The 545520-nt window shown below is 40.0% G+C and overlaps 2 protein-coding genes and 2 long non-coding RNA genes across 19 annotated transcripts; 1 reads left to right on the forward strand and 3 right to left on the reverse strand.

Annotated features, from left to right (window-relative positions):
- Nucleotides 1-265: 265 nt before the first annotated feature.
- Nucleotides 266-269762, forward strand: LOC146433359 (uncharacterized). Of its 10 annotated transcripts, none has more exons than XR_014854066.1 (7): nucleotides 267-498; nucleotides 6373-6451; nucleotides 78100-78190; nucleotides 79301-79377; nucleotides 124101-124263; nucleotides 185315-185395; nucleotides 215586-215818. XR_014854066.1 is itself a non-coding variant. In XM_085069616.1 (4 exons), the coding sequence occupies exons 1-4, from the start codon at nucleotides 96773-96775 to the stop codon at nucleotides 268982-268984; spliced, it is 495 nt and encodes a 164-aa protein (XP_084925742.1). In that variant the 5' UTR covers nucleotides 96702-96772; the 3' UTR covers nucleotides 268985-269762. The 10 variants fall into 10 exon arrangements, 1 of the variants encoding a protein (XP_084925742.1); XR_014854067.1 differs by lacking the exon at nucleotides 215586-215818 and adding an exon at nucleotides 208778-209945; XR_014854065.1 differs by lacking the exon at nucleotides 215586-215818 and adding an exon at nucleotides 234551-235351 and having other exon boundaries at nucleotides 268-498.
- Nucleotides 139779-218805, reverse strand: LOC146433360 (uncharacterized). Of its 2 annotated transcripts, XR_014854075.1 has the most exons (5): nucleotides 218730-218805; nucleotides 206768-206850; nucleotides 150006-150135; nucleotides 145191-145277; nucleotides 139779-140021 (listed from the first exon to the last, which is right to left on the reverse strand). It is a non-coding gene; the product is annotated as an uncharacterized LOC146433360 (long non-coding RNA). The 2 variants fall into 2 exon arrangements; XR_014854074.1 differs by lacking the exon at nucleotides 145191-145277.
- Nucleotides 269763-301393: 31631 nt separating the features above from the next.
- On the reverse strand, nucleotides 301394-313593 carry LOC146433361 (uncharacterized). Its single transcript, XR_014854076.1, has 3 exons — nucleotides 313291-313593; nucleotides 308210-308281; nucleotides 301394-301471 (listed from the first exon to the last, which is right to left on the reverse strand). It is a non-coding gene; the product is annotated as an uncharacterized LOC146433361 (long non-coding RNA).
- A 7569-nt stretch (nucleotides 313594-321162) lies between these two features.
- NYAP2 (neuronal tyrosine-phosphorylated phosphoinositide-3-kinase adaptor 2) lies at nucleotides 321163-481805 on the reverse strand. Of its 6 annotated transcripts, none has more exons than XM_085069620.1 (9): nucleotides 455603-456169; nucleotides 454861-455361; nucleotides 448043-448285; nucleotides 395231-395529; nucleotides 392089-392160; nucleotides 373780-374877; nucleotides 356682-356888; nucleotides 348669-348772; nucleotides 321163-325199 (listed from the first exon to the last, which is right to left on the reverse strand). In XM_085069620.1, exons 3-9 carry the CDS (start codon nucleotides 448246-448248, stop codon nucleotides 324972-324974), a joined length of 2214 nt encoding a protein of 737 aa, XP_084925746.1. In that variant the 5' UTR covers nucleotides 448249-448285; nucleotides 454861-455361; nucleotides 455603-456169; the 3' UTR covers nucleotides 321163-324971. The 6 variants fall into 6 exon arrangements, with proteins under 6 accessions (XP_084925746.1, XP_084925745.1, XP_084925748.1 ...); XM_085069619.1 differs by having other exon boundaries at nucleotides 455461-456169; XM_085069622.1 differs by having other exon boundaries at nucleotides 321163-322886; nucleotides 324926-325199; nucleotides 454861-456169.
- Between the last annotated feature and the right edge of the window lie 63715 nt (nucleotides 481806-545520).

Raw genomic sequence — 545520 nt, forward strand, 5'->3', positions numbered from 1 at the left:
CAGGCTGTATCTTCTGAAGTCAAGGCCAGGTTTTGTTTTAAAAAGCTGATGGAAATTAGGTGAGTTCCAGTTCCTGCGGTTGTAGTCTCAGTTCAAAACATGGACTGAGCCCATGTAGGGCTAAGAAGTCATTATTTGTCCTTTAAATTACTAACTTGGGGAAGAACCGCTGTTTTCTCGCAGCCTTTGAGCGCGTTACCTGTGCGGCGGTCCGCCTGCTTGGCTCTCCTCCTCCTCCTCCTCCTCCTCCTCCTCGATCTCCTCAGCGGCCACTGCCTTCCTGCCACCGCCCTTGTCCCACCAGGGCTGGCTTTGCTCAGCCGCCCGGCAGCGATGTGGCTCCTTCTGGCAGCGATGGCTCCCTCTGACAGGCTGCCCTTTTCAGCAGCGTTTGCCTTTCATTCCAGCCCTCCGCAGCGGGCCGTGCCGTGGGAACGCGGCCTGCTGCCCGTCTGCCTCAGCCACACCTTGATGGCCCCTCAGCACCATCAGGGAAAGGTAAGCTGAAATTCCCTTTCCTGAATCTGCCAGGGGGCAATTCGCCTGGGTTAGTTCCCTGTCGGGCTGTGTGAAGTGGCCTGGTAACCTGCTGGCTCATCACCAGTCTGTCATGTGAGTTGTCATCTGAGGTGGGAGATAGGAGAAGGGCCTGAGCATGACACGCGGATGTGAAAGATTGAGAGACTTCTGTGTGCCGTGTTATTTTTAAAGTTAGAGCTAACAATGAGACATGAGGGAGCTGTTTGGTTTTGCCTCTTCCAAAGCACTGTATAAATGTGAAGAAATAATTTGTTATTATTGCATTCGTTTTGTGTATGCAAAATGAACCTGATTTTTATGTCTTCACTGAGGTGTTGGGAGGATTAAGCAATTAATAAGAAGTACGTAACTTCTGCAGTGCTGGGTAACAAAGAAATGCTGGTAAGGAAACTGTAAACTGTGTTCTTGCAGAGCAGTAGTACTGTCCAGCCCTTTTTGTCCCTCTAGAGTCCAGTGCTTCCTCTGTTCTGTTTAATACTGATAGGGAGTGTGTGCTAAAGTCTTTACAAACAGTTCCATGGATAAGCGTGAGGCTGTTAACGGCTGTGAAATGGGTCTTGGTGTCTCTCCAACTGCAAGCCGCAGGTTGGTTACAGAGCCCAGCCAGGCTGACTCCTGAAACACACAAGTGGGTCTGCACAAGCCTGGGTTTCTGAACTTTGGGAGCAAATGACACTTCAAGGGGGGATATGTGGTTCGGGAAGGCTGTGCCTTCCTAGTACCTCAGCCAGTGGTGAAGGGGAGAAGTCAACATGCGGCCAGGAGTTCAGGATAAAATGGGCTGTGCCCTCCGAAACCTTGAGAGAGAAATCTCTGCGGGCGTGTGCCCCAGCAGACTATCTCCTTTTATTCGAGTAAAGTTCCAGGACTCCTCTGTCTTCTTTGTAGACACTGGTTTTTCATAGTGTGATTTTTGTGTAATACCATCTTGCTCAGTCAGAAAACTCACTTGGAAAGTTTTGTTCTGTGTTTAGTCCCTTCCTCTCCTAAGTTTCGTTCTAACCGTTGCACAGTCAAGATGCTCTCACCAGAAGATAAGCAGTTCAAGTCAGGTCTGCAGTTCTCAAACCCTGTCTTTGTAATCTCTTAGTGGAAGTCACACTTATCCCTGACTCAGGAGGCTGCTGCTATGCAGGAAGACCAGTTCAATGCCTGCTGAAGGTCCAGTAAAGAGATCTCTACTAAACAAAGCCTATAAACTAAACACAGAAGCTTAAAGCACATGCAGCCTTAAATTAAGAATGGCTCTACACTAAGTGTTTTGGGGAGCACTTTTGTTATTCTGTCAGTCTCATTGTGAGAGCTGGAGCTCTATGAAATGCAGATCTTCAAAGCTTTCTTGAAGATATGATGCTCTCCTTCCTGTCAAAACAGAAGTCTATTTTTGTCACAGTGTGCAAATTTTCTTCCTCCTAATACCTCTTCCCTTGGATGCTTCAAGGAGGGAACTTTTTATTGTTGAGTGTTTCACCTCTTCACCTTACCAGTGAGCTCTTTGTGCCTTTTTGAACTTCTCCTTTGCTTTCCTCTTTTCTGTGAAGCACTTTTAGCACCTAAATGTTCTTTGGCTGCAATATGCTGACTTTGGGGACAGTGCTGCCTTAGTGAAACATCAAGCCAGCAGAACTTTCTGGAGACATCCTGTGAGCAGAATTGACTTGGACTTAAATGACCCAAGAACAGGGGAGAAAGTGTGAAATTCTTAACTTGAAATTGCCATAGTAGGCAGTGGGTCCTGAAACCACAGCCTCTTCAGTTTTACTCTGACTAAATGGGCTTATGACATAATTTTAGGGTGGGGGTGGGGGGAGGAGGGGGAAACAAGATTTTTTTTCCACGTAAAAGAATTCCACATAATTCCACATAGTAAAAAATAAGTGAACTCACTGTTTGGGTTTTTTTTAAAAACACTATTAAATAAACACAATTTAGAACATGTTATTACACAGGTGAAAACATTACTCAAAAGGCAGAACTTTGCAGTGTGAGATGGCATCCTAATAAACTTATCCTGGCTTTAGAAACAAGAAACCAGAAGACCAATGGGTCAGAGAATGTGACTTTCTTTTTGATGAGATCCCAAATTAATTTGGTGGGCAGATCAGAGCCTCTTTCCACGCTATGTTACACACCTTGTTGTCTAGCAGTGCAGTGGAAGTGTTTCCTAATGAAACTTCCGTCACTGTAAAATAATCACATAACCTTGCCTAGCAAATAATGTCATAACTGTGATGTGGGTTTGTATGTCCATTTGCTTAACAGCCTTGTTATTTAAGCAGGATGTTTGTCATATGTGACAGTAATATAAATTGATGTTGAATAGATGAGATTTTTTTTGAGAAGAACTGTGCTCAACCCTATAAGAATTTAAAGGCTTTTTAGTTTTTTTTTTCTTTATTTTCTTGAGGTTCTTTTGGTGCTTATTAGGTTTGTGTGTGTGCAGAGTAGAAGTGACTTTCAGAAGCTTGTCAGTGAAGAATCAATGACTGATTGCATTGTAACAGACATACGGATAGGTGCTGTCTAATAAATTTATATTTGATCTTTGTGTAGATATTTCAAGTGTCACTTGCCAGCAAGCAGCAGCTCTTCTAGCTCCAGTGATCGCCAAATGTTATTGTGGAAAGTTACAGGAAGTACGTGCTTAGTCCGAAAATAGTTAAGGCCAATTCTTAAAAAGAGGAGTTAAGCCATCCATGACTTACAATTGACATAGATAACTGTCATTATATTATAATCATTCCCTAAAAATATTTCAGTAGCTATAATGAGAAGGAAACAAGAAGTGAAACTCAAAGGAAACAAATTGCAAGTCCAATGTGCTTAAATTCTCCCTTTGTCATCTTTGCATATTTTGTTGCTTTCAGTATTTCCATGTATTTATTCAAAGCAAACTTTGTCCAGCAAACAAGTCAGATTTCTCATCCCTAACAATTGCATTCCTTGGTTTCTTCTCAGTTTTTTTCTAAGGTTGACAAAAATAAATTGAAATTGACTTTGGTTGAATAGCCTTGGTGTTTTAGTCTAATTCCACCTGTACTGTAGGTGTTTGGTGCAACTGGAGTACTACTGTCTCTCTAGGTGTAATATTGAGTGCATTTTCATTTGTTATGAGGGAAAATAATTCAAAAACAAACTTGTGAGAACTCTTAAGGCAGTGCCTTCAGAAACAGGTTTTACCTCCTGTGCTCCTTCACAGGAAATGAAAGGTTAGGAGAGTTAAACAGGAAGGCTGATTTTGCTGCAGGAAAATGCAATGCTTCTGTATGACTGTGATTTAAAATTAATTCTCCAGCTTTGTCACTGCCAGAATTAATCAGGGTAATGTATGGCAGAGTGAACTGAAATACACAAACGCAATAAGGTACCCTGACTTCCTAAGACAGGAAAAAAAAACATTCATTTCTGAGAGGTGGCTGAATTAACGAGATAATTCTTTACCATATGAATCAGTCCATAAGATATTAGTGTATTGTTTTGTGTTGTTTTGTTTAAATAGTGAGGCTTAAAATGAGGCTGCTTAAAGGAAGTTCAATATCATAAGGAGTTTTTGGGGGTGAGGGGAAAAAAATCATAATTCCCTGCCAGGTGTTTTGTCTGATTAATAGGGTTGGTGTGAGAGTGTGTTGTGCACAGGCTTCCATAAACAGATGTCCTGAGGCACACAGCAAATAAACACATTGAAGATTGTAATTATTGTTTAGTTGATGCCTTGTTTCAGAGCCATGTTAGAGAGCAGAGATGTCACCCTTTCTCCCACGAGCAGAATTTGAAGGAGCTGAAAGCTGGGTGTTACACTCCAGCTTGGACATGTTTATATAGGGATGCAGTGGGGTAGAAACAGACGACAAGGATTGGGAAAAGCCTAACAAAGTCCGCAACTGCGATCTTTGCCCATGGAAATGGTATGATCCAAGTGGAGCTTGGGTGCTGAATTTAACCTCACTCACGTGGTTCTGTCCTGTCTGGCTTTACCTGGTGTCTGCTGAGCAGAAATGACCTCAGAGGAGGGCTCAGCCAGTGGTCAGTGCTGTCATGGCCCTGCCCCTGGCGCTGCCCCTGGAGCACAAGTGTTTGCAAGAGTGATGCCACAGCTCTGCTTGGCCCAGGCAGTGGCTGCACCCAGGCCAGCTTAGTGAGAAATCTCAGTGCTGCTGCTCACCCATCCCTGACACACGGAGTTCAGTGCCACTGTTCAGGTGTACAGTGGTTATGTACCTGAACCAAAGAAGTGGGAATTAGGCTGGTCACAGGGCAGCCAGAACATGTCATGATGAAGTAATTTCCTGCAGTCCACAGTCAAAGTGGTCCTCCTTCAGTTTTATAATTTATGAAAGTGTTGCTAGGAATAAACAGGACTTGTGTGCTCGAGGCAGTTGTTTAAAGTTCTATCTTGCTCTTGTTTCACAGCATAACAAAATCCCCATCACAGATGGTAGTCAGGCCAGAGACAAAGCTTATAATGAATTGATGCTAACTTGTTTTTTTTTCCTAACACGTACAGTTAGATTTTTGTAAACATTTCTTTGTTTTTACCTTCTTGTGTCCTACCTGCATGGAAAGTCTGCCACTGCTATGAGAATGACTTGACCTAGATTTTAAAACAAAAACTGAACCCAGGAGGTTTTCAGCTGTAGGCTTACATTTTCACTGGAACTGAAGTTTCCCAAAAGTACACTGGCCTTGATCAAGGTCTGGAACGGTGAGCTGAGAAGGGAATTCTTGCAACTCAACCCTGACTTTCTGATCCAGCCAGCATAATTATAGTTTAGCTACTGGCCAGTAGCACTGCACTGGATAGCATCAAAGCATTCTTGTGAAGCGTTTTGAACTACTCCCAATGACCACTTCTGTGGTCGCTGAGCAGCAGCTTCTGAGCACACCCTGAGCCACGCCGTGCCCAGAGTGCTGCAGCTCTGTGCACAGAGCCCAGCGCCGAGCTCTGTGAATGGCTCATCTACCAAAAGGCTCCCTTGGAAAGGACCGATAATTTGCGTACTCGGGCATTGTGGCATCCTTTGCATAACTGCACTTCAAACGCTGTCTGCAGTCCGTGGCAGCTTCCCAAGCAGGATCTATCGCATCGGCTAATGCATCCGGAATGGGCTCTATCAAAAGCTTTAGCAAATCAATGCCTACAGAAATGTTATTTGTCTTTAATCAATTTTATTGTTAAGAGTAAAAGAGGAAATCGTAGATAAAAGCTTTAGGAGTACAGAAAGGAAAAATTTAATTTGTAGGAAGCTAATTAATTTGTTTTCAAGATGTGTTTTGTCAGTCCTTTGGTGGAGTGCAGCTTGTTGAAGGAGCTGATGTGCTGGAAGGAAAAGACAGTGCTTACAGCAGTGTGTTTCTCTGTGCAGAGAATAGTGCAAATTAGTTGTGTTTGTTTCTTCTTTTTTGAAGGAACTAAAATACACAAAGGTGTAGGTGTGTTCTGATTCAAGAGAAAAAGAAGGAAAAGGAATTTTGGTGAAACTGTAGAAGATAAGGAAAGAAGAAATGGAGAAAGCATCAGAGTGACTGTCTAAGAAAGTCTGTGTATGAATGTATATGTGTAAAACCAATAAATGCTCCAACAGCACTGGCTGCAACTTAACCAAAAGTCACTAATTGCCCTTGAAAACTCCGTTCTATTTTTATCCCACAACAGCCTTAACATCTGTATTTAGTAGGTGTTTATTCATTAGTGAATTACATGAAGTGATGGGTTTTATGTGGTTCAAGTTATGGTTTGATTTCTGTTGACACACACGTGTCCTGTGGGATGTATTTAAAGCTGGATATTCATCCATTGGATGAAACTGAGCTGTTGAACTGTTTATGTTTCAGAGGATGTTGAATATTCACCCAGGACTCAATAGCTCACCCCTGTGAGGTGGTACAGTTCTGCAGTTTCTGTTGGACCAAGGTAAGTTTGGAGTTGCTTTCCTGCAGGTTAAAGCTCACCTGGACCTCTGTGCTTGTGAGAGAGGTCTGTGTATGGTTCTTGCTTCTGTAGCAGGCTGCTCAGGAAATTAGATAATCCTCTTCTATTGCTGCTGGATTTGAGGGATGGCTATTCTGGGAAAGACAAATACATATAAATCTGCCTACCTGCTTAGATGATATCTGAAGAATGTCTGTGAAATTAAGAGGCCGTATGTTTACATTTAACTGTAAGCATTGTGTAATACTTCCTGTTCCATGTGCAGTGAAAGAAATTAAATAATGAAATTTCATATAGATGTATGTAAGATTAACTGTCAGTCAGCCTATCCTGATAATGCTGTGAATCCAAGCATTAATTTTCAAATGCTTTCCTTTTCTCAGTTTTCTATCACTTTCCTGCTGCTATTCTTAACTCCTGAGCAGTCAGTGACTGGGTTGGGGGAAGATGGAAAGTTGGGATTTTGTGTCTGTGTTTCTTATTGAGGACAGCTCAAAGCTGGAGAGGTGCATCTGAACATTTGCTGGGAAGAACCATGTGAATAGAAACTGGAACTAAGCACTAGGAATTGTCTATTTATTGTTTTTAAAGCAAGTGAGATTTTTCTGAAGTCATTGGAAATTACTTTAATTTGACAGCTATAGGAAGTATCTTTATTTCCAGCTTTTGGACTTGGCCTGATTTCCACAAGTGCAAGGCACTGACAGATGCTGCCTTTTACATTGAGCTCTGAGGTTATGGCACATTTCTGAGAACCAAGCCATTTGCTGCTACTTCTGAAACTGGCTTCTTAAGATATTCAGGTTTATAAAAAGTGATTTATGTAATTTGCAGGTATTGTAAATTATTTGAAAAAAGTTGTATTGTAAGGAAAGTGTTGCAATTGTTATAGCACCATTGAAGAGCAACAAACCTATCAAGAACACCACAAGAAAAGCATGTTTACATGAATTATCATGCATCATTTCAGGACTTAATTGTCTTCTTTTTATTTTATTGCCACTTGCAGTGCTTCTTCTGTTTTGTTCTGTTGAAGGGAGATAGTGCTGATAAAGAAACAGCTCTCCTCCTCCTGCTTGATGTGAACTCTTGTCTTTAAGTTAATAATCCATATATTTAAAAGTGTGTGTCTGTGCACATACATGTGCATGCACATAAATAACAGTTTACAAAGGGAGAGGGAAATGCTGTGAGAACTGCCTCAGTAACTTTATGAACTTAAATGCTGACTGCTCTTCAGAGTTATGATCCTTCTGTTCTAGGGTGAGCATTGCTGGAGGGTCATATTACTATTCTTTGTGCTGTATATATTTCCTTAACTTCTTGCAATAAAAAGAACCCCTGCTTTTACTGTAAGCATTTCCAATTTGTAACAGATCAGCAACCCACTGTTGTTTCTTTGGCAGGGTGAGGCCATCAAGACCTGTCCTTTATGGTTCTTTCCAGGTGATTTACTAGCTATGACTTTCCCTTCATATCACACTTGAAGTTTCATCAAAATAATTTGGAATGTACTGGGACCAAATAAATGGCATAGGCTAAAGCATCTGTTTGCCAAGATAACCACTGTACAACTTGCCAAACCAAACATTATTGTTAGAAACATGGCTTGACCATAATGCCTATCTCTGAACTGGAGTGGGAATGGTTTCATGGGAAAAAGTTTGCTCAACAGTATATGGGCTCATAGAGCCTATGTTGGAAAATAGACAGCATACTTAGTTTAAATAAACTGCAGCCAGTACTATGAGTTGTGGCTGGTCTTTATTATGTGCTATGTTTTCAAATTTGACTTTTTTTGCTTTTAAAATGTTATCTCAAAGTAATTCCTTTTTTTAACTTTGCTTCTCCCATTGCTGTTTATGAGGACTCAATAGAGAAAGCAAACTATCTCCTCAAAGATTCTTCTTCCATTTTGCTTTTGAATTTTGTGATTGTTCTGCCTCAAGGGACATGCAGCTGATTCTTGACTTTACAGTGTTTGGGTGGTTTAGCTTGAATCATCATTGCAGCATTGAAAGTTAGAAAAAAATAAAGGTTTTGTGATGAGATTATTGGAAAAGAAGAGGGAAGAAATGGACTGGATGTTAGGCTTACCAGCTTTGCATTCCATACTGGTGGGAAGTTCCCAAATTTAGTAGCATCACTGAGCAATGGCTCGTTCCTCTTAAGTGGCCAAAGGGCTGAGGCTCTGAAAAGCAGTTTCAAAACTTCCATAATCTACCTGAAGGTTGTTATGCAGTTATGTCAATTGTGAATGGGAGTGACAGAGCAGGATAGATTCCTCAGCACCCAAACCATGCCAGCCCTGCAGAGAAAATCAGCAGAAATTGATGGAGCCAGCTGCAAATTTAGCTGAAAAATCTTTTCCCTTGATTTTTGTCCATGAATCACTCAGGTGAGGCAGTGTTGTGAGGACAGTGCAGCAGGAAAGCCCTGTGAACAGTTTGTCACCCAGGGGCTGGACTGACCTGGTGCAGGGGCAGAGCGCTGGATCAATGGGATAAAAGGTGATTAAGTAATCAGGGTAAGTGCTTTTTCCTGGAAAACTTGGAAACTTGGCAGTTGTTTCTCTTTTCACTACAGCGAGGAGATCTATGGCCAAGCAGTGATGCTGAGATTGTATCTTGCCTGTACAGTTTGTTCCAGTAGGTTCTGAGAGGGAGAGGGGATGATGGAGCAGTCGACTGCCGTGCTTTCAGCTGGCCTTTCCCTTTCCCTTAGAAAGCTTTTCTGTCGAGGATCATCCAAATATGTGCCATCTTGCCTCATGAATGTGTCTAGTGTTTCATTTTGACCTTGGTTCAAATTCTCAAGTGGTTGGAGTTTTGTTTTTTTCCAAGTACCAATGCAGCTCATGTTTTGTTCTTCCCATAGTTTCCATCACACTTTGACAAATTTTGACTAATCCTTTCACCAGCTTTATTGTCACTTGTCTCTGTGTTACTGTTTCTCAGCTTGTCATTTAATAACTGAAATACTAGGACATATAAGAACATGGGAAATGCTATATATCACCCAGTTGTCATGTTTGGAATTGCAGCAGCTCTGTTGCACATGATACAGTTATAAATTAAAATTTTCCATTGACCTGGAGCTTAGAAGGATATTCTCAGTGCAGTATTTACTTAGTTTTGCTGATCTTGATATATTTCTATCTATTTATCTTTTATGTATCTATTTATATTTCTTTTTATATTCCTATTTCTTATTTTATTTTGCTATTCCTAGTAAAAATCCATTTCTCTGGCATGCCCTTGCCTCTACGGAGATGAGGTTTGCAACAATTCCTGAGATGGAGTGAAAGGTTTTGATTGTAAATTGATTGGCAAAAATATACAAAATCCTGCAATTTTTATCTATGCAGGAAACTAGGAAAGTTGACTTTTCTTAATATCAAAGGAGAAAGGAGAAAACTATGTCTTTCAAAAATGGCTGCATCTGAAATAATTCAGGATAGGAAGGTTTTGTGAGACCTGTCTTTCTGAATTCTGGAATTGATCCATTTGTCTCTTTAAAATTTAACTGCAGCCTAGAGAAAAATTAAAGATTATATCATTTTGATAATGTAGTAGAGAACTATTTTTGGTGACTAAAAAAGCTTCTCAAAAGCGCTTGTTTTCCATCAGACTAGCACATTGAAGCCAACATGGGACTTGAATCCAACCCATTTTTGAGTCATGACAGGCCCAAGATGTCTTTGAAAATGCTGAGATTGCAAATGCTTTATGACTTGGTTCAGAGTTTACAGGTAAGATCTGCCTTGGCACAAGGTCGTGAAATCTCCGGTATGTCGGTGTTCCTTTGCAGGAGCTGGGAGTGTGTCACAATCAGCTCGGGCAGGGAAGGCTGCTGCAGGTCCCTGCGGAGAGGCCATTGTCTCCTCAGGATAAAGTGAGAGATATTTCAGAAGTGCTTTGAAGCCGTGCCAGCCTCCTCACAGGGCTGTGAAATCTGATACCTCCGCTTTGGAGCTGTTGGGGAAAGTACAAACTGTAGTACTTGTGGAATTCATTCACTGACTTCCAAAATCGAGTCTGGCCTGGGAATGGAAGAAAGACTTTAAGAAGGCGGAAAAAAAGGCTTCGGTAGTATGTGGCAGTTAACTGTCAACTTTGGCATCTTTTCAGATTTGCAGCTTCATGCTTTCTAGAGATAAACTGTGACTTTTCCCTAAGGATTGGAGGATTTCATTTTCCTTCCCACTGAAGCTGTTAGGATTGTATGACTGTAGGAGCTAAGTGAAGTGCAGAACTACCCGCAAGATTCCTGCCATGCTCTTAGGTAGTTAATTTAAGGTTGCAGAACATTTCTTGCAGCTTGCTCCTATTTACATTAGCTTCTCAGTATTTTCCATTTGTAAAGCAGATCAATAGGGTCCCTCTGTCTGTATTACTATGCCTTGTCATGTTTCATCTGGGCTTGCCTGAAACCTTTTGTCCCATTAAGAGGTGGACTGAAGATTTTCTGTGGGCTCAGAGCATTCCTGTGCACCCTCTGTGACAGAGGATCTTGTGTAAAAGCAGAGAAATAGCAACCAAATCTTCAAAGAGTCAAACTTTGTTATCTTTTTTGTTCTCAGTGGAGCTCAAATGCGAGTGGGCAGCGAGGCCTCTGTTTCTGCTGTGTCGTCTGTTGCTTTTGTTTTATTCCAGCAGAGTTGAAGGGAAGCATTCACTTATGACTCTCATAGTGCACTCTGGGCTTGCCTTGGCCATGCAGGACCCGTGAGCTGTAAGCTCTGTTAGGAATGCAGAAGCCTTGCAGGTGGGGATGGTGGTGTTTTCCCTGGAGGCGAGTGTCTTGTCCGGTCAGCCAGGCCAGGCTGGAGCCAGCGCGGTTTGCCAGCTGCTAACGCGGTTATTCCATGCAGTAACCCAATCCCTGGGTGCCATGCCAGGGCAGTTTGCAGCTGCTCTCGGCTAACAATCCCACAGTGATGGCAGGGTGAGACGTGAGCCTGGCTTATCACACTGAGCAGGGCAGGGATCGATGGAAAAGGTGTGTTTCTCCTCACTGGGGAATCATGTGACAGGTAAGAGAGAGTCAGAAAACTCAAGCTAAAACTGAACTGCAACTGCTGAAGAAGCAATAACTAGAAAATACTTAAGTAACCAAGTTAGAGGAAAGTAGAAGTTTATTGCTTATTATGGAAATGAGCAAATAACACGTCATTTATTTCATGTCTTTCTCCTTTCAGCCACCACAGAAAAGGTGAATTATGACCAGATGCTTAAACCAGTTAATTTTAATAAAAACAGGACTAAAAAGGAATAGGTCAGGTGTTTGTGATAGATGAGAGATGATGCAAGTCAGCAGGACTTGATACAATATCGTATGATATGAAAAACTTGAAAATGCTTACTTATCTGCCATTCTGAGTAAGAAATGTGGAGTATCCTGATGATGTCAAGAAGACAAATGCATCACCTATGTTTGAAAATGTAAGGGTAGCTGAGAGGGAGGAAACCGTGGAGAATTGAGAGAAACTTAATGCTTATTCAGTATTAAAAATGAATAATGGCATAAAGCAGTAGATAGTACTTTAAAAATCTTTCTTGTCTTTACAAATGTGATAAATAATGATCATGATGCCACTAGGTATTTGTGCATAGTAGATTTGGTGGAACCTTATTGCAAAGACAAGCTAGGACACAGTCCCACATGACATTCTTGAAGGCAAATTGTGCTGGTTTTATGTGCTAAGGTGGACACACAACTGACTGAGGCATCCTGGCATGAAGGGGTAAATGGAGATTTAGAATTTCTCATGTGAAGACGACCCAGAGAGGTCATGATGACTTTGCTGCTGGAGTGTTTCAAAAAGAGTGTAGATATATGGTACTTGGTTGTGCCTCAGAGGTGGGATATGGATGAGATGATTTCCTGTGATTCCTTTCAATTCTCTGTTCCTGGGACTCTGACGTGAGGCTGACTGGGGAGGTATTAACTCAAGTGCATATAACTCAAGTTAACTGTGCACTGAAGACACAACCCTCAGCTTAATAGATGTCATTTTAAAACCTGGCTGGGAAAATGTGGTTTCATATGTGGTAATAATGTCCCAAGAGGAGATCTGAAGATGACTGGTAGATTTGAGAATGATGTGGGCTGATTGGAGAGGTTCCAAAGTGGGAATGATCAAACAGCTAGGAAACAAACCTAGAAGGCAGACTGAAACAATTTGGATTGTGTAGGGAATAAAAGACCAGAAGAAAAATTACAAAAGTCTTCAAATACAGAAAAGGCTGCTATAAAGAAGAGCAGTATGATATTTACAGAGAGCAAAATCCCTGGAGTAGATGGAACAGGAATTGATACAACTAAATTGGAGCAGAAAAGATTCAAAGTAGGCATTAAAATAGAAGGGAAAAAACCCAAACAACAACTATCCAAATCAGGGATAGCAAGTACTGGAAAAGACTGCTTCAGTGATTATGAAATCTGTGATGATGTTATAGGGTAGGTTAGTGAAATAGCTCTCAGAAAGGACATGGAGATGGACCAAATGTCCTTTCAGTGTTCCTATCTGATTTCTTCAAAGATCTTTTTTCTCCTGAGGAGGAATGCTTTGCATTGATGGTCGAGGATTAAATTTGTTCTTTTACTGCTCAAGACAGAATTGTTACTCTCTACCCCTACCAAAACTGTCTGCCTAGCAAGTAGGGAAAGTAGCCAGGACTGCATCTGTGGTTTTCACCTCTCTGTGACAAAGAGTCTGTGGGAGCTAACCTTTACTCAATTGCAGCCAGCATTGCAGCTTGTGGATGGGGAGATAGAAATGCTGTTTCTTTGCAGGAGATGCTAGGCATCTTCACAGATAGGCCATATTGAATATCCAGACATGCCAATGCAACTGCTGTGTGCAGTTCTGAATGCAGCTTCCTAATTGGTGTTTGCAGTGGTCCTTCAATTAACACACCTGTGTTCATTGCACATATTTTAATTTTGTTTCAAGTAAAATCCTCACATAGCTAGAGTTTATGTCTAAATTGCCTTTGTCTTTTGGGTACTAAGCTGTCGGAGAATGTGCTGCAAATTAAAAACAAACCTGGATGCAAAATGTAACTCCTATTTAGGCAGTGTCAGATAGGTTTTCTGAGGCTAGATCTGTTAAAAACTACAAACGGATCTGTCATTTCTGTTTAGAAGTTCAGAAGGAAGCAGACAGTTTGGATCAGGCAACAGTCTGCAGTGATGTGTCCAAAACAAGAGCTTTTGTTCCAAGCAGGGCTGATGCAGGCCACCAAATATGCCAAGAATGCGGGGCCGTTTGTGGTGCTGCACAGATACCATCACCAGCGAGCTAAGCACCCACATTCCTGCTCAAATAATATCGCAGTGGAGATGGAGGCAACTGAAACAAGGGAAATCCAAAGCAGAAGTTTGCCACTGCCTACACATGTACACTAATGCTGAATATAAAATGATCTCTGTTTTCCTTTGCAATCCACCGTTTTCAGATCCATCCCGCCAAGAAGCAATTAGCTGTGAACTATCTCAGGGTCAAAATGTCAAGGTTAGTTACAAGAAGGGGGTTAAGAATTTTTGAATCAGCTGCTGTGATTTCAGTGAAAAATCCATGAAGTCTGCATCCTTTACATCAGGAAACAATGTTTTTCCAGTTGACACAATTTCTAAAATCAAACATAGCCATATATGTGAAAGCTCTGGGTGTAAACATGTATGAATTGGAGGAGTTGTTGCACTCCCTGGCTTATGAAAAGGCTCTACCAATTGCTCTGAGCAATTTTCAGACCCATTTAAGTGGTATTTTTGTAATGCCATGACAATTAACTGCTAAGATTGTATTCATACTTTTAAAGTAAAGTGGGGTCTATTTCTTGTTGTTAGTATGAAAATACTGGTTGACATAACCAAAATAAACAGTGTTCTTAGGGAAAAGATTTATTTTTCTGGAAAATTGTAGAGAAATGTACTAAATCCTTTGGTAATTCAAAGAAGTTAAAAGAAATGTTCTTTGACTTTTACAAGTTTTGTGTGACAATTGAACTGTCAGAACATCATAGTGCTTGAAGCTTTAGGCAGGCATAGATTGCCATCCACTCCAATAGCTTATCTACCTTGTTAATAGATGCTAAAGGAGCTAAAGAATTAAAAAACCCCAAACCTGCAGAGCACCAAATATGCCATATGGCACATCTGAACTCTGACATTTGCAGTTTTGGAATTAGCTTCTTTGAGCACCTGGCAGAGTTCATCTTTAGTAAAGCAAATATTTTGCAGAAGCAAGTTTACTTTCACCCCAGGATTTGAGGTGCAGTAGGGAGCTGTGCTTTGCAGCACCAGGACTCTGAGAGGTTGCTCTGTGTCAGGATAACCATCTCCTGATGTATGGTGAGCTGCAGGGGAGATATTTTTCATCTTCCACACGGGTGAGCTGAAGTAAATCTGTTTGCTGTGGGTAACCTTTAATAAGTCCAGCTAAGCACATCTGGAGAACAGGCATTCACAGCCATGAAACACCATGGCCTTGGCTAGTTAAAAGCTCTCCTCCTGATGCAGGGAGGCTGGAGGGACCCTTAGCCTGACCAAAGCTGATGCTGGAAATCAAAATGTTAGATGTCTGGGTGCTTGAAGGTTACCTGGATGGGCATAGCAGAAAAAATTGCTTGGAAAATACTGATTAATCAGTAAAACCAGGCTGCTCCTGCAGCAGTGTGGGCTGACACCAGTGGTGAAATGGGAAACAAAGCAGATTAAACTCTCTCTGGAAAGATCAGTTGGTGAAGGCAGTGATTTGAATCCCAACCTGCCAATTAACCCATCTAGAGGAGTCACTGTGGAGGATTCCCCCAGCCAATGTTTTGATGAAGTAGTTCAGTGGTATAAAATCACAAATCCAACACAACTGGTATTTTACTCTCTTTCATTAAAACAATTTTTCAATTATGCTTCTTTTCATTAAGCTCATAATGAAGATTAACAGATTTCCCTGCCTTTTTAAAGGGAAGCTGTGTTGTGATACCAAGTAAAAAATTTAGGGACAAGGGACAATTTATTTTCAATGTCTTTGTTGTCTGTCAATGCCAAGATGAATAATCAAATCTTCTCTGTCTTTGCAGGATGGAGTTTATGTTTAAATGGGTGGGTCTAGTCAAAGCTAAAAGGAAATTTCACAATATATTTTTTGTAGAGAAGACTCCCAATGTTAATGAGCAGCCGAATCTGTCTTGGGGAAACAGTTTGTTACTAAAAATAAATTGCAGCCTAACTGTAACTAAAATCAGATTGCAGAAACCAAGCTACTCCGATTCCTGATTTCTGCTGCAGAAGGAGATGAATCTATTACAAACAGCTCTGATTATTATATATTTTTAAATGTGCCAACTGAGCCCTGTTTTGAAATTAATCCACTTGTGAGCTTCTATCAAATATGCTTAGGGCATTCTCCAGAGATTTTCTTCAGACTCTGCAAAGCCAGTGAGGAACCAGTTCATAGTTATGAGGCCAAAAGGAAAAACAGTGCACATGAGCTATTTATAGAATATGAAGCAAAACAGTGTGATAAAGGGCAAATGAAAGCTTTCAACGAGAGGCTTTTCGTTCCCAGTCACATGGTCTTTACATGCGATTTCTTTTTTACTATACAATTTAGCAGGGAAATTAAATCACTTGACAGCAGCCTTTTTCTGGTTAGAAAAGAACTGTTCAGTGTTCCTTTACCATTCATAATACACTCACTTGTGGCTGTTGCTGTTTGAGAGGGTTTGTTTGCAGAAGTTTCTGCAGGGCTGGTACTTTCCTGGCAGGTGGAAGCAGAAGTGGCGGCCAGAGGTTGCCCTGGGAAGATTTCGGTGTTCAGCATAGAAATCCACCCTACTGCTGAACTCAACATGCAGAGTTCATAGAGTCATGAGCTCCAGATGTTGGGGAAAACAGGAAAAGGATCCACCTCCTCTGAAACTCAGACGATTCAAAGCAGTAGTAGAAGCAAGTAAAGGTAATTCCAACCTTTCTAACTGCTTTTGTGTCCCATCACCCACTCTATATATATGTCCTTGTTGTGTTCCTGCCTTTTTGTTCTCTCCTTTTTGTTTGCAAAGAGCAAAGGATATTTCTGTCCTGGGAGATTATCAACCACCTAATTCATTTTGAATATATTTCTTCCAGTGCTAGGTAGTTCAAGTCAAGTATCTGTGCTCCAACTCCAGGGGTTGCCTTTAATTCTGGCCTTGAAAAAAACCCCAACCTGACTTGGGTGCCAGTTTGTGGTTTAGCCAAATACCATATTCAACTCTTTCAGAAATACAGTAATTGCCAATTTTTTGACAAATACTAAAATTAGATACTTTACTGCCTAAGAGTGATGACTCCAAGAAGGGGAATAGTGCAGAGGAGAAATTGCATGAACTGTGTCCCAGAGGTTCAGGCTGATAAAAATAAATGGCTTCCCAGATAGATTTCTTTTCGTTACCTTTCTTTTTTGTGTCTGTGATAACGTTTGAGGGAGGCTAAAGAAACTGGATAGTTTATCTCTCAAATATAGAGGCTGATGCTGTCATTTCAGAATATTTTCACAGACAAGGCAATTTATGGCAGCAGCCTTTTTCCTTGGACATTAGCAGCACATTTGCAGGTTCTCGGTGTGTGGTACCTGAGCTTCTCACCATTCAGGCCATCACCCAAACTGTCATGTCTCATCTGTGCCAGATTCCTCCTTAGTCCTGGGAGTTCCTATGTTTGCTTAAAAATACAAATACTTCACAGACTCACTCTGCATTGTCAGAAGTGAGCGAGTGGATAAAATGCCAGGGCTTTAGCAAGCAGTGATGCTGTTAGGGAGCTGAGTGCTGCAGCTGGGGAGCAAGGACCCATGAATGTGGTACATCTGTCTGTAGTCCCGTATGTCAGCCTCTCAGACGATTTCACAGATTTGCTAGTGGGAGCAAGGCTTTTTAGTGAAGCTTCTTCAGGCCCTTACAAAGATGTGAATGTACTCCAGAACCTTGATGAATGATAAGCAGAAACACTGAAAGAAAAATTTCCACTGCTGCTTCTCAGACACACGAACTCCTTCAGAAGTCAGGAGTCACTCTGAATTTAAAGAAATCGGTGCTGGCTTCCTCCCAGGATGTAAACTCTTTTTAAGAGCTCTGTTTTATGTGTATGTGTGTATATACATATATAATGTTGTTTTCAAACACCCAGTGGAAATTTAATGGAGTTAAGGAACAGCAGAATGGAGGAGAACTAAGTCTATATCCAGCACATAACCCAAGCAGTGCTGCTGAGTCGATCCCCAAGAGGAAGGCAGGGCAGTAATGCAAAACTAGAGTCGAGAGGTTTGGGGCTGCTCAGTCCCATTGAACAGCAAGGAAAATCCCCACCTTCCCTGCTCCTCTGTTGTTCTTGCTGGACACTAAAACCGGCCTAAAAATAAAACCAAGCAAAACTGGAAGAAAAAAAAAATTAAAAATGTGGAGGGAAAAGGAGTTATTTTCAGCCATGTATTCTGTGCAAGCTTTACTTTGCTGGGCAAGAATTAAAATGGCGATTTTGAGCCATCATGGCTTGCTGCAGTTGTTCAGAGATGTGGTGCTCCCATTCCCCTCTACACCTGGAACTTCCTGATCAGATGACAGTGTCTCTGGGGACACTGCCTTCCCACCCAGTCGCTGCACAGGGGTGAGGCAGAGGGATGAGAAGATGCTGTTACGGTGGGTGTGGTGCATGCAGGGTAGAGGGATGTCCCCCTCTGTCACACCCTGTGCAAAAGCAGTAGGGCCCAGGCAGCCCAGCTGCAAGGAGTGGTGGCAGGAGTGCAGTGTGGGGCTTTAGAGCTGCCTGAGCCTGGCTTTGCTTCCCTCGGGTGTTTCTGGGTGCATTATGAGGCCTCAGCTCATCTGCTCCTGTCTACTGTTGCATTGCTGATATTTTTTCACTTGTGTGTGAAGCCAGCACAGCTCTCTTCATAAGCTAGGCTTGACCAGAGCTACAGTCAGTAGATTTTATATGGGAAGCCAAGACCAACCTCACAGGCAAGTTCCCTTACCAACGACCTGGAGCCAAGGGTGAGTCTGAGAGTAGGGCCTTAAAGTCATGGGGTTGGAGCACAACTGGACACAAATCTGCCTGACTGCACTGCCTGTCTCAGCCTGAGGCTCAGCCCCTGCAAGTGAGAAACAGGCTGATCCCATTCATTACTGTCACCTTCAAATATAAACCTGCTGGAACAGAGAGCTCTTCTCAAAGCCATCCCATACTCCCACTATGTGCTAACAAACAAGACTGTGCTTGTAAGAGCACACCATGAAGTGGCAGAGTGTTCTTTCTTTTTTTTTTTTTTTTTTTTTTAAGTTGATCAAGAGGGACAAGAGACACAGGAGAGTGGCTTTAGGGTATTCAGATCACAAGACTTCTTGATGAAGAGAACATGCAGCTGGCCCCATATGCTATTCCAGAAAAATAAACACCACTGGTAAATATCTAGCCCTCTTGACATCTCTGAAGAATTTCTGCCAGCTGATTTAAGTAGCTGAGGAAGAGGTTGGAAAGCTGTCGCCCTTAGGCTGCCACCCTTGTGTGTTGGCAGGGTGAAGTGAGCAGCCTGCAAAATCTGGGGCAGGCACAGATAAGCAGAAGGGACTGTCCCGCTCCTGGTTCTGCTGGATCACGTGTTGTGAGCCTGGCATTCTGCTGAAGCACACACAAGAAGTGTATGCACTGCAGTTTACACTAAAGACTTAAAGGGTGAACCATACTGGGCACAGGCTTGTTTTCAGGGGTTACTGAAATGATCTCCTAAAGTATGGTACTACATCACATGCTCTTGTGTGCTCTTGGCTGTCTAAAACTGGCTTTTATCCTGACACTCCAGATGCAGGGAAGTCCTTTGGCACAGATGGGATCCTCTGGCATAGCTGAGGGGGGCTGAGTACCAGGCAGAGCACGGGGTTGGCTGGAAGGACACCCAGTCACAGATACTGAGCTGAGCTTTCAGCCCGAGGAATTCTGCACATGCTATGAAGTGTAGCAGCCCTTACTCAGAGAGACTTTTCTGGCACAAAGGCAGCACTGAAGCAAGATCTCCCATGTTTTGAAGGAAGCATTGATTTGTAAAGTATTATGTAAAGTGATAGGTCTCTTTCCTGAAGAGTGGCTGAAGCTTCAGAACAAAGCGTTGTGCCTTTTATGTATTTCTCTTTTCTTTGCTGTTACAGTTCGCCTCTACACAGTTGTAGACTACTGCAAGAAGTTTTAGTTTTGTTATAAGAATTCACCTCCTTCTGCTCCTCTTTCCTCATATGAAGTCAGTGAAGTGAAAGTTCAGGTAGTATCTGGGTGTGCTCGCTAAATTTCAAGACTGAAAGTTTCCAAAATATACCAGGACTGCTGGCTTTGGACTCCAGCCCACATACTCATGCAATTTTGATACAACATGTCTGATTCCCTGCATCATTATCTCCTCTTTCAGTGTTTTACTTACACTGCAATGAGATTAAATTAACTTTATCATGACTCATATATGAGCACACATGCAGGTCTCTATGTACACAGAAACAGGGAGAAGGGAAATACAGTATGATACTTACTTAAAATCTATATATTTGCAATACAAAATCCAGCTTGTTTCCATTTTTACACAGACTTGTTAGATTACTTAATCCAAAGCCACATTTTACACTCAGTGACTGCCAAGGCGAGTGGTGAGCTGAGTTGTGTTTCGTCAGTCCTCATGCAAGTTCTTTCTTTTTTTTCTTCTCCTGCTCTGTGGTTTCCTTGCTCTCCTTTTTTTGCTAGCTTTCTTTATTTGCTGGTTTTTGTTTTTGTCATCATTTTACATATGATCATTTTGGTTTCAGATGTTCTTTACCTATGTGTTTACATTGCACCTAATCACATTGGGCTGTGATCCCAAATTTGGGTCTGTGTGCCACTGGACTATAAATAATTATAATGTGTTGTTGCTTTGGTATGCAGTCAGGTTGGAATCTGCAATTCTACTTTGCTTGTGGGCACTACCCGTTGCAAGACTGTTTTCTTAATTTTTGCCCAAAAGTGATATTGTGTATGGTACAAATAACCCCCAGCACAGCAAAATAATGAACAGCAGAAGCATACAAAAAAAAAAAATCAGCTGTTGAATGGTGAAAGCATTTTCATGCAAGAGTGATAATGTGCTGTAAGTACTTCTTGGTTTGTTAGAAATCTGGGGATGTGTAAATATAACTGATCCCATCTAGGTTATCATTAAGGGAGTTTATTGGTGAGTCTGAGGTTAAAAAGCCCCTAAGGCTCAAAGGATAAGGGGAACAGGTGCTTTCCCAGAACCTTGGAAGCTATGCTACAATCAGTTTCTTCCTTCCCTTTGGCTTAATAATATACTAAAGTTGGTATGTTATAGCAATGGTAACATTTGTAATAAGAAAATATGCAAATACAGCAGCAACATAATTTTTCCAGGCTGCTTAGCAAGTAAATGGTTATGTACAGAATAGCCTTCAATCCTGTGAGCATTTTTCTGTCAAGAGGCAGCTCCTGTTATTTATGACAGCAATAAAACCACTGATTATTATTGGACAAATTTCTTAGACATGAAAAAAAACTCTTCAGTCATTTTACTTCCAAATCTTTCAGTATGTAACAAAAGGTTTGGGGTTTCAGAAGTTTAGTCCCTGAGGATAAACAAATAAAGTTGTAAAGAGCACACCTTGCTAATATGATTGTTCCTTATTAGCATAATAGTTTTCAAATAAACAACCTGCTAATGTCTCTAATAAGCAATTACTCTATGATGAAAACTGCAAATGGAGCCCACTGGTGAGTAACAGATAACAGTAAAATCTGTCAATAAAACAAATATTGTTCTGCCTGAACAGCTCTCTTCTTCACTCCAAGAGAAGAACAGAGCTGCGTGGGTATTTTTACAGGCTGATGTTTGACAGCCAGATATGTTACAATACTGCTCCTCTGATGCTTTGCTGTGATGTTAAGTGGAGTCTTTACTCTTTACAGTGTTAGAGTTACAACAAAATAAGGCAGAGATCTTTACTTACTTGGAAGCTACCTACCCTTGAATCAAATAAAACCACAGTAGGGTAAATGTTTGCCCAGGAATAGGGATCCAACAGATTAACAGAGTTTTCTTTCCTTCATAAGAGGAAAATGATAATTAAAAATTTGAAGTCCATCCTATCTCTGAAACATGCAAATGAATGGAAATAGCATCTCAGCACTCTTTTCTTCTTGCTATTCTAAATCATTTGCAGTGGCAAAAAGGTGTTAAATGCATGCAACAATCTCACTTTCCCAAACATTGAAAAGTGTGAAGAAAAAGTCATAATTTTTCAGGCATAGTTGACAAACTATTTTCAAAACATTTGCAGCATAATTTACATACTTGCCTAGTTGCTTTACCATCGATTACAAACCTGTGTTGTGCCTGCTTTGGTCCCTGTACTTCTGCACTCATTTTTCCAAAATTATTTTTGCATATGTTCTCTTATTTTTCAAGAAATAAGGATTTGGAATATAAGCAAATCACAAATCCCCAAGCCTGGTCCTTTCCAAATTCCATGGCGAGTATGAGGGTTTTATTTTATATATATCTTTGTGGAAACAGGATCATTTGAAGGAAAATCTTGAGCAATTCTTATCTTTGTTCCATTCTGGACTGACATCATGGTATGAAAATGCAAGGAATGTACAGTAAAGCCTGGTGTGGCAAGAAGATCTTGACAGAGGGATGATTAATGGTGTCTGAAAGAGGGAAAACAGTTATGTAAGAAATACAGCCCATGAGGTTGAAACTGAAGAAACCATCACAGGTGCAGACTGTAAACAGGCCCCAGAGGGAAGAATATTGGTCTTTTAAAGGTGGACTCTGTAAACAAACAGATGAGGCATAGGAAATATCTTTCCATATAAATTTTAATGGTACAAATAAGTACATGGAGCACATAAGCACTGTAAGTGTTTATAAACTCAAAGAACATCCGTATTGCAGTAAAGCAGCACAAATAGTACCACAGTGTAAATTTATATAGCGTGAGGCAGATGTGTGGTCTGATGGCTCAGTTTGTTTTTTTGACTTCAGCAAATGACATGATTTCTGTGTCTCTGGTTTTGTTTTGTTCCGTTTAGCTGCTCTCAGCTACATAATTGTTCTTTCAGCTTGTAAATATTATGGTCAACCTCCAGCAAAGTTTAGATGAGGCCAATCAAATGTAAACAAGTGTGTCTGCACCAATGATGTGAGTAAGCAAAGTCATCTCTTGTGATGTTTCCTCCCCCTTTTCCTAACTCCCCTGGGACTGCAAAAGCTTTGTTAAGCCTGCTGTGGTTCTGCACAGCCTGGGGTTCAGTTTAACTGCCTGGGATTTTTTTTCTTTTCTTTCCTGGGTATTTGATGTAGGATTTATCCAGTGAAATGAGAATAATGGACCAGGATCACCTCTGGGGACCACCCTCACATCTGTCCTTGTTTCTGCCCCTGCCCTAGAGGTCGCTGCCTGTGATCTCAGCACAAAGTTAACACAGGTGTGAGGTGCAGAGCAGGGGACCAGAAGGGCTGAGGGTGAACAGAGACTTGTGAGGAGCTGCAGCCTGAAGCAGTGTTGCAGTGCTCTGCCACAGAGGTGTGGCAGCTCTGCTGGGCGATGGTGTCAGACCCTCTGACTGCAGTTTCCCAGCAGGGCTCAGCGCCCCTGGCCTGCCCTGCCCTGCAGCAGGTGACAGCCAGCAGCACAGGGCTCTGGCCTGGTGGCTCTGGCAGAGCTGTTACCATGCAGGGGCCACATGGTGCACAAATGCTGCAGTCACCAAACTCACTGGGTGAAAGCCTTTCCATTAAAATGGTGCCCACGGCACAGTTTTTACCCTTGAACATGCTCTTTGAGTAGATGGCTTCACTCCACATGGCTCTGCTGTCACTGTGCAGCCCCCAACCTGCAGGACATACTGCCCACACTGTAAATGCATCCCATGGGCTTTCTGCTGCAAACTCAATCAAGCAGGTGGGCTTTCCCTGCATGCAACCTCCTCCCCTTGCTTTGAAGCCTCTCACTGTTGTGCATTGAACACAGGCCCTGCCTGCTCCCCTGCATCCTATCCTCACCTGTCTCCAGCACTGCTTCCCATTCCAGTTTTGTGTCTTCCAAGTGCCCAAATCCTGCTGTAGCTTTTTGCAGCTATAGCAGTTCAACACTGTTGGCAGCCTTATGTTCCACACCTTATGCTCCCATGAGCAGTGAACTGTTGGGTCACGATTTTTTATTAGATATGAATTAACTTTTAAGGAAAAAAACACCAAATAATGACTGCAATGCTATTGATCTCCTGGGAACAGAGCCTGGGAGGTGTCTGACATTTTGCATTGTTATCTATGGGAGAGGAAGGAGCTGGGCTGTTTTTTCCCACAAGAAATGTATCTATTTTTGAGAGCAAAGTACTTTCTTTGCCATGGGACCCAAATCAGTTTTCATTCACTGACTCACAGTCTCTGGAGGCTTTTTCCCTGAGCTTAGGAGGCAAATGCTTAGTGGTTTGCAGCTGAAAAAGTGACAGCCAAATTAGCTAGAACTGTTAATTTAAAGGTAAAGATGTTACCTGTTTACAGCTACTTTGGCCTTGAGAACCAAACAGTTTCCACCAGCCTCATTCTTCTGTTTTTACATACAGAGTTGCTGTAGATTTGGTCATAATAACTATTGGGTGAGAATCTGAAAGCAATGTATCAACAGCATATGATTTATTCTGTGGTTCTTGTGCACAAAGCCAAGATATGATTTCATGTTTTCCTGTTTCTCTTTTTGTCTTCTTATGGTATAAAAATAATTTATTATTATTTGCTATTAAATTTGTCCAATAGCCTATTTGTTTAATTGTGGATGAATGCTTATTGATGGATCTTTCCTTCCCATGAGACAATCTCTCCAAGACCCAGGCAGAAACTACAGGAAATGTATTTGGACAATGTTCATGTTGTATCTGTTCTTGTGGTGTATGGCAGAGCCAGTATGGGTCAGCTTGGCAGCTCATGGCATTAGGTTGATCCAGAGGATTCTTCCATGTGCTTTGCTTGTTATTCTTTGAAAATAGGATTGTCTGTAGTAGCATTCATGGTCCAAACAGCTGAAAACTCTCTGCCACATCTCTGCAGGGTCTGAGGCTGGATCCACATCTGCCTTGTCCACATGGAAGGACAGGACTTGGTGACAAATGTATTCTGGGAGCTGCCAGTGTCCACACAGCCTGGGAGTCTTGGCAGGTATGGGACACTGGCAGTGGGGACCACTGTCAGAACAGGATTTTCTGTTTCATTCAGAGATTGCATGTGGACTGTTTAACCTTTAGACAAAGCCTTTCCAAATAAAATGCTTTACCAAAGGAACAAAATATCAAGAAAAGGTGTATAACAACATTTAGAATTCTTCCACACTGTAAAATCTGTGCAAGGAACTTTGGAAGACTCACTACCAAATGCACCCAGTAGCATTTCTTAATATTTGTAGTTGTTCTTAATCTATATGCCTAATCAGCTCCTTAAACTCTGCTCCAGGCATAGTTAAGTGGAAAGAAATATTAAAAAAATTGCCTAAAGGGATGAAGTCTCTTGGTATTTATGGTAAATGCACTGCTTTGCTCTTGTTGGGAGCTTTCATTAGTTTGAATTGTCTGTCTTAATGTGGCTTGTAAATTACTGGCAGTAAAGGAGATTCCAAAATGGCAGGTGTTACCATGGAATATTTTTACTGTTCATATATAATAAAGGGGTAACCCTCATATATCCCAAAGTCAAAAAGCAGCTTCAGATTTCTTATTTAGAAGATGATATCTTAATTGAGCTCACCTGAGAGATGATGACTGGGTCAAGTTCATGTGATGTTTTTGCTTAAGGTGTGTCTGTCAGGTGCAGTCGGCTGTTTCGATAAATATAGCGAAGAATGTCAGTGCAGTGAAACCATTTTGCTGTCTGTTCAGCACAGCCCATGTTTTCTGTTGGCTTCCTGGAGCTTGGTGTGACTGGGGCTGTGTGCCACAGTAGGGCAGAGGGTCCATGAGCTCACGTATCTTGAGTCACAGAGACAGCAGGGCTACAGGACAGCACGCTGGAATGGGATCCTGGCTGTGTTGTATCAAACAACTGAGAGCTCCTTGCACCACATTTTTGACACTGGTGAGCAGGATATGGACATACAATGGACTGAAAGTGTGGACAGAACTGGCAGTCAGTACCTTGTGTCTTTAGTGAAGGATTCCAGTCTGTAAAGGACCCACTGCAGCTTATTTTGTACTTTTTCCTCCTGTTCTTTTGAATCAGCCTCATGTGCAGAATCTCTGCTACAAAATTGTTCTAACTGATATTTCATGATCTCTTATTTCCATTGTTTGACAATTACTAAAAGGAGATCTTGTAACTGATGCAGCATTAAGAGCAGATCTTAGAATAATCAGTAGTTTCAGCAACTTTTTCTAGTCTCCCTGCTTTTGTGGCTTATTATAAAAGTGTCAATCTCTCACTGCTATCTAACAAACAAACTTCTGCCCTGGATCCATTTCCTCTTGGGCAGTTTGCCAGCAATAACAAATTAAACTTCAGCTCTCAGTTTAAGAAGTTTCACTTCACTGAGTAGAGTTCAAGTACAGTCTATTATCCTAAGTGATAGAGGAGTCCTTTGATGTTTGCTTCTTGAGTGGTTTATACAAGCCAGGGCTTCCTGTAGGAAAAAGAACTGCAGCTGAAGGAAATACTGGATTGATCAGGTAACCTCTTCCTCTCTCCCTTACTTGAGAGTGTCTGAGTGCCCAAATACAGAATCATAAAGAGAGACCTGGCACAGTCTGCACCAGAAGAAGTCACACAGTTTGACAATGTTGCTCAGTTTATCAGATGAGAGGGACCAGTCCTGCTCCTTCCACTTTCCCGTTCCCCACTGCTTTCTCCACATCAGCTCTGGTGGTGCACCATGGCTTGTTCAAGCTAATTAATTTGTAAGAGTTCACAACTGAAGTCAAGTGTTCTGTCATGCCCATGAGCCGAACTGGATAATCAGCAGTGCTCCTGCCACAAAACGGGCAGGGCTGCACAGGTGGCTTCTGGAGCGGGAGGTATAGAGGCGAAGGGAATAACATTATGTGGGAACAGAAGGCCTCCATCTGCACCTATCAGCCAGTAGGTCAGCCTGGCTGTGTCACTGAGCCATGCACTCAGGGGTCCTCCAGAGCCCTCTGACCTGCAGCTGGGTCCCACTCTGAACTCTTCTGGAAGATGCTGGTTTTCTTCTTTGATCACCAGGGGCTGTGTTCACTTTATCACATAAAATGGTTCAGTGCCATGTTTTTTCTCTGTGTAAGAAGGTATAGTGACGCTCCCGACCCAGTTATTCTGGCCTGAAAGTTTGAGGGAGAAGCAGAAGTTGGCTAGAATACATAGATGAAAAACAGGGAGTACGCAGTACAAGGTGATCAGAGCACAGGGATCAATCAGCTAAGAACTAGGAGGAAAGGAAAGAGGTGCCAGCAAACCTTGCATTGTCTAAGGTGTTTCAAGATGCCCACTGTTCTGTGGTCAGTGGTAGTGAACTGCTGTGCTTGATTTCTGAATTTGAGTATTTAAAAATTCCCTTTGTTGTATTTTTTCTGCGCCAATACATGTTCATGACAATTTTGCTTCTCCCTGATTCTTTAGAAGTGTGGCCACAACACGTGGTGGGTGCAGCATTGCTTTCCTGTCCATGCTGGAGCACCTGGGCACAGAAATGACTTGCAGCACTCTTGCCTCTAAGCAAGGGGACAGCTGAACAGCTCATGAGTAGCACTGCAGTGCCAGAAGTAGCTGTTCTAATAGCTCAGTAGTACTGGCAGGAGAGGTCTTTCTCCCCTTCTCAGCTCCTGCCCTTGCAATTCTGCTGCTTTTCTTTAGTTGGGTGTGTTGGTGCCTGTCAGATGACTGTTGAGTTGATTCAACTCACTAACCCAAAAGAAAATTATCTCCATGCAACATTGTCACCATTGGCTGGAAGGAGAGCATGAGGAGATTTGGATGAAAACAGCCTTTATTTTGCAATTAGATGTTGCAATACCTGTGGATATTGCATGCTCCACAGTGTTGCAAGAGTCCCTTGAGCAGAACTCATTGAATTTGGTTTGTAAAAGCTTCTCTAAAGTACGGATATTGGAAGTTGTGAAATTACCCATTATTCAGTATGTGCAAAGCAATCCTATACTATTTTATTACAACTTATTTTGGGTTCTGTAGAAGCAGCTTTTCCTTCAGCTATATCCATGCCCAAGTTCTGAAATACTTTTAATGCCAAACACCCTGACTCTCCTGACCGCCTTTGTTAAATAGAAAAGCATTTTAATAAGGTCTAATCACCTGTAGAAATGCACATGTTGGAGATCTCAGTGTTTCCTTTCTTTGGGCCTGGTGTGACAGGCAGTTTCAGAGTACCCTTTGGATGACTGAATAAACCTGGGAATTGTCCTTTTTCTGCAAGTGATTTGCTGTTGCTATCCACCTTTCAAGATCTGGACTCCTGTCACAGAGAACTTTGGAAGCTTTTTCCATGTAGCCCCAGGAGTTTGTCCCACGTAATGGACACTGATGTTTTCCAATCAGCAATGTTATTTTTAAGCTCTGCCATGTCACGTTATCTTATTGCTTCACAGACCCCGTGACTGCTTGTGCCTGCAGACAAATCTAGCACAGGCCAGGGGGAGGGTAGTTCCTCCTTTTTGGTCTGCCCCTTCCCCTCTTACATCCCACAGGTCTATTTCTGTCTGGGAGAGGAGGCTGGGAGGCCAGTGGCTGTATGTAACTTTATGTGACAGTGCCTCTGTGAATCCAGGCAGCTTGGCTGCCTTCTCTGAATCTCTCCTGTAACCCATGTTGCTTCTTCTTCCCCCCTCGAGACTTTTGCCTCTAGACAGCTATAAGTTTTCTTGGGAATTATTTCCAAAGCAGTTATAATTGTCCTGTTGTACACTCAAAATGTGCTTTCTTTGAAACTGCCCTCTTCTTGCCTTCCCATAGAAATGCTGCTCATCAGCTACTTCCACATTTGTGCATTCCTTTTCTTGTCCTGGAGCTCAATTCTACTCCTTTCTCAGTGTGAGGATGGATAAAGGATGGTCCCTCACTAAATGGAAACATACTTTTACTCTCAAGAGATTTGCTTTCATCCAAGTTGATTCTTGAAGAAAGACAAAAATGCCAGGAAGAGAGATGTGAGCTGAAGCAATTGGTTTGTCTGACTGCAGGCTCACCCTTACATCAAAGTCCAGTGCAGTTGTGTGGTCAGATTGTCAGGTGGGTGTCTTGAGTGTGAGGAAATAAAGTTTACAATGACTGCAAATGGATAAGCTTTTAGAAAAGCTGAATTGGCCAAGTCTCAATCATCTTTCTCTTGGTTCCACTCATTAAAAGATGTTCTTACTTTCTCATGAACTCTCTTCTGGATAGAGCATTAGAATGACTTCCATTATGCTCATCCCATGCAGGTAATAAATATTGCAGGACTTCTCTGGAAAAAGCAAGTGATAAAATTCTGCTATCTTTGCCAAGATTCTAATTTTTGCATTCAAGGAAACACATTCCAAGGTGGTGGAAAAGAGAGTTTCTCATTTGGGGTGGTTTTTAATTTGGTTTTGAATTTCAGTTTTTTGGATCACCAGCTTTGAAGTGGTAATTCAGGCTGGGTCCAGATTCTGATCTGCAGAAGGTTTGGAACAAGGTGTTTCAAATAAAGAGCATTTTCTTTGGATACATCCTGATGATTTGACATGTATGACAATACTTCATACTGCTGGTCTATTGGATTTGTTGTGCAAAAGAACTAGACTCTGTCCTGGCTGCCCAAAACCCTCAGATTTTCCCTGGATGTGCTCAGAGAGACACAAGAGCAGGCAACTCATCACCTCCTCCAGAGAGTCACCTCTGTGCAGGCTGTGCTATCTCCCCTTGCAGCTGTGAGGCTGGAACTGCAGCTTTTGTGACTGACTGCAGCTCGGATGGTAAACATAAACTAGAAATATACTGACTATTTGCACTGAGAGACAAAGCAGCCCTATGGCAATAGGAACTCCTAACTGCCAGCATTTCTTGTCTGCCAATTTAGTTCTATAGTAACTGGAATAAGGCCTTAGGGGGAAAAAAACCATGACAACGAACATGGCAAAATATGAAGCCCCTTTACTTTAGTAGCAGCTGCTGTCTTCCCAAAGCTGGCAGTGAGGGAGAAGACATGAAGAGAGCCTGAAGCTTCTTTGCACCCAGTGTGTATCTTTGTGATTGATTTCTTCCGCTAGCAAAGGACACGTAAGAAATTCCTGCTCCAACAGATTGTTCCTGTCACAGAGTTTTTAGCTGGCAAGTCACAGAGCCAGCACACACACTGCCCCACAAGCAGATGTACCCATGTCCCTGGCATGATGAGCTGCGGCTGCTGGCAAAGTAGCCCTGAGCATAAAGCCACACTCACAGCACACCTTGGGCAGCCAACGTAGCCCAGGGAAGGGATCCTTCCCAGCTGTTGGCCAACTGGCACTTCATGTCTTGTGTTGCTCTTGTTCATTGCTTCTGCAGGCGATTTTGGTCAGGATGCTGAAGGGTTGGATGTTTATTGAGAGGAAATGTTTATTGAGAGGAAATGTTTATTGAGAGGAAAGAAGACTGTGGCATAATCACTTGATTTAAAAATATGCAAGGAAGGACAGAGGCAAGAGAAGCAAAGCTTTGACATCTCTCCACCAAGAATCAAAGAGGCAAGTGGTAGGTCCTTTTGAAGAAAGCTTTGCTGCTTCCTTATGAGTCACTCCCATTCAGCTGGAGGGCCTTGTGTTGTCTTTTGCCCAGCATGGGAATAGCCAAAGCATCTCCCCCAGAAATTGTAGGAGTCACAACCCCATGTCCATTGAGTTCAGCTTTATTGTGCCAGAAGCTCAGTGTGCCCCTCTCTGTATATGTTACTGGTGAAGGCATTAATTGCAAGTCGGTTTTGAGGCTTTTTTGCTTTTACATTTGTGGTAAAACACCCCTCTTAAAACACTGGAGAAAGGAGGGGAGAAAAGGAAAACTGAACACAACTGACATTTTTACATCATTATTGAAAAATTTTGATGAGAGAGAATCCTGAAAGTTCTCAAGTGATTTGAAACACTTCCATTTCTTTGGAAAAGTCTTTGCAGAAGTGGATTCTGTTTTTTTGGCTGGCATTTCCCAGCAGCTGTTGCCAGCTTTCCTACAGGTCTGCTAGAAAGTACATAGACTCTGGTGTGCTGTGAGACTGTGTGTTCCTGGATGTGTTTTGTCTCTGTGACAGTCCCCAGTCCTCATTTCAAATTTTAGAAGTCTGCACAAAGATGAAGGCTTGAGCATCACACTGCACAAGTGCAAATGGAAACTGCCTTTGCTTGACCCCCTAAGGCCCACCGTCTTTGCTAGTAAAGATTCACTGTGTAACTCCCCATTAAAAGTGGCAGTTGGAAGCCAGGAAAAAATCAGTTATCCGGTGTTTGAAATATCCGTTTAGCTGCTGGGAGCCACCATTTGATCTTAAGCAGGATACTTAGATGTGTTCATTTTTAAGTGTCAGGTAGTTCAATGACTTCACTCAGCATTTGCATTTTATGGGGGTACATGTAACCTGAAGAATGAAAGGAAAGTTTGCTATTTCCTGTAAACATTTTTATATAAAAGTGTCACATGAAAGGCTGTTGGATGAAAAAATTACTGCATTGTGTAGTGCCTGGAAAAAATCACTGAGGCATTATTTTAATCCTTGGCAGTAACTATTCCAATGTATACTGTTTGTTTAAGAAACCTAGAACACTGTTCCTGAAATGACTTTCTTACGACTCTGGGTACAGAGCCAAGTGCAGGGAATCTGTTATGGGCGAGCAGATAGAGGCTGTCCCCTTTGGGACAGTAACACCATGTAAGGATGCAGAAGGATTCTGACTGTTTTACCTGGAATTTAATTCAGACCACATTGGCTTAGCAGTGGCAAAAGCCTGTAACCAAAGCAAGTAAGCCTAAAGGTCAACAGTCATTAGGCGATTTTCCTTATACCCCAACCATAAGCACTGATAGTGAGTTGTCTCTCTTCATCTTTTCCGGCTCTCTCGATTGGTTGAAAGGTGTTAAACATGCCACTCTTTTAAGCTTTCATCTTTATGGCAACAGTGTTAAGCTGCTCTCCTTGGGTAATTATAGGATAAAAAAGAATAGGGAAAGAAAGAACTTGGAAAAGCCTGAAGATACTCAAATGAGACAAGGGGAAAACACATTTGGTGAGGATGAGGTGTAAATCAAAGATCTTAGAAATATTCAATAGCAAATTTTGTCCTTTCAAGTGGCAGAAGTATTTTGGTGATTAATTTTATGTTTAATCTTGTATCCCACCACAGAAATAGAAATTTAAAGAGCAATCTCATGCCTGACAACAGAAACAGAATTAGAATTTCAAGCCTTGATATGTCCACAGCAGAAAACAAGTGCCTGTAAGAAACAAACAATCTCTTTGATAGAGAAATTGGTGGCACAGGTCACCACCTACTTTGACAAGTCCTTTTCTCTTGTGTCATTTGTTGTTTTTGCTGTTATCTGTAGAAATGATCAAGGAGACTGACATGTCATTGGAGAGCAGGAGAGAGGTCACACATGAAGCTTGTCTCCTGTACTGTCTTTAATTGAACCTTCCCTGCTGTTTTTCCAGGCTGGTGGCTTTCTGCACAGATTTAGCTGCAAGCAGTGCCTTCAGAGAAGCCAGGTAAACATGACAGCTTGGCCATAGAAAAAGTCTTGAAAGATTGCAGGAGAACTGCAAACAGTAATGGAGGAAGATTTTTTGGTAATGGTAGATAGCAAACAGATGCATAATAGAGGAAGGCTGCTGTAAAAGGTCAGGAAAATGCAAATAGAGGAGGACAGAACATAGTCTTTCAATGTTTAAGGGACCTCCTTTACACATGTGGCAGTTCTGGACATATGAGCTGGTCTCATGCAGTTAGATACTTTTCCCAGGAAACCTTTAAGCTATTTGAATGTTTCATATTTATTTTTGTGGTGCTTAGGAAGCCTTTGAGTGATGGTATTAAGGAAACATGAAGTGGCTGACCAAATTGCCAAACAGCAAAATGTATTGCGTTTATCAGGACATAAGCTGTCCAGCTCTGGTTTTAATTCTAGAATATTTAGTTACCAATTGCTATAGTGAAGACAGATCTGAGGAGGAATCAGCCACTTTTCTGCTGTGTTCCTGAGCCTTCAGGAGGGATAAGAAGCAGTCCTTCATCAGACCTTTATTGACAGCTAGAAGTAGTAAACCAGAAATAGTCTTAAATATGCAGTGCAAAATCATTCCTGTGTTTGAAATTTAATTTTATGTAACCAGGACAGGAAAACTCTTGTCCAGGTAGAACTCATGTAGGAGATAAATATAAAATAGTACTGAAATAAGATAAATAGCTGGGTTGTCAGAAGCTTGAAAGTTTTAAACAAATTTGAAACTTGCTCAGTGGAAACTTGATCTGTGCCCTGTTCTGACCCCGATGCCCTGCTGCAGTGTAACTTGCAGTACTTCCCTTCTAATTGCAGAACTGCCCTTTCTGGGCTTCCTTCCTGCAGGAGTGTCATGTCCTGCTGGCTGCACACTTTGCACCTTTGTGTTCAGGGCTTGGCTGTGATATTCCCTTGTCAGCCCTTCATCTGAGAGAGTAACGGAGGAGCCATTAGTGCCAGCCATAGGAAAAGCCACCGAGGTTCCAGGCCAGGTTGTTTATTCTCCTGGTGTTGCATTTTGTGCTATACCAGTCAGGACAGAGCCAAAGTCATGGAGGCACGTGGGTGAAAAGCAGTTCTAGGCTTTTCCTTGTCACAGCAACTTGTCAGGGAATCTCTAATAGCTATTTTCATTCTCGCATTGGTTGAGTCAGATCCATTTGATTCAAAATTGCTGCCCTGACATTTGAACCTTTCAGGCAGGCTGCTCTGGCAGCACCTTATTTTTCTGTTGGAAGAGGAGGGAAAAAAATCGTTGACATGTAATTAATGGAGACAGATAGAATCTGAAATCTGAATGACACCCATTACTGAATAATGAGATATAAATCCTTTGTTATAAATCATTTTAACATTGCAATGGCATGGGAGGATTCAGAGAGGATGGTAACTTGTTTTGCTTAAGCACTGATCTTGTACACAGACAAATGCTTGTGAGAGTTGTTCTGTTCAAGACATACCTTTACAGGGCAAACAAAATCATGGACCAAAATAGCAAAATGGAGCAGGTAGGAAAGGTGGAAGGAAAGGGAGAAGGAGATTAAGATCTCCTTTTTCAACCTGCTGAGTCCCTGTCTGGGTGTCTGTGTATAATTTTTGTTTTAATCAGGACTGTAGAATTCTAGACAGGTGAAATCTGTCTTACATTTACTTTTCTGAAGTATCCATCCACAAATGGGTTTCTCTCTGTATAACTTATCTCTCAGAATTCAAAATATTACTAATGCATAGCTTCTAATTGATTACTAAGCTATAATTAATTGTTCTTTTTAACTAAGAGGGAGCTTCAATGCTTTAAGATCTCATAATTTTGAAAGTAATTAGCTGCAGATTAAATTAGAAGCCATTTGTTAGGTTTAACAAAACAAAATCCAAATTTGCAAAAATGGCTTTATGCTGTAAGGGGTAAGTTTTACATGGAGCAAGTGGTTATAATTATAATTTGAATTATATTTTTATCAGTCCCAAAATATAAAATATCTCTATTACATGAAACCTCGATAAGTTTTAGAGGCATTATATATAGTACTGTGGGATTCAGCAGAGATAGGTAGAGGTGTCAGACTGACACTGGATATAAGCAAATGTAGGTTAGCTGAAATTCTAGGGCACCTCAGAGATGCTATAAGAAAGTGTGATTCTACAGTGTTTTGAAGAAGACTAGAGAGAAAAACAAACAAATGTTTACTTGTTTTAATAATATAGTCTGCAAAGATTTTGACATCTGTTTTTAGTGGTAACTGAAAGCTGAGGGACTCGGGGAAATTGAGCTGTCTGTGTGGGTAGAATCAGAGCAATGTTCTTTAATGCCACATCCCAGCATCTGAGCTGACAAAGCTGGTTTCTATGTAAAATGCATAAGATGCAAGCTTTTTTATGCCGTATGTAAAAAATGACTGAACCACTGGCAAATGTTCCAAATGTTCCAACAGTTCAAAGATTTGCTTCATTTAGGCCCTTTGTAATTCAGAAAATAACTAAAACTTTTCTTTGTTATCTCTGGACAAATTCCTTGCCTGAATGCAGGCCTGCTCCATGCTCTCTTGCTTTGGCTCATTGCTGATCTCAATCAGCTCCACTCAAGCTCCTGTATTGTTTGGAGGATCTCTGTCTCTCTGTCCTGACAGGCTGCTGCCATGTATCAGGCATGTTCAGGGAATTTCCTCAGGATTAGAATGGTACAAAATCTGCTCAGTGCCTCTGCCTGTGAGGAAGTCTATCAGCAAGCAAGATTTGGAGACAACCCATTAAGCATTACTCAGTCTGCTGAGACACAGCTGTGTGTTCCACAAAACATCAGCAAAGGGATCCCTCCACACCTTTTGGAAAAGAAACAGCTGGGTGCTTTTATGGTGATATATAACCAGGTGGACACGGCTCTGGAAAATGTGATTTGGTTTATGCTGTTGAGAAAAGTCAAGTTCCAAGACAGTTTTATCAGCATATTCATAATTCTGTGACCATCACCCCTGACATAATTTGCCTATTCTCCTTCTTAAATCTGGTTTTACAGGAATGTTGGAGACCAAGAGATTAGAGCCTAACTCAATGAAGTAGGACATAGCACAATGCAGTGAGCTAGTGCCACAAAGTATTTGAGTATCCCACATGTCCTGGGGCCAGATCAGTACCAAGCTAGTTGGAGAAGCCCTTGTGTGCCTCAACTGTCAACTCACTCAAGAGGCAAAGGAAAGCAGCTGCAATGTAAAAGTTAACTTGTAGGAACAATTTCTGGAAGAGTCAAATAGTAAGAACTTTTATACACACAGGTATACAGTCTTGCCTTAATACCCGACAAATTAAAAATGCTCCTTCTTTTACATAACCTTTCTATATAAGCTTGTAGTTTCCAATTGACATGTTTTTATTTCTGATGCAACCTCCTAATGGGAACATGTTTTCTTCTAAAACAAGAGCAAGGAAAAATGTCTAAAATAGTGCCTTTATTAGTGCTTGGTCATTTAAAACATTGATCAGTAACTCCATATACTTCTTGCAATTGCAAATGGTGTGCTTATGCTAATACTGCAAATGTTTTGGGTAGTACAGATTAAGCAGTGTGTCACCAATGAAATGTACATTAGACAGTTGTATTGTGTTCTGACATGAAGCTATTGCAGTTTACTTCTGTTATCTGGTCAGTTGTAGTATTCTGATGGGACTGGAGAAGATAAGGTTACATGAAGAGGCTGATATGAGAAAACCTCATGTGCTGCATTAGATTGAATGGGTTAAATGCATGGCGTTGTGTATAGATAAAGAAGGCTGGTTTTGTTGGTTGGCAGCTACTTCTGTTACGGAGCAGAGGAAAATGTAGTGCTGCTTCATCCCTGTTTCAATCCAGTAGGAGTCCATTCTTCATCTAAGCTTTAATGATTGTTTATTCAATGTTAGATGATGTCTTTGGGAAGAGTGACATAAAAGAAAGGAAATGACGTTTGGAGAGGAAAATGCCACTTGACCTCAGAGCTTGTCTCCCCTTAAGTTTTTCTTAACCCCCACTTTTCTGTTTTGTCACTAGATCCTTTAATCCCTTCTCTCTCCATAAAAGTGCCAAGATGTCTCCAAACCACTCAGACGGCAGTGTTTCCATGTTCTTACTTGGCAACTAATTCCATGAGTTCATTATTCTGACCCTGAGTGAAATAGTTTGAATTTCCGGTATACACAATTATTTTGGGTTATGACTTCTGACTTTTGAACCCCTCACCAGAATGTACCATTTAAATCTCTTCATCAGCTCTGAGTGCTGTCACTGGGTCAACTCGGTGTCAATATTCCTCTAACAGCATTGTGCTACTCAGAGTTTCTTCCTACGTCTTCTCTTGGAACAACTGCAGCAAAATCTGGAATCTTCTGTTCAGAAGGCGTGATTCTTTCACTATTATTCATGTTCTCCAGGAGTCATGGGATTGTTTATAGCACATGGGACAGTTAGGTGCTTTCTGAAAAGTAAACTGGAATCAGTAACTAATAGTCCTTGTGTATTTCATGCTCTCTGCAGCTGTGCTGGGCTGCATTCTGGTCTCATCTCAGCAATACAAGTAGTAGGCAGCACAAGCAATTTTAGTACATGATCTGAGTGCAAAAAGGGGTATAACTTCAGAAAGCTGATCTGCTGTCATTCCTCTCTGTAGTAAATATATTCTATATGAATTATGTTTTCAGTTTTTAAAGCATCTTCAATTTAAAAAATAATTAAAATTTAGCAAATATTAAATACCCAGTCACTGTATGTGGAAAAAGATCATCTGATTTATCTTACTCTTTCACATATTCTGCTCTGTAGCTGTAAGTAAGAAATATGATATTAAAGAGTGATTTTCTTTCCAGTTGCTTCATCCATTTATTGTATTGATATTGTCAAGTACTCCTGTAAAATAAACTAGCAGCCCAGACTCACTTAATTCAGCCAAATACTAATTTACCAGTATATACCTTCAGTGAAGCTTGATTTGGTGGAAGGGAGTTCAATTGAGGGTGCAAAATGGACATACAGATGGATTCCCACATGAAACTGTTTTGAAGTTTGTGTAAAAGCAGATAATAATCTCCTGAAATGCACTCTCAGCCAAAAAAGAGCAGAAAAGGACTTACACCACTGAAGTGGTATTTACTATTTTTTAGTTCCTTCCTTAGCTTACTATCAGCCATGGGAATTTACAAGCTTTCCAACAAGACTGAAGAAATCCAGGAAACCACAATGACAGATCCACTTGAAACAACAATTTCATGTGAATGAGTTGAGAAAATACAAAATATTTTTTATCAGTGGCTGAAGATGTCTATTGGAAACAGCACTCATACTACAAAGTTCAGTGTAATTAAAGGAGTGTTTCTCATGCACAGCTGGCAGGCAGTTGTTGGCATCAGTATTTTTTTAATGTGAATGCTACTGTAAGCAGCCCACTTCTCTCAGAAATGAGTGCACTCTGAAACTCAAGATAGTGACATTTCTCCTACTTACTAATTCTATAGGAAGTGTTCAGAGCCTGGCTATGAGAAACAGTGTCGTATTCACTTCTTCTCCTTTAAATTCCAGAAAAAATTCTGGGGCAGAGAACCTGTCGGTGTGGTAGTCCAGTGCACAGATATAAATGTCTTGATTTGTCACACAAACTGTTATTATGGGTTGAGATGGAGAAAGATGTTTGTCAGAGTGAATCTCAGATCCCAAGATGAGCTTCCAAAGCAAGCAAAATAAAATAAATTGAGCACAATTTAGTGTAAATCAGTAAGATACAAGCAGTGTGGAATCTCAAGTGTGATACTGTGGGAATAGGCAAACTACTGTAGTTGGTGAGATACTACTGTATATCTGAGCATGAGGGTTTTAGACTCATTGTCAGCTATGCTGTGCTCTTTTTTTCCATGCTTTGCTGAGTCCTCTGCTTAGTCTACTTTAGATCTCATGAATGGAAGTTTCCTTGACTGCTGTCTGCAGGTGATGACTATCACACAAAGCTGACATATGGGCAGTGATGACCATTCCAAGTATGTTTTTTGGAGTAGAGCTTCATTTAGAACAAGTTTTTTGTGCAAATGAAGGCATATGGGCACACAGTCTCTGCTTTTTCCAGAGGCTTTTTTGCTGCCTTCCACAGCATGGTTTGTAGTAGGTTCACCACCAAGAGCTATTAATTCAATAGGATTGAGATTGTTTCCCATAACACAGTACTCCATTGCTTCCTTGTAAAAAATAATCATGTGGGTTTTTTTGTAGGTTACATGTAGTCCTCAGGATTTTGTAGTTTCATTGGAAGATGCCTACAATTATCAACTAACTTAAGGCTTAATTGGCTTATTAGCTCGTCTTGTAACTCTTCCTGCCCTTTAAAGTTTCAGGTTTTTTCCCAGATGTTACCCAGAGTGTAATTTTGTACTTATTTCAGTTTTGTGGATGCTTGATGATAAATTCTTCTTGGTTTTAAATCTAGTTTAAATAACTATGCCTATATAGAACCTAGTTTGCTCTGTATAAAATATTGTACTGGCACCAAGGTAAACAGAGCTGAAATGGCTAGCAGGCCACAGCATAATAAATCAGAATGATTAGTCATCCTCCTGGGACATGGATGAGTCAGCTCAGGTCAAGACACTTCTGGGAAAACTAGATAGCTGGTAAATGTATTACCAGCTGACTATCAAAGTCCCTGCACCATACCAGGAAATATCCCTGCCTTGGGCAATTCTTCCTTTCCTGCAATGACAGAAGCAAACAGTTGTTAAGAATGCTCTCCTTTCTATTCCTTGCTATCAATTCTGGCAAGTCAAGCAAATTGTTTCTCCACACCATCCTCTGTATTTGTGGGCTAACAACACAGCTTTTTATTAGATGTAGTACTATTTGCAGTAACATGCAGCCTTTTTATCTTCTAGTAGACAAGAGGCAGAGTTACCTCATGATCTTTTAAAATTTATTTGTTCATCTTTTTCTGTTATATCAAATGGGGTCCAGACTGTCATTTCAGAATAATGCAGGAATGTCTTCTTTTACTGCACCACATTCTACTATGATATGCAGAATTAAAGCCTGTGTTCCCACCTGAGTAAGGATTACATTGTTTACTCCATAATGGGATGTGAAATCAAACCCATTTCTGCTCTTATCATTATCTCTTTCTTTTCATACTGGCAATTAAAGGGACACTTGAAATGCCCTGTTGGAGCTAAACACTGATGCCTCAAGGTAAAGATGTTTCTTAATCTCAGCTGGAAACACCCACAGCTCCTTTTCATTTTGACAGGCAGAGGTGATCAGCAGATCCACAAGGCCATTTGCCTATCTATTTTGTTTTTATAAGTAACTACTCTCCAAATAAACTCTATCTTAGATTTTTTCATATAATCTTATCTTAGATGTCTCTAGATATGCTACATGCAGGGATGGCCTTGGTGATTTGTCCATGACCTCAGCAGGATGAATTTACTAAGGAGTCTGTTAGTTACCTCTTCTCCTTCCCTTCGCTTTTGCCTGTTATCACTTCCCTGCAGAACCTGTCAGCCAGGAGCTGGGGAACATCACAGATGGATCCAAGTCTGATTTAATAATATGCATCCATTTTTTATGCCCCTGAAGCTTTGGACGGTGACCTCATTCCAACATGTTCTCTTTATCTTGTATGTACCTATGTGTCAGAGGTGTAACACCATCCAGAGATTTGGGATGAGTGGCACTGATGGGAGTGGAACTGTCTAGAAATGTTCCAGTGATGCCAAGGTCTGCAAACACAGATCTGTTGAGGCTGAAATATTTGGAATTACATGCATTTTTGCTGAATTGCTGCAGCCTTGCTAGAGAATATAATCTTGCATCTGGCATATGGCTATCTTGGGAACATGATCCCAATGCCTCTTGGAGTCTCAGATCTCAGGCTGACCGATAGTTGCCTGCCCTGCATCAGCAGACTTTGAGAACTCCACAGAGGAGCAGCCCACCCAGGCAATGTGCTCTGGAAGGGGCTCCTTGTTTTTGGTGCCTTTTCCAGCTTTGGAGCTGTAGATCTTTGAATCCAGATACTCAGCCTCGTGTGTGGGTTGATTCTTTGTCAAAACCCTGAACAAGGAACTGAACATATTTCTATTCCTACAGTGTGTTACCTTCTTTGTGTTTGCTTCTTCAAATTCCACCAGGATAGACATGTATATAAAGACTAATTGTGACCTGGAATTTTACCAGTGAATATATTTCAAAATTTGTGTTCTGTGAGCCATATTAGTCTTAATGTTTGCTTTTGAATGAAAGGCTTGTTTAACTCACCAACCCAATGTGAGTGCACCCGTCGTCTCTTACAGTGAAGAAGTTGCAGCTGAAGACACATCTGTTAATAATTTTTACTTTTTGCTGTTTGAGACGTAGGCCTATATGGTCTTTCGTGATATAACAGAATTTTGCAATGTGTGGACAACTGGCAAACATGGAAAAAAAATTATTTGGTTAGAGCCAATCTGTACATGCCAGTCATGTTCTGCTAATAAATAACTTAGTGCAAATAGATAAAATTATCTACAAAGCAATATATTTGTATATATATATAGCCTCTCATTGCTGTTTTGGTCACTTATCTGCCTTGACCAGAACCACACTTTCTAAACCTATGAAAAACTTGAATTTGTTTCAGAAGAGAAAAAAAAGTTTTATTACATAAGAGTTTGTTTATTTCACTCTGGTGGACATCATGAAGGATTTGATATTGCTAGACCAGATAAGAGTGATTCTTAGGTTTTTCTGACTAATCTTTTTGAAGCTCAATATTTAGAAAGCTTGGCAATGGGTGTTTAACAAACCTTACAGTAAGATAAATGTCCTGTGGCCTGTCTAAGGTTCTGTTTCCTAGGCTGGATGGGATTCCAAACCTTCAGACAGATAAATTAGGTATATGGCTCTTGGGAGATTCAGATGTTAAACTGATCCTCTCCTGATGATAAAACTCAGTTAAGTATCCCTTAAATATTTAAAAAGGTAGGCCTCAGTCCTATAGTATAAGGCAGGTTGATTCACTGGCTTCTGCTAAAGATTTACGTGAGAACAGATGTCCTCTAGCATGTAACACAGGGCAAGACTGAAACAGACTCCACCTTATTTACGTTTCTGGGAAGCTTTTACCCAAGAGTATGGAAAACTGGTGTTACAGCCGTGTGTATACTGTTCTCAAGGGCATAAAATCCCAGAAATTGAATCTAACTGGTACTTTTGTCTGACTGAACAGACCTACTTATCACCTACCATTATTGTTTTTTTTTTTTCTATAGCTGCAGTTATGAAGGGGACTTTAGAAATACAGGCAATAATGTTAATGCCACAGAGTATATGCCTGACATTGAAATGCTTTCTTGGTCCTTCGGTTTTTAATTTGCAACATGGATCTTAACTCTACTAGAAATCCAGGTAGAAGTATCATTTTGGCTTCACACATCTCTTTTGGACTCATTTCTTTCAAACAGAACTGCTCAACTAGAAGGCCCTTCCACAGAGAACTTTTTGTAGGATTAGGACTGTAAGCAAGCTGTGACAGAAATGCCAGCTGTGACACAGGATTGTGTGTCAGTGCTGTGGGAAGATGGCAGAAGAGCCTAGTTCCTGTGCAGTACTTCTCATTCACAAATTCTTTGAGTGTCATTTTACAGCAATATCCCAAGGTTACTCAGCAGATAAGTGACACAGCTGGAAATGAAGTCCAGGTGTCCTAAGCCCTAGTCCAGTGCTCCATCCATCCTGCCTCCAAAGAAGCAATGTTTGCAAAGAGCTGTAGGAAATGCCCGATTTGCCTTGTGTTTCACCCCGGCAAAGGAATGCTAGGTCAGCAGTATTTATTTTCTTATCTTGATCTCCCTAATTTTTACTTTTTAAAGAGCTCTCTCTGTAACGGAGCTTCTTGCAAACTCAAAACATGTTGCTGGTAGAGCTTGGAAAATTTCTTGCACGTTACTGATGCTTGTAAAATGATGATTCCCAAACTTTGCCTGTAGAGCCTGGAAAATGGGAGTGGGAGGAAGTGATCTCCTGGCAGCATGTCAGCTGCCGCCCCGTGTGCTGTTCTGATCCCACAGATGACTGGATTTGAGAGTAAGCTTGGCTGGTCCTGCCTCTGCCCTGTGTTGGATTTCACCTCTCTGCCCTTGCTCTGAAGGAAATGGGTTTAGAGGTATGAACTCGCTGTCTGTTTCTTGGTCTGGAGCTGAACAGATTGCTGGACTTAAAAGCCCCACCACCCATTGCTACAAATCTATTAAACATCTCCAGTTAACCATACAGCCTCCTGCTTCAGCAGCTGAGCATGTAAATTCCTGTGACCAAATAACTGCACAGTTAACTGCTTTCACATGTGCTCCCACCGTGCCCATCTCCAAAGGCGAAATGCTAGCCCAGCTTTGCCCCGTGGGCAGCTGGCCAGTGCCCAGGACATGGCTCTTTGCGAGGCTGGATGGGACACCCTGCAGCCTTAGGAGTGCCTGGGCATGGGCAGAGGGTGAGTGCCAAGGGCAGCCTGGGTGACAATGGCACCTCTGGCTGTCCCTCGTCCTGCTCTGCCCCGTTCCCTGTAAGAGCCAGCGGCTGCTCTGGGAGGCTTTCCCAGGATCTGATCCTCATGGAGCTGGGCAGTAGGGCGTAGCGGCTCCCCTGACAAGGCCCGCTGTGTTCTGGGGTGCTTCCTCACAGCCCCACCACACCTGTGGGAGGGGAAACGGCTTTTATTTTTCTGCATGCGAGGCTGCGCCCAGGTTGTGTTCCAAGCGGAACAAGGCTCTGAGGGGCGAGGAGTTTGGCCCGGCTGCCCTGCCCGGCTGGCAGCAGCGGCTGTGAGCAGCTCGGCACACAAGGGCCGCGTCCCCCCGGGCCGGGACCCCGCGGCCGAGGCGGCGCGGGCGGAGCGTGTTTGCCTTGGCCGCCGCGAGCGGGCCGCTGGCCGCCGGCCAGGCCCTGATGTTTCCTCTCGCCCTTGTTCGCAGAGGCATTCAGGAAAACAATCGGGAGCGATGAGGGCTTTCCCGTTCCGGCCGCCCCGGCCAGCGCAGCGCGGCTCGGAGACCTGCCGCCAGGCACCTCCGCGCTGCGGCTGGGGACGGGCCGTGTTCGGTGCCTTGTTTTGAAATAAAAAAGCCCCTCACCGCCGTGGTGCCATGGGTGTTAAAGCCTTTTCATGAAGCAGGCCGCAGGGTGCCCAAGATGTCAGCTATGCCGAGGAAATCCTATGGAACACAAACCACTAAGGACAGAAATGGTCAAATGACCTGCCGTTTGCGTTGCCTGGGGCGCGACAGCAATAAACGTGAACACAAGGAAAACTTGGCCAGTCTCTGCTTGTACAGATACAACCACACCAATTGTAACGGAGCCAGCCAGGTGCTGGGAATGCCCCTTTGCAGCTCAGGGAAGCTCTAGGATTGCCTGAGATCTTGCAGCATCCTGATTTCCCTTGCAGCATCCTGATTTCCCTTGCAGGTCCGAGCCGGTGAGCCGCACGGGCACAAACAGGCAGCGACATGTTCCTGATGCCAGGCTAATTCGTGTGAGCCTGGACAGACTCCAGAGGTGCTCACCAGCCCTCGCTAACGCCACTTACAGAGAAGTACCCACCTTGAGTCACTACAGCACAGAGAAGCTGGGCAGCGGGGAAAGAAGTAGCTGCCAGGGCTGGTATAGAATAGTGAAAACAGAGTCAGAACCTTGGCTGCAGTGTTTGCTGGCTTCTTCCCCGCACCACAGCTTGTACCTGCTCTCCTCTCAGGAAAGAGCTGCTTGTTGGGTGAAGCCTTGCATGTGCAGATGTGGCACTTTAAATGTTGCAGCTTGAGTTCTTCAGTTTCGGGGTCAAATTTCAAGGTGTTTCCTTGCTCAGGAATGCTAAAACTAACGTTGAATCTTCAAGTGGTGTCTCTCATCAGATTCTTGTACACAAGCGACCATTGTTACTAGAACAAGTTTTTGCTTTTCAGCTAATGATCCCCTGACATCTAACTACAGGAATTTGTGCTGGAAGTACTATAGCCTTTAGGGCAGGTGCACTGATTGTACAGGAGCACATCCATTTTCCAGTGTAGATGCAAAAGTCTTTGACATATTGCGGCCTGAATAAATTTTTATTTTTATTTTAATGACATTTGAAAAGCACCTGAATTATTTTGAAATGGGTTTCTTTCTAAAATAGTCCCAAGAGCACAAGCTGGAATTTTCAGGTGCAATCCTCTTCTTCCACATCAGAAGGAAGTCTCAGGTAGAAGCTACCTTGAGCTAAAAAATTGCACTTGTTGCTGTTGGAGAGGGATGCACTGCATGTTTCTTTTAGGGCTGAACAGTTGTATCTCACATCCAGCAATACCAACAGGGGGTTTTAAAAAGCAGTCTACCCTGAGTGTCATGCCTTTTCATGCTTGAAGAAACACTAGGAACTCTGTCTCAGTTCCAGGGAGTTTGTAATATTCCTTTATCTCTGTGAAGTCCTACGTTTTTCTAGAAATTGTGGCAGCCCATGAAATGGACTTCATTTTGGAATTATAAACTCTGAATTCAAATTTTATCACTTCTTGGAGCTTAACAGAGCACTAGGTTTGCGATTTTATTCACAAAGCTATGGATCATTGCAAATTGCTTCCTACTATTTGACAGCTTCCTTTTTAGAAATTTCAACACTCCAGCTATCTGCCTTCAGCAGTGTATGATTCTAATCACTGATATGATTTCATAATCCTCCTTTAATTCAGCAAACATTCCAGATTATCAACATATGCGATTTGTATTTTGGGAGAGCACAGTGCAGCAAAATTTTCCTGTTGTCAGGCTTTGGGCTTTGTAGCTGAAAGGTACATATTGTTAACCAGGGCTAATTTCTTAGATGTACTTTATAAATATGTGTAACTATTTCGGGTTGTAGAGATGACATTCCCTTCAATGAATGTAAGACATAAAGCTGTAGAGTTTAAAGCCAAATTCAGCAGGAAGAAAGAAAATTACTTCCATATATCTTCTGTATGTCATTAAATGGAAAATGAGATAATTCTTCCATACATCTGAAAACTAAATAAAAAGCTCTATTCTCCTCAGTTTATGTGGTTAACTTCAGCTAATTTTTGTGGCAGTTATGCACATTGATGGGAGAAAAGATGCTTCAAGTAGGATGATACGGTATACATATATAACTAAATAAAATACTTATTTTACTTAGGATAATCCGTCTTTGTTCCAGATACATGTAGGCATTCTTCTTAAAGCAAGTGTTTCACTTGTCAGGATGACTTGATACATTCGTTCTTTGATGTCAAATTCAGTTGCATCACTGTGGAATGGTTGCTACAGAAACTCCAGCCCAGTTTTTAAATGTATTGAGTTCACTCCTTATTACTTAGAAATGCTGGATTTGATTTCTTAACTGTAAAAAAGTTCATAATAAAATGGGTGAAACCTCTAAAACTGCAGCAATAAGTGTGGAAAAAGTACCCAGATAGTGAGATCAGAGACAATAAGGAAAAAAAGCAATTTAGAGTCCAACAAACAAAATCTCTCTCTTGATAAAATGCTCCCCGTTGTAATTGAAACCAGAGCTAAATTAGATCAATACCAAAATATTAAAGTGTGCCAAACCTGTTTTCTGTAGGCTTTGCTATAATTGGATTCTGATGCAAGAGATAGCTTAAGTAGTCAAAGTCTGTTGACTCAAGACCATGATTATTCATAGAAAAAGAGCTTCCTGCTAAGGTATACAGTACATTTATCTGGTGTTCCTTGAAGAATTAATACATTTATATCCTTCCCTTCCACGCTGATGCATTTGAAGTCCGTATCTTGCCTACAGTAAATCTCTGTCTTGCTTAACAAGAAACTATTTCACTGTATAAGCGAAGCATATTGACAACAGATTTAACCCAGACAACTCAGCTTTATTCAATCAAAAGAATGCTGGCCTGGTTTCAGGTTTCTGGGATACAGGCACAAATGGACATGCCCCAAGTAGAATCCATTTGTTTTCCCATGAATGCACCTAGTAGGAGGTCAAATAAAAATAAATATTTTGGCTCTTCAGAGCAAGATAGATTTCTGGAGTATTTGTGATTCAGACTGGAAATGTGATTACAACAAGCAGAGGTAGCATCAGAAATGTGTTCTGTTGAGAGTAAAAAAAAGCATTGTTTTCTCTTTCTCTCTCTCCGTTTTAAGTTGTGGTTATTCCTTGTCTTCACTAATCAGGTTTATGGGAATAACTACATATATCTCAATGTGGCTCACCCCTTTTTAGAAGCTCAGGAGTTAAGGAAAAATAGCCATTTGTGTAGTTTTTAGGATTTTTTTTTTAATCTCTTATAACCTGGTATAACTTATGCAAAGGAGTAGTTTATTGACTTCTCCTGTGATAGTAAGAATAAATCAATTTAGATCCAGTATACCAGGGGCCCCAGATTCTCTGTGGAATTCCACCAAACAATGGAATAAATTGTGCAAGGGCAATTTGTCCCTAGTGTTTTTGGCTATTTGATTTTGCTGAGGTTTTGCCGGTATTGTTTAGATATTCACTGTAATTTATATTACCGCGTAAAAAAACCCTGCATATTTGCCTGCAGGGGAGTGAGTGCTCACTGTAACAGTCCTTTGAACATAATAAAAGTGAAATCCCCAGGTAATAAAAAAAATCCCTGGCTTTTATGAATAATGCATTTGTGGAACAGGGGGGAGAGGAAGTGTTTTTAGATTTATTCCCCCCTCTCTGCTCCCCACTCAACCTGTTGGCAGAAATAAGGTCTAGGTTGGGAGTAGGTTCCTACATTGTGAATGTGCTCTCAGGCACTTTTTTTAAGGTCCTGGCCTAAATGCTGCAACACAACCAGACACTAAATACTGGTAATTCTGATTTATTTGTTTGTTTGTTTTTGAAGTCTGTGGGTGTCTTCCCCTGTGTATTGACCATCTGGTTGTGGGTTAGGCTGTTTGGGATATGCCTGGCATGCTGAAAAGCAACACAAAATTGCAAAGTGATTGGAGGCCCATTGAGGATGGTTTGTTTGGGGTCCTCAGTGAGCTTTGACAGAGAGCAGGTGTTGTGATGATAAATTCAGAATGGGGTTGAGGATTTTTCTCTTCAGCTGGTAAGTGTGTGGGAAATGCTGGAGGCGTGCTGTAAAAATAAATGAGTCTTATTCAGGAGATACTGAAATGGAAACACTTTTATGTCACAATCTCAATGGGAAAGCTGTTGGAGGATTTTAATGGATTTCACCCCATAGCAGTAGTTTGGGTTTAGCATAGGAAGATCCAAACTCAGAGCTGAGTGATGGCTGTTGAGCCTAAGTGAGACTTAAAAACAGAATTTTAGTAGGGTTCCCATGAGCAAGTGTCCCAGCCATGAACATTGCCACAGTAGCTATTGCTGTATCTTTGGGTTTTGAAATAAAGCTGGCAGTTTCCAAACTGAGGATATTGGAGGAAATTTCCATAAGGTGTGAGGGGTGCACACCAGGCAGCAGAGAATCAGTTTTCTATGGTTTCTGAGAGTTTCAGTGGATGTGGCACTCTTACAGCCAGTTAAACTTTGAATAATCCTTTTAGGAATAAAATATATTTTCTGTGACTATGATTGTGCCAAATCATTTTAACTTGCCAAAAAGCTGCTTTGGAAGGACTTGAGGAAACCACAGCTGGGAATTGTGTCACAGATATAAAATGAGATTTATTTACTCTTCTACATCCAACACTGAAATAATAAGGAAGTCAGGAACAGATGAAAGAAACACTTGCTTTTTAGAGATTTTTTTTTCCAATTTGATTTACTTTTTATAGAGTTTCTGTAGCAAATCTGCATTTTCAACAGGGACTTAACGCTTTTTTCACTGAGGTCATTGGCCAAATGAATACTGGGAATGAGTCTGTTTTGGTGATAGGGAGTAGAGTGTGTGTGCTTCACGCCTCAGCAGCATCTGGAGGATTTCAAAGCACCATGCTCAGTTTGCAGAGCCTGTTTCCGGGCCCATGTTCACTGATGCTCTTCTCTGCACACTTGTTTTGCCTGTGGACCCTACTTATCTTGCTGCTCGAGACCAGAATTCAAGTGCTGCCCAGGGACTGACTTATGCTTACACAAATAAAACATTTTATCAGTGTGATTTTTAAATGCTACAAAATGCTTCTGTATTTTGTGGGTTGCAAGAATCTTTGCTTTTGCTAGGAATGTTTGTGGACTGCCTCTATTTCAACAGTCTCTCTTGGACAGTGTGTGGGAACTGTAGCTATATAGAAAACTTGTAGGTTTTGCTGGGACATAAATATACAAATATAGACTGACCTCTGCAGATCTATCTCCCAGTTTTTTTCCGGGGTAAATTAAAAAGAAAGAGACCTGCTGATGGGAATTCTTCCAAAATCTTTACTTTTTGATGTTACTTGTGTTTGCATAACTGACCAAGTTACAGAGTGAGAGGTGTATGTTATGCTCTCTTCTGCTTTTCCTTATCTAATTTACTGAGAGATATATTAGAAGGAAATCTGTCCTCTACCCTGGTGCAGACAGGAACTTTCACGTATCGGAGATGATAAGGAGTATTGTAATAATGGAAATCTGAAGATACAATACAGCTGAGCATGTGTGTGTATGTACATCTTATCTCCTTGTATTCGTGTTTCTAAAAGTATTAGGCCAGCAAATTTTGTGTGCTGTTGATATGAATTATTTATTAAAATGCTTTGCATCAAATGAAACATGTTACAATGCAATGATTTTTTCCCCCTCAAATGAATGCCCATTAAAAAATAGTACTTAATTTATTTTTGAGTAACTGATTTAATCATTGGACAGGTACCTATTTTTACGAGCAGCAACTGGCAGGGGAGTAAAGAATGAGGCAGAGCAGAGACAAGCAGAAACTGCTAATTGTTACAAGTTCCACACCATTGGCAAAGGAGTAGAGAGAGCAGTTTTCTGCTGGAATGTAGAGAGAGAGCAGCAGCATGGTAAAGAAGCTGGGATATGAGGAAAGGTATTTTAAATAAGACATTTTTAAGTACTCCTTAAGAAGCAGTAGAATTCTTGCAGCATACAGCATGGAGTCCTTTGTAGGGTCAAGGCTTTAGATTGTATAGTTTGAATCATTGAGACTGGGATTTGAAGAACATACTTCTTACCAAAAAGGCTTCTTTGTATTCTACAGGTATTCAAAAATGCCTAAATTTGGCAAATATGAGAGAAACGAGCCAAAATTGGGCAGGGGAATATTGGCATGATTGAAAATAAATTATCTAGTGTGCCTCGTATCTTTACAACACATTCAGATGTTTATGGTCGGATTTGTGTGAGCAATTGTATAAACCCTGAGGCAAAACGTGCTGTAAGTGCTGTGTAAGATGCACTTGCCACCATTTCAGTTAAGTTCCATCTGCTTCTGCTTGGGGTGATTTTGTACTGTTTATGGACAGCTATTCCAACAGTTCTGAATGAGCTTATTGGGGATGTAGGTGGTGTTATCAACACTTTTATTGAACTTTTTAAATAAAAAAATCCTTGACTGACAGGAGAGCACTTTTTTCACTTTACTGTGCTGCAGGCTCATGTTTTCAAGGCTCAGCTGTCCAGCCCACCTTCCTGGACTGGATGCATGTTTACTCCAGTTCAGCTGATCCTCTCATATGGAAAAGGTGTGCATGTAGCCTCAACACTAGGAAAGCAAATTAATCTGTGATTTTAATTCATACTGCATGTACAGCACCTTTAGGCACTGTAGGCTTTGGGACTCTCACTGAGCACTTCCACAGAGTGTCATTGGTTCAACTTTTCCTTGGTTTTGCACAACTTTGAGTGTAACTGAGTGCTTCAGTATTATTGGGAGGTGGATGAAGCACTTTCTATCAAAGTGATTTTTTCAACCAAATATCAGTTCTTAGAATATTTACTGGTTTTTTTTTTTTTTTTTTGAGCTCCTGATCCTCATGGATGGTCTTGCTTTAGCTTTGGAAAAAAGAACATTAGAAAAATAGAGACTAAACTATGATGATGCTGTTCTGGGTAAAAGGGCCAGTGTTTCCTAAGAAGGTTTACTACAAGGCCAGGTTTGTTGTTTGCAATCCTTGCCTTATGCACACTGAAATTGTTAAGAAATGCCTTGTATTTTCTTTGAGAGAAATGAAGGTCAAAGGAGTCTTGAACTATTTTATTGCTACTTTGGCAATCGCAGCAGACACCATTTAACACCTTGCTATTTAGCACATGCTTGCAGTGGAGGTGTTTAGGTCTTTTTAAAACCACATAGTGGATTTTCTTGTGATTTTATAAGTTGGTTTTTCAGTACAGTTCTGAACTTCATTGTATTTGTGAATTTACAAGATGCCAAAGAGAGCAGTCCTCCAAACCAATGCTTTAGATGTAAAATACTAACAAAGTTCTTGATTGACATGACAGATCTCCTGACAGAATAATACTCCCTGTTCCTATTCCTTGTGGTACTGAGTTAAAAGATCTTAGATAAATAACTTGTCTGCTGTTCTCATATTTTAAATCAACTCTTTAGTATAATCAGCTGCAGCTCCTCCTGTACTTTTGGAGCTTTTTCTTGCTACCATGTATCATTGGTTTCTGTATGACTTAAAATTCCCTTGGAAGATGCTTGTTTCTCTGATGCTGTTTTCTTTCCTCTCACTGAACAGATGTGTGAGTAGTCCAGTGGATTGGCCTTTTTCTTGGGTTGGTGGTAGGAATCAGTTGCTTTCACTTGCTCCTCATATGCTTTTCTGTTCTCTGAAACCTTCAACCAAGTGCAATTACAGCATATTAGTCTTTTATATTGGAATATCTCCTAAAAAATAAGAGACTTCTAGTTCTGTAGTACTAACTGTTGGTGTCCTAGGAAATGTTGGAAGAGCCACTGAGACTCCCATACTGAAGTAGAGTTTCTGCTAGGTTTGTGCAGCTTCTGTGAATAAATTCAGAGGCAAAGTTGATTTTCTTGTGCAGTGCTATTGATATTTGTGGAAGAGACATTATTGTTTTGAAATACTATGTAAAAAATCTTCTTTCATACATGCAAAAAGTGTGAAAAATAAAAACAAATCCCATTGTATCCAAGGCTAAGTACTTGTCAGTTTTTAGGTTTTGGAATAAAACAAATTTTGTTGCTAAGAAAGCTTGCCAAAAACGTTGAAACTACTAACTTCCATTCTTTATTTGATGTATCTGCATTATGAATCAGTGTTACTTGGCAATTTTTAGAATGAAACATTTGCATCTACACAAGCAATTTGACATGATGCTTCAGCTGAGTATGTCTTAAATGGTGAGCTAATAAAGTGGTTTTAAATGGAAATCAAAATTATGTCTTTAAATAAAATTATAGTGATTATCTCTAATACTTTAGTCAGTTCAATAAATATTTGCTTAGAGAAATACGTACAGGATGGGAGAACTTTCTGAACAGTTTTAGGAATACCTGTCTACCTTGCAACACATTCAGAAAGGGTTTGGATAGTTTCTTATCACACAGAAGATTCAGCCTTACTCGAGGCTCAAAACAGGTCAGTGTCCCAAAAGATAACATTATCCAGGAACGAGCAACAGTCCTTCTGATGATATGAAGAGAAACTGTCTTGGAGAGTGAAAAAACTGGCAGAAAAACTGCCATTTCTAAGCTCTGGAAGCTTGATTATTGTAGGGTTACTTGCAAAGGGAGTACTGTTATTTAAAACCAAAGAAATCCCAATGGAGCTTAATTTGACATTTTGTAAATCAGCTGTACAAGTGTATTTATGTAAACACAGAAACTGTGGAATGCTCTGATGTGTTGTTATTTCATAAGGGTGAGAGATTGTGGCTAGCAGTTTTCAGGGGTTTTCCTCTATGGCCATGGAGTCTGTTTGCTTAAAGGGTAGGAAAACATGCAGAAAAGACTGCAAGTCTCTTCAAAAAACATCCAATCAAACTAGTTATTATGGGTCTTTTCCAACCTAAATGGTTCTGTGATTCTGTGATGCATTACCAAAACAGTAAGTGCACACTGCTCTTCCTGTAGCCCTTCAGTGCTATTATGTGTGGAGGTGCCATCCTCAGTCTGCAGTAGCAGCTTGTGCCAGGGTCTGTGTTGGTGTGAAGTCTGTGTGGAATAGCAGTTCTCAGTGGTCAGAGGTTCTTTCCACCCCACTTGCTGGCACATCGCTGATACGAGACTGCAGTGAGGTAGCCAGCAAAACAGTGAAGGGTCACAAAGGGTGGGATGTGTCACTTCTGAAACTGCAGCTTACAGCACATTTTCATGGAGGAAATATGCCAGAATTGTGGAGACCTTTGTCCTGGGGGGATGCTGTTCTCCACCTCTGTACCGCTGACATCAGGAGCTTTTCTCACTTCTCAGGCTGCAACAACATTGTGCCTTTTCAGAGGAAACTGTGCCGAAGCGTTGGTGATTTTTTTGGCTTTCTTTGCAAAACTTAAGTGACTTGCATAATTTCAACTGAAGTCAAATCCTGGTTATGAATGGTCCCCATGACCTGAGGAAGCCTCTTGATGGAGAGGACCATTAGGGCAGAATCACAGCTAGCAAAGGCTCTCTCTCTCTCTAGTGTCCTAAATCTGACCCGACCTGCCTCTTTGGCTTTCGGGGAAAGCTCGAGTGAAAACTTGTCTGTGATATGACAGCCCAGTGAGAGGTTAGGCAGTGTCCCAAGTGAGCAAAGTTGTGCCCAGATTAACACAGGGCTATTTTATATGGAAAAGTTGTGGATGCAGAAATATTTTCCCGCATATAGTAGCAAAAGTCAAAAGGTGCATAATCTGAAAGGGGAATTCCTCTGTCTGGTGTACTTAGAGAGAGAGGGAAACCCAGAGCTTGGGTACTCTGGAATACAGCAGGTATGTTCCAGGGAGGAGGGAGATTTCTGGATGGAGGGGCAGGGATGGACAGAAGCAGGAGTGGGGGTTAAATGAAGGTGCAGGTTGGTAAGCAAGGGATTTTGGAAGTATCCAGTGTGGGAGGGCTTAGGAGAGGCATATAAATGGATGGAGAAGGATATCACAGTATAATGAGGAAGAGATACATGCACAACTGTTATGTTGATTATACCTTCAGCACATATTTTCAGTGTTTCAGCTTTATTTCTTTGAATTAAAAACTGTTTGTGCTCTGATTGCTGGCCTGTTCTGCAATTCTTTTCTTGCAAGCAAGGGAGAAATTACAGATGTGATTGTAGCATGCTATGGAAATATTTGGGCTTACTCAAGTCCTGGAAGCAATCTTTTCACAGGAGTCTGAAGAGCAGCCCAATTCAATTTATTTAGCAGGCAGGTTGTGAGTGTTTGCAGCCTTTGTGTAGGGCTTTGTGCTGCTGCAGGCAGCCAACCAAACTGGGTGTCTTGGAATTAACTGCGTTACAGTCATGGCTTTGCAGAAGTGTCTTGAATGGAGTATCTTGTCCAGAGGCAGGTTCTATGTGAGGGAATGAAGACCTGCTTTGGCAGTAAGACTGAAGAAGTCAACAATCAGAAGAGTAAGACTTCCAAAAATACCTATTGAGTTGAACAGATTTTAAGGAATCTTCTTGGCCAACATTAATAGATTGTGACAACCTGGAGTCCAGGAAGGGACATCCTCATTCTGGGTTTTGGTACGTCTAGCATCAAGAGATTTGTATTTCATTGAGCCTTCAGCATCACTTTAAGAAAATCATGATGATTTGTGGCTTAATAATCAGGCATGACTTTCAAGACTACCAGCTGTTGCTTTTAGAATGACTGTGGTGTGTGTGCTGGTTGATACATGCTCTGTTTGGGCAGCAGGAGAAGGTGAAATACTCCTTTCCCCTGCCACCTCTGAGAAGGCTCAAGTATAGAAAGAATCCTTGGGAAACTGCAGTGGCAGTAGGGAGTTGGGAAGCTGGAGAAATGAAATCATGCTGGGCAATACTTGTGCTGCCATCATCAGTGGTTCCTCACACGCTGCGTGGAGATCAGCACCCTGGCCAGCCCTCCTGTGCCCTGCTGCCACCTCTGCCCGTGCTGGGGAGGAGGCCCTGGTCCCAGCAAGGGGCTTGGATGCCCTGTGCTGTCTGGCACAGGTGTGGGAGTGTGTGGAATGTGGTCAGAGGGTGGAGATGGAAGTTGCTCATCTTCTTGGTATTCCTTCTCCCTTGACTATGGGAGTGGAGAGCCTGTTAATTTTTACACCTGATAAAACTCTGCTGGGATAAGATCAGCTGATCAGAGTTGCAAACATGTGGAATTTATTGTTAATAGTGAGCTTATTTAACCAAGCAGGAAACAACTGGCTCATGAGTGCACAGTACACCAGTTATAGGAGAGCTGGAAAATCCTGGTTGTGGAAAACCTGCATAATTCCAAATAAATAGTGAGACTGGTGAATTTCTGTGCTCCTGCAGGACCTAGGCTCGACAGAAAATTTGTAACTGAGGTTTTCCCATTTACTTCTGTGTCTAATTGACCTATCTGATCTTGCTTACTCTCCTCACATTGTGCAGCTGTTAATGTGGCTTCCAGCTCCCAAAAGAGTGCACAAAGGGCACTTCTCTTTTTGTACACTCAGCTTTCTGGACACATGCTTTACAACATGAGCACCTGTGTATATCTGTGTGCTGTCTTTCCTCTCCTGCAAGCACAGATGTCATGTTCAGAAAGTGTACTTGCTGACTTTGTGCTGCAGAACAGCATGGAACCAAATGAAGGCAGCTTTTGAGAAGCTTGATGCAAGAGTATCTCCCTGCAGCTCTGTTGTGCCTTGGAAAGTGGATGGACTTGTTCTCTTTATTGCTGAGGGCCCATTGTGCCCAACTTGATGAGATCATTGGCAGTGTTTTGCTGGCCTCACCAGACTGGATGTCTTTCTTGTCCTATCCCTGGCTTTGGTCTCCCTGTAACTGAAAGGCGATAGCCAAGGTCCTGTGTGTGGTGTCATGTGAGTACCTGTTGCAGCTCCTCTCTCTGCCAACATTGTGTCCAGTCACCACCCATCAGAATTTTGTGAAACAGATCACACAAAGCTGCTCCCAAAATTCCAGAACATGTGGAAGTGCAAAGTAAGGCTTCACTCTTCAGAGGGTGTCTCTTGTCTCCATGTTAGAAATAGGAGATATTTATTTCTCAGACCTCTGCTTTTCTGGCAAAGTTGGCTAAAATTGGCCAATGGCTTCAGAAGTTACTGGAGGAGAGGGAATTTATAATCAGACACAGACAAGCTGGCTTTATGTGACTGTGTGAGCCTCATTTTTTAGGAAACCATGGTAAAATATGTGGATAAAGTTGCAGTAATATTAAGGTTAGAGTTCATGCTGGCCTGTATTTCTCTCTCAAATTTTCTAGCATGACAGTGTTAGTCAGCCTGAGCTTTTGGAAACTTTTTATTCCATATGCTGAAAGTTTTTGAACATAGATTCTCTATCTTCCTTCATTTTTCCTTCCTGAATTTGATCATTAGGTGGGAAAAGTGAACGCTTTAAAAATAGAGGAGCCAGCGTGGAAATGTTGCTGGCTAGATTTATTTATTTTCTTTTGTAAAAGACTCAATGTTGGCAGAACATTTTGATTCATTATGGTCCTAAACCAGCATTAAAGCCTTCTGGCTAGATAGATTCCCTCGTGGCATGCCAGGAGTCCCAATCACCACGATGATCTTACTTGAGAAAGAAAACATGCCCTACATCTGGGAGCTGGGCTGTGTCCTGTTAAGCACGATCAGGGAGAGTGTTAACTGTGTTCTCTCAATCTTATTTTTTTTCATTTGAACCAAGTCTCTTGAATTATAAAGTGGCTATAAGAACGATAAAGACTTTAACATAAAGAAAGGCATGGAAGTATTTCAAGGTGGGGAAAAAAGCATTGCCTGAGATCGGTGGATTTTGCTGGCAAGGCTGGAAAAGGTAGAACTGCCCCCATAGGAATCAATTCCCAGCTTTTTGCTTGCCACAGCATATCAGATAGGTACAGAAGGGATGAGTGGAGAGGTACCTATCTGGTCATGATTTCCTCATCAGATTCAGTGTGTGTGGGAAAAGGCAATCCTGTTGTGTGAAGTGTAACCTTTAGCAGCCTATTGAATAAAGGAATGATAGCAGTTGTGGCAGGAGACAGTCAGGCTTATTTGCTCCTACAAATGAAACAGCTCTAGCAGGGGAAAAAAAAAACCTTAAGAGAATTAGCTAAAACAAATGTGTCAGACAAAATTGTGCTTTGAATGCATTATAAGCGCTTACTATCTTACAGTGAGAAAAGACAGTCAGGTGTTGATAGCATGTAGGAGGCAAGAGCTGTTATTAGTGAGTGGGAAGAAACACATTGAGTGTGGTGTGGGAGTAGGGCAGATGGGAATGAATCTAGAGGCTCTTTTGGAATCACTCATTCTGAATCATCTTACTCTCAAAGCCTCTAGTGCAGAACATCATCATCCTCCAAGGTCCCACAGCGTTGCCTTGCTGAGTGTGGCATTGAGAGGGATGTTGAGTCAGCTCTGTGTGCAGTTGTAGTAGGAGATATTCAGTGAGGAGTTTAGGTAACTACTTCAGCCAAGTAGATTGTGGCTAGAATACAGAGATGGGATGCATATCCATTAATTCAAGCTCTCTGTGAGATGAAAAACTGGTAGTATATTATTATTAAGGTGGTTCAGTGTGTCTGTGCAGAGCCATTAATGAAACAATTTCCATGCTCATTCGCTTGTGAATGCAAGGGCTTTGTTGCCAAGAGCCTGGCTCTGCAGGATACTTGGTGGGAACCACCAGAGCATGTCCAAATGGCCTAAGAGGAGCCTGGAAATGTCTAATGAGGGAGCTCTTCCTTGGACTTGACATCCATGCTATGTGCTCTGACTGGAGACATATGGTGATGGTGTTAGAAATCTGGTCCTGGCCCTGCAGACCATGCTGTTGCCTACACAGTGTTTTGAGAGGCACTGCAAGCTGTCTGTCCAGGCTCCCAACAGCCACAAAATGAAGGAGGCAGCAACAGATGGACTCAGTCCAGCAAGTTTGGTACTGGAGGTGTGGGCATCCCTGCAGTGACGCAAATGCGAGCGTGCCACAGTCTGGGAGTGAGCCCTGTGAAAAGTGGCAGAGCTGTGAAACAAAGCCTTGTGCCTCAAACCATTTGGTGACAATTTGATGGCTCAGCAGCTTGGAAAAAGCAGGAGCAGAAGGACTTCCCCAGGACTCTGACCTCCAGGCCTGTGCTGGGTGTTTGTACACTGAAGGCACATCTGGTGGTTTATCACTGAGGCACAGTGTCCTCTGGTGAGATGAGGACCTCTTGGGTTGTTGCTCTGGCAGCATCTTTTACCACTTGCCACCTTAACATGCCACCCCATAGCAGGAAAGTTGCAGGAGGAAACGTAATTAAACACAGGTCTGTAGAGCAAGTTTATGACTTTCACCAATTACACTGTGCTTTTTATGCTCAGCTTTGTCTTAAGACATGCCTTGCAAACTGGAGAAAACAGTAAAAGCTGTGAGGATGTGTTTCCTTTATCTTTTCCTGGCCTCCTAAGGAAGAGCACTAAGAGCTGCTGGGTTAGTGCCTGACTTCTGTCACTACATTGGGAGTGCATTGGGCCAGCTAGAGTCTCCTTTTGGATATTGAAGGTAGGCACATTCTTGCAGAATAGAAAATACCAGCAAAAGCAGATTGATAGAGAGCTTAACACAATGAAGCCTGTTCTCTGGGCTTGTCACAAATCCATTAAGTTATTCACTAATGGATTCTAATTCTGAACTTTTTGATTACATTTGAAAAGAAAAGAATGCATAATTTTACCAGACTGTTGCTTGCAACATGCACCTTCCTGTTTGTTGCCTTCATTTGTTGCTGAATGTGCTTGTAGCTGTATTTTTACTTCTCCTGCTTTTGTCTGCTAATCTAGTTTACCCCCAAAGGACAAAAGAAGATTTATTTTACAAATTTACACTTGAACTTCCCAGCAGTAAGTGGTGGTTTTGCTCTCAGATTTCAGCAGTGGTGGTGAAAGGTATTTCCCACAACACTTGTGAAATTTAAATGAAAATGAGTCCCTACATTAAATTTTTATTATACTTCATATGTATTATTACAATAATTGTATATTCTTTCTGAGGCTTATTATGGTGGGATTTTGTGGTGTTTCTTGACCTTTGTCATTAATTTTGCCTCAGATTCACACATTTATGTAATGTTTATCTGTATACATGGATGGGTAGCTAGCTAGCTAAATATTAATATATTTTTACTTTGTTTCTGGACAATTGTTGACCCATTTCTAAAGTCATGGGGGAAAAAAAATAAAGACAACAGGAAAATATATTTTCAATTCCAAACTATCATGGGGCTGAAAAGTGGGGACAGGAGAGAGGAGGAAGAAAGGAAGGAAGGAATCAGTGAATAGTCATAACAGAGAGGTGAAAACAAACATCTTAAAAAAACCAGTAAAAGCTGTAGATTCTTTCTGTGTTTTTCTGAAGCCCTGAAACAATTTAAAATATGAAAAACTTAGACTAATTGAAAACATTATATTGATTTGCCCCAATTTTCTTTCTTTCTTTGTTTTCAATCCAGCCTGACTCGTTATAGCATCTTAAAATAAATAAATAAAAACTCTTTCTATAAATATCTGAAAGAGTCATTCTTATATAATAGCCCTTTCTTGCAGCAAAATTTATCATTATAACAATACTGTAGTAGTTTAGCTGGCAGAATCACAGCCAATCAAAGCTATTACAATAATGGAACATTTCATGGTTCAGAAAATTAAATGTGTAACCATGGAACTGAAATGTCTCTTAAATCATATTTGGAGATGTATTTTTCACCAAGTGATTTGCACATTATCTCATTCCATCTGAATTTTATTTTCATCAATATTTCACCATTGATTTTTTTCCTTTTTTGTTTCTGCAGCAATTTTGCAATGGAACTTCCCATCTGCTTTCACTTTTTGCAAGCTTGATCATATTTGTGCAGGAAGCAGATCTAAACCTTATTTTATCACAAGGCATAATTTAACAGCTGACTAATGGTCAAGCTGTAAATTGTGCTGTAAATAACTAGCATGCTCAGTTGCAGGAGTGAGTAATACTGTTCTCAAAATTAGTAGCTGTATGTGTTTCCATACATAAGAAAGTGGCTGATGCAGTCATTGTTCCAAGACCTGAAATCAGCTCAGAGCACATGAATCCTCAGGAATTTTACCTGTTGGAGAATCATGGGAGCCAGGCATTTTTGAATAACCAAGGTAGAAATCTGCAGGTCTTCATTCTCTGTACATATACCAAGTGTTTCCTGAAGTGTTTGTATACACCTGGAGCCATTTTTGGAACTGAACTAACATGCAATCTCCTCCTTGCCAGGAGCAGTGTCTGTCTCCACAGGAGTTTCATAAGATTTGTTCATAGAGCCCTCTGGACAACTGGAAGGGAAGATAAAATAGAAACTGAAAAACACAGAGGAAAATAAAAGTATACAGAGAAGATAAAAACGTACCTGTGGCATACCAATGACTACATCTTAACTTGTCCAGCTCAGATGGGACAGCTTTCCATTGGAGAACAGAGAGTTAGTATAACCAGTGCCTACAAAGTGTTCACATGAATATATCCGTTTGAACAGAATGTTGAATGAGGAAATGAAGTAAAACCTCATCTTGGTTTTCTTTTTCAGTCATGAGAAAATGTTTTCTTCAGCTTTATAATTTTTGTTTAGATGGATTTGAATGAATTTTGTGTGGATAAGGGAATGTATGCATATAATTTGCATTTTAGTCACATCACAGAATGAAGTGACAATATAAACAAAAGCATTAGTGATATCAAGATATGTGGATTTTTCTAGACCTGTAGATGACCCAGGAAAATGCCAGTGGCTTGGGTGTGAGTTTGTTTTGTGAAAATGATCCAGGTACATCAGAAGAGCAGTAGGGTTTATTAATTTGGGTGCAGAGTGAAGCTCTTTGGGTGGGTGCATCCACAGACTGCTGTGTGAGGTCAGATAGACTCACTGTCCAGGGTCACTGTAAGCCTGGGATTTCCTCACCTTTAGTGAGGGATTTGAGTGCTATTCCAGGGCACTGGCTTAGTGACAGGGTTGTTGGCTGCTCTTGGGATGTGATTCCTCTGATCAGAAATGCTGTCTTGTACCCAAGAAAATGTTCCAGACAAACTTAGTGTGTATATTCCTGCCAAAAAGCTTTGGTTTCAACTAATTGACGTTTTCTTTTGAAAAACAACTTAGAAAATGACCAACAAGCTCTGGTTTCACACCCTCTGATTTGTCATCTTTGACCTGCTTAATGAAATCAGGGTTCCAGTAGTTCTTGCTGCTGGGCTTTTAAAAATCTTTTAAGCTGCCTTCTGCTTTAGTCTACATTTCTCTCTTACTCGACTCATTTATAGCTATTTTCCTCTCCTTAGGGAGAACCCTGATCCTGTTTCATTCTCTTTCACAAAGGCTGATGGCTGCTTTGTTGGCTTTTCTCTCTGTTCTTTTTTCACCACAAGTGCCCATAACTAAAGTGTAATGGGAAAAGAATCATCCCAACCTATTTGCAAACTTGAATCACGATTATGCTGATATTTGGCAAAGGTTCAGATCATGTTTTCATAAGAGATCTGGATATGAGTACTAAATCCTGCATCCTCTGTCTGGTTGGTTCTTGCAATACTGTACTCACAAGCAGCTCTAGCAAGGAAGCCATTCACTATTCTGACTCATCACAGGCTAGGATTTTGCACATTGAGATTCCTACTACTGGTTTTTTTTTGAGGGGCTAACTTACATTGGTTTTAAAATTAATAAAAAAATAGTAACTTTTACTCTGGTTCTCACAGCATCCTATTCCCACAAATAACCAGATTGTACTCTAGGCTTCGGTGTTTCTAACTGCCAAAGGTAATTTCTTTATGTGATATTTCATGTTGAAAAGGAATAACACCACATGATGGGTAAGGGGAATGTGGGGGTAGTTCTGGATGTCTTGTGCTTCAGTGAACAAAAGCATTTGTAAATCTCCTTGCTGTGGTATAGTGGATTGCAAGAACGCTTTACACACATCTTTCTCAATGTGCCCATAAGTTAACACAGGGTAAAAAGACCTCTTCTAACTAAAACTGGCAAGTGTTCAGAAACCACAACTATTCAGTGTATTGCCTGACCATTTTTAAAATGTATTTTGCACTTTTGGTAGATGTTGTAATGCATTCAGCCCAGTGTGAAGTCTTGGCATAGATGCTGGATTCTAAAATAAGATGAGCTCTGCCTTTTAAAAAAAGAAATGTTTGCTTGTGAAATACCTTTGCTATTAAGAGTTTTTGGGAAGGGGAACAGGAAATGGTGATGATGCCATAAGAAATTTATTTTGAATTTTGACAATCACAGCAATGTACAAAGCCCTTCTCAGCGGATGCTGGGTGGGCAGAATTTTATTCTCTTTATATGTTAGTCTCCTTCCCCAAAAAAACTCTGAACAGTCAAATGTGCTCTTGTATTACGCATATGAAGGTGGCATGTGATTTGGCAGAGTGGGCAGAGGTCTGTCCCACAACATACTGTGTTTCTGAGATTGTTTCCTCCTCTGCAAATTGCACATCAGCAGCTCCTTTCATGGGGACTGGTTTAGCTGCTGGCTGGGGCAAACCTTCGGAAATGCTGACGGGTTGGCTGACTGTCAGACTCCTTTCAGTGAGCACAGGCCCAGATAAAGGTGCAGAGCATCTGAAGCTGTGGCTGGCAGCAGTGGGATTTGCTCACCTTCAGCAGGGCTGTAGCCTTGGAGTCGTGTAGGAATGCAGGCAGCATGGTTGTTGTGTGGGTAACACACCTGAGAGGTGCAGTGCAGTGTGCTGGGCTCCTGTCCTTAGTGTCTGCACAGAATAGAAAGGCTTTACAGATACTAAGCTTTTGTTAAAGGTAGATATTAGGAGATAGAAAGAGGGGAATCAAGAATGCCCATGCAAACCCTGTAATGAGCTGCATATAGGTGAAATTCATGCTGTGGCAGTGGGAAGAAAATACAGGAGTCCAGTTGAAGAGGACTGAGGAATTTGCCATACAGATGGGAACTCTTTCCAACTTGTGTCAAGCTGGAGATCTGTTTCTCCCTCTCAGGTTCTCCATGTATTTTGTACTTTAGGTTTAGCTATCCTTGAAAGTGCCTATGGAACATCCCCATCCTCTCTAGAGAAATGAACTGTCAAATAAGGTCTTTATGAAAGCCCGGGGTGGCTGCCCTCCAGACTCTGCCAGTGCTGCAGTGCAGGAGAAACAGGTGGCTGCTCTGTAGCTGTGATGTGAGCTGCTGGTTTTTGCTGGTGCACACTGCAGTGACTGTTACAGGATTTTTTCTCCAAAGGAAAAGTGTGTGTTAGCCCTGCTCTGCTTTAGATGTAAAATACATATACAGTGTTCCTGAAGTACTCGCATGAGAAAGAGAGAGAATCTGGACAGAACCTGTAGCTCCTTCTGCAGCAGAGAGGCTAATTGCACCAAGTAACTTGGCCTCAGCCACTTTACTGTGCTGAGAATTATGTGGTTAGTGAAATCAGTGCTAAAATGAGGACAGAGTTACAGGGTGTCTTAATTCTCTTACTGTCAGCACTGACTGAGATTCTCTTTAAGACTTAAAGTAGTGTCTATTACGTACCATGAAAAAACAAAATCAGAAAATACAACCAATGACGTGAAATATTGCAGCCCTTTCTACCTTTTCCTTTGTTCTTCTCCATATTTTTGTTTCTTCTTCAGTCAGGTTGCAGATGACTGGTGTAAGAAATCTTTCTCCTCCTGAGAACTGATCACTTGTACTTTGAGCACAGTGCTTCTGGTGGTCCTGAAGGGCCTCAGGAGTTGCCAGGGCTGGCTGCAGCAGGCAGTGGGTTTGGCTGGCTCTGCCTGGGGAGCAGGTGTGTCGCCTTGAAGTGACATGTGAGGTGCTGTAGTGACTGCTGTTCCTTCCCTCCTGGGCCGTGCCATGCTCTGTGCACTCCTGCCAAGGGCGGTCCTTGTTGCTGTGCTTCGGGGTGGTCTCCTCATCCATATGGTTTGACCTTATTACCGGTGTTGTTTGCCTCCATGGATGATCCCTCACGTGTGCTCTGTCATGATTACTAGTGCAGGGCTGGCTCCGGGAGCCAGGGAACTTTGCGGAGCGCCTTTGTCCCTGCAGCCAAGCTGTGGTGGGAGGGGGTGTTGCATCACCCGCACCGAGTCCCTTTTGCTCCTGTCAGCCCTGCAGTGTGCTGCCGCTTCTGCAGCTGCGCCGTGGAGCAGAATAAACCGAAATTGGTTTGTTTATTAGGGCTCCGGGGAGCTGTTTTGCAGCCCTGGAAGTCTGTCTCGTGTGTTTCCCTTGCAAGTGCCGTCCCCGTCTCGCAGGGAATGCCTCTGAAGTGCTTCCAGCTGCTGGCTGCACCTCTGAAGTGTCCTGCTGGGAACCTGCAGCCCATCCCTGGGTAGCACGGCAGGCAAGCAGCCACTGCTGCTCCCGGAGCTCAGGTTATTGTCCTCCCTTGGCACAGCCCGTCTGGCTCTGCTGCGGCTCGGTTTGTGCCTGGAGGCAGGACTGGCTCTGGAGATTTAGCCGGAGAGCGGCTGCCTGCAGCATGCAAGGATGTCAGAGCTTCCGAGGGGGTGAATTGTGGCCCTTGGATGTGCTGAGCGCTGCGGTGAGGGTGGAGGTGCCCTGTCGCAGGGCTGTGCAGGAGAGGGAGCATTTACTCCTGCTGCCATCCCCGGGTGGGTGAGGGAGAGCCGACACGAGCCCCTGGCCCCGCTGGGAGCTGCTGCCCCGGCTGCCCGAGCTGCACACACTCCCCTGGGCTCTGCGCTGAGGCTGGCCCCTGCCCAGGTGTGGTGGGGAGGGGAAGAGGGCTCCATCTGGCCTCCTCTTTGTCTTGTGCACCCCTGGGAAAGGAAAGCGTGATTTAGCTCCAAAGCATTAAACAAAAAACACCCTGAAAGGCTATCCCTCCAGAATTGTCTAACCCTTTATGGCTTAATATAAGCATGCCTGAGGATTGATGAGGAAAGGATGTTGCTCCTGTTAGTAATTACAAGTTTGCTCCTTTCAGTGTTTTTTATTCTGATTGTTCCATTTCAGCACTTAGTCTTTTGTCTTAGGTGTGTGCAAATGCATTCTGCTGTGTCAGGAGCTTTGCTTAGCTATTCATGTGCTTATACCCTTGTAAGATATTTATCCTTTCAGGCAGATCAAAGACATATGTTTGGTCGTTTGGAATAGGTAAGCAGGAAGGAAGAAATCTCTTAAGAGTGATGACATGGTATAACTGTTAAGTAACAAATACAGTTACATACATATATGTGCATGTCCCTCTAATCATTACTGTTGCCCATGCCACAGAAATACACTGCAGTTGAAATCTTTCAGTTAATTGCAATGGCTGTCAGTCAACCTGTCTTGCCAATGACGTTTTTTTCTATTTCAGTGATCTACTCCCTTCTATTCAAGAGATGAGCTTCTGCCAGCAGGGAGAGAATATATAAGTTTTGGTTTGAGAAGCAACATTTAGACTTGGGTGATGAAACTAAAATGCAGAATTCTTCTCTCCCCACACAGAACTGAAGGCAAAAGAGCTAACAGATGATTACTGGGATTCATTTAAAACTCCATGTTTCAGTCACAATATAAGCACGTGATGTAGTTAGTATTGAATAGAAAATATGGTGAGACGCAGGTGCTGTGTTTATTTGTAGATTGCAATGTGTGGATAGATAAATAAGTTTCAGTCTAGGAACAGACAGTTTTGCATACTGGAGTGTTTAGAATTCAGACAGACACGGCACTCAAACAGCAGTGGGTCTGCAGGAGCAGGCCTGTGATGTGTGGAACAGATAACATTCAGCGGTGCGGAGACAAGCGTGCTCTGTGCAGTGAGGGGCTGTGAGAGCTGCAGAGGAGCTAGTTCTGGATCAAAGCAGTACAGTGCAGAGCTAGCCTGAGCTCATTCGCCTGGGCGCAGTGCCATGCTAATATATCTATACTGCTCCCAGGACCCAGGCTAATGGCTCAGCGTGGTGCTATGCTGGGTACTCACACCAGCTGGTGCAGGGATTTCTGCATTGTACAGTGTAGACATGCCATAAGGTTTTCACACCAGCTCTGTAAGCAAAGAGAAATGGATTGAGGGAAAGATATAGTCCAAGACTTTAAAGAGCAGGGGTGTTTAAATTTGGGTTCCTGAATCCTTGTTCATACTCTTCATGAGGAATCCAGTGTAAATGTTATGGAAGTCAAGGACAGTTTTTGGATCAAACTCAAATTTTTAGTTCCTAGTAATTCCTACTGATGTGATTTTTCAACACCATTTAATTGTATCTCTGGAAAACAGGCTTGTTGAGCTAGTCAGTCAGATGCTGTGCTGCCTTTTGAATTTATCAGGAATGCAAAGTGACTCCAAGCTTCCACCCTTGTTCAGGGAATGTTTATATGAAATGTAAAAATAATACTCTGTTGTCTCTCGCTCAAAAACGAGGAACAAATAGTACATGAACAAGAAGTGGTTGGGCTAACTGGTATTAGTTAATGATTTAACTGCCCATCTCTGGCTGAATTTTTCTTTTTACGAAAAGAAAAAAAAAGGAAGCCTAATGTTTGAGTTATGTTTTTATTGATATTTTCACTGACTTGATTTTCTGCACCAAATTGTGCTTACTAAGGCTGTAACTCTAGGTTTACCAAAAATCCCAAAACAAACTCAAACCAGAAAAGAAGTAGTTCATGGTATAATTGTGGCCCAGATGCACTTGGGAAGCACAGGAAATTGCAGAACTGAACCTTCTGTGATACCCAGTAGAGCCTTAGATTGCTCAGTGAAGAATTTAGGCCCAGCAGACTCAGTGCACTATTAATTCCCAGCATGGTAGCTGGTATCAACCAAATGACGTACGTAGGAAATGCAAAATCCTCCAGTGGGAGTTCTGCCCAGGAGCTACAAGTTCTGGTCTAAGAAGAGCAGGGGGTTGACAGTTTATGTCTGAGGAGCAGTTATATATTATTTCAGAAAAACCCATATGAACACTAGAACTCCAGTACAAGAGATTATTGTCGTTGGGTGACAATAATAAAATGTTTATAATGTACAGTTGAAATATAAACTGTTCTAAAATGTAATCTGGCGGAATTTCAATGAATGAGTAAGGAGACAAAAGTGTGAGGGTCAGAACTGGGTAGAGCTCTCTGTCAGGGAGAGAGGAATTAGATAGTTTTTCTTTGCTAAAACTCATGACATTTTCCTTTTTTAGCATTACTGAACACATTCTAGAGATAGATAAGAAATTAAATACCTATTATACCAGCTTCACAGCTGAGGAAACTGAGAGAGATGTTAAATGTTGGATTTTCCATGTAAGTAACTTGTGTCCCACAGAAAGTCTAACCTGGGATTGTTGTGTATGTAGTAATGCCTCAGAACTGCTCTCCTCTGTCATCAAGGTCATTGATACTGCAGTGATAAAAACCCCACTAAAAATCAAGGCTGTTGTGTTCCTGATTCCCACTCCTCTCACTCCAGCAGTAGTATACTTGACTTTAATACCTGCTTTTTGATTCCTTGGATGCTTTTCTATTCCGTGAAAATTATGGCATATGCTTGTGCTTTGAACTAAATGAAAACATACAGTACTGTTATATCCACTAACGTCTTGAGTACACTGATTTAAAATTGACAGATGTGTCTTCCAATAGCATTTCTTTGATTTTGGAAACATTGCAAGGTAAATTTCTCTTAGAAGAGTCAGTTCTGTAACACTGTTCAGGACTGAAGCAGGACGTGTGGAAATAGTACCTGCTGCAGAATGTCATGAGGTCCTAAGGTCATGGGAAATGGTAATAAATGGTAGCTCAGCTGCTGTGTTCTGAAAATATTTGTCAGATAAAACTGTTACCTACCCAAGAAAGATTAGAATCTTCTGTGGCACAGATGGGAGCATGCAACTGTCTGATTTAACATGTGATTAAGTATGTGCCAGTACCCAGAAATCTGCAGTCTTAAAATGCAGCTCATGCAGCATCAACAAAATTGTATTTGCAGTCTGAGCAGGGAGCTGTAAAGTGGCGTTGTAACAGTGGTAAATGCTCGTGCTCTAGTGTGCTCCAAAGGTTGTCAGGATGTGTGCTAAGGGACTGTAAAAAGGATTAGAGAACATGGAAAGATGTTTTTGTCAAAACAGGATTCACAATAAATATTAATCTTCTATGTGATTCTAAACTGCATTTCTGGTGTAATCTTGATGATGGCTCTCTAGTGCTTTGGAGCTCACACGAAGTACTTATTGAGTGTAATATTTTTTAAAAGTCCCTGGCTGCTTGGACAATTTCTTTGTATTCCTTCCAGGCCACCTGTCCTTGTTTCCACCCTCTGTAGGGTTCCTTTTTGTGTTTGAGATTGTCCAGGAGCTCCGTGTTCATCCGTAGAGACTTGGGATTTTTATCTGACTTCCTTTTTGTTGGGATGCCTCTCTCCCGAGTTTGGAAGAGGTGATTCTTGACTATCCAACAGCTTTCTTGGGCCTTTCTTCCCTCCAGGGCTTTTTTCCACAGTACTCTAGGAAGACTACTAGGCAGATCCCTGAAGAGTGCAAAGTCTGCTTTCCTGAAGTCCAGGGCAGGGAGCTTGCTGTGTGCTTGTCTCCCTTCCCCAGGGGTCTTGAACTCCACCATTTCGTGGTCACTTCAGTTTTTTTATTTTCAACTTTTCAATATAACTTCATTTACTTAATGCTTTATTTTATTTCCCACTTGCAGGAATTTGTGGTGAGAATTTGTGGGGGAAGGTGACTCCTGTCTTAATTTTCTTTCATAGGTTGGAAAACCATGAGAAACAACTCTGGAGTCATGTGCTTGAAAGCAGCTTCCCCTTGCCACTGAGCAGGCCTGTTAGAAGGTGTGTTGAGGGCAGAGCAGAGCTGTTTGCTTCTTTGGAAAAAGCAGTTTAAGGAATGAATTTAAAACTTTTCCAGTTTCAGCACACAGTATTGTAGTGTCCTTTTCCTGAAATTTCCCATAGTTTTTGTGTGTGTTGACTGATGACTCTGTGCTTTCTACCAGCAAGGATGGGTCCTAGAGTTCATCATGTCTCCGGGCAATCTACCTATTCTGAAGCCCCTTTGTAACACAGAATGACACCTTGCACAGCCATAGTTATCCCAGCAAAGAAACCAAGAGGGTGCTGCTGCTGGCCCTCTGAGAGGCACCATTGCCTCATTGCTCCGAGTCAGAGGGGGTTTGACCAGCTGGCTGAGATGGCCAAAGGGGTCGTGTTGTTCCAGTGCTTCAGGCAAAGCTGAGCTCTGTTAGCCAGTCCTGGCACTGTGGACAGAGTCCTTACGGGCAGAGCAGTCCTTCAGTGTTCTGGAAAGTCACATGCAGTGACCTCCTTTCATCTGCCATTCGTTATTCCTGTGTGTGACAAGAGAGCCAGCAGCAGAGACCTGTGGGTTTGGCTAGCAAAGGGCAGAAAGAGCAGATCTGTTTCTGGGAAAGGGGAAATGGCATCTCTTTGCCTCATGCTGCTACCTCTTTGCTAAGAGGTGTGTAAACAGTTACTGCTTTTTGCTCTTCAGTAGCTTTGTTTAATATTAAGAACATTGTTTACTGCTAACAGAAGGTGCCCTTTGGAAAGGACACGTGCCTCCTTCTGTTTTGTTTGGTCCTAAACAGCATGGAGAAGAAAGAGGTTTTGTTACATTTTTCTGACTCAGCGCGTTCATGTTCACAGAATTAGCATCACTGGTGTTTCTGCTTGTGAAAAATTTGCTGAGGTTTGGGAGAAGGTAAGCAGGAGAATGGTGAGAGCAGGGGATGCAAATATTTATCCTCCTTTCAATAATGGTTTTTAATTTAAAAATTTCTAAGCAGCAAATGGTTTGGCATTTCCTTTATTTTGCTTATTGGCACACGAGTCTCAACAGTCACAGACCAATCCTGTTAGAAGATCTCTCATATGTATGTGAGATAAACTGTACTGTAGGACATGCTCCACAGAGCAACAGATCTTAGAGGCAATGGTTTTCATTTGCTTTTTAGGTAACCAATTTAGAAATACAAAACGAAAAAAAACCAAAAAAAACCCAAACCAACAACAACAAAAAAACCAAAATAAAAGGACTCTATATGAATAATTTTGACTCCAGAATGACTGATTTCAGAGTGGCTTTAGAAGCATAATTATTGTAAGGAAGGGATCCCCTAGATGGCCCATCTGAAAAGCAGCAGTAAAGGAATGAGATGCAGAAGAGCTCAAAACAAAGCTGCTGGTGTTGTGAGGATGCCAGCAAGTAAGCCTGTGGCAGATGTGTGTGGGATTTTCACCGAGTGAGAGCAGTGGTGTCTTCCCCTAAATATTAGACAATTTCTGAACTGGATCTTTCCTGTGCAGGCAGGACATCATGTAAGCCATGATCAAGCCTTGGTAATTCCTGTTGTGCTCTTAGCTGGTGTAGTCCCTTGTCCCCCTGGCTATGGGAAGGCAACCAAAAGAATGAACTTAATGAGCAACCCTGTAAGAATGTGAAAACACACCACTTAAAAAAAGTGATATTTAATTTTTCTTCTAAAAGACAAGCAATTCCTTAAATAACATAAAATGTGATACTGATATCAGTGAAGTGAGTGTCCTGGCACTGAAAAAAGAGTTTTCAGGGTCATATCACCAGCAACAATGCTCACAATTTGGAGATGATGGCACTAGTTCATGTTTTTCCCATGCCATTCGGAACTATTACTGTAGGGGAAGCTGGCAACTATATTTTGTTTCCTATCCATTCTGCTGGATCACGTCTATTCAACCTCAGCTGTATTTGTGTAAATATGTATATATACATTTGCATACATTTGAGTCTCTTTATCCTGTATGCTATTCTTAGCTGTCCGAATGAATTAAAGAGAAAGAACTAAAACAGAATTAAGGAGGAGTTAAAGATTGTTTTCCATGTATATATTTAAATAATGAAGAATTGCTTACTTGAATGTATCCAGTCCTAAGGTGTGCAGGGATTATTATTGTAACCTGTGATTGTGTCTCTGCTGTTATAACAAAATAGATGAGGTAACACATATGATGAGGGGCATTACAAGAATTTGTAGCACATATGAAATATACTTTGGTGATCTGAATATCTTAACTGAGGGAAAAAGGGGTCTGGTTTTCATACTCTAAACTTTTTAAACTTCCTTACTGATATTTTTAATTTCTCATTTTAAAAAAAGTTTAACATATTTGGAGTTTTTATGATTGTGATCCCTCTTCCTCTCTAGTGTTGTCATATGCTCAAAATGAATTTTTTCTTCTACCCACAATTAATTAGTAGCAGAATCTGGAGACTTAGGCCTCTGCTTCATAGTTCTCAGTGAGAAAGAATGGGCAATGGTAATTTAAAAAAATTGAATCAAGTATTTTTAGTTTGGGTGCTTGGAAAATCATTAGCATTGTGGCAGCACTGAAGGATTTTATACTGGCTGAGCTTTCACTGAAATTTCCTTTGTATATCCAAAATACTCACAAAGAATGTGCCTGCATATGAGAGTTACCCCCAAAATATTTCTGTTTTGGCATTTTTGCACATGGAGTTTGGAGATTTCCATTTTTTCCCCTTAGAAGAGTATGTCAGCTACATTCCCTTGAACTGCAAAGTCTTTATTTCTATGCACCTCAGTTAAAGGTGCCTTTTATCTTAACAGTTTTCTTCTCACTTCCTTAAATGTCATAATGAGAAATTTTCATACCTACCTGCAGATCTGCTAAATCACTGTAGGAGTTTGAGAAAGCAAATCCTCAAAGGCAGAGACTAGCACAAATTCTGGACCCTTACTTTTCTCTCAGCAGAGCCCTGCTGCTACAGCAAGATCTGCTGTTAGTAAAAGGAAAGGCAATTGGATGTGGTTTATATTCAGCTCACTAAAGGAAGGACCTAGAGTTGGAAATAAAATGTGACTTCTATGCTTTTTCTGAGCTCAAAGTGTAGGGTTATTTGGATTCAAAGGGCTTGGCTTGGCTGCTCCCAGGCTTTATAAACAATATTAGCATCTCTGTTTGGTTGCTTCCCCAGAGGCTACTGATAGCCTCAAAAGGAGAATTAACAGAGGCAACAATTGTTATTTTGGCAGCAAGCAACGTTTACCTGTGCTTAAAATGTAAAGTTCATGTTGGGGGTTTTGGTGGGGTCTAAATGTGTTAGCCAATATATGAAATTTGATGAGAGCTTTGTGCCAATGCTCCTTATGCTTCCTTGAAAGTTCCAGATTAGTTTACATCATTCTGGCCTCCTGGGCCAGCACAGTGATGAATCACTGTGAGAAAACAGACAGAGTTGCTGATAGGATTTCCACAAAAACCCATGTTGAGGAAATATATGCATAGTTTCATTGGCCAACCTTTTCTGTGGCTATGTTGCCCACTTTTGAGGAAGAAAAAAATCTGGGGCACATTTCTTCTTGATAGTGAGCATATGCTGGCATGGTTGGAGATGTTTTTATATCTATAATGCTAAATAAAGATGCTTCTTTGAGCATTTTGTTTTAGCTGAGTCTGCCCTTTCAGGATGCATGCGTAACCTCTTTGTGAATAACTGAAATAAAGGAATTGCCTAATGCAAAAGAGAAATTCCACAAATATGAAACCCTTGGAATGTTTTCTACATCAGCCATTTCCTTTTTCGCTTGTGCAATGTGTGTGGATTGTCAGCATGATGTGGTGTGTGGTAACCAATGTGTGCAGGAGGCTATTAATTGTGGCTAGCACAGGCTTTTCCCATGAGAATTTTCTTGTGTTTTATAAATAAAGATAAAGTTTGGATGTTATTGGAACAGTGTCCCAGAACTTGGACGGTGCAGGCCTGGCCAATCAGGCCTGGGGGAAGGCTTCTGACTGACCAATCTGGGTGACTTTTGAGAACTCTATATATGTGATGAAATCAAAACAATAAAGGTCATTCCTTCTTGCCACTGAGAACTGGTGCCTTCTTTACTCTGCTAGCTGCTCAACAGCGACAATTAATCTTCTTGTTACAGTCCTGTGTTCATGTAAGATTCAGGAGCAGTGGAATTCTGTTCAAACACTCTCAGCTTGTACTTATCTGCCTGTATGGATCCTTTGTGTGCACTCACAAATGTGAATTTACATCCTTCATGTGTCAGCATGTTCATCCTCTCCTTACACTCTGGGTAATCAGTCAGCTCATGGGTCTTGATAGTCTTTATTGATCTATTCCCTTTATGGGGAAGGGGATTCATGTTGTCCTGAGGGTGCTCAGGGTAAAGAGTATGGTGGAAACAATTAGATCTGACCTACCACCTATGGGATTTAAATGCCTCAGGGCATGTGCTGTACTTTTAGATATGTAGATTTTGCGTTAATTTATAGGTCAAGATTTCATTCTCCAACAACTTGCCAGACAGTGAAGCTTGCAGAATAAAGATTTGTTGTACTGCAGTTGAAGTTTAAATAAGGGCTTAGCTGAAAAGGAGAGAACTCTTAAAGGCAAAAACATTGGAAGAAAAGTGATTTGTTAAAATTCTCATTTCCACTGTCTTTGCAATTATAAACTATCACATTGTATAGAGTTTTTTCGCTACAATGCTAATACTCCCTCTGGTATATGTAGGGTGGTTTTTTTTTCTATGGTGTTTAAAGTCTGAGGCTTTTAGCAGTTTAATCCAAAGCAAAGCATCTATATCATGGGACTTGCCTTTAATTCTCTCTTAGATGCTTTTTTTCCCTGTGTGCAAAATTAGATATCATTCTGAAGGCATTCTTAATTAACATTTTTTTAATCAATGGCTGGATTCTCTGGAGGATTTTTTTTTCTATGCATCATTATTTTTCTCTTTCCACAGCAACTTCACAAGCAAATTAAGTAAACAGAAAGAAACACTTTGTGGATTTTTCTTGTGACAGCCTGCAAACCTGTGAACTTTTTTTTTTATTTTTAAGTTGGAGCTGCTAATTGTAGAACTGTATAATTAATGCATTATCCACGACAACAAGGTTACACGGTTTGTGTTTAGCAAACATGCTTTTTCTGGAGGGTGGAAAAATACATAGTGAAAACTTATGGAAACACTAGGCTGTTTTTTACCACTTTGCATGACAGCCAGTCTCTCAGCCATCATTAGAGCTGTGTGCCTGATCAGACTCTGAAAAGATACCCTGAAAACTGGCTGGAGCCCTCGTATCACTGTCTTGAGTCCACAACTCAAACCTGGTGGTTTAACCTTCCAGGACAGGCCATTGCAGGCAGATATTCTCAGAAGTGGAATGTTTGCTCTGCTAATTGGCACATTCCTACTTAGATTTGGTAGGACATGCTGATTTGTAACAGGACTCAAGAATTTACTTCTTAGTGGGTAATTGCCTCAACTTTCCCAAATCTTTCTGTTTACCAGCCTCCTTTCCTTATTATGCCTGTCTACTGGTCTTTCAGCATTTGTAATCTTCTTTTATTAGTTAGACATCCTTCTGATTATTTCACATGTTTTTCACTGGTTTGAGAATTTCTTTGCTCCCTGACCTTTTCATAAATCAAGTATGCGTTGGTGTGTGCTGGAAGTGATGGAATGATTTCCTTACAGCTTGCAGCAAATGATGTTCTATCAATGCTGACTTTGTTACGGCAGTCGTTGAAACATTTTTAACAAATTGGATGATGCTTTCTGTATTCAGAATTCAAATGCAGTATGTCTAGGGACTTTTCTGTGAACTGAATGCTTGAGAGCCCCAGAAATAGTGTGATCTCTTTCATTATGAAAATTAGAAGCTTTCTCATTATTTACACAAGTCTTAATGCGTCTCCCAGTTCAAAAAACTTATTGTTAATACCATAGATTTAACTGATTTGGTCTTTTTGGCAACTTCTGGTCACGTAATTTTTGCCCCTTTACTCCTGACCATTTAATTCTCCTGATTTTAAAATTGTACCAAAAGAAAAATCATGTTGCAATTATTGGATGAGGTTTGCAGTTATTGTCATTGTCATTACATGGTTATTGATGTTTGAGGGTTTCTTGGTGAAACTGTTATGTTGCTATTCCAGATTGAAATACCTGCAGGAAAAACTTCTGCTTCCATGAAAAGTTTTCACTGGGTTTGCTCTTCCCGTGTCTTTGTGAAAGTGCTGAAAATTCTACAGGTGGCTTTGACAACAGTGAGGTTTTTTCTTTTCCTGACAATTTTCTAATACTTAATTTGATTGGCTTTTCCCAGAATTACTTACCTGGTGTGTCTGTGTTCATCAGCACTCAGAGTGTGTGCAGGGAGCCCTGAGCAGCACTGTGGGAGAAGGGAAAGCTTGCTCTGCTCCTGCAAAAGACTGTGGGTCTATAATTCATTGCCTTTGAAAACTCTTATCACAGCATCGACTCCTCAGTGCTTTAATACAGGATAAGCTTATTAGAGATAATCTGTTTACTGAATGTCCTTAGCACAAAGCAATCTAGTTAACAGCATCTTTTGAAGCTTTGTCTTCTGGATATATCTTTTAAACTCATCCCTGATTATTTATCTCTATCTGTATCTTTAGATCCTATTCTTTAGACTTGTATCTGCTTTGGCATGAAATTACAGTGTCTGGTGAATACACTGATAAACTAAATACTCTTGTGGGGAAATAAGGCAAACCAACACCAAAATGAGCTATTCAGGGCAAGTAATTCAATCTGTTCATGGTTCTTTAGACTTCAAAATAATTTTCAGTATTAATAGGGGAAGACTTTTCTAAAGAGCTGCACTCCCACCAGATGTTGCCACAATGTCCACAGTGCTCATCACATGGCTGTTTGTATGTGCAGATGTTTCCCATCCAACATGCTGTCCTCCTGGAAGTCTGTACCATTGCTTAAGATGTACAGAAGAGGAAAGGAAGCCTGGCAATTCCTCAAATGGCTAGGTATTGCTGGAAAATATTTACAAGCCATTGTATTAATGAAGAGAAGATGAGAAAATAGCATTACAAAAGAAGTGCTGAGGAATGAAAGGTGGAACCTGTGAGAAATGTAATATAGTGATCCCATTTTATCTTTGGATCATCCTGACCATTGGAAACTGCTCAATACAAATCTGCCTTGATAATTCAAAACATGCTCTCCTGACACAATAGCAATTGCACCAGTTACTGATGATGGCAATGGTAATGTGAATAGTGCGTGGACTCTCTGGTGCTCCCTCTTTTCTCACAGAGTTTAGATGTGTTGAAAACAGAATTACAGATTATCATTTTTATTCCTTTTCCCTTCATAGGAAAGAGAATATCAAACTTAGCAATAAAAATAGTGTCTCAGTATCTTAAGAAATTGTTTTCTACAAAAAGGCACAAGTTTGAGACATAGAGATAACTGATGGCAGTTTTCCTGTGAGGAATTTTTAAAGTGAAGTGACTGTTTTAAAACCTGTATTATGCACTCTGTACCTCTTTAACTGATCCTTCTGTTATTGAGGAAGTCTGGAGACCAAGGATGTAACCAACCTGTCTGAAACCTCCTGAGGCAATCACAGATTTTTGTGCTGTGCTCAGACTAATTTTGCTTCAGTGATTATTGTATCTGGTCAGGTCTTAGCATGTGATAAGCAATGAAAGTGCTGCAGTTGGAGGGAATTGTGTCTCAGGTGCAAGGCATACTAGATAATGCAAACTTGAATAATGTCTTGTAGGCAAAAATCTTGTCGTGTCTTGACAAGGCAAAACAAGCACCTTGCCAAAGAGAATTTTTATTTTGGATCTTCCTTAATCTTCTTTCCTTTTCCTTGGCAATATTAAATACATGCACAAAAGCAGGTGCAAGAGAGATTAGGCTGGAGTCGATATGTGTGCACCAATGTGGTATTATTTCAGATAGTATTCAAAAGCTGAACAGTAAAGGCTTTCAATAAGAGTGACTTACTTTGTAACCTCATAGGTGAATTCCACAAAGTTCATTCTTTGTAGTGGAAAATATAATCGTTGCAAGGGTGCAAAAACTTTTGTGTACATCAAGAGAAAAAAAAAGAGAAAATAAACACTTCCTTGCCAATGTTTTTAGAAATGTAATAGCCATTCTTGTTGGTGTGGACTGATTGCTACCCCAATTAGAATATGGTTGCTATGTGCTGCAGGAAAGAGGAGAAGTGTTTCCTTGCAAGCACTTTAAAGCTGCTATTGAATTTCTGTAAGTCCAGAGAAATCTAGTACCTCCAGCCTGTAAAACAAGCTTCTCTATTTGGCCTCATTAATGTTTAGTCTGTTTTTTCTTGGCAAAATTACTTCAGTGACGGTCTCCACCAGATTGACACTAAAGTGTTTTCTTTACTTGCCATCTGTCTGGACTGATTGGAAAAAGTATAGTGGGGCTTGTTTAGAAAAATATATAAGCAGTTCATTTGGCACAAAGTTTGTTATAGATGTATGAAAAGCAGCTGCGTCCAGCTCAGGAGGTTAAAAAAAAGTTTTATTGCAGAGAGATGACTTTTCATGTACAAGTTCATGCACTAGATGTGTTTTTTCATTTAGCTTGCAAGAAGTGACTAAATAAATTAGCTATGGCATTTAATTAGTTTTATTTGTGTTTTACCAGGTGACATATAATATTATGTATGAATAGGGATCTGATGTTTCAAATGCCAGTCAGTTGCAAATACAACATTTGAAAGTAGCAGAATAGAGCTGAAAGCTTCATAAACACTTTCTTCCACCTTAATTCAGCAAAGCACTTAAATACATCAAAGATCTGACAGACTTAAAGCTTTCTGGCAGGTTTTCTTTGGGGTTTTTTTTTTGGTTGGCTTTTATTTTTTTTTTTTTTAATATTGAGAAAGTTTGGCTAAAAATGGCGCAGTAATAAAATCCTGTTCACATGAATGCTTTCTCTAAAGATGCTGATATGTGTGCCCAGAAGTACATGTATGTGGAGAGAGCATAAGCATGGCCGCATGATGCTGTTTTCTCCAGCTGTGTGCATTGCTTAGCTTCACCCTAATTAGTATTCAAAATCCATTATGGTTGGAGGTCAGAATCAGTCTTTAAATGTGCTATGTTTATGGCCCAGCCTTTTCCCCCCTCCTCCTTTGAGCTTTCCATAGTTGTCTTTTGCTGTGTTCTTACTATGAGACTGTCTGCATTTATTGACTGAGCCTCTGCCATGCTGAATGTAAAGCTGAGCAAAAGCCATTTTTCTATGGTTTCTGAGAAAGAGAGGAAGGCTGAATTCTAATAGCAGAAAAAATAGGAAATAAAAAATTCCTTCTACTTTCTGAGGAACATTAATCCCTGGTGGGAATTGTATGCTGTGTATATTCTGCTTCTGCTTGATCACAACTCTCTCATTATTGTTTCATGTAAAAATTAATCCATTTTAGTAAGATAATTATTTTTCAGGCTCTCAGGTAGGAGGGGTCAGACCTCAGCCTTCAGTATTTCTGTTTGTGGGGACTGTGTCTTTGTTATTTGTAGTTTAGAGACCTAATCATCACAGTAGAATTACCAAAACATGAATTTATTTCTCTCAGGTTAAAATTCTAATGTTGAATCAGTGCTAAAGGCTAGTCCAATTTCTGGTTCCAGAAAACAAAAGAAGCTGAATTATGCCCTGCTGATTCTGTTTTCTCTATGTTTCATAATCATAGACAACTATAGGTTACAGATAACTATAACCATCTGAATGTGTTTTTAAATTTCAGACCCTCTGAAATTTCTTATTTCTATATACACTTGTTAACATCTTTAACTGAACTGGGAATATTTTGTACTGTTCTAATGCTTTTCTCTTCTGAGATTCCATTTTTGGAGTCATTACTCATGTTGTGTGGTAATTCCTGACTTAAATATATACTACTCAGGCCTTCTGGATTAGGTCTCGTCTATTACTGGACAAGAATTTTCCCTTGGTTGTGCATGTTTAACATTGCTAAACTCTTCTAACACATGGAGATTGAAGAGTGACTGTGGTCTAGGCAGCTAACTTTGGTTTTCTCAATTAGGAAGTACAGAGTGATAAGGTGAAGTTCGTCACTACCCTTCTGATACAAAGATTGGCAGCAAATGATGTACATGGAAATTATTTATGAATAGGTGAGTGTTTTAATTAATGAATTTAGATACTCAACTGTGTTACACACTATCAGTCAGCAAGCTAGAGATATCTCTACAGGAATTACTGGCATAGGTTGTACCTACATTTCCTCCATGGTTGGCCTTGCAGGTGGGGTTCTGCAAATGCTGTTGTTCAAAACTAGATGCAGCTGTTTTGATACTTGCCAATGCATTGAGTTTTTTCTTTTTCTCTTGAGACTTTGATTAACATATAATTATTTTTGCCATTGTGTTTGTTTTGCAGCATCTGTTCTACATGACATGTTTACTTTGTCTCATCTTGTCTCTATAGCGTGTTCCCACTCAGTATTTTTCAAATATTTTCTGCTGGGTTGGATGATTCATGTTTTTGCTGGACTTTATTGGCTCAATTTACTGCTTTCACTACTGTTTGTTTTCAGTTCTAATGTAAAGGTTTATTCCTCCTTTCTTCATTAAAATTATTACTTTCAGTACATAATGTCTTTACAGATGAGTCAGTTATCTTGTCTAGATGGAGAGGCTAATTTTCATTGAAATTTCATGTGTCCATATGGCACTTGATTTGTCTTTGTTATACTTGTTTTCTGCTGTCGTAGTTCTACTAATGACAGTAGAAACATATTTATATAAAATTTATATAACAGTCCTTTAGAACTGATGGTACACATTAAGATATTACAGCATCTTTTATGCTTAAAGTTGGACAGGAAGGTGCATATGGAAAACTGATGGTCTGTTCTGTGTGCCAGGAGCCCCCATACTATGAACTGGAATAATTTCAGCAAACTTTGACTGACCAATTCAAAAGTTCTTACCACTGTATTTTCATGTTTGTAAATCTAACTCATTTCATGGAGGAATTTGTAGAAATTCATTCACTCAGTGTTACTGGTCACTGAGCACTAAAAACATTGCTGCCTCTTTACACAAGCTATTGATTGATACCAGTACTTTTTTTTGTGCATTGATGAACTAGTTTTGACTACACATAGGAGTCTGAATTCTTTAGAATGAACAGAATATCATGCAAACAAAAACCATACCAAGCTAGATAAATACAACAGGCATGATTGATTAGACTGGTAATCATGTGTGCTTTCATTTCAGAGCAGAGACAAATGAGTTTCTTCCTACACATAACTTTGAAGAAAGAACTCAGCCTCCCATTGTAAATCTACCAAAAGGTGAGGGACATTCTTTGTGGTTTTCCTCCTTTTTGTATAAATAATTGGGTATAAACATAAAGTTATGGGATAATAGTATTTTTGACAGATGTAGTGTGGGCAGAGGTGTTACAATTGCTCTTCATAGTGGGCTGCTATTGAGTTTCAGGCTGGTCAACAACAATGTTGAATTAAATTTGAAAGTCCTTTTAGTAGAGAAGGCAATTTTTGCTAAGTTTTCACATGATAGCTTATGAACTGAACAGAGAAAGACTACTATGAGAGCAAGAGATTTTGTCCAGTTCATCCTTACAATGGTGTACTTCTGCAAAATTAAATCCAGTCTCTTACAGGATGCAGGGAAAAAAAAGGTAATAAAACCACACAAGAAATGGAGTCATTGCCATGTGTTTAAGGAGACTATTGAGCATGTGGCATTAGATGGTTCTGCAATGATAGGAAATACCCTGTGGATGAACTCAGATTGCAGGCACTGTATTGTTTTAACTCACACAAAGGCTGTGTAAGGAGATGAGGTATGGATTTGCCAGGTTTCCTTATACTGCTCTAATCAAACAATTGTTAGCTTAGAACTGACACAAAACTATATGGGAGCTGATGCAGCCAAGGAAAAATTCTCTTTTTTGAAATACTTTCTCAAGCAAGGACCATCTCCTTTGGGCAGTAAATTTGCCTTTCTCAGTTCTGGCATAGAGTTCTCAGTTCCTGAAAAATGTTTTGGCACCTACATTCAGCTGTGAAAGACCAGGAGCAGGAACTCAAGAAACAGATTGAAGGCAGTGGATGGTATGGCCCTGTGCCTTTATCTCATAAGGTTCATCTGGGTCAAAACTAGTTTCTAGTCTAGTTTTTTAGCCCTGGAAAACAGAGTGGAGAAGTCTCCCTTTGGCTTACAGAAAGTTGTTCTGGTTTTCTTCCCATGCAGCTTTGAAAATCCAGCTGCAGTTTCTTGCAGTTCATCCAGATCTCACTGTGTAATTTGTGTCATGACAAAACCCCTGCAGCTGGTTTTGTGTACTGATGCCAGTCGAGATGGTTGGTAGACACTGTGTCTGTAGTGAGTGATGAACAAGCAGGTATGAGTGCTGCAAACTCAGTACAAAATTTACCCTGGAGTTCGGTTCTGGTGAGGGTTGTGGTTGCTGGAACTGTTTTGTCATTAGGGAAACTAAATGTTGCTTTTCATCTCCACTAAACCAGTCTGTCATGTCATACCAACCTAGCACAGTGGAGCTGACATTTACACCAAGAGTGATTCCACACAGGGTATTTTACTCACACCCCAGCTACCACTTACATCAGTGCTCCTCTGCTGGATGGAGAGAAAGGAAACAGTCCATTGCACATTTGCCAGATTTTCATTCTCCTGTTTACTTCCCATTCAACCCTGGAATGTTAGCACCACCCTACACACTTTTGACAGACCTTCTTCCATGAGTTTGGGAAAGGTTTTGCTTCTTCCTCATCAAGTGAGCGTGATGACATTTTTAATTTCTTCAGTATCTGAACTGTATATGTAAAACATGAGCTGCTGCTTTTAGGACTCAAGGCATTTAGAACTTTCTGGTATCCTTTTCACCCCAGATTTTTCCTTGCCCCATGGTTGGAATCTGAGACCCATGAGAAAGACTGAGGGGGAAAAAAGAAGCCAAATTCTCATAAATACATTTGATAGATAGGGAAACAAAGGCACAGGAGACCACACAGTAGTTTGATATCCAAGCCAGGAGAAGCTTCAGATGATCCAACTCATGCTTTAGTTATGGGAAAACATTATCTTCTTCCTCAATTCCTAAGCTGGTTAAACCTCCTTCTCTGTCCCGGAGTGAGATTTCCATATACAGAGCTTCTGAGAATCACCACTCTGGGGATTGCTGTTAACTCCAAAATGTGTTATTTGCACATTGAACTACTTAACTGAGGAACTTTTCTTTTTCCAGTTGCAGTCACTGGAGGCTTGATGGTAATAGAGCTGTCTTCTGCTCTCTGCCAAGTTTATTTTCCAAAAGAAATATCTGAATGAGGAAACAATGACTAAAGAGGACATGTGAACTGTCTAGCATACTGCAAAGGTCCAGATACTAAGAAGAGAGAGGACTTTTGGGATGGTTGAAGGGTGAATTGTTATGAATAAATTCATCCTTCATGAAATTGAGGAAAAAAAATTGGCTATCAGGAAACACTTTGAGAAGGGATTTGGTGAAAGTCTCATGACCTAAATGGTCCAAGGAGCAGAAAGGTTTTGGGAACAGCTCTCCACTGATGTGAGATGCACTTTATAACAAAGAGGTATTTTCCATCTCCCCACATTTTTTATTACTGATTCCGTGTTCAGCATCAAATTGTTGTTTTAGTGTCAGGCTTAAAACAATACCTACAAAATCGCACATAGTTGCAAAGCTGTTTGAGAAAAGAGGTAAAAAATGTTTTATTTTACAGCGGGCTGGAGGGAAGCTGTGCGGGCAGAGCTGCAGGTGGGGCTCAGGCTGTGCTTCACACCTGCTTTCTCTAGTCCCGTTAACAGCTGGCAAAGGGCAGAGGCTGAGAGCCCTGATTGCCCTGATGAGCTACACCTGGGTAGAGTACACCTATTTAAATCTGACCCAGGCTGCTCTTCCCTTCCCCACACGGTGCCTCTGCAGTGCCTTGTCCTGTCTATCCCTGTGCTGCTGCCTGCTGCTGGGGCAGAAAACAACTGTTTTTGTGAGGAGAGCATGAATGGTGAGTCAGCTTTAGCACTGGTTTCATATCATGCTTTTAATTTGAAACTTTGTATTTGTTTGTTTGTTTTTGTAGTTTATCTTGTCAAATCAATTCATGTTGGTACAAAAGAAGTGATCTTTAGGCTAAAGTGCTTGAATGCTCAGGAAGAAAATGGGATACGTCAGAGAGGAGAGAAAGGAACTTGTGTTATTTGCCAAGTTTCAGGCTCAGATGGAGAGTTAGAATGTCAGCCAACTGGGCCAAACCACAACCTGTGATAAACTGGCCTTTTATGAGACTTGCTCTGTTTTGCTTGGTTTGGTATGAAATCACCTCACAGTAGCTTGGAATTAAGCTCTCATATCTTCTCATTTTCCTCTCTGTAATGCTTATTACACTTTGAGACTTGGAAGTTTTTGTTCTGACTGAACAATATGCAGAGCAAAAAATAGCACTCTAAAGAGAATGTATGAATTTGCTTCCTTATTTCTTCAAGAGCATTTTTCTAGTAGTTAGTACTTTTAACAGCCATCTCTGGGACCAGTGGCAGTGTTTGAAACCCACACAGGTTGTAATGGTTTAAATAATTTTGCTATAGTGCCTCAAGCTCCACCTGTGTTGTAATTTGGGATTGGAAAGCAGCTGTGAGAAATGGGCAGGTGTGCTGCAACCTGGGGGGCTGGAGGAGCACAGCTCTGAGAACTGCTGTGGAAAAGAGATGATTTCGAAACTCTGCTGGAACTTGGCCATTACTTTACAAGGCAGTAGTTTTTCCTGTGTCAAATTACACTAAACACACATGGTACTGTACATAAATACACACTTTTTCTAACATCAGTGGCAAAGGTGTTGAACCATTTGTTGGGATTTTGGTTTATTATTCACAGATGTGACTTGGTTAATTTAATAGCCTTTGCAAGTTGTCAAAGTCAGTTGGAGGACTCTCAGATTTCCATGAGATTTTCTGTCAATAAAGGTACCAGAACTTGGTCCTTGGCCATTATTTTACAGGGATTAGAGCAGTAAAAATGAAAAGAATCCTATTAATCTGCCTAAACAGTTACTGCAGATTTTTGAGTCATGGGGAATAGAGGTGGATTTATTTGTTAGTTGTTTTTGAGAGAGAAATATTTGAGAAAAGGCACTTTTGTATTCTATGCAGCTTGTTGCAAATCTTGATTATTTAATAATTCTACAGTACACTAATAACAAAATGTTGATAGAATATACTGACAATTTCCAGTGGAGAAGTTCACTGGCCACAGGGAGGTAAGAATGACTATGATAACTCATAAGAGGAAGATAGAGAAATGGAATAAATTAGTGAAAACATGGTCTGGTAATTTTTTGAGGGGAGAGGCAAAAAAGTGGAGTGGGCTGAGTGCATCATGCAGAAGGGACCATATGCATCTGCAAGCCCCGGAAAATTAATGGAGTCTTACCAGGTCAAGACCCACCTAGTACAAGTGCATTTGAAGTCTTTGAGCACACAAGGTTTTTTCTGCCATCTTAACTATTTCTTCTATTAGTATCAGCATAACTGGAATTCCTCATACTATTTGTTCAGTGCTCATTTCATCCTTTAATAAAAGGATCTGTCTTTCTAAAGATAAGCTTATTTTTCCACCCCAAAGAGAAAAGCAAGAATGCTTGACAGCTCCTTTCTTTCTTTCCTCTACTCACTATGCAGCAAATAATCAATCTTGGCTGAATGACATTTTAGAGAAATTACAGTCGTAAATGTGTCAGTACTTAAGAAAAGTGTAAAATGCCCCTTGCATTTGCATGGGTGGGAAATCAGAATTTAGCTAAATATACATGTGGCTGAAGAAAGCATAGAAATAAAAATGATCTTGTAAAAAGAAAATTACAAGGCAGTTTTTGGAAGAAAGTTGCATGAATGGTCACCACTGTGAAGACTTAAATGGGTGGCTCCCAAATAAATCCTTGAGAAGAGTGAGGGTGCCTAATTCTGGGTGGTGCTGAGTGCCCTTGGCATGAGACTCCTTCTTAGAAAAGGTTCTCCTTGTGCTCTCGACTGCTGCTACAAGATCAGACCTCACGTACCAGATATAATTCCTCTTTTGCGGGTTGGTCTGCAACTGTTTTTCTCTTCCTTTCTCCTATTTTTTTCTTTTTTTTGTACAGCTTATTTACCATTATTTCAATAATAATGTAATAACAAGCATTGATTCTTTAAACACATACAGTTTAATGCTTTCCCTAGTGGCACCTTGGCAGCCTTTGCAAACAGTGATCAATCAATAACCTTCACAAGGCCCTCTACATCCCTCTCTTAGTTACACAGTTAGGGAACTGAAGGATAAGGGTGTTGAAAGACTTGGCCAAGGTCACACAAGAAGTTGGTAGCTGACTTTTTTAAAATCCCAGACTCCTATTTCAGACTTCAGGCCACACGTCCTCCACATAAGCATGTTTATATTTTGGGCAGGGTATAGGGAACAGTCTTGCCACAGTGACTTGCCAGGTCAGTGACTCCTCCTTTATAAATTCTAAGCTTTCCAAAGCCAAATGTCTGAAAAGGACAAATATGAGGGATACTTAATGAGTGAGAAAGCTGATGTAGCAAGGATGTAGATTTCTCACCAAGGGAAACCACTGATGTGTTCCAACATAATTTGGTTTGCCACCAACCAACAAGCTGGTGACGGTGACACTGACTTGCAGTCTGCCTGTGTGAGGTGTTGGTTAATGTTCCTACAACAGATATTCATAAAAAGCTACAGTTACCCACAGTTTACTCTGTTTATGCAACCATTTAGTGGTTATTTATTAAAAATAAAACTTATGTATGGTTATTGGATGTGTATTTTGGCAGGGAAGTGACCTTGGCAGAAACATGTCTGGATCAACACTCAGCTAGCAGTCACTCTTTATGTTGTCATATAAAACCTTGTTAAATAATATTTTGTTTCTGTCTTCAATTGCTGTTATATAAGACCAGTAATGAAAGTCTCCCAAAGGATTGGTAAATGGAGTGAGTTTTTCTGTACATTTTCTCTATAAAATAAAGAGCTAAGCCAATGAGTGTCAACATTATTGCCTAGTTGAAGTGCTTGCTATAAACTCTGATAGTAAATTGTTTACTTTTAGATTTTTGCAGGTTTAAAAGTTCTCTATATTTAAATACTATTTGAATGGCTTTTGGAGACTTAAGGATAATTCACATTCAGAAAGCATTTAACTTTCAGTGAGACTACTCACATGCTTACAGTTAAGTGGTTGGTTGAATTGTTTAATGCTCAGAAAAGACACTAAAATAAAGCCAAGGAGAAACTGTGGCTTCAGACAGAGAACCAGTGCCAAAACTGTTTGTAGCTGTGATATTTTAAAAAGACAGCTTAATGTCAAGGTACAATGTTATCGTGTTTTGCTAATTTTCATTGACTTGATGTAATTTCAATGTAGCTTCAATTTCACAGTGTTTTTCTTTGGTTTTTGTGATTTATTTCTGTTTTAAAATGAAACCTTTGCATGAAAATCAGTGGATGGAAAGCTGCTATAAAGCTAAGAAGGAATGTTGATTTCTGCATGGATTATATTTAAATATACTGATACTAGTTATTGGTGGGTTGAATATAAAGGAAGGCTAAGTGAAGCCAGTTCATCTTCTTCAATATTATCAGTAAGGGCTGAGGGTGCTTCTAGAGGCAGAGACAGAAAGAAATGGCTCATCAGTTTATGGACTGCTGAAAGTAGGGGTGGAGGAGAGAATTGCTGTTCTATGTCAATGTGTTCTTTGGCTGTGGTCAGAGGACAGGGACAGCAGAGCTGCAGCCATGGAGCTGCACTGGCTGGCTGCAAGGACTCTTTGGGGTCCCCTAGGAAGGTCACTGATGGACTTACAGGTTTGGACAGTTGATAAGGTGAAGAACAGACAAAAAGGGGTCTCTACCACTGCTAGCTACTCTGACACATGAGGGTAAATTCTATCTTCAAATGTTTTCCAAAACCAGGGGATATCTCCCTCTTGGGCACACCTGAAGCTGTCTCTCTTCACTGAAGTAAATAAGTAGTTTGTTTCTTGAGTCAGGAAAACCTGCTGTAAAGGTTTGGTTGTCAGGAGAATACAAAACAAACCCACCCTTGGCTTCCAGAACAAAAGGAGTGCAGTCCCTAGTTGTCAGGAGAAAACAAATAAATCAAGAAAAACCTCAGGTTCTTGCTTTGGGGTAAAAACAAACAAAGAAATCCTCTTTGCTCTGGGCTGGCTGTGGTAGTCACCATTTCTAAAAGTTAGACTTCACCCACACCACATGGCAAGAATTATTTTCCCTATGCTCACAGGGATATCTCTGTCTGCCGGGTGGGGAAAGTGGCTGTGTGGTGACTTGTGAACGTGAGCAACACTGCTGTGTGTGCCTCAGCCCAGCCCAAGCTGTGCCCCTTTCTGATTGTTCAGTGTTAGGAGGCCAGGGCAGATTCAGTGTCTCCCTCCTGGTGGGGGGGAAATAGAAAAGGAGAACACGAGGCTGTTTTAATCATGTTTCTTTCTTTTGAGTTTATGACTGGCTTTTGCAGGACTGTGTAGTTTTTAGACTACAGACCTCCCCTACCTGAGTGGGCTAGTAACGCCAGTTTCCATGATTAATTTGCTCTATCTCCTGTCTTTGAGCTCTTTCTCACTGCTGAACTGGTCTCATCTGGGAAACAGAACAGTTTATGTAGTCCTAACAGAGTGTTTTCAGAAACGACTTTCACCTCCTGGCCCCTGAGCAGTCCCCAAGACGTGCTGCCTCTGAGTCCTTGCTCAGGGCTCTCCCCATGGCAGTGCTGATTTGGCACTGTGTGAGGAGGATCTGGCTGCATGGCCTCAAGCTGCTGGAGCACCTGGCTGTGTGTGTGTGTGCTGAAAGCCAGCACTGTTAACTGTGGCATTCAATCCTCCCACAGTGGCAGCACATCTACTCCTACCCCATCTTTTCTCTTCGCAGTGGAGAAACATCTTTGTCCCTCAGAGCAACTGCATGGGAGGTGTTGTTGAGCAGCTCAGTGTGTGGGAAGGACTCCAGATCACTTCTGCTGCTCTCCCTGTCACAGCGTTTTTGTGAGAATCCATAGTACTTCCAGTCACTCTATAAGAATCTCTTGGGAAAATCTTGCAGCATTGCAATGCAAAGGAATAATCAATACAGATAAAGGACATAATATAGTGAGCAGAAAGTCTTTGGTAAATTTGAAAGCTGGAATTTGAAGCCTTTCAGTAAGCTCTCACAAAATTGCGATTACTTTTGTGTTCATAGCTGGGTTTTTTTGTGATGTGTTCTCTCATACCTCATATAATATTGTACAGGATGTTTCTTATATTTAAGGAGAGAACTACATGCCATGCTATGCATAGAGTGGTGAAGTGGCCTTTCTCCTCAGGCCATCAGTAGCCATCAAGTGAGCACTGCTTCTCGCAGCACAACAAGGCATGCAGTCAGGAGTTAGAATCTAGAGGCACACTTCTCATTTGTTCATCTTCAAGGAAGCCTAAAGATCTAATATGGGAGAAGAATATATCAAACTAAATAGTAGGTTAAAAAAAAAGATATAACAATAAAGTGATAATTTTGTATTCCTGCTACACAAGCATGGCTCTATTTTTGGTGTCTGGGTGCTTATCTACCAGAGCCTAAATATGCTCTGGTATATAGCTTTTTCATAGCTTTTTCTTCTCTACTGTAGAACAACTTAGGAGCTGTGTAAGCTGTATCCTGGAAAAACACTGCAGGAAATGGTATTTACCCTTTGATCTTTAGATCCTTCCTCTGCTATGACATACAGTAACTTGTTTTGTCTTTGCTCAGTGAACAGGCTTTTTCATTTAGATTTATGGCAATGGCTCATTGCTGTTAGAGGAGGCTTTACTGCCTTTCATAAAATAAGGGAAGAAAGGCCATGTTTTCTACTTATCTTACAACTTTCCATACTGTCTGGAGACTAAGGAATTTTGAGTTATACATTTTTCTGATTGCAAGGTATTCATTGCAGTGGATTGGCTGCTACTGTCCTGACTTTGAAGTGTCACTCCATGCACAGCCCCTTTAAACTCAAAAGAAGCCTTTGTAGAGTAAGTTGGCTAAATCAAAGTAAAAGTTTGCAGCACTTATCCCATAATAGAGTATTTATATACCCAGTTAAATGCTTGGAGAGCAATGTAGTAACCACTGAGGCCATATATTCACCTCCAGATGCATTACAGTGAATTATTTGTATTGACATAGCCAGGGATGCTATTCAGTATCAGCAAGGGGCTCAGAATCTGGACTACATATATTATTGCATGGTGATAAAGGGGAAAAGCTGAAACCAGTGTGGGGAGTTGACACATGCCTCTAGCAGCACTTGCTTGAAACCTTCCTATTTAACTGTATGAAAAAGAGGACCACTTCCCATTCCTCTATGTACCTTTCATTGAATCCTTTTGGGGTGCTGCCAGGATAGGATTTGCTTTCTCTGCCTTTGTTCTGTGTTTCTTTAACTCCACCTGCCTTTTGTTATGTTGGAGGCATGCACTGATTGACTTAAAAACCTGTCTCCTCCTTGCAGGGTCCAAGTTTTATCCTTAACTGCCTCTGTTGCCTTGAAAATGCCGGGTCAGTATGCTGAGGTACTTCATTGTTGGCAGTGGCCTTGTGGACACCAAAACTGTCTTGTTGTAGTGTATATCTTACAGGTTAGTGTTTGAAACATGTTTGTGTGAGCACCTCCCAGGCACTCGAGAAAGAAGGAATTTTAACAGTAAAGTGGGAATTGATAGAGGAAGCATAATTTGCTTTCAGTCCTTTTTCAACCCTTACTAACAACTTCCCTCAAAGTTAACAGAGAAGTAAACTTCTACAGGGTATAAAATTGCAGAAAGAGAAATCCAAAGATTTTGAGTGAAGTTGGTAGAAAAGTTCTGTCACTTTCATCTGTATACAGTTATAAGCCTTTGTATTTGTTATATTTAAGGACTTTTATATACTTTTAGCACAGTACCCTTTGTGGAATATAAAGGACATAGTAATGAACGGAAGAGTGACAAGATGTAGATTTAAAAATGTAGATGCAGATTTTTTGCCAAAACTGAATCTCTTATAAAAGCTGTAGGCAAGCATATGTTTGAGAATTTCCTACTGGTTTACTATTTTATAATGCCACTTAAAAATACAATGGATAAATTTTTATTTCTGAACCAAAATTATATTAATATGTAAATATAAGTTTTATACAGAGAGAAACAAGAAAAAAATCAGTAAAACTGTCTCTTTCCATAAATTTTCCATGTTTTGATTGCTTTATGTGCTAGCCCTGATGATCTTTAATCCAAGATCTACAGTCATGCAACTGCTTTCTTTTTTAATAACTTACACTTGAATTTTTCTAAGGAAAAAAGGCTCTTTATACAGCTGTATGCTTTCATGAGGAATTAATGACTTGATAAACATTAGACTGTTATTGTTTATGCAAATGCAGTCAGCTCCCTGAAAAGAAGGCCAGGTCGCATAGTGTGTGCATGATTTAGTGCTAGAAAGGGAATTTTTTTTTTATGCAGGAAAACAAAGAGTAGGATCCCCAGAATAAACACCAGTAATTTCATACATAGATTCTCCTCTGTTAGAGAGCTCCCTGCTCCCCAGTCACAGTTCTCTTGGCAAAGAATGGCAAGGAACCAAGTCCACATAGTTGAGTGCAGCTTTCTGTAGCTGTTCATGGGTCTAATCAATTAACAAATTGTCTATTAAAAGGTACTAAAATAACAGTAAAGGCTAATAGAAATGGTAATGCCTTGGCTACTGAAGTTACTTTTGTTTTCAAAGACTATGCCTGATAGTCACCGTTTATTTTGTGTGGGGATCTTGAGAAGGCAAGGAAAAAGTGTTTAGCCATGAAGCAGCAGCACTTAAAATGCAGCAATTTTGTTGATTGCCTTTGGAAGAACAAATAATAGAGCCTTTTTTTTTTCTTAAGAGTTCAGGAGATGATTCTGAAATTCACATTTTCAGGAATGTCTTTAGGGGGAGTCATGATAGAAACAAAATGACAGCCAGGGATTGCAAATGTATTCCTTGAGGTTGTTTGTGAAAGCCTCTACCAGGCCCCCAGTTTTTGGTATAGGTTTTATTTATGTGGGCTGCCATCTGGGGACATGGTGTGCAGTGTTCTGTGTCCTACAAATTAGTACTTCTTGCCAAGTTTTAAATGTTGCCGTTTTAGCTCTAAGTGCTTGAGCTTTTGGGTAACACAGGTGTTACCCAGTAGTTAACATACATCTAGGAGAGGGCTGACTCCAGGCTGCTGAAGGTTGTACAGGGTATATTGCCCTGAGAATGAAATTTTGTCTTAGGGTCAGAATCTGTCAGTTCTGTCTGACCCTCTGAATCCACCTGGGGGGACAGGTGAAGCAATGGGAATATAGGGGGAGGTGCCTCTGGAATTCCTCAGCCTGGTTTACTGCTGCAAAATCTCCCAGGGCAGCAGCAGGAGGGTAAAGATGGAAGCAGGCACAGAGCAGTAACTTCAGCAGCATCTTTGCTTACCCCACAGGGATGTTTTCTGTTATCGTGACTTTGCCAGCCTCAGGAAGCTGCTGTCTACTGTATGGCTACAGCTGGCCATAGCTGGTGTTAGGAGATGCTGCCATCTCAGTCTGGGAGTTAGTTTTTATAGAGCCAGCATTGGGTTTATTCCAGAATGTGTTGAGTTGGAAGGGATCACTGCAGGTAATCTGGTCCAACCACCCTGTTCAAGCAGGGTTATCCTAGAATCCATGGCACAGGATTGCATCCAGTCAGTTCTGGAATATCCAGTGAGGGAGACTCCACACCCTCTCTGGGCAACCTCTTCCGGTGCTTGGTCCTCTGTTCCTCTTTATGCAAACCTTGCAACAATAATTATCCTATGATAAGCTAAGGTACTAAGTGATTGTAGCATCAGTTATTCAATTAATTAATGGACCTAACTGTAGTGGACAATTCTGTTGTATATTATAGAAATGGAATATGTTGGTCTGCAGTCTTGTACCAGCAAAACTATTTTAACTTTGACCTAGAAAAGTTGTCAGGAGTTGACTCTAAAATGTAGCATAAAGCTCACACCAACTGAAAGTTTGCTGATGACTTCAGTGGTCAGTGGGTCTTGCCAAAGGGATCAATATCTTCCACTGTTGCTAATGACATATTTTCCATCATGTGGGAAAAAGCCAGAGTACTTCTCCAGAAAAAATAACGCTTAAGCAATAGGGGCCTTTACAGTCACTTTGTTTCTGGGCTGTGTGAGAGTACAACATCCTCTTCAGCCAATTCCAGTTGTCATCTTTGAAAATGAGCAACATAAGAAACAGTCTGAAGTGTCAAATAGACATAGAAATGATGTTTCCCAAGAAAGCAGCCTAAAGTCTTGATTATGGATGTGTTTGAGAAGCAATATGTTTGAAAAGTCAGACTTACAATTTTGAGAGGGAAGGGGTCCCAGGGCATGTGATTTTCTTTTTTTTTTTTTTTTGGTCATAGGTATGGTTGGCAAAGTTGATAACTGGCATAGATCTATGTTCTTTTGCATGTCACAGTGCTGGATCAAGCTCCACACAATGATGCAGAATGCTAAACTTTTGAGTAATCTGAATACTAATAAATATGTTAGTGGATAGTAACTGATGTACGGGAATATATAGTTTTGTATATGGCCATGGTCATTTTGATTTAAAAGATCATACAGTAGAGCAGCTTGAACTAGACAGTTACAGGGAAATTGTTGAGTGTTTTCTGCTTGTCATATTGAATTACATGTAGTGTTTTATAGTGTAGTCCCTGTTTAGGCCTCCTTACCCAGAATAATATTTTACTGAAATTAAATATTCTGTAGTAGATGTATGTCTAACAATAAATAATCACCAGCAGCCTGAAGTATTTGCTGAGGTATAGCTGTGAAATGTCAACAAGATGTTGTAAGTGCACTTGCCAGAAATTATGCATGGGAAGTGTCTTAAATCTTGGCTTTGAAGATGGAATTGATTAAAAAGGAAAAAGGCAAAGCAAAAAAGCCTTACCTCTCATGTATTTTGTTTTCTATGCCCTTTTTACATTTTCTTGCATATGTTCCATAAATATTAGGCTGTGCTTCCATTGTATCAAAGCTGGACACCTAAAATGCTTCCTACTGACCCATGTTTTGTAAACTCAGCATATTTATGGCTGGATTCCACCAATTCTAGCTGAGGTGCCAGAAAATTTCCAGTCACAGCAGGACTGAGTTTAGCACCGGCAACATTTTCCTGGCCTGCTGGCCACCCATTAATTTACACTGGGCATGAACTCTGTGCTAAACCCACACTGACGGGTTTCTGCAGCTCTCCTTGATCATGCACAGTAAAATATTGCAATAATAGCTTGCACTACAATGATGCCTTTGTGAGAACATAAACACAAGCATAGTTATCTGGTTTCAGACCAAAGGTTCACCTTGCCTACTTGTTGTCTGCAGCAGTGACCAGAAGTGGATGGCTAAGGAATTTACAAATAGGGCAGGTACACTGGAGTACTTTGTCTAAACATTCTTGATAGCTTTCCAATAGCTTGCAGCTCAGACATTGTCAAAGCTAAGATGGCTTCTACTATTTATTTACCTTTTGGGGTTTCTCTTTCATTATGTAGTGCAGTCTCTCCTTAAACTTACATAAACTTTGGTATCTGTTGCCTCCTTTGTCAGGGCCCTCACCAGCCTAACATGTGACTAATGTTTCTTTAGATGGAAAAACTGGGTATGGAGTCAATTTATGCTTAGTATTGCTTCATACATTTTTTGGGTCCTCAGCTGTGATTTATTTGCATATTATTTGTAGCTGTTATCAATTAATGATGTTCAAATGCGTTTGATACATTCAGAAACATATGCTGTGTTTTTTCTTCCTGTTCAAGTACATCCTATTGGCCAATGGCAGCACTGGAAAGAAATTAAATTAAATAGAAAACAAATACAACTTAATTTGCCTAGGCACTATTTAGTCTCTTGATACATGGTGGCCAGAGCCTTTTCACTTTTCTGTTTAGGAGGGAAATTATGGTTAATATTGAAATGACAATTCAAAAAAGTCAAAGACTTACAATTGTTGAGTCAAAGCATCTGAAGTTCTGTCTGGTAGTAGTTGGAATGATGTAATGGGAGAAAGGAGAGCTTGTGGCTAAGCACAGCTCAAATAAGCTTGAGCAAACTGATATTTTTTTTCTGCATCTGAAAGTGAATGAGACTGTTATTCTGACTGTTATAAATCATGGGAGAAAGCCAAGAAACCTATTGCTGCTGTCAGAACCAATTGTGTGTATTATTGTGGCCACTGTATTGGCAAAGTAAATATATTTGAACATATAATGGAGAACGTGATGGTGAATCAGCATCAGGAGAACTATGTTAAGAATTTCTCAGCACAACTTTTTATTCAGTGCTTTCATGTTGGTGTTTGTGAGAGTTTCTCATTAGTCTGGTTCCATTTTATTTTTTGCAGGCTTAACATTATGAATCTAGCTGTAATCAGCATGAAAAGTATCAAATAACCAAATAGCAGTTCTGTGCTTCTGATGAAGAAAGCTGTGATCAAAATGTCCACAGGCCAATCTCTTTTTTGCATTCAGAGTTTAATTCTGATTATATCCCTCAAAGCTGTTGAGTTGTCAGAGCACAGAATTCCACCTGCTCAGATGAAGCTGTTCTGAAGAATAATCACTTGCAAATCTGATGAAAGGAAATGGGTTGTGTCCCATATCAATAGTTCTTTTTCGTTTTTAATTCCAGAATGAAGGTCTAAGTGTAAAAACAAAGTAGAAGAATGCTCCCTAGGTTGTATGTTGCAACTATTACTTCATACCTGGCTAAGCATTGTAGCATAGAATCATGGAATGGTTTGTGTTGGAAGGAACCTTAAAGACCATCTGGTTTTGATCCCCCTGTCATGGACAGGGACTCAGATTGCTCAAAGCCCCATCCAACCCGGCCTTAGATATGTATCAATCTGGGATCTATTTGAATTTCTCACTCCAGATAAATTTTCTATGAGCAATTCATCCATGATTATTCTTGAGATTCTTCTAGAACTTCAGGAGTATTTCTATATGCTGATTAGCTCAAAATTACTGCTCTGATGGGATGGTCTGGGTTGTTTTTCTGCTACTGGGTGCCGTTTGTATCCTATTCCCAAATGAGTTGCTTCCTGTTGAGCTGTGTAGAAAGGCTGCTGCAAATTCTGGGATGCAAAGTGTAGTGAAATGGAAGATATTTTGCAGTGGCTCCCTGACATGTTTGACTGTGTGCATTTCCCAAAGCTTGGCTGGCTCTGTAGGCTTGAGCTATGAGCTCCATGAGAAGCGAATGCTGGGGGGGAAATAAAAATCATCCACCATGTTGAATTTTGGGTGAAGAACAATGTGTAACTGGCTTATCTGTTATGTCCCAGCACTGAATATTTTGAATGTCATTTGAATTAGTCTTGCAGAGTACTAAGCATTATGAAATCTGAAGGTATTTTTTCTGCAATATCAGAAGTACAAAGGTCAGCTTGAGTACACATCAACTTGAATGTGCAGTGAGTGGCAAAACATGAGCTAAACGCTTAAATATGCAAATTGCCAAGGATGAGCTCAGTTTGATGTGGGCTGTTTTCTAGGTGCAGTTCAGGTTGACAGGATGTCTCCTTGGGTAATGTGAGATTGTGGTTGAGATTTTCCACTTTATTCCCTTTAAGCTTGGGAAAGGGCATGAGATATCAATAAAGGGGTCACAGACACCTGAAGTCTGATAAGGGAAGGGTTTTTCTAGTACCAGCAGTGTGAAATGCCTGTTTAAACATTCATAGGACAACTTCATAGGAGACATTGGAGCATTCACCTGAAAGATGTAGATTCAGATCTATTCAGGCAGTAGAGGTTGTTCCACAGATGGGTTCAAGACTCTGACTAATGTGCAACCTCATGAGAAACATGGGGGAAGTAACATTATCATGGCAATATGGCCAGATTTTCCAAAAACTTGTTGAAAAATAAATTCTCAAAAGTATGTCCCTAAGACTAATTTCTATTTTAGTTGAGTATTGAATTTAGTTTGCAGCACTTAAATACCCTACTAAGTAAATGTATAAAAATCAAACCTTAAAAATAAAAATTCAATCCCCCACCATTCTCTTTCCTCTGGTGTGTTTTGGTTGAACTGTGTTAAAGGAGATCTCTGTTTGAAAGGTGGATATCAATCAGGGAGCAGAACAAATATTATCTTCCTTTTCTGCTTTGTTTTTAAGTGCTGGAAGGAATTGCCTTCCAAACTGCAGCATTTAAACATGGTAGAGGTGACTGTTCCTTAGGGATTCAATACCAAGCAGAATATATGTAAACAGGTAATACATAACACACTGTGGATGGGCTGGTTTTGGACTTGTGGACTTAATGCCTTGCTAAATGATGGAAGGTGCCAAGAGTGCTCAGACTGCTGTGCTATTCACACAAGGTGCTTTTCCAAATTGGCTGCTTCACTAGACTGGCAGGCAGAGACTAAGAAGGATTTTTTTTTTTTAATGTAGTGAGAACATCTAAAATTGAAACTTTTCTCTCATCCCTATGCAGCCGTTATGTCATAGTAGCCTCTATGTAGGTCATTAAAAAAAGTTGTATATACAAATGTTGTTTAATAAAATCTTTGTTGGCTCAAAAATATGGTGCCAAAACAGTTGCAGCAGATGTATTAGGTGACTGAAGCTGTAGTTCCTTTACAGTATTATGTCCCTTCACTTCTCTGTGTGGCCTTGGAAAGGAGCCCACTCCATTTTGAGGGGTACCCTTTGGAAATTCTTCACTTATTCTGTTTCTACATATTCACTCAGATCTATTATGAGAGGGAATTGAAAGTAATGTAGACATTTAAGAGATGAAACATAACATGGAATTTACTGATTAGGCCCCAGTAATTACAGTTTATGCAGGAAGAAGCACTCCCAGGAGATTCCTGCAGATAAGCAGCAGGAATGATGGTGCCTTTCTACTGCACTGCTGAAATGTGGCTTTTTCCAGATGCTTCTAGCTTTCAGATAAAGAATCTGGAGGCTGCTTGTACCTCCTGCACTGGCTGCTGCAGGGGCTCCTATAGTCTCTCCTGTCTATTAGCAACTCTTTCCATTGCTGCAGTTCCCAAAGCTCCCTGTTCTCATGGTGGGTAGCAGGCAGCACTGTGATGTTCAGCAAGGGACTATTTTGTCCCATGACTTTACATGTGGGCCCTTTCTACTTGAGTTGCAAGTTTCCCCTTTCCTGCTAAAAAGTTAACTCAGACTATTCGTATTTGTAAAGTAATGGTTTGTCAGCCAGGCCTTTTGGTTTTCTGTGAAAGGCTGTGTCTGGGATACCAGCAGGCAGATATTGCATGACTTCAGATCATACGTTGTGGGTTCATTTAAGAGCCTCAATGTGTTGAGGTATTTCTGTAAGGAGAGGATAAAAATGCATCTGAATTGCCTTTGAGTCACTCAGTCTGTGTCACTAGAGAAGGATTTCCCTTCTCTGTTTATTGTGACTCCACTGCTGCCTTGGGAGCCTTAGTTCAATGCACAGCACCTCTCTAGAGACCTTCAGAGGGGGTAAAATTTGGAGTTGGGGTGGGGGTCATCTGCCAGAGCAGACAGTGAATTAAAAAGCCTACCAAAGAAGCATTGACAGGGAGTGTGGTGTCCATGCTAGGAAACCTGTTAGGACTAGAAAAAAGGGAATTTTCTGCTGGGAAATGCAACATTTATCAGGTATTTGAAAGACACGGATATTTCTAGTGGATGAGCAACTAGAATTCAGATGCTATCCCGTAGGGAATGGTGCTTTATCTTGAGTTTTAGAGTAACAAAATATAAACTATTTACTACCAACAAGAACTAAGGAAAGGAATAATGTTTAGGCTTATTCTGATTTTTCAAAAAGAAGGTTTGGTGAACTGTGCCCCTTTAGTCAAGGGACTGGAATCTGTCTGCAATTCTCCCCTTCTGTCTTACACTCCAGCCATGGAAAGGAGATATTTAATTATACATGGGATTTTTAAAAATCTGGCACTGAATGGCTTTGAAATGTTGCCAATAATGACATTCCTAAATAATATTCTTACTGCTTCAGAGAGAATAAGTACTGGAGTGCCAGCAGACACCTTTTCATTTCTCTGTGACTGGCAGAAGCTGTTTCAAATAGCTAAAATGTAGTCAGAAATCAGTATGCTGCATCTAAAATGCTTTTTTGACCTGAATAGCATTCTGTTGGTAAACAACAAAACATTGTCTGTATGTAGAGCTGCCTGTGGCACTTCAAGTAGCCATAATCTTGCTTCTGTTATCTATTGTGCATCCCTTGGGTCCTGGGGATTTCTGTTTGGGGGTGGTGGTACAGTAGCACTGGCGTAGTAATTCTTTTGTCTTTTTAGTGAGTAGCTCTCTAGGCACAGAGAAGCAGGTGCTAGCAGGATTTTGGTTCCAAATATAGAGGGAAGGTGTCTTGTGTGAGCAAGTTTCTTGAATGCTCTCCATTCAGTTGCACCATCATGGTTAGTATGGTCTATTCTATCCTAAAATTTTTTATCTGTAGGAGAAATCCTCTGTCATTCCATTAAAGTTGTTTCTGAAGTTGTGCCCATCCGTTTTGTAGAATTACAGCTTTAGTTTCATACTGAGTGATTTTGTTATTTTTTTTTTCCTTAATGTGTTCATTAGAAAAATCAGTGTTGGTTCACATGAAATTATCCTTAGACTATTCTATTCCAGGAAGTGGTTGCAGTTGGAGAAAAGCATGTCAGGGTTGGAGTGCTGATTAGAGAGCCAGCCCAGATACTGTGAGATACTGCTAATGCATCCTTCCTTCCTTATGAATTGTAGACTCCTGGATGTAATACTGGAATATGCTATAGGATACCTGGGCTCAGATTGTTCTGTGCTTACTTGAGCATGGGAATGTGAACTTGGATTTTCTGTGACAGCTGTAATGGTTCCAACCAGTGGCAAACTGTTTCTTGGAGAATTTAGTTCTTTAGCTTTTATTAAAAATCCCCTGACTGCTGTAACTTCCATCCCTTCCTCCCCACAATCCAACAAAAACCACTAATCCCAAACCAAACAAATTTAGATGTAGAAAAAGGGGTAGGGGTCTCTTGAGCTGAAACAAATGTTTTCATCTTGCATGACATTTAGGATAAATTAAGCTTTGGGACTGATGTGAAATACTTCTGGTTCTTCATCCGGTGAGCCATGACATCAATTATTCACACAGGGGTTTTTATTTGTGCTGTTAGAAAGGCAGGCATTTTATGGGAAGTTTTATGCTAACTTTTGGCTTCTGAGAACTGGACAAGACTGGAGTCTACCTGATCTCTCTCTGGCAGAGACCAGGAATAATTTATTCACAGTCAAATGACATAAGAGAGGTTAGTGCCTCTCTTTCCCATCCTGTCTCTGCTGTGCCTGCCTGTCTGTCAGTAGGTGTTTGGGATTGTCTGAGCTTTGGGTGGGGAAGAGGGTCTTTCTTTATGTTTGTGCACAAGAGAGCAGAGACCAGTCCTCTACTAAGCTGGCACTTCAGACGATGTGCATGGTCCCTAGGAATGGTAGCTGTGCATCCATCAAGTTCCCAGGGTGAAAGTAGGAGGAAACACTTGAAAAACTTGGCAGTTGCAGCAGTCAGAGGGCAGCTGAGCTTTATGCCTTGAAGTGTATTTAAATTGAATCCAGGAAGCCCTTCTCTCACCCTGGTATCCTTGCATACCTGGAGAAAAATTTGCTCATGTTTTAATCGATTTCCAACTCCCTTTTGTGACTTTAGAAAGCTGATGTGTGGTTTCAAAGCAACTAAAAAAAAGGAATTATTTTCTTTAATGTGTATGTTGGATTAATTATGTTAGTTTCAGATTTTTCTCCAGATCAGAATATAACAGTTTTCCAGAACTCGGTTTGGCCAAGTGGGAAGTCCTATTGCTCATGCAGTTTTCCTTGCTGAATCCCATGATGTAACCTATGTCCTGTTATATGTACAAAGCAGACAGGACCTCTGCCTTGTGTTTTATAAACCTTTCTTGTTCAGATCCTAAGGCTAGCTAGGAAAGTGCCTGTTAGTATGGTGATCTGATTCCCATGCCTCCTTACCTCAGTACATTTCCAGCAGCTCTGCAGCAAGCAGGAAACTTTAGCTGTGTACAGCCTTCCTGTCAGGGGGCCACCGAGGGGGGATGCCAAAGACATTTTCTCTGCTTTCCATGTGAATGCAGGGTCTCTCACCGAATTCCACAGCAGTCTCGTGTGTTATTCTCCATGAAATCGCTGAATTACAGGTCTGACAAAACAGACTTCCATCTGTGATTCTGTGTTGAGAAGCTGGATGACGTACTGGATACTGTAACATAGGAAACACTCACATAAATAGGCTTACTGATATGGTGAGAACCTAGCAAACACTGCCTCTTTTTTTTTTTTTTTTTTTTTGATGTTTGATACTCAACTTTGCCATTCTAGATGCAGTTTTTACCTAATCCACAGAAGACATTAAGTTGAATATTTGTGACAGTTTTCTCAGTGATCAGCCTTGCTGAATTTTCCATGATACATAAAATGGATTTTTATGCAATTCCCATTAATAATTTTCCGGTTAGCGTGTATTGTTGTTGTGTTTATCTACATATTTGGAAAGTTATGCATAATTTATAATTGTTATACTAAGTGAAATAAGCTTAGTAGGCTTTGAAAAAGGGTTAAGCATTTATAAGTGTAATAAGATAACCTAGAGTTAAGTTAGAAAGGATTAAAAACATGAGATATAAATCCCTATGCCTCAGGGTATAATTGATGGAGTTTAAAAAGGAATTTCCCTGATGGGTAAATTAGTCTATAATTGCCCCCATAGGGACTCCCTCCTTAAACATCTGATACTGGTGTCAGTCAATACCATGCTTGATGGACCTTCAAACTAATTCAGGATGGCAACTCTCATAGTAACCAACATAGTACTGTGGTGTATATCATGTTCCTTTCTGGCAATGTAAACCAATATTTGCTGTTTAGCAGTAGTGTATTACAGAAATGCATTACATCTTATGTGATATATCACAATATGTAATAAATAGTAAATGTAATTGCTGGTACTATCTAATGGCTCTTTGATTTGCTCTTTACAAGAAAAGATGGTCTCTCTTACAGTGGAATTTACTTATTTCAGACTAAAACTCTTACTATTTTAGAGTTTCAAGTAGTAGTAAAAGGGCTCTGAGTCCTAATCACCTGTGGAGACCATGAAAAGACAAACTAAGGACAGAATTCTTCTTGTTCCCACTCTGACTCACATGGAGCTTCCATGGGTTTTGTGACAAAAAGGGCCTCGGGCAGAAAAGCAAGTTAAATATATAGGTAGGCAGGGACTGAATGCCTCACTCACCTCTGAGGCATTTTGGATGTGTTGGAGCAGAGGGATCATAGGTCTGAGGCTCCATGGATTAGACCCGAGCCACTTCTCAGGAGACTTGTGTAACTCCAGCAGAGTGACAGTGGCAGCTGAGTAAAATATTTAGAGAGCAGAAAATGTTTTTTCCTTTGTGTTCAGTGATCTAACAAGTCATCTGCTAGAAGCTCTTCATGCTGCTTTTGAGAAATGACTGCCAGTGTGGAAAAGAAGTGGCCTTTTGAATATGTGAATTCTCTCTTAGTGAGAGTTAGGGTACTGCATTGGAGCTACTCATAAGTAATAAACCCTCAGATTTGATGTGCATTAATGACAAACCAACACTACCACTAAAAAAACCAAAACCAACCAAACACACACACCAACAAAAAATTACTAAAACTTTTCCTGCCTATAGATTCAGTTCCCCATACAGTACATGGAGTTGTCTTCTTGCAGGAGCTTTGACTAATTCTCATGCTGATTGTGGATTGCTCACTTGGGAGTCACATTGTCTCTGTGGGCATAGAACCATGTTAAATGTGAACCTGCAGAGGCTGTGTGTTAGCCTCCTGCTTCACAGCCTCTGCTGTTCAGAGGCACTAGACACCACACTTTAGAACATTTACCCTCTTTTGGAAAAGATGTCAAGTCCATACCTTATGAGGATTTTTAAAATACTTTTAACTACATCTCATATATTTAAGGGATGGACTTAGTTAATTGCCATGTATGTGATCACTGTAGACTTGTTAGTCAACTAGGATTGGGCTCTGCTACCTATAATTACAGGCTAGAGGGCATTTTGGCCTGCTGGACTAAATATTCGTGCTCAGGTTCAGTAATGATGCAAAAATTATCAGTAGAGGACTCAGTAACCCCTAGTAAAAGTGTGGGTTGAGACAAGTAAGTACAAACACTGCTCATACTAATGAGCATTTGGTATTAGATGAGGAAGAACATGAAGCTGCCCAGCAAACTGGATTTCTGCAGCTCCTCTATGAAGCCACAGTCATCTGGTAGTAATGCCAGAGTTATGGGCTGCAACCAACTCTAGTTTCCACTTTCCCTGTCCTGTGTAGAATTGACATTGCCCGAGGAAAACTGTAAAATCAATGTAACATCTAGAATTTGGGTAATGTTGGTAAAAAATGAGTTTTTTGCATAGTGTCCTTGAACTATAATCTTGATAATGTGGGGAAAGAATGAAGCCCTCTCTCAAATATGCACTGCTAATCTTTCCTGGCCTGCAGGTATAGCAAATAAAAGCAGCCTCTTTATACAACTAATCTTGCCACAGTAAATAATTAATTGCATTAGAATTCAACAACAATATAAACATTTGCTGACAGATAAAAGGAAAAATCACTTTCCATAGGTAAAGCCAAGAAACTTGGAGCAACTGTCTCTAGGCAAGTTTTCTTGAAAAAAAATGCATTTGTGTTACCCTTCCCCTTTGCCCCCATGCATTAAAAATAATAAAATACGAAAGGTGTTAAGGGTTATTGAGCACTCTGGGTTTTAGCCATTTACCACAGGTGCTGCTGTAATTGTGATTCATGGGGAGAAGTCAGACTGTTCAATGACCATCAGGCTCTGGCATTGTGGAGTGAGGGTCTTGTACTACTGCTCTGGGTTGCAGCATAAATCATATTGGTTGACTTGGGTATGTTGTGTTTTTCTCTTATGTGTGCTTTGGGCTCACTTTTGATTTTTGGCTGTAGTTGTATCTTCCCAGTTTTGCTTTTTATAGACTTGTACTTTCATGCTGGGCAATTACTAAGTGGCTGCACTTCAGAAGCCGTGGGGAGGTTTGATGCAGTTTGTCACTGCCTGGGAGGGCTGGAGCACCTACAGGAGCCAATGGCTTGGGAGGAGGGATGGTGGGGAAAAGGGTGTGTGGACTTATGCATTCTGTCTGTCTGCCATGGGATGTGGGGATTGTTTTGTTTAAAACTGGAAGAATGCGTTATATTTGAGTTCTGTTGGTTTCTGTGCTCATCAGCTTGTCAGCCTGACAAACTCTTGTCATCTGCTAGATGTACTGAATTTTCCTGGACTTGCTCTTCTCTTCAAATGTATGTGCCTATGCAAGACCCCTTGGATTGGTCTGGTTGTCTTGAAATGAGCAAAATTTCACCCTGATTCCATTGGTAAAACAGGATCAAACTTTGTTTTTGTAACTCTTGACTGAAGTGTTAATTAAGTTTTTAAGAAGTAAATACAAGTAGTCATACTGGTATGTTTGAGGCAATAAAAAGTTGAATATAGGCTCAATTATTTACTGTGTCTGGTAGCTTTCACACCTGGCACCTAAAGAGTTCCTTTGGCTACAGTCATATTTTTAGTAGATATGAAAAGTGTATCTGACTTATTCAGTGATTTTGAGCAGATTATTTCAGGCTTGACATGGTAACAGTGATGTCAGGCAGAACGTTAATCTTATTTCTGATATGAAAAGCCCCCAGTGGCCTCTCTAGTGAGCACCAGTGAAAAGGCTATCATTTTCTTTTGCATCAGTGTTATCTTAAATACTTCCACTATGATCATCTGATGACCTTGCCAAGTGTTTGAGGAGAATTCCTGCTTACGATATTTCACTGGAGGGAAAAAACCCCTAAACCAAACCCAAATCAACTTCCATTAGTTGACATGCTTTTAGCAGGTAGCTTCTCAAAACATTGTGGCCCTCAGTGTAGCATGTTAGCCTGTGTGTTTTTTTGTGTGTTCTTTGGACAGAATATTCATCTTTTGAGAGATCTTTCTACTTTTTTGTTAAGATTGGTTTAACTCCTCTACCCAACTGATTGCAATCCTTTTTAAAAGGATTTGCAGGTTATTTATTCTGAATCCTGTATTGTTCTATGATAGTTAATCAGGAGATGGTCTTTTTACCTGGTCCAGGAGCACCTGTAAGTTCTCTGTAGAAACACCAGTTTAAGTGCTGTAGTTGAAGCCCAGAATAAATTAATAACCCATGCCACCTGCAGCCTCTAGAGATTGGTCAGCCTTTCACCAATTTACATTTTCCTTTTAATTGCCTTACAACAACCTTTACTACTTTTTAGGCCATTATCTTTTTGATTTGATGAGTGTTTTATAGGATAAGTGTGCCTTTGATAGTACAATGTGATGTTGGATGTGTGTAGAAATGTATATTGCTTGAGTGAGATTCACTTCTTTCTTCTGTGCCCTGACACTCTTGCTACTCTCCATATGTTTGAGTACCCTTCTCCCCTCAATTATAAATGAAATCCTGTTGATAACATGAAAGTTTCCTGAAATAATGGCCAGCTACTGCTCTGTGCCCAATTTACTCTTTCCAGGATTGCTTTATAACTTTTAGGTTCACCACCTCATTGTATTTTTTTTTTTTACTAAGAAAATAGTGTTTTCTCTATTCTAGCTTGTGTTTTTTACATGCATATCTAGTGGTCGTTTTTTAAAGCTGAACTTGTTGCTCATCCTTTGTTTTGCATCTTTCATTTTCTGTAGTAGTTTATCCCCTTTGTCATCCAGCATGAATAATTCCAGAGCCCCCAGGAAACAGCCTTCCCCAGGCCTGTGCATTCCCCTTGCCTGGGGCATTACATGAGCACAAGTGAAGGGTGAATTTGGCACCTGACGTGGGTGAGTTGCACTTGAACTCACCAAGTATCTAGGTGGGAATTTATGCAACATCAAACAAGCTGTGCTCCTGATGAAGTAAATCAAAGAGTCTTCTGGTTAGGACAGTCTGGCCAAGAGCCTTATAAAGAAAGATGTGAGAAGGTTCAAGTATTTACTTTTCACAGGGTAAATTTGTATTTTTCAAAGTGGGATACTTTACCAATATAATAAAGGAAACTCAAACACAGGCTGCTAGGTCTTGATGAGAATGTAAATTGACTTGTTCTGCTTGGTGGAAAAGCCCCCTGACCCAAAACATGTCATTCCATCTGTCAGCATGTAGGCACCAGAGGAAAAGAAAAATGAATGCTGTGGCTTTAGAGGAGCTGCTTTTGGAATAGTTTATGTAGCACCTAATCTGTACCCTGGTTTAAAAGATAAACAGTTTTTTACTTTACATCAGACATAAATCATTCCTTACATCAAAAGTAGGTAAATAAAATAAAATATTATGGAGAACAGTACCTTGATTCTATTTTTACTTCTGTTAATCATCAAAAAGGGCCGAATAACAAAATGCTATTATACTTTGATTCATCATACACCATTGTCTTGCTTGTGGGCATCTTTTGATGGTATTAATATGCACCAGCTTTACACTGCTCTTTCCAGTGTCTTGCTGATGGTGTTCAGTGTTGATAATTTACCTGATGCATCCTGCTATTTGTTCCAGGGATTTTATTTCCTTTTAATTAAAGATATAGAATAAATCAGAAAAAAGGCCATTTAGGAAATGCCTTGAATATATTCTACTGCACTTAGTAAAAACCTTGAACAAATACTTGGATAAAATACCTCCTCTTTCATTACATCATGAAGAATTTATTTTTACAGAAATGAGATGGTTTTAATTTATTATTTCAAAAATGTATAAATAATATTTTATGTCTTTTTTTTTTGGTGACAAACTTCCACAAAAGAGAGTGAAATGTGTTCAGTTCTGGTACAGTTTCTCAAATCTCAATGTGCATGATTTCCCCTATTATTTGCTATTATTACAAAAAAAAATAGTCATCCACAATGGTTTTACTTAACCAGTTTGTACAAACATTTATCTTGGTGAGATTTTATCCTGCAGGTTATGTAATGTCATAGGCATTCATGGCAGTTTACAGGACAAACATGGTATGATTCCATCCTTGGAGGCTAAACCCAAATATTTACATGAACTGTGCTGCAATAATGAACATACGTATAGCTCATTTTTGAGGAGAGTAGCGTACCAGCTGTGGCCTTGAGATTTACTTTTGGGTGTTAAGGGAGGTTCTCATCTAGATAAATCAGCATAGTTTTTGCAGTCTTGGTGGTGATTTGTATATTGAGAATTAGATGTGACATCACATGGACTTTTTTGCATGATGAGGGAAAAGTTATATACAGACACTTCCTGCTTATTTCCTTTTTATTTGCTTCTAAGAGAGCTTTGAAAGTTACTTCTAATTGTAAAAATGTATGCCAATGATAGCATCATGAAAATGACCAAGCAATTTGAGACAGCAAATACTTTTCTCCTTTCCACCACATAAATACAAACCTTGGGTCATTTTCTATGGAAGGTTTCCTCACCATCTCAATCAATCATAATTGGTTTGTCTGCAAAAGAGTTTGTGCCTCTCTGAAAAAGTGCAGAGCTGCTGAAATTCCCTTGTTTTTCTTTTCTGTCTCTGGTCCTACCACAAAAGCTTTTTCTAAAAATATTTTCTAGCCCTGTGTGTGAGAGGTGAATAATTGGTAAGTAGATTTTTGTGTACTGTGCTTACAACTCTGAGGGGAATTGGGCATTAAATTGCTGTTAGGAATTTGGACCTTACAGCTTAATCCTGCCATCTTCTTACAGTTAAACTTTAGCTTAAAACAAAGTGTATCTTTTCTATGGTTTTTTGGAAGGAGATTCAAGCTTGAAGTCCCATGCTACAAGCCTAGCAGTGTGTTAGTGGGTAGGCTGTGGAGGTTCTCTTAGCATGTGTTCAGCACTAGGCTAACATACTCAGTCCTTGTGCAGCCTGGGCAGAGCTTTTGTTTTTGCCTGCCCGCAGCTACCTAGAACTCTGGAAAGTTTTGTCTTACAAGATCTTCAGGATGTGTCTTTAGACATGCTTCAGAGCACTTCAATTTGGAGGTTTTGTTTAAAACTTCATTCCATTCTGACAGCTGGTTAGTGGCTTCCAATAGAAGCATTGGTGCTTCCTTACACATTTCCTAACTCAGTATCAGTTTTAGCATCACCTGGCACACAGATATTATGAAAACAGAGTTCAAGGGAGGAAGTGTAACTGCTGGTTGAACAGGTGGTTCTAAGTGGAAAAACATGTAGCACTGTAGTCTGTGTTCACATCCTATGAGCTATGCAGAAAGGACACATTATTTGAGTTGGATGGATAGATTTTACTGCTGTCTGTAAAGGGATCTAAACAAAACTCTTATTCCAGAGTTTTTTAAACAGTTACAGGAGGTTCTGTTACTTGTTATACCTCTTTCAAAGACTTAATGCATCTCATCTTATTCCAAGGAATAATACACCCACTCACCAACATCCCATTACAAAATGAGTAAAAGGCTTACCGGACACTTGTGGAAAATATTACTGTTAGCAGGGCTTCATGGTCAGCTCTAATATCCCTCTAGTTCTTGTCTAAGGCATCAAGCTTGCAGCATTTCTCTGAAATACAATCACCTGCTTTTCTGAAGAATGTTCTCAACTGTTTCTAATGCCTGATTGCATTTAAGTCTTTGCATTTGAATATGTGAGCATGCATTGAAAATTTTATACCCTCATATTGCTAAGACTCCTTTCCTCCAATGAATTAACTTCAGAATTTTCCTGGATAACTTTACAGGTTATATTCAGGGAACTTTGATTTAAAATGTTAGACTAAGCTAGGAATTTGAAAGTAATCTGTGCAGTAGCAATGCTTCTCTTGCTGCATGCTTACATTTAATTTTTCTATCACTTTTGCTGGTCTTTGCTATTCAGTGAAGCATGTTGAGCATGCTAAAGGTTAACCCAGAAATAAATGTGTTGCTGAATAAGGGAGATGATCTGAACTGCAACCAGAATTTTGTAATTTGCTAATCCACCCTTTACCTGTGGTACTGATTTTATCATATGATAGAACTAAAAATATCTCCTTCAGAAGGGGATATCCACTCTTTCATCTGCTCTAATGTAATTGCTTCAAGAATAAGTACTACTTTCTGCAAGTTGATGACCATCCAGTAGGTAATGAATTGATCAGGACTTCAATCCCTACTGGGCACCTAAGGCTTCCACACAAGTACCACAGAATATTCTAATGGCCACCCAGAGGGCACTATTCACTGGGCACTAAAAAGAAACTCTGAAATGGTGTGATTCTTTCTCTCTGTTATTAGGCAGCTTGTGATGATTGGGCTCCTTCTGTGGACAAGTAGCATTTCTTGTCATAGGAGTTTGGAGTTTAAACCTACTATAAAAAGGATAGAAAAGAAAACATGTTTTCTAAGACCATAGTTATTCCCTGTCTATCACAGCAAACTTATTAGCATATTTCTATCCCCTTTGGAATGTGCTGTTCAGGTGATTTTTTTTTTCCTTGTGAAATAATTACTTTCATGAATATGCAAGGTTTGGTCTGTAACTCCTGAGGCCGCATTACAAAGTTCAGATACCTTTTCACTGTAAATATCCATTTTGCTTATCAACATCTTGTATGCAGTTTGTCAGTTCATATTATTCATCAACCAAATTTGCATATGATATTAGTTTAAAAAGCCCACAACAACTAGTCCCCTAGGATTCTCACATGAACGTTAAAGTAAATGTGATGCATCTGAGAGGATGCATTTTGAAGTGGTAAAGTCTAATTTTAATTACAGTGAGAGTGTATCCTGATATTTTTCTCACCTGGACTTGATATGTATTTATAAAGTGTGAAATAAAGGTTTAAATTAGGCACATGGATTTCCACCTACACAAAATAAGGTTATATGTAGTTATTCTTCCATGTGTGTGGACATGTTTATGAAATAGGAATTTTCTTCATTGTGCTCTGAAATTGTCTTAAATTATTTGTGATATGTGCTGGGAGTTCTTTTCTGAAAGATGGAGCAAAACCAGATCTTCTGTCTTGGTGACTCAGCAACATTTTGAGCAAGACAATGGGAAGAGCCTACCCTAGACTCCCTACAGGCAGCAGTGTTTGTTTCTCAAAGTTGTTTTCTGCGTGAGTAGTGAGACCAAAGATAATTTGTGACCTTCCATGAAGACCAGAAAACAGTCTGTGGCTGGCAATATCAGTGTCAGACAGGCTCAAACTAAAGCTCAAAAGGCAAGATGGAACCCTATCTGTAATGTTTTCTGGTTTAGGTAGAAGAGGAAGAAGCTGGAAACTTTTGCTTCTCTTGTTCCCTGTGTAGGAAAGCAGGTGTAGAAGACCTGGGGTACAAACTCAGTAGGAGGTTTGCTTTTCCTTTGGCACAAGTAGCAGAAAGAAAGGGCTAAATATCTTTCTAACCTCTGCATAGCTAGTGACCTCAAGATTTATTTTACATGGTTATCATAGATTCATGGTGAATTCTGTTCTGTCCATGCCAGGTATATCTTTCTAGAGCTGTCTTTGTGATACTGGGTTTTGTTTGGTCTAGAATCCGTACTAACAAAGGAATAACATAACAAATACTTCAAATTTTTGTCCCTGCTGTTTACTAGATTAATTTTTCTATTGAATGTCCAGACACATCTGTGTCTAGCTCTGAAAAAGTGCAATGTTTGTAGTATGGCTGCAATTCTCATACTTTTGTGGCTTCTGTTTTGCAAATAGGGTGACATTGGTAGCTCATATGCACTTTTCAAGTAATAATGTTACTCTGTGTGCATTCCAGCAAGTCTGGCCAAGTGTATTTCCTCTGTCAGATTGCAGACTACTGTGCACAGCCTTCACTTCCTCATTCATATTGCTTTTATTTCTTTCTTTGTCTCTCCTGTTTTTTAAAAATTATTTTGTGAATTGTGTGTAGTTTCTTAATTACTGATGATCACCACTGTTTTTCATATATGTACTGTCCCTGTTTTTTCTGCTGCAAACAAAACTAAATATCAATTACTCCAGATGTTGCTTCCTTTTGGAATGCCTTTGAGTAGTAGTTGTCTCTTTACTGCCCTAGATGTATGGGCCAAAAACTGCCAGTTATGAAAGATGCCCTTTTTTTTTTTGTGGGGGAGGGAGAATAAAAATATTCTACCACTGTCAAATTAAAAGCAAAACTGATCAACATCCTATTTTGTTGATCAATGAAATTTTCATAGTATTTTAGCTCTGGTGGTTTCTCACAAAAACATTTGATATCTGTTTTTTGATAATCAGATACTTTTTCCCCCCCCTCTTGTTTATTTCAGTGAAGTGGTGTGTTTTGGGAGGGACACAGTAACATATTGTCATTATTCAGGAGAATTCCTAATATGTCATGCTTTCAATTTTGAGAAGATAATTTTCACTTTGCTTGTTTTTCTCTGAGAGCCTATTTACTCTACGTATGAAAGCATTGTAATACGTCCTTGTTGTGCAGGAAGTGAAAAAAGAAATTATTTTCACCAATATTGAAAAATACCATAGTTTATGCAAGAGCTTAGGAGGTGTATAATCTAATGTTTAAGAACTAGCTGAAGATTCAAGATACTGTGGATCAATTTGCCACTTGAGTGTGGATTTCCTGTTTGGATGAGGGCTGCTTCTGCTTCATTTCCTTACTGCAATGTGTTTACAGTTACACAGGGTGCTGTGATTAATGTTTGCCAGGTGCTCTAATACTGCTGTGAAGGGAGACATCTAAATGTTAGCAATATCCAACAGAGTACCAGTGTGTTTCTGAAAAGTGGAGAATCTGATTGTAGAAATGTCCAGTGAGTCTGAACAAGAGTGTACAACAACGTGCCTGCAGAAGAAACATCTTCACACTTGATAAACTTATACCCCTCAAAATTGAGATTTCATAATATTTAAAAGGATAATAGCAACTGTGCTTGTCTACATTATCTCTGTCTTTATAATTCCCAATAATCTCCTTGTCTGAAGGTCCCCCAGGTTAATCTGCAAATGGCAAAAAATAGATACACCTCAGTCCAGGTGAACACTGGCCATGAGACTTGAGCAAAAGGAACCTATGTCCTTCACTTATTCATGCCCCTCTCACATCTCCTGTTCCTCTGTGCTGTCTCACACCAGATCAATGTCCCCAACTGTAGGTAGCTCCTGATGAGATTGGCAAGTGATGCAAGTCAAGGTCATTCACCTGCTCCTGTCTCAGAATCCTGTATGTACAGATACACTAGAGAATAGGAGACCCTTTTTCCAGCCTAGAACATGACATTGCTCCAGAACACAGTTTTGCTTAGGTTTGTTATATGTTGTAGAAATGATCAGAGCACATTTCTAAGTAGAAGAATGCATTTTTTCTATGTAAAGACCACCTTCTGGACCAGAAAATCATTAAAACTTGGCTTTTGAGAAAGAAAAGTAGACTCCTAGTATTTATGTTAAAAAACCCCCAAAAGATAGATTGATAGCTCTGGCAATACCTGGGTCTCAATAATAAGCTTAGAAAATATTCCTGTGAATATTACCTGTAGCAGAGATTTGCTAGATTAAATCTGAGTTGTTAAAATGTTCTGGAAAATTGAGGGGGGGAAATTCTGTTGTCTTAACATGCCCTTGGATGTATTTAACAGCTTCTACTGTTGTGAGTTGCTTCTAGAAGGCCAAATTACATGCCCAGGTATTTCCTTAAGAACTTTTTCAGTTTCCTGAGTCTGGCATTTTGCAGTAGCATTGCTCCAAGCATTTAATTGGTCTCCCTTGTGTATCTGGCAGCTCTCCCCATAAGTTCAAACTTTGTTTGCATTACCTCCCACTCTCAGTTACAGAAGATGTATACCTGCATATACTTTTATTATTTAATTTTATTTTTGTTTTTAATCCATTCTTGCGTGTAAACTCTGCAGCCAGTCAGGCCATTTTTACATCCTGGTGCTAGCTAATCTTGTGCTCTGTGGCTGTGAAAATTTCACATTTGGACAGAATAACTTGGGAGAATTGTCAAGCAATTTGACTGTGCTCATATTCAACTGTGGAAGTAATCTCACACTGGGAGCATGGTTTCATGTCTACTCTGGGACCTGGCCCCATCAGCAGCTGTTTATACCTATGGAAAAACTTGTTTAAGTCTGCTCTGTTCTTCATGGGCTCAGTGTTAAATCCTGCAGGAGCAATGCCCAAAGCTGCAACTTTGAACATGACCTTCTCTCTGAAAATGCTGCTCAGATTTGTTCTTAATTAATGTCTTCAAAGTTTGAGTTTGTCACTTTCTCAGTGAGCTCGTTTTGCTTATGAATCTGCTGCTTAGCTCAGTAACATTAAACACCACTGTCAAAAGCTGATTGATTGCTGCTTTCCATGAAGCTGGATACAGGCCACCCAGTGGGTGATACTTTTGCATTTGATGCAGTTTTCCACTTTGCTCTATTTCTGGCTCCTTGATGATAATTTCTTGCTTTCTTGTCTACTTCTCTATTTCTGTGCAGAGCTACTGGAGCTAAATAGATTAGACCCTCATTAGATTGCCTCCCTTCTACTCCTCACCTCTGAATCTTTCTAAACTTTTCTGCACTCTGCATTCCTAAAGGTTTGTTTTTTCTCCTTTTTATTTTAGCCACATTATTTTGCAAAATTATACCGCAGAAAAGAAATGTGCTGGCCAGTAGAATGCAATGCTCTCTGAATGGCCCAGAGAAAATGGGAACTGGGGGCCACAGTGTGTGCCTTTCTGCAAAACAGCAACAGCAGCAATGAGAGATGTCCTGCAGCTTCTTCCAGCTTCTCTGGGGATGGTCTATGAGCTTTCCACCTCAAAGGCTTTTTTCCAAGGATTCTACCTTTTCTGTTAACAGTTTTCTCTTAAACAATATGCCTGTATGATAAAAAAGAGGATGAGTCACCTTTACCTCTCTTATGGAGGAGCTGTTTATAAAGGAGTAACTTTCTGTGTGTAGGGGAAAAGTTCCATCAGGAGGGTGAGAGTAGTTAGAGATTCTTTTGCATGCTAGAAATCAGTTTCACTGGCTATATTACTGTCCATCCTTATACTCCAGCAAGAGTAGATTTCCAAAGGTCCTGTCTCAGTGTGTGAACAAGCTGGATACCATGTGGATGTTGCTTTAAAAATATCTGCAAAGACTTCAAACAAAAACTTAGATTCTTTACCCTGAGTTCCAAAGGCCATGTCTTTTATCAGAAGGCCCAGAGGAGGCCCCTCTCACTAGAGGCAGTAAATTTACCAAATTTATTCAGACGTTCATAGGAACAAAACATCACCAGAAAGCTATAAATTCATGAATTTAGAGAACTCACTACAATGAGGGTGGAAGTGATCATAGTAAACTACATCTGAATGCAGTGTTCTGTTTCTACTCCTTTAAATTAACTTGGCAAAGATATGTGATATTCACTATTAGGATAAAATTATGTGAAGCAGCTGCACTGACAGAAGATTAATTATCCCTTACACTGCTGACATTAACCCTACCTGTCATCAGGGCGATGGGATGAGTTGCCCCCTCACCATGTCATTTTGTGAACACATTTACTTACCACTATGTTATTTTAAATTATCATAAAACATGAGTGAAAATGGAGACTGTCACCTGTGGTTTTCTATCAACACTTTATGATGATCAAATCTCTTAGATTTTTAAAACACAGAGGGAAAATGTTAGTAGTCATCATTTAGACTTTAGAGTTTCCACAGGGCATGTACACCTTTGATACCCATGTAAGTGACTTACTGTGGTGAATCTGAGATTGTGTCATAAAAAAAATCCCCAAGACCAGAAAGCTTTCAACAGAAATAGAAAGGAATAACTCATGTGCCTTAAGGGAGTAGAACATCTCACCGGTTTCATTGAAAAGGCTACTCTAGCTTCATTTTTCTTTCTATTTATCTATTCCAATAATTATGGTGAGGTAAATACTTAGCCCCAGGGTTGGTCTGCACTAACAGAAGCCTGACCCATGGTGAAATGCAGAGCTGGCCAGTGGGTCTGCTGTAATGCACTCAGGTGAGAAACCTGTCTGTCACTCTCTGGCTGTGCTGCCTCGCTCCAGACCTCTGAGAAAGATGTGTGAGTTTGGGGAGCTCTGCTAGTGAAAGGTGTCATGCTGGGAGCCCGGGGGTGGAGAGTCCTGGGCCTCTGCCAGCCTGGTGACATAATATATTGAGGAATGTTACTCTGATTCTTCCTGTGCTGTGGGGAGAGTCTCCAGGGCATAGCTCCAGATACAGCGAGTGGGGAGGCCAAAAAGGGCTCCCTAGGCTTTGTTGAGATGTCTGTTGCAGGACATGGTGTCTTTGCTTCCAAGGATTGAACACAAATTTCTAGAGGTCAACACATTTGAAGGGTGGGATTCCCCCCAGTGACTTAGGCTTGAGTGGTGCATCTGTGCAAACCTCCTCCTGAAGTTCACCAAGGCCCAGGGGAAGGACTGGCACCTGGGCTGGGGCAGTCCCAAGTACAAACAGAGGCTGGGTAGAGCATGGACTGAGAGCAGCCCTGAGGGGAACAGCTTGAAGGTGTTGATTGATGAGAAAGTCAAGATGACCTGGCAATGCGCTCTTGCATCCCATAAATCTGCAAGAGCCCAACAGCATCCTGGGCCTCGTCGAAAGCAGTGTGACCAGCAGATCAAGGAAGGTAATTCTGCCACCCTTCTCTTGTGAGCCTCCACCTGGATTGCCGCATCCAGCTCTGAGGGGGAGAAGATGGGTAAGAGAATGGGAACCTGTTAGAATGGGCTCAGAGGAGAACCAGGAAGATGCTCAGAGGGTTGGAGAACCTCTCCTATGCAGGCAGGCTGGAAGAGTTGAAGCTGTTCAGCCTGGAGATGATGAGGCTCTGGGGAGAACTTGCAGAACCTTCCAGTATCTAAAGGAGCTTCCAATAAAGCTGGAGAGGGACTTTTCAAATGGCCATGTAGTGACAGGACAAGTTCTAATGGGCTTAAACTGACATGGGGCAGATTTAGGTTAGATATTAGCAAGAAATCCTTTACTGTGAAGGTAGAGACACTGGCACAGGTTGCCCAGAGAAGCTGTGGATGCCCCATCCCTGCAAGTATTCAAGGCTGGATTGGATGGGGCTTAGAACCACTTTGTTTAGTGAAACGTGTCCCTTCCATTAGCAAGGGGTTTAGAACTAGTTGATCTTTCAGTTCCCTACCAATTCAAACTGTTCTATAATTCTGTGAACTTTCTGTAATCCCATAGAATTCCCAGTAGGCAGTGGGAAAATGCCAGTGTTCAATATGATATTAATACACAGCTCTCTTTATAAAAGTAATGATAAACTTTCATCTCCTCTGTCATACAAAGGTCAATTTTAACATGACATTGGGACATTTTTCACTGTTAAATCTTCATGTGGAATGTTACAAAAGTTCATGGGCTTTCAAATGTGTGCATTGAAATTTCTCCCTGTGAAGAGAAGAAAAATGCTAATGTTTGCAGAGAAATAGCATTTGTAACTCCTAACAGGCTGGAATAGCCCATCCCCTACTTTGCAACAGTAACCTAATTAGAATATGGAAAGCATGAAGAAATATAAGTGTTAACTTGATTAAATTGGAAACAGGGCTGCCCACCTGTTCATCTAAATATAAATGACTCTGCAACACGACCCCACAGTCGTCAGAGGTGGGTAAAGCCAGCACAAGCTTCCACTGAGCCCTGGCTTGGGCTGAGCTCTCTGTCCGTGAATGAGGGCAAGCCAAGGAAGGGAGAAGCCTGCAAGAATGTCTTGGCGCTGCTTCCTGGCTCCCACAGTGACCTTAGATACATATCACTTTATGTAATATTTTTTTCAAATGTGTGTAGTCAGCTCTAACAGCTTGTTGATCCCAGCTAAGCTCTTTGGCTTGGCTCTGCTGTCAAGTGTTCTTGTTTGCCTGGGTCTAGTAAGTTGTGTGGCTTGAAGCTACAAGCACTTCCTAAAAATTACGGAAATAAACTCAAAAGCTCCATTGTGATCACTTGTTGAAACAGGTCTGACTTAGTGCACCACGGTTCCCCAATGCTGAGAAACTAAATGAATTCGTGCAAAATCTTGGCAAAGATTTTGCGTGAATTCATTTAGTGCAAAGGCAAGCAAACCTGCCTCCAGATCTTATCCACAGTGTGAAGGAGGTGTCTTACAGAAGATCCTTTAAACAACTTCACACAATCCTTCTCAATAAAATTGAATCTGTATAATCCATGTGAATCTTTTTACTTGGACATTGAATCTCAGTGCATCACTTCTTCATGGGTGACAATCACCATCCCACTACTACTAATTAGCTCTTTATTTAAATGAGTCCCAGGACTAAACTTCTGTAAGCATGGATGGCATATCTGCCACTTGCATCTCAAAGCAAAGCTTTGAAGTGCTCATGTTAATTCCACACATTCCTCTTAGCCACGTTTACTGTGTTGCTGTCCTGCCCATATCTTTCTCTGCTCTGCTGCTTGTTCCCTAAAATACAGGCTTATTTCTTCTCCTGCCTTACATATCCATTTTTTGTAGGGCTACCAAGTGTTAAATAACTGTTTTGGTGAAGTAATGTTTCTGCTTCTGCTGTAACTCTGCCTCACTGCAGTGATCCTCTCTTGGTTGGTCTTAAGCCTGTTAGGGTGCACTGGCCAGCAGCTTCCTTTTTGAATGTGTTATTTCCTTTCCCAGGAGTACTAATTTGAAGAAGCAGCCCACCTTCTAATGATAATATAGAGCTTGACTGTTACTTGCAATTTAATGGTGTGTTGACATTGAAAGTCTGTCTTCACTCCAATTTTACACATGTTATTTATATACATCATATATTGCATTTGTTGCTGAATTAAAAACTGTATTCCTAATGACTTGCATGGCAATTTCAAAGTAGCTGTCTATATTGCATAAATAACAAGCTTTTCAGCTCGGAAGTGATTTACATCTTCCCAAGTTGCATGATTTCTTTGTTAGGCTTGTTAAAAATTCTCAAAGGGCACTTTATTTTTACCTCCCTTCCCTTTCCCTGCCATTGTATCTGTAATTCAGTGCTCTCAGAAGCCACAGGGGAATGGCAACCCTTCACAAGCAGGCAGGCTGACAATAAGTAGTGCTGGCTCCAAGTCCTACCCCCATGCCTTTGCTACAATTACACCTTGCCTCTGCTCTGCAGTATCCTGCTTGTTTGTTCCTGGACCTCTTCTAAACAGGGATTAAGGGCATAAAAATGAGTTGTGCAAGAACTCTCCTTTGTAGTGATTTTATGCTGTGGGGAATTCCATTAGAGATTAGCTTTTTGGGCCATAAAACTTCTTTCAAATCTCTTTTAAGCTGGATGTGAATTCCAGTTTCCTGAGGTAAATAAATACAACTTTCCAATCCTGTTCCATCCACCTGCCAAAATCAGGTCTATAAGGGCAGCCAAAATCTATTATTGGTTTACACTGGTGCGAATCTTCTGACGTTAAAGGTTGAATCTGTGTAACTGAGAGTGGAATTTGGCTTGTGGCCTTGGTATCTTACATGGCATGGGTGAAAGCATACAGTTCAGACCAGATAGAATAAGTAAGGGGGGCTGGTGGGGGAAGTGATGAAAAAAGAGGTGCTAAAAAAAGGCTGTGTACATGCATGTGAGCATAGGTGTTTGTGTAAATGATCTGATTGCTTATTTCTCCTTTGTTTATTAATAAACCTGCATAAACTCTTTATATTAAATAAAACCTACAAATGCAAATTTATTTTGAGTATTCGCTTCCTTCCAGAAGAATAAGAACATTTTTTGAAGTCTTTGATATAGTGTGCATGAAAGCTGGTATGTTAATATTTTTCTGTGACGTGGTGAATGTTTGGGTGTTGACTTTGCCAGTTTGTGCAGCAAGTCATCCCCACTTGGTAGTGGTTAGAACTGAAGTTATATTATAATAGAGAACTGTGAGAAGTAACTGTTGCTTTTTTTCTTTCTTGCTGACTTTCATTTCTGTGTTCCATTTTTTCCCTTTTACTATGATGTCTTTAGATTCTGTCATCATCTTTTCAGTGCAATGCTTCTGCAGAAAATCCGTTTATTTTTTTTTTTCTGGTAATTTTAGATAATGTTAGAAGCTGTGAGTTTGAAAAACTCAATTAGGCAAAAATTATAATAATCGTTTCTTAGAGAAAAAACCATATTTTGGCTGTGGAAAGAGCACTTGTGTATAGTAACAATTCAAAGTAATAATACTGCTTTATTCAGAAGAAAATAGAGAATAACAGGAATGGCCACTTAATGATAACTCTAGAGCAAAAAACTCAGTTTTCACTTGCACTAAGTCTGAAGCAACTTCACTGAACCAAAAGGAATTGAGATTTATATGCTGACAGTCTCTTTGCTGTTACCTTTCTTCACACGTTTACTGGTGGTTTTGTGACAAAGCTCAGGATTTTAAATAGTGTCCATGGGAAGAGAGGGCTCTTCTAAATTTTGAGAATATAAAAGAGGGCATCCAGGGCCAAAGTGCTTATCTGGGTGTGCTAAGCACTGCTTGTCAGAGCACCAAAGTTCTATGATAGGCAAGGGAGTGATACCTAATATAGTAACTGGAGCAGGTTCTTGGCCCAGTGGAGAAAGGGCTGCACTGTGCATGTGGAAGTCACTTGAAATCTGTGGAGTCTTTCACAAGTGCAACTGAAAAGAATTTCTCTTACCCTCTCTGTTCAGCACTGAGCTTAGAGTCAGTCTCAAGGGGTTAAAAACATGAATTTTGATTTCATATAGCATCTCGATGTGCTCAGATCTCAGTGGATCAACTCATGCTTTTGTTTTTGAATGCTTTTGAATTTTTGTTGTTTGGTGTTTGAAAAGTAATAGCTTTCATTAAGGATTTTTTCCAGAATTTTGTGCTAGTACGAGAATCCATCTTTAAGTCTGAAATTCATTTCCCCACTAATGTTATTAGGGTGTTTCTGGATCTGTGGGCGTTTAGCTCTTATTCTTAATAAATTTGCCTTAGAGGCTGTTTTACATTCCTTTGGGACTTCAGAATTTGGGATTGTTATTAGATATTTCCTGTCTGACTCTGAAAGAGGGAAGGAAACTGAAAACAGAAGGGTACTTCTTGAGGGAACAGCTGTCCTGATAGTCCCATGGGATTTCCTCTGAAAACCTGGCCATCCAGACTTTGAGATGGATGAGCATCTTCTGTCATCTGAGCCTGCCTAACAAATAATGTTGTATTGTGTCAGGAAACAGTAAAAGCTGGGTAGTTCTGCAAGAAATGAGGGGAAAAAAAAAAAAAAAGCCAGGTCAGAGCACCAAAGCTGGTTTCAGCTCTGCTTTTCAGTGGCCACTGTGCAAAGACTTTCTAAAATTCTGCCCCCAGTCCCTGGTGTGTTACAGGAAATGTGTGAGAAGAGTGGCTTTTTCTGTTGGTTTGAGGATTTTTGGCTCTTTTTTTTTTTCCCCGCTGAAGTTCTTTGCAAATTTTATGCAGTGTTGCAACCCTGTGCTTTTTGAGGAGAAAGTTCATGTTTCAGTGGCAACAAAGCTACTGGGTAGGGAAGGACCTTACTGCATTAAAGATTAAACTATAGGGACCTTGATTTTATTTCTTGATAAACATATTAAAAAAACCAACCCAAGAGTGCCTTCTGCATGCATTATCCCTCTTCTTACCTGTGAAGCTGATACCAATATCTAACCATCCTGCAGTGTTGCCTAGCATACTTGGACTTTTTTCCACTCTGTTCTTTTTTCATTGGCACAAGTTTTGTCATAGGTGAGCAGTGAGGGTATAAATTAAGGAGATGTGGGGAATGATGTGCATTTGATCAGTACATGGCAAGTAACTTGATTCTGGCTTATGCTATGGAGCAGGGTGACAAAATGGCCCTAAGTGGCATGAGAAATCCTATCCTGGGGAAGGCTGATGTCTCTGCTGCTCAAAGCTCCAGCCCAGGGAAGGTGAGGGGCAATGGCCAGCAGAGTAAGAGGCTGTGGGCAGTTGCTGGTCCCCAGGCTGTCCAGGGGCTGGTGGCACACAGCAGTGACTTGATCTCTGGGGAGTGAGGCTTGTTTGATAGCTGGCATTATTGAAAACTTACCCACTACCCTAGCTAGAAAAATATCACATCGAGACATTTGTACAGCAATGATTACTAGAAAAACTTTACATTCACTCACCAATTTATGCAGAAAATTTGGTGTTCTGACAAAACCAAATGCTTCTGGAGAGGTGATCGGTGTATAGATTTAGAAGAGAAGACGTGGGACATCTTGTTACAAAAATCTACTGAATAATCATCACCCTATAACTTATTGTGGGAGTTTCGAAACCTATGTTCATGGAGGAGGTGAAGAGCAACAGAAGTAGTATGAAGCGTTATGATCTTCTGAATTCTCTATCTAGTAAAGATTTTTAGTTTTATATTCTTACATGATGATTACTTTGGTATTAATATGGTGCACTAAGTCATTTAAGAAAATCAGGAGATTTATATAGCCTCTTAGTTTATATAGGAGACAGTGCAAAACAATGAAGTATGACTGATACTCTTCAGAAACTGGTGTGTATTAAATGATGTATAGAACATGGGAATCAGGAGAATGAACTCCAAGTAGCATGTGATCTTAGTGGAAAAATTGAGGCATATGCAACACTACTCACAGGTTTTCTTTGTTATGCTTTTTATTGTAATGGATACCTGGTGGCCAGGGAAACTGGTTTCTTCTGCCTCTTAGGGATCACTCCCAGCAAATAAATGGGCCCCTTCATTTTGCTTCTGTGGGGTTTTATTCTTTTTTCTTCCTTCCAGCTCTGTCCTCTTCTTTTTTTCCCCCCCTCAGCTGCTGACATAAATAAGAGCATGAGGTATGCAGACAGAATATACCAGGCAGACGTTAAACTTCTGCAGTAACTGTTTACAGGTCAGGTTCTGCTTTCATGTTTATGTACAGCTCATATTCAGGCATGAAATGCTAAATGGCTTTGTCTAAGAATCCTACTATTGCTAAAATCAGAGAAAGCTCTGCCATGTCTTCTTTGGTTATAAAATTGTCTTGTCTTCCTTTTCAACTTTCAAGTAAATTGAGTAAAGTGTTCAGCAGGTAACACAGCTGCAGGGAAAGCTCTCCTAAGCTTGTGAAGTTGATAATTTGTCTTTTAGAAAAGTATTATGACAAATGATAAGGTAAGCCCCATGTCACTGCTTGCAAAATTTGAATTGCTGCAAGCAAGGCATCCAGCAGAGCTGCTGAATAGGATGGTGTAAGAGTTGGCAATGCTGTTTTCTGCAGGTTTTGCCAGGCTGCTTCATGACTTTTCTTCCTATCATATGGATTTTGTCTTTTGCAGCTCTGTTAGAAATAAATAGGAAACTAAGTAGCTAGCAAAGTTGTTTTAGCTGCCTTTAGGCTGTTGAGCCACTAAGCAACAAAGTGACCTTTAGGTGTGAACCCCTTCTTTAAAACAATCTCAAATGTAACTCTTCTGCAGTGTTGTTTTAGATTTAGGGGTGAGACAAGGAGGAAGGCAGGAAGAGAGAGGCAGGATCTAAGCCTCTTCTCCAAACCATATAATCCTCATTTGTTAGTTACTTTCTTTCAAAATAAGGGAACTATGGCCCTGCCTTGAACAAAATGTCGAAATATGTGGGTGGGTAAGGATTTGGTGAGACTAGTATTTCATTTAATTCATCATATAGAAGCATTTACCATATGCAAAGAACTGTAACCCATGAGGGTAGTTCTGGCATTATGCTTATATCTTTGTGCCAAAACTGTGATCTTTTGAACAGGTATTTCTTCTGTGTTGAGGCATGACAAAATTAAGCAAAAAATCATGAACATTTTTAATTGAGTTGAAAAATTTACTGTTGAAAAAGGGAATAAGAATTTTTTTTCTAATTGGATGTATTTTTTGGATGTATTTTGCAGTTGAGATTGAGTTTTCTAGTTGATATCAAAAACCTTTAGTGTCAAATTGAGATTTAAATATGCAGAATTTAAAAGTAAAAAAGGAATTATTATTAAACAGATATGCTTTAATTTTTCATAAACTTTTCAGCATGAATATAATTGCACATAAATGAATTTGTACATTCAGTACAACTTGTCATTCAGTATCAAAGATTATGCTGCTGGCAAGGTAACTTTTCCCTGCAACTGGAGTACAATAAGGGTTTTTATTTGTTTGTGACAAGAATTGTGACTGATTCTAGGGACCCAGTTTAATGACTGGGTTCTGACCCTCTTGGCACTGTAAACAGTCAAATCTGTAACAGCCCCTATGAAGCAAAACAAAGGTTAAGAATAGTAAGCTTTCTAACTTTTCTGTTTTAGGTCAGTATCCTAAATATCCAGTTGGCTCAGGGAATTGTTTGTAAGTTACTTTCATCTGTAGGTGACCAGTGTGAATATTACTGAGCTTGGCAGCCTCTAAAAACTATTTGTTGGTGTGTGTGGAGTAAGTTTGGAAATCTCAGCTTTTAATGGGCAGATATGTGTGGTGCAGGACCTGTGTTCACAACTGGCCGTTCTGTTGCCACTTGTGATGCACAGAGTCAATGAAAATAAGCATCCTGCTGGCCTCTGGATGTCATTCTTTGAGTCAGGTCCTAAAGGCTTCAGTGAGGGAGCAGTGTGAGCTCCCCCTGTTTTGTACCCATTGGGGAATCTCCACCTCTAGGGCCCTCCTTAGGCATATGTCACACGACACCTAAGGCAGGGATTCCCTTTCCCTGATGGAATATTCCAGCAAGGGAATCATATGGATTCAGGAGGTCAAATACCTAAAGCAAATGCCAGAGCTTTTGGCAGGTTTGGCGTTTTTTTGGTAAAGGCAGCTGGTTTTGTTTCCTTCCTGGTACTTATGGTTGGCTGGCTCCCCTCTTCTCTGGGAACAACAGTAACGTGAAGTAGAAATTCCTGTGCACTTAGATCCAGTGTCCATCAAAGACAGTAGCCCCAGCAATTAAGGCACTTTCTGTTTGTCAGGCTGCTAGTATTTTTAGGAAGCTGATGGAATTTGGCTTGTCATCTAATGCGTTGATCCTTTGCCAAATGTCAGGTCCCCTGACCAGCCGCCCAAGTCACTCTACCAACTGTCACCCTGCCGTGCAGAAGTGGAATGCTGTGGAGTCGGCAACTCAATGAAGAATTAACAGCCTCTGCCAGCATGCTCTAATTAAACAGCTATATAGACAACAGCTGGGAAAAATTCATCAATCACAGAATGTTTATTATTGGAATTAAAACACCTCATAACTAATGCATAGATTTGCATTGATTACCATCTCCTGGAAGGAACAAGTGGTGCCAGCACTGTGTCTGGGCATTTGGAATGTTTGTATCACTTGCACTGTCACCCATCTGCCTCTGGTTTGTTAACCGTAGTAAAAGGGTTGATCAGCTGCTTTGCAGCTAGTCAGGGTCAACATCTGTAGAACTGTGATTGGAACACTACAAGGAATTCTAAATTCACTTTGTCGTGTGGTCCATGGCGTATTTGTGTATGTCAGTCTTCCAGGTCTTATTCATGCTTGAGCAAATCACTAGTAATGCAGCAAATACTAGATTAGTTGTCTAAACTTACAACCGTGGTTAGTTCGTAAACAAGCCCAGGGCGAGTTGCTCAGTTTGTTTCTCGGAGTATTATGCTGTCTAATCTGGCAGTAGTGCAATTGTGTGTGTGTCGTTTTGTAATACAAGGTGGATATGTTGCAGCCAAACCACTAGAAAATATATGAAACACTTTCTAAGTTTTTGAAGATGGTCATATAAAAATATGCTCGTGTGCACTCACATCTGTATATGTTCAATGCCATGTATTTTTCTTGATAACAGCAACATCTTTGCCTGATTCAGAAGCAAACTTTCCTATTTCTGTCAATATTTACATGGACTTCTGCAGTATGAGTACAGATGCAGTTCTGAAGCACTTGATCCATGTCTTCATGGCCAGTACAAGGGTTGAGGTCTCACTCAAACCCTCCAAACTTATGGTGTTCTTCCTAGAACCATTATGTCCAAACTAAACGGAACAAACTTTAATGTTAGAGTTCTAATACAACATCCTTCTCCAAGGCGTGAAACTGAAGATGCAGAAAAGAGTAAGCAAGAAGGTAGCTCCAAGGTTCTGAACCTCATGGTCTTCAGTGCCCATGAAATAGTACTTACAGAATCATGTGCTTGGCAAGCTGGTAATAATAGCTTTTCCTCATTTAAAAAAAAAAAAAAAAATTGTAAATATCAAGTGGCACTGATAGAGTTTGAAAAATATGTTGGTAGGTAGGCTGAAAAAAATTGGATTACTTGTGAATGAGAAAAATTGTATTGCCTTAATTAAATTAAAGAAAATATATCCAGTCTCAGAATGGTATTATGATCCTTGTAAGCACTGGCATTTGTGTTTGTCTGTAGTAGGATCTCATTCTGCCTTTTAGCACAGCAGAAATATGGTTATCACAGAGGTCTACTTGGATCTATTTTAAATCATAACATTAAAACCAAATACAAGATGTTGCAGGGATCTAAACTTTTCAGATTCCTGAAAGATAATCTTATCAACCAACACTTCATGGCTGTAGTAGAAGCTGTTTTGGTTGGTATTTTAAATTAACTTTTAGGTCAAACCTTGAGTATTGCCAAGGTGTGCCGACATTTGATGAGGCATTATGACAAATTCTTACTGCTACATAATTGAGATAACAGTTTTAATGAGTACCTGTGACCTCTCACGTCAACAGATGAAGACAATAAGTGTGTCTAGAGAAGAGCAAAACAGAATTTATTCTTTTTCACCTAATGGCTTAGTTGGCATTCATGAGAGCTGAGAGAATTCAAAAAGTTGAGGAACTCTTTCTCTGCTGGGCATGGTGAACAGAGTTAATTCATCATGTTCTTTTTCTTTGGACAGGCCCTTTGCTACACGTCAAGCACAGCCCAGACCTTTGAAAATACTTTATTTACTAAGATGAGGAAAAAGAATTATTCCAATGGGTTTTTCAGAGATTCTGCTGTCAGATGCTTTTCTGCTTTCAGACAGCTTGATCCTGACATGATGGTTGACTCCAGAAAAGGTAAGATGATTTACTTGTTGCTTTGTTGTTTTGTTTTCTCATGAGAACAGACGGGATGCGTCTTTAGATTTGCCACAAAGTGCTACTTTGTGCAAATTGGCAGCAGCAAGACAAGATAAAAAATCCACAAAACAGTGAATTGTTTTTTGATGCACGATGTAAATGCTTCATGTAGTTTGTAACAGCTGATGGAGGTTGTAGGCATAGCCAAGCTGAATTTCTGCTTAGATGGACAGATGTGCTGGGACAATGTGCCCTGGTATTTAGATATATTGGCTTCCTAGCCTTGCACCAGGAGAGAGTTGCTTGAGTGTGGGTGAGGCAGATCTACTAATGGCTGTACTTAGATTTTGTACTCAAACTATGGTAACTTATTTCTGACATTTCCTCCTCAAACTGCTCCATCAGGTGTTCATGCATAGTGGAGGGAGTCAGGGTGTCAGTTTTTAAAAACCTGGTGAATGTAGCTCCTAAAGCTCCATGTGTTTCAGAGGGTGAGAGAGGTTTTAAAACATGTCAGCCTTTACTGCACTGAAGGGTTTGACTTTAATGCCATACTTGCAATATTTCTTCTAATTAAGAAGAGTGAGGAACACGACTAATTCAGCAATAAAGTTAATTAGCCCAGACTATAAATGTTTATTTGTTTTTTAATAGCAACAAATGCATTATAAATGACTTTGGTGTTCGTCTATTGTAAAATCCTGCTGTTAAAGTAATTTGTAACGTAGCTTTTTGTTACAATAGCTGTTGGCATTGCAAAAGCATGAATATGAGTTTGGTGTTGATTGTGGAATAACCATTTGAGGTGTTATAAGCCTGCCAAATTTTTAACTAGGACTTGCCATGTGAAAAATATAAAAAAAAAATATTGTGTATATTGATGGATATTGAGCTGGTTAATATAATCTGTATTTACAATCTGAAACCTGCTTTTGCAGGCACTTCAAATCTGAAATAGTGTGGTTTTCCTAAATACAAATTTAGTACACCTAGACTCTAAGAACATTATGATAATTCTTGGCTTTTGAAATAAAAGTGCAGAAGTAGAACTTCTAGTTTTATCTGTTAGATTGACTGGAATTCCACAGATGCTTATGAAAATTAGATAGGGAAATTTAATTTTTAAAAACCTCATAGACTTTATCATCGTTTTGGTAGCAGGTACTGTTTTTATAGCATTGTGGATGTACCTAATAGAGTTTCAAAGTGAATATTTGTCAACATTTGAACTAAAATATGGAAATGTTTTAACATACCCCTTTTTGCAGTTCTCTGTGTACATTCTTTCTTTCTGAAATAGCGCAACCATGGAATGAAAAGCTACCTTGTAGTCCTGCTTCATTCAGGACAAGCACTTTGTGCTGAACTTAATCCCATCTTCTGAAATGAGGGAAGCTGAAGAGATTTGGGTTTAAGACATATGTAATGAAGAGAGAAAATAGTAAGGTGCAATTTCTGCTGTGAGGTGATTTCCTCAGAGAAATACCTTTTAGGGAAAGGTTGAGCACTGAGAGCCAGTTTGGATTTCTAGAATGGGAACCTTCAGTAGGTGTGGAGGACACATTATTTTGGAAATGACAAAAAGAAGGCTGGTTTGGGGGAATGTAGGTGTTATGGGCAGGCAGGGTATACACACCTAATTCAGCCAGCACTAGAAAACTGAGAAATTGCCATCTCATACTGTCTTTTTTTTTTACTTTTAAATAAACTTTACCCTTGGGTGTGATGAGAGAAATATCTTGACTCTTAATACCTCAATCAATGCTATCATGTTTTCTGCAACTCTAGTCTTTCCATAGTCTTTTTAGTCTTGACTGCTGGTCAAACTTTATTGAGCCACTTAAATTGATTAAGGTTTTTCCAATTTTGCAACATCATCTCTGATGCAATGACTCCAATGACCTACCCATCATCTCAGTGTTATTTCTGACTCAGGAAGAGAAGTTTGGAAGATTATCCAGCTGTTGGTATGCTGGCTTCTGTACTGCTGGTATTCCCAAGGAAAAGCAGATAGTGTATGGAAAGCACTGAACTCTTTCTTTTCTGGAAACAAGGAACAAAAGCCTTATATGCACACTCAGATATACTGTTGGAGACACTGAAATGTCACCATAAAGGCTGAATATGGTTTACTTCCACGGCAAAGTCCATTTCTGGGAAGTTGTGACTCTGGTGTCAAAATCAGACCATCTACTGCATGTTTTTCAGGATATCCCCTGCATAAAGCATGAATTTTCTGAGCATTTCTGAGTAAATATGTTATTTCTTTAATAAGTGTGTTTCTCTATAAACACGTGATTACTTCTGAACTTTGATCTTGACTTCTCAATGCAGTACCTATGACTTTGGTTTCTGCAAAAGTTTCCAGAAGGCAGTTACTTGATTGCTGAGGAAATAGCATCTTAGTGCAAAAGATTCTCCTTTATTAGCCATTGCCTCCTTTATACCTTTCACAAAGATATTTGCAAATGTCTCATTAAAATAACAGATCCAAAAGAGTGGAAAGGTGGTGTCTGATCTAACCCTCAGTGAAAAATCTGGACGGCACAGACTCATTAAGAATTAATTCCAACTGGTATGAAGTAACCTGTAAAGCTATAGGTTATGTTTTCTTAGATTTAGAAGATTAGATGCAGATCTGACAAAGGCAAAGTTGCTCCATGTTTTCTTGGATGTTAAAAAAAGAAAAAAATATCCTTGAAGTTTTAGCTGCATTTGGCTTGAACATTGCTTTTGGACTGGTGAAGAGGGTTAGGGGAAGAGGAGCAGAACACAGTAATGTCCAATTGTATCCTGCCTTTCAGACCCCTACCAAAGGCTGATTTTCTTTTCTCCAGCCTTAAGTGAGTATCAGAGTCCTTGGGAAAAGGGCTTAATTTTGTGAAGAAGAGTAATTACTCAGTGATTTTAAAAGTTGGTATGTGTTATTGAGGAAAGCTTGGGACAGTAGGTAGATATGGCGTGGACTTTTAAAACCAGTGTGCTAAGCTGGCAAGAGCCTATGAGCTTGCTTTGCTCTTCATGTGGTTCTCTCTGCGTTTAGGTCCTGTTTGCAACCACTTAAAGACTTTACTAATCAATGTATTGGTGGCAAAGTCAGTTTTATTTTGATGTCCTGGGCTGTTTATGGTGCCCTAAAACAACTCTTGCAGGAGTGCTGATACTAGTTGTTGATCTTTTTTTGTCTTTCATGGGGAATACTTGGTCTCATGTCTGCTCACCATTCATAGAATTAGAATGGTGGATAATAATAATGTGATACCTCAGGTATAAAATGTATATATCCAGATATTTCTGTCCTCCAGTGCTGTTAGATTCTGTTGCCTTTAGCTGTGTTTCCTGTGAAACAAGTTGGTTATCAAAACTTAATCTCTTGTGCATTTTCTTGAAAAGTTCCATTCTAAAATTTCAGTTTTATAAATTGAAAAGATTGAATTATTTGTGTCACGAATTGTTAATACTTGGTTTTAATAATAGCACAATGCCATTAATCAGCATGTTATTACCTGCATTTCAGCTTGGAAAAACAGATATTTGGCACAGGTGAGAATAAAACATAAACCTATTGTTATTACAGTGCCTTAATACATTTTCAGAGGGGATTTCCATTCACGTGTAGGTGTGGTTGTACTTTTCAAAGTTTGATAAAGACAGCATTGAGAGCTGAAGTATTTTTAGCACTCTTATAAAGGAGAGTATATTAGGAAAACTTTGAGTGCATGTGTTTACTGCTTTTTCAGGGAATCTTCCAGAACAGGTGAAACTACTCCTGGATTTACTTCCTTTGAAGAGCACGTGGTGCTATTTCTGGTCTCCCTGGGCTTTTATCCACTTCTGCAGGTTTTCTGATTGGCTTGTGATTGAGGGCTATGATGTTCTCCCATTCCCATGCAGGTGGTATGTGTGTTCTTACCCAGCCCCTCCTGGCTCACACATCACACTGAGAGCCTCAGTGCAGCTGGGCTAATACTCATTCTTTGGCTGTATTAAAGATCAGCATTGCTGTGAGTTAAAATGAAGGAATAACATATTGCACAGGCTGCAAATTCCAGAGACTGGAGATTTTCACCTATGCAAAGTTTTAATATTTATATTTTATTTCTGTGTTTTAATTCTAAATGAAAAAAACCCAAAAACTTATGTTGCTCAAAAAATTGAGAACTGAATTAGCAAAGCCCTCCTGATCATCTCATGGTTGAACCACTGGATGTAAAATGAAAGGGAAAGTACTGTCTGCCTTCAGTGGTAAAAAGTTTTATCTCCTGTTTGAAAACTCTGTAGACACATCCATCAAGTGGTCTGACAGGGAAATTAAATTGGGTTACAGCACTGCAAGAAGTCCAGATTATGTTCCTGCTGAGCAGTAACAAATTGTGGTGAACTTTTTATAAAGTTTTTCTGTTTTTCACAAAATAATGCAGTATAGAGGTAGTCAGTGGTCTCAAGAGACACTGGGGAAACCTCTGGCAAAGCTTGCTGTTCTTTAATAAGGAAAAGAAATGAAATTATAGATGTGACTTTCTTTTCCTGTAGAACCACTTGGGTTCTCTGCTCCTTTATAAGCACACTAAATCCACCTAAGGTGAAATTTTCTTTATTTGCTGCAAAACGAAAAATAATCAAACTACTCTGCTGACCATGAGATAATATACTTGGACCCTAATTGTATGGGTCACCATTAACTTCCACTGAACATGGTAAGAGATGCAGCTATTCTGCTGGGGCCCACTGTGGAACCCTAATTTTCCTCCAGGAATAAAACAGAGTATTTTAATTCCACTCACCTCATGTATGCATTTGAACTAGACTGAGATCGTTAGGCTATCTTATCTTTGATTTATTTAAAAAGGAGCTCTTCCAGTTAGGATCCAAGTCCTTTTGAGCATAGCTATATTCAGATCTGGAACCAGAATGTATTGTTGGGTTTTTCTGTTATTCCATCCTGGGTCTCGATATCCTTCAACTCAAGTTTCAGGCCTATCTCTAATGGCAGTGGGAAACTATGAATGTTTGAAAACAAGTCCAGAGTTGTTTTTAAGCTTTGTGAACTTCAGCCAGCCATTCCATTAAGGTGTCATTTTCTTTACCTTATCTGAAACAGAGAAAGGTTTCTGGTGTTAGGTTTCTCTGCATCCTTCTGAAAACTTTGGCATTCGTATCGAAAATTAACATCATTTATGTCTTTACATATATCTAGGTATAGATAATTAAATAAAACCTTTAGTATGTGAGATCCTAGATATTTTAACAAACAAGAATGAATTTCTTCTGCTAATTCTTTGTCTCTTTCAAGGCAGTTGCATTTAACTATACAGCCTGGACTATTATTGAATAATACCCATGCATTCTTAGACTCAAAAGAAAAATAAAAAAGGGGAAGAAATTTCCTTCCAGTTGGATGTTCTTCTTACAGTTTGAGCATTAAGAGCCATTGGTCACCTAATATCTTGTTTGTATGGAAGCTAAGCTACCTTTTAAAAATTAGGTACAAGTGAACGCAATAGAAAAATAAAGGAGAAAGTTTATTAGACAAGGAGGGCTGTTGTTGTTTAATGAAGTGTGGCATTCTGATCTGTTTTTAAAAGCTTTGTTCCTTCTCAGTAAGCAAAGGGGTAAAATGTTTCTCTTATGGGCTTCTGCTTTACACATTGCATGCTTGCCTTGAGGGATTCGAAACCTAAATAAACCTTAACTCACAAAAGATGTAAGTATGAGAAATCTCATCCTTTTTCTGAAACGGCTTGGGGGCTGATTGTTTATTTAACAAGCTGGTGCCCTGATTTTGCCACTGACACACTTCAACAAAAATCCCCTCACAGGCATTTAAAGTTGCAAAAGGGAAGGAAAATTGAAAAGAAAGGTGTGAGTCAATGCACAAATCCACAAAGGTCTGCTGACCTAGGTGTTTTCAATATTTAGTAACTATATTCAAAGTTGCAGAGCTAGAATGGTCTCGGAGAGAGAGAAGTCAGTGATTGTTCTGATTTAATCAAACCAAATGAGATCTTCTGTGAGATGTTGGTTGTTTGAGTTATGTACAGGAGCTCACTCGGGAAGAGGGAAATCACATCTATGCAAAGACCCAGAAGAGTCCTTGCAAAAATCCTAACAGACTACAGTGAAATTTAAATAGTGCACGGGCTTTGTGCCAGCTCATAAAAGGTGAATGTGTTTTATCCTTAGATGTCAAGATTGTTGAGTGGCTGATTTTGGGAATTTGCTTTTGTTCTCTTTGCTGAAGCAGCTGGGAGTTGTTGCAAAAGGCAGGTGCAAACATAGCATCCCTACAATTAGCACTTCCCAGAAGAGTGTGAAGTGCCAAACCCAAGTGTGAGAGCCAGGGCAAAAGTTAGTGTTCAGCCCATGGATTTTGGTGGTGGTGTTTTTTGTTGTTGTTGGTTTTTTTTGTTTTGTTTTTTTTGTTTTTTGTTTTTTCCTTTTCTTTGGTCTTTCTTTTTTTTCCCCTTTTTTTGGTGGGGGGGTGTTTGGTGTGATTTTTTTTTTTTGTTTTGTTTTTTTTTTGGTAGGAAGAATACTTCTGAATGTTTTCAAACACAGGGACAAAATAATTCTCATAGCTGCAAGATTCCCTTCCCACTAACTGGAGTTTTTTTCATACAAATATTTATTCCCTTTTAAAAATTTTTCTAACTAAAAAGCAGTGGCTATTCACCAGGGAATGGGTTTTTTTCACTTATCTAGTTCCTTTCTCGTTCTTGTTTCCACTTTTTATATCAAGATGCATGAAGAGGGTGTATGGAACAAACTGAGGAATGGGGAAATGGGTAGAAATAACCCTATTTATATCATTTGGAACCAAATAAGGGAAAACTGAAAATAGTGGTTTTCCCATTAATTTACATTTCTGTACAGCTGGAAGGGAAGGGTAAAAAAGAAGGTAGAGATTTCCTTTTGGCTCATGGATTTTCTAATTTTTGTCATATGAGTTTTCTTGAACTGTTTTCTACAGGACTAAGCTATCTTAAGTCTACAGGACTAAATGAGGAGGTTTCCTGTGGTTGCTTCATTCCAAGTCACAATAGGCTCTTCAGCAATCGCTTTCTGAGTTCCTGTTTTTGGCATTGTAAAACTTGTATTCTGCTCTAATTATATGAAGATGCAAAATAAAACTCTTCAAATATGCAAAATTTTCAATCTCTTTCCATGTGCCTGGGATGCTTATGAGTTTTAGGAGCACTATTTCAATGTGATTTCACCTTGTGACCAGACAAATTATTGCAGTTTGTCAGTGACAGGGTTAGAAAACCTTCTGATCAAAAGGGAATTTGAACATGATTCTTAAATGTGCAAGCAGATTATATTAGTAATTGGTATGCATCTCATCGTAAATAATTCTTCCGACCCTTTTAACATTTCTTTAAGAAATTCTTCATTCATGGAAATACACATTTAAAACATAGTTGAATAGCTAAGACTCATCAAAAAAGTGACATACAGGTATGTCCTAAGTTGCAATAAAACCCAGTATCTCAAACTCTTCTCCATTAAAAGTTTGATTTACTCTACACATAGAGGAGAATGGACTTGAAGTGGTTCAAGAAACTTGATGAAAAACAATTTGATTTTTGTTTTTTTTAGAACAAATAGTGGTATCTTCTATTTCCATTCAAGTAGTTTTGACTGGAAAATAAACTATCCTGTATAATTTCAAATTATATCATTTTCCCTAGATGACTTTTTATGAACATTTTTTTCTCTAATGTTTTTCTAATTTGCTGAGGGGAGCTGGGAGGGAGTCAAGCAGGAGAACAGGGCAGGCAACTGTTTTTATGAAAGCTTTCCAACCAGTTCTGCTCTGTATTTAGTCTTTTCTAGATTTGATTTTTTTTTTCTCACTGAATAAAGGATTCTCCCTTATTATCTACATTTGTAATTTCATTGTGTTTGACCTATTAAATAGTGCATACAGCAAATCTTTAATTTTCAATACTAGGTGGCTAAAGATGAAAATGGGTCTCGTAGAGTAACTGCAAAATGAGCTTTAAATTCTAATTAAAAATCATCTTATCAACACTACATTTCACATTGTATAGTTGTGGGTCTGATATTTTCTGAATTGGTTACGCCAGATTAGTTTATAGTACATTGTGATTGAGAGGGAGCATGACTTTTTTGAACAATTTCTTTTGCACAGCAGGGTGACTTAAATTGCTGTGACTGACATCCTCCTAATATGCTTACAAACCTTTTGAACAATTGATTTGAAACTTGAGCATTTTCATTCTGAGCAGATCACAGCACAGGGGAAGAAGTTGGATGTGCTAGATATGCCAGAAAATTCACATAGCTGTTTCTCTTAAATCCCAATCCAAGGTATATCTAAGCATATGTGTAAACTGAGCTTATGAATATTGCTAAAGCAAGTGGAAAAAGTGGAAAAACTCAGGCCCAGAAGAAACTGTCACACCTCATAGAAACAAAAATGAAGTCAGGACTTTACCAATGAGTAAACTCTCAAAAGGCAGGTGCTTAAATGTTTGAGAGAAATATACATAAAAGAGGTGAGGTGACAAATATTGCCATGTTTGAAATTTGAAGAAGCAATTTTTCCTAGACACTCAAAGTACAATTGTCTGTGGGATGCCTGAAGTAAGATGTGCTATTGTAGCTGAAACATTTTATAGTGACAACATGGGTTTCTCTGCAGAAGTAATGCTGAGTCTTGCACCTGACTGATCTGGTTAGGATGCTTTTGAATTGACCCTCATGATATCAATATGGCAGTGCTAAAGAAAGGTACAGTCCTTTCCCCTTAATCTACTTGTCCTGCCTGTTTCTCCTGTGACACAAATGCTGTCTAGCTGGAACTAATGTGGATTGAAGGGGAAGTCATGTTAGAGAAGGTTTGTGAGTTGACTGAGCATGTGCCTGTCCTTTGGTACCCCCACAGCCTGTTGTGGGGCTGTTCGGTCAGCTGAGCACTGAGGTCTGGAGTTCAGTTGGTATTTAGCACAGATGATGTCATCACACCCAGAGGGTGCACTTACAGGGCAGAGCTCAAGAGCTGATGCTGATCACATATTGATGTGTAGTGTGTTATGCCATCCATTAGGTTTTCATGCATTGTTACTGGTAGGCTTGATAAGGATGCAGTTTGCATCAGTAACTATACTGCATTTTGGTTAAAAATATTTACAGATATCTGAGGAGATGAGTTTCTGAAAGATCTGGAGATGGGTATATAAATGCAGTTTCTGTGACATTCTTCCCTGAGATTCTCACCTACTAATTCTCCATTTGTACAAAACTAGAGAGCTCTCCTTTGTGTTGTCTGGAAGGTGCTGCCTGTGCTCCTCTAAGTGCTGACAAGCTGGGCAGGAGATTGCAATAACTGCTATTCTGTAATTGCAGTCAGTAGTGATATCAACACCACTCTCATTGGCAGCCCCTCACACTGAGGCATTAAACCAGAACAGCCAAATACTATCTCTTGCAACAAACATATTCACATGGCTTCAAATGCTTAGCTCAGTTGCTTTGCTTTTTCCCTCAGTTGCTGTGTTTATGGTCTCTTTCCTTTTTCACGTGCTCCCAAAACAATAACCAGAAGGTAAGGTAGATCTGCCAAACCCCAGTTTCTAGAAAGCATGGTATACAAAGGTCTGACCCAGGCCTGAAATCCAAATTGCAGTGCATGGGTTTATACTGGAAGGAGTTGAAAAGCATACCCAAATGTGACCTCGAAGCCAATTACCACTTTAAAGGCCACAAATGTGCCATCTTAAAACTGGATCCCAGAAACAGCTACAAACCTGCAGTTCCTCTGAACTTGAGCCTGTGGGACTGTGGCATGTTTGTGGTATCTAAGCATCCTTGGCAGTGGCTAGAGAGCAGGTGTCTAGGTGTTGGGGATTTGTTTCTTTCTGCTCTGCATATGATTCTCCAGTACTCCTTACTTGTTTGGGACCAATCTTTTGAGGTTTAAGTGGTGAAAGTTCCTGTTCCATTTATGGCTAACCTGTAACATTTATGGTAATTGCAGAGAGTGAGATTTTTAGAGTTAGTTCCTATATAGAACCTGTGTTGCCAGGTTTGGCATGTCAATCCACCATGCTGACCCTTGAAGTCCTGCTCAGTTTTCATCTGCTCCTAGAGCCACTGCTTTTCATGCCACCTGCACATTATGTACTTGCATGGTGTGGGGTTCCAGGGGTGGATTTTGCCTCTTTCAGCAGGTGTTTCTGCAGCACACCTTGTGGGTACAGGCAGCCTAATGGTTCTGTCTTATCAAACAGCTGGAGGTTTAATGCATGTTCATACCATGTTAGATGTCCTGTTTTGTAAAAGCTAGAGCAGCCTAACTGGCCACTAAAGGAAAACCAATCCAACCTTTCTAGTTTAAAAAAAAATAAATCTCTTAAGTATAAAAAAATTGACATTTAATGAAATAATGCTGAATCATGGGAATATGTTGCAGTCTGTGATGGATCGGAAGTGGGATGCTGACAGCTCTGAAGCTTTTTTTAAAAGTTGGTAACAGTTCAAATCTCATCAGCTTCTGAGATTTCATCTGTTTCTTTGGGAGGGTGGGATAAATGTCTCTGGACACGGTGCCAAGACTCAACCTTTAGGAAGACTTGGATGAAAACTCCTTTCTTCTTCTGACCTGATCTCTTCTCACCCATTGTGAAATTATACAAATTGAATTTCAGGGCTAGTGAGCTAAGGATTCTGCAGTGGTCGGCAGAAGTGTCTTTCCATCTGATTACCCTTGAGGTCAGAAGCATGTAATATATTCAGGGGGGTTTCTAATCGAACGAAACTCAGAATATGTGAGGGTTGTAGACAGCAGCTGGCCCCAGCAGAGACTAACAGATTTGCTGAGAACCTGCAAAGATCTTGGCAGGATGTCAACAAAGATACTGCAGGGTTGCTAGATGCCAGGAAAAAGAGATCTTTGGTTTGCAGCAAGGAAAATGGTATTTAGGGAGGATGGGATGTAATAAATTACAATAATAGCACTGCAAACAAGTCTCCTCCAAAAGTATCAGACACTGACTATAGCTGGAAAGCTGTGTACTCATTTTCATTGGTGAAGAAGCTGAAGTGGATGCAGGTGAAAAGATGTGCTTTCTTACAGTGGCAAAATATTATTATTAGAGCCAGGGAAAGAAGTGACTGGATTCTAAGTAGGAATTATATTTTAAATTTACTGAAGGATGACAGGAATAAAATCAGTGATGGAGAAGGGGACGTACCTGATTTAAAACAATGGAAAGAGAAGAATGGAATCTGAGTGGATAAAGTGGAGACATTTGTGAAGAAAAAGATCATAAAAGAATTTTCAAGGACCTTCCTGTCTTTCTGGGAAGAACTTGAATCTCTACAGCATCAGGAGCTTCTATTATGCAGTATCCAACTATAAATTTAAGTTTACTCTGACTGTGTATTTGCTCTGGCAAAATATGTAGGTGTTTCTCTGAAAGCTTTGGGTGCTGTAAATATCAGCTGGCCACTTACCTGATCAAGTGTTGCAGTGCATGCCATCCCCACACCTGACCCTCAGATGTTTGAAGAAGACTTTTAGGTCAGTCTGCAGGAAATTTTTTTATGTGTTGTGCTAAGGTGTTCTCCCTGCTCTGTCAGGAGAATTTTAGTCATAAAGAGCTCTCCAAAGAGCCTGTCCAGAACTAGTATTTTACTTGATGCAAAATTCTGGCTTTTAAAAGGCACCTTCATGAGGAGAGAAAAGAAAACAGATTCTCATCTAATTGGTACATCCAACATGGCACAGAGAATAGCAGTGGGGAATGCCTACATGGAAAATTTCTGCCCTGCAGTATAGGTTTTTCCCAGTGATTGAGAAATTTGATTATTTCAGGGGTTTTCCTCTTCGTTTACCCAGTAAAACAATCTCTATTACTTATCATTGTTCTTAGGGCTTGATTTACCATATCAGGTTAAAGTCTGTTACTGACCATTCTGTCTTAACTAGATGGCTTTGTTTTCCCAGCAGGATGCTAGCAGAGTGGGGAAAGCAGCTGTTCCTTGAGATGGGAATAATAAAAAAAATGCCAACTGGTAAAATCTTCCTGACTTTTGCTGAACTGAAAAAGGCTGTTAACAGCTCTTGGAATTCCTTGGTTTCTTACATCCCTGAGTTCCAAGAGAAATAATGTGGCAGGCAGGATACCATTGAAAATGTAGTGCAATGGGTACTGGACTGAAGTGTGTACACTGAAAATGCCAGATGGTGGGGGCTCAGGAGAAATGCAAAATGCAGGCTATTAGTAAAATACACTGATGACAAACAATTCTTTACCTGTTTAAGGGTCTGTTTTTAAGTAGGAGACAATGTGGACTAGTTTTAAAACTACTGAAGGGGCCAAATCCAACTTTCTAGCATGCTATCAGCATGCTCAGAAAATAGTGACTTCAAATAGCAGTACAAAACTCATTAGTTTGGTGATAGCTATAGAAGCCTTTCAGAAACTTTCAAGTACTTGTGCTTTGCTCCTTTAGCACAATTATTAAACAGGTAGTAGAGCAGAGGACATGTTTCTGTTGACAGTCTCCATGTGAGCAATCTGATGCAGAAAAGAGAAAACCCTGAAAAAATCTCTGAGCCCTTGGGATAAAGTTCTGTTTTTCCAGATCCTGCTAAAGCAGGGAGGCTGTGGTAGTAGACTGGTCAGTGTGGCTTTGAAAGCCATGGGGAGCTTTCGACAGCAGCTGCTGTATGTCAGAAGTCTATAAATTGACTTCCTGCCACAGGAGGCCTCCAGCCAATTCATCTGGAGAGTTACTGGGGGAAATCCTCGCCTTTCATCTTACCAACAGAGCAAATCTATCTGGGCTGTCCCCAGGGCTGGGAAGGGGTTTGAGCTGGTACAGTCCTGGTGCCAGCCAGCATGATCTTGATGAATAAAACTGCTGTGGGTGGAGACCTCAGTGTTTTGTTGAGGGAGAGAAGGCACTCTCCTTGGAGAAGTATATACACACGTCCATCATATTCTTTGTTTTCAAAAACTCCCAGATGAGAATGCACTTTTTCATAATGTCTCAGATAACATCAAACAATATATTTTCTTTTCCCCCACCTCTTTGTCTTCTAGGCAGTTATGTGCTATCCCTTCTCTTCAGGGTGGACGCGTGTTCCCTTTCCAAGGTTCAATTCCCTTTACAATAATTCTTATCTACCAGTTTTGGCACTGTCCTTCTCCAACAGGATTTAATTTCCTCTAAAAATTGCACTCTCACTGAATCAATAATCCAACAAGAATCTCTGGCGAAAGATGGGTTTTGGTGTGGTAGGTGTCTCAAGAGTTAGTACCTTATATCATCTTTGCTGGACCTCATTACTTAATTGAAGTTTAACTCCTGAGCTGCTGAATTCAAGCTTCTTGCATTTTTTTTGTGTCCCTGAGGAAGCAGCTAACATAGATGTATAGTCTCAAATATGTAAGCTTCTTCTGTATTGCTGAAAATGTTCTTTACTCATTCAGCATATTAGATAGGTTTGAACTCCTTTAGGTTAAAAACTGAACCTGAATATGCTGCTTCATACCAAGAAGAATCATTCTTTTGCATGTCTATGGTTTTCAAGTACAGTCATGAATACTGAAATGAGGAAAAATCCACAATGAGGTATTTTGAAAGTTTACCCTGGCCTATATCCATCCTTGATTCCTTTGCTGTGCAGGATAAGGTTATGTTTATAGTGAAATGTGAAATACAAAGAAAGCTAAAGGTTCAAAAGTCTGGAGATGTTTTGAACCTTGTGGAAGTTGTTAAAGTGGAGGAAATGTTAACTTGATTTAGAAAAGCAAAGTGCAATGCCTGACTTCTCAAAAGTGTGTTAGGCTTAGATTGTTTTAGCATAATAGATTCTGGAAATTGCATTTAAATGCAGTTTAGAAAGCCTATTCAATAAAGCTTTCTGACCTTGTTGACTTTTGGGGTTGGAAGGGTGAGGCATAAATAATAGTGAGGGTGGGGGGAAAGGGAAACCAGGAGTTGCAGTAATTCTTAAACCCTAATCATTATTATTATCATCAGTTTTGGTCACTGCAATATCAGAAAGATGTTAAGCTATTAGAGAGCATCCAAAGGAGGGCAGTGAAGATGGTGAAGGCTTAAGGGGAAGCCCCTTGAGGAGCAGCTGAGGGCACTTGGTCTGTTCAGCCTGGAGAGGAGGAGACTGAGGGGAGATCTCATTGCAGTTACAACTTCCTGGTGAGGGGAAGAGGAAGGCTATCTCTGGTGCCCAGTGACAGGACCTGAGCAAACAGCCTGAAGTTGTGTCAGGAGAGGTTTAGGTTGGATATTAGAATGAAGTTTTTCACCCAGAGGTGGGTGGTTGGGCACTGGAACAGCTCCCCAGGGCATTGGTCACAGTACCAGCCTGACAGAGTTCAAGAAGCATTTAGCCAATGCTCTCAGGTACATGGTGGGATTCTTGGGGTGTCCTGCACAGTGCTGGCAGCTGGGCTTGATGACCATTGTGGGTCCCTCCCAACTGAGCATGTTCTGTGATTCTGTAATTCAGGCACCCCTGGCTTTAGCTGCCTACTGGAACACTCTGTAAAACACTGATAACTGCTTTCCCACTGAGATAAAATCCAGGGTTCAAAAACCCCCAGTCATAGACACAGATATTAATCTTACAGATTTTTGTCCTGTCTCAATGTTCCACCACGTGTGGCTGTGTGGGCAATGAGCACTATTGCCATCATACCGAGCTCCACCCTGCAAAGGCAATTCACATGTCTGGTATGGGGTTTGTTCTGCCCTTTTCTGTGTAAGGCACTGGGTCCAAACACAATCTGCCTCACTTGTCAGCAAAACAGCCAGTGGTCAAAATACCAGTGCTAAAGAAAAAAACCTCCATGCAATTATATCCCCTTCAATTAATTTCATATCAGAGTAAGGCAGAAGATTGGCAGAGCTTAATTATAAAACTCCTGTGACATGCTGTGGCAATTTGGTCTGTGAGACTTAGTTGTCTGCCTGTGCATATTTTGGAGGGATAACTTTGGGGAAGGGCTCTGAACCCATCAGGTAAACAGGCTGGGGTTCATACACAAGCTCTCTTAGAACTCCCTTGCGCCTTTCTGTACAATTACCTGATACATACATTGGAGTGGTTTGTGCATATGTAAATACAGAACACTCATAGGAAGTGTATGGATATCATTTAGAAAGCACTGTTGAATTTTTGGCTTGTGTAGGCACATTCTGTGGCCTGACAGGATTACTCCCGTTGGAGTAATAACTAGAAGTTTTGCTTATTTAGGGCCTGTTCCTACTCCCTTTGAAGCCAATGGCATAATTCCCAGTAATGTTTAATGGTGCTGGGTTGAGTCTTTAAGGATGATAGAATTTGATGTTGGAGGCTTCAGCCAGCACTTACTGAAGTACACAGGGGTTTCCTCAGTTATTTCAGTGAGCAAATTGCCATTTTTTAATGAAAATAATTATTTTAAAAACAACTTATGTAGAAATGGTGTTAGTGTTAAACTTCAAAAAGAAGAAAGTAAATTAAGAGACTTTATTCTGGCTGGTACCATGCGCTTTTTACAACACTAAAACATTCAGTTCAAGTAAGTTCCCAGAAGTTGGAACAGCCGTATCCAAAAGCAATGAACTTGTTAAATTGAAAAGGACATGTTGTTTTGCTGCCACATCTCTTGTGACTTCTGAATGCATTTCACTACTCCTGTTGCAAGAACAGCCGTTCTCATGGTATCTCAGCCTTCATGCTTCTGGTCTCAGCTGCTCTGACACCATATCATCTGCAGAGAAAAGGAGATGATGAAGAGAAATGTTGCAGCTGCTTGAGAAAAATGCTGGCTCTTGCTAATCAAAAAGGCCAGTACCATTGCAGGTATTAAAAAAAGATAAATTCACTCCTCTTTCAATGTGTTTTAAATATATAGACTTTGGTATTTCAGTCTTGCTAAGCTAGATCTTTAAACTGATAAAGTAAAAACCCAGCAGACTGAGGAGAAGAACAGAAAGCTACTAGAGGGTGTTGGCATTTTCTGTTTCTTTGGTCCAACCAATCTACTGACCTGGAGGGCATGCAGGAGGGACCATCTGTGTTCCCACACTTCTAAAAGGAAAACAGAGAAGGACATGAAATCTACTGTATTAATATTTTTATACGGCTGATCTACTGGGTTGCTTTAACTGAAGGACAGAATCTTGTTTAGTTCTGTTTAGATCTGCTCACAAGCAGTTACAGTGGAACTAAGTATATGGAGCAATCTAAATCTTGTCACCAGCTAGACTGCCACAGTGCTTGGCTGGAAGCTGTTGGGCCTTCTTAATGTACATGTAATCTTATCTATGTGATTTAAGCTTCTTTATCTTATCTACAGCACTTTTTATCACCTGGAATATTTGCTAAGCTTTCACAGGAGTCACACCCAATGGGCCAGATGTCCTTCCCCTTTCAATGACAGCATCAACACTTCAGGACTTCCTATATTTTAAATGCACATCCCAAGACCCCAGCTTTTGGTGTAGTCACCCTCTATAGGGGAGGCACCAGGTTCCACTTCAGATAATATGAAAAACACTGAGCTCTTGAAGTTAATGAACCAAATAAATGTTTCCCTATCTCTCATTCATTACTGCCCTGAAGAGTCCTTGAGGCTTAGGACTGTAGGGTGCCAACCTTCTGGATATCCAGCATATTAAAGAAAATACAGCAATGTGAAACCGATATGGTTTTAAGCCTTGTCAGTGGAAATGGAGACTCTGGCTGTTTGTGTTCCACTAAGGACCTGTGTTTATGATTTATGATACTTCCTGCTCTTTTCCTTGTGTTTAGTCTCTCCTGCAATTGTAAATTTTACAGCTGTTTGAATGATTGTCTTGTCTACTACAGAAGATGGCTATAAATTTTAATGAGTAACTCTGCACCAATTCAACAAGACCCAGCTGAATATGTCTTTTTATACGATGCTTGCTGGAGTCCAGCTCAACAGCTTTTTGGTCGTGGTGCTCACAGACAGGATGTGTGAACACCAGGGAGTTCTAGGTAATCTGAGTGCTTGGCTTTGGGAAGAGGTGAACCGGTGAGACTTGTTGAGATCATCAGTATTGTTGGGTTGTTCTGGGAATGAACCAAGTGTCCAACCCAGCACCATCCCGCAGTGAGATGATGGATCTTCTGGGAAATCTGCAAACCACTTCTGCAGCTTCTCATCTTCTTATCTGTGAGACAGTGCTGTCTATGTGTGACTCTCAGCTGTGGGGTTTGCAGAGTTAGGAAGACTGGTTGCTATTTCAGACTCTGCTTAGAAGAAGATTAATTTCATCTTCACATGTGTGTTTGATCACAAATATGGAAGGGTGTTAATAGTGCAAGCATGTATATCCATAACAAGTGTGTGTTAGTATTTAAGTCTGTGGCAGAATCCCCAATAAGAAGTGTAGGGAAGAGTGTATAGACATTATTACAGGAGTGGCTACATAAAATGCATGGTGTATAGTTACAAAAGGAAGTTCTTTGTCCAGATGTCCCTCTGCACTCCTTAGGGAATGGTTCTGATTGCTCTCTGAAATTTATATTGCTTCAAATGAAATATATGATACAAAACCCCCCCAGGGCCAGGAAAATTAGCAAAGGCACTTAAACTGTACAACAGCATCACTTAACTGCTCTCGTGGAATTATATTATAAATGAGCCATCACAGAAGCCTCTGGGGAGCTTCTGGTTGAACACGTCAATGTGAGAGAAAGCTGCCTTTCTTGGTTTTGTTTTTAAATTTATATTTGCACTAAATAAGAGAGGAAGCAAAAAACTAACATCACAACATTAGTCACAGAAATCTGCCCCAGTAACACAGTAATACCTTCATCTGCACCAATAACAAATACTGAATTTTGGTATAACTCTGTAAAGTTCTTAGTGTTCGTCAAAATTATTAGGGCTGGTTTTGTTCAAGTTTTTTTTTTTTTCCCCTTGGTATTTGCCACCTTATACCTGTAAAATATTACCAAGGAATGTAAATTCTAATTTACTAAGGGTTTATACTCCTACTTTGCACAGGCATGTATAGCTGTAAAGGGGAAGAAATGGCAAATCAAGCCAAAATGAAGACATGAAGTGTTCCACATTTCATAGGCATCAGATAAAAAAGACAAAATATCTTAAATAAATGTCGTAAGCTTGGATTTCAACATGAATGAGTCTCTCTCTGGTACTGATGATTATTGATGGTCAGATTTGTGGGCAGGAACAAATCAGAGGAATGTTTTTACCTCCCTCTGACCTAGGGCTGCCCAAAGACATTGCATGCAGGAGATGCCCCTGAGTTGTTAACTCAGGGTAGCTTGCAGGAAACAATTCCCTGAGCTCAAATAGTAGTGGCTCTTTCATAATTTAACATTTTTAGATTGTTCTTTGGAACCCCTTAGAAACCCTATGGTTGTCATACAGCAAAATGAAGTGTTATCTGTAATAATTTAAAAACTTTTAAAATACTGTCTAATAAAACATCACAAGATCACTTCATATAGATTCACTCCTTATGTAATTACAAAAGCTGAAAAAACATCAAGTCTTATAGAGCACAGATGTAGAAGTCGAGTGAATTAAAAAAAATAATTTTTGACTTTAACTTAATCTTACAATTGGTTTCTTCACAGCAGTGTTCAATTCAGACACTGCTGGCAGTAACTGAGATTGAGTTTTAGGACAGACCCAAACTGAAGTGGAAAAGAAGAGAATCTTGGTGCAAAATGTTTCATGCAACAAGAGTGAAAAACCAGGAAGGATGGAAGTTTGAAACAGTCATCCCATGACAGGTATTAGTGGTTCTGTGAATTTTTCAATGGGCAAAAATGCACAAGAGATTTCTCAAGAAAGATGTGAAATACAGAAAAGCTGTTTTTTGGGCATTGCTCTTTGCACTGCTGTGGTGTCTGTCTCATAGTGATGCCTCTTTTGCAAAGTGGCCTGGCTTCAGCAGCTCTTCACAGGTGGATATTTAAATTTTTATTTGGTAGATACTGATTTTCTACTTCTTTCCCTTATTTTAGTGAAAAACAGCATCTCTCATCTGTTCCCAAAGAGAAGAGAGAACAGAATTTAAATAAGAGAGCAGCCTCAAACTTCTTATTGCAGAGCTTTATCAGCAGCCATGCTTCAATCTGTGAGACTGAGTGTAAAAATTTGTAACGTTTTCCATAGGATAGCATTATGGAGACTATGGTTTTCCTTTTCCTCCAAAATATAAGCGAATGTTATTGTCTTGAACACAGAATTGCATCAATTAGAGATAAAGATTGATTTATTATCGTAGTCTACTATAAAATTTTATAGACCAAAAAATGAATTACACCAAGTAACCAATGGGAAGCTGATCCAATCTAAGCAAAAGGGAAAAATCAACTTCATAAAAACAACCCACCACATTTTTAGTTGATTAATGTAATTCATAGCCTTTGACAGTTGCCCAGGAAATGCTGCAGAAATTTGCATCAGGCAAGTGCTAATTTAAAAGGAAAGATCATAAGCATCTAGTTGGTATGGGTAGTAAAATCTCAACTATTTTCTCCATTCCTGCTACTCACTGGGAACCTGAAGCTAAGAATTCAGAATGAACTGAAGCCTCAGAATCTTGCTGTTACTTTGCGTTGTGTCTTCTTCTAAAATGTGTATATATATATATGTATCTTATTTCCTTTGTACGTATATTTATATATCTTCTGGAAGCAGAATATAGGAGCAGGCACATTCACATAGTATGCAAAATTTATATACAGGGGTTTTTGCCTTTCCAAAGGTAACTATAATTTGCATTTTTCAAGTTTTTCAGAATACTGTTTTTCAGATTTTGTGAGTGACTCATACGAATCTTATAGACAAATTACAATGTTGGTAGCCGTCTTTAACCTGTGTGGCTAAATAATATAGCTAAATCTTAACCAATTAAAATTGGTTACAAAAGTTTATTGCATTTGTGTTATTAATAATGATACATTTTAGTTATTCTACAGTATTTATTAACAAATATATGTCAGGAAAATGGAAAACATTGTTCAAAAAAGAACACTGTCCCATGTATGAAAGCAGCCTGTTGCAGTAGCTCTCCTGATGTGCCTAGACACTGTAAAAGTCACATGAATAGGCATTAGTATGCCTACTGATTTCTCGTTTGCATACAATTTATATTTATAAACAGTAACATGATTATAAAAGTCTGCTGGAACAAGTAATTTACTTTTTTCCTTATGATTTCTGTGTCTAAGGCTGAAGAACACCCCTGGGGAGTGTAAATTTACTCATCTAGCATGTTTTTTTTTTTCCTCTCAAGCACCCTTCTCTCATATTAACATCGATTCTAATAACTGTAGCAGTTCACAAGACCACAGTAGTGTGTTTTTCTTGCTATTGGAAACAGTAGAAAAATCCAGCAAACCTCAGGTTTTGGCTCCCTTTGGAACACCAAGGGCACTAACCAGGATTGAGAAACCTCTATGGTGACATTGTTTCAGAGGCTTCTTATGTGAGCAGAATTCAGAAATTTAATTGGTTATGCAACTTATTACTGCAGCACTTCACGTTGAGTGGCACTAAGTAATTACACTGTAACTGCTGCACAACTGTTGTAATTTTTCATGCAGCTCTGTTACACGATAACACGATAACGCTGATGCTAATGCTAGCGTTGGGCTAGGCAGCTAAAGAGGGGATTACAACCCAGAAGTGCTAATAGCATGTTGTTAGGAAACAGGATGCCAAGGAGTCATTGTAAATGAGAGTAAAAGAATAAAATGAAAACTACAGTGGGAAATCGGAAAGGATTTATTTAAGGCAAACTGCAGGCAGAGGGTGTTGTGCTGTTTTTAGTGTATTTAAATCCTTGTTAAAGGGTATAGACAAAGAGGTCAAAAAATCATGATGATGTGAAAAGCAGTGGGAAGTGATGGGCTTTAGAGTAGTCACCTCATTTAATGACTGCAAGGTGTCTTCACATAATGCATCTGCTGGGTTTGTGGAGTGTTTCTTTGGCATACTTCCATAGATATTTTTCTGAAAAAGAGTAAATTGATATTCCTAAAAATACCAGAGGGTCTCCTGAGTAACATGAAAAGAAGAAAAGGGCTCCAGATGGTGGTGACAGGGATGAGATAGCAGACTCTTGCAGTTTTGTAACATCTCAGACAAGGAAGGTCAAAAAGTGGTGTAGTTCTGCATGGACAAAGGGCCTCCATACCCAGAGCACTGTGACCTCCCTTGGTAATTAAATTGGCTTCCTTGAAATGTTATACATATAAATGCCAGCATGCAGAGATTGGGATTTTCACAAGTACATTCCGAATGTGATAAGTTTCCTGCCACACTATCATCACAGTGACATACACACAAGTGTCAGCAAGCTTGCTTCATTCTGCACCCATATGTGGCAATGGGAACAGCACACCAATCTCCCAGGGGAGGGGACAGGCTGAGGGCTGTGGAGCCAGCAGGGAATGCTCCCTGCAGAGCCCCTGCAGAGCCACAGACACCCAGGGCAGATAAGGACGTCAAAGTCTTGAGGGCCTGAGTCATTTGCAGAACGAGATGCCCCTTGGAGAGCAGTGCTTGTGCACATGGGTGTGTGTGACCAGAGGTACTGTAGGGGAAGGATGAAGCCATACTTGCAGTCTAGCTCCTCTCTTCTACACTGTTGACTGAACTACTGCTGCTTTTGCATGTCTTCCCTCCTTTCTGAATACAAATATCTGTAATAACTACTAGATTCATCCACTCTTCTGTAGCAATCAGTGGTGATGTTAGTTTAGCACTAGACAGTATTTCTCCTGAAGTTGTATTTTGAACCATCACTGTTTGCTAGGACTGCTCTGCACAACAAAAAGGCAGCTCACACCTCTGAGCGTCAAGGACAGGTCTAAATTAATTGCTGAAAATGAACCTGAGCTGACTCCATTTGCATGAATGTGGAAGTGGAGAAGGACAGCACTGGTGGAGTTGTTCAAGTTGCAGGTCAGGCCACGCTGCAGTCTAGCAGCAAAGGGCTCTTTAGCCATAGGCCTTGCTGAGGTTGCTGGGTTAGGCTAATCCCAAATGGATGGGATTGGAGCAGTGCTATTGAGTCTTCCTGACATGACAGATTGTGTTGTGTGGTGTGGGTTCACTTGTGGGAGTCTATGCAGTTTCAGACAACTTGGCACTATGCTCTCTTTCTGTGTATTAACATATATTTAAGTATGCAGCCCAAATCCTGCTTTTAATGTCAGTTCAGCTTTGAGCAAGTTAACTGAGTAAACAAAAGTAGCTTTTTTTGTAACTGTCTTAGAATTTGGCTTCATAACACTAACACTGTTTTTCTCCAAAGTACTTATTATATTAGAAAACACTTTAAGTATGTCAGCCAGCCCAAAGGCTGCAGCTGCAGTCTGATAATAAATACAAGCTAATGAACAGAATTTCACTATCTGTAGCACATCTCTTTATTCCAATAGAACATAAACACACATCAAATAGGGCATAGGATCTCATTTTCTACACCAAGTGCTCCAATTTATTGGCTTCCTGAGGAGCTAACAAAAATGCTCCAAGACCACAGGGAACTTCTACTTTGGAAGCAACTTAGAAAACACTAATGTGAGTAGTAGAATACCACAAAAAATTGATAAAATTGCTGTATAAGTGAATAAGTAGCACTATAACATCCTTTAGGAGAAGAGGTTTAAGTGTTCAACAATGAAGGAATGTTAATGGTCTTCGGGATGTTGGCCTTAATGAGGAATGTGCATTTCACTTGTCATAACAGGACACTTCTGAAAGCAAAAGCACCTTTAGAGTGTTTCTGAAAGTCACTTGTCAGAAACCAGAAAGTAAACAAATGTAGTTGCCAAGAGCCAGGCTTTGTGACCTTTAATGTTCTAGGTTTTAGAATAATTGCATTTATAATAATTGTTTTGGTCTTGACTAATATTATTACATGGCTCACAAATACTTGCACAATGTGTCAACAGGTGATTCTTTCAGCAATAAAATAATACATTACAGTGAAGTCATTAAATCTGTCAAACTAGCTGAATAATATAGTTAAAAATATGATATGGTATTCCACCCTATAAAGGTCTGGTCGTCACCTGAATTTTGAGTTTGCAGTTTCAGATTGTCTGTGTCATTTTTGCTGCTGCAATTGTATGCCTGGCTTGATAATACATTGACAATCCATGGCTTAAACTGTACATTCCCAGGGTGCTCGAGCTGCTCTTACATGTGTAAAATACTAAGGAGCAAAAGTATTTCCCACACGACATTCTGCTCTTGGGAAAGTCTTTGTGAAAGTTTTGTTATCCTCCCCCTTCAACCAAAAGCTTTGATGCAACACTGACACTGTGTTTGAGGGTGTCTTTCAAACAGGGATGAGTGCTTACGTGTTGCCAAAAATGAGCTGCGACAGAGCCCAAAGCTGTTCTGACTGCGGCTCTGGGATGGACTTGTTGATTTGTGATAAGTAATCCTCTGAGGCTTTTGTGGTGCAGACATCTATGTGTATTTCTCTGGGGAATGCTAGAAAATTTGCTTGTGTTTCCTATGCGGTATTGGAGGCTCAGCTGCAGTCTAACTTCTGACACACTGACCTCAGCTTCGCTGGCTGCACTGATGCTTGCCTGCCAGGATCCCTGGAGAAGGAGCCTGCACTGACTCAGTGGGGCAGTGGCTGTGCTCTGTTTCTCTTTGTGCCAGACAGGTGAGCACAGAGTGGGCCAAAGAGCCTATCAGCTTGCTACTGCAGCCCTGTGCCTGCTAAACCCTGGAGCTAGTAGCCTATAATGCATCTGAATCAGCTGAAAAGCTAAAGTTGGAAGGCTTCCAAAGATCAACAGAAACATCCCATTTCTGCTTTCCCTGCTTTATCCCCAGAGATTTTTCAGGTGTTACTTGAAGAAGAGGAGTTCATGAGCTTATTGTCTCTCATTGTGCCTGCTCTTTGCCTCCTGCAGGTTGACTCTCTTAAAATTTCCCAGTGCTAGGGGATCCCTGCAGTTTCCTTTTCTGAAAACCGGGTGTGTGTGAATGTTAAAGAATTGAGTGGCAAACAGAAATTATAGCTAATGGCTCTTGTATTTGACAGGGCATAATCCTGTGAACCTGTTGGAGCCCTTAATCTGTTGATAAAAGCCAACAGACTCTCCATGTTTTTCAGAAGTCCCAAAAAACGTGAGGCCAAAAATGCATAACTATTCCAGGAATGGATATCAATGAAGTGGAACAGAATTGTCCAGAGATGTCATGGTCATATCTCTTTCAGGATATTACTCTTGGATGATGCTCACAGAAAGAGGATACAGCACCTCACCTGGTCTCTGTCTTCACCTTAGTCTGTGTGTTCCAACAGCCCAGAAAACAAATTGCAGCACCAAGTTCATTGCTAAAGAAATGCTATAGAGAGAATGACTCAAAACAGCTCATAGGAAAAGAAAACATGGCCACTGCATTCCTTAATCATATCTCTGGTCTTAACGAAATCTCGGCTGTTGGTGCATACCAAAAAGAATTTGAGTCTCGTTCATCACTTCCTATTTGTCTTAAATTGAATGCTGTAGATGGGATCCGATTACCATGGTACAAAAACCTTTTGTGTTATTTTGCAGTGACACAGTTTTGCACCAAGATTTTATGGATCCTATTTTCCCAAGAGCAGCCTGTGGCAGCTGGGCTTTCAAAAGCTTTAGGATACTTTCCAGCACAAATGGCATGTTCATCAGCAGCTCTGCAACTCCCACAATCCAGGGAGCAGCGGTAGGCCAGAGGCAGCTGTGGAAAAGCCCCTCCTCAGCTGAGGCAGCAGAGCATGCCCTGGTTGTGGGGAGAGGTGGCAAAGCTAATTCCTCCATGTTTCATGCTCTTTTTACTAAGGTGGCTGAAGAAATGTTAGTAGCTTGTTTAGAAGATAGTTTTCACTATTTTTCTGTACATCCAACTTTTTGATGATTAAGTGTTTACAGATCAATTTTGGGAAATAAGTTTCCAAATTGTTGTTTACATTGGCTTCTTTCCCTGTTCATTGTATGCAGTGTATGGTTGATCACGGAAATCATAGGCTGTAATTTGCTTGATAAACAAAACTGTTTTACAAGAAGAATAATGATAGAATAGTTTGTTTTAGAAGAGACCTTAAAGATCATCTCATTCCAGCCTGCCTGCCATGGGCAGGGACACCTTCCACTAGACCAGGTTACACAGTGCCCCATCCAACATGGCCTTAAACACTTCCAGGGAGGGGGCATCAACAGCTTCTGTGAGCAACCTGTTCTAGTGCCCTTAAACACTTCCAGGAAGGGGGCATCAACAGCTTCTGTGAGCAACCTGTTCTAGTGCCCTTAAACACTTCCAGGGATGGGGCATCAACAGCTTCTGTGAGCAACCTGTTCTAGTGCCTCACCACCCTCACAATAAAGAATCTAATCTAAACCTACCATTTTTCATTTGAAGGCCATTATCCCTTATCCTCTCCTTGTGAGAAGTCTCATTCCAACTTTTTTGTAGGCCCCCTTTATGTACTTGAAGGTGCAATAAGGTCTCCCCAGAGCCTTATCTTCTCCAGGCTGAGCAACCACAACTCTTTCACCCTGTCTTCATAGGAGAGGAGCTCCAGCCCTCTGAGCATTTTCATGGCCTCCTCTGGCCTTGCTTCAGCAGATCCACATGTCCCTTATACTAGGGACCCCAGGGCTGGATGTGATACTCCACATGGGGTGGGGTCACACTTGGAGTGTGACTGTCCAGTCAATTACTTACCCACCAAGTGATCCATCCCCTAAATCCATGTCTCCATTTTAGAGACAAGGATGTTGTGCAGAACAGTGGCAAATGCTTTACACAGTTCCAAGTGGATGATGTCAGTTGCTCTTCCTTTACTCACCAACACCTAAAGGAACACCAAGCAACAAACAACGAGTAGCCATAAATGCTCTTATTTATGCATGGATTGTCTTTCCATCATTCTAATACAGGCATTTGTATGAAGGAATGTAATTCCCACAATATTGTGAAACAAAACTTTTGAACAGATATTTGTGTGTTGAATATGATGAGAATACTTAAACATCTGGTATTTGACTGAATATAAAGTAAAAGCACGCATTTGCTTTTATGATTTCATCAGAGAGAGCTCAGGGGGTAATTTTCAAAGGCACTGAAGACAGACGAACTAGCTGAGACTCAGAAGTTTTATGATGGGCGAGTGGTGCTGGAGGAGACATGAATTCCAGTATGCTTTTGTACTGAATTGGAACAAAAGTGACATTTCAAAATTTTCCACTCAAAGGAAAATGAGGAAACTTTAAGTTCAGGAAAATCAAAATCATAGTTTACATTTTCCTAAATGAAAGAGTCAATAGCTGTCATACCTTCTAGCTTCTGGCTCTGCCGTGGTTCCTTGGGGCATCCTGGGAAGCTCCCAACCTGTTGGAAGCAGCTTGGAAAGCTCCCTAAAGTTCTGAGGGTTGCTCAGGTGGGAGCCTCGGTGGCTGTCAGGCTCCAAAGCGAGTGGCAGGAAATCAGGAAGCCCAGCATATGTCAGCTGTGATTTGAGGGCTTCCAAACAGTATCCTGCTGGTTTGCTCTGGCAGTCATTGTGGCAAGGTTGTTGTCCAGTGCAGGATGTGGGAAGGTGGGTTTGCAGCAATGAATCAGGCTGAGTGGAAGGAAACACAGTTGTGTTTCCAACAGGCATCTGCCCATCTTGGGAAGATGTCACACCTTTTCTGGGATATATTAGGATATCACTATTCCCCATGAGCTGTTTCACCAAGAAATTCACGAGTGCCTGTTGGAATGGCAGTGAAGTTGGATACCAAATTGTTGTGATGTTTTGGAAAATTTCACTTCAAGTTAAAAATGAGTCCATTAAAAATAATTTCAGGTAAACAGTCCTCCCCTCCCTGCCCCATCTCCTGACAGGGAAGTGGAGCAATTTGGCTTAATTCAGTTTGTCGTTTGCTTTGTAGATTATCTATACTCACTCCTGTAGTTAATATACCCATAAGCTTTAAGATACAGCTTTTGCTTGTGGAAACATATGAAAAATGATTTAAAAAAGCTTATGCCAGTTTGCCCCAATTTGGGGTCTGCTCACTTGTTCAACAGGGATAAATACAGCCTTGTGAAGTGCTGGTGGTGTTAAGGGGCAGCTAATAAATGCATGATAGACAAAATTTAGACAACCTGTAATCTAATTTTTTTTTTTAATGTATAGGGAAAATTATGCCATTTTGTGACATTGGGAACCAATTTGTCTATTGAGTAACAGTATAAAAAGTAGCAAACCAGGCTTCTGTATTTGAACAGGAAGAAAGTATCCATTACAGAAAAATAGCAAGGGTATGTGAGGGTTAAGCTGAATGTACCAGCACGGTTCAGTAGAAAAAGGAGTCCAGGAAGGCATGCAGGGAAAGCGACTACTGACATTTATTTGTTTCTTTCAAGTATTTTACCTTGAAAACTGGAGCTATTTTTCATTTTTATTTTCTCATAAAATAGGCCAAACATTCAATGGAGAAGGAGAGTTGGTGGACTTGTTGTTTTAATAATGAACATATGCCTGCATGTGTGTGATTTCTTTTTTATGCTTTATAATTGGCATAAACTCCTCATGTGACAAGTCTTCAACTTTAACTACTGAACTTGTGCAGACTTCAAAAGTCATTGTGGAATTTCAGACCTTTGATGTTTGTTTTAACAGAAGAGCTGATGGCTGCTAAGGAGTAGCTACCAGGAACAAACAGATTTTCTAGGTCTCATCGCACACAACTTATTTTTCCCCATTTCTGACATTTTTCAAAGTTGCACAAATGCTCATGGTGCCTAGTTGTAAGTGCTTCTGCTGTTTATAATGAGAATTTGGCCTAGGAAAAAAAAAAATTAAAATATCTGATATTAAACCATATTACCATATCTGATATTAAAACCAGCCAGCCTCTCCCCAAGATTTCACGATATTGTGTAGTGACTTTTTTATAGACATTTAGTCTTAGTCTTGCATGTCCTATTTTGTCTGTTGTATCTTTCTCACCTTGTAAGTTCTCATGGATGTATATTCACTTGCTTTCACTAATATAGTAAACGCAACCCCTCCCTGCAAAAAACAAAAAAAACCCCAAACCAACCAAATCCAAAGCAAACAAACCATATTTATTATTTGAAGCCTTGCAGACAGATTTGGTCTCACTTTTCCCTCCCATTATGTCTCAGTAATCCTGATTGCTATTTTAGTGTAAGTACAAGCAGATTCTATCACCTAAGAGCCTCCAATATACATGACTCTAGGTGCAGAGAGCTCTGTAGTGTGCATGAACTATTCTTGAAGTAGCACCATTAGGGAAGAGGAGTTAGAGATGGCAATGGATGTGAAACTGCAAAATGGAGGGAAAAAAATGGGTAAAGAATGAGGGTGAAAGATAAAAGGAGAAGAAAAGGAAAGAGAGGTACAGAGCTGTGCTTTTTGTCCTTGCTTAGACTGCTGTTTAAGTTGCTCTGGAAAACAGTGATGTATTAGGTGGATCCAGCTGCTTTTGTGTAACAGAGACTGCACACAGAAATTCTGCTGGGTTCAGACAACCATCTTGAGAAACAAAACAAAAGAATAAAAGCAAGCTTCCTGTTAGTCTAGAATTGACTTCATAGAATGATCTCCTTCCATACTGTGGCTCTTGAGTGGGTTTGCCAGGAAAGGCCAGCTTAGCACTGCACAAGAGACTCCAGTACCCCCGGGACTCTGAAACCCGGGCTGTGTGTGAGCCTCCTGAGGCATGTCCAACCCTCCAGTCAGAAAGCAGGCAGGATGCCTGTGACCCTGTGCTGATCTGCTTTGTGCCCGCAGTCTGCTGACCCAGGCCATGAACTTTCCCTGCTCATGACTGCAGGCATGTCTGCTCAGTTCCCTTTCCCTCACCTTTGCGTGGGCATGGATTGTTTCTGTCAAATGCAGTGCTAAGCACCTTAGGAGATTTCTGTGCTTGTGCTATTTAAGTAAGAGGATTAAAAACAATAGTTCAGTGTCTGGGACACTCCCAAAACAGTGTCCTTATTTAGCTTCTTGCTGAGGTGTGAATACTTTTTTGATGATTGAAAGTAATTTTCATCAGTGTTTCTAAGAGGTTTTCAGGCTGAGACATGATTGTCAGACTTTTCTGAGTAAGGAATATGAGGACATGTTCCTGCAGCTTAATACATGAGCACCATGTACACACTGGTTCATTTCTGTAGCAAGTAGCCATCACTGCATAGCATTGTGAAGGCTTTATTTTCCAAGGAACGTCTGCAATCCACTGGATTTGCTTGACTGCTAGTATTTGTGTTTGGCTTTAACAGATCTATAAGTGCATGAACTGTCCTGTGTGTCCAGCAGCTACTACTGATTATCATTCTATCTGCAGAGACTACTGAGCAGCACTTAATTGAGCTGATGGAAATTTTCTGCTAGATAGAACCCTGGCTTCATACCTGTAATGATGATGTGTCTGTATCAGCAGTATGACAGTGTGAAGATATTCCCCTGCAGCCAGCCCAAGTAATTTAATGAAGAATTAACAAATGCAGATATGTTGCCCTTCATGAGAGACATGGAAATACGTGAACAGGGTTCACTTCATCATGTTCAGATAAAATGGTTTATTCTTTGCTTAACTCAGCTCACCCCCCTGACTATCACAGACCCATGAAGCCTACTGTCTGAATCCAAGTTATTCTCTGGAACAACAGGCAGTATTTTCAATTGGCTGTGCAATAAACTCAGCAATTCAGATGTTTCAGACAAAATGTAGCTCCCTAAGGACAAAACTTCACAAAAGGATTAAAAAAGATCTGTAACCACTGTGCAGTGGTTAGGAGCACTGCAAGTGGGGTTTTCTGGAGTTCAAAGAACCACCCTAGAACAGGTGGCTGATCACAGCTAACACAACCCAGAGCAATGATGGGTGCTCAGCTGTAATAACCAGGTAGCAACTGGGATTAGCCTTTCAGGTGAGCAAACCTTCAATAGAGATTGGAGCAAAGCTTTTGGGACCACAGCAAGATACTTTGCCTCTCTGTCACAGATCATAATGTCTCTAATTTAGTCTGAATGGTGGGTAGAAATGCCTATGCAGCAGCTTAAGGAAAAGGAAGTCGAAGAGACTCAACAGTTATAGCCTTGTGGTAAAGATGTCTGCCTGCCAGGGCAAATAGATGAGTGGGAATTCTTTTTGGGGTAAGATGTAAATTGGCTGAGGTGGAACAAGTGCAGTGTAGTGTCTAGGTCACTTCTGGTTTGTTTGGGACTGTTTTACAGAGTCAGGGCCCAAGTTTCCATTAGCAACACCTTGAAGGGGATGCATCCCTTTGAACACAAATTTAAGTTCCTAAACCACAAACTGCAATTCTCAAAACTCCATTCTACTTCCAGTGCATTAGGGAGATGGCATAACTCTCTTTTCTGCCTGATGTTCAGAAGCATCTCTGACACTTACTGTTCTGCCACCGCATCACATTGATCTTGGGTGCTGCCAGATACCAGAAATTTGCCTGGTGCTTGTACTTTGACAGAAGTGAAACTTCTGCTGATGTGCAAGAGTCCAGCTCACCTGCCTGCTGAAAGTTCAGCAAACTCTGAGAAGAGTGGTTTGTGCAGAGAAGGCTCTGCACAAACCACGGTGGATCTGTAAATCCTCCCCTTCAATGAGTTAGCCCTGTAATTGTGATGGGAAAGATGCATCCTCAGTGACACGTAGGGGGGAAACAAATTGCACAGCTACTGCAGGCTCCAGAGGCAAGACAGGAAAGTGGTAGTAAGGAGATCACCCTTCAGCTTTCCGTGTAAATCTGTCCTGGATGGAGCCCTTGCCCTGTGTTGCAAACTGTGAAATTGGATCCCAAGAGTGTTCAAAGTGTGTTGGTTCAGCTGCTCTGTCCAGCAGGCTCAAACCTATTTTGGTACAGGAAGGTTGAGGATCAGCAGTCTCTTTCCTCCCTTCTTTTCAGAACTGCTTCATATTCCTAGGTCAGGGAGAAATGGCGACTCTTACTCTCCTCCAGATATCTTGTGTATTTATATAGGAAGAAGGAGATCTGTTGCTCCAGAATCAATTTGAGCATTTTTGCACAAAAATACAAAAAATTATTTGCAGAATTCAAAAAATACCATTTAAACCATGAACTGAAATTTGGTGATTCCTTCTCCACCAAACCTGCTTATTCTAGCATGCTCCCTCCTTCTCTTGAGCTGTAGAGAGACTGTGATATTGTGTTGGTTTCTTTTTCCAGGGATAATATGGTTTTGTAATCATCCACAGTGGTGCAAGCACTACCCCAGTCAGCTAAGTCATTATTCATAAAAATGTACCTAAAGTAGGCTTTGTTTTTTATTGGTTTTAAAGGGCAGGATTTGAGCTTCTGAACTTTGTTTTAATTTTTCACAATGAGTAATAAATACTTTTACCTGCTTTTCAGTTCTTTTATGGACTAAATAAACAGCTGGTTTAAATCATCACTATTCTGTTAAGCCTGGGAGAATGATGCCAGTGTAAACCACTGAACAGTTTGGCCCCATTTAACTTTTTCAAGTATTCAAAAAATGTTATTACACTTGCTGAAAAAGAAATTAACAAGAGACATAGTGCAAATCCTTGAGGAGTCTACCCATAACAAACAAGGTTCATAAAACAGTGAGATGGGGAGCAGAACTGGAAATTTGGCAGGAAACAGATTTTACTCCAAGTTGACAACTGCTCATATGGCAAACTGTAGAAAATACCATTACAAAAAATATATGCCAGGTGTACAGATCCTTTAGCAAGTAGGAGACAGCACTGTTAAATAGAAGGATCTGAACATGCTCATCACACAGCACAGGAAATGAATTAGGTTTGCTAAGATCCTTTCTGCGGCAAAAAATCACCAAAAGAAATGTGCACATACAGAAGGTTACTGCAGCAAGAATGAGAAATGCAAGAACATTTCAGTTGCTAAGGCCATTACTTACGGCAGGGCATTCCTTTCCAGCCAGCCAAAGACAGAAACAGCTGTACATGGCTAGAGGAAAGCTTCTACTCTGGGGTACAACCCACTTCAGTACCCAGGCCACCAATGTCCATGGTCCCACTCACTCCAGATCCATTGTACCATTATGAGCTCACTGTAACTGGCATAGTTATTAAACATCCACTCTAAGTAAAAATTAGACCTTGTTAAAATAGTGACTGAATGCTTTCCTATTCCCAATCATTCCTATTTCACTTATTCTGAATCTCAAGAAAGCTTGCACCTTCCTTTGTAGATAATGTTTATTTACCTTTAGCACAGTATAGAGTGAAGCCAGTAATCTGTATCTTCACTGCTGCAGTTAATGGATCATGACAGGAGGGGTTTTCAGGGAGCTGGGGTGCAGCTAATGATATCATAATCCTTTTCTCCTTAAGCACTTAGGTTTTGAGTCTTAAAGCTGTATTTGAGCACGTATAAGCAAATCAAGATGGAGGAGAAGTTACACATCTTTAATTTTTACATTAGCAATTGGATGGGACTTATGAGTTGAACAGAACAGAGAGTATGTAACTGTTGTGCTTAAAATAGCTACAAAACAATTTATAGTACTGAAACAATGCATAACTCAAGTATGACAGCCTTCATATTTATCACTCTTTCTCCATCCCTCCTTCTTCCTACATGCAAGTAAGGAAAGCTGACCTGCCAGTGATATTACTGATGATACTTTTCTTTACTAGACAAACAAAGACTTAAAGTTGCTATGGAAATATACAAATTTCACAATTCATGCATTTATCAAAGAAGGATCATCATCCTCACGTAATATTGATAGAGTGCACACTGTCTCCCTACATGCTTATCACAAGACTCTTAATGTCAAACAGAAAAATGAGGTGCACTATTTCATTGATGTCATGTCCATTGATCAGTGCCTGCATGACCAATTTCTCATTTTAATGGTGTTTAAGGTGAAAATGACACTCCCCAAACTCCAAATATGTAGGTATTATTTCAGTGTGATTTAATTTCAGAAGTGTGGTGATTTTGAAGGCCGTGGCTTTCCTGAAAGCCAACTCATGGCAGAATCAATCTCTGAGCGTTTCATACTTTTGCATATTTGTTTTTGTTAATGAACATTTCTTTGAATTGAGTTTGATTTTATCCCCCATCCTCCTCCCTCTGTAAACACAGAAAAGGAGGCAGTCATTTATTTTCTATGATAATTTGAGATGTAGTAGCTCTTTGCTCCAGCTGTTTTAGTGCTGCTGTAGAACCTCCAAATATCTTTAGTCTTGCTGCTTTCTAACTTTGGATCCCCTTTGATCTATAGAGGCTTCTGGGGCAAATGGGTAAGGTTAAACTATAAACTGGTTCCCACACTTTGTACATGTGAGTGCTGATGAACTAAAGACCACCAAAGGTTTCTGTGTTTATGTAGCATGGATACAGACATGTCATCATCCCTTGCCTTGGTTCCAGTTTTCAAATTTATTTCTGAATGGCTTTTGCATGAGCTTTTTTGTCACGTATTTCAGTTTCACAGATTACCGGCACCATCGGAGCAAATCATCTGAGCACTGAATGTGTAAGCAAAACTGAGATATCCAACATTTGTATAAAGGCAAATACTTAAAAAAAAAAATCAGAATGAGCAAATCTCTAGACAAAACTATTGAGTTGATAGCCTTGAAGAAAAAAAACGGGCACAAATCTAAAGTAGTTGTGAATTTGCAGTGTAGGAATGGCACCAGTCCAAAAATATATTGGTATATTTTGATAGAGGAGTTTTTAGTGTTATAATATAAAATATTTGCTTTGTTTCCCTGTGCTGTATTTTTATTGGCATTAATGAAACTCTGAAGCTTCTGAGTTTGTGATATGATCAGAACCCCAGTCCCTGATTTTGAGGTGAATATTCCAGTTGCCTGAGTTAGCAGGAATGAACTGAGAAGCCTGACACATGAATGGAGTGAGAATTTCAGAATCAGGTGAATCAAGATACTTCTTTGTCATCTGATTTCCTATGGAAATAAGGCTTGCATGATTGCACTTTGTGGTTAATTTCACAGGGATGTGGTTAAACTCATAGGGATGAGTTGTCAGAAAGACATTGGTCTCCCAAAACTTTGAGTAGTAAATGCGAGGAATATATATAAAGGATATCCTATAATTGTCCTGTATGTTTTCTAGCAATGCAGAAGGTTACATGCTGAGTTCACACATTATTTGGCATTGGTGTGTAAATTTACTCTATAAATGCCCCAAACTCTGAAAAATCTTCAGCCAGAGTTTGCAGGAGCCTGATTTTACTATTTCTGATGCCATGGTACTGTTTGCTTGTTCCCTTTGTCGGTCATCTGCAGAGAAAGGTTTCACTGAGTAGATGGTCAGCCTTAAAGCAGAGCCATTCTGGCAAGAGAAACCATCATGGTATAACTTGTTCCATGTTAATCAGCTCAACAGGTGTGAGGCATGGTAAATGGAACTTTGGCTAATAACAGCTGACCAAATTTCAGGCAGATACAGGTGTTTTAACTACCACACTTCCATGCAGGCTCTAGGGGTTGGAATTCTTAACACAATTGCTGGCCTCAGGTATAGGATTTTCATTCTTATTTTTGAAATGTTATTGATCCATAATGTCTGTAACACTCAGTCACTGGGGCCACTGGAGAAGACAGGGAATTATTGAATTGTTTATGTTGGAAAAGACCTCTAAAATCATAGAGTCCAACATGCACTATTTGTAGATTTAGTGTATTTTTCTTTTGACAAGGATTTCTATTTTCTATAACCTTTTTTGCCAAGGTGTGTTTTTTCTTTTGCAGGCCAGTGATTGGCCTAGATACTGATTGGACAGACAGGTGATGATACAATTAAAAGACAAGATCTAATTTCATTGTGCAGCTCGGCTACTTGTTATTGCAATTGTCTTTTCTTAATTAACTGTATTTCAGGGTAGATACACTATAAATTAATCAGTCTATTGTCACATGCTTGTTAATTTTGTAATTAATTATTATTGCTAGAGTCAAGTGAATAATTTCTAAAAAATAACTTATTTGATGACTTTTGCCTTTTGTCTATTCATTAATCCTGTACAAACATAATGATTTTCTGAAATTGGCTTGTTATTTCACTGTTATTCACTGAGTTATTCTTGATCAGTACCCAACACCCAGTTCATCACAACCTTTAAAGACTGAAATATCAAATGAGCATGTTACATATCAACCCCCTTTTGTAACAGTATGTTCCTCGCAGTTGTTTTGATTTTGTTTTTTCTTTTGTATTTTTTTTTATAGCTATAATCACCAATCTGACATTTATTTTGTATCAGCATTCTTCCAACATTTAATTATTGTTCTTTTTTTATTGGGAACATTCTTGCCTGCTAGCTTGTTTGGTAGCACATCAGAAGGTGTAAGACAAATGAAGCAAGAAGCTGGAGAGGTTTCTTTTGGAAGGCTGTAAGACCTGCAGTTTTGCTGCTGGGTACAATTCCCTATTAAATATATTGTGGAACCTATCAATGCAAATCCAACTATGCTATATCCTTACATGAATGGCATATCTGCACCAACCAGGGTTTCATGATTTGAGGGGTATTTGTAGGCTGCCTTAGTACTGCTTCCCTTGTGGCAGTAATGGTTTGTTGTAGACACGTCCTTTTGTTTAGCTGTGCTTTTCCACTGTCAGTTCATCCCTCTTTAATTGCTGCTCTGCTTTCTTGGCAGAGTAAAATAACTGCTAAGCTGGGCCCCACTCAGGCCAGGTTTGCATTCTGTGTTTGAGTTGGGGCTGAATCAATGTTTATGTCGCCATTTACCAATCATCCACACTGTTAAATAAACAGTGTCATTGACCTCAGCCTGGTCAGTGACACGGAGGTTTCTCTTCTGAGAAGCAAAGATCCAGCTTTCCTGGACTTGAGGTGTGCTCAGATGCTTTGATGCAATGTCAACACAGGAATTTGCATTAATAGCAGAAAGCAGCAGCTGAGAGGTGGCACAGCCCAGCTCCTTGGGGCCTCTCAGCTCTTAGGCAATGGCAGGAAAGCACTCCCTCTGCCCTGCCATGGGCCACAGGGCTTTGGGCTACCTCCAGACCGGACTGCTCTGGAGCAGAGGAGGAGCGAGTGCTCCAAACCCAGCTGAGAAGCTGGTTATGAAGTTTCCCTTTAGTGCCTTGGGGCTCTCAGTTGGGAGGCATGCTGGTTGTGTGCTAATTTGGACTCTAGCAGCAATCAGTCAGGAGATTGGCCAGGCCAAAGCCCTGAGCTTAGGCTTCAGGCCAAATACACAATGTAGACATGTCCTAAGAGATGGGAGTGAAACCGTAAGCCTGAATTTCACTGGCAGAACCACTGAGTGATTCCAGCCCCCTGTATGCAATAATTCATTTTGGACAAAGCTGCTGCTTCTCCATTGGACTCTGCATGTCCTCCAGTGTGACATTCCTGGTGAGCCCCAACTCAAGCCTTGGGCTCTGTTGCCATAGCTCTGTTTTGCTGCTGTTTGCTGTTCCTAGCTAGATAACCTTCTGAGGTTCCCATTACTTCACACTCTCAGTGGGTGCCCAGGATCTAGTTCAATTGTTTCCCATTTTTTCAGCATGTACTTCCAGTCCCTGAGCTGCCTTGTCAGATGACACTCCACCTCAGCAGCTCCCCCAAGGCTCTTCAGTTTCCAGGCTAGCTGGGGTATTTGTTTTTCTTGGTCTCCTCATTCCCAGGCAGGCAGAGCTTTTATGGACTTGACTTGTCTCACAGACCAAACCATTTGAATTTTGCTTTTCTTATCTCTAACAAACTCTTCAGGGGTGAAATCAGGTTGCCATGTTAGGGCACAGAGTTTATTACAAAGGTCTTCAGCAACCATCCAATGTCACCAGATGTGTGCAGTACAAAATTTTACGGGAGGGAATTTATTTTGGAGAATGACATTTTTTTTCTGACAAAATGGCTATTGTTTTCGGCAAGGTGGATCCACTACAACTGCTTTGGATGTAGCTAGGAAAGACATGAAATGAGGAGCCTCTACTACCTCCTGATGAGGAACTAAGTATCACAGCGGGAGCTGGGAATCTTTAGTCTGGAGAAAAGGAGGCTCAGGGGAAACCTTACTGCTCTCTACAACTCCCTGAAAGGAGGCTCTAGGCAGGTGGGCATTGGACTCTTCTCCTAGGTAACAACTGATGGGACAAGAGGAGATGGCCTTAAGTTGCACCAGGGGAGATTTAGATTGATATTAGGAAAAATTCCTTCACTGAAATGTGATCAGGCATCAGAACAAGCTGTCCATGAAAAGATGCGTCGATGTGAAGCTTGGGCATATGGTTTAGTGGTGGACTTGGCAGTGCTGGGTGAACAGCTGGACTCAGTCCTAATGTCTTTTCCAACCTAAAAGTTTCTATGACTGTAAGTTAGCTAGGCACTGCTAAACTAGAGCACTTCTATATGTGGGTTTTTTTCCTTCTCTGTTATCACAGGACCTTGCTTCTTCAGTATTGTGAAATAAAGGCTTCTTTCTCAGAGGCACAAGGTGAGATGTTTCCTCCTATATTTATACCTCCCAGCTCTCCATGCTCTATGCTGCACCTCCAGTCAGTCCCTCTGTTGCTCCAGGGTCTTCCAGCCACTACTGACACTGTGGTGCTTTCCCTCAAAGATTCTTTAATCTCCTTGTATTGGACAGCAGCAGATAGGTTTTGAGTGGATTTGATGCTGTTTCATACCCTTCCATGGTTACAGCTTTTCTGAGTGCAGTGATGGCTTCTGGGGCTAAATATTAGGAGTATTTTGCTTTATGAATAGCTGGTAGTAGTAACACTTCTCAGTAGTAGAACAGAGTAAAGCCAGTAACAGGCAGTCGGAGTCAGAATTGTGTTTTTAGGCCATTATAAACCATTAGTCTTATTTTGCTTTAAAAATAATTTTCTGAAACTCAGGTTTGGCTCTTTCCTTTTTGCGTTATGCTATAATAAGCTTTTCAAATACTTCAATGGAAAGTTGCCTTAGACTTGAACCAAATTACAGTCTGGATAGAACACAAATGCAAGTTTACAGTTTGTAAATCAAGATAATGGATGCAGGATAGTATGGTGTCACATTTTACAAATTTATTAATATTTATAACCCCATACCTATTTTGGTATTATTCATAAGTTTTATGGAATTACAGGATATTTCTGTTTGGTTTCTGGCCTGGAAATGTTTCTGGATTGACTTGAAACATTTAATTTGTCATGAAACTAAATGTTTCATTCCATCTTCCTATTGCTTTGCCCTTTAAATTTTTTTTTTCTTTAGAAAGGTCATTTGAAACAAAAAGCCTAAATGGTTTATTTTGTATTCCCTTTTTTACAGTTGGAAAAATTTGCTAAATTGAGTTTGCAGTTTGCATTTAAAAACTATTTTTTGCAGTATACTATTTGCCAGAGTAACCACACTAGTCATCTTGGATTAATCTGTTACTTACATAGGTATCTATGAATTTTTTTAATGGAAGATTTGCCATATGCCCATTGCGATTAAAGTAAGCGATACAGTGTCTTAAAAAACCCCAAACAAGCAAAAAAAACCCTAACCCCACAAGCCAATAAATTACCCCCCACAAAATCAACAAAGAAAACCCCCAGGCTTTAATATGCTTTTTAATGTTGCATATATTCAGGGACTACTATTGATATGTGCATAATAAATTTTAAATCTGCTCTGTGGTAGGTGTCGATGAGCCTTAGAAACCTGACTGTGACATGCTGACAAGCAAAACCTAGAGTGACTTCGTGGCACTTGGAGTAAAATGTGGTCTATAAATAATGAACAACTAAAAGTTGTTTACATTGATGTGCTAAGCCCAGAGAAACTGCTATGAACTGTGTCAGCAATCCCAACTTTTCCTTATTATGAAAATAGCAATAAAAGGAAATGATTAAATGCAGACAAAAAGCTCTAGGAGGAGTGCAGAGCTGACTGAAAGAACAAAATCTGATGGTAGGAACATCATCATGCTTCAGGTTTGCTCCTGGACTAGAATTCAGGTGTTATTTCCTGCATGATTGGGAATGCTTGCAGCTCCTCCTGGAAGCAAGATGGGCTGAGGAGGAAGCACAATAGCTGCATCCAGTGTGCTGGGCCTGGCTTTTGTCACATACATCTTCAGTGTTTTGCTTCTTGGTAATTTAGTTTAGTTATCTGATTTCACTTTATTTAGAATTTCTTTTGTGTCTGGTAACGCTCACCAAAGGGTTTCTCCATTCATGACATGCCTAGACACTCTTTATAATAAACAGGAAATGATGGAGGACTGTATAAAAAGTCTTTCCTTTTAAAAATATGTCGAGTTACCATTTATATCAAAAGCAGGTATTAGAGTCTGGTGAGAAAACCTCCACCTTATGGTGTCCACACAGGTTCTTCCTTGAAGTGGAGATTTAGATCCAGGTTTGCTTTATTCAACAGGAGCTTTTCACCAATTAGAGGATTGTGCCTGAGAGGTGATTTTGTGGATGTGACGAACTACACCAAAGAACTCACTGTGTTTATACTCTGCTGGCAGAGTAGCCCTGCCCAAGGCAAAGAAACAGGGATGTGGTATAGAGAGGGAATGGGTGGATTAATGGACACCAGGAAATTCATATTGAGATTTAAAAATGTCTCAGTGTGTGTGTGTCAAAATGTGGCAGCCTCAGCTGGGTGTGGGCTGCACCTGGGTGATAACGTGTGTAGCTACACCAGATTGTAGCGCTCAGCTTACACAGCCCTGTGCCTTGAGCCAGGAGTTGTTAGCGAGCTTGAGCCCCACGTCTGTCACACTGTACCTGCCACCCCTAGGAATGTGTGCACTCAAACGGAGTTATTTTGTTTTCTGCAAGTGTATGGAAAATGTTTGTTTGGGTGATGCCAAATGCTTCCTTCTTCACCACAGACACAGTTGCATACAAACAGACACAGCAGCACAGGCTTTCAAACACATCTCTTTTCATAACACAGGCTGCAGAAAAAAACTTTTTTTTCTATCAGTGAAAGTGTTTATTTGCTACCTTTTCCCAACTGGAAGATTTAAGAAAGGAATATGAAGTACCTGTAAAAACAGATAGTGGCTGAGAACTCTGCGATTTAGCTGAAGCTGAAAATTCTTCTGTGCTAGTGTTTGTGTGTTACCAGTTACACAGATGAGCCCAAGTCCTTGGTGCTGATCAATAGCTGGTTAAAAAGAATAGTTTCAAAATGATTTGACCCTCCCTGGATCAGAAGTGGAGCTGCCTCCATCTGTGTCTGAGAATTGTGTGGTGTAAGCCAGATACAACAGCTCAAGAGGCGAGCACTGACAACTAAAGACAGAGAATTGAAGAAGCAGTAGCTCAGGTCTGTATGAACTTTTCTTTATCAAAAGGTTTTTCTAGGTATTTTCTATTTTTACATATCTCTTTTAGACAAGGTGACTTTTTTTGGTTTAAAAGTTGTCCTTGTGTTTCATGATATTTTAAAATGGCCGTAATTCATTTGGAATCTGACTGCTATTTAATTCAGTTACCACTGGTACAGCATCACTTTGGTTTTGTACAGGTGTTACATGTAAAATATTATACCGTGGCTGCTATCAGAAGGGCTTCCCTGTGTTCTTATAGGCATAATGTGTAGTCAGAATTCTGTTAATTCTGGAGGTGTTATCTTATGGTTCATATAATTATGTTTGTATTCACATATAAGTGTATATATTTATATATATATCTCTATTCATTAAGATATACAAACACATACCTATGAACACATTTATTTTTGCATGAAATGCGAAGTGGTAGCTTCTTGAAAAATGGTTCAGATGTCAGGTAATTTTTCACTTAAATTCTCCTGTATGAGTCTGTATAATTGGCTTGTACATGTTTCTGAACTGGATGAAGCCTTTTGAGGTTTAACAAGCTAAATACTAAGGAGCAACAAGAGATGCGCAGCCATGCTCTGTTGTATGTGGTAGTGTTCTTTGTTTGTGTAAGAGGTTTCTGTATCAAATAACAGGATTAAAAAGATCTGGTATATCATCAGTTGTTCAGGATCATAGAGTTAATTGATTCTGAGCCATTTATCATGAAACTCAGTGGGAATAAGACTGAACCTGATGAAAAGCATGATGAGCAGCATTTTGAAATCTGCACAGCTAATTTGCAAGGTCTGAGTCTAACCAAGTAATCTGATTTTCAGAGGTAAGCAGCAGTGTCAGCTCACAGCAAATGTAAAGGGATCTCCAAATGAGCTGGTACTAAATGTATTTTTTACTTCAGTGACTAAACAGAGATGTGGTGTTTAATAACAGCAGCCCTGATGTTTGAAAATGATGTGCAGTGCACATCAGTTTGGGATTCACGTGTGTTTGCTGCCTGTTGACATTAGTGGGATTATAAAGAAGATGTTTGATAACCATCAAGATCTCTTAGTAATAGAGATAGTAAGGGAGATTTTGATATTTCTAATATTCTTGTTGTCCATTTCGCTTGCCCAGAACTACTCCAATCTGGCTCAGGAGTCACAACTTTCAACACTGTGATCCACTGTCACTGTTTGGGCTTTTCAGTGCATGTGCCTCTGCATGTGCATCTTCACTTAAACCCTGTGGGCCTGAGCACTCTGTTGTGAGACAGCAAATATGGATTTCTCCCTTCTTGGCTGAATTGAGTTAATGTCAGGGACAGAAAGAAGGTTCTGAATAAAGGAGACATGACTTCTTCCAGTGGCAGAAGATTGTGTTTAAATAGGACTGTAAGGACTTATGTCCTTACCTGTAAGGGCTGATGTTAGCACCCAAGGGCAAATCTTCAGTCTGGGGATCCTGGTTAAAGACAATTTTTGCCTTTATATTGTAGAGTCAGATGCATCAACTTTTGAAAGGAACAGTTGTATCCTAATTAGTGCAGGGGATTATTTTGTCATTTTCTCACTTTTTCCATGTACAGTTTAGGGGATTGTATGCCCTATGTGGCAGACTTGATTGAATTTTGGACTAGGGTCTGAAAGGTAATGGGTGACAAGTGACATGGAGGCATTGATTGCTATTACCAATTCACATACACACCTTGACACATCATTATAGCTGCATTGCAGTCTCACAGACTTTCACCTCTAATGTGAAGTGTTAGGAGTTTTATACGCAGCTATTTGCATTCGTGGAACATAACTCTGGAAGCTGTAATTGATCACCTATCTAACCTTCTTACACTTTTTTTAGAGACACCCCTTGTAATCGTCAGTCTCTATAGGACAGGGTGGTGTGTGCTCACTTGGATAATCTAATTGAGAACTAAGGAAAAGCCTAAGCACAGACGGTGCTAGTCTGGCGTGGGAGTTCTGGCACAGGCTTTGTGCTGCAGCCACTCAGTGCCCTGGCGTGGGATCAGCACTTGAGCTTGTGTCAGAGAGGCTGGCAAGTGATAAAGAAAAGGCTAATGTGAGGAACAGATGCACCTCAGCTTCAGATTTGGGAGGCAAGCATTCATATGGAGTTTGCTTGGAATCAAATGCTTTTGCAGCAGGTTTAGTCTACTCACACCCCCAAATATCAGTTCAGCTACTGCACTGTACACATGGTTCAGAGAGCCCAGAAACACAAGTTATTGATATGCAGTTTATCCTGCTCAGCCTGATTAACTGAGGCTGTCTGAAGTGCCTTTGCTCAGTGGAAAATTTTGTCAGGCTTGGGCTTCTAGGTCTGTTGTTAGAAATGTGACCATTAGGAAAAAATGGGAATGGCAACTTAATCTCATTGTATTGTTGAAACTCTGAGGTTTTTTCAAGTTTATTTGGAATCTGAAGATCCCATACTGGCACTTTTCCTCACAATTGCTGGTCCTTTATTCTGTCAGTGGTGCCCAGTTAAAACACATTATATAATCTTGAAAACAAGAATACCTTCTAGTCTACCACATTTTTCTGTAAGAAAATGGACCCCATGGAATAAAGGTTTATGTGGTCTCTAAGCCAGAATTCTTCATTCTTTTTCCATTTTATTTTTAGTTGTTGCATTTCATTATTAAACTGCTGTACATCTGGCTACAAAACTAGGGAAGGAAGAAGACCCAGACAAAATCAGCCAAATCATTAAAGTAACAGAAGTTGGAATTATTAAGGGTAAACTCTTTTTTTACTAGATTTTTTGAGTTTTTGTACCTCCAAGGGGCTTGAGACACTGGAAATAATCAATCCAAATCCAGTCACAGCCCTAAGCACTTGGATTTGTAATACCTCTGTTTTGAGTCAAATGTAAGTTTATCACTTTTAGAAGACATTTTTTGCTCACGTCTGCAAATAAAACTTATGATGTAAAAGTTATAAGTGTAGTCCAGCAGTACATGAAAGAAACCCTGTGTAGAATCTCCAACTTAGTCTGTTACATGTATCCCAAGAAAAACTGATCGCTGGTCCTGTTCAGGGGTATTTCAGTACCTGATATTGGGGGAAAAAAATCCCTCCACAGTTAAACATATTGTAAAGCTAGATGAAATAAAAGTTTGTCTCTTTCCTTTAGCAAGATATTTTTGTTTTAGTTTTCAGAAATTACTAAGCTCATATTCATAGGAAATAATCAGTAGTCTTGTTGACAGGACTTCCAGGGAGCACCTTTATAGCACTACTGGAAGGGGAAGCATGTGCCATTTGGTTTAAGAAAAACTGCTATTGCACAAGTCCTGACTTTACACTCCAGTATTTTATCAGCTGTGTTTGCAGTCACTGCAAGCTGAAGTGATGGGGTCTGGAGAATAATGTTGACATGATTCAGAGAAAATTAATCGTTAGTCGGCACTTGTCTCTCATGTACTTTGGGTCATGGCCTGTTCTGAACTAACTTACTTTCTTCTTATTCAGTGATGCAGGAAGGAAGATTTAAAACCAGCAGGAGGGTAATAATAGTATGACAGGAAGTAAAAGGTCACTGGGAACAATATGAAAGCTGATTAATAGGATCATCCTCATAGGTGAATTAGAATTCTGCAAATGACTTTTCTATTTCTGATTCCTTCCCTACTCCATTTCTGGAGCAATGCACCTGAACAGGTGCATCTGAAAAATAAGCCTTAAAGCCTGTAAGATTTTTTATTTCCATTGGATTTCCTTCATGTTTTTCTTTGAGCATTAGAGTGCACTGAGCCAAACAGAGTTCCAAGCTGTGTACAGATTTTGAAGAACAAACCAACCAAAACCCTCATGTCCATTGAAGTGTGGTGATCCAATACAAGAAGAATTGTTCCTGCTGTTCACAGGCAATGAAAAGTGGTTCTAATATTAAGCAGCAGCACTTCTTATGTCATGCCGTTTATGATATGCTTGATTTCAGTTAAGAAAGGTTTAGGATGCAGGTACAGGGGCTGGGAATTGACACAAGAACTGGGACCAGCATCAGAGCATTAGCACCCCTTATCCAAAGCCAGTCCACATCTGGTTTGTGTCTTGTGAGCTGACCAAACAGGCAATGTATTGAGAACATGGCTGTGATGATTGGGTTCGTCTGTGCTGTAGCTGTTCTTGTCTCTGACTGCACTTGGGGTAAATCTCAACCCAAATCAATTAACTCTGAATTTAAACACAGAAAAATGGAAATCATAATCAGCTTTGGCACAGAGACCACAGTGCCAGAAAACTGAGCCTAATGATACTTAATTAAATACTTTTTGAAAAAAATATTGCTCTCCTTTACAGCTTCATTTTCCTCTCCCCATCTTTTATGACTTTTCATAGCTAATAATTTAATTCTAATTTCGAGGTTTGCAAAATTTCCAGTTTTCCCTTTCCACAGTTCAATGGAAAATACTTATTTTAAATGCATATTAGAAGAGCTTGGTTCTGTGTTAAGGTATTAATTATCTTTGGTGCTATCCACCTCCTTGAAACAAGAGAATTAAGTCACTACTGCAGCTTGCCATAGAACCAGAGACAGTGAGGAACTACTTAATCTAAAAGGCAGCACTGGTACAGGAGCAAGTATATGGATTGATCATAAATGCATTTAGGCTGCAAATGAGAAAAAATATTTCTATGCATGCCTGAGCACTTTTATGGGAAGAAAATGTGATTGTCCTTAAAAGGTTAATTTCTGTTTCTGTGAGAAGGATCCTCAGATGTGGTGTCTGAAGACAACTGGAGATGATGACCCTTGAAATGTTTGTAGGTAATCTTTGGGGAACAGGCATACCTAAAATCAACACATGACACATTTATGTCAAATACAAACTCACATCTCCCACTGTCGCCATTTTCCCAGAACACCTGCCTGAGACTGGAGTGAGATCTGTGGCAGTCCATGTCATGGTGAAGTGCACCATATGTTACCCAGAGAAAAATCATCCTGGCTTTCTCTAAAATACACATAGCGATTAACTGCTACTAGCTTGATTTCCACTGGGAGCTCTGCATGAGCACAGGATGCCCCCCAGGCAGAAGTGACTTATGCTCTGCAGTTTGCAGCTTCATGAAGGCACCTGCACACAATTCATCTGTGTGAGAAAACCTGGGTGGAGCTGGGGTCTGCATGATAAGTTTATGCATACAGAACTAAGTGTTTCAACCAGCTGTGATACCCTTTTTGCTACCCCTTCCATCTGTGGTGGCCAACATGCACAGGGGCCCTTGACAGGACAGTTTCTCAAATATATAATTATAAACTGGCTAATGGACCTCAAAGTTGTACCCAGCTCTGCAAGAAATAGGTGGGTGTTGTAAAAGTTAGCATTAATTTTACTTTGCTCATATATTGAGGAGGAGACTCTCAGGTGTAACTGTAATGCCAAGGAAGGCATGTGGAGAAAGCATCTGGGGAAAAAAGGTGCGGAAAAGGCCTCTGGAAATTAGGAAAAAACACACTGAGAATTGGCTCTTGGAGCAGGGGGGCACAGTAGGGACTAGATACTCTGAATTGTACCAGGTTTTTGGAGTCTGGCCTCCATGGAAAAATAGCAGCGCAGCTAAGCTCTTTTGAAATAAGTGGGAAATCTCTGAGTGCTCCAAATAGATTCCCAGCTAACAGCTTGATCTGTAACACTTATTCTAGAGAAGACTAGAAAGTCGTACGTCAGGCTAGAAAGGACATGGTGAGTGACTGACTAACAAACCTGTGGGACTGTATATATGAGAGTTTGGTAGATACATGTTTGCTAAGGTTTTTTGCAGCAGTCTTAATAGACCTGTAGCACACATAGAAACAGGAGGAGGAGGAGGTTACCCACCTGTTTTCTGAAATTAACTGTGTAATTGTGCCTTAGATTCAGAACCTGGATTGCATATTTTTTTTTAAGATCAGTTTTCAGTCCATCAGAGCATTTTTACCCACCCTGTTCTTATGACTTCTGATATCTTGCTGTAAAGCATGCAAGGATGTTGTGCACTTGGTCTGCTGGTAATATCGTATATGTAAAATTCTTGACTGGTATTTGGGCTGTTATAGAGGGTGAAATTTCATCACCCATGCCTCTGCATTCAAAGCTACAAATAGCATAACTCTCGTAGAAGGAACTGTGGAACTATTTTGAAAAAACTGAAGGGACACTCACAATGGTGTCCACTGAAGTTCTGGTGTGGGCTGTTGGGCTGTCATTTTGGTTAATCTCTGAAATGCAATCTGTGCACAGCAATAAGCAAGCATGAAAGCCTCATTTGCTGCAGAAAAGTCATGTATGGGTTCATATTTTTGCAAGACAAGAGAAAATAATTTTCTTAAATGCATTTCCTGATTGTTTTGGTTAGAAGAAACAAGGCTGTCAGATCCACATAGACAATTCCTCAATTCTGCTGCAGCATTAAAAATGGTGTGATACCTCTGGCAAACCCTGCATGAGCTGGTGAAGAAAATCTAACAGTTTTTTTGTTGTGATTAGGACAACAGTTTGCTGCTTATCCCTGCTCTTTTATGATGTTGAGAGACTTGTCACAAGTCAAGTTCTGTCTGAACTCATTCTGCTGATTAACTCCAATAGTAAATGATTCTGTAACAACATTTCTCTGGGGATGGTGGAGTAGTGGCAGTATTGCACTTCCCTGAGCTTGCTCTCTGTTCCTTGAGGACTAGTTAAGGATACTTCTTAAGTATTTCTAAATGCCTACATATCATATTCTTGCTAGCAGGGGCAAACTCTACTGTCACAGGAGTGCCTTTTGATAAGGGAACACTCTCTGCATAAAGCATTTACCTCCTTAGCAAACAATGCAGACCAATTATGACCCCTTTTTCTCCATGTAAACATAATGTAACCTAGGCTTTGTATGAGCCCATGCCAATCCTGTATTTAGAATCAAGAGCACTCTTAGGATTTACTTGTGTTTGCAATTTTGTGTTGGGAAAATGTGCCAAACTTGTTACAAAAAGGGGGCTGCAGCTAAAATATTTTATAGTAAGTGGTATATTCCAGCTAATAATTCACATGGGGTGGATTGAACACTGGGTATAACCAAGTTCCAGCAGGAAGGTCTGAGAACACCCTGCCCTGGGACAACAGAAGGTCCTGTGAGTGAAGCCTTGTCTTGACATGTCTGTAGGATGGGGAAAGATGAGATTTTTGGTTCTCTTTGAGAACAGTTTTCTATTTGTCACCTGGATCCTGCCTGAGCACATGGACCCAAGTCAAAAGTAGGGGTACTGATAAATAAGAAAGGAGCACAGTTTCAGCCATGTCGAAACTCCAAGGCTTGGATCGTGGATAGAGGCAATTAGTAGTGTTCACGAGAAAATTAGATGCTTTTGGGATGAGGCTGTAGATGAGTAGAATATATTCGGTTCAGAAACTTGAACAGAATTTTTAGACTTACTAAAAGGTACATCCTTAGTACTTGAAAGTGCTATTGTCTGGCTCATTACCTTTTCAGTCCTAAATCTGACTGCCTCTAGGAAAAGATTATGGAGTAGTGCATGCATGGGGTCTTACAAAAGACTTTGTCTTGGAATGAAAGCATCTAAGTCTTGTGTACAGCTTTTCATTGGGAAGATGCAATCTGTAGACTGCTTCTACTGTCATAAATGGATATGGAGGGAAGTGGGTTGTAATGATGTAGAAAAAATCCTATCAATATTTTGCTTGGAGTTTTATAATATTTATAATATTTTTAAGATGTTCTATTTGAAAGTTCTGACTGTCCTTAATTTGATTGGACGGACATTTCTTGGCTTAAGTTTTCAGTGGAAAGGCAAAGCTAACTAATAGCCCAAGGTGCTTATTTTGTGGGGCTGTTTGCTGGTTTTCTGCCACTGGAGAGATTACAGTGATTTTCTGTATCCAAGGAACCCTGACTTTGTTGCAGCTGTTGCAGAAAGGAAAAAGGACTTGATCACAGGTTAGGCCATGTGTTGGCACAGCTGGTGCTTCATTTGATTGTTGAGATATCAAGTGCCTTCAGCTCCTACTTTGGTGGAGCTGCAGAGTGTAGGGAAATGGTTCTGGTTTTGCATCTGTGGTGGATCTTTTGTGACGTGAGGTCAGTGATTGTTTGGAGGACTTGCTGGTAAAAATATCAGCAGTGGATCTTCATGGTAGCGAGGCAAACAAATCCTACTGGTGGAACAGCATTGTAATGGAAGTTCATTTAAAATTATGTAATGTTCTTTCTTTTTCTTTATACCAATCTTTTTTTAAAACACATGCTTAGTAAAAGGGGGGGGCAGGAAGTGATACCATAAATGAAGCCAAGTTTTTGCATTTAGATAAATAGATGTCATATTTTAGGGCAGATATTGACTACTTGTATTATGCTTCACTGATCTTGCTCCTCGATCACACAATCTGTGCTAATTGACACAAATATATTTCCTGTAAGTTAACTCACAAAGTGTTTGTCATGGCTAAGTTCATGGTAACACACAACAGTTGGTAGGAATAGCAGCCTAATGATTTCCACTTTGTTGCTGCAGTTACTTTGCATGGATATTTAATAACAGAATTCTGGTTCCTATCAAAAATAAATTTAGCAGATTTATTAGTTTGAAGAAGGATGTTAAATAATTTTCTTAGACTGCTCAGTACAAATCACTTGGAGGCTATGTAGAAGTCTCTCCTAGCACTGATAGCAACATGAAGAATCACACATTGTTTTGAAAAAGTGTTAAAATTCCCAGAAAATTCTGTGAATCTTTGGGTGAAGCAGTAAAAATATCTCGTATCTGTTAATCTTGTTCCCTCACTTACCCTGCTGTAGCGAACTGTCGAAGGTTATGTAAGAACAAGGAAACTTTCCTTAAAAAACCAGAACTTTGAGTGAACATACTGAAGATCAGAGCTTGCCTACTGAATCGGCTCTTCCGTTCAGGTTTGACTGCCTGTGCTTTTTTCTTCTTATTTATTGACTCTGTGGGGAAATAAAATGAAGAGAAAGCAGCATCACCTCTTTTGTGCTGCATTGCTTCATAGGTTTCAGGGTCCTGCCCATTTCTGGACAGTTTGGGTTTATTTTCTGGTTGCTCCTGTACCAGCTTTGCAAATGAAAGGTTTAATATAACCACTGGTGTAAACCTTCAGGGCAAACAGCCAAAGTGCAAATATGTTGTTACATTTTGACATCCCAAAGGTTTCTAATCACAACAGAAGTGTGGTTTTTCTGGTTTAGTAGCTACGCCTCAGCACAACCCACCAGTGGGGTCAGTCAGGGGGAAAAACTGGATTTATTTGTACTGTTGCACTTGTAAAAAATCCAGTGAACTAGAAACCACCATTGTATTTCCACTTGCCTGAGTTACATTATTCCAGAAAAGAGCAAGAGACAAGGGGACGTTTGTGTGTGTAAAATGTGGCAGGTTACAGTCACGTTTTCCTTGTAGGCATTTGCAGCTAAGATGAGCTGAGATTATCCCCAAATCTCATTTCCCCTTGTCTCGGGTGATATCAAGAGCCTCCTAACAGGATTACAAGGACTTTGATCTGTCTCCTGAGCTGACTGCTGACCATGTGGCATGGCTGCATGGCAAGAGGGATAAAGGAAGCTGCTGTGCCTGGCACAGTGCACTCTCTGGCCTCTCTGTCTCACAGGGTTGCTTTTACTTATCTGAGATAACACTGCATTGACAGAAAATTTGTCAGCTGACTTTTGTGTTGGCCAAACTCTTTCTTTTGCTATAACACCCAATTTCAATAATTTTTCTAAAAGGACACCAAGCTTGTCTTCCAGAGGAAACTCTCCAGTTTTAAGTGTCAGTTAAGCAGTCCAGATGGAGAACATTGGTGAAATCTTCATCTACCAGAAGCTGTGGTAGTTGCATTGGACATTCTCTGGAAAAACATAATCCTTTTAATCCCCAGAAGACCCTAATCTGCCCCTCTAAAAATCAGATTTTTTTCTCTTCATAAAACCTTTAACAAGCTTTAGTAAGTGTCTGATAATAAAAATGTTCTGTCACCATAACTACACATCCTTATCCAGACCAGAACCCCTTTAGTCCCTGTCAGTGAAAATGGGAAAAAGGAGAGGCAGTCTTTGAGATCCAATACAGCACATGAAAGATAACTGAGCACCTGTGGAACATGAGGAAAAGTAGGTGTGAGTATTTGAGAAAAATATTAATGAATAGTAAACGTGTGAGAAATAAAAGGAAACAAGTGGAAATTGCCTGATGGCCATCAGTATCTAGAAACTTAGCTTAGGAGTGAAATGGATCGAAAGGAATACTCTGGAGAGGATATCCATGCATTGCAGACAGATTATGGAGCTTTAGCCAAAGCAGCCACTGCTTCTGCAGCAGTATCACATATTTGGGATGTCATGGAAAGAGTCAGGTCTGTGCTTGATCAGAGGCACAGCCCAAGGTTGGTATCTCATTGCCAGACGTAGGGAGATGATGTGGTGACTCCAAGCTGTGTGTGTTGGTGCATTTACGTCCTAATCCTCAACATATTCTTGGATTGATTTTGTTCTTGTGTTATCGCAGTTAGCTCTGGGATCTGTAATACAGCAGCCTGGGATGATCCCAGGGGGACAACCCTGTACTCAGATCTTTATGGTGTTAGTGTCACACCAGCCCCCAACATGCTACTTCTCCCACTCAGGAGTTCTGGGATGGGTGGGCTTGTGAGGAGTAGGGCTAGGAGAGAAGCCTAACATCGATGGTAGCGATTTCTTTTGTGGAAGGGCTGTGTGCTTCAGAACCTTCTTCCATATTTCTGAGCTTTCATAATTTGGAATGAGCCAGAAGATGGTTGAAGTTCTCACATAGATCATGCTGATAAATAAGAAGATTTTTATAAGAAACAATGAAATATACCATTTTATCTTTTCTGAAAAGGAGGGAGAAAAAATAACATCCCTTGTTTATTAAGTGCCAGTGTTTTTTATTTGGTTAGTACTGTTCAGTAATTATTTTAATTTTCCTTTACAATGCTACATAATTTATATTTTTTTATTATTTTTATTCACCTGGCTTCTGGCCAAGGACATCAGGATGTCCCAAGACATTGACCCCATGAATATTTCTCTAACTCATCCTGTAAGTGAAGATAAGTTCCAGAACTGATGTTAGATTGGTGCTGTAGAAATCTTGGAAGTGTTTTTACTCTTTGCAAGCAGCGGGGAGTAAAATGAGAGTTTAGAGTCTGGATTATCTTGATTTCATAATTTTTCATTGATGTAAATTAAGGATTTTCACTTTTTCCACTGAAATTTCACTACAGAAAGGGACCTGACCCTAAGTCTTTAAAAGGTCCCATTGTAAAACTTTAATTTGTGGTTGATTTCAAAGGTGTTTTTTGAATGTGAATTTTTTTCATCTTTTACATGTTATGTGCTTGAGAAAATATCGTTCACATCCAGATATGTTAAATTATGTAGTCCTGTCTTTATGTACTCTGTGGAGCCCACTGTTTCTGTGCTTTTGTGTACAACTGTAACTCTTCACTTTTAGCAGCTTAAAAAATTCAGGTATTTTCTGAAAATTAGCTCAAGATTTATCACAGAAAATCTAGCACTAAACAGACAGGCTGGGCTGTCACATGGACTTGGAATGCTTTAAAATCCAATATAATTGAAAAGTTTCAAATATTACACTCTTATGCTTCTGCTTCACTGCATTTCTTGAGGAATTTAAGGTGAAAACTAGCGTTTAAGAATGAGAAAAGTTAATATTTCTGCTAAAAGGATGTTTTATTAGGCTGTGCTGTTTTGCTCATCGTGCCATTACCATATTAATAACTATGTATTTTAAGAACAGTAAAATACATGTCTGTGTATGGTACAAGATAATGTGAGAAATTAAAAACAGTGGATTCTCTGTCTTCCTAGCTCTAGGTAGCTGCAGCATGTGATCTCATTTTTGGTCCGTGGCTATAAAAATACCCCATCCTTAAAACACGGAGGTTACCTCAAATAACCCATCCCTACACAGAGTTATATTGCTGGCTTTCCAAATCATACAAATTACTCTGAAGTGAAAACCGCAATGGAAACAGTCCAAAATCACATTCTTGGCTCAGCTCATCATACCCTATGTTATTTGCCAGTTCCCTTTTCCATGAGCTTTTAGGATCAGTTACAGCAATGTTTCTGTGTGTCACACTGAACACTCAAACCAATGTTATATTCTCCACATTCATTAATTGCTGCTATCAAGATATAGTATCAAGAAGGAACAAATTATTGTAAATCAGATGGGGCATATATAGCTTGAGCTTCTTTATTATGGTAAAATTTGGCAGGTTTTATTGTGTTTATATGCTCCTTGTAGTAAACATTGTAATTCAATACTTGGAAAATAAATAAGGTAATCAAGGGATGGAAAACATCTTTGTGATGTGCCACAAACTATCTTGTTGATCAGAACTTTCACCAATCACTCATGAATTTCTGGATTGGTAAAAGTGCCTTTGAGGGGGTGTTTCTCAAAAAGGGATTTCAATGCAAAACAACATACAAATAAAAAGAATATCTGATCTGCACTGGGCACGTTCCAGGAGAAGGAATTTTAGGGAAAAAAATAGATAGCCCAAAATTTCCATATGCATGTAGCACTGATAGGTGGTAATTCTGCAATGCACATGTTGTAGTTTATGTTGTTCTGTACAGTGCTCCATTAAAAAAATTCATTGCTCCATGATAACTTGGTTATAAGAATCTAGGCTTAGCACCCGATGTTTGATAGATGGAGGCTGAGGTGGACAAAATTTACTCTATAAACAGGAGAGGAAGGGAATATATAAAACCATGCCTGAATATCAAGGAGAAACTTTCTAATATGTTCGATTGAGAGGCACAAGTAGGATCCATACTGCTTAAAACACTTAGAAGAAGCTAAGGATCAGATTATGATATCCTACTGTGGCTGACATGTCCCATGAGTCTTCCAACAAATCTATTAAAAGCCAGTTGGATTAGGAAAAGAGGATGTTATTCTGTAAAGGTAAATGCATCATAATCTCACTATTAAATGGTAAATCCTCTGAAGAATTTTTCCTAGAGTACTTTGGAACAGATATGTTATTACTATTGTTCAACATAACATAAAAATTAGGGCTAAATTATAAAGAAAACTACTTCCCCCTGTAGAGGCTGGCAATATCGTTCCAGATCCTGAAAAATGAAGCAGCTACATGTTTAATCCCAGTGTTTGGTTTCCTCTTCATTCATATGAAGGACAGATTAGTTGGCAATTTCAGCCTTGAGTGAGTGTATGAGCTTGCAGTGCAGTTCGTTCTGACTGCTCCTGCTTCAGACTAATGATCCATCAGTGGCTTCGTGAATGCACTAAAACTAGCCTTGCAAACACTGCCATGGCTCATCCTAGCTTTACTGCAGCCTTTTGGTATTAGCCACTCATAGATGTTTGTACTGCCAAAAATACTTGAATGATGCCAGCTCTTCATAATCTTTTAGTCTCAGGCAAATATGGTTATTCATTCAGATGTAAAAATTATTTGCTGTTGAATTATTAATTAAAAGATTTCATATATGTAGTCTGGAAGAAAAAAAAACCCTGTATGATGTGGCTGACCAGTTACACAGCATAAATAAAAAGTGGGAAAGAGTCCAAGTCAATATTTCACAAATTCTTTGCATAAAGTTTGTTCATCTACAGCCCTCTCCCTTAGCCCAGTGAAGTCAATGAGAGTTTGGGGCTTTGGCTCAGGAGCTTCAATTGTCTCTCCTACAATTACAATAACAAACACAGCAGTAAACTGTTTGCAAACAGCTGGTAATTGGAAAAAGGGCTGAAGTTGTCAGCAAATGTATTTGTCAGCACTGATTTGACCAGTTGTACACATTACCTTAAATGACATTTCTTCCCTTCCATGAGGAATGTGGAGTCTGTGTCCAACGAGTTTCCTGGGTGGCTGTCATGCAGTGAGCATGGCAATCTGTGGTGTGTACCCTTTGCATGTTAAATACCCTCCAGCACTTGCTGTTTATTATACAGAATGAATAGGCTGGTTTCCAACTCATTTATCAAAAAACAGTCCTGGTAACACAGCAGACATATTTGTGACAAGTGGATTTAGGCAGCTCTGTCTAACTTCAGATTTGCCTATTGATAACAGTTAAATGCTCCCTCTTTGTAGGAGAATGATGACACTTCTACAACAAAAAGATACCTTCATCCAAGCTGTGGTTTTGTTTGTTTTGGTTTTGTTTGTTTTTTTGGGTTTTGTTTCCTTTTTCTTTAAGTTAAGAAACATCCTAATGCACGGTTCCCTGAAACAAATCAAGCCTGTGTAATAGTCACCAATGCTCACAGAGGAGTTGATTGAATTCCCCTACTTTTTAACATCCTTTTTAGAGGCTCAAATGTCTCCTCTGAACTTATCTCCATTTCCAAAGGTCCATCTGCCTGAGAACTGTGCTGAATCCCTGGCTACAATAGAACCCTCCAGTGCGATAGCACAGATGCCTTTTTTGCCTGTGTGATGTAAGTGCTGCTGTTCTTGCACTTTCTCACGTTTCCCTTTCAAGTTTGCAAGAGCCAGCAGCTATCACATCAGCTCATGGCCATTCTCCTGTTTCCCACACTCTGTGTTCCTTTCTTTTTAACTTTTTTCTAAGAAAGTGTATGAAAAAAACAACCTCCAGTCATGTTTGTAAGCTGAGACAGAATTATTGTTCTGGCCTGAAGTTCTTTCTTCTTTATGGTGTGTTGTTCATCCACAGGTGCTGATGGCAAATGTTCATGGATGACTTGTTAGTCATCTCTTGGGTTTTGTGGTTTATTTGCTCTTTGGGTTTTTTTTTTCTCCCTATATGGCCATCTATCCCCATCCATGTTGTGTTCTGTTCTTTTTGCCGGTTCATCTCTGAGCAGGTACCTCTACAACCTGGATATTCTGTGGTAAAAAAATGGCATACTGTTCCTTCTAAAATTGCCTGTTTCTTTCTGTGGCCTACAGACAGGAGTGAAGGAAGGGGTTACTGCTGGGTGTGCCTCAGCCCTGGCCTGTTGTGTCTCCTGCTCCTATTATTCAGGCAATTGTATAACCAGGAAATACTATTGGTGCTGTCATTGACATATGAAGAAAAAGTGAAGCATAAAAGTGAATGAATAAAGTCTTTTGTGAAGCAAAGCAAAAAAAAGGATGATACAAGACCAGTTTTCTTGCAAATTATTTTTGTTCCTTGTAGCAGTGGAAAATGCAGAGAGCAGAAAGCTCTTACTTCTCCTAATCTCGGACACATCCAGATTTGGATTTCTTTGGTTAGATAGGAAAAGAACGGGATGGAGAGAAGCAATGAATTTTGCTGCTCTCTACTGCACTGATAGGGTGAAAACATACATTACAGGCTTCATGGGAGTGAAATGCTCTCCTGTATTTCATACTTATGCTATTGTCACTTCTTGACTGTAGCAACTATAATGGTTTATTGCATATCCTGTGTGTTGTAGTTCCCTTTCTTTGACTTTTCAGATTGTGACCATGCAGGTTGATATGGGATTTTGCCTTTACAGCATTACCTATAATGGACTGAGTAATCTGCAAGCGCTCAAGGAAGTGAATGCCCAACATTAATGTATAGGCAATGGGTCTATAAAAACATCACTGGTTTTGCAAGCATGAATTTTGCAGTCATCAGGTTAAGCAGCAGTTGATGAAATTAAATGGTGAAGTGCTGAAGTATCAGCAATTCATTATGATGCTTAACAATTAGGAAAATAGCCTGTGTGATGCATATTTGATCAGCTGTGATGATGGCACTGTTGATGATATTTTAGCTGTCTGGTGGAAGGGAATGCTTATTCTGGCTTCATGTGTCTTTTTCTTTACCCTAACATTGTGTGTGCTTTCCTTCATGCTCTTTGCATGTTGTCTGTAGGCTTTGGGCTGTTAAAGATGATGTTTCACATTGGCAAACATTTCGTTATCTTCAGCCACCAACCTGTGATCCAATGGATGGACAGAGCACAGCCTGGCTCACCACAAACACCCTTACCAGGATCCTTAAACAGCAAATCCCAAAGTGGGAAAGGGAAAATCTGAAGTCAAAATCATCTCATCTGTTCATATCCCATTATCACAAATGGAAGATGGTTGAATATTTTTCTACCAGTAATCATCCTGTCAAGGCTAGAAATATTCTATCCACAGGGAGCCAGTGGATACTATGCTTTTTAAAATATTCTATATGCATGATGAGACTTTCTTCTCTGTTGGCTTGCTAATCGTTTTGACTATTTCTTTTGAACTAAGAAACAGATGGCAGCATTCACTGTAATAAGTGCAGCAAAACATGCCAGCCAATTAGGGATGTTTCAACTGACTGAAAACCTGGATCGTTTTCCAATATTTTGGTGATTTTTTTTCCACCCTCTGTATGTCTAGAGGAAATTTTTATTTATCATTTGTTTAATAGAATCATAAAATTAGAGATTAAAGGAATCTTAGGTCATTAAATCTCTAGCAATGAGCCTAAGAACAAAGAACTGAAATACAATTTATGGATTTTTTGTTTTCCAAAGGTTTGTTATTGTCTGCCAGAAGATAAAAAAACTCCCAAATCAAATACCCTTGTTAATGTGAACCTTATCCCCTCAATTGAAGGGCCAGTTTTCGTATCTGTATATGCTCTTAAAATATTTACTATTTTTTCATGCTCTAATACAGCAAACTCTCCTTCATTCAAGAAGTTAATTTTCAAATATTGTAGCATTTAAATACATCTTTCTTCAATCCTTAATGCTGTGTTCCTGACATTATGAAATTGTAATTCCAACAGTTCACTTCTCAGCAACATTTTGTGGGCGATAAATGCTTTTCTTGCTTCCTCATCAGGGAAGGTTACTATTCCAAAATCAGGCAGAGTTCAAGATATTTTAGATCCCTCAGAAAAAGAGATTCTTTTTGTCTTGTGCTATGAAAATGAAATTAGAGGTCTCTACTGAAAGTGCAAGTCACTACTGATCTGCTCCTTGGGCACCTGTTAATGCCTTTATCTCTTTCTCGTCAGTGTTATCGAGACTATGGGAAAAAAGGGCATTTTGGCTTCTAATATGTATTTTACTCCCTGGTTATGTAGAGCTTTGATAATTTCTTTGTTAGATATTTTGCAGTCCTGACCTTGCTCTTCTACTGTTTCACTTAGTAGAACGGCAGATTTCACTGCTCTAGTGTTTTCCACCCAATTTCTATTTTTTTTAAATTTTATTCTGCTGCTTTCTGTTGCAACATCTCTGTTATTGAGAATATGCTCTCTAAATGTCTACTCTAATACCATTATTTATGTTTTTCTACTAATCTTTTAGAATCACTCTTCTTCAATGACTTCTCAATTGTCGTCAGTGAGCTTCTAAGGATGTAACTTCTAAAGCAAAACTGGTGCTACTTTTTAGGGTTGATTTAGCCTATGAAAGATGAAATTCTGCTTCAGGCAGTAAAGCAATTTTCAAAGTAGTGTATTGGCTTTTATCAAGCTTGGTCTGCTCTTCCTAAATGAAGATATTCAGTCTATGGGTGACTGTGGTCACCCTGGGAAGCATTTGGTGGTAGTTAAGGGTAAAATACTGATTGTTCTTCAAAATTAGAAGCAACTGGTAGCTCTGCAGTGATGATTTAAACTTATTTTTTAAATTCTTTCAAACCACAAAGCTGTGTGTTGTTCAGTGATTGAATGCATTTGAACTTATGGAACTTTTCATTTAATGCCGTTCTCCATTGTTTTTGGCTAAAGTCCAAGCCTCACATCTTCTAGTTTCAGGATTCCTTTCTGCAAACTCCATCCTTTGCTGAAGCCTCAGTGTAACATGAGCCACTCCCTGTTTCCCAGCAGGCAGCACATTAAAGGTCTGCCTGTTGACCAGCTGCAAAGACAGGTGTTACTCTCCTCTTGTTTTTTCTTCTCCCTTTACTTGGTCTTGTAACTTCCCTAGCATACTGTCAAGTCCTGAATGAAATGAATGATTAAACTTCACAAGCTTGGAAAAAGCTCTCGTTCAGACAGTGTGGAGCTGGGGGTTTTGGTCTAAAGTTGAATGTTCTTAACTGCTTGTTTGCCACATTCTCTTTGGGGGCCTGCAAGAGGCTGAGCCAAACTGGAACTCTTGCTCATAAGGATAACTGCAGGAATCACAGGCACTGAGCATTTATCTTTCCAGAGCACTGAGCACTGACAGCACCAAAGCACAGATGCTGCAGCAGCCTCAAGGTTTGGATATGGAACACTTGTACTCTGCACACAAGTGTTCATGGATAAAAATCTGTGTGAGTCCTCGGGGCACCTCTCATCAGTATCTATTCCACACTCACGTCACCTGTGTGTTGGGCCTGTGTCACTGCAGTCATAGGCTGTGAGAACCAGAGACTGCCTCTGTTGTGTTCACAGATCTGTAAGAAGATGTAAGGCTTGAGAATGATGTGCAGTGAGATCCAGTCCAAGACTCAGTCTAGTTGCCTGCCCCATTATTGATGAAGTGTATCCCTCTTCCTACTTTTGTCATTATTAGTTCCCAATATCCTGGTTAATATCGAATTTAAACCACAGCCTTCTCTGCCACAGTCCATTCTCATGCTTGCCTGTATTATACCAGGTACTCCTGTGGTGCTCTACAGGTAACATGGAATTACATTTGAGGAGCAGATTATTCCTCAGAGGACAGCAGCTGCTCTAACAACAAAGAAATTACAACTGGAACTTACACCAATCCCCAGCTTTAACTTACTTTCTTACCAGTGAGAGCAGCTCAATCTATTAAAGCTCTATCCATCACTTAACATAATTCTGTGTAAGATTTACCAGTCTGCAGCACCTTTATAGGCCTGTCTTAGCCACTCTTGTACTTCCATTGTTTCATGGCTTGTGACTTATGAAAGATATGGAAAACACTATAAAATTTCAAGTGTGTACAGACATTCTCTCTATACAACAAATCCTGTGAGCCTCCTACCCTGCTGTGATGAGAATTGATAGCAGTGCCAATCTGAAGGATCAATTTTCAGCCACTGCCTCCTTTTGAGCCTCTGCTGAGAACAACGGCATGAGCAAAAATCACTGAGGCTGGTAGAGTCATGTGCTCCTTGTAGGCATCTCCTACACTGCACCTACTGTAATCCTGAGTTCTGCACTAAAAAAGACTATTTTTGTTAGAGGTGCAAAGGTATTTACAGGTAAATGAGAACAGCCTTGTCTCTGAAAGACACAAGGATGTTTTTTTTGTGAGTGAAACCCCTTAAAAAATAAAATAAGCTATCTTCTCTGAAGTACTATCACAGAATGCATTAGCCAGTGAAGGCAGCACTGTCAGAAATAGTGACAGAAAATAGATAGCTTTTGAGAAAGTGAAATGTGTTTAAGTTCTTTCAAGTAATAAGGGATTTGCTTTCAGCTCTGTGGGAAATTCAAGACTTGTTAAACATCAGATATGAGCTGAAGCTCCAATAGAATCTGTTTGCATTTCTGTATTTGGATTTCAAACAAAATTCCTGAGAGTTTGTAACTAGGGACTTCTATCAACTTGTTGTTAATGTGTGACACCTATATATAAACACAAGATCAGAAATTGAACTAAAAAACGCATTTAGGTTAGGCAGATTGACAAGACACCATGCATCATCCAAGTTAGGATGTTTATTTCTGTATGTTATTAAGTAGTAGCAGCAAAGGCAACAGAATACATTTTGGATAACTGTCTTTAATAGCAGGCTAAGTTAAATGGAATTAAACTTGCAGTAAGCTGGTAAATTCATCCAGGCATTTACTGTGGCTCAGTCAATTTGCAGTAGCTTGAATTCCTTGCATCAGCTGAGCATGTGTAACTTTTTGTTTTGGGTAGCAGGAAGCTGTTGGCTGCACAAATCTCAGATATCTCAGTTTTCACAGACTAATTGTATTTCTGGACTCCTCTCTACAAAAGGTAAAATGTGGATATTGTTTCATGGAGGTTTTGGTTTATAAAGATACAGCTGGAGAAGTAACACACTTTCATTTTAAAAGGACCCAGTTCTACAAATCATGTTCTGTTAGCACTTTTCTGAAATAGCTCATTGATATTTCTTGTTTGGTTTCTCTACACAAACTGCTAATGCTACTCCAGGTCATAACCATGTACTGCACAAAAGTTGTGCATTGAGCTTGCACCTGTTTGTCTTGAAAGCATTAGTAATTTCATTTTTGGACTGTAAGGAACACAGCTGATATGAAAAACACCAGCTTCTCCAAATTCAGTTCTCACCACAGCATGACTATTATCCCAGTATCAGATTTATCATGTTTTAATTTGACCAGATATTTCAGTACTTTAGAGGGTTTTGCACTAATAAATTGCTTTAGGTAAATGGGAAGTACCTTCAAATCATTGGAGATTTCATTGTGGAAAATTTTTCGCAAAGCTGCGTATCCTAAATGGCTGCACTCCAGAGTCTGGAATTCAAATCTCATTTACTGTAAATGACTGGCAACCAGAAGACGTAGAAGTTTTTTTTGTTTTTTTTTTTTTTAACACACTTAATAGAATATAGGGGAGAGGGGGCTGATTTTTCAATTCCTCTACAATGCACACAGGTTTATTCAAGAAATTGACTGCAAAAAGGAAATACTTGTCAGATAATAATTAGGATACTGTGTCTAATACTTGAAAGCAATACTATGAGACATGTTCCCAAGTAGTGGATATAGAGCTCTTTTTGTTGCTTCTGTGTCATTTGGCCCTTGCTTTCAGCTGTGATTGCAGAAGGGCTCAGTGCTGGTCTGAAACCTCAAGTCACAGAAGCCCAGTGGGAAGGGAGGAGTTAAATGGATGGTGAGTGCTTTTCAAAGTCCCACATATGGGCCCCTAATGGAAGTTATATGGGTGTGGGTGGGCTTTAAACCTGGAGTGTAATGTTCAGCTGGCAAATTGATGCCCATTATTCATGGTCCTCCCTACCCTAAGCCACCACCTGGGAATCCATCAAGTGCCTAAAAAAAGAAATTCGGAGTCTAAATATGGAGTCTTATTTTCAAAACTATGTATTGACTTAGATAGCATCTGTTTGAGTGGACTAATAGGCACTGTTTAGCTCTACACGCTTTTAGTATGCAATTAAAAACACAGTAGCTTCCATCCTAATTTTGGTAACTGACAGTTACAATTATGAACATTGAGAGAAGTAATATTTTGCATTAAAGAACTTTATCGCTTTGGGGGAGTTATTTACCCATCTGCTTCATCCCATAGCAGTCATTACTCCCCCATTCATACAAAGGAGCTCATTCCAGTTTCCTCCAAAGAAAACGTTTCTATTTTGAGGAGAAAGAAGGAAAGCAAAATAGAGCAGAGAACAAATGATGTCTCTAAATATTAATGAAGGACTTTTAGTAGGACTTGCCAAATACTGTGGACTAATCAGGCTCTGGATGGGCCACATAGTTCCCATTGCCACAAGTAGTAGACTAAGAAACTTGGATTCTATTTCTGTCTTTGCCATTGACTGGCTGTTGTAACCCTTGGCCAGACATTAATTCCTTTGTGGTTTTGTTTTCCCTATTACACATAGCCTGTTTTGTCTGTTTGGTTTGTAAGCATGCCTGGACAAGGATTGTCCCTGGTGATGTTTGTATAATGCCAAGCTAACAGGGCTTCAGTCTTGGCTGGACCTTTGATGTGCTACCTGGATATAGAGTTATTGTCCTGTCAGTACAGTTATCAGTTGTCCCAGTTTATGTTGCACTGACAGTTTGCTTCTTTGACTCTTGGTAGCATGGAAATCAGAGTGAGTCCCCATGTATTCCCACAGCAGGCATTGCTGAGCTATAGAAATAATTAATCATAACAAAGAATTTGTTGGAGCCTTCTGTGCAATCCTGGCACCATTTGGGTTGTAACAACTCTTTCTTTCTTTGGGCTGAATCAGTTTTGGGATAGAGATTGCAATGCTTTGAATGAGAGCCACAGTCTCTGCAAGACACCGAGTGACTGTGGCAGATCACATCCCTTGGGTTAAACACCTCTTTTCAGAGCTGTGGCACTGGCTGGCTCCACAGGGATGTCAGGGGCTGGGTGTGCTCAGACACTGAGTTACCCTGGGTCTCACCCAGCTCCCCTCTGAGCAGGGGAGGAGTCCCACTCCGTTGGCATGGGAATGTAGAGACAAACTAGATGTCACACTGTTCAATCAGCTACGGATAAGAGTTTTTTTAGATCAAAAACACTCATGACAATTTTATGATGCAAATAAAGTCAGAGGAATATTCGAATATTCGTAGAAAGAATATCATTCAATGTGCCTAATTTTGTTCTAAATAGCTTTGTCAATATGCCTCTCAACTTTTCAAATGTTGCCATACACATGATTGCTGTCACAGGCCCTCTGAAACCAGTCCTGCTGGGAGTCACTTGTACAGCTGCTGCTGTCCAGTGTGGCAGCCGAGCATGAGACCATCCTTTTGGGCTGGGATCAGGAGGTGTTCTTTGCTGTTCTGAGACATGCACAGGCAGATCTCTTCACCCCACTGTATTTTAAGGTGTGTCTTTGAAGGCTTTCAGAAAGGGGATGGGGAATAAAGCTTAACCAATAAACGGAACCCCCCCAAACTTTAGCCCAGGGAAACCTGGCACTGTTTGTAAATAAAAGATCGTGAGACTGGAGATTGGAGCAATGTCTGTGGCACACTTTTCAACATGTTGAGTGGTGAGCTGTGCTGGCTGTAGGAGAAGCAATTTCATAATACTCATGCAATAGGAATAGCACTGGAGGGAACAGCATAGCAGGTAAGAAAAATTGCTTTTGTTTTTAAATGTCTCATTTTCCTTCAGTATTGCCATCAAAGATGTCACCTCAGATCTTAATTTCTCATTTATTATTGATGTGTCACCCCACAAAATTAAATGATTATTCATGATTGATTTATATTCTTAAGCAGTTCAGACCTTACATAGTAAATAAATTATCATGATCAGTTTGGCATGTTCCAGCAAACAGGTACTGTGCAGTATCAATAAGAACAGTTGCAATCTGGGCAGCCATGGATCGTGTCTGAATAACACATTATTATGGGCATCTCTTGAGAATATGTAAAATCAGGCAATTTGAGAAATGCTAATTTTTTCCTACTGTTACAAATGGTGACTTTGGCTAAGTATGAGGCAATTCCTGTGGCTGAAATGTGTATTTTGAAATTTTTCCATGGTAGCATGGGAATTAAATATCTTATGGATTATATTGATTTAAATTACATGAATTTAAGTAAAAAATATAGGCCTTTACTTGTTCCATAAAGATTTGTAGCACCCCATGAAATTCAGCACCTACTCATAACACTTTCCCATTAACTCAGCAGTGTGTAACTGCTGAGAACCAGAGTCTATGACCACCTGTTTGCTCATGATGTTCTCTTGATTCTTCTTGGAGGTGTGTATAAAATGGCTCTTTTGGATGGGATCACCCCAGTGTCCCATGTTTATAAAGCACCCAGAACACTTGTTTCGTGGCTGGGCCACTGAGGAGCTTGTACAATTCAAAAAAGATGGTGCAGTAAAGAAAGAAATAGTTGTGTTGATGGATTTAGTGTGGCTTGCAATGCAAACACTCACTAAATGAAATCTGGGCAGGAGTTTGGTTCTTTGGTCTTGCTGCGAATTTCCAAATGTGCTGAAAAGACCTGCTTAGGGCTTGACCTTGCAAGGTGCTGAGCATGTTTGGGATTTACAGAGGTTGCTCAATACTGAGCACAGGTTCTTTCTCTTAAAAGAATCTGTTGCACTTTAGACAGAGGCAGCTTGGAGTTGTCTGAAATGGCAAATGTTTTGGAAGAGATGAATTACTGCTGGCTTTTGCAACAGTGGGCTCTTTGGAAACATTCCCCTTGAATAATGTTAAAAGCAATTCCAGCTTCTGTAATTTAGCTCATCCCTATCATCAGCATCAATAAAAAAATCCTCTACAGATTCCAGGCTCACCAGGACGTTTCCAAGAGCTGCCATACTCAGAGCCAAGTAACATATAAACAATGAGTATTGATCTCAGCAAGTGTGTATGTTCTTGCAGGGTGTTTGTGTGGGCTGAACTGGCACCAGAGGTGAAGAGCTTCAGTTGCTGCTATTATAATTGCTTTTAGAGCTATCAGAATCACTATCAAAGTCACACTGGCAGATAAAAGCATGAAATGTCTGAGAGGTTACCCAGGTATGATCTATTAACAGATAGAAATAGTCTAGGAATTAAGTTGTATTTTAGCTTAAGGCTTGTGAAAGTACTAAGGCTTTTAATTGTATTCTTTTGATCTCTACACATGCACCATGTTTTGTAGTGCTACTGTGTATTCTTAGAAGAATTGCACATCAGAAAAATTGGGAGTGAAGGGAACTATCATTTTCTAAAAACCTCAGGCTTTGTTGCATTTCCATAGGAGTGACCTGTGTACCATGGCAGCGGCAGGAGTGAAAGGCCAGGTCCTCAGTTGATAAAACTGTGCACAACCAAAACAGTTTCTATGTTGTCCTGCACTGTTGAGTTGTCTCTGATCTGTTCACTTTGGATAATAGAAGATGATATTTTTGTTACCTCTTTATTCAACCCCTTTGTCCCTGGTGTTTTTTTTTTTTTGTTTGTTTTGTTTGTTTTTTGGTTGTTTTGGGGGTTTTTTGAGGTTTTTTTTTTTTTTGGTAGCCATGAAGAATTGTTTCTTTCCTGTCATGATCTGTTCGGGGCATTTTTTTTGTTGGCTCTCTTATTATAATTTCCAGAGCAATATGCTAGTGCAGCCCCTACTGTGGTTTGGGCTCATTCAACTCCATCTTGTGCTCTCACTAAACTTCTGTGTTCCTATGGCAGACTTCCTAGGCCATTTTTCAATCCTCATGCTATTCCGAAATGTGTTTCACCTGCCTCACATCAGTGGTATGAGATGAGATGCTTTTCACTTTCCTGTCTTGATGGAGGATACACCTAGGACACAATACAAAGAGGCTGCCTTTTTCTTATCTACTCCTAGTGCTTTATTCGTTCACAAAATTGAAACCTGTTGGCTTTTATACCAGTGTTCTCACTCCTGTCCTCTCTGTGCTGTGTGTTCTTTAAGGACTCTTGTCACATCCTTGGTGGCACAGTCCTGTCCACTCTTCATGGCTTTTACCCAGGCTGGAGGACAAGAATCTGTCAGATTGGGATAGCATGTAAAGAGGTATTGTGAGGTCCTTTTGTTCTTTAAGTTCTTTTCCTGGATCCGAGTCACCTGCTCATCCAAAACACACACAGCTTGCTGCTCAGCTTTAGCTGAGAATGGTTCTTCTGCTTCCTTGTTCTTTTTGTTTATTTAGAGCTTTGTTTATTAGAGTTTGTTGTTGTTGTTGTTTCATTTCTGTGCATTACGCAGTACTCAGATGGCTGCAGTCCCACTGCCTAATTAACAGCAAAATACCAAGAACATTCAGTGCTTCTGAATGAACCATTTCTCTGCATTGTTCTGTCATGGGACTGGTTTCTCTTTGCAGACACCCACCGCTTGCAGGTAGAGGATGAACATCACTCAGTTGTCTGAATTAAGGGCCTAAAGAGCTTAGGGGATAATGGGAGAAATTAGAGAGGTATGTAAATACCCTCAAGATGTAAACTCAAAGTAATTTCCTCGTCTTCTGAAAGCTGCAGCATCTATGAAGCTTCGGAATCTCTCCTCCCAGGCAGAAGACAGCAAATACATTTTTTACATTGAGCATCATGTGCTGTGTTCAGTGATGGTGTGCAGTGTTTACAATCTCTTGCAAGAGATCTGTTACACACAACCAAGGGGTTTAGACAGTGCAACAAAAACTTCCCTGCACCGTAGCTAAACTTGTAGAGTCTGGGACACTTGTTCCTTAAAGATAGAGCCCTCTCTTCTACAGCTATGAAGAAGGAAAAGAAAGGTACCCAGCTTTTGTAATACCTGTGTAATATGAATTCATCCTGCCTCAGAAGGGTAAAAAAATTGCAAGTGAGAGGACAGCAAAGATGCTTGTTCTGGGCTTTTAAGTTGTTATTTGCCCTTTCTGTGTGTGTGCAGGATCACCATCTACATAATTGACTTGGCAAATGCATAAAGCTGTAGTCAAAGCCTTTGTTTTGTATTGCACAATGAGATATTGTATTTCATGTCTCCTATAAGATGCTTTATACTATTCCAGAGTGCCTTAGCCAGCTTTTTCTGGCTCCAAGCAAATACTTTTAATAACTGAGATTGACCAAAAGGATGTTGTCGTCTTCTGTAGCTTAGGCATGAGGTATGATAGATCACTTTGTTACTGTCAAAGAATGGATTTTTTCACTCCACTGGCAACATGTTTAATTCTGGATCTTGTTATTCTGCTTTGCCTCTTCTGCCATTTGCTGGGACAAAAAGAGGAGAGGGAAGAGGAATTTTGCCTTTGAATGTTTTGCTGAAGTCACTCATTTTTATTGAGAGGCAAAAAATGTTTGGTCCTATTTGGAAATTAACTCTGCAAATTGACTGACACATTGCTGGAAGAATAAATAGTAAAATACAGGCTTGCTTGTCTATATCTGACAATGTGGATTTCTTGTGAAAAATTGAAGTACTGGATAGCACCCAAATGTAAAATCTTGTGCTGGCTAAAAACTGAAGTGTTCTTAAAATCAGTTTCATCTGATGTGTTACAAGTAAAGCTTTTGGCTGCAGGCTGAAAGGGCTACAAGTTCAGTCTCATTCAGACAATCACTTGGTGAGATTGCAACCTGTCACCTTTCTAGTGAAACCATCTTCTTCGATTAGGGCTTGATTATCTTTTCAAATCAGTTTTATGTGAGGAAAACGCCACTGATTTCATCTAGTGGTTTGCCTGGGAAAATGTCCTGATTCTCCTCTTTTTCCTACTCCTGCAGGCAGGTTTTATATGAGCAGCTTTTAGAAGGGCCCATGCTGAGAGTCCCTGCAGTGTGTAATTCACAGGGCTGGAGGGTTTTGTCAATAGGTCCTGCTTTCCCTAAATACCTGTTGTCCAGGGTCATTCTGGGAGCAAAATGTCAATGGCTGATCCCTCAGCTGCCCTTCCCACTCTGCTCCACACAGCCCTGCTGTGCCAAGGGCTGTGGCTGTGCCAAGGGCTGTGGCTGTGCCAGGCAGTGCCAGACCCTTGCTGCAGACCTGTCACTGCATCACTGGGATCCTTGCCTTCTCATTCAGGAGCTTCTTCATTTGCATTCTGGCTGAGATGTCCTGAGCAACGTCTTTGGGAACATGGGGCTTGGTGTGCTCATGACTCTTCTGTGTAAGAGGTTTGTTTTTTGGGGTTTGTCTCCTCTGTGGCTAAAGATGTGATGGCAGCTGTGGGGATGCAGAGCTGCACCAAACTGCCTGTGGGTGATGATGGGGGTGTATTTCAGGCCACACAGTGTGGAGGTGAGGCAACAACACAGGAATCACTAGGATTCTGCTGATGTAGGACTCTTAGACCCTCAGCTGGGGACCTTGCACCATGCCAGCTTCCGTACTGTCACAGCTACAATGTGACACATGCCTGTATTGGCTGGATGTGCTCTTTTTCTGGGAGAACTACAGCACCTTAGGCCATCAGAGCTCCCACCTGGAGATGTGGGCTCCCAGAGCAGCAGGGTGGGTGCTCACGTGAGCAGGGCAACACCCAGTACCTTTGGATAGGCTGCTGAGTACCAAAATCCCACTGTCAAGAAAGCTGAATGAGATTTTCAGACAGGTTAGATCCAATTAATTTAATTTTGGAGTAATGTAATGCTGCCTTTTGGTAGCAATAGTCAGTTTCATGTAACTGTTTGGGAAGGATGGACTTGTCCTGATGGCAGGCATCATTAATTCCAGAGGCACTTGGACTCCAAAACCAGGCTTAGACTGCATCTCTCAAGTTGCTGCAACACTCTCAGATCCAAACATACCCTGCAAAGGCAGTACTGGAAGACTAGATGTGAATTTTCCAGCTCTGTCCTGTTGCAATCAAATTTTGTAATAAATCCAGAGAAGAAGTTACTATATATTTTTTCAGATTCTGCTCAGACTGTATGCTTAGACTACAGAGTGTGTCACTTTTCTAAATGGGAAGTCTACGATTCCACAATTTTTGGCTGTGTAAGCCACCTCCGGCTCTGTGCAACAGGATGGTGGGCTCTCTTTGGTGTGTTGATATGCACATATGGTGCATAGACAGTTGGTGAATTCTAAGGGAATGACCTTCAGGACTGACATTCTTCTATATTTTCATGTTTTTGTCATGCTGTGGTGGGTTTGTTCATTCCTCTTTCATCTCCTCTGAGTGAAAAACTCTGCAGTCTTCCAGACAGCGTCTCTCTCTCTCTCTCTTTCTCTCACTCACTCAGACCATCTGTTCCCAGATTACAGATTTCTCTGCATGAGTACCAGGTAACAGACGTGACTTTGCCCAATAACTACAGCAAAAAAGGCTTTCACACACTCTCCACAATCTGTGAACATATGATCAGTCTAGGATAACATGTCGTGCCAAACACACACCAGAGACATTTATATGCAGTAACAGAATGAACCCTGAAATCAGGTACTTGGCAGCCCCAAACCTGACATTTCCTCTGCATGTTTTGAAAAGAGGCCTCTGTGCCCACAAGAAAGTCTGTGTTCCTGCCCTGGTGCCTTTTTCCCAGGGGGTGGAAGGATAAAATCCTTCTCTCAGGTTTTGCTCAAAGGGAAGCTGGTAATATCTCACTGCCCCATGTCAGTCTGTGAGGTTGGTGTGGGAAGGAGGTCTCTGTTCTCTACTAGCAGCTCTGTAATGAGTATTCACCAAGTGATGGGAGGCATCAGAAAGGACATTTTATCCATCTTTTATAAATTTCACTGGATTCTTGCCCATTTTGGGAGTAAGATAGAGAGACAGACTGATGTCTGTACACCAGTGTGTATGTAATATATCTTCAATTGTATATCTAAGCTCTTTTATCCCCTGTCCCATTGTCACATCAGCCCTTGAGGACCATCATGAGACTGAATATTAAAGCAGGGTTTTTTCCGCATGACAGAGCTGCTGCTCACTCTAATGGCCATCGAGCACTTGCCTGAATCCCGTACTGCTCTTTTTAAAATTTATTTTCTGTATTGGTTGAAAAGCTGACTTGAAGCTGAGGAGCCATGTGTGGATGCCAAAGATAGATAAGGTACAAAGCAATGGTTTGTTGAGCTGTCACATGATCCATGGGCCAAGGTTAGTCTTTATCTCTGCTGCAGGGTATGCACTGCAACATATTCCAGCAAACTGGTAATATATTTATTTTTTGATAAGGAGATGCGTATGTTAAATGGCTCACATTAGTCTTGTCTACTCCAGTGACTTGAAATAAGAAAAAGATCTTCGACAAATTAGTACCCAAGAGAAACTGCTACAGAAGTTGGAAGGAAATTTACTAGTAAATATTCCTTTTAAATATATTTTACAATAATATTGACTATCCTTTGTATTTCTGATGAGAAAAATAATTAGTCATCTACTGCATAGCACTAAATGAAAAAATACTTGGAGCACTCAAGACCAGAGTGCTAGGATTTTTCACAAAAGTGAGAAAACCTCAATATCTATGTGCACTATCAACTACAGAGACAAAACTATAAAATAGTGTTCAGAGAGTTGGGATGCACATTATGTATTAATTTATTATTAACCTGCCTCATATGGCCCTGCCTGAGTCTTGTTTCCCCAAGAGCCAACATCCACTGTCATGGTTACAATATGGAAAACCACATTGGTAGAACAGTATTTTGAGAAGTCTCAGAGCTGGAAAAAAGCTTTTCTCCTAAATGAACAAACACAGAGCACAAAGATGCTGTGTGTGTCTGATGGGTATGATCCAGGACAAAAGACTGTGAGTGTGTACAATTTGCAGGCTCTAAGTGTGTGAGCTATTGCTGTGTGCTTAACTGGGACTCCATACTCACTGCTCTGTGTAATTAAGGGGCATGCTGCTTCTGGGATGAGCATGCATGTCTTCTGAATGACATATGAACATAGTCATTTAACAGACATCATCATTTACTGTGCTGCTTTGTGTCTCAAATATACAAATCTAATGAGGCATTGTTGGTGTAAAGGCTTTAGCTTCTACAGTACAGGGGACTTTAATCACTATTCCATTGGTACATAAGTTTACCAGCAAGCTCACAGTTCAGATATGACCTTGGTCTGATGTTTGAGAGACATGTGCTACACTGAAACACTTCCTTTTGTGTTTTTGTGCTGACAGCTCCTATTGGGTGCTAAAGGGGATTTCATACATGTAGGAGAGCAGTAGGAGATGCAGTAGGACAATTAGGTGGAGGTTGACCTCACATTTCCTCATGCTGTTACAACATTTTAGCCAGTCGGTACTGCCGGGGCTTCACTGGGAAACTGGGGAAGGGTGTTCTCAGAGCTGGGCAGAGGCCCTGGGCTGTGTCTGTGGGGCTGTGTGTGATGATGTGTGTGCACTGGGTGTGCAGGGCTGAGCTCAGGACATGGCACTGCCCTGTGTCTCCCTGGGCTACACCAGAGGAAGGGCTTTCTCCACTCTCCTCTCTCCAAAGCAGGGATCATTTTTCCAGGGAGTTTGGAGCTGTTTCTTGAGCCTAGGGGTAACACTGTGCAATGCAGTGTGTTTCTGGTACACAGCACAGGAAAACCTGTATATTCCAGCTTTTGTCTGAGGCAATTCTCTTGTGCAATCACAGCAGCAAACAGTTGCTGAGCACACAGACACACTCAAATATTTGAGAGTGAAATGTAGTTATAGACTAATACAAATGAGAAGATTTTGACTGTAAACAAATAATTCATTGCTATTTTTTTCCTGAAAGATTAGCTCCTAATTTGGAAGAAATCTCCATTTATCCAAGGCACCCTCCTCTCTCTGCTTTTGAGAAAACAGGAAAAACAGTTTAAGCTATGGAATGGTAATATCTTTGTCAGAAGAATTGCTATGTTTTGAAAATCAAACTGATCTGGGTGTGATTACCTCTGTGAAGAGATTTACGTTTCCAGCATTAGGCAGAAGGTGTTAAATAAATGTTGACTCAGGCTTCTGCCTTTTCTCTCTAATTTCCCACATCTTAATTCTTTAATTTGGGCAACCGCTTCTGAAACTTGGAACTAAGTCTTCATTTTAATGTTCTTTTTGTGCTTCTTTCACTGCTTCATCCACATCTTTCTGCTTTAATCCTACAATAGTGTGTGGGAGGATTAGTTATACTGATTAAAAAAAATAAAAAATAGAGCAAGAATGAATTAATCCACAAGCCAGACACCTTCATTAAGCAAAGCAGGGAGAATAATATATATAATTAGCAAGACTTCTGCTTACTGTATGCTCTAATGTAATATATTAGCCATCTCATTATTTTAAAATATTAATTGCCTTGAAATTGTTAGCTACTGTTGTTAATAGCCAATTAGGGCTACTCTTAAAAGGGAGCTATTTACTGATAATAATTAAATCTTAGAAAATTGGGGTACTTAGCCACATTTGCTTTCATACTTTTTGTTTATTTCTTTTTGGAATCCATAATTCATGTTTCCCCCTTAAAACAGAAGGGCAAAGAGAGACAAACCTGTGTTTTATAAATGTATTTACATTGGTAAAAAATAGAGTGAAAGACATTTTATTTTTATCCTTTTTGATAATATGAGTGTACAAATACTCAGTAAAACATGTGGTGGAGTGAATGGCCATCTGTTTACTGCTCTCTGCAGTGCTCTTTGCATTGTACCTGTGCTCCATAGCAGCATGATTGATACCAGCACAGCCTCTGGCTTATTCCTGGAAGTGTTTTTTTCATTTAATGTTAGTGTTCTCAGAACAGTGAATTGCAGAGATTGCATTCCTGTTCACCAAGCTGCAGTTCTGCAAAATCTGCTCTCGTTTCACTCAAAACTTTTGCATCCATTTCCTTACGTGTTGTTATAAATTATGTTATGTATTATAATGATAAATTATGTTACATATTATGTTATTACATACAGCTGATTGCATGGCAGGTGGGGGGAAGGGCTAGAGAAAGCTAATTTTTTTCTTTGGCACTTACTTCTCAATAGAGAAAGGGATATACAGAAATGCCCAACTGTGACTGAAAGCTCTTGCAGCTATGAAGACTGTAAATTATGTTTCCTTTTCTCCTGTCATAGCTGGACATTTACAGAACCTACAGAGAGGGCAGTGGCAGATATTCTTTGAATAACAGAAATATGGGCTGTTCTGTCATTTTTCCCTTGCTGGTGTGCTTGTCCTGAGCAGCAGGATGTGACATTTCCCTGAAACAAGGACATGATGGATACAGGAAATTCAGCACTTCCCTAGTCCTCCATGTCAGTGTGATCCTAATTTAGTATCTCCTATCTATAACTAGTCTGGCTGAGATTTCTGAGGAAACTGAGAGAATTAGGGGCTGCTAATGAGCTTCTAAGCCTCTTTAGGGCCTTTTTCAGGCCCCTTGTTCTCATTTCCAATTGCGGTCATTGTCACACAGTCAGCAGTGGCTCTCAGGGTCCCTGTGACCATTCTTACAGGTCCCCAGTGAGCAAAGCAGACTCAGAAGAAACCCATCAGCAGCTGATACTTCAGTGGCTCAGTCTTGCCTTGGTTGAAAGCACAATCTTTTAAATAAGCAGAGATGCTTCCACTTGCGTTTAGTCTGGTTGTGATCTTTTGACTGTTATCTGATTATGACTAAAATGAAAACTCTTCCTATCAGGACAGACTTTGATGGAACATGAACTGTGCTTTACAAATCTATCTAAGGTCTTTGAAGAGGCCGATAAGGAAGGGAATAAGGGTGAGCTGCTTGTTATACTTGTATTTCTGAAAGGCTTTTCATGAACTCCTATGCCAAAGGCTTTTAAGGGAAACAAAGAGAGTATGCAATGGACCTCAATAATAGAGTTTTGCGTAACCTCTGCTGAGGTCTGTCCTGGTAAACACACCATAAACTGCTGGGACAAGCAGGTGAGCAGAGAGGTGAGAAAGTTTGAGGATGATAGGAAATCAGCTATTCAGGGTAGGGAATATGGAGGCCACCTATCAGGAAGCACAGAAGCACCTCAGGAGACCGTGTGGACAAATGAAATTTAATATGCACAAATCTAAACTGATGCTGGTGGAAAAAAGCAATCCTAAATTCACATACAAAATCACAGACTCTGATCTGACCCTTATGACTCATGATCACAATCATGGGATTATAATAGTTTGTTTCATGAAAACATTGTCTCAGTGCTGGGAGGCAGCCAAAATGTTAACCAAGTGGTAAGTGAGGAAAAAAACTAGAGAGCAACTGTCTGGACAGTATTTGACACTTATATTTGAAGTGTCAAGGAGAGGCTAAAAGATCTTAAAGAGGCCCAATCTATTGTTCTTGCCGTTTGTTTCTTTTTTTTTCTTTTCTTTTTTTTTTTTTTTTAATGGTGGTGTCAGTTGGCTGTAGTTGATGCCAGTAAAGTGTTACCATAGAAGAAAAGTGCAGGGAACATTTCCAAGCATCTTCCCGAAGTTTTCTTAGCCCTCCTTTAGTATTACCTGGAGTTGCCTTGGCCCTGGCTTTTACCCCGTCTCTGAAATGTGCTTCTTTCCCTTTTTTAAGTGCAGGGACCCACTGGAGAATGAACCTCAGCCACTGCATCCCACACCTGAAATCAGTTGTAGGGAAATCTGGGACTCCTGCACAGTTCACTACAGGGTTTAATTCAGAAGTCAAGAATGGATTTGACTAACTTAACAAAGGAGTTATTAAGGAAACTGAAATAGCACAGAGCTCTTATGAAATGCTTCAACAAAGGTTTACAAACTTTTTCCATAGAGATAGGACTGAGGCAGTCAATGTAATCTTAAAGGAGTTTGTTTGTGAAATGGCTTAAGGAATAAAACTCTAAAAACAAATTACAAACTCCCTCCACCCATGCCCAAATTTCTACGTGAAAAGATGCCAATAATTATAGTTCCTTCTTCCTTATTATGGTATTTATCTTGTCTGTTTTATGATTTCTTCCCCTATAAAGTTGAATTTGGATATTAGTCTCCTCTAGGGAAATAAGTCCTGTAGCTGTTATACCACCTCACAGGACAGATATTCTTGCAAATAAAGTGAAACCATCTTAAATTTCTTTGCTGTACTCTTTGCCTTGTACTTTTGAGCAACAGGTAAAGATTTCTCTAGAGTTTGATCCTGTAATGGTCCATCTCCTGCCTTTCAGGCTTCTTAAACTACAGTATGACATTTAGGTTTGCTTTCTCTCTTTCTTTCCCTGCTCTAGTACCCACTCTTACTTTGTAACACCTGCTGGAAAACAGAGATATTACCATGCTAACAAAGTACTTGGAGAAAGATTTCAAACTAATGAAAGCCACATTCCCCAAACTACCTGTGTCCAATGAAACCAGTCATTTTTTACAGAACTAGGACAGTGGAAACCAAAAAACATTTCAGTTCCCATTCAGCTCCAGCCCACAAACACACAGCCCAATGCAAGTCCACAAGTGAATACAACTTACTGTCTTTGACTTTTGCACATTGGAAATCCTACTCTTAAATACCACAACGAATAACCTTTCCAACCATCTTCACTGATGAAAAACACTCATATCATTTGTATGTCCTCCTAGGAGAGAGAACTACCTTTTCAGGAATCTCTTTGCCTGTAATTAGAAAAGATTGCTGGTGTCCAAGGTGGAGATAACAAGTAGAATAATGACATGTTACGTTGTGCTGAACTGAGGCTATGTGACACTGTCATAGAGCACACAAGAAATTAAACCATGATGGAACCACAAAGCTCCCTTAAATGCTTGTTGTTAATTAGGGTACAGCACTATCCTTAAATGATTGAGGGGGAGTGCTAATTTTAAGGAGCACCAATTCTCTTTAGAGAATGGATCTTTTTAGGGTGCTATGGATATCAGGCAAGGTAACCCTTGCTGAAACAAGTGATTTCTCCTCTTCACAGAGTGCTGAGTTTGAATTTAGCTGAGTTTGAATTTAATTTGCAGCGAGGCAAAAGTCCCTTCAATAACCCAGTCTTGCCTAGGTGAGAATACTTGTTGCTTCTGAGCTTTTGTCACAAAACTGAATTTCCTGAACCATTACAGGGAAGGAAATGCTGTTTGTAAAAATTCAGCACTTGCCATCTTTCAATTGAGCCGACAGATCTCTCACCTACGTGTTTCTTATTCACTGCAAAGTCAGTCTTGTTTTGCTTTGTATTTTCAAAGACATTTAGAGAGAGAAAGAAAATGAAACTTGTGACTGTTATACATCTATAAACATCCACACTGAGAGAAATGTAAGTCCTTCAGCTCACCCAAAAGTAAGGAGAACAGTCCTGAAGACCTGAGGCAGTGCTGTTTGCTGTCTGGTGTGGTCCACAGAGGACAAGAGGTCCTAGGCACAGCATGGTTACATCTCTGTCATTCCTAGCAGTAATTACAGATAAGCTGGGAGCTGTGTGTAGGAAGTGGTGGTGCCTGTGAGTCAGACTTGAGGAATCAAGCACTACATTTTTGCAGCAGGGTTCTAGGTTTGGTTGGGAAGGAATGGTACAACTTGCTGCATATATTGTCCACTCAAAGGTCACTGTGTAGCTGAAGCTGAATATTTAAGTTATATGTATTGTTATATGTATTGTCTCTTCAACCTGTCACTCCAGTGAGAGGCTGTAAGGCCTTTCCAGGGGATGGAGGGATGAACCTCTGCACAGGCTGCATCCAAGAGGATGCACACTTGCTTCCAAAGGCATACCTTTTTTTCCTGGCACTTAAGACTGGTTAAGTCCCTGTCCTAGTGTGCTATTTATTACCTCGAATTATATTCTAAGTGGCTTTTAAGCCTGTTACCAGGCTTTAAATGACTAATTATCTTGGCATCTAGTGCATTATTACAATGTTTTTGTCTGTGAACAAAGCAAGCAGGTTTCAAGTTAGCATCAGACGCATGATTTTGAGATACCAAACAGTTTTTTCATGGTCCTGCTGATGCAATGGATCATATTTAGCCTGTGGAAAGATTAATATAGATATCATGTGACATCTTCTCTGTGACTCTTTGACCACTATCAAAGCACAGTGCTTTGTTGTGTCATCCCTCACCCATTTGTCAACCATACCTAATTGATTAGGCTACTGTAACATTTTTATTCTGCACATGAAGTTCCCTCCTCAGCAATCTCTCCCTCCCAAAATGTACATTCATCATTAATTACAAAATCAATGGGAGAGATGGTCTGGACATATACAATTGATAGCTTCCCTCTTCAGATTAGCATAACCTCCCAATTCATTACGTGGGGTGAATAATACAGTTGCTGCCACCATGAAAAGGGGCAGGTCACCTGCTGTAAATTTCTTAATAAAATGTGGTGTCATGAGCCTTTTCATTTGCTGAATGTTTACTGTGTGTTTGGAAGAGTCCATCTTCTTTCTGAGTCTCTCTGCTGGCAAAGAAACAATCATAAATTTAGACAAATAAGTGCTTAAAAGTTGAAAGACTGAGAAGTTCCTTCTGAAAGCTCCAGGGCTTAAAGTGAATCCTGCAGAGTGCTGAGACTGCAATTATGAATAAGATATTAAAAAAAGATGAAAGGATCAAAAAATTTGGTCCCTGTAAACCCAGTGATGTTTCTTGCATGAGAAAGGTGATGGGAATTTAGGCCGCAGTGTGCATACTTGCCTGTGTTTTAGCATATTAAAACATTGAAATCTCCCAGTTGTTTGGGGTTTTTTTCCCTCCGTTCTCACTCTGTACTATATTAGGATCAGAGTCTTCCATTCCTCTTTTCTCAAAGAAAATATGCTTTCAGTCACATTTTCTAAAATAGCTTCTGTGGTCTTTCAGTAGCTACCCACCTATAACTTTACAAGTCAGGTCAATTATGAAATAGATGCAATATTTCCTGTAAGAGTCAGGAACGTAATTGACATTAAATAAGTATTCCTTTAATAGAAGGATAGAAATGAAGGATCAGATTTTGATATTGTTCTCCATGCTGTACCTTACTCCAGGAGCTTCACTAAAATTAATCAGACACCTAAGGGAACAAGGAGGTAGCCAACAGGAGTAATGCTTAGACTCCTCCTGTCATTGCCAGGACACTGGAGTCTTTATACTGAATAAAGCTGATCACAAGATATACATATATATGAAGCATATATATCTTAAATTATAAGATAGGAAAGATGATTTAGTCATTTAAATAAAGGGAGTGGAGTTTATGCTTACAATTCCCATAAACATTAACAGAGATTTTATTGCAGTTTTAGGGGGAGTAAAACATCGTTCCAAATTAATTACCTGCAAGAGAGCCATTCACCTCAGCAGGATTTGGACCAGCTTTCAAGTGATTTAATGACTTTAATGGACTTTATTCTAGGGATTATAAAATCATACCTTACGATGTTTAAATTGGGGTTATAAAAGAAAAGGTATGAACTCAACTGAAGCATTATTAGAAAATTGTCATCTGTAATAAATAAATTAGGTACAATACCTGACACAAGTCTAACATTAGTGTTTACAACCAAATTTAAGCTAGACTATGAATAAGAGTGTTGATAATAGTTTTCCTTGTTATTAAATGTTAAAATAATTATCTGAGTTAGAGGTCAATAGAATATACAGATAGTTACAAATATGCCTTAAACCAGACATGTCTTTTTCTAATTTGGTATGAAGAGAAATTTATGATCTGATTTTATTAGCACTTTTGGATTGTCCCTTGAACTAATTTTGCAATACTCCCAATGTGATTGCCATCCATGGGTTTTATTTAGATCTCAGTGAGGAAATTTACTGCAATCTCTTGCTCTTCAAATGTGCATTCTGAGTCAGATACTCCTTTCCAGAAAACTTTCCAGTAGGATTCACTGGTGAAAATCCAATTGCAAAATCAAAGTCTTTGTCTATTGAAATAGTGATGTCTCTCAGCACTGAAAATAAGGGCAGAGTGCATGTGATGATTGAAGCCATACTTCCAGTGGTACTTCCCTGTCAAGTATATATTTGATTTGTTTCAGTATTATTCCTCATGTTCCGAATCATGGGGTTTTCCTGTGTTTGTCAGCTCCTCAGTCATCTGGCAGGTTTTCCTAGCTGGTGTTTTCCAGTAGTCAGAATTCTATGAGATTACCAAAATCCTTGCCAGAACCCCTTTGTCTCACTTCAGATAACTCTTGCAGAGCCTCCTGGGCTGCTCTGCAAAGCTCAGCAGCCATGCATGGCACCTCTCCTGCCTTACCCAAACTGGAGATCAGCGCTGTCACTGCCACAGCTCATGGAAAAGGGAAGGATGGATGAACCTGATCTGATTCTTTCTGCATGAATAAGGTTTTCTTAGCTAAATAGATGCCTTTTTCATGAGAAAAAAACCCTTGCAGACTATTGGCCTCTGTAACTACATTTATGAAATTTTCTAAAAGCACATTATTGACTTGTTTGTCTGTGATGCATTGTTGCTGCATTCTATCATATAAATATGTACTTAGGAGCCTTTATAAAATGCAGATTATTGACCCACTCCTATAAATATTTACTCAGTTTTAAAACTACAATTATTTGACCTCATTGTATGGCTGTTCATTTTTAAAAAAGAAAATGCCCCTGTAGTATAGTATTTGGAATTGAAAAAAAAAAAAGCACAATCTCAGAAAGCTGTTAACAGTACTTTTGGAGTAATTTCAAACTTCACACATTGTGTGTTTCTCTTATAGTCTAATGGCTTGCAAAATTTTATGTTTAAAATGTGAATTTCTTTTCTTTTTTTTTAACAGGAAGAAAAAGAAATTAAATATGTTTCAGTTCTAGAACTTGTTTTCTAAGTTTCAGCCCAGAGCAAAATTTTTATGGTTGAGTTACAAACCTCTGAAAATAGGGGTTTACAATGGAAACACTGACACCACTTTAACTATAGCAGCACTGGCAGAGCAGTGTAATATACACTAGAAATAGAAAGCGAGATTAGAGATGACATTTAGGACATGAGGCCTTCTCTAGGCTGTGGGAAAAATAACTGTGTTCTATTTTTTTCCACAGCCTGAAAAAGGCCTCCTGGTCTAAGTGTCATCTCTAATCTTACTTCCCATTCGTACCATGCATTTAACTAACTCCTTTTTTAATTATTATTGACAGCAATTTGTTGCAGTTTTAAGTACATGTCCAAATTACAGCTTCCCTAGCTAGTGCATGTCAAGGTGGTGGGGAAGGCACCAAGGAGACCCAGTATTTGATAATATTTCTGTATCAAAGAATCACAGTCCCACAGCTGGCTGGGTCCTGTGGGAAGCAGCTGTGCTGGCTCTGGATTGGGAGGGGAAACCCCCTGACACCTGTGCCTGAGCAGGGCACTGCAGCACTGTGCACACATGCATACTGCATTTTCTAAGAAATAATTGGGAAGATGGGATTCTGGACTAGGCTGCCTTCACCACAAAGCCGTGGTATTATCAGGAAGATCTCTCTACCAGTGTGGCTCTCTGTGAAAGGAGAGACAGTACTGTCTCCAAAAGGTAGCTAAGCTCCTTGTTTAACTCTTTTGGAAGAGCATTTCTACATCTTAAACTCTTTTTCTATCCTTAGGCATCTTCCAGCTCATAGCTGCTTCAGTTTTGTATTCACTGCATTAAGTGATAATTCTTTGTATACATTTATGGCCTTTTAATGCCTACTGTGCCCCAGTATTGCTTTGCTGTGATCCTGCAATCTCCATTCTCAGTGTGGGGTAAAAAGAAACAATAAGCAAAGACAATGTCACTGCAGAACAAATGCAATTGTAATTACTTCTTACTACCACCAGAATAATGCCGGTATCCAGATCCATATCCTGAGGGTGATCTGACAGACAGGATATATCTGTCCTGTCTATATTGCTTGAATGGTCAAGGTAGAAACTTATTCTACATTTGAACGGCATTTTCAGTACTCATCTGATCAATTACTTTTATTGCTGTACTCACAGTAGACAAAGATACTGCCCATTCTCAAAGAAATGTATCCTGCAAAGTCAATAATAGAGGCAAATTTATTGCTAAAGCAATTGTCTAGTGAAGGTGCTTCATTGCAGCACTGTGAAAGCTGGTATTAATGTAGGGATAAACAAGACCTGTTCTCTGTGTTCATGTAAGTAGGTGTATAATTTTGTTTGTAAGCACAGTGTCTTCTTGGCAGGTACGCTGCTGCCAGCAATTGCCAGCTGCTAAATGTTCAAGCAAACATGATTTGAATTGTTCTCTGCATTGGGAGAGTGGCCAGGAAAATGTATTAATATAATCAGTGGATTCAGTTCTGACAGCAAATATGTAGGAAAATTTGCTTACCTGTGAACATCTTTTGGATTTTAATTTTCAGAAAAAGCACTTAATAATAAGTATTCTCTCTTGCACAAATGATACATCATAAAGCCAGAAAAATTGAAATATGAATTATTTGCTAAAGTTGAGATTTCATGTTCATTTTTCTACAAGATTTTGACATTGTTATTGGCACAATACTTCATTCTACTTCATGTTGTTCATAGATCCAGGAAAATGTCATATACTTTCTTAAATTCTTACAAAATATAAACATTCTTTTAAAAAAGTTCTTTTCTGTGGTTACATGTCTGACTGAATGGTACTTTTTGCACAAGCCAAATGCATGATATAGTCATTTGTCAAAAAGTAGCATGAAGATTTGAGAAACCATTAATTACTGAAGCTGCTGTAACAGGCTGGTAGCCACAGTAGTTGTGCACAGGCAACCACTGGGACACAGAATGTTCTTCCAAAAGCACCTTCTTGGTCATATAGGGCTGTGAGTGTGGGACATGAAGAGTGGGTGGATCAGAAGTCACTGTCAGGAAAGCAAAGCCTGCACTTCAGGCTATAGCTGTGCTAATCCCTGAACATGGAGTGCTGTTCCTGCCAGAACACTGTTACACCAGCCACTGCCTCACACTTGTGACTGACCCAGTCATATTTTTGGCCAGGAGAGCCAGACTAGGAGTTTCTGAGAAGTTATTCTCTACCCGTAGAAGCTGCGAGGAGTTAACTTGCAAGAGCTCTGTGACAACAGTGTAATGGAGTGAGCTGGCACTGATGATAATCTCAGCTGGTCCAGCCCAATGTGAACCAGCATAAATTTGGTTTAAATGATTACATGAGTTTCCATGCAAAACCCAATTTAACTAAGCACACAGTATTGCACCTTCTGTTACCCTGGCACAGCTCTGTGTCCAGGTGATTCTATCCCACCCAACCTGAAAAAAAAATTGTGGCCTGCTGTTTTGTAGAGGGGAGGAATATATTTACAAAGCAAAGCTCATGGCTGGCAGGCATTCAAGATCTGCAGGATCTGAATTCAAGATCATTCAGGATCTGCAGCTTTCAAGAGCCCACCAGCCATGCAAGTCCTTGACCCAGAAAAAAACTTGTATTCTCTTTAGTGTCAGTGAGTGACCTTGGAAGGACTGTGGCAATAAGTTGTATTGAGTCAGCACTAGGTCTTTTTCCTTGTTTGCTCTTGAAACATTTTGGGTGATGATTCTGGATATGCATGGTACTACACTTCCCACACACTATCAGAAACAGCATATTAACTGTGAGCTGATAACGTGCAAGGGAAAAGAGACATGGCAAAATTTGCCTAGGTGTGTAGCACTAGCTCTGATTTTCCAGCACACAAAAATTGAGAATTCATTGGAGGGAAATCAAGCAAAGCAAAGCAGCCTACTGGCAGAATGTGCTGAAGCAAAGGTAAACTAAAGTTCTGAGCTTCACACAGCTCTGGGCCCAGTTTATCCAATTCCAGCAAAACTGCATGGCTTCATGCTGCATTTCTTCCTCTGAAAGTCAGTGTTCCTATTTCCTGGTGGTTTATTTCCTTCTTGTGTAGCACAGAGATATGACAGTGAAAGCTCAGTTGCAGTGTGCATACACAGCATGGGAGTTATCTCCTCCCAACAGCAGGCCCTGTTCTTCATCACGTTGTTCATAGAAAGCATTAGAAAGAATGTTAAAATGCTAAATTGTGAAGATTTACAGCAAGAGTTATCTATGATAACCTTATATTTATGCTAATTGGAAGCTATTTGTAATATCATGCTGGTCTTAATAGTACTACTACACATACTCCATTTTCATCTTACAGCTCGGGAGGCACGCTGGCTGGAGTTGACTGAACAGATTTTACTAGGTGATGAAGTGTCTTCCTCTAGACTCACCTTGGTTGCTCCCCCTCCTTGATGAATCTTTTCCTTTAAGTCCCTTTGGGAAGCAGCACTACTGGGAAGCAGCAGGAATCCTCCTGTAAGGGATGAGGATATGCAGATATCCTGTTATCTATGCAGATAACACTGTCCTTTTTTTTTCTTTTTTTGTGTGTGATCCCTTTGGATCAGGCTTCAAAGCTGACCATCAGCTGCATCATTTCTAGGTGCCCTGGCTTGAGTCTGAAGCTCCTGAGTGGCTGGAGTTGGTTCCTCACTGCTTTACTTCTCTCATTTTCTGTGCCCTACACATTCTCCACTCCACTCTGCAACAGAGATTTGAATCACAATTTCCCAGGTGCCAGAGAGTGCCTTAGCCAATACCAAATAGATTTGCAATACTCCTATGGCTGGTTCAGGGACTGTTTTGCTATTCAGACCAGGCTGAAATGGTCTGGCTCTCAGTCCAGGACTGCCAGTTACCAGGTGCTCCAGGCACTCAGCTGGTGAAGATGTTCTTGCTCTGAGACGAATTTACTGATCGTTCTGAAATCCTCTTCCATTGCATCAGATGTGTGACTCCATGGGAAAGTTCACATCTGAGAAGCCCCTGAGAAAGTAATATTGACATGCCTAAAGCCCTTCTCCATCCATTGACATCTCATTTCTTAGCTATTATGCTTTGGTATCCTTTTCTAGAAATCTAATCCTGTGCACACGTTCTTGTTGGGGAAAGCTGTCTTTAGCAAAGACATTTAATAATCCAGAGTCTCTGATGCTGACCCTAAATAGGTTTGTGCAAATGTTGCTGATAAGCTTTTTTATCTTCTCTCTGCTCATTGCAAACAGGACAGGTTTTCTCTTAGGTTTTAAGAAAAAGTCTCTGATTTGCAAGTTAAACTATTAAAAATTAAAACTAAAAATAAAGCTTGATACATAGTCTCTTACAAAAACCCTAACTAGATCATAATTTTGCAATACTTTCATCAGAATTAGGTTAAAAATTCTTACACTGAAACTGCTGTTTTACAGACAGAATATTGCCTAAAAAAGACACTGTTAACTTATGGTACCGGGAAATGCCAATTCCTGCAGTCTGGTCCTAGTCGTCCTTTCAACATTTGTTAGGGAAAATATGTAAAATCGATTAATTTATAAAGTGTAATAATAGAAGCAATATTATACTGTAGGGAAGGTTATTTTGCATAACTTTAAAACATTTGCAGAAGGCTCAGCATTTGGTGTCTTAATATGAAGTATCTTCCCGGTAACACTTAGTGGTTTGTGGTGCCTGCTACGGTAGTTGCTGAAGTGCTAAGGGTCTCAGTGCCATGTTTGCCATGCTCAGGGTACCTTGTGCTGCCACCACCTTGGCTGGGGTCAGTCTCAGGGTGTTGGCTGAATAGCTCAGAGCTCAGCTGTGACAAGTGGACAAGCAGGGTGACAGTGTTCATGCTAATGTGTCTGCAGGAATTTGCATGTGGGAAACAGGGCAATGGTGAGAGCAGCAGAATAAATCAAAGTGTGAAAGCAACTGCAGTTAAATGTCACACCCAAGCAGTCAGGGCCTGGCATGGTGTTTGGAAATAGGTTTGGTTACCTGTCAACGTGGCGTTTTCTTTCTGTTGCTAGAGAATAATGTTATCTGAGGATAAAACCTAAGGAGCACAGATGGTTGTTACACAGACTTGACCCTCTAAACCCTTGTCGTAGCAAATGATTCCATTGACCTAAATGGGATCACTCCTATGTAAAAGATCTCAAATATATAATCTAATTCTTCCATTATTGAAGTTATCTATTGAGTATGGTTTTGTTGCTTTGTGTATATGTCTATACACTTATAATTAAATAACATTACCTGGGGGACAAACTGTTATAGCCTAACAGTACTTCAATCACAGACATTATGGAGGATTGTAGGATATAAATTCTCACTTTATGAGAAATCAGAAACATTATTTCTGCACTTTCTATACCAAGAGATATAAACCCTCATTTGACTTTGGAATTTCCTTTGCTTAGGAACCATCAGCCCAGAGTCCAACAACTGTCTAAAGTCTCAGGCTTCCTCTTCTAAAACATAGGCATTGAAGACTTGGGGTGGTGGAGCAAGAGTTTGAGCTGTAAGCAAGAGTAAACTAAGGAAAACATTAAAATTTAGAATCAAGCCTTATTTTCTTTTACCTATTCCGAATCACTTTATATATTATGATGGAAATCTCTCAGCATTTCTTGAAATACTGATCATTTGAATGTAAATCATTTTTGCAGCTGCTATTTCTGTTGTTAGAAAAGCCTGTCCACTCTGTGAATCTTTCATGAGTAGAGACCTGCACAGTTCATGTAATCTCTTTTACCCCATGCATGGTCTTAGGAAACAGTCCTGCTGGCTTCAGAAACATCAAAACAAGGTAGAGTTTCCCTCAGATGAGAATCTTGCAGCCAAGAAGTTGGCTCAATTGCTTAACTTTACCATGTATGTCACTATATCACTGTGCCGTTTGGTTAGGAAACACTTCTCACTTCTTCTTGTCTGCTTAGAACTGAAGCCAAAACCTTGAAATTCCCTTTTATCTAAGAAAAGATTAAGAGAAAATATTGAGTCCCTGCCCTCCTTCAGTTTTGAGGAGGAAAATATTACAATTTTTGCATAAAAGACGTGCATTTCAGCTCTGAGCCTGATAACTTTCAGTGGTTGTAGTAGTTTGGCATTATTTAGAGCTTCTAATTTACAGTCTGCTCAACTATTTTTAATTTGAGGATACCTTTTTCACAGGAAAACTTGCAATGTTGGAGTTGAAACTATCCCTGGCTTGGGGTTTGAAGCCCTGGGCCACATGCCCACCTTTAATTCTTAAATCATGCTGGCATTACTGGACCAGGTAGTGGCAGAGTGGTTGCACAGAAATGCACCATGGTTTCTAAAAATTGGATTCCTTCTAATTAAAACCATGTTGTGAATTCTCTGAAAGGAAAAAAATCATGGCATGGCTGATTTCTATTATAGCTGTCACTGTCACACTCTGGATTGAACTAACTGAACCATTTTTTATGAATAACATTTAGTTTGAAGTCTGGCATTTTTAATTGAGTGAGTATTTTTTCATTATTTTACTAGAGATGGCTTGCAGTAAATCTGACCACAGTGTTTCTAACCCAAATTTTTTTTTAAAACAGGACAAATGTGATGACCTGCAAATGTTTTGCTTATTTTTGTTCTATTTACTCCAGAATTCTACTCTGGAAGGAACATACTTCTTCACTAAAGGCTGAAAAGCATATTGGTATTAGTCCTAGGTTTTCACACACAAAAGCCATGAGGAAAAATCATGAAACCATTTTCACAAATAGCACATCAGCCCAGAGCTCTTCTTAAAAAACAATACAAGGAAACTTTATACATCTGTCAGTGCAGAAAACAGACAATTCATTTGGTTTAATATTTTTTCACAGAAAAATTTTTGCCTCTGCTATAATGGAGCATTCATCATTGCCCTTTATCTGAAGAAGCTAATCCATAAAAATTGTTTGGAACTAATTTTCTGGAGTTCCACCCGAATCTCACTATGTGTCCATGTGACTCAGTAACTTGTCTGGTGACCAGGGAGGAAAGGTCTTTATGTCTAAATGGATGGGTCTGACACCATAAATGTTAATAGAACAGTGCAAGCTAATTCTGACATTCATTTTGGAAGCTGTAATTTAATTCAGTCATAAATGAGCTTGGTGCAAGTATTAATTTGAAGTAGCTTTTATTTCTCATCTGCTGGCTAAAGCTTGCAAACAATAGGGAAAAGGTCTTGCTATACTGCTACAAATAAGTAAACAATCTTTTCTGCCAAGAAGACTCCAGTGTAAATGCAGAGTCAGGGAATAATTTTTCAACTAATTTATCCTGCATATGGATACTTGGAAACTACAGATGCTACATAACGATTTCTATCTACAAATATTTCCCAAAGGACAAGAGAACTTCAATTGCACCTAGTTTATAATAAATCATTGCCATGGACTGCTGCTAGTCTACATTAGAGAAGCACTGTGGACAGGGTGAGGTGTGGGTGAACAGTTTGGCTCAGCCTTAGGAGCACAATTCCCATCTGGGGTCAAAGCAAGGCAAGGTCAGAAGTTGGGAAGAGGACATGAAGAGGATACAGAAAATCAAACCTCAGTCTATCAGAGAGCAGCTGCAAGAGCTTCTCCATAACTATTTCCCTGCCTTTCCTTCTCTGTTCCTCCCTCAGTGCTTCTTCCTCCCTCCATGCTTTGACCTGTTCCTGGGGCTATTTTCCTCCTCTTCCATTAATCTGCACATACCACCAACCCCTATCCTGCAGATAGCAGGAGTGCAGGGAAAACAAGGCTGCAAAATGAACTCTCTCTCTATATATTTATATTGGTTTCCAGCTCCTTCTCTGAACAGGCATATGGTGTTAATCTAAACTGTCCAACACGTTAGTGGGAGGGAAGTAGCACCCAGAGGATTATTACAACATTTTACCTGGCAGATGCCACCATATTTATTGATACGAAAATTTCCTCCCTCCATATCAGCCACTGAAACCTCCCTCTATGAAATTCTCTTGAATTTAGGCATAGATCGATTATTTTGTTAAACCTCTTAAGTTTTAGTGTGTCTAGAGTGTACATTCATTATTCAGGGAAAATTATCTCTAAAGTCAATAGGATTTTAAAGTAATGAATGATGTGTTTATTGTAGTTGGCTGGTTGAACACATTGCATTTTTATGAGTAATTTCTGTGGGCTACATATATATGTATCTGTATATATGCATAAGTATACATGTGTATGCACAAGTATATACATGTATACAGATTTGTACATTTGTGTATGTATGTATTTTTGATTTTGATCTTCAAACCTGCGATTTGATATCAAATATTCCTAAAGGCAACACTTAAATCATTTAACAATGATATATCAAAATGCTAAAAAACAGGGCCAAAGTATCATTGAATTAACTTTCAGATAATCCTGAAATGTGTAATAATGTCAAGCCAAATCTGGAAAGCTTTTATGAAATAACACTGAATATATTTGAAAAAAAAAATCAAAGTTTCCTTATTTGTCTTTTAAAAATAATATTTTGGAATAGAGTTCCTACAGTTTTGATTAAATAACCAGAGCCAATATAAATATGAAGAAAAAGGGTCAAAGACAATTTTAAAGGCATCTTTTGAAAAGGCAAACACTTTCAGTTTGATTTTGCTTTCACAGAGAAAAACTATATTCAATTCTGTCAAGCCCTGTGTTTTCAAATATTTTGTGGTTCTGGCTTAATTCCAGAAAGTGGGAAAACTTCAAAGTTAAGGATCAAGCCTCCAATATGACATAGTTGGGTAAAATTAAGGATGGTAACCTGTTGTGATAGACAGTAGGGAGGGAGTGATCTCTGACCCTGGATTTCCTTCCTTTTGCTGGATCATAACAAACCTCACAGATTAATTTCTTTTGCTATGGCAATAACATGTATTTTTATCTTGGAAGCAAATAAAATCTAGAATGTCTGCATATGAGTACTGGTAAAAAAATATTTCATACCTCTACGATAGTTACAAAACCTGACTCCCCTGTCCTGGGGAACTGTTCTGGGTTTTTTGTGTCTACAGGGCCTTGCAAACACCCTTTTCTTCCTTTTGGCCAGCATGGGAATGTGATCATATTATCCAGTGACACACAGTACAGTAGCATGTTGTTCTACCTCTAGTAGGATTGGTATTTGAGAAAAGTCAAGGTCCACACGTGGAAACATCATTGATAAGTCCTTTGCTAGAGCTTGAGAAACTGGGCAATGTTTGGCGCTCAGAGCCAATCAGCTTTAGTGCAATTTTCTATAGCAAGGCAAGTCAATGGATATGCAGAAAAGATTGGGGGGGTGTGTGGAAACTGCACGTGTTGCTACATCTCATAGGTTAAAAATTTTCCATCTCCATCTGTTCCTTAAAGGGAAGGTTGGATTTTGTGAGTGTATTTTTTTCTACAAAAAAGTATCTGCTTTCTGTAGAAAATTAGAGCTATTCATCAGAAAGCCAAACACCTGCAAGCCAAATATTTCTGGCTGAAAGTATTGATCCTCTCAGGAGGATGGGAGTTTGGTGCTTCATTTCCATGCTCTTTGAGGGGCTCACAAGCACCACATTTTCAGTGTCTTATGTGGCTGAGCCCAAGTGAAGTCAGGAGCACATGTGACAGCAGTGTTGCCTGTGGAACAGAATTTGGGTGTGAGCTGATTTCCCCCTGCACTCCTTCTGCAAGACTAGGATCTGTGTGCAAGGAAGCCAGGGCAGTGGGGATGCTCAAGGAGCTTGGGCTGGAAAAAAGCTCCAGGATCAGGGTAAGCAGGGATTCTGATACAGCACTGCAGAGAACAATCATGCCTTCAAGCACCTAAACCTACCATTTGCATGGGTAATGTTTTTTACTGTGAATTTTCAGATGGAACCATTGTTATTTCACTGTTATAAAAACAAATCTCTTCAGATTTTTTCAATTAAAAATAGATCAATAATCTCAAATAGTTTTTGGAAAGTAATGGGCCTCACTCTGCTCCATTAAACTCAGAGAGACATTAATTGGGCAGTAGATTACCTAGAACCGAAGCTTGGTAATGCTTGAATTTAGATTAGATACAAGAAAAAAGTTTTTTACAATAAAGGAGGTAAAACACTGACTCAGAGAGGTGGTAGGTGCCCCATCCTTGGAAACACTCAGTCAGGTTGGATGGGGCTCTGAGCAGCCTGGTCTAATTGGAGAAGTCCCTGCTTATTGCAAGGAGTTTGGAATAGGTGGCCCATAAAGGTCCCTTCCAGCCCAAACCACTCTCTGATTCTGTAGATTTTTAGTTAATGGTTCTTGTCTAACAACTATTTATTTTTTCAGTATTGCATTTCAGTTTTGGTCAAAATGGGTTTTGAAAAACAGCTGGAAAAATAAAAAATAATCAAGAAAAGTATCATTTTTGTTCAACCCAAAATATTTAGTTCAGCTTCAAAGGAATGGCTTCATTTTTGGTTTTGGTCTGTTTCATATGTTTAAAAGCTTTTTCTCTTTTCTTTTAAAATTTAGAGCAATTTTTAAATGGACAGATTAAAAGCTTGTTTTGAAAGTGTTTTGGCAGTTCTAAAATGAACCACTCCATTTTGAAAATACTAAAATGAAGTGCTTTGACATTTGAATCTTTTTTTTCCTGCATTGTTTCATGTGGGACTATTTGCTAAATTCCATTCAAATTCATGAAGAGTCTCACTAACCCTGAAATTCATTTGTGTGGTGTATTTGTTATTTGTCAGACAGCAGTGGTTCATTAAACTCTGCATTAGTTCAACCTTAAATAATGGGGGAGAATGCTTAATAGGGCCTTGTTCATATACAGCTACCATTCTCACTCACCTTATAATTAGTGCCCTAATGGGGGCACTCAGCTGTGCTCTGGGAGAAGAGGTGGCAAGACAGACCTCAGCCCCCTGAGCTGGTGTTGCTTCCTCCCCTCCACCCAAGAGTAGTCTTCCTCCTCCTTGAGTACCCATATCAACCTTACAGCTTGCACCAGTATTTCTGTAGCCTTGTGCAAAACTCTGCCTTTCTGCCTCTGGCTGGTCCTGCCATCAAAGGAAGGCTCTTTGCTGTTCATGTCACTAAATGTGGTCATTCCACTTCTTATGCTTTATTGCCTTCTTTTTTACCTTTTTATCATTAGTGAAGGCTTGTTTATACTCCAACTGGTTTAAATATTTCTAAAGCCATTCACCTGCAGTAGCAATCAACAGCTGGCATGACAACATTTTTGTCTTTTCTGGCTGCTCAGCTTCACTAGGGCTATTCACAGCTTGCACTTTGCTAAGGTCGTTGGTATCACCATTACACATTTCCTGTATTACATGAGGATCAGGTTCCAGTAGTTAACAAGTCAAAAAATATTCCTGGAGGAGGAGAGGAACTAGGTAGATAAGTGCATTCCACATGTGCACTTTATTTTGGGAATTGCTGCCTTCATCCGTGTGAGAAATAGCTGTGATCAAACATAGGTCTGAAACGTGGTTCTCCAGATCACACAAAAATGCCTTTGTACTCTGAATGTTCCAGTCCAGCTAGGCCAGAGTATGATGGGACCTTAACTCCTGGCCACTGCTCTGTGCCTGGGTCTATAAATAGTCTCTGGGCCAAACTTTGCACTACTGTAATTGGGAATAGCTCCAGTAAAATCAGTATCTCCACATTTATTCTCTTGAAATTTAAAGCCAGGATTGGCCCACTATGTGGACAGAGTCCAACTGGAAGCTAGGTCCAGCCTGACTTATGGAAGAGGAGATGAGAACTAACTCTCCTGTGGTTAGTTGGCCTCCATCCTCACGTGCCTCTCATATATAACCATTCTGACCTCAGTGGAATTGATCCTAATTTATGCCACTGTAACTGAGATTGCAGTGTGCATTGTTTGAATTCTGTTGGGTGCGCCTTCTTCCAGATGGAAACTATTTGCAAACTATAACAGCCTCTTTCCTAAGTTGAGGCTTGCCATATCTGAAATTTTTGGTGGGGCAGGGGTGTGGAGAAAAGAATATAATGCCAACTTTGTGCTTAGTGCTACCTAGTGACATTAAGTTCTGTAGTGTTCTATTAAATTATCAGTGCCTAATTAAGGGATTAGAAGACTCCTATTCTCTCCTCCTAATTACAGAATATGTCCCAAGATCACCCAAAAGATGGGAGGAGGTAGCTTTTGGAAATTCAGAATGGCAGTGTGATGATTCTGAGCAGGCCTTTTTCTTACATGGGCGTTCCTGCTAATTGATTTTTCTTGCGTCTGCAGCTTCTGTTTTTTCCAGCTTTACATATTACATTGCTGAAGCGTTTGATGAATGGGATGCTGTGCAGCTGAAAGATCACACGTCTCAAATGGCTCACTTGGCGGTCTCAGACTGAACTGACTGGCAGAGTTGCAGCTCTCTGACAAGGAGAATGGTTGCTTTTCTCTCACAAGAGCATTGTAACTCTTGAATGCAACATAAAGGCCTTCATGTAGCAAGATATTATGCACACACACACACACACACACACACACACACACACATATAAGTGTGGTGTTTATATACACATTTATACATGTGTGGATATGTCTTTTTGGAGTGAAAAGCCACTTTGTCTTCCCGTAATTGCACTGGAAATGTTCCGTTTGTCAGCCTGACTTTTTTCCCTGTTAGCAATGAAATTTGGCCAGGAGTCCTAGCATGCCATAAGAAATCAAGCTGTGACCACATTAAGCTTGAATGGCAGGGCAAGGTTATAGCCTGTAACACTATGCTGGGGTGACCTGTTGCAGAGTTAGAGGCTGGGAAGTGTGAGGCTGGGTCAGATAACTATTTGCAAGTGAAGCACAAAATGAAGCTCAAAGCTACTTTGGCTGTTTACTCTTTCAAGAGGCATTTAGTGACTATTTTTTATTTTGAAAGCATATTTAGAAAACTTCGGCTGCAGGGCTTGTAGCTAACCTTCAGAAATCAAACCAGAATATTTCTTAATTTTACCTACAAGTACATTCATGGCATATTCCTACTTATTCTGCTTTTCAATGATTTGAAAAGCTTTCCTATAAACTCATGTACAAAGTGACTGCTGAAAGCAGTCTGACAAAGACAGAGATGTTTAGCTGCAGTGAAATAAAGTGTGGGATCACCCAACCCAGTAATGGGAGTAGGTTGGTGGATCTTTGCTGTGATCAGCTCTGGAGCTGGTCTTCTCAGCAGGAAGTTAGACATTCTCTTAAAGAAGAAAAAGGAGAGGTGCCAGGGAATTGTTTGCATCACCTATAAACTTTGTGCCCTAAATCTGTCTCCTGAAATACTGAATCAATTGCAGATGGAAAAACAAACAAACAAGAAGATATTTTTGATTTTTCGAGGCCTTGTTATTAATTTGTCTTTGCCTTTTTTATTTATTTTTTATTTAACTTGCTCACTAGACTCTTCAGTCCAAGAGGTACATTTGAATGCAGCTTTGAAGGGAATTTGGCTCAGTTTTGTAAGGCAGGCTAGGGAAGAGCCTGGTCTTAAAATAGACACAAAGCACAGTGCATGAATTGGCTTCCAGGATCCTACTGAAGCACAACATGAACTTTGCCTTGTGGGTAGCAAACTTGAAGAGCACAATGAAAACTTTCACCAGAACCAGGGCTGCAAAAGACCTGCAGTGTCCCACCCTTGTACAGCAGCAAACAGGCTCTGGTGAAGGTTACCCACCTACACCAGCTTTGTCTCTGTCTAAGACTGCACATTTTGTGTAGAATCACTTGTGAGTTACCTTTCTGTGAGGAGGGGGCAATACAGCTTTCTCATGCCTGTCAGTTGGAAAACTATTCAAATTTTGTTGGATATCAGTGAAGCTGATAGAAAACATTTTGTACGTGTAAATTGTGGCTCATACATCACCGTAAAGTCTGACTAGGATTGAGGTGTAGGTTTGTTACTACAGCCTTGCTTAATAATATAATCCAGAGCTGGATACTGGGCATAGGTATGAGATGGATGGCAGCAGCCATGGACCAGGTAACAGCTACAGTTCAGCAGACTCCTTAGGGAGCTGTGTTATTGTCCCAACAGGGATGCCATTTCTTCCTATAGTGCAGAGCAGGAGAGGATTATGGAATGCCAGTTCTTGTAAGAATTTCCAGAGTAGCAGCACTTTGAAGCACTTTCTGTGTCCTAGAAAGCTTAAGATGCTGAGGGCATAAGAGGTCATTTAAGGATTGCCCCAGCACAGACTCAGCCATATCTGCTTCATTTCTGTTTGGCATTAGTCCAGTTTGTTCTTAAAACCCCAGTGACTGAGCACCTGAATTTCTTCCCAAAGAGCAAGCTGTGCCAGGGCTGGTTTTAGCATTAGAAAGCTTTTCCTAATAATGTCCAGTACAGTCTTTCTTGCTGCTAATTATGCTGTTTTCACTTCTTTTTTGCTAAGCTAATTTCTTCATTTTTATACCAGCCTTTTCTGCCTATGGAGACTGTTAGCCCAGGCATGTCTTCTGCACACTAATTATCTCTAATTATTCAGTCATACCTTTTAAGTTGTGTTTTCTAGATTTTTGGTTCTTCCCAGAGCTCCATCTAACAGTAGTTACTTAACAATCTTCTAGAAGTCGTGGTACTTCAGCTGAAGCCTTACCTGTGCCCAGTATCTTGTCACAGGCTACTGATGGCCCTTGCAGTCCCTCTGGCAGGGCTGCTTTCACCAGACATGCCAATGACTGCTTTCTGCTTTTAATTGAAAGCAGAGAATGATGCTAAGAGAAGCCAGACATTAAGCTGGCATAAAATTGATGCAGTGTCTTAATGTCTCCTAATAATACTGACTTCCATTATGTGAGCACAGTGAACAGGTTTACAAATGCCCTGGCATGACAATACCCAGGTCTCCTGAGCTGTTTCACTGCAGGTGCTGCTTCTGCCAACTGCATCTGTTTCTAAATCTAAAGCTGCTTCACTGTTGTGATGGACAGGAACCCCCAGTGCATGAATGATGCATGTTTGCATAATTAATACCAATTGTTTAACCAGAAGTGTTTGCTGCATGAAATGTTAAAATCATATTACATCCAAATACTGCTGGGTTTTTTTTGTTTATGGATCCTAGTGTTTAAAACTCTAATCAAAATATTATAATTAATTATTGAAATTCTCTTAAAATATACAAGCAGTGTGTTATAGTCAAAGTGCCACCAGCTCTGATCAACTCTAAAATTGAAAAACATGTTTCACTGATTTAAAGCATCACAAAATGATCATAATGCTATTGCAATTAACAATGTAATTAAGATTTACAGGTTGCATAATTAATTTCACATGTATAACAATTGAAATTTAATTAATAAAGCTTAAGTTAATTGTGATAATTAGCAGCATTTTCAGAACAAAAAATGTTTCAACAATGACATTTGGATAACATCTTTTTCTTTTCTTACCATTCTTTGCTGGATTGTTATTCTGCTTCTTTATTTTCAGATTTCCATTTCTTCTTTTTGGTTGTACTTGACTGTAGGGGAAAAGAATGAGATTTTTTAAAACTGAAAATCTTTAGCTGATAAGTCATATTATTCCATTTTAAATTGTTCTTATTTTACCCACAGTGGCTGTTGTACTTGCTGCTGCATGTTCTTATCTACACCTTGGTCATATAGTCATTTAAGTCATTGTACAGTAGAAAGAGCATGTTGTATTCATGGATTTGAAAGATATAACAGTTTTTGAGACTGATTGTGATAGTCTCATTTATGACAGCTTAACTTAGTTGCAGGCTCAGCTGAAGCTTTTCAAAATGGAGTGAATCAAGGAATAATTATTATTAGAGTATGTTTTATTAAAATCAGGCACCACCCTTTTCTGTTACTGTTACTGAACATGTAGCAATAGCATGAAGCAGTAGAGCTCCATCGTTTTAATGATTTTTCCAGTCTTATTTAAGTGTATAGGTAGAGCCCCTACCTTGATGTGGTGATGAAAAAAGACAGCTTTGATAGATACTTATTCACAAGGGAGACAAAAGGGCTTAAAATTTGGTCCCTGTCTGAAAGGTGACAGGGTAGATCATTCCATATAATCAAAACAGCTGTGAAATGGAATTTATTATTGTAACTGCTCCATAGTCTCTCCTTCTGCTATAGCCAGAGTCCTTCAGTAGAATCACTCTTCTGAAGACAGTTACTACTTTGCTGTTTGCACTGGCTTTGTTGATAATTCTCAGTGCAAGAAAACAGCACTCCAGGTGTTTTCAACATTGACATTTACTCATTGTCATGTAACTTCTGCAGGTCACACCTCACTGTGTGAGCGGTCTGAGGAACCACTGGCAAAATAGATCTTTTTATTTTTGTCGTTGAAGGAGTCCTTAATGCCTAAAAGGACACAGCTTACAGGACTGGGCTGTCAGAGCAGCAGCTCATGACTTGCATTATGTTATATTGACAATGTCTTGGCAAATAAGACACTGACAAATTGTTTTGCAATGAAAGCATAAACTATACAGAATATTGTGCAATGCAGACAATATAAGGAGACACCCTCCAGTCTCCAAGGACTTTGGGTTTTTTATTGCTTACCATATTTTTTCTAATATCTGTGCTGATGCAGTGTCTCATTTGGGAAGTGGGGTTTTTCTCCCTTCTGCCTCATGCAAAGCACCCAGCAAGATTCTGAGCCCAACACCACTTGGGTTTGTCAGGTGATGCAAAGGGAGCTCAGACGGTGGTGTTACAGAGGCCAGAAGCTTTCTTAGGGGCTAACCTCAGAGACTGAAAGAGTCTAGGTATTCAAAGAGGTAAGGTCAAGGAAGATTCAGGTTAGACTCCAGGTCTCCAGAAGTGCAGGTGGATGCATTTTATCTGGATATTATGGAATACTCATCATGGTCTTAACAAAAACCTAAAATTAAGCATAATAAAATAAAATCTCCTACAAACCACCACCATCGTTAAGTTAAAAACAAAGGCAACATGTAAATTTGCTTCATTGCTGAGGTGTGCCAGAGGATCTCTTGCAGCCCCCTCCACTGCTGCTTTTGGAGTCAGATCTTGAACTGGTGCTGAATACCTTGTCATTTAGGTGGACTCTCCATGGTTCTTTGGTACTGATTTGTATTTGCCTCACTTTGGTAGGAATGGGGTTTTAACTACTTGACAGTCCTGATACTCAGCAATGTTCTGTCAATCTTGTGTTTAGCAAAATTTCAGACAAAGTGATGCTTTTAAAATACACTTAGAGATAGATTAAAACCAATAATTATTAGATGTTGCAGAGTTTCAGAGTTCAGCCATTCTGGGAAGATAGGCTGAAAGAGATTAGATGTGTGGCACCACTTTACTGTGTGGAGAAAGATGTTTTGGTTTTTTTTTTAATTTCTGTCTCTCAAAACAAGCAGAAAAATGGCAAAATATTTTTCTTTGGATTATTAAGATTATTAAATCTAATTAAATAAGCTTCCCACTAAGATAATGTATGGAAAACACTGATTCCAAAGGAAAATAAACCTAGAAAGGCCTGAATTAGTGAAAAGGGAGATAAAGATGAAAGTAGCCTTATAAATAAATGTTATAATATAAATCTCAATAGCATAATACTGCTCTTTCTGTCACATTTTTATGCTCTAATGAAGCCCTATTCCATATTTCTGTGACCCAGTCTTTGATGAGCTCTTCAGTGTTCCCTGCTGCAATAAGCAGTCATCTGAAATACCTGTGGGACTGGCCTGTCCCAAGACACCCAGTGTGGATTGTTCCCTAACTACTGATTTCTACCATTTCAATGGCACAAAGGATTCTGTGTTGTGACATGGAAATCCTTATAACTCTAAAAATGAATTAAGTATTCATCCAATCATAAAATGACATCATGAAAGCAGCTCTTTTGCTGATGTGGTGACTATAGGGTTGCTTGACATTATTCTGCTAACACAATTTGACTGGATATATGTTTTGACATCCAGACAACAGGGACACTGATGGGAACTGATGGACCCAATGTCGAAAGAAGAAAAGCTGGCTGCAGGAGGACACCCAGAAAATTAATAGGTGGATTGTAAAAAAACCCTTTCCCAAAGGGCAAAGTCAATAAAGTGAGCACTGAATAAAACCCCCAAAAAACTGAAAGAAAAGGCACAGAAAAAAAAATTCTTATAAAAATAGCAAAGAGATAGTGAGGGGGATTTTAAAGCTCAGTACATGCAGGATGAGGAATAGTTAATTTAAACCTGAATAGTTGACATTCAACAGTCATATTTCTGTTTCTGCCACAGCCTTCAAAAATAACTGTGTTGATACTGTAGAGAACCTCACTATTAAGCATCCTCTATCTGGTTCACACTTTAGTCTTTTTCTTGATTTCCACCATAAATATATTCCAGAATACTGTGAACAAAATTCCATCCTCAGGAGGACTGGCATTTTTAGACATTTTTTACTGGGGACCTTTCAATGCAGAAGACAAGACCTTTTCTTACTTTCCTCAAGAGCCTTTGTAAGGAGTTCTGCTTGCATGCTTATAAAGTCTATTTATATATAATCTTCAAAATCTCCAAGATTAAAAAAAAATAATAAAAAGAAAATCCAGTTTTGGAATCAGCCAGAAACATACTGCTTCATATAGTTTGCCTATTCTGACCTGAGCATTTTTATCTATCATAGGTTGGTCACTTTTCCCTGTCATCGAGTGACATTTGTGATAGGTAAAGGACTTGTGACAGGGCTTAAGGCAGAACTGTGTTAAATAATGCAGTGCCAAGAATCCAGTATTTGCACAGTCAACAAACTCCTCTTCTCCAAGCAAATGATAACATTTACATATTTTGCCACCTGCTGACATCATGTTTCCCTTTCCACTAACTCCAGTATTAGACTATTTCTACACCTACTCAGGGAGACTTCATTACTCTGATTTTTTTGAGTAGTCTCTGAAGTCCCCAAGCAGCTTTTGGAAACTATGGGACTGGTATAGCTAATGTAATTATGTGATTACTATGCTCTTGTATTCTTCTGTAGACCTCCAGTGATGGCCACTGTTTGATACAGGACATGTATTGGCAAAATGGACCTTTGATGTCCTCCAGAATGGCCATTCCTATTGTTCTATGCAAAAAACCTCACCAAATGAAAACAACCTTACAAAATACCCTCAAACAGTCATTTAAAATACTAAATAAAAAGAAACAATTCTGTTACCAAGAAATAATTCTCAGATCTAAATACTGAAAATCAACAAAAAGGAAAAAATAAGTTTTGTGAAAGTAACTTGGCTTCATTTTGTGTAGTTCTTGGCTAGAACATTTCCATTGATAGAGTTGCTAAGTGCATTCTATTTACAAATATAAACACTTGATTTTGATCAGCAAAAATGCATCAGCACACTTGAACAGTGTCAATGATGACATAATTACACTCACAATTTCCTCTCTGTAATGATTTTTAAATGTCAGCAGTCATTTTTTGTCTAATTGTAGCCTGCATGTCAGCACTTCCTCTTAAAACAGCATGTTCCTCTCTGCTGGAATTTCACACCTCTCCACTCACTCACTCACTTCACCAGTGAAGATAATGAAGATGATAAAGGGCTCCAGGATATTTTCACTCCTGGGCTGCTTTACCATTTAACATCAAGCAGGCAGAATGAGGAATTTTATTTTTTTTTAAGTAGAGAGTTTGATCAGTTAGACTTTAAATAATTATATGATTTTAATGAACAAATCAAAAAGTAGTGTTCGTTTTTCAGACCCCCTGCAGGTGCTTTGCTAATAACCTGTTTAAAAAGCTGGGGCTTGTGATAAAAATCTTCTCACACATTGAGACCTAAACTTACTCACTGGAGGAAAAGGCTGACCCTGCAATGCCAGACCATCTCTTGATCATTTCAGTATTTAACACAGTGCAAAGCAGGTGAGGCTTGTTCTGCACAGGCAACCTGCTTAGAGATGTTATCACCACCATCTCTTGCTATGACCTAGAAAGTGACTTTTCAAACGCTATTTTGCACAGCTCCAGGCTGCCAGAGCCCACAGCATAATAAATAGGTGCACCTCAGAGCTCTCTTCCTCTTTCCATAGATCACAGACCACATCAGCAAGTGTATGGAAGTGTATCACTTGTGCAATGAACTGGAAGCTCTGCACTGAGGTTAGCAGCAAACATTTTCCACTCATCTGAACATACGCTGGAATTGGAAACAGGGGCCAAAGAGGCCTCCTTCAATCCAATTTGCTTAACACTCATCTTCAGCTCTCTGATGATGCTTAACTGTAGGGTTTAGGAGATAAAGCTTATCATTTACTAGCCCATTTAGTATCAAAACAGGTGAAAAGCCAGAAAGAATTCACACTGTGAAATCAAATAATGAAATAAGGTTGACATGTCTGATAAAAAGAGAATATGGTTGAGTATCTCTGATTACAAATACACACACACACACAGAAATATCAAACCTACTTATTTGTCTGAATAGGTCCCCGAAAGATAGAAGAATGAAAAATTAGTAAATTGAATAAACACTGTGTAGGTGAAGGGGTGGGAGTGTTTTCTACAGCTCATGCTCACATTCATTATGTGCCTCTGTGATATTGCCATCACATGTGACTCCTACATACACAACTGTGTGTACACACAGCTGTGTGGGGACCATGCACAGATTCCTACAACACAAATGCACACCTGGGTCTCTTTGTAGTTTATGCTGCATTTTGTGATCTACACTTTGAACTTCATTTTTTGGCTAAATTAGTGCTTCAGAAATCTGCTGGAGCTATTGGAAGGGACAGGGGATTTTTTAACAACTGCATCCTATGCGCATGTGAGATGTGAGAATATGTAGAGACAATCTGAAAAGAGATGCTCCTGAGTTGCTCCACTGCAGAAGATGTCCCCAAGCAAAGCAAACCAATGACACCAACAACCAAGCAATCAAGAGCAAAAGAAACCAGTCTTTGAGTATTCCTAGGAGAATAAGAGTGCTCAAGAAAGAGGAAGACTTGCCATGGGGAACACAGTGTGTGCAGCTAGTTTGCCTGTACCCACTCTTGAGAGAACAGGAATCAAAATCAAAAAATACTAAAAGCTGAAAGACTGTATGTGATGAAACTTGGAGACAGAAGCAGTGCTCTAGAACTTTCCTTCTCCCCTACCCCTTCCTTTCCAATTTTACACCAAAGAGAAAAGTAGGCGATATTAAAATTAGTTCTAAATGGGGGCTAATATTCTCATAGGCAAGGCAGCGATTCTGGAATGTTACCACAAAGCTACCTATGAGCAGCTGCCACTGCTGTGCACTGCACTATAAAAATGATCAACATCTCCTTGCCAGCTTGCTCAGCTAAAGGTAAACTGAGAAAAGGGAAAGCAAGGTAAGAGCCATTTTGGGAGTCTTCTGCAGATCCAGGTGGCTTGCTGGAGTCTGTGAAAAGGATTTTCTTAAGGTTAATAAGGTAAAAAGGCTACTTTGAAGAGCAGGTTCTTCTGTTCCCATAGAAAAGCAGAAAGGACATTTACCTGTTAGTGTGCCTCTTTGGGATTAGCTGCAGAAAACTATCAAACCCCACACAGAGCTGAGATAATGCTCAATTACCCTGGACAGGAGTTTTTTTTTTTTTTTTTTTTAGTTTATTGCTGAGTCTCACTGTTCTGGTTTGAAACCCCAGCTTTTTAATGAACTACCAAAGGCAAATTGCATATTACACCTACCCACCCCCAACATTTGAGCATGAGGAAATTTGCAAAGGGAAAGGGGAAATGGAGTTTTCCGTTTCAATGGACCAAAGGTATTGGATTATTGATGTTACACATAGGAATTGAGCTTATGTTTTACATTACAGTCAAGCATTCCTGTAGCTTCAGACAAATAAATAAAGGCTGCTGAGAGAATGACACGTTGTTCATTTAGTGTCTAACAGTGGTAGGTTCAGCCTGTAGGAGCACAGAAACATTCCCTATACTACCTGAAACAGGTTTATAGCCTTTTAAAATAAGACTGTCACAGACTGTGCAGTTTGGCAGATTATTCATGACTCAGTCACTGCATACAGAGCATTGGTTTCTGCTGCATGTGAGGGTGCTTGACATCTCTTAAAGTCATGCCAAAAGTATTTCAAGTTGGCCTCTCAGAAAACGATGCACATTAAGTTAGAGACCACATCTGAAAACTTCAGTTGATTTGCTTCATATGAACTTGAATTGAACCCCAACCTTACAAAACAAGGCATATTAAAACATAAAGACAGCTGAATGGTAACCATGACAACACTACTTCCAAAAAACCCATAGGTATAGCCAACATTTATACATATATACTGTGAGGGATAATGCATTCTTTTGTACACTTATTAATACCAGTTCATGCTGTGTGCATGACTTTTCATCAGCAAAATAGTATGTTATGCAGGACTTTCCAGATATTAATTTACCTTTGATGTTTTTTGCTACTCTGATAAGGTCCATGCAAAATTAAATTGGTCAAAATGTTCTAAGTTTTATGCTTGGGTACAATATGGTCTCAAAATACTGCCTCAATTTTAAAAGTCTGTCTTGTGGTAAAATCTGTGCTGCAACTATGTGTTGCATTCCACTGAGCCATAATATTATTTATAACATTTTCATTTCTTTTATTTTTTAATTGTGACACAAAGAGTGACATTTTTTCATTGCCATATTTTAGGAAGATGGATAGCAATTTTTCAAATAGATTGTTATGTTAAATGAACCTTCATTCCATCTAGATGTCTGCTGTTTTTCAGTCCGTGGAATAAAGGATGATTCTTTAGTTTGGACTTTTGTCAGCACTGATGTAAAATCCTTTATGTCTCATTTTTATAACCCATTTCTTCACAACTGGGGTGCATTTTTAATCCCCCTTTCTCTAACTAAATTGATGAATACAGCCCTTTACATCAGTTTGGAGAGGAATATGTTTCGTTTATTTTTAAATACCCTGCCAAGGGACATTTGCCTAAATGAGTATTTTCTAATCTTTAATTAGTATCACAAATACTTTTGCTGCCTGCACATTCTTCCAGTGAAAGGTTGTATAGAGCAGTCACTGCATTCTGCACATCCTGTGGGACTGTGTGAGGAGCTACACAGTCCCCTTTCACACAGTGAACAAAAGCTAAATTCCTGCTGCCTTTTATTTCTTTCTTTTCCTTAGGTCTGAAATGCTAAAACTATAGGTGCAGTCCTGAGGGCTGAATACTGATGCTCAGACCTCCTTGGGGGGTACCAGGGTAATGCTTGATGCAGGTCTGTGATTCATCTACTATCACTTTTGCAATGACATTGCTTTTCTGACCTTTTATTTATTTACTTCATAGCATAGATACAGTGTTTACTACTTTGGGGACACAGTGAATTGCAAACACAATGTCCTTTCCCCCAACAAGACTAGAGCATAACTAGTCACTATCATCCAGACCTCCTGAACACATAGAGAATTCCTTAGATATTTTTATATGTGTACATATTTTTATAGATATATAAGATCTAGAACACTGTCAATGTGCCAACAGCCCATGAACTAGTTGGATACATATCTTTGGCATCGACCACTTCTATTACACAGCACAGAGAAGCAATAGCTAAGGCAGCCTTAGAGTGCAAAAATCTCTACTTGTGCTGCTAATGCATATCATTCTTAGCTCATCTGTGACAAGCTACATTAAAGTTTTGCTAACTAGAACTGCAAACATCCCTTTTAATTCACTCTATGCTTTGGAAATGAGACCTGGCTTGCAACTTGGGCTATCCTCAATAGCTGTGCCTGCAGTCTCAGAGAAGTGATTTCAGTGAGGTTTATCCATCCTGCAGGGGGAAACCTTAAATATAACCTGGTGTTTAATTTGTCTTGACTTTCCCTGTTGGCTTCTCCCAGAAGGCTTCTCCTTCTCTAAAGCCAGAGTGTAAGCTAACACCTACGAAGTGTGGATAAAATGGGTGCCAGGATTTGACTGTAAACTGCTGCCCAAATTAGCACAATTGTTGAGTTACTATTAAAACAAATTGCCCAGTGTTGTAAAGAGACCTCCAATAGCTGAATTTGTGAAGCTGTCATGGTCTTAAGTACGGGGATCTATTTCTTGCCTTTTCAAAACACAGAGCTTGAAAATGAAAACTTTCATTGCCCTTTCCACTTGCCTATTCCAGGGTTCATGTAGTTTAGATTTAATGAATTCTCAGATAAAAGGTCTGGTATATAAGCAGCAGTTATGAGTGACAGCTGCAGTGATGGTGGCATCCACATTCTATTCGGTTTTTTCACTCTAAACTGTCCTTTCCTTCTTGTATGGAACCTTGTGCTACTTTGGGCACCTCCAAAATATATAATCCAATAAATCCTATCTCCAGATAGATGCTCCTCTCCTTTCTTCATCCAGGACTTTTTACATGAATACTACCATTAAGTTACCACGAGACAGTGCTAAGAGCAAAAGTGCACCTCATTAATTGTTCTAGGAATGAGAAATGAAAGAGCATTAAGAGGCAGAAGAATCATGGCATGAGCAACGAAGCCCTGTCAATCCATCTTCTTAGGGCAGCCCTCCCTCTGGCTTTTCATTCAGCCTGGGCTCTGCTCTCCAGACATGAGCTCCCACCATGGCAGCAGCCCCTGCCACCAGCTTCTGTGACCAGTGCCCCTTGACCAGCTGGACTGCTGCATCTGTGGGTGTTACCAGCACTAAGTGAAATGCCAAGCAAGACCCTTCCATAGCTATCCAGTGCCAACATCCTTCTGTCTTTAATGCAGCTGGCCCAAGAAACCTTGACATTAAGAGCAATGTTACGTGGGATTTATGCTGCTGTAATGCTGTAAAATCTTTGGTGAAATGGAGTTTGTAGCTGCTGATACACCCCCTCTACTCCCAGGCAAGACACCACCACCCCACTGCACAACCTGTGCTAAGAGTTAGCAGCCCAGCTGTGCAGGGCATCACCATGCAAGGCTCTGCGCTGGGCTGTGCTGCTCATAGTGCCACACCAACCTGTCTGTGATCCACACTAGCTGGGCTAGTGCAAAAATCCCAGCTCTCTGCAGTAAGATTTAAATTCTGGTTTGTAGAGAATATGGGGAAATGTTCTGACTCACAGTCCACTGTGAAAAATTACTGCTTCCTCAAACAATTAAGGTCTTTAGGAGACAATCAACAAACTGACTTATTTCTACTGTAAACGGGAAAAACACATCCCTTACTGCTGCAGAGGTTCCAAAATGAAGCACAGCTGGATGGCTGCCAGCAAAGCCTTAGTATAGTAGTTGGCTGAGGAATGAGGATGCCCTGGCAACCACGTGTTTGTTAGTGAGGATGCTGCATAATTTTTAACAAATGGTTGTGAGCTAAGGCTAGGGGTGGAGGTGTGGTGAGAAGGGAGGTCTTCTTCCCAGAGATTTACACAGGAGTTGCTGCAGAGAAGGTAAGTACTCTCCATGGAAAGGAGTGCTGGAACAATGGACCCTTAGATGTTTAAGGCTAAAGACCCTTCAACAATTTTGCAGGTGTACTTAACTCTTTCTTCTATCTGCTTGAAGCTACAAATGTGACAAGGTGCATTACCATCACAGGACAGATCTAATGGAAGGTTAGGCAGGCTTCTTTTGAAAATAACAGAAATTCAAGCTTACAGAGAAAAAGGTGAAAAAGCTGGGTTATGCACTGTGATTGGTTTAGACTGCAACAACATATGCTTGATCCCTGATTTAGTTTTGTAGCTTCAATCCTTTCCTTTGTGTATGTAAGTGTGCATCAGTGCACTAGTAGTGAAGGAACAGTTATAGTTTTAACACAGGTAATGATGGCTTTTCTTGCTCTCCTAAAAAGCTAGGTCAGGTCACTTCTTGAATACTGAGGAAGAAAGGTAAGTTCTTTTCAGACAATTGCTACACATCATTTGTTGATCTCACCCTGGAGCAAAGGTCTCCAGGGCAAAGGTTTTCATGCTTTCATAAATCTAAACTTCTGAGGAAGACAGTAGTGGACAGACAAGCATCTCAGATAAATCCACAGAGTACCATTGCATTTGCAGCTATTAACTGAGGCTTTGTGAGCATGTTCATTAGTTCTGTCTACTAATGACAGCCCAAAACCTACAGCAGTTCTTTGTGAGGGCAGGTGAGTTCTGGTGACTTTGCACATATATTCAGCTGGTGGTTCCTCTTCCAAACCTTTGTGTAACAGGAAGGGTCACTGCTAAGGAACAGATGTGTTTAACATCACAAAAAGCTCCAGTTCATTGGGCTGTGGAACAAACTCAGGGGCATATCTCATGTATTTCACAAAGATGGTGTAAACCTTATTATTTGATAGTATTAGTTAATATTTACAAGGTATTTTAAATTCCCAGAGAAATCATTATAAAGTTGCTGTAGACTTTATTATTGCTATTACTGTCAGGAACAATATTGTGTTCTGTAATCTACGCAAATGCTAATATTGTTTTGTTTCTTAAGAGCACTTATGTGCTTTATAAAATGTCATGTATTGTTCTTTGTGTCCTCTGATCCACGGTAACTTTATAATGATATGAAACATTGACATTTGGGGATTGTATTTTACTGTCTTTTTTTCATACAGACTTCCACGGTGGATTTGCTAATGTTATATGTGTGTGTTTGAATTAAACCCTTTAATGCTAGGGGAGGAGATCAGTTTGACATGGAATTCAACAGCTGTTGTTTCTTTAAGGAGAAAAGGTCTGCTGGATTTAAGTGTGTTTGAGTATATCTGCTTGACTGAACAGTTTCCTCAAGGAAGTATTCATTCAGTCAATGTCCTGAAGGGTTAAGAAAACAGAAACCCATAGTGTTACTGAGTTGTTGTTATGTACGTTGCCAAGGGAACTGTAGCTGGAATGTTTAAATGTGTTGTTTCTCCCCAAACCCACAGGAGTGGAGCTTGGTGTGCCCTAATCCTCACAATTAGTCTCTGTGTGGTGGGGGGGCTTATGGGGCTGATCAGACTAAATACTTGTAGTGACATTGGGTAACATTCCCACCATGCTGGACAGAGAGAGTTTAGCATCATACTCATCACTTAGGAGAATCACAACCAAAAGCAGAAAAGGGAGTATATTAGAAGACTCCATTTTTGCTTCGCCCTGAACCCTGTGGATTTATTTTAGTAATGCATATAATAGGAATTAATGATCTCCAAGGAGGTTTCCTTAAGACTTAGGTAAGAGAAATCATGACATTGATTGACCTTAACTCTGATCTTTAGGATCTGTATTGTTTTGTCTCACATGCCATTTAACTTCCTTCACTGGTGTCAAGCTGGAGGAGCCTCTGTTGAAAATGACCATTTCAACAGAAGAGGCAAATTTAGTCTTGTGTCCATGTATAGGCTGGGCTCTTGCACTGCAACAGTTCAGTCTACAGAAAGCCTTATCAAGCACTCCTTATTGCCAGATAATTGCTTTAAGAAAAATACCTAAATGTATCTGTAGCAGTCAACTGTGCCATAGATATTTCAGGAAGCTGGGACCAACCCTCCCGAAACCTTCCATCAGGCCATCACTCTCAAATGTTGGGCCTTTTGTACCACCATGGTTCTTTCATGGGTGGTTGGCAGGACTCAGTTGAGTCAAAACTAGCTAAGCAGCACTCCATCCCTTGTTGAATCAAACATTTTTCCAAGCGCAAACTGACCTACACTTTGACTGATTTATGTATTTCTCCTGGTATGTGGGAGGATTTGCATTCAGGGGAATGTTTTCACTTTTGTACTTGTACCCCCTCCTATCACTCAACATAAGGTTTTTAATACGGTCCAAGATAATTCTGTCTTAATATACTTTGAGCCAAGTCTCGTTCCAATGGATGCAGAAAACACATTACCTTCTCCTTGCAGCTGCCTGTTGAGGCTAGAAAGGTCAATGCACTCCCAAGGCATAGTCTCTAAACACCTGATAATTCTTGTTGCCTCCTGAGGAGGACCCTCATCTTGAGCTGGAGACATCCTGAGACAGAGGAAGGTCTCCAGCTCATCAGCATTGGGGCACATTACACACCTTTTATCCACAAAAGTCCTGTGGACACATCCTGTTGTGATTTTTTTTTTTTTTTTTGTTCTTTTCTCACTATGAAACCATTGATTATCAGGCCAACAGACCTTTCTTTCTGCATCTGGATAAAACAGTGAGCCTAGACTTCATCATGTCCTGGGGTCCTCATCCTCCAGTTAGCCTCACTGGGAGTCACCTGAACTGCAGAACACGTAGGAAGACTGGTTCACACTCAGATCTTCTACAGACAATGATTTCAAAACTTCTTTCAATCTCTTAGATTTAGAAAAGTTAGGAAACCAGATGCAGTGACAGTAGAATCCTGGGGAGCCAATGCTTCCATCAGTACTCAGAGGCCATGTCCTATCTCCCACTAGGATCAGAATGAGCAGACAGTGCTGAAGCTTGGGAGTGCTGACAGCACACATTTCCCAGCTGTGATAAATCTTATGATTTAAAATAAAAGAACAAAGGAATAAAAGCTGAAGCTTGATCAATTGATCAATGATCAATGTCTCTTTTACTCCATATCTTTTGGTATTGCAATGTAAAGAGGGACAATTCACAAGCATTAATTTTCTGGTTTACTCTATCACCTATTTTTGTGCTTTCTGAAACTCCTGCACAAGTTAGTTTGACCAGGCATTTCTGCACAGTTCTGAAAGTTTAATGTAGGGCTGGACTGAGGTACATTGGCAGGAGCTAAATGTGGTTTGCCTACAATCTGGTTGGCTCAGGTTTGTACTTCATCACCCAGATTTATCTATGTTTTTATTGCAAATAGTCTCTTAGACGTCCTTTTAGGTATTCTCAGGTCTTGTAAACTGAATGCAAAACAGAAGCTACAATATGAGCTGAGTCCACTATGTAAAAGACGAAGAACCTATTAAAAACCCTATAAAAAGCAGTGTAGCCAAAGCCCTGCACTCCTCAGAAGAGTTAATCCTGCAATGGGTGCTAAACTTCAGAGCCCTAATGATGGGGCACTCCTTATATCTCTTCCTTTGCCATTTGCAACCACAAGGTGAGGATGAGCAAAAACCTGCCTTTTCCCTTTTATTAGGTGCAGGATATTTTTGTTTTGGCAGTGCTTCTTTTTGTCGTTCACAGAGTTTGTTTTTCTCTTGATTTTTTTGGGGAGCTTTTTATTTCCTGTCAGAGTGTGGAGGAGAAAGCTGTTCTAGTCTGTAAGTTATGCGCCCCTTACGGTGCCCCTTAGTTACACAGCACAAGGAAAAGAGAAACAGAATCCATGGCACTGTACAGAAATGCTGCACTGTATGGTTTGCCCTGGTTAAACATTCCCAGAAAGGGAATAACACAACGCTGTGGAGCTCCTGAATGTCTTTTGGCCCTTGTGCTGCAGATATGCAGGCATTTAGGGTTAAACTGAAACAGTGCTAGATTCTGGGCAAATTGGTTTTCAGATCTGAGCTATACAGATCAGAATTATTTCTTTTTCATATTACCACAGCACTATCTCCTCCATACCTGAGCAATACTCAACAGCTGTGTGAGAATTTTATTTGATTTAGCTACATGCACCTATCTTCAGCCACCTTTTCTTATCTTTCTTCAAACAACTTAAAATATATCTACAAAATAATGCTGAAAGTGTTGTGTTGTATGTACCAATTTTTTTTCATAGTATGTAATGCTGTCATTTTTTTGCTTTATCTTCTCCACATGCAGGGAGATTTCAAACTGGAAAAGAACCCCGCAAGAGGCAAGAGTTGCATTTTTGGATTGAGTTTGGGATGGTCTCACTTTCCCCTCAGCACTTTATCTTACAATTCACTTTATCTTGCTCTAAATCATTTTGGTGAGGAAACCTGAGCACTGAATCTAGTCAGCCCCTTATAGCTGCTGGGGTTTTCTGAATTATTCCTCAGTGCATTCATGGCTAGTGATGCTTAATGACAGAATGGATCAAACCACTAGATCTAAATAGCAGCTTACGTGAAATTGGAATGTACATCTGTAGTTTGTGAATCTTGTGTCAGCTGCTTTTTCTTTGCTGCTAATATTTGAACCTTGCACATTCCTACATTCCTATGCATATGCTTTAAAGATGCACCTTCAAGATCAAACATTTTATCTGTTTATCCTTATTCTTGTCCTTAAAGCACCATGTAGACTTTAAAGCTGCAAGGACTGCTCAGAACTAACTTTGCCTGTGAAAGGTCAAGTCCATGCAAAACCCTGAATGGTAGAGCAGGTTCTGGTTGTGTTCAAAATCAACTGCAAGTGGGAGACAACAGGATTTTAATAATGTAAACAAGAAAAAAAAAGTCCTGTCCATTAAAACGACACATTGGAATTGCATGGTAGCCGAGAACAAGTTTCCATTAACTAACAGAAAAGCTCTTTCTGATTTGTAAGTAATATTATTGTAAACTATGAATTATGGTTTATCTGCTGTTCTACCTATTAATGACTTTCTATTATGTTCAATTAATTAATTATTAGAAAAAACACTGAGTCCAGCTCTCGTACAACAAATCAAACCTTTCAGCACAGTCAGATGCTGGGGATGCTGGCATACATCTGCCTCTTCTGCCAACAACAGAGCAACAACAACAACCCCAGCAGAACCATGGCCTTTGGTTAGCCCCTGCATTTTTACACTAGGATTTGTTTAGTTGATATAAAATGGTAACTCAGGCAGTCCAAGTCAACACTACAGGGGGCCTCTATAGGGGAAAACACAGCCCCTAAACAGACTTCCAGAGTCCCCCCCATCAGGTTCCAAGAATGCAGTTTTAACCATCCCTAAGATGAACCCCCCATCAACTTTTACAGAGGCCACCCTCTGCTCACAAAACCTAGTCCCTTCCCTGAAGGCATGCAGGATCCTTTGAAATGGAAAATTTATGCTGTACTGAAATAGTTCATACTATAATAAACAACTAGTGCCATCATTCTGCTGGTATTCAGAGTGCAATTAAACCTGAACCTCATGTGAGGACTCCATTTGGGGTGGAAGGTGGTGCTGTGGGGAGGACAGGCAGCTCACCCCAAGAGTCTTTGCTAATGCAGCAGGTTTTACTGCTTGTCCTCCCTGCCCCTGCAGTGAACAGCCCCTTCTCCCTCCCCACATTTACACGAGACGTGGGGGTTTGTGGGGGATTATATAACTTGTAGGTCAATTTGTTTTTTGGGCAGAAGAATGTGGTATGGTGGCCGAAGCTGTTTGTTTGCTTAAGTTCTCAGAGTTCAATGAGGTCATTTTCTCATCTTCCCTGTGTTTTCTGTATTTTCCACAGACCTGCCAGCCTCAAACAACACCCTCTTTCTTCGCATTAGAAATGGAAACACGTCCTCTGCAGGAATTTTCCACTTAATAGCTCCTGCTTTCCTACCGGGGGCCTCAGTGCACCACCACTGCAATGCTGTATTTCTTTCCACTGCAGTTTGACATTTTGCAGCCAGAACAACGAACAGCATTCACTCCATCCTGATTTTTGAAAAACATATCTCTATAGGCCCACAGAACGCACCCAGTGCAGCAATCACCAGGGGAAAATGGCAAGGGTATTTAAACATCATTACATGTCACGGAGGATATGACATTGTCTGGTAAAAATGCTCTTTTATTCAGTTGCTTTTCCTTGTTCCCCATTCCTCCCCCCTCCAACCCTCTACACACACACACAGACACTAAAGGCTCTGCCCTGCTCTCTCACTACCAGGCACTCTTTTGTTCTACACTTGGTTGTAATTGTTTGCCTTTGTAAATTATTTCCTTTGCATAATATTTGCAAACTGTGTATCAGGTCCTGACACTGTGAGGAGCAGAAATGCACATTGCAGATAATCTGAGCAGTAAACAAGGAGCCTGCTTTAAAATGTGCCTAGTGACCTGTCTGAAGGCAGCAATATTTGCAGATTGTTTACTACTGAGATGCAGTGATGTCGCTGAAATGCAGCAGCCTGAAGATTGGAGCAAAATGGGATCTCAGACACTCGGTGAAGCACAACCTGTAATTTTTTTATTTGTTGTTTGCCTTCTGCTTTTTTCAAAGTTAGAGCTGTATTATAAATTATTAAAAGCTATTTTCCAAAAATCCCTTTGCTGTGTCTATGAAAAACATTTTAATTCCTTTACAGGGAGCGAGATGAATGGAAGTAAACATGTTTATTGCTAGAAGGAAGGTTTCCCCTGTCTGCGCAGTGGTAGAGTCTCAGACAGCAAGGTCCCAGTAGGTCAGACTGGCACATTGAATTGCGTATCAAATGAAACTGGTATTGTGGAAAAAGGGGGGAAAGAGGAAGATGGGTGTTAGTGAGGAGGTTGCTCAGGCCAGGAGGGTGGGCCACTGAAAAACAACAAGTTAAAAAATAGGATTGATGATTTGCAGGACACCTAGGGTATTTCTTTCAGGGGGTATTACTTCCACTTTTAACCAGGAACAAGAGCTAGAAGAAAAAAAAGCGGCAGGAGCTGACAGCTTTGTGCTGATCAAAGGGATGGAGCATTGAATGCCTTCTTTTGCTAGCTATTTATTAGAGAGAGAGAAGGGCTCCTTTGCCATTCTACTGAGGAGAGAAGGGATTAAAGATCAAAAAAAAGGGAGGGGGACCGGCATGAGTTCTTTGTTCAGGTTTTTTTTTTTTTATGGTGTGCCGTGCTGTCCACTACAAGACAAAAACACCATTTCTTTTTATAGCATTGCTCCCTTTCTCTTCTCACTGACCAAAATTTCTAGTGATAAACAATTCCAGTAGCTTTTTTTTTTTTTTTAATGTAAAGAAGGCCCCCTTTGGGAAACTTAGTTAACTGTCTTTTAGCCTGATTAACCTAGGAAATAAAGTTTAAATGCACTGCTGGGATTCTATTAGGATCATCAGTTCATACAGATAACAGCAAAAGGTGTTAAAATGCACTTCACTGGTGCAAGTGATCTCATGTTGTAAAAATGATTATCCCCAGCAGAACAGAGAAGGATTAAGGGGCCATGTCTACATCTGGGAAACTCCATAAGTGTTTTATTAGCATTAATACATGTATTAATCACACAGACACACAAAAAAAGGCCTGTCAGGATGGTGGCAAATGGCACAGTGCATTAAACCTACTCTCTTAAGTCAGTGAAACGTGAGCATCTTTATTCCTAGAATTGCAATAAAGCTGTTACTTAACATTACTTAACTATATGAATGAAGTTGGGGAAAACCTGCTTGTATGATTGTGGATTACCTAAAAAGGGAGACTGCTACCAAAGTAAGACACACCCATTGCAGAGACTTTGAAGAAATGCAGGGTAAATTTAGCGTTTAGCCTCAAATCAGCTGAACTACACTGTGTATGTTTGATCACAGTGACCTAACTGCTCATTTAGATTCTGATTTCTGTTACATGGATCAGAAAGGAAACGTCTATCCATGTCCCATGCTTCTGCTCCCTCCTCTGCTCCTTAGTTCAGGTTGCTGCTTCCCAGGATGTCTGAGAGTCAGGCTAAATGGCTGTGCAAGCAAGGCTGAGGTAACACTGATAAAAACAAATGCTGTTGATCAGACATGTGAATAATTCAGCAGATGATCACCGTGGGGTTTGAGATGAACAGCATTTTCCACACTTTCATTACATTTCCATTTACAGCCCCTAAATTTTGTTTCATCTTGATAGCAACCACAAATAAAAAATGAAACATTGCCAAATATGTGGTGATTTTACAGCCAGCTTTTTATAAGGTCTATTGCCAGCATTAGGCTAGGAAAACAAATACACAGTGACGATATTTAGGGTTGTTTTTGATCTCCAACCTTCACCACCACCAAAACAAATCTAAGTCCTTTAGTGGAGATTAGGAATGCAACTTCTGGGGAAAAAAAGTGCTCATGTTTTTGCTGTAGTCTCCTTTCAGCTCTACTATGTTTGTTGACAATCACCATACTAGAGCAGTATCTAGGAAAATCTTGATAAAAACTACTTTAGCACCATGATGGATGTGATAGTGAAACATATTATTGACTTCATTGCTAAAAATATTATAGTTATACATGTTGAAATCCTGTCAAGAAGTTGCCTCTCTCATTCAAATATTAAACACTTCTCTTTCAGTGGATATTTGGAATATTGTATATGTCTGTCACCATAGCAGTGACATTTGTTATTTTGTTCATCAAAATGTCACCTGCCTATCAAGATATCTAAGATAAGTAGGACTGGGAAACTTTGTTGAATCATCATGCAGAGGCTTTTTTCTGCTAGCAGATGTATTACATGAGACACTTACATTGATGTGGAATAGCAACAGAAGTCAGATTCCCTGCCTGCAAAGTTATAGGAATTATCATTTGCCTTACAAGGATATTTTAGTAATTCTTTCACAGTATTAAGGGTACAGATGGACTATAAAACCAGTCAGTCCCTGAGAATGCAGGGTTGTTCTTAGAGTAGATAGAACCTCCTCCTTTGAGGAGGAAGGGGACTCTGTAAACGTTAAGCATTTTAAGTACCATAGCACTTTGAGCATGTTTAGCTAGCTTACTCGGCTGCCCTCAAAGCCTGAAAAAAAACCTTAGCTGAGGGTCTAGTAAGTAGCCAGGTGACAAAAGAGACAGGAAATGCAATGCTAGAAAAGTGGAAATCAACTTCTAAACAGGGAGGCAAAGAAGAAATGAAAAACCAAAGCTAAAAAAAACACAGCGAGTTTTTCAGAAGTGACACCATTCTGACAAAAGTTCAACATTGTTTCAAATATACTGTATTTCTCCACCCAGCCCTGAGTAGATCTTAAGTACCCTTCACTGCCTTGGAGTCAGATTTCAAGCCAAAATGTCTGTGTTACTAGTTTTGCAAGTGCTACCACTAATTGAAACCACATAATGTTGCAGATCTGAAATAAAGCAGGCAGGGCATCCCTGCTGAAAAGCTACCCAGCAGGACAACCCCTTTGTTCTCTTTTAAAATAAACTAATTCAAGGGAAATGTTGTCTAAATCATTGCTTCTAAACATATACAGAATTTCCTCCATGCTCCCCCCTCCACCATTTTCCTGATTAGCTATCAAAGCACTTTGCTATTCTTGTAAACTGCAAAAATTGTTTTAATATGCACACTTGTCATTTCTAGGTGTATAAATTTTGCTTTTGCAGGGATTTTACATGGCACATATTGTGATCACCTGTGGGTAGGGTAGTTAATTAGCAGTCCAGGTCCTATTTCATTTAATTTATACTGAAGCAGTCTAAACTAGGAGAATGATCACAGCCATACTCAGTAATTTAACTCCCTCCCTTCAAAGCTGTTTTAGTAATAATATTTTAGTTGCAAGTTTTCAGGAAGCTTTTACAGTACTTGTTTTCTAGCCTTGTAAACTCCCTTCCATCTCAGCTCCCCTCAATCCTGGCTGTTTGTCCTTCTGGGTAGTGTTGGCTGCATTCCATTAAGAAATTAGAAAGGATGCAGCTGTCATTATTTTGTCAGTCGTAAGATCTAAGACATGGAAAAAGTCCTATGAAGGCAGGGGAGTCATGTAACTTCTATTGAGAAAACAGATTATTCCTCAATACTTTCAACAGTTCTTTTACTTGACCTAAAAGGAAAGGGTGGACTTTTATGATCCAGTCTTGGATTTCCCAGCGGATCACTGAGATGCGTACATATAAACATCCTTTTATACCTGCTTTGGAAATTCACAAAAGCTACCCTCATCACTTCTTGGGGAAGAACTCATTATACAATTTCATTTTGAGTCTCATCATCATTAAAATGTTGGATCTGTAGCAATCATTTAACTACATACATTAACACCCATGGCATAGAAAATGTGCCTGCAGCCCAGACCAACAGCACCCAAATCAAAGCATGTTTCTTTTCACAGTGACTGGAAAAACAACAGCATGTAACTGGTAATGTACATATAAGTTGTTCATTTGCAGCTTGGCAATGAAGGCCTTGCTCCCTGTGTGCCCCTTTTAAATTGATCCTATTTTACAGTGACTTTGAGATTTAGAATGACTTTCCGGGATGTAAGGACTTTAAAAAAAATCCTGCTTTTGTTTTTCTCTCTGAATAGACACAAGACAAATAATTTCATGGTAATGTCAAGATTCCACAGAAAAATGGTGCCGTTTTACCATTGGAATTTTGATTGCAAAGTAGCAAACAAATAGGTTAGTGCTTGCTTTTCATTGTTGTAAGAGAGTTGGCCTTTTCTGATGCTGCTAGTATTGCCAGTTAACCATATTCTCATCAGACATGCATTACAATTTAAAATGAAATAACTTCACGAATTCCTATGAGTTTCTGTGTGTCTGCTACAGATTAGACACCAAAGATCAAACTTTTAACATCTGTTCATGTTGGAAAATATTTTTTATGTGTGCTTTCTTGGCTAAAAATTCTTATTTAAGTATGTCAAATAATTTGGTACTTATGAAAAATTCCTTCCTGACCACTGTTCATCTTGTTTGTGTGTATGAAAGCACAAATCTCAACAGTTACATCACTTTTAACTTAAACAGCTGGTGGCAGTCTAATTATTTATTTTCTTGAGTCTGTGGCCTTTGGAGACACAGATTTCAAGTGACTGGTTAGTTTCCAAGTAGAGGGAAACCTTTTGTAAAATATGGCACTTCCAGAGGAGGAGGGAGGGCTTTTCTTTAGAATAAGAAAAGTGTCCGTGGATTGTGTTTGAAGATACAATGTATGATTAATGATCCTCTATTCACTGGAAAACAGCAACTTGTATTAAGTGAGAGTGCATCAGACTAAAATGCAGCCTGACTGAAAAAAGAACTGAGCAAAGCATCAACCTTTCTTTCTGGGCAGTGAAAAACAAAGTGTAGATGCATTAGGCTTAAATTTCCAGTGAAGAAGCCAGATATATTTTGTTGCTTTCTCTCCACTATATATCGGTCCTGAACTCTGCCAAGGGTTGCATGTTGCTTGCCTGGGCTAATGAGTAAGTTATCAAAATACAAGATTTATGACAGCAGTCAAGGAATTAATGAGCAGAGTTCTAAAGGCTGAGGAAGCCTTTGCAAATCCCTAAAATAGAGAGAAATCTCTGCTTGAATCATCTTCTGTTGTGAGCTGGTATGGCATCTGCTGCTCCAAGTCTAAAAGCGGAATGAATAGACAAAGAGTTTCAGATGTACAAGCTATGCTTAATCACCAAATAATAACAAATAGGAACTCCCAACAGCCCTCTGTGAGATCACGTTCAAATTAGCTACACATTCAAGTTTTAGAGCAACAATTTCCTTACTTCTATTTATGGGAAAACTGTAGTATATATACCAGCCACAGAACTTCAGCATCACATGACATGGATGATTTCCTAATTGACTCACTCCTCTATATTGCTTCATGCATGGTCTTTTAGGAGCTTTTTTTCAATGAAGCTCACTGTAAAGCTATTCTCAAGAGCACCTCCTGGCCAACTTTTGCATGCGAAGAACAAAAATACTGTCAGATATTTCATGTTGCTTAAGAGAAATGTTTTGTCTATGAGCCTTTGTATATTAATCCCAGCTATATCTATTTGCTTCCTATGTTTTCACGTCAAAGTTTGTCAGATGAGCCAGAGAAGAGTTTGATTTTTATGTAGTGTTTTTCATACTGAAATTATCCCACTAGACATAGGCAAGTTATGAGTGTTATCAGAGGCTGTTAAGTGTGCTTAGTGTGTAAGCTGAATAGAGAAGTTAAGTTGTGGTTGATAATAATTCACATAAAGCCCAGACAATGAGAACTTGTGTTTGAGTGGGAGAGTAGGGAAATCTTGGCCATAGACTCAGAGTATATCACTATATCACTGACGTTTTTTCCTTTCATTCTTTCCTCCCTCACCAAAACTCCCTCTTGGTTTTTAAAACTCAGAGTAGCAATCCAAACCTTACTTTTCATCTGCTCCTTAATGTGCCTTTTTCTCATTCAGGCAGCCATAAAATACTGCACTTTGCTGCTGCATAAAGGATGAAGTGTTTTAAGAGTAGATTTCAAAGGTATTAGACACCTAAACAACACAGTTAGGATCACAGCAGGATTTTTCAAAGGTAAAAGCAGAAGCGAGAATTATATGCGCTTTTGCTTTTTTAGCTGCCCACAAAATTAAAAAAATCCTGCTGTATTTCCTCTTGAGGGTCACTAGTCCAAGACCCATTTACAGAGGAGCAAGACTGAATCATTTAGGTTAAGAGGAAACTAGAATAGTAATTGGAAATAGTGGAGCTTCTTGTAGTAGTTCAGTAGTGCTGGGCCCATTGGAGTTTATGTGGTGTACTGCAGAGCACGATGTGTGTCCTAACCCCTCCAGCATAGCTCCACAACATTGTATCTGAGGCTCTCACATTGCATTGTGCTCATGACACACGTTTAGGTTCTGGGTACTGATGAAAACAAAGCAAGGCGCCAAAAAACTCACACCAGCACTGAATAATCTATTAATTCAAATAATGGCCTTTGAGTTGCTGTCTGAACTATCTCTGCCAGATAGTTTAACGCCATGCTCTGGGTCTCTCTTGATGAAGCAAATCTATTTTGGATGAAGCTCTACCTTAGCTGATGAGATGAAGAGCACTTGCATGTTTATCCAACATGTGGAACAACGCAGTGCCTGGCTGCTTATCAGCTTCAATGCCAGTACATAGTCAGGTGTTTAATACAGAGCCCTGGCCACTCAGAATCACACATAACCTGGGGTTAAAAGTTTCTCAAAAAGCAAAAGGCTCAATGAGAGTTTTATTACAGCATGGGAGAGTGGTGTGGATATTCCTGTACTTTTCATTGCTGAAAAGAAGAAATTTTTTTTCCAATTTCTTGCATGTATAAATCATGTATTTCCACTACTTGGCTTTAAACAAACACAAACATAATACAAATTGATGCCTGAAAGGGAAAGAATATGCTTTTTAGAAGACTGAGTGAAAACAAATGTCAGTTTTGGGTCGACTGAAACATTTCATTCCACCCAAACCCAATTGTTCACACAAGTCTAAATAAAAGGCGCTAGAACCAAGCCATAAAAGCTGTTGCCAGAAGCAGAGCTGAATGTGAGTTACTCAGTGTGCTGAGGCTGCCTGCCTAGCTGTGGTTCAGCCACTAGAGAAGAAATATGTATATTTTCAATTGACAGATAGTAAAAATTTCCTTCCTTCCCCACCTTCACTGCAGGTGGCTTCTTCATCATACACTGTCCCACCCTCTCTCCCTGCTTTGAGCCACAATTAGCACATATTTTCGTAATAAAAATAAGCCTCTCCCTTCGTCCTCCCAGCTGTGCTTCCCACCCAGATTCCCATTATGAATCAAGACAAGTACATGTGTTTAAAATAACAAAAAATATGTCTTTCTTCCCTCCCCAGGCTTGCTGTCTTTTTCCACCCATCACCTCAGCTTCACTGAAACATTTCCTGGAGGGCTCCAGAGTTTCTGCTGAGCTGAAGGTGCCTCAACCATCTGATTTCTCCTTCAGTGTTTTAGAGCACCACATGACCAGCATTGCCCAGCAACACTGGGCAATAATGTCAGGAGTCTCTGTCACACTTGTTTAAGACAGTCAGGCGCCAAAAGACACGGGAAGCTGAATGGAGGCTCAAAGACCAGAGGGGTGAAAGCTGTACTTATCTCTGTGATTCCCCAGGGTTTACACTGCAGAGTTAAGCTTGCTGACAAACAGGCCCTGCAGAAGCACTCTCAGCTTGAGCATTAGCCAGTGTGCAGAGCACGTAAGCACAGAGGGGTTGGAGAATATCCTAGCTGGGCAGATTTGCATATATTCTGCTAGATGGTTTCTTCCCCACAATGAAATACACTGAGGATGCTCACATTTCAAGTGACTTCTTGACCAACAACCACCATGACTTGCAAGAAGTTGCAAGGGTCCTGGTTGCTTTAAATAAGCTTAGCAGACTGATGTAGAAAAAGTTATTTTTTGCTCACCTAACTCTTAGGATTGCATTTTTAAGCAAGGGGCCATGGACATTCATTGTTTGCTGCTGTCTGAAAGGACATATTTTGCACAAAATTGTTATACTTTCATATTCTACAGTTGTCTTTTCCCAGTACCTTACACCCATACACAGAATTTCAGGCGTGGCTGATGAACTTTCCAAAATGCCAAGTGTGGACCCCGTTAGCAGAGCAGGTCCTCAGCCCTGCCAAGCTCTCTGAGCCCTCAGGGTGAGTGGCCAAAGCAAGGGCCAGCCCACAGGCACCATGCACATGCCAAAATAGGACCCTTAGCCCATGGGATGGGCACCCACTTGGCTGGTTCTGCCCAAGTTGAGCACATATACTCCAGGCAGGTGCATCAGCCTTTTTCAAAAAACAGAGCCCAGTTGGGAATGATTTTCTGTCACTAGAAAGTACTCAGTTCAATTCTTACCATTAATTACAAGTATTCATAAAGGCATTATCCAGCAAGCCAGAGGGGACATTTAAAGGACATCTCCTAGTATGTATATCACTATTGCATTGCCTGTTTTCATCGAACTGTTGATACTGTGAGAAATTTATATTTATTTATTCAAGCTTCTAAAGGCAGAAGAAGCCAAGACAATAAGCTTGTCATAGCTAGGCACCACCTCTGTATGCTGAACAGTTCAAGACTTATTTCCCAGTTTTCCATTATGGGATCTTACATCCAGTCCACCACATCTACCAAAGAGTTCATTAGGAAAAGGAGAGTTTTGATCCTGAAAAAAAGGGCAGTGGATGGTATCTCTGCTACAGAACATTTCTTGCCTATACTGATTCAGGCTCCAAGGGAGTCAATTTGAGAATGTAGTTGTTCCCTTGAGGGCTTAGCCCCATTCTCCAGCAGCCTTTGATGGAGAACAACACACAGGTGTCTCCCCTGGCAGAGCTCTACCTGGCATGGGCCATGGCCAATTTCAGAGCCAGCCACTGTGGATTTAGGTTTCCATCTTAAAATGCAGCCTCTTATCTACTCATTGACAGAGGCCAGAACAGGCCTTCAACCCACAGCATGGTTGTGTCTAATCTTCATTCCCAGTACAAGTTAAAACATGTTTTTATTCTTCCCAAAGCAGCCTGGCTCCCCATGAGTGCCTCTCCCTGGAGGATGAGCTGTCTCTGTGAGGACTGCCTGCCTTCCCGCTCCAGCTGCTCCCTGCCCTGGCCCTGCACATCGGGCAGCTTGGAGACAGCGCTCAGCAGCCAAATGGCAGCTGCTGCAGAGGGCCAGCTTGGCAAGAGGCACACGGCCAGTGCATGGGGGGCAAGATGGGCTTGAATACAGAGGGGGAAGGGGTTTTTGGCTCTCTGTGGCAGTACAGGTACCATATGCTCAGGGTCAACCCTGAACGGCCTGGCTAGTTTGGAGCAAGGCAGTTAAAAGATTGCAGCCAAAATTCTGTACTATCTGTACCAGAGTCTAACAGACCTTGATCTCCCACAGCTCCGTTGGAAGGAAACTCTGTCCTGACCCTCCTAGCTCAGGGATAAGATGATGCCCTTAAAGCAGAATGAGCATCTGCACAGACTATCTTCACCCTGATCTCACTGCTGCGAAGAACCTTTGGTGGTGGAAGTGACCCATCAAAGAGCATGATAAAGGACAGGATTCCAAGCACTTGGTTAGGGTCTGCTGGGAGCAGGAAACTGAAAGTACTGCTGTCTTTCCTCTGCCTGTCAGGCATGTAAGAGTGCAAAGACTACAGTAAAACATTTTGATAATCTTGTAGACATGAGGTATAAACTGCACCAAAGGACCACAAGGAAAACCACACCTTGTTTATGCCATATTTATGCACAGTGAAGACACTTGTCAGAGAAGACACCATTTTCTTCTTTTTTTTTTTGCTTAAGAGTAGAGTTTGCTTGCATAAAATTAATTCTAGGCAGAAATTGTACCTTGGGAAGACACAGTTTAGGGTAATAGATTTTTTTTTTATGCTTGGTTATTAATTTATTTTGTAAGCAATGCTCAAAACATGTTAAATGCTGCACGAGTGTGCCTGGAGGGGGGAAAAAAAGAAGTAAATTGAATCATTTACAGAGAACGGGCTGGTGCAGACTTTCTGCTGGGGTAATCAGGCAGGGGGGAAAATATTAATATCTCTGCATTATTAAGCTTTGGTGTGCTTGTCATAACCTTCCACCAGCTTTTGCGTTCACTCACTAAAACCTGGCTACCAGATGGCATTATTTGGCTTTGCCTATGCTTCTGAGACACCCTAGTATCATCCTGTATTGTATCCAGAACCCCTTGGTGTGTTGTTATACAGTAAGAAGAGTGAGTCTGGCACCTTTCATTAGCAAACCATGCAATAAATACTACAAGATCCCCAGGAACAAGCTGGTGCTGTTTTAATGCTCATTTAAGTCTAGCGTTTTTCTGGCCAGTCTTCTCTGGATTTTAATTTATATCGTAATTTCATATTTCTATTTTTATTTCTAAAAACATCAGGAAAAGCAGGCATAAGAGCTTCAATCAATTAATTTCTCTCCCAATAGTTTTCTGTCTTTATAATTTTAATACCAGTATTGATTGGAGTTAACCCCTAAATTTACTGCTATAAATACAAAGCAGATTGGCCCAAAATAGATTTCTCATCCCCTTCCAAGTATCAATTTCCTACAGTGTTTTTTGTTACTCTGCCTCACTCCAGTGATGCCTATCGATATTTTTTGCTTTTAACACACATTTTATGAAATTATTCATTTCTGAAAACAGAATTTTTTTCTCCCACTAAGTCGCTATGAAGCAACTCATGAGGTTAAGAAGTTATGGCATTTCATAATCAGTTGAGTAATCATCTTCACATTTTACTAATAGCTAAATTTTAGTTCTATTAACATTTAGCTTATAGTTTCTATTCTGTGAAGTTTGGGGCAATTCTTTGTAGCACTGCTGCTGTGAGCTATGTCTTTCATCTCCCAGCTTGCTGAAGTGTCTGTGGTGGCTACCTCCAGCCATAGGCACTGCAGAACTGTGTTTCATAAGATACAGAGGTTTTAGTTTGTTGTTTGGGATTTTTTTAAAATCCCTTCTGGAGAACAATCACGTTATTAAAAAATCCAGAAGCTTTTTTAAAACATGAAGCTAGCAAGCCCTTAACCATGAGGCTTTATCTGTCAAGACTGGGATAAAAATCCCTACTTGTAAAAATTTCAAGGCCCTTCAGGCCTCAGTTCTCTGAAGGAAGCCAGTACAGATCCTGCAAGATATGTGGCTCAGGATGGGATTAACTGAAGGCTGCTTTTAGACCTGATGTTCTGCTGAGCTGCTTCTGGCTGTGGCCATGTAGACAGACCCTGGGCCCTATATCCTCTCCAGTTCCTCCACACAAAACTAATTCCTTTGAAGTCAGACTGTGACTTTTGCAAACATTGGCTGCACTGACAAAATGCATGCATGGGGCGTGTACTCTTAATTAGGAAAACCCCTCCATAGGATTCAGTTAAGATTATATCAAAACTGCTTGTTTTTACCTAATTTTGAAGCTATAAAAGGAAAATTCATGGCCATTTGCCTATATAAATGAGGGAGAACCAGGATATCTTGCTGCTTTGAGTTGTGTTGTGCAGTAAAGCTCTTCAGACAGGGCCTGGTGCACACTAGAGTCAGTGCACACACATTTGTCTCTGAGCTGAATTCCATTTTCTGTAGCTAAAACTCAAGGACCTCAAAGTACGGTTACAAAACTTTAGGACTCCACAGTTCCCTTTGCCAGTGTCTCCAAGAAATGGCTTTTGTTCTGTCAAGCTGGAAAGGTCTTGCAGTTAAATTGCACATAGAAATCTGAAGACAAAGCACTGAATATAGTGAGTATCCATAGCCATTCATTCACTGTATTTCCATAATGCAATTGCTTGCCCCTGTGGTTAAATAACATATCTAAGCAAAATGCATCTTTGCAGGAATAACATTCTACATATTAAAACCATATTTGCTACCTCCTTTTGGATTCCTCTAGTGATATTACAGTGAAGAGACCTGAAGAGTAGGAATAAACATTTTCAATTTGGTGATATGTTCTCAGTATTTCTATAGGACTGGGTTCTGCCACAAAGATATCATCTGTCACCAAGATGATCAGGTGGCTGGAGCTCTTCTCCTACGAAGACAGGCTGAGAGAGCTGGGGATGTTCAGCATGGAGAAGAAAAGGCTCTGAGGAGACCCTGTAGCACCTAAAGGGGCCTGCAAAAAAGCTGGAGAAGGACTTATTGCAAAGGCATGTATGAGTAAGACAAAGGGAAAGGACTTAAAACTGAAAGAGGGTTGATTTAGAGTGGCTATGATGGAAGAAATTATTTTCTTGAGGGTGATGGAGCAGTGGAACAGGTTGCCCAGACCTGTGGATGCCTCATTCCTGCAAGTGTTCAAGACCATGTTGGATACACCCCTGAGCAATCTGCTCTAGTAGAAGGTGTCCCTACCCATGGAGGGGGGGGTTGGAAGATGATCTTTAAGGTTCTTTCCAAGCCAAACCATTCTATGATTCTATTTCCTCTGTCTAAAGACCCTGCACTGGGCAAGTGGCTTCTGGTTGCATTATTCTGTGTGCAAGAGAGTATAGATTTGCATTTGTTTATCGGGTTTGTGAATTACTGTCAATTAATAAATCTGCCATCCAGGATCCCTCAGGAAATCAGAGTTGCATTAACTGCATTCTCCAAAACCACTGACCTTAGTAAAGACCTGAAGAAATCTCCTGTTGTTGGTGAATGTCAATAACACAAGCAGAGACAAAGCTGTGTGGTCAGGCCCTGGGCTGAACCTCACATGTGCTAAAAACTTCAGTGCAACAGCCCTCACACTTTGCTTCTCATTACAAGTCCCCGTGCCATTGCCTTTTAGTCCCCTTACTTAATTTACAGTGGGTAGTGTCTCTCATTGTGCTGTCTTTGCAACACAGCTCTCTTTAGAGATGCAAAAGCCCGCTTTGCTGAAGACACATAGACAAACCCCTCATTTAGAGCTATTTAAAAGGGCTAAGAACATTTTCTTTTGGTGAGCTTAATGGAGGTTTTACCACTGACGTCAGTGAGGCCAAGTTCCCACCTCTTTTTTCAAGCAAGACTAATACAGATCAGATGACTGGTGGAAATTATGCAAGAATTATAACTCCCAGGACAGAAAAACAGTAGGGTGCCATGTAAATCTTTGGTGTAACAGGATCGATGAGCATCAATGCAGTTTTATGAGTAGACATTTATTTATATGTGTCTCCCTTTGGAGGCTGAGCTTATGTGTCCTTAGGAAGTGCTGCAAAGCTCCCACACCTCATTATATAGGTGTATGTAAATATGTCATACATAGTAAGCACACTCATAAAGTTTTATTTTTGAAGTTGCCTTTCCAACCTCTTCTCATGTTAGCTCTGAGCAAACAGGCAAACAAAAGCCTCACAACCACACAGGGAGAAACGAGTTGTGAATAGCATTTAAGCCACCTGTCTGGGTAATTGCTTTGGGCCCATGGGATGTGCCAGCAATGGAAAGGTCTGAATGAAGAGGCTGGCAAATGGGAATGGAGTGTCTATCCTAACACAGGGTACAGCTGTGCTAATATATTGACCATTTTACTCCTGTCAGTCTGAGTTCTGAGATTACTGCTTGGGTTGGAAATGGCAGAGAGCAGCTGTGCAGGTCTCTTCTGCAAGCTGACTTGGGGACAAAGTTGAGAAAGCCATTTGTGCTGCAGTGGGTGATTAGGGGGCCTCTGATGGAGTGAAAGGAGCAAGGTGTGCTCAGCCTTTGGAACAGAAAATGGGATGGCAGAAAAAGCTGGAGGAGGACACTTGTTCCAACAGCTCTGGTGGTATCAAAAAGCCAGCAGCACCCAGATGCACTTGGGGAGGACACTGACCTCACACAGAGCCAGGAATCTGCACTATCAAGACAAGCAAGTATGGGGCCAGGAGAGCCAACATTCAGGCAGCAAACAGGAGAGAAATCCAGGAACATTCTGAGTTCTGAGAAAGCTCTAATCTCACTTCTCATTTCAGATTATTTCTCATAATCTGGTGAGGAGTGGCATGTGCTAGCATTCACCGGGATAAATAAATAGGGAAACTTGCCCAGATAATTTCTAGGGAAAGGTTCCTCGTGAAGAATCCTGGACTGCCTTAAGTGGCAGAATAATATAATAATCCATGGCATGGTGACTTTGCAATAAAAATTGATAAATAAATCAGAGAGATCACACTTGGCAAACAGATCCCCAAATATCAGAAGTCCTTAATAACCAGACCTTCCCCAATATTGAAATAAAAGAAATGGCCAGAAATTTCTAAATACATTTCCTTAGATCAGTCTCCATTGTTAAAGCATTAAAATTTCTGAAGGACAAACTCAGGAAGTCTATAATGTGAATATTCATGTGGTGCAGATCACTTCCAAACAGAGAGACAAAAGGGAAAAAGACTCAAAAAAATATGATATCCTCCTCTCCCCCCCCTCCCAATTTAAAATAGACAAGTCCAGCAGTTCTGTGATATTTTCTGAAGATCATATTTTGTGTGTTCCAGGGTGGAACAAAAAGAATTTGAGACCTCTAAAGTTGTCATAGAATGGAACTGTTCTTCTAGGGCCAATTGTTTAGGCAGACTTGAAGTTATAAGAAATGCCCTTAAAAATGAGAGATGCAAAGAAAGAAAGAGGTATAGGGGCTGAGAAATCTGACTGTATGTTTAATTCAGGAAAAAAAAAAAGTCATCTCTGATTCCAAGGGCAGTAGTGTCTTAAGGACAAAACATAAGACCTTTGGAATGGAATAACCTAGGACAAGCGAGAACACATTCAGAAAGCATCTAATAATATCATAGCAGAGAGACTGGGTATTTTTTTTAAAGTTGCCTTTATCTCTCTCCAAATAGCCTTGCAGATGCGTTGCCCAACCCAGCAACTTGGTGAACATTAACACTTGTAAATAGTTGATAAATTCTGCAAAAGCCAATGTCTTTCCCAGCCTTGCAATAAATAGAGACTAGAATTTGTCAGATTGATAGATACAGTTTGGCTGTGTAATGCTAAAAGCCAGAGGTTTTTTTAATGAAAAAATCTGTAAGATTGTCCCTTTTAAACATTTTCATATTTATGAAAAGAACTTTCATGCTGTTTCTGCACCTCATGAAATCATTATTTCTAGAGGACCTATCATCACACAGTTCACCAGCTGGCCAGCCTTTCAGTATTGGCTTCTCTTTAAAAGAAGACATCAAAATCAGTGAAGAAAGTTGTAATGATTGTTGCTAGAATTTCCCAGTTTAAATACAAAGAATTAATCAGAATGCAGAGTTCTACAAAACAGAGTGGTGATCAGGACAGAAGACAGGCTGGCTGCCTTTCTTTCAATGCTTATCCTGAAGGTGCTATATCAGCTAGAGAAACTGCAAACCCTTTGGGAGCCAGGATGCCTCTTGCTAATGTCTGTAAAGTCCTTGTCACATTTTCAGCTCTGTGTTACTATTAAAGCCAAGTTGTAGCTTCTAATGCTGTACAGAAAATGAAATGTGTATTAAAAAGGAACAGTATTGTGCAGCTCAAGCACGGTGCTATCTGCTTCATCCCATTTAGACCGTGTGTCCTTGTCCTTGTTTGGACAGCATGGAAAAACCCTGATCCGCAGGTGAACGGTCCTTGCAATTGCCCACACTGCAGAGGAAAGCATTTACTGCATATTCTTCAGAGGAAATATGCATGAAAGCCCTAAGAATGAGTTGTACTCTACTGAAAGATAGACAAAGATATGCAGTATGAATTTATTTTTGTTAACAGTCAGAGAAATAATGCTAGTTATTTTAACTCACCCATGGAGTTACTGCTCTGAAGGAATGTGCTAAATGCTATGCATTTCTCATGTGTCTATTTGAATATGAAGATTCAACAGCATGAGGCTACATCTGTTCCAAAAAAAAAAAAAAAAATCAGTGCTTGGCATCTTGGTGTGCACTGTGTACAATTAATTTGATTCCTTGCAATGCAGCTAAGATCTACATTTTTAATATTGGCTAGCAGTGCCTCCAGTTTTGGGTTGTTAGCCTAAATTGCCTTGCAGATGTTGGATGTTCTGTGAGTGAGCACTCTTTGCTGCTTTGAAAAGCCTTAAATGAAAAATCCAATATTATTTTGGGAGGCACTCAAGAATTATCAATTGCCTAAATACATGAATATTTCAAGTGCTCCTGAAGATAATAGTGCTTGAAAACCTCATGCAATAATATTCTGAGATGCTGTGGAGCTTACTTCTCATTATATCTCTTTGAGCATTGATTAAATATTATTTGCTACTCCTTCTACAATTCATGAGAGGCTCTATAAGACTTTAAGATGTCTTGAATTTGGAGTTGCTTAGTCAGGTCAGAAGCCCTGTTGCTCAGTTTGAATATGTAGCAAGTTCAGATTTTTTCACAGGCAAAAAAGCAACACAGTATTTTTTCCATGGGCTCAAATTTTGCAAGTCATTCCAATACTTTTAGATAATGACCCTAAAATAGTCTAAACAAGTGCAATAAGCAGTGCTTGGTACCACACAGAATTAAATTTGAGAGCACACAGAAATGACTCCATTTGAACTTGAAAACCTCACTTAATAAACAAACAAACAAAAAAATCAAACTCCCTAAGAGTTCCAATTTAACACACAAAAAACCCAAACAAACCTAAAGAAAGAGAGCAACAAATGCTGTCAACTGTATCCATGTCAAGCTGTAATTTTCAAACCTGGCTTAATTTTTGGGTTACAAGGGACACAACAGCCAACTAGTGCAACATCTGAGACTTTCACTGTTCAGCCACATTCATTACATCCAGCATTACCTATCCAAAAATGGCATGTCTAAGCTGGATACCTCTGCTGCCTGACTGCTCACTGCAACGAGAGACTGATATATCCAGAGATGTCTAAGAGAGGATGCAATGAATAGCCCTTTGGAGGTGCCACAGCTGGAGATAAATCTCTCCCTAGGTTTGCCAAAAAATGGAATATAATTCAACTTTTAAACACAAGAGGTCATTTGGGAAGATATGCATTTCTATTATTCTATTTCCTTTTTCATTAGGTTGGTTCTGCAAGTGGACATTGGCATCTGGTAGAATCTGTGTTGCTGAACTGACCCCCACATGCACAATTCTTGACACTTTTAGAAGTAATTTGTGTTCAACTATTTATAAAACAGGAGTTTTAAAGCTTTATCACAAAGAATATGTGGAAACAAGATTTTATCCAGCACATGTGGATATCCAGCACATGGGGATCTGCTTCATAAATGCTTGAATATGTAAAAAGTACTGTGTGACTTCTCTGATGAATAACAACTCAACAGCACAGCTTGACTTTCAAATATTCATAATCAATTCATTAAATAAAGAATGAATGGAAGAAAATTATGATCACAGATATTCCACAAACAGAAAAGAAAGCAAATTGACAGTCCTGATGTGTCCTCTGAATATTTTCATGAGGAAACTATATTAATATTTAATGCATGTATTACCTTTTTCAGTCAGCTGTAATTTAAGTGAATTTCATTCTCTGTGAAATGTCTGCTAATAGAATACTAATGCTACTAATAGTTGCTTGCCATACTTGGAGAGGCGGGAGTTAATATTACCAACGTCTGTGTCTAAAGATGTTATTCTTAACACTGAATTAGAGAATGTTGTAACCATGTAAATTTATAAACTAGCACAATAGAAATGGAAGCAGTGTGTCAGAGAGCTATTTAATCTATCTACATAAATACATAACCTCACAGATGGCAAACAACCCCAGATTTGAGAAACAGACTGTGAGCAATACTGATACTAGAGAAAAGCATGTCTTTCAAATGGCAAAAGCTGGGGTGTCTAACAGCAAAGTCAATACACCATGTTTCTAATTAGTCTGAATTGCCAAAGACCTGCTTTGAACTGCCAGCTTCTTTTCCCAGGTCTGTGATCCTCCCCGTGGTGGAAGGCGCTCTTCCCTCCCTCGGGACACTCCAGCCCCTGCTCTCCATGGGCTACTGAGCAACAATGCCAAGGGTCTCCAGCCTGGAGAGCAAAGCAGGGGGACCTTCCCCAACCTGGACTATTGCTGAACACACCAGCCCTCCCTCCTCCTTTCAGGGCTGGCATTCCTGAGCCTTGCTGACTCACACGCCTTCCAGGACTGATACTAGAACAGGGCCCCAGAGCTTCAGTGCTATAAACCATATGCACCTCCCTCCTCCTGCAGCAGGGAATCTCTCCTAGCTCCTATTGGATTTCTACTGGTAGAAATCCAGTTTGGTTCAGTCCCCAAACTGGGAAGGAGAATCACAGGCTGGCTGACCATCACGGCAAAGTTACCAGAATCTGCTTTAAAGCACAGAAAGGGGTTTTGCAGTTCATGTGATCTGCCATTCTCCCATACTTGTGCATTTCAGGGGATACATGGACTCCGGATGGTGCTAAGTTTGGGCTCCTTCATGGGGGAGAATATCCTAGGAAAGCAATTACCCCATCTCAGAGGCAAGCATAAATGTTGTCTACAACTTGAATACTGGACAATTTCAGCATTTTCTTACTTTTTACCTCACTCTAATGCTATTCAAACATGGGAATGCAGTGAGGGTTAATCCTGGTGCCTGAATACCTGACAGGATGACAGTGCTAAGCTTTCCTTTTGCTGCTGTGCGCAACTGGTCTTAAATCTGAAGAAATACTGAATTATATACTGAGACACTTTGTTTACATCAGGTGATATTTACAGGAGGCACCTGTACAATTTCCAGAGAACTGTAGGAGAGTCTCAAGGTGGTTCCTGTCTTCCCCACTCTAAACATGGTGGGATGTTTGCAAGGAGCTTACTGGTACCTAGATGAAGATCCAGCCCTCACAGAGCTTTTGGCAAAATCCCTCCTTGGCCCAGCATCTGAGAAAGCTCTGACCCTCACCCACCGTGCCAGCAATGAGATGGGAGTGGGCTCTTGTGAAAGTCGGGTTATCTGAGACACGTGGTGCCTGTGGCACTGGGACAAATTCCTGTGTTTTGTCCTACATCCCCACCAATATCCCAGGGTACCAGTGCTACTGGCACAGTGTGACCCAAGCTGGTGCTGCAGCTGTATTGTAAGTCAGCTCTTCCTCCATGAAAACTGAGTGACAGCCCGTGCCTGGGTCAGAGGACTATTTAGAGCCCGAATCTGTAATGGATCCTCACTGGACAATTGGTGTTTAATAGCTTTGATCTGCTGCTTCTTGATTTTATCCCAGCTCCTCAATGGAATTTCTCACGTGTAAGTGAGCCCCACTAATCCACCCTGGCCCTACACAATGGGTGCCCGTGGAGGGAGGGAGCACAAACGTGGCTGGATATCAGTAACAGATGTCCAGGCAGTGGTGTGGGCAGCTGGCTGCTTGTGAGGGATTAATGGGAATGGCTGCAAGGAGATCTGAAGGCTTGTCATATTCATAGCTGTAGAAAAGGAGAGGCTTTCTGCACAATGCTTTGTTGGATGACACGGACAGTTCTTTCATAGTGTTAGGGCATTGCCCATAAGATCTGAGCCTTTCTCTCCCCTCTTCTGGAGCACGTGAAGTGCTCTGCTGAAAACAGGAAAACAAATTAGGTCATTGACCTTTCCCATGACCTTGACACAAATTCCAGTTTGCATTGACCAGCAGAGTGCCTACTTGAATGGGACCTGTCCTATCCTCTTTCTCACCATGCCTCACCCATTTCAAAGTGGCAGAAACAGAATAGAAAAATCAAAGTTCAGATATAAAGAAAGATTTTTTAATAGCAGAACCCTCTTGGGGCCTCCCTGTCTTCCTAATTTAAGGAAACTATGTTATTTAATTCTAATTCTGATATTTAGCAATGTTGACAGCTCTAATACATTGTAGATCCTTCACATCATATTGTTAAACCAGTTCACTTCTACAATTTTAGCCAAAAAAGAACAGATGCCATAAATTGTGAGGCTGATAGGTTATGACAATTGTGGCTGCATTTAAACGCAAAGTGTGTTTCATTCCTTCTCGTGCTGCACTCTCTAGTCACAGAGCACTCAGACATTTTCACAGCAAGGACTGTATTTTAACAGTTTGTTTTATGGGCCACCTCTTGTGTCGTGGGAGACCAACACAGATCACTTCTCCTCCTTGTTGGTTAAATACCAGCAGTACAGCAGCTAGAGTTGTTTATATCGTGTTCTTTATAATAAAAAAAATTAAGTACATCTTCTAAAGTATATGGCTGTGCATGTAAACAAGTATTTATGTATGGCCAGAGCTTTATAATCATTTAGACTGGGCCTACAAGGTCCAGAGCACGGGCAGCTATGCAGGCAGCAGCTTTTTGCAAACTCTAGGTCTTCTGCAACTGAGACATCTCCTGCACTCTCCCTGACTAGCTCTAGGCTGGGAGTAAATACATGTTTAGAGGGTTTTCCCAGGAGTAGATATTGAGCAGGTGCTAATGAGGGGATAAAACCCCTTTAGTTCCACTCCTTTCCTAATGAATCCATGATTTTGTAGGTTTCCCCAGACTCCATGCCAGTGATTACTGCTTCACCACAAAGGGAGCGTGAGAGGAACTAGGTGTAGGGCCATTAATTGCTGAGCAAAAAAAAAGAAATTGTAGCTAATAATAACACAGTTTAACAAACAGAGAAGTATGGTCCAGCCCCATATGCATAGCCACAGCCTTCAACACACCTTAGGCTACTAGATGGTTTTGGATCACATTTGAATGTGTGTGACGACCAAGAAAAAGAGTTTGCCAAAGCATTCATCACAAGCCTAATTTGGTCACCTTTAAGTCAATAATGAATTCTTGAATTTCTGTCAAATGAAGCAAAGTTAAGCCAAAGCTAAACAGTTTTTAAAAACTCACCCAAAAATCTTACCCAGCCATTCAATTCTCATTAAGGATCTGCCTGTATAAATTCACAAGTGATGCAGATGCACAGTCCTAACATGGGACTGCTCTCTCTACACAAACAGGATGGAGTATTTTACAAGCAGTTAGCAAGATTGACACATCCCTGATCCTTTTACAATCAGGTATTTCATTTCTTTGCATAAGGAATTCAAGTGTATGCTCAGCACAGATATAAACCACTGCTCACATTTTTCTGCAGAGGTGAAGAGGGTTAGAATAAGCGTTTTTTGTTGTTAGGTGACTTTTCTTGCTTATGTAGACATCTTTCTCCTTCAGCTATACAACCTTAAAGACAGAAGAAGGTTCTAGCTCACAGAAAAGCTATGTGCTTTGTTTAAGATTATCTTGAAAGTTAGTCAGTATTTTGTTGTTGTAAATAATTATGCCAGCTGCAAGCCATTAAGATTAAGTATGTGATCCTACCCTGAGCAGAAGGCTAGTCTCCCACAAAGGGAGATGTGCCAAAGTCTACATCAGCTGAAATAGGGATTTTAGTTTTTCTTCTCAATTTTATAAGGAAAGTGTTCACATACAGTCCTGGCAGAAAGACAGATGGGTGAGGAAGGTTGATAGATGCATGCTCTGTCATGGGAATTTTGGATGAACTGCATGATTTCTCTTTTTTTTTTTTTAATTTTTCTTTTTTAAAAGTAACAGGAAAGAAAAACTTGATTAGGAGGAGGTTGGAAATCAGACAAAGCAACTTTTTACCGAAAGGTTGATGACTTTTTCAAATTACTTCAGTAGAAATCATATCTATTAATATCCAATAACTAAGTGAGAGATCTTTGGCAATAGATAGAGAAAACAGAAGGAGGCAGTTGTGTATTTAAAGTAGAAATTACTTATCTGTCTGTAAGGTGTCCCTGGGGACCTGTGCACTTCTCCTTGGAGACCAATGTTTCGTTTTCTCATCTGTGAGTTTATCCTGACATTATCACACCAAAGGACACCTGCATTTCTAGCTCAGTGTTTGAGCGCCTCGTTCCTCCTTAGCCCCAGGCTGGAGCTGCTTGTCAGGAGAGCTCTGTCTCACTGGCTCTCCAGACACACCAGAAGGAGGGCTCTGGTTTTCAGCTCCCAACCATTTTTCCATACACAGCAGAAGGTTGCTGCCATTCAGCAAGAGCATTTCCCTCAGCCTTCTCCCTCTGCCACCACTGTGCCATGCTTGCTTGTAAACATTTTCAATCATCGTAGCTTTAAAAAAGTGAAGCTTTATAGTAACAAAATACTTATTTGTCTCCTTAAGTGCTTGTCTGTAATTCAGTTTAATGAAGCTGCACTTTCTTGTGGTCTTTCATTGCCTAGAGGGTACTTTGTATTGATTAAGTCATTGTCTAGGTCTCAGTAAAAAACAACCACATAAAACGCAGACTGGAAGAGGGAAAAACCTTCTTCAGGTGGGAAACCTCATATATCAGAGTAATTAAAATTTTGAATTGAAGAAGCATTTAGAAGAAATACAAAAAGAAAGAATTGCAGTGCTTAAATAGAAACCTCTGTGAAGAGGATAGGGAAATACCCAGTCAGTTTGAGGTTCTCTTTCCTTTCTTAAACTGACCATTCCCATCACAGGCTATGAAATGCTGCTCTATATGCTCTATGTGTCAAGTCCCAGTGAGTGGGCAACTAGGGGAGGAGGCAGAGCTCAGGAAGGAGGTAGGGGTGGGGGGAAGGTGTTTTTAAGATTTATTTTACTACTCATTATCCTGCTCTGATTTTTGCAGTAATAAATTCAATTAACATCCCCAGTTCTAGTCTGCTTTGCCCTTGATGGTATTTGGTGAGTGATCTTTCCTGCTCCTTAACTCATGAACCTTTGTCATGTTTTCTCTCCTGTCCAGCTGAGAAGGGCAGTGATAGAGTGGTTGTGATGGGTGCCTGGAATCCAGACGTGGTCAACTATAACACTATATATACACAATATATAAACACTTATCTAAATTCCAAAATAATGAGGTTTGTAGTTGAGGTAATGAGTTGTAGTTGTTAACAAAGAATGATTTTTTTTTTTCTAAAAGAAAGCAAGTTAATGTGATCAATAATCAAATGTTAGGGGATAAATGGCAAAAAATGATCCAGCTACTATTCCTACATATTTAATCAATGATTGGACAAACAGGACCTACCATTCATATTGCTATGGCTCAAAGTAAAATATTCTGAGAGCTTTGAATACTTTTGACTGGTAAGAGATAAGAAATTTCTTCTGTTCTAACTACCATATAATGAAAACTCTCTCAAGCCTGTAGAGTTTTTTCCTAGGGAACACATTTTCTAATGTGTTTAGAGCAGCGATATAAGAAAAAGGTAAAGGAAAAAAAAAAACTAAGAAGCTTCAGAAAAATATCACCAAAGAAACCCTCACCAAAGAGCCCTTCAGGTTGTCTCCTCCCCACAGGGAGCAGACCTCATGCCTGCTTGCTGGGATCCCCAGAGTGAGCATGGGAGTGCAGGGAGCTCTGATGGGATTGGGATGCAAGGTGCCAGGCAGGGAGCTGCCTTGCACAGCCAGAAGGAAGCAATAGAGCCTAAGGAAAATCCGTGTTACTGCCTCTCATAAGCAGGTTTACAGGCCAATGCTCTCCACTAAAAATCAGTGGCAACTTCTGCTTTCCCTTCTTTGATGGTGATTTCTTGAAGCAAGCTGTGACTGACAAATAAAATATTCTTTAGACCACACTATTGTCCTCTTCTGGTATCACTATCACCCTGTAACTTGCCAATTTTTGCAAGTTAGTGTAAAATATCAGCTTCTAGGTATCTTTATTTTTTGCCCTTCGGAAGACACTACACGCTATGGAGAAACTCAGGAACTGCTGAAATGTTCTGCTAAGAACTTCATCACGCATGATGGCACCACGTGGGTCTTAAACCTGGGCTTTGGGGTCTCTAGACTGAAATGTCAATATAGAGAAACTCCCAGACTGAGTGCTGGTTCTCAAGTGAGAACTAAAGCCTCCCTTTTCAATTCCATCTCTCTTTAATTTCCCAGTGTTCACACACTCTCGTGAGTAGCCTCAAAGCAGTCATAACCAAAGCACTTTCTAAGTATTTCATACTGGAAAATAGCATTTTGTGCTGTTTTACAGCTTTCATGCTATTAACCACCTGACTGGCACAAACTGAAAAATGGTATTTAGAATTGCTTTTGGACAATTCCTAAGTTACCAATTTCTTAGGCACTAATGAGATGTATGAGCTTTTTGTGCAGCATGCAGCTACAGACAAGCAAAGCTAATTTTTATGGCCACGCCATTTTATAACTGACATTCATGTGCAACACTCTTATCATATAGTAATATTCATGAAGAACCAGAAAACAAGCAAAATAAGACCTACAATTTGAATGATGTTGGAAATAACTCTATAGACAGTTTCCCCAGAACAGCAATCTAGCACTAATTGCTTCAGCCATACAAGAGGATATATAGTCTTGATTGAAGGCCTGGAATTCTCTTTTTCAGAAGACGCATGGGCCTGGAAACATATTTGTGTTCCTAACTGTAAGCATGAGAATAATCCCATTAGAGAGATTTTGTTGCTGGTTTTATGCTTGAAGTTAAAATCACAGTAAGTGTTTAGAAGATCTGTGCCCAAGGCACATGTCAATATTGAAAGTAAAAAGTGGTTAATACACATCGGCTTTTTTTTTTTTTTAAGAATGATACCATTTACTATCTTATCTTTTGCTGGAAATTGCAGGATTGGAAAATTCAATTTTGTTTTTAATAAATAATTCATTGCTCTTCTGATGTTTTATATTTTTTTTTCTGTTAAATCACTAGAACTGGGAATTTGTCCCCATGTATTTTGTGTCTTTTTTCACAGAGGCCTGATGAGGAGGAATAAATGCTGTAAAAAAGTTGTTGCAGGCTGTTGCATTAAAAAATTTAATTTCAGGAGCAGACTTTGCTTCTTTGTCAGCCATTTACAGACATCTAAGTCATACTTAAATATATTTATAGCTAAAAACTTAATCAATTAAATAGATTCCTCAAATAAAAGCTGCATTTGTAAGTGTTCCAGAATTTTTGAGTGCAGTGCTTCTATTCAAGCAACTAGAAATAAATATAATATTCATGTAAAAATATCAAGTGGAACATTAATACTACAGCACTAGTAATAGTGATTGAAATAATTTATGGTAAATTAACAGCACTTCAGGCATTATCTTTGGCAGCCTTTAAAAAACCATGAACTCTACGTTTACTACAATTCCTCACAGCTGATGGATTGTACTACATGGTGGTGTAGCTCATCCATAAGAGAATAAGATTTCTCCACTTCTGTCTCTTGGGCTGAATCACTGACACTGATGCACATGGCTGCTCTCTGGTCTAGGTTTACTCAACAACCATGTAGCCAAACATTCAACATGTTCACCAGATTTTAAGAATGTAACCTCCATAATTTGAGGCTAAGAATCATAACAAAGATGAATGTTTCACTCCAAAGGAGGTGTCATAGGTACATAAATCGAAGAAAGAAGTCAAATAATCTCATGTAATCTCTGTAGATAGCTGAGACAGTAGACACACAGCTTCTCTGGTGACATTTTCTGTTCACACTTAGGACTTGGATCCTGTGCAGCACAAGAAATGCCAGTGTCTTCACAGTGTCTGCCTCCTATGCAGAATTCACAGACTAAGTAATTACATTTTACTGACTGTTGCACTGCCTGGTGGTGGTGGCTGCTGAAAACAGCACATTATACTAAAAATATATCAGCCTTAGAGAGTAGCTGCAGGATGTTTCCTAAAGCCTAGAGCCAAAATGGATCCACAGGTAAAATAGTTTGGAAGATTTTCTTCATTCAGGTCTTCGAAAAGAGAATCGCAGTGTGGCAGGTGTAAAGGTAGGGTAATAACTTAGCTAACTGGGTAGATTTAACAACCCCAGAAAAAAACCCAACAATCCTAGTGTAGAAAAAGAAAAGAGAAGCTGAAAAATTGCATCTTTGTCATGCAAATCCATGTCATTCCTGGTTTTTAGTCCTAAGTAATCAAGCTTTCGTTGCAAACAACTTCTCTTACCTCCACATAAAATTAATCCAGCCTCTAGAACTAAATGATAAAAGAACACCAAGAACAACATGATCAAATGTCCCAGAATGATTATGTTAGATGGTATTGTCTGTCTACATTACCTTTACTTTCTGTATATGCTACATGGATCTGTTAAATACTCAGACCCCTTCATCATGTTCACAGTCACTACAAAATCTGGAAATCAAACTACTCACAGAAATTACCCTCTTCAGTCATTGAAAAAGTATTTTGAAACCTTACATCAATTGCTGTACTGCCATCCAGCAATGCCAGCAGGGCCCTGGTCTTCAACCTACATCCTCCCAGGCTCTACTTACCCAGAGTAAGCAAAATGTGGGTTTCTGATGCCAAGAAGCCATGGCTACTGTGGATGGTATCCCTGACCTTAGGTTGCTGCTCTGAGCCATCCTTTGGAAGAGTCTTCTTCCCTCTACTGGGTGTATAGAGAACCCAGTAGAGAGGGGGGATCAGTCCTTCATCTGAGTGTCCCAGTCTACCCACACCAGTCATGCCAGAAGATTCCAGCTTGTCTTTGACTTAAGTGAAAGCTGTCAAGAGAAGAAGGTGTAAAGCCAAAGACTGCTGATGGCACAGGACTGGGAGATGCCACCCTTCCATCACCTGGGAGCAACACTAATTTTTATGGAGATATATACAGTTCTGGGCAGTGTGCCTGCCCCAGTACAGCCATCCAAGCCCGTTTCAGGATGCTGTTTCCTGCTGTGAACTGTGACAGCCTGCTGTCACTGCTCCCCAAGGGAATGGTAGAAGGGCAGCTCATCTGCAGGAGCAGAGGAAGCTCCTCCTACCCAAGATCTCTGTGGGCTCCAGGCAAGATTTGCTATGAGGCCAGGCATAGTGGAGAATGCCATTTGAGGGTGACTCCCTTAGAGACTAAAACTGCTCAGAAATGGAAGCTCTTAAGAATAAAATGTGGACTGGAACTTATTTTGTAATCATCTGTCTTTTAAACATTTCCATGTCTTGGTAGAGTTGGGTGAATATGGTCAAAAGGCTGGATTTATGGTGGATATTCACCAGGAATGCTGCTGGAGAAGTTAATCAGAGGCTATAAAGCTGGCTAACAATATTCAAACATATCCAGGGAGAGATAGCTGCTGCTTGTCTCCAATTTTAGGTTTTGTAATCTGTGAAGCAGATGACAGCACCAACAACTTAACTCTTTTATAAGTGAGAAATGCCCTAGTTTTACTTTAAGGTATTTGTCTCCTGAATACATGGGGTGGATAAGTTCAAGAAAGGATTGTATTTATTTCTCTCTTACAGGATTTGCTAGGTAATTCCCTTCTTTCTTGGTATATACTGTGTTTGCATCCAGTAAGCATTTCTGGATGTCAATATAACAGAGCAGACACGTGGAAAGGGAGATCAGTGTGGCTACTGAAGATACAGATGTGATTTTAAAAACCATGCAGATGATGTCACAACTCTAATCATCTTTTGGTCCAAAGGGAATCCAACCCCTGTGTGAAAAATTAGCATGTGCTTAAATAATCTTCATTACAGCACTCCAGGAGAGTTAAAAGAGGAATCTGTGAACCTTGAGATGCCTTGTGTGATAGAGACAGGTCATCTCTTTGCCTGCTCAGAACACCAAAGCAGGTTCTTCCCACAATGTGCAATACAACATATGTGAAGTTTACAAGGATTCCAGTATGAGAATAATCCATCACGGGCTATAACATGCATTGGTATTGCTGTGGCTCACAAAGTTCCTGGTCTGTTTCTAGAGGCTGGCAGAATGCATCACTGAAGTGTGCCTGCCTTGCTCTCTCTCAGTGTGGTTGTTAACCACCGTCAGAAATAAAAAATGGGCTAGAGAGACTTTGCCTGGTCCAGTACAGTTATTGTGATGTTCTTGCTATAAAAATGTTGATTTGAGTGTGATTTTAGAGGCACCCATCATCAAAACTGTGTCTAAAGTCAATGGCAGTTTGGATGTTCAAATCTTCAAAAGAATCAAGACCTATGTACTTTATTTATTGAAACTAACAACCAATTTCAAAAATTAGCAACCAGTCTGAGTATTACCACTGTGCATGGCACACAGTTCTCCTGGCACAGCTCTACTTTCCAGGAACACCTTAGAAATACCCTGTAATTTGTGTTCATAGGAAAGCTAACAAAATGCAGGCTTAAGTGGCACTGCCAGCTCTTATGATGTTATAAACCTGACAGTATTTCATGTTCTCTTCAATGTCTAAAATCCTGGATGTATTATGAGAATCACAGATTAAACATTTGAAAACAGAAGATTCTAGTTCTGTCTGCAGAGAAAGCTTGAAAAATCTGAATTTTAGTCTCCATGGTCTCGATAATCACAAGCCAGCCACCTCTGGAATCTCTATGTTGAAAAAAAAAAAAAAAAAAAAAAGGAAAAAACCCCACTACATACTTTTTGGGAACCTGACTCAGAAATTGAATGTTTTGGTTTGGCATAAATGCTTCACTTCAGCTTTGCAAAACAGTCATGGTTAATATCTAAGTCTTCAAGTTCTCCATAAGAAATTGGTAGGCTTACACATATTATAGGGGCTGTAGTTTCATGACTGGTCAATATGAGTTTGCAAAGGCCATAAACACAATTCTTTTCTCTCTTACTTTTTCTGGACCATGACCCATTTGCTGGATTTCCATGTCTGAAGTGAAGGAAGCAAACCCTTATATTTAGAGCACATTCATATTCAAAGCATGCTGAAACTGATGGGCTTTTATCAGCACTGCTGTACTTTTGTATCAGCACTGCATAGAGAGCTCTGACATTGGGTCCAGAGCAATGTGCATCTTCATCTTCTCTGACTGGGAAGGACAAATCTTTAGTTTCTTCTGGATTGAAATATAAACTGTGATTGACCCTTGCTGGCAGAAATGAGAAAAACAGATTTAGAAAGCAGAATGCAGAGATTTAAACCTTGCTGAGTAGTCACCATCTCAGATCTTACTGCAGCTGCCCTGACATTTGCTTTTAGCTCTCACTCCATGCCTCCTTCTCAGCTGCCAGTGGACAAGTGGCAACATTGTCCCATGCCACCCACCTTCCTGACAGGTCTCTGGCCTGGCTTGGACAGCAGACAGTGCTTGGCATTGAATAATGTCATGAGCCTCTGTCCCAAGCCAGGCTTGCCTGATCTCCTGTGCTGGATTCACTCAAAGTCCCCCTTAACTCTGCCTTCCTTGGCAGGTGTAGAGAGACAAGTACTGCAGTATGTGTTAGTTACCCACAACTGAGTTCTAAGTGCAGTTGTTTAGGGCTGCAGACAATATTTTGTGGGATCCCTTTGCAATGCTTTGCTAAGGGTTTCTTCTGGTTCCCTATCTGCAGAACTCCTGGAACTCTCCAGGTGTGCGCTGCTTTCCAGAGGCTTCCCATGATGTTTGATATTTTTCTTGCTGGGAGAGAAAGAGACAAGTTTTCTGTCCTGCTCTCTTGAGATAGGAAGTAAGTATAACCAAGTACTTGTTCTTTGACTCTTGCTTAAGGCTACAGCAGAAGGGATGACATGAACACAACCCTCTGAGGACAGGAGTGGAGAGTAGAGCCTGGTGACCCCTGAGGTATCTCATTTACCTGAAAAATAGTCTCAGGGAAAGATGCTGTGTGTTGCTGTCTCTGTCTGCTGAAAGCAGATGGCTTGCAAGGTTCTATCACAAGGGAGTTGGTTGTAAAATTTAACCAGCTGCATCCATACCATTTGCAGGTAACAGTGAGACAGCCTCCAAAGGGTGATTAATACAGACTGAAAATAAGCCTGAGTGTTTATTTGTGTTTCATAGCTTGAGCTGCGACCAGAAAGAGTTCCCCATGCTTGGTGCTCCTCTTGGAAGCTGAGTAACAAGAAGCAGTTGCTGATCACTGCAAGCCATCAGCTCCATCTCTGAGCCACTCCAAGCCCCTGGCAGCTAGCCGGGCAGAGCTGGGGCTGTGCTGCCCTTCCCCACCTGCCCATGGGAGCACAACCATGGCCACCACTCTAGAGCCTGCATATTCTTCATCCCAAACATGGATTCTTTAAATAGACACCATGCACAATTATTCTCTCACCAATATGCAAGTTTTTTTCTACCTTCCACATCCATGTGGAAAGATTTCAGTAGATACAAATGACATTTTATGTCAGATTAGAAAAAGAGAAAGAAATGGCAGAATAATATTGAAACTCATCTCCACCGTGACTGAATTATAGAATATTTTGCTTTTGATAACTGCTTATTGGTACATAAAAAATAGCTTTCATCTGAAATACAGCCCTGTGTTATCCCTAGCAGAAAACTAATATCCCATTTAATGTTTGGTTTTTTTTAATGGAGAAAATGAATAGTCTGTACTAAACTTTCCTGTTTTAGGGAGACTGTAAAGCAAGACAGTGCAGTCTGCACAAATATTTTTGGTGTTTTGTCACCAAAAATTTGAGGGGGTGGAGGAGAAGGAAAAGGGTGGAGGAACCTCCTGATCCCCAAGCACTCCTAGATACCAGAAGTTCCTGACAAACCCTAAAAGGAGCTTACTAGGGAAGAACACTACTAAGCCTCTGTAAATAGATTAAGTGTAATTCATGTTTAAAAAAGAAAAAAAAAAAAAAGAAAAAAAACTAGTAACTTCAATGTCATGCTTTCTGAGATGTACAATATGTAGTGACCAAAAGATTGTATCTTTCCCTGCACCCCATCTAGCTAAAATTGAAATGAGGTGGGTCAGAGAAAAAAATAAATAAATTGAGAAATACTATTATAAACATAATGTAGTATTTGCATGCATATAAGAGCTTTTGATTTACCAGTCCCAGCCCCATTATCACTTCACATCTGCCTTTTTTTTGAACGTGGGGTTTACTTGTCTTTGGGGCAAGGGGAGAAATCTCACAGCCTAGCAGACAACTCTGCCAAAACCCTGCACTGGGCCCATTGCTATGAACCAGTTAATAAGGTAATTCTAGAAGCCCAAGTTTGTTTCCGTAGCTACATAACATTACACAAACATTTTGGTTGCAATTTTGTGGCAATGGTTTCACAGTTATTTGATTAAAATGCAGTGCTGTACTGCTTGGAGCCTGGGAGTGTCTGATATCAGTGAAAGCTCTTTAGAAGTGCTACAATTTAAAATTATAGCTTACCCTGTTTGAAGGGATATTTTTAGTCTATTTATTCAGAGTATAAATATAGTTCTGAACATCACTGGTTTAATGTCTCTCTTGCACTGGTCAGAAAGACACTTTACCCAGCACCAGACAAAGGTCAACAAATGAGTATCTTTCTTCCCCCTTCCTTTCTTTTTTTGTAAAGCTGCATTAAGGGCTTTAGAAGGCAAAGTATCTTGTAAGCAAAGGCTGCACGTCTAACCTCTTTACTGCAGTGACCTACTTATAGGAAATACTCCTATTGAAAGGGGCTTTTTCCAAGATCTAGCATTTCAAACAAAAACATATCTACAATTAGGTGGAAAGAGTTTAAGGGATCTCTGAGCAAAGATAATCGAAAGAATAAAAGGCAAGAGAAGGGAAATGGTGATGAATCACCATGCAGTCAGGAGGAGTGATGTAGTGCATATTTCTATGAATGGCCATTCTCTGGCTTTATTATCAACAGCTCTGTGAGTTTTTTAATTCTGATTATTTGTTTGGGTGTCAGGGGGACTTTTGTGCCTGCAAACCCCTGGAAACCAAAGTTTTATGTGCATACAAAAGGCACAGTAGTGACAGTGCAGGCAGCCACAGCTCTGCTCAGCTGTTGCCCTTGCCCTTGACCTAAAGAGACCCTCCTTTCCATGCAACCACCCGGCAGCACATATTTGGTTTCTGTGTTAAAGTAGCTCTGGGCTTTTCTTGAGCTGGGTTTGCTCGTTGTGCTGAACTGCGACAAATTCTTCACAGAGCAGTAGGCTTGGGTTGATTTCAGGCTTGATGTGTGCTGGGAGAATGGGGGAAGAGGTAGAATTTCTTCTAATAATGGCCTCTCCTAAGCACGTTGTCCTTCCAGCTGGAGCAGACCTAAGTCTTACTGTAATTTACAGAACTGGGCACACAGAAAACACCACAAAAGTAGGCTCTACAGTTCACATCTCAGTGGAGTTCCCACCAGAAAAACCCACAAGGTCCCTTTTGTGTGGGGTTTCTCAGCATCTCATTTGGGAGGCACAAAAATCTTAACATCTTTCATATCATGAGCTGGGGAGTGAAATGTGTGCAGAGGGCAATGCATGTAATGTCACTTTGTGGCGTCAGAGAGGACAGTTAAGTTTTTTGAGGTGGATGCCAAGGAGTAAAGGAGCTTGGCTGTCCAGAATCTGAGGAAAGGCAGTGAGATTTCTGCATTTGCACAAAAAGGCTTGTAAGCAGGAGGCACCACACAAGCACACAGATATACACTGCCCTGAGAAACTCATGTTGTTTCTAAGGACACATTTATCAAAGTACATAATAGCTATTCAGACACAACCTATTTTTAACATCTTTTCAAGATGTAATGTTTGAGATGGTCTATTTATTACTAGCTTACAATAGGTAAGCAATTTGTCTGAGGTGGAGCAAGGTTTCTGAGAGGAATATTGTTCTCATGGTTTTTTCCAGTTTTGACTATATAGTAGGAAGATTTTCCCCAAAAATCATGCACTACAGAGGCAGGAGAGACTTTGCAAGACATTTCAATCCTGTTCCCAGTTCATGGTAAGTCTGGGCATGTGTCATGATCTTTGTATGTCCCAGTTATTCATGAAAAGTGTCTAGTCACTCTCCTGATCTCATCTCTGCAATCTGAGATTACACTCTTAACATTTAATTTACCACACAGACAGTGGTGTGAATTAAATAGTAGAATTACAAAAAAAAAGAAAAAATCAAATTAGTACTAATCCTCACTTCATTACCTGGCTTTTTTTTTTTTTTTTTTTTTTGTTGTTCCTTTCTTTATCCACTTCAGAAAATGGAGATTTCGACTTTCTCAGGACGATTAAAATGCAAGGAAGGATGTGGAGCAGTGCTCTCCTCCCCAGGCTGCAGCGCTCTGCACTCGCCTGGTGTGTGGAATACATATCCACGTCAAGGGGAGTTCCTCCCGCAGAACAAAGGTGGAATGCGCAGGCGGGAGCGGCCGGGGCACCGCCGAGAAACAGGGGCTGCTCCTGTGCGGCAGATGAGAGAGAAACCCAGGCTCCATTGCAGGCAGAAGAATGGTGTGACGTAAGTGGTTTTCCTGCTGATTTTTATCCCACCCCAAAGAAACATCTGGAAAAAAACCCCAAATGCTCAGCACATAGAGTAAAAATGTTGGAGAAGTCACTTGACACTCCAGTGAGGTACATGGGAGCCCCCAGAACAGCACAGTAGCTTTTGTGTTGGGTGTGTGGGTTTTTTTTGTCCCCTGAGCACTCTAAATTGAATTTGCAGTATCTGCAGGCTGGGACAGGACTACCCCAAACACTGCAGTTCTCACCACACAAAACCTGAAAGCTTCAGTGTGCAAACAGCCTTTTCTGAATTCTGCTCAGGAAAGCTGGGTGGGTTTCACTGAGATCTCAGCCCACCAGCCATCCTTTTTAATTTCTTTGTGAATTATTATGGACAAAATAAGAAATATGTACTTTTATCTGGACTTGTACAAATCTCTGTGGACTACATTGTTTAGTCGGAGGAGTAAAACTTGCTAGCTCCCTCCTGAAGTTAATTTGTATTTTTTAATTGCTGCTAGATTAAACACAGATTATCTATTATTATTTTATATACTTTGAAGTTTTAGGACTACATACAGTAATCTGTATCCTACTGCCCCTAGAAAAACACCATTTCTTATTCACAGGGCTGAAATACAATAGACAGACAACAATGGAATTGCTGCACAACACATCACCTACCCCACAGCAAGGACTGCACCTGGAAAATGTTTATTATAGCCAGAAAGACAGCCCTCCCTGTAGATATATTTTAGATGTGACTCATGATAATGACTAATAGAAAGTTACTTTACTCATAAATCTGCCCTGTCCCTAATCCATCTGTTATTCTTGTTCTTATAAAAGACAAAACAATTTAGCAGAATGTTTTCACACAGATATAATACATTTACATGATTGACTCTCCATTTCTGGTGGAAAAGCAAGCCATTATATCATGAGTATATAGTGCAGGAATTTCTTTTTGGATAACATTTTTGTAATGGCAGTTGCAGGTGAGCCATCTAGAGGCAAAACCAAGATTTTCTTAAGAATTCTTCACACTAGTAGTGTAATGAATTCCTCTCAATTATCCTCAAAAACTTGTACCATTGTATGTACCAAGAGCTGAAATTGCCATCTGCTAAATTCATAAACCTCTAACATGCTTTAATTTCCTGTATGCTCATACTATGAGTTTAACAGTTTCCTCTGTTTTTAAAAATAATTTGAGAGTGATTTGGATTGCTTTATGCTAATGTAGTATCAAGAAAAGCCTATTAATTATAGTAAATAATATACCAATTAAAGGAGAGATCGTAGAGTTAAAACAACTTGGAGTCTCTTCCTGCTTTTGACTCTGTGTGACACTGGAAAATTCTCTTATCTGGAGTCAGTTTTACCACCAGTAAAGTATGGCTTATGATTTTACCATCTTTGTAAAGCACTTTATGATCTTTGACTGAAATACTAAAACACTACTATAAAGATACATACACAGTAAATACAATGCATGGCCACATTCTGCCTTTACTTCCCTCTTGCTTAATCCTATTAAAACCAGAACTACACGGTGCATAAATCAGAGCAGAGCCAGCAGCCTTCTTTGCACTTAGCAGTAGCAGCATCACAACACAGCTTATGAAAGGGGGATAAAAAGTCACCAATCTAAAACACAGCTGGGCTCATCTTAGAATAGGGGAGCACCTGGTGCACCCTGTGGGAGAGTTTAGAGTGGGTAGTAATCAAAGGCTTATTTACTATTAAAATTGCCAAATTATTTTGAAGACATTTCTATTCACACAAATGTTCCCAGTGCCATCTAATTCTCCTGAAATATGAGAGGTTTCTGTCAACGTGCTGGCTGCAGTAATGCAGCCAAAAGCCTGACCTCCACCACAGGACCAGCACTCAAGATGATTACAGGGTGCAGGCTCAGCAGGGCTGCCCAGGCTCTCAAGTGGGAGGTGTAGCTGCAGCCCCAGGGACTCAGAGTCCCAAACCAAACTGAGACTACCCTGATTTAGAAACTGCTGGTGTCCAGGGCAGCCACAACTACACCAGATACTAAAAGCAGACACACATGCTCTGCCTTTGTACCAACTACAGCAATTGTAATGGGAAACAGAAGTGAAAAACCTCACTGAGTGGCTTTGTTCCAAGCCCAGACATGGGCATCTCTGCTACGCACACAGTCACTCTTGGGGGCTGGAAGAGTCCTCCTTGGGCTACCAACAAGGCCTCAATGACTGTGTTGAAAAAATCTGCATGAAGTCTGGGCTGTAATCTCTACCACTGAACTTCTCCTGCTAGTATAAAACATGAAACCTACATCTACACCAGCATGTGTCAGACTGGACACTCACCACCTTGAGTACTGGTGTGTGAGGCTGGTCTCTCAGGGTAGAGGTTATCATGGCTGGGAGCTTTGGGAAGCAAAAAAGGATGAGAATAAGGAATAAGCTGGTGATCTCTTCTTTCCCCAAGTTCACAGGGCATACTGGGATAGCTACTCGGGGAGCACATTGTGTTCTTGTCAAAACAATAAATGAAACAGATCAAGGCAAGGAGCCAGCAGAATGATTCCCACTGGGAGATAGAATGAATCAGAGAATGTCCTATACTCTGGAAATACAAGTTTTCATGACACTATGCATGGAAGGGGGTGGTGAGGATGCACAGATAAAGGTGGAAGTCAGGGTAGGAGAAGCACATGGACTTCTGCCCAATCCTTTCCTGCAAGAGCTGGCATTTTACTGGGTTCCCTAGAGACAGCACAGACCAAGTTCACAACCCAGTATCTTGGTTTCTGGGGTGTGATTTAGATGAGGAGATTGACCCCTCCTCTCTGTACCTCTGGATTTGGTAAGCTGTGGCCAGCCTGCCCCCTGGCTCACACCATGCTCCAGGTGTGTTCTGCTCTCTTCTGTGTAAGGGTTGGACTCTGGTCTCCCCCCTATTTGCTGCAGTCAGCTGTGGTCTCCTGGGGCTTCCCTCTCTGACCCAACACCATAAGTGCTTGATAATATATTTTAACAGTCCTTTCACCTCTCTCTTCTGGGATTTAGAGAGGATTTTTGTTAACCATTTAAATAGTGCCAATAATTGCCTGGTATCAGCCTCATAGTAATAAAAGAATTCACTGATTTTCCACAGGTACAAGCAGGATAAGCCTCATGTATATATCACAGACACTTATTCAGACAGAATAAATAAATTCCATCCTACAGCTGTTTCCTAGGTAACTGAACCAAGACCACAGAAACAGACTGTGCGCAGCTTAGAGTCAAGAAAACAAAATGCAGCATTTCTGTCTTCAAACTTTTGATTTTGTGGAATGGCAAATATGATGAAAATATTTCAAGAACAAAATATGTAACTGGAAAATATGCACCTATTCTCACATAGCCAAAACATGCCATTCTGAGAGTCCTGCAATTTATCACTTCTCTAAACCAGTCAGAACAACCTTGTCTATGACTGGATTTCTGCCAGCCCCCAAACCTCTGGAAAGCTGCAGGGAGCAGTCACCAAGAATTGTGTGGTTGTGTTTCTCAAATGTGAAATCCAGTCACCTTAGGCAAATAAGATTAATGTGCAAGTTGAGACTGCTGAAATTTCTGGTGTCTTCAAACAATGCAAGGGCGCCCTACCATTAACAAGCCAGAAGGTGCCAGTGGATGGTACCACCGTGCATCAGCAAGGTGTGAGCAAAATTTTTCCTGAGTGAAACTGCTCACCACACATGTACTGCAGGAAAATGCAATCAGATCCTTTGAAACCCTTTTCTGCCTATTTTGTCCATGAATAAGAGGGGGTAAAAAACCCCAACAAAACTAAATGAACACCCACGATCTTTGACAGGGAAAGAGACAGGTGCAACTTTGCACCTGCAACAACAACAAAGGGAGAGCAGTTGTGAAAAATCACTGGAGCTAGACAAAGGTAAAAATTATTTGGCTTCCCTCAGTTCAAAAGACTTAAGTACTTTCTGTTAGGGCCTTGCATTCAGCTCGGAAAATTAGAGAAAATAAAATGCATTATGCTGGGTATACCCTCATTTCATATATGGGAAGAATAACATACTAGTAATCAGATACTAAATTACATTTGTTTATGACATTGTAATAATTGCTTCCAAATATATGTTGTGCAGCTTGAAATAAATGTATTGGCTTTGTTATGCAAAGCAATGGAACAGTATTTCTGCTTTACAAATTAGCACATTTTTGTAGATGAGAATCACTCTAAATGTCACTCTAAGGACAACAGCCTGATAAATATTTAAATAAGCTGTTTTGTTAGCTGTAGGACCATAGAAGGGCAAATATATTTGATCATCATTAGAACTGAGGTGATCTAGCTTTCATCTGTTAAGCAAGTATCAGATACTCTGAAGAATCAACAAATTTAGTAATTTTAGTGTAAAAAAATTAAAATAATAACTTGTTCAGTTGTGGTCATACAGTTGTGGTCCAGTTGTTTTTTAAAAGATGCAAAATATGCATACCAGTGTGGGGCAGGAAAGTCTTTAAGGAGTGACACCAAGACAAACTCCTATTCCTGTATAAAAGGGTCATAAAATCCTAGATACCAGCAGGGAAAAGCAAAGTCTTCTGTTTTCATGATGAATTAAATGCAATTTTTAGAAAAGGAATTAGAATATGTACCTATCCACTTCACCCAGAAACTTGAGTTCATAAACTGAACTTCAGGAAATACGGTGCCAGCTTTTCACTGAATTACATAGGGGGTGTTCTAGTGAAGGCAGGGGGTTATACAAGGTGAAAGTCCATGCAAAATGGGCTCAGCTACTCTCTCTAGAGGGGTGTAGAAACCACAGGGCCAGAGTCCATCTCTTCAGCAGTGATTTGAGCATGTTATGCTAAAGTCTATTGACTTCAGGGATGAACTGTTAATGTATGCCTATGTAAATGTAGTTAGAGTCAGATCACCCACAGCCTATGCAGCCCCTGCAGCTGTGAAGCAGAGTCAAATTCTGATGATATGGGTTCAATGGTTCTGGTCCAATTCACCTCCATGTGCAGATTCTTAGTTTGCAGGGAAACAAGCTCCTATCTTCTCTGCTTCCCATTTAAACTCAACAATTCTGAAAATTGCTTAATCTGCCCTTTTGCTGTTTGTTAGCAAAGGCTACTTGCAACAGTAACTGTTCATGTACAGCTCCCAATAAACCAAAGAAAACAAGTTTCCACCTATACTTTAAACAGAACATCCTTAGATGACTGGAAAAAAAAGCTTAGTTTTCCAGTTAGTTGGCTGGTCAGAAGCAAGAATTAAAATTGAACAGAAAGCACACTTTGTCACCAAAATTCAGAGATTCCATTTCAAAGCCACACACATTTGTCAAGCAAGAAGGCATTTAGTTGCTGTACTCACTTGCCTGAATGTACCTATTTTAAAATTTGATCACCTACATAAAACTAAGAATAGGATCATATCATTTCATTGGCTGCAAGTCATAACCTTTCCAGGTCCTGTGAATACATCAGGCAGTAAAATCCTGATGTTGCCATATATCACCTAGCTAGAAACAACAGTCCCCTGGGGTGAAGCTCTTTAGTAAGCATAGCAGGTCCAGGATTTTGCAGCCCAGCCAGTTCAATCTTCCCCTGGGTAACAGGGAAGTGCTTGAGGGCCATGCTGGGCACACAAAACACAGAGGTTTGGTGCCTTCTCTTTCGACATAGCTGGCCAGGCACCAGGACACAGCCTGCTGGTACCTGTTGCCCTGGCATTGCAGATGCAAGGGTGTTGAACTTTGACTAGTTAAAAGGCTAGGGATGTCTCTCTCGTGAATAAAATATCATTTGCCACAGAGAACACCTGACATAAGCAGAAAGCTGCAGCCTGCCCGGGGAGTGCAGATGATCTCCAGGTGGACTGTCTCTCATGGAAATTGGCCTCTGACTTGAGTTTTGCTTCTTCCTGCTTGTTAGTCTTACTTACAGAGCTCAAAAGCAATCTTCAGAATTAATAAATCAGTGAATTACTAAGACTAGATAATTTGAATGTGCAAATACAAAAAGGAATTTAAAAACAGACAAGAGGCCTGAGGAGTTGGACTCAATGTCACATTGATGATGGACTCCAGGAGAAGAATCTATTAATATTGCCTGGTGAGCTTGCTCTTCCAATTTATTGGAACACACAGGTAAATGTAGGAGAAAACTGTACCACAGCTAAGCTTCAGAATAGAAATAAGGCCATTTTCATGACTAAAGCTACACATACCCACTGAATTCTGTAATGCAAACTGCATACAACTTACAGGGTACCAAATGAAACATATCCATGGCTTGGTTTATATTTTCCATACAAACTTATTTCTCTCACAGCTGTAATTAATGTTACACTGGAGCACAACCAACTGCCTCCCACTTCTAGAAGACTGCTCCTATCTCAGGATTCATACTGGGAGCAATCCTTGTTTGAAGTAATATTCAAAACCAAAGAAGTTCACTGCTAGCCCAAAGAGCTGATGGAAAGATCAAAAGGCAGCTGGACAAAACCTCTCACTTTAACTAATAAATATCACTTGCAGAGGAAGATTTTTCCCATATTTTATATACACTACTGTGTTTAGTACATGAGGATGTATTACAATATCAAGCTCAAGGCAGAGTCAAAAGACAGCATATAAGGAATTAAGGTTCATTCACACTCTCTCTCAGTCAGCTCTGTGAACCTGACAGGATTTTTGTCCCTCTTGCTTTTGGTTGCTTGTTAATTTGTTTCAGTCATTCTCTTCTGTCTGTTCTAACCTAACAGACTTTTCTCTATACAGTCTGACAGTGAATTGAAAATATAAATCAGAAGGAAGGAGTTTAGCTTTGTTAAGTTCACAAGCTGCACCATTTATGCACCCACTGAGAGAGCACAAAATGCACACCCCATTTGAAAGGAAGCAAGCCCCAAGTAATTAACCTCAAATACTGTAATTATCAGTGTTGTTTTCTTTTTAATCTAGACTCTTAAGAAATCACTTCAATTACTGTTTTGTTATTATGGAAACCATTTAATAGGAAACACCTCAGGTTAGAAATGTTAATAGCAGATGAGCTTATGTGATCACAAAGTCTTGCAGTGATGGATCAATGGAGGTGGTGTAACTGGCAGGCAGCCATCAGCTCAGTTGTTTCTTCTTTATTTTAGAGCTTTGTGGAATACTCAAATTAAATGGAAGTATGTTTTTCTTAGATTTACTCGGTGAAGTTTCTCCTGACTGATACAAGAGTTAGTATTGGTTGCAGCTACAGAAGTGTTTATAATTTTTCCCAATGCACAGCTAAACAAAAATGTGCCCTTATTTCTCACTCCAGCATATAATTCAACTTTGCAGGAATGACAGGCAGTTGGCACACACCACTTTGTTCAGGTGACTGTGGTTGTCTTCTGCTCCTTTTCCTCGATCTACTTCAAAGGTCAATTTTCAGAAAAAAATCACTTAGTTTAAATGAGCAGTGGTATTACCTAAACAGCCCTTACTTTTTGGAGAGTTCATTGAGCCAGGCACTCAAGTGTCTAAAGAAAACTAGTGGGATTTAGATGCTGCAAGCTCAATATCAATTTTCATTTTGCATATGAAAATAGAGACTGTTCTCTGGCTCCAATTCCACAGAGACATCAACACTTTTTGGCATGGATAGCTCAAGGCACCGAGCTAGTGCTTCAAGAACCACCTCAGAGCAGGTACTCTGCTGGACTTGCTGGTGTGAAGACTTTCAATTATAACTGAACAAGATGAATAGAAAAATAGATAATCATTGGAGTCTGCTACAAATACAGTTAGCTGGTAACATGGATGATTATAGAGGCAGGACATGGTGGTTACACTCACATGAACTGTGGTATCCTAATTTTAACTTTGAAGTGTGAAAATAAGAAAAAAAAAAAAGCACTCAGTGTTTGCCTCGCAATGATAACTCACACATTTGCAGGACATGAATTATTTTTTCCTAGGCCAAATTCTTATTTTTTATGATATTCACAAATATCTATAGGTTCTTACTGAATTGAGTAAATGTCCCAAACACCCTGTAATGTTGCCAAAACCTACTAATCCCTTTTACTGTTGGAAGATAGAGGAGAATGCATTTAGCATCATCTTGGCAAAACAGGGAGCCTTCAGCTACCATGCCAGAAGCATCTCCATCCCCAGACCTATGTGTCCCAGGATTAGAAATGTCTTTTGCCTTTGCATTATATGATCATTAATAGCAATCATTTAATTGATTTATTATAATGACAAGCAACCCTGACATCCAACCCATCAGGGAGCTGCACAAGCAATTAAAAATACAATCCTCCAGAAAGCATCATGAAACTGATAACATAAAATGAAATAAGTTATTAAAGTTCCACTTAGAATTCTTATGAACCTATAAATCTATAGTGCTGAAATATATTAAGTTATTTCTCCCAAATGTAGATAGCTAGCATGGAAACATGTTGAAAAATAAGGTATATGGTGAGAAACAAGGGACACAAGCTTCATTCCATAGGTCTGAATAAGCCTTTGCAAAATACATTATGCAAAAAATCTCTCACATGCTAATAATAAATTCTTTGCTCTTAGGGATGGCATATTCCTGAGATTTAGGATGTGTGTCCCCACTTTAATTTTTTTTCAGAACCAGAGAGAATTGCATGGTAATTGCTGATTCTGCAATAAGAGTGCTAGCAATATTGTTAACTGACTTTCCCTCCCAATTTCCTTTGGTAATACAGTAATTTTTCCACCTCCAGGATTATATTACCTGCCAACACAACCCCAAATGGCTTGGAAAAGAAGGGAATTTTATTGCATTGCTTTAGGCCATGTCTGCATTGGGTAGTTGTACCACTTTAACCATGGTTAGCTTACATTAAAGTAGCTGGTGCGTACATCAGACTGGTTTTCAAAGTGATTTAGTACCTCAGGCTACACTAAGCAGCGCTCCTTAGAGCAGACATTAATCCCTTTGCAGGGAGCCTGTTCCCTGTGGGGTTCATATGGCCCTAGCTGCTCTGCTGCCACAAGTCCTTTGCTTAGGAAGTCTCTACTAAGCTGCCTTGATATTTCTGTCTCCAGTGTGTTGACTTTGCCTTTGCTAGATGCACTTTCTGTTTAATTATCTGTAGCCCTACAGACATCAGCATATCAAGTTTATCTATCTGCTCTAGGACACATGTATCCCTCTGGGTCTTTTCATGGATCCATGCTTAGTTCTTAGACCTGACTGACTTGCCAAAGACACTTACTCAGCCTCACCACAGGAAGATACCCTGCAGTGTAGATTCTTTCAGGGAGTTGCTAGAGCAGAAAGGCAAAAGGCTGACCAAAGCTTCACTCAAGGCTAAGTTAAAGCACAGGACTTATAGAAGTGTTGTAATAAAAGAGGCCACAATGGAAACAAGCAAAGCTCCTAGACATCAGGTGACAATTGTATTTTTGCACCAAAGCCATAGACAAAGGTAAAAACAAGCAGGGTGCACGTTGTCTGCGCCATGATAAATACCCACAATGGAACTGGCAGACTCTGGGAAAACACTGTGGGCACCCAGAACCCCTTGCATACATGAGGTCTGACCTGGAAGAGAATTACGGAGTGAGACACTGCAGATGTGGTAGGAGCAGAGAGAGCCCAGGAAGAACAGCCACAATGAAACACAAACTCAACAGCCACCTTCCCACCACTGCCAGGATTTGCCAGCAGGTAGGATGTGCTGTATTGTTACACAAGGGCCCACAGGGATTTCAAAGGGTGAGAGGGGACCCTGCAAGCTTGCCACAGCCCAGCCTTTGGGGAAAGCACTTTTACTGAGGTGAACACAGGGTCAGGAACCACCATTTACGTTTCTATGGCAGAGAAACAGAACAGAGTTAGAGAGTTCAGACAGGGAAATGGCCTGCAAAGGCAGGCAAGCTATCAATAGCCCTTGATTAAAACTCTTGAATTCAGACTGCTTCAGTATTCAAATTTCAGAAAGAGAGAAGAGCTCTTGCTTCTCACTTCAATTCTATTTCAAAAGAAAAGACTCTTTTTCTTTCCAAATACAACAAAAGATAGTAAGTTTTATTTGTTCCAAGCTTTTGTATGAATAAAGGAGGGCTATAATTCCTGGGCAAATGAAAATAATATATCACAATGTTGCCTTTGTATTTCTCTTTTATGCTGCAAGTTCTTTACTCTTGAATTGGCTATGAGCAAAGGGAGTGAAGAGAGCTGCAAATATAATCTTGAGATCTCTGTATGCATAAGTATGAATCATGAGCAGTTACTGGCTTATTTGCCTGTCTACAAGCACCTAGTGCCAGCTGCCTATGCTGACTAGCCTGCTGGGCTCCACACAACTATTCCTGAAAGCTGCAGGTCTGCCTGAGCTCCCCTTCACTGCACCTTCTCTATGACCCCCATTCTTTGTACCCAAATGTTCCAAACTGCACTGGGTGCTTTCCTTTGTTCAAGGTGCCTCAATCAGGCCTCCTGCTGCTTCTACTATTTTTAATTTCCAAGCCACAATATAGGTCAGTATGCAACACAGATTCATATTTAACATTATGCAGGTGATAAACTCATTCTGCATAGAGCCACCAAGTACATCTAAACACAGGTCTCCCTTACTCCCTAGAGGCTTTGTGTACAAAGCTTGTCAGTCTACCCCAGTAACTCTGTACCTACTGGAAAATTTCTAAAGAGAGCCCAAAGACATCAATATTCTATGAATTCAGTAAAAACAAGAAGATTGGTGGCAGAGAAAGACCCTATGAGTGCCCAGTGAAGGCCATGTGGCAAAACAGCTCACAACTTTTTCCCTATCAGGTAATCCACGTGGGAGGCAGATGTAGAACACCAGACTTTAGTCCTGCAACCCCTGGAGCAGCTCAATTTAGTTGTTTTTTTGTGAGTCTAAGCTCAAGATTCAGGATTAAAATCATTCAAGGTTTGGGATGCTTTTTTGTGTGGTTTTTATTCCATTAGAAGACAGAGCATGCCAGTGGCTGCACAAGTGAGCAGAGGTAACAAATGTAGGCAGTGATCAAACACCATTCCTTCTGTGACACCATCAGACTCTCAAATATCCTACCTGCAGAAATACCTGGAAAAATATTTGAAAGAACACCTTGATGAGGAAAGTAGTGGCAAAAACTGAATGATCCTCCCCTTTATCTCATCTCTGATTCTTGGGGAGTCACAGATGCATTACATTAAAGTATTCTCACATTTACATCTCAGGAATTTTTCCTGGTAAGTTAAGAAGAATTTCTTCCTTAAATACTATTTTTGGGTGTTTTTTTGATGAACACAGTAGCCACTTTCAGCTGTATTCCAGTGATAAAGACATATATCCCTAGGGGAAGACTTGCCAACTCATAGTCATGACTGTAGGTTTTCTGCAGCTTTTTTTAAGGCTAACACCGAGATGAATATGGGGCTTGTCTTTTTATCCTTGGGTCAAACTCACCATGGCTAGAAATCCCACATAACTTAGGAATTCAATACCCAGGAAAATTTTAGTCTATTAATTTTTGGATAGAATAGAATTGTATAAGACCCAGATGAATTACGACTACCCTACAGCAGAAAAGTCTGTCACTTTTACTTTATTTTCTGCTATGCATCACTCACACTTGAAGAGCCAATAATCAGTGTTCAGGCAAATGGCCTCTTTTGGGCTATACTTATGATTTTGTTAGAAAAACAGAATTATAAAAGTGTCCATTTAAATTCACAGGTACTAACAAATCACTAAAAAGCCTATTTTACACTGAAAAATTACACCACACGTATTTTTGAGAATAAGGGAGATGGTATTCTACAGACAAATGGATAATTTATTCTGAATTGTACCCTTGATAGTAGTTCTTTCACAGTCATTTCTTTGTGTCAAAATTGTTGGGGTTTTCTTAGTCTATGCTATGGTTCTAGGATACCTGCATACTTAGAATCAGCCTTTGTTAATGTGCACAACCTAATAAATATAAGAAATACTCCTGAATGAGAGAGCCCAGTGAAAAAGAATTACATTCCTCAGTAACATTAAAGACTTCTGATTTTTTGTTTTTACTATGATACATAGTTTCATGAAGATACTACCTAGTGTTGACAACTTCCACTGATTTCAGATCAATTTATACATAAACTAACATACATGCACCTGTGTATTTGAGTGTGCACATGTACTGCCTTGAAGTCTTTACTACAGTGCAGTCTAAAGATTTTTGCTTTATCTCCAGTTCCTTCAAGATGCCTTTTCTTTTTAAGGATTCACTTTTAAACCTAAAGGGATTTCTCCCTTATATATTTCTTCTAGGATCCAGTGCTCTACTTCTGACAAACATTAAGAAGTTGCTAGTCTCAACAAGAGTTATATCCTTAGTAACTATAAAGGTGTCTTCCTATTATTGTGAAGCAGTCAGTTTTCTTACTGGATTATATAAAGTAATCCAGTACTTGGAAGCAATATTACTTTATAAAGTAGAACAGCTATGTCCTGACAGATGCCAGAAAAAGCAAGAAAAAAATAGATATAGAGAATATATTATGAGCAGAGTTTGTCATTAAAAGACTTAAAAGCTAGATTTTAATGTTACTCTGGGAAGAAAAATTGTGATTACAGCATATGTGCAGTAAGTTAAGCCATGTAATTTTAATAATGTTAAGTGAGAAGTTGCTGCTATCGAGACATGATCAACCAGGCTTATTAGGGAAAATTCTTTAACAAGTAAAAATTTTACCAACAGAGCATCACTGTTTCTCAGTCTTCCAGAGACAATTTATATCAGTTGCAACTACCAGTCCTTAAACACACTCCATATTCACTGTGAGGCAGGATAACAGTGAAACAGAAAAGATCTGGGTGATATAATAGCTATAAGCAAGACACAAGATTCCCCAGCTATGCAGTTGAAATATTTTAACAGAACTATAATAGCTGATCAAGGAGGCTTGCAGTGCCCACAGGTACAGAGAGGATATTCAGGGTCCTTATATCTACAATAATACACCAACAGGGACCGATGAGTACACTGTAGCCAATCTAGAGTTTAAGTTAATTCCAGACCTCAAATTATTACAACAACCAAGTTTCTTGCCTTCCTTAACCTTTTTTCTCCCTATACCTTGATGGTTCTTCATTCCCACTTGTTTTATGAACTATGCAATTATGTACATTTTGTATTAAAAGTAATTATATACCACATAAGTATATAGTACAACCATTATAAAATACCTGGGTTTGAGTGCATTTAGAGTTTTGTGTCATATAGAAGAGAAATTATATAGAAACTGCTGTAAGAAAGCATAAGAAAAGGTGCAGCTCTCATGCATGATGCCTTGGCACCAAAATTTCCAAGTGGATGATCCAAGCATAGCAAGACAGCTTGGTCAGTGCTTCCAAGCCCTTGTACTCAGTGAAAGGATCTGACAGTCAAGGGCTCCAACATGAGCTTATAAAAATACAACTTGACTTTTTTCTATTGGAAATTTTTTTTTCTATAGGGAAATTATTACAGGAACCATTACATGAATTACATGACCATGTAGATCCCACACACAACTGGAAGATTAAAGTCTCAAAAAGCCAAGAGCCTTCAAGGTCTGATTTTCACTGTGTTTCTTAAGCTTCTCTCAAAAAGCTCTGCCTTTCTGAAGGCCAGGGCTGTTACGTTATTTCTAAAGACTTGAGCAGGGTCAAGGTTCCACACCAGCTCTTACTCTAAAATAAACATGCAGCATCAATCACAGGCAAGAGCAGTCACAGTGATTTGTTTGAAGTTGTGTCATGCTTTATGTCAGAGGCTGCTCTAGATGGCCAGAGTGGATCCTTGTGGCCTTATGAAACAATCAAGCTTCACATGCCAAAAATATCATCTGAACAAGACAACCTTTGCAAAAATCAATCTTGTGGACTTATGCACATAACTAAATGCTCTGCAAAATCCAGATATTTTGCATTCTTATTGTAATATCAAATTTTTGTTGGCTAGAGTACTTGGTAATTGTGGTTGTTTGCTTTATTATGAGAGAATGTGACAGCAATCAAGCATGCCACTTAAAGAATTCACTGTGCTCATTAGAAAAACCATCTAAGTGTCATTAAAAACTTTGCACAAGGTTATAGTGGAGCATCCCAGGGCTGCAGATTGGGAGCAGTCTCCCCTACATAGCTTACTCTCTTTTTTTTTATTTTTTTTTATTCTTTTGCTTGGTTTGATCTCACCACAGACCAGCCCCTGCCCCAGGGGAGCATAATGAGCTGACAGGAGCTATGGCACAAAAAGCTGGATTTTGCTCCTCTACCCAAGACAAAGTTCCTCTGTGTTTGCACTGCCCTGCGGTGTTGGAGATGCTTGTGTAAGGAAAAAGGCTTATTCTAGAAATCAACTCAGGATGGGCTTTGAACTGTTTGCATTCATTCATCAACATTTTTTTCCACCCCTTTCTCAGTCAGACATAAATTAGGATATTTTGCAGGAAGGAGGTGACAATATATTTCTGAAACTGCTCCAGTACCTCCCCCTTCTCCACCCTCAGATGCCAGGTGTCTATCTGATCTTAGCTCTGCCCTGCTGCTTGCATTAACCATAGGGTTTGCCTGCTCTGAGTACACTCCTTGCTTAGAACTGGAGCTCTCTATCCTTGGCAGGATAAAGAGCTCTGGTTGCACACATAAACAGTGTGATGAATGCCGATATGCTAAAGATTCAAAGGTAAAGTTGGCCCCCGTACCACATTGCACACTGTAAACTACTTGCAAACACAGAAGGCTCTAAGCTCCCCTCTACAAATTCCCATATAAGTTTTGCATCATGTGCTCAGGGACAATTTAGCTATGTATAAACTCTGGTTGCACTATGCCTTTTTTACTTCATTCACTTGAGTGATTTTTTTTATTAGTTTTCAGGCCTTTGCTATTGCACAGTGAAAGCATTTTACATAGAAATATATGGCCTTACTTCTGGGGCATTGAATTAGCAACACTCCATTTTGAGAAAGGAGTAGTCAAATAGAAAACCCAAATCTATTTGCACTTCAACCATTCTTGTTTCTTTGAGCTTTTAGCCCTTCCACCAGCACGGCACCTGTCAGTTCTGGCCTTGTGGATTCCTTTAATCTTATCAAGATAAAAGGGGGCAAAAGGAATCCTTTTGCCATTGAGAACAAGAAATCGCTAATAATATTAATGACTTATGAGAAGTAATTTGTATAACCACTCCTATCCTGAAGAATGTAATGAATATTAATGAATTTTACCTATAACACTGTGTCTTTGGGGTACTGAGGTATGTGTGTTTGGTCGAAACAATTCCCCACACATCCGGTGCACCGAATAAAGCAAATACCCACTTCTCTGACTTGGTCTCTGAAGTGTCTCTGAGCTTGATTGGGGTGAATCAATTTAAAAAAAAAAACAAAACGAAAAACCCCAGCAAAACAATGAATAAGAATCTCTTGTTTTGGGCTTTGCTCATAGTAGGTTTGGACTACCTTCACTGGAGAACACAAAACCAAGTTCTGCTTTTCCTGTTGAAACACATGGGATTTGTTCTTGCACAACAAAGACAGCGTTAACTGAGGGCTTGCTGATTGACTTGCACAAGTGGGCGCAAGACCTTTTGCATCACTTCAGACTGTGTTGTATTTAATTCAAAGTTTCATTGGCACATGGCAGAATAGGTAAAATGGATCTGTGAATTCTAGATAGAATAACAGTTATTTTACCTATGAAATTCTACCTCCAGTCATCATGTTTGGGGTGTGCTCCCAGAAAAGTTGGGATGTTTTAGTATAAAAATCAGCCTTCAATCATACAACTGTAAGTGAAATAGCCAAATAACATCCAGGAACCATAGAATGTATGTATGAGAGTGTGATTCAGACTGAAATAAAATCTTTCACTTGTCATCAGAAAGGGAGAAAATGAAACAAGGCTAAATACAGCCACTATAAAGGAAGGTTAACATTTTACCACAGCATAGTTTCTGCTTGGATACTCTAGGGCAGCTTTTTCACTCTCTTAGCCTTGTACTATTTCCTGTGGGTGCTGCCCTGAGAGCTTGTAACATTCAAGAGCAGACCTAGCAGACAGTTTTCACATGCCAAGCACTGCTTTCAAAGCAATCATTGCTGCTTTTAACTTGTAACTGGTGTCTACAAAGAGCTAGAGACTTCATTCAGAAGAGCAGGGGGATAATGTTATGGATATATAAACAATATACAAGTATCTGTGTGCCTGTAAGAAATCTCTCTTTGAATGGCAGTGATCAACTTCAACAGGGCCATTCAACTCTCAGTGCATTTCCTAATTAATTTGCTCTATTAAACCTTAGAAATTAGACCTTTAGCTTAAGAAATGAAACATTATTCAGCCCAAATATTTATAACATAGAACATATGTTAAGCAGTACAACTAAGTACTCATTTATAAGACTGAAGAAGACAATACTCCAAAATACCTTTCCCAAAAAGGAATGCCTTTAGAAGTTATAACCTAGGTGACAGAGGTTAACTTTTCTATTTAAAGGGAGCATTTTCATCTTAGCATCTAAATTCACTTCAAACCTGCCTAAGTTACAGCCAACTGCTGACTGAGAATTGTACATAAATAAGCATGGGCTGAAACTGGAACAAATTTTTAAACCTAGATTGCTTGGTAGTCAAACGGTAGTAACATGGCCCAAACTAAAATGGACTACGCCAAAAATTTTGCTGCTGATAAATTATAGGGCTTTTTTTCCCCCTGCAAGACTATTCAACAGTTATTTGTAAAAGATACCTGATTAAAAAAAAACCCAACCAAAATGTAATTTGTTGTAATGAAGTCATTTAACAATATTCATACTAAGGAGATCTTTGGTTTTCTGAGCATCTGAGGCAGGAATTTTCACTTGACATCTGCTTGAACTTTTCCAGATTACATACAATACCAAAAAGAATGTAAAATGCACAATTCTCTTAGTTTCACAACTATAAAGCAAGAGCAAGGAGGTTGACTACACTACGTGAAGGTAGGTGTTTCCAAGTACATGAAAGGAAATGTTATGCCTGATAAGCTTTGACTTTACCTTTGAATTCACTAAGGGACCAAGTATGGCTCATAGAGGCTAAAGTGTTCAAAAGAGAAGCAGGGGGAGAGACTGCCAGAAGGGAAGTGCCTTATTCCTTGAAAGAGCATGCTTTCCCCTGGGACCTTGAGGAGGGGGAGTAAGGAAAATGCTTTCTCTACACTCACTACCATAAGAGATTACTTTAATCCTTTAGAGTTTGAGGATGGAAGGGGAAGAGAAGGGCTCTGTGTGCCTTCTCTCCAGTTGAATGCTCAACAATAAACCTCAACTGAGATCAAGCTGACGCAAACTTTTTTTTTAATTGAAAATCATTTAGTTCCCAAGTACCAACATATCAAGCTTACAAAGCTGGCTTCAGCTGGTATCTTATATGATGAAGCTATCATACTGTCTTTTAACTATTAAAGCTGATCATGTCATCTTTCAATGAGCTCTTCCATTATTTTAATCTCTTCTAGAGAGAGGGACTCATTTTTTGTGTACTTTGTATTTATAGTTCATCAAATAGTCTGTAAACGAATGCCATCTGTTAGCTATGCCCAGGCTTATTTGACTAAACGTGCTGTGTGCATACCATGACATTGTTCCTGCTCTGGATTACTCCAAACTTCTGAAGTGAGCAGCATCACTAGTACCAGTGAACAGGAGCTGCTGTAAACACTTCTAACATTTGCAAAGCTGTGCAGATAACACTAAATCTGGTTATGGCTACTAGGTTAAGCATCTTGCTGAAGGACTTGGTTCACTACCATGAACATCTACTGAGGCTGCAGCAGAACTCAGAGACAAACAGTGCCAGTCTCAGCACCTTAAGAGTTGGGCAATCAGCAAATAGCACAAGGAAAGTGGTGTTTTTCAGCCTTTCTGGAAGGCTGAATTCACCACATCTTTGTTTCTTAAGCAATTTGGGATCACTTCTCCAGAAGAGCTGCATGTGTGCCACAGCTCTGCTCTTTGATAAGCATTTTTGTTCTTAAACCCGAAGTCACTTGCAGCCATTTTGATGGCCAAATTCAAGTAAGTCAACATATGTCCTTAAAGCAATATGCAAGATATCTCCTGGTTTATAAATTTTCCTTCCAACAGGAAGGAAAATACAGAGCAAAGGAAGATATCTCCCCCTTTATATTTCAGCTATAGATGTTTTTATTTGCAGAATTAGATTTAATAAAACAAAAAAGAAATACCAAATGTCCAAGCTTTATCATGGACTTTGACTATGCATTCAGTGCTATCACTTTTGATTTTTACAGTGCACAGATCAGCCTGAAAGGTGAGAATTCAGCTGAGATAGAGGAACATCCCAGACCCAGAGCTGGGTTCTTTCATGAGCAACATTCCATACTCTGCACAAACATCCTCATGAGGAGACCAGCACATGCCAGGGCACTGCCCAGGCTCAGTTCTTTGGAGAGGCTTGTTGCTGCATCATGCCTTGCTAGTGCTCAGGGGACTGTGTGCCACCAGCCTTTGACCTCCTGCCAAGTGCTAGTGGCTCAGAAAACAGAGAGCAGCAGGGAAGGGAGAGTGTCTTTGGTCCACAAATATCAGGAATTGGTGTCTGCAACCAGTCCTGCAGCACTGCTGTGCAGCCTGGCAGCAAAGAGCCATCACCCACCCTGAATTTGCAAATGCAACTATTTTCCTCCTGAGTTTAATTACATTGACTACATCTGTATTAGGGAGGCATCTTCCCCTGCCTAGAGCCATAGCTGAAAGAAAGTTTTTCCCATTGCAAAATGAAAGATTAAAAGCAGATATTGCTAAGTTTCCAGCTTCACAAATCAAAAGGATTAGTCATTAGATTTCTTGTTTCACAACCAAATAAGATAAGATAGTTACAAGAAACCACTAACATGAGTGAGGACTTTGATTACTTGCCAATTAGTTTAACTGCTTAAGTTGTATGCAGAAACCATGGAAAACTGACAGTGGTTAATACAATGCAGGTGTATATGCTGGCAGACAAAGAAATTAAACCATGATAAAGGTGATAACTTTCTAATTTCAGTTTTCTGGAGGGGGGGGGTAATAAACAAAACCAGAGCTCCATCTGCTGAAAATTCACTTACTTCCTAGGAGCAACACCATAAATTCCAGGTGATCACAGGAGAAATATTATACTGCTACTGGACATTTAACAGAGTGGTAAAATGCAGTTATTTTGGCGATCCTTTTTACAGTGCTTTGAAGCAACATCTGAGTTTGCCTGTTAGACTTCAACATTTGAAAACTTATGCCAAGAAAGAAAGAAAGCAGAGTATTTCTTAGCAAGCCAAAGGAAGGGTTACTTAAAGGGTAAAGATCACTTTGAATGGGAAAATGCTAAAAAAATCCAAGGCAAAGATAAACCATGTTCCTAAGGCTTACCAAAATAAAAAATACAATATCATACAAGGAAGAAAGTAGTGAGCAAAATTCAAAGTAGAATTGCATATGCATGGAAAATAACCATAAATACATTAGAATTCTTCATTGTTTAATTAGCTATAACATGAAAATTACATTGGATTCTACATAGATGTGTTGAAAATGCATCTTGATGCTCAGCAGCAGTCACAAAGGCAAAAGGATGTGAAAGCACAATTAGAAGTTAATGAACCTAAACAAAAAATGCCATTACATTGCTCTGCTAATCTATGGCAGAGCCACTCCTCGAGTCTTTGTGTAGTTACAATCATCTCACAGACAAGGGAAAAAGACTAAACAAGAATGATGGAGATGATCTAAGAAACCTGTAACAGCTTCCATGTGAAGGTAGAATAAACCATACAGGTTTCTGGTGAAGAGCCTGCAAAAAATGTAGTGGGACTTTCAAATACCAGAGGGGTGGGTAAGATTAACACTTAATATCAGGAGTTAGTCACAAAAATACTGAGTGGCAAACTTCAAAATAAAAAAAAAAAAAGAGCCCTTTTACCATGACTGCACGTAGCTGGTTGCAAAACACTATCAGAAACATTGAATGCCAACAGAGAAACAAAAGAGCATTAACTTCTACATCATGTATACAAGTTCATAGAACAAAGCCTCAAAGGGCTGTGAAAAACATTCTTGCAAATGCAGCCTGAGTGTTAAAAAAGGCTACAGATTACCAAAAAAAAGTATCTGTGCCAAGGATCATGTTTGCCCTTATTTATATTCCTTGTCTCAGCATGTGCTGCTGTCAAAGGCAAGATATTAGTTCAAAGGGACCATTCACCTAATCTAGTAGGGCTGTTGTGGATTCAAGCAGGTCAAAAGGACATATGAAGTAGGTCTTACAAGTTTTGAATATGCACACTTCATTTAAAATTATTCAAATGGCAAAAAAGCAGATCCATAGCAAAAAGAAAAATTAACACCATCCCAGATTAAAATAAGAAATACATAATAGCTTCAAGATTACCTTAGAAAAATATTGCAAAAGAGAGACTTTGTGAATACTATCAAGTTTTTCCCAAGAGCCCATGCAAGCCACATTCTTGGAGACTCAGAAGTTCCATTCTGTAGCTCCATGTGACAGAAGGAATCCACATTCAGGCATTTGACCTGAAGTGTTCCTAAGCACCAGGGTGCTCTTTTGCTCCTAGACCAACCAGAGGATACATCAACATTTATCCCCATTGTTTACCAACAGCAAGGAGTTGAAGGAGTGCCACACATATCCTTCAGGATGCACAAACTTTTCTCTCAGTTACACAGCAAAGTAGGGGAATGCATCAGTGAAAAAGCACTCCATTTTCCCAAGGAATTGTCTTTGAAGATAGTGAAGGGATAAATGCTACTAGGAAAAGGAATGGCTATAAAAGGTACCTGGCACTAGTGTCCTAGCAGACAAACTGCAAATACAGGACTTGTTCCATACACAAACAACACAGTGTGTTTCATCCCTGAGTAGTCAATGGCTGTCAGCAGAAGGAAGGAATCCAAGACACAGTCAGATGTTGTCTAGACTTCCTTAATACATTCTTCACCCCTTGCACAAGCCACAGGGACTCCAGCTCAAGTTATCTGAAAGGATGTACCTCAAGCACTCAGCATGCCAAAGCAGGAGAAGGTGGTAGGAAAACAAAGTCAGGTAAGAGGAATTTCCTCTCACAGTGTTGGTGCTTGGCTTTAGGACAGTTCTGTTGTGGTATGCCCAAGACCATCAGATGCAAGCACAGCGGACCAAGAGAATAACCTCACTTTGTAAATTGCTCAAAATAGGACATCCCTTGATACTGAATAGGTTGGTCTAATAAGAGATGCTGCTGCTCTGTACAAACCTTGCTATTTACTGAATTAATAATAGTCAATCTCTTAATATTTTCTTGGGGCTGTTTTAGCACCTTCATTAAAGAATGGAGAGAACAATCAAAGCATAGATCTACTCTGATTTTCACAAGGTTTTTGAAGGCAAGGAGGTCAACCAAGAGTAATACTCTTCCATTTTGTCCTAAAGTACTGACCACTACATCTTCTATGAAAGTGACTAAAAAGACTTTATGTAGCCTCATTGGTTAACAAAAATAGGGCATCTTATTAATTTTTTTCACTCCTGGGCTCTGTTTTCAAGGTAATGGACCTCTCCTGCAATCATTGTTCAAACCATTTTATATACTATTGTCAGATGATTGATCTTTTTCATCTTACCCTCAAGTTCTATAACAATTTGTAACAATGCTACTGTTTTTTATAATTATGGCTGTTAAACAACAAATGCCTGCTATTATAATAAGTCATCTGTACAAGCGATTTACATATCAGACTTTTGTTTTCCATTTCCAGCTTCTTCTCAACTTCCTCTCCTGTGGGCCTATGCTCACAGCGCACTTTAGGAGCTGGAAGCCTGATATTTGAACCATCTATACTGATACAGCAGAATTGCAGCAATGACATCACCCTCCTCCTGAAAGTGTTTAATGGTATTTAATTTTTCCCCTGTGTTCGAATTTCCTTTAAAACAGACTCAAGAAATGAATGCAAGAATTAAGGTTTTTTTGTTCAAGTGTATTGTCTTCAACTTCATTTTCAATTTATTTCACAGAATGTGTTTGCCAGCTGTTCTTTTATTATTTTCATACCTCTCTATAGCCAACTTTCTAGTTAAATCTCCTTACTATTTGGCCCAAGTTCTGCTCCCTAATGTGCATGATCGGAAGTTACAAGCATATCCAAGAGCTGGAATTGGCTCTAGCTATCCACCCACAGCCTGTCATGTCTTTTCAGTGTTTTTTACTATACCCATTTCATTTTTCTTAAATGATCTAAGTCGTTTTACTGAGACAGCTTTTAGCAGACAAGTGTGTATAACTAACACCACCTTCACTGAATTTAAAATTACCCAGATTTTATGTTTTAAAACTTAGTGTGAAGCAGGTTATTTTAACACAATACTCCTGATGGTTGAACAGAATCCAGTTCTACTCACAAATTGGTGCAATTTTAAATATCACTTCAATTAGGAAGTCAGATTACATGAGTTATAGATTAAATTAGTTAGAAACCTTATATGATACAATAATTATTTGCCAAATGTTGGAGCATATAGATGGTATTATTAGCTTCTCCTCCTCTTATAGCTCTATAATATATTTCCAGGCACTTCTATCACCTCTCTATATAAACAGATGGAAACCTTTTAGACAAGCATAGAGTTAGCCTGCCTGTATATAACATAAGATACAGCTGCTAGTTTGTAAAGTGCAGAATTTTGAATCTAATAAAAAAGTATTTTTACTTTAACATGAGAGGCAGCATTTACACACTTTTCCATTGTTTTGCCCTTAACTTTAACACAACTAATAACAGAATAACACAACTGATTCAGAAAATAGAGAGCATTTTGAGTTAAGTTTTCATGTACTGGACTACTTTTACTAAACTAGAAGTTAAGGGAGAAGTCCTAAAGAAAAATTTCTTAGATCAGATGAGTTATCTATGCAATTAAAAATTTGCAGTAGGCTTTAGCAAAACCAGCCATGCTGTAAAATGACTTCTACTAGCATTAAGCTGTTGCTCAGGCTTTGTTCCACACCTAGTTGTAGCTAGCACCTGCTGCTTCAGAGCAGGGTTGAACTCTCAGTACCAGTAAGTTCAGACCCTTGCAGTAAGTTTTACAGATCAAGTGGCTGTAAGGACTTAAGAATGAGTCAGTCACAGTGAGTTACTGCTGCTGTCAAAACCATCCATCATTGTGTCTAAAGATTCCCATCATTGGCTGTGAAACTTGTAGATACCGTGTAACATGAATGCTATTGCAGCTGTACTCAGTTATATCAACAGATGTTTTAACAGAGTCAGGATGCTGAAAGAAAATATCCCAGCTGGCTTAACTTCAACGTGCAGAAAAATACTTGGACTCTTTAGAAATACTTAGAAGATAACATGACATTTGACACATCCACAATGGGCGTTACACTGTAACAGAAAGGAATGAGGTTGATTTGACATTATTTGTTTCAGATAACAGGTGCTATGGACAGAGGAGAAGCAGTAGATGTCATGCCCTGACTTTAGTAAGGATTTTGAAATGGTTTGAAAATCATATCCAAGAGCAGCTGTCAGCTGTTCTCTGTCAGGAGAGAAGGGTGTCTCAAAGAAGAGTTCTGCACTGCCTCTGGTACCACTCATTCTAAGGATGTTGGATGGTCAAAGTTAATTTGAATTCTATATAAGCAAACGAAAAAGCAAACCCACAGACAAGTCAGTAGGTAAACAGTATTTTTCTTCTAAAAAAACCAAACAATATAGGACTATGCAAGTAGCTTATCTATAAGAACAGAACTACAGAATTGCAGCCAATTGTAACCACAAATTCCATAAAATAGTCAGTTCTCTATTGATCTCACATCCGTCACAGGGTAAGGATTACCTCCACTGTGGCCACCAGACTATAAGAATGATCAGTTAGAGCAGGGGAAAGAAATGAAAAATATTCAAGGCCTAGAAAATACAGCACACAATGAAAGAATGAGTTAACTGGAATTGGTTATTCTTAAAAAAAAAGATACTGAAGGACAGACATAGCCAACTATGGCAGGAAAAGAAATCTTGCAATTCCCATAGAAGATAGGTTTAGGAGCTTAGAGGTTTCAGCAATGGAAATGACACCAAAGAAAATGAAAAAAAGAAAAGCTGTCCAAAAGCAGTGTTCAGAAGTACAGGAGTGGGCAGCCAGCAGCTGCTGCAGTGGCCTTTGCTGCAAGGTTTTACAGCAAGGAAACACAGACAGAGACAGTGGAGCTGATCCCACCTTGGGAAAGGAGGGTGCCTCTTACAGATCTGGAAATAGGTGCTCTATAGAGAAGGTGACTTTTTAATGCTATTCCTCTTGTGTTTCTGTTGCTGGACAAACTTAGACCTCAGATAGATATTTATTATTGCCTCTCCATCTCTTTTGGAAACTCATTCCTTTGCTGCTTGAACCAAAGTTCCTTATGTTTCCTGTAAAAAAATACACTGTGCAATTTTTTGTACCTGGCCTGAAACTAACAGCACATTTAGCTACAAGGCAGAGATCTGCAGGACTACAAACAGTGATAAACCATGAGAGGAACTCCTCCCTCCTCAGGTTGCATTCTTGTTGGGCTACAAAATATTTCAGATTTTGTCTTGTGACCTGCTTCAAAAGAAAAAGAATGTAAGCTCTGCCCTTCAGACCCCAGAAGTGGTTACAAAGGCAGAAGAAACATTCACATACCTTGTTTTAATGGTTCCACCAAAACAGGTAATTTCAGAGGAAAGGTTACCATGAAACCATTACAATTAATTAGATGTAAAAGATATAAAATTAATCTTTGATAGATAAGCACATATTGGAAAACAAGTGCTGTTATTTATACCTGATAAAGAGTGTAGAGTTTTTATGGCAATTTTTGCTATTTGCCTATATTCAGAAGAATAAATTAAAAAAATATTTTTGATGCAAAACTGCACTTTGCTTGCTTTTTGTGAAACAAACCTGTACTCCACAAAGTATTTTGTACACATTGAAAGTATACAGATTTCGTTCAAAGACTTTTAATTATTTTAAAAGTCTGCAGTATCATCTGACTTATGGGATGAATGTCACTTGCTTCCATATTGCAGGGAAATTGCATCCACTTCACACTAAGCCCAGAAATTCATGACACCTCCTAGATGATCAGCTCCTGGTTTTCAGACAATATTTACTCTGCATCCCAAACAGTCAAAAGTTTTCCTTGGAAATTACCTCCAGTACTCCCTTCACCTCTTCAGAATTTTCAATAGCAACTTTTTTCAGTTCATAGTGTATACTTGTTCAACTATCAATTTATCTAGAGAATAATTGTTTTTTGTATCTGCTCTGTTTAAATTGACAGCTCAAATCTTTATCTAATTCTCACCAAATTTCTACATCATCATAAAAAACCCCTATCCCTCTTTATCAAAAGACCAACTACCTTATCTTCCTTCTGCAGAGATAAAACTGACATGCTGCCCTTGGCTTCAGTGCCTGCAAGTCTGCATTTCTAGAAATTGTTTCTTAAACTAGATTGGATTACATTTCATTTCAGCCCTTATTTTGTCAGATGACAAAATAACCCATGAATTTGGTCTTTTAAGATGCTAAGAAAACCCATGAATTTAGATTTTTCCTTTAAAGGGGACACTGATCCCCATTACATCAGAATTACGACAGTAACAAGAGGTAATACGATTACCTGCTTGACAACCATTTGGGAAGAGAAAACGTAACTGCTCCTCCCTCCCCATCTCTCCAGAAAACTGGTAAGGAAGTGATTGTGAACATAATTGTGGTACCAAGGATCAAATACTCACTAATCATATTTTCTTTAATAATGTCTTTCACCTTCATTCACTTTAACACCGCAAACTTGCCCTGTCTGGCTGCACTGGATGCTGTAGAAACTCACTACAAGGAACCGTTTGTCCTCCAAATGTCTAATGTAACAATAAGCATTATTAAACACACTTGTGATAGAATCTCTTCTGAGAATTATTATACATTACACAAAGATTTTTTCTATCTATTTTTTCTATCTTTTTTCTATCTATAATATAAACTCTATTATGAGTTTAATAAAAAGTTATTAGGAAAAGAGAGGCTGAATAATTGCTTGTTCTAGAAATAGCACATTTATTCCAAATGTTCTATTTACATTATGTTTACCTCAAATTCCACAATGATATTTTGTTTGCCTCAATCTGGTTTACATTTCTGAACACTCATCACTATCTGCAGGTAACTATTTTGGTTACATGAAAAAGTATCAAACTAACATTAGCCAGCTTTTCAAACAATTTCAATCCTTTAAATTGTTAAGATTTTTGCAATGCTTTACCAGGATTTAAAAAAAAAATAGGAAAGAGATTGCATTATTAAATATGTTTTCAATAAAAACTTCAAGGGTGCCATGAGAGTACTTTAAGAACACACAGCCACCTGGACATTTCCTTCCTAGAGCAAAGGGCCTCATCCACAGTAAAACTACTTTTCTGACTGTTCCTATAGACAAATTTAGCTGGTTAAAACTATACGTTAGAATGCTGCCACAAGCCATGACTTGTATCCTAGTGTAGGGTTTAGTAACATCAGCTAATTATGCAATCTGTCTTTTGCAACACTGCTCTCCATTCTCAAAATGCCACTTTCCATCATGGAATAAATGAGCCTACTGCAGTCCAGTCCAAGAACATGCTATGTTTTCCAATAAAAAAGCCCAAGCCAATGTTCTAACACTGCTGCAGGAATTGCTGCCGGTTCTTAAGCTTTTCAAGAACGTTTTAACACCATTTATCAATGCAGTTATTGCTTCTAAATTAGTTACATAAATTCTCTCAATGGTTCTTGAAGGACATGAAAGAAAACTGTACTAGGAACGCAGTCAGAATTGGCCTTGAATAGATATACATTGGTCTCAGATTTGGCTGAGATGAGCTTCAGACTGAAGAGCAGCCTGAAGAAGCAGAATTTATTTAGGACTAAATAATTTTACCCTTTTTTATAAAACCAAGTCAGGTAATAAAGGAAACTATATTAGAGGCTACTTGCACCTACAACAGGGAAGACAACAGCAGTTCAAACATACCCTTGGGCACTCACAGCCATGAGGTACTGGTCAAGAGCTACCACACATCATCCCACCTGCGCTGCTGGTTCTGGGTTTCTCCAGAAAAGGATAAAACCTGCACTGTTCAGCAATGCAAGCTGAGCACAGTACAAGCATTGGCAGGGACTCATCCAGCCTGTGCAGCAGTACAGCGGCCAAGGAAGTCCCTGAGGCACAAAGAAAAGCCCTGCCTCACTCTGAGCCTTGTTTGCCCCCAGCCACACCCCAAGGTACCAAAGACTGTCCCTGCTACATGCACCAGCAGGACTCACAGCCAGCCCTTAGCACTGGGGAAAGCAGGGTCAGCAGCATCACCAGTGGACCTGGCAATCCCATTGCTGCCTCCTTCACTGCCCAGCACTGGGCTCCACCTTGCAGACTCCCCAGAGAAAAGGGAACAAACCCTGCCAGGGTCCAGAGCTCTCACTAAGATCACCCTGCTGAGAAGGGACAGCTTTCTGGAGAAAGTCTGTTTAAAGCCACCCTTAGAAGAACATACACTGAGACTGTTCCCTAGCCTGTATGACCATCCTACATGTAGCTATCAAATACACTGTAAAGGTAATCACAAATTAAACCAGAGCATATGACTCCTGCTGCATAGCCTACAATAGTTTTAGGGAAATAAATACATATTTTGAGTGGAAGTTGACAGTGAGGATGTGCTGAATTACCAGGATTTAATGGGTTTTCAGAACAATCTAGTCAGTTTTGAAATATAATCTCAGATTTTACTTTAGAGACACTTCAACCTTGACAGATCCCAAGATAATGATCTTTTAAGGGCATTATGTACTTAGCTGACACAAATAACATATTTTAATTACAGTTAATAAGAGTCAGATTTTGTTTTGAATTCCATGATGTCAAACCTGGCATGCTCCTTTAAGGAGTCTGTACAAAGAGCACAATCTTTTTTTTTTTCCCCTGTAACTCATCTAGACTTTTTTTTGCTCATGTCAGTTTGACCTTGAAGAGAACATGGTGTCCTTTGAGGTCCTCTTTTAAAGAAAAAGTCACACTCAGGGCCAACAATTCTTTCCCTGAAGAGACCTCTGTATCTTTAACTGGTAAAAGCTGCTGCTCTATCATGCACCGAGGCAGTATTCCTTGTCCTCTTTGTTTACAATAGAGCACAGCCATGATTGAGCTCTGATTCCAAAAGCATTCACCGCCAGTACTGAAGTCTTTTGTACCAGTGTTAGGAGTCTGAAGAGATCAGGTGTTAATCATATGGCAAATCTGTACAAGTTTATATAAAATCTGATCTTTTAGGTATTTAGGTAGCATAAGAAACAAGGCTCCTGCAAGCTACTAGACAATGTGAATAGTCCAATTGATTTCAATAAGCATATTTATATATCACCTATTATTGAAGTGTCTGTAAATTTAGGCTATTACCCTATCAATTGTAACTATGTCAGTTAATTTATTACATTTGCCTGCATGTAGCATCTGGTGTTTTTTACTGATATCACAAGCTGTTCTTGAGATTCCATCATCCTGTAATAGTTTTGCAGATAGCTGTAAATATGCCAGCAGCCTTACTAGGATTTCACTAGATAGTTCAGTGGAACTAAGCAAACAAGGCTGATAATAACAGATATTTTTCTACCATTACTGTTCTAATGGATTGGGATTGACTACAAGGAGGCATTTAGAGAATCCACAGGACTAAGTTTTTCCTACATGCAGCGCCAGTAAAATGCTTGTGGACAAGTCCTTTGCCTGATCCATAAAGTGTGCTTTCAAAATTCATCAAGCTCAATAGGGATATTCATCTAAAATGGATTTATACCTCCAAATAATCCTGCTGGCAGCTACTTTGTCACAGACAGTAAGGCAAAAAGGGACTGTTAAGACAGTATAGTCTGATCTCCTGCATAACACAGGCCAATGAATCTCACCCAATAATTTATGCTTCGAGACCATAACTTGCTTTTGAGTTATAACATCTCTTTTAGAAAGAGCTTCACTCATGCACTAAGTGGAGGCAAAATTATTACATGTCTAGGTAAGTGGTTCCAGTGATGAATAACCTTTATTGATAAGAGACTGCCTTATCTCTAGTCTGAATTTACATAGCTTCACTTTTCATGATTAGATTTCTATGTCTTCTCCAGCTAAATATAAGAGCCTCTCCAATTTTTTGCTACAAAGACACTTGACCACTGTTAAGTAACATCTTAACTTTTACTTGGAGAAGTTAATGGACCAAGTGGACATCTTTCAGTACACAGCATGTCCTTATACCCTAATTAATTTTGTAGTTGTCTGCCTTGTCTCTTATTTTTAATGCATCCTTTCAGAAATTTCATACCAAAAGGAGCAACATAATTTCCTTACCAACAAGACTCTTTCTTACTTTTGTACTTAGTGAGCAAACTCTCAAAACCCTGTGTTCTCATGAAACCAGGAAAAATTAGTTATATAGCAGCTTTTTAACAGAGTAATCAAAACCACAAACAAAGATGCCTATAAAAATCTTGGAATGTGATTCCCACAGGTGAAAGTACCTGATCCAGTATGAGTCTAATATTGGACATGACTCAAGATACAGTTTGTTATCAAACACAAGAAATTCTTGTAACTACCATTTACTTAACAGAATCAAGACCAACTTCAACTATTTTTAGAATGTCCAATTTTATCTAACTTCATATTTGGGGGTGCCATTTTTAGCTTTAGGCTGCATTTTAAGTCTGAGAACCTTAGAAAAATCTCCTTAAAAACAAAACCACAAACTTTTGACTTTTTTTTTACCCACCCTTACAAAGTCAGTTTTGAGAGGAAAGAAGTTGTTTGCCAGCGAAGTCTGTATTGTTGGAAAATAAATATAAACAAGTAATTAGTTCTACTTGATGCTGTTTAGAAGTGGCATACAGTTAAATAAGCCCTAAAATGTCTGAAAGCTTATGCGTGGGAACGAGCACTCTAAAGAGCACCCACTAACCCATTCCTTTGCTTGAGCCAGGATCTCTTCTGTTTCTAAGTCAAACTGTCTCCCAGGAAACTGAAGAAAGCAGTCCCTTCTTAACTCCCCACAGATTTGTGTACCCTACTTTCCACTTTTCTGTCTGGTTCTACTGGGGAGTTCACTGAGTTCTCTTGAGCTGTTTTTGCATAGTGTGTGCCTCTAACTGCAGTTATTTATGTACACACATACATACATGTGTGTGTAGGTATTCCAACTGAAGTGGCTTTTTTTTTTTTAGTGGGGAGGATTGGCTGTGCAGAAAGCTTTCCTCTGGCCTGTGCATCAGTTCAGTGCCTAGGCCAAGCCAGTTTTTAAACACAACAACACTGCATGAGGCTCAGGGACTAGTGAAAATTAGTTGCATTCATAAATAATTTCATAGAAGTAGGGACACAAATCAACTCATATTTTATAAAACATTCTGTCTTATTAACTTTATTAACAACTATTTGAATCTGAGCTCTTTTTTACCTATTGTAACTTAGATTTCAGGATCCAAGGTGCCTGCATTGCATTAAAAAAACCAACTAAAAAAAACCAAAACCCAAACAACGAGCACTAGAGAGTCACTGAAGACAAACTGAAGTTATTTGACAGATGGGACACACTTTTTCTGAATACCTTGGCTATCCAGATTCCTACTATGCATTGAATAACTCTGTCTTTTTAACTACTTTACAGTCTTCTTATAATATTTTGTGCCAGGTGCATGACCACCCAAGATGATTGCTTCTTTTATTGATAAGGCAATTACTAGAGCAAACAGGGTTAGGGGATTTCTGTTCTAAAACTGAAACAATACTAGATCAAATCCAGGGCAACTAAGTTCAAGACTCTCATTAAAAATCTAGATGACTTAATTACTAGCACTAAGAGAAGCAAGGCACTCTGTGAAGATGGTATGTTTAATGAAACCCATGCCTCAGGCACCAGAGTTGGCAAGGCACTTCTTCATGTTTAATGCATTGCACAACTATCACAGATTTGGGGTTTCTGCTGTGTAGAGGGGACTGGGAGATATACAGGGCAAGGACTTGCTGTAGTACGTGCCTCTGCCTTTCTGAAACACAGTTTCAGCAGCACTACTGGCAGCCCCTTAGACATCTAGGTGAGGCTGTGATGCACCAGAACAAGAGACTGAGCCCTCCTTCCCTGCTTGGCAGTCCCTCTCTGCTCCAGGGGAAGAAGCACAAGCATAAAAGTTACCACAGAGGCCAGCACAGCACTAGGAAGTGTGGTAACAGCTAAATCATTAGCTGTTAAGAGATCTCCTTTGCATTCTCTTTCTACTATATTGTTCATATCTCCCCTCTAGTTTTGAACTTCATTTAACATTCATATTTCTGGGGCTCTTATTCATTCATGCACCAAAAAAAAAAAACCAACCAAAAAAAACCTCAAACCCAAAAAGCCATATAAAACATAATATTTAGCAATTTCCATACATGTTGTAAAATAAAAGGGCCAAACACACCAGTACAATCTTATTCTTGTGACTAGAAGAGACCTACACCTCTTAGCAAGAAAAAAATTATTTGATTGCTCCTTCCAAAATTTCTTCTTAACAAAAGAGTTTGCCTCTTACTAATACATACTGTGAGAAGCTATATGGAAACAACTAGAAAGGCCCAGTGTTATGCTAAACTGGAAAAAATTAAGCCACTTTTGGGATTTTGTAATGCTATAAATAATTAAGGCTTTACCTTAAAGTAATGCTTCCTCCAGATGCAGTGCGGAAACCACCGAAAATCTGACTCATTACTATGAGTTATAAATCACAGATTACGTCTTGATGAAAGGAGCCATGGAACAACCCACACAGTTGAGAGATATTTGATGGTATAAACAACAGTAACATTAGTAATTCCCTTCAACTTGATCAAATCAATAAGAACACCAGTTTGTTGAAATACCATGTTACAGTCACGTGGTGAGATAATGACAGTTTCCTTAGAATCATAGAGCTATTTAGGTTAGAAAATATCTTAAGATCTTTAAGTCCAACATAAGAACATAGTTAACATAGGACTACCAAGTCCACCACTAAACCATGTCCTCAGGTGCCACATCTCCATGTCTTAAACACTTCCAGGGATGGTGACTCCACCACTTCACTGGGCAGCCTATTCTAGGGCTTAACAACCCTTCCCACAAAGGGAGTTTTCCTAATACCCAAACTAAACCTCCCCTGGTGCAACCTGAGACTATCTCCTATTGTCCTGACACTTGTTAGGGGGAGAAGAGATCAACCCCCACCTCACTACAGCCTCCTTTCAACAGCTCTGTGGCTCTCCTTGATCCTCCATTTCTCCAGATCCCTCAGCTGCTCCTCATTAGACTCATGCTGCAGACCCTTCCCCAGCTCCACTGCCTTACTCTGGACATTCTCCCTCAAACATAAGAATGCTGCCCCAGCAAGCCTGCTTCCATTAGAAACTTTTGTTTTCAAAGTTTATCTCCATTAATAATACTTCAATTTAAGGTTTCAGAAATGCTCTTATTTTTGAAAGACTTTCAAAATGCTCCATTGAGTAAGTTTGTTTTTCTACACTATTTTTTTAACTCTTTCCTCTTCAGACACAGTTTTTTGGGGTTTTTTTACATCTGCAACATATGTTGTTAAACGGACACACCTTAGCTGAGAGCACATAGCTACAAAATCCTCTGCACTCTGAACTGAATATGGACAGATCTAAACCAAAATAAGTGAGATGCAACAAGAAATGTGCAAAAACTCCCCAACTCTGTGTTCTCCTGGCAAGTGCAGACAACAGTAGTAAAAACTGTTTCCCTAGGAGACTTCATTACCACTGATATTCCAAGCAAAAGACACCAAGATGATTATTACATATACCCCTCTATGAATTCTAAACCCAAAGTACACACACACAATTATGTGTATATAACACTGGTTTTTAGACAAGAAGACACCTTAAAAGTTCTCTAACTTACCTTACTCCCAGTCTTGGAAATACTCTAGGACAAGTCTCCTTTGTACTTGGTTCTTAGTCAACAACTGCTGCCCTCCCTAAACGAGAAAAGAAAAATATCTTAGTAGTGAGAGGAAAATTTTTAATTTATGACATTTTAGAGAAGCACCTCTGGCATATCACTCTAAATTATACCACAAAACTTTCCTAGCTCTCCTCACCTCCAAAGCACCAACATTGGCTGCACTCTCCCACCAAGCCAAATGCAGCCCCAGGGCTTCTCAGGGCTCCTTTTGTGCAGTGCCTGGTGAAGGCAACAGTCCCAGAGCAGCTGAACCTCGTTGTCCTTAACAAGACTAACTGCCAGAACAGCTGACCCTCGTTGTCCTTAACAGGACTAACTCCAGGTTTCCAAAGTGGACCCAGGTGCTGAGGTTGGCACTTTTATCACAGCTGCATGCAGTTAATTTAGTGACAAGCTGTGGATGTAACTCAGAGAAATGTTGCACCTGATGAAAAGCTTTTCACTTCATCACAGACAAAGCTGACTTTAACATTGATACATTCAGTTAAACTTGAGAGACTGTTTTATCTGGCAGAACATTTTACAGGTGTAACATTTTACACTGTAATCCAGCAGGATTGCATGACTCATTTAATAATTACTGAGAGGTCTTTTAACAGGCCCAAACAAGGACCCAGGAAACAAATACCTTCCAAGAGACTTCTTACTCACCTGGTAAGGGTTATATACTGGAGTGAGGAGTGGCTGACCATGAGCAGAAACACCTGGCAAATGCCAGTACAAGGTTTCTGCAGAGCCAAATTAGAGACATAAACAATTAAAGTTAACTCCATTATGTTTGCTGTTCAGAAAAAAATCATATGGTAAAAATTTGGAGTAAGAAGAGGCGATAAGAATGATACTATTTGCACTTGTTAGGTATACTTTGGATATTCACATAGTCATATGCAGAAGTTAAGAAATCATTGGAATATGCATGTTGCTGTTTCTAGTAGGTTTTGATTAAACTATTAGCACTTTTAAGAGGAAGGTGCTTCAAGTCATGCTGTAAAACAATGTCTGGTGTCAAGGAAAGGGGAAAAAATACTCCAAACCTATGCAAAAGGTATGCAAGCAGCTAAGGAGTGTTCTACCAAACCTCTCTAGGTTCCTATTGCTCAATAACCTCATTCTATCAGTTACAGTTTCTGTCACCCTTCAGGGTCATTGTCATAGGCCAAACATAACAGTGAGAAATAAATCCTGGATTTAGGAGGATAGAAACACACACTCTCCCTCATTTTAGGATGGGCCACCTCTGACTTGTTCCACCTTAGGTTTGTGATGAAGCAATCCAGACTAGTTTAGCTTCTGCTACATGTTGAAGGCTCAACGTTATAGAGCCAGCATTTGTAGGAAGAGGTAATAGCCTTGATTAGAAAAACAGGAAAAAAAGAGATGGGAAAAAGCAAAGTAGCTGGTAGGCACTGAGCCTATCAGCCCATGGTAGGCCATGTAGAACACAATTTCAGATATGAAGGCAGGCTGAGTGCCTGAAAGTGTATCTTTTTCCCACAATATCAATCTAATAAAAACTACTATTCTGCCAACAGATCTTGCCTGCCTTATACTCTTAGACTATCAGGGCTTCAGAAATCTTCTTACAAACATCTGGGAGCTACTGCTGGCAGGGATGGGTGAGTTCCAGCAATGCTGCTCCCTGCCAGGCCACCCTCTCATTCCCCAGCCAAAAATAAAAAGATGTGCTCCCTGGAAGAGTGCTCTGAAGGGAGGCTGGCCATCGTGTTCACCACAATTAAAGAGCAGGCTTGTAAAAAGTATGCTTGGGAATTATAAAAGAACAACCTTGCTACTTCTGTGTCTCTAGTTCAAAGATGCCAATCCTGCCTCCCTTCGCTGGAATAAGGCTGATTTAGACCACAAGATACAGATTGTTACAGAAAAATTGCCAGCTTCAGGACAAGGGAACAACAAAATATTTTATTTAAAGAGCCAGGTAGAGCTTTGAGAAAAATGAATCAACCTTTTCCATTCATCCCTGACCTTTCACAGTGTGTGAAAAGTCAATCAATTAAAGAAAACAAAAACTTAAAAAGCAAAAAAAAACCAAACTTTTTTTTTTTTTTTTTTTTTTTTTACTATACACCACAGCTGGATTTACTAAAATTATAGTTGAGACCTCTGGAAAATTGCTAGGGTGATAAAACAGCTTGTATCATAACCACCACTTTCATTCTGCTATGTGGTTTAAAAACACATCTGATTTACTCTCTAGCATTTTTCTTGTCTGAAATATGTAACTGTACAATCCTTAGTGGTTAAAACTACAGCTGAGTCATTCTCCTCTGCCACTGTTGACTTATCCTTCAGGAAGCTCCACCACACAGTCTGGAGTGTGATTGGACATGCTTTGGCTTCTGCACAACCATCCTATGGAAGGAGACAGTGAATATCCCCAAAGCTTGAAACCATACAGGGAGTTCTGTGGAACCTAGAGACTAGAAAGAGCTACAAAATGCATGCAACAAGTGTCTAAACACAGTAACAGGAAATGCAGCAAAGTACTCTGCAGACTCTTCCCATCTTGCCCAGAGACTGATCTGGACAAGAGGCTGCTCCCTGCACACCTCAGCTTCTCAATTCCAGGCTCTCATTGAGAGAGGATTCACTGGCTGATTATTCATATGGGAAGGAAGAACAGATGCAAGAGACCAAGACTGGGAGGAATCAGAGGTTAAGACAAGGTCAAGGGAGAGTGTGAAATGGGTTAGGGAAATGTGGAGAGGCAGAAAATCTGCCAAATAAAACCACTATAACAAGAACACTTAATTGTCTTCCACACTGCTTCCTGTTGCTTCCCCTGTTACTGTCAACACAAGATATAAATTTGCCAGTGATGTGGGAAGTACACCCCAATAGATTCACGAGGTTTTCATTGCGTGCCACCTGTGAATGAAAGTCCTGATTTTCTCCTATGAGTAGGAATTTCTCCCTTCCCCAGGAATTTTTACCAGTTAGTCCCAAAACTCAGCATCCCCTCTCATTAACTTTTTGGTACTAATTGGTTTATCATGGGAGAAGATGCTAAACAGGTGGTAAAAGCAGTCAGGCAAAATAAAACAAACAAATAAAAGGAAATATTTATTTAAAACCCTATGATAAAGCCTGTGCTTTGGCTTTCACATCCCCAGAGTAATCATAGCAGATCTTACTGAAAGAAGTTCAGATATGATACAGTCTTAAAAAATCAGAGACAAAAAAAATCAGCAGGCTGTGTTCTCAGCTCATAAAAACACTACATTAAATGTATTTACTACAGCCCTCAAGGGTGCATAGTAAAAAGGTATATTTTTTACTGCACAAGACCTATCCCAAGTCTATTTCATTTCACTTGGGAGTCTGGATTTCCCCGGATTTAAGTGACTTCCTTCTGATCTGTGCTAAATGAAAGAGGGAGTTAGATAGAGCCTTTGCAAAAGAACAAGCTAGGTTTACTTATTTAGTAGCAGGTTCTCACTGCATAGTGGGATCTTAGAGTGCACATGGGTAGACATTTTGTGGCTGGGAAAAGCTGCTCTCAGCAGGTGGATGTAGCTGATTCCAGGGGGTCCTTGGCAGGCAACATTCATATAACACAGGAAAGGAAAGAAGCCCATGACCCTGGGCTGGCAGCACTAATGGCCAGGGTTTAAATGCAATTTAAACACAGCATCTTTTCCTGGGCCAAAATTGTGCAGAAGGGACTTGGAGAAATTTTTCACTTCATGGCTGTCCCTTGAACAATACAAGAGACAGAAAATATAACCACAAAGAACTGGTCCAAAATAATGCCTTAAACATCAGTCATCTCCAAACACAAAGCCCAACATTTATCACAATGTAACTCTGCTGATCCTTTGTTAGCATAAAATTCAGAAGATGAAGTAAAATCTTTCCTAAGTAAACTTGTATCAACCATTTATCACCAATCATTCATTTCCAAGTGCAGGCAGAACCTGTGGTTATGTTGGATATTTTGTGGCTAACCCTGGTAAATGCTGCAGTTCTAATAGTAGGTTCCACAAACAGCACTCACAATTCTGAAAGACTTTTCCCAAATATTTTTCTAATAGCACCTTTTTTATCCTGAAGTGCATGGGTGACTGTAACAAAACTTTGCTTTTAGCTTCATGATGTGTTGGTCAAGGGCTGAGAGGAAGAGTGCAGGGGATGCTTTCACTGACAGATAACCAACCTTGCCAGGGAAGGGCTTCTCTGTCATGCTTAGATTTTTCCCCTGAAGTTTGAAAACTCTCAGAGCATGCAAGTGAAACATGAAAATGCCAAATTATTTTAAAAAAATGAATAAATAGAGTAGTTGTTTTCTAGTTTAGATGTGCATTTTAGATGTCAGCTATGAGCCCATAAGATATAATAGCAGTACTACATGCAGTCTGTTATTATTACAATCTAAAGATTGTATTGTCATGACAATATGAACGCAGCACATTTGATAAGACACAAAATCTAAATACTTTCGTTTCCTGATTTTTGAGAGCATAACAATGCATTGAAGTTTTCTTAATGCAGAATTTTTAGTTAGCATGTCCTCAATATTCTGTGAATGTAAAGTCATTCAAAAAATAAAATTGATAATATTTTAGATTCCATGAATTAAGAAATATTTAGGCTTACACAGGGAAAAGAAGTACTAACTCCTCACTTTTTCTCTTCCCTCATGTACTCCTCAAAATAGTTTGTTAACAGCACATATAAGATTAGTCATTTATGATAGAACTAACCCAGCCTTGATAAAAGATGAAGTGTAGCACAAGGAAAAACATTCACTTAGTCCCTAAGGAACTGAAGGGTTTCATCTACAAGAAAGTTTTGTCAGGGAAAAACCGAACTCTATTTTCTTTGTTGTGGTTCATATTCAGTTTCATTCCTGTGAGCCAGGTGGTACATAAAGATGTGAAAATCAAATTTTTCAGATAAGCTGAAAAACAATAGAAATTAGGGCTCTGGCAGATGGATTATCACAAACCCAGGAAAAGGACTACTGAGAAAAAAGATTCAGAACTAAACTGCTGATTATTTTTGAGATATAATGCCAGGGTAATATTGGTATGCAACTAACCCCTGGAGCTCAGGAATCCATCTGTACTCTGGGATCAATCAGTTCTACTACAATGAAAAGCAAACTGTGGAAGGCATCCAAGGCAGCCCTCAGTTGTTACAGTTTGCTTTGACCAGATTTCAGCTCTGTACACATTGTCTGTGTGCAGCTTCTATGAAAATTTGACTGTGATATCAAATCCATCCTAACATTTCATCTGTGTGAATTGAGAGCATCCTAAAGCTTAAGCAAACAGGTGCAATGCCACCATTTCTCAGCAGTTGAGACTTTGGCTTCATAGTTCCACACATGCACAGCATGTTTAGCAAAACTATTAAGAGGAAGTGTAAACAAATGCAGTTCTTCGCCATCTTTGTACAAACACATACCTATCACAATTATATATGTATATATAAATATATACACAACTTTATTTCTGTGTGACATAATTTAAGAGCACTTCAGTTTCTGAATAAAGTCAGTACCCAGAAATCCATAAACAGCATGAGTGTTTAGCAATGACACTGAACTGCCTGGGAAAGTTCCAGATCAGCAAACCTTCTACTACCTCAATTTTTCGGTCGTTCTTGGATTGCTGGGGTCAAGGTGCTGGTTCTGTTTCACCAACTAAACACCAAAAATTAAATACGAAAATGTCTCCTAGTTTTTGTTAAGCATGGCAAAATTATTATTTTTGACTGATTCTTGAACTTAGTTACAGTTTTTGTTAGAGTAATGCAGTACTTAATTATCTGTTTGTATAGTAGATGTTGAAAATTCATTAAAAGCTACAGAAAGAGTTACGCAATAGTGAATGAAGTTTCTTCACCTTTTTCCTAATTACCTAGCAACTTCTAAAATTAAGCAGAAAATATTAAATGAGCCATGTCTTAGCTCAAAATTAATTTTTTAATGATTTTTTAAAAATTTTAAATTACAGTATCTTAAGACTCTGTTCCTAGTCATTCAGAGGAGAATTTCTATCAGATCCAGTGTTCTATGAAAATTTTAAACCACAGTAGCATAGGTAAAACGAAATAATATGGTGACTGAATTTGTGTTTAAAACATACTCATTCATTATTCCTTTTAATTGGAGATGAAAGTACTCTGCATTATAGGAATCAAATATACTCTTGAAATCTCTGCTCTCATGAATTAATCTACTACCCTTCCTCTCTTAATCACTCAGTATGCTGGAAAGAAAGAGAGAGGGGAGGTGAAATAACAAGTCTGAAAATAGGATATAATGGAAAAATACTCATACGATAAAGGAAGTATTAAAAAAAAAGGAGAATACTCCTAGTCATGGATATTTTTCACTGCAGGGACATAAAACCCTCTAACTGAAAGAGAGACTAATGTGAAGGAAGGTTGATGTTGACAAGGAAAAGGCAGTAGCATTATATCACATGTTTTGTCCTTCCTGAAGCAGTGCCTTCAATAGGTATTTTCAGAGAAGGTGTTGGTTGGCCATAGATTTCACTCAAGGTGAAGTTTTACAGTTTCTGCAAGAACACTGGGAAATATTTCCCAATGAATACATAGCCATGATTTATATAAATTTGCTTCAGGCAGAATTTACTGTTTCCAGAGAAAACTGATACAAAATGCACTGTAAAATAACTGCTTGACATGAACCTCTAATCTGACTTCCACTCAACAAAAAAAAAAGAATCATGACAACAAATCCTGTCTTCCCAAAGATGCTCACCAGCTCCAGAGTAGCTCCTTATGTGCTTCCAGTGCTTCCCAGGGAGTAGAACACCATGGTTTTGTCCACAACCTAGAGATGAGATGAGAACAATATCTAGTCACATCTTAAGTCTCCATGAAATTTAGGGAAGCCCGTGTTCCTGTTGTAGTTTCTGTTTTGAGGCATCAGCCCAAGTGTTGTTATTGAGAAAGGTGCAGAAATGTTTTTTCAGCACATAATTCCCATGAGTCAAGCACAGGCTGTCCAGTAGCCAGGCATGGACAAAGTAGTAATCAACAGGACAGCAGAGCTGTGTTGTTTTGGCATGTTTGTTTGCATTTGAAACACTTCAGGAGGAATGAAAAATTACATATTTTGGCAGGTTTAAATGAAAGTTTTCCAGGTGCTGAAAAAGTAGAATGTCATTTTGTTATATCTTTGTTACTAATGCAATCATACAAAATATTCTTCTAACTATTGAATTGTGATTTGATGGCAAGGGTAAAGAAAGTGGAAGGGTTTTGATTTGAAACAACAGGAATTAAGCAGGCTCAAGCTTAAATTTCTTACTGTTAATATTTGAAGCTATTCAATCCAAAGTAATTTTAAATTTAGTAGATGGAACTCTTTCTTTATTAGCAAAATCCAACATGATTAATCTTGGATTTAAATGCTATTTAACTCCAAAATGTTCAAAATGCTGAAGTCAAGCAATGTAACCATAGCTAATCTCAAAACAAATGAGAACATTGCAACATGGTTCAAGCCAAAGGAGGGGAATTGAATGTTAAACAACATCTGGGAGCAGAGCAGTCATTTAAAGTGGCAGTTTTGCTAAAGGATACTAGCTGGGAAAGACAAACAAACACATTCTTCTGGAACAGAACAACTGAGTTCTATGCAGTACCTGATGTGTCAAATACTGTAATTGAGGGGCAAGTGACAAAACCCCCCTCAGAGCTCTGATCTACAGTCAAACACAAATGCTGAAATGAGAATTAATATTTCTTTCAAGCTCTTAAAGACATCTTAGTGCATCATGGGCTACATAAAGCTGCAATACTCTCTCTAAAAGTGTCTGAAAACAGAATAAAGGATTGTCAGCTACACAGGTTTGTTTTTTTTCTCTCATACAACCTGGATGGAAATAGATGTGTTTCCTTTTTTCCCTGATGTAAAAAGTTACTGTTACAAAATAGCAACAAACTCTGCTGAAATGGAAATACTGCTCAGGAAATCATTATTTTACAGTCAATCGCCAAAAATTTTCATTTAAAATTGCAGGAAGATCAAACTCATACCAGCTGAGCAGGAGAGCAGGCAGATTTAGAAAAATGTGTAAGTGCAACAATTCTTTCTGAATTTCTCAAGCAAAGTCTGATCTGTTATTTGAGGTCCAAGGACTTGTTATTTATTTGGAAAGTATCAGGTGAGTATCAAATCCAAGGAATCAACATAATTAATTCCAGAATAGGGAGCAAATAAAAAAGATGAAAAAGGATCAAGGCCCTTAAATCACAATATTTTACATAAAAAGAAAAATACACATATTCATATTATTACTTTGTCATTCAGGGAGAGAAGAGCATTATTATTAAGATGGTGTGTGTTGTTATAACTATCATTGGCAGAAACATTCAGGCTGTGCCACTTACATTTTTTTACCATACCAGATGGAATGCTGGTGTCACTGTCTAGTTCTTTCCTTCTTTCATATCTTGACAGTATCTTCAGATATGATGAATGTTAAAAATACTGTTATCAGGAGGAAATGTGATTGAATACAACAAATTTCTTGTCCTCCCACCTCCAATAAGGAAATTTCTATGGAAAGAAAAGTAGGGGGTGATACATAATGAGAAAGGTGACAGAAAACAAGAGAAGATAAACCAAAGGAAAGATAAGCAGGGAGGGAGAACAGATGAAAAAAAAACAAACAGGGAGTGATCAACAAAAGTAGTTTCACTAGACAGCTGTCAGAATTTAATATGATACTGACTGTGAAGCTCCACTAGAGATTAGAGCCCTTGTAGGCAGCCTCCTTCATCCTGAAACATCAACAATCCTGTGGCCAGCACCACTGAAAACTCAGAGCTTCACCTGCATTAGGCACAGTGCTCCTTCTCACCACAAAGCACTCCTCTCGTGCTGCTCCAAAATCACCACTGCATGTTGAACAAAAATCCAGTGAATGTCTTAAGTAGAATAGTTGGGAAAACCATATCCATTCCTTCAATAGGGTATAGAGTTTTGAAAGATTTCTTCCTTCTAGGAGGGGCAAAAACTTAGAAATGTAGGTTTTTTTCCTTTATTGACAGGGAATTCTAGGGAAAAAGGGACTGTTTTGGAAGAAGGATAATGAATTTTCTCTTCCTGCTGTCTGCTTGAAAGGATCTTGGGAATTTCACAGGAATAAAATTGACCTGAACTCAGCCTAGGCTGGCAGAGAGAATCCAGGCACCCAGATATTATTACCTCCATTGACTGGCTGCTTCACTGGCAGTGAGACTGCAGGGTACTCAGCATCTTCACCTCCCAGTAAGATATTTAGAGGAAAAGAGCTTCTCAGTTTCATTTTCTCTCCTCAGGCAAAGTTTTCCTGAGGGGGAAATATTTTCTTTCCTGTAAAATTTTCGCATGGAAAAATAGGTTATTTCATCCAAAAAAGGCATTTCATTTCAGAGAATTTGCATGAAGGAAAAGAACCATATGATTTTATCATCTGATGAAATTGATTTCACAGTAAATTGTTTTAAAAGATTTGTTGGGAACAGAGTATTAATTCTTGAGAAATCACTTCACTGCCTTTCTATTTAGACCTTCATACTTTATGTTTTTAGCAAAAACTAACCTCTTCCAAAGTAGTAACTCTTAAAAGTAAGTTTTCCCTTTGACTTTTGAAGTTGCTGTTCTTTGCCATCTCTAATGCTTCTTCCAATGCCCCAATATATTGGGATATTCTAGATGTCCTCAAGTTCATATGGTGAAATGCTCCCAGTGTCTTAAAATGCAGAGAAGTTTAGACTGTCCCTTGTGATTCCTGGGAAAGGTTCAAGTCATCAACTGGCAGATTCAGTTACTGAGCACGCAGAGTCAGCAAAATCTCACATCGCAGGCATGACACAAGAACTGGGAAGGACAAAGTAACTTAAGATTAGATGGGACCTCCACTCTTCAGAGGTTCACACGGTACAAGAAGCAGCATAACCACATAAACCCCTTGTGCCCTCTTCACATCACGTGGTGAATCAAGTTCAACATCCTTTTAACTTTAATAACTCTGCATTCTTGCTCCATCTTACCAAACTGATCTTTTAATCTCCATGAGCCAAACTGAAGGCTTTGTTCTCACAAAACACATCGCTTCCCAAAACCTGCCTGGAACCTCAGGGGTCCAGACTATTTTTTGAGATTCCCTGGTTTTTACTGCAGTGATTTTCCCTGCACACTCAAGAATTACAATGTCATAACCATTCACACCTGAAACAAGCTTTGTGTCAGTTTTGGTTTGGGCCATTATTATTCCTTCAGTCTCTCTTAGACCTGTTCTTGGAGAGGAAAGAGATGAACAGAAGAAGCACAGTGCTGCCTTGTGAGAATCCTGGCAGAGAGGCGTGAGTCAAAGTCCTGATAACTAGAAACTCAGAGCTATAATGATCCTCAAGGTACTTTAAAGGCTTAACTAACAATGCTTTTAAATATCAGCTTCTTTCAAAGTTGAGTCATAGATCTCTGTCAAAATGTGTATCTGGAAAATCTGAACAACTGCATGATACATTTGGAAGCTGAAGTGTGCTTTATGGAGGAAACATCATTCTCTGATGTAAGGGGCATTGCAGACCCAGCGCAGGTACTGCAGACAGGACCAGCTCAGCCTGTTCCAGTCAAAAATAATTGCTCACACACTATGTTCAGGAATGATTTGTAAAAGCCATGCAATAAATGGGGTGACCATGAGTGTAGATCATTGGAATGTGATGCCAAGTGACTGTTGCTAGATCTGATACAATTTATGACCCACTTAACCTGTCTCAGACCCAGAGGCCTGCAAGCTCTCTGAGGTGCTGGTTTCTGCACAGCTCAGAGCTGCATGACTTTTTGCAATTGCACAGTGGATGACAAGTATTTGCTCCTGTACACAGCAGCAGCTGCACCCCTTTTCTTGCTCACATACACTTGGGGTCAACATACAGCAAGCAACCTAGTATTCAAATACAGAGTTTTCCAGACATAAGAACCAGGGGATGTGTAATGCAAATAAAACCAGGCAACAGTATTTTGCTTCATTATAGATTCCCCTCCCTTCAAACTTCAATTGTACTTCTGTTATTTCAATTTCTTTTTCCTTGCATTTCTGTTTTTTAGTGTTTGGAGATACTGTGTGTATCTTTCATTTTAATTACAGTTTTAAGGTACTTGTTAACCTACAATTAGCACAGTGTGAAGCTGAAGGGCTGCATTGGTGGGGCCCAGAATAACCTTGTAATTTTCTCCTTATTCTCAGCTTTCTAAGCTCTAAAGCTCCAGATTGTTTGATTCCCATTTGGATTTTTAGCCCATCGTGAACTTGACACAGTTGCTAAGATACATATCAGTCTGCACCATGTTGATACAATATTATTTAAACACTTTAAAGGGCAGCCTAACAGTTCTCTGTAAACACAAAACTCCACCATAAACTGTTCTCTGCAGAAGCAAGCAGCCTGACACAAAAATTAAACCCAGGATATTTTGGAGATTACTGTGGAAGCCTCTATGAACATCTGCCCACCACCAGCAAAGCACCCCGCAGTTTTGTGGCCACCCTGGTCCAGCTTCCATGGATACACAGGCATACAATGTATATTCAATGTATACCCAGCCCCCCTGCCTCAGCTCCCTGTCATGTCCTGCTGCTCTGCTGCTGTTTCTGCCACAAGTCTGCAGGGAATTTGAGCTGATGTTTGTAGCCCAGGACCAGCAGTTGTTTCCAGGCCTGCCTCAGTAACCTGGCCAAAACCCATCTGACCATGAGCCCTGCTCACGACCCAAGGCCTTGCTGCACTGCAGAATGGTTAAATAATAAACAAACAAACAAATAAATAAATAAATGTCGGCACCTTTACAAGGAAGGGCCAGAGAGTCAGCAGAAGAATACCGGGAGATAACACAGGCCAAACCCACAGGGCCGCTCGCCTAACTGATGTTTGTATTCCACGGTGCTTTGTTAGCTTGGACAACAACTGTCTGGAAAAAGGTTTAAAGGCTTGCTCAGGTGATGCTGGGAAGCCTTCCCTGAAGCACCAAGGAGCTCTTTCACAGAGCTAAGCCTCGATGACACTGTTTTCTCAGAGGTGTCTGGTGCTGGGCCTGGTGAGCCGTGCGTCCCTCAGGGCATGGCGCAGGCCGCGGTGTGACACTGAGTGTCCATCAGTGTGTGACAGACCTGCACAGACCGACAAACCACAGCACAGCATCACTGCAACAGCTGCATTAAACAGCTGAGCCACAACCTGACAGCACACATTGTCAGAAAAGATACCAGTTTAAAAATTTTGTATAGCTTTAGTCAAAGAGTTCTGCTTATCTTTACCCGGGAAAAAAGGCATCTTAGGTTTCTTCCAGGGCATTGTTCTACCAGGTGAGGCCTGGTGGACTCGGCATATCAACAGACTGGAGTAACCCAAAGATAAAGGCAATCAGCAGGGCATCAGTGGCTATCTACAAACCCCAGACCACCTCCAGCAGGGCTGAAGACATCCTGGCCCGGAAAAAAGACTGATAAGAAAAACTGAAGAATGAAGAATCTAGTCAGCATCAGAGGCGAGAAGATTCAGACCCAATGACAGACTGAATACTGGGGGTTTGCTCAACTTCAGACCAATGAACACTGACCCAATGCTTGTCTATGTATTTTTACCATATAAAATATCTGAAGAATTCAGTAAAAGTCATATATCATGGAATGATTCTCTCTGCACACCCAGGCTATGTGTGGATGAGATGATTTCTGTGGTACATCCTGGCCAGATAATAAAGTAATGCCTTGACTCTCTAACATTATAAGTGTTGTCGGAGGGTTTTTGTTTTTCCCACAGATTCAGTGACAACATGACCATTTCCAACTCTCTGAAGCTACAGAGTAATATATTCTGCACAATTTCCCTATCCCAAGCTCCAGGGATTGTCTCATGCTGTGCATTAATGGCATTGCCCTGGTGTCATCATCTCCTGCACCATGTTGCATTGGCAATCATGGACCAAGTTTTCAAAACCAGAAAAAAAATTCCCAAAACTCTATGTTGTTTTCAGAGTAAAAATATTTGAATCCACACCATACCTTAACTCCACAGTATTGCTGTCTTGAGGATAGTTTCACGAGGGCCACTCATCCTTATGGTTGATGTAGGGGCTAAAACCACCTGCAAATGCTTTCCATTTACTTAGTTAATCCCTACAGGGTTTATTTTTTTTACTAATTATTGTGAATATCCTTGTGTCAGGCTTAATTTTAGCAGTATCTTTGGCTGTTTTCCTGGTGTTATTTAAGTCCATTAATTACAACACTGGTAAATGTTTCTTTTCTCCCTTCCAGTTTCACTTCTTCCACTAAAGAATATTCAGTCTGTTCATTATTTCATATTTTTTGGCTCAGGCTACAAATTTTCAGTATCATATCTTCCCACTTCTATGGTTCAAATTGCTGCATCAGCTTTTCTTCTACCAGATTTTCTTTTTTTCTAAATATTGCTGTTTATCACTTGAACTATTAAGTTTCCAGTGATGTGATGAGTAAAAGCAGAGCATGCTGGGGTGCAAGTAACAATTCAGATCACCAGGCAAGTCCAGAGCCACAAGGCTTTCTCTTGCAGAAAAGAGTTTCTATCTCACAGAACAGGCCATGACACACAGTATTTTTTTCTGCCTCAGTTTTCAGTCACATCATTTTGTGTGGTCACAGAGACAACCACATCTCATGAATCTGAGGGCTTGTTTTGGGGTTTTCTTAATATTCATGTTGTCCTTTGACACTCTGCCCACAGCCAGATCTTCTGAAAGACCACACTGTGGTCACTGTCCTGGTGTTTACATGTCACACTCTGCTGCTTTGAATTCTGATCAGATTTTTTTTGTTTTGTGGATCGTGTAATCATTCTGAAACTTATTTCCAAAAGAAACAGTGTTTCTATCCTTTCTTGTTCCAAGGTCCTAAATTTGAGTAACAGCACCAAAAATGGTGATTTTTCTTGAGTTTTTTATTAATGTGCAAAACCTTCTTAAGGCTAAAAATCCATTTCAAAATGAAAAAAAAAACCCCTTGCAAAATTAATCTTTGGACACACCAGCATTCAAAAATTTCTTCATATTTTTAAATGAAACCAGAATTTTTACATCTTTTGCTATTAAAATAAAAGTCTCTAGAAAAAAACCTTTCATTTTGAATTTTCTAATAAACTGTACTTCCTATTCTTTATATTTATCTTCTTGATATGTCCTATCATTTATAATATACAAAGAAGTTTCTTCCTCTTTCTCTTGTTCAAATGGAAAGCAATCCAATTAATATTTTCCCCAAAGCCAGGCCTGAGTGTTGCAGTAATATGAGACCACAATTTGCCATGCTACTGCTAATCCTGCCAGTCCAGACAGATGTGAACATCCTTTCCTGCACAGTCACCAGAGAGTGCCAGCCTGAAAGTCACCTCCAAGCACATGGTGAGTGCTCTGGGCCACTGCTAGAGATGGAGTCAATTCCCTACACTCTCTACATGCTCAGCAGAAGAAGAGAGAACAGAAATTATTCTCTTGGCCTACTCTGATCCCATGGAATTGTGGAAACTCAGTAAACTGAAGGCTTGTGAAGACACAAGATATTCCAGTTAGCCCATTCTAGGATATGTGTCACACTATTTTCCATTTGTCAGTAAATATTTTCACCAATTTTAAAAGAAAAATAAACCAAAGCATTGTTTTAAGATAGAATCCTAGGACTGACTGTTTTAAGATCCATGCTTGGATAAGTACTGCACTAAATATACCTTTTTCATTCTAAACTCAGAACTTCTAAGTGTCCCCACATGTTCTTAGGCCACAGTGACAGTCTCTAGTTGGGACTTATGAGGAGGGCTATAATGTAAGAAAAATCAATACTGTTATTTTAAAATGTTCAGCTATGAAAGAACAGTCAATGGTTGAAAAGACCAGGAACAATCGATTTCAATGAGCAGTTCATATTGGGTAACAAGGCAGCACCGAGATAGATAAAGATTGAACTGATAGGAAAGAATATTTAAAGCATTAATTAGATACACTCGAGCTTAATGCCCATCAGAAGAGCTTTTAAAAGAAGATACTATCCTAAAATTTCACATTCCATTGCAGAATTACATCCATCAAATAGCACTTGACAGCTGTGACACTGAAAACTATTTTCCCTTAAAACAATAATAATTTGTTAAGCTAAAGCATATACTTCTGTTTGAGTTCTTTGGGAGCATGTAATGTCATTTCTTGAACTCTCCAGAGGAAAGTTACTCACATGTTGAAGTAAATAAGTGCCTAAATCTATGGCAAAGTAAATGACATCTTCAAATTAGGATTTCAGGCTGGAGCTGTCTTAACATAGTATGAGACTTCCTTAATGTGAAGGCCCTGAATGCCAAAAAGGCACATGACCTTTTTTCTTGCTCTCCTACAAAAGCACTTGGAATCAGGAACCCATGTTGGTTTTAAGATACACATACACACATACATGAATATGTGACATGCCCATTCCTTGTCATGGCAAACTAATCTATCCCCTGTTTCAAAGGTTTGTGGGAGAGTGTCAGGAGAATAAAAACATATAACAAGACTTACAACCCCAAAACCCAACACAAAAGACCCACAGCAAACTAGCTAATAGCAGGAATGTGGAAAGCATCTGTAAGGTGCACATTGTAGAAAATGGGACTAAAAATAAAAATGGAGAGAAGAGGCAAGGGAATACTTGAGGCTGAGGTCTCCAACATTTTAAAATGCTCTCTGAAATAGTGGGATAAGTTGACACCGATCCTTCATTAAGGCTTTGATTTACCTTTGACAGTATCAGACAGCCACTAGCAGCCTACCCAAAGATAAATCAAAGGTGCATAAAATATTTTCAGTCCAGAGTAAAACTACAAGTGTATTTGGCTATCCTAGAATAGCAGTAAATATACCATTAATTACTCTTCTTGGTTATATTATCTAGGGCTCTTCAGTCTAGATGAAGTTTGAAGGACAGAGAACGCTTTGTCACAGGCTAAAATCCAAAGTCAGCATTTTGTTCCATTTCCTATTAATTTGTCATGGAAACAGTGTAAAACTTTCCTAAAACATGCCTTGAACTAGCAGAATATGTACATTAAGTGTTATATTTCACCACACCAAAACACTAAATAATCTTTCCCTTTCTTAAACCCACTAACTTCACTTGACAGAGCACTCATTTATCTTGTGGACATGCCCAGAAAGAAAAACCTGAGTGGAAAGCATTACATATTCAATCTTTCTGAGAGAGAGAAGGACAGAAGAGTGATTTATATGTAGTTGAACCCTGTTAACATAAGCAACAGCATCTCTGTGAAAATTAAATAGGCAGCAAGAAAGCTTTCTTACAGAGGTAAAGAAAGCATGAACTCAAGATTGCTTTTCTACTGGATTAAAACTTGTCAGAATTTGAAATTTCTTTTGGTACCAAGCTTCAAAATATTTTTTGTGCTTAAATTCCTGAAACAGATGAAAAGTAAAGGAATATGAAACTTTTGGCAAAAATAAAAATAAGCATCTGACATGTTATTTAGTTCATTTCAAACCCTGATATTATGAAGGGTTTTCAGCATTTTTCTCAGCTATTGATTCAGAGTATTAGGTCAGGCAATGTAGTGGAGATTTGTACTCCTGTCAGCTTATTCCATCTACAACATGTGCCACCACATCCCACACACACAGGGTAAAAGCCAGGAAAAGAAAGCGTGGACTTCTTGGATGGGCCACATACTTCAGAAGAAACTGTGACAAAATTCTCAAATGGGCCTAAAAGCCAGGCAGAAAGTAAATGTCTTCTTCTGCTTTGCCAAGGACATCTCAGCCTCTTTAAACTAGAAAAATAAACATACTAGCTGTTCAGTTGTTGTGTTTACAGGAACAGTAAAAAAAAAACCAAAAAAACCAAACTTGAAGAAATTGGGAAAGAAAAGAGCTCTTTGGTAGGAGCTGGATTCCACAGGAGTTAATGTGAATTTCCCCAGCCAGCTGGAGCCTGGGGAAAGCTGATTTTCCAGTGCTCTGCACCTTGTAGAATCATTTACACTTCTCAAGTGGATGTAAAACCACGTTACAGGCACTAACAGCACCATTTAACACCCACTTTGCAGAGGTGTTAATGTCCAAAGAAAGTACAAGGTCATGGAGAGCAGCACCAAAGACATTCAATCAGGAGCGACTGCTGAGGAAGTGCAGGCTCCTCTCCTACGGGGACTGACAGCCGGCAGCTTGCCCTGCTTCCCAAACACGGCACGCTGCGATGGTCCCCAAGAACCTCTCAGGGCAGGTGACCTCCTGGCGGGTGTCACTTGTGCCAGGGAAAGGGACCTGCCTGGCTCGTTATAGGTCACTGTGACTGGCCCTGCTGGCCCCGGGACACCCTTGTGCTGGAGGCTGAAGCTCTGTGTTTGCCACCACATTCCCTGACATTTCTTTTCCCACAATCCTCTGTGAAACTTGTGTATAAAACAAGAACAACATTGATAAATCCTACTCTCTAAAATAAAATCTATGGTGGTTCTTCCTCCTGCCCTACTTGTATATTTTCGTGAGGGTTAGAGAGCACAGAGCCAGCTGAGAACAGGGGAGGTAGAGAAGAACATTAATGGGAAAAGAAAGATGATGGGAAGTCTCGTACCTACAAATATAGTTCCCAAAGAACATAATGGAAGAAAGGATTGAGACAGAAAGAGAGGAGATAAAAGAAGATGAAAATATGCCACAGGTGGGGAAAACACTGAAACCACCTCCCACCCCAGTGCCAAAAATCTCAATTAAAAGGTGACAGGTATGTAACCTTGATTTAAAGGATAAAAAATAAAGCACCATAAAAGAGATATTGGCAGGTTTAGAAAATAAATGCCAAATGTGTTCAGCCTTGCCTTTGAGCCGTGTTTCTTTTGAGTTGTCTTTTGTTTCTTTGAATTTTATTTAGTTTCCTGCAGTTCCCTTGCCAGCTCTGTGACTGCTGGCTGTAGATCTGAGAGATGTTGGCCCATCTTCCTTTAAGGGCTGCTCGACTTCCCTGCTGTGCTCAGGGCAGGTTACTTGTTCCCAAGCAAGACAGGCCCCTCTGTGCTTTAATTGCTCCTCAGCCACTCTGGCACCAGCTGAGGTCACTCTGAGTGACTGCAGCAGAGAAACACCAGCAACTCCAGCCAGTGCTATTGTGATGGCTTTCAACATGCAAAAGGAACAGAGACCCAAGATAGAGCACTGCAGGCACCTTTCCACTTCTAAATAAACTTCGAGCAAATACAAGTGTAAAACTCAACTGTTGCTTTTTATGGTCTTGTCTCCTTTTAATTTAAACTGCTTCTGTTTAAGAAACAATGGCATGTAAAAGTGTTTTTGCAGTGGCAAAGAAAGAGAATACACATATTATTTCAAATAGGGAAAAGTCTGAATTTACCCCATATTTATGCTCTCTGATGCATTTGGCAATCCTTCCATTTCATTCCTTTTCTGTTCCAATGCTGCTGTCACTAGCAGTGGTCAGGAATGTCATGTGGAGTAAGGTGAATGTTGGAAGTCACCATGGCAAGCTTTTAGAAATGAGCTAGGACACAGGACTTTGTGAACTGTAACACTGAAGAGCACAGACGTCAAACTTACCAGCTAACAGAATCTCTTTTCCTCTTTTAGGTCTGGAGAAATCCCTGTAAAACAGTGTTCTGTTAATTTCTAGCCATCCCTAAGGGGTCTTCATACAAAACATAGAGCCTGTGAGAAAAAGGCTGGACTTTGCTTTAGAAGATGAGCCACTCTGAACATCCATGGCAGGGGCTGGGGAGAGGAAAAAGAGGATGAAGAGGTTACCAAGCTCTTCATCCTATATATGGGCCCTGTCAATGGGGTCACTGCTGAGGAGAGAGAGGCTGAGCCTTGGGGAAAGCAGGTGACTCCTGGGGAAGGGAAGCACTTTCAGGATCATTGGCAACCTCTCCCAGAACCAGGTCCTGCTGAAGACACCCAGACATTTCCCCCCACACAGTGCACTTTTGTATACAGGTCTGTACAAACATGGATAGTACCTATTTTTTATATTAGAGGCAGCTTTTTTCATGAACGGAGAGAAATATTCTGTGACACAGCAAGAACATTACTGTTTCTTTCTGGGTTATTTATTAACTACTTGCTTACTTGGTCTTGGAAACATTTTAAATAACAAAATGCCTTTTTAAAAATATTAGGGGGGATGTCTTAAAAAAGTTGTGGAATTCCTCCACAAGGGCTGGGTTTTACATCCTAAAGAGACTAAAGCTTTTGTCTGGAAACAGGAAGATTATGCTTACTTTTAAGCAGATTTTTTAGAGCTTTAAGGAGGCTGTGATAGGTCCCTCTCCCATTTGGGGATATTCTGCAAATGGAGATTTTGAAGGGGGTGTCTTTGAAGTGAGCATCTGCCATCCCAAACTGTGAAAGGTGCTTAGACAAAAATTTATCTGCTCTTCAGAGAAATCTTTTCCTAAGGATTTAGTTGAGGATGGCACTCATGGCATTAGCTGCAACCAGGCATGCTTTGCAAATACTAACCTATTAAAGCAATTAATTAATTTCCTCCAACAAATGGTGTGATTAAAATGTTCCTAGGGAATGATATAAATATACAACCATGACTTGACTTCCCAGGAATCTCTGGCTAATCCCTAGTGAATGACCTGTCTCTAAACTTAAACCATCAAACAAAAATGAACAGCCAAATATTTTAAACTATTGCTTTTTATTATAATTACACTGGAGCACAAATAAATAAGCACTAAATTATTGTAAAATATTGTCAATGCACTAAAGAAAGCAGAATTGATCTTCAAACAACATCTTATTACTTCAGAAGTATCAAAGTACATTTAATTACATCTTACCTAAAAAAATCAAGTACAAAAATGAAAAGAAAATTAATATGTATTTATACTGTGTATATAGAAACGGCTAATAATATATGATTACAGTTAGCCTCTAGCTACTCCTTAGTCCTACACAATCTCAGGCACATACCTGACAATTTCTAATGAAATATAAAAAAAAGCAACATGACATTCAGTTTCAAGATATTGGTAAATGTATTACATCAGAATGAACACAGAATGATTTCATTTTATTTAAAAACCCTGTCATTTAAAAACATAGTGCCATTGTCCACTTAAAAATAAACAACCCAAACCAAAAAACCCCATACTATTTTATACCATTTGCTTTAATTTGTCAAAAGGAGCGATAAAGTAGACATACATTGGCTAATATACGTAAACACATTTTTAGTGCAAGAATAACAAGACCTGTGACTTTACTGTGCTTTCTTGAAATCACAGTGCACCTTACACAAATTGCTACACTATAATGTTTAACTTCAGGAGTTTAAAGCAAAATAAGTGCATACCAAACAATTTCATATATACAGTCTCCATAAGTGTGTGTATATATGTGATCTGTATGTATATACAGATTGCATATTTATACAGACTACAGCTTTAATGACCGTGTGTAACTAAGCACTGTCATTCACCCTGTGACACAGAAGCTGCTGAGACAAGAGGTGATGTAGGAATGTTGGACAGCATTGTGATGGCAGCTCTCGGCAGGACGATGTGCCTTTTACTCGAGCGAGGGGTGGGCCAGCAGTCAGGGGACAGGGCAGTGGCTGTGTCCTGTTCTGCCTCTGTCCCTGACCTTTGGAAACGACTCCACCTGAGCCTCACATCCCTCCTCAGTAAAACAGCTCTCGCAAGCATGAGGTTTACTTCACATTTCTAAAGTGCTTTCAAGGTAAGTGCTAAGTAATATTTTAGTTTTTCATGTTGTCGCACTTTAAAACAAAAAGCCATTGTTTCCATGGGATACAATGGGGGTCTGGAAGCACGTGGGCAGTTATTTAGGAAGGACAACATAAACAGTGTTGAGCAATAAAAGCAAAACAAGAAGTTTGCGGTGGGCTAAGTGAACAAGCAAGTCTGCTTAGGACAAGAATGCTTCAATTCCCTGATCATTATTCCTATTACGTCTCGATATGGAAAGGACACGATATGAACAAACACTAGCAAACACGGGACTGTTCACACTGATGCCTGCCCTCCCCCAGCAGGCGTGCCCAGGGTCTGCACTGCCAGCGATGCTCCGGCAGCGCGGCTTTAACAGAACTGCTCAGGAGGAAACCGCTGAGGACAGGGACTGTCACAACTGACTGAACGCCAGCTTGCCTTTTGTCACCAGGGACTTTGTGCAGCTGGGGAAAAGGGCTGAGCTAAGTATTTCACACATGGATATGGGAAATTCTTCTCTTGCCACATTACAAGGAAGACAAAGCATGAACACTTGCTGAAAAATGAACCTGTTATCTCAACAGATTTCTCATGACCAACAAGTTGTCTTCTTTCCAGCAGATTCTGGAGCTTTGCGAGATCTCTGGAGTTTTTCTTCTGCCATTTTCTTTCTTTAAAAAAAAGAGAATAAGCAGAATATACAGTTGGTGTCTTTTGGATGTAACATGTATTCAAAGATTCCCTCACAGCCTCTGGGTTTTTTCATGTCTTCTGCCATTCTGGCTGTGAGGGGGTCTTCAAACCTGCATTTCAATTCTGTACCTATTCCAGCCACTGTATACTCATAACACACCAGTATTTAACATATGCTGATATATACGTATGCACACATCTATGGGTATATATAGATACATGCATATATACATGTATATGTGTGTACACATATGCATATATACATATACAATAATGCTAATATACATACACACATATAAGCACACACTTCATCTTTTACAGAAATCTCAGTTTGGACATCAAAATATACATTAGTTAATTAGTTATAAAATATTTAAAAACTTTATTTCCGAGGCTGAAAAGAAACTACTACTGATAAAGCATTACTGAAACTCAAACTTTAGCAATATAGATTACAAAAACCTTCTAAAATTTGTTATTTTTGGTCTTTTTTGATCAGCAATTACAGCTGTGGCAATGCTGTCAATATAATTTCAAAGAAAAGCCAATATAACAAGAAGTTTCAAACAACACACCTTTTCTTCTTGGCGAATATAACATTAAAATGATTGTTTTAAAGAGGGAATTTTGTACTACCAAACTTCAGACACATAGATAGAAATTTTAATATACAAAATATATGCCATAGATCTTTTTTTCCCCCATACTCCACCGCAATACAAGTTCCCCTCATTCTCAACAGATCCTTTTGGAAGATATTTCACTGCATGGATTTCACCCTCATAATCAAGATAAGCCATCTCTTTCTCCCGTTAAAACCAGGAGGTCATAATTCTTTGGTCATGACATGATATTCTGTTAAAATGGGTGTAATGTAATACAGGATTGCAAGCCAATTCCAGAAGCAGCCAGGAAGAAGAACGGCATAGCCGGGAGAACACGTTACGTGGGCTTCTGCTTCAAAACCGCATGAAATCAAGAGGGATTTCCCAACTGCCTTTCAAGGGCTCTGAATTCCAGCCCACAGAAACAACACGAGGAAATCTGACACAGCGTAAGTAGGGATGTGTTGCTGGATTTAAAAATAATAAACACGTAAACAGATTGTGTCGCCTTTATTTTCTGGCCCGTGGGTAAATGTGGACGGGGCGGTGGCTGCGGCGGCGCTGCCTCCACCCGCTGAGCGAGCGGCTCTCTCCGCCAAGGGCTGTACAATGCTTAGTCACAGTGAACCATGGTCTCTGCTAATCTACGGAACGTCATGAAGGAAGAGATTCTCTCGCAGGCTTTGCTGCAGAAAATTTAGCTCCTTGGCCAAATCATTTTAGTAACTGGTTCATATAAAACCAAGGGCAATTTATCTGATCAACGTTATGGGAGAACAGATGCAGAACAATTAATATTTTAAATGCGACTTGGGCACCCACATTGAGCACTCATATTTTCGGTGCTTGCAGGTTTGCTGTTTCCCACCAGAACTCTCTCCTTTGTTCATCCCTCCCCCCGAAGCTAAGGACATCTAACAAGTACGACTCTAGTTATCTTCTACAGTCCTAGCACCGAGTTGTTTTGTACATTGTCCTCTTCAACAACACGTACAACCACATGCTTTTGTACAGAGGCCACATCTAGGCAGGTCAGAGAAATAAAATGGTGGCGGCAGGGGTGGGGGTGAACAGTAGAATAGAACATAGAAAATAGGTAATAAAACAGTATAACAGTAACAGTATATAGTAAAATTCTCCATAAATTTTTGAATTTATATATATATATTTATATATTTAAACAGTGTATTAGTTTGAGCGTTTTCAATATATTGGCGAAATATTTACATTTTGATATCTTCTGGATCCAAAAAAATCCTGGATAAACATGTATGCCTTAATCCAGCTGGAAACTTAAATCTCTCTCTTGATTGACAGGTGAGCACTGTACCGGTGTGTCTTTTCCTAGGAAGTTCACCACCTGTAGGTAAGTCTTAGGTTAGAGCCTTGGCCTTATTAAGAAAGCAGGCTACCTGTGCTCGGTGCAACACAGTGCAGAGGGAATCCTCCACAGGTCTGTCAAATTGCAGTGTCCCAGAAAACAGTTTGTTGTTTGGAATAAGGAGGAGGGCTGTATTTCTTGGTCCCGGCATTCTTTTTCCAACTTGGCAAAATAGGCATGCTGTCCTGTTTGCAGAGTCCTTTCTCTGATTTCTGGCGAGCTTTGATTTCTTTGCAGAGGCAACGCTTTTTTTCAATCATGTCCAGCATCGTGTGGTCCCCTTGCAACCACTGCATACATGTGACCTATTGGGGGAAGTGGAGGGAGGAAGATAAGAAGGGGAAAAAAAGAGGGAAAAAACATACAAATAACTGTCTTGGTCATATGAATAAAAATCTCTATGCCAACAACAGAAAGAGAGTTAGTCTTTACTTCTAACTACTACTTTAAGAAAAAAAGGGTAATAAAAGACCCCTGTTTTAACTTCTCCAGAGCACTAAAAGCTAACAAAGATAAATGGTTTTGGCTATCTAGCACTTTGGCTATCTAGGCTGGATTTTAAATGATGGAATAGATCTTAAAAATGCACATGGATCTTAACAACATCCTTAAGTTGTGGAAATAAAAAATTCTACACACTGAAGCCCATGTTTTATATTGCTTTCCAAATCCAATCTGTCACATTAAAAGCAGGGTGTTAACATTTCTGAGTATCAAGCTAAATATAACTGTTAAATTTTGTTAAAATGATTTAATGAACTCCATATGAATTATATGGATTAACCTATCCTGCTCTGTGATATGTCATTAACTGGAAGGCACCAAGAGTTTAGAAACTCCATGTTTTCATGCATGTGGAATAGTTGAAAATGTGATCTTGATCCAAAAGTGGAGGTTAGCATATGTTTAGCTGTAAGTACATGTCACAGCCCCTCTGAAGCTGAGAATGTGGCCTCACTTGAGTTCAGTGGGGTGTTCACAATTGAAAATGCTGTGTCTTCAGAGGCTTTAGACTGGAACGGAAATCACTGATAGTAAACTCTTCAGAAAGGGTTCACTGATTTTGGATATCCCACTGTATACTTGCAGCTCAGAAAACTTCCTCTCAATACTTACTTTGCAAATTTGAAGTGATGTCTGGGGTGTCCCCACATTTATTTCTCACACTAGTCATGAGTTAAGGATTTGTGTGTAAGTAAATGCACACAATATGTTCACAGGGGCTGTCCAGGTACATCTCTGCTCTTGTCATGAAAATAAATGTGTGTAGCAATACTTTGGCAGCGTTTGTCGTTCATGAAGGAAATGTATCTTTGTTACTAAGGGTATTTGAATACATTTAATAATGTATATTTCATTCACAAGTCTTAGAATGCCAAGCATGGGCATACACTGCATCCCTAGAACTGGGGCTGGTTTGCTTAGAAGCCCCTACAGAAATTTCTAAGGATCTCAGTAGTTTGTCTGTTCAGCATGAAGCATATTTAGCATTTATTGATAATAGATAAAGCAAATGTTCAGATTCATAGCAGGAAACAAAGAAAAAGGAATAAATGTAAGCAAGCCTACAAGAAGAAGTAATAATAAATGATGTAGTCAAACAGAAAAATTAATAGAATGCAGAAATGTGGGGTTTTTTGTTTAAAAAAATAGGGGAAAAACAATATAATAGAATTTTATCACAAAATCATGCTTACCTTATACACTGGATAGTATTCTGAATAAAACAAGTTTAAACCATGAAATCAATTTTGTTCTTGAATGTTCCCATGAATTTTGACTTACACGAGTAGCTTATCTGCAATGTGTCCTCCTGAATGGCCAAGCCATTTCTTCAGGAGTGCTGCTGTGCCTGCTCGTTTAATTGAATACTTATCTTACATTTCTGGAGCATCTAACATTAGTGTGGTGCAGGTGGGCATGAGGCACAACATCTGTCATGGCCACGAGACTTTCTCTCTTTGGGTGCCCAGGCTTGGCCCAAAACTCAGTGACTGAACTGGAGATCCTCCCCTCCCACCCTCACCTTGACTGCACAGAGCTTTGGGGAGGCTCTAGCTGACCCAGCTCTCCTGCCACTCTGCTCACCAGTGGAGCTCAGTACTTACACAGCAGTGTCTTCAGCCTGGCTGGGTCCTCCTCCGAGGGGAAGGACAGGGACACAGTCTGCACAGTAATTCATTACACAAACATTCACCAGCACAGTGCCTTCTGCTCCGGGCTTGACGACAACAGTGCTTGAGCATAGATTTCCTCTCATAGGCACTGGGAAAGACCTTGTCTTTTCTAGCCCATCACATCACAGGCAGAGCATGTGCCAGTGCCAGCCCACGGCACCCGGTGTGCTCCGGTCACCAAGTGTCACAAGCACAGCCACCGTGGGAGCGTCACACCCACATCACCCCTGCTCACCACCATACCACACACATGGCATTGCCAACACGGTGTCCTGTGGTAGCTGATCTCCTTCATTCAAAGAGCTATTCAAGGGGACAGAAGCAGCATTTTGACATGCTAATTTCTAAAATGCCAGCTGCAACTTCCCAAAGATAGAAATGGAGTTGTAGAATGTATCAGTTACACAGACACTCTGCCACCCCCCCAAAACAGCACCTAAAATATACCCGAGAGTAGGCAGCTCCAAAATCCTTTTTTTATACTGGCCACTGTATTTTGTTACGGTTAGTGAATGATTTACTGTGGAGAATTGGAGTTTTCCCACTTTCCCAGACACAGATTTTCAAGTCTACTTGGGATTTTTTTAATGCTGCTTTTGTTTGATGGCTAAGTCCTTCCCATCAGCATCTTCTGTCCACATGGCACAGTCCTCTCCTGGAACTGCATTCAGTAATGGTGTGTTCAGGGGAAATGTAGAACTGGGATGTGCAAAGTCAATTGCTAAAACACACCAAGTGAGCACATATGATGTTGAAAGGCCTGGGGGAAAAAAAGCTTCAATATTAAAATTGAAATAAGGGTAATTGTTAAAGGGTATTATTTAATAGTTTCAGTGCTTAAGTGCAACAAAATAAAAATATGAGGAACAGAGGTGCATGGCCTCTGGAAGCTGCAGAACAGACCTAAGAGGACATCCCCAGTTTGCAGATCAATGAACTACAGAAATGACAATAGCCATTTGCTGATACGAAGTTCCAGAGTGTTAAGTAAATTTTCAGTGCATATACAAAAAACAGGCACTGAGGCTCACAATCCAGGACTCAACCCAGCTGTTTAATCACAGCAAAACCCCTCAATAACTTCAGAAGGGCTATCAAGGTGTTTAAAGCTAATGTGTTCAACACTGAGGTCTTAGTCCTAATCCTTCCAATGACTGAATTGATGACACTCACACTTAGTTCCAGCACTAATTTTTTTCACATCCTCCCTCCTTTCTGGCTTCAGCCTGCCCCTCTGGTCATGCACCAGGCTGCTAATATCCCTGCTAAATCATAACAAGGAATTTGTTCAGTGTGAGAGGCACAAAAAATAATGATGTTACAACCTAATTTATGGAAAAAAGTAGAACATTCAAAACATTTTACAGCTATACAGCTCTCCTGGGAAAGATCCCATCGTGCTTGAGGAATAGTGCACATACTGCAGCATGTCAGAGCTTGGCTGCAGAGGTGGATGTACACAGACAGGCACAAAATGCATCAGTACTGGAGGTAACAGCCAACAAGACACAGCACAGGAGAGGAAAACTTGGTTTTGACCAAAGAATCTTGGCCCAAAGCCTGTTCTTACTCAAGAGGGAAGAAAGAGACAGCAGCTAATGCTAGGATTGTTAGAAGGGACCTCCTGGAGACTCCAGGATGTGTATCAGGTACTATGTCCCATAATATCCTTTGGATTACAAAATTTGCTGATGGTACGTCAATTTTTGCTTTGATGGAATTTCTACTCATTAGATTACCCAAGGTACAGGACACCTTCTTTTACAAAAATCTAGAGATAGAGCAAGAGAGTGAAGAAAAGCACCAGGCAAAGGCCCAGAAGTTTGGACATTCACCAAGGAGGTGTTGGAGGTTGGCTCAAATCCTTGCTCCTAAGCAGGCAGTAAGAGCTGTGTGATAACTGGATGTGTAGGAAGCATACAGGAATGTGGAGTGGTTGGATAAATTCTCTCACCTGAATGTGACTGAGTGCAAGAGTAAATGAGGATGTCTGACAAGTGCCTGGTAAACACACTCACCCTTTGATTAGTCAACAGTCTCTAGTTTTCCTTCAAAAATCTTCTTCAAAGCAAATGCTTGAGCCAAACTTGAACATCAACAACAAAAAGTAAGAAACTTCTTCCACTATACAAAACTGAACTTTTATATACAGTTTTAATCACCAAATTTTTTGCAGGCTTTAGGAGAAACCAGTCTATGTTGTCACCTTACTTTTACTATTTGCTCTCAGTTTTCTGATATTTTTATTTCCAATACATTGAAAGTAAATTTTATTAGGATCTTTTATGTACTCTTGGGTTCTGTGTTCGTGGTGCCACAGAACAAGAAGTAATATTATAAACCCCTCTTAAACTAAGAAAAAACAACTGTACATATCTTCAAAACAATGCAAAATGAAAATCTTTTGAAGTAAAAGAAAATACCCCTTCTGGTGGGTGTTTTAATGCTTTATGAAGGTCAAAGAAAAAAATTAGACAATGTAGTTCCCTTCTCTGTGAAGTGAAAATGGTACATTTTTGTGTGTAAGTGCCTACATTAGCAGTGGGCCTGACCTCATATCTCATTGGTTTGAAATTTTGTATTATTCCAGGAAGATAATTAGCAGTCCCAATGGTTTCCAAATACATGTACTGCTTAAATTAGATTGCCCTGAACTAGACCACAGAAGCATCTTGGAGCAGAGGTTTGATGGGCAGAGCATGTCCAGTTCAATCGCTCTTGGAGGCCACGACTTGAAGCCAGAGGTCAGCACATGCCATAGCTCTTCGCCACATCAGAATTTGCTGGGAAAAGCACATAATCCCAGGGAAAACTCAGAACAGGCTTTGGGGAACAGACAGTGACTCACACTGCCAGGAAGTCCCTGGTGTCACAGCTGACTATTTCTGTTTTCTATTGCCCTGGCCCTGGGCTCCTGGACCACTGACCGCAGGACAATGCTGGCCCTTGCTGTGCTGTGACACACTGCACCAGAACACCCACAAAAGTGCTCAAAATATGGGGCTTCCAAGCAAGACAGAGAAATGGACATGGTTCTTTCCTTGTTCTTAACTAAGCAGGATAGTTTGGTTTGTCAGAGAGAGTCATAGTTACAATGGAAAAAGAAGAAAATACTATCCAATAATACAATTAAGCAGCTACTGATGAACATAACTCTGCACACGGGCTGGCTGCGTTCACCAGCTGTGGACAACATCTTGTATCTTTTTGTGGATGAATATCCATGATGTGAGGTCAGACTTTTGGGCTTTTCAGGAACTAGACTATCACTATAAGGAGCACCGGACAAAGTGCACCAGACAGGCCCCAAGCAGGTGTCTGCAACTTCCTGAACACATGGATGCTACTGAAAAAAGACATGGTGATACCTGTAATTTACATACAAACCAAATGATCCCATGTAGCATAGCCTTTCCCAATGAAAAACATGAGGGCTGTGAAAAGAAAAATCCATGAGCAGGACTAAAAGTATAGAGTGAAACATCCTCAGCACCAGGCCTGGGACTCTGTTTGCTGTGAAAAATTTTACTTGTTTATGTGTGACATAAATAGGTATAGAAATGCATGGATATATAATGTTCTCAGTAAAAAAACATTCTGTGCTACATAAGTCCCACTCATACCCCCTTGTCCCAAACCAAGCCCCAGGTAACTTTAGCCCTGCACACCGGGCAGGCAGGAAACCAGAGAAGAGCAAGTGCCAGGAGCAGTTCTGCTCCTCCAAAGCCAGGCCACTGGGGTGAAGTGTGGTATGAAGATAAAGCCATGCTAATTCCCAGTGCTAAGATGTGTTTCAGGAAAGCTCTCATTGAAGGTGCACTATAATTTTTCACACGAGTGCCCGTGAGAATATGTGCTGCTAAAAATGCCACGTGGGAGAAGAAATACTTGAAATATTGTACACAGCTCTATTAGTAGTTACTAAGTTTGAAAATGTTGTCAATTTTCATTAATTTTTGAGGAAACTTTTCTAACATTTGATGTCACCACACAATATTTCATGCTCTGGACACTTCTGTGAGCAGGGTGGTTTTTTGTGGTGTGTGAACTTCTAATGACCTAAAATAATATCTTCCATTATAGCTTACATGAGGGCTTTAGACAACACCATATCCCCTTCAGCTGTTTCTCCTCTTGACATCTTGGCTGTTAAATTCTTTGCTTGCCTTGTTTTAATGGTGTTGGTTTGTTTGAGGTGAAATCAGAAGCTCTGGGTAATAGGAGAGGCCCATGATTCAGTTGTGTTTTTATAGTTTTTTCCTAGTACTGTATGTTCCCACTTATTGTGATGAAATTCCATAGGTTATGGGGCTGAGGGAAATGCTGTTTGCGTCTGGCCCTCGTGAGCATCTCCCTCTCCTGCTGGATGAGCAGAGGAGCTGACTCTTGAAGAATGGGGAAAACTACATATGTGGTCATGGACGTCATATAAAAATACCCTTTTTGTTGTCAAAACTGCATAACAGATAAAATAAAAGCCCAACAGCTGATGTGAGGCTGTAACACAGTGATCTTAAACCAACACAAAATACAATAGAATAAGAAAAGGCAGCAGGAGGAGATTATTAGAAATGTCTCCTGGATCTGTAAGCAAAGTGGTCTCTAACAGTGCAATCTGTGTGCAGTGCTATGCAGCATTCAGCAGAGCCAAGCATGCTGGTTGGTTTTGGCAGGCTGCAGTAGGTGAAGAAGAAAGGCTTTCTGAAAGCCACTTACCATCCTCTGGGAGGAAAAGATACTCCCTCCCTCACGCCTGCTCTCAGACAGGAGTTTCCAAACTCTCTTTCCCACTGAAACTCTTGACGGCACTTTCTGTGGTGCAGATGGTTCCCAGCCCCCCGGCCGGGCAGGGTATTTCCACGGGAAGGTGAGAAATCCCACTCCTAGAAGGCAGTCCTGTGCCCCGGGGGCAAGCGCTGGAGGGCTATGTTAAGCAGCAACAGTTACTTCGCTATCTGACACTCAGCTTGACAGTGCAGGTCCTCCTAGCACATGTTCACAAAAGGAGAGTTGTCCAAGGCAGGAAGGAGTTCAGGCAGAATCAGGTTTCAGAAAATCTGAGCAGAGAGATCCTCACCCGTTGGAAGCCAACAGGAATTTACCGTTTGACCTCATGGATCCAAGAATTTGACTATAGTTTGTTTGAATAAACAGTAAAAATAACCTCAATAAAAATGGTTTTAAAAGACTTCAGAAGAACACTTGGAAAATTGTGTTGGACAAGATTTCTTTTGCTAACTGTGAGCTATAACCATTGCACTGCCACTGAGTGTTGTTACTTCCAAGGGCTGCAAAAGTCAGTAAATCAGGATGGAACTATAGGCTAAGTTTGCAGTCATTCCCCTCTCTCTGACAGAGGTATTCTGGAGTAATATTGACATGAAAGACAGCATAATTTGGCCCAGGATAGTTACTCGTTCATACAGCTCGGTACTGCTAACCCATTCTCCTGTTACTGTCAAATTCAAAACAACAGTTGATTATTAATACAAAGGTGATGAAAAGAAACAGTATGCTCAGGAACACACAGGATGTGCAAGGTGAGCTGTGAGAGCAGACACTCTCCATGCAGGTTGGAGTGCCTGGGAATGCTCCCTGGGGACAGTGGACAGCGTTACTGCAAATTCCTCCCTGGGAGTGCCTCAAGTGCTTTCTAGAAGCTTTCCTCTGCCGCCAGCAGCCACATTAGAATGATCCTGTGCATTTACATACTCGCATCACAAGCACAAGTGCACACAAGGTGTTCAGTACTACACAAACTGCCCTTTCTGACCTTTCACAAATTCTTCTGTGAGAGGGACACAAGACCAGTCTCTATTTTCCCTCTAAGAATTGGAAAGAATTTTCCCATCACACTAGTTTTTATTTTGACAAAATGGGCAGGATGGAGCACCCTGTAATCTTATCCTGTATATGTTTAATATTAAAAGGATTCACTGACACCTGCTATTTCAACTATGAAACAGCATATGCAACACATTTTACAGCTCTTATAACATTTCAATTGCTGTGTTTAAGGTTTTGATTTACATTATTCTGAATTTCTAAACTTCTGGAAATATGTTTTATTTCAAGAAATACTACTATAAAAAAATGAAAACAAGAGTCCCTATAAAAACTGTGAAACTGGAGTCCCTGGGAAAACTACACTGTCACTTAATATATTTACATGATGCAGTACTGTAAAAAAACTTTGGACACCTTTTTTCAAACTTAGAAGTCACTAAAAGACTTGACTACATTGTGTTGCGCTCTATGGCCTGACTAATCCACCACTTAAAAATGACTGACAAGAATATTTGGAACTCCAGGAACTCCCAAAGATTCAAAATTATGAGCAATTAATACTCATCCTAAAATTAAATTAGCAAATGATTAGTAAGCCTTCAGCACCTCTGGTTCCAGACCTCCAGTTTCATGATTCATTGCTTTCAATTACTAAATGTCACAGTTACTTTACACAGAACCAGCTCTGTACATAATCCTATGCCTCAAATTTTCCAGTAGCCCTCAGATTATTGCTGAGGCTACTAATAAAGCAAACTGTAGGTGACAAATTCACTATTCTGCTTTGCATTTTCATACTGGCAATCAGTCTAGCTATAGATCTCTCTGAGCTTGTATTATTATCTTATTTGGAAACGTATTCTTTTCATCTAAGGTTTTTTTTCAAACACCAAACAACTGCCTGAAATGTACTGCTTGACCACTGTTAACACACTCTGTAAATGCTAGTGCTGCCATAGGAAGAGCCTGTAAATTAACTGACATTGGGAATACTGTGTAAAGTCATCTCATGCATCTCAGTGGATCATCACAAAGTGCACTCTTATTGAGATCACTCATGAAAAATCAAAACTTCATCTATGCCTTTGCTAAGCAATAAATGCAGAACTCGAGCAACCCACCATTATACTTCCTGTCATTCACTGTAAAATAGAAAGGAAAATACAATATTGTATTAGGTCAATCACAGGAGGGACAAAGGACAGACACTTTGCTAGAGTTCAGTGATACAGAGATCTCCTGTACGCTGCATTTGTAACACTCTCATGTCTCAGATTGCCTTGGAGGGTTACTAACCCAGTCTCTCCAGCATTTCCCCTTGCTGGAAGTTGCTGCTCTGTGGCATCTGTGCTGCAACTGCTTGTGAGCCACACTTCACACAGTGCAGGGAGCTGAAGGCAGCAGGGTGCATGCTCTAGATACTGCTCTAGAGAAAGGTCCAAAAATTGAATATGGAAGAATGAAAGTGAATGGAAACAAGACCATAACTTTGGAAGACCTAAGAACTGCAAGAAGGAGGACATTGAAACTAGTCCTAAAGTTACAAAAATGTGACATGTGGGGACATCACATATTCCATTAGTTTCCCCATTTTATTGGACCTCATTGTTTCCAAACTATAAAAAATACATGACCTTCAGCACTATTTCTATAGAAGTCAGTACTAGATCCCAAGATTTAACTAACTTTTATTGCTGTGACAGATGAAGAACTCCACCACACCAGTTTACCAGCAAAGCTCCTAAGTCCTTATATTTCTCTAGCACTTTCAAGAAAAAGTGCCAAAAACTTTAAATTAGAGAAATATAAAATTAGCAAAATAATGTGTGGAGGGAAAATGCCTCAGCGTTTTAAGTTGCTTTATTTACGAGAAATTTTGACATGTGCTCTCAAATTTCTCCACTGTTGATAGTGAAACTGAGTCAAAGATTATTTTCTTAGAGTAAATGCCATTTCTCAAATATTGGGAGGGAAAAATGTTCAGAAAAACCAATACTGAATGTTCAGAGATGATCATATTCTTGTTGGTGGTTACAACTTCCTTTTAACAATGAGTAAAAACATTACTAAAAGACAGAGATCTTCCATAATCATTAATTTCTAACTCCAATTTGAAATGCAGTTAATCAACAGGTGCTAAAGTTATAAACCGTATGAGAGTTTTTAAAGAATACAAAGATGCAAGAGCCTGCCTCAGTATGAGAAACCACAGCTGATGTTACCTCACAGCAACATCATGCAATTTGATTTATATCAGGAATGGCTAAACAATAGAGTACCCAAATCTAATACAGACATGACTTCCTGGCACACAGAACAGCTGAGACACAGGCAGGGTGCTCAGACTGGTATCTGAGTGATTTAGAAAATGGGATTCGTTGGGTTCAGAGACTCCCTATACCTTGCTTCGGGTTTTCTGTTTAAAGAGGAATCTCTGAAGGGATGGTGCTGGTTGGCATAATGTGTGAATCAGCACTAACACACTGAACCAGGCTCAGCAGCCTCCTCATGGAGTGACCTGGCAAACTCAGCATGGGCTGTGCTCAAATTCACATCTCCAGAGTAGGAAGGAAATTTAAATACCCAGCTTAAAAGCAATGGCTAATAGCAATGCATAGCAAAGAAAACATTGATCTTGTTAACGTATAGACACATATCACCTGTAACATAAGCAAATAAACTCTCAAGTTGCTTTTCTCCCACTGTGTTTGTGTTTTGAAGTTTGGTGCCAGGAGCCATAATCTGACCAATGTTAACTTTAAAAATGCATATTGTTGTTTTCTCTTCTCATTTTTATTCTTTCCTATTGTGAATTATGCAAGTGTGAGCAGAAACACCAGACAGCAAATGTGCTTTTCCAGACTTTAAAAAGAGATGGACCAAATGAATCCAAGAGTCCACTCATTGCCACTGACTTGTAAAGGCTTAAGGTCAAGCCACTGGCCCACAGACTCCTATCGCAATTAGTGGAATGTCCTTTTTCCATCCTGTATTTTGTTGAGGAAAAGCACTCCTTGGACATTCCAGTTACATCTTATGAGTAAAATGAGAATTTGCTGTTGATGTGCTGTTGACAGAATTTAACTCTGTAACTTTAAATTATAAGTGAAAAGGATTTTCTATCATGTAATTTTAGTTGCGGTGAAGACTATTCCTTACAGTGAATCCATCACCCTGCAAGTTTCTTAGTAGTTCCTGCATAAAGATCTGACTTCTGAGATTTTTCTGAGTAGCTGTTGCCACTCTGTTGCAGTAACTTAGTGCACACTGAGACTTGTCCAACTGGACAAGCCAGTACAATGATAAAATTACTGTAAAGGGAAAAAATTTATCACTCATAGGTCTCATAGAGAAACACAGTTTATTGTAATTTAATCTCCAATTCAATGGATGACCAAAACACATACCCAACTGTAAAATGTGTATCAGTTGTTCCCCTGACTTACAGAAATACTTTGCTACTTAAGATAAGCCAGTGCTTTGCTGCCCCAGGGCCAGATAACTGAGCCTACAGACACCTGTGTGGTGTTTCATTTTACAAATGGCCAATAAATGATTGTTAGCTCTTTTAATAAATGCCTAATCAATTGGCAGTTATACGTTACTGTTAACTGCAAAAGGTAAGAGGTCTGACAAATAGTCTGAAATGCTCCCATAAAACCCACTAATAAAGTTGGGTATTTTTATACATTCCTAAGGCTCACCTGCACTGGAGAAACTCTTTCCAGCCTAAGGCCCTTCTGTATCCAATATCTATTAATGTAAGATGTTATGGATGTGAGTCACTCCTAGACTGACAGCAAATCCCTCACGTGAATAGGGTTGGGATTTGCAGCACAAGAGTCCAGCTGGTTTAGGGCATTTCTACACCTTGGAGCACTTGACCTGCATAAGATACAGACACCCAAAACTACATACTCTAGGCTGTTACCAAATATTTTTCAACTACAGAAAACTGTCATGAGAAACATCAGTATTCTTGCCATTTTGGATCTGTTCAAACAATTTTTCTGAAAAAACTGGAAACCTTAAGAATTAGTAAAAAAAAAAAATCTTTTAAAGTTCTCATTTAAAATACATGATGCTTTTATTTTCATTGTTTTAACAAGACAAAATGAGAATAAAAGTAGGTTATCAAAAGTGGGTGCTGGCATTCATACTTTTTTTTATAATTGACATACACAATGTATATGAATAGCCACACATTTCTAGTGAAAGACTATGAACAAACACACGTACATATACAGAGATATAGAAACGTCCTATACATACATACATGAGTGAATATACATATTTATGTGCATACAGTATACAGACGAGATACTATACAGGTACAGTCAGTGCAATATACTGTATAAGGCTACACAAACACCGAGAGAGTCTGGTGGGGTGGTGACAGCCATGAGAACAAAGCCTGGATGGGTTGTGACTCAAGGCAGACGGTGGGGACAGCCTGGCTGCTCTGTGTCGTGTTTGATGCACCAGGCACACGCAGGTCCAACAGAAACATGGGACAATACACTTGGCTCAAAACAGAAGGACAAGTGGGAGTGCGTGGAGGAAACTGAAATGTGTAGTAGCAGACAAATAAGGTTGTTCTACCTAGGATACAGAATGTTTGGTTCATTTACAAAGAATGCCTATATATAAACCCATGCTTTCATGAATTCATGCCATTTTTATTTCTATCTTTTCCTTTAAGAATATTATAAAATTCTTGCCCTGAGTTAAACATAAATACACACAGAAAAGGGGATGGGGAAAAAGGAAATTGCATGCTTCTGGGTTTTATTTAAATAAATTTTTAACCAAGGCACAATGTCTTCAAGAGTGGTTGCAAGACCATTTGAAATAAACTTAGCAAGTGCTATTGTTCTGGGACTGTGGCAAAACTAATTGTTTGCATACAAAAGTCTCAGAACAAGTTTTGAAGTGAATTTACAAGTTTTAGAAGAGAATAAGTAAACTTATTACATATGCCTTAAAGAGAGATTCCCTGAAGAGGATGGAATGCTACCAATGCTACCAAATTAAATTATTTTACAGGCAACTTATTGATGTTTGGACTGCAATTATTTCACACAAATGACATTATATATTTGTTTAGCATTAGTTGTTACCTATTTTTAGTAGAACCATGTACAGTGCTGGAAGAGCAGCTAAAAATGAGATGAAGAACTTCCAGATAATTTTTAGTTTCTTTAGTAGGCAGTACAGACAGTGGTCTCACTAGCTGCAAGAATCCCAGCTCAGGCACAGATGCTCAGTGGTGACACAAGACTTTCAAGGCTGTGTCTCTCCATGTCATTGACCTGCATACATATCTTATTGGAAATATGAATTACTAACTCCTGTGGATCCCACTCTGTACACCCGTGCTCAAGTCTGGCTCTCAAAAGAAAGGTCTGAGTGCAGAGGCCATGCTTGGCTGTTGCCCCCACACTCAAGCCCTCAGGCTCCACAGACACACAGTTGTCATCAACTTCCAGGGAACAACCACCTACATTGTACTGCACTGGCTGCAGCGTCTGTCCCCATAAATCTCTCTGTTGAGCTGACTGTTTCTCAAAGGGTTGAAACACACCATCTCAGCTCTATCAAAACCAGACGCAACATAGCAAGCCCCTGAAACCTCTGACCACACAGCTAAGGTCTTTTCATGATTGTCCTGTGCCTGGTCAAGAAACTGTAATTCCCAATCTGAGAAACAGCAAGGTAAGAATAGTAAAAAAATGCTGAGTGTGAAGTGAAAACCTCATAAATGCTGTAATATTTCATTCTTTGTCAGAATATCATGCATTTGAAAGGTTTCAATAATTTCTATCACGGAGCTCACCTCATTCTGTTCTCTGCTGACAAGCTCACAAAGCTTGTGCAGGAATAAGAAGATCTCAGGGTAAAGGAATGGGATACTCTTTCTGCTCCTCTCTTCCACCACAGCTGAAATAGTGGCAGCCATGCTGGCACTTGAGGGCAAGGCAGGATGAGAGACTAGGTGGTGCTCAGACTGGTCCCTCTGGTCACATGTCTGACACCCTCTGTGGCATTACTTTTTCTACAGATGATCTACTTTCACCCATTACTGCTTCCCCCGACACATCTATTTGGTGTCTAAAAAACTGTTCTATTACCTGTATGGAGAGGGAGAGTCACCAAAGGCATGTTGGGCCCTAGGACCTACTGTGCCTGGTGTCCCCAGGCTGTGGGACAGAGGCTGCTTTGGCAGTGTGGAGCCACCCTTAAATCAGAGTCCTGGCAAAGCAATGCACTGGCCTGCTTCTGCTGCACAACCAACCCAGCTGAATGAGGAAGAAAAGATGTTGGTACAGCAACAGCAGGCTTGTCTGCCAGCAAAAGACAGCTTTGACACATTTGCTTCTCATGCCAATCAGTCAGGCATGCCTTGGAGGTGAGGCATGATGGATGTGGCAATTCCACCTACTTCAAGGTTTTAATTTTCTTTTAATTATTTTTCTTTTCTAAATTATATTAATAGGCATTTTTTTATTTGCAATTTTTATATTTAGAAACCATTTACACTGCTCTGGACTGATGCACTGATTATGTAAGACCAGATTCAAGCTGAAACTCAACACAATGCAATGTGGAGCCTTCCCCAAAGCATTAACATTCTTGTTGTTGCTCTTATCCAAAATGTTGACAGCATATTTGGCTGGACTGTCGGCAGCAGAATTTTGCGTTCATGTGCGCAAGAGATCCAGCTTTGCAGGAAAAGCCCGGAACTGTGGAAAGTAATCCAACCACTCCCTCTCGTGGGCATAGGGCTCTGCTGCACTTTAGAGAGGCACAAATGGAAATCCAAAGTCGTGCAGATTCTTAGCAGTGCAAAGTCCCCAGAGGGCTGTGTGACACTGCAGGACACAGCTCATGCCTCATGCCCCAGCACTTCTCTCGAGGTGGTGGCAGTCTGGGTGACTCATCCCTGACACCTACGAACATTCAGTCTGAACAAGATAGTAAAAGCCTATGGCTCTGGATGATTCAGGTTTTTAGATACACTCAGGCCACACACTGGTTAAATCCAGTCATCATCTCAAGGTCAAGGTGGCCCCTGTCCCATCAATGAAGTGCCTGTGCCAGGGACTTCTCTCTGTACCCCTTGGTGGGTGTCCATCCTCCCAGGTAGGACCCAGTGTACTTTCCTTCTCCCAGCCATTTGCAAAACTAGAATCCACAACCTTATCCTATGCCTACAATCCTTTTTCTTTGCCTCCACAGACACCAAAGATTTCTCCATGAGAGGGCCATTGAGAGAGAGACATAATTTGTAAAGTGAACCAAGTAAAATATACTTGGTTTTCCACTCCAATTCAAATGCATTTCTTTGTGTCAGTGACACATAAAACTATGTAAAATCACTGTCACAGATATGGTAGATTGCACCCCAAATAGTTTTTGCACTTTCTAATGTCACAAAAACCAAACCTTAAGCAATTCCTTACAGACACACATACCAGTCTACTCCCATCTGCAACCTCTTACTTTTTCATCTATTACACTGAGCTTATGAATCCTTGGGGCAGGAACAGTCTTTGTTCCATGCACATTGTCTACCAACGCAGAACTACGGCTCTTGCACACCACCACAATCAATATTGTGGTAGATCCTAGCGGCCAACATTAAGCAGGTTTTGGATCCAGTGACTATCCCAAGCCTTATTAAATGTGATGGCTAAACATAAGGAGTAATTAAGTTCCTTTAAGTGAATATCTTCTCAGGCAAAAATAGAAACTACCATCCAAAGTAATAAATAGTGTATAGAAAGTCCAGACCAAAGCCCCATGGGGCTCTGATTACAGAGTGAGTGGCATGGGACTGTTCCCACACTGTGGACATATATTTTGGATGAAGAAAAGGATCAAGTATCAAAAAGGAGCAACCATAACCTTGGCTCCAGGAGCACAGAGACAGACATCTCAGAGGCATTGCACAGGCTCAAGAGGAACACTTGGCATTTACACACAGGGGGAGGAAAACGATTGCCACTGTCCCATGAATTGTTTCGTATGTTTTGCTATTCTATGTCCAAAATACACAGTAGACTTTCAGAACTTTAGAAAATTAGAGGAGAAAAGAGGGACAGAGAAAATTATAAGAGTGGCAATTAGCACAGTAGTTAGATATTCCCTTTGAATAGAAATGTGGGACTGCATGTCCCCTGAGATCTTTAACCAGCAGCTCAAGGGGACTGCTTTTCCCTTTGGTCCAGAGAGCAAGGATGACAAAAGCTGATTCTTTCCTTGCAAATCCTTGTGCATTATAAGAGCCAAAATAGCAGAATCAATCGAGTCTGATGCTAGTTCTAGGCTGAGATTCATCAGGGAGTTTATCTACACAGATTGACAGTACTGAGCACTAACACAGGTTTGTGCTGTGTAACACAAATTCTCTTACTAGCACACTTAATTTTTTTACTACCATTTCCCTAGTATTCAAACGGGACGAAGGACTACTTCAGTCCACAGAGTTCACCATTTACCTGCAATGACTATATTTCTTTCATATAATGGAAGCTAAAAAAAGACTGCTGTGATCAGATACAGAACAGTGGATCTTGATTTATAGGTGCTCATTCCTCAGCAGCAGAATTTATTAACTACAGTAGTCAGGAACCCAACTCTGCTACTGTGCCCCACAACTGCAGGGTGTTTGCTGGCTCTTTGAACTCTTGTACACTATACTATCTGGGGGAAATGGCAGCTCTAAGCTGAGAATAATAGAAGAGCACAGATGCTTTGTTTATGCTCACAGAGTATTCACTTTCAGATGCACATTTGCCAACTAAAGCATGATTATGTCAATTCACTGGGAAAGTACTTTGTCTAGGTGCCTTCAAAAATAATTATAGTCATAATGGTAACAATTTACACTCCCTACATTCACTAATTACAGGATGACCACAATGCTTACAAGGCATACAAAGACCATAATATGCTTTGTATAACAACTAAAGCTAGACACATTACAAGCTGGGCTTGTGATATTTAACTGATTTAGGCATGAGACAAATATGTAGCTGTGTTGCTGAAGAGTACTCAGTACTTGTCAAAATTCAATTCAAAATTGAATTCCTCTAAAGCTTTGTATATTTTTCACAATGAGCTTATGATGCACTTAAACTACAAGGTATTGCTCAACTGATGCATGTGAAAAGCAGCTAAATATATGTCTCAGCTTCTTCTTTGTGGTATTTCCCTTCCATCATGCTTTCATTTTAAACTGGAACAATTAGAATGGGTGTTTGGGATTTTTCAGCTGGAGTACAAAATGAAATCATAGTCACCCTGAAGGTCTCATATCAGTTTTAATGCTAGAATTTTTTTTCTCAGTACAATATGTTCATTTTGATTGCATTTCAGTTCGCACCTAAATACTGAGTGTTAATAAAACATTATCTAAGCTGTTGTGTGGAAGAATGGGGATTTAACAGCTGAGGCTGGAGCAAGCCTCCTCCTTCTCTCCTTTCCTCCCTCTCTCCCTCCCTCCAGTGCAGGGCAGGACTGGGGTGGGTTGGCTCCAGTGAAGCCTCCACTTCCCCTGCAGATGCAGGATGCAGATATGGGATGAGGGATGGGCTGGCTGAATGGGGTGTGTTGAGCCCAGCTGCCCATAGTGGGACGGGGATCAAACCTCCAGCAGCATCTGGCTTCACCTCTCTGGCTCTGGGGTAAATAAAGCTTTTTCTAATCCTTTTGGATTAGCCAAATCATCCATTTTGAACAGTTGCTAAAATGGATTTTCACCCAGGCCACTGCCAGCACAGACCCAAACTATCCCAAGGGGCTTCCCTCCCATCCTTGCTCACACACCCTGATGTGCCCTACCCCTGTCCCAGGCCAATGGGACATGAACACAAAGACAAACCCTCCCAGCTGCATATGGAAAGTAGAAAATCTGCTTCTTAGTTTGCTACGTACATTGTTATGTTGGAAAACTGCTGGAAAACTCCTGGTCTCTTGCTTCCTGTCTCTGTGAACCTTGGATTTCCATGTTTGTACCACAGCCCCCTCAGCCTGCCAGCCCCAGGCACCAGCCTCCCCCAGAACTTGGTTCTTCTACAAGTCTTTTATTATTTATCTACCTAGACATGAATTTAAGGAGCCAACTTGTATCTAAAATTCTTGCCTAACAAAGACGTATTCTCAAATAAACTATTGATGGATTCACTTCATTTGGTGCAAGACAATGGTCAAGTTCACTCTTGGGAGGCCTTTCCCCTTTGCTATATTATATTCATACAAATCATAAACTAAGTGAGAACTGTCCTGAATTTTGGAAGGTAATGGTTAGTTTGTCCATCTTGTTCCTTCTGTGTCATGTTTACCAATGTGGTCATGTGGGCAAAGTAAAATGCTGTCTCAGCTTGCAGAGGGCTCAGGCAGATACCAGGCAAGTAATGAACTGAGCTGCAATTTTTTAAAATAAGCCACAAAAAATTTCAGTGTTGATGCTGATATATTTTCCAGCTTTTTCTCAGTTCCTTCAATGCACATTGAGACTCCTTAATTCATAGCTGTCCATGTATCTTCATTCCCTCCTCTGAGTCAGTCCTCCTAATCTCAGCATGGCTTCTGGATTTTACTTTGATCATCTCTGTAAAGTTTAAATCTTCTTTCCTTGCTTAAATTGGAGCCAGATATCACTGCCCTATCCTCCCCACAAGATACCAAACCTTAAGAGGCATACAGACCCTCAGAATTAAGATAACATACCTTGAGGAGGCAACAGCAACAGTGCTGTCTGGCCGTTTAAAAGCAAGAAACTAACAGGCAGCATGAGGAGAGGCTGCACATTTGCAGATAAGGAACACAGTTTTGTGGGAATCTGTCTGAAAATAGGCTCTGCTTTGCAGGAAAGCTTAAATATGAAACTCTAGCTACCAGTAGTGTTGTTTTCAGAGTGTGTTTTCCTTCAGACCATGGGTCTTAAAAACATGCACTACTGTGCTGCTGCTAGGCAGCTAAGTACACAGGATTTTCCAATCACTGTCTCCAAATTAACGAAAACCTCTCTTTGCAAAGTTCCTTTGCAGAAAAAAATGCCAAGATGTTTATATAATCTCTTTTTTTTTCCTTAAAATGGGAATCAGGGGGGTTTTGCTGTGCTGAAGACTGCTTCAGAGAAGCACAGCAGTGATACACAGAGGATTTTATCTGCATTAAAACTCTGGATGCAAGTTGCTGTGCTCTCCAGCAGAGGGACTTCTACAATTTGCTTGAAACGTTTTCCTCTTTTGTGGCTGACATGCTCAGTGCACACATACCCTGTGTGCCACAGGGATATCTGAGCTCATCGATGGAATGTAATCCTTTGTTACCCTGAGGTGAAGATGTGGAGAAAGACAGGATGGCAGGGAAACATCCCTGCATAGCAGTGATACCTGTGACTCCAAATCCTGCTGAATGGTTTTGTTCACTGTGAGGGTTCCCTGGCAGTGAATGGTTTTGTTCACTGCGAGGGTTCCCTGGCAGGGCTGAGCATTTACCACTGCAGGGTGAAACCCTTGACCATGCCTGCTGCAGAAATCTCAGGCACCCACACGGAGGCTCCAGCAAAATGGGTGAAGAATTATTTACTGGGGCATCTGTGGACTATGTTTATTCTACTTAATAAACTTCAAAAAGTGGTTAAATTCTACTGTTTCTGTCCACTTAGATAGCTACAAAAGACTGTTACTTGTTTTCACTTCCATATAAAGGCCAAAGACAGATGGACTTTTACTATCTAATGTTATTCAAACATTTTTATCACTAAGATATAACTTGCTTTGCCTTCTATAACATTTCTCCAGTCCCTGTAAGCTTTTTGTGAACCACCAGAGTACCTTTATACAAGGAGAATCACTTATGTTGAAAAATGCCCTTAACCCAGCACTGACAAGCCCAATACTAAACAATGTCCCCAGGTGTCACATCTACTCATCTTATAAATACCTCCAGGGGTGGTAAGATGGACTCATCCACTTCCTGGGGCAGCCTGTTCTGTTGTATGACAACCCTTTCCATGAAGAATTTTTTCCTCATATGCACACATGATATGCTACTACGTGTTTTTAAGTGCTGTAGCAGGTCACTGACCATTTCCCTCACATTGTGGGGGCTTCGTACTGCTTCCTGTGTTGGTCTGCCAGCTCAGGCTGGTACCTGGAGAACAGCTGCTCTTACTATTGAACACTGAGGTAAAGAAGGCATTAAGTACACCAGCATTTTCCTCATCCTTTTTCATTATGTTTCCCTGCATCCAAAAAAAAATATGGAGATTCTCTTTAGATTTCCTTTTCCTGCTAACGTATTTATAGAAATATTTTTTATTGTCTTTTATGGCAGTAGACAGATTAGGTGCTAGTCAGGATTTGTGTCTTCTAGTTTCCTCCCTGCATAACCTCATGACACTCTTGTCCTCCTGAGTTGCCTCCCCCTTCTTCCAACTTTCATATGCTCTCCTTTTTTTCCTGAGTTCCAGCTAAAACTCTGTTCAGACAGGCTGGTCATCTTCTCTGCTGGATTGTCTTTTGGCACATGAGGATGGCCTGCTTTTGCATGTTTACCATTTCCTTCTTTCCTTCTTTCATTTCTTTACAAGACAGTATGTCATATCTAGAATACCTCTCTGCTACTTATACCCCTCTCTTTAGGATATTTATATTTAGATCTGCATTCAGGAAATACAGCTATGTGCCACTTTTGTAGCTCAAAAATATTTTATGTTTCTGCATTACAACAGTTCCAAGCCCCCCATCTGACTTCCTCTGCTACTCCCTTAATTTCTTAAGCTTTGTCCTTTCACAATCAATAAGTCCAGTTCCAAGATAAACCTATGTTTATCTTTCCATTTAAATTGAGATAATTCATCCAAGGTTGCTTCCAGAAACCAGCCCTTTCCAAATGCCCTCACCATTTCCCAGAACTAAGGGCAGACAGCAGCTTCTCTATCTGGCTCAGTATGTTGGTAAATACTGGCTGCCAGTACACTACAGAATTTTTAGTGTTCTCCATCAGAGACCAGCCACATAATTAATCTCTGCTCATAAGCCCTTCTTATTTTTAAGTGATCACTCTACTGCTTACAATCAGTATAGTATAAATATGTTCTGTGAATACTAACTGATTAATCCTCAAAATTCCTACACCAATAAGCAAACAATAAGTAAGAAAATAAGGCAGAGGAGAGTTAAATGACAATAGTTACATAATTATCCAACATATGGTTGGAATTACAATACAGGTTTCCTTAGATCAGATCTATTTTAATTACTAAGCATAGTGAACAGTTCTTTGAATGATTGTATTGAAAATGATGGGTTTTGAGAACTCAGCTGCAAATTTGTCTTTTTTTCCAGATTAAACATATTGAAAACCATCATTCTGGGATCCATGAAGATTTGAGAAAACCAATTAACAGTAATCTGCCCTTTCCCAGATCTTGTATCTCTGTTTGAATGCTAGCTGTGCCTGTCTGATCAAAGAGGTAGAAACCACAGTACATCTTCTTTTGGACATCTTTTGGAAAGTTTAACTTCTCATTATGATGGTGTTAAGGAAAGCACTAACAATACAATCAATAGCCATAGCACACAAAAATAGATACCCTGTATGCCACAATCTGTCACATTGAGAGTGGGCTAACAGCCCAGCTGCTGGAAACACATTTCACCCCTCAAACATTATTTGCACATTAAGATAGAATAGGTGTTGAAAGAACAATTAATGTTTGTATCTGCCATGGGGATGAGACTTCTGTCATTCCTCTGAAATCAGGGTCAAACCCATACCTTTAAAAATTATGCTATCCTAGTAAATGGCAACATAATAGATGGACATAAGAGATTGTCAGCTTAAAGGGAAGACTTAAGGAGAAAATGGTTGCACTAGTTTTTCTTGTTTTTCATGAAGTCATGACCATACCATACATTATTCAATTAACAAGATCACCCTCTTACTTGAAAATTCCTCTTATCATCTTTTTTCCTTTCTTCTGTATGAATTGAGGTGGATTTTTCCCTCCACAGTTTCAGTGAACCCTGGCCACAGCTTCTAAGAGGCTCATTATCTCTTCTATCACATCAGCTTCTGCTTTCAAGGCTTATTGTTTAGTTCTTAGTATAAACTGACAGGCTAAAATCCCTTCAAAACACCCAAGGTGCCTTTGCCACTGAGTAAACAGCAAAGCATCATGCGTGCTGTAAGACCCATTTAATCAAAAATATATACTACACGAACACTGGGACACTGAAAACCTTTGGAAGTACAATTACCCTAATTTCTTCCTTAGATGAAGGAACACTTGATGTGTTATTTAAACAGGCCGTCATTTTGAATCTCCATTATGGATTTGATTTACTTATGTAAAATATGCTTTAGGAATGTGCAGTGTTCTCTCAGGCTTTGTGTCTGGCAGGGCTCAGAAGTAATACAATCGCATCAGTTCATACAGGTTACAGAACTGTAAGATGTACAGCCTAGGCTATCCAAATGTAACCTTCCTAACAAGTTGCTGCCTGTCTGGAGCGAGTAAATCAACCTTACTCTTGTGGTCCTTGCCTTGGTCAAGACCTTATTGGGGTGACTCACCAAGCTACAAACACAAATATGTGATTATTGCAAAGCAATCCTCAGGGAGATTTCCACTCAAACCTCACTGACACTCAATAGGATTTTGGGGACAAACTCCCTGAAAGGCAGTAAAAAATTCTCCATTCAAATAAGGGTGCCTGTGTGTGCATACATATGTGCATGTGCACATAAATACATCTGTGTTCCTGTCTCCTTGTGCACATCCACCCCACACGTACACAGCAGTGATGTGGTGCTGGAGTGCTTTGACAGAAGCCATTCACATGATGTTTAGGCAAAACCTCTTCTTTCAATTGCTACTCTCAGTTCTATCAAACTAATAATACAGGTCTGAACAACAAAATGTTACAATATCAGTATTAGCATATAAAATAAAGGTAAGTATAGGTTTCCCATGTCTTTATTTCTTTTCCATTTTCTCTCTATCGGAGAAATTTGCCAAACCCAAACACTTTCATTTCTTCCTATGTGGCAGTTTTGTTTCTGATGAGGGGAAAAGAAGTATCTCTGTTTAAGACAAAAGGAGATGGTGCCCCTTTGATTTGGGTTTTTGGTTTTGTTTTTGATTCCTAACAATATACAATAACTACAGTGGACTATTTAATAGTCCTGTAAGCATTACATGGTCTATAGCTGAAGGAAGTCTAGCTGCCTCAACTAAACAAAATCACTGCTGTCAGAGCAGTTTTCAGGACAGTGATAAATCACGGTGTAATACAATCATGCATTAAGCTCCAACCAAATGTGAGACTGGCACAAATATTAAAGTACAACTGGGCAGAAGTCAAGAACGTACAAGTCATTGACAAGCATTGGTGTAAGTGCTCTAGACAAGACATTTAAAAGAAATTTACATAAAAGCATAGATTAAATTTATCAAACTTTGATAAATTTTAAGATAGTAAAAAAGTACAGAAAACACGAAAAAATAAAAAACCCAGCCAGTTCATACAGTACAGTTTTACTACATTTATATTACAGAATGAAGACAGAAAAAAGATACAAGGAATCAAGAGCAAAGAAAATTCTGCTGGCTGTGGCCAGCGGAATTTCATTGCCAATGAGACATGCGCACACACAGATGCACGCACACGCACAGAAAATAAAGACAAAAACCAAAAAAATCATTTACAGTAACAAATGACAGACAGAGAGGTGAGAACATTTGGCATGTTGCAGCACATGGAGTCATTCCCGATTGGCTAACGATGGTACCTGGCTCGGCTGGAGGTCACCGGGCTGCCTGAGCGGCGCCACAGACGGAGGAGGCACTCCTGACGTGGATGCAGACCTGCCTAACCGGCAGCTTGCTTTAGACTCTGGAAAGGAAGAGAGCAGAAACACCAGTGAGCAGGAGGAGGGAACTGCTGCAGCAAACTGAAACACTGGGGATCCAGGATTCCCTTGAAATGGAGACTCCAGCCTTGATTATGAGTCAAAGCCTTGGGCATTTGGCTGAATCATGAGCAGAAGCTGAGATCAGAAGAGGCATTCAGACAGGACTCATGCCATGTCCTGGCCTCTTTGCTCTGGCATCTCTGAAGTATAAAGCATAAAACAGCAGTCAGGAAGAACATAAAAGAAACATTCTTGTTGCCTCACTGCCCCACTCCCCAGTGCCTTTTCTGCTCCTTATGTAATACAGCAGTGATTCAGGGAGTTACAGAGGCTTCTGGTTTCATCTCTCCATCCCAGAGCTGAGGGACACGGCAGCCCAAAGACTGACTTGTGCTAAAGGAAAACATGAAATGCCAGAAAATGAAGGAGGCAGTGTATAAAAGTGGCGAGGATGCTGTCACACTTGGGGATTTGGAATGACACCAAAAATATTTGGGAATCTCCTGTCAGTGGCAATGAATTGAGAGACAAAGTAGGAAGAAAAGAGACAAATCAAACCATCAGCAGTGGCAAAGTCAGTTGCCCAGAATCAAGGTGATAACAGAAGTGAAATTTGCCTTGAGAGAAAGCTCCATTTCAGAGAAGAACTGCGCAGAAATGACACAGTTACTTGATTTTCCTTCTGCTGTTTTATATGGAGTCATTTCTAAGAAGGCTCCCCACTGATTTCCAGCACAGGTTACTATTGTACACCCTGACATGAGGTGACCATGCAGCTCAGGGGGCCTGGATGAAGGTTTTTATATCTAAGCCATGCTGACACCCATGTGCTACCCCAGCATTCAGCTGGTCTGGAGGAAACTGTCTTTTCCTGAAAAAAGAATCTGCCTGTTTCTGCCCAAGAAATTTTTTTGTCCTTACATTTAGTTTATATGGCTGAGGAAACACCTCTCAGCCTATGACTCAGCTCAGATCAACGTGTTCATTCTCCTCATGTTTCATAAACCTTCTTCCCAACCCTGCACCTGCTTTTTCTGTTTAGTGGGAAAACACTGAGAACATTTGCACTCACCAGACAGACTTGGTACAATAAGAGTCTCACTTTTAACATTGATAGTGCTGCTTTACTGTGAATAACAAGTAATGATAATACCATGCTTCATTACAATTTAAAGATTTTTTTTTTTTAAATAAGGTTTGAAGAATTCCTCCTATTCAATTCCATGTTTTCAAGAAGAGAGGAAGGACCTATGCCTCACATAGTCATGGTTTAGAAAGTTTGCCTCTGAAGCACATATTTTGTCACATGTCTTTTGCTTGTGTATGTCTGAAATTTATTTTCTCATGCTACTTTTATACTGCTGCTTTGTCTGTGTTTGTTTTAAATCTCTCTATTTCCTATGAGGAGCTCTAGTATCACCAGCAGCCACTGGCTGAGCCATGGCTTGAAAGGAAGAAGATGTCTCTCCACAGCATATCCTTAAGGTCACTTGGCAGACCTTGGAAACTTGAGGACAGCTGGCACATTACTCCACATACCAGCAATATGCTGAAATGGGTTCTTCTACTCTCACTGATGCTTTCTCATTGTCACCTTAAATGCTTATTTTCCTCAGACATTTCAGAATTCAATAGGGTGTAGAGGAGAGCTATCCACTTACACTGGAGCACTTAGACCAATGAAAGCATCTGTATGGGTGAATATTCATCAAGTAAATATTAATGGGTTAGTTAACATCCAGCTGGCTGAGCAGCAAAAATATTTATGCTGTTTGCCGAATACATTATTCAATTCACTCTCTCCTAGTCAGTCTGTAAACAAACCACGAGTCAACAGCCATACGCACACAGAAAGGAGCAGACTGGCCTCCTCCATAACCTTGATTTTTGTGCATAGTCTGCTGGTTTGCTTTTTTTGGACTTGGGCATTTATTCTGAAGGTTGATTAGATTTGTTTTTGCTCTGATTTCACACTGTCTGTGTGCCAGATTTCTGACTGCTCCTTTCAGTAATATAGAGATATAATAATGGATCTCATTATTGTATCTCATCTCTCATCTTCTGGAATTTTGGTAGGGTTTCAGAGAGGACAAGAAATAGGGTTTTTTTCAGTTGTTCTTCTGTACTGCTAAGGAGAGTTTCTGCTTCTGCTGTGACAAGCAGAATCAGACCCTCAGCACGTAAAAAACTCCAAGATACTGTCTGACTATGCTTCTGAATTATTTTCTTTCCTTTAGGAAAGCAGAAAAAAGTGTCATAATTTCCGATTTGGATCTATGTGCAACAACAAGAGATTACCATTTCCTTGCCAAAGAGACTCCTTTCATCTGGCATCAAAGAAATAAAACCTATCACACTCAGATGAAGTATTAGTTCCTTTATCTCCCTGTAATATATGTTATAGAATTAAGGAAACTATTGTGATTTCCATGGTGATCCTCACAAAAAGGTGTTTCAGACATGGCTGCATCTAGCTTTTTAGTCTCAGTGGCAATATTTTTAGACCAAATAAATACTGTACGCTACTGTAATTAGTGATCTGAGTAACAGTTTCACACTGCACATCAGTGTGGGGTAAAAATCATCCATAAATGGTTTGTTGTTTAAGTGCTGCCCAACTCACTGCTCTGCATTCTGCAGCATGTTATTTTTCAGCTATGGGCAGCTTATTCACTCTACAGGGGCTATCTGGGTTTTCCCATTTACTGCTGAGAATCTTAAAGGAGGAACTACTGCTAGCAAATACCAGGGATGGTTTCTAGCATTTATTTCATGTTTATCTCTTGTGGCTGATATTGAGACAGCTCAGTATTAACATCTGAAATGAGTAGTCTTAGACTTCTGCAGAAGTCCCTTCTGTGGCAGTGATTCATAGGGTGGAGCTGAGTTCTATCAGCCATCCTGATAAGCACACAGGGAAGGCTCTGCAGGCCAGGGGATGCAGGGCATGTCAGGAGCAGCCATTAGAGATGCCCCTTGCAATCAATGGGCAGCATGAGGTTTGAATTCAGCAGGTTCCTGGGGGTAGCCAGAAAGCTGCAAAATGTTATGCACAAAAATGCTCTTAAGATTCCTCTGGTGTATTTTGAATTTTAGTGGTATATTTGTGCAGAGCTTCAAATGTCGCATCCCTCACAACGTGACATGATATGAAGGATGCAGTGCTGATCTCTGGGAGCCAGATGCAGTGTGGCGCTAGGAGGGGATGGTGGCCCACTGGGCCTCAGTCCCCTCTTATGGCACCCACAGTGGCCACATCACTCGGACAGTGGAGTGGGACCACAGCCCTTCCACACCAAGCAAACACACATAATAGAGCTGCAAGGGGAGGAACATTTCTTCACTCTCAGGTTTAAACTCAGTCCTGACAGCACCAGGAGGATTACACATGGACACAGGCAAGCAAATACAGCCTTTCTAAACCCAAATAGGATTCCCTTGAAGTTGTGTATTTAATTGTGTCTAAGCACTCATATAAAGGGCCTGTTTCCCAAAAGTGCAAGGCTGCCATCATGACTAAAGATGTAGAGGCTTGGCTGATTGCATTTAGGGCACAGGGTGTTGTAGGATTTTCCTCAATAAAGCACAGGGCTGAAATGCCACAAGATTTTATGGAAATATTTTCAGTTAGTTTTATACCAATGTGCTATGATTTTCTCTTTTCTCCAGAAGTACAACAACTCTTCATGATTTTTATTTTTGGATCTTAATGGGAAGAATTCTTTATTCGCCTAAGGAAGCCTTCATTCTGCCTATCCTAATCTTAATTCAAAAAAATACTCTGGCTGTCACTTACATTGGAGAAGCTTCTTATCCTGTCACAGTCTCTTCTTTGCACATGAAAAGAGAAATATTGCTTATTTGCTACAGCTGCCAAGAAATGCGTTTTGAATTAAACAAGGCAATGTGACAGGCTGAGAGCAATCACATAATAAAAAAAGAAAAAAGAAGAAGAAAAAGAAGAAAAAGAAGGCATGCATACTGGAAAAATACATCACAGTTATTATTTTCATACTGGCCTAAAAAGAGATGAGTAAGCTGAAACATAACTTGAAACTATGAAACATTAAGGTGGAATAAACTACATAGTATTCTGTTATCTAGAAAAAGTATTTAGTACTTTGCTATTGGCAGAAGCCAATTAGTACTGAAATATCACAGCAGCACATCAAAATGAATAGTTTTCACAAAGGGAGCACTGAACCTGTGGAACTCCGTGTTACCAGATATCCATAGGTCAAAAGTTTAGCAAGTCTCAAAACCAAGTCAGGTAATGAGTAAAATCACATTTGAAAGGAATCCTCTATTTAGGTTTAGGGGATACTTTTTCCAGAGAGAAAAGCTGTTAGTGGAATATACTTTATGTCCTGAAATATTAGTGTTTATTTTCTTTGTAAAGCTTTTGTTGTAGGATTTGTCTGTGTTTGTTTGCTATTTTCTGGCTGCCTTGAAATACAAGCATTTTATATCTTTGTTTGGGGTTTTTTTTGTGTGTGTTTTCTTATGTCTAGGCAATATTTTTACTCCAGACAGAATTTGTGTGTTCCCACATCCTAGAGGTCACACACCAGGGCTGTGGGCATTGGCAGGATGCCCTCAATGTTTCCTCAATGCTCCCAGTAGTGCTCATTTTATTTCAGTTGACAGGCACTGCTTAGGAAGAGCTTGTGTGCAGAAAACATGAATGACCAGTGCAGGCCAGGTCTGGGCCTCATTGGGCAGCTAGATAAAACTCCAGAATGAAGTTGCTTTCACTTGGATCCACTTCCTTGTGGATTTAGGAGCACAGTCAAACTGCCTGGGAGGAGAAAACACAGGACTTGGTGGGAGTACTGAATTGTCTTTGTGCAAAGCAGACCTAGCTGGCATGAACTGGTATTTTGCTGCTATTGCCTCCTTACACCAATGGATGCATCTTGCACCTTGGGCTTCCCAGGCTTTGCCCCATTCCTCTAAAGAGATGAACTTAAAATATTCATTACTTTTGGAAATCAACAATGATGGCCAGTAATTTCAATGAAGGGTGGGCGTTTATTCCCTTCCTGATTATCTACAATGTTTTCAGCTGAAACACTAATGGCTGGCTGAGTGACAAGCTGGTGGTGATTCAAAACCAGGACACAACAGTGGCTGAGATTTAAAAGGCAGGGCAGTGCCTGTCTCCAGCAGCAGGTGGCAATGCAAAATGCTTCTTGGTTGCGGTTAGGAAAAAAGCAGCAACATTCCAGAAAATACTCTTTGAGTCTCCTGGAGTGAAGTTGTACAGCTTCTGTGCTACAGATTGTGTTTGGCTGTTCATTACAATTGCACTGACTTTCCTAAAAGGCAGCATGCCCCAAAATCACACTGTTTTCCATAAGAAATTATAGGATGCCAAGAAACAGAAAGTGCCCTTGACAAATTCTGTCACAGAACAATCAGGCAGCAGAGACAGTGATAGCTGTGTGCAGCTGACAGCACAGACTCTTTAAACAAATTGGGCAGAAAGTTCAAGATTCTGTTTGGAGATGGCTCATTCTCCCTCTGATCTAGGCAGTTTCAGAGTTGGGGAGAACCCACCAAAAATCAGTATTCTCACTCAAGTATTTGCTAAGGCCACTCCAGTTCCCAGTTCATCTGTGCTGGAGCAGAGCTGCCTGATGAGCACACGTGGGAAGTCCTTTCACACCCTTTTTCTTTTACAGCAGAGCAATTCAACCCCATTTTCTTTAATTTATTTCAACATTGCCCTAATAAATTCCTGTACCAGTGTGAGCTAGGAGGCAGGTAGCAAACTGGTGTTTCAAGGACATCTCTGCACAAGAAAAAGTAGCCTTTTTTTTCTGTTATCTACCATACTGCAAAGAGAGCAACAGCAGTCACAACTGTACTGGGGACTCCCTTGGTTTTATTTGGTCCTGTGGTAAATCTAAGTTCTAATTCCTAGGACAGAATTACTTTATCTCCTTTACTCCAGAAGGCATTTGTATTCACATGAAAATATTAAATCTCTCTTCTTGCATTCTGTTACAATTCTAATTGAATTGCAGAGAAGGAGCTGTTACAGTTCATATACAAGTTCACTGAGGAGAACTGTGTACAGCATTCTCAATGCAGTGCCCCACCAAGTAAAGGTAAAACATGTTGCTCAGGCAACAGCAAGAGACACAAGGGAAAAAATATTCAGGGCAGATGAGAGAGGCAATATTCATCAAATGAAATACTGTAAATCTGCAGGGAAAGAAAGCATAATCAACTCTCTGATTTTAATCATAGAAAGGAGTCAAAATTCAGCCAAGAAAATACAATTTTTCTTTGACAGTCCTAGCAATGTGAGACAAAGTCACAGTTAACTAAATCAAGGCATGATTCAACAACTATTACAGTTTGCTGATGCCAAATGGAGATTGAGGCCAACATGTTTTGTCTGCTTTTGGAGATCAACCAACTCTTTGAAACAAAACTGCTGCACAAACATTGGACAGCAGTGTTATATTTTGCTGAGGACTTACTCTTTAATTTTAACTTCTTTACTACCCTGCTCCATAGTGTCATCTTGCAGAACTGAAGAGGCTGGCACACACCTTTGGTCTAATTATCGGATGTCCCAATACTTTGATGTGGTAGCTTTAAACCCATCCTTTTACCTGTATGAGTACAGATGATGTGCTAATCCACTGGGAACAGAATTTCTACCAAAAGCTATGAGCTCATCTGGAAAATTCCCACCTTCCAGGAAGCTTTGTGAGAACAGAGCGAGTAAGCAAATGGCAGTAACCCACAAAAACCCCTGTGCTAGAGTCATAAGATTTGCAGAAAAGTCACTTTCACTGCACCAGAAAGGACTGTTTGGGGGGTCTGTAGCAGGAAAAGCTGGCCTACACGATTGCTGCAAATGACATGTCACATCAGCAAAGACTCTTCAACTTATACACTGAGTTTCAGGTGTCATTTTCAGCAATTCAGGGACAATGTGAGTCCCATTATCACACAGGGAAGCAATGTTCTGTGTGAGGCATGAGCATCTCTGCTCGCTCAGCAGTTTAAGCACTCATTGCTGCCACTCACTGCCCAGCAGATCTCTCAAGCAGGAATGATTTCTTGTCTGAGTGGCTCATTCGTGCTCTTATACTTACTGAACATTGACCATGAGGCTTCAGTACTAGATATGCCAACTGTCCTTCAAGTGGGTATTTTTCACTCTCCAACTAATAAGCAATGAAGTTACCCTTTTATGAGAGCTGTCAAATCTCAAAAGTACCAATGCAGTGCTTGTGCAAGGGCCATAGATATATCTTTATAGATGTCTATTCATTTATCAATTCCATTTGTCTTAGTCAATTTATAAATAACACTGCATTATAATGCCATGGTTTATGGCAATTTACTATTTAATATATGTAAAATAAAATCTTTTGATTAATAAAATGAAAAGGTATGAACTTGAGACTTCTGAAATCCACAGTCACTCTTCTAGAAATTTCTGTACAAGCAGAAAGCAAAGGCTGCCTCTGTCCAGTCACTGTGCCCCTCAGTAAGACAGCCTTGCTTTTTGACAGTGTATTTTTGCTACTCTGTGTGATACCTGAACTTATGAACTACTTTCTGAGGTGCCATTCTGGGTGTCATAGTGTCCCTTTCCAGTGTCAAGTGGAATTCCTTACTTCTTTTAAAGTAGATGACCAGCATGTTTATGTGCTTCCTGCTACCTGCTACCATCCCAGGCTCTTCCAGCACAGAGCACAAGCAGACAGCACACGGCTTAGTGCAGAAGTCAATGGGCAGGGCCAATTTTAGAAAATACTCGGAGGCCTAAAAATCTGGATGTTTACCCACATCCATGTATCTTCAGAGATCCTTCATCTCACAAGGAGATTCATTAGATCTTCCCTGCTCTGCTACTGGACATACCTGAGCTGTTGCTTCCAGCCAGCATGGTAGGGCTGACAGAGGATCTGCCCAGCCTGCTGGACACCACAGGGGGGCCTGGCGTTCCATCCCATTCCTGAGCTTTCCCTGGCTCCCGAGAGGAAGTCCCGTGATGGCCTCTCTCTTTGTTTTCCAGCTTTGGTAGTGGTTCAGTGCTGTGACTTCTGATCTTCAGCTCATCTAGTGGTTCTACAAAATACACAAGTGCACATTTCATTATAGACTGACTGCTAATCATCCACATCATGCAATAATAATTTTCAAAACACTCTATACATATCAATCATAAATCCTTTAAGGGCAATTTATAGCATGGTTTTACCATCTAGGCCAAACCCTCCTAGTTTACATAGGTTTTGATACAGGTTTTAATTATTAAAACCACACACCATGCAGCAGATGGATAAAATGTAACTTTTCTGTTACAACTTTTATATGCCAGGAAAATAATTTTGAGAATGGTTTCCTACCAAACTGTGGTTTATTAACAACTTATAGAAATACTTGAAATCTTTTCAGCTGTCATTTAATTGGGAACAAGTTCTTCTTCAGGCACTTTCAAAGGAAGCTTTCTCCTAAGGCAATATTGTGCAAGCAACATATCTGTACTTCTCATAAGCTCTAGTAAAAGCACACAATCCACAAAACAAAAGAGCACAAATGCATTTTGGGCGTGCCCAGCATGATAACCTAGGGAATGATATTGCACTTGGTTGGAAAATCCTTGGAGTCAGAAAATTACTTTCTGCTTGCAACTCCATGAGTCAATGTAAAGAGGAGCAATTCAAAACACAGTTGAATGATTTTTTCAAGTGAAGCAGCAATGTCTGCTTTCTTCATGGCTGGTGATTTTCTGTTCTTTCCTCAAGACCCCAATTTCTTTTCTTTCAGGTTGAGCAATGCATAGAGAAAGAATTCATTCCTGCTCTTTTCCATCCATAGCAGTGAAAAATTCACATGGAAAACTAGATACAGAAGGAACATTAGATTGCTCTTTCGTTGTAAGAGCTAATTATTGTGCTAGTCAGTTAGATTGCTCTTTCGTTGTAAGAGCTAATTACTGTGCTAGTCAGTTATTCAAAGCTGCTGTTTACCTCCTTTTGAAAAAAAAAAAAAATCAGTTCTCAGTTTGGAATTTTACATCTCATATTCAAAGCCAAAGACATCTTTGCATGATACTCTCAGTTCTAGTCACACAGGTTTATTAATAACCCCCTGATGTACCTACCATCTTGGAATCCACATTTGATAGAGATAACAATCTTCCCTTGAGCTCTATCTCAAAAACTTTTAGTAGCTTCAAGGGAGTTTAGAAGATTTGAGGGAGCCAAGCAAAGAGAAAATGCCAGGAGTCATTGAGAGGCAGGAGATGCCAGCAGCTCCCCCAGGGACCCATGCTGAATGGCAGGGGCTGGCTGAGCAGCACTGACAGTCTGAGCAGCTGCTTCCTCTCCCAGTTATGCCCATGGCCAGGAACTGGGACTGTTTGATAGCGATCACCACTCATTATACAGTCCCAGAAAGGGAACCACATTCAAACCACTTTGATTTGCCTGTGCCTCAGTACCCCACACCCTGTTACCCATGGTACAGCAAACAGTGGAAGATGCACTGTTAGACGTCTGTGGTAGGTAGAGACCCCACCTATGACAATAGTGACAAAATCTCACATTGTTTTAGGTCCTTTGACATTCCAGTCTGCAGATGAACTTAGTGAGTAACAACACAATCAGCCTGGGGTTTCTTCAATGAAATGTCATGCAGGAAATATGTAAAAATATCCAACTGGATACACAGTGCAAGATGTAATCATTAGTGTATTTCATTAATTACTACCAGTTACTAGTAAAATTTAATGCTATGGATATCTTATCACAACCTTCATATAGTAACACTCCATGAGAAAATGATCAAACAACCCTGGGCTGAGAGTTGTAAATAGGATTCTGCGACATTTTATGTGACAAAGACCTTCAAAACTCAAACCTCTCCCATGAACTTCCAGGTCACTTACCTACTTTAACGTATGCTAAAAGACACTGCAATGAAAGTCCAAAGTGTTTGTTTTCCCTAGCTGGTAACCCCAGCAGGTACAAGGCTGAATAACAGTCTGTATCAATATAACATGACATCTGCCTTTCAGGACCTTTGCTACGAGATGTCTGTGACACAGATCTGTCTGTGACTGCACAGAGAGACCTGCTAATACAAAGAGCTGTGTGAAGAGAGGGAGAGCCCAAATTATTACCAGGATTTGAACTGTTTCACTTAACAGCATCGAGCTATCAAAAATACCTGTGTACTTTTTCACATAACAGATGCATGCAATCATATGTGATTTTCTTCTTCACACCAATGACATTCACTTCTTTCAGATACTATGTATCTGGGAAAAGGAAAGATACTAAAGTTTCAAAATTCTTTGGAAATGCACACTATCATCTTTCCCACCAGTACAGGATGGTGTCTAGGTTGCAGTTTATTCCTTCCAGCACAATGAAGAGAAAGATGAACAACTTGAAAGTGCTTTTAAAAAGTCAGAATTGGGCCCCGTAAGTGCCCTACTAAATTAATGCATCATTCAATAGAGTTAATTTATTATATCATCCAGCTGCTTGTGGAAATGCTGTGATTACTCTAATGAAAACCTTCTCTGTGTGTTCCTCATTGACACTACTTGAACACCACCCCTTGAAATTTCACACACATGCAGTCAGCCCTTGTCACAGTGGAAATGTTCTGGCTGAGTGTAGACCTAAGGATTTATCTACTTCAGTTTACTTAACAGAGAAGCATTTGTACTTGTTGCCTGATAAAAATGATTTGTGCATTCTTAGTTTTATTGTCAGCTGAATCAAAGCACAGCAGTTCTCTGCAACCAGCTGGAAACTGTGGAAATATTCAGACTAAATAAAGATTTGGTTTATAGTCTAGTTCTTTATAAGGTGTAGAAAATCAGTTTTCAGCTGGCTGTCTAGACTTTGTAAATTTACATTCCACTATCCTTTCTTGGGGATTTTCAGTTCACAGTTTATCTGAAAAGTAATATATCCTAAAAATGAAAAGCAGATTAAATCAGATTATAACATCGTGTAACCCATCACAGAGCCTGAATCATTATTATTTGGTGATCACTATCAGTAACATTGATACACAGACAGAAAACAACATGTCAGTGTTTTATGTAGCTTTCTGTAATATCACTTTGCAGCTCACTTGTGAATACAGAAAAAAATGAAAAAGAAAATTATTGCCTCACTCTTACTCAAATATTTTGTGGAGGATTTTAGAATAATTTCAGCTTCTTTAATAAATTTCAATGGGAATCATACTAAAACTCAACAGAAAAAAAAAATTAAAAGTCACTCTGCTACTTCTTGGTCAACTGATAGAGCACCTCAGTTCCAATGTGCCCAGGACAGCTCCAGAAATGCAGAATGCTCCCCTGCCAGCTCTCAGCTCATCACTGGCACATTTGTTGTCTGTCCCAGCCACTTGGGTGTTTTTATCTTGTCAGCTACTCCCTGCTGCAAACAGAACTCCATGGAGCAAGCTCAGGGGCACAAATTATTGTGTCTCATGAGAGGACATTCCCTGCTCTGTGTTTTCTCTCCTGCAGCCTGGCACAAGGCATTGGCAGAGAGCAAAACGTGTAGCTGCTGGCTGTGGTTACCTGTTGGGTGGGGATCTCATCATCCACTGAAAAGCAAACCCGGATATTTTACACAGGTTAACCCTTTCTAAAAGCTACAGCAGGACTTAAATGGCCACTTTATCCCTATTGATCCCATACTGAAAACAAGAACTCTTACCAGTCAGATACATGTATGTTTACAGCACACAGCTGAAAGGTAACACTAGCTGCTGCACAGCTCTTTTTTTATTTTTTTATTTTGGAAGTGCAGAAACACAGTTTGGATCTAGGTTATCTTTTGCTGTTAAAAACCTTAATTTGGAGTTAGGATATATCTAAGCTCAGTATTATGCTGGGATCTCACTGAATCATATGGTGTCCACCAGAAAATCTTTTCACAGTGAAGTGCTACTTTTTGAAAAGCTGAAATTACTATGGAAAGCATCTTTTTTGTTCAATACTTCTTCCACCAAAATGGTACATAAAAATGCAAATTTCAAGAAATAATTCACTGCTTTAAATATTTATGGACACAGTTGGTTTAACTGCCATAAAGGCACTCAAATGTTTCAAGCACTTCCAGCTGTCATTGTATTTCAATATTTAAAGATATGCATTTTTCTTATTTATTTCACCTAAATCTCAGGCTTTTCCATTTAAAGTATAAGATGGTTAAAATCTCTCATAAAGAACATATTTTACAAATAATTGGCATGTATAATCTCCCTTCTAAGAAAGGTCCCCTAATAGCTGTGCACTAGGCAAGGCTGGCCTGTGAGCTGTGGTACTAGAAAACCTGGAAATGCTGAAGGAAGTGAGAAGCAAACTGAGTCAGTTAAACCTTGGACCACAGAAAACTGAAATTAGAGCTACAGAAAACATCTCATCTAAAAAGCTATCATTCAAATGAGTATAACTCTGTGGCCAATCTGCCACTCTGCTCTTAAATTCAAATTAATTTCAGGTCCAGGTGGCTTCTTAGTACAATGTTAAGTGATAAATGGCAGAACCTTTATTACTACTTGAGGTTTTGGGGGAAGAAAGAAAGGCAATTGTCTTAAGGAACTTTAAATGAGGATTGCTTTCTGCCATGTCTCTCAGCTGTGACTTGAAATGTGTAAGTTAATCCATACATTATGAATTTATTCCTTTTTTTCTATGTGTTTGTTATAGACCGAAATAAATAATATATAATTCTAAAATTCAGCACACACATACAGGTGCAAAGCAAAGTAATTTGGGATGGGGTTTAGATGAGAGACAGAACTGCCCATCTCCTCCAGCCTCAGCATGTCAGACCTCCCCTTGTTCAGCTGCAAGGTGAGCATGGCCCAGGCTGGGGGAGCAGGGGCACAGAGCACCCCAAGGGCACACCTGGAGGTCTGAGATGCAAGGCCAGACTGCAGCCAGCATGTGAGTGATGATCAGAGCTACCTGAGCCATGGCCCAGACACAGCTCCCCCTGTGCCCCTTCTGCCACTGCCAGCTCCACGGCAGCTTGAGCCTGACTGACTGACCACTTCCACAGGCCGAGCAATACTGAGCCTCCCACAGCATTCCAGAGCTCCTTCTTTCTGCACCCCAGGGCTTTTAATTTACCTTTATCACACATTTAAAAATTAAAGCCGCGTTTTAATGGATTTCTTGATGTGTGGTGCTTTGTTTTATCTGCACAGCTGTAAAGTTATCCCAACCTCTCCCAAAGAAAAATAATCAGCTATTAATACCACATGCAAGAAACATGGATAATGCTCAGTGCTTCAGCCTTAAAATAAAAAGGCAAAAAGAGTATATTACACTGTCAGTGGAACCCATATCCTCATCTTTATTAACTGTAGTGGTTTGTCTATTCTGACTTCATCCGCTTGCTAATTAAGCAGAAGTTTGCTTTGCATATCAATTTTTAATACTCCTTTTTTACAGTTAAGTGAGAGTTGCAGCAGCCAGCTTGTTCAATTAAAAGCAGCTCTGACCTAGTTCCATGCCAAATCAATAGAAAGTCTGAAAGAGTCTCACAAACCATCAAACATTTAGGAAGATATGGCTGAACTGCTCCTTGGTGTTCATGGAGAACACGTTCCCGTGAGCAGTGTAGGGCTTTGTTTTGTTTTGTATGGTGAAATCCAGTGGAGACCACATCTGCCTGCTACAAACAGCAAAGGGAGGGGAAGAGAGATTGCTGAGAAAAATGTATTTAGTTGATTTTCTGTGGCTGTCCCAAACCTGTTAAGTGTGCAATCCTGGTTAGGAAAACAAGACAGGAAAAGGAAAAGCTACAATGCAACTAACCGAAGACTACTAAAAGGAGGGATAGATTTATACCAAAGGTTCAACCAAGGCTTTAGAATAAAAATATTCAATGAAAATTACAAAAGTTATGATCTGGTTGAAAAAATAGAATTCTTTAAGTTTCAATAAACTTTGTCTAGCAGTATTAGTCACTTAAAAGATGAAATTTTAAAAATTCACCATTGTAAGAAATTTTCAACATTGTTTGGTGTCCTATTGTAAGAGGAAAAATCCCCTTGTACATTGATTGAAATAAAGGAAAACCTGTTTTTACTATTAAATAAGGAAAGACATTATCCATCCCCGGAAATGGTCAAAAAATGTGTGGATATAGCACTTGAGGACATGGTTAGTGGTGAACATGGTGATGGTTCTGGACTGACAGTTGTACCTAATGATCTTACAGGTCTGTTCCAACCTTAACAATTCTATGATTCTATTGATCCAAGATGATCATATTTTGGCATATTTTACACAAGTGATGACAATCACCTCTTTTCAACAAAGCCATCAGTATTTCTTAATTATTTACTCTGTGCTTGTTTTTTAAGTGTGTACATTCTGCCACCAGTCATATCACAGCCCCATCACCTGACTGAAGAGGCCACATCTGGAAGATATGCACTGTACAGATGTACTACCAAAGAAATAAAAGCAGTGTCCTGGAACTCTCAACATTACATCAAATGGCATTCCTTTAACAAGTTTTCTACTTAATTCACACTAGTCACAATTACATAATTAAGCAGAATACTTTATTCTCTGACATTCACTGCATTTTTCTTTTTTATCATTTCCCTTTCAGAGCTCAGAATGCTGGAAATTGGTGACTTGCACTTAGAAAAAAGCCTCAACAGAAGCCTGTGTCTTCCAGTGCCTTTTTGGGCAAAATCCTAATTACAGCAAGTCAAAGGGAATTCTGTTATTGACTTCAACAGAGCAAGGGTTTTCCTTCCAGCAGTTATTAGCTGGGGATAGCCAGCCATGCTGATTCATATGCATGTATGGAAGAGCTGATCATGGAAAGCTGCAAACATTTCTCTTACATAGTTTGTGCACCCAGATCTGCTGATAATCTAGGCTGTGCTTTCAATTAAAAAACAAAATGTGTGCAGGTGCATTTCATACCTGTAGGTGGGTATGAACAAGGTCTATGACTGTTTGTAGCAAATAGGATTTAAATAGGAGAAGAAAGATTAGTTTGAAAAGTCTGAGTGTGGCAGGCGTGTGAAACTTCGGTTTCACTGGCATTAGCCTTGGACTGATTAGCAACAAGCATTACACACAAGCACAGACTGCCATGTCCACCCTGAACTCCACAGTGATCAAAGAAAACACTGCTAATGAAACCTGTAATGGAACTGTAGAAATCAGTGACTGTAAAAGGTGGCCCAACTGTTACCTGGCATTTGATTTGAAGGGATGGTACCTACTCTTATTTAAAGGCTTTCCTTCTCAGCCCTGTTCCTTTCACCTTGCACTTATTCTGTTATTCAGGTTCTTAAAATACACCCTTGATCTCTGGATGAGGACACGATGGTTTGATAGGTCCTGCACACATCCTAGCACAGTATGGCAAGAAATCAGAAGGCAAGAGTGAGCCAAAAGAGCTAAAGTATATAGACACTTCAAGAAAAATGTTTTTGTAGGAAGTGAATGACCTTATGTTTCAAAGCTTCACTTCAAAAACATCAATCTTTCATGGAAGTCCTGACTAAATTAAACTTGTCAACACTTTTTTTGTCAAGTTTTCCGCTGAAAAAAAGCCTTTGAACCATTTCAGGAGTTTGAATGTAAGGTTTTTGCATTGTCTGAACACTTTAATTTCTTCTAAAGTGTATGTTTTTATTCAGATTCATAGTAAATGTTAGTCAGAAAATGAAGATATAGTAAAGGATATGGACTGTGACAACTGGGCTCAGAAACCCTCCTTTTCTTATTTTCATGTAAAAACATCAATTTCAAAGTTGGACTGAAAATGAATCCTTCCCTGGCTATTTTGTCTATGGTTTAACTACCTTTAGGAAAAACATTTTTATTAATGCATTTCTCTTTTTTGATTTTATTAATGAATTAGAAAATTTGCCTTTCATTGCACAATTGCACATTGCACAATTGCACAATTGCTTCTATGGAATGTTATCTGTAAAAGGGAATCCTGATACTTCCTGAGCACTGGCCTCATCTGTATTTTACTGTTTTACAGAACTAGGCACAAGCACCTAACACTGCTCTGCAGCCTCTGTGCCAAGCCTAGCTAGGTCAGGATCCCAGGAAATTTTTTCTCTGCAAGTAAATACTCAAAATTCCTCCCTGTTACAGGATAAAACCTTTATGTCATTCTGGCTTTCTGTGTATTTTAACAGAATTAGTTCTCTTAGGCCCTTCCCACTTTCTAATTAGAGGTTTCATTTTGTGAACTGGCTTTTTTCTTGCTAGAAAAGCATCTGTGAAGCCATACCAGCACAGACTTCCGATATTGAGGAAATAAGCAGAATTGCAGATGGTATTGTAAAAGCTCTGGCTGATGCCTGTGCTCGTAAGGTCTTACTGTGATTGCTTTCACAAGTGGGCAGAGCAGCTACTGTGGCTGGCACAAGGCTCTGTCTGTGTTAGAGCACATACAAACTACATGCAAATTACACAAACATTGCTGGAGCAGTAAATTAGCTACAGATTTCCTGGAGGAAGGTACTTTTTTGAGTCAGGAAATTCAAATTCACACACAAAAATAAGGTAATTGCCATCTTCAGCAAAATTAAACACACAGCTTCTCTCTTTCAGATGAGTAGTTACAAGAACAATGGTTCTCCTTACTCATTCTTAAATGCCAGATAAAGTGCTAATTGCATGTTACTGTTTTAACAATAAAATAATTATTAGGGATGGATAATTCTGTTCAGAGGAGTGAAAGGAATGTGAACCTTCACATCAAATTGAATGTAAAGGAACCTGATTTTTTAATATGCATGATTATCCTCACAATTATTTCCTCAATGTTCCTGTACTTTTCACTTTATCTATACCTAGCATGTTCATACACCCCAATTTCATTGATATTTATATTGTTTGATATTTGAATAATTTTCTTCTATAACCTAAATAAAGCTATTTCTAACACTGATTTTTCTTGTTACTGATAGAGTCTTGGAAGGTGCAGAAAAAATTTCAGGGGAAGCATATCTACCTTTCCTCCATTAAGAGCCTAGGACTCTTTATCAGACTATTATCTCTTCTCCCAGGCAACTAATGAAAGCAAATGAGGAAATGGCCTCAAACTGCACCAGGAGAACTTCAGGCTGGACATCAGGAAGAACTTCTCCACTTAAAGAGTTGTCAAGCATTGGAACAGACTAATTCTATCCTATCCTACTAATAATCTTTAGTTTTACTTTTAGGACTTAGCAAATGAAATTAGGATGCACTTGAATCCTAATGCAAAGAAAATCTGATTTTTAATTCAGAAAAAGATGCATTTCCAGGTCCAGTGCTTGGTTACAAAGAGAAGTTCTGAAAGAGCTGGCAGCTTGTCCTCTCAAGCCACTGGCACTGCCAGCCCAGCCAGCTTCCTCTGATGTGTCTGTGCCAACTTCCTGAATGGAGGCTACATAAATAACCCTGCACCATTCTATTAAATCAAACTACTTCCATCCCTATCCTCTTTTTTTTTTTCCTTAGTTCTTTCACAACAGGAGCTGATACCCTACACTGACACCACATCCCCTAAAAAAACCCACAGTGGGAAATCTTAAGAAAATATATTTAGCAGTTTCATTGAAGTCAATATATGCTTATGGAAAACATCACCAGATGAAGCATTTCTTGCCATTAGGACTGAGCACCCATAAGTTGCCCATAAATTGTGTGATCCTGCTTGAATCAGAAAGGCAATAAACTCTCCCATTCAGCGTCCTGCTATATCACTGCACCATTTTGAATACAAGCTGTTCTAGTCACAAAGGACACATTTATTTTCTTGAAGCCAGAGACACAGATGGTATAAACTGGAGTACCTCTCCCGATTTCAAATAAAAAGCAGTGATTTATAAGTGCTGAGGATTTGGTCTAAAGGTCAAGATATTTCCCTGGCTTAGAAAGCTCTGTTCAGGGGAGTGGGGAAAATCAATGGCACTTAAAACTGAGAACCTATTATCATTATCCATGTCCTTAAGTGCAGCATGTTGTACTTTGCTTATTTAGAACACGGTGAAGTGGGTGCCAGTAAGTGAATTTAAGGCATTTTTCATCCTCTCTTTTTAACAACTTTCAGACATCTCATATCTTACTGTACATTAAAGCTAAAGAGAATATGTCTTTTTCATTTCTTTACCTGAAACCATCTTTTCCTTGAAATATAACAGAGAATATATTTTTCATTTTTACCCCTTACAAGTTTATTTCTTCTTCAGAAAAAGAAATTTTATCAAGCAGTCAAATAATATAAACAGAAGGAATAAATAAATCTGTATACATCAGTCAGAGACAGCAGCTGTTTCAGAAAAACCTGAGCAATTATTTATGAAATTATGTCTTCTTGAATGCTTCTGCATACCCTCAGAATCCCAGGAGGGCCTGATTTCCTGATGAGCCTAAATTGCTGAATTAGAAGAGGAGACAATGCCATGGTACCAATTAGCAAAAGTATTGTATATCCTCTCAAAATGCTTGTTTTCTGTTTTAATAACTGCATCTAACAAAGACATTCCTTCATCCTAAACATGGGGGAACAGCCATACTCACTTTTGTGTGAAAGCAGCAAGACAATAAACACACAGTGTGCGTTTCAATCAAGGAACAGGTGTCCATTGATTTATCCTTGGAACCAAGTTCTTAAACTTGATATTACCCTTGGTGCTGAGAAAGAATGGAATTACTGGTGTGCAATGCAAAATGGGGCAGTGATGGTGTAGCTGTGGCATGGACTTATCACTCAGGGATGTGCAAGGTGCCACAGGGCTGCTGTGCATCATTCCACACATTTCCTCTTTGGACCTTTGCTTTGCAGCTCACTCCTTCCCCTTAAACAAGCCCAAGTGAGATGTTATCCTGCCTTTTGTGGGCTTAGCTGAATGACCTTACTGACACATTATGATTTTTCTTTCCAGATCTTGTCTGTGATTGCTAATTGGGGAACACATGTCAGCTTCAACAAGAGTCTCCAGCTGGCCAGACTAGCTGATCTGGACCAAACTACTTAGTCCAGTGCACACCTTCTTTTGCTGGGGATCTAAGGGCTGCTGGGGAAGGGCAACAGCAGGCATGGCTGAAACAACAATCAAGACCACTGAACTGCAAAGTGAATCTTGTTTTTTCCCAGAAATTTTGTTCCTGGAGAATGCTGACCACATCTGGTCATCCCCATGTGTACATTTCAGGCATTTTCAATGCTGTCCCACAACATGGCACAGCCCCCAACAGTCCTGTCCCTTAGAGAAGGACAGAGCTGTAGAGACCTAAGTGACACTGGCAGGCTGGGCAGATCATGGTCTTTGACCGTGCTGGTGTTCACAGCTCTTGCCCCAATTATGCACTCACAAGTGAGCACCTGAACAAGATATTTCTGATGCTGCAACTCCTTGGCTTGCTGGTATCTTGGTAGATAGGAATAGATGGAGCAATGTAGCCCTTTTGAGGTTTAACTAAATGGAATTAACTGTGGTAAAATCATATCCTTCCAGGGGTGAACGAGTATCATTCTCTTCAAAGCTCATGTTCTCTTTACCTTTTCCTCAGGCACTTTCCCCTGCTCCCACTAAGTGTTTGCTTTCAGACCTACTTTCAGGACTGTCAAATAAGATGTAACTGTTTTGATCACCTCATTTAATCCCACATATATCATGGCTCATCAGATTACAAAAGCTTACTATTAGGGAAATGTATGCTTCTCCAGTGATGGAGAACTCAGTACACCTCTGGCTCAAAGGTTCAGGAATCACTTCAGTTATGCAGTACTATTTCTGAAAAGCTGTTGCTGTCTCATTAGACTGAATATAACATTCATACTGCACACATTCAATTGCTACAATGTGGAAAAGGGACAGAGAATTAGGCTGACATCCTTTTAGATAAAAGCATGGAAAAAAATATTAGCCTACAGGTTAGAAATGAGGTAAGCATTCAAATCGTAGTCTCTAATGCTGACTCAGCTGTGCAGTAGCTGAGCAATGGATGTAATGAAGTATCTATAATGGTTTTTATGGCCAGCCTCTTCTTGAAGGCAAGCTTTTCCTCTTCAGAGTACCAGAGGCTGAGCAGCAATACAAATGAGAAGGTATGCACAGAATGGCATCCCAATCCCACCCTCCTTAGGCCAGCATTTCTCATCCTAACTGTTGGAAATACATAAACTGAAATCCTGTCCTGTGTCCCTCCTTCTGGGCTTAATGCATGAACATAGAGGTTAAACAGGCCCACGTGGGGTGAATTTGCACTTGATGCATTTCCCAGACTCTCTTCCCCATCACATTACTCTTTCTCAACAAGGAACCCAAAGCTAATTGAGAAACATAGAATGGCCTGGGTTGGAAGGGACCTTAAAGATCATCCCATGGGAAGGGATGTCGTTCGCTAGGTCAGGTTGCTCAGGGCCCCTTCCAATCTGGCCTTGAGCACTGCTGGAGATGGGACATCCAGTGCTTCTCTTCTGGGGTTTCTTGCTTCCCGGAAAGCAGAAGAAAAAAAAAAAAAAAGGAAAAAGAGAGAGAAAAATTTCTACTCTATGTCTCAGCTGCCTGAGATCAGCCTGGGCTCCTTTTTAACAACTGAGCTACTTCAGCACCCCTCCTCTCCTCACACTGTTTGATATGTTTAGATTCCTAATTCAGTCGGTACCAGACAGGAACAGGAAATGGTAATAATTATCCCAATTTTCAATCACTATAGCTGATTTTTCAAAGTAGCACGTTCACAAATTTCCTCCCTATATGTGACTAGAAGCTGAAGAGTGAAGCTCTGTGTAGGCAAAAGCCAAAGCAGCTCTGAAGCCCTGCAGAGCATCTTAGGGAAAAAAAACCTGAGCTACTGTGCATCACTTGCTCTGATCTCACACCTTGTGCTCATCCAGAGTCAGGGCACACAGCTGAGGTCACTGCTCTCTTGTGCAGTTCATTAGGGTGAGTGTTGCAATAATTGCCCAAAACTGGCATGGAGTTCCCAGGAAACTGTGAGGAAACGGAAGCCTTAACAAATGGAAACAATCAATACACAGAAAGAAAGGCTGGTCCTGACAAGGATTTACAGGACCCTCTCACAAAGAAAGCCTTGGAGGCCACACACATCCTGAAAGCCAGTGCAGTGCAGAAGCACAGCAGTCTCTGTTCTGCTCTGTAGGATGTGCATATGCCTTCAGGCATGTGACTCCAGTGCTAGTTTCTCAAGGAGTACAGCGTGTTTCTATGGTGCAGAAATGACAGAAGCAGCAAATACAGCTCCAGAAAAGCTTAAGACCATTTCCTCACCCTCCATAAATCCCTCTTTACTGAAGGACACAGGTAACACAGACACTCAGTGTGCACAGTGACAACTAAGGGACTGTGTGGCTCCACACAGTTGGGTTGTGGCCATAATTAAACACCTTCCAGCTGCATCAGAAAAGGGCACAGTGCAGCAGCCCAAGGACACCTGGCAGTGTTGGTACCCTTTAAATAGCTTCCCTCTAACCCCTGAGTATTGTATTGTATTTAACATTGTATTTAACAGAGGTCTGTCAAGCATTAGGGCACACTGCCATGTTATCCCACACAAAAGCAGGAAGGGTTAAGGCACAGTCAGTGACGACTAATAATATCTATCTTTTCCACTCCTTCACATTTTTCATGTTCTACACCTTTCTTCAGTTTTCTGTAGGGCTCTCTCCATCATTCAGACTTTTTTTTTTTTTGGCAGCATGTTCCACCATTTTTCCCCCATTTTTGATTTGGCTGTACAATTTACTTTTCTATGTTATTTTCTCCCCACTTTCAAAATTGTGCTGTTATGCATATTTAAGATGTTAACAGCATACAAGACAATAAGAGAGCTGCTTATAAAATCCAGATTTGCACATCATAGCTGCAGCCACTGGATGCTGAGTGTGTTCAGCAATGTCTGGAGCTTCAATGGAAGCTCATATCCTCAGAAAATGTGGCCCTGAGGTGACAGACTCCTTAGTACCACTGACTTATCCAAATTTCTCAATAATACAAATGAACCCTAAAGAAATAAAATGGAGGGGAATAAAAATGGAAAAATGGCAGAAAAGTGAAGAAAATAATATAGAAAGGCTAAAAGGGAAGCTTTGCTTGTATAATAAAGCTTTTGACAGAAAATAAGTTTTGTTATATAATAATTTACAGTACCGCCTCCTCAAATAAAAAAAACCACTAAAAATGTCACAAACCAAAAGCCAGCAAATACATTTGGAGTTTGGACTTGAATGCCAAATTTCCACAAAGCCAGTTGCAGGAACCATAAAGATGAGAAAATTATCTCTGTAATTGCTGAAATATTTTCCAAATAGACTCTGCTGAACATAAAATCTGGTATTGTGGTTTTTTCATACTAGTATATGGTATGAGAACTTTAGACAAGTCACAGCGGGCAGAGTCTTGGAGGGTTTGATGAAAAAGTTGCTTGAGGTGTGGTAGAATAATTTTATATTTTAGGAGAAAATATTCTTAATTTCCTAGAATAACTTTGTAAGAATCATATACCTTCTTTTTTGTATGTTTATTATCCTCTGGATTCTGGAAATCTTTCTGTATGCTGAGAACAAATTACACTGATGTGGCAGTCCCAGTTAGTCCAGTTTGCATTTGCTCTCCCACTGCTTCAAACAACCAACCCAGAATGGTGTGAGTGCCTGAGGCTTCCAGAGTGATTTGCAGGAGCATGGTTTCTTTAACATATCAGATGAGTAGCCCAGCCTCCCCTGGCTATCACCATGTAAATCATGACATGTAAGTGTGACAGTCTGGTCAAATGCCATGTTCAGATCTCCCAATTTAGATTCTTTATGGTGGATCATTTTAATGTAGAATTGCAAGACATAAAGTGCCAGACCTGTATGCATTTTCTATAAATCTTAAGAGTGTCTTCTACCTCTGTAATATCTGAACACAAACCTGGTTCTTGCTCAGGGCAGTAATCCCACAGGATTAAGTTATACTGTAAACACCAGACAAATTACAATCGGATTAGATGGGCAGTCTGTTCATTTACTCAACACAGCTGCACTCCAGAGTCTTTTCACCACTGGTATTTATTTATAACATGAATGTGTTTTTCTTAAAGTAAATGAAAATAATTTAAATTTCATATCTCTCTTGCCTTACTATTTGTGGCCAATAAGGTGCACATTTCTACTTTCTAAGGAGCAAAGAGATTGCTCCTTGAGAGGCAAAATAATGTTCTTGGTATAGATCTGCAGGGCAAGATTTAGTTCAAATGTATCAGTAAAAAGGCCCTTGAAAGGTTTGCATTCACTTTCAGTCAAGTAGAATATAGAAAATACATTCTGGAGATGTGTATGAAATGGCACCATAGATATGCTGAAATTTCCCAGGACTCGCAATACTCATGGCAGGAATTTCTACAGGTTGCTAACCTGCTTACACTGGTGAGCACACAAACCTCACTGGGTAGATCTGGTGTAGCATGGGGTTTGCAGGGATTTCTGCTCACTTATGAATAAGAAGCACGTTTAATAATGTTCAGCATTACCTGCCAAAATCTCCGTGGCACTTCACTGAAATTATTTATAAATGTCACATCACATCCCTCATAATTGTTTCCAATTACAAGAATCATCTTGCCTTTTAGATACAAACTTGCTTCCATCCAGCACACAAATCCAGTGTTACTGTATTTTTACTACTGCAATCAATTAATGAAACCCCCCTGAATTAAGGAGCTGAGACTTTCATAAAACAGGATTAATGACTACAGGCCATGAAAATACTAAAGGCAAACTAAGCAAACTGCTGCACCAACTAGTATTCTCAGTGTCTTGCTTACTCTATTCTCACCTCCACCTTCTGATTGCAGAGTTGTTATTCCTGACGTGTGCAGCAGTAAATAAGAATAATACCAAGGCTGGAGAAGTGGAGTCTGTGAGTCAAGAGGGATGTGGTGTATGCCAATCCAGGCCATTGCCACCAAGCTTCTCCATTCTTACACACAGACATGTCCTCACTCAGCAGCAGAGGCGTGAGGCAGACAACTCTGCCCATGCAAACCCAGAGGGGGTGTCCTGGTGAGCACCCTGAGTGTGCCCCAAGGTGCTGTGACCACACTGTGATGAGTGACAGAGTGGCACAAACACAACCAGAAGCACAGTGTGGAATTCACTTCTCTTCAGTGCTGATATGGTATCCTGGAAACCAGAACACTCTGTTTTATCAGGTATAAACCAGCACAGCTTATTATACCATATTGAATATGTTAGAGCTGTCAATAGCCATAATATAGTACCTACACAAACACGAGATCAGCTGCTCTCCAAAGACAGCTTTTCAATTAGGTAGGTGTCAAGAATTCAAAGTCATAAACAGATTTTAATGAAGTGGAGGAGAAAGCATCCCAAGTCTGCTTTACACTGTGACAGGAGGTGTTAGAACGACCTTCCACTGCGGGACACCCACTGAACAGGAACATTTTGGAACAGAAACACGGGTGCAGGTTCTGCTTTCACACATGTGACTCCTGTTGATTTCAAAAGGGGTTTCCATATTTCACTAGCTCAGAAGTACATGGTGTACATGGTGTAAACCTGAATGTATATGGAACATCAATTTTATGACACAGCATATGAAAAGTCAATATTGGCTTAAGGTTTGTCTGCATAGCCTCCTTCTGTGCTTTGCTTCCTGTGTGGGTTTATAGGTTATGTGCATTATAGGTCATGTTGGTTTTCAGATCAATTCACAGCACAACCTCCCAACCTGTCACACCAATCCAACTGAAAGAGATATTCCATGGCACAGTGTGAAAAGAGAGGAATGGTTTACACAGACTGAAGCAATTTTAGCAATAATAATTTTTCTTTTTGTTACAAGAAATTTATATAAGGAATTCAGATTTCTGAGATATTTAATTTTTGCAAGCATTTGTTTTAGTAAAGTACAGTGGCAGATATTGGTATACAAAGAAGAATGAGGAAAAATTACATTAAGAACTTACTTTCTGCAGGTTCCTTAGATCTTCTGCCACTGGAGGACTTCCTCAGGAGACTTCGTCCTGAGGTGAAGAGGCTGGTTAGTTCCTCCAGAGGACTGGTGGGTGTCCGAGAACGGGAACTGCTCTGAGATGATGACCCGTAGGTGCTGACCGAGACACTGACCATCTTTCCTCCTTCTTGCAATGTGTTTCTGGCTGTAGAATGAGGCACTGATGGAGAGCTTCTTGAGAGACTTCCTGAATGTACAGAGTCATAAGGTGGAGGTCTTTTGAGGCTTAAGGGGGTAAGAGACCTACCCATACTGACGGGAGAAGGTGAGGCAGAGTGACTTTTAGGATAACCATGCGGAGACTGCGTTCTGTATAAGGTAGAAGGATGAGGAGGTGAGGAGGTGTGCCCAGGGGTGCTAGTTCCATGAGATGCTGTCTGGTCTTTCTCCAGTTTTTGATGGCCTGGTGTATGAGGTGGCAGTGAAGATGGAGAAGCTCCAGCTTGCTGTTTGATGTAAGACACATTTTCTAAAACGGGAAGCTTTGTGACCTCTAGTGGAGTTAGAGGAGACTCGTCAGAATTCGGGGAGCACTGCACTGGTGCTGGTGGGAACACCAGCAGTGGAGGTCTGTGAGAAAGCAGGTTTGGAAATGGCGGGGGTATATCACAAAGCAAGCCCTTGGGAGTAGATGGCACTGAAGACTTGGTGAAATCTAGGTCAGGCACTGTGGGAGTAGCACACTGAGAAGAACAAGTGTGATGGTCATATTCACATTGACATTTTGAATCTTGGCCTACGTCATCAAATATAGGGTATTTCATCTCCTCATAGACCGCTTCGCTTTGGTCATCCTCATCTTTTTTGAAGTCTCTGAGAATATTCCCAACCATTTCAATATAAACAGGCTCTTCTTCCTCTGTGTCTGGAGCAGGACTGCTGACCTGTGATAGTGAGGCATCCCTAGTGAGTGTTGCCTTCATAGGGCCATGCTTTTTGATATACGTTTCATCAAAAGATGTGCTTAGCTGAGTGTTTGGGTTTCGTTTCGGCTTAGGAGGTGGAATCTTCTTTGTGTACTCATCACTGTGAGGTCTTGGTTTGGCTGACACTGAAAACAGAACAAAACATAAACTAGTCAGAAGCCTGTAACACACTTTATCAACCATAGGATCTCTGTCACAGTGTCATAATTCTGGAATGTGTTTCCTGGGACCAGCTTGTTGCTGGTTTTCTCTGGTATTACATCAATAGAACATTATAAAAATAACACTCAATTCAAAACACTCTTAGACTTCCCCCAGAATGCTCTGACGTTCCAGGATTAAGTAACCAGTGAGCACTTCCCTTCCTCCGAGACATCTGTTCTTTCCCAAACTTTTTGGGACAGGGGACTTTCCATTTTTAAATATTATGCTTTTCAAATATCACTGTGGGATTTTAAAGACCCAAATAGTTGCCAAAGACATAACACTAAGTATCAAAATGAACTCCTTTTGGCTCCAAGAGAACAGTTAAGATCCTGAACAGTCATAATGGAATGACAGTGATGTAACTCTGCAGTGACAAAGTTATGAATCAAGACCATTTCATTTATAGTAACTTCTTGCATAAAGCACAACAATTGTCTCAGGACTAACTGAGCAAGAAAATACTCATACACAAACTGTAAAATCTGTTGTTGAGATAATCCAAGTGATTTATCTGGACTCTATTCTATTGTTAATGAGATTTCGGTGAAGTCAAAGAATAACAAAGTATCTCACAGATTCAGATCCTTTCCATGCAGGTTACTTACAGAAACCTGGTCTTTGAAATTATAAATCAAAACATTGTGATGAAATTCATTTGAAATGAGAGGTCAAGGGTTTCTGGGAAATGATCCTTTATGAATTAAACAATAAAGAAACTCATGCAAATTGCATTTTGTTCTCTTTGCATAAAGAGCTAATAAAACATCTCATTAAATGTTAGGGTTAATAAAATGGCTCATTAAATGTTTAAGTGAAGTCAGTTTTTATCCTAAGTAGACTCAACAAACTTGTTCAGAACCAAAATTTATCACATATACTAAACCTAGTTTGTATTTCTAGGAGGTAATTGATATCTCATTGGTAAGTTTCCCAATTGAAACAAACAAAAACCCAACCAACCAAATTTTGTTGCTCCTTGTAATTTACTACTGCATATCTGGCACTTTGAACTCAATGCTCAGAGAAATTTCCAGATACCTTCTGCTGAGCCCTCAGCAAACAACCAGCAAACGTCTGATATTAAAGCAGGCAGGCAGCACTCATGGAGCTGAAAGCCCTCTTTTAGAAACAGCCTGAAACATATTCGTAAAGCCAGCAGTGAGGCAGTGTTGAAAGATGGCATTTTGAGTCTGGGAGGACAGTGGCATAGAGCAGGAAGACACCTGCATTAAAGCACATTACTAACATGATTTGGTCACTATCAAAGGAGGATTCAAACACTGTTACCACTTTGACACACTTCTGCTTTGATCTGCTAAATAACTTCTGTTCAGTTCCCACAAGGCATAGCAGTAAAGGCAGATGATAAACAAGTTTCGTTCAGGAATAAGGAGCTGTGAATGTGTACATACACAACATAGTGAGAGCAATCTTCGTCAGCGGCATTTGTTTTAGCTTAACATATAACTAAGGTACAACAAAGCACAAAGCAAAACAAATCCTTCCAGAATTAAAAGGGAAAAAAAAAGACTCAAAAAATTATATTATACATTCATGATGGTTCCAATTAATGTGTTCCACTTTGCAGCAGGCTAGGGACATGCAAAAGCTACCACAGATAAGAGTGTTTGGTAGCTTGATAGTTTTTCACTATGTGGATATATCCTAATGCATTTTAAATTTGTCTTTTTAATTAACCCAAATTAATTTTCTTGAATGTATTAGGCTAGACTTTTGGGAATAAGATGTAGGCTACCAGAATCATTTGGGCTTTGCAGAAAATATTACTTGTGATGTATTTGACAATACTAGCAGATTTTTCTTTCCTGCTTCCAGCTAAATCATTATTTCATTTCTATTTAGTCTCTTATTTGTATATTATGTTTGTATATATTCTACTAGCATAAATTTGATCCCAATCCTCTCTCCAATCTCTGTTAATCTGATTTACAGCCCTGTCAAAAGCAATCTTATTCAGATTGCTGTCATTAAAATGAAGAGACAGTCAACGAAACTGGCACAAACTGCCTGATCATTTGTGAACATGTACATGACCTGAACTCTACTTTAGCTGCATTTGAAAATTGTGTATTTTGTACACAGAGGTTTCTCAAACTCTTCAGTTCCCTGTGCATCATGTTGCCACTGCTAATGGATACCTGAGAAAGAAACATTCCTGCTCCTCTGCTTCCTCAGATCCCTGCTGCCAGTGCTGCCTTTTACACCTTCTGTGCCACAGGTGTCACTCTGAGAATGTGCTCTGTCTTACAGCCACAATCCCACTCTTTGATGTCTTTATCTGGATGGATGTTAATGATGGACAAAATAATTAAAAGCTGAGTTGCTCTTGTGCTGTGGTCATTCAAGGCTAATGTTAACTGATATTTTCATCTAAAAATAGCCAAAAGTGGCCACAGGTACTGTGTGTTCAAGTTGCTAGAAAAAGCATATTTTCCTATTCCTGCATTCCACTTTCACAATTTTTATCCAACTGAAGAGGTTCTACTACATGGTCTAAACCTGTCCTTAGGTGTTGGAATTTCCATATACAACACCCACAGATTATTACATTACAAATGAGGAAATGAGAAATGTCAAGGAAAAACCATTGACATTCTGCCATCTAGTCTTGTATTTTTGCATGGGTTGAAATTAAGTACCACAATGACACACAGAGCCTCATCTGCCATTGCATGATATGTAGCATTAGCCTAGAGTATATTGGTGACATTATCAACAAAAAGGTCAAATGACCCAGTCTTGCTGTATGAGACAGAGTAAAACATGACAAGGTGATTTACTTTCCATTTTCTATCTAAAGCATTTTTCCTCTGTTGCAGTTTATTTTACTAAACCATCTATTTCCAGGAGGTGGTATGTTACAGAGATCTTTTCTTCCTTCTTGACAAACTGGACTTTTCAAACTAAAATTTTAAACTAAGTTGTTTAAATATTTTACAAACCTTAAAAGGTGAAAAGGTACCTCCTATATGCTGCACAGAGTATGAACATTTGCTGCTACAAGACTTCCTAGAGAAAATACACAGGTAAATGGATAGAGTAAATAACAAAGGAACCTTTTTATCATTACTGGAAACAGAGGAACTGTTCACACCTACTGGGAGCTCCCTCAACTGCAGGAGGACATTCAGGAGGCAAACTGAATTAGCTTTAGGAAGACTATCATGCAAGACACTCACATTTATTTAACAAAGGTTTCTACTCCAACACAGCTCTGTGGCAAGGGCTGAACTCTACAGCTCACCTGTTAATGGAACATGGATCATGAACTACTGCTCCAGCCCAGAACAACAGAGAAAAGAAACAGGAATCCTGCAGCTAAACAGAGCTGCGCAAAGCCAATGAAAGGAGCAGGGAGTATTTGTGCAGTTCCTGTGTTACCAACATTTGGCAGGGATAGATGTGCATGAATGCAGAAGCCCTGGCAAGATCCCATACCCAATGAAAGGAGATTATTTGGCAATCTCCAGAGAGGAAGAGGCAAGATTGCTTAAAGTACTTGACATTTATCAAGCAGAAAAAGCATTCGGTGCCTGCTGAGAACATAAACTTCTATGAAAAGCAAACCACGCTGGCATATTGGTGATACACATACTGCCGTGTTGTCTGCTCTAAACATGGAGTAATTAAGCGCTTTTCAACATGAATTACTATGTCCTTGATGAAACTGTTGCCAGTAACTTGTGCTGAGACTCTGCCACTTGTACATCAGAGCACACGGGTCCTGAGCCAAAGCTAAGTGCAAGAAACTGAAGTGAGAACTGTTTCTTTCCCTGCCAGGTGCAACTTCCCTTAAACATCCATCCCAGAGGGCACCAAAAACCTCTTATGAATGCTTCTATTGGAGGCATACACAAACACGGGAGAGCACCAGGCCTGGGAGGGGTTTGAGCACATGAGAGGAGCTCAGGTCCCCACAGGAGCTGCTCTGGCTGCAAGAGCTCGGAATGCTGTGCTGGCACCTCCTTGTTTGCATCAGACCACCCAAACTACCGCAGCTGATCAACTGGAGGCACAATGATCCTTGCAAACAGAAGTGAACCTCACAGATTGCTGCTGCTTGGGCAGGATCTCTCCACATTTAGTAGGGCACTCCTTCCAAGCAACTATCTGGCTCCAACAAACTTTAAGGGAAACAAGCAATGCAGCTCTAGGAACTCCAGTTCTCATCTTGAAGCATGAAGCACAGTGCTTAAAATAGCCTCACGGAAGCCCTACTGAATAAGTAGAATATGACATTTTTGAAATGAGATATTTGTAGCGCAAAGGTTATGCATAGCTTTCAGACATGCCCAGATAATCTGCCTTTCATAGTTAATTTTGGAAATACAGAATGCTTGTGGTATTTTCTTTCTGAAGTATTTTTTTCTTCTTTAAGGAAAGACTGACATATGAAAATGTGTTTTCAGATTGTTATTATTTGCTCACCGTAAAAGGAATGAGTGTAAACATCTAAAAATTAAAATTAATTTTGTCATTTTATATTGTCCTTTTGGTATTTTCCAGCTTTTGGATTTCACAGACCAATCCAGGGAATTGTGGTGTTCACTCTAACAAACAGAATAAACCCACGAGTAACAGGAAAATTCCTCCCTTTCAATTTCTACAATAGGCTATAGGATTCAATGAAGGATAGATTTGGGGCCTAACTTTTTTTAAACTTCTTAAAAACGTGACTTTAAATGCAGAAGGAATTAATCTTGCTGTATTGTGAGGGGTACCTCTATCATAAAGAGCCTCCAGAAGTGAAAGGAAATAGAATTTCTTTAATTAAACCTTGAGTGTGCTGGATACTGAGTCACAGATGCACAGATTATGATTTACATCACATAATTCAAAAGAGAACATCCAGCTCTAGGGTAATACAGAGCCTATACATTTTTGTGCAAGTTCAAGACTATGAACAAGAAGTTCATTTCATTAAAGCCAGTGGGATTACTCAGAGTTGCACATCATCTTAAGAGCATTTGTGCACCAGTGCTTATATTGAGTTAGATTTCATTATCTCTGTAGATGAAGTTTGAATATTCTTAGTGAAACTGAATTTTAAAAGGCACAGTCCTCTGAACTGTGCAAAAGATTGGCACCCAGGAGACCTGAGTTTAATTCATCTTTTTCACAGGCCAAAGGGCCTCACCTGTCATTTTACTCCTTAATGCCACTTTCCAATATTCCTTTTTTGCCAGGTTATGCTCTAAGGTTTTTTACACAAGTGTCTTATTTTAATTTATTTGTTTATATTGAAACTTACACAGGGCTTCCTATCATTGAAAAGCAACGGTAGAAAACAAACAAACAAAAAAAATAAATACAGTTAATAGAGACATGCAATGTTGAAGATGCATATTTTCTTCTCTAAGAAATATTTGAAGGCAAATGTTCCTACACTGTGAACAGCCATAAAATCTACACACAAAGGTGCATCTTAGCAAGTGATTATTAGAACATCATCAATAGGGGTAAGTAAAATCAGAGAATGTATTTCTCTCAAGAAAAAACTGGCTCTTAAAATAGCATTGTCCTCATGGACAAGGCCTTTCCCTGCAGGTTTCCTCCTCCTTTCCTAAAAGATGCTCTAAAAGAGGGGAAGCACATGGAAGGAATAAAAGAACCATCTGATTAATTCAAACACGCAATAGGTAGTTTCAGCACAGTGGTTTCCAGCAGTAGGTATTTCTTCCCCCTCTTGAATCTATTACCTCTTACTGGAAATTATTTGGGCATTTAAAGAGGACAAAACTATACTGAAAATGAAAGGACTAAAAGTCAGTGTCATAAAATAATACTGACGTGCTACTTGTATGTCTCAAGGCTATGATTAAGGAGACTTCCTCAAAAGTATTCAGGTCTCTTTATTTTGGCTACAGCTTCTTCTGGCTTTTAAAATGATTGATTTCTGCTCTAATGCAAAGAGGTGGACGGCTAGTGGCTTTGGGAGTGATACTCCAGAGTTAAATATCAGTACAACAGAGAGCAGAACTGGGGCCTGCAGTTAAATTCAGCTCTGCATTTCTCCAGCAGTACAAGCACTGCAGCTGACAGGCACCATGGCTGGAGCCATTCTGATGCCAGCTTCAGCTCAGGGCTGTGTGTCTGGGCTATGAAACTGCACTCCCAGCCTCAGCACCTCAGTCCCTTACCCTCTGCATATGCCAGGGTTGCCATTGCTTCCTGGGACTCGCAAAAGCCAGCCCAGGGCACCAATGACTTGCTGCCAGAGCCTTCTCCCAGGGCAGCAGGGGCTGCCAGTCCTTTGCTCTGCAGCATCAAGGCAAGGCAGACCCAGAGGTGCCAGGATATGTCAAAAGCTTTGGAGTATCAGCATGGTGCAGAGGGTCCCTACCCAAAATACCACCTTCCAGAGCAGACTGACTGACAGGTTTCTCCTCCACAGCCCTCAGTTCTCTGTACACCCACCTGGCATATTAGCCTTTCCTACAGTGAAAAGGTCTCCAAAAACTTGCAAAAAATTATAAAGTGAATGTCTCCTCCTGAATGCCCAGCCTTGTGCTCTCCTGTATTTTGAACTTCACATCCTAGTCTTTTTAAAGAATGAGTAATTGATGTCCCTGATTTTTCCAGATAATACTGAATAGGCAAAGAGAAAAAGAAAAGAGTATTTGAGAAATAATTACAAATTATTTGCAATCAAGCTGTTCTGTGCTATTCACTGAGGCTAAAAGTTATTGCCAGTCAGCACAGGCCTGGAAAGGTAGAAAAAGCAAGACTTTGGATAATTAAGGAAAGAATAGTCAATTTGAATCATCCTCCTTTTACAGGAAAACTCATGTGCTGAGTGCAAATGGAGGCAAACAAAAATCTCACAGTAACTTCTTTTAGGTTACTCTCTGAGTACCCTCTGATGGATACTCTCTGGGCACCCATCTAGAAAAATATCCTTGTACTAATATGACCAGCAAGGGACCAGATCTCTGGCATTGTATGAGTTTAAGTTATAGCAGTTCCAGTGGAAGAGGCTCTGAGGACAGAGAGGTGGGAGGATTACTGGGGAAAGATCCTCATGCTGCCCACACATGCAATGAGTATTTTCGAAGTTCTGGTTCATTCTGAAGTCTGCAATATGCAAAACAGATTTTGCAACTGGTGTTGCAGTGACAATAAAAAATTCTGTAACTCTATATGCTCTGAAGGAATTCTAGATAGAGAAAGGCACTTGGCATGGAAATTCTCCATCACAAGCATCATTAGTGAAGAGTGTGCAAACAGAACTACTGAATGATGCATGCAGACAAATTAATTTATGAACTGTATGTGCTTGTTTGTTGGTATCTCTTGTGCAGGAACCTATATAGAGCTGGAGCACTGAGGGTTTAAACATGTTCACAGCAGAGTGCAGTAAAACAGCCACAGAGCAAAACATCAGTAAAGCCCTTCTGGTTTATAGAAGCATTTATGGAATCTTGATTGTCATTGTGAAAATGAAACCTGAAGAGTTTGTTGGTTTACTGTAAATTAAGTGCTATTTCTCTATTTTCACAGCTTTTACATGGAGAACAATGGGTGACACAAGCCTTTCCCACCCCCCCAAATCAGCATTTTTGCTGTGGTGCAATTCTCGTGGAGCTGTTGCCCTGCACTAGCTGCCCCTCTCCCTCTCTGCAGCCACCCTATAGCTATTCCCTGAGTATCACACAGAGGATGGGGAGGCTCTGTATTTGCTCTGAGTTTCTACAGGCTGTGCCATGGGATGGCTGCAAGTGCAGCAGCATTTCTGTTGGCCTGTAGAAAGAAAAGGTCTCTCCTCTGTCCAGAAAGGAAAGCTCCTGGGGGTGTGTGAAGAGCTAAGTCCATCAACACATGCCTTAGACACCTCCATCATGTGAACTCGGTGTGTAGAGGACTCCACTGATACCAGAGAGTCTGGGAGGGTGGAGTTGCTTGTTCCTATATTACCTGCTGCCCAAAGGCACTGAAGGCCCTGCAGTATCCATCTGTTGATGCTCCTGTAAACAGAGCAGGCTACAGACTGAATGCAGCTCCTGGCTCCACAGGAACAACACCGCTATCGATTATTGCCTGTGACAGCTGAGGGCAGCGATGTGGGAAATCATGTGCTGAACTTCATGAACTTCTTGGGGAAGGTACAGCACACAGGCTTTCTGACCCAGTGCTCACAGAGACACTGAACGAAAACAATCTCTGCAAGGCTTCCTGGCTCTGGGGGATTTCTAAAACCAGGACATGCACCCAAATAGTAGACTCCGAAATTATGTACTGGAGAAATGGTAAAGAAGGAAATCAAGCTAGAGAAAGAACAAATGCTAAATGAAAAAGTAAGTTTAACCTACTTTATTTATCCAGAAAAATAGTCTGTATTTGCTCACTTGATTTGTTGTTTTGGTTCACAAACAACCAGACCAGAACACTAGCAATTACTATATGCAAAGACTTGAATAATTTATCCAGAGATATGAGATTCTTCGTTTTTCAGATCCACAGCAATGCCTATCTTCTATTTACAGCTACAATAAGTAGGTCAAATGCATTATTTGCTTATATAAGTAACAATCTGTTTGCCGAGCTTCTGAAATAATTGCAGCTCATTAAATCAAGCTGGCAGGCCTACCAAGGTGGTGTTGTGCAGAATACTGAGCTCTTGGGAACTTCACCGTGAGATGTGCTGTGTCCAACTATTCCACAGCCATGGCAGCCCCACACAGGCTCCTATGCTTCCTTGGCACCTCCAGCAGTGACAAGGAACCAGCAGATTTCAATAACCCTCTCTCCCCAAGAAGTTTTATGGGCTCTGTAAAGTGCTTTCCTTGAGGCAGTTGTACAAAGAGCCTCTTGCTGCCACTGACTGACACATCCGACAGATCCTTCCGCCACCATGGAGCTCGAATTTCAAAACAAAGCACAGGGTTGATGGTCAGGGTCAGATGAGTCACCACAGCAGGAGCATCAGAAAGCAAATGAGTGACAATGAACAAGAGTTCAGTGAAAGGGGCACTCTTTTCTCCACCAGAAGGCCACAAGGTGACAATGCAGAAACGGTTCCTGCAGGTTGTCACTGAACATCTTTTGGGTGAACATGATGACAGCTGAAGTGGACAGAACACTGCCAGAGCAGCTCACAGGCAGGCAGCAGTGCCTGGAGATGTATCAGCAGCAGCACTATGGTCAAAGGCTGAGTGATACAAAATACTCTCCGCAATCAGCTTTAGGAAAAAAGCCTCCCAGCTATTAATTTTACTGCCATCTCCATAGGGGTGACTTCTCTCCCCTCCTCGTATCTAAATAAAGTGGTGATAAAATTACGGACAGGCCAGTCTTTATCAGCTGCCTCACACTCGGAACTACTCTGTGTGCCTGGCTTCTACAATTTCATCCTGTATTTATTTGCAGACAGTGTAGTGAAACTAGTAGAGCCTGTAATAGTGTTGATCTACAAGGGTCAAGCAGCTGGGCCTAATCCCCATAAATTCACCTGGCATGATTGGTGGGCAGTGCCATTTTGACAGGGTTGTATGCAGTTGCAAACAAGATTTGGGAGAACCACCTCCTGTTTCAAATGTCAGGCTTGACCTCATTGTTTCACCTGAGAAGCAAGATGGAGGATGAAAAGGCAAAGATGGAGCCTGAGAAGGAACGGGAAAGCAGAAGCTCTTGCTATAATTGTGTGTTTACAGACTGTTTCATTTTGTTAGCCTTCAGAAGCAAAGCTCTTTGCAGGAATTTATCTCCACCACCGAGGCACAGTCTCCAGCAGAGCACAGCTCCGAACAGCCTGAGCTCTGTGGAGGTTGTTACACACCATCTCCTGGGACTGTCTGTTCTGTAAACCCATGGCATTCAGCATTTCAGAGCTGGATGATAACGGCAACTCAGATTTTGCCATCCTGATTCACACTCTGCAGCATGAGTGATACCAACAGGAGGTTGGGAAAGGGGACTCGAGCTGTTCCTACACCAAGGAGCTGCTTGAAGTCTTGGTTTCCACAGTGACTGCCCTGAGTTCACAAATTAAACCCTGCCAGATGTGTGGAATTTCACATTAGCAAGGACAGTGGTTTTCTATTCTCTTCTCCACTCAAGAGCCTCTTTATACAGTGCTGCTCACAAAAGCAGTGACGTGTCCTATCAGCTCAAGTTTTCAGTGTAAGCAGAAACACTTCCATCATAAGCTGATTGCAAATTATCCCACTAAACAAAGCCTTTGTCACTATCCCTATGTTACACAGGAGGAATCTGTGACACTGAGGGACAAGTGAAATGTTCAAGGTCATCTGAGCCAGTAGATGTTCCTCCACTTACACCCCTGGGAGATGATGCTTAGTATTATTTTACAGAAGTCTCCATTTGGCATAACACTTACTGACATGCAAGCATGCATTTGCAGAACTGGCATCATATGGCAATGAGTCACTGCAGATATTTGGCCACACCACCACAAAAATTATTTCACCTTTAACAAAATAACAAATCCAGAATCATAGAACACTTTGAGTTTTCATACTTTTGCTTGAAAATACTCATAATTAAGAAAGTAAGCAGTCTAGACATATCATCAAGTTTTGCATTCTGTCTAGTATTATAGCTTCAAGTTTGTGCTTTGCACACTTTCGTGTTTGCTTTTTTATTTGTGGATTTTTTTTCTTTTAATCAAAAGATTACTTATCGTCCTATTCACAAAAATTCAAATATTAAGAGACTTCCATTGTCATAAGCAAAATCCTGACCCCATTGAAACTGAGACTTCTGGCATCACCCTACTGATTCTAAGGCAAGGTTTATAGCCAGTCCATCCTTTGGTATTCTACCAAGAGGAAATAGGAGAGAGCTCCGTTTGCAGTCATGCATGGAGGGGAGAAGGACAGGAATCTCCCTAATCCTACAAAGCACTGTAAGGGCTAACAACCCAAAGGTAATACTGCTCCCGAGATAGAGCTGGGTTTTTCCAGGCATGTTTATGCTCAAAGTGTCCTGTGCTTGTAGTACTGGTTTTATTTTACTACTAAGCATAAGAGGAGCTATAATTCTTTGATTGTTATATCCAAGATGCTTGCGAATTTGAAGGTAGAGTATTATTTATTATTATCTCAAAGAAATGATGGAAGTCGTAGGAAATACTATACCACTGCTCTGGAAATGGATATTAAGGTCTTGCTGGTGTCAAGTACACCACGCTCCAGCTTTTTACTGCCCACTTCTTAGCCTTTCCCCACCCTGAACTAGGAGCCAGCTACAAATCAAATCAAACCAAACTTTGAATTATGTGCTTCTTGTTTGACATGCCAGCAGTTTAAAGTTATGGCCACTAAAATTAGCACCAAAATTATGCATGCATAGTTTTATTTTTTCCCTTCTTGCATCTATGAAAAGCCCAGGCTGGTACCCTGTGACCTCCAGGCAAGCTGATGGCACTGCAAAAAGGGAGCTGAGCTCTGTGGAGCTGTCAGTGCCGTGCACATTACCTCAGCACAGCATTGTTTGCACACAGACAGACAGAAAAGCATGAAGTGCCAAACACAGTCGTGGCATGTCAGGCATATGTTGCCTGATGTTATCAGCATTAAGCCAAGTGGAAGAGATGAAGGCAGCAAACCAGTGCACCAACCAAGACTACTATATTCAAACAGTAATTAGAAAGAAATTACCAATGAAACATAGTCTGGCTGTGACAGGATCTCACCTGGAGCTAGACTTGAATCTCCTGGGATGTGATTCTGTAAGCACTGTGCATTCCCAGTACAGCCAATGTGAGTTCAGGGGCACAAAATGCTTTGAGAGCTCAGTTATGCTTCATTCCATGAGGATTTGTCTCATTAGGTTGTTAAAGTGAGAACAGAATTAGGGCACCACTTAAAAACAAGGTAAGACAAAGAGGTGGAAATCCAATGTATTTGCTGTAGAATAAAAACTGCAGCTGTTTTGTGGTTTTTTTCCTTTAATTCCAAATGAATTTTGCCAGACACATCTATCATTACAGACAAGCTCTGAGAGTAAACAGGGGCTTTAGGATTTCAGTCTGATCCCTCAAGCCCTTACTCATTTGTCCACAATGCCCTTAACAGGCGAACATGCCAAAGACAGTATGCAAAACAGAAGTGGAGTAGGAGTATTCTCAGATTGTTATTTTTGCAGTTTCAGAGGCATTTCATTTTACTTAACAATTTGTGATGTGCTGTCAAAATAAGGCAAGAGAATTAACCTGGATTTCTCCTCCCCTCCTCTTCTGGCCTTGGTTTCAGAGCCATTCAGTGAAGCAAAATAATGCAAGAATCTACTGTTCCATAGTATTTCAGCTCATAATATTTCAGTATCTTGGTCCCCTGAGGTATAAACAAAATAAAAAATGAAATAAAGTCACAAATATGATGACTTACCATGACCTGCTGACAATGAATGGATTTATTGATACTATAACCTTACAGTTACATAGGGACTGTCTATCGAGGCTGCAAATCAACCATGCAGTGAAAAAGACCACCCACACTTTAGCTTTCTTCAGAGACCTCCTCTTCATTTTGGTCTTTCTGGCAAAGATTATTGATTCAGACACCTCAAGGAGCACATCTGAAGTACTTCCATGGTTGGGCTGGCTCTAAAAACAGCCTAGTGACTTTCAGATGATGTGAAACCTGTGCTAATACTCTCTCCTAGATCCCAGGTGACTGCATGAATAAGTGGCTCACATTTCCTTGCCTTGTTGGCATGTCCAGTGGCTACAGTGACCTGTACAGTCAGAGGACAGCAGCCTGAGAAAATCTCCCATGCAGTATGTCTGTGTTATGCCCCACACTGCTCTTAGGTCTGAGATGGTTTTGCTAATTCAGGGCAGAATGATGTGAATTCACCAGCAGTTTGAACCTGAGGTTGTGACCAGGCTTATAAACTCTCAGGAGCCCTGGAGCACTGGGGCACAGAGTGCAGAAAAGCCCACACACTCACAGCAGGAGTCACAAATGTTTAGCAGAGCTTGCTGGCCTCAGCTTAGGGCAAGCAGCTCCTCCTGGACTGGCTGCATTTGCAGATAATCTGGTAAATCAGCAAAACACTCCCTGAACTCACATTATTAAGGCTTTTCCATTATCAAGAACATCACAGCTTCCATCACCCTTGAGAGCAGAGCAATAGCTGTACTGCAGGGGGGCTGCACATTTAATTTTGGGCTTTTTTTACCCAGGTGCAGAGTCTCAGCAAATGAGCAACATCCTATCGTGAAAAGTGCGAGGAGGAATATTTAAAGCAACTTTGTTAAATTAAGAAGAATAAAAAAGCAGTCACTAAGTACACAGGATAGACTAGCAGAACATAGCTAAAGTACCAACTGCCAAGTCCTGGGCACTGTGTGATTCCCGAGTGGGTAACAGAGCTTCATGTCTTTTACCAGTGCCTGGTCTATTTTCTGTTCAATGCTTGCAGCTTCCATTAACGTTAATGAGTATGCATATGTGCCTTGAGGGTAAGAACATATTCCCTCTGTGGCTTCAAAACTTGTTTATAAATCCCTCCAAAAATCACATTGTGTTCATTGCTCTGCACAGAAAGCTATTATAACAGCCATAAGAACTGCTGTGTTCATTCTTTCCTTTCCCCTTGCCCTCGCTTATCTGAGGGACCAGAAAACAGACCTGGAAAGATGAAGGGCTGAAGGAGGTGGTGCAGGGAAGTAACCCAGCTCTGGAAGCTGCAATCTGAAAACCGACTCACTGCAGGGAGGGGCAAATTGAAATCTCGGCAAAAGCAGAGAAAAGCAGAGAAAATCAAATCCCAAAGCACTGAAAAACTACTACCAGCACCACCACCCCAAAAAGCAAAACCTTTGAAAATCTCTAAGCTATTAAATACTAGAGAACAGACCAAAACCTTTGCCATGTCCTACCTGCTCGAATGCAGGTCAGTGGGAACAAGCTGCTTCAGCAGCCCAAGGGGGCAAACACAGAGCAGAGGCTCTGCTGGGTTGAGTCCCAAGGCAAAGTCAGGCCAGCGCTGCCCTCCACCCTTCCAGTCCCTGTGTCAGCAAGAAGGCTGTGGAGGGGAAGGGCTGAGCAAAGGGAAAAACAGGCCAGGGTTCCAGTAGGAGCTGCATGGCCATTGCTGAAGGCACCAAATCCATCCGCATGCCAACTGGACACACAGGGCACACACTTCTCTGGAGCCATACATGGTAGTTGAGAGGCAACTCCACCTCACTCTGCTGACAAGGCCTTCTGACTTTTCTAGCTTTGACTTTTCCCTTCATCAGTGCCAGCCCTTCTCCCACTGTGCAGTTTCAAGTTAAGCTCTCTCAAGCCTCACAGACTGCAAGGGATACAGTGCAGCATACTAACAATAGTGGGTAAGGCAGCACTGAAATCAAGAATCAGATTAAGGTATGTGAAGGAAAACACATTGCTTTACACATGGCTCAATATTGGCTCACATTATACCTATACAGCTAATGTGAACCAAGCTGCAGCTTCCCGCAGGGAAGCTCGAAACACAGTGCAGGCTGTAGGAAAGAGGAAAATGAGCTGTAAAACATACAGTGCACAGGATATAAGCACTGAGGCCTCTCAGGCACAGTGACCCATTGCAGCTCAAACTGACCACCTGTCTGAGGAGCCCATGCCCTGGGAGGATGCCTTGAAGCTGGAGCTCAAGAGGGAGCACACCCTGTGCTGCCCTGCCACCCTGCCCTTCCCTGCTCCCAGGCCCACATCCCAGCACTGCAGCAGCACTGCAGGCCACAGGGACAAGAGGCCCTCACTGTTAGGGAGCTCATTGCAGGAGCCATGGCACAAGTCTCATGCTCACTGCGCAGGGCTCGGACAGACTGCACTGCAGGATGCTGCTCGCCAGACCCTCCTCCCCACTCCTCTGCCACAGCTCCTGTCACGGGGGTGCAGCAGCACTCGTGCCTCAAAGACATGTGCCTAAAACACTGCATTGTGCTGGGTCAGCACTGGGCTGTCATGTCAGCAGGAGGCCAAGCACACAGCCCAGGGCAGTACCATCTTAAACTGCCCACAGGTCAACCCACCAGAACTCATCTGTCAGTCCCTTTAGACTCGTTAGGTCTGAATAGGGCTCGTTAATGATATTTCTTCCTGATGAAAAGATCTGGGAATAAGATCTGGCTATAAGGAAGGACATGTCATGGCTACTGGAGAGGACACTATTTCAAAGTTCAGGTTAAATACATTATTCACTAAGGTAGGAAATAAAAGGAAACCAGCTCAATGCAAAACCAGCAAAAGTGCTAAATCCCTTTAATCCAAAGTCTGCTTAATGAGAGTAGCAAAAGTTCAAATTTACAATGAAGAGCCACCAGTCTAGCTGACAGAAAACTAGATTTATGAGAGAGACCAGCTGGACTGCAACCCCAGTTACAGTTACTGTAATTGCTTTTCTCCAGAGGAAAATTTTCCTTACAAATTGCCCACCTTTAGAAATTGCTGAGCTCACTGCAAGTGCTCAGAAGGCAGCAGCAAGAAGGATATCTTCTTCCCCAAGACACTTGGAAGAAAAACACTAAACAAATTGAATGGGTTCAAGAGGTGAGTCCCCTGCAAGTATTTGCCCACATCAGAGATAAATTTTCCTTTGGCTCTGGCAGTAGCAGAATTACAACCATGAATAGCATTTTGAAAACGCTACTCTGCGTTTTTAATTTGTATCTGTGTGCACATGTTTGTATATGCATGCAAGTATATAGAACCTGCATTTCCATTATACATGTGTATATTATGCATAAATAAATTGTATAATGAAATTATATATTTTGCGTGTTTCTTTATATAATGTAGTACTCCATATTACTAAGCAGAATTTTAACAAAAAATTAGCTTTCAAAATGCAATTCACTTATATCTCTTCATTTTTATTTGCACTGCAGCAGATCTGTAAACCTTTCCAGTAGACATGCAGTGATCATATCAAAATACACTGCTTGAGGCTGGTTACATTAGCCAATTATACTGTTTTATTACTTCCTTTTTCTGTAAGATTGGACACTGAAAACAAATCAATTAATTACACTCCTGCATTTTCTCGGTAAAGAGCCTTTCAGGATCAAGATTAGATATGCCTTCCACGCTGAAATGTTATTTTAAATTACCCTTTTCTGTTCACTTCTCACTTCCAATGTGTGATGCATGGGGCACAGCTCCATTTGTTTGCTGTTCCTACCAGAGTTTGAAAACTCTGAAGAAAAGACAACCCACATTTTTAAAAGCCACTTTCTAGAAATCTGTCACAGAGGAGAAATGCATTGGGTGGAAGGCGTTCAGTGGGTGCATATGAGAGGCAGCCAGAAGAGTAAAAAATGGAATATTAAAGCACAGGAAGGGACACAAAGCGTGGAAACACAGAAACAAAGCTGAAGTCGAGGAGAATGACGCCTTCAGGCTGGAGAGGGCTCTTTCAGGCAGAGCCAAGGTAGGCTGGGATGAACCAAACAAACCCAAGTGTTACCACACTGCTGCACAACGAGACAGGGCCAATATGTGTCACCACAACTTAAGGGAAGATTCTCACACTCCCACAAATAGAGATGAGAGAGCCCTTGTAGGAAAAGTGCACAGAACCAGTGTGGGTGTTATTGCTGCTATTTGTGCTTCAGGAGGAAAAGGTCTTTCAAGCTCATGACCAAATTTCTTCTGCCCCTTCTACAGTAAAGTCAGACTCATACTCAGACCAATCTAATGTTATGGCAGTTATAATGGGATAAATTCAAAAAGAGTATCAAAGTTACTATCAGCAACTTCTTTTTTTTTGTATAAACAAGATCACTGTCAAAAAGCAAAAAGTAAACATGTTGAATAAAAATGAGTAGTGAGGCTGTCCCTAGTTGTCTAGAAAATGTAGCAAATTCCTTTACAAAGCAGTCACAGGGTCAGACAATATACATTATAGTCTAAATTATTCTGCACAGCCATAAAAAAATTGAGCCGGGAACAATTTTGTGACAACTCCTTTGTAGAGATTCCACAGTAGTTGATGGAGAAACAATAGGGTTTTTCATCATTATTTTCCACAGTTCCTGGAAAAGGCTGCAGTCATTCAGCCTGCAAATACCACAAGTACATGCAAATGTGTGAGACACATGCATATACAAATATTTGCGTACAATATGGACAACAGTGACTGAAAGTTAAACTTGCCTGTTCTTGGACCTGAGCTTTCAAAGACCTCCAAAAGAGAACATGAATATTGTATCCTATGGACTTTCTCACCTGAAATTGGGAAGATACAGATTTACAATATCTTGTATTCAAAGTTTGCTACTAGAATGATAACTACTACATAGGTAAAAACATAACCACTGGCCCACAAAAAAACAGACTAGTAGAATCAGACTTTCACAAGATTCTCTGAGCACAATTTCAGATACAAAATTTTCTGGGTATAAATTTTAGAGCAACAGTAATAATTTCATATTGTGACAAAGCTTGTCTAATATTTGCATCAATCAATACTGCAGATAATGAACTTTGACTTTCATCTGTGTCTGCTCATTTTCAGATGTTCTCATCAATGTATGACCATAGTTTTTATATAAACATTCTTATATTGGCCAGTGACTGTGAAAATTCATCAAAACAAATGTTACCTTGGAATTCACAGGTGATAACAAAGCCTCTCCTAGTGACAGCAAAATATCTTGGATGTCCAGTTTGCTCATCTAAACACCATATTGTACCACCCTAGAGTATATCTGTCTTAAAAATTTCACTGCTTCCTTAAAACACAAACAAAAACAAATCCCCCTACAATCTACAATCTGATCTATTAAACTCTGGTGAAACCCCAGTAACCAGATACACAGAAGCAGGGCAGACATCCTGAACATACAAAACCAGTGTGATTAAAGGGTTCTGTCAATTGAAAATATCCAGGAACTTCTTCATTTTAGCCTGAAAGTACCCATTGCTGGTCCACATGCAAAGCAACAGGATGAACATAATACAGGTCATAAATTAAACATCATAGCTTAATGTTCCATGAAGGCATTTATTCACCCTGAAAGGTAACGTTTAGATATCATCTTTTACGCTAGTGATGGAGTAATACTAATTCATCAGTTCTTTCCAGAGCTCCTGCTATGAATATTCAGTTCTTGACTACAATAATGAATCCAAGGTGCTCTGCAATACTTAGACTCTGGTATAGCACCGTTGTCATACAGATGAACCAGAGTGAACGAGGCTACAGTACCACACATGTCACTCATAACCATCATGTGATGGGATAGATCAAGCTCAACCTGCACAGAGTGGAGGAGGAAAAGTGTCTTTGGAAACAGAAATGTCAACCCATTTCAAACTTTGAAATCTGTCAGAAGGGACATGTCAGAAGGACTACATATTCCTTCCTTGGACTCAAATATCAGATGGCAGAAGAAGAAGAGGGAAAGGAAACAAAATTTTCAGAACCTTCCAGAATGACAATAATACTTAAGAAAACCTAGTTCTGTGAGGACATAAGCTGTTTAAGGGGTCTGCCATAACTTCTGTGAGGCTGGCAAAATATTTAAATGTATTTCAGTTACCATTATCATTGTTACTCTTGGTATTTCAAGTCTGTCAAGTTCTCTTGCTTCTCAGCAAATGAGGAAAAGGGCTGGGAGATGGATGTAAAACAGATTCCATCCCTAATCACCCCAGAGATAATGCCAAGGTCAGCTATGCTGAACAGCACAATGTACTGGTGACTCAATGCACACTTGCAGCAATAGTCATTAAATGAGTCAGAAAACATTAAACCCTTTCTTACTGCTCTGTCTGCAAAACAAACTTCATCTAGTCTTGGTGATTCTGTTTGGGCAGAATCACTTATTTTTCAGGAAGAAAGAGTGCTAAGAAATATATTAAAGAATTATAAAAGTACTTCGAAATGTAGTATTTTTTAAAAGAAGTTTTGAGTAACTTAAGAGCTCCTACGCTTCACCTCAGAGTATATCAGACCAAGAAGTTTGTGCCATGTATTCTCTTTTGGTATTAAATTAAAACTTGACAGACATTCTGATATGAAAATTAAAGTCTGTCTGTGACTCAAAGTTAAATGGTTTCTGTGTAGGCTTTGGTCCAGTAAAATTGTGGAAAACTGCTTTTGTTAAGGACAGCTACTTAATGCTTGCTTGTGTCATGTTAGTCTGCTTGGAGCTGATGTCATGGTCACTGAAGAGGACAAGCTATGGAATTAATGGCAAATGTCATATGTAAAATAACTACCAACAGCACAAATAAATCCACAGCTTTGTTCAGCACTTGTGTTCAGCTTCACAATCATAAACATATGTGTCATCATGATTTACACATTCATTTGCATCTTTGTTATCACTGGCGACTTTTTAATCAGATTTGCTTAAAAGGGGTCATAGCATGAATGTAGCTAACAAATAGTTCTGGCCACAACACCAAGCAAAAGGGATATGCACAAGGAGGACAACGTGCTGCATGGGATATCAAAACTGATATGTAACACAGCAGTGGGAGACACCAGCACTGATCAAAACCATTTGTCCTTAAGGGTTCCTTCCTACAGTTCACAGTGTGAAGTAGAGTCATCCTGATCTCTCCTAGGAGGGAGTACAGCTGGTCCTACTGCTGCACAGAATGTATTTCCAGCATGGAATAAAGGAAGGAGATGATCCCTACAGCGTTAGCTCATCTTTAGCAGTGCAGAGTAAGGAAGCAATATCCTTACTAAAACCATTTGTTAATTCTCTTCTGAATGCTACACTGGCTGAAATGTAACTGGGAGGAAAGGGAAGAGAAAATGTAGACTCAGAAACAAACAGAAGCTTTGGGCAATATATTATATCATCCTGGGTAAAATTTTTACTGTTAGATGATATTTCCTTACTGTGGAGTTTCAGGGCCTGGCACTATTCTTTTTATTAATTTCTATTCTTCACAACTTTGTTGATGAGAACCCTCTCCAGAGCTGTGGTTTGCACGGTGCTAATGATATGGTCAGTGGTCCTTGGCTAGTGGGCAGATAACATTGGCCTACATTCCATCTGACAGCAATCTCTTTTCCCCTTTGCTTTGAATAAATTCAACTAATTCTCCAGTATACATCCAGACTGTCCAAGTGGTACAGTTCTGTGACAAACATCAAAACTATCCAAAACTATTGGAAAGCTGGTCCAAAATTTAGCAAATAGCGATCTAGGGTACCTGTGTTGGCACTGTTACACCAATGAGGAAACATTCAAGTAATTCTTAAATGAGAGATTATCAACTGGATAATCAACCCATTCACCAACCCCCTTTTCCCCCAAAGAATTACAGTGTTTACCTTCAGTCCTGTCCGGTAGTTTCCCACTTTTACTTGTTGTTCCAGTGTTGACTGTTTCAGACGAGGTGCTCAGTTTGGTGTTGGGGTCTCGCTTCGGCTTCGGAGGCGGCTGCTTTCGAGAGCTGCTGCTTTCATCATCGGTTCCTCCAACTGAGTGGAGAGACTGGGATCTGACGGTGAAGCCACTGGAGCAGGGGTGTGGCAGTCTGTCCTGAGGAGCAGGCATTGTCATAAATCCCATGCGGAAATGTTTCCCCACGTAGCTGCCTTCATTTCCTCTTGCTACTTCTCCACCTATGCTGTAAGAGAAAATACAAATATAAGATCCACCTTTGCCTGAACCATACCTGGAACCAGGGTCTCAATTCTGCCTGTGATGAGCAGATTGTACTTTTGAATTTGAAAACAAGCAGTGCTCTTCTCTGAAAACATGATGACTTCTAGAAAAGTCTATTTTTCAACATAAGCTGCAAACAACTGATACATAGATACACTGCTATGCACTCAGAATTTTACAAGAAGAAATCAAGAAAAGCTTTTGTCATGTTTCATAGCATTGCAACTAGAAATTTTCCACAGAACAAATTTCAAACATTGAAAGTCAGAACTGAGTTTTCAGGAAAACAAGAGACTGTTAGTAGGGCAAAGAATAATACTTTAGAAATACAACGTGGTATATTGATCCACAGTCCCTGACACTCATCTTGGACTACAGATGCTCTTGAACTTGGGAAACAAGGCTCATGGGGTCCAATCAGTCAATTCCCTCGACACTAAAGAATGGCAAAGAAGAAATGTTCTAAACATTACTTGGATATAGGAAACCGAACATTAACCATCTCATCAAATTCATGTAAATCTGCAACACAAGCAGCTTCAGATGAGTAAATTACAAGTGTAGGAGATGAAAAGGCCATGGACTGTGCGACACCAGGAAGAAAACAACCTCCAGCCATTTAAAAACACAGATAAAGAAAAAGGAAAGTTCAGTTGAAACAAGTGCTATAATACCAAGTATTGCATTTTCCTGTGGGTGGCACAACTGAGAACTTGGTATCATTCCTGCTCTGCTCATGCCTATCAGTTCTGAAAAAAAGCTCTTACTGGTGTTTATACTGCAAACCAACAGCACATTTCAATTCAGACAAGTCAGTCACTATGCAAGGAAACTCAGCAACCACACAGATCACCGTGGGCCTCTTTGCAAGGAGGTTTGAAATGGTACCACTGTGGGCACATGGAAATGTCAGTACAAGAACTGTGAAGTATCAAAAAGCTCTAATTAGCTCCTGTTTCCCCTTCACACAGAGTGAAGTTCCAAGCAGGGTTGGTGTGCTTCTCTGAAAGTTTCTTACTCAATGTTGCCTTGGGCTGGTGCAGTTTATTTGGTACTGGAACACATTTCCTTTTTTAAAAGACAAGAACATTTCTCAACAGTGTGAAGAGTAAGCAAGGTCACCTCATTTCCTGATACTTCACTGTAGGTAAAACACAAGCTGTATCTACTTGTCCTAAAAGCATCAGACTGGCAACGAGCAATATACAGCTCTGTGCATGATAAAGCAGAACCTTTGTTCGCTTACTACTCTCCCTGCATTTTTATTCCATTTCCTCTCCAAGAGGAGATGTCTGCTTTCAAAACTGGTTGACAACAGAACAGGTCTAACTGCCCATGTGCCACTTTCCAGGGGCACTGACACCTGCTCACATATGTAAACATGTGTGCACACACATGCCACATATATGCACACCCTGGTCCATGTTCATAACCAGGTTATTACTAAATCCTAATTGGCATCAATTCCAGAGGGATTTGCAGCCAGGAAGATCAAAAGGTAGAACTCATTAATTTGAATATTTCTGAAAAACCTGTAGCTAGCTCAAATGATTAACTATGCCTCTACTAATCTTTCATAAATTGTTCTGAAAATAATATAATCCTCTGACACTGGACTACAAAAAGGGCCTGTCATACTGTTTAAAGAAGATTACTATCCAAATATGCTGAAGAATGCAGGTGGGGAGTCTGCTTCCTTTCTTAAGTCCATTGGATAATCATGCTTAGCAAAGAAAATTTCAGTTTGCCATGTCTCCAACATTACAATTCTTAACAGGTTACACTATTTAATTACTGCATTTACTTCACTGCTGTGTGGAGGTGTTTGAACCATCCACTATAAGCCAGGTTCTGCTCCAGATAGACTTGCACAAATCCCACTGAGGTGATATATTTCACTCTTTTCCTAAGAATACACACTACTGCATTTATATGAAACATGTTTTTTTTTCTGCCAAACTGCTGCATCTTGTATTCCAGAAATTTAAAGTTACAAAATGTATATCTGGTGTCTAAATGCACTGTCAACAATTAAACAATTAAATCACATCCTTTCTTTCCTTCCCCCTCTAATTTTTACATTCTTTACTGAATTTCAACATCAGAGATTAAAACCTCACCTGCTTCCTACACTTTCTCCAGAACAAACAGCCTATAACCAGTTCAGAGAAAGGTTGCAGGTTACAGATGGGAACAGAACTTGCTGTTCAGCATCACAGCTGGAGTAGATCTGGTCTTGCTTTTCTACATCCTCTGCCCAGCTTGAACACAAAACCAGCAGGACATCATTTTCCCCTTTTCAGCCACATTTAAAAGAGAGTCCATTTGTCTTTGAGCGTAGAAGCCAATGCTCAGCTGAGGGTTAAGCCCTGTAAACCACAAGCTGAGAAAGACTAGCCTCTAATCCTTGGTCGTGGGCCCTGATCACTGACCAGGATCACAAAAGGCTTAGGCTTGTTCCTTATGCTGGTAGGGATTCCCAGTATTGGGCAGAGGGTTTGGTACAGCTGAGCCTGACCAACACACATCAGCACAACACAGGCTATGCTGCCAAGGTCACCCCTCTGCCCTCAGCAGCACACACCAAAATCTTCTGTATGCAAAGAGAAAGGAACCACTCCAGACTCATACCCAGAGCACAAGTTCAAAAGCAGGATAGCAGATTTCAAACATGGCATCCCCTGCCCTCAGGCAGCAGCACCCTGAAGGTCCATTTGGATTTGTGCAGTGCTCAGTGCTGCTGTTGTTACATCATGAAACCAGACATAATGAAAGGATTTATTTATGCACTCCTGCTCACAACCACAGGAATTGGCTGGGGCTAGTGTGTGTCCCATTACAACACAACAAGCTGACAAAGATTTACACATACCTTGCTGTGCAAGAATGACTACAGAGACAGTGAGAGAAAGTAACTGCGTAGATCTCACTCCATTATTTCTGAGAGGAAAGAGTCTGTGCTCCTCATTGTACCGATAATGAGTTCTATCTCATTTCAAAACTGTATTATGTGAGTTGCTGCAAGTATTACATAGTTTATAAATATATATGGAAATTCAGATTTGGATTATTCCTCTGGGAAGTTTCAATTTGAACTTGGCCAGGATCAAATGCTTCTGTGACAAAGAATTATGTACAGCATTAAATAACTGTTAAAAATGCAAGACATTTGTCTGCAAAGAAAGCCATGATTATATAACAACAAAATTAATCATATGATCTCTCACATTAAACACATCAAAGCTGACTTTGTGCTGAAAATGCACTTCAGTGTTTGCCCAGATCTAGTGACTGATGCTGCTGCGGGTAGACAAAAGGGCAGTGCAAGGAGGTTGGTTTCAGACACCTTTAAGGAGATTGTTGAGACTCACCTGTCCTTTCAGAACTTCCCCAAAGCCCAGCTAACCAGGGCAATGCAGACCATGGAGTGCTATCAGTTTACATGCTCTCTCCTTGGGTGCACTGCAAGGCAAGTGAGCTTCCCATCCCTTTCCCTCCTCCACAGTGCTGGAATTAATCATTACAACAAATACCAAAACAGTTGGATCTGTCTTAAAGCAGTAACAGCAGATTTCAGCTTTCATTTCTGAAATATAACAAGATATCCAACTGACGGATCCGATGGATCTTTTTATATCTCCAGTACAGGTTTTGTCTGTCAGCTGAGTTTTTTGTGGCAGTGCTGGACACATCACAGCTCACTTCTGGTGCTCTGCCTGCTCTGTTCTATCAAGCAGATACTGGGGTATTGATGTAACTACAGCACAGAATAATGGAAGTGTTTATGTCTTTCAAGAACTACAGAGGAGAAAGTCTGTTATATTATTCATCTTATTACATATCACAAGAGTGCAAGTTATAAAGGAAGACTAAACATTAAAAATGAACACAGAAAGTGCTCTAAATGCAAACAGCATGGGGAAGGTCATGTCCACCTTGCTTTGCCATGAGTCATAATGTTCCTGTTGACTGTGAACATATTCCCAAGTTGTTAAGTTAGAAAACTAATACAAATAAATTTTCATCACATTGCTGAAAAGTACATGGCAAACAAAAAGTATACCAAAACCGTCTGCATCAATCAGTGTGGTCTTTTTAGTTTACATTGCTCCTGTTTAATATTGCAAAGAACAATTTTAATTTGCTATGCAGTTTCATTACTTGGTCCAGGCAGAAACTGAATTCATTCCTGGAAAACAAATAAATAATTGTGTAAAAACTTGTTTTACTTGGTATTACTGTTTAACTATAAACAAAATGGAATATTAAATCCCTCAGTGCAGCTGTAAGAGTAGAAATCTTGCATCTAAGACCATAAAGCCAGAATACCCTACAGATACATTTTCTGCTCAGACATCTATCTACTCTTGTTCTTGGGTTTCTTGCAAAAATTCTCCTATCAGTTTAAATTTACACTGGATTAGTTTCATGCCTCAGGCACCAAAAACCACTCTTGTAGTTCTCCTCATTTTTGTATAGTTTCCTTTTTTCTTCCTGTGCTTCTTTACATGAGATTTTCTGCTTTTTAGACACAAATTCAAAAAAGGAACTACACCTGAATATGAGACTTGACCTCCTGAGCAGGAGGAAGGGGAATGTACTCTACTGGGAATGTGGTACCTTTGAAGGTACTTTGCCATTCTTTTGCTGTGATCCATTCCAGTCAGGGACCACAGAAGGTCACCATCCTTCTAAGTGTTGAAATTCCAGGCAGCCAAGAGAAACCATTTCAACAGCAGCTTCTCGCTCCTCTTGTGCTTGAAGACTCATCTCAGCTACTGGTTTGTTTGCTGGCAGAAACTGAGCTGGGAGTCTCTGCAGGCTCCTCTGTGGTAGTGGAGAGCTGTGAATTCCAGGGCAAATGAAGCACATGGATGGCCAGGCTCCTTCCCTCCGGGGAGCTGCAAGCCCACGCAGAGCTAACCCCCCATGACACACTTCCAATCCACCAGGGAAGCCATCTCAGTTAGATGGAAGAAAAGTCACCAAAAATTTAACTGATAACGTAGGAAGAATTTTCTGTAGAAATGACTAATCATCAGCAAAACGAAAGGAATAAAAATACCTAACTCAAGGATTTTATATGAGCTGGCTTGACTGTGCAAACAGCATTTTATCCCATGGTGCATTTATGATTTCTGGGTTAAGAGAGTAGCTACTGTTGTTTTAACCATTTGCTTGCTCTTATAGCAGTGAACACCCAGCTCCCCTGCTCATATCAAATGTTCTGCATATGAAGGGCTGAAATGGCTTTGAAATGTCTATTCCCCATCAGAATAAATTATACACACATATACTAAGGATGACACATTTTACTTTGTATCTGAGAAGCACTTTCAAGATTAGCATAAATTATATTTGTAAATTAGAGGTTGGATGCCAAAACAACAGAAGATATACTATTTTTATCCCCCTAAATATGATTTCAGCAGACCATGAAATGTAATAGTGAAGAAATGAGGACAGGATCACAATCATGGATACAGGAACTGCACTGTAGGTATGGTTTTACACAAATCTATACCATTTTTATCACAAAAATTAAACATAGAAAATGCACACATCTCTATTTTTTAATAACACTTCAGAGATCCTCCTTCTTATTCCCAAAGAACATACACACTTTTTTTTTTCCTGCATTACTTTTCTGAAATACTCCAAATGACTCACCATGATCTTAAATCAAGATCCAGAAGATTATACTACCATCCTTTTAGATATAGGCCAAAGTGTAAATGAGTCATGACAAAGGTCAGATTTAGAGGCATTTTGTGCACCTGGAGGACTGTCTAAAATGAGGAGACAACATGTCCATGCACATCAAACTTCTTTCCCCCTATTATATGCCTCTGCTTTTGAGGTGGGAGATCAGGTGCTGCTTAAGAAGTCAGGCCTCTTGGGATACAGAATATATTAGTTTTACAAAATAAAATTTTTCTTTTATCCCACCTGTCAAACCCACAGGCCTGGGGTTTGATCCTGCAGACATGCAATGGGCTGACACCCCCTCTCTCAGTACCTGCATTATTGCACTGAAATATCCAGAAAGCTTTGTGGAAATTGCTTGACCCTCATGAATTTGTTGTAAGCAGCACCACTTGCACATGTGTGTCCATTGGCCACTTGGCCACTGGGATATTTCTATAAGCATTCTGTGCTACTGTTGAAAGTCTGGCTGCTGCCATCCCCAACAGGACTCACAGAAGATTGAAACTGAACCACTGCACCACACGTGGCTGCACTGTAAGATTAACTGAGTCCCTGGGGAGCAACCAAAAGACAGCTGTAATCCCTCTGCAGTGCGCAATGGATAATAAAAGCAAAACTAACCAGGACTGTCCACAGCAGGTTTTCCATATAATGCCAGAAAATCTGATTTAAAATTATGATCTGCTATGGTCTGCAGTCAACTACTTTTATAATGCAAAAGGTTGAAAATGCTAGCAAGAGTTGGAGTTTTGGGGAAAAATGAAAAAAAGAAAAAAGGGAAAATCAAAGCCAAAACACTTTATGAGAAATGTTGATAAATTAAAAACTCTGTATGCTATTTTTATAACAAATCTACCATAAGATAGGCAGCTTGGAAAGGAGTAAATGAGGAGTAAGGACCTTTCTGATCCACAGAGAACTCAACAAAACTGTTTCACGAGTCTGAACAGAAGTGCTGGTACTAATTCTAATTTCCACTGGCTTTGCTTCTATTTATAGCAGGTGTCTCTTAAGCCAGGGACTAAGGATGACTGCCCTGGCCTGAACATCCACTAAGGCCTGATGCTGCTCTGCTCAGAAGGACCAACTCTCACTGCTGTATCTGGGGCACAGGATCTCCAGTGCTGCAGCCCCACGTGTGCCTGGTGACCAACTGATGCACATGGGAACATCTGTGAGTTGTGAATACACAACACTCAAGACGCTGGAGTGAAAAGTGCACTGCTGTTATATGGCTACAGTTATTTTTATTTTGCATTGGGGGGTGCACAGCTAACAGGCAGCAAATGAAAGCTCATATGTTCAGAGTCACCTAGAATTAGACATGGAGCATATGCAATGTTTAAACTGAGTGCAAATGCATGTTCACATTAATGGAGTGGGGTTTTGCATGCTGTCAAAAACGGGTGGAGCTCGAATAAGGCTGTGTTTTTATCACATTCACTGGAAAACCACATGGCGCAGACTCCACTCTGCCTGAGCAACTGTGGCTAAGTAAATATTTCAATGAGATATGGGAATAAATTAACATCCAAAATAATTTTTGAGCATTTCTGTAAGAAAATGTTTCTTCGGTTTTGATTCAAAGTTTTAATGAAAAAAAAATCTGTACAGAGTAAGAATGCCTTTTCTTGGATCAGATGCTGTGAAAAGTTTAAACCTGAAGAAATGAATGAAATATGCTGAAACTCTAAGACAGACATCTGTAAGCCAAGTGCTTGGTGTGGGTGAGATGTTACACTGAGTCTAACATTTCCAAATTCAGGCCTATTTCAAACCCTGATTGTACAGATGCTCTTCTTGTCCCTTGAGAAAACATGACTCCACTTTTATTTTAAAATCCAAGCTCAAATTGTATTGACAAGGAAATGATGGTTTTAAATAAATGCTTCCTATGATATCCAGTTCCAAAGAGAAAAGACTGAAAGGACTCTTCAATCCTGACTGGCAGTGAACCAGCAGAAGCATTTCTGTTTGGTGGAGAAACCCTGACAAATTTCACTTTAGCATGTTCAACAGCAAAACATACAGATTGTTTTTTACACAACTAGTCACCTGAAGCTCCAATTATTCACATTATTCTTCTGATAATATTGTCATTCATAACTTGCAATAAAATACACTCCCTGAGCTGATCTGTCTCTTTGTTTACTTCTATAAAACCCATGCAAGTAGTTAAGAAAGGGAGAGGCATTTCTTGGCATAATGGGAGAAGGTCTCAGTAGCACAGTCACAGCAGGGTTGTGACAGGGATGCAGGTTCCACAGAAGAGGACAATTTATGTAACAGCCTGTCTTCTGGCAGCTCACCACTCCAGATCTGTTATATTCATATAGGGCAATCTTTCTTCCAGACATCCCAGCACATGACAAAATTTGGGAGTCTGCATTCTTTTGATCAGGCATATATCTGAATATTCTGGGCACAATTTTAGGTACTGCTTTCATTGACATTCAGGGTCAGTTGGTAGTTACTACAAAAACATCTTCACATTAGCAATTTAACAGGACTAAATCAAATGTAGAAATTGTATCTAAAAATTTTTATTTAAGGGGAATGCATGGTTTCTGCAAACAGTGCAAGGCTTACTTGAGTATTTTGCCTCTTACAAGGACTCGCTGTGCTGGACTGATCTTTGCACAGGAAACAAAGAAACTTAATTTACTGCAGTTTCCCCATCCTAACTACATGAATCTTCTGCTGGATACATCACTTTGCTGTTGTATGTTCTGGAACCCAGAGAAATCTTCACCAGAAAATCCTTTTTTACCCGAAGAGCCCTGCTCAAGTCTGCTGCCTTGACTTTGCAGCTAGCATTACTAACCTTGTACTATTAAGTATCACCATCTCTCTGTTCCTTCTGACGTCTGGGGGAAAGGTTTCACCTCTTTTGCCAATCACCACTTTGTGTTTTAAGTGGACAGCAGTGAGTACCTGTGCCTTGTAAAATGAAGCAGACTCAAAAACCTGAGTGAAATATTTTTAACTGGTGTAATAAACCCAGAAAACCCAGAAGAGAATCACTCCAGAGATATGCACAATGGTCTCCTTCCCTCCTTCCTCCCTCGACAGTCTCAATCTGCTAAATAAAGCTACATGGAATCCTGTACATCAGTATCAACAGTTCTTATCATCAGAGCCTGAAGACGTTTGTTCACTAAGTCCTTTTGAAGATTTCCCTGCTTATGTCACTTTTCTGTGCGTAACAAAGTGATCATCATTGCCGCAACAGAATATTAATGTGCTTCACATCTAAATTTAGAAATAATAATATAAAACAACTCTTTTTCTTGTCTTGATGGATGTAATTTTCTTAGCCAGGGCTGTCAGGAGCTATTTATTTGTTCAGAGAAATAAATAAAAAGGGACATTTTATTTTCAGAAATAGAGTTAATTTAATATTGCATGACAAAGCATGTGAAAAGAAAATGTAGTGGGCACAAAGGTGGTCAGGACCTAGCCATTTGAGTCAGGACACTAAAAGAGGCCAGCCAGCAAAAGTACATCTTTCCCCACTCATGCAGGTACCCAGCATGACCCTGAACCCTTTCCACACTGAGGTCTTCCAACACATTCATTGCATCTCCATGCATTCCCTTTAGAAATCAAGGTGAATTGTCCAAATGCAAATTACAGAAACTCTTTTCTCATCTGTATCCATGCACAGAGCTGATGGGCCAGACCCTGGAAATCCAGCAGACTACTAAAAGGTCTTTATGTGTACAGGAATTTAACACCAGAGACAACTGGCTACAATAAAAGCTGCCAGTAAACTTCTAAAGCTGCCAAAAATCAGCACATGCTGATTATCATCACACTCAGAATTACTTTTGCAAATGGGGATGTTCAGATAATTTTGGGCACTGCTGTGTTGTGGTCTTTTCCTGCAGGAGTAGCTTTTTGCCAAATTTTTGAGAAAAAACTGTGTCCAAAAAACTCTGACAGTGAAGGAGGATGGTACTTAGATGCTCCTTTAGGCACATTTACTTACATTGGCCAAAGGGTCATCACTACAGTGTACGAAGCTGCAGTGAAATGGACTTTTGCTAGAGTGACAGCTTGTTTTCCAAGCTGTGAAAGTCTGTGTGAGGATTTGTTAGGGAGCTAAAACATTAAAACAAAAAGCAAACACCCTTGCAACCTGCATTCAACGGTGTAATGGTAGATTAAGCGGGGAATGTCCTAGTTTGGCTCCCTGCATGAGAGGTGATCAGCTCTGGGCTGTTCATACAGAAAGTGTAAATTCCCTTTATTCCTCAGGCAGCTCTTCAGAGCTGTCTTTTATTGAGTATCATGTTTGAAGTGTCTCAGCTTGAAGAAATAGTGCTGTGTGTGCACTGAGGTGGTGAGCCGTGGCAGCCAGGGTTACACAAAGCCTGGACCTAATTTTACATAAAGATGACAAACCAAAAATTATGTGCTGTTGCTTTCCTTTTCACTAAGAATTATTATTAAAATCTGCAAAGCTGCTGGTAATAAGTTGGAGTGCATGTACATTCCCAGGCAGCTTAAACGCCTCTGCAAAGTCTTCTATCTAGAAACAATAGCCCTGATGTGGTAGGAACTGGATTCCCCTCTCCCAAAGCTATAGTGCAGGCAGCAGCCTAGTTTAAAACAACTGAAAGAGGAAGAAGCTCAGAGACAACGTGTGTGTGAGCTCCAAGCACTGCAGCCCAAATCAGTTATCTGCACACCAGGCAGCACACAGGGGATGTCTGTCCCCTTCAGAAAAGCAATTCAGCTATGCTTTCAAGTTATTTATCTATTTTTAAACCCGAGAAAATACGGTTCTCTGCTCCAGAATACATGATACTCCTTTCCCTGCCCTGTGGCCCAGTGCCCACACAGGACACAGAAAGAAGCCTGTTGCTCTGTCCTTACTGCATCACCTACTCCAGAGTTTTCCGTTTTGAGATGCTAAGCCAACAAAACTTCCTTCAAGGCGGTCTCACAATAAAAATCCTAAACCAGAGCAGCCTCAATTCAAACATTTTGGTCCATTAGGTATAATACTGGAACAGTAGACTTTTAAGTCCTACAGAGAGCTCATGACATCTTTTAATAGGCACTTCCACACACTTAATAAATGAAGTAATGGGCTACTGAGCTTTAAGGAATAGAATAATAGAATCATTAAGGTTGGACAAGATCTTAAAGACCATCGAGTCCAACCATCAACCCAGCACCACCACCATATTCACCACTAAACCATGTCCTCAGTGCTAGGAAGGATGAACCTTACTGGACTTTACACACACAGGTCTGTGAATTTGCAAGTGAAATGATTTCGTATCCTCCCCAGAATGGCACACAGGAATGCTAATGCTCCTGGTGGTGACCAGCTCATTACTCTGGTCTCTAGAATCTCTATATTATTTTTAATCAGTAAAAAGTGAAAGATAATTGCTAAATAAGAGCTATCAGCACCTAGTTATTTAGCCAGTGGATACACCTCTTTACAACAAAAGCAGATGATAAGAAGTAAGAAAAGATAGATGCTGCACGATTACATTAATGCAGCTCTAAAGTCCCTTCCAGAAACTTTGTGGAGGTAAAGGGTAAAATCAGCATTTCCCATGGTGGGTTTTGAGTTAAACAGGTAACTGTTGTCATATTTTCAAGTTTTGCTTTATACTTATCACAGACTTAAAATGAGAGCCAATGCTTTTTTATAGTCCTGCTATTGGATTCTGGAAAGGCAAACTAAATGCAATCCACGGTTGCAAGACACTGGAAAAAAACTCAGGAAGTCAAAACTATGGAGTTTCCCAGATCTTTGTGAGTGATCCAAGCTGATGCTTTTAATGTACTTTTGATATTAAAAAGGATATTTCACAGGAGTACCCAGTAAAATTAGGATAGCTTTGATTTAAGACAGAGAACAGCTTCAAGAGGATTCATAAAAGAATAGTATCAAGGAAAGAAAATATCTCCTAAGGAGAGATCCCCTCCTGTGAAAGTGACAAAATTGGGTTGTCTACTAGATGCTAGCATCTATAATTCTTGAAATGCAGATAAAATGCAGACAAAAATAAATCCTAAGTATAAACTTTCATAATACATAGGAGTTATTTATGCATATACTTAATAATCTCTGTTTACTGCCCTTCAAGCCGAATACAAAAAAAAAATTACATCCCTTTTTAGAATTGGTAGTATGAAGCATGCAGATCTATAGCTTTGATTTAAAGAGTATGACAGGCAATCAGTGTGTGTCAGAGGAAGCCCACATCAGCAGAGACATGTTAAAGCCACATTTGAATTTTCTTTTTTAGGACTGAACAGATGAGTGTTTCCTTCATGCTCTGAACACAGTGGGATTGGGAAATAACTTGAATTTCAGGCTAGGAGAAAATGGATTGCTTCAAATTATAGGAAAATGAACAGCTCTGATTTTATTCCTCACTTTCAGCAGAACTGAGTAGTGCATAGCAGAAAAAGGAAAGCCAGATGCATCCCTAAGTGTGTTATATATTTCCATTTGTATACAGCTACAGAAGTAGCATAACAACTAGAAATTAACTATTTCCCTACACTTTTCACTCTCATGAGATAAACATTAAATTTGGCTAATGAACTTAAAAGAAAAAAGAAAGTCTATGCATTAATATTTTTTTAAAATGATTAAATGAAACAGGAATACAGACAGGAAATGAAAGACTGGATTCATGTAGATGTACAATGAGAGCAGCTAAAGATTCCTTTCAAAAAGACATCAATACTAGTTCCACAAAAGGTTTGCACTGGTTGTGAGAATATGAATGGAACCTATTTCACCTGGAAAGAGTCTGATTGCAAAGTCACCAAGCTGTCAAAGATGCAGACTAATAGGAAGAAAGCATCTAAGTTGTTTAAATCAGTTGCATATTGCTTTTGAAACCAGAGGCTCAAACCATTATGTATCAAGTTTGAAAATTCCCACTACAAAATTGGGAAACCTAAGCAGGACTCTGCAGTTTCCTCTGTCCCATCACCACAGATAGACTCCTGACATCCTTTGTCAAAGCCAGGCTCAGATCCTTCCCACTGTGCTTTGTCAGGACCACAGAGCTAGAGATGAGTGTAAAGTGACTGCTCTGTTTTCTGTGGACATAAACAAAGGTCAACCTTTTTCCTCCCAAGTCAAGTCACTCAGTGACTACAGTGCATATTAATGGCTGGACAAATGTCTAAGGCTGTCCCTGGAGAGGAGCACTCTGTGCCCGGGTGCTTCTTGTGGCCAGGAAGCATTTGAGCCAGACAAACCTCTGTGTTGCTTTTTAACTGCAAAAATGCAAGGTAATGGAGAGTCAAAACAGCCTAAATCACCCGAAACCCAAAGTTCTTGAGATTCAGCCTCCAAAAAAAACTTCCTCTAGAGAGAGGGTTATGCACATGTACTGCTCACACAGTTTACACATCTCATGCACAAAGCTCCAATCTCAGCCTGTGCTACTTGCAGCAACAATGTTCCAATATATGATTTAGTCATTCCAATGGTATTCTTTGAGAATAATGACCATTGTTGTTCCTTTTTGTTTTGCTGCACTTTCTGTCATTTTGCTAGCTTCCATCCCTAATGTGTTTTATTATTATTCAGGTCCTTACCCATTCTGTCTGTTACCTGCTCATTAGAACTCCTGTGGCAGAAAATGTTCCTGCAAGAACCTAATTCTTGTACATTTCAATTTATTTTCAGGCTGAGTGAGTCTAAAAGCTCAGATTATTAAGGTGAGCTTGCAGTGATGTGTTTGAAGGACTCTGTATTTTGTTGTATTGAGGCAAAGGGAAATTCATCTACAATATTTTAACTTTATACTTGGAAGACCAAACAAAAAAGAAGTACATCTAGACCCTCAAAGAAGCTCACCTCCACTGGGGCTTAAAGTGACTAGCAGGTCAATCAGCAAAACAATTTAAGGCATTTCTTTGTTAGATATATTAGAGGGATAGATGGAAATTAGCAATACAAGCATGTTCTGATGACTCTTTCACAATGGAAACCCACTTTGGAATTCTCCAAAACAGCTTTAAAATTTCCAAACAGGTTGTTTTAGTTTAAATTGCTAATAAAACCACTGAAGGGGTCAGTGATTGAGCCTACAGCAAGCTCCATTACAGCATAGAATTTTTCTATGCAATTTGAGGGCTGAGCTCCCTACAGAATGGCTGTAGAGTTCTTACTGCACTGCAGTTATGGCTATAAAATATTAGCAATGTTCCAAACTATTCAGAATAGGCCTCATTAGTTGTCTCCACTTTATTTTAAAATAATTTATTTACCAAGACCTAAATTAAAGAAAAAAGAAACAAAACTCTAAGAGTTTAATCATAGCTAAAAGGTTTACAGCATGCACATTTTCTCCAATTTATTATTAAAAACAGCAGCAAAAATTGACTGTGATATTGAAAGGGCAGGAGAAAATTAAGCAATGCCTCATCTACCACTTCCAACTAAATTTTAAGCACTCCGGGTCTTTTAATATAAATGGCAATTTTATTGCTGGCATTAGAGAAGTAGTTATCCTGCTCTCTGAAAATGCCTACCACTTTCTGGGCAAGTTGTGGAATATGTGTAAATGATTAACCACAGGCCAGGTCAGCTCAGACAGACAGCAATTACAGACTGCTGCAGAGCCCTAGGAAACTTTAAAGCCACAGGCCAGCAGAGGCTTGGGATTGAGAGATGCAGACTAAGCCACTGGCCAGCCACCCCTACCAGAACAAGGGGTCTCAACAGCCTCTTTCCTCTTCCTCTGCACTGATTTTTCCTCATTCCCTGAGGCAGGACCAGCGTGCACACCTCCAGCAGGCAGCACCAGCACAGCCAGCCCCGGGAGGCTCTGGTTGCCACAATAGCTGTAACAGCCCAGAAGCATCTTGTCAGACCAGCCAGCCTGAGCAGAGGGAGCCTGGCTCTAGCCCAATCATGGCTTAATGAGGAGATCATCTGCCTTATTACAAAAGACACCAAATAAAACTGGATATTTAGGACTCATACTGTCATGAGAGGGGAAACTGCTACTAAATACTAGCTTATCACTAGGTATCCAACCAATTTCACAGAAGACTAGCAGCATCTCGTTAGGTTTATATATATAAACTGTCATCTGTTCAGTCCATTTATAAAATGTGGGAAGGCAGCAGGAAACCTAAGGATTCATGAGGAGTTCTTGGAGAGAAACATCCACTGCCCTCTTTCTCATTTCTCTCAGCCTTTGATTTAAGCCTCCTCTTTCCACAGTCCTTTCTCCTCCTTTCTGTATGCCCCTTGTTACTGCAGAACCACCAGTCACCCTGTGCACCCCATATTAGACACTGAGGAAGCTTCTGTGCAGATGTTCAGCACCACCACAGCTGTCTGCAGCTGTATGCTGGCTCTGACATTTTACAACACTTAATCTGGGGGCAAGGGGACAGGGGGGCATGAGGAGCACTGAGGAAAACAGTGGCCACCCTACAAAGATAGATGTAGTTCATTTTGACAAAGCAGAACTAGGCCCACATGTGGAGCTGCAGGGCAGCAGGAGGGCAAGGACCTCAGAAAACCCATTGAGAACAGAGGGTCCAGACAAGGGCAGCTGTCTGGTAGAGTCATATACTCTTATGGTCTTGCAGTACCTTGGCATCTCCTAACCATTTTCTCTTGGATAGCTGCTACTGCCCTGTTTCAAAGATTGGCAGATGATGCAGAACGTACAGCTGAGCCAAAACCTGAATTCACATCCCATGATTCCCTAGCTGCAATTTCAAACCCAGAACCACCCTTTGTCACACTTCTGCTTTTCTCCATGCCATTAGAGTTTCACCACTGAAACACACAGAAATACAGGTCTGAACACAGCTTCAGAGCCCTCAGAGAGGGGGCACCACAAGGCACCATGTATCAATTCAGGAAGGAGCTGTTGATGTTATGAAGACCCCCCCAATGCACTCCCTTTTAACACAAATCACAATGGCAGTTGCTCAGAAGACCAAGTCTTTGGCCTGAGAGCACAAAAGGGGTGTGCAGTGAGGCTACAGAGCTGGAAAGCAAAGCAGAATGTGCTTTTGGCTTATCTACAGCTGCCATCTCATTATTTCCCACCTTGCTTTTCGAAGATACCCAGCAAACTAGCAGAAGTAAGTCTGTGATAGACAACATAAATTAAAAAAAAAAAAAAAAAAAAAAAGATAAAGTAAAATACCTCCTGTTGTCAATACGATATAGCCCTCAGCCAGCAACCTGTGAATAGATTTGACTATTTGGACAATCTGTTAATAACAAAAGACAAGACAGACAGAAATGCAAGAGTGTGTCCAGTAAACATCGTGAAGTGCCAAGGCTGAGAGGATCAGTAACAACTGGAGAAAAACAAGTTATTTTGTTTTTCAGAAGCCAGATAAACAGGAAGAGGAAGATGAGAAAGAAAGGGAGAAGTCCCGCCCTGAGCATAGTAAGATGCTTCATGGATGGATGCATATTTGCTGCACTGCAGATACACTCACACATAATAAACCTGAATTCATTAATACTAAATATTTACGCTCAGCTTGTAACTCGTCCAAAAAAGCAATTATGATACATCATGTTGACGGAGAGTATAAAACCATTAAAACTTGGATCACTCACACAAGATACTGTGTCAATGCATAGTTAATAGTAAAATCCCTAGTACAGTACATTTAAATGGGAATAGTCCAATGCTTTCTAATAAAGCAATGCAAAATCTGTTTTGCTGTGACACTGCCCTGATTCCAGCTGGGATGGAGTTAATTTTTTCTCAGTAGCTGTTGCAGAGCTAGGTTTTGGATTTAGAATGAGAATGATGTTGATAACACACTGATGTTTTGGTTCTTTACTAAGTTGTGTTTGTCCTAAGTCAAGGACTTTTTTCCTTATCTCATACTCTGCCAGTGAGGAGGTACACGAAAAACAAACAAACAAACAAACCCCAAAAAACCTCCCCAAAACGAGGATAATACCCATTAATACCTGCTAAGCTGGTAGCAGCAGCACCTTTCACCTCATCATGGCAGGTGAGGAGAAGCTGTACAAGAAGAGACTCGACAGTGCTGATCCTCAGCCTGTTTCCAGTCCACTTGAATCTCTTTGAGAAAGGGCTAAACAACAGAAATTCCTTGTCTGGAAACAGAGTGGAGTCATCAAAAATCAGACTCTGAGATACAACAGTCACATTTCTCTCTTTCACAAAACACTTGTAAGAGGTCAACCATGTGGTCTTTTAAAAGGCAGAAGTCATTGTCCATGCAAGTGCTGCTGGATATGGCTTCCAGCTCCTACAGCACACTGGCCTTGGCATCAAAGCCTGATTGAAGTGGAGATTGTAGGAGGTCTAGAAATTACCAATAGCTACTTAAAAGATATGTAGCCAAAAACACTGGAGGGAAACTGAAGTACAAGCTGAGGACAGACACAGGTTTTAGGGGAAGTAGCTGTCCAGTTTGGCAGTGGGAATACAGCACTACAACAACACGACCTACATAAGTCATGGGCGTCCCTTTGGATAACACTGTATATAAACACATGGTGCCACTGGTAAAACATCAGCTGGCAGGATAAATTGTAAAAGACATAGTATTAAATCAGGCATTTTCAGGGCTCAGGTCCAAAGATACTAATCCTTTCATCAGGATTCAAACTGGCAATATTCCATATAGGAGGACATTTGTTCTCTCTCTGGACTGCATATAAAATTCATCTGTTCAAGAGAGTGAACTCTCTTCTCTTCTGCTCTCAACTCCACTACAGAGGAAAGGCATAAAACCATGTTTGCCTTCTGTGAGTGTCCAGAATTACCAAAGTGACCACGAGTATGGTGACAATGCAATGAGACTATTTGGGAAGATGCAATGCTCAGATATAAGAGTTGTACTGTATTTCACAAAGTTCATTGAACAGGAACATGCAACATGTTTGACCTACACCAGGATCAAATATCTTCACTTGCTGTGTTTTGATACAGGCCCACCTTAGCACGACTTGATCAGAGTCCTGAGTTCACAAACAAACCCAAAGTTTGGATTTAAATCTGTTGACATGGCTCTTAATGCTGGCCCAAGAATGGTATTCAAAATTTTTTTGTTTGGAGTCAGGAAATAATTCCAGTGTTCTAGATACCATATCATGTAACTGCTGACTTTTTTGTGCAGTGGCCTCCATTCCCTCACAAAACTCATCCAACAACAAGCAGTTTTCCAAAACAAAAATTGCCATTCTGATAGAGAAAGATGAACAGATGATGTAAGTCAAACAGCAAGTAAAATGATTTGGAACTACTTCAGAAGATTCAGCCTTGGTCATTTCCTTGAGTTTTTGTTTTGCCATTTTGTTTATTCTTGAGGCTGAGCCTGAGGACTTATATCCATGCTTATATCAAATTGTGTGTTGCTGGTTTGGGCAACCACATGTTGTAAATATCATTGTATATATATAAAGATGTCTTATGCATTTCTCTACTCGATTCCTATGCATTAGGATGCTTACAAGATGGCCAGAGTCAACTAAATCATCATTTTCTGTGGTAGGAATAAAAGTATGATCCTTATCTTGAAGGTTCTATTTCACCCTAAAACCATGGGACAAGAGTGTGATAGTGCCACTGAGAATAAACAAGTTTATTATTTATGGAAGTGCTTCATTGACCCAAACACAAATCACAGCTCAGGTTTACCCAACTATGGAAGGTTCAAGGAAGCATTAAATGAAATGCTAAAATTACCATCTATATTATTTCCCATGTAATTAAATAAATTAATTTAAAGAAATTCCTTGAATTACGTCTTGGCTATCGAATGTGGGAGGTGAAGAACTTTCACCTGTGGATTTCTATGTGTATAAGCAGACCATTTTCAAGGCGAATTTTTTTCTACTAGTATGTGTTAATGCATCTTAAAACTTGGTTTTAAACATAGATTTCTATAACTTATAAATAAAACCAAGGCTTGATAAGCTGTGATTTAGCAAGAGGAGAAAACTACTTGTTTTCTAAGGAGAAAACTACTTGTAGAAGCATGATATAAAGTATTACTTAGCAGGAACCATCAAACAACTGCCTATTTTCCCAATGTTTTAAAAGGCACTTTTGTGTACAATACATAAAAATATGTATTTAGCATTAATATCATTATTGATATTCATGGTCCTAGAATATAGTGTAAAAAGCACCAAAATCCATAGCCTTTATAACTTTCTGTTCATTAGTTTCAGCTCTGAGTAGTGTCATGGAATTATGATGAAGCATGTTTCTTACTCGTTTTTCAAAGTCAAGTAATCCCTGTCTTTTCAGTTTTTTCTTGTGTTGCTTCCAGATGGAGTTACTTTGTCAACAAAGTGTCATAATATTTCCTATAAGTACTTGAAAATACTTTCTAGATGTGTTCTTTTAGGGTAGATTAAAGCACAGAGAGCCGTTCCATTGCCTTTGAAAAATTATGATAAATTATTTTAAAGCCCAGCATGTCAATGAAGCCTGATGGCATACTGCAGCAATTAGTGAGGGAATACATCTCATTTGGCATCTCCCACAGGAAGGTAAGGAGGACAGGTGCAATAACCCACTCAAGCCTGCAAACACAAGCCACAAGCCCTCACCTTGCTTTCCAACAATCGAGATCCTTTCCTTCCAGCCCACACTGTACAAAACCCAGAAGAACTGCCCAGGGAGAAATGTCAACGAGACAAACCAAATGGGGAGCACAGACCTCAAAGGTATGACAAAAGTACTTGCTCCATATGAGCAAGTATATTTTGCCAGTTAAAATGCTCTGAAGGAGTGGGAGCCGTGCAGGGAGTAGAGCTCAGTGCAGCCTGGGAAAGGCAAGGAAAGTGATGAAGCTAATGAGGCTGCAAAGCTGCTGCTCCAGTGCATGAGGCTGTCTCTGTGAAGGGAAGGGCTGATAGCACCCTTATACTTTTTACTCAGATTTAGAAATGTCCCCTAGGAAGGGAATTTTGCTTAATAACTAGAGGAAATACCTTTGGATCCATGAACTGTCACCAGCTTTTTGGGATGAAGCAATACATCCTCTGAGCCTTGTCTCCTGCCCAGTCTGAGGTCCTCGTGCCATCCAGCCCCACAGGTGAGGTGATGACCCTCCTGAGGAGATGGATCATCTCATGAAGTAGGAGTTTCCTGTTAGGAATTTCCTAGCTTTGTCTCCTCAAAACAATCTGCAGGAAAATGATGTGCCTAATTTCTGACTTTACAAACACTAGAAAAATTCCCTTGTCCTTCATAAGGTATCTCTTACTGACCGACATATAACCTCAGGTAATTAGGTAGATTCCTAGATGGCAAGTACTCAAGATTAGTCTTTAATCTCAAGGGAAAGAATAGTGACAGAGCTTTTAAAAGATTTTCAGGTAATTCATAGAGACATTACATCCCTCATTACAGTCATATGAAATGCAGCAGAATTGACTGAGCTGGAGTTTCTGGAATGAAATGAGATACAACCTAAAGCATGCTGAACAGCCCTTTCCTAAGCACCTCCTGTTTCCTACTTAGCCTCCTCAGACAGGTGATAAATGCAATCTCTCCATTTATTGGGTCATATTTCATCAAACACAAATGTATGTGTCACTATACATCTGTGAGGGCCTTGGATGGCCTCTCCAGATTGTACTAATGGGGCTGCAGCACAGCAGACCCAGCTCAAGTCTCCATTAAGCAGAACTCAGGACAGCAAGGCATGCTGACACAGGGAAACAGTTTCATCTGGCAATTAATTCAGGGCCTATGTGGAAAAAAAATGATCCATTTCTTCAGAAGACCTCTCTAATTTAATTCTCAGGTAAACAGCAAAGCAGTTTCTTTCCTGACCTCTGAGATCCTGGGGTGAGCAAATCTCTGAGTCAATACCTGAGGTAATTCACCCCAATCTATGATTGGTTCAGACCTGGTTCAGAGATAAACATTAGAGAATACTCCCAGACAGCAAGATTCCAAGTGGGATGGTCATACCAGAAACCTAATATGCTGCCTTGCTAAATCAAGCAATCTAAAATCACTTTTATTTCCTTACTACTGCAATTGCTCTTAAAGGTCCCAACACCCATTCTACAGACCATGAAAAAGTAAGAACCCAGAGCTAGTCAAGAACACAGGAAACCAGCTACTGATAGCCTCTGAATTCTAAATTAAAAATTCTCAAAATAAAAAGTAAACAGTTTATAAACTATTTAGCAGCTCAAGGATTAGCCACAGAATTATCCAAACACTTATAACAAATTTATAAATCTATGAATAAAATCATAAGCCCCCCTTAAGCAATTTATAAAGCAGAAAAATAACATGTCAATTATTTGCTGTAAAAAATGTTTTCTACTTTAGCTTCTACTTAAGTAGCTGTAAGAATAGCTTAACAGCCTGCAATCATGTTAGTTTGGCACAACAGTATTAGAATTTAACTCTTAACAAAAAGGAGTTATGATTTACGTTCACTTTCATTTCAGAAAAACAAAAGTATATACTTTTTTTTTTTTTTTTACTTTACCCTTACAAAGCAGAGGGCATGTACCTTACGGAGAACAGCCTACAGCATGTAAATCTGGACTGAAGGAATTGCAGAAATGCCTCAGTTGTCCCAGGCTGATCACCAGGAGTCAGTGAGAGTCAACTCAGGATTCAAGAATTCCTGCTTATCAAGGATAAATGTTCCCTAGGAGTGACCTATTTCAAAGTTCAGTGAGGTTCAGGCACAGATCTGAACTTTTTCTCAGTTGTGAAAACATAGAGTAAAATACTAAATCCAAACCCATTTCACATCTGATTAAATGCAAATTTTGGGCTCAGCCATCAAAAGGTTATTCTAGAAACCTCTTGGGACAGAAGTACAAAGCAGAGGCAAAACTGCAGGACCGGGTATTTTGATGAAGAGGAAAATTGGGAAAATGGATAGGGAACAACTAAGGAATTACATCAAGAAGCAGCTGAGCTTCACTTAAATAAAAAAACAGCTGATTTCAAAGAGAAAGATAATTTTAAAATGAAATATGTGAACCTCAGAGAAGCTTGATAACTTTTAACACTTATGGCTCAGTATTGCTCATCGTGCAGATCAGGCCTAATACTTTTGCCATACAAAAAGAACAATTCCAGCTATAAAAAGGAGTCAGTTAATTATACATGCATATTTGTATGTAAAATAGGTAGGAGTATATGGTTATTTTTCAGATTATGGTCAGATCTATAGTTCTGGAATTACATAGCTGATAATATTTCTATACTTTAGATATGCAGTGGAAAACATGTGGACTGATCTTACTTAATCAAACAATTTAAAGTTTGAACTGCTTTCTCATTTAGCTAACAGCATATAATAACCATTAGAACGAGCCATAAAGTTATCATCTTATTTGCATGAATACCATAATAGAGGAAATGAAAGCATTCCAGATTTACACAGTCATTGAGAGGAAGATCAAGTCCACAGTGTATAAACATTAAAAAGACCCTAATTAGAATCAAGTATTTTTGACAATTTTATTTCCAGCTAATTAGCGCTGATGTTTTAGTACCAGGACCTGACTGCACTGTATTCTGCAATAACGATGATTCATATCTACATTCAAATAAATAATTCAGCAAAGAAAGATGCATAGAAGTGCTTTTGTTTATAGTGCTGTCAAAATGAAATACTTGGGGGGAAAAAAAAAGTAAATCATCATCCACTTTTAACAGGTTGAGACCAGACTAAGCACTGTTTACAGGGAATCAGCCACCCTGTAGACTGGGAATAATTAGGCACTAGAGAAAGTTCCTTGCAATCTGACATGTTAAGGCCGATTTCTGGTGTGTCCACACACTCTCACATCTGCAGTGGGAGAAACAGCTCTCTGTGCACAACTGGGAAACTGCAGCTACAAAAGTGTCATTGTGTGACATGTTTGAGTGGCTGCCTTTCCCAAGACTCTAAAAGGGAGATGGAGGTTCTGCTGGCAGTATGGAGGAGAGCCCTGCCCTATATCCTGTGAGGGAACATGGTGATGCACTTGCACAATCCAGCACCTGAAACCAGAGTCGAGTGCCAGGACTGTGCTCCACCCTGGGGATTCTGCCACACTCCCATGCAGGGAATATTGCTGCCAGAATAGCCCACACCTGCTGTCAGAATGCAAAGATACACAGAATTTGCAGGTACAAACACAACAAAATGGAATTGTTGTGCTTGGAAATGTATATTTTCCTATATAAAATATTCTGTACACATGCAAAACTGTAAAGCTTACACATACAAGCCTCAGTATTTAATGCAGAATCTGTAGATGAAGCAGCCTGGAAGTACATTAACCACAGAGAGAGAGACCTCACAGCCAAATCCCAGAAATATATTGACAGTAGGAAGCAGAGAATCCTGAAGAACTCTTCATTAAAGAATTACTATATCTAAGGTCATTTTAAGAAGAAAATTATCTCGAGGTGAGGCTGGTATCAGAAATGGGACAGAGAGTAAAAGTAAAACATCACAGGAGGTCTAAGATTGCTATGAAGGAGAGGACAGGCCATTCAAAATGTGGAAGACCACCCTTCATCTCTTTGCTTCACCACACACACTGCCTGAGAAGCCTGGCTTAATCCTTCATACCATTGTTTATAAAAGCATTCATCCTTTGGAGGCTCCCATCCTTCCACAGCAGGTGCCCAGGCTGTTCAAATGTGTAGTTATGGAGATCCAAACCATGGGACTAAAATGGGATGGATCTAGGGATTTGCCCCATTTTGCAGCCCCACTGTTGACATCAGGTACACTGTGGGTCAGAAAGTGCTCCAACCAGCAGCTCTTACATATCCTGAGGAGAAGTGGTACATTGCAGTAACCATGGGTTCTGTTTGCTAATAAAACCAGTTTAACATGTAACTAGCAGCAGCTGCAAAACAGAACCATATTTTTTACTCCAAATTTGTATCACTGTATATAAACCATCTCAATGAGTACAAATAATTGTAATGCCCCTTTTTTTTGCTCCTCTGTGAGTCACAATGCATTGACTTGAGACAGAGTAACAATCCAGTACGTGAATACCTCAGAGATGATGTTTCTCTTCCCATGTCACAGCCCTGCTTTGGGCCAGATTCCCAGCTGGTGTAGGCTAGAGAACTTCACAGGACTAAAAGCATGACACTGACTTATGGCAGCTAAGGATCTCTGCTCTGTTAAGTATGAGGAGGTTGAAAAAAGGGAAATTTATTAGTGCAGTTACTTTAAAAGGCCAATTAGAATTTTATTAGAGGAAAAGCTTCAGCAGTTTTAGTTATTTACAATTTAACAACCATGCTATGAATTTAATTGATATAAAGTTTTTCTTCCCCCAAAATAATTAACACTATAAACAATAAAAATGAATTGAGTGTGGATCAAGACAGTTTGGAGTAGACTGGTGGTATTTTCCATTTAGTGAAGCCTTTATTATTACCACTTTAATGACCTGAGCTTAGACATTCTGCTTCCTTTTATCATATGTCACTTTTATTCTGCCCTTCTGGATACATGCAGAAGGAAAAGAGCAGGCCCGATGTATATTAGAAAAGTTAAGTAATTCAATTAATTAAAGCTTTTGTTTTTTCATAGCTAACATTCATGAAGTGGGAAATAGGAAATTAGATCTAAACCAATAAGAAACCATCAACAGCATTAATTAGACCTTTAATAATGAGTGACAGTAATAACCCCAGAGAATAAATTCCATTTTAACCACAGTTGATAAAAGCTGATGCAATAAACTTGTGGTTTTGGTTCACTAGTAGAGTACCTCACCTGGTTTCTCACCTGAGGACAGTCAAGTCTCTGCTGAAGCCTCAGACAAGGTAGCAGACTTGCATGCAGTGACTGATTCTGTTGGATGGAAGCAATTCAGCTCCTTCCTTTCTACCAGAGAGCTGACATGAATAACCAGAGTCTGATTTCACACCAGTTTAACACATCAAGAACATTTCTGTAGTATAATTCAATCTCAAACTCTGCCTTCACTTACACAGATAGCTAGCCAAGGTGAAAAATCAGGCCAAAAAGACAATTCCAGAAGCAAGGTAGCTATTGCCTGGAGACAGAAAGGCACATACCTCCCACATATCCGCGCTCCATGGAGAGATCCATTTCATCCATTCACTCACACCAAGCAAACCCACAAACAGAAGAAATGAAGTATTCTGCTTCAGGCTTGGATCCACAGCAGAATTGAGCTAAGGTCCATCCCCTCTGCCATGAGCCTATCAGCAAGCAGCTCCTACTGCCTCAGGAGAAGAGGGAAAGTGGGTATAAGACAACTCCACCACACCCACAGCTACCTGCTGCACCGGCAGGACAGGCAGGACTAGGGCCCAACAGGACTGGAGCCAAGACATGAACTGGTTCTGCTCTATCCAGCCAGCTACACCTACTTCTCCTTCCTCCCTTACTTATTTCTGTCGCTGTTACCCTAAGCTGCTAGCCCAGCCTTATGCTTCTGGTAACTCCATCATGGATTGGGAGGGAAGTGAAGGCGTCTCTGCCCTGTGGTTGCAGTTCCTCTCCCAAGCACAGCCCTTCCCTGAGCTTCCCCTGGCAGAGCTGCACAAAGCAGTCTAATCCCCGAAGGGAAGAAGAGCTTGCAATCCCCAGTTCTGAAGTGAAGGCACATTTATTTTGAGCAGCCTCCAAATGCAGCAGAGCTCCATCCTTTTTTCTCAAGATCCAGTCAGTCAGTCATTAAAACTGACTGGGCCTGCCTGCTGGATTCTGCTTGCATGCATTTTGCAAAGCAGCCATGGCAGCTCCTCATTTGCTCCTCTGTGCAAATGTTAGCAATTACAGCTCACACAGACATGAAATGTAGGTATGCAGGCTTAATTAGAGCTGAAAAGATTTAAAGACAAATATTTTCCTGAGACAAACCCCATCTGAAACCATACTTCAGACACTTGCTTGAACAGGTTCTTTGTGCTAAAAAGAGTTAGCCACACTGCACTGTGCTGGAAATCTTTAAGGAGAATAAAAGAATCAAGAGCTCAGTGCAAGCTTTAATTCCAAATGCACCACTGATGTCTATATTCCTGTGATCCCTTGACACATTTCTTTAACCAGCCAGCTGGGACTGCAGCCAGGCCAGCAACATTTAGTTCCAGACTAGGGGAAAAGCTATTTGCACATTCAGCCCTCTGCTGTAGATCAGCTGCACTAATAGTTATCATTGTGTTATATATAACAGTGAATTAGAGCTCCAACATTAACGAGCTTTTAGCAGATGCTTTCATTAGAGCCTACTGCAGTGAGTCTGAAACCAAGCAAAATGCTGTCACCTGTCTCCTGTGAGTTGACTGGTACAGTTCTATACAGTCGGTCTACTGTCATTTAAAGTAATAGGAGAGATATTTTTGAACACCTTTGATCAGGCTTTTTTCACTTTTTGCAGAAATAGCTGAAAATAAGGAGTGTCTAGTGCCATGTCATCCTTTCCCCTCACCTACCACTTGCACTGACTGATTCCAGGGAAGAAAATTCCTTGGCTGATGGCAGAAATCCTGTCACTTCATCGAAGCTGGTGGCACAATCCGAGTTTACATGCTTTAAAATTTGGCTCAGTAAGGATTTATCTACCATACCAAAATGTGATCCTGGATAGCAATTTTCCTCCTCTAGCTAAATTTAAAATCCAAAGATAAATTTATTTAAAACACTGAAACAGAAAATGTATTTTTTCTTGAACAGACCCCATGTGGAAACTTCAGAAGTCTGAATCTTCATAAGCAGATTAACTTTGGCATCTCCCACCATGAAACAGGAATATTTAAATCTAAAAATAGTATGCTAAAGCTGTTTTAAGTTGGATAATTCAGCCGGAGGTGGCTTTCATTTCATCTAGCTCTACCTAATTTGCTACAGCTAAAACCTATTTGAGACATGCTGAGCAAAACGGACAAGCAAAGCATCCCCTTGTCCATGGCTTAAAACTCCACTTTAAATCTTGCAAGTCATTGCACACGTCTTGTCCTATATTTAAAAGGTCACATTTGACCAAGCTATCATTAATCACGCATCCTCACAATTTAATCAATTGGTAGAGAGATTATATTAGTAGCTTTCTGTAGCAGCATGCAAATCTTTTTGCCCTAGTTCAGCTTCTTTCCAACAAAGCAAGTCAGTTTACAGCAGAAAGGTGAAAAGCTAATGCTCATCTGTTAGAGGAGACAAACACAGGAGATGCCTCTTCTTTTTGTTTTCCTACTTAAAGATCAAGGAGAATGTACATAGGTATGGGGATTGTTTAATTATACAATAGCTGTGGAGAGATAACAATCTCTTTGAAGTGGTTTAACTTCTGTACCACTTTCTCAAGTGAAAAAGGAAGGAAGATACTTATCATTTTGAATGATGCCAGCTTAGATGTGGGGGAGGAGACAAGGGGGAAGAATGTCACACTGAGTAAAATATAAATTCAAATTGATTAATAAATGTAAACACATCATTAGATTAAATAGCAGGTTAGTTTCCTGACAGGTAGGTTGTCAGGAGGAGAGAAAAGAAAGAAAGGAAGATCACAAAACCCAAACAAACAGCTGCTAAAATACTAGAGTTATTTGGATCTTGATTCTGTTTCTGTTTGTGTGGGTGAGAATCCTTCCATCAACTGGATGCAGCAGGAGCAAGCCCTGGGTTTTTTTCTGATGTTCCTTGTGTCAGTGTCAATTAGCCAATTCCTACTTTATTCAACTTATGCACAATTAAAATCTAGATTTTATCCAAAAAGTGATTCCTCTTCCTTGTTCAGGATTATGTCTGAAGTTTTTCATGATGGATTTCTTGTTTCAAGGAGGATATTCTGGCCTGGGGTAGGTAGGGATACCTTCCTGCTACCTGAAGAAAGATTGTATTTTCAGGTACAGAAATATTTAGGAGTAATCAAGAAGGAAAATTGTGCAAGTGAACCAAAACTGGCAAAATAAAAAAGGATAGATTTTAGATTAATAACTTTTTGAACAGAGTAGGCAGAGTACATTGACGGAATTTTTTTCTTCTACAAAAATCCTTTATAAATATGTATTCTTAGTAGGTAGACTATTAACTTTAAAACAAATTTTTAGAAAAGAGAAAATCTAGACCAAGAACACAAAGAAGAAATGACATTAGTTCCATACTCTGTTATTTACTGAGGGACTAGAAGAGTCCAGCTGTGAATTTCTCTGTTCAAAAACTCATATTTTTTGAGACATAAGGATGGCAGAATTTAGTAAAAAATATGGACTGATAACCTAAGCAATAAAAATGTTGCCAATTAAATTATGCAGTTGATTAGTAGCCATTACAGCAGAGGGAGAAGGGAAATATGTAATTTAAGCACAATATGTGAGAGGACATAAATAGTGGTACTTTTTCTTGAGAGCTCCAAGTCTGATCACATAAACTTCAGCTACTGTTTACAGAATTTTGGCCCTCTCTATGACACATACATTTATTTTATCCATACATACCAGATATAAGATATCCATGTAAGCCTATACATATTTTAAAATGAAATGTTGCTTAATTAAAAAAGCCTTTTTATTAAATAATACATAAATTCTATATGCCAGAGGACACACATGGTTTGATTATCATAGCAGTAACTTACACTTATCTCTGTGTACTTGCAAATACTCCTTAGAGACCAATAAAAAGACATATGGCATAATGGCATCTCTTCAGCTGTAATCATTTTAGTGGTACATATTAAAGTATTGAAGGGGAACAGAGAGCTGGTATAAGATGAACCCTTTAATGAAGACATTTGCTTTTTCCTTTCAGACAAAATGAGTACTACAAAAGAGGGTACCTTATTCATGATGGTCTATATCATTTTGCAGTGGAGGTGCAGCTTTAGGAAGAACCTCTTTTTGACAGCAAAACTGGCTCAAGTTTTGCCTCCCTTTTTCTTCTTTCATAGCTCAAAAGCCCTTCAATTGGGCTCACGTTACAGTTCGTATTAAAAATAACCCTTTTATTTGGAGGCACAACAAAAATTTCTTCTCAGTAAGCATACACATACAAGTGTGCTCTGTTCCTACCTTGGAAGGTTTACTTTTGGAACTACCTCATCTCATTCCAGCAGAGCAACTGGTTACCTCCTATTTAGAAAACACAGCTTTGTTTCTGTGGCTCAGAGACAGGCAAAGCTTGTGAAAGCATCGTTATGCAGTGAAAATTGAATCCAGAATTAGATCTTCAGTTAAATTTTCCCAAATTTTTGAGAGCTGTCTGGATCCAGGGAGTTGAGACTGTAGGCCAAACACCAAGGTTCAGTGCCTAAACTCACAGATGGAATATGTTTTTCATTTAGAAACTGGGCCAACATCCAATGATGGCAATGAGGACACTCATTTCTACTCTTGTTCCCAGTGAAGAACCAGTGAGTGTAAATAAGGGAACTATTTCTACTGCAACAATTGCTGTCTGATGCAATGATGATAAGAGGTCACCATGTGTCTGATACCAAGCAGGTATTGTCATCCCAAAATTACAGCTTTACTTGACAGCTCAGTCTCCAGCTTCCATCCCAGTAGGTCAGAGGCATCCAGATCCCCTGAACAAGTACCCCAGACTCTCCTCCCTGCATCACAAATCCACAGGAACAGATACTGCCTAAGGAATGCAAGTTGAACATCACAAATCTCACAGGAATCCTCTGACTTAATTCTGGCATCCAAATCCAATCTCAAATGGTCAGTGCCTCAGATTTGCTCAGGAGCTACACTCAACACCCAGGCCTTCAGAAATGCCATTCTAGTGTGAAGCATGAGGCTGGTTTAATCTTCCTGAGAGCTTCTGGATGGTGCAGTTTTACAAATATCGGACAACATTATTATTATTTATTGCTTTCCAAACAGGAATAATTAGGATGTGTGTGAGTGTTTTTCTCATCAAGATGCACTCCAGGACTCTACCACGTGCACCTATGTGTCTATGCACAAAAAGTGGGGTTTGCTTATCATTCCAGGTGTCTGGTGCAAAAGACATCTAATACCCACAATAACCAAAAACCTGGGACCTTAAACATGCAGATGTAACTAGTAGTTTTATCATTGTGCATATTTTACTCCTCCTGAGAATAAACCAGCTCAGTATCACTTCGAATCACACTAGAGTTAACAAGCTGTTAACCCAAGCTACTGGCAGAGAGGTCTATTGCCTCAAAATTTACATCTCCACAGCTGCCTAAGGAGTACCTTATTAACTCTTTTCATTACTCATCTTCTAACTCTAATGAAAACTGAAAACTTGATTCCAATTGTTTTCCTACAGGTAATGGAATTATATGGCTTCTGAACTTTGTCTGTCTCAGAATCTGCAATTAAGGAATGCTACCTCCATTCTGTATTTTGAGATTTTCCCATTATTAAAAAATATGACAAGATATAAAGGAAGAAAATTAATCTTAGTCCCTAAAAATTATCAATGACCTCTGATCCAGCAGCTTTCAGCTTAAGCTGCTGAAGAAAAAATCAGGCAGCCTTACTCAGGAGGTACAGAGGATACACCCCACTGCTCCCACTGAGGCTGAGGGAAGTGTCTGCAGGCAGAACACTCCAGCATCTGCTGCCTCCAGCATCCCTCACACACCTCCATGGTGCCATCACGGACACAACCACAGTGAGACATGGTCACCTCTGCAAGTTCATAGTCTGCACACAGGAAGCAAGCAAAGAGCAGGGAAAGCAAAGAAAAACAGGTTTAGTGACTTTCTTCAGGTTTCATTTTGTAACAAACGCAGAGATAAAAGAAAATTCTTCTCTCCAAAGCCCTCCTTTGGTAACTTCTTGTAATCTAAAGTGCTGCTTATGGCAGGGGAGTTCAAACGAGTCTCTCCAGCCTTCTTCCTCCAAAGAATAGGATACCTCCTTTTTAAGCTCTTGCCTGGCTTATCAGGAGCTGAGAATTTATTTACATCACCTCAAGCCCTCTTATTGGAGACTTTTGAAACATATATATAATTTCCAGGAGAACTTTTTTACTCTTATTTATATTCCTGTTATCTCCTATTCCTCATCCCTTCTCCCTTCCTCAATATCCAGCTCCTCTGGAAATCAGACAAATTGCAATTTTCACAAAAAGGATAGCAGCAAAGAAGCACATGCAAAAATTCTGTTGAAGGAGGCAAACAAACAAACAAACAAACAAAGAGGAAGACATCCAGTTAGGCACAAAAACATTTCCTGAGAAAAATCCATGCAGAACCGGACAACACTTTGCATTTGGACTTACAATTTTAAGCCCAACTGAACCACACCTTTGTGGGCTTCTGCCTAAAGATGTAAACAGCTCCAGCCCCAACAATGCTTTTATGTTAAAAGCAGCAGTGGCAAAGCATGACATAAATATTTTTTGTCTCATACAGGAAAGGATTCCATGTGCTTTGGGAACTTTTCAATGTTATCTACTACCCTCCAACTTAAAAGTTTGTATAGTAAGAAAACAAAACCAAAGACCACAATCACACACAAAGAATAACAAGCACAAAACAACTCACGGGTACTCTATAGGCTGAAATTTGTTTGCACAAATTATTCAGTGAGCCCTTATGAATAATGAATGCATTGTGGAAGTCACGACTAGCTTATGAATTATTTATTAACTGAAATATGGGCTGAATTTGTCAGATAACCTTATTTTCCACAAGTCATTCAACCATCTCCTACATTAAATGGTACCAACTGGTCTCCAAATAGCCCTACCTGCAAAATATAATCTCTGTTTTCTATGGCATGAGAGGAGCTTTTTAAATCAAATTTCTGGAGACCTTCCATAATATTGTCTGTCAAAGCTTTGCTCAAAAAACAAGTAATTATCCAGAACCAATACTAATGCCATCCTATATTTTAATTACCAAAGGCTATAATGTGACAGCTTGGCACCTATCCTATCAATCCCTAGTCTGAAAAGAGAATATGGGTGGAAATTACCTACCACATAATACTTTAGGAATAGTCCTGCCAATCACACTGCCTTTAAAAGGAGTCATTATTTTTGAGTTGTCTGGGAGAGAGAGAATAACTAAAACACCCCAGCAAGTGAATGATCATGATCAGAAATTTAAAATATTTAATTTTGAACCATTTAAAAATGCCTGGGAAATTAACTCAAGCTTGACATTTTATAACATAACGTCTTTTCCTGAAGATGTTCCTCTACAGCCTGTTTAACCAAGGGATCTGAAAGTGATTTATCAGTATATATAAAAATCTTCCACATGGGAGGGGCAGTACTGGTACACAGAAATTGTCCTACTGGGTTGGACCCCAAGTCTAGGCAGCCTGCTCTCTTTGATGGCACCCAAAGTTTACAGAAACTTGCAAAAAACCTGCAGCAAGCAGCCAGATCTCCATCATGCTCATAAACATCAGAAGAGCAAGCTGCTGCTCTTGACCCAGTTCCTCCCTGGTGCCAGAGGCACACGGAGGCGTTATCACTGCATCCCTCCAGATTTCAGGCACCGCTTATCTCTGTCCCTTTCACAGCAGTCACGAGGCAGAACGAAACTCCTCTCAGTGCCCTCTTTTTCCGAGCATCCCAGAGCCAGATGAAACCTGGCTGAGCGTGAATGAGAGAACATCCTCTCAAAAAGCACGGTGATTTTACAAGTAACCCCTCCGACGCGCAGCCAGCAGCGGGTTTAACACACCATTAGTGTCAGCTGGCATGTGGGACCCTCCGCCTTGCTGCAATGCCCTTGATGAGCTGAGTGAGCACCGGGATGCAGGCAGCAGCTCAGCCTCGCACGCGATGTCAGCAGCCACCGCGGCTGCTCCTTCACAGCCTGTCACACCTTCAAAGCACGGCGACGTGAAGCAGCTGCCGTCTGCAGCAGCCTCAGAAGAAACAATTTCTCAGGTGGGATTTCATCTCCCTTGGGCTGGAACAGCTCCACATGGTAGGAAGCCGCTAATGATCACGCAGTGCCGAGCCGAGAAAGGCACCTGATTGTGCTGTGTTTGTTGCTTGCTTATGCAATTGTAAGGAAGGATTGCTGCCGTAGTGCCAAAACACCTGGAGTGCTTGTGACCTTTTGTTTTGCTTTCTGCAAGCTCTGGCAGTTTCAGCAGCCTGATGGCTCATGGCAAGCAGCAAGCACTGAACTATTTATTTGGGCTACAAATGAATAATGAATAGGAGCTGAATCAGGACCCCCTACACTGGCATTCTTATCCTAATAATGTCAAAATGCAACAGGCTACTCACAAATAAACCATGCAGAGATGAAAAAATAGCATTTCCTCAGTGGTTTATTGCAAATGAAGTTCAGGGATAAGTTCATCCCTACTGTGCTCCAGTAAATAAAGGAAGTTGCACTAGATTTTATGTTAGCCTTCACTGCTTCAGGACAAATTTGAGTTTGGGAAAAGTGGGAGAATATGTTTATTAAAGATCTATTTATTAACAGATTGAGTTGAATCTACTTCTGATTTCTCATCTGGACGAATACAATGAAATCAAAGTGGAAGCAAATTTAATATCTTCTGCAGTGGTGGGTGCTGCATAGTCTTTTTCTTTTTAACTACTACCCCAAACCAACAGGTATTCTACCATGGCTGAGACATGATTATTGCAATAGGATGTGTTATCAGCATGCTCAGGAAATGTTTCACTTGAGGCAATTAGAACTGGCATACAAGCCTTCATTATAATTACAAAATTGGGAGGGTTTTTGACCACACAGGCTTTTTTTCCAGTGTGGATATAGTGTGACCTGACCACAGACTCATCACACATTTCCATTAAAAATCAACAAAAGAAAAAGCAAAAGCATCAGTCTCCAAGGAATAGGATAAAGACTAAACTGCCTTAACAGTTTCTTCCATTAATAGGCATAAAGGCCCTAAAAGAATAGCAGCACAGCTGTTACAAGAAGTGGAAATCCCATTTTATGAAAAATGGTCACAGACTGTGCCTTGTTGAGAAGATCTCTCTCCTTCTGATGATTTGAGGCACTTGATAAATAAAAATAAAATTTAAAAAAAATAGAATCAGAAACTGAGAACTCTACTCCCAAAATTACTTCCTTTAGGCTGAAAATTGAATATTTAATCATGTATGCAATGAGATTCTAAAACTGCAGAGGGAGAAAACTGGCTACTTTTAGGATTAAACTAAATTTTCTCCTGGATGCTTCGCCAGGTTATGAGAGACATTTGCTCTAAAAAATGCACAACTGCGTGTCCTGTTCCCCTTCCCTGTTCAGGTGAGTGGGCTCAGAGCAGGGTCTGAGTGCATGCTGGAAAAGCCTTATCCACCACAGGCTCAAAATGCTCACATTAGGATGTTCCACTGTTTCCTATGCACACAAAGAGAAAGATGAAAAGGACTGGGAAAAGTGATTTGCATTACTTTCAGCAGAAAGTATTGCAAAGAGACAAATGAGGACACAGCAGTGAAAGGAAAGCAACTACAAAGCTTTAGGTGAGGCAATCGGAGAGTATGAATCATCTAAGGAACTTTGCCACTGCTTGTCAAACAAATTATTCATCAAATTACATCTGCTGGTCTTTGACTAGTTCTAATAAATATCCCAAGCTTTAAAAAACACAGTGGTAAAACCACCTAGATTAAATATCTTTATATCTTGTGGTCTCACAAGCACAAAGAAGAAACTGAAAATTCTTGCAAATTGAAGATACCACTGAGGAGACAAAGAATCAATTTTGATTAAACAACCTGAAATTTGTTTTAGTTCAAACTAAAAATAGATCAATGCTTTGACTTCACAGAGAAGGAGAGAAAAAGAGCAGGCAGTGCATTTCTTTCTCAAGCTGTCATTTCATGTTCACCCTTCTGAACAAGTTCCACTCACCTCAGCTATCTTAAGGCTACTGCAGACTTTTAAACCAAAAGCTTTGGCAGGCCTGCACCATATGGAGACTGCATCCCCTTGCAAATTTTAAGTTGCTTACAGCCATGCAGTAAATATTCAGGTAATCCTGCTTATCCAGGGACCTTCTGCTACAACTATAACACCTGGGTCAAGTAGGTGGAGGCATTTACATTGGGATATAGTGTAAAATGTAATCTGAAAATGGCTGAATCTGAGCCCCATCTGCTTATGGACACAGCTTTGGTTTGTAAAGACAAAAGATCCCCAACTTGATGAACCAAAAGGTGACTGTTGTGTCCTGTAAAACCTTGCACTCACCAGAACTGCAATGCTCAACACACACATAAAACTGCCAACCCAACAATCAGTTCATCTCAATTTTGCAGGCTGCAAGTCTCCTGGAGCACTGGGATTATCCAAAACCACTTTGTCTAAGAAAGGCTACATTTAGCAAACAATCACTTCAATTTTATTCCTGTGTACATCTGCTCTCCTACTTTGATCTACATGAATAAAAAGTGGGAAAAGTAAAAGGTCATGTACACAAATAATAACAGTAATATTAATAGCCCTGGACCTGGGTCAGGAGTGAAGGCCAAGAACTGAAAATTAAATGTTTTAAATGAAACAAAGTTCCGTTTGCTCTTACAATGAAATGAAAAGGCCTTCCTTAATGCACAGCCTAGCACTATAACTTGCTAGAGAAAGATTAATCTTAGATCTTAGACATCTTACACCTTCTTTTTATTTTTTTTCCTGACAACTGACAGAAGGTTTCCATATGCTACAGAGGACACAGGAGAAATGACTTCCAGTTCCCAAACCAAGCAATGGAAAGGGTGAGTTGCAGGAATGCAAATTGCTAAGAGCACATCATTATATCTGACCACCCTGGTCCTTTTGTGTTGGCAGAAAACAACTGAGAGTTTCGATTCCTCTGCTGCATCTCTCTGTTCTCCTATTTCTGCTTCACTGGCTCTGGTGGTGGAGAGTTTCTTCCAGCAGGCTGACAAGCACTGTGGAACCAGTGGCACCTTAAATCACGAATGGTTCATAAAGCACATGATCCATAAACATGGATCAAGTACCTTGGCCTGCAGATGATCTCAGTCTGTGAGGTGTATCCTAACTCAGGCTCCCTTTTACTGCCCCTGGACTGCTTCTCATGCACTTCACTGGAAGCCCACATAGGCACATTTTCTTTCTGTCACCAGCACAGAAACCACAGCAAACCCACAGGACAGAACACATCCAAAGGATCTGGAGATTAATGGCCTTACAGGGAGAACAGACATGGGTGAGCATTTTATGCAAGCAGGGCTGCATGTTTCCAGTAGATTGGTTGGTTTGGTTGGGTTTTGGGGTTTTTTCCATCCCACTCCTACATTTTTACCATATTTAATCTGGAATCTCACCTTATGTGAGAAGATGATGAAAGATTTTGCTGAAATCTAGGCTGTCTGCAGCCTGTGCCACTTTTGATAGTGTTTTAGGTCAAGAAACAACTTAAAAGTTCTTAAAAGAACATATCCACTGAATCTGTATTCAGCAGTTACATTGGAAGTTTTTGACATGTAAATGTTTCAGTATAAAGTGACTTTTAATTTCAGTATTTTAAAATTACATATAGAAAAAAGAAATTTGGATTTTGCCCTTTAAATTGATTTCATGGAGTGGGGGGAAAAACCCAATCAACCCTAGTCTAAATTTTTGTTGGAAATAACAATTTGAAAAATGCAGAATTTCCTACAAAACAAAATTTTACATAATGCCTTTTTTAATTTATCACAATTATATTTTAGGAGAAAAACATAACTGTGAAGCTGAGAAAAAATTTTTCATGGCAGACTTAGTTACTACCTAATGATCTGTAGAGCAAGAAAGCACAAAGACAATAGATGCTGGGTTATTATTTGCTGCATTTGGTGGTATTAGACCAGGAGAATTCTAAACACATGGAATATTTTTACTTTTGCATGATTTATCTTATGTGTTTCTTTGCCTTGTTTTCATCTCATCTTCTTCAGACCACCATTCTTGAGCTCTGTTCAGTAACAAGGGAAAATTGTGGGGATCTCTACCTGTAGATTTCAAAGCAGGCAGCTTCTACCTCTCAGCATGCTCTTGCTGGGCTGTTCAGATTAGAAATGGGAAAAGCAACACATGCAATATTTCTGCTATAGTTGACTAGAATACACACAGGCCTAATATGCTTTTCAGGTGTGATAAGAAGAAAGCAGATAGGCTAACAGAACATTCTAGGGGAGGTAATTTTTTTTGGACAAAGAAGAAACTAAGACAGGAAGAAAAAAAATATTCCAGCCTTCACAAATTTGTCCTGATATTTCATCCTTTATAAACAGAAGGAAAGCAAATAGTCTCCAGATCCTTATATGGGTGTACCGGTTTTTTAATAGAATGTTGGTTGCTCTGCCCTATAAAATGAATCCAGGACAATGACTGGCAGGCACAGAGAGCAGGGAGGCTTGAGCTCAGGTGAACACCTCTGCTGGTCATGTGGAATTTGATCTCACACCATAGAAACCCTTGAGGCAGGTTAGTACAGCTTTGTGAAATCAAACAGACACAATCAAGTACCAAAAAAGCACAACAAATGTGTCAAGCATATTAAAGGCCAGCAGGCACACTGACAGCTTTTTCCACCAAAAGCAGAAGCAATTCATTATGCCTTAATGCAAGAGATCATGGCATAAATGAACATATGGAATGATAAAATAATTGCTAAAAAAAAGATTCAAAAAAAGAATGGCAAAGTATTGTTTATTTTCACACAGAAGATGCACTAGATGCCTTTTAATCATGGGATTGACCTTGCAGTTGGAGGTTTAGCGTGATTGTACAGCAGGAGATGTGCTAGGAGAAAACAGTACTTGTTATCCATTATTTCAGAAACTGGACTGCTGTAGTTAACATGTATACATATAAACTAAATGTTAATGTGTAATGAACAACTATTTACATTTCTTAAATTAATAAATATATAAAAATCAATTTATTCCATTAAAAAGAATCTTAAGGTCTCTTTTGCAAACAGGTATCAACTAAAATCACTGAAGAGCATCATTTTGTGTCAACAGCATCACTAGAGTGTGCATCCCAGTCGTTTACAAAGCACTTTATAACAGAAGGTCTACAAAAAATATGCATTTCTGATGGCCTTGCCATTAAAGATAAAGACTGAAAAAAGCTTTTTCCTTCCTCTTATTTACATGAAAAGGACAAAAAAAGGTTAGAAAAACCAACCTCCCTTTCCGTTTTTGTCACTGCATTTCATTTGCCCTCAAAGAACAACCAAAAGTAATTCTAAAAAATAAAAGGAAAATATACAAAAAAGTTATGAGATTCTGCACCAACGCAGGGTGGGGGGGGAAGTTACTGATTCAAATCTTTTCCATCTTACAATTGTGTACCTAGAAGTTGAAGTGTGTACAGGAATATCATTTATCTTTTCCTATTTTTTCCTGACTACATGTTTAGTGTGAAGTAGAGAAAAAGTTGTCACACAAAACCAAACCAAAACAAAAGATTTTGCAGCAACCCCCTTCATGGAATGGCATTTTCTTACTCTTAGGGCTTCTGCAGCCAGACACAACACACAGGGATGGCAGTGCAGTCAAAACAGACCAGCCAGGGACAGACTTCACCGGCAGCCACTCACCCCCTTCTCTCTAGGCAGCCACTTGGAGTTACACGTGGGAGCCAACTCCGGATCAGTGGGACCCCAGAGGGAGAAGAAGCGACCACCAGAAAGTCCTTGCTGAGCTCCTGTGGCCTGAGACAGCCTTCCAGAGCAGTCAGCAGGTGTCAGGAGGAAAACTGGGATTTCATCCTTTAGCTACCCAATACAGATTTCTGCTGTTGGATTGGCACCAGAGGAAGTTAAGAGAACAATCATCTGTGACACATCACGCCTGCAGCTCTGTTGTTTCTGTGGCAGACCTCAGAAAAGGGGTTCCATCAGAACTTAACTAAGACTTCTTTTGCAGCCACAAGGACCAGAGAATGAGCCAGAGTGACACTGAGGGGCTGATGCTGTCTTCCTAAAACTCCAGTGTGCTTCCACAAAGAGCTGTCTCAGAGGTGAGAGGCTACTAGCCTCTACAAAAACAGGCTTGCCAGATAGAGTTGTTCTGGGACAATTTTTCTAGAGAAGTGACCTGCAGTTTGGCTTTTCTGAAGCTCGGTAAAAACATCTATTTCCATCTATCCTGACAAATTTCAGTGAACAGAAAGATTCACAGCCTTTGCAGAGGCAAGGTTCAGAGGCCAAAGACCAGAGTCCAGGACCATCCGTCTCTACTTTCCCAGAGCAACATCCCACAAAACAGGAATGCACCTGTATGGATATACTTCAGCACTACATTATCAGAGCTACTGATTGAACACAAACTCGGATTTGAGCTTCCTATTAGGCTGGTGAGAACTGCTCATTCCTTTAGTATTATGGAGAATTCTTCACACTGGCTAAAAAAATTTATTTTCCATTAAAGAAAAAGCAATGGAAAAAGTTACCATTCTGAAAACAAGGGCAGAAACCTCTGCTTCTCTCTGTTTACTACCCATTCTTAATTTACCAGATTCATGCTTTTAAAAGCTATAATATGAATAGCTTAGAATAGCATAAATCTTATATTGCCTACATGATAGCCATGGTGACACAGGGAAATTAAAACTTCATTGTGCCACAAATTTAGTTTTCACCCAAAGTTAATTGCAGTACTGATCTCAAACCAAAACAAAACCTTTTAGAAAAAGAAACATAAAATGAATCAATGACTCACCCTGGTCAACCTTACATTAGCATCAACATGCATTAATAATGGCATCATAACACAGGAACACCAAACACTGCTACTTTTAAAGAATGTATCGCTTCCAGGCAAGCACAGCAGTTAATTCTCTTGCTAGAAAAACTGCATATTTCTATAGATCTCATTTTTTTCTTTTTTTTTTCTTTTTCTTTTTTTTTTATTATCAGTTAAAATACATGCAATGTAATGTAAATTTGGGGAGTGAGAGGGAAATGAAAATAACAGATACTAGACATTTAGGAAAAAACCCAGAGGTCAAAGCTCTTGTGTCACTTCCAAATGCCCTTAAAACTGCATTTGACAAGAAAATGCATTCAGCTTATTTTGTGCATAGCTTAGAATTCAGGGCAGCCCACAGCTCTCCCCCTTCCAAGTGTTTGGGAATGGTAAACAAATTGGCAGATAATTACATTCCGTCTCTTAGCAACCCTAAATGTCTTGCAATGAAGTTATTTGGCTTTTTTTTTCCTCATGTATTCTGGTAATGACATTATTTCCACAAATTTTAGACCCAGTCTGACAAACCACTCCATACAGAACCTCTTGGGTCAGCCCACAGTTAAATGGCAGCAAAGATCAGCTAGTGAAATCTACCATCTTGTTTATAATCTCTTGGGAACACAATTCACAATAAATATATACTGAGGACAAAAAAATGACTAAGTAGGAAGAGGGTAGTCAAAATATTTTGTCATGAGCCTAAATAGCCTTTTCCACTGCCATAACTGCAAACAAACAATATAGAAACCTGTGGTTTAAACACAAACCTTTAGACAGCAAAATTAATTACTTAACTGAATAAATGAAATGTGAAATTTTAGGACAGAAGAAAGGCTTGGGCCCGTTTCACAGGAAAAAAATTGATTGTGATAATCTTTCTCGAAAATGCAATCCCACTTGTAGACATGAAGGAATTCTAAGAAGCTGGTTCATGAAAGGGGAAATATTGCTGCCACTCCTCCCCTTCTGCAGACACAGCACAACGCAGCAGCAGCAGACTGCTGGGAGCGATTGTCAAAATCTTCACTACATTTTTGCAGAGTGGAGAGGGCCTTTGTTCAGTGCCTTCCTGGGAAAGACATGATCTCTAAGTTTTCTTTCCCTCTTAATAATATATCAGAACAGGTATTAATAACAAATAAAAGATGCTGAGAAATCAGTACTGTTATAAAATACAGTAAAACCACTAACCTAGAATACTTTGTTCTGCCAACAGAGTTTTTATTACACATCCCCTTACATGTCTCCTTACTCAAAGGCTGATTTTGTTTTAGAATCCCTGTACAATCGCTGGCAGAGATGCATGCATTCACACTTTGTCACTGTGTCCCTAAAAACACAGATAGTATTTCTTCTCTGTTTAGTGGTCGATTTAGGTACAAGTATGTCTCTAAATTAATTCCCAAAGCAGGCTATTGTTCCTTTATTGTAGATATTCCCCAAAATGGGAACCAAACAATAAACTCATTTGAAACAGAAGGAACAAGCAGTCTCTCATTGAATAGTGTTAATTATCAGTATTTGCACCTTGACTGATTACTTGGGAAATGAAGATGAAAATCTGACAGCTTGGAACTGGACACTGAAAATAGATTTTCCTCAAGTTCAAAAGCAACAACATAAATCACCAAAATTAACTTCAGCACATGGACTGAAGAGTTGGTCTCTCTATAATGCTTGATAAATTGCATCTGCATAGCAGACAGGAGCCTAAATAACTTCAAGGGGTTTTGGCAATAACTAATTAAGACAAATGCAGTATTTCACAATGTTTTGCTGCTGTGCAGAGTGTTCTTCGTTTTAGTCAGGCACCTGGTGGTGTAGCTGGGTTCACACAAAGTGCTTGCCACAAAAACCTCAGGTCCTAAGTAGATGAGAAAAAAAACCACATTGCTTCAGTCAGGCATCTGACAGAGCAGAGGCAAAGAGAAGGGGAAAGTGATTCCTTTCTATTGTTGTAGTAAAGAATCAGATTTTTGGCAGCTCCTTTCCAAGTACAAACAATGCCAGTGGGCAGCAGAGCTGACACTGACAGCAGCATATGCTGCACCTGCCCTATAGCAAAGGAGTCAGGGCAGCCCTGCACTGCTGCTGTTCTCTCCTTCGTGCATGTTAAGGTGCAGGCAGACACTTGCTTGACTCCAGCCCCACATCTTAACTTCTCCTTGCACAGCACCACTCATTCCTGGGAGACTGCAGCCCTTCAGATTTCCTAACCAAGTGCCACACGTAACTCCTCAAAAACAAGTTATGTCAGGGAAAACTTCTATCAGTCCACATTTTACTGGGTAAGGAGCCAGCGGTCACTGTCATTGTCGTTATCAGGTCTAAGAGGAAATTCATAAAACAGAGAGAAGCAAAGGTGTTTTGGGAATGCCGTGTGGATAATGGAGTAGACCAGGGTTGGGTTTGATTTCTTTTGCTCTGTCCTCATTTACTCTCCTGAAATCTAGTAGAATCTAGGAGATGAGAACAAAAGATGCTTACAGAAAAACAATATATTTGCTACAATTCACTCAACTGCAAAGAGTCCCTTAATGTCTAATTTAAAAAAAAAACATAATTAAAAACTCCACTACTTTATCTTCACACATAGATTTTTTTTTTCAAATGAAAGACAGACAGAAGGAAAAAAAAAACCATATGAGCAAAGCCTTTTCAACCCTCATCCATTTTTTTTAAAGACTCAAAGCAGCATCTAAGAAGGAACTCAGGCAAGATGATGCTGGTGAAAGTGCTGTGATGCTCAAACCCAGTTTCCCTTTAAGGAGCTGCCTGGGCTGGAGCAGTCACATGGCCAATGGTGTGTGTGGGGCTGTGCTCAATAAGCCATGAAGCTCTTTGGCTGAACCAGGCGTGTGTCATGTGAGCCAGGGGTTGCCATGGAAAGCACATATGCGGCTCTTGAGCTGCTTCAGCACCGAGGCAGAGCAATTCAGATTAGCAATGCACCAATATGATTTCCTAGGGAAAAAGGCTGCACTTTGCTTTGCCTAACAGTTTGGATGTAAAACTGAAACAATTTAAATTATCTCTGAAATGGTATTTATGATAAACTGCTGAAAACCTTTTAATCTCAGAACAATAGCCATGTAACAAACACTAGCAGTTCAGTCTTCGATAGCAGCTGCATTTTGACAAAAACTGCAGTACATGAATTTCAGAATATTTTTCCATTTGAATACAAAGAATATTGCATTCCTTCTTCAGCTCTTTAATCAGTTACAACTGGAAGGGAGAAGAATGGGAGATTGCTGTTCCAGTGAAATAAAATTCATGTCAAACCAACTCTTAAAATTCACTCATTACATTTCTTAATGTAGTAATTCACCAGCTGACATTCAATACAGGAAATTTCTGCAAAAGGTGTTTCTGACACTGAGGCAGAGTTTTATCATCAGGGTGCTAACATCTGGTACCAAAATTAAGCAGCTTGCTAATACATCAGGCTAATAAAGCCAGGTTTATTGAGGGGAGTCTGTTTCTGTAGGGGCAGCCATAGGACTATTTTACCAGACTGAGGTAAATTCCAGCAAGGCATGTTGTTCTTGGACTTTCAGGAACCTCACTATGAGCCCAGGATCTAACATGAAGTGTTCAAATACCTCTGGCATACCATGGCCTTCAGTGTTTAATACATACACAGGAGATATTCCTGTCTGCTACTGCTTCCAGAGAAAAGATATTCAAGTCCTGAAATAATTTCAGATAGAGACTTTACACGGTAATTTATAAGGAGCCTAACCGTAGAGCCTAGCCATAAAGAGTGAGTGCCCAAGCCTCTGAGCAATTATGTAAAAGCAGACAAACCTCAGTGTAAGTGAAATTTTTAATAAAAATTTCAGTCCTTTGTCTCCATGTTTGTACAAGTGCCTGAAAAGGGACAACTTGTGTTGAAAAAGATGATTGATTCTTTCAGAGTTTTTTTCCTGCCAGAAAACCAAATAAAAATTCAGTATTAGTTTAAGCCAAATAGATTTCCCACTCCCCTAACCAGGCTTCCTAACTCTGCCCATCACTTAGAAGGGGCTGCTCTCAAACCCTACAGCACCATTCAGCCTCTAATTGCTACCAGCTCAGGGCATCTGGAAGGGCTGAGCTCTCTCAGCATGGAAAGATCAAGATGTCTTTGTTCTTCCCCCTTATTAGGAGATACTCTGTTAAGGCTTCATGGGTTAATCTCAGATCCTTCTCTTTCTTAACCTTATGCTTTTTACTGCACTCTTCATGTCCCCCTGCACATCTCACTTCCACCATATACTGTAGGTTTTTCTCCAATAGCAATAAAAGGGAAAATCTCCATTGCAAATAGCTTGCTGATTTAAAGGAATAAGAATACTAAAATACAAAGTGATGCTCCAGGATTTCCTCTCCATTAGAGTGAGCAGCATTTAGTATTGATTGCTATTATTTTTAATCAGACATCCAAAAAATTGAAGGCCTACATCACTACTGATCCAATCAAGATGCTTCTTCCACAACAAAATTGCATAACAGATTATGTGGATTTTTACTGAAACTACCTTGAATCTCTCTGTCTATGAAAGATGACTATCAAAATCTAACCACTAAAATATTGATGTAGTCTCAGGATGAAAATGACTGATTTTGTTGCGTTACTCAGTTTTGTTAACGACAAAATTGTTGATATCACTCTCAAATTAACCTCATCACGAAAAATTAGAAAAATGAGATCACCAGTCAGGCTCCTACTAATGTGATTTTGATGTTAGCAGTCTAATTTTTTAATGAGCTTCTTTTTGTTTACTTATTCAGACATGCATATGGTGGAGGGCTGCAGGATTGTCTCCTGTCAGAGTTACAAAACTGAGCATAAGGTAAATAACTTCTCACACTCCTCAATACCTCTCTTTCAGCCCTGAGCTTTCTGCAAACAGCAGGAATTTGTTTCTCCATAGCTGCACACAGAGAAGCAAAACAAACTTTGTGTTTAATTATAGAAGATTATTCTCTAGATGGGTTACATTTTTAAACAATCTCTTTTTGCAGTACTAAAGGACTCGGCAGTTTCCTTTTGTCTTTAAAGATTCAATAAAAAGTATGTTTCTGAAATTAAATTACAGCATGAAATTAGCTAAGGGTATGAAATACGGCATTTGCCCTGGCATTCAGGGAAAGGCTGTTCAAAGCAATTCACTTAATGGCTCCAACATGTGATCTCAACTTAATAACTAAAGTGCCCTCCGCTCGCAGAGGATCTGCTGGTGAGATACGCCCTGTATAATCCACCAAAAAGAGAAATGGATTAAACCCAGGTAAATCTTATTAATTTATGGAAAACCCTGCAGTTACTCTCATTTTTGATCTTTTAAAATGTTACCATTTTGTCAAGAAATACACTTGTTGGCAGGAATATTTCTGTGGGTTTTAGCTGGCTGTGGCCCTCTCAATCTTGACACATTCCAGAAGCATCTGCCAGAGTCCATTGGAAGCGTTTGTTTCTCTGTAGCTTTCAGAGACTACTGCTGGATGTAATTCATCACAACCACTGGGGACACACTTCACTTTATTCTTTGCTGTACTAATATAGGGAAGGAAATGAGCAGTCCCCTAACTCTTCAGCTGCCCCTTTAGTCACCTGTTGGGTACAATTTCAGCTCATGCTGTGAGCTGTCTTTGCTCTGCACGCACTGGGTTAGTGTTTCAGAGGAATCTCATTTCCATTTGGAGTTCTTGGGTACTGTACGATAAAAAGTGCAATGAAAAGCAATTCCACTTACGTCTGCCTTCTGTGGGAGCAAAGCAGCTCCCTCTGCTCATTCCCAGTTTGCTGGCAGCTCACAGGGGGCTGCAGCACCTGCCCCCAGCCCAGCGGGGCTCCTCCTAGGGCTGAGCTGTAGGTCTCGTGCCCAGGACACTCCACTTAATGGCCTCTTTTCAGTTGGTTGGAGTTACGGGGTTTTTTTGTGGTGGGGGTTTTGTGCATTTATTTATTTTTATATATTTTTAAACTGACTTCACTTAAGATTACAACTCAGGGTGGTAAGCCAGAAGGAAAATAAAAGCAGTCTCAAATTAACTATAAAACCCACGGCTAGTAATGGCTCTGCTATCCATTTCTTCTCTAATCTCTCCTTTCTCCTATTTTAATCCAATCACACAAAAATCTAATCAGTGCACATACATATTCCTCCTTTCATACAAATTTTAGCCACTGATCCAGCATAACTTAACAAGATGCCCTTCACCTGATGCTTCTGTTACAGAAGTGGTGTGACATTCTCTTTTTCCTGGGGCATGCCCAAGAGCAGACTCCCTACTTCAGGCTAAGAAAATAAACATCCCAATTAAATAATCAAGTATTATACTATGTTTTCCTGTGGAAGAACAGAAATAAATAAATAAATAGAAGTATGCATAGCCTGTCAGGAGGGTGCTGAGGAGAACATGCAAAGGGCACAGATGCCTGCCAGCTGGATGAGGCTTAAAGCAATCTTTATTAATATTAAATCCAGCCAAATACAGCTGTGATTCATGGCCCTGAAAAGAGCAATGAACTGAGCTATTTTGCTCAAAGAAAACATTTGTTTTTGTTCAACTTTATGAACAGTTATTGTTAAATGATGGATTTTCCTGAAGGTACAGAAAGATTCACTCTTACTATTCTAATGCTGACACAAAGCATCAGTTCTGCTGGGTTTTCAGACTGGGGCTGTGTGTTCCCAGTGTCTAGAACCATGGCTAGCTGCAATTTTGCTACAAAGGGTCATGAGGCTTCTTTCTGCATGTTTTTTGTACAAGTGTCTGTCTTCCAGGTTGAAACATGAGCTCTAAATTCAGGTCACAGGCAATGGCAAAATTTGTCAGGGATAATGAACTTCAGCAGGGAGCACCTTTTGGTTTCTGGAAAACTTGAACCAGAACAGATCAATGCTTTTTATTTGCATATGAATTGTGCTGTATTACTGAATGTATTTTGCTGTTAATTAAATCCATCCTAAACTGGTTATAAAAACTTGATCTGGGCATGCTTGACAACAGTCTTCCTTATTTTTTATCCAGTCTTCATAACGACGGTTTTTATTCAATTCTACTCTACTCTATGCAATTTTGTAATATACTTGAAGACATATTCCAAACAAATGTAAACATTTGACTACAAATAATGGCAGCACCAGAACTCTACAGAATCATGAAAAATATCTCCATTTCCACAGTTCTACACGCATCTCTCTTGTCAAGAGGGTCTTTTAGGTTAGAGGCAATTTTAAATACAAGGGTTAGTTTTAACTACATCCTGTAGTCAAAGACTAATCAAAAGATAGTGAGAAAAAAGGCTAGAAATAAAAGTGGAATGGGAACAAATGGCTACAAACTGTCCATTAAGATCCATCCAGTCCCCAGCATGTCTCAGCAGCAGTGTGCCAAGGGCTTCTCCCGGAGGTACAACACATCTCCTCCAGGCTGACTCAGAGTGCCGAGGCGGCTCCAGCGGGGAGGTTGGATGGGAACACACGCCCAGGTGGAACTGGGGCAAGGCCAGCTCACTCATTTACACAGGTGGTGAGGCAGTCCTGCAAATACCGACAGCATCGAGACACTGCCGCTGCATTTTAATGAGAACAGGGATCTGCAAACCCTTTGGAAACCTTCTGGGCTCTCCATGACCCCACACTCCTACTGCACTTTTAAACAGAGCAAATTAATCCTGAGAAAAAATGCACCCACCTTCATAGTGGGCCAGTATACATCTGAGCAATTTTTCAAACAATAAAAGGAAAGAAGCCAAGTAAATTCCCTGAAAAGAAGTACAAGATGTAGGCAGAAGCCCTAAAAGGGAAGAGTTTTTGAAAAGAACATCAGAATTTAGGTAGAAAACTGCTAATGATTTCTTCTTTGTTTCCTTGGTCCTTTGGATTACAAGGCTGGCCATCACCCTCTATGATAAATTTTAAATGACAATCACATGACTGTTCTAAAATAAAACTTCTCAGAATAACATCAACAGTAATATAATATAGTTTGCATTGTGTCTGTTGTTTATTTTGTGTGGCAATAATACAGGCAGCCATATGGATATGAGCATTTGGAAGGGAGGATTTGTTGGCTAGATCATCACATCTGTTTACTTATAAAAGCAACAAAAATACATTTGGAGGTCAATGACTGCACAACCATCTTACTTACTCTTGATGAAAAAAAACTATCAGTGCCACTCTTTCTACATTGAACCAATTACAAAAGACACCATAGGATATTTTCATGAAAAAAAAAGTTTTGTAATCATATTAAAATTAGTCTCTGCCACACCTTGTCAGCCACATCCATCATAACAGTGGTATCAGAGCAATAACTTAATCTAGGATAAAATGAGCATGCAACATGTCCAGGAGGAAGATAAAGAAAACAACAGTGCCCCAGTTAAGCTTCCTCATAATACAAACCCTTTGATCAAAGAAGCACATACCACTGACCTCACATCCAAAAATCACATTCACCAAGTGAACTCAGATTTGAATTAAAACCAAAAACAAAAAAAAAGTCACAAGACAAACAAAAAACCAAACAAAAAAACCCCAAAGCCTCCACAATCTACATCAACACACCAAGCCAAAAACAATGGGTTAATGAGCTTGTAATGTATAATATCTCAATAATAGCTCTCACCATGACCCAAAATATTTAATGGACTTCCTTCACCATTTTTTGAGGTCAGGCTATAATCACACTGTAATCTAGCAAGTATAATTATTCCTGCAAATTTAGAACTGCGCAGTTTACTGCACAGAATTTCAACTACAGACAAATGGTCAGAAAAAGGAAAAAGAAATAGTGCTGTAAACATTCATTCATCTAATCTTTTGTTCTGATTTCTAGACATTATTATAAAAATTACGTTCACAATGAAATTATTTTACCTAGGTTATATTTTATTCTGGTAGAAATATTTTGGTAGAAACTCTTCAGCATGTCCATATAGTCTAAGATTACACACATTTTCTCAGCTGAACAGAGCTTTTGGCAGTGAATACTCCCATGCATAGATATCTTTTGATATTTTCTTGCTGTCACCCACGCTTGATAACAGAACTTTTAGCTGAAGGACACATAATTTACATCTTGTTCACAAAGGAAACTAAGGATAGAAACTACAGAAAACTACAGACAGATATTACCTGAATTCAATCATTTCCACAACCATTAAAAAAAAAAAAGCAAGAGAAAAATCTTATCTTACTTTTGTTGATGGGTTAGTCTTCAATAGTCAATTTGCCAAAGAAAGGAGAGGTTATGTTGACAGCTGTTCATTACAATTCCTTCTTTGCTACAAGAGCTTAACTCTGCCACTGGCTGGCTGGCCCATTTCTGCTAGCTTTAGCACACAACACTGCTCCTAAAAGCTCCTCCTCTTGACAGCATCTGTCTGGATACTTCCCTCAACAAGCACAAGCAAGGCTTTCCACAGAGCCATTTAGGTCTTGGGAACAAGCTACAAGTAAGGGAAACCATTAGAAGTAAATATTTTGATGACTAAGTCCAGGATTTGGCAGGCAGAAATTCATGCCCACTGACACCACCAGCTTTACAGTAGGGTAGTCACATCTTCACAGTGTTACAAATGAAAATGATGACTTCCCTGACAGAAACAGAAACTTGAATGATGCATAATAAACAGAAGCCAAGATTTTTGAAAGCATGCACTTCTAAAAAGTGTGACTCTGGTTAATGCAACGTGTCCAAGCTGTCAGAGGGGGAGGGCTTGTTATTTGTTTCTTACCAAGATTTTGTATGCGTGCAATTAAAAAGGAAAACATCGGTGAAGTATCCACACGAAACAATAATAAAGTATTGAAATATGTGCTTTTCAATTATGGATGAGTCAGAAAGCAACTGCTCATTCTAACAGATGCCCTATATAAATTCCAAATACTCACCTTCTTCCTGGCACCCACAATAGCTGAGGCAAATCTACCTTCTGTTCCCAGAAATGCTGCCTACAGCAGATATTGTATCATGGCAAAGGTACATGTCACAGTACTGCAACCTTATTGCCAGTGAAAATCATACTGCTCCATAACTTTATTTGCAATTTATAGGCTCTGTGGGCAATATGCCAGTACCTTCTCTTAATCTGGACACAGCTGCCTGAATAGACAATGATCATGTAATGAGACCAGACAAATAAAAGATGGAAGTAGAAAAGTCTATACATTAGGTCCTATATATATGTTTTTATTGTGTCTTACTCTCAGCTACTAATCAGCACATTAACCTTATTTTCTCCGCATGATTGCTAAGTACCATACCAAAATTAGGTCAGAAATTCAGATCAGATCAGCTGACTCAGCCCAGGAAGATTAGACAAAGACTAGTTGCTTTTTCCCCCCACAATCCAATACGCTTTGTTTATCTCCCGCAATGTACAATGGATCCATACATTTTTCCCCACAATTAACCTATCAGAACCAGATACAATGAGACAGCAATCACACTGAAGGTACATCAGTTCTACTGAGGAAAGACAGCACAGTGTCTTCTTTGGAAAGCAAAATGTACAAACATTATTTTTTTCTAGGTCATTTTTCAGATCTTGTTTCCAGACTGCTCAGACTAATGCATTTCAATGAATTTAAGTCATTCAGCATAGTTATGAGATGATTTAGGTAAATAACAGCTGCTTCTAAACAGTGTTGTATGTGAATACCACCACTTTATTAGACAATATATTACTCATTATTATGTTGCTAATATACACAAACAGCCTTCTTCTAAGAGAGACCATCTGAACATTGAAACTGAATAGCTTCTAAATAATTCAATAATTGGGCTAGTAGGTAATTTTCTGTAGGTGCCAATGACTTCTGGCTGCTTTATTTTGATTCTCACACACAAAAGGAGTGTGTTTGCGGGAACCCCCTCTCCTGCTCAAAAATCTACCTGCAGTTAATCACAGGGGATGACTCCCTTGTTGCTAAGGAGATTGTTTTCAGCTGTTGGGAGTCTCCAGACTGGTGGCACTGTTACCACTGCACATGTGCACCACTTGCTATCTAGGCCACGCTGTCAGGAATTAGGCATAATATAAATACCCACCAAGATAAGGTAAAGACATAAAGAAAATAGTACAGAACAAAGAAGAAATCAATAATCCTCATTTACCTTTCCTGACTGCTGTCTTTCAATAGAAGACATGGTCTTGGATGAGTCTCTGGAGGTTACTACAGGAGCAGACTCAATTGCAATCAGCCTAAGTGAATTCAGACATCATGGTTCCTTTAGTCAAATCAGGTATTTTCCCTTAGTCTGCCGTCGCTTTTAGTTTTTCTAATCAAGAATTGATCACAAGTGTCTTTTTTTACCTCTCCAAGTTTACATGGAAAAAAGATAGCAAAAAAGACTTAAAGTGTTTTTCAAGATTTCCTGAGGTGTTTTCCTACTTTGTTTCCTCAGACAGATATTGTTCACTCCCTCAGTGTTATTGAGATAGGCCAAGTGGGGAGGGATCAGAGAGGATCACTGCAAACATAGTTTCCCACAGAAAAGTATTGTATTCAGGAAATGTTGATACCTCCAATCCACATACAGATACATGCTGTTCCTCTAATGAACCCACTGTGTTGCTGGTCCTCTTCCTCCTGTCTTCTGGCTCTGTGACTGAGGATAAGTATTCTGTTCTCATTGATCTCAGTTGAGTGTGGGCAAGAATTGCATGGTTTGGCTCAGCCCTAAATCATCTGTACTTATCCAGAGCTCTTCATCAAATCCCTTTGCCAGAATCAATGAACAAAACCACACAAACCAGCCACAATGTAGGAAATACTGTCACCACCATTCAAATTAGGTAGAGAAGCTTGGCTGGAGGACTATAAGGAACCAGGTGGATCCACAAGTTACTCTCTCCCTCTCTCCTGTCCCAAGAAACTTATGAATAACAAAAACTGTTCTGGTTCTTAGTGATCTTTATGGTCACACATACAAAAGTACCTGCAAGCAGGTTAGCCAGAGTACAGCCTAATTAGCTGTATTCACCTTAATTTCCCATTATTCTTATCACTCCAGCCAAATTACTGATGGTCCAAAAAGTTCTACTTCCTGGAACATAAAGCAGCCATATTTTTGCTTTACATTCCTTCATCTCCCTCCCCTTTCAAGCTGTATGTGCTGCTCATTTCCTTTTAATGTCCCATCAAAATTATCAGACTACCGAGGCGTTGCTCGAATGTTCACAGCACAGCACGTCTGTTATACCTGGATGTACAGTACCCAAGACATAGCATAAAATTTAATCACTTAAACAGAAATACAGAAGATTCATGCTGGGGGAAAAAATTCAAAGGACCTCCTATCGGTTTATGCTCAAGCCATCCATTTGCATATAAAAGTTAAGGACTTGGATGGATGATTTACCTGTATTGCAGAATTTTACCCTCACCTCAAGAAAAACCGATTTTTTATATCTGAAAATGTGTACGAAATAAATATTTATAGCTACTCCATTCAACCTTTTTTTCCTCTCTAAAAGGCTGCAGAGATTTCATTGATATCCATTGGCACAAGAGGCCAGGTCATGCAAGTGCTCCTCTCATTAACTGTCAATTAAAATCAATGGAATTGTTCAAGAAGAGCTATTATAGGGTTCTGCCCATCAGGGGCTTGATCCATTTTCCTGCAAGTGATTGCAATATTGTTACTGACTTCAGAGATCACAGAATGCAAAGGAAAATGTAAATAATAGACAGTTTTTGAAAAACCACAGACACCAGTTAGGAAGCTTTGAAAATTTACCAGATTTAAAATATCAGCTCAAGAAGAGTCTATGTCGACCTGTGAGGCTGTCCCTGTCTTGCTCACACACACATACATTTTCGCACAAAGTACAAACAGTTCCTCTAAAAGCACTGGGAGGATAACAATCCATTTTTCATTAGATCTACATCTCCTATTCCAAACATCCAAACTTTTTGTTACAAACCTCCTCCAGATGTTGCACATGCTCAAGCTATGTCCGCATCACGTAAACCACACGTGCCTTACAGAGGCCAGTGGTTTGTACAGCTTTTGCCAGGAAATTGCTTAGAAATCAACTGCTCTACACTTATTTACCATACTTAAAACTGAGCCCCTAGCTTTTCTATCTTTTTCCAGACTGCTCATATTTTTGTCAAAATATTTACCGTTTTATTGCTTCTTCTTGTTTTCGGCGTTTTTCACTCTTTTCTTTCAAGTAAGCCAGGTTTGTTTCATTCCTCATGCGATCATTCTCTCGAGCAATGTCTGATGCATTCTGTATAACCAAGCCATCATAGGCCTTCATCCCCATATCTTCAATATACTGGAGAAAAGCGCCCAAAGTGACCTCCTCCTGATTAGAACTCATCATCTTGCAGGAGATAATGAACAAAGGAAAGCAACGTTTCCTGCAGGTTGAAAAACACATAATACCTTAATCAGTAGGAAAATAGCTTATGGTTTATGACAGCAAGATAGTGTCAGTTGTAATTAACATCTCCATAAGAGACAATTTTTCAGACTTTACCATTTAAAGGATAATAAACAAAGTAATTCAGAACACAGAACAACATTACTTGAGACAAGAGGAGACAAAACCAAGTCTTTTCTTCCAGGCAACACAGATCCATCCCATTACACCATTCAAATCCCAAAAAAGTTTCCTTCTGCCCCTTCCTTTTTCCTAGTACCCATCATTTGCTTAAACACTGACATACTGAATCTCAGTTTGAATTGAACTGAGAAGGCTTCCATTGCAGGACAACAGGTCCTTCTTACAGTCTAGATTAGGCTGCACCAGAGCAGATTACCAGACAAAATTCCTATTCTACAAGATATTCTAAAATCAGGTGAAAAATATAGTTCCATTTTTTGAAACAAAAACCTTTAAAAATTTCTTCAGGTTCAAAATTTAGAAAGAAATACTGTGGAATAATTTCCTGTATTTCTTAATATTGTGATATGAGCCCATAAACCCTGGTCAACTGTTGCCCAATGGCTTGTTAGTTTGGAGCCCAAGAATGGACAAGAATGCCCAGCTGAGGTGGGACCTTCAAAACTCTTAAGCCCTTGAAGTCTCCACAAATCTGTATTTCTTCCACACATATGACAGAGACTTGGGTTTATAGTACTTTCAGCTAAGCAGCATGGAGCAGACACACTTAGATCCCTGGGTCATTCCATGGCAGACAGCATAAAAGCTCTCAGAATGGCCCCAAATGTTTTCCACTCATCAAGAGAACCGAGAGCTTCCATAACTCTGGTGTATAGACACATCAGTAAATACTACAGGAGACTAAAGGCAGGGTAGAATTTCAAATGACAGACTGACTCTCTCTAAAGTCTGTGCTGGATAGGACTGGATTAACTACTTATTTAAAAAGTAAAATAGAAGTTCAAAAAAATAGAACTGTTCCATGTTATTTAAACAACTGTAAGGTCCGGAGGCATTACAAGCTTGAGTGGCATTACCTGCATACAGCCCTGTGAGGAATCCTCATCCTACAGCCAGGGAGCTGCTGCAGGAGTCATTGAGTGACTTGTTGGCAGACCTGGAGCTGAACTCAGCTCTCTAAGGCACGTTTGCTTATTCACTGCTACAGCATTCCTCCCTTCCCTGAAGAGGGATGGCGTGGCTTCTCGGAAACAGCCTCAGAACCATGCCAGCACTACAACTAGAAGGGAACTTATTGAATAGGCAATAAGAATCATGTCTGCACACAGATTTTAGGGGCAGAGCTCCTGTGGAACGAGCAACAAAAATCTTTCCCCTATTTCCTAGCATAACGTTGTATTTCTAATATATATTACATAGCTGGAGGAGTAAAATTCTGATCTGGGCAGGCACTGATTATAAATATATAAATAAATAAATTTAAATGCTCTTAAGAATTCTAGCAATCCACTCTGGGCCTTCAGATCTGGGCCCTGACTGTGAAAAGGCAAAGGATGAAAAGAGTAGAGAAATATATTTCTGCCCTTGAATGTTTTCCCCCCGTTTTTGATCGGGGGATCTTTTGAAGTGACGATGGCAACAAGCAGCTGGTTTCAGGCACTAAATACCTTAAAAGCATACTGATAATTTTCCCTTGTTCTCTTATGTCTGCATATCAAAATTATTTCTGTACAATGGTAACATGACTGTTAAAATCATGAAGACTCAGACAATGCAAAGGGTCTTCTCCTATTACCTCTCCTGCCTCCCAAGACAACCTTTTCTATCAACTAAGCCTGAACATGAACATAAGGCTGATGTTGAGGGTCACTGAAGTGATCTTTAAGCATTTTCAAGCACAGGTATAAGCATCTCCTACTAATCCCTGCAGGGTAAAACCTGAGGAGTGAAGGAAGTCTTAGTGCAGCCCAATGTGCCTGCATGCCATTTCACACAGCTTTGACACTGGAGCTGGCTGGAACTCCACTGGGCTGGAATATTCATGCAGCCATTCCATATATTCACCATAAGTAGCACACTGTCTGCAAAGGATGGAGTTGGAAAGATGACGATGAGCTGAACAGACTATGCATGTTATGATGCTTCAGCAGACATAATTTTAGACTAATTCCTAACCTTGCTGATTAAAAAAAGTAAATGCAGATATCAAAACCCATTCTTGGGAACCTCCCTCTACAGCATGAAGGCTGCCTCATTAAAACCAATGCTAACAGCACAGAGAGGTCTAACTCCCCTTTCTTTGAACTTCTTAAGTGAGATCTGCTTTTTGATGGTTCAAATCTGGGCAATTTCCCAAGTAGATGGCTATTTTATTGTATTTTCCATTTTGGACTTCTAGTAAAACCTTGTTTCTGCATATGTTGAATTAAATTCAAATAAACTTGCACAACAGAGAAATCTCACCCTAGTGACCTGAATGGCAGTATTGCCATTGATTTCTTCAGCGACCAGATTTTACTCCTGAAGTAGAATATGAAATTTTATACTGAAGATAGCTCCAACAGGCTTCCAATAAATGCAATTCTGATCAATTTTTCCCCAAGACAATGGATATGCTTTACACTGTCTTTTGTGACAACTATACTGCATTTTTCCCCCTCATTTTTTCCTTTCTTTTTGGAGGTCAGAAATGAGTTCACAATTAAGGATATGCTGAATCTCCTTGTATTGAGATGTTTATTTTTTAAACAGGAGGATGAAGTCATTCTGATTGCAAAAAGAGTTAAATAAATAGCCTTTGTTCTGCTTCATGAGCTGAGGAGAGACTTTATATGCTGGTTTACTACTGATGTTTTTTATCACTAAATTAATGCAAAGACTTACTATTTAATAAATAAATCCTGTAAATAAAATTGGTCCTAGTGTGCTGCTCAAGGAGTACTAGCAGGGGCCCAATCCCACAGCAGTTCTGAGCAACTGTAGCTACTGAACTCCAGAGACTGTTGATCCTCGCCTGCTCATGACACCAAATTCAGTTTGGGATATTCCTGGGGGGAGCTGGGCGACATACAGTTATTTTAGAACCATGAACCTGCTCTTATGGCACTAACTCCAAAAAGCCTCTGTGCAACCAGTAAGCCTTTCCTGAATGAAACCCCTTGTACCTCCTGTGTACGTGGTATTTTACAGCCTCACTGCATTTACTAATAGTGTACAGTTGTGCATGCTATATTTAAACAGGGATTAAAAATGCAAACAGCCAGTGCAAAAAGCTTAATTAATTACTGTAAACATTTTTACAGTATTAGTATTCCTTGGGCAGCACACTAGGACCAATTTTATTTACAGGTATTAATGTCACTTCAGAGAATATGTTACCTTAATAAACATGCTCAATAACTGCAACAGGCTGCAATCAACACTTATGGCCCCTGGAGTCCTATGCAGTGCCTGGCTGTCCCCCTCCTTGGAAAATGGGTGGACAGCACTGATCAACTTTTGATTAAAGGTTCTGCTGACTCGTAAATTCAGGCAGTGAGCAATCCCTAACCATCTGCCAGGGCAGATACAGGCACAAGCAAGTGCTCTGTTTGAGTACATTCATATTTGATTAAAACTGTGCAAATGCAAATTGTTAAATAAGTCATGTAAGCTGTTGGTGAGGCCCCACCATCCTGGCACCCCTAAATTGCACACTGTGGTCAGGGATTTTGTTAGCCAGTAACGAGGACCATACAGAGTCACCTATGGATTTGCAATCAAATTGCTTTCAGTGCACTTTGTTTTCTGAATTCAAGCAGTCCTGGAAAATTATAACTTGAGCACCACTTGAGAAATTCTTTAGACACTCCTTTCTTTTGCCTTCCTCATTGTGCAGGAACAAAAGGAGACAGCAGGGCAGAGGAAAAGCCCTGGAGTTTAGCTATTGAAGCCAACACACTGAGAAGTCAACAAAAACTGTTTGGAGGAACTTGGTTCTGAGTGTTCACTGAACATGAAGATCTTTGAAAATCCATCTGAGCACAAGGACAAAAAGAAGGAGCTCCCCATCATGTTCACTTTGCTTCTTAAAGGTCAAACTAACACTCTGTGAAACATCAGTAAGAAAAAGCCCCAATCACCCCCTATCTTACCCACAGCCACCTGCCCCTTCGGGTACCCCCACATCAGAGGGACCCTGGCAGAGGAGCACAGAGCGGCTTGCACTGGCATGGCTCGTGCATTCAGCTGTCAGCATGGGAGGAGTAAAGCAAGAAAGATTTTTTTTTTCCTTCCTTGCCAATGCATCTGGTTTACTGGCAAGGGCAAGCAGTCCCCTTCCTGGTTTGCCTAGAAATATTTACATAACTAAATTCAAGATCATTGTATTGACTCAGACACAATTTCTGTGAGAGCATAAAGCATTGTGTTTCACAGGACTGTTGCATACCTTACTTCTAATCTAACATTTTTCTCTGATGCCACATATATAGCATTTTTGATCAAACCACCTCCTTTTCATATGATCAGTGTGCAAAAATATTGATTTCAGAGTATGAGTAATTGAATATCACAGTATCCAAGCAGTGCTACACGTGAAGATTCAGACATGCCATTCTCCCTCTTATTCACATGAGGATCCCCAAAATATCAGTTGCTTTTCAGCTTTCTTGACAGCCATAAGCTGCAGCTGTGCTGCATTGAAAATTGGCAATGCTGACATTAAACTGAAGGAGCTTTTTGAAATAATGACAAAGGCACTGATTGCCTTCTTCCAAACCAGAGATATTTTTTTATTTTTTTTTTAATTTTAACATAGGAGAAGAGACCATGGAAAAACAAGTGTGGGGTTGCCCAAAGTCCTGAGTCCAATCTCAAATTTATAAAGGCCTACTACACACCCCTCTGGTCCTGCCTGATTCCCTCCCAAATACTGCACTCTTTGAAAACACATCTGCTTTCACATTACCTGTTAACTCCCTCCACTAAATTCAGTATATCAAAAGGATTCTGCACAAAACAGGGATGATAACCAGCCATTCAACCCTCGAGTTTGAGCTGTTGCATTCTAGCTGCTTGCAAGAATTAAAGCAGACAGGCCAGCCGTATCCAATTTTCACAAACTGCTGACCACAGCAGTACTAATAAGGACCTAATGGTATTGGGTGTACAAAAAAATACTTTCACTGCAATCAAGAAAAATTTAGTGAGAGAAAAATATACTAGAGACTACTTTTCAGATCTCTGTCTCCTTGCCTAACTATGCCTTATATCAAGTGAGATTTGAAATACCCATGTAGGTGAATGTGATGAGACAAATTGCTAAGACATGCTTTTTAGAGTTGTATTCCCTGTTCATTCTTAACAATAAAATGACATTTCTGCTTTCACACACAGTGATGCATTAAATTCTAATGTCAGAGGAGAGACCTTCTAAAATTGGCTGCAAGTTTTCTACTACATACCATTTGACATATGCAGACATTTAAAGAAAAAGAACCAAGGAACCACTACTGTCATTTGGAAGTACAAAATATACTTGATATTCTGGCTAGGATTACAGGTTATATACCTGGTGCTCATTATTTGCACAGCATGGACTCTAGCACCTAGGTGAAATCACTGGAGCTAAGTAGCACTGAGCCCTTCACTTAAAGAGGTTAAAAGTGTCTCCTTCAGTAGACTAAGAATGCCACTGCATGGGTTTAATGAAATAGTCCATTTCTACAGATGTCCCACCCTTCATAGGGAAAAGCTATGTTCCCTACAGTTTTAAGAACTAAAAAATACCCTGAGCCTTGAACTTGGGCTCCCTTGCATGTGCCTTTTGAAAAGCAAAAAGGTCTTTGCTAACAATGACTCCTCTATGACTCCAGGATGTAAAAAGCTGTTGTTTACTTTGCAATACAGCAACACTTTTACCACTTTTATTCCCAGAGGAAAATAAGGCTTCCTCCTAACCTCATGGATGCTGGACAATTGCAAGCCTAGATTCAGAATGGCCAGCACTTAAGTGCAATTATGACTTTTTATCATCCCAATATTATGCAGAGGACTTATAAACAACCAGAAGAAATTAAACCACACAACAAGCAGACATATAGTCATTCTGTATGCAAATAGGAGTGCATTTGAACTCAGAAGAAATCATGGGCTTCTTGATGGACTTATTTTTTTCCATCTCCTTAAGAAAATGAAATGGAGATTTCACTACCACCATCATTATGTTAAGATGCTGTAAAATATTAATGGTGCAGCAGGACTGATAAGTAACTATCATAGATGTTAGAAATTATATCAAATAATTCATCAGAAAATAAAAATGAATTATTTTAATTATTTAACACTGCTTTTTACAAACAAAAGAAAATCAGCTGCCAAACATCTTTATTACAAGCACAATCAACATGTGAAGTACACAAAACCAGTCAAATGGACTTCAGCTTTTAGTTTAGCAATGGTTTGATTAATACATTCTAAAAATACATGCAACCTTGTCATTATGCATTCTGACTACTCATTCTTTCATTTTGTAATGTTATTTTTTCATTCTAATTAGCACCATATTTTATTAGCATGCTCATATGATGTATTAAAATATGTACGTACCAAAATTCAAGTCCACGGGGACCACTAAGTGCAATAATCAAAGGTGACTTTTGCCTGTAAAAGCCCTTTCCTGTGGTTATCTCAGTGCAGTCGGAAGGGATATTTCAGCACCATAAGAAACAGATTTTCAGTTAGGCTCAGTTTTTTTCTTCAGTTAAAGTGCATTAAATCTTGTTGGCAGAATTGCCCAGATTGTAGAATCCAACATCACTAAAAGTCAATGTGTTATGTTACAGATCTTCTTAATGTATGATTAAAATGGCATGGAAAGTTTGGCTTTAAAAAAAAATGCAGTGGAAAGGAAAGACAGGTGCTTGCTTCTTTAAATCCACATTCAGAGAGGAGAGGGTACGGATAATGGAAGGGTATAAACAACACCCTGCTTTGAGGTCCAGCAGAGAAGAACCTGGATGATTTTTACCCACTTTACAACACAGACGATTACAGCACCCTCATATGCACTAACACAGAGATTTCTAAGGTGCCTCATTTGAATACGCTCTGTGGAGACAAAAAGAAAGGAATATAAGGAACAGCAAATATCCTATCCAAATGGCTTCTTGCAGCAGGAAAGACGCTTGCTCGCTCATTGCCACTTACAGAAGGTCTGAAACAGTCTGGCTCGTGGCATCGTCTCTGTCTCTCCTCCGTGACTAGCGGCAGGCTTGCTCTCTCCAGCTGCCCGGGTCCGTGGATGGTGCTGTTGATTAATCAGGGATTCTCAAACAAAGAGCAAGCCTACCTTCGGGTGCCAGCAGGGCTGTGGGGCTCCTCTCCCTCTGCAATCCGGCTGCAGCCAGCATCCTAGCACCTCGGACAGCTCCGCCGCGCCGGGCCCATGGACACGCGGGACGCCGGAGCGGGGGCGCGCCGGGAGCCGGCGCGGCAGCGGCGTCGCTCCTGGCTCCGAGGCTCGGGTGCCGGCACAGCCTCCTAGCTAGGCAACAGTCTCGCCCTTATCTCCACTGCACTGAAGTCTGATTAGCAAATAATCCAGTGGTGGGGGAGGAAAAAGATCTGCATGGGCAGCACTGTACACCACATGGAGTCTATAGGTAGGAAAGAGTATGAAACAACGCCCTTTCCCCCTCCTTCTCCCTTGCCAAAAAAAAAAAAAAAAAAAAAAAATTGTTCTTCCACGGAGAATGTGTAGGTGAACCTTTAGCCCATGTTATGGCTCAAGGAAATGAGCAGCCACTTAAAAGGAACACCTAACCCTCAGTTTGATACCTCATATTAATATATCTTTTGCACTCACCCTCACTGAAAAGCAGTGCAAGGCACACAATTACTGCTGACGCAGATGAGAATGCTGCTTGGGGAAGGAGGGGAGGAGCTTCTCAGCCCATCAAAACAACCTCCCACCACCTGCTCCCATTGCACGAGAACAAAACTACGCAGCTCGGACAGACTGAGGGTGGCATTTTTGCCGTTTTCCTTATGTTGACATGCACACTCTAGAAAGAAGCATTCTGTTTGAAAAGCGTTCAGGGTGAAACTACACAGTTTTATGCTCATCCAGAATTTGTGTAATGGTTTGGAAGAAAACATTTCCTTTCTTCTGAACTAGATCAATCTGTGTTATAGCTCCTCCTTGCAGAGTATGTGCAGTTTTGCTTTCTCTCCCCCAAACCTGCAGCCTGGACACAAAGCAAAAGCGTTCACTCCCTGCGCCAAAGCCAGGGAAAGGAGCGATGGCTGAATGTGCACAGATTGCATTACCCCATTGTCCAATGACATTTCATTCTTTCTCCTTCTTAAGGTACAGGCATATTTCTCTCTAGCCATAAATCTTGACTCTGATGTTACAGTAGCAGTGGAATTTATTTGCAAAACTAGCAACAGAAATTATGGTCATGGAATGAAATCCTTTCAAAGTAATGCATGTTCACATGAAAAGCTGTGCTGGTACACAAATTAGACCTTGCCTACAGAGCACAGGAGAACTTGCTGGAGGCTCACTACCCCAGAACTGGAATATCAACATCACTCCACACTGAACAGCACTCAGGATAGCCAACTAGACACACTGGAAAATACAGTGACCTCCTTCATGCATTGGAACCACACTCTGAAAAAAGCCTGATCCTATAACTGTCTCTCATATTCACTGGTAATTCATTCTGTGCTCACTGTAATAGTGCACGTCCCAGCACACCTCTTGCAACCCTGTGAAACAGGGCAGTGACTCTTCCACATGACACCTCCAAGAGACCATTTCAAAAGGATGCTTTAAGAAGGGTTACAAAGCCAGAAGAAGAGGGTTTGAAGATATAGAAGTCTTTTCTTTGTGTTAGGGAACAAAGATCTGGAAGGGAAGTACCTACAGTGTAGAACTGGAGGCAGTGCCAGGAAGAGAGTTCTTCCCCTAGCCCAGAGGCTAGCCCCCAGCTCTGCTTCTGATTTTTTCCTTCCTTGGAGGATATCTTAAAAACAGCTGTGGCCATATGGTAATTGGGAAACCCTTTAATTTTCATCAACTAGAGATTCCTGTCACATAATATCCTCTTATTTCCAATACTTCTCCAGAATTAAATCTTTCTCTATCTCTGCCCTGAGTTATACACTGAAAACAGAGAAATTGCACAAACTTCTTTCCAAGTTACTTTAAAAAAGATACCACTGTAAAGTCATTACAATTTCATAAGCAACTTGGACTACTACTAATCTTAATCTCAGTGTGAAACACTTAGCTTGTGTCTTCACCACATGGTTCATCTCAGTAACTGAACTCAGATACAGTCTTCTGCCTGAATACCTATGTTATTCTGCTTTTGGCAGTTTCCACATCTTCTCATTCTTGCACCAGGGTTCCTGGGGATCATGTGTGCATCAGCTGTAGAAGGAAATGTCCATTTTTCTTTACAGTAGGATTGCAGGAAGGGCCCTGGAGTTATGACCTATGCAAAGCTGGCAGTTCCATTCCTGGTTATTGCACACAAAAACTTCTAAATTACCTCATAATGCAGGAAAAAGCACTTACAGATTTGATCATGGCACTTCCTGCTTCAATAACAGAGCTGGATCAAAATTCAGGTCTTGTGTTGTTCATTGTTTTTTCCACAAGTTTCTACAGAACAGTGCTATTCACCTTTAAACAACTTTAATGCAACTCTAATGAACCCACAACTGGCTTTCACTCCTTGGTTATAAAAGAAGCCTAATGAACACAAATATGTGCATCTCCACAAATTGCTACCTGTGTTCCCATGTTGCACCTGCCTTGCTGGCCTCCAAACAGCAAGTGGTGGAGAACCATGCATCCCTCACAGTCACTGCCAATCCCCTCTCCCCATCCCTTTGCTCCACATCCTTCCCAGAGTTAACAACCACACAATTCTGGCAGACGTAGATTACTTGCACTTGCTTTGAATTTCAGAAGAACTTGTGCAAGGCTTCATTACATACCTTGAAGATTAACCCATTTTATTTATGTATGTGTATGTATATGCTCACACACATATAAAATACATACAGAGAGAGAGATGTGATTTGACTTGTGGCTGACATTTGCACATCAGGAAAAGATGAACAATCTTGCCAGCTGCTCACTGGCAAGTACTCAGTCTTAGAATAGCTGTGGGATACCCCAGTCTCTGCCTGGCCATGCTGGGAGTGGGCTGGAGCACAGAGTATGGAATGAGGAGGTTGCAAACCTCTGCAGGAAGCTTCTCTGTCCAGGGCATGATGAGTCCTTTCAGGCTCAGTGACAGGCTCAGGATTTGCAAAGCCTGAAGACTGCGGGCAGTTCAGAGACAAAGGGCTTTAAGAGGAAGAGAATATTCGTTTAAGATGCTAACAGACCACTTAGTGACTGAGAAAGACAGACTGCCTGTCCCTGAAGTAAGGGAAGCTTGAGGACAAATGGATTAGAGTCAGAGCCAGTGACACAGTCTCTGCTTGGCTGGTGAATGGAGAAGGAAGGCTGTCCAAGAAATGCAAATGCCATGTTTCCAGGCCTGAACCTGATAACACTTGACTTGGTACAGAGACTGCTATGCAATTATTTACATTTGTAAGGGTTAAAAAGGACGGGTTTCTTCTCTTTGAATGCACCCCTCCCCAGGTCATCCAAAGCTTCTCCAGAGAATGCAGTTCCATGACAGATTTCTATAGCTGACCAATAGAGAAAAGATGAAAAGTTCTAGGTATGGAGACTCCACAAATTCTAAAAAAATCTGAAATAAAAACCTGAAATAGAGGACTTAAACCTAGAAATTCCTGACACCTAACCTAGGAGACCACGATAAGAACATGCATCCCTGTACCCAAAAACCTACATTCCAGTGAACAGGGAGAGGCTATTGAACAAGACATGTCCATACAGCAATTTAAGGACACAGAGTTACTATCAGTCAAGTTTTGCCAAGACCAAAGGCTGACCAAGCCAGAATCATCACAATGATTCCCAGTTTACCAACACTTACAAATGAGACCATTAAGATGCTGACTTTGGCTGATTAACAAATTCCTCGACTAAGCTAAGCTAAACTTGGTTTACTTCTTTCTTCTTTACAATGCCTCCTTAGCTTCAATTGCTGTTTCCTGTCTCCTGTGTGCTTACTTCTGAGTCAGTTTTTATTGCTGCCAGTCTGCAGTTGCTCTAGCCACTTCATGTCCCTTGCAGTATGGATTCCTTGCCTGATCCCACACCTCTTAAGACTGGCCTTCCTACTATTCTTGACTGTTCCTGACTCACCTTTAGCTTTTCTTGGTTCCAGCACATGGCATTTGGTTCTAATCAGTCCCAGTTATTGTCTTAATTTCCCGATAAAACCACAGTTTCCTCACAGAGACTATCATGCCCATGTGTGAGGCAAGTGAAATTTTCTGACAGTCTTACCTCTACTTCATTCTAACTCTCAGCTCAGCAATCACTGTGATGTGCCATTAGCACCAATTGAAAAAAGCTGCTTAGATTTTTATTTGGATTTAGACATGAGTTAATAAATATTTTTAAATGGAAGTGGTTAATCTGAGGAAAATGCATAGAAAAACTACCTCCAAACTCAAGCACAGTCTCACCATGATGCTGACCTTAAACAACTGTCTCCTTTTTTCACAGTCTTGGTACCCACCTACCATCATGCTAAGCAAAGTAAAAACTTAAGAATCTATTTGCAATTAATTTTCAACATGACATGCTGAAATACTAAATTGAGCCTTCAAGGCAACTTTTCCCAAATTATTTCATTCCATGCCCCAGATAAGCTTTAACATTCATGCTTTTCCCCCTTAAGCATTCTTAAATCCCTTGAAGTTCTGCAGTTGCTCCCTCTCCCATCCTTTTGCCCCTCTCTCCCTCCTCAGACACGCACTGCTGCCATGACAAGTAAAACTACTCACGTGATGAGTGAGGGAAGCTCTCATTTCTCCATCTTGGTATTTGTTTCAGCTATTTCACATCCCTCTGTAGCATTCTTTCACTTCCCTGGAGCAGACTGGCTCTATCCCTCCCAGCAACAAACTATCCACAGCCATCATGCACATTTCTCTCTTCAGAGTTCTGAGGAGGATTCTTCTGAAGGTAAAACAGTAGAGGGGTCCCTACTCATGTAAAAAGCCAATTAAAGTTAAATGCTTAACTGCCATCTGTGCCTTTAAGAAAAATCTCTAAATTTTCCCCAGTGATCAATTTTTTTCACATGGGACCAATTTTGCTGTTATTGCTTAGGCAAAATTCCCATTGAAGTCCACAGGGAACTTTGCCTGAATACAAAATATGGAGCAAAACCTTGTGCTTATTTGCATAGACCACAAATCACAAAGATCACATCCTGATGCAAGTGATTTATCCTACATGACAGCTAGTGCAACTAGGCTATTTTTAACCATGATCTTGTGTAAAATATTTCATGATATTTACCATTCAAAAAAAAAGTCAATTGATTCTTTTTTCTTAAACTGGATTAGATTGAAAGATTCTGGCTGCTTTCCAAACCCATTAATTACTAAATGGTACATTTTCCACAGAAATGTTAAGCTATAAGTAGTTCTTCTGGAGCCAGTTAGCTCCTAGCTAAAATCAGTTAAAGCTGGTAAAGATACATTCTATGGTCAGGTCCCAAATACAGACATCTGTATTTATAGCATAGGAGTAGCTGGTAAAATCCCCCAACACAGATGCAGTTGCACGGGCAAAATTGTGCTTTCACTGTTGAACTTATCCAGGGGGCAGTAGGTGGGTTTATTATTCCAAGATAAACCCAGCTGTGTCAGTGGGGTTGCACTCACAGGATACTGTTTCTGCTCTGCTAGCCTCAATTTTCTAGCCCTAAAGAAACACTCTTCTTCCTATGGACTACAAAGGCCAGGCAGTTTAAGCTTGTTTGTCACCTCCCCAGCCTGCTGCTCATTCCCATTTGTGAGGCCTTGCAGGGAACTGGGTCATGGAAATGATCCAGAACAGAAATAATTTTGGGTGAGAATGAGGGAGAATCCAGAAAAACAAAGAGGATGGTGTTCTTTTCAACCAAAGCACTTCCTTGCACTACACAAAGCAGAGGGCACTTCACAGCGTGAGAATGGTACCCCTGCCAAGGTGGTCCGTGACTTTTACTGGAGTGAAAATTCCCCATGCTACAAACACTACCAGTGTGCTGAAGCTTCGCTGGGAATGACTCCAGTGCCCAGGCAGCACACATGCCAGAGCTGGTGCACTGGGACTCAGCCTGCTGAAGCCTACAGGAACAAAGAAAATCCTGCAGGCAGCCGGGGAGCTGACAGGCAGTGCTCCCTGCCCCAGAAACTCCACAACTCTGGCAAGTACATGCAACCACCCAAGTGCCTCAAGGCAGGCAGAACAGGGTAGGTACACAGCACACAAATGTGACCACACACATAAGTTGCAAAGTGCTTCACCAGAGTTCTTGACAATCCCCAGGCATTCCAAATTTATGTAAGCCAGCACTGCAGCTAAAAAAACCAGAACCAAGAATGCAGCTCTGCTTCCCTCCTACCCCCAGCTCTTCCTTTGGCCTTATTCTGGCACAAACGTCACTTGGCTATGTGGCGAAGCAGATTGGGAAGCTGATCAAGCTGAGAACTAGCCTGGGATTTTGGCACCATGTGGATGCTGTTATTTGTGAGAGGACCACCCTGCCTATGCAATCAGTGGGCAGCAGAGACCCAGTGCAGCCCAGCAGATGGAAGGCAGGCCAGTTGGGTCTCATTCAGGAACATCCAACTTCTTGCTTTCATCCAAGCTGGTCAGAGACTCAGCTGTGAACAAGGAGCTCCAGTGAGCCCCACAGCATCTCTGAACCCTTAAACAAGTGTGCCTGGAACCTCACAGCTCATAAAATCTGTAAAAGGACCTGATGATGAAGTCTAGAGCAAGAAGTCTTGAAATGAGTTGAGAAATTCTCTAGAAACTTGATGTCTCTTATCTGCACTTATTGATATAATCATCTTTTTTTTCCCAGTACTACAGACAAAGCAGTCCCATAAATCCATTAGGAAATGAGCAAAGATGGGGAAAGTCAGCTTTATTCACTTCCACAAAAAAGAAAAAAAAATCTGGACTACTAAATAAAAGTGCAGTAAACATTGGAAGACTGTCAAGAACTAAAGAAGAAATTGCAATTTGTAGTTTAGGACTGAAACATTGGCAAATTCTTCTATTAAAATATAGTTGGGCTATGTATATTAAGATAGTATTTATGATGAAATTGCTGATATTGGTTAAAATCTTTAAGGCATTAATGTTGCAAAGAAACTAAAAGATGCTATTTGTTAAATGAAATATACTTAAGACCTATAAGCCCTGCAACTTTATCATGTATTTTTCAAACGTGTATGCTTTCAGTACTTAATAAAAACCCACATAAAAGATTTTTTGCAGCATACCTCAGAGCAACACAGGAGGGTAAGTGAAATATGAATGAAAAAGCTGTTAGACCTCTAGAGAAAGCATGCACAGATCAGTGAAGGCTGGCGGAAAACAGAATTGAGAAGCAATAGTACCAAAACAAACAAACAAACAAAAAAAAAAATTGGGAATGTTGGGAAGATGAAAATTCTATCTCCACAGGGCCACAGAGAAAAGGGTTGAAGCCTGCAACATGTAATTCACAGTAAACACTTTGACCAATGTGAGCTATTTTTTCATGCTCATATATAAAACAATTAAAATTAAAAAAATCAAATTCTTCTAATTACTAAGGAAACAGTAATTTCCTGCAGGCACTCCCTTAGCAAATTCTGATGAAAATCAGTTTTCTCCTCAGCTATAGCTGGATAGTCATCATATGTCAGTTAATATATTTCTGGTTTTCCCTCCTGCATATTTTCTTGGAGAAAATATTATGATCCTTCATATTCTCTCAGTATAAAAACCTTTCCTATCACTGGATGAGCTTAAATTGCCACCACTCAGGAAGAAAGGAATGCAAATGAGGAATACCAATTAACCCCTTTACAATTAAAAATATCTCTCTCTATTATATCACCCATTAGCGATACTCTAGTTAATGGTCTGTCGACATTTCCATTAGACCTTTTCCCCCTGCTCCCACACAGAACTAAATCCTGGCTAATCACCTTGAATATACCTCTATGGATTTACACAATACACAGACGCAGCTCCAATGAGGCAAAATATAGATTTCTGTGTTATCTTGAGCCATTAGATTCTCCTAAGTACCTGTTTTCTAATGTGTCATGTTAAATACTCTGTACTCCAAACACACTGAATAATTTTGCGGGATTTTTTTTTCCAGTGTTACAAATCCTTCATGTACAAAAACCTTGAAGTAATTGCACAGACCTGTCCTAAATATACACCGTGATAATCATGGACTGAAACTTAGTTCACAGCAGACTACTTTTGCCCAATATACTTCACATTATACCATCCTTTTTTACACTAGATGTGAGACTGTGTGTAACATTTGGTGCCACACACTGTAATACCTAGAAATGACAGGGTGAATTAAGGACAAAGCTCCAGCCTTAATAGCTTAAGATCCCCTGGCATCCTTATGGTCAAACCACATTCTCCACACTTCTGTAACGTATTTTTGTGTGTGTCAAATTCATTACAAATGTATCACATTCATATATATTGCATTTGTTAGTCCTTTCAACTCTCAAAATACACTGAAGCATTTTTTAGTAGGCTCATGATCAGCCATTGTCAGTTCAAGAGATGGCATACTGGGGAGAATAAGAACTCTGTGCCTGATACCCAGATGGAAGAAGGGAGAGGTTTACAGCGTGAATCCAAAGCTAGAGTTTAACCCTTGTTTTCACACGAGATTTCTCAGTAGATTTAGGATGGTATTGTTTGGTCTCTATATGCATCTTGGCACTATTTTTAGTCATGAGCTTGCACACAGCAATTCAGCTCTGCCAGATTTTTCTGGCTTGTTTATAATCCCCAAATAGAGGATCCATAGCTCTGATGAAAACTAATTAAATACCTCTTGTACACAGACTACCCTTCAGAAACAAAACCTGCACTCTTGCTCACCACAGTTAAGTGTTTAATATAGTGTGACTGGTTTTGTTTGGAATTACTGTTTGCAAACTCCAATTAGACTAAATTAAAATGAGTCATGTTTTATATATTACAGCTGATAAAATACTGGTTGGAAAAACTGTGGGTATAAGCATGCACACCAATGCCACCACACACAAGTGCCAGAAATACTGCTCCCTGGCAGCCATGCAAAGATGTCCTTCATTTCAGAGGCTATTTGAATTTACAATGCCCTAGATTCATGAGGCTACTCAAGACCAGATAATTTGTACATATGTAATACCAATTTTTCTCAATCTAAATTTAAAAATTCCATCACTTGCAACATAGGTTGAACATTAAAGTGTTTATCATCCAAACTGGACCAAGTATTTGCTAAACTAATTCCATCCAGAAAACAATAAGCCAATGTGAAATGGAAGTTGCAGTTTACATCTTCTAATGTAGAACTCCTGTAAAACGATGCCCTCAGCTTCCTGGAAAATGGGCCTGGCACCACTAAAGGCCAACTACAGAATGATATCTTTCTGTGAAACAATTACCTGTCTGTAGAACAGCCCTGAAACACCAACCTTTTTGCCTGGTCATATCAATAAGAAAAAGAAATACTTTTCTATAAATACTCAGTATTACACATAATATCAAGAATGGTGTGCTCAGCATTGGTGCAGGGTAAATGCAAGAAATAAACAGGAATAACCTTGATTGCCTTAAGTTTACATGTTTAAGGGCCAGTTACTCTCTCATTTCTGCAAATATTTCAAAGTAATAACCTACCAATCAACTAAGACATGGGCTGGGGAAGATGGAGGGGTGAGCAGAAAAATAAAAAAATATATTTATCTTGGCTCCATCATGCACAGAGTCAGCGATAAACTCTGAATGTGACTGCAGCTTTTCCCTGCTATCAGTGTCATTTGCTTTTCTGTGAGAGTGGGATGAATAAATCACAGGTGGTATTAGGGATAAAATTTTGATGAAAGTGCTGTTACCTACTCTGGCACAAGGAAACTGCAATACCACCTTACTGGTGAGAACAAATCAAAGGGTAAGTGAATGTTAAGGGGGCACCAATCAGAATCCATGAGAAATTCCATGTGAGAAAGTTCTTCAGTGGGAAAAGGCCTCACTCTTTCTTTCTAAACTAAAAAAGAAAAGAAAATATATGAAACAGAAGACATCAATATTTGCAGAAGGAGTGTGCTAGCAGGCAGAAAATGAAATGCAGGTCTGACTCAGTTTTCCCATCTTTCTTGATATGAAACTTATAAAAGGAAAGAGGAAATTAAGCTTGTGCCCTGAAGGGGAGAGGGCTGGGAAAGCACAGCTGGGAGTATTTGTTGACTTGCAAAAGAATAGACCCCATAGCAAAAGAAATCCTGTCACCTAAAGACAGTAATGAGACATTTTAAAGAATACATATTAACCTTAAATAATTAATCCTTTCTGGATTAATCCCTGGGAAAGAGGATCAAAAGGAAAGATATGAAGTAAACTTCTGGCTTTCCTGAACTTATTTCAGATTTCTAAGATCTAAAATAGAATCTTGTGTGAAAGCCAGACAGCCACCACCATGAAAGAAATTACAAATCAGCACATTTCCCCAAAGTGTTTTGGCTTCCATGAATCAACATTTTCCAACTGAAAAAACATTTAATTAAAATCACAACCAGATCCAACTTAAATGAGGCATAGGAAGTCAGGAATATCTCTTGAGCATGAGATGTCTTGCTTTTGTCCAAGGGACATCTTTCACTTACAATAAAGTCAGTGACTATGGAACAGTGGCATTTCTGAGCTTTTTATTCTCAGGTACCATTAACTACCGCAGCCCAAGAATTAGACAGTGATACTTAGCATTTTATTATCCAAATTAAACATTCAAAATCCTCTCAAAACAAATGGCATTGCATGCCTCTACCTACGGGTCTACATAGATCAATTCTGATTCAACCCTCAAACAACTCTTTTCTTAAGGGAAATTTTATCCTAACTTAGACATTTTGTGGGAATATAATGATAATATTTTTTTCCTTCATTATCTGGAGAATTCCTTATTACTACTATTTCAAGGCTTTCTGGTGGCCAAAGCTTGAACAAAACCTTGTTCTGCCAGAAACAAAAAAAAGGGGGGGAGGAGAGGGAGAGGAAGAAAATTTGCTTCTTCTGTAACCCAAGAGCAGTGACAGAGGCATAACTCCTAAAAACTTTCCATTACATGGGTGTCTATATTCCAGTTACTCAAACTGTAACATGCAGTCACAATCAGCTATGTAAAAGCGGCAGCAGACACTAAATTTGTTCTTTTCTTTTGGCTAAGTATTTTTGCCCTACCCAGGCTGACCTTAGTGTTAAGCAGTCAGTCCTAATGCCTCTGTATTTCTCTCTCACTGCGTCCCGGTCTCCTGTGACTCACAAACTTGCCCCTTTGCACACCACACAGAAATATCCAGCAGAATTTTTATTCCCGCTCTCCAAGCTGTTAAACGCAATGCTAAATAAATAGCACAAAATTAACCATGCTGCATATTCACAGTATTGGCAATTCTCAGCAAATTTCAGTGACAAGAAGGAGAGAGGTCCATATGAAAGAAGAGAAAGAGGTCCACTCAGTTCCATAGCTCCAACATGCTTTTTGCACATGGAAAAATACACAAGCTAAGAAAGCTTCAAGGAAAGTCTTTGGATCTCTGCAATCTCGTGCTCATTGTTCACTGAGCTTTGCTTTTTACATTTGTCACAAACATGCATTATCCATGAACAGAGAATTGTCCCAGGCCAATCTGGGAAGAAATAAAAAGAAAGCAGCTTATGATGTTGTGTCAGCTCTGCTCACACACTGCTCAAAATGGGCACATCCAAGGAAAAAACACGAGCAGGAGAATCTCCTCTTTCCTTTACCCCCACACTCCTCTTAGTTGAAGTGCATTAGCAATCTCAGATAGTTAATTCTTAATCTTTAGCAAAAAGGGCCTTGAAGTTTCCCATTTCCATAATTTAAACAAATCTGAGGACTCTTCTCTGGTAGGATTTTTTCCCCCTTAATCATTCCTATGACTCATAAATAGGATACAAAACTGTAAAAGGTGATGTGAACTCATTGCCAGAATAGGCACTCCAGAATGAAAGTGGCATTACTGCTTCTTATCTTGTGCTTCTCATTATTCATCTGTTTCATGCCTCTTCATTGCCAAGATAGTCTAACATTTCTGGTGCTTCATATTTTACTGAGGTTTAATTGCAAATAGCTTCAAGGAGGAAGAAAGAAAGGCAACAAAGACAGACATGGACTAAGGGATTTTGGCTTAAACAGTAATGCTGTCACTGTACAATTTGAGACAAATTAACTGGGAGGGTGACACAAAGGATTGAAAACAGACTTGACTGTAGGGATACATGGAACAGACAGACTGACTTTCACATTAAATAAGACAGAGTCGCTGAATACATTTCCATCTGCTAGAGTGGAAGGGTTTTACAAATAGAAATGAGAATGTAAGAGCATTCCTCAACAGTCTCAACAAATGAAGGAAGACAGTAAAGAACTCTGCATCTAGATTAAACTTGAGCAGTGGGAATTAAGTGGAAGTTCCATTATGGATTCATACAAAAATTCTAACAGCCAGCTCAAGAAAGCCCCTTCTTTTCTACCCCTGGTCCATATGGTGCACCCAAATACTACTCTTGGCCTCTTAAAAAGCAGTGCATGTGATGAGATACAGGCAGTAGTGTTTTAGGTGAAGTTACTGCCATCCTCTGCCCCATAAGCATAGGAAGCAGTCCAACAGGACTGGCCTAAAGCCACTTGTGTGGATCATGATAGCACTGACTCACCTGAAGAGCACAGAAATTCCTCCTGTGCTATGGATTTCCCACTAAGCTTGAACTCCTCTGAACAATAATGTAAGGTTGCTCAGAGGGCACCTAGTCTAATTATCTGCAGAACATCAAGGATACATAGCACAGTTTCCCTAACCTGTGATAACATCTCCAATGACAACTTTTGTTTAGATCATCTTCTCTTGTCTCAGCAGCAGAACCAGTATTTTCCATTTCATTTTTAAATATTCAGGATTTGTACATGGCTTCTGCAGCTGCAGTTTTTGAGTAACCAGAACAGATCAAAATGTTTGGTGGCTGAATTAATTTACAAATATTAAACACTACCAATATTTGAACAGTCAAAATATTTTGTGTCTACTCATTAATATTTCAAACATGACTTAAGTTTGCTGTGGGTCAGATATCTGACTTTGTGCTAAGTGTTTCTGTCAGTCAGGTGCCAGATACAAACTTAGACTGAAATTTTTATTCATTTCTTGGGCGAGTCACTGTTTTGTGACCACAGAACACTGCTGGAAATCTCTTCTAGCTATTGCTACTGTGTCAGAAAACTGGCATGGGTTAAGAACTAAAAGCAAGTGAAAAACTGTGTGGTTATTTAAAAGTTTTTTCAAAATTGGACTATTTTAAATAACCCTTCATCTACTTGAAGCAGAAATCTAAAGCTGTTAGATAGGCCTATTTCTTTCCTAATATTTTCTCAGAGTGGTGAATCATCCCTGTACTGAAGAACAGGAATCAGATCTTGCATGTCTTCACACAGATTTAGCAATTTTACAATAAACCTTAATCCGTTTTCACTCTCCAAATCTTCCTTCAGAGCAGCATCTGGCATTACTGTAATATATAACTGCTCCAAAAATATAGTGCTGTAGGCAGCAACTTTGACAGTGAAGACCTGATGGAACGCCACCAGTCCAGCCCCCACCACGTCTCATTTCTGCTCATACCTTCTTTGCTCCCTACATCGACAGAGTAAGGTAGATAGAGCTGCACACACCCACAGCCTCCCCGAGGTATACAGGGACTTGCCAAAATGGTATTTACACTGTCTCACATGCCACAGAAATTCCCAGCACTACTGGGCAAATGGGCCAAATGATGAAGGTTGTAAAAAAGCCTGAAAGAGACTTTAGAGAGACACACAACAGAATCCATACCAGTTTTAATTTACACCATGGAGCTTTTTTACCACAGTTTGAATCTCAAATGCCAGCAGTTTGGTTCAGTAAATTCAATTATTAGTCTCAAGACAGGAAGGAGTGACGAGTTTCTGACAGCAGCAAAGTGAGCCTGCAAGCAAGTCCAGGCTAGAAACACACAAAAACCAGCTTGACTTCGTATCCACACAGAGACAGAGATAGGAAAAACACAGGAAACAGGTCTGACTGGAGTGAACTGTAACCTCTTCAGCTTTCTCCACAACTGAGAGAAGCACAAACCATGCCCATTTCCATCAATGGCCCTTTGAACCAAGATGGTAGAAAGAAAGCAGCAGGCTCTGTTTAGGCACTATCCACATCCCTGGATATCTGACAGACACATTTTCCGAAGTTGCATTATCAGTGGCAGTAATTGATGCTACCCTAGTCTTCAATCACTGGCTTCAAATGTGTGTCCTGACTATTAAAACTAGAAGGTACAGGAAATATTAAAAGGAAATTTTCCTCCAAAGCAGGAGGGTGTCAATGCAGTAACAATACAATGGTTTCTCTTTTATGTATCAGATGAAAAACACTGAATACCTGCAGGGAATTTCTTAGATTGCTCCAGGAGTTGGCTGGGCTTCTGTAGAAGCACTGAGTTTTCATATATCTCCACTGAATTTTTCAGTTTTGGTGGTATCTTCTCATCTCCACACAAGTTTTCCTGAATTGTTGCTCATTTTTCACAACAGGGTTCCAGGCAACAAGGACATCATCACTACAAAGTTTAAAGATTCTCAGTATCAGCAAAACTTCATGCAACGGCAGTGTTATCAGGAAAAGCTGAGATATGTTCAAAAGGCTGCTAATAATATCCCTATCCATGGGCAGAGCTTCAAAAAAACCAAACAAACCTGCCAGACTTCAGGTTAGGACATTCTGGCAAAAACCTGACCTTGTATCTTTGATTTGGGGCTAGAACCAATAAGCAAAACTTCCTTAACCACATTTTTACTCAACTTTGATCTACTGAAAAATATGCAAAGCAAGTTTAAATTTCCCAGTGCAAAAGCAATAGAGAAGAGAGTCTGGCTAACAAAGGACTACAGCTCAGTGTATTTAAGACACATATGTATAGCTGAATATTTTACTTTCATTTCAAATGCCAATATTCAGCCATCTGGCTTTCCTTGAGGCTTTTCATTTGTGCCTTTTTTTTTAATAGCCAACTTTCAATGGCGAGGGATTAAAATAAAAAAGAAAAAGAAACAAAGTTCTTTGTTGTGAACCTCTGCAGGCTACCAATCACCATTCCATTGTTAAATCTACATGAAACATAATATCAAGAAAACTTCTATTTTCTAAACCAGTCCTTTATTATCTAAAATATTTATTCCCTCTATACCCTTCTACGTGTTAGTCATAATGGCCATATGGCTGGTCATTTATAATTAACAGCTTTTATCTAAATAAATACAGTGCTTTGAATATTTAATAGATTTGTTCATTAAGAACCCTCAACAAAAGGTGAAAAAGGCTCTTTCTACAAAAAAGAACAGAAGGATATGAACTCCATGAGGCGCCTGCAGGCAGGAAGCAGCAGGTTATGTGTGGTATTGACCATTTCCACTGAACAAGCACCACATACCTGCACAGAAACTTGAGTGTAAAGTAGATAAAACACCAGATGAATTAAAAGGAGTTCCAAGAGACAAACAAACTACCCATGCACAGCTTGTATGGTTGCAGAGGGTCTCACAGCTTGAGTTAGCCTTGGAGACACCTGCACCAGAACTTTAGTCTACAGCACAGCACTGAGACACCTTGGGTTTTATCTGACATTACAATCTAACCATGTGCTTTCTGGTTTTGCTATGAAAAATGGGAAAGGCATAGAAATACACTAATTCCTCCATCTTCTCATGCTGGCACATCTATTTCCAGTGGGACAGTACATGTTAGCTCTGCCTCATCATGGCAGGGGTTCTCAGTTTTCTCTATCCATACTGCCACAATGTTTTGTGCTGTACTAACACCCAAGTTCTTGTTAGATTTCCACATCCACCCATTATTTCCTTTCCTTGTTTATATAAATTACCATGGCTTGTTATTTGTCAGGATTCATATCTGTGAATTTAATGGAACTGCATTTCTCAAAATCACCCACACTGTCAACAGCTCTAATTTGTTTATGTCAAATCAGACTTCCCCCCCCTCCCCATTTACCCTTCTGTTTCATACCATTTATATTAGCTTGTCAGCTGGGATTTTATTTATTTATTTGCTTTGGAAGGTTTGCTTCTGTGAAACCCTGATGGCAGAAGAACCACACAATTCAAGGGACAAGTAATAAGATATAAATGCTTTCAAAACCAAGCTGTTACTTCCAATTCTGTTCTGGTCAAGTGCAACAGAAGTTCTGGACAGTTTTTTGCATTTTCTAGAAAAGCAGATATGAGATGGTTTGGGGGTTTTTTGCAGCTTTTTCCTTTTTAAAAATTATTGTTATTGTTTAGATTTTCTTAGCTCTGCAGATTGCCATTTCTTACTATTTTACTAGCCACCATCTTAGAAAATGCCTAAGAAACCTTAAATGAAAATGTAGACACCTTAAGATTAAACAAACTCTTTCAAATATCAGCATTGTAATAACAGAGAAGTCTTACAAGGCACCTGATTTTCCATAGCAATTTAAGCACTAGGACTGCACTTTTTCTCTCAAAAAGGTACCACATGGGAGGAAAAAGAAAACAGAAATGCTCTTTCAGTAACTGCTTCCACATAGAACTTCGCAATGAGGTTACCATTAAGGTATTAAAGCATATATAAATTTTAATATGCACTAAGGAGAAATTAAAACCCCTTGTGTGGTATTATACACAGTGCCTGCATGGTGCTTGGTGCTGCAGAAACCCAAAGTTGCAGTTGACCTTGATTGTTTGGAAAAGACTGTAGTAATCTACAACACAGCAAGACAAAACTCACTGCATGAAAAACTAGATGAATACTCAAAAAGGATTTATTTTTGTCCAGATTTAACATGAGTTTCTGCAAATATCTAAGGCTCTGATGGTTTAGAACAGATTGGGGTGCAAGGGAAAAACTCTGGTATTTCACTCAGCTGGATCCCTGATCCTTAAAAACCAAATCAATGACCCAGAAGGTGTTCTGGTGATTGTACAGTGTTCAGTATTTCCAAGGGAAAAATACATGCAAGTCAAACCATGCTTTTGAAGGGGCTTGGTTCATCACACCTCCTCCTACTCCTTGGAGCTGCATCTCTCCTGTGCTGTGGCCTTGCCCCATTTCCAGCCTGTACAAAAACGTGCTGACAGCACTCTGTGACAACAGCATGGAGCATCTGGGCTCTGCAGGCAGCCACAAAAACCTGCTCTCTCCTCTCCACCCATTTTTGTGCTGCACCAGTTTAATCAAGCAGTAAGCTACTTCTGTCAGGGCTCTTAGCAGCAGCCTGGCACAACACCTCATTTGCTGGCCAACCTCCTTTTTAGACCTTTAACAATAGCTCAGTGTTGGGAATGCTCAACACATCATATATTGCTGTTGTGGTGGTTCTGATTTCCTTTTTATTTTGGGTAATGACTTTTCCCAGTTGTGGCATGATTTACATGCTGGCAAAGCCTGAAAAAAAATTATTAATAGGAACGATTTCTGGATGTCATGGAAGAGTTCTGTTTAAAAAGGGAACAGAAGTCCTATATTTTAGTTATCATGCTGAAACTAACAGACTCCCTTTATTTCTGTTAAAACATTTACTGGAACTTATATATTTTTACTTTCTGTAAATTTTCTACTAAAAAAAAAATCTTAGACTTCACAGCAACAATATTAGTGCAACAACTCTGTCATCACTACCAAAAGAAGTTGCTATTTTAGGAGTTCATAGATTTTTTTTCAGCTCAAAAAAAATTAAAAATGGCTTGAGGGCTAAATTTAGCTCTCAAGATTTCAGCATTTATGTAGGGGAAGAAGGGACTTTGAAATTCTGGAGCATCCAAAGTCAGTGTCCTTACTTTCCAGATTTCAGCTGGACAGGGTTTAAGCTCATATTTGCTAAGTTGAAAAAAACATGCCACAATAATAAAAACAAATGCATGTGATTAACAACATGCCTTCAGCTGCACTTAAGGATAACATGCACTAATTTTACAAACAATTTGAAACTAATTTAAGCTCTGAATTAGAAATATTCCAAGTACCTAAAACAAGAGTTGCAATCACCATTATTCTCCTTGCAGCACACTGAGATGGGACTGATCCCATCTGCTCAGTCAATGAAGCCAGAAATCAAAGTTGAAATACTACAAAATCTGGACTGGTTTTTTCTGCTTGTGTCAAGGATCTAAGCTCTGGGACAAAACCCTGAGTGATTCTTGATCTTAACATCTTCTTTAATAAAGTTATAGCTAAAATTTGAAAACCTGCATGAACTATTCAGCCAGACATTGAGATCATCACTTTAAAAGATTCCATATGCTGCATGATTCACTGAAAATAAACCTAGAAAAGCTGTGTAATCCATTGCCCTGCTCCAGGTCAAGAGAGAGTTACATAATCCAACCCACACAGGTGCTATTAACCTATCAATAAAGGCTTCCAGTGATGGAAAACAGAGCACCTTTCTTGTGAAACCACTGTCAGCCTGAAAATGCAACTGAAAGCCCCTTACTCTGCTCTCAGTGGGAGAAAGAGAATATCAGTTCACCTTTCTGTTCACAACAAACTTAGCATATATTCTAAAGTAATAATCTCAAATTCTCCTCATAGCTTGTGTTGTCTAAGAGAACAAGGATAAAACAGACAACTACAGGTTTTGCTTATCTCTTTCCCAAAACACAGCTCCTAAAAGAGAACTTCCAAGACTGTACTAACATCTTACGTATGAGTCTATTCATTCACCCAACAGCAATTTGGTTGCTTTTTTCCAGCAGCAGCATGGTACTGAAGTTTTATGTTCAGTTTGTGGTCTCCTAACAAGTATTTTCAGCAGTACTGCTGCCTACCCACTTTCCCTCATTTTATAGTTGATGATTAATCTGCCTTTTCCTTCTTACAACGCAGCATCACCTGGGTGAGCTTGGGTGAATCTGGAGGATGTGTCATCATTACTCACTGGTTCCCTTTAAGTGTTGTGTGGGAAATTGCCATTCTTGTAAATAGGTCTTTTATAAAAAATAGCCTACTTTCTAGCAGAACCCAGTGGTCCAGACAAGTAAACAGCAATAATAGCTGTTGCCACAATATCCTTACTACTAATTCACATTAGTGTTAGTAATGACTTTTCCTTTGTTATCACTGTTCGATTAATATTAAGCACCAATTAAGCCTCAGTTCTTCACCAACAGAACCCTGAGCAGGTGGTGAGGACACATTACAGTGATAAGGCCAGAGCTGGCAGTTCTAAGACTACAAACCATATCCTGGGATAATCACTAAAACAGAAATACTGCATCCATTTTCTATCACTCCTGCTCTTCGGAGGGAAGTGACCCTGGGTATACACTATTCAAACTGAGACAAAAGCCCTTTGGAGTCAATAAATTATATTTGTGTATATAACAAGACTAGTTAAGTCAACAAACTGGCATCCATGCAGAAGCCTCAAACATAAAAAGGACATTCCACAGGACAAGAACCAGAAGCATTATACAAGATTCAAAAGACAAAATTTTCCTCATTCACACTGCCTTGATACTAGTTTGATACTGCTGCAGTGGAGTCCTGAAGACCATGACCTGCAAGGGGGTAAATGCCCAGAGATGAGAGCTCAAACCTTGCACTGGGTTAACCCTTTCAACCCGTTAAAGGTCTTTCAAGACAGAAATTCAAAAGTGACTGGAAGTGATGCTAAATACAGCACTTCATTGGCTTCTGCCAATAACAGACCTTGGCTAAGTTTAATCAAGAAAAGGCATGGGCACAACATCAGCCACTTTTGGCCAAAGCCATAAAGCAGTGTAGCTTCCTCCTCTTTTCCTCCATCACCAAATACAGAATAATAAATCACTGCTCTGGAGTTGGATTTTGATCTCAAGAAAATTGATGGTGACACAAGTGTTGGAATTTGACATCTTCATAGTGACCTTTAAAAAAGAAGACACTAGGAGGTATCTGCAGTGTATTCAGATCAGGAAATGGGATTTAGAGCTCTCTGAACAGAATAGGCAAAGATGCCTTTCACACTTGACTGTAGTTACTGAGTTTTACATCCTTGCAGCATCATTACAGCTCTGGAAAGACCCAGTCTGTTACACTTCCTGTGATATTGTTAGCTTACATGGAGTCAAATAGGACCATAAAACAGGATGATCTGGCTCCCCATATCAGAGAAGACAGTAGATATAGAAATAATTTTTTGTTTGCCTGTAATCTGGCACTTCAATTGGCAGTGACCAGTTGCAGGTTTGTAGCACAGCTGGCAGACATTTCTGTCCAATAGCTCTTGCTGTCTACATATCCCTTTACCTGTAGTCGAGGCTGCTTCTGAATTGTGTATGGAAGTGTTTCTTTTACAAGAACACATTCACTCAAGATATCCCAGTTCATTTTTAGTCTCACAACCACCACCAGAACAGCAGTCTGATTATTTGGTTATCTTGCTGTTCTCTGAAGAGTTAGAACTAGACTTACACTCATGCTTTAGATTCAAACATCCTCCACAGTTATCCCAGGAGCTTTACCAGTTTGTGGTGTAGGATCATTGAGAAAGGGGGATTTTTAAGTACTCCAACAATCAAAAAAATCAGGGCAGAACAGTATTTTTGAGAATTTATCTTTTACAGTAAAAAGAATTTGTAAATAGTAACAAGTTGTATAATTTGAAGTACTATTTCTTCTCCATTTAGCAGACAAAGGACTTGCCTGAAAAATCTAAGAGTTACATCTTGGTTCCAGCCAAGACCATAGCTTTCACAGACTAAATGTGTGCAATGTACTCCACAAGGCAATTGCTTGCCCATCAGTGTACAATCAGGACCCCTTGAAAACATTGCATTTGATAACCATCAAAAAGATTGATTAAAGTGGCTCAGATAAGATATCTGCTTCCATCAGGTTAGTTAGTTATGCTAACACCATGTGGCAGTACTTACTAAGCAGATGAATTTGTGAAAAGTTCTACAGAAATTCTGAGGATCTAACAGCTAATTTTATTTTGATTTGAGATTAGCACACTTCTCCAACTGCTGAAAAGCATAGATGTATAAATACATTAAAGCAAACAATTTCTAGCTCTTTTCTCTATTTAAAACTTGCTTAATTAAGGCATTTATGTTTCCACAAATTACTGCAAAGTGATTGACCTAGAGGTTGCTCTGAACCTTACAGATGAAAGACATTACAGGAAATTCTTCTCAGAAGATTTTTTCCAAGTTCATTTGGTTTAAAAGTCTTTTAAAAATACTTTTTTTAAAAAAAATCATTATTGCTAAGTGAAACTGCTTTAGTTGGCCAGAATAGGAAAACATTTTATTAACTCCCAATGAATCACTTCCTGAAAGCTGATTAGCTTCTACTTCATAACAGCTCTAAGCATTTAGTTATCAGCAGTGACTCCCAAATAATCATGCTGGACACTTACAATGAAGCAAAATTTACTTTAAAGCAAACAATTGCAAATGCAGCATGCTTTGGATCTCCTAATGTCAGTTTAAGTATTATTGCCTATTAGGAATAACAACAGCACAGCTGAAGCGGCTAATAGAAATGAGCACAAGTCACAGTTTTAATTGCAGCCTTAGAGCCATATTCATTAGAGATGAACACATTCCCTCCACGTTGCTAGCAGAATGCCTGCATACATGATTTCAAAAGCAACACACATCTGCTCAGAATATGACTTCTGTCTTCCCACACCTATCTGATGTCTCTGATGAGGACAAGAACACTTCTCCCTTAAACCCACCAGCTGTATAATATAAAATAGTGAACACTTTAGAAAAAATTACATTTTGATATGTCCTTAAACAAGGCTTCAGAACAAGATGTAATGTACACAGATACATGAAAATGTACTGACTTGATATTCTTGCTATCTTTTTCCCATTTTAAGAAATTGTACCACCAGTGCCAGATTTAAGAAAATTACACCTGCCAAGCAAAAACCATCTCAAACTCTTAATACTATCTCTTGGAAATACAAGACACTACATGATGTTATTTCCTGCACTGGTAGAGGTCAGCTACTGCACAGGAGTCATTTACGTCTCTGGAGGAAAAACAGTGCTTGTAGAGCTCGTAACACTACCCTGTTAATGCCAGTTCACACAGCCTTCAAGGATACAACATCTTGTAGTTTTCCTTAGAAGTCCCAAAGCAGAATTCTGGAAATACAGTTGGGAACAGAAAGGTTAACTGAGCAGCAAAACCCCAGGGAAGGCTATATAAGCTTGAAAAGGATCCAGTAAAGGATCAGAGTGAATGAAGTGGGAAATGAAGATTTGGCTGTTTTGAAACTAAATATGCCAGTCCATGACATCTGTCTAAAAAGAAAAGAAGTTAAAAATGAAGATCTGGAAGGCAAAACTTCTTCCTGCGAGCTACTATGTGTCCACAAACAAATCCCAGCCTTACAGTCACTAAACTTTAGGGAGGATCACTCACAATGGAAGCAGGGAAAATAACATCCTCTAAAAATGAGAAGACATCCAACTCTGAGGATGTCAACCCACAGGCAGAGAAAAAGACTGACAGCAGCACAGGGCAGAGATTCATTCCACCCCTCCAGACTTTAAAAAGCCAGAATGAAACTCTAATGTCCGAGAGTTTCTCAAGTTTCATTTCACCATTTACCACCACTCTACAAAGGTCAAGTATTTCACACAGAGAGCTACAACAAGAGAGCCCAACATAAAACAGTTACATTGTTTGTGAAGAAGCATTATACAAAGAAAAAAACAATTAATCGTTGCAAGGCTTAATTAATAAATATACATAATCATAGAATCATTCAAGCTGAGAAAGACCCTTAAGGTCATCAAGTCCAACCATTAACCTGGCTCTGCCGAGCTCACCACTAAACCATGTCCCCAAGGTGCCACATCTACACGTGCTTTAAACGCCTTCACGGATGGTGACTCAACTGCTTCCCTGGACAGCCTGTGTCAATACTTGACAACCCCTTCCATGAAATTTTTTTCCTAGTATCAATTTTAAACCATCCCTGGTGCAACTATATAACTCTATAGCATATTCTACACTTGAACTCTAAACAAGGGCTCCTCTTGATGATTTATTTTTAATTTGCTACTAAAAGACATGTCTAGATATCTTGTAAGGGTCAGTGCAGTCTGATGAATCCATATATTAACAATTACAGTATATTGCATTAACATGTCAACCACATAAAGTATACTTTAAGGTTAATAGAGTATGGTTTGTCACTTATTAATTAGATTACATGTTGAATATTTTTATTCCTTCAGAACGAACTCCAGTTCTCATGTGAAACACAGTACAAACATGAAAGGAAAATACAAACGGCAGAAGAAATATGCAACATATGCTGAAATTAAATTTGGCTGCACTACCAAAACATTTCAATGACATGCAATTTACTGGAGACAACAACTGCCAATTTCACCTAGTGGAAATAATTTTCTTCCTGTTACTGCATCAGCTGACAGCTGTATTGGCTTCACAGCTCCTGCCTATGTCTTGTCTTTGGCACCAACCTCATCAACCTTTAAATGGGTGGTCTCTGAGGAAACAAAGATGTTTTCAATTCTGAGCTCCAGCTCTTCATCTACATTCATCCATAATGCATCTCAACCTGAACTACTGAACAAAGGAATTATGCCAACGGGAATGGCACTACATACAAAATGGTAGAAATATCCTTCAGCCCAACAACCAAAGCTTTGCTGCCTTTCTTTCTGTTCTCCAACACCACACACGCACCAAAAAAAAAAAAAATTTACTTCTTTGGCTACCAAGATCATGCTTGAAGCTCTGACTTGAATTTTAGGCCTTCCCTCATTCCTTCTGAGCCAGGGGGAAAAAAAGTCATTTAAAAAACCCACCTTAAACTAGTATGGTGCTTTTTCTTTCCATGGCATGGGCCATATCTTGAGAGCACTAATCTATAGATTCTTTGTAATGACATTTAATTTTCTAGAAAGCCAAGGAACAATCCTGCCAACTAGTCTCTTTTTCTCCTGATGTTTTTCCAATAATTAACAGTGTCCAGTTTATCCATACTTTACGTTTTTGGCATTTTTTAGGCATAATTACAATTGATGCAAGAACAACAAGAATTGAGAAGGTTCCTGATGCTCATCTCCAGAAAGTACATCATAGACATCAAGCTTACACAGTCACTGCTTGGAAACAGCCTCCTCAGGAAAGTCAGATTTCCCTTTTTTTCACTACAAAACTCCAGTCTCACTCCCACACAAAGCCTGCCCACCTCCTGCTGAGATATAAAGAAACCATAAGGGTGTGGTCATAAATACAAAGGTGACACAGCTGAACCAACCACAGAAAGAACGTCTCATGTTCTAACCCTCTGCAGCCTTTCACTTTCTCTTCACACTCATTTTTGATGCAGCCTCTCAACCCTGACACTTTGGCCTCGACATGTCAGATATTAAGTCTCTGACACAGCATGAAAAGTAGCAACAGACATTTCCAAATAGCAAAGTCAGAGAAAAAACAAGAAAAAGTTATTCACGCAGTTAGAGTCTGTTCTCCTGCGTCAGCTTCCAGAGGGAGCTCTGCATCTAGAGAGGTGGGGCTGTTGGGTCCCCTGCTGCTCCCCAAATAGCTCATTTAGGCATTTCCCTCCTGCTCCCATTTAAGTGTAATGCACAAATGCATGCTCACCAGCATGGCACTCTCCAGATGGTACATATCTGCTCTAACTTTTGTATCAGAAGGACAATTTCCTCATTAAACCTGCATGACCTACAGCATGGTGTCTTACTCCAGTCTGGATTTCTGCTCCCTTTCCATCAAGGTTTACCTGGTATTTCAGCCAGCAACCTCCACTGTTTAGTTTTTTTAATAAAATGTAATAACACATAGCAGCACAGTCTTTGAGAAATACTGGAAAGAAGAAAGGTAGGGCACCAAAGGGAGAAAAACAGACAGGAAAAGTGGTGTTTACAATGAGTAATTCACAGACCCGAGGCAAGGAACACACAGCATGATGTTCACAACTACTGAAAAAGAAGCAATCTCTTCACTAAGCATCTCCATGAAGGCCTCCGGTCAGTATGATAAATACAGGATTAGAAGCAGTTTGTTTAAGTGCTTAGCTGAATTAGAGCATAGGAACAGCTATCTTGGATCCTTCCCAGGCAAGTCACCATCAGGGATGTGGCTGCAGTGTAAGAGTTTGCGCTTGCTAGAGGCTGGGGATACATGCTCCCTTACAGAGACCTTTACGTAAGGAAATTAGCTCCAAACTAGGAGATGTAGGCACGGTGGTCTTCTATTATGTTATCTCAAAGAATGTCAAACCCCTAATTCTAGTCCAAATTCACCTTACAGTTTGATTATCTGGCTTCATTCACAGGATGAAAGAAATTCCTTTTGTAGTAATAGTCTGCCCATCAAAATCAGAGAAAAGGGGGGAAACCCCCAAAAAACTCCCCCTCACAAGTTTTGAAGGATTTTAAAATTTTTTTTAAACATATTCTTGCAAGCAAAAACAGAGATGGACACTTGAAGAACAAACTGAAAGAGCAATAATATCACAGACATCCCCCTGCTTCTCAAGACAGTGGTAGAAGAGCAGTATGCAGTCAGTTTGTCCAAAATGCTCAGGTGCTCAGTGGCCTTACAAGGAAAACTAACACGTTGCAACCCACACAATTAAAACCAGCAGAGATGCTCATTCTCAACAGCTCCTGATGCCTTATGCCAGGGTCCACTGCAGTCCCTCAGAGGCATGGCTCTGGGCCTGGGCAGCCCACATGTCCTGGCTCCCATTACACACCTCAGCCTCCACCTCCTGCCCACTCCAGAGCTGCTGCTTACTCCTCATACTGAACAGCAGAGGGAATAACAACATGCTCTGGGAAAAAGGTGGCAGGCAGAGCAGCACATGAAAAAATATGATAGTGTTGACGCTAGAAAGGTTGCACTCATACCAAATGCTTTCTCAAGAAAGAATGTGAAGTCTCTTCTATAAAAAAAAAAGAAATTAATAATGTGTAAACTAAGTCTTTTGGTCCTAAAAGCTACCAAAACCTTCAGTTCAGAAAAGTGGGTTAGAGTTTGGGCCAACAAAGACACATCCTTGTAAGGCAGCAGTTGTTCTCACTTACCCTCACAAACGTATCCTGGCACTGCGGCTACTCCTTTGGGCTGGGAGCTGAGATTTTTTTAATTGCAAGTTTCTCCCACTCCCCTTCCATAAACAAAATATTTTTCTAAATGCAAAACACATCAAATATTACAGAGTAAATTGTGAGGCACACAGACAGCACAACTGTGCTGACAAACACTAGCAGGAGGATATCTCCCTCACAGCTGTGTCCCCTCAGCCTTAAATGTGTGTCAGGGATGCAGCCCCAGGTGTTTGTCATGTGGGATCCTCCCAGGTGGATCCTGCCTGAGGAGCAGCACAATAAAAAGCCACTGCCTTCTCCAGGGATGCAGCTATAAGTATGGTGAGCTCTGTCTTAGCCTAGAGGGCCCTGCTCCTGCCTGGAGCCTGGGAGAGGTTTTGGCTAGTTACAGAGAGGGGCACAGATGAAGAGGTGGCTGCTGTCCTTTGTGGCCCTGTAAGGGCTGTCTGTTTGCAAACAAGCCCACATCCAGCAGCAGCTCTTGCTAAATATGTGGAAGAATGGGGGAGACAAGCTTTGAAGAGCTGTTGTGACACATTAAACAAAGCAGCCGACAGAAATGTGGAAGCTGTGGGGTATGTCCACCATTCCTTCAAGTTCAGTGTGCCTGCCTTTATGGAATGTGTGAGAACCAGAGTGGAAACACAAGACCTGGAAGTACAGGTCCTTAGCAGTGAAGAAGGCCCTGGGAAACAAGGAAAGCAATCAGCAGAAGACACCTGGAAGTAGGAGCCTTATTTCAGAGTGTGCGCTTACCACAGGCAGCTGAGTCGGTGTGACTCTTCGTGAAAAACTGGTACTGCTGCAGCCTGTGTGTGAGAATTCTGTGTGGCTGTGTGAGCCTTTCAGCCTTGCTCAGGCTGTGCAAAGGAGTCATGGGGCCCGTGAGGCACTGGCTGGCTGTGCCCAGCTCTGTGGGGGCAGCTGGGGGTGTTTGTGGGCACCCCAGCTCTCGGGGGCTCCCCAGCCCCATGGCCAGGCTGTCGCGTGCTCCTCATGCAGTGCCAGAGTCACTGCCCCGTGTGCTGCTGCTGGGGGATTCCCTGGCCAGGCCTGCCCCCACAGCAACCCGACCTCCCCCAGTGTTTATAGGCTCACAGCTTGAGCTGCATGGCTGCAGGCTCTAATACCAGTCGGCTGCTGCTTTTAGTGTGACTCTGAGCCTTGCTCTGGCTCAGAGGAGGGGGAGTGAACAGGTGGTGAATGTCCCAAGAGTGAATGCAAAGAACAATTGCCTTGTGACAGCCCCTCACTTGCTGCTGAAAATTGAGTTGCTTAATGAGTGTTATTCCACTAAGGGTTTTTTTCTGCTTCATTTCTTGGGACCATTTGAGGATAATCATTGACAAAAGAATGTGGGTTAGGACTGTGCAGTTGTTTTCATGGTTCCCTCTGCCTGGTATTACAATAACTGTTCTTTTATGTATTTTTATACTTTTTTTTTTTGGTGCCATGATGGATGATTCTGACTGCCTTTTTTTCGAGAACCCTTCTTGCCTGTGGCTTTTCCACAGAGGTTAAAATGGAGAAGATTAGCCTTGTTTTCTGCTTCAGAGGTAACGCTGTTTTCCTGTAAGCAGCTGTGGGCTGGACTGCAGAGTCAGTATTTCAATGTGTTTAAAAATGCAGAAGCTTCAATAAATCCAGCTGAAAGGTTTGGTAGCCATGAATGAAAGGGAACGAGGTTTTTACTCAGTTGTGCTTCCTCAGGGAAACTGAAAATGTGGAGCACTAGTGTAAGTACAAAATGCAGGGGGGCTTATGGCTGGAGCATGTATTAATAAGAAACTGTAGCAGAAATGATCAGGTATAAATAACAAATGTAGCATAACAGGAAGCCTAAGAACAGTGTTTTCAATGTGATAACAAAAAACAACCCAAAAAACCAGCCCCATGTCCCCACTGTTATTATGGACAACAGGCATTACTGCTGATTCAAAGGGCAGCCTAAGATGCAAGGGTCAAGACTCTCTCTTAGTGTTAAACTGGACAAATTTACTTCTGTTGATAAATTATAAGTTCCTTTGAATGGAGTTATGAAGAATACAGACTTACTATTCCTCTAATGACTAGAACTATAGGCTTGTCAAAGCATTTGACACAGAGTAAGTTACCTGAAGAGTCTGGATATTTATGTAGTCAATAACTTTCTTTTGCAAATATATTTAAATGCAAAGCACTTACATGGAATGTCTTCAGTTGTTATTTATTTATATAGGAAGGCCTCTTAAAGAAAATATGATGAAAGAGAATTCCCTTGTGCTCCATATAGACAGGATAAATTATTTTATAAGATTTGTAATTCATTCTCCTAAACTGTAACTTTACCTTTGTTAAAAGACAAAACTATTATGGGACATTGCAATCTGCAAAATCCCTTCTTCTGCATCCTATTCAGTGCTCTTGCTGTAAGGCAGGTTCTCAGGAAAAAGGCTCTTTTGTGACAGGGTCTTGGGGTTGAGTAGTTTATCTCAGAGAGGTGTGGAACTGCAGTAGAACACTTTAATGAGACATTTTGGCTAATGTCTGTCCATGCTGCTTAAAAATTGGCTGATCAGGTTCTATGGCTTGTGGGAACATACTGCTGCCTGTCTTGTGAGAACATTATCTAATTTCTTTTTTATTTTTAAACTGAGTTTAACACTTAAAGTGTGACAGCTTTATAGCTACAAACAGTGGGATTTTCAAGCCACTGAGGGAAATCAGGAACCCAGAAATTCATGAAGCAGGTCTGAAGGTTTTATTTTTATAGGGGACTGAGAGTAGAAATTGTATTTTCTTTTCAGTACTTCAGATTTTCTTTTTCAATATCCATTTCTTTTTCTATGAAACAAACCCACAAACTCTCCAACATTGTTTTCAATGTGTGGTTTCAAAAAGTTTACTTAGCCAAGACCTCTTTTGACTTTTAGGAGCATAAAAGATTGAGCTCTGTGTGATTCATAATGAGTCAGGCTGAAAAGGGTCTTAAAGATCTAGAAAAAGTCCCCAAAAGGCTGACATATGTGAAAATTTTTGTCTTTCACAACAGCATTCTGAACAGCATGGCTTGAAAAGAGCAGTGTGTTCTGACCTGCTCTAGTCTGTAACAGCTTAATCATACTTTCCCTCTCTGTGCTTTTCTTACAATTGACAATGATAATTTTCATTCCTGTCCTGTCTTTGGCCTTTTTGTTGTGGCTTGCAGCAGGAGCACTGCTTGTGCACAGTGCATCTTTGTTTTACTACAGGCCTGGTCAAAGACTTTCAGGAAGTCATTTTATGCCTCTAGCTTTTCTTCCTGTTCTGCAAAAGGCTGAAAGTGCTATTGCATTGTAAAATTTGTGAGAGGCTAGTAGTACTAAATGCCTTTTCATTTCTAAAAATCATCATTTTGATACCACTGATTTTTGTTTTGTGTATTGCAGGTCACTATTTACTTGTACTGGTAAACATAGTGTTGATTTGAGTTCTTGAGGATTTACATATTATCACATCTCATGTTCCACTCAAAGGGAAATTAACCCTTCACTCATTTCTGTTGTTAATTTTAGGAAAGCTTTCTCTGTCTGACTGTTGTGTTGGGGAAGCGGTGGCTGTGATGGTGTGACATTGTCAGTCTTGTCAGATCTGGGTCATGTGGGGCAGGGTTTGTGTGCTTGCCTGGTGGTGGTTACTGGGTTTTGCCTGTGCAGCCCAAAATCATGTCTGCCTTTGCTTGGCTGAATATTCCTGCATGCTCTTGATTAATTTACAGCCCATGTCTGCACTCAGTCCTTGTTCAGTCTTATTATCAATAAATACTCCAAATCCTTGTCCTACTTCTATACTGACAGGCAGGTTTTCAAGTGGAATAGTAGTTTTTTGCCCTGGAGAATCCAAATGTAATGTTTTTCCACGTGCTTAACATTTATGTTTGTGCCTCATTTAAATTCTGCCTTTCCTTTTCTCCTCTACTCCCTTTACTACTGAATGATTTTTCAGCTCTTATGTACTCTTTAAGTACAACTTATAGATATTTTTAGAAGTTTCAGCCTTTTCTCAGAAGCTGAAAAAAGAAATGAGTTATTTACATATCTGTATTTTTCACAGTAGATATTCTCTAAGCAGTGGATTGAAGACAAAGCAGTTAGTGTGGGAATGGACCACTTAGGCAGGCCCTGACATGAAAGGAAGAAGTAAATGGGGGAGGACAAAGTGCCCCACTACCCACTTTTTTCTACAATGTACCTCTTCACATGACCACTGTTGGTCAAAGATTGTATCTCTTCCATAGTGGATAACAACTATTTTTTAAAAATTTGTATCTTCTGTATATTTTTTTTGACTTTGTTGGGTTTGTTGTCTTTTTTGGTTTTTTGCAATAAGATTTTTTTTTTCTTTAAGGCAGGCATTAACAACTTACCTGTCAAGCAAACAATTAATCTTACAAAAAGACCTGGGCACAATAGCTCTGCTGCAGCCTGTTAAATCACTGTCTTCTCTGAGTATCATCTTCTATTCTTCTTAGGATATTTAGAATCTTTTGAAGCTAGTGACTTTGGAAAAGCTGCCCAGGTTACAGAGCTAAAGGAACTGTATATTTCATAGAATTTTTTAGTTCATTTATTTCCACTGCTCTGGTCTTTTCAGTAACTGGAGCATAAAGAATCATACTCTACCTTAATGCATCAGAGGGAATACTTTTAATTTATCTTCAGTTTGTTGAAAGGCAGCAATGAAAAATTCAAAGCTATTACTTTTTCTGGGGAATGAATCCTCACAAAATATTATGAAGAAATCATTTGGGGTTTAGCTAGTCAAAATAGTCTTGAATGAAGGCAGAACACCCTTTACCAAGAAACTTATTTCTGGTTAAGAAATGTGTATTCCCTTTTTTCCATGTATTTTTTAAGATTCTTAATCAGTTTGTACACAGAAGTCCTCATGATCACAAAGTCTGTTTGGATACAACTGTGTAGGAAATGTCACATTTATGTCATGCTGTGGTAAGAGCAGAATGTGATTGAGTTCTTTCCTCTGACTAGTGTTGAATAATCCATAATTACAAGTAATTTTTTAAGTTGCACTTTGTTCCTTAAAGACAGAAAAAAGCTGAAAGAGCAATGATTGTTGAATCATTGAATTATTTTTAGAGATATTTAAAATTCAGGACAGAGATATATTTTAATTAAAAGAATAGGTGAGAGGAAGGGTAACTTATCATGGGCTTTGGTATATTTTTGAAAACAGAATCAGGGCAGAGATGCCCATGCACACAGAAATGGAGCAATTATTCTGCGACTTCTGTGAAGTTCTGTGATATCTGAGTCAAAGTCATAGAGGGATTGAGTGACTGATAGTTCAACAAAATCTTAAAGTTTTACAGGAAAAGCAGACCAAAATTGATCACTCTGAAATAATTGTTTGTAATTCAAACACGTGGGGTTTTAAATTTTTCATCTTGTTCAAGGCAAAACATTTACAATTGACAAAAATGGAAATATCCCTTCATTATCTGAAGTACTACTATCCCTGTAGAAGGTTTATGTGTCTTTTGGGCCTCTCTGTAAATTGGTATTTGAGCAGCTAAAACTCAAAGCAATAACTGGCAAAATCTGATTCATCTGCTCTAGTTTTCTCCAGTTTACAATTTTGCAAAGCAGCCAGAGTTTCATGCAGCACTGCATACAACTGCATAGCTCCCTCCCTGTTGCTTGTTACATTCTCCCAGGGGTGAAGGAAATCAGCAGAGGGAGGGATAGTGCTTTCTGCTTGTTCCAAGAGGTCAAATCAATATATTTGGCGAAATGCAGAGATGGGAACACAATGAGCCCTCCTCTGTCAAACTGGAACTCATGTGAAACAAAGAGTGGCTTTAAGAGAGGATAGAGGTGGTTTCTTTTGTTTCCTAGTGTGGAGGTGTCCAGATAAAAACATATGTTTCCTGACTTCCCCACCATCTGTTCTAACCTTTATGAGTACTTTTTGTGTCTGTAGGGAATAAAAGTGCTAACTTCCAATCTAGCTACCTAGCAGCTCTGCATATGGTGTCAAACTGACACCTTTAGACTTGAAACCTGGTTAGTGGAAATGAGGAGCCTTGGTGTCAAATGTTCCACCTTGTTCTAAGGAAAATGCTTTTGTTTTTATGGCTGGGAAGTTTTCCAGGCCTTCACCATGAGCTTTTGGCAGGGTAGATAATAATTACTTACTGATATAGCTCAGTAAACTGCTGAGATCATAAGGAAAATAATATGGTTTGGAGGATTTGAAGAAGGTACACTTCAGTGTAACAGCTGGGATGTCAGATTCTATGGTGTAACAGTGATCCTGAAAGAGACCAGGAACTAAATTTCCTGGATTAGCAAAACTGGCATACATGTGAAAGTTCGTTCAGGCCAGAAAGTGAGAGTATTTTGCATTGTCTTTGAGTTATGTTTGGATTCAGCAACTGCTGATGTGTTCCAAAGAGCTGATGCTTTGGAAACTAAAGGATTGGAGGGGGAAATAGGTGAATTATAAGCTACTAAAACCTAACTTGGAGGTCAGAGTGAAGTCTTCACATCATTTAAAATGGTCCAAAGTTTGATCTAGTTCTGTTATTTCAAAGGTAGAACACAACTTTGTTCCAGCTTGGTGCATTGAGATCAACAGCAGGACTTGCAGATGTATTTGGCTTTTTTGGAAGATAGGAAATTTCTTTATTAATCATGAAGGATTGATTGCTTTGCATGGAACATCAGACATAACAGGCAAGCAAGTCCAACCTGACTTTGCTTCCACCCCTTTCAGTGATTGGATTTTTTGATTCCTTTAAAAATATGAGGTAGCCTGGGCACAGTTTATCAATAGTTTTTATAAAAATGCAATTCTCTTTCTCATTACTCAGAAAAATTATGATTATTGACTTTATTTTTGTAGCTGTACTGCTTGAATACTAAACATATATGCTCAAAATCATTTTATGTACTTTATAGAAATAAATTGTTTGTAAATGAAATGATGACTATATCTGTCTTCCATGACAACTGAGTCATTTGCAGCTGTTCAAAGTGAGATTTGACACTAAAAGCCAAGGATGATTTAAGGGAAATGACAAACAGCCCTGCAATAGTAAAGTACTGTGTATTTTAAGATGCGGGTAACATAGACTAGTGCTTAGCTGCACAATTCTAATTTAACATGAGGAACTTAAAGGCATCTTTAAAAAGTCAGTACCTGAGAGAAGTTTCTACCTTGAATGTGACCAACCCTCATTTTTGCACTTCTTATAAATATTCATGCTTTGTCTGTGTATGAAATATCCATAATCCACATAGAAATTTGTGATCTCAAAAGAAGAAAAAAATGAGCCTGAAAATGGAGCTTGAGCCCAGGAGTTCTGGTCCTGTGCCTACAATGGTAGTCACAACAGTGGGAAGGAAGGAGTCAGTCTTGGAGTATTCAGACTGCTTAGTCTCCAAGTTCTCAGCTGTTGGATTCTCCCTCTCCATGTGCTAGGCTTCCAGAAAACACCTTCTTGGTAATGCTGGCCCATGGGCAATAAAACACATCATTTTTTTCTATAAGCAAGCAGGGAGTTGAGGTTGCTTATCTCTGTATTTTTGTGGATGTTTACTTTTGGAGCTAGTCATCTGTTTATCAGGTGAATTCAGGTATTCCTTTGGGTTCCTCACACTTGTGTTACCTTATCAGGTAGCACATATTGCATTCTCTTATCAGATTGGCTACATCATTTCCTCAGAGGTGTGCTCAGGCTCCAAGTGGGAGTCCAGTGCCTCTGGTAGCTTTTCTTTCCTTCTGTTCTTCCCTGCCTTTTCAGTCTTTGTGTACTAAAAGCAGCACAGCTGGTGTTCCTCACAGGGTTGCTTGGATACTGTACCTAGAAAATGCTGTTGTACCTGAGCACCTCATCTATCTCTGCTTGTTGGAACTTGGCAGTGCCTAAAAGATCCAATTCTTTGCACAAGTGTAAGTTAAGGGTAACTTCTTTGAGGACAGAGGTGTTACCTGCTAAGAGAATCAAGACCAAGATGCCCTGGTGCATTCACAGGTCCTCTCTTTCTTTTTGGAACCCCTTCATCTGCTGTAACCTATTTCTGTCTGTAATCTCAGGGCCTCATTTTATCTCTGAGCAAAGTACTTTGGAGTTGGGAACTCAGTACTGGTTTTTCACTTGTTCTCAGGTTGTCACTCATTTGTGTACTGCTTACAGAGTAAGCTCTGACCTTGAGAAATGAGACAGCTCTGACCTCATTGAGAATGAGAGAGAGGAGGGGCAGCAGGATAAGGAATCAAAGCACCTTAGAAGATAAGAACCAAAGAAAACTCTTCAATCTAATCATTGCAGCAAGAGATTTGAAGATGGGGTACCAAGGAATGCTGAAGAAAGGTTTGGTTTCTCAGTAGGCTGCTTTGTAGCTCACAAGATATTGAAGTAATGGTTAAAATCCAGTCTTTGAGTCTGAAAACAGGAAAGCCAGTGAAGATTCACATTGTATTCCCCTGTAGTTTAAAGTGAGAATGCCTAACCTACAGACTGTGGGCCAAAGTTGGCCAGCAGCCCATTAGTCTTGCTGGACTTTTGTCACCATTTTTCTCACAGGTTTTTAGGTGGGAACATGAAATTGTTCCAGGACTTGATTCCTGCTGCCTTCTTTCTTGAGTCTTTCTGGACCCTATTGCTTGTCTCCAAGAGCTCCTGGGGTGACTTGACCCCTGATCCACAGTTCTTGAAGACTTTTCCAGGCTTGAGCCCTGGAAAGAGTGCATTTCTAGAGTATAACTTTACTTTTCCTCGCTTTGTTTTTGATGTAGGTGATAGCATTTTGACAAGTTACCTGCCTATTGAAATTGCTGTTTGTTCTATAAAGATTATGGCCACCCTTGGCATTTTTTTGAATTCCATTTTATTTCTGGTTACAATGTTTATGCCAGCCTAATTAAATGCTGTTTTCCTGCTGGAATGTTGCATCATCAGAGCCAAATAATTAGACTGGCTGATGACCTGTGACATACAGTTTCTTTGGTTTTGCATTTGTAGCTTGCTTTTGGGATGCACAACTTCATTCCAGGTCTGTCAACAGATCAAAACTTGAATGCAGTCAGTGACAGCTCCTGCATGGATGTGGGAGATGGTGGGAATGAGTCCTGAGGGTCTGGAGCCTTTGGTGCTTGAGGCTTTCAAAAAAGTTGAGCTGCTATTGTCTGATTTTTTTACCTTTGCAAAACCAGCTGGTGTTTCTTTCTTCCCATGTTTCTATTCTTCCCCCTTCAAAATTAAGCACTAATATTTTATTAAATGAAATCTAATTACTCTGGCTGAATGCATACTCTTTATTTTATTGAAAAGAAGAAAAACTATGAAAGAAAAGTAATTATGTGAGTAATGTAATTATGTGCCTGGTGAGTGGTGCTGCTACTTTCAAAGCCTTGGTGCTCTTCCTATTGTAATTTTATTTCTCTAATTCTTCTTTCTGTCTGAGCTGGACTTGAGTCAAGACTGAAGGTAAAGGGAAAGGTTTGTGCACATTCTGGGGCTTGTTTCTCAAGGTGCACAATAGCCAGCACAACTCAAATCTTCCTGCAACCTGGAGGAGGAAGCCTAAGGAGCTCAAGTGTGCTGAAATGAAGCCATGCTGCAAAGCAGCTGCTCTGGCCCATCTGCTGTGTTTTTCTAGTGGCACAACACATTTGGCACAGGCTACCTTGCACCATGTGAAAGGCTCTCTCCTGTCCAGCCTGGGGTGAGCCAGCTGCAGTGCAGGGAGGGATCATCGATCATGTGCTGTTGGCTGTGTTCACCATGTGGAGGGGAGGTGGGTCAGGCCCCATCCTCACAGGATGTCTGCTAAGGGCCAAATATTGATTCTTCCCTCTACCTTCTGCTTTCTCCATTAGCTGACACCTGGCTCCTGCTATCCCAGGCCCAGGGTTTTCATACCAGGTGCAGCTCCAGAAGTGCCAGGAGGGTTCCGTGCATGGTCTCCTGTCTAGTTTGATTTGTAAAAAGAATGACTGAAGGAAAGGAGGCTTCTCTTAACTGAATGTGTGCCCACATCCATTCTGAGGAGTGCTTGTGGACAATTTTGGCAGCATTGATTACTTTTTATTCCATCCTAATATACAATATTATCAAATAATGGTTTTCACTGCTCAAATTCCTTTTGAAATCAGTAGAAAGGGAGTGCTGGTTTCAGTGAGGCATTTTGCAGTAGAAAGACATGTGGGTGGTGGGGTATCCTGTGTGGTAGGAACTTCAGTCTGAGAGAAATCTGGGCATCAGTTTCAGTATACAAGTTTATAATATACTTTTATTTTTAAATGAGTCCATCTTGCATAACAATATGTCTCATAGGTTCCACTGCTGCTATTTTCAGCAGCATTAAGATGATACAAGTTGATAACTTGGCCCATGTAGGAATACTGTTACCAAGGGATTATTCATATTTGATACTGGCACCAAGCTCTCAGAACATGAACCACTGTCAGGAGTTTTACCGGTCTGAAAAAGTGTTCTCATTCTAACAGGGATGTGATGGTGTGCTGGAAGGCTCTGCCTTAATCATTGAAACTGGTGAATCATTTAACTGGTTTTTAAGAGGATTCAGATGAGATCCTATCTTCACTGGTTTCAGGTGCAATACCTTAACACAAGGTATTGCACCTGAAAGGGAAAGAGAAGTCACTTTTCAGTCCATCATTTTGTCTTAGAATTGAGAGTGGATCAAAGAAAATATCTCAGCTTACAGTGCATGATGACCAGTCCTATATGGCTGCATTATTTATGTAGTCTTTTACATAATGTACTGTAACTAGGGAAGTCAAGAATGTACAAGAGAGAAAGTATTTTTTTCAAATAACTTTAGTTTGGGGGTTTTTATTTCTTATTTGTCTTCATTACAAATAAACAATATGCAGTTATATTTTTTTTATTAGGGACTTATTTTAGGAAACCTGGCAATGCTGATTTTAATTCTTTTTTTACCTAATACTATTTTTAGAATCTAAATAAGGTTTAACCAAACCTTTCCTTGAGTAGGTAAGTGGTCACTTCAGATAAAGCAAAGAAATCAACTAGTAAAATGAATAGAGGTGGATTACTTTGGGAATTTTCTTCCTTAAAGTACCATCTTAAAAAATTACATACTCAAAAGCTTTCTAAGAACCATTAAATATTTAAAGTTAGTTCATTAGGGGTAAAAAAAAATAAATTAAGGATTTAAGTCTTTAAATCCTTTCATCTCCTCTGATGTGAAGTTGAGTGTTTAATCATGGAAACCCTTGGAAGCTTGTTGCTGATGCACCTGTCAGCTTTCTTTACCAGCGTAGAAAGCACAGTAAATAAGGCTGATTTTAGGTTCTAGGAAAAAAGCTAAAATAGAAGAGAGGAATAGAAGAAAGGAGGGGAGGGCCTGCACCATGAGGAATATAAAGTCACGATAACCCAGCAGCATGGATTGTGCTGAGGCTGGGCAAGTGGGGGTCAAACACTGGCTGGTATTTTGATGTGACAGCCCTAAAAGGTGCAAGGCTCTGTTGTAGGAAAGTTGCAGCTTTTAGAGGCCTGCTGATGTGTAATGCTAACTGTCGCTGTTGAGCAGCTAGCAGAGTAATGAATGTATCGGTTCTCAGTGGCAAGAAGGAATGACCTTTATTGTTTTGATTTCATCATATATATAGAGTTCTCAAAAGTCACCCAGATTGGTCAGTCAGAAGCCTTCCCCCAGGCCTGATTGGCCAGGCCTGCACTGTCCAAGTTCTGGGACACTGTTCCAATAACATCCAAACTTTATTTATAAAACACAAGAAGAATTCTCGTGGGAAAAACCTGTGCTAGCCACACTAACAAATGCCCAGCTCCCACTGGCTTCAGCAAGTCCCACACCCCTGGCAGTCCCAAGCTGCATGGCTGAAGTCCCCTTGCCATGTCTGGCTGTGCCTTCCATGTCTTTGCTTGCTTTGTGTTGGAGGCTTGCAGCTTGTCCTCTCAGCAGGACCTGCTTTATGCTGTACTGAGCCAGTGTGGTGATTAACTCGCTTACTCCAGAGTGTCACAGTGGATAGTTTTCCAATTAAGAACTGACTGTTAAACAGTAAGTTAAATTGCTCCTCTGACCTTGCTGTGAAAAGCCACAGGGGTAACCCTGACACAACTTTGTGTGTCAGGATTCGTCTCTTCATAGTGAAAGGTATCAACAGAAGTCTGTCTGAAGGTTAGAAACAAGGACCCAGCTATAGAGAATCCCCTTGCTTTGCTTCCTGAAAGAATTTTAGTTTCTCCTCAACATGCTGGGGACAGTAAAAAGCAAATTTAAAAGACAAGTGAAACAATTCCTTCCCTAGGTAGTGGTTTCCTCCTTGTCTCCCCTCTAGCAGAGACAGCTGAACAGACTGTATCTGCTTCCAAGCCTTCCCAGAAGTACATCTAAGTATTTTATTTAGCCTTCTCTATTTCCCCACATGTGGGGGGTTTTTTTGTTTTGTTTTTTTTAATTTTATTTTATTCCCCATGCTAGTTTATTTCATCAGAAATACCTCTTCTATTTCTGGATAAAGTTTTTTAGATATGACATGTAAAACATGGTTAAATCATAATGACAGCTATGACAAAAAATATTCTAGAGGTTTTTGCTAGGTACTGAGGATAAAATCACAATGGAATGAGCCTTCAAGTGAAAGCTGATATAAAAGGGAGGCAAGCTCAGGAATTGCAATAAGAAAATAGAGTATTTAATTCAGAAAATTTTCATTTGGAAATTTTTCAAATTTCAAATGTTTTGAAATTAGGGAAGATTTCTGTCTGTGTAACAGCAGTGTCACAGGCCAGTGGCTAGAAAGATACTTACTGTTTGTAGAGAAATTTATTTAATAATTCTGCCAGCCAGACAATCTGACTTCTGTAGAGATTTCCAGGAATCCTGAGTACAAGTGCTTTTCATTTTCAGTGGGTAACACTTTCAAGCAGGTCCTTGGAGCAGTCATTTCACAATGAGTCCTGTCAAACTTAAAATACACAGCTGGCTTTCCTGAAGCAGAAGTATACAGTCATGTGTGTTTAAACTGTGCTGCTCAGAGTGCCTTGATATGTGTGGTACAGGATGGGGGAAGGGCAATAAACAGCAGCAAAAAAAGAAGAAAAAGCACTTAAAACTGCTTGCTTTGACTACACAAACTACAGGAGAAAAGCTGGCATATGAAAAGATTTCCCCATTACTGCTTGCTCAAGTAAACAGAGCAGTGGTGACAGAAACCATATAGATTTGTGTTCTTTCCTCATTATCTGCTCCTATTTCTGACGAGAACATCCTCAAACTGCATAGTAGGCAAAACCCCTGTTGTGTGCCAGGCACTTGGAGCTGCTAATGAATGCTGATATAGGAGAAGTGCTCCAGTAATTTTTTCATGTAAATGGGATCGACAGTAGGTCAGAGACAAACATGAAAAGGAAGGCAGACATTTAAAGAGAATAATTTAGTGAGATAATTTGTATAATATTTTATTCCTTTCATACACTAAAAGAAAGGCCTCTGAAAAATATAAATGAGCGAGGAGACTGCAACAGTCTGTCTGGGAAAGCTACAAGGCTCTGTATAGGAAGGTGACATTTGAATCAACTAGATAACCATCACATGAGATAGCCAAGCTTTCAGCTGAGTTTCAGTGGACAAGAGCACTGCTTTGTCTGCCCCTTTCCTTCCCCTGCCCTCCAATCTAATATGTGAAAGAGGGGAAAATAAGGTTTGGGGCATGTCACTCTCACTCAAGCCTGCCACAGGAAGGTGATATGAATTGTGTACTATGAGCCCTGTCTTAAGTCAATACCTACTCTGATCCTCATCTGGTACAGATTACTTAACCCCAGGGAGGTCATCATAACATCGCTGAGAGTGGGCAGCTTTGTCCTGCCTAATGTTCACTGATGAACAGGTTTTTAACCTCTGGTTTGTCATTCAGTATATGATTTCTGAGATCACCTTCTGCACTGTAGCTTTGTTCCCCAGTGTGAAGCAACTGAAGCAACCCAAAGGTGGGCCACAGTACCAAAGGAAGGATGTAGTTGGGTAAATCAGTTTTAAAGCCAAGTTTTAATGTATCTTCCTCTCTAATATTATTTATGCCGGAAAAAAGTAGTTGTTTTTCCTAAGAATTTACTTCTTTAGCACTATAAAGAAATGTCATTGCAATACTATTTTAACTTTTGCAATGTTTTCTGTTGGTATGTGTAATTGCACAACCTGTGTGCTTTAAGCACTGCACAAAGAAGCTAATGGTTAGTATTTAATGCTTCAAAATATACAAGTCTCCTTGAAAATGGGAAGGTGACTAGTTCTGTGATTGTGTCTCTACAAAATTCAAAGTTATTCTGATTAGAATTTTTTAATGATCAGAATAATTGCCTTTAGCTGCCTTATACTTAATGTCTATGTTCTGCATCAATATGCAGGTGAACTAAGTGCATAACTCCCTGATGCTTTGAAATGATTGCAGCCCTTAATGTTTAAGAGCCTGTTTCTGAGAGATGCTGAGTGCCTTCCCTTTTGTTGAAGTGTGTGTTCAAAGAGCTTAGGGATTCTCAAGGAACTGCCTTGGAATCTCACTGAACCAGAACCTGAAAAGGTTCAGAAAAAGCCACAGAAGAAAGCAGTCAGGGCATGACCTGTGTGAGCCCTGCAGGGGCCAGTTTGTTATGGGTTCTATGAAATAAGTGCCTGAACAGAAACTTGAAATCCAATCAATCTGTGAACATTTGATTTCAAATTGCTGTGCCCTCGAGGAACACAGCATTCCACAGAGGACAATGTTCTTTCTTCCCTTCTTCAGAAACTTCCTATCTCACTAAATGTTTTGTGATACCAGTTCCGTTTTTATCCTCATCCTGCCTCAGTTTCTATGGAGACAGCTCTGAGGGACAGGTCAGTCCCTTGGGATCACAGAGACTTCACTCCAAACCTTTGACTGGTCTGGTTGCACTGACACTTTGACCCTGGGTTGCCAAAATCCAAGATGAAGGGCTGAGTTCCTGAGGCTGTTTCAGCTATCCAGTGGATGTCGTGTTGAGTTTCCTGGTGGATAAAAATGCACCTTCACTGAGTATGGAGCTGAATCTCAGTGTCCCATCTTGAGCTGCATCTGGAGCTGGTTTTTCTCTGGGCTAATATTTATTTGTATAAAGTAGTATAGTTCTGCCAGAAGAGAGAATAAGCCACTTATTAGAGTAGTTAATAGGATATGTGGACAATTACTGGGATGTGTAAAACAGTTTTAGTTTTCTAGTCAGAGTCAGCCAGAGCAATGTGGGTTAATTAGAAACTGCATAATGCTCTAGTGGTTAGATATATTGGTGGTCCTGGATTTAATATCCTATCGTGGCTAAGGACCTATTTCCCCTAAAAATTTTATTAAAATCAATACCTCTATGAAATGCTTTCATTTCAACTCATCAGCTTTTTCTCATGGGACAAAATGCTTTGTCAGACCATTGACCATTAGTTCTGCTCATCAAGCTGAATTTGTAAGGCTTGTTCAGGGTTTGGAGCTTAATGAAGGTGATGGCTGGGTTGCTTAGGTTTTCACACAACCAGCATATTTTTTTTTTCTTATGCTTGATGGCTCTGATGCTGAAACCATCAGGGTGCTATAATAAATCGATGCTTTCTTTTCATTTTGTGCAGCTCAGGATTCCTTTCTCCTTATAAAAAAAAAGCCTTAGGTGTTTTTATAGGTTCTATCATGACCAGCTAAAGTGACATTCACAATGGGGTGTGAATGCCATTCTCTTCTCTCATCTATATCAGTAAAACTCGTTATGCTGGTATAAATGTGTGCAAGCTGAATAGCTGCACTGACCACACAGTTAAAGACTATGTCTGAGCTGAAAGTCTGCTGAGTCTCCAAATGATTTGAAAATTGGGAGAACATTTTTGGTAAAAAAATCCATATATATATATGTGTGTGTGTGTATTTGCTTTTTTTTTGTGTTCACTTTTGGCCATTTCTGAAGGCAAGACTTTGACACAGAGGAGCTGAGGCAATTTTACATTCCAGTATTCTGGGGATGATCATGTCAGCCAGTTCTCAGGAACAGCAAAGTCAGGGAAGTCAGCTGTGGGGATGGACTTGGATTGAGAAGCTGAAAAGAGAAACTCCCAATGCTTATGGAGATCTAACTACTGCAGACTCTCTGTAGCACGAGCAGAATTACCATGTATTTGTTATAGTTCCTCAGTGCATATGCTGGAGAAGACCTAAAATCAGCTGTCTTTATTACAGGGTCACCTACTGAGCATCTTAAAAGACCCTGTAAAACCAAAATATCTCAGGTTATAAAAGGGCATGGCTTTGGGGATATCAAGAGATTTCGAGTGATTTATGAGAACTGCAATCTGGCACTCACTTTAAAAAAGTGGGAAAAAAATTCTCTGTGGCAGATAGCAGCTCTTTCTGTCCTCTAATGAATTGCATAGTGTACAAGACAAATGATTTGCCAACACTTAGATATTGTTGAAATTACAATTATTATAACTGAGTGGGGTATGGTACTGACAGAAGTCTAATTTTATGGAAACTTTTCCTGATCTTAGACTATAGATTTAGGCACAAGAAAAACAAAACTGAGACCACAAACATCTTTATATATTTGCAGTTATCAAAAGTAGCTCTTTCAAAGAGCATTAAAGTTCTTGAATACAAATCTAAAACTGTTGTTCCTGAATTAGGGGGCTTGGAGTTGGTGGGTTTTTTTGTTTGGTTGGTTTTTCTTTCATAAAAAAGCTGAAGAGGCATGTGCAGAAGTGAATAAAAAACTTCTCATAAATAACTGAGTTCTATCTGTTAATAATGAATGAGAGCTGAAACTAGGTTGTACCCGTGTTATGCAGATGGGATGGTTTAGCCATTTTTATTAAAAGTCAAAACGTGTGAATTACAAATATATGCAGAGACAATCTCACAAAGGATATTAAAAATCCTTGTGAATGTTTCTGGCATAAGAAAACTTTAAAAAAACCCTGCTTTCTCTCTGAGTTATAATGACAGTTGAACTTTAAAGTAATGGATATCTGAGTGAATGATCTGGTATTGCATTCAGAGAAAGTGAATAGGAGAAGAAGAGGTGAATAGCAGAGGGTGATTATTTACTATTTCTCACAAAATTGAAGACAAAGTAATGAACAATGATACGACTGGGTATCAGATTTAACTGCTCAAAGAAAGTGCTTCTTATGCACACCAGGTAATTAAATCTTGGAGCTTGTCACCATAGTAGAGACAAGATATAATGAGTTTAAAAGGAAAAAAATAAATTAACAGTTGGTAGCCTTCAGTCATCATGAGCAGAGCAGAAATCTCCTTTCCAGTGGATGGCAAAACCTCCCTAAGGAAGGAAAGACCACTCTTGGTTTTTACTGGGGTCTTACGCTCTTTTTAAAGTCTACACCTGGCAGCTCTTGGAGGTAGGATGTTGAATTTGACAAACCATTAGTCTCATAATCCATAAGCACTTGTTTAAAATATCCTGAGGACCTGGATATAAGAGAAAATTTGTCAGTCTGTGTTTAAGAATGGTCCTGTATTTGTCAGTATGATGTGTGTGGAGATAGAGTGGCTGCAGAGCCTTCAGAAAGGCAAAAGCATATTTCAGTGCTCACACCTCATGCAGATCCTTAGGGCACCTGGGCTGTGTCTCAGCTTTGTGGTGGGAGCAGAGCAAGTGGTGGTTCTTCCACACACCTGTATTTTCTGCTGCAGAAATCTTGTGGGCATAGGCAGAGCTGCTGGTGGTGCCCTGTTAGTTTCCCAGGGAGCTACTCAGAGGGCAAGAATGCCCTCCGTGCAGCGTGAGACAGCCTGGCCACGTGTCCAGGAGGCAGGACTGTTCAACTACTGTGAAGTGCTTCTCCTTAAAGTTGCTTTAATCTCATTCTACTGCAGTGGCAGCTTGGCAGGGTGGGAAGACAAAGTCTGGCTCTGTTTGTGACTGCTACTCCCTTGCTGAATGAATTTGAGTAACTCAGCTTGGCACTTCCAATTTTTTTCCATGCTTTTCCTGCTTTGGCTATTCGGGGTAAGCAAGATTTGTCAATTCCCTGTCTAGGAAACACAAGCTTTCACTAATAAGGCTTTTTTCTTTTTAACTTTCAACACAGTTCACTAGTTTGGGCTTGGTGCAATGGCCAGTTTTTGCAGTGTGACCTGTGTTCAATAACTGCCATCTGAAAAACACCACCTTGGATGTGCACTGACACAGGAGGCTCTTTAGGACAGAGTCACTTTTTCCTCTACATTTTTGTGCAGTACCTCATACAATGGACTTTACCATGGTTGCATCCTTCATGCACCACTATTTATGTTCAATAAATAATAAAAATTAAGAATAATTGATATTTTTAAAGGGGAAGTCAGTGTCTCATCTTACTATCCAGTTTTTTATTTCCCAGCCCAGGCAGCAGCTGTATTATGATACACTAACTTCATAATCTTCTTTCTTCTGGGCTTTGTGAAAGCTTTACTAAATTTCCATTCCAAAAATTAGACTAATTGCAAACGTAGAGCTCTCTGTGGAATTGTAATATATTTAATCTTAACAGCTAATGCAAAAGATAGCAATGCCATGGATGATATTTTTAGGCACACGGCCTAAAGTGCTGTAAATTTTTAGAGATGTTATCAAACATCAATGGAATTTTACAAGTGACAGTAGTGGGTATGTTCATTTCCCAGCATATTTGTGGGACTAAGTCTGACAGCTTCTCAAATTATCTGGCTTCAGCCGCCATTTAATTTTTGTCCTGTATCACCCTGGCTCTTTGAGATTTTGAGGATGGTTTCAGGAATTTCAGTCTCTCTGTATTATTTTTCTACTTCACAAACAGTGGGAAGCTTATAATTTTGCCTTCTTCACTAATGGAAAATACTTAGGTGAGATGTTTACATTGTGAGCTGGAGCCCAAAGCAAAGCCCACTTCTCACTGCTGTTGCTAACCTTGTGATCAGGTTGTGTGTAGCTGTTAACCAGAGGATCCCAATCTTTTCTGATTTCATGGCATAGTTTAGAGTTAGACCATAGCTCCTGATCTGCAGCATAACACAGTAGTGTTATACTTTGCTCTTTCTTGCCATTTTTTTGGAGTGCAACAATGGACCTGCCCTACAGGTGAATGTGGGTGAATTTAGGCTCTAGTGGTGGCTCATAGATTAGGGAACTAATCACGTTGCAGTGAGGGAGACTTTTGTATCTAATTTTGGTGCTCAGTTGGTCTCATATGGGTCAGAAGTAGTTTTGTCTTTTAAAATCCTAAACCTTGAAGGTTTGGAGGATTTATTGTTGTTTAAACAACCCAGGTGCAAAATTGAATATGCAAATGAAAGCCTTCCATCTGCACAACCTTAAAGTTTTAATCTGAGGCTACAAATTTTCATTTTAAACTGATTTCTGATTTCCTGTTTCCTAGGAGAAATTGCAGCATTTTCTAGAGATTAGAAAGGAAAACTAGTGCAGTGATTTTCTTTAAGAGGGATGGCTTTACTGCACTCTTCACTGATCTGAGAGGCCCAGACTGCAACCAGCATTACTATTTAGCTCTCTTATTTTTTGAACCAAAGTAGTTTTTAAATTGTGCCTGTGCTTTAAAGCACCAAAGTAATGTTCTTATCAATGCTATGCAAGCCAAGACCCAAGGTAGATGTGACTTGCAGAGTATGGGATATTTGCTGACAGAAATAGATATGAAAATCAGCATTAACTTTCTCTAGGACAGACTTGGTTTTGTCTTCTGTGTATAGATTTGTTATGATGGACCATTAAGGATTTGAAAAAATGAGTGTAGTTGTTCCTGTTAGGCTGTCACTGAAAACAATGAGGACTATTGAAGTGTTGCTAATTTTAAATTTTTTGATCTCAGTATCTTCACATGTACTAGCTTTCTCTTGTCTGTAAGCTGAATCTGTAATTATCTTTACTAATGAAATGTTACAAATTTAAGGGAAGAGTTTATATTTTCAAAATCTGCAGCTCATGTAGAATCTCCTTTGAAGAGCTATGGATATACCACTAGGGTATACATGGCTTACACATCTCAGAAACTTTCCCTGGCTTCCTATGGCTAGGAAATAACTTTGATAATGTATGGCATTATATACTCTCATGTTATGCCATGCTGTCAGTTAGATGCATAGCTGCTGCCCGCTGTCATTGCCACACAGTAAATTGGGTCCATGGTGGATGATTTTGTTGTTAATGCATGAATGTGCATACACGGATTGATTCCGTTTCTTTTCACATGCCCATGTATGTATACACTCAGAAAGAAACTGGGGTGTTTGTCACTGTGAAGTGTTTTTTAACACATGAAAAACAAGTGAGGTTATTATTGCTATAAATCTGCAGAATCAATCTGTACTATCACTGTTTATTGCTATAAAGCTACATTAACTATGTTTTTGTTATAAGTGTTTTTGTGATTTCTTTTTTCAAGTGCTTCCATTGTGTATTTTAAGAGATAATAATGTAATCTTCACACCATAGTAAACTTTCCCAGGGTATTTCTTCAGAAGAAGCTGTTATTAGAGGACTTTTATGGTGTTAATTCCTTTTCTGCTTCAAAAGTATCTGACACTTAAGACAGCAATCAAGAACTTCAAACTGCAATTTATGAGTCATGTTCAAATCCTATTAGTTCCCCTAATACAACTGATTTACTGATTTGAAGTTTCTCACATTTTCCTTTTAATTGTATGAGATGCCAGAAAATTTCATTGTGGAAAAGGAGACAACTTCAAGCTTCACTCAGTGAAAAGTATAGTCTGCCCTGTTGCATAATCCCGTAGATCTGAATTAATCCCAGCTATGGCAAATGAAATGTGGGAGTCCATTGGGATAATTTTGAGTACTAACAATTAGTAAATCTTGTAGGAATCCTTTTGAGGTGATAAGGATTTGGTTGAAGACACTTTGGTAAGAATGAAATTATAAAATTGAGGTATGATTACAGAATATCTCCTCAGACATCTTAATAAATCCTTTTGTCCACCTGAAAAACCATATTGTCCTACTCTTGTATCACCATAACAAAATTTCTCTGTTCTGAGATATCCACTGAAGTAATAATGCTGTAAGATCATAGAAGAAGTCCTTGCCCCATGCCCCACTTTACTGACATTTCACCTGTCCTATTAGAGGTTTTCAGGTGGGTCACACAATCAAAACAAAGCAAAACCAGGAACACTTTCAAAAATGCTTGTGGAGCTTGTTTGATGCAGGTTTGTGAGTGGGAATGAGCAGGTAGAAGCAGAGAAATGTCCAAGGTGGCTTTTCAATTGAATATTGACAAACTGGGGCCACACCCCTGTGGCATTCTGATGGTCACCAGGTGAGCTGAGGCTGGTGCTGTTAACTTTCATGGCAAATAGCAAATAGCTTTGCTGTGTTTTGTTTGAGAGTTTGATTTGACAAAATTTGGAGGCTGAACCTCTGCATCTGTTTTTGTATTTATTTATATTGTATAGAGAAAAACGCAGTAGCATTACTGATGTTGGTGGATTTAACCTGGGTTGTTTTAGTTACTGATGGTAAAAATCCCTGCCATATAAGGTAACTAACATTATTTAAACTGGATATGTACAATGTTGTGAGCATATGATGAAAAGTAGAAAAAATCCAAAGGAGTAGTGTGTAAATGCAACACATGGAATATGAAAATGTTAGTATTTTGAGAGTCATAATTGGGTTAAAGTGAAAGGTAATGCCCTTCATTCTTTTGGGGTTCAATATATTTGGACTTAGTGTGATACATATTTGATGTTGCTAGATTATGCACAGTCTTCTATTAGCATTTTTGCAACACTCCATCATTTTGATGATGAACATGTGTGCATGTGACTTCATTCCATGCTGTATTGTTTGCTGGTAGTAAATGTCACATTGATTAATGGTGCTTTTTAACAAAAGGGAATATTACAGATATTCTGACTATTGTCTTTAAATGACTGCATAACATTTTGTGCCATTATGCAGCTTATTATTATTTATCTAGGTGCAGCATACCTTTTAGAAATACTTAAGGATCTCAAGAGATGACAAGTAACAGTGGATCCTTGGGTAAGATATCCATAAGGTTAGCCTACCTTGCTGTCCTGCTTTGAAATGGCTTTTTATTTTATTGGTCTTACCTTTGTTAGATCAAATGACGAATGTGACAGAGTTTTGTTGGGGTTTTTTTCAATTTTAAAACACTTTCAGAAAAATAGTTCTAATTTCAAAAATTTCCAAAAGTAAAATAAAAGTCAAAAGCTATTCTTCAAGGGATGTTTGTTTAACCCAGGGGATTGCTTTGAATTACAGCAAAATGGAGAATTATCACAATTCCCAAATTTCCCATAATTTGTTCTCATTTCCTGATTCACTTGTGTGGCAATATTCATTGTTGCTGTTAGATATCTAGTGACAATAAAAATGAGAATTTCATGCTCCTCTGGTGACAACTGATTTGTGCTTGGAACCATAAAAGTATCTGTTATGAGGGCATAGATGGATCAGACATATGGCATTGGTAAGGAATCACAGCCAGGGTTGTAAGAGATTTGTTGGTTTTTTCGTATGTTCCACGGAAAAAGCTGCTTTCTTCAAACAATGGATGAGGAAACATATAAAATGAGGAAATAGATAAATCTCTGTTTTTTTTTGTGTTTCTGTTTTACAGCTTTGCTTCTGCCAAGAATCATTCCTAACCAATCTCAGCTTTCTCCCTTCTGCTAATGTACTAGGTTTATGCATTATGTCCACTATTCAGATCCCTCTGAAGATTTTTCCATTTATTTAATGAAATTTTCATGGGTAGATCCGAAGTTGTTTACTGTAATTAGTATTGCAAAGTATATGCATGGCCAGAATCAGGAAATCCAAGTCATGGTAACTGACCAGGAGCAAACAATCATTCCCTTCTGGTCAATACAACTCCTGCAGGCATCGACTGTTTGCTTAAGCTCTGAACTGGGGCACTTGTGGGTCTGAATATAATTGTGGTTAAATTCCTTGATGGCACAAGTGATCATCTCTAAAAGATAGGATCATTTTAGCCAATCTGTATCATCAAACAAGTATTTGGGAAAGGCAAGAATGCTTTGGCTGCTTTGAAAAGTCACAAAACAAAAAATGTCAAAACAGCGTGGCTGAAGTGCACTTTAATGAATTTGAATAATACAAAACCTATTTCTGTAGACAGGCTTTTCAGCTGAATAGTCTCTTCAGTCTACTGTGTTTCATTTTGTTAGCTTGTCACTGACATTTTAACCAATCCTTCCCAGGGTCCATCTGGTGGTCCATCTGTCTCTACCATCTACAGTTCACTGTGTGAGAAATGACGTATACACTATTAAAGAATAACAATTAGCTACAACATCAAACATAAAGGTTACACAAATTGCATACTTCTGTTAACAAACAGTGTCACGCTAAGACATGAGGAATTTGGCAAGTCAGATGGCAAAAGTATACTTTATATCACAGAGAAAAACATATTTAGGTCAAATGATTTTTTTTTTCTACCCCTTGGGTCTTCTGAATAACAGATGTTGGCTGTACAGTGTTTTGATTATGCAGAACCTTTTTAATGCAGTAATGTTCACTATAAAGGTCAGATTTACATGCAAAGCAAAATACTCAAATTATTCATCAACCAAATATTTGTCATTCACCATACATTACTTCAGGATAATCACGTTGAAGCAGGAAAATTATAGGAACCTTCTTATTTAAAGAAGAATAGCAAATTTCCAGTACAGCTGCAGTGGGAGCTTAAAGCTTGTTCTACCTGCTCTGGTTCAAAATAATCTCTCCCCTGATACAGGAAAATTGTGTATGGTCCATGTCAAATTACATGAGACCAAAAGAGGAAAGAGTTAACAACTCAACTTTGTTCATTTGACTGCTGATACTCTCTGCAGAGTATGAGTATTTTTCTCTGCAGAGGCAGGAAGTATTCCATGCAGCAGTATTCCATGTATCAGCCAAGTGGTGGAGAAAATGCCCAGGGTAGGTGTCCAGCAAAAGGCAGTGCTAGAAGAATGGTGACATAAGGTTAAAAGAGAAAATTGGTGAAAGTGTCAGGACAACCTTTTAACACAATGGTGTCTTTGCATCAGCATGGTTCAGTGGTTCAGCAAGTCTCTTCCAGTCATTTCATGCCAAAAAGTGGCATCCATCCAAATTCCTTGCATGCTAATATTGCATTCTGACAGGTGCAGCTTTCCCACCTGTTGCCTCCCTTTAAAGAACCTTGAATGCTTAATGAGTACTTCTGCCCTGGAAAAATGTGACTGGACTTTGCAAGTATAGCCCCACTGTAATAGATCTTGGGAAGCAGGTCAAGAGAACAAATCAAATCTATATTCTTGCAGAGTTTGGAGTGTTTTTATCATATTTCTAATACCAGTTTTGGCGAAGTTTCTTTTTTTTTTTTTAATTTATTCAGGACCCCATAATGAATTGGAAAAGAAGTGGTCTTGAAAGATGAAATTTTCTTTTCTCTCCTGCATTGTGGTCTTTTTTTTTTTTTTTTCATACTCAAAGGCTCAGCTCCTCCCCCCTTTGTTTCTTTCTTCCCCTTTCCTGTCGCTCACCTCATCACCATCTTCTCTGTTACACTTCATCGTGGTGCATGAGCTGATGACAGGTAGAAAGAATGTATGGAGCTACTTATATTTAAGTACTCGCTTCTCTGTTCTTAATTATTTTCTGATGGGAGAGAAGGGTGAATCCCACCCTAAATCCTAGGCAGAAAAGGATATTAACCTGAGCTTTCAGAGATTGAATTGTCGATGTTATTACTAAGAAGAAACCTGTTTAAAGCCCCTGCTCTTGTCTGATTTTTCCCATGCTCTGTAACAGGGACTGTTTGTGCTCTGCTAAATGCATGAATAGTCATACTCACTAACTCATGTTTGTCAGTGGTCAGTGGAAATGTGTATTACCAGTATCACACAAGGGCTGTGTCTTTGCAGGGCATGGCAAACTACCTTGCAGTGTGTGGCTATTGCTTCACTCAGATTGTTGTACTGATAATATGCTCTAGGGATATTGCTCTGGAGTGCATACAAGATTTCTGGGGTGTGTTGAGAAGCAGAAAGCAGAAGTGGCCTGAGCAGATAAGGTCGTATGTGTAAGGGGAAGGAGTGTGAAGGACAGAATTTAGGAGGAATGTGGAGGAGGGTTGCAAGTTAATACATTTATTCCATGTCTGAGTGGAACCAGCCCCAGCTGTGTTGGACCCTCAGCTTGGTGGCTCTTCACCTGCAGAACAGAGCTCTGGGCAGGAGTCAATAATGAAGGAATTCTTTGATTCTGATGAGGAATAGCTGGTCAATTTACAGGGCAGAAATTATCTGTGGGGTGAGCTATAATTTTTTTGTGTGGAGTGACAATGTTTTTTATTGATAATGGGAGAAAGTGGATGAGCAGAAGGGTGAAAAATTTTTAGTGATGCAAAGTTAGTTTAATCATACATAGGGATTGAAGGAATCTTACGGAATGCTAATGGCTCTGCCAGGGTATGATTGAAAATCAGTACTGATAGACACAAAACTACATTAATTTTTGACAAATTGCACACTGTTTTCATGGTAGAAGTTTACCAAAACATCTTTTTATGCTGCAAAATGTCCAACAATGGCAATACCTGTTGTTCATGGGGTACAAGTGACAAGGAGCATGTGCTCTGTAGTAAATGGTGATAAGACTTTTGCCAAATGACAGCTATCCCAGTAGTGAACTTCATTATGTTCAAGTTTTTCCATTCCCTTTCCTGTCCTACAATATTGGAGGAAAGTAAAATTGACACTGCTTAAGAGATGGCCTCACCTGGTGCGTGAAATGATCTTAGATGCTTTCTGCATCTTAAAATGTATAAGCACTCTTGAATTCTTCAAGAAGAAAGAGCTTCTCTGAAGGCAAGGCAAAGGAATAATATAGTCCTCCAGACTGTAGCAAAACATCATAATTATGTTTAATAATTCTTAATAGTAATAATATTGCTAACAGTTGTTTTAAATACCACATTGAAATATTAAAAGAATGGGTGTCATTCTTTAGGATTTACCAAGGCTACATATTTCTGTCTAAAAAAATGTGAAGTTGATTGCTGCTTCCAACAAAACTATTAAAAGCTTCATACTTTTAAGCACATAATTAATTACCTGGCCGTATAAGTATTGGAGAAATTCTTATTTATTTGGTTTTACAGTCCATAGTTGACATAACATTTGTTTTCCCTTTGTTGATTTTTTTTTTTTTAACAACCTAATGCAGAGTGCCTAAATGTTGCACTTAATTTATTTTTCTGCTTGAATGGCGAATGCCAATTTGTCTGGAGGCAACAATTTCGCTTACTATCAGCTAGTATTCCTCTCCCAGCAACAAAGGCAGAATATTTTTGAAAGAAAATATGCAGTAACATTAAGAAAAATTACCACTTTCAGAAGAAAAGTTTTAGAATAAATCTTGAAAGTGTCAAAATTGCTGTAACATCTTCTGTAGCTATTTGAGCAATTTATGATCGGACCTTAAATTTTATGAATGAGATTTTTTTTGTTCTTTCAGAACCGAGAGGGCATCCTCTAGCATTGTTTTTGGTCTTCAGTTCTAGAGGAAAACAAATTAATACTTCATAAGGATGCTGTTGGTGATGCAGCTAGCTCTAGTGCAGGATGGCTGTGTTGGCTGTGCTGGTCAGAGCCCAGTGAACCTCATGTGGTTCAGCAAGTGCAAGAAACGAGCGTCACTGTGACTACACATCAACCCTCTCCATTGCCAAACAAAATCCACATCAACTCTGCTTGCCTGTGTCTGGGCAGGGAATTCAGGTGCTGTGGGGCTGTGAAGACTGCAGTGCAAGGTCTAAGGGCAGGGCTGGAGCAGAGCAGCTTCAGCTGCCCCTCCCCAGCCCCACTGCTTCAGGTAGTGCTGGATTGTAAAAAGATGTTCATCGTTTGTGTCAAATTCCTGTGAGTCTCAGCAATCCATGCCTGCTTCAAAAATAACCATTGCTGTGCTGTCAGTCTTTTGTTCCACTTTATCAATGCCCTTGATAACAAGGTTAGGCTGTATCATTGGGGTTTGGTTTTTCTTTGTTGCCTGTAAAGGTGCCACACTGATAAAATCCTTTTCTCAGTCACAAATCAGATACTGCCTGTGAAGTGACAGTGCAGGTCTCAGTTCTGACCTGTAAGGAGATGAAGGAATACCAAAGACTGTAACATTTTCAGGTCATACTTATTCAGACCTGACTGGCATCCAAGACACTAAGTGCATCTGGCAACGATGTCACATTACAGACAACCTTCCTTTCCTGAGAGAGACTGAAATTTCTGCGTGTGTTTTTGCAGCTGACAGACCATCTCTGAATGTTTTAACTTTGCACTTGTTTTTTGTTTGATCATAGATTTTGGGTTTTTTTCCCTTGGAAAGAATAAGAAGATTTATTTCATGCAAAGTATTGTTTTGGAGCTATGTAATAACTTTTTCAATAGCTTGAAATGCATCTCTGTAAGGTTGAATGCTTTAAATTAATAATGTCAGAATATAAAGTTATGGAACTTCCAACAAAACTGTATTTTAAGGAGGAAAATGGAAGCACATTTGGTTTGAAGGGTATTTTTGCTAAGACTCTTTACTTAGAAAACTTCAGCAGTTAGGGGTGTTCACAGGAAAAGTATTTTGGTGCTGAGTAGACAGGCAAGTCCAGATTGATATTTAGGAAGTAACTGTTCCTGGCCATTGCTGATCTGAGATAGATCAAAACTGACAAAATAAAGACAAAATTCCATGGGCTGTGATATTGCCTGGTATTGTCCACTGAATTTTAGGCTGGGCAAGAGAGTACTAATTTTCCTTCCAGTTCTTAGTCATTCCTGTTTCAATGATCTGCTCCATCCTTATGACACTTGTTCCTCTAACTTAGGAAGACGCTGATTTCCAGTAATGGTTTAAAGCAGATTCTGTTCTCACTGGATTAAACCAGCTTGTAGACACAGTGTCCACAATATTTCCCTGTATTGTACATGGTCTTATAGTTCAAGGGTTTTTTTGCTAAATTCAGATGTTTGGTACAGATTCACCACTCCGTTTTCACAGAGCTTGTTGCCACAGAACTGCTTCTTTCAGGCAGCTGTCATATGCTGTAATCAGGTAGAAATGACTGTCTCTGTGGTTGCAAGAAAGGCCTTGGGTAACAAGCAGCAGTGGAATATCAAATATAGTTAACAATACTATTTAAATAAAAAGATCACTGTGAAGGACTCTGTATAGTAGAGATATTTGTACCAGTCTAGATACATGTATAACTGTTTAAAACAGTCCTAAAACCAGTTTTATTCTGTTCCTAAATTCTTCCAGTCATTTGAAAGCTTTTTCCTTGCTGTCAGTTGATCTTGTCACTTAGCCAGTTTCAAGAGTGCTCAAGACAGTCTTGTTCTGGATCAGCTTTGACAGCATGTCCAAGGAATTGTTTTAAGTAAAAATACTAAATAAATAGTATGGGGGTTGGTCATTCTTCCAATCGAAACTCTAGCTGCATCTCCTTTCTAATCACATCAAAAGGCTTTCTAGGTGTTTTGCTTTATAATATTGCCAATAGTAAGCTTCAGACTCAAGAGGTGGGTACGAAGCTCCCACTAGGATGGGCATGGCATTGCATTTGGCAGAGCTGGCTGACTGCAGTGCACAGTGATTCGTGAACAAAGCTGCCAGGTCACCTTGTGTGTTTCCTGCAAGTTTTCAAGTTCTCACTTTTGAGAAAGTGCTCACAAATCCCTTTCAGGTCATAAGCAGGAAAGCCATCTTACTACTTTTTCCTTGCCTGCATTCTGTCTTTGACCTTACTACTGAGTTGATTTGCTCCTTTTCTTAGTAAAAGCAGCTAGAGGATCTGACCTCCATTTCCCAGGATTCTGTGCTGGTCAGCAGGGAGCTACCATCAATATGAGAGGGAAAACCTGTGTTTCCCTATCTGTTTGCTTCAAGCTCAATAGCCTGGCTCCATTGCAGCAAGGGCACTGGTCTTTGCTGTGTGTTTGTACACTGGGTAACAGTGTGCTCCCCATCGAGGACTGGAGCTCTTAGATGTTATTGTAACAGAAATAATGTGAGAAATAATAGCTGTGCTGGCAGGGAGGCAAATAGGAGCTCAGCAGGGAGCCTTCCCTCAGCCCAGGTCCCTTTTTGAATGTGCAGGTAAGCTAGCTGTGCAAATTAGCTTGTCCAGTTTCTGGTACTGAGGGAAAAATGGATTTAGCCAGGTTTTGCTTATGAATGTTACTGTGTGATGGGATGTTTTCCATGGCCTTCACAAACACTGACTAAAGCTGCTATGTTTGTGGTGTGGCTGCATTTGGGAGTGAATTCAGAACAAAGTCATGCTCTAATGGCTTTAAAAATATGTCCTGATGATGTCAAGAATGGTGAGGTATTGAGAATGCCATCTTAGGTGAGTTATTTGCTATTTTATGTAGAAAAGATTTTGTATGTAGAGAATACTGCAGATTTGTGAAAAAAGCTTGAGTGGAAAAGTATGCTGTTGAAAGACTAATATGGCAGCAACAGTCTCTGTTTAAAGGTGGAGAAAATAGATACCCCAGACCTCACAGATGCTTGGAGATTTTCTGTCCTGGCGGAAGGGAAGGATATTTGAAGAGCACAGCCTATACATAGAGACCTCTCAAACAAATGGTCTCCTATTGCCTTCTCCTTGCAGATTAGATAGCCAGAAGATTATTTTTTCATGACTCCCATATATGATGAAAGATCTTCAAGTGTTGAAATTTCCACGTACAAAGAGAAAAACAGAAGTATTTTTGCATCAAAGTGAAAACCTCAATTTCCTAGAAACAGACATTTTCATATAGGGGGAGTAGAACAGAAGTGTCTAAAACAAATTGTGTAGCTTTTATTTGCACCTCACAGCCTTGCCTGTTTGGTGGGCTAAGAAGGAGCTCAGAGTTCAACAGATTTTGATGAGATATTCAGCCATAGCTTCTAAGGCCCTGGCACTTCTCAGCCTGTGAGAAGCTAAACTGGCAAGAAATTGAGGTTACAAGAGTCAACAAAATTACACTGCTTCTCAAAATTTTTCAGTTTTGACAAACCTTATTTTTGAAAAGAAGAATTTTCCATCAGAAAACTCACAAGTATGCTTTGGGGAAGGGGAGGAGGGATAAGAAGTTTGCTCTTTTTCTTCTGCCTTCAAAAGCAACAGGCCAGAAAGATGTTCTCATTGTGTGAACAGGGACTGAGTCATTGGGAATTGGATCAAGCAAATTACTTTAAAAGGGAGTGGCAGAGGTCGTCAGTGGGGTGAGCTCTACAGATGGGATTTGTCTGTTCCACATGGGCTGCTTATTTCTGGGTTGAGATGGAAAGGTCTCTGGAGTAGAGGTTCTTTTCTTCTGTGAATGTCCAGGCAGCAGTGGAACACAGCCCCATACTGAGACTAGGCTCAGGGAAGGCTCAGCCAGTACCCAGCCAAACCCCTCCAAAAGCCTGGAGGAATCCTAGTAGAAGTGGGTTTGGGATGAAAACTACCAGTTACAATCCTGGCTGTGGTAGTAGATTTATTTGCTGCATGCAAATTTGTGCATTATGTTTGGATATAAGGATTTTTTAAAACTTCATGTAAATGGGGTTTTCTTTAATGAATTGAATGATTTAGAGGCCCAGTGATTTGCAAGTTACAAGTATAACCCATGCAATGTAATGCAAACGGCTCTAACTAAATTCAGCAAGTTAGTGCTGCTGTTGACAAGTTGATACAAATAGCAGAGACATATGGCCATCATCTGGTCCAGCTGCTTGGTGAGAGCAGCCCAGTGTCACCCAAGTCAAAAGGAACCAGCAACTTCATGAGGCAGCTTTCTAAATAAGGTACATATTTAGAATTCTTGACACATGCTGAAGCTGAAATTGAGTGTGGAATATTATCATACTTTTATTTCTGTGTGATTTAACTTTTTATAATATTAACCACAGAATTTATACAATAAGTACAAAACTATCAATGGAATTGAAGCCAGAAACAGACAGTATGATTCATAGCAAAATGCTCCCACTACTAAATTGTTACTTGAAGTTTTGGCAGGGTTTTGTTATACAGGACAAATGTTCTGTCTCTTGCACGGCAAATCTCACAGTTAGATTTATTTTTCCCTTTAGCTTAAATTTTCAGGAACTTTAGGTTATTATAACTGCATTGTAACAAAGCAGATTATAAACTATGCACAGAACTAAACTTAATCTGCAAAAGCATATGGTTAATATGGGGTTCAGGCATGGTGGGTGTGAAAGAGAAGTGAATTCCAGCCAGCATGTGTTTATCAAGTATTGTCATTGCCAGCTATTTGAAATTCATTTTTTGCCATTTGGAAATGTTAACATTGTAATTCTTATGTTTTTCCAGACACAAAGAGCAAACAGACACTTTCTATGCGAATTAGGTTTCTTTGATTAAGAGAACAACAAACCAAACAAAAAAGTCCCCTTGAAAGAATGCCCTGGTGTGGCTTTCTTCTGACAGTCTGCACTGCAGTTTGCTCTGCTCCACAAATAAAGGTCATCGAGACATGGGAAGGAGAAGTGCACAAGAAAATTATTTTTCCCACTGTGTTGCTGCCTGACATCGTGCCCTGAAGTACAACAGGCAAAATGCAGAGTGGGTGAGCATCGGTGGCTGTTTTCTCCACTAGTTCAGAGGATTAAGCCCAAGATATGCTGCCTGCAGTCTGTTTGCCATGAGGGAATTCTTTAAGGACAGCCCAGAGAAAGGATTAGCAGGCAGGGAGAGCCACAGAGGGTGCCATGCAGTGACTTTGGAGGAGTGAGGTGGCTGACTGGAGGGACTTGTAAATTCAGTGGTGCTCAGGGCGATGGCTCTGGGAGGGACAGGGGCTCACCTGGCAGTGGTGGGAGGTGCCAGGCAAGCATGTGCCTCTCCCAAGGGCAACTGTGTCTTATCTGCAAAAAATAAAGTGGGTTTTGTAGCATGGTGGCTTTGTAACACAACCCCAGGTTTCTTCTATAATACAAATAACTTAGAATGTCCTCTTTATATCTTATTTGTTAATATTATTTGGTGCAAAAACCTCACAAGGGTAGTCTAGCAGAAGTGGAATTCTGCATATTGGCATAACCAAAAAAACCCATTAATTTTCATATTTCAACTGAAAACATGTGATACACCTAATTCCCCTTATCACAGAGCATATTAATACTTTGTTCCTCTAAATGTTGTTTTTACTGAAGCCTTTTCTGTAAAGAACATCACATAATTGTAATTATTATGCAAATTATTGACAGAAGCTGCTGGGCTTTTTGCTTTGTTTTTAAATCACGGTTCCTTAAACTTCAAATTGCAGCCACTAGGGTCCCTTTTTTTTCTTGAAGATGAGCTACAGGGTGCAATTTCCAGGGCTGATGGTGTTTTCTGGGATATGGGTCAAACCCAAGGGGTTGTTGAGTCAGCTGGGAGAGGCCAGAGGTGGGTGGGTGGGCAGCAGGATGGGAGTGCTGTTGCCACGAGGATGGAAGCCTCTTGCAGGGTACTGGAGGGTTGAACAAGTCTCTCCTTTGGTTAGGAAGGCAGACGGGAAGGAGCTGCTCCCCAGACTGAGCCAGCTGCTCTGTATCATCCATTGGTGGCTGAAAAATTAAGATCCATTTGCCTTCTTTTCCAATGAAAAAGATGAAATTGTTGAGTGTTGGGATGGCAATTCAGCCACAAGCAGAAATGCAAGGTGTATGGGAGTGTCTGACTTCTGTGTGTCCTTTAGTGGCCCTTGGAATATTCCTCCTCCCTTTTATCAAATTCCCATTTACTTACACATGAGTTTCTGGTTGCTTCCCCCTGAAAAAAAGACCTGGGGTTGGGGGACAAAATAGAAAAAGCAGTGAAAGCAAATCAAATAGGTCTGTAGAAAAAGTTCACTGGCATATGTCTGCTTGGTTTTATTTTTAGATCTGTAAAGTATTTCTCAACTTTCTGCCTTATGTCAATGTCAGCAAGCTTCCCTGATGTGCCCCAGCTTTAGTTCCTGTTATTAGAATTGAGATAGGAGTATTAGGAAGAATTTGGGTAGCAATGCTGTGTCGTGTGATACTGTATTTCAGAAGTCTGAGAGAGTCACAGATCTTGCAAATACATCTCCTATTAGTCTTACAAAACTATTTTCATGTGCCAGGCAGATTAGTGCTAATACATGTGCAATGAGAAGACTAAATCTGAGACCACACATTCAGCTTCTGTCTGCAGGTTCTTATTATGTCTTGCCTTATTATGTCAACTGTAAGGGCTTTACCAGGTCTGCACTGAAGTAATAAGAAAACTGGAGAAGATCCTGGAGGTGAGGATGTTGTGCTCTCAGTTATTGCAGGCTCCTGTCAGTGCTGCCTAGGAGCTCAGCAAGGGAGTGGGTCTGCTGTGCCTGTGGGGAGGTTGTTACTCACAGAAAGTCATTCCTTTGGTTAAAAACCTTCTGTTGACATCCAATTTTCAGTTTATTCAGGGAAAGCTCACGCTGCTTTATTCTTGTGCCAGCATCTTCTATTTTCACACAAAGAGATCTTTCCCCTTCCTGGCATTTATCCCTGTGATGTATTTATAGACACTAATGGGCTTCTATCCATTCTCTGCTTTCATTTGTTAGCAGAAGTAAGTCAGACTTTACCAGTCCCCTTCATTTGAGCAAAATTATAGCCAGTACTGTAGTCAAAGCTGTTTAATACTGTGTATTCTCCCCTCAAGCATTAAGTGCTTTTAATGAAGTGGATGATGTCCCTTACTTTCACAGGTGTCACTGTGGCAGCTTGTTGTCATCTTACATTCAGATTTTATGTCCATATGTTTCTCAGTCACTTTTACAATGAAGAACTCCTATTTTATATCCTGAGTCGTGGGTTTGTTTTGTTTTTTCTTTTTTCAATTAGGCCATTAAGACCTGATGTTTTATGATACCAAATTTCATTCTGTTTCTATTACTATAATTCTTTCTGTCTAACCTTTCAATCTTCTTCTGTTGCTGATACAGCCTGCATTATCTTCTATTTATCCTTTTCCCTTACTCTCTTGCAATTAGTTTTTCAGTCCTTACCTTCTTCATCTCAGCTAATGGACTCCCATATGCTGCTCTCCTGGACTCCAGCTAGCCTAGATTTTTGGGTTAGAAAACCAGTTATCAGAGAAACCCAGATGAATCCAAACTAATCTGATATAGCCTGTCATTTCTTGTCCATTCCGCTCAGAAGCTGGGGCTGGAAATAACTTATTCAGCTTTATTCTCTCAATGCTATATGTTCATTTGAGGTTTATTACCATACAGTTCTTAGTTGTTTCTGTACCCTTCCTCCTTAGCAATGTTTTGATTGCTATATTTTTTTCCATTTAGGCCATGCTCTATTTTCTGTCTGCAGTGAGTGACATCTGGGGTATATTAATTAGCTAAATACCAAACTCTTCTTGTGGCAAATGGAGTGCCTGCACAGTTCAGTTGTTTGCTATGACTTCCAGAATAGTTCTAGAACCTGCAACAGCAGTTTTTGAGTCTATTTTTCCATTACCTTTTTAGAAGGAAGGAGAGAAGACACTCAGCATTGTAAAAATCAAAATTCAAAGATAGGCTGTGATGTTCTCCATATCAATCTTTGTCATTGTAGCCACTGCAGGTTTTACAGCATGGCTAAAGCAAGGAAATATCTCGATGACACCCTCACAAACAGAACTTTGTATGGAAAAGCTTTACCATGAGTGATTTGAGAGAAATGTGTTTCACTGGGAATGAATTTGATCCAGTGACTTTGAATCTCTAAAATATTCAATGCAAATTTCTACCTACTAGGTTTTATCTAAAATGTTTATAATAAAGAGTTTTTGATACATTACTTTTGGCTCACAAAAGAGTTTAATAGGTGTTATAGAACAATCATTCATCTTCTTACCTTAACAGTCATCACAGTTCTTGTTTAAAATGCCTGTTTTCATGGATTTGTCATTTGGCTGTAAAATGTTCCAGACTGAAGCTTGGCATAAGAACTTAGCTACAGATTGCATTTATTCAATTAATCTGGGGTCTGGGTGGGGGATTGGTGGTCTGTTTGGGGTTTTTTTTGTTGGGGTTGTTTTGGTTTTTTTTCCAGAATTAAATATCATTTAAAGAAGGGGTTTGGGTATTTTGTCCCTAATATGAATTTATGCTACTGAGTATTTAAAGTGTCAAAGGCATTTCCATACCTAGCAGGCTTGCTGCATGAAGCATTATTATGTTTTCAAGACACATTACATTTTACATTTCAAGACATACTACATATTACATTTCTGTCATAAATCATGGGACCAAAATATTCTGGGCCTGCTTCTTTATGATGTTTGCTTGGTTTTTGTGACAAAAAGCTGTTGTGAAGTCGATAGCCACAGAAGCTGATTGTAGCTGCTCAAGAGTCCTCAGTTGGCAGGGACAGCAAGGAAGCTTGCACACTAACTTCTTAGCTTTAACCCTATGGCTGGGATCAGGGCTTGTATTGCTAAAATTGCATTTCTGTTGCTATTTGCAGCCACAAGCCTCTCAGCCTAGTTGCACCATTGCTGAGAAGCAATTTAAAATATGTCAGTGTGCAAAACAACAATTAAAATTGTTAAAAATTTACCTTTTTCCTTCTTTCTTTCTTGTCCACATTTGACATCATGTTTTGTAACAGAAACAGAAGTCTGGAGACAATATCTAGAGTGTGGAATATTTTCTGCAAATCCAAAGCACTGGATCATAAATGTTTAAGTTAAAAAACAAAGAAAAAACCCAAAACCAAACCACCAAAACCTTTTTCTTGATGAAATAATCCTTTTTTAGCACATACTTTAGTCCAGGCACGATGGCAACAAAATCTGGTTGCCAGGGAAGGTCCCAGCCAGGACCCCCAGCTCAGGGGCTGGCAGGGTCTGTTGCAGCAGTGTGTGCTCAGGCTTCTGTGGCATCTGTGATGAGCAGCACTTGAGCTGTTTACAAACCAAGCACAGCACAGGGACAGCTGCCTGTCTCCTTCTCTCTTTTGTCCTTGGGTTATAGCAGTATTAGAGCAGAGAAGACGTTGTTTTTGTCTGTAACTGTAGAGATAATTACAAATCTAAACTATATATGTTAATGCTTCACATATTTAAGGAGTTATTTATGAATATGGATTAGCCCAGCCAGTGAATATTAACAATGATAAATATCTTGTGTTCTTCAGCGTTATCAACAGGTATTCCAAAATTCATTGCAGTTTTAACCTTGATTTATACAAACTCTGCAATATGCACAGAAGTCGCTCTGTAACATCACAGGGAAAACAAAGAAGTAAATTAAGTTTAGCAATTAATGTATTCAAGCATAGTAACAAGGTCATTTGAAAGTGATAGGCTTTAGCAGGAAGAGTTGCCCAGATTAGAGTTCAGCATCTCTGATGCAGCAAGTTTTTGTAGCAAGTTAACAATAATAAACGTATTTTGAGGTTTTAGTGGCTACAAACTGTCCAGCAAGGGCTGGTTTCCAATTCCATGGAATCACAGCTTCCTCACTACAGCAACACAGTGCTCAGGTATGAACTTGGCCTTGTCCCTCACTCAGACTTTGCTCAGTTTTGTATGGCTGGTGGTTTTTTGAGGGCATGCTCTGTCTGCTGACCTGCATGAGCAAATCTAACCTGCACAATGCACCAGAGCCCAGTGCAACCCCCTGGAAAGAGTCACCCCTTGCTTTAGCAGTGCAACTTCTACTTGTACTGCTCTTAGAGCCCTGCCACTCAAGTACAGACCCACTTCTCTTATAAGTTCTGACAAGATCACAGCTGGAGACAGTATGGCTGTAGGCATTATGCATTTTCATGCACTCTGAATACTCTTTCAGGATGAAAGTGATTAAAAATTTTGACATATTGAGGAAAAAATGAAGAAGTCACATGGACTGCAATTTTAAAATACAAAATGAATAAAAAATGAGGAAGTCATGAGGACTACAATTTTAAAATACAAAAATTTAAAAAATAATAGCAGTGAATTTAAAACATTTTTCAAACCTTGAGCCTTGGAAACTATTTTATTAAGTATGGTAACAGGGCTTCTGTTTTAAGTGTCATAATTATTCTACATTTTTGCCAAGCTCCTTCAATTTCAGAATTATCAAAAGTGCCTTCTCAGATTGATTCACATATTGAAAAATAGGAGATAGACTGTGTTTGTTATAATAATGATTAACTCTATCCTTAGTATTTTCTTTTAATAACTTCCAAGTATAAACACATGCTTAAATCAAAATAAAGGGCATGTCAGGATACAGAGATCAGTAAAAAAGTATAATGCACAACAATAATAGAACAAGTAAATGGAGCTGCAGAATGCATTACATTTTTCCAGAGTTGCAGTGATTTGTGTGGTTATGTTGAGTAAGAGAGACCATGTGCTCGTGTGGATCTTAAAAACAGAAATGGAAGGAAACATAAGGCAAAGATATGTAAAGGGACCAGATACAAGTCAGGTTGGGTTTGCATACCATTTATCATGTTTGCATAGACCTCCTTAGGCATTCCAAGACATTCTGGATGAAAGTAAATAAATCCATTTAGCACTAAACTGCATAGACATACTGACCTTGGTCTCAGGACTTGGCTCTGGATTTTCTAAAGTACATCCTATCTCTTTAGTGTAGACATGCTTTAAAATGATTTTTTGGCTAGCTCTTCCATTGGCTGTGAGCAGCAAGGGACTGGGGGAAGGACGTTTAGCACTGTTATGTCACATGGAACATATATGAAATGTAGAAGTTTGGGAGGCTGAGGGTTACAGCTGGAGAAGACAAAGTAGATATTTTTGCTTTAAAATCAGAGGAAAAAGAAATTTCTTAACATGTTGATATTTCAAGGTTGAGATGGGAATTATGGTTACTGCACATTAAATATAATGTCATGTGTAGGGTTGGGACTATGAGACTCTCTAAATTGGTATATTACAAGTTCCTGTGTAAGAAAAAATGAGGTCATAAATTAGAAGCAACTGGTAAAATTCATCTAATTAGAATTTATGATTGTAGAGAAGATACTTTGTGCTACTAACAAGTATCAGACTACCTTGTGTTAAACACAGGCTGTATATTTAATTGAGGTACAGCATTTTGATCTGATAGTTTCTCCTTGGTGCAGGGTTACAAGTCTGTGTTATTACAGGTTTCTCTGTAGTCCTCTAACTTTGACTGATTTGTTCTTTTGCTGTCTCATGTCCAGCGCAGTATGCTGATAGCTCAGTAATACTGGTAAAGGGATAGGTGGGCTTGCAAACATTTGTTCTCCAGTTCTGAGCACAACCTGTGATAAGAACAGACAGTCCATGCTTTTCCTTCTGGTAAATTTTTATGTGGAGTTGTTATAAATGGAGAGATTTCCTAAGAGATATTCCAAACATCTTGACCTCTCTGTTCCTTGCTAGGAAATACTTCAGGTAAAACTCATGCTTTAAAAGATCCAACTCTGTAGGAAATGGAAGTTTGAGCCAAACTCTGAATGTTTCCGGATGCTTGGGTCATCCTGCCTCAGTCTGTTCTCTGGTGCCAGCCCAGTGACTCAGTGCTGCTCTGAAAAATTCCTGCCCATTTCTTAAGTTCTTTCCATTCAGATAATTTATGTTAGGACTCCTTGGTTTTACAGGGAGATACAGCTTTCTTTTCTTCACTGGGAGGATTGCTGACCATTAGTCAAGGAATATAGCAATGGAGCTAGTGAACTCTTTTTAGAAAGCTCTTTAGTATTGTCTCTACTGTCTCTCCATTTCCATTGCTCTGAGGCTGATATAAAGAACCAGTGATGAAAGCCTAAATACTGGAAAAACACTTGGAACACTTTAGAGGAAAATCAAGGCCTTATCCCTGACATGAAAAATCCAGAAACTTCCTCTGTTATTGGCATTAGAGAACTGATGATAATTTTGTAATACAGCAAAGTCAATAAATCTTCAAAAGTAATCAGCTACAATAGTGTATGTGCCCTTTCCAGAAAAACAAATGTATGCTAGCTGCAGCCAAGGACTAAAAGGTACCTTTGTGGAAAATAATTTTCTAAAGGCTTCATTTTTCCCTCATTTGTTACACCCCTGTAGCTCTCTATTGAAATCTTAGTGTTCACTCTTGCAAGTGCTTTTGCCTTGTATGTGTCCAAAGGCAAATGAAAATCATATCAGTGACAGTCAAAATAGTTGAATTATAAATAGAAGGTGCTTTTTACCTTCAACTCTGATGCCAACAGAATCTTGTACATTCATTTTCTTAATTTTACATATTTTTTCTAAGTTTGACAGGATTGGTGATATACACAGATAGGTGCCTGAAGGGAAGGGAAAAGGTGAGAAAAGGAAAATTAAGGTATGAATGAATTGAATAGTCTCACCATTTTAAAACCCATCATAAATTTCAAACTTTATATGGTACTTTTCTTACCTTGAAGTTATTTTTCATTATTAAGTTAAACAATTTAGTATCACCATTACTGTCTTCCTAGAAATAAAGCACTGCAGTCTTTTGCTTTGGTGCTGGAGGCTAATTCTCCTGCAGCCAGGGACTATAATGAAACGGAAATAGTGAAATGTGGTTTTCAAGTGAACTGGCTGCTTTCCAGCTGTACTAAGCTGAAGTGAAGATTGTGTAGGACACCACTGAGTCTCTCAACAAGAGAATTCTAATGGAGTCTGAGATTGTGAGCTTTCTGTTCAGGCAGAACAGAGCAACTTTTCAAAGGTTGTCAAGGATGAAACTTAATTGGGTGCTGCAAGAGACCAGGAAATAATCATTCAAACTGCCTGACATCTAAATCCTGGAAATATAAAGGCATTAAAGGGCAGATGTCATGCATATAATCATAAAGCATTGAGAAAGCTTGTATGGGGTCTAGACCAAGAAGAAAATCTGTATATATATGAAACAGTTTCTGCCTGTAAGGTTCTAGTGATATTGGATGTGAATGGCTCTGGAGTAAGAGCCAGAAAAGTGAAACAAAAAAACTTAAATCCACAAATGTCACAAGACAGCTAAAGGGCCATGCTTGAACATAGAAAAACCAATGAGAACCTACTGTGAGTTTCCAGAAAGACAATTATACCACGGCAGGCAGTATCAGGTAAACAAATTAATTATGTGGGTACTGCAAGATTTAATGTGCAGAAATACAGGACACTGCTGCCATTTTTACAGAAGCAGATAAAGTTTATCTCATGTCATTATAAACATATGCAAAATTTTTCATACAAAGAAAAAAAGAATTAAATGAAAAAAGCAAGAACACAGACCTGTTTCCCAATATCAGATGGAACTTTCTCATCTGTGAAAAATTCAAGCACCAAATTCTTTTTTCCTCAGTACTGCTCCAGCTGATTTCCTCCCACACGTCATCAAATCTATTTATAGATTTCATTAGCCCAGCGTCTCTTTCTTTAACAATGTCAGACTCTTTTCTGAGCTAAATAGAAACAAATGAATATTAATGCTTTCTTTTTTTCTTTGGCTCTTCTAACATAGTGCAACAGCAGATGTAAATTTGTTCACTGATTGTATTTCTTTGGATGGTAAAGGGCAACTTTTTTATAGACTTTAATAATAGTAATTTCAAAACACAGATTAGCTGAGGTGCGTTTCTTGAGGTACACGTGGAACAGCTCTATATCTGCAAACATGAGATGATCCTAAACAAAAGCTTTTAACATGATATGCACAAAATTGTGATTCTTTTATACCTCAGATGTTAAATCTGCAAGGAATCCTGTTGATGGATAACTGGATGCCATCCTATTTCTTTTCTCATACAAGAAATAAAAAGAAAATCCTCAGATAACACTATGTCATGCAATTCCTTAAGGCTTTCTTTTTTTCAAAGCAATATGCAAAATATTGCAATGTATCACAGACATAATTTTGCCTTAGTTAAGGCAGAAAAAAAAATCTATCAAACAAGTCAATCACTCCCAGCAAGAAAAGCATCTTTCTTACAGTTGTATTCTGTGTTGTTCAGTAATTTTTAATTAACTTTATTTACAAATGAAAGAACCCCCTTGCTAATTTATGTAGGTTTTTTTGGTATAATATGGTTTCAAATATGAAGACAGGCTTTATAATTTGTCTTTTTGTAACAAGAATAGTGAAAAAAAGTTGCTGTGTTCTGAGATATTATTTTATCCAGGTTTCCCAGTGGATCTAAACCTGAGTTAGTAGCTCCTTTAAAGTGCTGCAGCGAAGTGAAAGACAAAGGAGAAGGGAGCATGTTGTAACTCAGTCATGGAGAAAGGGATTTGTTAAAAATTATGGTTCATTCTTTTTCAAATTTTGACCAAAACAGAAAAACATTGTTGGACTGAATTGCCCTCCACTTTTCTCCCCTGCCCCATCCTTGAGGACATGCTTGGTGTTTTATCTGATTTATGCCATTCCCGTTTGCAGTAATCTGCTTCTGCCATCTCTTTTTCAATTCTGCTACAGCACCTGCTGCCTGGTGTAACCAGGTATTTGATTCCCATGCTTCAAGCCTGATTTATTCTTTAATGCTTGTCTACCCCAAAGTAATATTTCTTTAGGAAACTAACTTGATGGTGGGAAAATTCTGCCCATATGTGTAGAAAGCTTAGGATCAGTTCTCAATTATTAACAGTGATGTAAATTTGGAAAGATTATACTGAAGACTTTTCTGTCTAGGGATGTTTTAAGAATCAGGTGTCATTTATCAAAAGTTTATGCCTCAAGACAGCATACACCTCACTTAAGTTTAGAATTTACTTTGGATAGGCTTAAATGAATTTGGAGCAGCATTGACTATAAGTATCCATTAACTATGTTAACAATTACAGCATTTCAACATATTTTATCTACTGCTGAACATTCAGTCCACATTCTGCCAGCAGATCAGAGGATGGATCTTGCATGGGAGCACTTATTAATCCATTCCAGCATGAAGTCCAGAGGCTTAACTTGAGATCTGCACAGATCTACTACAGGTTTTGGTTTTTGCTGTGGGATTTTTTTTTTTTGTCTCACATTACATAATTACTGAATTTAGACTGAATGACAATTTGTTCTGTCATCAGTAAGTATACAAAGATAGCTAAAAAGAAGGGTTTGATTTGGCTCTTATATTTGTTCTTGGATTCAGCCTGGAGTTCATAAAATTGGCTCAAAATAAGGATTTTTTTTTCCTTAAATAACTACATTTATGTGCTCCACAAAGTGCTTATTGAGTGACATATTTGGCAGGTTTGAGATGAGTTTTGTTCAGGAAAGCTGAACATTATTTTACACTATTAGATTACTTTAAAAGCATCCTTCCAAGAGAATACCTACCAAGTTCATTCAGTTAACCTGATTAAAAACATTTGCAGATATCACTTAAAACTTATACATAAAAGCCATTTTGGTTTTTAACCATTTCTGTAGCTGATGTTTTCTTTCTCTTCTCTGTCTATGTGCATGTTCATGGCAAACTGGAGGTCTGCAAGCAGACTGTGTTTGCCCAGCTGGGCTGCAGTCAGAGCTGACACCTTCCTTCACTCACAGCCTTGTGCTGTGCTGGGGTCACAGCAGCAGCCTTGACCAGATTTGGGTGTCTGGTGGTACCCAGAGAGCTCACAGCCTCACTTGTGGCTGTTGCTGCCCAGGCTCTGCTGCCTTCTCTCTCCCCGTGGAGCCTGTGCATCCTCTCCCGTGGTGGCTGTGACCACAAGCATGAGGATGTTGTGTCCTGTAGCTCCTACTGGAGCCAGAGCTGATTTCAAGAATATCTCTGTGTAAAAATGATAGTAGCAGGTCACCTGCTATAGCTGTTTTGACAAGAAAGCTACAATCAAACAAGCTATAAATATTTTAAAATATGAAAATAGTTCTTTCTACCACGTGAGAAACTAATATGATTCTTCATCCTTTCTTGACTTAATATTAGCAATGGGATTGCAGTGAAAATGGGAAACTAGCCCTCACTACAGAACATGCCTTATTAAGAAATAACTTCCCTTTAATCTGGGATACAGCAATCTGCACCCAAATGTATAATCCCTTCCTCTCCATTTAGAGGGAGTTAAGCCTAGCCTTAGATACAGACTACACATAAATTTTATTTTTTATTGGCTTAGGGTAACAAATGGTCCCAGCACTCTGTCTCTCATTTTCTTCAATCCTTCCTGTTTCTGCCTGCTCATTTGAAAGTGGTGAGTTCCACCAAAGATTTATCACTGTATTCCAGGGACAAATTAACTTTCCTCTCACATAATTTAAGGTACAGTAAATATTCATTTTGCTCGGAGAATTTGTGATTGTTTCCTTTATATTTGATTATGGATTCAGATATGAGAAGAAATTTTAAGAAACAATCCTGTTTATTCTTCTATGATGGTCTTGCCAGAGCTCTGGTTTGCAGCAGACAGGAATCTGAGTGTTAGAATTCTCATTCTAAAGATTTAGAAATGGTAGAGGCTTCTCCAGCACAGCAAATTTCTGGAAGGGTACAGCATGGCTACATTTTTGAGTCTAAAATAAGACACAGTAGATTTCATGGAGATATGTAAATTACTGATTCTGGGAGCTTTCCACCTTTTCAGATTACCTGAGTGTTCATATACAGAATGAATAATCAACTTAGTCACCATTTTTGAAAATATAAGTTGTGCTGTACATAGGTAGTTGTAATAATAGTTTTTAATTTTTTGTACTTTTACTCCTAGGGGTTGTTAATTGTACTTTCAGATTTTAAAAAGAAATAAATCAGCTTAGCATAAAATAGTCATCTTTCTCCCTGAAATATCTCTGAGTGCACTGCTGTCCTGCATTCTAATTCTAAAATGAATGTGTTAAAAAGGGAAAAGAGCACTGGGTAGACACATTTCATTAAATGTCCAATTTTATTCATAGCTGGAGCTGTAGTGATTCTTCCCTGATCTTTTAATAGAGACACTGGTTTCCCAATAATTATAATTGCTTGTTAAACTAACCTGATAGTGCAGTGCTAGCCTATAAAGGGTTGTTTAAACTTGAGATTCAGGTAGCTCTTTCCAATTCTAGGCACCTATTTTGTTAAGGCTAATTGAATTATAGAGGTTATTCCACTGTCCTCTAAGAGGAAGCATTTATCATTCACACAAAATCTTTCAAAACAGTACTGCAGCAACATCTCTAGCTGAACTGCCATTTTAGTAATTCGTAACAAATGCCTTGAAGCTTAAGAACTGAAGTAGTGATAAATAAGAGAGAACCCTTAAAATATTAGTCTCTGAATTGTGTTGGAATAGTCCTTATTATCTATGTGAAAGTTTTTCAGACTAGCTGTCATACAGTCATTCATTTTATTTCCTAAGTGTTTTCAGTACTCCTTCTCCACATTAATTTCAAAACAGTTCAACAAATTCAATTTTCCAATCACTTTGGCTGACCTGAATCTGTGTTGTTCAGTAAATTCATCATTTTCTTAAAGAACTTCTTCAACCCATAATTCCAGATGAAGCACTGACTCTCCTGTGTAGGCCAAATAAAGACCTATAGCCATACTTTTACTGAAGTATAGTTAAAAGTCCAAAAATGATTTGTTCAAAAAAAGACAAAGAGGCTGCATGGAGTTAAATGAGGGGTAAACTATTCAACAGCTCAAAGTCATTCATCTAGAAAGCTCTACAAAGGCCTTGCTTTTGTGTATGAGCACCTCCTGTACCTGTAAAAAGAGGGAAAACAGGAATGTGTTCAGAAGCTGCTGTTGCCGCAGGGAATGGTGAAATGAGCATCCAGTTTGAGGGAGGATGTGGTTTGCAGGTGGCAAAGAGGAACTGGAGATCTGCCAGCGTGAGTACCAGTATGGCACTCCAGTTAACTCCATCAGCCTCCCAGCCAACTCAAAGTAACACATGCTGCATGCTAATAAACATCATATGGCTTTTCAGGCTGTGGTGGGAAGGGCCAAACCTGCAATTTTAAAAAGTATCTATTTGCATTGGAATTATTTAATTAATGAGATTCAGTGTTAGTGCAGAGTATGGACAAAGGAAAAATTTTCAGCATGCCAGCAGTGTCAGAAGTTGCAGTTTGGGTTGGATGGGGGTGCAGTGGCTAAATCAACTTTTGTCAAGAGGAGATTCAGGATAATGGAAATGTCAGCAGAAGGCCTTGGAATGTTTAAATGCATCCTTTGCCATGTCTTCAGACAGCTGGCAACAGTGTGGTAGTGAAATGCAGGAAAAGGTTAAAATAGCTTGTCAGTAAGATGCTGCTGGTGTGAAGGTGTCTTGGTTTGTGTTGTTTCATATCATTTCTTATTTCAGTACACAGCAGCCAGCCTATTACATAAAATTCCTAAAATAAGATTAAAAATTATGTAATTTTAGTGCGCTATTATGTCTGTCAGCTTGACTTGGTGATGTCAGTAGAGGAGACATAGAAAGAGATTTATGTCTGGAGAGGTTTGCTTCTGTTTGTCAGTGAGTCTTTTCCTTTTTTGGATTTTAATTGTCTGATTACAATGTGCTGTCTAGTATAAATATTAAGTAGATACTTGGAAAGGTTTAAATATTTGCCAGGAGTGTTATCAAGGGGGTCTAGCATCACATATGAGTGTTTTAGATTGCTTAAAAAATCATCATCAAAGGTATTAACAAAAGAGGGTTTAATAAAAATTTGTGAAAATGCAACTTAACGAAGTTTGACAGCACAGTTCATTTTATTACTTACTGCATGCATGAAGCATGCAAAGGAAATTCAGGTTAGAATGTACTTAGAATGATTTACAGACAGTGAACACAACAGGATAGGGATGCAGGGGGGTAGAGACACAAGAGGTTGAGGATGCTATGAGGTGTGGGAGACCCTGCCATGAGGTTCAGAATAGTCCCCCTTGCTTTCTATGCTCCTGGTGGAGCCTAAGCGAGTCTTAGCCCAAACCTAGCCTCCAACTTGGTCAACAGTTTACATCAAAAGCATTTAACAGCCCTTAATCTATGACTGATCCGCCAGGATTTACTCTAGGCACAGCAGTAACTCTAGATCTGAGATGGCAATATTCATCCTACGCTTGCTAAGAAATATTTCAGTCAATTCACAGCTGCACACACACTGACCCAGAGATGTGGATGTGCAGGTGTACAAGTGCAAAAAGGTACCTGCTGAAATTCCCTGCCATTCAAGGGAACACTTTGGATGCCTTTGCATTTCTCAGCTGACAAGGGTTGAGCCTCGATCGTGGGGGTCACAGCCCAGGCCCTTTGGCAGGTTTCAGGGTGGCTCTCAAGTGTTCTAAAGGTGACAGCTGAGCTGTCCCACTCGGGGAGATGCTGCCACAACCCCCTGCAACCCCAGAGAGCTCCAAGGGCCTCTCTTAGCACCACTGCTTATAGGGTTGCAGGATGATTGGCATTAGTCAATGTCCATCCTGGCCATAATCCAATACAGTCATCACTGGAAATTTTCAGAAGTCCAGTAACAGCAGTATTGTTCTCAAGCTATGAATCAGGCAAGTAATGTTCCAAGGCTGTCCAGGGATGACTGATTATCTCTTGTCCTATTCCTTGGTTAAGCAACAGAAGCTCCTGGTGCAGACAGTGCTTCTGATAAGCTCAAGGGGAGCTTAACTGCCCAGGGACCATTAATCAAGGCCTAACGAGGATTCCTGAGATGATAGAGCATCCTGAGGGAGGAGGAGGGGGGATTGCACCACCACACCCAGTTAGAGTAGAGAGGGCACAAAACACGTCTTCAAGATGCAATCACAGCTCTCCTTTACTAATCTCTCTAATTACACATTTTTTTAGCTTTCATAGCTGCAGTGTATAATCCAGGTGTATCAGGCAATGTACAGGAAATTAAAGCAGAATCTTATTGTTGGAGGGAATATGTCAATGTAGATTGTAAATGGCAGATACAAAAACAAGGGAATGATAGTAGGAACATATTAGTCCTTCTGTGGGACCTCATCTGATAGCTATTCATCAGAGAAGGAAACCCTGGTCTGGATTCTTAGGCAACCTAAATTGAATTGTCTAGACTGGGGTGAACAGAAGGGATTTATATCAACTGAGATCTTGCCCCACAAGCTTGAAAACTCAGATTCAATTTCATAACATGTCAGAAAGCTTTTTTTTTTTTTTTTTTGAAAGAATATTCTGCTGGCTGAATCTGCAGAAAATTAAGCTTGTCCAAGCTCATCAGCTGCTTTTAAAAATGTAATGAGCTTACAGGTGACTGTACCTTTAGAGGAAGACATTTAAGATGCAGTGTGGCTATCCAGAACCTAGCCATGGTCTGTGGAAATATATTTTTGTAAAAAATTATAGCAAAATTCAAGAAAAAGAAGCATATTTGCTTTAGTTACACTGGGGAAATATGAATCTCCCAGATCTGAAACAGAAAGAGCACTCAAAATTCAGGCAAGCAGGATATGACTGGGTGATAGAAACTATAGGGCGATGTGATCATAAAGCAAGCTGTGCTCAGGACACAGCCTGCTCATGGCTGCAGCAGTCCAGACCTGAATATCTTTGGGCAAGTTGCTCAGAAATTACCCATTACATATAACTGAATAAAACATACTTTCAACTAATAACAATTCTTTTATGCAGCTTTCTAGGCCTTTCTCTTCAGGAATTATCCTAGAGAAAGGGACTATGCAGAAGCTAAAGCTTTATCCTGGTCCACTTTGGAAGGGTTTAGTATTAAAATCTTACAAAACATATTTTCCACAGACTCTCCTAATGGCAATAAAAGGAATCCAGCAGCTGCAGCAGAATTGGACTGTTCCAGAACACGTGCCTTATGTTTTTCTAGTAACTTTAATACACTGAGGCATGTCAGTCCAGGTAGAAAACTCAGCTTTCTGAAATAACCCTATTTAGGTCAATGTGTCAAAGAAATTAAATTATTTTCAGTTGCAGTTATTTTTGGTGAAGACCTGTTATATGTGAAAAAAAAAATCAAATTGTTGAAATTGAGTAGTGTGTTTATTTGAATCTGAGGTTCTAATGTAATGGAATTTTTTTTACTTATTAAAACCCCAAAAATATGAATGCTAAAAACAATTTTAATTCCACTGTTTGGTTGAGGACATAAGCACAGCTGTATGGAAATTCAGTGTGGTGGTTCCCACAGCAACTGTAGATCCACCATAGAACACAAAACAATATTCCTAATTTCCTTCTAAAAGTGAAAGTCTACCATTGTCTGTAAAAAAAAAATCTGAGCAATTTCACATGCATAGTGAGAGATATATTTTCAAAGAAACAGCACTATTGAATTTTGAGCTTCACTAGCCTTTCATTTCTCATCTATAATTTCCCATTAAGATAGGATTTTGTACCGATGTATTTCTATAGAACATGACAACAATTCCTTTTACAGGCACTTATTTTTGTAGTGTTTCAAATGTGAAGATCAAAGTGATTAATGGATTCCATTTCACTGCAGAAGTGCTAAGAGAATACTTCCTTCGATGACTTCTGTAATCAGGTTTAATTAAAATAATTTTTTGCACTTCACAAAATGAGATTCAGATATTTATTTGAATGTAACTATAGTCATTTAATTAAATCATTAGCAATCACAGAGATGACATTATTAGTTCAAGCTCACTTAGCGTGTATTTTAGCTTGAGGCAAAGCCATGGGCTGAAATCAAGACAGGCACGTAAATTTTTTTTCCATTTCATTAACATAAAACCTTGTAAATGTAAATGTAGTGTATTATTATTGTAGTCTGAGTTAGAGCAAGCTCTACCACATTTCACCAGGACTGGAATCCTATGTGCTGGGCCTAAGACCTTCCTGAAAGAAAGCTCTGGACAGGCACAGCTTGTAGTTTAAGTAGACAATAGAAATAAAGTACATGAAGGAGAACAGGCAGCTGCAGCTCCCAAACCTGGTCACAGTATTCCTTCAGATGATCAGGTATTATGCAGGAGCTGATGTGCCCTTCACCAGTTCCACAGGAGTTGGGAACCCTTCCTCTTCATTGGAAATCACCAGTTCTACAGACATTCATTGTTCCTTTGCCTGTATTTTGTTAAACCCAAAGGTTTGGTGTTATTACTAATGTGAAAAACTTGAGAGTGAGCATCTGCTAGTATAAAATTTTTGCATTGTCATCTTCCCTTTATTCTGTGTCTTTACACCACTGAAATACTCACTGGATTTTTTTGGTATTTCCCTTGGTTTTTGGTGCAATGAGACATAAAAAACGTGGAAGTGAATCGGATGCAAATGTTGCTGCTAATGAGGAGTAGAAACCTTATTTCCATTAAATGTGCATAAGAGAAAAGAAGAAGAAAATCTTTTAGTGAAAGGCACTCTAGAGAGACAAAATTGTCTCCAGTAGAGCTTTTCAGGACTATTGTACAGAGACTGCTGCCTCAGTGTCTCAGTTCAGAGCCCCAACCCCAATGAAGGCCACGTGTTCCTGCTGGGCAGTCAAAATCTGCCAAACAAATGGTTATTAGGGTATAGAAGAGTTCCTAGAGGAGATGAGATTTTTGTATTTCCACAGTCCAGTACTAATTAGTGTTACAAAATGTGCTGTCTTTGAGGTGGGCAAGCAGACAAAGACATCTGAGAGATGGGGATGGGGGCCAGAAGCCAAATTGCAAAGCATTAGTGTGCTAGTGTGGGAATTATAAGAGGGTTTTCTTAAAAGCTGGAAAGACCCATAGGGAGAAGTGAGATACTTGACTGTGGAGGTCTTGGAGATGAGTGTTAAATACTGACAGTTCAAATTCTCTCATTTGCAATTTATGAATAGATGAAAAGAGCAACTAAAAACAAAATAAAAGTGCAATTGCCTTTTTCAGTCTTCATTAGCATTCTTTTCTTGAACAGATGGGCCCTCAATAGATATTCTTATGTTAAGTTTTTGTTCTGTTCTGGGCAATATTTTGTTATTTTGATTATTTAATAAACAAATTTATAGAGAGAGTATCTGAATGGTCATGAATAAAAAACTTAGAACACACAGAAAAACATCTTGTTCATGTCAGCTTAAAATTCACTTAAAATTTATGTTTTTTTCTGAAACCAATTCCAACTCTAGAAAAATCTTCAGTTTACATACCACATCTGCTTTGAGACCATCACCCCTATTTCCTTATCAGATTAAAATTCAGGTCATGTTTTCAATGTGGTTCCTGAGATTTACAGACAGAGAACATGTCTGCAAACCCTGCACCAACTTTACTGTCTTCAGGTGCATTGCTGCTGCTTTTTATATTTTGCTGTTTGATTGATCTGTAAGAAGGAAGAAAACTCAAGGACAGAGATAAACCAGCAGTAAATTTAAACTCCTTTTTTTTCTATCCTGTTTTCTTTTGTTTGGTCTGATTGCACTTATTTACGTTTACATGACATGATGCAAAATTGTTTATGTTGTCATACCAGGTCTACCAAGTTTTAAATAAATACTTAGAAATCAGAAATATTGTGGAAAATCAAAACTACATTTGTCAAATTTGGCAAATATTTTCTTCAAGAAAAGGAAATGGAAATGCTAAAATATTAGACTTAATTTTTCATTCTGAAGCTGACAAAAGATTTGATTTTAACATTTGAGATGTCATTTGAATGTGTGATTTAAGCAATATCAGTAGGTAAATGAGGCTCTAAATTTAGAAGTAAAACATCTCATTTTGAGTCAAATTAACTGTTTTAACTTTTATTGGAATCCAAAATAATGTTGACATCTCAAACATTTAACATTGAATCAAATTTCTTTCAGAGGTGTTTTATTTCAGCTGTCAAGGCAAAAAATAATTTTCTCTCAGAGAGCAGGGAGATGTGATAACCACAGACTTCCTGCTGTTGGGAAGCAGGAGGAGAAATAAAAAGTGTGCCATACCTGGGTAAAAAGCTGTCTGTGGCTGAAAGACTGCTGCATCTTCTTTTGCTTTGTTTTGCTTAAAGGCACTTTTGATTTATTTCAGTGTTCCACAGTCCCAAGAATGTAATGTAATATTTAAATCCCTGTTCTACTTCTCTCAAGCTTGGTTTGAAATCTGTATTTGTATGGAGGCCTTAGGCTCATGAGAGAAAAACAACAGCAGGGAATCCAAGGTGTCCTTTGGCCATTCCAGGACTGGTCTTTGGGATCTTTGAACTGTCTGGTTCTGCAGGGAGAACACCTCACTGCAGTGGGGCTCAGCATACAGTGATTTAGATTACACTGATCCTGCCTGGGCCAGAGAAGGGATTTGTGCCAGACAAAGGAGCATCTGTTGATCTTTGTGAACCTGGAGAGAGCCTGTTGCAATAAGTTCTAGTTCAGCGTTCTGTAAGTGCACGCAAAGTGGATATACATGGAGGGAGTGTAGCTTAACTCATTGCCAGCTTTTCTCCTTTTTCTGTACACACAAAGCAATTCCACTCACAGGAACACAGGCAAAGGGAAGAGAGCCCTAGGTTTGGCTCAGAAAGCTTGAACTCCAGCTGCAGGAACTTGTCCCATGTGTAAGGCAAAGCACTTGAGTGTCTCAGGCTGTACTTTACCAGCGTTGAAAGTGAGTACAGTGATATTAGTGTGCAGTGCAAAGCCCTTGGCACCTCTCAACAGTGGGTATCCTCAGATAGGTGTTGTTATTACGGAAGCAAGCTGCCAGGGTAAATGGAGTGAACTGCTCGAACTCTACCTGATTGCTGGAGCTAAGAATGAAACGTGGTGCACTGGTTTTCACTCCCTTCTTCCTGCCTGGTATTTTAACGCCAAATATCTGGCTTATGTTTCTGGAACCTCCCTTCTGACCTGCAGTGCTGTGAATCCAACTCTCCTCTTCCCTTTTCTGCCTGCCAACATGCAGGATCTCCTCTGGAGCTACAGCCCCCTGTCTCTCTGAGAGGCCTGTGGCCAGCAGGAGCCCCCAGCCAAGGCTGTCTTCCTCGTAAAATTAATTTCATGTTTATAAACATCGATGAATGCAAGTTTCTCAAGGATCTTTGTAGGTACTGAGGAGCCTTTGAGGAATTACCATTGCCTATACTGGCTACGAATTTGTTCTCAGCATGAGGCTGTGGGAGAGCTGTTTTAAATCTGGTTGAAAGGTCTTTTCTGCTGGAAATCTGGTATTGGCTGCCAATAAATAAGCTAGAAATTAGGAATTCCCATACTGTTTCTACCATATTACAAATCTGGCCTCTTCAGCTATATTCTTGGCATTCTTCCTTACCATAAAAAGTGAGCGAACATCTTGTCATACTCACTTTACCAGGGCTTTGAGAAACATACTGGAATATTCATCAAGAGAAACAATGTAATTTGAAAATATGCACATCTTGAATAAAGCATTTATTTTTGAAAGAGATGGAATAAAGTTCTTTCGTCTCTAATAGTCAGTTTATTAATATTTTTATTTTTTGCCTTTCGTAATGAAAGGGAGTGGGTTTTGTTAGCTTTACATTGTAGTCAAATTACCCTGTAGATTGGGGACAATTTTATTCTTAGTTTGAAATGTTGCGTAGGGAGCATTCACAATGAAATCATGTTAATAAGTATAGCTTTGTTAAAGACTTATATAAAATAAAAGAGAAGCTAGCTGATCCTTCTCTGTCTACTTAAAACCCAGAAAAATAATGCAGATACTGCTATGGTAACCATAACTGAGTATTGTACCAAGACTAAATTTATTCTGCGCTTCTTGTTTCTTTACCTTGTTTGTGGCCACTGAGTTTCAAGAATGTAAATCTTTCAGACGAGGACCACAGAGCCAGGCTAACATTTTGGTTTAAAACAAACAAACAAACAAACAAAAATGCTATCATAACTTTTCATTGAAGTGAAACTGATTCCTTTAACATGTTCCTTTGAAAACAGTTTTTCTGCCTTGGTTTTCCAGTTCACAACTCTCTCTTTCTTTGTAGTCTTCTTTGGCTCTGTGAATAGTTAATTATCTACCCAAAATGAAATAGTTCCAGCAGGAGAGAGGCAAACTCTATAAAGTGTACTGTTAATATTATAGCTTCCTTTTACAAAAAACCAATGAACTTAAAATTCTGGTGACCAGATGTGCTTGACCATGACTCACAAAGGTCTGATATTTCCCTCTCAAATACGTTTTCCTTCCCCTGCCAGCTTTCACCACTAAAAACCTTCCACAGAGGAAAGCAGTTTTTGCTCCTGTTCCTATATGGAAATGAACCATTTAATCTGCCCTTGAACTTAATCATATAATGCTGCCAAGTGCCTCACCACAGATACAGGAGCCTCTATATGGTAAGGGAAATTGTGTGAATTCATGTTCAGGGCACTGGCACAAATAGAAAGGGATATGAGCCTTTCTTTCTTATGTTCCTCCCCACTAGCTTATTATTTCAAGGTGAAAATTCTAGTTTTGGAGAGCTTGTATCTTCCAGGACAAAAAAGTTCAATCAGAAACAGAAATCACACATTAATTCTCATAGCAGTTAGCGTAGAAGGCCTAATGAAAGTATTTTCTGGGTTTAAAAGAGAATGGTTAGCTATTTCCTTCAAGATTTGCATGCTAGGTTACTTGTGGGGGTAGAAGCTTTTCCTTGCTGGTGGTTTCCAGTCAACCACTGTTCTAAACCTCTTTGGATATGAGTATATACCTTTTGCCTCATAAGCCTCCAGAGAGGCATGTTATTTTGGAGGGATTTTATATTCTCAACTCTGACTGTCCAGGCTCTTTTCCAACTCTTGTTATGCACAATTGAAATAATTCCAAGTGGAGGGCAGTAAAACATCTCCTACTGCCTAAATGTAGCTGCCTTGTGTAAAGGGTTTCTACTTCATGTTCCCCATGTTGCCTCAACATTTAATAAGCACAGAGTGTATCCTGGCCAATGTTCTCCTCTGCCAAATGCATAACTAGAAGACAGGAGAGTATTAACTTCAGACTCTTAATTTCCTTACACAAGGATCCAGCTTGAGCAACGGAGGTTGGTCTGTGCAAATACACTGCAATTATGGGCCTCCCGTTGCTCCCCAGAACAGCCCACACTCAGTCCCAGAACACACAGGACTGGGATGCACCAGCCCCCTGACCAGTTTGGTGGCCCTCCACAGAGCTCACTTCATTCTATCAGGGTCTTTAGTTTGCTGTGATGACACCTCAGACAGGCAGCCAGCTGCAGGTACCAAGCAGAGCTGACTGGTGTGTGTGCTCTCCATGCTAACACAAATGTGCACCAATATTGCCATCTGGGCATTGGGAACTGAGCTCTGGGTCTGGCAGCTGTGCCCTTGGGTGGTTGGAAAAAGGGCAGCCACCAGCTCTGCCTTCACTGCTTTGGTGTGCTCTGGTCCCAGGCTCTGCCAGGAGTAGGCGATACTGGCAGTGGACAGGAATAATCCATCTGCTCCTTAGAGGAACTTGAATCTTTTTCTATTTGCCCTGCTTTCAGGCAAGTGTCAGTGCTGTAAAACTGCTGTGTAAACTCTTGAATAACACATACACATCTTGTCTGGACACTATTTGTTTGTTAGGACAGGGAATGCACCAAGGTTCCTATGAATGATGTTAGCCAGAGTCTCCATCTTTGATAATACAGAAGCATGAGTCACTAAGTCTTGAATATTTCCCTTGCAACTGGAATAACTGGCCACTGGCTTCATTGGTAGCACAATGGCACAGGAACGGTGGGTTTAGTGGAGGATATGATGCAGACAAAGAAAAAATTGTGAAAAGGAAGATTCTTTTATCAGTACCAGTATGGTTATGTCTATTTTTGTTAGGTAGCCTGCTGGTTAGCTAAAAATAGAAAGAGTAATGGAACTTTCATCACCTGAAATTTCTTTTCCTGGAGAAGTATCCTTTGACCAGTTGCACAGGGCCATGCCTGGCAATGGCACTGCTTTCAGTTTGCAAGAAATCTCTGTTACTCATTGAAGAGTGATACTTTGGAAAGGGAATAACTCAATACCTTTAAAGGAAGAGTAACATTCTCCAAGTATTCCTGTTGTGGAATACAAATGAAGGTTTACAGCTGGTCATTCAGTGAAGCTTATTAGAGTGAGCTTCATTAGCTCTTTTGTATGATTTTGCTAAAGGCTAAGCAGCATTCTTTATGTCTTTGTTACTTTTTGCGCATGCTTGTATGTAGGCTAAATATAGGAACCTAGAGAGATGGAATTGGTTACAGAAGACACAGCTGTGGAGTTATTATTTACGATCAAATTAGAGAAAACGAACAATTGATGGGAACAGAGACCCCACTAATAACTGCTGGGAGCCTTGATTGAAGTACTGTTTTTTCTTATATCCAACTGTATCATCAAGAGACAAACAATTCTGTATGGTGGCTTTATTATTGGAGGACTAGACTGTGTTGTTTTTTCTTTCCCAAAATTTACTTTTTGTTCAACTACTGTCTCATATTAATCTGTTGCTTTTATTTTTCTTATTTTCTTTCTCCCATAAATTGTCGGATTTCACTGTGGTACTCTATGGAGGAAAGCATCTAACTGCAGCATTCCCATTCCTGAATCCAAACCAGACTGCAGAGCTGGTACCACAGAAATGAAACATCCATTTCCCAAATCAGTGTTGTCAATCCATCATGTCACTGGCTGATGATGAGGCTCTAAGAGTAACATTGGCATCCTAAGAAAACACAAGCTCTGGCTGTATGGTAATTTAAAGCCCACCTTCTCATGGTTCAAGTCTTTTCAGTAAAATTCTCCCAGACACCTCAGTATCGCTATGTTGACTTCAGGCGCATTTTGTCACAGCAGTGTCCTGTGGTGCTCCTGTCCTTTTAACACCCTCCTTCCAGGTTGTACTTAACACTCTGCTGCAACCTACTGATGCTCCGAGGAACTACAGATTGGGCAATCCCTCCTCAGCCCCACCCAAGCAGAAGGTTTAAAATAATTTAAACAGTCCGTTTTCAGCACTCGTGGCATCATTGGAGGGGAATGCTCTTCTATTTTGGCGTTTCTATATTGGAAGGTTTCCTGTAATGCAAGCTTAAAATGAGTTACTGGTTCTGAAAATGGCTGTCAAGTTTGATGAGCACAGCAGGATGAACAGATTGTAGAGTCACTAACATGAGGAATTGTTTCCTTCTGACTGTTACATTCTTTCTAGAGAGTCAGCAATTTGTCTGAATTTATGCAGAACGATTAATGAAATCGGCTTTGGTAACAGTAAGCGCTCACTTGCTGTGCAGGAGCAACTTGCTCTATTAAACTACTGAGAATGATAATGTGTAGAGAAGGTAGTAGAATTTTTCTCTAACTCAATATCAAGGTGCTGGGATTTTTCCTTGTTCTAGCATGACAATTACTATGTGCCCTGTTACTGTTTTGTCTTCATAAGCAAACGTGCAAAGATAACATGGAATTCTCAAAGGCACGTAGTAGCTGCTAAATCTTGTTAATTTTAGTAGAAATGGGGAGCCCAGCACTGAGCTGGCATGAGAGACAAGATAATTGTTCTAGCTTTTCAGCTGAAATGGTGGGTGCTTAAGAATACGACTGGTGTTAGGATAGGACAACCAAGCTGGAGGTCTGGCAAGGATCTACCACAGATATTTCTCCAAAGATGACAGGTAGATGAGGAAATATCCAAATTCAACTTTGAAATTATACTATCTGCGCTGATAAGTGATGATGGGAACTGGAGTTTGTGACTATAAGAAAAATATGTAGAAGGAAGGATGACTAAATACATAGAACAGGTAACTATGGACACCTCAGTAGCTGTACTTCATGGTGTGCTTTGCAGGAGCAGAGCAGCAATGCTATGTGTCTTTCTTTGCAACCTGTCTGCGCGTTGCACCTGACTGGAGCGCATTCTGAACCAAGGCTCTCCCTGGCAGAGAGAGAAGCAGTTGCTGAGGGCAGGTCTGGAGCAGTGGCTGTTGGCAGGTTGTGGGTTGTGGATTATGGCCACATTTAGAAAGTCCTTGGGACCACACCTGGCTCAGTGGGAGAGGCAGAGTCTGGCAGGAAGCAGCAATTCACAGACAGTGTTTCTGCAAATCTCACTGAATGCCAGTCTGCATCCCCAAGCTGGCACCTCCTTGGTGAAGGGTGATCACATGTTCTGAGGATCAGTCTAGAGCACCAGTTACTGCTCAAAATTAAATCACTGTTAGTCAAATAATCAGGGGAGGCTCATAGGCTCCCAGAAGCTGTCATAGTGTACTTCTTTAGGATTTTTAGCATTTAAAACAGTTCCCAAATTACAGACTATGAAAATTATTCCAGAGGATGTCATGCTTTCTATTCCAGTGTACTTGAAGAGGAGCTGAGGGGGAAAAAATAAAAAAACCTTGCATAAAAAAAGCCTGGAAAGATAAGTGTTGCTCTCATATTCTGACTTCCTCAGCCTACTGAGCCACCTTCAGGTTCAAGCCTCAGACCTCAAGAGGGAGCTCATAAGTACTCTACTGGCTTACTTTGTCCTTCACATTTGAAGTAAAAGTATTTCTCATTTTAGGGCCACACAGATCACTAATCTTAACTGTAGTTCTTTCCCCTATATCTAATTTTCACATGTTAAATCCACCACAGTGCTACTGAACAATGCCTGCCGTTGTGTGAAGAGCTTTGGAATTGCAGAGCCTGATCTGGAGCTGATTTATGTTCCTACACACTCAGGATTAGTCAGAAAATGAGAACATACTTCTGTCGTTCTTATAACAGACATCAGAAAAGAAACAAGGGAGAAGCATTTTGAGGCTAGTCTGAAAGAACAGTTCAGCAGGCTGCCTGCACACCAGCCAGGGGACGTGGGCACCTCCTTCCAGTGATCCTTACCTGCACTGATTTTCCCTGACTCTTGGGTGTGTCAGAGGTGAGGGTGCTCAGCATTTCATACAGCTCCACCTCACCATCTCAAGAGCTAATCCAGGCACCCTGTGACTTACCAGCCACCTGGCATGGATCAGACCTTGCTGCCAGCCTAGCACTGATTCCCCAGGGAGAGCCTGATGCGATCGGTTTGCTATTAATGGGTGTTTGGCTCAGCCCACACACTGACCCCACTCTAGATACATCACACAACCTTACTCCATTTCTGAAGACTGCCTTCAAGGAGCTGAAGCCAGCAGCCTGTACCTGTCTGAGGGGTTGTATGAAGTGTGTTAATAGAACTGTCTGGCATTGTGTTAAGTGTGGAAAGCAGTTAAATTGTACAGAAATATAGAGGCAGTGGTTCAGGGACTGTGTGCTTCATGGGAGAGCTCATGTAGCTATAGCTGCAGAATTGCTGCAGGTCTGGAAGGCAGCTGAGGGGTGGCAGGACATGCTTGTATTGTCCTTCCCACAGTACTTCCATGCCCTGCCACCTGCTTCTGTGTCTGAGCCTGAGATATTCTCTGCTAGTTTTGGTACCAATAACCAAACCAGAGCAAATGAGTTATTGCCCTGTTTGGACCTCCAGGTTCCTGTTCTGCACAGAATGGTCTGGGGGATGAAAAGCTCCTGAAGGGGAACAGTCTGGGAGCAGAAGTTCACTAGGCTGTGGATAGCTTGGGTAAGGACAACTAGGAGAGAGAGTTATGAAATACTGTATTACTTCTGGGGAGTGGGAACCTCCCCATGATATTCTCTAAAGGGAAGATGATGCTTTAATTTAACACTGGCAGAAGAAGATGGATTATCTGAATACTTGGAGGAAATTGTGTGAGGAGATGAGTTAAGAGCTATTAATCAACAAGGACTGCTAAATTGAAACAAATGCAATCCAATATGCTTCAGACTGTCCTGGGCACCAGAACACTTACACAGATTGGGATCACAAGAAAATAATTTATGCTGGAGAAGTTTCAACCCAGGAGGAAATTATAAGCATATGTTTTGGGGCAGCTGTAACCTAGAGCATTGCGGAATATGATTCTAAGTAATTAATATTGCAAAAGCAAGGACACCAGCACCTGAAGTGCTACCTTTAGTATATTAGCAAATTACTCTTAGTAACAGGAGTACTCCTAGATAACAGAGCAGTTTGAGTGTTATGCTGGCAAAGTAGTTATTGGATCAGTGTCCTGCTGATTAGACAAAATGGCTGACTAGAAATAGGATAGACAATGCATTATATAGATGGAAAATACATTAGAAGAATGTTAAACATATGGAAAGCATTTTAAAACTCTGAAGGGGGAAAATGGCTGGATCAAATCTGAAGTAAGAAATGTACTCTGGGAGACATAGGAATTTTGAAGATAAAGAGAAAGCTTAAAAATCATGGTTTGTGCCTTTGTTCTTCCTTTCTTCACTTCCTTATTAAATAACTACTCTTATGGGAACACAGAGGTCACAGCCAGGCACAGAACAGTGCCAGCCCACAGTTGCAATGTCTCTCCCTTCCCATTTCTGAAGCAGTAGGACTTCTCTTTCCCTCACTGTGCCACCCTGCCCCCAGCTCAGCTTTCCCAGTCAGTGTGATTTGCATGTTTTACTAGCACAATTATACAGTACTTTGACTTCTATGGAAGAGCTGCAAGAGGGATAGAATTTAAGTTTGGAAATAAGTAGAACTTTAAGTCTGTGACAGAAAAGAATCCCTACAATGGGTCATGGGAGGCAAAGGTGTCCTGAAAATGCAGAGCTTGTGAGTAGACTGTTGGTAAAGGCTTACACCCTCCTTAAGAACATGCAGCAAATCTGGCACAGAAAATGATGTGTGCATTTTTCTAGGCCACTGACTCTGGATGGGTGTTCTGATGTTTGCCTTTCTAAAGAAGCAGTTGTGATACTACAGACCACTGTTTCTTTCCCATTTTTTTTTTCTTTTGAAAGCAGCATGCCAAGTCATTTAAAATCTCTGTCTGTTTGGACAGAGCTGGTGGGCTTCCCTGGAGGGTCTCCTGAGCATCAGCTGTGTCTGAGCACTGCAGCAACTAAAACTGGATTTGCCACACAGTGTGAAGCCAGGTGGAGCTTGGGTAATTTAGGTACAAAGTTGTGATCCTGCAAACCCCACCAAACTGCTGTCACAACATCTGAGCAACGCAGCTTGGTAATGGGTCTGAGAAGCTCCTCAGAGCACGTGGAGTGCACAGGAGGAGCCTCAGTTGTGGCTAAGTGTTTGTTTCAAGACACATTTCTTAAGCAAAAGGTATTCAGTAATTCCTTATCCTAAATTAGCTTCTTAAAACCATTTTGCCTTTTGGTAAGTTGGACCAATTGTGTAGAAAATTGAGACTTGGAGAAGTTTTTCGCCTTTTTGATAGATTTCAAACCCATGTTTCCCATTTGTCTGGCTATACTGTCAGCAGCAGGAACTCCTCTGTGTCTGGCTGAAGCAACACCCTTGTACAAAAACCATTCAGCTCGCTGGAAATACACAGACAACATGCACCAAAAAAAAAAAAAAATGAACGTATCCTTGCCTTTTGGCATTATGCAAGAATGCTGAAGTATTGTATGTCAAATAGTACAGCTACTTTTTAAACTGGATTTTTGATCTAGTCCAAGTAATTCACTATTGTTTTTGCAATAAAAATCCATGCCAAGGCTGAAACCCCAAACCAAGTTTCCTGCCTTGAAGTCTTCCCTTAATACCCAAAAGTACTGTGTTCTGATATTGAACATTTTGGAAAGGAATTTCCTGCTTCTTTTCTCATATAAATGTATGTTAAGAGGAGATGCCCCTCTTGTTTTTCACCTTTTTAATGTTATTTTCTTAAATACTGGTGTTTCTGTTAATACTGGTGTTTCTGTTGCATGAGTGCACATGTGACATTTGTGTTTATGTCTCTGTAGCTTCAGAACTTCAGAGAAAGTTTGAAAACATCAGATGAAAAGCTGAGAAAGAAATTTGTTGTATCCATAGGTTGGGCAATGAGCTTAAATATGATAATAAAAAAATATGGAGGATTAAATATAGACTAAATTAGTCAAATATAATTGTAAGTAAGCAAAGACTGGGAGGAAGTTGGATACTCTAGTAATATCTGGTATTTAAATAAAGCTAGACATGTCACTGTCTCACTAGGAAGGTGATATCAACAGGGCTAATTTACCCAATGATATGCTCAGTTTAATGAGAAATAAAAAATTTCAGAACCTTCCAAATTATAATTGGTCTGACTTTTTCCTTCTGATTTTAAACAGAAGAGTTGTAAAATTTTTAAATGTATGATACTTCCACTGGGAAGAGCTCTTAAACTTTTATTTATTTATATACTGAATTTTATTTATTTGTGTACTACTTCAGTCTCCAATGTTTATGTTGCCTGCAGGACACTCTTGAATGCTGCTGTCCTATATACACATAAAGACAATGTGTGTGGGAGTGGTTATATTCTTACACTGACTTAAAACCCTTGATGTCCCAGAAGTCACAGAAGCTATTTAGGAATAGCTAAATGTTACAGCACTGGAACAGTGCCATAACATGTATAAACACTGATCTCTACCTCTGCACACTGGATGCAGTGCTCTGACACAGTAATAGTTCAGGTAAATGGTAGAAAATCCTTGGGAAACAGACCCCATTCTCTTGGTGGTGCAGTGCAGGATCTCATGTCTGCATTTAAATTCTGTATTTGATATTGTTCCATCAGAATTCTGAATTCTCCATTGTTAATAGAAGCTGCCTTAGTCCAGGCCTTTTGTTGTCCTCTTGCACTCATCTCTCAACAGAATTTTTTTTCTTTTTTTTATTATGGAAGTCTTCAACCATCATATTAAGTCCCACTGTTTCCCAGACACAGAAATATAAAATCTCTAGAAATCTGAGTAACTGTGAACCTGAAGTGTAGTTATGATCAATGCTTTAGCTCTTGAGTGACTGGGCTGTGCAATTCCCACTCATGGACAAATACCATGATAGCTACAAACTGGAAAAAAGTTAATGCAATGCTCTCGGTAGGTGACATGCTTAATATTCCTTGTAAAATAGAAAGACTTTGACCTTAACAATAACACACTTGTATTGTTTGTTCCTTGATTCTATTCCTGGAAAGAGTTCTACAGAAATTGTTTTGTCTATTGCTGTATGTCCTTATTTAGCTGCTTGGGATAGGTACATCACCGATCAGATGTTTCTGACCATTTTACAACTTTGAACCTTGCCTAACTCTCTTCTCCCCACTGGGCCTCTGCTCACACTCTGGATCTTTACCCTGTGTTTTCATTCAGCAGATGACAAAATGCAGCACAGCATTAAAAATCTCACTGACTGACTATGGGATTTAACACTGTTTAAAGTTAAAACACCTGACTTCTACTGCATGAGAAAATTAAAATTCAGAAAACTTTGACACTGCTAGTCTGCTACTGCTGTCTAAACTTACACCAGTGCCCCAAGTTATCACATTCTGGCTTGCTGAAATGCCCCCCAGTGTCTCATTTAAGGCAGTATTGAGAACCCGTGCACAAAAGTAATGCTTAGACCCTTTTAGGATTCACAGTCTGCATCTTTCTGACTTGCTCATCTGCAGAGCACAGTCTGATACATTCCAGGTCTGCCTGACAGACTGGGGATGGGTTCTTGCAGAGAACATCCCTCAGCAGTGAAAAGAAATAGCATGCATGCCTTATCCAGCAGCTCCATGGCTAGGGCACGCATCTGAAATGCTGGAAATCCCAGATCAGCTTTCTATTTAGGTGAGTTAATCTGAATCCCTCTCTCCCAGGATAAAGCCCTAATCAACGTCTATGGGGTTGAGATATTCAGCCTACAGACCAGAGTGTCTGCAGTGCAGAAGGATGTCACAGACACCCTACAGCACCTTTCCAATTTTCCTGAGGATTCTTCAGCCCCTTATTACTGTGTGACTGTGTGTCTGTCACTTAAAGTCAGCAGGGTAGAGGAGCTACTTTTGGACATGGTCACAGGCTGGTCAGAGGACATGGGAAAGGTGGGAGTAAATGGCCTCACATCTATTTCCTTGCTGCAATAGAAAGCTGGAATAGTGCTTTCTTTTCGATGTGTGCAGCAATCAAAAAAGGATTGAGACAGAGAGGGCATGAAAAACTAGAGGTACTTGCAATTACCCTGAAGAGGAGAGGCAAATAAATCTGGGGAGTTGGTTTAATCTCTGTGCACTGTGTAGCCCAAATTGCCTTAGCAATAGATATGTCAAAGCATTTGCATTCAGGCAGTGAAATTTCCTTCTTTGACAGACCAGCTGACCTTCCAGAGCAGGGTTGTGCTATATCAGATACGTGGCACACTAAGAACACATTCTCACATGACATTCACATAAACAGACTAAGGCAGCAGTATCTAGATGAAATCATCATTAGCTGAGTACACAACCAGCTGAAAACTGTCCAAAGGTCAGGTGTCAATTGGTTTGCTAAAACAGAAGGAAATTTCAAGAGAAAGCTGTCCTCGGTTTAACTGTAATTAATCTCTTCACTACTGACATAAGAGTAGAACAGATAGTCTATTAACATTTGTAGATTATGCTGTGCAGGGAAGGGTTGCAGTGCTTTGATGTAGAAAACCACAATATTCAGACATTTAACAAATGGTCTGAAATTCACCACTTGACATTCACCCCAGATCCAAAACATTTCATTTCAGAGAAATTGGGGGCTCAAATATGAAACAGGAGAGTAACCAGCCAAGCAGCAGAAAGATGCAGGAGTGTCTGACACCTCAATTGGAGCACCAAGATGGTGATGTTACTGTAAAGGTAGATCTCTAGTGCTGAGAAAAACTAAAGAGTTTAGTCCAGGAAGAAAAGAAGGCAGAGGGTATGTGGAGTGAAGAGACATAACACCAAGACTGGAAATAACCTTGGCCCTGCCTCCAAAAAGAAAGGTAAACTCTTATGATACCTATGACCTTACATGTCTTTTCTACATAAAAGTTTCCTTACCTAATCTGAGGAAAGCTGAGGTAAAAAAAGAGAATGTAAAATGGAATAAATAATGACAAGTGAATTGGGCTTTTAGGATTAATGGATTAATAATATATTTTCTTGTTTAATCATCTAATTGTAACTTTCACTATAGGTGGGAAACCATTTAC

Source organism: Lichenostomus cassidix, chromosome 9, assembly GCF_008360975.1.
Source record: "Lichenostomus cassidix isolate B80296 chromosome 9, HeHo_3.0, whole genome shotgun sequence".
In the NCBI taxonomy this organism is placed as follows: domain Eukaryota; kingdom Metazoa; phylum Chordata; class Aves; order Passeriformes; family Meliphagidae; genus Lichenostomus; species Lichenostomus cassidix.

What these genes read in the sequence shown, in the direction of transcription:
- LOC146433359 (XM_085069616.1), top strand. Translation starts at nt 96,773, where the DNA reads ATGCTAGGAAACCTGTTAGGACTAGAAAAAAGGGAATTTTCTGCTGGG. An exon ending in GGAAATGCAACATTTATCAG is followed by an intron (nt 96,839 to 124,100) that starts GTATTTGAAAGA and finishes TTCTTTGGACAG; the next exon opens with GCCCTTTGCTACACGTCAAG. An exon ending in GATGGTTGACTCCAGAAAAG is followed by an intron (nt 124,264 to 268,102) that starts GTAAGATGATTT and finishes TATCCACTTCAG; the next exon opens with AAAATGGAGATTTCGACTTT.
- NYAP2 (XM_085069621.1), bottom strand. Translation starts at nt 448,248, where the DNA reads ATGATGAGTTCTAATCAGGAGGAGGTCACTTTGGGCGCTTTTCTCCAG. An exon ending in CAAGAAGAAGCAATAAAACG is followed by an intron (nt 395,530 to 448,042) that starts GTAAATATTTTG and finishes TTTCTCTTACAG; the next exon opens with CATAGGTGGAGAAGTAGCAA. An exon ending in ACTACCGGACAGGACTGAAG is followed by an intron (nt 392,161 to 395,230) that starts GTAAACACTGTA and finishes TCCCAATTTCAG; the next exon opens with GTGAGAAAGTCCATAGGATA.